This window comes from Thalassophryne amazonica, chromosome 19 (genome assembly GCF_902500255.1).
Source record: "Thalassophryne amazonica chromosome 19, fThaAma1.1, whole genome shotgun sequence".
Taxonomy (NCBI): Eukaryota; Metazoa; Chordata; class Actinopteri; order Batrachoidiformes; family Batrachoididae; genus Thalassophryne; species Thalassophryne amazonica.
This window is the reverse complement of record NC_047121.1, coordinates 15687065-16263780: the sequence shown is the minus strand read 5'-3', so window position 1 is coordinate 16263780 and position 576716 is coordinate 15687065. Positions and strand designations below refer to the sequence as shown.

Sequence of the window (576716 nt, the reverse complement as noted above, 5' to 3'; positions counted from 1 at the left end):
GAATAAATTACATTTTTTTTTTATAACCTGACCTGTTGACATTGTTTGTCTGAGTTAAAAATCACAGCTTGAGGAAAACTTATCCACATAAGACGATGGGAAGTACTTTAATTCCCTAGCGTGTGAATAACTGCAGCGTTTTTAAAGAAGTCCATCTGTGTTTTCTTGTTAATTATTTTATTATCAACAATGGTTCCCCCCTTGCCGCGTCTGAGGTCACGCGTTGGTAGGCGTTGCCTGAAGCTTATAAAGCGTCCGATGTGAAAGGCCCTATGCTTAAAAAGATCACAAGCATTTAATGCCCTTCTCATCCCATAGATGAAATGCAGTGTCTAAGAAGGAGGGAGGAAACAGGTGATTATTACATAGTGGTCCAAGAGTAAAAGCAGAAACCTGTTTGAAGTGAAGTTGAAATTGAGACCATATTTTAAGTGAGGCTAGTACAATATAATTACCTGTGTACTGAGACAGGGACACAGGAAGAGATGAAAATAATAAGACAGAGAGAGATGAAAGAGATGAAAATAATAAGACAGGTAGACAAACAAGACCTGAGCTTCTGACACCAAGTTGCTTCAAGATCTTTTAACCAATAAATGTATTTTTGAACATTAGCTGCCTAATAATGAAACATCAAATTAGGTAAAGATAGCCCTCCACTGAACCAACGTTTTTTTTTATTTACAAACCCTGGGAGTTCTACCTCCCCATATAAATGAGCAAATCATAATACTTCCTAAAAGAGATTCTGTTAAATTAGCTCATCTTTGAACAGCTGACCTTATATTGGACAATACACAAGTAAAATTTGCAACTCGCAGAGTCTGAGGTGAACCAGTTACATGCACTCCCAAATGCCTAAAACCGGAATGAGTCTGATGGAAAGGAAGATCAGTTTGTCTGAGTTGCTGTGCAGCTACATTTATATGCAAGCATTCACTTTTTTGTATGTTAAGCCAATATCCAGAAAAAGAGCCAAAACCTTTGAGTACTGCCATAACAAATAGCCAAAACATACAAATAAAGTCTCCGATTGGAGTCTTTACTGGGATTCTGCCAGTAGATTCTCCGATTGTGGAATCACAGATTCTACCAAATCACAGACTCAGACATATATACAGGACTCTGCTGTGGAGATTGTGCAGCAATCAAAATACCTGGGGATTCATGTTTCCAACAACCTGACCTGGTTTCTGCACATATCCTCTCTAGTTAAAAAGGCCAACCAGCATCTGCAGTTTCTCCGCAGGTTAAAAAGTGCCTGGCTATCCTCACCTCCTTCTGTAGAGGAACAGTAGAGCGTGTACTAACCAGTAGTATCTCTTTGTGGCATTAAAGTAGCAGCCTTGCATACAGGAATGCAAGGGTTGTGAGGGTAGCAGAGAAGACTTAGGTCCAGGCTGCCAACCATTGGTGAACTGGCAGAACAGTGCTGTTTATTCAGGGCAAGAACAATAATCAGGTACATTTCACATCCCTTTAACAAACTGTTTTCCCTCCTGCCCTCAGGTAGATGGTAGCCTGTGGTGCCAAAAAAATAAACACAGATTCAGGGACAGCTTTTACCCAACCACCATAAGACAGTTCAATACAAATTGATAGAAAGAACTGTGCAATATATAATGTAGGATATAGAATACCCCATAGCATCTAGTAGCAACTTTATCCTTGTGGCATCTTCATATGTGCAATATCCTGTGTCCAATATTTATTTATTGTATTCTGTGTATATATACAAAGACACTTATCAAGTTTTTTTTCTCAAACCCAATTTATCGCTATCGCACACCTTGGACTTTAATTCTGTGCTTTTATTCTGTGTGTGGCAAAGTGGTGAGTTCTTTTAATCAGTGAGACAGTCAGAAATCATGAATGGAAATGACAAGTTGTATTTGGGACACCACTCTGGGAATTTCACCAATGGAAATCTTCACTCAAATCAAGCCTGAGGGATCGAAACTCATGAGCATTCAATTAGGGCTGGGTACCGAACTTCGGTTGTTTTGTGGCACCGACCGAAATGCTTCGGTAGTACTGAGTATTGAAACATACCTCCTCTTTTGGTGCCAAGTTTCGGTATCCAGCGGTTAATCACGTGCAAGAAGAGCAGTCTGCATCCATCCTCCTCTCATCATTCAAGTCCACCTGCAGATGTTACAGAGCACGAGCAGCCTGATTCAAAATCTCCACCACCAGACTCTGCTTCAGCTGCAACTTAATACATGCGTCGTTTTGAAGCTTGAAGCAATGAAGCACTGTTCCGACCCGCTGCTTCGGTTCTTTGCTTTGCTGCCTTTCATAAGCGACAAATCCGCTTCTTAACCCCTCTGAGCCATTAAAGTATGTCAATCGTGAGTCAGTTTGTGTGGATTAAAGTCACTAACTGGGACCCCTGTCTTGTTGCAAGAAAGAAATGTTCCATTCAAACAGCTCCAAATGCTGTGTGGCTCTCTGCCGAGCGAGTCACGTTAGAAAGATTAGAGTCCGGTCGGAATTAATAACTTCAAACCGAATTGCCATTTAAATCAAATGACACCTCTTTCCAAATGTTGTAATACAAACCATAAACTGCAACTGATCAAAAGTTTTCCTCCCAAAATGAAACGTTCTACGCTGACCTGCAGCAGCCAGCTGAGCTCAGCTCAGATTTGATGGAGAGACATTCATGCCAAAATGTCTGAAAGGAAATGCTTTTGACAAAAGCTACAGAGTGTTTTCAAGTGTTCTTTTGCAGTGGAACTTAATTGTTGCTTATTCTTTCTGTAAGAAAATTACCAAAGCTGAAAAATAAAACTCGAGATTTGTACTATGTGTACTAGGGGTGCCGGAAAAACTCGATTCACGTCCGAATCACGATTCTTATTTATTAAGATTCTGAATCGATCCAAAATGTCCAAGAATAAATTTTTAAAAAGCATTTTTTAAAACATTTTCTTGTTTATTCGCTGCATGTACTGTTTGTCAGGCAACGGCTTCTGTACTACAGCGTCCTCACGAGGGGAGGGTCCGGCGTGCTTCAAACATTCGTGAGTTGCAGCTTAGCATGGCGGACGAAGAGCTAATTCAACCAGCACCGTCTTTGCTGAAGGCAAATGTTTGGGCACATTTTGGATTTTATTATTTGCTGTGTAAGAAGGACCTTGACATGACTTATGCAGTGTGCAAAATCTGCAAAATGAAAGTCAAGTACTTCGGAAACACTTCAAATCCGCAAGCCCACATGCTACGCCATCACCCGGAGCTAAAAGAAGCGGAGCAGCGGTCTCTTCCGACTACTGACCAGCGCTTCGCTAAACTACCAGCTAACTCTGAACGAGCAAAGCAGATAAGTAAATTTACATCTTTAGAATCACTTGATTAACCTTGTAAAGCTGCATTTTCTTAAACATAAACATTTTTAAGTAATATAACTATTTCTCAGAGCTCTTTCAATCAAAAATCAATTCTGAATCGAATCGTCACCCCAAGAATCGGACTCTAATTGAATCGTGAGTTGTTGTAAGATTGACATCCCTAATGTGTACTGTAATTTTCTTTTTGTTAGACTTGATCTTATAAAATTGGTATTGAAAAAAAGTATCGTTCAGGAACTGGTATCGAAGTGAAGGTATCGAAATTGGTACCGGTATCAAATTTTTGCTTGATACCCAGCCCTACATTCAGTGTTGGTTTTCGGCCTTGCTGCTTACATGTAGAAAGTTCAACTGTAGATGATGGACTTCCTAAATTCCTTGCAATTGAACATTGCGAAACATTGTTCTTAAACTGTTGGTCTATTTTTTTTTTTTTTTCAAGCAGCTGTTCACAAAGTGGTGACCCTCGCCCCATCTTTGCTTGTGAATGGCTGAGCCTTTTGGGGATGGTCCTTTTATAACACTCCTGTATAATATATAACAGACCTGTTTCCAATTAACCTGTATAATATATAACAGACCTGTTTCCAATTAACCTGTTCACCTTTGGAATGTTCCGAACAGGTGTTCTTTGAGCATTCATCAACTTTCCCAGTCTTTTGTTGCCACTGTCCCAGCTTTTTTGAAATGTGTTGCAGGCATCATTTCAAAATGAGCAAATATTTGCACAAAACAAAAAAAATCTATGAGTTTGAACATTAAATATCGTGTCTTTGTGGTGTATTCAATTGAATACAGGTTGGAGAGGATTTGCAAATCATTGTATTCTGTTTTTATTTACATTTCACACAACGTCCCAACATAATTGGAATTGGGGTTGTGATACGAAGTTAAAACACTAATCAACACTGCCAAATGAGGGTGCCCTTGTGCCACACAGTTGATTGTCTGATGCAGTTGGCAACCCGACACAAAGCTGATGAGGCGTTCCCCACAGCAACGCAAGCGTCTGGGCAGACAGCAAGCCAGGCACATCCAAGCAACCCCCACAGGACAAAGCCTTCCAGCGGAACGTCAGGACAAAGCTGCAGTGACGTCCGTCAGAGCTCACACAGACCTGTAACTTCAGCAGCATGAACATAAAGTGACGCACAAATGTTTGGAGGAGGAAGCCAAGCCACACAATACATACCACTCTGTAGCACCAGACCACAGCACAAAGCTGAGAAATCTACACTGCACCAGAGCGACAAACACAGCGCACCTAGTACCAAACTCCCACGGAGGCCTCTTTTCTCACAGGAACGTGGAAGTGGACACGCCCAACAACTGCAGCAAATCTCCAGCGAGCGAGAGAGAGAGAGGAGCGCTCTCCACCCTCTAAGAGCATTCTCCTGCACTAATTACCTGAAGTCAAACCACCAGCTGAAAATCATTAAGACCCATTCATCCTGCTACAATCCACACCCACAACTTTAATCATCGCCCTGATGATGGAACAACCTAAACCACTCCAACCCATAGCCTCATTAGTACTAACTACATTACACAGGGCCAGAAGGACCTACACGCACTGCAGACCGCGGAAGATGGTGAACATTACAATGATGACCTGCAGTGGCCCTAGTTGTCTACCGAAGTGCAACTCCTTTGATAGCAGGGAGGGAAGCAGCACCTGGCCCCACCGGAGTAGAATCCACTGGCAAAAATGGCACAATCACAACTAAGTCCGCCGGTGGACTCATCTGCCGAGGAGCAGATGACTCGCAACCGCCACAACCTTTACCCAGGGATAATAATTCTCCACGGATCCGTGGATTTCCAACTTTTTCTGGATTTCTGGGCCATTTCTGAGATCAGTGTTAATCCATTGAGAAAAATTGGGGGGGGAATGGGAGGTGCAGCGGTTGGTTATGCTTGTTAAACCTTTCCTCATGTGCATGGAACTGCATTGCTGAAACTGCAAGCTAAAACACGCAATGCTATTGGTTATGTTTTCTACAACAGCGACCTTTCAGCCAGCAATCTTTGAAAGGTACCAGGAGTGTTGCAAAGCCCAAAGGGCATACGGTTAACTCATACAGACCAAAAGGTGTGCAGAAAGGTGTCTTGGGATGATTAGCCTCCGCCACAGGGACCTGGTTATACCTACTCAACAGATCCATAGTAGAGAACCAACAAGCCTCAGTGAGGGCATCCAAGGACTCGTCAATCCGAGGCAACGGAAAGGCATCCTTCCTGGTTTTACCACCAGGAGCCTTAATCAACACACATACGCAAACTGCCATCCTTAACCAGCGCAATAGGAGAGGCATAGGGAATACTACTCTAATAACTTGTGCACCAAGCAGCTGATTAATATGATCTTTAACCACCTCATACTCAGATGGGGGAATTCTGCAGTACCACTGCCTCTTGGGGGCGTCCCTGTGGGGACATACCAGGAGAATCCTGAACCACCAAGATGCCACACAATGGCAACAGCTTACCACAAAGCTCCACGTCCAACTCCAAATAGTCAAGGTAAGGGATGGCTAAACCGTTGGCCGCTCTTAAGCTGTAGCCAATGACAAGATTTCAGTCACCCAAAACCCCACGGTTCAAACTGCTGACTGAAAAGAGACTACGGAATAGGTGACACCATAGATACTGTATTTGCCAAACAAGAAATCACAACTCTCACCCCTAAATAAGGATGTGATGACACAATTTTGGACACTTGCTTGTCACCCATCCTAGACCACCCTGACTCAGTAACTTGCCTTCCCCCCGAACTGTGGCTTCGCAGCTTGGCGGGCACTAGTTTCCCGAACCCTGATTGGAGTGAGATGGCCTCTTTCATCGAGAAGACGACAAAGGGGTTGACTGCGGGCCATCACCTGAACTCCATCATACTCCTTGGCAAAGTGACCTGGTTGCTGACAGCGCCTACAAATGACAGAACAAAGAAGAACTGTTTGATGAGAATCCCGCAAGCGGGAAATACTCTAAGTCAGCAGATTCAACTACTTCTGCTGTAACTGGAGCATCTCCCTCATCTCAAGCAGTTCTGAGGCCTGGGAAGAACTAGCCTCCACCTGGCCACTGTCCTGAACCACACACTGTGTACCAACAACAGCATGGATTGAAGGACTAACTACCATTCACACCTCCAGGTAGACCCTTTTGCTCCATGGCATGTTCTCATACAGGCTTCCACCTCCTCCAACCATTCGGCCAACCTCATACCTGTCTTTCCCCTGACATTTTCTGTCTTGGGGTAAAAAAAAACAAACTTCTCCATTAACAGGCAAGGGCTCCATATTAGGGCACAGCCTCAGCCCATCCCTGTTTCAGCCTCTCATTCTCCACCCTGAGCTGAGTGACTTAATTCTCTCAGCACCTGCATTTCCTCCACCATCACTTAACCTTACCACCTGAGACTTTAACATGATAAAGGTGACACCAAAATCAAATGGGAAATCACTGCCACAGAAGCTGACTGCTACTTTGCCCTGGAAAAAAAGAAAAACAAATTAAACACAACATCAATAGAAGGAAAGTACTATCGAAAATGGTGATCCAGAGGCTGCAGCAGCACGGTACTGAGCAGTGTGAATGTGTTAAGGAAGAGAATGATACCTCCTATGACAGATGAGCTCTGAGAAAGTCCTGTCAGGAGAGATATTTGCAGACATTAACATAGCTCTAATCACTATCCCCACTACCAGCATTACAGAAACCACTGCCACTTGGTATAAGATCAAGAATACTTGGAGGGCCAAATCCGGAAAGCCTGGAAGGATGTTAGCCAACTAACAGAGGTACAGAGACACATCTTATGAGAAGCAGATTATAGGCAAAAGATCAGAGGTCTCTGTCCAAAAGAGTGCGGTCCTAGGAAAGGCTAAGATACTGTATCAAACCCTGAAACTCCCAGGACTCTGGTAGAAGACCTGAACTTGAGGAGCACACATCACCCATGTCCAGACCCATTTGAAGTTCACCAGTGACCATGTGGATGATCCAGAGGAGGCATGGGAGAAGGTCATTTGTCAGATGAGACCAAAATAGAGGTTTTTGCTATCAGTTCCACTCGCCGTGTTTGGAGAATGAGAACAACCCCAAGAGCACCATTCCAACCGTGATGCATGGGGGTGAAAACATCATTTTTTGGTGTGCTTTTCTGCAAAGGGGAAAGGATGACTGCACCATATTGAATGGAGGATGGATGGGGCCGTGTATCGCGGGATTTTGGCAAACAACCTCCTTTCCTCATTAAGAGCATTGAAGATGGGTCATGGGTCTTCCATCATGACAATGACCTGAAACACACAGCCAGGGCAACTAAGGAGTGGCTCTGTAAGAAGCATTTCAAGGTCCTGGTGTGGCCTAGCCAATCTCCAGACCTGAGCTCAATAGGAAATCATTGGAGGGAGCTGAAACTCAAAACCTAGAAGATCTGTGTGGAAGAGTGGACCAAAATCTCTGCTGCAGTGTTTTTGTACCAAATATTAAGGTCTGTTTTTCTATTGTATCAAATACTTATTTCATGCAATAAAATGCAAATTATTTAAAAATTATACAATGTGATTTCCTTAATTTTCTTGTTTAGATTCCATCTCTCACAGTTGAAGTGTACCTACAATAAAAATTATAGACCTCGCCATTCTTTGTATGGTGGGAAAACTTGCAAAATCGACATTGCAGGTTTGACATATGAAAATGTGGATCCTTGAGAGGTACTGGAAACAGGGAAACTTGGTACAAAATGGGGGCCTTTAGTACTGTTCTAGCTGAGTTTTTTTCCCTTCCTCCCCTTCTCCCTTTCCCTTTGCCCTCCTTCTTCCCCTCCCTCCACCCTTCTTCAACGATCACAGGAACATTTTTGGAAGAGGCAGTTGTGTTTGATCAACAAAGTTAACTCTGAATGATATTACAAAGGAAGAAAGACTGGGGAGAAAAATTTTAGGGGGATTATGAGAAGGCACTGAACAGACACCACAAAGTTTCTCATCTCAGTCTGAACCACAAAAAGGCAGAAACAGCAACGCCCATCATCAGTCCACTTTGTGTAACAGTACAGATAGTCGTTATTGAAATGAAGACAAAACAAACGAACAAAAAAACAGACTTTTTACAGGTCTGCACAAACTTGTCGGCGTCTGATGCAGATTGCATCCACTTTCTCTCCCCCGTTGGGAGTGTGATACGCAGTTTAGCCCGATAAAGCAGAGCAGGCCTTTGTTCCCACTTGTAGAGTTCTGACATGGCTCTCTTAAACTACGCATGCAGTTTCACCACATCAGAGCTGGAATATCTGTAGAACCTAATCTTTGGTGCACCCTGTCCAGTTCCGACGGTGAAGTGAGCACCGCTGTTCCAAAAACATCAAGGAGTCGAGAGAAAAAAACAGAAGGGTGCGGACCCTCAATAGCTTCAGGTAAACCTACAAGTAGAACATTCTGGCATCTGCTCCATCCCTCCAGGTCTGCTGTTTTGGATTTTAACCACTCGTCTTTTCAGAGCACAGAGTATTCAACCTTGAGCTGATCCAATTGTTGATCCGCTGAACTGCACCCTAGACAAAGCAGGGAAAAGAAAAAAAAAGTCTTATTTTTCGGCATGAATTTCGCTGCAACTCTTTTCATGGCAAAATCTTCTGTCACAGTGGAATGTGACGAAAAAGTGCTGATGTCCACCTCCTCCGCAATTTCTCGGATAGTCGCATGACGGTCCCTCATCAGCACAGCGTTCACTTTGGAAATGATTTGGAAATGATCTGGTCATTTCATCATGTTGATGGCCGCCCGGAGCCGTGTCCAAGCCATCTGATGGCGGAGCAAAAGCGCCACCGTGTTGAAGTCTCACAGGACATGTTGTGACATGCCCACCTCTTCCACAATTTCTCGGATAGTCACACGACTGAAAAGCCACTGAAAGCTGTCTGAATCTTGCAAATGGTGGAAGACGTTCACTTTGGAAATGATCCGGTCATTTCAGCATGTTGATAGCCGCCCAGAGCGTGGCTCGCTCTCCACCGTTGTGCGGCCATCTTTAAACCGGTTGTACCGCTCCTTAATCTGTAAGATACCCATAGCATAGTCACCGAAAGCCATCTGAATAATCCGAATGGTTTCCACCTGGCTGTTGCCCAGTTTCTGGCAAAATTTGATGCAGTCGCGCTGCTCCAGTTGTTCCGCCATTTCCTTGCAAAGAAAAAATGACGAGAGACTACACCCATCCTCACACAAATGTTGTGTGGGCCGCTGAAGAGGAGGTACTGCTGGCCCACCACCACCAGAGGGTGCCCCGCCTGGAGTGCGGGCTCCAGGCACCAGAGGGCGCTGCCGCCTCACAGGAGCAGCCCAGGTGACAGCCGTCACCCATCACCTGAAACAGCTGACATCCATCAGCTGAGGGGTATATCAGCTGGACGGCATCTCCATCTCATTGCCGAGATATCGTTCTACCAGGAAGGTAACGCACTCAGCCAGTCATCTAATTTCTGAGGAATAACCTTTTTGCTTGTGCTTAAGACAGCTGAAGACTGAACTAGATTCATATCGGATAAGTACCCTACACTGCAGTATTGTTTGTGACTAGAGGTGGAGGTGGTGTTTCCACCCTACGTGTTGCTGGGTGCAGCCGCACCCACATCTGACTGTTTCTGTTCCTCGCCAGCAGTACCGGATCCGACGAGTGGAGGCAGTGGCCACCTGGGAGTTCGGGACTTGGCGGCTCCGGTATTCCCGGGGTTCGGTGGCAGAGGAAATCGGGTGGTTCCGGTTCGACTCGGACGGACGTCTCCTATCGTCGAGCCTGCCCACACGACACCAGTGGAATTGGTTTATTTTTACAATTGTGATCTGTTGTGTTTGTTGTGCGAATTCACAACAGTAAAACCTTGTTATTTGACTTCTTCATTGTCCGTTCATTTGCGCCCCCTGTTGTGGGTCCGTGTTCCTCACTTTCCCCAACAACAAAGGCTGCTTACAAGCAAATGATGCAATCGACAGGTGTGAAGAAATTCATGTATGCGCACGAAGGTTCAAGGTTGGCTCATGCAAGCACACGTGATTCAAATCCATCAGGTTTTTGAAAAAAATAAAAAGGTCAGATACTTTTCTAACAGACCTCGTACAGTGTTTTTTCGGTGTCCCACAGCTGACATAGAACATTATTAACTGGCTCAGTAATTAAAATTTTTTTTTTTTTTCTAACCGGTTTGGGAACCTCAGTTCTGGGATGGAACCCAAATCCTTAAACATTAAAATGCTGTTTTGGTTTGGAACTATCTAGTTGGGAAGAAATTCTGGTTCAAAGCTGTGTTTTTTTTTTTTTGGAAGTCAGTGTCATAATTTGACTGAAGTCATTCTTGTTTTTTTGTTTTTTTAAGAAAATACAAGACTTCCCATTTTATCATGTGACCTGCACAGCTGTGTTTTTGTTTTAGGAAAGAGTGGTGGTCAAACGACTTGGTGTAATGAAAAGGATACACTTAGGCCTATTTGTTGACTGAAGAATTTGTTTCCATATCTTCAATATATATGAATTGTATCCCATATCAGCAGCAGTATGTCTACCATTTTTGCATTGCAGAAACTTGTGTATCATGACGTTGCGTGTCATGACATCAGTCTCTGCATTTTGATGTTGAAAACGTTTGTAGGCCTACATTTTTCCGCACAGAAAACTGATTGAGATTGAATGAGGGAATCGATAATGTCATCAGTATCCATTTCCTGTTTAAAATACATAATTCTACATCAAAATTTTAAATATATGTGAAGATGAAAGCATAAGTAACAGTATTGGTTGGTATTACTGGTACACTGATTGCTGACCTAATGCTGTGCAAGTGAAAGTATAAGTGTGGGTTGGGCTTTATGAAAGCTGCATTTTGTATTCTGTTTTGAGCCACATTTGGTCAGCATCTGTAAACGGACAAAGGCAGGAGCCAGTCAGTAGGAGAGGAAATCCCACTCAGTGTTTGTCCACTTTGCTCTCTTCCTCCTTCAGCAAACACAACAAGGTGATCTTTTGCAGTTTATTGCAATGTTTTTATTGCATTCTGTTGGTGCATGGATTTTTTTCAGCTTGCAGGAAAAGTACATTTCTTCATCAGCAGCTCTGTACAAGCAAGGCAGAGAGCTTCTTTCTAAAGTGAGGTAGCTTATTTGTTTTTTTTCTTCTTTCCCCCTAGTAGTGACGGGCACTCTTGAGAAATATTAATAGCACAAAGTAGGCATCTCTAAATGAAGCACTCCTGCAGTCTGAAAAGATTACCATCACAAAATTAGTTCTCTGCAGAAGAGATGGTTGATGATCAGAAATTTTCTGTAATGAAATATAATCAAGTACAATGTACAGTATTTTTGTCATTGCCTTTATTAGTCTGGTTAAATTGCCACAATTTTAATGTTTTTGTTACAGATACACTAATAATGGCAGAAGTCTGATTTTTGTGATATTCCTGACTCATAGTTTTCATCATTTTATACAATACTTCCTGACAATTTACTAATCTAGTGCAGTGCTCGTAGGAAGTTTGTCCTTTTTTTGGCAGGGGCAAATGTCACTTGCACTGCAAAATAATAAAGAGCAGGATTCAGTTTGGTGTTTGGCATATCAAATTAAAATGATTTTGAACAAAGAAAAATATTAGTATTAATATTAATCAGGGTTCTCCCCAGAAATTTATAGCGGTGCTGTTGAGAACTATCACCGCACGCAACACTTCCACTTGGTGCCCTATCCAACCTTGTGTCCAAAAACCCAAAGACAAAAATTAAAATCTTTTAGTTCTGTTTCTGGTCTAATTCTGTGCTGAATTGATTAGTTAAATTAATCTAAAATGTTTGTGTTTTGTTGACACACTGTATGTAACAAATGTGCAATAAACGTATTTGAAAGAAAAAAATAATGTACAGAAAGACAATGTAAAATGTGGGAGATTCCAGACTTTTTTTTTTTTAACACTTTTCCCTGCATAATCTTCAATTTGAGAAGTTTGAATTCTCAAGTCACAATATCACCAGGCTGGGGGCATTCACTTTAAAGTATGAAAATCTCACCTTGTCCTTGTGATTCAGATTTTGACACTTCTCTATATTATCAAAAAATAAAATAAAAATGGAAAAACAAAAGGTCCAGCTTTCCTCCCTGAGTCAGCAGGTGCATTTCTGGAAAACGTCTTATTACTCTGCATTTTACTCTCCTTCTGTCGGCATTTCTCAGCGTGTGATGCACATTTTAGGAAAAGCAGAAACATCAGGCTGACACAGTGAAGAAACGAACACTGCTTCATCCAATAACGAAGCTTGTGAGCGTTCATTCGAAAGTAAAGGTTCAGATTTACAGAGGCTGTACAGAGAGACGGGAGGTAACTCACTTCACCCCAAAACTCGTAATATTTTCAGAGTCTGCCATGTGGTGACGCTGCCGTTTGTGTCACTGGACACTATTTTAGTCTCATTATGCGCATGCACTCGGAAAGTCTTCATGACATTGTTTTGTACAGGCTGGACATGCAGATGGATTTAAAAAAAAATTTTTTTTTTCTTTTTTTACATTGGGAAAAAGTCAGAATACGTTATTTTCAGGAGATAATGGACTTTCTATCTAACCGTGAGAGAACTTTGTTTGGAGCTCTGCAACACCGGCTGGCGATCGTGAGTAATCCGTGCATGGGGACTCCTTTGGTGGAGTGGACTTTGGAAATCACAAGTGGATGACTGTTCAGGTTTTCTTTCTTCTTCTTCTTCTTCTCAGTGGAGCTGGTAGGGTTTATTTTTGTTTTACTTTGAGAGTCTGTCTTGATGTGAGACTGTAACGGAGCAACGCGTACCACACTTGCGCAATGTGCACACGCACATTCACAAGTTTTTGCACAGTGGAAAGCTGCTGCTTTTACTGTGACTGCATCAAAATTAACAGTTCTAACTTAAAAAAAACAAGTCATCATAACACCACAGCACACTTATATAAACTTCCATTTTTAACAGTGGCATTCAAGTGTGCAGTTTCCTCTAAGAAATGCTGTCGGAAACACAGAAATGTTTTGATTTCAGTGCAACATGTGCTTTAAAACATAAAAGAATGGAAATAATGCACGCCACTGTCCAGCACCAAAATCTCAAAGTGTGTCTTGGTACCTGAATTCAATTCAATTTCAATTTATCAATTTATAATTATAATTGAATTGAAATTGACCTGAAGAATTTCCTTTCTGCCGTTTTCTTCATAAAAGCCTCCCTGTTCACTGACACAGAAGCTGCAATATCGTTCTTAGCCTCTGATCTGATCGATCCCGCAACAGACAGCATTGATCGAGTTGGCTGTACACCTGCCTCCGTGACACTCGGTGCTGGTGTGCCTCCTCCTCAGATGGCCCGGCAATTGCTGCGCCCCCCACCAGAGATCTGGCTTCATGTAAGGCTTGTTTTGTAATGGTTTTGTTATGTCATCTGGATGTAAACAGAAAAAAATAAAGAAGTTTATGTGAAATTTCATGCAAAAGTGGGTTTGCATGTTGTTAGGTTCCCACCAAGTCTCCTGCTAAAACATCATGAGATGACACTACACTATAGCGGCGCTAGATGGCAGTATGACGGCGCGGTGCTGTTGTTCCATTGTCTGGGGAGAACCCTGAGTAATACATTTGGTTGTCATTTGATGATTAACTTCAGACTGTTCAAGGTTATTACTAACTATTGAACTTGGTAGGAGTTAGTGATACAGTAAGGTAACGTTCCTTAGTGTGTTTTGTAAAAATAACAAACTAATTCTATGCTTTCTTAAATTCAAATGAAACACTATTAGTTACTGTATTAATTGTTGACGCTTGAAGAAGAATAGTGCAAGGATATAGAAATCATTAGTGTGTGTGTGTGTGTTGGGGTGGTCCCAAAAAACGTCTTCAAAATTAAGGTTTTGAAAATAAATCCCCCCAAAAACTTCATAATAAAGGATTGAGTTGATAATAAGCACCTTTTTGTGTAATTTGGGTTTAGGTTTTGATTATTAAATCATTATTTCAATATAGCATTTCATTTTGTTTTAACAAAATCAGTTTCATATGTTATATGAAAAATAAAAGGATTTCTATTAAACAAGTTTTTGTAAGAGACTCAGACAAAATTAAACAGAACATTTTGGATATTTGAAACAGCAAATCTTCAGTACCTCCAACTCCTGAACACAGTTTATTGAAACTTGAACTCACAGCAAATATAAAATTTTATTCAGCTTATGTACTTACTGAAACATTGGACAAATAGAAATTTGTTGGTGTTAGCAAAAATGGATTTTAGCTAACATCTCCTCAGTGTTAAACGCAGTCGCAAAGAACACCGACAGCATGTGTTTCACAGTAAAAGCATATGCTGGGATGCTGGCATTAAATATTTTATTGTGAAATGGTTGCAGGCAAAATGAGCTATCTGATGTTGTTTAACTTTGCTATCAGTAACATCAGTGAGCCACGCCATCATGGAAGTACGAATGTTACAGTGTTAATCAAAATAAAGGTTTCAAAATAAAGCTTTTGGAAATTTAATTTCCCAAATTTTCATAATAAAGGAGGCACATCATCATGCCATGTGCAAGCCATATCCAAAACCTAAAGCCAGTTGTCAGATTTGAGAGCCACATACTTGCACTGACACAGACACTTCTTGCTTTATAGATAGATTCAACTAATGGACAGTTTTGTTTTGTTTTTTTAGTTCCAGGATGATGATCAATGTAAAGTGCTATTGCGGCATTTCATCTTGGTCTTCCAGGAAGACTTTTATTGACAATGTGTCTCGGTTTAGGAGGGAGGATGGTCCATGTTGTTGATCTGGCCATTTCACTCACTCATTTGGAAAGTTAAGTGTCTGTGCCAGGATTGGTTCCCCATAAGAGCTTTTGGAAATGTAAAGAAGACAAACATTTCCTATGCACAGTGTGGTGCGTGCCATACTAAACTGGGGAGTGGGGGCATGGTTGTGGTGTGTGTGTGTGTGTGTGTGTGTGTGTGTTTAAGCAAGGAATATAAGAGCACTGCTGATTTCTTCAATGGGACTTTAGCTGTCTGTGTGTCCTTGTGTAACGAGGCCAGCAGGAGTCGCTGTGCATTTAGTAAACCTCACTCCCAACAGCTCAAAAGCCACGTACCATGGCACCGCTGTGAATGCATTTTGGTTTTAAGCCTAACGATAAGGGAGAGCCCAGTAACATGGAGGAAGCGATACGTAAACTTTGCTGTAAAAAGTACTGGTCAAAAGCGCTAAAACAACAAATCTGAAACATCTACAGACCCACCACCCACAGCAATACGCCGAACTTGGAAAGACCACAGCAGCACAATCGCCAGCCAGTGCAGCAGCAGCTGGTGCATCCCGTCTACTGGCTCTTGTTGAATATTTAGAACAAACCTCAAAGTATTAACAGGACAGTGTAAGATGGCATACGTTATCAGACAGTGTTCAACGCGGTTCATCGCTAAGGAAATGCAACCATTCAATATGGTAGAAAAACCAGCATTTAAAGAAAAGCAGTATGACCCACCAGGCAAAACATACATCTCCAAGACTGCAGTACTGAGACTGTACAACAATGAACGGATGACGTTCTCAAGGAGTTAAGCGAGGTTGATTTTTACTCACTCACTACCGATATGTGGTCAAGCTCTAATATGACCCCATACATGAGCCTTACAACCCACTACCTCACAGCTGACTGGACTCTGCAGTCCACGTGTTTGGAGATGAGATATACTCCAGACAACCACACGGCAGATGTTCTTGCAGAATCCCTTCAGTCTGCTTTGGCAGACTAGGCATTAGATGAGAGGAAAATATTCTGCATTACCACTGATAGTAAGTCCCTTCGGCTGCTCCCATGTTTGCACTCGGGGTCACCACAGCAAATCCAAGGTGGATCTGCATGTTTATTTGGCACAGGTTTTACGCCGGATGCCCTTCCTGACGCAACTCCACATTACATGGAGAAATGTGGCAGGGGTGGGATTTGAACCCAGAACCTTCCGAACTGAAACCAAGCGCATTAACCACTTGGCCACCACCCCTATTACCACTGATAATGGCTCTAATATTAAAGCTGCAGTAAGGAAACTCTGATGGCCATGGCTGACTTGCTTTGGTCACAACCTCCATTTGGCTGTCCAAAATCAAATCAATTTTATTTATATAGTGCCAAATCACAACAAACAGTTGCCCCAAGGCGCTTTATATTGTAAGGCAAAAGCCATACAATAATTACAGAAAAACCCCAACGGTCAAAACGACCCCCTATAAGCAAGCACTTGGTGACAGTGGGAAGGAAAAAGTCCCTTTTAACAGGAAGAAACCTCCAGCAGAACCAGGCTCAGGGAGGGGCAGTCTTCTGCTGGGACTCGTTGGGGCTGAGGGGAGAGAATCAGGAAAAAGACCTGCTGTGGAAGAGAGCAGAGAGCAATCACTAATGAATAAATGCAGACGTGCATACAGAGCAAAAAGAGGTGAATAAAAGAAACACTCAGTGCATCACGGGAACCCCCCAGCAGTCTAAGTCTATAGCAGCATAACTAAGGGATGGTTCAGGGTCACCTGATCCAGCCCTAACTATAAGCTTTAGCAAAAAGGAAAGTTTTAAGCCTAATCTTAAAAGTAGAGAGGGTGTCTGTCTCCCTGATCCGAATTGGGAGCTGGTTCCACAGGAGAGGAACCTGAAAGCTGAAGGCTCTGCCTCCCATTCTACTCTTACAAACCCTAGGAACTACAAGTAAGCCTGAGGTCTGAGAGCGAAGCGCTCTATTGGGGTGATATGGTACTATGAGGTCCCTAAGATAAGACGGGACCTGATTATTCAAAACCTTATAAGTAAGAAGAAGAATTTTAAATTCTATTCTGGAATTAACAGGGAGCCAATGAAGAGAAGCCAATATGGGTGAAATATGCTCTCTCCTTCTAGTCCCCGTCAGTACTCTAGCTGCAGCATTTTGAATTAACTGAAGGCTTTTCAGGGAACTTTTAGGGACAACCTGATAATAATGAATTACAATAGTCCAACCTAGAAGAAACAAATGCATGAATTAGCTTTTCAGCATCACTCTGAGACAATACCTTTCTAATTTTAGAGATATTGCGCAAATGCTAAAAACCAGTCCTACATATTTGCTTAATATGTGCATTGAAGGACATATCCTGATAAAAAATGACTCCAAGATTTCTCACAGTATTACTGGAGGTGAGGGTAATGCCATCCAGAGTAAGGATCTGATTAGACACCATGTTTCTAAGATTTGTGGGGCCAAGTACAATAACTTCAGTTTTATCTGAATTTAAAAGCATGAAATTGTCTGTAAGACAATCCTGCAGTTTAGCTAATTGGTGTGTGTCCTCTGGCTTCATGGATAGATAAAGCTGGGTATCATCTGGGTAACAATGAAAATTTAAGCAATGCTTTCTAATAATACTGCCTAAGGGAAGCATGTATAAAGTGAATAAAATTGGTCCTAGAACAGAACCTTGTGGAACTCCATAATTAACCTTAGTCTGTGAAGAAGACTCCCCATTTACATGAACAAATTGTAATCTATTAGATAAATATGATTCAAACCACTGCAGCGCAGTGCCTTTAATACCTATGGCATGCTCTAATCTCTGTAATAAAATTTTATGGTCAACAGTATCAAAAGCAGCACTGAGGTCTAACAGGACAAGCACAGAGATGAGTCCACTGTCTGAGGCCATAAGAAGATCATTTGTAACCTTCACTAACGCTGTTTCTGTACTATGATGAATTCTGAAACCTGACTGAAACTCTTCAAATAGACCATTCCAATGCAGATGATCAGTTAGCTGTTTTACAACTACCCTTTCAAGAATTTTTGAGAGAAAAGGAAGGTTGGAGATTGGCCTATAATTAGCTAAGATAGCTGGGTCACGTGATGGCTTTTTAAGTAATGGTTTAATTACTGCCACCTTAAAAGCCTGTGGTACATAGCCAACTAATAAAGATAGATTGATTATATTTAAGATCGAAGCATTAATTAATGGTAGAGCTTCCTTGAGCAGCCTGGTAGGAATGGGGTCTAATAGACATGTTGATGGTTTGGAGGAAGTGACTAATGAAAATAACTCAGAGAGAACAATCAGAGAGAAAGAGTCTAACCAAATACCAGCATTACTGAAAGCAACCGAACATAAAGATATGTCTTTGAGATGGTTATGAATAATTTTTTCTCTAATAGTTAAAATTTTATTTGTAAAGAAAGTCATGAAGTCATTACTAGTTAAAGTTAAAGGAATACTCGGCTCAGTAGAGCTCTGACTCTTTGTCAGCCTGGCTACAGTGCTGAAAAGAAACCTGGGGCTGTTATCATTTTCTTCAATTAGTGATGAATAGTAAGATGTCCTAGCTTTACGGAGGGCTTTTTTTTATAGAGCAACAGACTCTTTTTCCAGGCTAAATGTAGATCTTCTAAATTAGTGAGATGCCATTTCCTCTCCAGCTTACGGGTTATCTGCTTTAAGTTGCGAGTTTGTGGGTTATACCACGGAGTCAGGCACTTCTGATTTAAGGCTCTCTTTTTCAGAGGAGCTACAGCATCCAAAGTTGTGCTCAGTGAGGCTGTAAAGCTATTGACGAGATAATCTATCTCACAGAGTTTAGGTAGCTACTCTGCACTGTGTTGGTATATGGCATTGAAGAACATAACAAAGAAGGAATCATATCCTTAAACCTAGTTACAGCGCTTTCAGAAAGACTTCTACTGCAATGAAACTTATTCCCCACTGCTGGGTCGTCCATTAAAGTAAATGTAAATGTTATTAAGAAATGATCAGACAAAAAGGGGTTTTCAAGGAATACTGTTAAGTCTTCAATTTCTATGCCATATTTCAGAACAAGATCTAAAGTGTGGTTAAAGTGGTGGGTGGGCTCATTTACATTTTGAGTGAAGCCAACTGAGTCTAATAATAGATTAAATGCAGTGTTGAGGCTGTCATTCTCGGCATCTATGTGGATGTTAAAATCACCCACTATAATTATCTTATCTGAGCTAAGCACTAAGTCAGACAAAAGGTCTGAAAAATCACAGAGAAACTCACAGTAACGACCAGGTGGACGATAGATAATAACAAATAAAACTGGTTTTTGAGACTTCCAATTTGGATGGACAAGACTAAGAGTCAAGCTTTCAAATTAATTAAAGCTTTGTCTGGGTCTTTGATTAATTAATAAGCTGGAGTGGGAGATTGCTGCTAATCCTCCTCCTCGACCCATGCTTCGAGCATTCTGACAGTTAGTGTGACTCGGGGGTGTTGACTCATTTAAACTAACATATTCATCCTGCTGTAACCAGGTTTCTGTAAGGCAGAATAAATCAATATGTTGATCAATTACTATATCATTTACTAACAGGGACTTAGAAGAGAGAGACCTAATATTTAATAAACCACATTTAACTGTTTTAGTCTGTGGTGCAGTTGAAGGTGCTATATTATTTTTTCTTTTTGAATTTTTATGCTTAAATAGATTTTTACTGGTTATTGGTGGTCTGGGAGCAGGCACCGTCTCTACGGGGATGGGGTATTTGGGGGGATGGCAGGGGGAGAGAAGCTGCAGAGAGGTGTGTAAGACTACAACTCTGCTTCCTGGTCCCAACCCTAGATAGTCACGATTTGGAGGGTTTAATAAAATTGGCCAGATTTCTAGAGATGAGAGCTGCTCCATCCAAAGTGGGATGGATGCCGCCTCTCCTAACAAGACCAGATTTTCCCCAGAAGCTTTGCCAATTATCTATGAAGCCCACCTCATTTTTTGGACACCACTCAGACAGCCAGTAATTCAAGGAGAACATCAAATCAAATCAATTTTATTTATATAGCACCATATCACAACAAACAGTTGCCCCAATGCTCTTTATATTGTAAGGCAAAAGCCATACAATAATTACAGAAAAACCCCAACGGTCAAAACGACCCCCTATGAGCAAGCACTTGGCAACAGTGGGAAGGAAAAAGTCCCTTTTAACAGGAAGAAACCTCCAGCAGAACCAGGCTCAGGGAGGGGCAGTCTTCTGCTGGGACTTGTTGGGGCTGAGGGGGAGAGAATCAGACCTGCTGTGGAAGAGCATGTCTTTTTTTTTTTTTTTTTTGTCTTTTCGAACTACAGAGTCCGACATTGTTTTTGCAAAGTTACACACCGATTCAATATTAATTGTAGTGACCTCCGATTGGCGTAACAGGGTGTCATTAATGCTGACGTGAATTACTATCTTACCAAATTTACGCTTAGCCTTAACCAGCAGTTTCAAATTTCCTTCAGTGTCACCTGCTCTGGCCCCCGGAAGACATTTGACTATGGTTGCTGGTGTCGCTAACTTCACATTTCTCAAAACAGAGTCGCCAATAACCAGAGTTTGTTCCTTGGCGGGTGTGTCGCCGAGTGGGGGAAAAATGGTTAGAAATGTGAACGGGTTGGTGGTGTACAGGGGGCTTTTGCTTAGAACTACGCTTCTTCCTCACAGTCACCCAGCTGGCCTGCTTTCCCGGCTGCTCAGGATCTGCTGGGGGACTGCTAACGGCGGCTAAGCTACCTTGGTCTGCACCAACTACAGGGGCCTGGCTAGCTGTAGGATTTTCCAAGGTGCGGAGCTGAGTCTCCAATTCGCCCAACCTTTCCTCCAAAGCTACGAACAAGCTACACTTATTACAAGTACCGTTACTGTTAAAGGAGGCTGAGGAATAACTAAACATTTCACACCCAGCGCAAAAACGTGCGGGAGAGACAGGAGAAGCTGCCATGCTAAACCGGCTAAGAGCAAATAGCTGCGCTAAGCTAGCGGATTCCTAAAAACACACAAAGTGAATAATGTGAAAATAATTTCGAGGTGATTCAGCAGAGAGCGCTTTAGTTAAGGCACGTGAAGATTACCCTGTAAATAAATCGTTATCTAGTTATCTAGATCAAACTACGCAGATTAAACAGCTAACAGATACAGCAAAACACCGCTGTGCTCCTGAACAGGAAGTGATACAATACCGCAGTGAGAGCCAACCACCAGTCAAAACACTGTAGCAAGTGAAAAGGAGAAAACAAGTCGTGCCCTGGGAATGTGCAGGAGTCTGGTCAACACTTTCAACCTGAGCTGAATAAAGAGGAGAGACCTGAAGAAGGCACAGCATGACACCAAGCTCCCCGAACGCAGTGTAATTGTGGTGAGCTATTAATATATTAAAGACAGAAAATAAATATTTTGTTACAAACATGCACACACACACACTATAAATACAGAAATAAATTTATAGTGTTTATATTTTATGTAGAAAGTTTAGAAACATTACTTTTCTCTCTACCCTCCTGTGGGTTCACCACCTGCCGAGGGGGCCATGGGGGTCGGGTGCAGAGAGAATTGGGTGGCGGTCGAGGGCGGGTGGCCCGGCGGCCCGGTCCATGCTCACAGCCCCTGGCTGTTGGGACGTGGAATGTCACCTCGCTAGGGGGGAAGGAGCCTGAGCATGTGCGGGAGGTTGAGAGATACTAACTAGAGATAGTCGGGCTCACCTCCACGCACAGCTTGGGCTCTGGTACCCAACTCCTGGAGAGGGGCTGGACGCTTCATTTTTCTGGCGTCGCCCACGGGGAGAGGCGGAGAGCTGGGGTTGCATTGCTTATTGCTCCCCAGCTCAGTCGCCAAGTGTTGGAGTTCACTCCGGTGAACGAGAGGGTCACGTCCCTATGCCTTCGGGTCGGGGACAGGTCTCTCACCATTGTCTTGGCCTACGGGCCGAGCAGCAGTGCAGAGTACCCGACCTTCCTGGAGTCCCTGGGAGGGGTACTAGATAGCGCTCCGACTGGGGATTCCATTGTTCTCCTGGGCAAGTGGGCGGCGACAGTGAGACCTGGAGGGGGGTGATCGGGAAACACGGCCTCCCCGATCTGAACCCGAGTGGTGTTCAGTTGTTGGACTTCTGTGCTAGTCACAGTTTGTCCATCACGAACACCATGTTCGAGCACAAGGGTGTCCATAAGTGCACGTGGCACCAGGACACCCTGAGCCGGAGGTCGATGATCGACTTTGTAGTCATATCATCTGACCTTCGGCCACGTGTCTCGGACACTCCAGTGAAGAGAGGGGCAGAGCTGTCGACTGATCACCACCTGGTGGTGAGTTGGATCCGCTGTTGAGGTGCTAGTTGAGGTGGCTCGGGCATCTTTTCTGGATGCCCCCTGGACGCCTCGCTGGAGAGGTGTTCCGGGCACATCCCACTGGGAGGAGGCCCCGGGGAAGACCCAGGACACGCTGGAGGGACTACATCTCTCGGCTGGTTTGGGAACGCCTTGGGGTTCTCCCGGAGGAGCTGGGGGAGGTGTGTGTGGATTGGGAGGTCTGGGCGGCTTTGCTTGAGCTGCTGCCCCCGCGACCCGACTCAGGATAAAGCGGAAGAAAATGGATGGATGGATGGATGACTTTTCTCTCTATTAATGTACAGTGCTCAGCATAAATGAGTGCACCTCTTCTTCAGATTTGTCAGAAAAAACGTTATTTTCCTTTCAAAATCAACATTTTCTGTGACATACTATACCACAAAGTACTCCCCCAAATATGGGCTATTGATTGCAAACAAGATTTTTTTTTTTTGAAGTTGCACACAAGAGTATTTTTCTCAATTTAAGATCATGATGCAAAAATGAGTACACCCTAAGCAAAGGGTGGGAACAAAGCAAAATTTTAGTAATCATATAACCCTTATTTTCATCTTATGGTAAAAAAAGTTAAACTCAGCTTTGTCAAAGCTTTGTAAATTTTTCTGTTTTTCATATAGGTAATGATTAATACATTGATTTTAATAGGGGTGTACTCATTTATGCTGAGCACTGATTATAAATTATAGAGTCTAAACAGAGAAAAGTACTGTTTCTACATAAACTATTTGTTATTGTAAACAGTATTTAAATTGTACTTTCACTTGAAATCTGGACGTGAGCTGTGATTTATCTCTAAGTGCTGTACATATAATGTTTTGAATAAATGTTGGGTTATTGTTAACATGTAATGTTGATGTAATGAGCAAATGTCTAAACAATTTTATCTTTCCTGCAAGGATGTCGCTACACGATGGGGTACCATGCAAAAAATAAGACGTGTGTTGATTGATGACAGAAAACATGGACACCTCAACCTGACCTGGCAAGATGTTACTGTCTTGGAATCCATCAATGCAGCCAAGACACAATGAGAGACGAGAGAGTGCCAACAAAAAAACACCAACCAAAACTGCACAGAAAAACCCCACACAAGAATTATCTACAAAATAAAGCACACAAAATACCGACAACTCCACATCATGGCAAACACCTAGTTCAAAACCATATCAGGGTGGTGGTGAAGCATCATCCATCAGATCCAATGACACATATTAGCTTGTCTATATATTAATAGCCAAGTAGTCTGTGTATACGTGTGTGTGTGTATGACTTCGATCATAGAGAAATTGGGGAGAGCTGGCATTTGCCATTTGTATTTTGGGTCAGGATGAATGCTGTGAAAACAAAGGTGATAGGACTAATATTTTTGGAGAAATTAAGGATATTAGCTAACAGTGAACAATGGACTTTGTGCTGCATAGCACCATGGGAGTTTGTGTTTTGGGGTTTTAAATGTTGTGGTTCATCTATATTATAATAGCCAAGTGGCCTCTGCGTGCGTGTGTGTATGGCTTCGATCACGCAAACATCGGGGAGAGCAGACCTTTGCCATTTGGCATGCTTATGTATTTTGGGTCAAGGATGAACGCTGCAAAACCATAAATTTGATTGGACAAATATTTTTGGAGAAATTGGCAATTTTAGCAAACCAATAAGCAATGGGTGCTGTTCTGCAATGCATCATGGGAGTTCAGGGTTTTGAGGTTTTAAATGTTAATATTGTGGTTTGTTAGTTTAACAGTGTTGTTAATGTTATCGATTTATTGTTTTTTGTAGTTCAGTTGGTTTTGTCAGTTAGATAAGATATTACCATGAGTAAGTTCATGTTGGTACCATGAGTGAAATGTTTATTGGTTTTATTGTCTTCAGCCACTATCTTTGTTTGTCAAATTAAAACGACCTGCTTACAGCAGCTTTGCATTCCGCTAACTATGTTATGGACTCACGCCATTCCAGCAAGAGACAATAATTCATCTTTATATTAAAAATGTGAGTGTGGTGAGTGATTTTCAATGTAAGTACACAGTATATTGGTCGGAATTAATAAATTAATAACAAATTGCTGCTTTAAATAAAATGACACCTCTTTCCAAATGCTGTAATACAGACAAACTACAATCAACTAAAACATTTTTTTTTTCCTCCCAAAAATGAGATGTCCTGCATTCTTTATAAATTACATCCTGACCTGCAGCACAGCCAGCTGCAAGAGGTCAACTCAGATGTATGGAAAGTCATTCATGTCAATAATGTCTGAAAGGAAATGCTTTTGACAAAAACTACAGATTTTATTTCTATTTATGTCCAGAGATCAAGATGTCCACCATGTAGAGTTTATTATGTCCAGAGTTTAAGGATCCAGTGACCAGTTTCATATTTATTTACTTTAAGACTCAATAAAATGTTGTTGACATAGAAAGCCTGTAAAGCCTACTTTTAGTACACAGAAAATTCACAAGAGGTGTCGATAAGGGAATTGATAAGGAATCATATCAGTAAGCGGAATCGATAAAGGTATTTATCGATTAAAATCTTATCAATACTCATCCCTATGTCTAAGGTTCTTATCAGTACCCATCCCTATGTCTAAGGTTCTAAAACATTCTGGACTCACACACCATTCCATCTCATTGTACAAGCTTGGCTTAATTTATTTCCACCTTTACCACAAAAATGTCAGCTACCTGTTTTATAAATCCTACCCAATCTAGAGCCTGTGGATTCCCATGGGCAATGTGCTAGTGTTAGTTTAACAGTGTTGTTAATGTTATTGATTTATTGTGTTTTTATAGTTCAGTTGGTTTTTAGTTATTGTGAGTAGGAGACAGAATTACTGTCATTCACTATGCTTTTTAGCAGCCTTTCAGTATTGCAGGGCTCAGCCAGTGAATGATTTGTACAAATCTGCTCAATAGTTGTTTGTATAGTGGTTCCTCTTTTATCGCGGGAGTTACGTTCTAAAAATAACCCGCGATAAGCGGAATCCGCAAAGCCGTAGTCAGCGTTATTTTTTGCAATTATTATAGATGTTTTAAGGCTGTAAAACCCCTCATTACACACTTTATACACTTTTCTCAAACAGGCATTAACATTTTCTCACTTTTCTCTCCTGCGTAAACACTCTTTTTTTTCTTCTGGGCGAGAAAATTATAAACAGACACACGCAGAACTCTCCCTTCGCTCACTGCCTCTGGAGGTACGGATGCGGGACCCGCAAAGAATACAAGTCCTCTCTCGGTGGCCACAGAGCTCTGCGACTGTGGTCAACATCCGCATCACAACAGCGAGCGTAGTCTCTGGACCTGTTGCCAGATTTGGCGCAGCTCCGCACAGCAGACAGGAGGGTGGTGTGAGTGGCCCGCTGCTGCGTTTACCGAGCACGCAGGCTCACTAAGCGCATCGGAGGCAGTGAGAGCAATCGCGGTGATGCCGACCGGTACCGCGACCGGCCCGCTTGATAAGGACACAGAACACAATGCGCTGTAAAAAAAAAAAAGCATGCAAAATTGCACTAAAAAAAAATCTGCGAAACTGCGAGGCCGCGAAAGGTGAACCGCCTTATAACGAGGGACCACTATACATCAATTTTAGTATATCTGGCAACTCAATGGAGGAAGTGGTTTAACAAACTTGCCTCCAAAATGGGCTCTTACACCTATGCCATGTCTGTATGCAGCTCTGTAACTCTGACAAAAATGATGCTCATGGACATTTCTGCTTTTATGTACATACACTGTTTTGAGTGTTTTACAAATGAGACCCTTGAAGTTGCATCAGGAAGGGTATAGGAGGGAGAAAAAGGTGTTTTGGACTTTGTGGGGAAAGTCTCTACCTGAGCTCCTGTGTTCTCTGGCCCTGGAGCTTGCTGACTGCTGGGGCAGTGTGTGTCTCCACCCTGCTCTGTTTCAGGTCTCGGCGCTGGGGCAGAGCTCTGTAGCTCTGTGAATCCACCTTCTCTTGTGTTCGTCCAGAACAGTAAAGTCCATTTCATCATCAGACTGATAATGCTCTGGTTCAGACTATGATGACGTGCTCTGTGCTTCGATCGTCTTCATGCAGTTCAAAAAAAAAAAAAAAGAGAGAGAGACTTGTGTGCTGTTCCAAGACACCTCATTATTTTGGTGCACTAAATAAATAAAATAACTACCCCACACACGCTAAAACACTCCAACACACACACTAAAAACACAATCCAAGCACAGCAAATATCACACAACTTTCAAAACTGATCGCTTTCTGTTTTTCACTCCGCATGAAACCACAATTTCCCTTCACTCAGCAAGCAAATTACATGGATTGGGGATCATTGTTTATTAGGTAATATATTTTACACCAGTGATTAAGAAAAATTTGTGTATGTTTTAGCTTGTTTGCTGTCGCTGACAGAGAGAGATGAAAGAAAAGTCCTGTTCGCAAAACACACACAGCTACGTGGGGTGTGTGGGTTGTCATCAAACCCACGTGGGGTTGGTGATTTTGATTGGTTAGTTCCTGAGTTTTCCACCAATGGTAAACCCCTTTCTCCTGCTGAGGACGATGGAGTCGTATTTCATTCCAGCCCAATTGTTCCTGCAGTAGAATGAGGAAATGAGTAATTTTTCCTGCGGGTGTCTGCGAATGTGCAGCAAATATGACAATATTATCCAGGCAAAAAAACTTGAGTAAATTATTAATCATAATTCAAGTTATACATGGCCTATTAACAAAATTTAAAAAAGTGGTGTGCAGGTTGAATTCCCCACATTCAACGCACATTCAAACAGACACTCAGAGTGGAGCGGATTATCTGCTACGTCAGCTTAATTAGGTCATGTGACTTTTTACGCGGTGGTGTCAGTTGACTCCAGAGGGTTAAGTACACAGTCACACAAGCATTTAGTGAAGTTAGTTTATTGCAGTTAAATTAAGATTATCATCTTATTTACGTCTTTCTTTCTTGGACAAAAATATCCACACAAATCCTCGTAGCATTAGGTCTTGTCCAAATCAGAAGCAACTCCAAACTGGCGTCCCTTTTCAGATCCTTTATGTGAACAAGATGAGCTGAAACCAGCAGCTGTCTTTACTTAATCCACCAATAGGTACGGCTTCCTATTTTTCCAGCACCACCTCTTCTACAAACATTGGTGTTCCAGTCATTTATATGGTCTGGTCTGCTGTCACAACCTCCAGCCGTCTTCTGTGGTTGTTGTCAAAGAATGGCTGCATGTCTGAAAGCATTTAGTAACTTTTTTGATGTACATTGGCAATGTCTGGTTGGGCTTTATGTGAAGAAAAACTGAAAGTAACAGCATTGCCTGTAGGAATTTTGTAGACGTTCAAATCAAATCAATTTTATTTATATAGTGCCAAATCACAACAAACAGTCGCCCCAAGGCGCTTTATATTGTAAGGCAAAAGCCATACAATAATGACAGAAAAACTCCAACAGTCAAAACGACCCCCTATGAGCAAGCACTTGGCGACAGTGGGAAGAAAACTCCCTTTTAACAGGAAGAAACCTCCAGCAGAACCAGGCTCAGGGAGGGGCAGTCTTCTGCTGGGACTGGTTGGAGCTGAGGGGAGAGAATCAGGAAAAAGACATGCTGTGGAAGAGAGCAGAGATCAATCACCAATGATTAAAAGCAGAGTGGTGCATACAGAGCAAAAGGAGGTGAATAAAAAGAAACACTGGGTGCATCATGGGAAACCCCCAGCAGTCTAAGTCTATAGCAGCATAACTAAGGGATGGTTCAGGGTCACCTGATCCAGCCCTAACTATAAGCTTTTTCAAAAAGGAAAGTTTTAAGCTTAATCTTAAAAGTAGAGAGGGTGTCTGTCTCCCTAATCCGAATTGGGAGCTGGTTCCACAGGAGAGGAGCCTGAAAGCTGAAGGCTCTGCCTCCCATTCTACTCTTACAAACCCTAGGAACTACAAGTAAGCCTGCAGTCTGAGAGCGAAGCGCTCTATTGAGGTGATATGGTACTACGAGGTCCCTAAGATAAGATGGGACCTGATTATTCAAAACCTTATAAGTAAGAAGAAGAATTTTAAATTCTATTCTGGAATTAACAGGGAGCCAATGAAGAGATGCCAATATGGGTTAAATATGCTCTCTCCTTCTAGTCCCTGTCAGTACTCTAGCTGCAGCATTTTGAATTAACTGAAGGCTTTTTGGGGAACTTTTAGGACAACCTGATAATAATGAATTACAGTAGTCCAGCCTAGAAGAAATAAATGCATGAATTAGCTTTTCAGCATCACTTTCTAATTTTAGAGATATTGCGCAAATGCAAAAAAGCAGTCCTACATGACTGCATGTCAAATGACTATTAATGTTCCAGGCTCGTGAAAATATATGCTTTGTGAGTAAATCAATTTGGAATCGTATTTGCTACTTGTACTTCATGAAGGATTTTGTCTTACTTTTTCTGTAACGGTACAGAAATGATTTTGTACATTTCAAACAATCGTCCTGGGGCTTGGTCAGACTTTTTGTGGTCTATACCTAGTTTCATAAACTCCTGCATTTTTCAAGTTTTCAACAAACAGCACTGATATTTGGGCTAAACTGCCAGCTTATTGGCATCCACCAAATGCCTGCACAGAATGCTGAATAGCCTGTATTATATTGCTGCACAGATATTGATGTTCACCTGTGTCATCTCAGTTATATCTCCCTGTGCCGTGTTTTCCTGAGACAACATAATCAAGTTGTCCTCTCCAAATTAAATCTGTAGCTAGTTTGTGACCCCAGATATGCCCTCATCCCCTTGGCAATGCTTACTGCTCAGTGTTGAATGTTGAACCACCCCCATATATATATATATATATATATATATATATATATATATATATATATATACACACACACATAAATATATAAATATAAAACATGCACCTGTACAGAGGGAATTGCATGAGGCTATTCTGATAGCAGCTGCTGCAGTGATTATGGGCAAGAGAGTAACGAGAAGCTGCTGCTCCCCTCATCCTCCTTTTCTTTCCCTCCTCCTTATCATTCTCATGGTCTACCTCCTCCTTGTCTTGTCTCCTCCATCACTCTCTCTTCTTTTTCCCGGGTGTCATTATGATTATCACTGTGCTTCCCCCCCTTCCTGTGCCAGAGCATAGCATAAACTGCAACAACAAAGACAGCACAGAAGAAAGGGGGATAACGAGACAGTCATCCTACATGCACGCATAGACATACATCTAGCTGCAACAAACTGACAGGCACATAAGCTTTCAGTCACGCAGACAAGCCAAACATGATGTGCACGCTTGCAGAGAGAGCAAGAGGCAAGACAGCTACATACGCAGACGGTGGAATGTTGGTGTGTGCACAGGCTGTGTAGAGACACACTTGACTGCTGATGAACGCTGCGCTTAGTCACACGGACGGAGCAGGATTCCCTCACTGATTGACTCAGTGAGGGAATAGTTGTTGGTGTTTGTGCATCAGTACTTGATTTGTTGTATTACCATTTCTACTATAATGTACCTTACTGTAGGAGCCATGTAGCCATTCTTAAAAATGGCACCATTGCTGTTTAAAGTCACCAAGGTACATCTCAGCAGTAATGCAGACATGTTGCTGTGCTAATGAGATGTACACCACACACTAACATCTGGCACAAGGACAAAAGGTTGCTGTGCAGGAGTACAATCTTGCTGTGGACGCTACTCATTGTTGATCATTTCTATATTTTTTTTGTGTGTGTGAGAGAGAACATGTTTGCAGAAGGACTACATGTGCAAAACAGTTTTATTTTAAGAAGATTTAATGTGACGTTGACAGAAATTGGAGCAAGATAACAATTGCGTAATGTCTTTTTTTAATAGCTTTTAAGCCTTTATAGTGCAGGGAATGACTAAACACTGTATGAGAGACATGAATGGAAAGTCCTTTAGCTCCAGAATCAAACCTACAGACACTTCAAGCTTTTATCTCACCAGTGCACCTTTTTCCTTAAAAAAAAAAAGGGGGGGGGGGCAAAATGAGTAAAGACAATATTTGTATAGATTGATCAGTCAAGTTTATTTGGCCTTTCCACTGTACAGCTTATACTGTACTTATGTAGAAAATGTTGAGATGTGGCATGAAACATGATAGTTTAGCTGTTTGTAAAAGGTGTAGGGCTACACAAATTATTGCTTGAACATCGCCATCACGATGTGCACGTAATTGTTACATCACAGGGACTTGCTATGTGGCATAATTATATTAAGCATGAATGTTTACGTTGCCACGTGATAAGGGTAAAAATCCACTTTAGTTTTTCTTAACTAACCAACAAAAGACTTAAGATGCTGAATTAACTAAAAAAAAAGAATCTTGGTAATGCGAGTGCGTGGCATGCACATTCTCCTTCACTGCATCAATCACATTTTCAGCTGAAAAAAAGACACTTGTCTTGTTTTAGGTGGCCGAAAACAATATACCTGGAGCACCATATTTTAACACAGAGGGATTTCTTTAAAACGCTGTGTTTATTCACAAGCAATTTCCATGATAAGGAATTGAAGTATTTCCAAATCCGTCTTCCAAAACAAGGGCATCTTCTGTGGAAAGCTGTGGAAAAACTGGCTGTGGAGTGTAGGTTTAATAAATAAATAAATAAATCTGCTATTCGAATAAATGGTTAAAGTTGATTCACTTAATGTGCACATCCTTTCTCTTAATCAAATGTATGTGATCCCAAAATGTAATTGGCGTGTGCAATGCAAAACTATTAAAATATGATGGGAGACGAAGGAGTGAAAGCAGAAAAGTGTCAAATCACAGCCTTTTGCTATATCTGATTTAACAGGTGCACGTCAGGCTGAGAGTCAGAATCTGCACACGGTGTGGAAAAAAACTAAACGGCTGTGTTTTTAATTATGGAAATGACTCCGGCCCCACATGTGAGGGGTTTTTAATAGAAATGCATTGTGATCGGATGGGACATTTTATCCAGTGTGAGTGAAAAATCTGTTATGGTAAGTGTTTATTACATGGAAAATAATACAAAAACATTGGGGCTTTTTTTGACCGTTTACCACGAATATCCGGTTTACACAATGACTGTTTACGTGAGTTTTACTGTCCATGGGATTTAACAATAAATTTACCTTGCAAAACCTTGGCAATGACACAGATGACTTTATTTTCCCAAATGTTTCTGTACATCTGTGAATCTGTACATCTTGAAGCCCTTGTTGTGTCTATTTGTGCATTCAAATGCACAGCAACCCGGCATTTTCAGTGAATAAATAAAATGGGTGGATTTATATGCTGGTAGATTAACAGTAGGGATCTGAATCTTACAACAACTCACAATTCAGTTTGATTGCGATTCTTGGGGGTGACGATTCGATTCAGAATCAATTTTCGATTGAAAGAGCTCTGAGAAATAGTTATATTACTTAAAAAATGTTTATGTTTAAGAAAATGGAGCTTTACAAGGTTAATCAAGTGATTCTAAAGATGTAAATTTACTTATCTGTTTTGCTCATTCGGAGTTGGCTGGCAACTTAGCGAAGCGCTGGTCAGTAGTCAGCAGATACCGCTGCTCCGCTTCTTTTAGCTCCGGGTGATGGCGTAGCATGTGGGCTTGCGGATTTGAAGTGTTTCCAAAGTACTTGACTTTCATTTTGCAGATTTTGCACACTGCATAAGTCATGTCAAGCTCCTTCTTTCGCAGCAAATAATAAAATCAAAAATGCGCCCAAACATTTGCCTTCAGCAAAGGCGGTGCTGGCTGAATTAGCTCTTCACCCGCCATGCTAAGCTGCAGCTCACAAATGTTTGAAGCACGCCGGACCCTCCCCTCGGGGGACGCTGTAGTACGAAGGCCGTTGCCTGTCAAACAGTACATGCAGCGAGTAAGCAAGAAAATGTTTCAAAAATGCTTTTTAAAAATTGATTCTTGGACATTTTGGATCGATTCAGAATCTTAATAAATAAGAATCGTGATTCAGACATGAATTGATTTTTTTCCGGCCCCAAGATGGCACCACGAGTTATGTAACAGTTTTTTTCCACTCGTCATGTCGCTGCTCTCTGAATTAAGGGACTCTGATGCGATGCTCTAGGCTTCTTCTATTTTTTCTGGGGACATTACAGCGCCACGCACAGGCCTGGCATATGTACTACAACATTATTCAGAGCGTCAAGGTGCAGAATTTGCATCGAACATTTTTGTAATCGAATTATTCGAGCAACTTGACTAATCATTTCAGTCCTAAAAAATAAACAAACACACTGCTTCACTTTAGACAATAAGTCTATTTCACATGATCAGTGTGGACCTGCTGTCTCTTTAGTTTTTATTACCCAAGGCCAAAACATGGCCATCGGGTATTGCAAAGACTTTGCGTCCGTCTCTCTGTGCTGAGCATACAGTGGGGCAAAAAAGTATTTAGTCAGTCCCTGATTGTGCAAGTTCTCCTACTTAGAAAGATGAGAGAAGTCTGTAATTTTCAACATCTAGGTACACTTCAACTGTGAGAGACAAAATGAGGAAAAAAAATCCAGGAAATCAAATTGTAGGATTTTTAAAGAATTTATTTGTAAATTGTGGTGGAAAATAAGTATTTGGTCAATAATAAAAGCTCAACGCAATACTTTGTAACATAATCTTTGTTGGCAATGACAGAGGTCAAACGTTTCCTGTAAGTCTTGACCAGGTTTGCACACACTGTAGCTGGTATTTTGGCCCATTCCTCCATGCAGATCTCCTCTAGAGCAGTGATGTTTTGGGGCTGTCGCTGGGCAACACAGACTTTCAACTCCCTCAACAAATTTTCTATGGGGTTGAGGTCTGGAGACTGGCAAGGCCACTCCAGGACCTTGAAATGCTTTTTACGAAGCCACTCCATCGTTGCCCGAGCGGTGTGTTTGGGATCATTGTCATGCTGGAAGACCCAGCCACATTGCATCTTCAATGCTCTCACTGATGGAAGGAGGTTTTGGCTTAAAATCTCATGATACATGGCCCCGTTCATTCTTCCCTTAACTCAGATCAGTCGTCCTGTCCCCTTTGCAGAAAACAGCCCCAGATTGAGGGAGATTAGCAATGGTCTTGTATGTCTTCCATTTTCTTGCAATTGCTCCCATGGCTGATTTATTCACACCAACCTGCTTGACTATTGTAGATTCACTCTTCCCAGCTTGGTGCACATCTACAATTTTCTTCCTGGTGTCCTTCGACAGCTCTTTGGTCTTGGCCATGGTTGAGTTTGGAGTATGACTGTTTGAGGCTGTGGATAGGTGTCTTTTATACAGATAATGAGTTCCAGCAGGTGCCATTAATATAGGTAACAGATGGAGGACAGAAGAGCTCCTTAAAGAAAAAGTTACAGGTCTGTGAGAGCCAGAAATCTTGCTTGTTTGCGGGTGACCAAATACTTATTTTCCACCATGGTTTACAATTAAATTCTTTAAAAATCTTACAATGTGATTTTCTGGATTTTTTTTTCTCATTTTGTCTCTCATAGTTGAAGTGTGTCTATGTTGAAAAGTACAGACCTCTCTCATCTTTCTAAGTAGGAGAACTTGCACAATCAGGGGCTGACTAAATAATTTTTTACCCAACTGTAAGTCCCTTCTTACTACTGCTGGGGTCTTCAAATTCACAGGGATCATTCTTGGGACACAGACCATGGACAAGTTGAAAGATTGCTAACCTTGACATATTTTAAGAGGTTCCTATTTTTATGCTCATATGGGCGAGGGTATTGTAGCGTTGTAATTTTGCTCAGTATGCTGTTTTGGAAAGTTGCAGCTTCAGAGCTACATTGACTAGTTCCTTACACCTGTTACACCATTTTTGTGTAACTTCTACAAAACACTTCTACAGGGGAAGCTTTACAGCACCACATACAGGCCTCACATGTGTATTATAATGTTTTCAGTGTATCCTGAAAACTCCTGCAAGATATTCAGACATCACAATATACGAGGGCTGTCCGTAAAGTATAGGTCCTTTTTATTTTTTTCAAAAACTATATGGATTTCATTCATATGTTTTTACGTCAGACATGCTTGAACCCTCGTGCGTATGCGTGAGTTTTTCCATGCCTGTCGGTGACGTCATTCGCCTGTGAGCACTCCTTGTGGGAGGAGTCGTCCAGCCCCTCGTCGGAATTCCTTTGTCTGAGAAGTTGCTGAGAGACTGGCGCTTTGTTTGATCAAAATTTTTTCTAAACCTGTGAGACACATCGAAGTGGACATGGTTCGAAAAATTAAGCTGGTTTTCAGTGAAAATTTTAACAGCTGATGAGAGATTTTGAGGTGATACTGTCTCTTTAAGGACTTCCCACGGTGCGAGACGTCGCGCTGCGCTCTCAGGCAGCGTCATCAGCCTGTTTCAAGCTTAAAACCTCCACATTTCAGGCTCTATTGATCCAGGACGTCGTGAGAGAACAGAGACGTTTCAGAAGAAGTCGGTTTCAGCATTTTATCCGGATATTCCACTATTAAAGGAGATTTTTTTAATGAAAGACGTGCGGACGGGTCCGCGCGTCGGGACGCAGCCGACGCGGTGCGGCGGCACAGGAAAAACACCTCCGTGTTGATAACCATTTGTTAAAATCCAGTTGGCTTTTGATGGCTTTCAGTGGAGTGAGTATATGAGCAATTGTTTATCAGCTGGAGATGTTCCAACTTGTCCTCAAGGCTTCCAACAGAGGTGTTTTTCCTGTGGCGGAGCGTCGCGGCGGCTGCGAGCCGACGCTGCAATCCGCCCGCACGTCTTTCATTAAAAAAATATCCTTTAACAGTGGAATATCCGGATAAAATGCTGAAACCGACTTCTTCTGAAACTTCTCTGTTCTCTCACGACGTCCTGGATCAACAGAGCCTGAAATGTGGAGGTTTTAAGCTTGAAACAGGCTGATGACCCTGCCTGAGAGCGCTGCGCGACGTCTCGCACCGTGAAAAGTCCTTAAAGCGACAGAATCACCTCAAAATCTCTCATCAGCTGTTAAAAGTTTCACTGAAGACCAGCTTAATTTTTCGAACCATGTCCACTTCGATGTGTCTCACAGGTTTAGAAAAAAGTTTGATCAAACAAAGCGCCAGTCTCTCAGCAACTTCTCAGACAAAGGAATTCCGACGAGGGGCTGGACGACTCCTCCCACAAGGAGTGCTCACAGGCGAATGACGTCACCGACAGGCGTGGAAAAACTCACGCATGCGCACGAGGGTTCAAGCATGTCTGACGTAAAAACATATGAATGAAATCCATATAGTTTTTGAAAAAAATAAAAAGGACCTATACTTTACGGACAGACCTCGTATATATATTTCCATGTCATTCAGTGAGGAAAATAAATATTTGAACACCCTGCGGTTTTGCAAGTTCTCCCACTTAGAAATCATGGAGGAGTCTGAAATTTTCATCTTAGGCGCATGTCCACTGTCAGAGACATAATCTAAAAAAAACCAATCTGGAAATCACAATGTATGAGTTTTTATAATTTATTTGTGTGTTACTGCTGCAAATAAGTATTTGAACACCTGTGAAAATCAGTGTTAATATTTGGTACAGTAGCCTTTGTTTGCAATTACAGAAGTCAAATGTTTCCTGTAGTTTTTCACCAGGTTTGCACACACTGCAGCAGGGATTTTGCTCTAGATCTTTCAGGTTTGGAGTTTCAGCTCCCTCCAAAGATTTTCTATTGAGTTCAGGTCTGGAGACTGGCCAGGCCACTCCAGGACCTTGAAATGCTTCTTACGGAGCCCCTCCTTAGTTGCCCTCGCTGTGTGTTTGGGGTCATTGTCATGCTGGAAGACCCAGCCATGACCAATCTTCAATGCTGTTACTGAGGGAAGGAGGTTGTTTGCCAAAATCTCGCAATACATGACCCCATCCAGCCTCCCTTCAATACGGTGCAGTCGTCCTGTCCCCTTTGCAGAAGAGCACCCCCAAAGTATGATGTTTCCACCCCCATGCTTCACGGTTCGGATGGTTTTCTTGGGGTTGTTCTCATCCTGTAAACATGGTAAGTGGAGTTGATTCCAAAAAGCTCTATTCTGGTCTCATCTGACCACATGACCTTCTCCCATGTTCCTCTGGATCATCCAGATGGTCACTGATGAACTTCAAACAGGCCTGGACATGTGCTGGCTTGAGCAGGGGGACCTTACTGCCCTGCAGGATTTTAAACCATGACAGCAACATGTGTTACTAATGTAATTTTTGTGACTGTGGTCCCAGCTCTCTTCAGGTCATTAACCAGATCTGAGCTTGTAGATCTGAGCTTTCTCAGAATCATCCTTACCCCACAAAGTGAGATCTTGCATTTAATCCCAGACCGAGGGAGATTGACAGTCATCTTGTTTCTTCCACTTTCTAATAAATAATCATAACAGTTGTTGTCTTCTACCAAGCTGCTTGCCTGTTGTCCTGTAGTCCATCCCAGCCTTGTGCAGGTCTACAGTTTTGTCCCTGGTGTCCTTAGCTCTTTGGTCTTGGCTATGGTGGACAGGTTGGAATGTGATTGATAGATTGATAGATTGAGTGTGTGAACAGGTGTCTTTTACACACGTACCAAGTTCAAACAGGTGCAGTTAATACAGGTAGAGTGCAGAGTAAGAGGGCTTCTTAAAGAAAAATTAACAGGTCTGTGTGAGCCAGAATTCTTGCTGGTTGGTAGGTGTTCAAATACTTATTTGCAGCATTAACATACAAACAAATTATTAAAATAATACATTGTGATTTCCGGATTTTTTTTTTTTTAGATTATGTCTCTCACAGTGGACATGCACCTAAGATGAAAATTTCAGACCCCTCCATGATTTCTAAGTGGCAGAACTTGCAAAACTGCAGGGTGTTCAAATACGTATTTTCCTCACTGTACATATTTCCATCGCAATATATATTTCCCAGACATGAACCCATCCCCTGCTCATGTCCAGGCTTCCTCTGATGATTCTTCGGTTTTATTTTTCATATACTTTTGACATTTAAGTCTTAGTTTGTTTCTGATTATTTTTTTCTTTGTGTAGGCTTTTGCCACTGGTTTCATTCTCTGTTCATCATTTAGTTGTTGTGTAATCATTCTTTGCATTATCTGTATTTTGTAGTCTCTGGGTTTGTTTTCTGTTTATTCTTTGTTTCCTGTTTAGTCAATAGTTTGCTTAGCCATTTTGTTGTCATTATTTGTATTACCATTTATAATTTAGCCATCACTTCTGTCCTAGTTTTTGTCCAGCCTGCGTGCTTCATTTTATAATCATTAAGCCTCGGTCCCACTGAATAATAAATCCATGAATAATGAGCCACGTATGGTTTTGCCAGAAATTCCAGTGATTATTTGAATTATGAGCCACGTATAAGATGCCTCTATGTGCCTCTATGCATTTTTACTATTCCATCTCATTATAAAAACTTTGCATAATTTATTCCTACCCTTGAAGAATATCAGTTACCTATTTTATAAACACTCTCCAATCTTGAGCCCGTGGATCCCCACGGGCAACATGCTAGTATATTCTATAATTAGCATGTTGTGAAGTGGGATGTCAAGAAGCTAACCTTACATCTAACATTAGTTTGAGTTGAGTGCCTCATGCTGAGCAAAGGGATTTATAATGTGCATACTTATGGTGGCTGAGGACCTTAGTGAGGGGAGCATCATACTGATTCATAGTGGATTTGGTCATTCAGCTTTTAAACTCGCTAGTGTCATGTTGTGCCGCTAATGTTAGCATTAAAGCTCATTGGAATCACGTAACGTGTTGCTAATGGCCATCATCGAATGCAATATGCTAACAGGCCAACATCGGCATGACCTCAGGGCCGCCACTGTTACTAGTGGGATTTATAATATGCTTAAATAGGTACAGTTTTGCTTATATTTTAGTGGACAGACTTGCTTTCTCACTAACGCACTCACAGATACCTTGGAGAATTATGGCAACGATTATAGACAGGCGGCCAAGTCCACCAGGAAATTCTACTAGTGGTAAATCCTTAACCCTGAAGCACTCCCCTTTCCTACGATACCACATATGGAAACATAGTCCAAGGTGCAAACGAGAATGAAGACTTACCACTTTTCCCCAATCTGGCCTCCTGTCTATTAGTAATGGGACGGATCCAATCCAATATCGGAATCGTTCAATACCCACATAATTCATAGATTGGAATTTGCCAATACAACCTGGAAAGTGTGTGAACAGAAAGTCTGTGTGGCTGCTGTGCACTTCTGCTGCTGGGCTGTTGGGGGGGGGGGGTGCCTGCCTGCCTGCCTGCAGTTTGAGTCAAAGCGCTAACTGGTCACTGTGACTTTTAACAGGAGGAAAGATCCAACCATTTACCCAAACGGACTTCAAACATGAGTAAATTAAGTACTTTTATTTATGGCATTTTGGAAATGTGCATGTTTCAGCATTTTAAAAAGAGGTAATTTCTTGGAGGGAGGGAGAGAGAGAGAGAGAGAGAGAGAGAGACGGCGAGAGAACGTGAGCAAAAATTGAAAAAAAATTAGAGCGAGGGAAAGACAGAGCGATATTCACCGATATCCAGCTGAATCTATTGAATGGTTTCCAACTGCCTGTCTCTAACAGTTTCTGAAAAAAATTTCATGGAGCAAAGCGGCAGGCTCTCAGCAAGTTCTCAGACAAAAGAAATCCGACGGGAGGGGTGGACCAGTGCTCACTCAAAGCCTGCCCACAGGCGAATGACGCAACCAACAGGCGTGGAAAAACTCACGCATGCGCACGAAGGTTCAAGCTTGGCTCATGCAATCACACGTGATTCAAATCAATATAGTTTTTGAAAAAAATAAAAAGGTCTGTTACTTTTTGGACAGACCTCATATGTTTGTTTTTGTTTGTATTCATTGCATTTTTCACCTTTAACTCGCTCTGCAGCGCACAGTCTACATCGCAGCCACTTGCAACTTCACATATACCATCACAAGCAAGGTACCTTTCAGCACACAAAAGAATCAAGCTCAAGGTCACAGCAAGGTCAAACATGTAATTCAACTAAACAACTTTCCTGGTCCCAGTTTTTGAAATTTGGCCTCCAAATTTGGCATGAACATAGTGATAGGCCTTGCCCATAAGCCATTACCTGGGATAAGCGATTGACCTTGACCTTCAGAGTTTTGCTTGAGGTCAAAGGCCACCTAAATTAGTTCAAACTTCAGATTAGAGTAAAACGTGTTGTGTAATACATCAAATTAAAGGGCTTCATGAAGGGATCCAGAAGATAGCAAAGGTGTGATGACATCATGCAAAAAACATGAAAAATTTACATTTTTAAGGGTTTTGTTAACTCGCTGTGCAGCACACAGTTTAAATTGCAGACTTTTGCAACTCCACATATAACAGCCATAGCAAGGTACCCTTCAACACACAAAAGAATCAAGGTCACAGCAAGGTCAAACACGAAATTTAACGAAACAACTTTCTTGGTCGCTATTTTTGAAATTTTGCATCCAAATTTGACATGGACACAGTGATGAGCCTTGCCCATAAGCCATTACCTGGAATAAGCGATTGACCTTGACCTTCAGGGTTTTGCTTGAGGTCAAAGGTCACCTAAATAAGGTCAAACTTCAGATTACAGCAAAACATGTTGTGTAATACATCACATTAAAGGTCTTGATATGGGGATCCAGAATATAGCAAAGGTTTTAAGGTATGACATCATTGGATGATGTCATCATGAAAAAACATGCAAAATTTTGATTTTTAAGAGTTTCCTTTAACTCGCTGTACAGCACGCAGTTTACGTGGCAGACTTCAAGTATAGCAGTCTTAGCAAGGTACCGTTCAGCACACAAAAGGATCAAGGTCAGATGTCGGTGTCACAGCAAGGTCAAACACTAAATTCAGCTAACAATTTTCCTGGTTGCAGTTTTTCAAATTTTGCCTCCAAATTTAGCATGGACACAGTGATTGTTCTTGCCCATAAGCAGTTACCTGGGATAAGTGATTGACCTTGAACTTCAGGGTGTTGGTTGAGGTCAAAGGTCACCTAAATTAGGTCAAACTTCAGATGACAGCAAAACATCTTGTGCATCAAATTGAAGGGCTTGATGAGAGGATCCAGAATATAGCAAAGGTTTTAAATAATGATGTCATTTGATGTCATCACAAAAATGTGCAAAATTTAGATTTTTTTTTTTTTTTTAAGGGTATGACAAAGCCTTGAAATCATCATTACAGAGTCTTGTAAAATCAATGTAGCAGTGTTACGGAGATACCTGTCAGCACACAAAAAGGTCAATGTTGAGGTCAAAGGTTAGGTTCACAGGAAAGTCAAAAACTAAAATCACCAAAAAAAAAAAAAAATAAAAAATTTGCTGCTGGCAATTTGTGCTATTTTGACTCCAAGTTTGGCATGAATATAGTATATTAGAAAAAATAGTAGTTGTGTGCACATCCAATCCTGATTAAGCCAGGTGCAGGATAATCAAGAATAGCAGACAAAAAAAAAGGAAAATCCGCACACCGGTATAGAGCTCCCAAAATCTTTTAATTGACTAAAAAAGCAAACGCAACGTTTCAACCATGAGGTCTTCTTCAGGCAACTATCAATACAGTATATCCCCTTGCCTGTCAGCTCCTCTTCATGGTGGTCATTCCTCGGGGTGATTTATATTCTTTTGTCTGTGAGAAACCATGTGAAACTGATAAATGCTCAAGGTGTTTGTTTAAAGAGGCTTTGATCATGCTATTCTCAGGAAATCTCACTTTTTCTTTACAATTACTGCTGATATTTTTGACCAAAATATTAGCCCACGACCAATGCATCAAAACAATGCAGGTGACTTTTGCTGCAGAGTTTGGAAGTGCTTCTCAGATTTTTGAGACGAGCTACACTACTGCACTGCAGTTCAACTTAGTTCCAGGTCTTAAAGGCCGAAAATGAGATTTTCACGAGTCATAACATACCTACCAGAACCCAGAATTAAAGGACTAAATATGCAGTAGATCTTAGAGAGTTGCTTATGGAAACTTTGCAGCCCAGCTCATTCCCTATTTGACTCAGTAATTCTATCCATGCACTAGTAGTCGCAGGCAGTGTGGACAAATACTCTCCAGTCACATACTTGAAGTAGTCCCCAGTGCCACTTTTTATGCAGAACCCTCATCATGTGTCTGAATTTACAGATTCATTGAGGAGCATGCACTTCCTGTTGCATCCATGTGGAGGGTGACACATTCTGCCACATCAGTCTACACCACAGATCTCCAACCCAGCTCCTGAAGAGTGATGTTCTAACTCTCTCTCTCTCTCTCTCTCTCTCTCTCTCTCTCTCTCCTCCACCCACAGCTTATTAACTTAAACAGGTGTGCACAGTCAGTCAAGAGCTGGGAAATACCAGAAATAATTATTTTGTGCAAGTAGAGCAAGTAAACATGCAGGGCAGGGACTGTCCAGGAGATGGAGTGGAGATCCCTGGTCTAAACCCTTGTGTAGTTTTAAATTTTATGTTTGCCTTGTTTGCAAGACTGGAGTGCTAATTCTATCACCAAATACACTGGGAAATTTTCTACAGGTTTGGGGCCACCTGCAGTCCGAGATGCAGTTTAATCTCTTACCCATTTTGAGCAATTTTGGGTTTCTTGCTGAAGGACATTTGGGCAGTCTGGAATAATTGGGATTTGATCCCTGGACTGCTGTAAGCGGGCAGTCATTTTAATCACTGAGTGATTGTTGTAGGTGTAGTATTCCTGTATTTGATGTGTTGTGACTCAAGCAATGATGGCTTAGGTCATTCAGTCTGGTCATAAATGCATCGTCATAAAATGTTACTTTAATCAGTTGATTACTCAAATTGAGTTTTGAAGTTTAACTCTATAATGAGAGGTCTCACGAAATACAGTTTTTATTTCATAATTAATGCACAGCTTGACATTAATTTATTCATGCTTTGAAAACATTAATTTTTTACACAGTTCAATGGTGGAAAAAAAAAATAAAACAAGTCCTAGGCTCTGAGGTCCACTGGTGCCTGTGTTTGTCCCTGGATTCCAAATTGTGTGGTGGATGAGTCCACGACTCTCCCTGGATAGAACGCCAGTCTAATGCATGTTATTTCCTCAGCCAAGGCTGGTGTCCATTTTAGGGCTGAAACGATTCATTAAGTAACTTGAATAATTCAATTACAAATGAAATGTCAAATTCAATTACAGATGAAATGTCAGAGGCAAATTCTATAGTACATATGCCAGGCCTGTATGTGGCACTGTAACACTCCCACAAAAAACAGAGAAGAATACCATAGAGCATGCGCATACCTAATGTAGGAGCTAATCAATGTAGCAAGTGACACTACAAGTTTACAAAATCGCACGCTTAGTAAAATAAAGTCTTTTAAGTGAAAGGGTCTGCGCTGATCGTCTGAAATAGACTTATTGCGCATTTAAAGTGAAGCAGTGTTTTTGTGTATTTTTTTTTTAAAACACTGTTTGGTCCACTGGCTGCTCTCCACCTCCGTGGATCAGTGAAATTCCGTGGATTTCATCATGGGGAGAGGGCGGCGTTGGTTGTTAGTGTTTAACTCTGTAATTGTGATTGTCACTGAGTTTTCAAAATGTCTATCGCAAATTTTTTTTTCTTTTTTTTTTTTAACGACATCGTGCAAGTTTTATCAGACCACGGCAGTCTGCAGACACTGATCTGTGTGTTACAGATACAAATCAGTGTCCTCGGATCCACGGAGTTTTGAGGAGAAAAAGGCCTGGCTGTTGCGACAGTTGTCGTAAAGTGAGACTAGTTGGTTGCTGCGGCGACGCTATGTGTCTTCCTGCGCGAAGCTAAAGGTGAACGTAGCATGTGGACATCGCAGACCTTTAGAGCTCTAAAGTTTTTAAAAGAAGACTTGTGCAGCCCGTCTGTGTCACGAACCGACGTCGGACAGAGAGAAGATGGTGAGAAAGACGGTTTGACAAAGTCTGATAAGGACAAGAATCCGTGGAATTGTTGCTGGCTTCATCAACACATCTGAAAGATAAAAGAAACTGGAAAAGTGAACTGTGCTCTCATCAAACACGGTAAGAATTTTTCTCTGGATAATAAACATTGTGCTGTTCAAACAGGATTTTAGACAACATTATGTGACTTTTTTCATTAATCTAGACTTTCTTTCATTGGGAAAAAAGACTGTGGCTTTGAATGGATTTACATGAATTTACACAAGAATGTAAATGAGTTTTTATTAATGTAGACTTTTTTCATGGGAAAAAGACACTGTGGCTTTGAGTGGATTTACAGGAATTTACACAAGAATATGTGGCTTTTTACTATAATGTATGTTATTGATACTTTGCCATGATTTTCAAAATATTCTTCAAGCTTTAGCTGTTTGTTTTTTTTTTAAATGCTGTAACAGTCTTTTCAGTCTTCATTAATTCCATGTAGTTTAATTGTTCTGAGTTGATGTACAATTTGGTTTACAATTAAAAGGAAAATCATTCCAGGTCCTACTTCCATGCCATATTCTTTTATTTCAACATAATCACATCTGCTGATTCAAATGAAAGGTTGAATACAGGGTCATTTAAATAAGCACTAATTTTGAGACTTTTTGTTCCATGAGATGCTGAAAATGTATCATTAGATTAAAAAATTAATTTGGTTTCTGGGATCCCACGGGGCCCGAGACCCCGGCTCTTAGGGGCCTGTGCGCCCCAGACCCCCTGCAAATTTTCCTCGCCTTTCACAAATTTCATTTCACAGACCTGTTGAAAAGGTGCTCACTTTAAGAGAATCATGTTTAACTATTCAAAAAAAAAAAAAAAGCCTTTATTCATATTTGATAAGAGTTTTTATCAACGGGCTTAATTTATCAGTGCAGCTTTTGTGGAAACGTTTCGCTCCACAGCCGTTTTTCAAAGGCTGTGTTATTCCCTAATTATCCACAGAAAACAAGGAATCTGACTTCGGTTTGAGCAGCACTCTGTATGGCATGTATAAATATACACTAAACACTGAGTAAATCACAGTAATATAAAGTGCAAATTAGATGTGCAATCAGAGGTGGGATGAAGTCACCGTCAAGTCATTCTCAAGTTATCAATCAGCAAGTCCCAAGTCAAGTCTCAAGTCAGCTTGCAAACAATTGGTGATCATTATGACATGAGACTTGCTGATTCATGACTTGACGGCACACAACAATTCCTGAACGAAGGGAAAAAGTAAAAAAAGTCACAATTCGTTGAGAAAAGGTGGACGAAAGAGCTTTTATCACCAAACAGTCTGCAAAGCAAGAGTGCAAAAGGGACGAAAGAGGAAATTAAGAAAACCGAAGCTCACGATCTCCATGAAACGCACCTGGAGCCACAGCTGGAGCAGTGTGTGTCTGCGTCTCTGCTTTCCAGGACTCGGCGCTGGGACGGAGCTCATAGCACCTGAGTCCTGGAGAAACTGCAAAGAGAATCTGTGGAGATCTGTGTGCACGTCGGTGGACCACCTGCTCTGGTTCCTCGTCCAGAACAAAAGAGGGATCATCTCCATCATTATCAGAATCTGTTGACACGCTGCACACTCCGTCTTCCTCCAATTAAAAAAGAAAAAAGTGCGCCGTGGTCACTGCTATATCACAGTATGTTCTAAGCCATATATATTTATTTATAACAGAAAACTGTCAAAAGGGAGAATAAATATAAATATATAATATATATAAATAATATATAATATAATAAATATAAATATATAGTGTAAAGATGTTTGAATATATCAGAACAGTAAATTAATCAGTGCGTGTGAACGCACGCATTGACTCACATGTGCGGTTATTCCACCAGCTGATCACTGATCCACAACGTGAATTCTGCCTTCAAGAACAGCTCTTTATATAATCATTTTGATTCATCTACCTGTTGCCACATGTACAGAAGGACTGGATTGTCATTCCTACACTCGGATTGTTATATTTAATAAAAAATAATAAGTACATGCAGGAGCTCCTGCTGCCGCTGATGCTGCATTCAAGTACCGTCGGAAATTACACAACATTTGTGTTGTTTCAAACTCAACAGTTGCTTGTGGCAAAATAATTAATTATATCCACACAAAAGATTAATTCTGGCCTGTGTAATGTGCCTGAGCCCATTGAAGCTCCCCCCCCACCCACCCACACACACACACACACACACACACACACACACACACACACACACACACACACACACACACACACACACACAGATAAAAAAAAATCCAAGCAAGCAGGCTGAGTTTGCTCTGTAATTTCCGACGGTACATGAACGCAGCAGCAGCCTCAGCGCTCACAAACCGGCTTCTGCGCTGTGTGAAAACGTTCAGCTGCTCCAACGAAGTCAAATTAAACAATAACGTTACAAAAACTACACAAACGCTTAAAAAACGTCAAGAACGACAGCAAAACGAGACACATACGAATTGAGGTTTTCGTTGCCCTTCGTTCAAAATTTTCAACAGTTTAAAAATCCTGACGAAGCGCCCGCTGCAGGAATGAGGCTGCGCGAAGGTTAAACGATGCCAACGACAGTCAACGAAGGTCCAGATTTCTTGTTTCGTCAGGTCTTCGTCACCCTTCGTTAAGTGCCGTGTGACTGGGCTATGAGATTGACTTGAATAATTACCCGGGAAAACAGAGAGAGAAGAAACAGCCTAAACTTAAAAATCTGTATGATGGCACAGTGACATTGTGCCATTGCTTTGGGAGAGCCCTGCCACTATTGATATTGTTTAAAAACACAAAAGTACTTTTTGTCTGATTACTCGATTAATCGATAAAAAAAACTGATCGAATACTTGGTTCCAAAAATAGTTGATACCTGCAGCCCTAGTTCATTTACAGATTGGTGGATTGGGACAATTCAGATGAAGTCTTTTGTCTAAAGCCCCGGTCACATGGCACACGACGATAGCTGAAGAAGGGTAAACAGTCGCAAAATCACAAATTGAGAAAAGGTGGACAAATGATCCTGCACTTACTCCATCACCGAAAAGCCTGCGAGTCAAGAGTGCAAAAAGGAACGAAACAAAATCGAAACTAACGAAAGAAAAATGAAGCGAACTTCGACCATGACACTTTAAACAAAATCAAAACGAAACATTCGTGATGACGTAACTGACAGCCGGTATGAGAACGAATGCAGCCAACCCTGTCCTCACATCCACAGCACTTGCAGATGCGGGTTAAGGTTGTCTTCGCAATGGTGTGTGCGCACACGCAGGCCAGCCACAAACGCCTAGAACGTACGTAAATAGCTACAGTAGTTGATAAAACGTTATTGCCGCTATTGGATCTGTATGACAACATTGCTTTTCGTCCCACACATGGACGAGTCATCAGCAATACAAGGATTTTATGTTCAACTCATCGGAGCTTTAGTTATTGATCCGTTCAGATATAGTCAACGCTCATGCAAGACATCAGACTTGGGAGGTTGGACGACAGTCAGACGGAACGCTGATGTTACGGGAACTACGCAAACTAAGAGGGACCATCAAGGCAGAAAGCAAAATGACATACGGACGAATTGAGGTTGTTGGGATTCGTTCATATTTTTTAATAGTTTAAAAATTATGACGAATTGCCAGCTACAGCATTGAAGCTGGACTGTGGTTAAACAATGTCAACGTAAATCCAGATTTCTTAAGGAAACAATGTCAGTGCAAGTCCAGTTTGCTTAAGGAGCCAGATTGTGTGACCAGGAATCACACACAGGTCTATATATTAGTAGTCCAGCTCATTGCTCGGAGCTGTTTATTAATAATTGACACAAATGAATGCAAATGAAAGACATTTGTTGACTTGGAAAAGGTCATGTATCCAACCTGTGACTTGTCTCAGAAAAACCTTCTTTGAGAAATTGTGGATTTACTGTGTATTCATTGGTGCCATTTTATTAAACATTTTAATTTTCCGAAAGTGTTTAATATGCATATTCATAAACATATTTTAAAATCTCTACATTTCTGGAGTCTCAATAATGCTGACCAGGATAGTATAGCATGCTTTTTGGCGGTCTAAATGGTTGTACATTTTCTCCTTCCAGTTCATTAGGAAATTACCATGAAGCTGTACCCTTCTGCATTAGACCAGTCTATTAAAATATTCTATCTTGTATACAGTCCCCTCAGTAAGTATTAGAAAAATGAGACTAATTCCTATTTTTATGGTACATTTGGGTTTGAAATCAAATGTTGAATGTGAGAAAGTGCTCTTGAATATCTTATTTTCCTGGTATTTACTAACAACATCTAACAACATGTTTTGTATTGGGCCTACCAATTTTGTGGAGTTTAATATGAAGATTTTACAGACAAGTGGTCCTGTGCTTTAATGGCTGCTGCTTCAGTGAGCATTCCTTCTGCTGTTTCTGTTTATATGAGGGCTTTTTGGTTTCAGATTTTCTGATGTTAGCGACTGATGATTAATTAATTCATTAGCAGCGTCTTTGCTAATGAAAGCAGTTAAAGCGACTTAAAGAGTAACAGCTTCCCATTTTGAGTAATCTGCAGCCTGATTAACATGACTGAGTGTGAATGTACCCTTTTGTAGAAAGCTTTACATTTATGGTATTATATATTTGTTGTCATTTACACACTGCTGAGCCTAAGTTGACATCATAATCGGGTGCATTTGGGTCCAATGACATTGATGGCATTCAGGTTTTTGAAGATGACTCAAGGCTTTAAACCATCCTTTCATTCTAAGTGAGGTTTTGTGAGACATGCAGTGTATTGTAACTTCAGCAAAACGCATCTGTTGTGACATCTTGGTTGCAGGTTGGTGATGGGTGAGAACACTTGAATTGCCCTCAAGGGAGAAATCATCCTGGCACAGAGTGACGCATTTGCCTCAACAGCACATGACAGTTTTTATGCAAAGCAGGCCCGCTGGCCATACCACACATAGTGATGTTCTATATGCAGGCTTATGCAAATGACTGCCCTTTCACATAGCATTTACATCAAAGTGGGGAAGTAATACTTTTTGATTAAAAATACTTTATGGTTAACAGATTTAGAAACTGGAATAATTGCTCCTTATGAGATGAGACTTTATGAATTCCAAACAATAAAAATCAAAACTTTAAGAAATTGCATTTGACAGTAGCAAATTGAGATTACACAGCAAATTAGAAGGACCTTTAAACTGAAGATGGAAAGTGGTTGGACTCTGATTGTTGACTACTGCAAACAGTCTTCTTTAAAACCTTGAAGGATTGACATGGACTTCATCAGCAGCAGTATTTGTAAGTCCTGTATTGGATGTCCCATTCTGGAAAGGACAGTGTGATTGCCTAGTTTGCAATAACTAAAGGGGGTTATTACCCTCTGTGTTGAAAAAGATGCTGCTAAGGGCCCTGTCACACCATGACAATTTAGACAGTGTATGCCGACCTATGAACAATGTGTCAAATACATTGGATACATAGAATACATTAATACAGCTGTCACATCACAATGATTTAGCCAGCGTGTGCTGACAGCCCCGTTTCCAACGAGTGGTCTGGGTCAGTACCGCATGGTATAGTATGGGTTGTCTGGCTTGGTTTGGGAGTTACATGAGGGGTACCTGGAAAATAGGAGCACCCTAGACATGCTCTTGGTCCCCGTCGATAAGTATTTACAATTAAACTATAATAACTCTTGGCAAATAACTTATAGCTGTTACCAATAGTGAGTGCTTTCACCTAGTCATCTGAGTAGCAGAATAAAAAGGTCCGGACTTTGATGAATCAACCAAAACAAATTGTGCAGACCTGTCTGAAAACTACTGCTGTCATGGAAGCTAGCCCTGCTAGCTCGGAGACAAGTCAGAAAAGCAGTATCGAAGACCTCTTATCAGAAATTACGATAATTGGGATGACTTTAAATCAAGTGGCGACTGATGTGTCAATAATAAAGTCAGACACAGTGGAGCTGAAAAACATTGAGTGCCCTCCAGACATGAATGGAAGAGTCTGAAAATTAGATTGCTAATGTGGAGAATAGCACTGCTAATGTGGCTAATGAAAACAAGTTAGTGGACCAACTTTGGAACCGGGTTGAGAAGCAGGAAAATCACTGCAGACGGAAAAATGTTAGGTTAATTGGATTGAAAGAAAGCAAAGAAGCGGGAAACGCTTTGTATGACTGTCAGGAAGGGAGGAAGATGAATATGAGAAGGCACAGAAGCGGAGGGCCGCGACCTGACGACAGTTAACCACCACATATGATGCTGGTGACATTTCTATGTTGGCTTGGCAGAAAGTTCTTTCAGCGGCAAAGAAAGAAAGGGGGCTAAAATGGGAGGACTGCACTTTTTCGATCTACTAAGATCTGACCAAGGAACATTCTGACCAGTAGAAGTAGTTCTTTCCAGTTATGAAATTACGCTGTGGCAGCACCAGGTGAAACAAACATTAGCATATCCTGCTAACCTGAGATTCACATAGAAGGGGAAGAGATGGAGCTTCACTGACTCGAAAAAGGATGAACGCTTTGGCCTGGAAAATACGAGGTCCATTACAACCCCTGGCAAAAACTATGGAATCACTGGCCTCGGAGGATGTTCATTCAGTTGTTTAATTTTGTAGAAAAAAAGCAGATCACAGACATGACACAAAACTAAAGTCATTTCAAATGGCACCTTTCTGGCTTTAAGAAACACTATAAGAAATCAGGAAAAATAATTGTGGCAGTCAGTAACGGTTACTTTTTTAGACCAAGCAGAGGGAAAAAATATGGAATCACTCAATTCTGAGGAATAAATTATGGAATCATGAAAAACAAAAGAACGCTCCAACACATCACTAGTATTTTGTTGCACCACCTCTGGCTTTTATAACAGCTTGCAGTCTCTGAGGCATGGACTTAATGAGTGACAAACAGTACTCTTCATCAATCTGGCTCCAACTTTCTCTGATTGCTGTTGCCAGATCAGCTTTGCAGGTTGGAGCCTTGTCATGGACCATTTTCTTCAACTTCCACCAAAGATTTTCAATTGGATTAAGATCCGGACTATTTGCAGGCCATGACATTGACCCTATGTGTCTTTTTGCAAGGAATGTTTTCACAGTTTTTGCTCTATGGCAAGATGCATTATCATCTTGAAAAATGATTTCATCATCCCCAAACATCCTTTCAATTGATGGGATAAGAAAAGTGTCCAAAATATCAACGTTAACTTGTGCATTTATTGATGATGTAATGACAGCCATCTCCCCAGTGCCTTTACCTGACATGCAGCCCCATATCATCAATGACTGTGGAAATTTACATGTTCTCTTCAGGCAGTCATCTTTATAAATCTCATTGGAATGGCACCAAACAAAAGTTCCAGCATCATCACCTTGCCAAATGCAGATTCGAGGTTCATCACTGAATATGACTTTCATCCAGTCATCCACAGTCCACGATTGCTTTTCCTTAGCCCATTGTAACCTTGTTTTTTTCTGTTTAGGTGTTAATGATGGCTTTCGTTTAGCCTTTCTGTATGTAAATCCCATTTCCTTTAGGCGGTTTCTTACAGTTGGGTCACAGACGTTGACTCCAGTTTCCTCCCATTCGTTCCTCATTTGTTTTGTTGTGCATTTTCGATTTTTGAGACATATTGCTTTAAGTTTTCTGTCTTGACGCTTTGATGTCTTTCTTGGTCTACCAGTATGTTTGCCTTTAACAACCTTCCCATATTGTTTGTATTTGGTCCAGAGTTTAGACACAGCTGACTGTGAACAACCAACATCTTTTGCAACATTGCGTGATGATTTACCCTCCTTTAAGAGTTTGATAATCCTCTCCTTTGTTTCAATTGACATCTCTCATGTTGGAGGCATGATTCATGTCAGTCCATTGGTGCAACAGCTCTCCAAGGTGTGATCACTCCTTTTTAGATGCAGACTAACGAGCAGATCTGATTTGATGCATGTGTTAGTTTTGGGGATGAAAATTTACAGGGTGATTCCATAATTTATTCCTCAGAATTGAGTGATTCCATATTTTTTTCCCTCTGCTTGGTCTAAAAAAGTAACCATTACTGACTGCCACAATTATTTTTCCTGACTTCTTATAGTGTTTCTTAAAGCCAGAAAGTTGCCATTTGAAATGACTTTAGTTTTGTGTCATGTCTGTTATCTGCTTTTTTCTACAAAATTAAACAACTGAATGAACATCCTCCGAGGCCGGTGATTCCATAATTTTTGCCAGGGGTTGTAGAAAAGAAACCGATGTTTTAATTTTTTTTAAAAACTATATGGATTTGAATCACGTGCGATTACATCAGACAAGCTTAAACCCTTGTGTGCATGCGTGAGTTTTTTCACGCCTGTCGGTTGCGTCATTCGCCTGTGGGCAGGCTTTGAGTGAGCACTGGTCCACCCCCCTCGTCGGAATTCCTTTGTCTGACTTCTTCCTGAGAGACTGGCGCTTTGCTTGATCAAAATTTTTACTGTTGCTTTAAGGACTGCTCACGGAGCTGGACGGCGCGCCCCACCCCGAGCCGCCGTCATCAGCCTGTTTCAAGCTGAAAACTTCCAAATTTAAGCCTCTGTTGACCCAGGACGTCGTGAGAGAACAGAGAAGTTTCAGAAGAGGTCGGGATCAGCAGTTTATCCGGAGATTCCACTGTTAAAGGAGATTTTGTAATGAAAGATGTGCGGACGGATTTGCGCGTCGGCAACCAGCTGCTCATGGCGCGGCGCCACAGAAAAACACCTCCGTGTTGATAACCATTCATAACATTCAGGCGGTTTTCGATGGCTTTCAGTCGAGTGAGTATCCGAGAAATTGTTTAACAGCTGGGCATGTTCAAACTTCAAACTGTAATGCTTCCAACGGAGGTGTTTTGCTGTGGTGCCGTGCGAATCCGTCCGCACGTCTTTCATTACAAAATCTCCTTTAACAGTGGAATGTCCAGATAAACTGCTGATCCCGACCTCTTCAGAAACTTCTATGTTCTCTCACGACGTCCTGAGTCAACAGAGGCTTAAATTTGGAAGTTTCCAGCTCGAAACAGGCTGAGGACAGCGGCTCGGGGCGCGGTGCGCTGTCCGGCTCCGTGGGCAGTCCTTAAAGCGACAGTAACACTCCATAATCTCTCATCAGCCGTTAAAATTTTCACTGAAAACCGTCTGAATTTCTCGAATGGTGTCCACTTGGATGTGCCTTACAGTTTCAGAAAAAATTTTGATCAAGCAAAGCGCCAGTCTCTCAGGAAGAAGTCAGACAAAAGAATTCCGATGAGGGGGGTGAACCAGTGCTCACTCAAAGCCTGCCCACAGGCGAATGACGTAACCGACAGGCGTGAAAAAACTCACGCATGTGCACGAGGGTTCAAGCTTGTCTGACGCAATCACACGTGATTCAAATCCATATAGTTTTTGAAAAAATAAAAAGGTCGGTTTCTTTTCTAATAGACCTTGTATTACACCCACGGAGGGTGATGACTGATTGATGCACATGTCATGGAGTGGGATACTTTGTTTTGAAGGATATGATGGGGACGGGGACTTATGGGGGAGTCACAACCAGGCGGTAGGTGAAGTGAGTGGAGGTAACCGTCCATAGGACCCACACGGACTGAAATTGGTGAGGGAGGGCTGATCACAGTGCCATGTTCTTTTCAAGGACAGGGCTATTTAACTTAAGGTTATTTTTATGTTTGTTTTTGTTCGCTGGTTCTGTTGCAGGATGCAAGGTGATATTCTGTTTCTATGCTTATTCCTGCAGAGGTATGGCACTCACTTATTGCACTAAACTAGGGAATGGTATGGCTTTACACCAGTGATGGGTAAATGTGACTTTTGTAACATCAGTGGGCAGTTGGTCCATCAGTATAGTATAATGGAATATCAAGGGTTGTGGTACTCTGGCGAAAAGGAAAACGATACTTATCTTAAAGCTAAAGGTACAGATGTTGTGTTTATTCAAGAAACGCATTTCAGTAATGAAGATGAAGCCCTGAAAATGAAACTTGACTGGGTAGGAAAGGTATTTCATAATTCTGTATCCAGCAAGAGACGTGGGGTTGTTATCCTAATTAACCGAAGTCTCAATGTTATACTTTTAAAGCAATTTAAAGACTCTGATGGGTGTATCTTGGGTGTGGAAGCCCAAATTAATGGAACCAAAATTGTATTGTGTAATGTATACACCCCAAACAATGAAAATCCAGCTTTCCTCCACAAAGTCAACAAAATGCTGAGTAGCATGAATGGCCAAATCATTTTAGGAGGAGACTTTAAACAAGTGCTACATGATCACCTAGATCGTAGTCAAACTAGACTTGGCCTGAAGGACCTGGGCCTAACTGATATTTGGAGACTCACTCACTCACAAGAAAGGGATACACATTTTACTTCTTCTTCTTCTTTGTCTTTCGGCTGTTCCCGTTAGGGGTCGCCACAGCAGATCAATCTTTTCCATCTCACCCTGTCCTCTGTATCTTCCTCTGTCACACCAACCACCTGCATGTCCTCTCTCAGCACATCCATGAACCTCCTCTTTGGTCTCCCTCTTCTCCTCCTGCCTGGTGGCTCCATCCTCAGCATCCTTCTCCCTATATACCCTGGGTCCCTCCTCTGCACATGTCCAAACCATCTCAATCTCGCCTCTCTGACTTGGTCTCCAAACCGTCCCACCTGAGCTGTCCCTCTGATATGTTCATTCCTAATCTTGTCCATTCTTGTCACTCCCAAAGAGAATCTCAACATCTTCAGCTCTGCCACCTCCAGCTCTGCCTCCTGTCTTTTTGTTAGTGCCACTGTCTCTAAACCATACAACATAGCTGGTCTCACTACTGTTTTGTAAACTTTCCCCTTCACTCTTGCTGATATTCTTCGGTCACAAATCACTCCTGCCACCTTTCTCCACCCACTCCACCCTGCCTGCACTCTCTTCTTCACCTCTCTACCACACTCTCCATTACTTTGAACAGTTGACCCCAAATATTTAAACTCATCTACTTTCACCACTTCTACTCCTTGTAACTGCACTATTCCACTGGGTCCCCTCTCATTCACACACATGTACTCAGTCTTGCTTCTACTGACTTTCATTCCCCTTCTCTCCAAAGCATATCTCCACTTCTCCAGACTAGACTCAACTTGCTCTCTACTCTCACTACAGATCACAATGTCATCTGCAAACATCATAGTCCATGGGGACTCCTGTCTGATCTCATCTGTCAACCTGTCCATCACCACTGCAAACAAGAAAGGACTCAGAGCTAATCCTTGGTGTAATCCCACCTCCACCTTGAATGAGTCTGTCATTCCGACTGCGCATCTCACCGCTGTCACACTATTCTTGTACATGTCCTGCACTACCCTAACATACTTCTCTGCCACTCCAGACTTCCTCATACAATGCCACAACTCTTCTCTTGGCACCCTATCATAAGCTTTTTCTAAGTCCACAAACACACAATGTAACTCTTTCTGTCCTCTGTACTTTTCCAACAGTATTCTCAGAGCAAACATTGCATCTGTAGTGCTCTTTCTCGGCATGAAACCATATTGCTGCTCACAGATCTTCACCTGTTTTCTAAGCCTACCTTCTACTACTCTTTCCCATAACTTCATGCTGTGGCTGATCAGCTTTATGCCTCTGTAGTTACTGCAGCTCTGCACATCACCCTTGTTCTTGAAAATAGGAACCAGCACACTTCGTCTCCACTCCTCAGGCATTCTCTCACTTTCCAAGATTTTATTAAACAATCTGGTTAGAAACTCTACTGCCATCTCTCCTAGACATTTCCATGCCTCCATTGGAATGTCATTTGGACCAACTGCCTTTCCACTTTTCATCCTCTTCATAGCAGCCCTCACTTCTTCCTTGCTAATCTCTTTTACTTCCTGATTTACTCTCACCACATCATCCAGCCTTTTCTCTCGCTCATTTTCTTTATTCATCAACTCTTCAAAATATTCCCTCCACCTTCTCAGCACACACTCCTCACTTGTCAGCACATTACCATGTGCATATTTTACCACCCTAACCTGCTGCACATCCTTTCCAGCTCTGTCCCTTTGTCTGGCCAATCGGTACAAGTCCTTTTCTCCTTCCTTACTATTCAACTTCTTGTACAGCTCGCAATATGCCTTTTCCTTTGCTTTTGCCACTTCTCTTCTCGCCTTACGCCGCATCTCCTTGTACTCCTGTCTACTTTCTTCATCTCTCCGACTATCCCAAAACTTTTTCGCCAACCTCTTTCTCCTTATGCTTTCCTGGACCTCTTCATTCCACCACCAAGTCTCCTTGTCTTCCTTCCACTGTCCAGATGTCATACCCAGTACTGCCCTAGCTGTCTCCCTCACCACATCTGCAGTACTTTTCCAGTTGTCCAAAATTGCTTCCCCTCCAACTAGTGCTTCTCTCACCTGCTCGCTAAATTTCACACAACAGTCTTCCTCCTTCAGCTTCCACCATCTGATCCTTTGTTGAGCTCTCACTCTCTTCTTCTTCTTTACCTCTAAAGTCATCCTACAAACAACCATCCTATGCTGTCTAGTGACACTCTCTCCTGCTACCACCTTACAGTCTGTGATTTTAAGGTGGCAGTAATTAAACCATTACTTAAAAAGCCATCACTTGACCCAGCTATCTTAGCTAATTATAGGCCAATCTCCAACCTTCCTTTTCTCTCAAAAATTCTTGAAAGGGTAGTTGTAAAACAGCTAACTGATCATCTGCAGAGGAATGGTCTATTTGAAGAGTTTCAGTCAGGTTTTAGAATTCATCATAGTACAGAAACAGCATTAGTGAAGGTTACAAATGATCTTCTTATGGCCTCGGACAGTGGACTCATTTCTGTGCTTGTTCTGTTAGACCTCAGTGCTGCTTTTGATACTGTTGACCATAAAATTTTGTTACAGAGATTAGAGCATGCCATAGGTATTAAAGGCACTGCACTGCGGTGGTTTGAATCATATTTGTCTAATAGATTACAATTTGTTCATGGAAATGGGGAATCTTCTTCACAGACTAAAGTTAATTATGGAGTTCCACAAGGTTCTGTGCTAGGACCAATTTTATTCACTTTATACATGCTTCCCTTAGGCAGTATTATTAGACGGTATTGCTTAAATTTTCATTGTTACGCAGATGATACCCAGCTTTATCTATCCATGAAGCCAGAGGACACACACCAATTAGCTAAACTGCAGGATTGTCTTACAGACATAAAGACATGGATGACCTCTAATTTCCTGCTTTTAAACTCAGATAAAACTGAAGTTATTGTACTTGGCCCCACAAATCTTAGAAACATGGTGTCTAACCAGATCCTTACTCTGGATGGCATTACCCTGACCTCTACTAATACTGTGAGAAATCTTGGAGTCATTTTTGATCAGGATATGTCATTCAAAGCGCATATTAAGCAAATATGTAGGACTGCTTTTTTGCATTTACGCAATATCTCTAAAATCAGAAAGGTCTTGTCTCAGAGTGATGCTGAAAAACTAATTCATGCATTTATTTCCTCTAGGCTGGACTATTGTAATTCATTATTATCAGGTTGTCCTAAAAGTTCCCTAAAAAGCCTTCAGTTAATTCAAAATGCTGCAGCTAGAGTACTGACGGGGACTAGAAGGAGAGAGCATATCTCACCCATATTGGCCTCTCTTCATTGGCTTCCTGTTAATTCTAGAATAGAATTTAAAATTCTTCTTCTTACTTATAAGGTTTTGAATAATCAGGTCCCATCTTATCTTAGGGACCTCGTAGTACCATATCACCCCAATAGAGCGCTTCGCTCTCAGACTGCAGGCTTACTTGTAGTTCCTAGGGTTTGTAAGAGTAGAATGGGAGGCAGAGCCTTCAGCTTTCAGGCTCCTCTCCTGTGGAACCAGCTCCCAATTCAGATCAGGGAGACAGACACCCTCTCTACTTTTAAGATTAGGCTTAAAACTTTCCTTTTTGCTAAAGCTTATAGTTAGGGCTGGATCAGGTGACCCTGAACCATCCCTTAGTTATGCTGCTATAGACATAGACTGCTGGGGGGTTCCCATGATGCACTGTTTCTTTCTCTTTTTCTTTTTTTGCTCTGTATGCACCACTCTGCATTTAATCATTAGTGATCGATCTCTGCTCCCCTCCACAGCATGTCTTTTTCCTGATTCTCTCCCTCAGCCCCAACCAGTCCCAGCAGAAGACTGCCCCTCCCTGAGCCTGGTTCTGCTGGAGGTTTCTTCCTGTTAAAAGGGAGTTTTTCCTTCCCACTGTAGCCAAGTGCTTGCTCACAGGGGGTCGTTTTGACCGTTGGGGTTTTACATAATTATTGTATGGCCTTGCCTTACAATATAAAGCGCCTTGGGGCAACTGTTTGTTGTGATTTGGCGCTATATAAAAAATTGATTGATTGATTGATTGATTTCTTTTAGCTTGCATCTCTTATAAAGAATGTAGTCCACCTGTGTGCACCTTCCTCCACTCTTATATGTTACCCTGTGCTCCTCCCTTTTATTAAAGTAGGTATTCACCACAGCCATTTCCATCCTTTTTGCAAAATCAACTACCATCTGTCCTTCCCCATTCCTATCCTTGATACCATATCAAGGTGGTGGTTGGCTCTCACTGCGGTATTGTATCACTTCCTGTTCCGGAGCACAGCGGTGTTTTGCTGTATCTGTTAGCTGTTTAATCTGCGCAGTTAGATTGATCTAGTTAACTAGATAACGATTTGTTTCACAGTGTAATTTTCACGTGCCTTAACTAAAGCACTCCCTCTGCTGAATCACCTCTAAATTATTTACACATTATTCACTTTGTGTGTTTTTAGGAATCCGCTAGCTTAGCGCAGCTACTAGCTCTTAGCCGGTTTAGCATGGCGGCTTCTCCTGTCTCTCCCGCACTTTTCTGCTCTGGGTGTGAAATGTTTAGTTATTCCTCGGCCTCCTTTAGCAGTAATGGTACTTGTAATAAGTGTAGCTTATTCGTAGCTTTGGAGGCCAGGCTGGGCGAATTGGAGACTCGGCTCCGCACCTTGGAAAATTCTACAGCTAGCCAGGCCCCTGTAGTCGGTGCGGACCAAGGTAGCTTAGCCGCCGTTAGTTTCCCTCTGGCAGATCCCGAGCAGCCGGGAAAGCAGGCCGACTGGGTGACTGTGAGGAGGAAGCGTAGTTCTAAACAGAAGCCCCGTGTACACCGCCAACCCGTTCACATTTCTAACCGTTTTTCCCCACTTGGCGACACACCCGCCGAGGATCAAACTCTGGTTATTGGCGACTCTGTTTTGAGAAATGTGAAGTTAGCGACACCAGCAACCATAGTCAGTTGCCTTCCGGGGGCCAGAGCAGGCGACATTGAAGGAAATTTGAAACTGCTGGCTAAGGCTAAGCGTAAATTTGGTAAGATTGTAATTCACGTCTGCAGTAATGACACCCGGTTACGCCAATCGGAGGTCACTAAAATTAACATTGAATCGGTGTGTAACTTTGCAAAAACAATGTCGGACTCTGTAGTTTTCTCTGGCCCCTCCCCAATCGGACCGGGAGTGACATGTTTAGCCACATGTTCTCCTTGAATTGCTGGCTGTCTGAGTGGTGTCCAAAAAATGAGGTGGGCTTCATAGATAATTGGCAAAGCTTCTGGGGAAAACCTGGTCTTGTTAGGAGAGACGGCATCCATCCCACTTTGGATGGAGCAGCTCTCATTTCTAGAAATCTGGCCAATTTTCTTAAATCTTCCAAACCGTAACTATCCAGGGTTGGGACCAGGAAGCAGAGTTGTAGTCTTAAACACCTCTCTGCAGCTTCTCACCCCGTGCCATCACCCACATTACCCCATCCCCCAATAACCAGCAAAAATCTATTTAAGCATAAAAATTAAAAAAGAAAAAATAATATAGCACCTTCAACTGCACCACAGACTAAAACAGTTAAATGTGGTCTATTAACATTTAGGTCTCTCTCTTCTAAGTCCCTGTTAGTAAATTATATAATAATTGATCAACATATTGATTTATTCTGCCTTACAGAAACCTGGTTAGAGCAGGATGAATATGTTAGTTTAAATGAGTCAACACCCCCGAGTCACACTAACTGCCAGAACACTCGTAGCACGGGCCGAGGCGGAGGATTAGCAGCAATCTTCCATTCCAGCTTATTAATTAATCAAAAACTCAGACAGAGCTTTAATTCATTTGAAAGCTTGACTCTTAGTCTTGTCCATCCAAATTGGAAGTCCCAAAAACCAGTTTTATTTGTTGTTATCTATCGTCCTCCTGGTCGTTACTGTGAGTTTCTCTGTGAATTTTCAGAACTTTTGTCTGACTTAGTGCTTAGCTCAGATAAGATAATTATAGTGGGTGATTTTAACATCCACACAGATGCCGAGAAGGACAGCCTCAACACTGCATTTAATCTATTATTAGATGCAATTGGCTTTGCTCAAAATGTAAATGAGTCCACCCACCACTTTAATCATATCCTAGATCTTGTTCTGACTTATTGTATGGAAATTGAAGACTTAACAGTATTCCCTGAAAACTCCCTTCTGTCTGTTCATTTCTTAATAACATTTACATTTACTCTGATGAACTACCCAGCAGTGGGGAATAAGTTTCATTACACTAGAAGTCTTTCAGAAAGCGCTGTAACTAGGTTTAAGGATATGATTCCTTCTTTATGTTCTCTAATGCCATATACCAACACAGTTCAGAGTAGCTACCTAAACTCTGTAAGTGAGATAGAGTATCTCGTCAATAGTTTTACATCCTCATTGAAAACAACTTTGGATGCTGTAGCTCCTCTGAAAAAGAGAGCTTTAAATCAGAAGTGCCTGACTCCGTGGTATAACTCACAAACTCGCAGCTTAAAGCAGATAACCCATAAGTTGGAGAGGAAATGGCGTCTCACTAATTTAGAAGATCTTCACTTAGCCTGGAAAAAGAGTCTGTTGCTCTATAAAAAAGCCCTCCGTAATGCTAGGACATCTTACTACTCATCACTAATTGAAGAAAATAAGAACAACCCCAGGTTTCTTTTCAGCACTGTAGCCAGGCTGACAAAGAGTCAGAACTCTATTGAGCCGAGTATTCCTTTAACTTTAACTAGTAATGACTTCATGACTTTCTTTGCTAATAAAATTTTAACTATTAGAGAAAAAATTACTCATAACCATCCCAAAGACGTATCGTTATATTTGGCTGCTTTCAGTGATGCTGGTATTTGGTTAGACTCTTTCTCTCACATTGTTCTGTCTGAGTTATTTTCATTAGTTACTTCCAAACCATCAACATGTCTATTAGACCCCATTCCTACCAGGCTACTCAAGGAAGCCCTACCATTATTTAATGCTTCAATCTTAAATATGATCAATCTATCTATATTAGTTGGCTATGTACCACAGGCTTTTAATGTGGCAGTAATTAAACCATTACTTAAAAAGCCATCACTTGACCCAGCTATCTTAGCTAATTATAGGCCAATCTCCAACCTTCCTTTTCTCTCAAAAATTCTTGAAAGGGTAGTTGTAAAACAGCTAACTGATCATCTGCAGAGGAATGGTCTATTTGAAGAGTTTCAGTCAGGTTTTAGAATTCATCATAGTACAGAAACAGCATTAGTGAAGGTTACAAATGATCTTCTTATGGCCTCAGACAGTGGACTCATCTCTGTGCTTGTTCTGTTAGACCTCAGTGCTGCTTTTGATACTGTTGACCATAAAATTTTATTACAGAGATTAGAGCATGCCATAGGTATTAAAGGCACTGCGCTGCGGTGGTTTGAATCATATTTATCTAATAGATTACAATTTGTTCATGTAAATGGGGAATCTTCTTCACAGACTAAGGTTAATTATGGAGTTCCACAAGGTTCTGTGCTAGGACCAATTTTATTCACTTTATACATGTTTCCCTTAGGCAGTATTATTAGACTGCATTACTTAAATTTTCATTGTTACGCAGATGATACCCAGCTTTATCTATCCATGAAGCCAGAGGACACACACCAATTAGCTAAACTGCAGGATTGTCTTACAGACATAAAGACATGGATGACCTCTAATTTCCTGCTTTTAAACTCAGATAAAACTGAAGTTATTGTACTTGGCCCCACAAATCTTAGAAACATGGTGTCTAACCAGATCCTTACTCTGGATGGCATTACCCTGACCTCTAGTAATACTGTGAGAAATCTTGGAGTCATTTTTGATCAGGATATGTCATTCAAAGCGCATATTAAACAAATATGTAAGACTGCTTTTTTGCATTTACGCAATATCTCTAAAATTAGAAAGGTCTTGTCTCAGAGTGATGCTGAAAAACTAATTCATGCATTTATTTCCTCTAGGCTGGACTATTGTAATTCATTATTATCAGGTTGTCCTAAAAGTTCCCTGAAAAGCCTTCAGTTAATTCAAAATGCTGCAGCTAGAGTACTGACGGGGACTAGAAGGAGAGAGCATATCTCACCCATATTGGCCTCTCTTCATTGGCTTCCTGTTAATTCTAGAATAGAATTTAAGGTTTTGAATAATCAGGTCCCATCTTATCTTAGGGACCTCATAGTACCATATCACCCCAATGGAGCGCTTCGCTCTCAGACTGCAGGCTTACTTGTAGTTCCTAGGGTTTGTAAGAGTAGAATGTGAGGCAGAGCCTTCAGCTTTCAGGCTCCTCTCCTGTGGAACCAGCTCCCAATTCGGATCAGGGAGACAGACACCCTCTCTACTTTTAAGATTAGGCTTAAAACTTTCCTTTTTGCTAAAGCTTATAGTTAAGGCTGGATCGGGTGACCCTGAACCATCCCTTATTTATGCTGCTATAGACTTAGACTGCTGGGGGGTTCCCATGATGCACTGAGTGTTTCTTTCTCTTTTTGCTCTATATGCACCACTCTGCATTTAATCATTAGTGATTGATCTCTGCTCCCCTCCACAGCATGTCTTTTTCCTGGTTCTCTCCCTCAGCCCCAACCAGTCCCAGCAGAAGACTGCCCCTTCCTGAGCCTGGTTCTGCTGGAGGTTTCTTCCTGTTAAAAGGGAGTTTTTCCTTCCCACTGTCGCCAAGTGCTTGCTCACAGGGGGTCGTTTTGACCATTGGGGTTTTTACGTAATTATTGTATGGCCTTGCCTTACAATATAAAGCACCTTGGGGCAACTGTTTGTTGTGATTTGGCGCTATATAAATAAAATTGATTGATTGATTGATTGATATCTACCCATTACTTCCTCATCACCTCTGTTCCCTTCACCAACATGCTTATTAAAGTCTGCTCCTATCACCACTCTTTCATGCTTGGGCACACTCTCCACCACCTCATCTAACACACTCCAGAAATCTTCTTTCTCCTTCATCTCACAACCTACCTGTGGGGCATATGCACTGACGATATTCATCAATCAATCAATCAATCAATCAATTTTTTTATATAGCGCCAAATCACAACAAACAGTTGCCCCAAGGCGCTTTATATTGTAAGGCAAGGCCATACAATAATTATGTAAAACCCCAACGGTCAAAATGACCCCCTGTGAGCAAGCACTTGGCTACAGTGGGAAGGAAAAACTTCCTTTTAACAGGAAGAAACCTCTAGCAGAACCAGGCTCAGGGAGGGGCAGTCTTCTGCTGGGACTGGTTGGGGCTGAGGGAGAGAACCAGGAAAAAGACATGCTGTGGAGGGGAGCAGAGATCAATCACTAATGATTAAATGCAGAGTGGTGCATACAGAGCAAAACGAGAAAGAAACAGTGCATCATGGGAACCCCCCAGCAGTCTACGTCTATAGCAGCATAACTAAGGGATGGTTCAGGGTCACCTGATCCAGCCCTAACTATAAGCTTTAGCAAAAAGGAAAGTTTTAAGCCTAATCTTAAAAGTAGAGAGGGTGTCTGTCTCCCTGATCTGAATTGGGAGCTGGTTCCACAGGAGAGTAGCCCGAAAGCTGAAGGCTCTGCCTCCCATTCTACTCTTACAAACCCTAGGAACTACAAGTAAGCCTGCAGTCTGAGAGCGAAGCGCTCTACTGGGGTGATATGGTACTACGAGGTCCCTAAGATAAGATGGGACCTGATTATTCAAAACCTTATAAGTAAGAAGAAGAATTTTAAATTCTATTCTAGAATTAACAGGAAGCCAATGAAGAGAGGCCAATATGGGTGAGATATGCTCTCTCCTTCTAGTCCCCGTCAGTACTCTAGCTGCAGCATTTTGAATTAACTGAAGGCTTTTTAGGGAACTTTTAGGACAACCTGATAATAATGAATTACAATAGTCCAGCCTAGAGGAAATAAATGCATGAATTAGTTTTTCAGCATCACTCTGAGACAAGACCTTTCTGATTTTAGAGATATTGCGTAAATGCAAAAAAGCAGTCCTACATATTTGTTTAATATGCGCTTTGAATGACATATCCTGATCAAAAATGACTCCAAGATTTCTCACAGTATTACTAGAGGTCAGGGTAATGCCATCCAGAGTAAGGATCTGGTTAGACACCATGTTTCTAAGATTTGTGGGGCCAAGTACAATAACTTCAGTTTTATCTGAGTTTAAAAGCAGGAAATTAGAGGTCATCCATGTCTTTATGTCTGTAAGACAATCCTGCAGTTTAGCTAATTGGTGTGTGTCCTCTGGCTTCATGGATAGATAAAGCTGGGTATCATCTGCGTAACAATGAAAATTTAAGCAATACCGTCTAATAATACTGCCTAAGGGAAGCATGTATAAAGTGAATAAAATTGGTCCTAGCACAGAACCTTGTGGAACTCCATAATTAACCTTAGTCTGTGAAGAAGATTCCCCATTTACATGAACAAATTGTAATCTATTAGACAAATATGATTCAAACCACCGCAGCGCAGTGCCTTTAATACCTATGGCATGCTCTAATCTCTGTAATAAAATTTTATGGTCAACAGTATCAAAAGCAGCACTGAGGTCTAACAGAACAAGCACAGAGATGAGTCCACTGTCCGAGGCCATAAGAAGATCATTTGTAACCTTCACTAATGCTGTTTCTGTACTATGATGAATTCTAAAACCTGACTGAAACTCTTCAAATAGACCATTCCTCTGCAGATGATCAGTTAGCTGTTTTACAACTACCCTTTCAAGAATTTTTGAGAGAAAAGGAAGGTTGGAGATTGGCCTATAATTAGCTAAGATAGCTGGGTCAAGTGATGGCTTTTTAAGTAATGGTTTAATTACTGCCACCTTAAAAGCCTGTGGTACATAGCCAACTAACAAAGATAGATTGATCATATTTAAGATCGAAGCATTAAATAATGGTAGGGCTTCCTTGAGCAGCCTGGTAGGAATGGGGTCTAATAAACATGTTGATGGTTTGGATGAAGTAACTAATGAAAATAACTCAGACAGAACAATCGGAGAGAAAGAGTCTAACCAAATACCGGCATCACTGAAAGCAGCCAAAGATAACGATACGTCTTTGGGATGGTTATGAGTAATTTTTTCTCTAATAGTTAAAATTTTGTTAGCAAAGAAAGTCATGAAGTCATTACTAGTTAAAGTTAATGGAATACTCAGCTCAATAGAGCTCTGACTCTTTGTCAGCCTGGCTACAGTGCTGAAAAGAAACCTGGGGTTGTTCTTATTTTCTTCAATTAGTGATGAGTAGAAAGATGTCCTAGCTTTAAGGAGGGCTTTTTTTATAGAGCAACAGACTCTTTTTCCAGGCTAAGTGAAGATCTTCTAAATTAGCGAGACGCCATTTCCTCTCCAACTTACGGGTTATCTGCTTTAAGCTACGAGTTTGTGAGTTATACCACGGAGTCAGACACTTCTGATTTAAAGCTCTCTTTTTCAGAGGAGCTACAGCATCCAAAGTTGTCTTCAATGAGGATGTAAAACTATTGACGAGATACTCTATCTCCCTTACAGAGTTTAGGTAGCTACTCTGCACTGTGTTGGTATATGGCATTAGAGAACATAAAGAAGGAATCATATCCTTAAACCTAGTTACAGCGCTTTCTGAAAGACTTCTAGTGTAATGAAACTTATTCCCCACTGCTGGGTAGTCCATCAGGGTAAATGTAAATGTTATTAAGAAATGATCAGACAGAAGGGAGTTTTCAGGGAATACTGTTAAGTCTTCTATTTCCATACCATAAGTCAGAACAAGATCTAAGATATGATTAAAGTGGTGGGTGGACTCATTTACTTTTTGAGCAAAGCCAATTGAGTCTAATAATAGATTAAATGCAGTGTTGAGGCTGTCATTCTCAGCATCTGTGTGGATGTTAAAATCGCCCACTATAATTATTTTATCTGAGCTAAGCACTAAGTCAGACAAAAGGTCTGAAAATTCAAAGTTAATCTCACAGTAACGACCAGGTGGACGATAGATAATAACAAATAAAACTGGTTTTTGGGACTTCCAATTTGGATGGACAAGACTAAGAGACAAGCTTTCAAATGAATTAAAGCTCTGTCTGGGTTTTTGATTAATTAATAAGCTGGGATGGAAGATTGCTGCTAATCCTCCGCCCCGGCCCGTGCTACGAGCATTCTGACAGTTAGTGTGACTCGGGGGTGTTGACTCATTTAAACTAACATATTCATCCTGCTGTAACCAGGTTTCTGTAAGGCAGAATAAATCAATATGTTGATCAATTATTATATCATTTACCAACAGGGACTTAGAAGAGAGAGACCTAATGTTTAATAGACCACATTTAACTGTTTTAGTCTGTGGTGCAGTTGAAGGTGCTATATTATTTTTTCTTTTTGAATTTTTATGCTTAAATTTATTTTTGCTGGTTATTGATAGTCTGGGAGCAGGCACCGTCTCTACGGGGATGGGGTAATGAGGGGATGGCAGGGGGAGAGAAGCTGCAGAGAGGTGTGTAAGACTACAACTCTGCTTCCTGGTCCCAACCCTGGATAGTCACGGTTTGGAGGATTTAAGAAAATTGGCCAGATTTCTAGAAATGAGAGCTGCTCCATCCAAAGTGGGATGGATGCCGTCTCTCCTAACAAGACCAGGTTTTCCCCAGAAGCTTTGCCAATTATCTATGAAGCCCACCTCATTTTTTGGACACCACTCAGACAGCCAGCAATTCAAGGAGAACATGCGGCTAAACATGTCAGTCCCGGTCCGATTGGGGAGGGGCCCAGAGAAAAATACAGAGTCCGACATTGTTTTTGCAAAGTTACACACCGATTTAATGTTAATTTTAGTGACCTCCGATTGGCGTAACCGGGTGTCATTACTGCCGACGTGAATTACAATCTTACCAAATTTACGCTTAACCTTAGCCAGCAGTTTCAAATTTCCTTCAATGTCGCCTGCTCTGGCCCCCGGAAGACTATGGTTGCTGGTGTCGCTAACTTCACATTTCTCAAAACAGAGTCGCCAATAACCAGAGTTTGATCCTCGGCGGGTGTGTCGTCGAGTGGGGAAAAACGGTTAGAGATGTGAACGGGTTGGCGGTGTACACGGGGCTTCTGTTTAGGGCTACGCTTCCTCCTCACAGTCACCCAGTCGGCCTGCTTTCCCGGCTGCTCGGGATCTGCCAGGGGGTAACTAACGGCGGCTAAGCTACCTTGGTCCGCACCGACTACAGGGGCCTGGCTAGCTGTAGAATTTTCCACGGTGCGGAGCCGAGTCTCCAATTCGCCCAGCCTGGCCTCCAAAGCTACGAATAAGCTACACTTATTACAAGTACCATTACTGCTAAAGGAGGCCGAGGAATAACTAAACATTTCACACCCAGAGCAGAAAAGTGCGGGAGAGACAGGAGAAGCCGCCATGCTAAATCGGCTAAGAGCTAGTAGCTACGCTAAGCTAGCGGATTCCTAAAAACACGCAAAGTGAATGTGTAAATAATTTAGAGGTGATTCAGCAGAAGGAGTGCTTTAGTTAAGGCACGTAAAGATTACACTGGGAAACAAATCGTAATCTAGATAACTAGATCAATCTAACTGCGCAGATTAAACAGCTAACAGATACAGAAAAACACCGCTGTGCTCCGGAACAGGAAGTGATACAATACCGCAGTGAGAGCCAACCACCAGTAGGCTCTCATCATCACCCCTTCAATTTCCAACTTCACACTCATCACCCTGTCAGACACTCGCTTAACCTCCAACACACTTTTAACATACTCTTCCTTTAAAATGACCCCAACACCATTTCTCTTCCTGTCCTCACCATGGTACAACAACTTGTACCTACCGCCGATGCTCCTGCTCTTACTTCCCTTCCACTTGGTCTCTTGCACACACAATATGTCTACCTTTCTCTTCTCCATCATATCAGCCAGCTCTGTCCCTTTACCAGTCATACTACCAACATTCAAAGTCCCCACTCTCATTTCCACCCTTCTAGTTTTCTTCTTCTCCCGCTGTTCGTGGCAACTTTTTCCTCCTCTTCTTAGTCATCTTCGCCCAGCAGTAGCCCAATTTCCACCGGCACCCTGTTGGGCAATAGCACCGGTGGCGGACGTTGTTAATCCGGGCCGCGACCGATCCGGTATGGGAATTCGATTCTGAGTCTGCATAGTTGGGTTGGCTTGTTTTACGCCGGATGCCCTTCCTGACGCAACCCTCCTCATTTATCCGGGCTTGGGATCCGCACTCAGAATGTACAGGCTGCACACCCCATGTGGCTGAGTTGGATACACATTTTACTTGCATTCTCAAAAAGCATATAACCAATGAGATTTTTTCTTTTCCATTCACTTGTTGACGTCACAAATTGTAATATAGGGGTCATAGCAATAACAGACCATGTACTGGTGGAACTACATCTAGACTAAAATGTTGGTAAGAATAAAGTTGGAAGATTGTGAATGAACACAAGTTTTTTACAGGATGATCAGTTTACCACAAAACTTGAGCAAGATATAAGAATATTTTTGAAGTTAAATACAGGAACAACAGAATCAGAATGCCTTTTATTGTCATTATACATTGGTACAACGAGATTAGGGCCATCCATTTGCAGTGCAATAAAATAGAATAAAAATAGTGTAAAAAAAAAAAAGATAAAATAGTGCAAGAATATATATCAAAAACAAGATATAAAGAAAAATTCAACAATGTAAGGAAAAATATATATATACAATTGACACTAATGCAAGGTGTGGCTAGGGTATAAATATAATGCACAGAAATGTATATTGTCCATGGGTGATTGGGTTATTGCACATGGTTAAGATTGCACTAATCAGTCTTGATCTGTGCATGCTAGAGTTCAATGTGGTTATGGCTTTGGGGAAGAAACTGTTTTTCAGTCTGTTTGTTTTTGTCCTTGTGAGCATCAATCAATCAATCAATCAACTTTTTTCTTATATAGCGCCAAATCACAACAAACAGTTGCCCCAAGGCGCTCCATATTGCAAGGCAAGGCCATACAATAACCATGAAAAACCCCAACGGTCAAAACGACCCCCTATGAGCAAGCACTTGGCCACAGTGGGAAGGAAAAACTCCCTTTTAACAGGAAGAAACCTCCAGCAGAACCAGGCTCAGGGAGGGGCAGTCTTCTGCTGAGACTGGTTGGGGCTGAGGGAAAGAACCAGGAAAAAGACATGCCGAGAAGGGGGGCAGAGATCGATCACTAATGATTAAATGCAGAGTGATGCATACGGAGCAAAAAAAGAAAGAAACAGTGCATCATGGGAACCCCCCACAGTCTACGTCTAAAGCAACATAACCAAGGGATGGTCCAGGGTCACCCGATCCAGCCCTAACTATAAGCCTTAGCGAAAAGGAAAGTTTTAAGCCTAATCTTAAAAGTAGAGAGGGTATCTGTCTCCCTGATCTGAATTGGGAGCTGGTTCCACAGGAGAGGAGCCTGAAAGCTGAAGGCTCTGCCTCCCATTCTACTCTTACAAACCCTAGGAACCACAAGTAAGCCCGCAGTCTGAGAGCGAAGCGCTCTAATGGGGTAATATGGTACTACGAGGTCCCTAAGATAAGATGGGACCTGATTATTCAAAACCTTATAAGTAAGAAGAAGAATTTTAAAGTCTATTCTAGAATTAACAGGAAGCCAATGAAGAGAGGCCAACACGGGTGAGATATGCTCTCTCCTGCTAGTCCCCGTCAGTACTCTAGCTGCAGCATTCTGAACCAACTGAAGGCTTTTTAGGGAACTTTTAGGACAACCTGATAATAATGAATTACAATAGTCCAGCCTAGAGGAAATAAATGCATGAATTAGTTTTTCAGCATCACTCTGAGACAAGACCTTTCTGATTTTAGAAATATTGCGTAAATGCAAAAAGGCAGTCCTACATATTTGTTTAATATGCGCTTTGAATGACATATCCTGATCAAAAATAACTCCAAGATTTCTCACAGTATTACTAGAGATCAGGGAAATGCCATCCAGAGTAACGATCTGGTTAGACACCATGCTTCTAAGATTTGTGGGGCCAAGTACAATAACTTCAGTTTTATCTGAGTTTAAAAGCAGGAAATTAGAGGTCATCCATGTCTTTATGTCTGTAAGACAATCCTGCAGTTTAGCTAATTGGTGTGTATCCTCTGGCTTCATGGATAGATAAAGCTGGGTATCATCTGCGTAACAATGAAAATTTAAGCAATACCGTCTAATAATACTGCCCAAGGGAAGCATGTATAAAGTGAATAAAATTGGTCCTAGCACAGAACCTTGTGGAACTCCATAATTAACTTTAGTCTGTGAAGAAGATTCCCCATTTACATGAACAAACTGTAATCTATTAGACAAATATGATTCAAACCACCACAGGTGTTTGACCAGCATCAGGTCAAACAGGGCAGAGCCAGGGTGAAAGCAGTCTTTGGAGATCGCTTTGGCTCTACTGAGGCAGCGGGATGTGTACATGTCCAACAGGGAGGGGAGAGGGCGGCCGATGATCTTCTGTGCTGCCTTAACAACCCTCTGCATTCTCTCCCTGTCAGCAGCGGTGGAGCTGCCAAACCATACTGTGATGCAGTATGTCAACAGGCTCTCAATGGATGAGCGGTAGAAGGCCAGCAGCAGGTCGGTGTTGAGGTTGTACTTCCTGAGGACTTTCAGGAAGTGTAGCCACTGCTGAGCCTTCTTGAGGATAGAGGAGATGTTGTCGGACCAGGAGATGCAGTCTGAGATGAGAACGCCGAGATACCTGAAGGTGTGGACCCTTTCCACACGCTCGCCGTTGATGAGATGGGTGGCAGGATCGGTGCAGTGTTTCCTGAAGTCAATGATGATCTCTCTGGTCTTCCTAGTGCGAGGTTGTTCTCTGAGCACCAGGCTGCCAGATCTCCTCTCTGTAGGCAGCCTCCGGAGATGAGACCGACCACTGTGGTATCGTCTGCAAACTTGACGATAAGGTTGTTCTTGTGGGCCAGTCTGCAGTCGTAGGTGTAGAGGCAGTAGAGGAGGGGGCTCAGCACGCAGCCCTGTGGAGAGCCAATGCTCAGCGTGCGGGTGGAGGAGAGGTGGGGGCCGAGTCTCACAGTCTGGGGACGGTTGGAAAGAAAGTCTTTAATCCAGGTGCATGTGAGAGGGTGGAAGCCGAGAGTGTCCAGTTTTGTGGTCAGTCTGTCCAGGATTATTGTGTTAAAGGCAGAACTATAATCCACAAAGAGCATTCAGACGTAGCTCTGCGTCTGCTCCAGGTGGTTTAGAGCAGAGTGGAGAGCTACGGCGATGGCATCCTCTGTGAATCTGTTTGCCTTGTATGCAAACTGGTGAGGGTCGAGGTCGGCAGGGAGGTGGTCCTTGATGTGCTGAAGAACCAGTCTCTCAAAGCACTTCATGATTACCAGAGTGAGGGCCACCGAGCGGTAATCATTCAGGCTGGTGATGGGAGACTTCTTCGGCACCGGGATTATGGTGGAGGTTTTCAGGCAGGATGGGATGACTGCTTGGTCCAGGGAGAGGTTGAAGATTGGCACATGATCTGAGCACCTTGCCAGGTACTCCGTCTGGGCCAGCAGCTTTCCTGGGGTTCACTGCAAGGAGCACTCACCTGACATCATGCTCTTTTAAAGTGAGTGGAGTGGTGCGAGGTCCTGGTGCGGGGACCAGGTGGGGGTGGGGGGAGGGCAGGAGCAGGAGCAGGTGAGTGCAGCTGGGAAGATCCAAACCGAGCAAAGAAGCTGTTTAGCTCCTCTGCCAGTGGTGCACTCAGGTCCGCTGTTGGAGCATCACAACCCCAGAAGTTTGTGATGTCATGAATTCCCTGCCACACCCTCCGTGCATTGTTGCTAGACAGATGTGACTCTATCTGCATCCTGTGGTCCGACTTTGCTCTTTTTACTCCTCTCTTCAGGTCAGCTCTGGCAGCACTATACAGAGCTCTGTCACCTGACCTGAAGGCAGCGTCGCGGGCCCTGAGGAGTGAGTGGACCTGGCTAGTCATCCAGGGTTTCTGATTTGGGAAATCCCGGATGGTTTTTGTCACAGTCACATTCCCGATGCAGAACTGAATGTAGTCCAGAACTGTTCCCATGTATGTCTCCAGCTCGTGATGTTCAAATACGTCCCAGTCTGTCTGTTGGAAGCAGTCTAGGAGTTTGGGGAGTGCGTTGTCAGTCCAGGTTGTAACAGTCTTTGTTGTGGGCTCAAGCCTGCGTCTGGGGGGGTGTAGGCTGGCGTGAGCAGGAGGTAAAGATGGTCTGACTGTCCGAGGTGGGGTAGGGGTACTGCTCTTTATGCAAGTTTGATGTTGGAGTAAACATGATCCAGGGTGTTCTCCCCTCTTGTAGCACATTTCATGTGCTGGTAGAAGTTAGGCAGTACAGTCTTTAAGTTGGCCTTGTTAAAATCCCCTGCTAAGATATGTACCCAGTCTGGGTGAGCCCGCTGCTGTTCATTCACGGTGCTCAGCAGGAGAGAGAGCGCTGTGTTTACACTGGCGTCGGGTGGAATATACACAGCAGTGATGATAACAACAGTTAGCTCTCTCGGGAGGAAAAAAGACCGGCACTTTACAGACATGTACTCGACATCTGGGGAACAGTGACTGTCTATGATTGTCCCATTGTTGCACCAGTTATCATGCACATGAATACAGAGCCCCCACCTCTCCTCTTCCCGGAGTCCTTTGTCCTGTCTCCGTGTAGCAGCGTCAGGTATGTCCGGGTGTAGCAAGGTTTCGGTGATAATAAGCACACATCAGTCACTAACGTAGAGATTTCCAGCGAGTTGTAAATCCAGGTCGTCCATTTTATGCACCACGGATCTGGTATTGGAGAGAAACAGGCTCGGGAGGGGTGGCTTGTGTGGTTGTTTGTATGGCCTTAGCATAACACCAGACCTGCGGCCTCGCTTCTGCTTTCTCTCCTTCCTCCGTCTTCGTCGCCTGTCAGATCCAATAATAATCCACGGAGAGCCCAGCGGTCTCGCTATGTTGTCTGGGATGTTGTGCGTGTGGTGAAAGTTGCTCGAAACAGATAATGTCCGATATACAACAGCGACTGGCGGGTGTACTGCAAGCTCGCAGCGCAGATCGTGTCCAAAAATAAATAAAACTGTAGAAAAATAAAAAGAAACGAGCACTGAACGGAGAGCCGAAAAGCCGCCGCACCACCTAGGTGTGTCGCCATCTTTTTGAGAGATTGTCCACAGTGTGGGATGCTCTTAATGCATTCATCAGAAGAAAGGTTATAGCCTACAGCTCATGGGACAAAATGCAATCACTATAAAAGGAAATAACTGACCTAGGAAAAGTTTCAGAACAAAATGATGAGGAACATTTTCAGAAAATTTGTCAGCTAAAATCTGAATTACATGAAATGTATAAAAGACAGAATATTCATTGTTTAGTCTTGAAACTAATTTCTGTGAATGGAGAGAAGACAGAATGGTTATTAGCAAGACAGCTAAAATCTCAGAATGCAAACAACACTATTATGACTAGGGATGGGTATCGAGAACCGGTTCTTTTCGAGAATTGTTAAGAAATTATTTGATCCACCGACATCAATAGTCACTCGGGAGGAGCTCGGAGTCGAGCCGCTGCGCCTCCAAGTCGAAAGGAGCCAGTTGAGCTGGCTTGGGCATCTTTTCCGGATGCCCCCTGGATGCCTCGCTGGAGAGGTGTTCCGGGCAAGTCCCATCGGGAGGAGGCCCCGGGGAAGACCCAGGACACGCTGGAGGGACTACGTCTCTCGGCTGGCTTGGGAACGCCTTGGGGTTCCCCCAGAGAAGCTGGGGGAGGTGTGTGTAGATCGGGAGGTCTGGGCGGCTTTGCTTGAGCTGCTGCCCCCGCGACCCGACTCCGGATAAAGCAGAAGAAAATGGATGGTTGGATGGATGGATGGATGGACGGACATCAATAGCCTTTTTCCTTAATGATTCCCTTATCGGTCCAACAGACCAGTCATTGTTTTTGAGGGTGTTTGTCGAGAAAATGATCATTTCTGTTGATTGCAGACCCTGCAGTGGGTCTGTAATCTAACCATTTCTGCAGCGCGACTCTGCTTGAAGCTTGAACCAACGAAGCAGTGCTCCAATCCCTTGCTTCGTTGGTTCTCTGCTTCACTGCTTTTCAGATGCGGCAAGTGTGCTTCTTAACCCCTCACAAAGCCATTTAAAAAGGTCAATCATGAGTCACTTTTGTGCGGATTAAAGTCACTAATTGGGACTGTTGTCTTGTTGTGGGCAAGAAACAAGAATTGTCCTCCGTTTCATTCACACAGCTCCAAACATTGCACTGCTCTCTGCCGAGTCGAGTTAGAGTCCGGTCAGAATTAATAACTTCAAAGCGAATCACAGTTTTAAATCAAATGGCACCTCTTTCTAAAACGTTGTAATACAAACAAACTACAATCGACCAAAACTTTCTTTTCTCCCAAAAATGAGACGTCCTGCGTTCTTTAGGGCCCCTTCGCACATAGTGCGAATATGTACAACTCAGGGTGACACCCATTGGAGTAGCTCGTATGAGCGAACCACAAAACATCACGCTAACAGGCAAGCGTGCATGATGCCCATGCAATGGTTCATGCATGCAGGAACACAGTGCCACCAGCTGCACGATGTGGTTACACATCGCGCAGCTGCTATGAAAATGAAAAAATTTTTTACACGCACCCACAGGAATCGAACCTGTGCCCAAAGCTCTGATTACCAGTCAGAAACTTTACCACTGATCCATAAAGCCATTATATCCCTAAGACCAACAAAAGAGAAAGATTTAGCAGACCCATCTAACTATAGACCCATAAGCCTAATTAATGTTGATTGTAAAATATTATCAAAGATGCTAGGTCTGAGGTTGGACAAAGTTTTTCACAACAATTATACATAGAGATCATGGTATTCATAAAGATGGTATTCATAAAGAAAAGATCATCACTGATAACATGAGGAGATCATTACATCTGCTATGGATGAATAAGACTAAACCACAACCTGTAGTAGCCATATCCCTAGATGCTCAAAAAGCCTTTGACAGGGTGGAGTGGGCTTTCTTATTTGCAACTTTTGTCAAGATTTGGATTTGGTGGCAATTTCTGTAGAGAAATGAGAATCGTTCTCCTAGATGGGTAAGGATCCTCTATTCAGATCCAAGGGTTTTAGCCCACTTTTGTTCACAAATTTCTTGAACCTTTAGCGGGAATGATAAGAGAAGAGTCAAAAATCCAAGGAGTTGCTGGAGGAGGTAGGGAGCATAAACGGTTTCTCTTTGCTGATGACATTTTGATTCTGTGTCAGGATCCAGCCAACTCTATAGCAATGTTGGGAATTATCAAAACATATTCTAATGTCTTGGGGTATTGATTAACTGGCACAAATTGGAAGCCATGTCAGTATCCCAGACCTGCTCCTGTAATCTACTAAATGCTTTTACCTTCAAATCTGTTTCCGAAGGGTATGAAATATTTAGGGATAGAACTAAATCTATATATAGGATAAATTATTTGGGGTAATTTCCTTTCTTATGAGAGATTAAAACAAAAATTTAATCTAGATAGAAGAGGTCACTTCTGGAAATACTTTCAGATTAGACACTGCATTCGAGAAAAGGTTTCTGTAAGTCAAGATATACAACCCCTGGCAAAAATTATGGAATCACCGGCCTCGGAGGATGTTCATTCAGTTGTTTAATTTTGTAGAAAAAAAGCAGATCACAGACATGACACAAAACTAAAGTCATTTCAAATGGCAACTTTCTGGCTTTAAGAAACACTATAAGAAATCAGGAAAAAAAAACTGTGGCAGTCAGTAATGGTTACTTTTTTAGACCAAGCAGAGGGAAAAAAATATGGAATCACTCAATTCTGAGGAATAAATTATGGAATCATGAAAAACAAAAGAACGCTCCAACACATCACTAGTATTTTGTTGCACCACCTCTGGCTTTTATAACAGCTTGCAGTCTCTGAGGCATGGACTTAATGAGTGACAAACAGTACTCTTCATCAATCTGGCTCCAACTTTCTCTGATTGCTGTTGCCAGATCAGCTATGCAGGTTGGAGCTCATTGGAATGGCACCAAACAAAAGTTCAAGATTCATCGCTGAATATGACTTTCATCCAGTCATCCACAGTCCACGATTGCTTTTCCTTAGCCCATTGTAACCTTGTTTTTTTTTCTGTTTAGGTGTTAACGATGGCTTTCCTTTAGCTTTTCTGTATGTAAATCTCATTTCCTTTAGGCGGTTTCTTACAGTTCGGTCACAGACGTTGACTCCAGTTTCCTCCCATTCGTTCCTCATTTGTTTTGTTGTGCATTTTCGATTTTTGAGATATATTGCTTTACGTTTTCTGTCTTGACGCTTTGATGTCTTCCTTGGTCTACCAGTATGTTTGCCTTTAACAACCTTCCCATGTTGTTTGTATTTGGTCCAGAGTTTAGACACAGCTGACTGTGAACAACCAACATCTTTTGCAACATTGCGTGATGATGTACCCTCTTTTAAGAGTTTGATAATCCTCTCCTTTGTTTCAATTGACATCTCTCGTGTTGGAGCCATGATTCATGTCAGTCCACTTGGTGCAACAGCTCTCCAAGGTGTGATCACTCCTTTTTAGATGCAGACTAACGAGCAGATCTGATTTGATGCAGGTGTTACTTTTGGTGATGAAAATTTACAGGGTGATGCCATAATTTATTCCTCAGAATTGAGTGAGTCCATATTTTTTTCCCTCTGCTTGGTCTAAAAAAAAGTAACCGTTACTGACTACCACAATTATTTTTCCTGATTTCTTATAGTGTTTCTTAAAGCCAGAAAGTTGCCATTTGAAATCACTTTAGTTTTGTGTCATGTCTGTGATCTGCTTTTTTTTTCGACAAAATTAAACAACTGAATGAACATCCTCCGAGGCCGGTGATTCCATAATTATTGCCAGGGGTTGTAAATGTAATCAGGCATTACCTACAGTTGCCACCAACATCTCAAAAAGCATCCAGGTGGTACGAGATATGCCCTTAGAAGACTAACAAGAGCTGTGATTATTTGAGGATATGGGAAAAAGACCTGAGTTGTACACTGGATGAGGAAAGAGGGGGAGGGATTCTTTCCAACACTGAGGAGTACATCAGAGGAGGCAGCAGTAAATGTATTCAGTATAAAATAGTACACAGATATTATTATACTCCAACAAGACTTCATAAAATGAAGCTAATGGGAGATGATTTATGCTGAAAATGTAGGGGAGAGTGTGGCACATGCATGCCATGTAGACATGTCCCAAGGTTTTTCTTTTGTGGGAGATCATTTTGGAGTATTTAGGGAATTGGATGAGATATAAACTCCCAAGGTCACAGGTCTTTGGAGACAGAACAGTTGTGCCACACTTAAACAAATTTAAATTTTGAATGTTGAAACCTGGCCTATTTACCTGCGCATGCCTGATTCTAAAATGTGGGAATGAATCACAACCTCCTCCATTCGCTATTTGGAAGGTTCACATAATGGAAATGGACGCATATGGAAAAAATGCTGGCGAGATTGAATGGGGGCAATGCTGTGGGTGATGACCAATGGGAAAGATTTAGAGAATATGTGTCTGGACGAAACAATGTAAACATGTGAAAAGTTGGTGAAATGTACAGCTCCCACTAACTGCCTAACCTCTTTTTTTTCTTTTTTGTTCAGTTTGTGACAGACACTGCCTGTTCAAGAACCCGTTTTTTGTGTGTGTGTGTTTGAGAGATCCTTTTTTATTTTTATTTATTCTTTTCTCTGTTCAAGGTGTTGTTTCAATGTTTGATAAATGTCAGAAATTAATGTGCAGGTAGTCTGGCTTTCGAGTGGCAAGGCTGTCTAGACTGTCTGCATTGATAGACTGAGTTAGGGCAGTGTGTCTTCTGTCATGAGTAGTTTGGTAGTCACATAGGTGCTTGTTCCCAATCACAGTGATTGACTTTTGGATGTTGCTGTACTGTATAGAGCTTGTCTCTGCTCAGTCTTCCCATGTACCAGGGTTGACGTTGGTGGTGTTCATTTTGCCGTTTCAACACTTCCTTATTGCGGTGCTTCTGCCTACCCTTCTTTTGCCTGCCAGCGGCAAGTTCTTCATAACAGACTGCTTTGGGCAGTCTTTCATCTGGCATCTTTCTGATGTGGCCTGCCCATCTGAGTTGGGCAGATATGATGAGTGCTTCCACGCTAACTGTGCTGAGAATGGAACCACCACACATTGGGTATTCTGTCTTGTCATCTAATATGCAGGATTGCTCGTAAGTGACGTAGTTGGATTCTTGTCAGCTTTTTGATGCAACATCTGTACAGAATCGTGTCTGTGTATAACAAGGATGGCAGTATGGCTGTGTTGTACACTTTAATTTTGGTTTGCAGTTTGTGGCTGGACCACAGTCTTTTCTGCAAAGCTCCAAACACTTTTGTGGCTGGCTGACTATCCTTCTCTCAGTTTCACCATCTGGTGAATTGTTGCATGTAATTGCACTATCAAAGTACGTTAAGCTGTTCATGCTGTTCAGGACCTCGCCATTCAGTTATTTCTGGGTGATTTTGGTGGTGATTGTTTGGGGGAGGTTGGAACAGTAGTTCAGTTTTTGTATGTGTTCTACTGCATGGCATCGGTCCACAATCTTGTGAATGTCAGTAGAGTCTGTAGTGACCAGAGCTAAATTGTCATCATAGAAGAGTTCTCTGACAAAGATTGTTCTAGTTTTGGCTTCAGCCTTCAGACACGGCAGGTTGAAGAATTTTTCATCTGATTGTGATTGGATGTAGATCCCTTTTGTGAGGTTTTCAGATGCAGTTTCTAGGATAGCAGCGAGGTAAAGTGTGTTGGCACCAGCATGCAGCCTCATTTCACCCCATGATTGACTTGGAATGAGCTACTAATTTTGCTTCCAATCAACACACGGCCTGATATTCCATCATGAAACTGTCTGATCATGTTGACAAACATCCCGGGACATCTGTAGGCTCGGAGCACCTTCCACTGTGTTTCTCTGTCGACAGTGTTGTGGGCCTTCGATAAGTCCACAAAAAAGATGTACAGATGTTGCTGTTTTATAGCTTTGTCCTGTAGTTGTCATAGTGTGACTGTCATATCTGCTCCAGATCTTGCACCTCTGTTTTTTTCATCCTGTTGTGCATGATGTTTGCAAGCACTTTACCACCAAGTGATATGCCTTGGTGGTTGCCACTGTCACTACTATCGCCTTTGTTTTTGTAGATGGTCACTATGAGAGCATTCTTGAAGTCTTGAGGAAGTTGTTGGTTTTGCCAGCAAGTATTACACAGTGTGAGTAGCTGGTTCTTCGGACTCTGGCCACCTTGCTTCAGGACATCTTGAGGAATGTCATTATGTCTTTGTGCCATATCACTTCTAGTCTTATTCAGTGCTTTTTCCAGCTCATCCATGGTGATGGGAGCACAGAGTTTGCCTTTTATGAAATGAACAGCTAGATGAGAGACTGCACTGTTGTCAGCTGTGTCTTGTTTGTTAAGCAGGTTGTGAAAGTGTTCCTTCCAGCCCTTAATAATATATTTCATGTCTGTGAGTAACTTGGAGTCATCAGTAGATTTCACTGGAGTAATGGCCTTTGTTCTTGGGTTGTAGGCTGCTCTTGATGCTGAAAATAGAGCTTTGGGGTTGTTCTTATCTGCCAGAGTTTGTTGTTCTTCAGCTTTGTTAGGGGAGGTGATGGTCTAGTGGTTAAGCATTGGGCTTGAGACCAGAGGATCCTTCAAATCCCAGCCTGACCAGAAAATCACTAAGAGCCCTTGAGCAAGGTCCTTAATCACCTACAACCCCAATTCCAATGAAGTTGGTACATTGTGTAAAATGTAAATAAAAACAGAATACAATGATTTCAAATCCTCTTCAACCTATATTCAATTGAATACACCACAAAGACAAGATATTTAATGTTCAAACTGATCAACTTTATTGTTTTTGTTTTCTCATTTTGAAATGGATGCCTGCAACACGTTTCAAAAAAGCTGGGACAGTGGTATGTTTACCACTGTGTTACATCACCTTTCCTTCTAACAACACTCAATAAGTGTTTGGGAACTGAGGACACTAATTGTTGAAGCTTTGTAGGTGGAATTCTTTCCCATTCTTGCTTGATGTACGACTTCAGTTGTTCAACAGTCCGGGGTCTCCGTTGTCGTATTTTGCGCTTCCTAATGCGCCACACATTTTCAATGGGCAACAGGTCTGGACTACAGGCAGGCCAGTCTAGTACCATGTATCATGTGCAGAATGTGGCTTGGCATTGTCTTGCTGAAATAAGCAGAGACATCCCTGAAAAAGGCATTGCTTGGATGGCAGCATGTGTTGCTCCAAAACGTGGATGTACCTTTCAGCATTGATGTTGCCATCACAGATGTGTAAGTTGCCCATGCCATGGACGCTAACACACCCCCATAACATCACAGATGCTGGGTTTTGAACTTTCCACTGGTAACAATCTGGATGGTCTTTTTCCTCTTTTGTCCGGAGGACACAACGTCTATGATTTCCAAAAACATTTTGAAATGTGGACTCATCAGACCACAGCACACTTTTCCACTTTGTGTCTGTTCATTTCAAATGAGCTTGGGCCCAGAGACAGCGGCAGCATTTCTGGATGTTGTTGATGTATGGCTGTTGCTTTGCATGGTAGAGTTTTAACTTGGACTTGTAGATGTAGCGACAAACTGTGTTAACTGGCAATGGTTTTCTGAAGTGTTCCTGAGCCCACACAGTAAGATACTTTACACAATGATGTCTGTTTTTAATGCAGTGCCGCCTGAGGGATCGAAGGTCATGGGCATTCAATGTTGGTTTTCGTGTAGAAGGTTCTCCAGATTCTCTGAATCTTCTGATTATATAATGGACTGTAGATGATGGAAGCTCTAATTCCTTGCAATTGAATGCTGAGAAACATTGTTCTTAAACTGTTGGACTATTTTTTCCCGCAATTGTTCGCAAAGTGGTGATCCTCGCCCCATCTTTGCCTGTGAACGGCTGAGCCTTTTGAGGATGCTCCTTTTATACCCAGTCATGACACTCACAATTAGTGTCCTCACTTCCCAAACGCTTATTGAGTGTTGTTAGAAGGAAAGGTGATGTAACACAGTGGTAAACATACCCCTGTCCCAGCTTTTTTGAAACATGTTGCAGGCATCCATTTCAAAATGAGCAAATATTTGCACAAAAACAATTAAGTTTGTCAGTTTGAACATTAAATATGTTGTCTTTGTGGTGTATTCAATTGAATATAGATTGAAGAGGATTTACAAATCATTGTATTCTGTTTTATTTACATTTCACACAATGTCCCAACTTCATTGGAATTGGGGTTGTAGTTGCTCCCAGAGTGAGTGCCTTGTATGGCAGCACCCTGACATTGGGGTGATTGTGAGGCATTATTGTAAAGAGCTTTGAGCATCTGATGCAGATGGAAAAGCACTATATAAATGCAGTCCATTTGCCATTTGTTATTCCACCAGCTGTCCTTCATGGATCATGTCACTCTTTGTACCTTGGCTTTTGCTGAGAGAAAGACCAAGATGTGGTGTAGATAGGCTTTGTGCTTTTCTGTGAGTAGTTCTTGTATGTCATCGTTTAGTTCTTGGAACCAGTCAGGAATCTTGTTCTTCGAGACTCCCAGCACATCATTTGCTTTGGTTATACAGGTGCTGGTCACATAATTAGAATATCATGAAAAGTTGATTTATTTCAGTCATTCCACTCAAAACATGAAACTTGTATAATGTATACATTCAGTCCACACAGACTGATATATTTCAAGTGTTTATTTTTATTTTGATGATTATAACTGACAACTAATGAAAATCCCAAATTCAGTATCTCTTAAAATTAGAATATTGTGAAAAGGTTCAATATTGAAGACACCTGGTGTCACACTCTAATCCGCTAATTAACTCAAAACACCTGCAAAGGCCTTTAACTGGTCTCTCAGTCTAGTTCTGTAGGCTACACAATCATGGGGAAGACTGCTGACTTGACATCTTGCCTGGGCTAAAGACAAAAAGGACTGGACTGCTGCAGAGTGGTCCAAAGTTATGTTCTCTGATGAAAGTAAATTTTGCATTTCCTTTGGAAATCAAGATCCCAGAGTCTGGAGGAAGAGAGGAGAGGCACAGAATCCACGTTGCTTGAGGTCCAGTGCGGTGGAACAGTCTGTCGCTAAAAGTTCTTTCTGGTGCAGTCAGGGTGTTACCCATGGGGTGGGAGGAGTTCTCCAGCAGGGATGACAGTTTAGCCATCATCCTCCTTTCTGCCACCTCTGTCCAGGGCACTTCTCAGGACAGAACTGGCCTTCCTAATCACTTTAAGTCTCCTTCTCCTCAGCAGTTGTGATACTGCTGCTCCAGCAGACCACTCCCTAGAAAATGGCTGATGTCACTACAGAGTCTAAGAAGGTCCTCAGGAGCGCCTCCTGCACTCCAAAGGACCCGAGTCACCTCAGCAGGTATATTCTGCTCTGGCCTTTCTTATGTGCAGTAGTATTGTTTGACCATTCCACTGAACACCCAGGGACTTGTAAGAGTCCACTATCTAAATAACTGTTCCCTGGATATGTGACTGTTTTCAGGTTGTTCCATATCTCCTTAATATTGTCTGACTCTACTAAGTTGTCATTCTGTAAGGCCAACTCCCCCGCTGAGACATAAGGCTTTTGATAATCGCTGCAGGCCAGTTTTGTAATGTCGAGATATTTGGGATTTGTGCTGGGGATTTTTCACCTTGGTAAAGACCTTGATTCTCAGATGGGATCTAACCGAGTTGTGATCTGTTGAACATTCAGCACTGGCCATAGCTTTTGTTGACAATGCTTCATTTTGGTCAGTTTTGTGAGTGATAATGTAGTCCAGCAAGTGGTAAAGTAGTTCTCATCTGGGTCCTTGAAGAAAGTGTTGGTGATGCACACACCTCAGTGGGCAGACGTTCAGCAGCATTTCGCTATTGGAGTTCTGGTTGTCTTTGCCAAACTTGTCAGTCACATCTGCATATGTAGTGCAGTCTCTTCCTACTGGGGCATTGACGTCACCTATCGCTCGTAGTTTGTCAGCCATGGAAACAGCATCCACAACTGCAGTGAGTTCTTGGTAGGAGGTCTCTTTCTCTTCATCAGTGTAGGTCATGGTTAGTGCATCTTTGAGCAGCTTCAGAAATTGGTCTTTGGCAAAGGGGATTCTGAGCTGCATCAGTCTCTCAGAGACTCCATGAGGAAGAGTTGGCAGTTTGCTGGCTAGACTACTAGAAACAACAAGTGCAGTACCCACCTCCCTTCTTTTATCTGTCTTTCCTCTCCAGAAGAAAGTGTGAGTTCTTTGTCTGATTTGTCCTTGTCCTCCCAACCTAGTCTCCTGTAGAGCTGCAATATCAATCACATACCTAGCAAGTTCCTTAGTTGTCAGGGCTGATCTCCTTGCTGGTCTTGTTTTGCCATCAAGCATAGTTCTGACATTTCAAGAGTCTACAGTGATCCGAACCTACTATCTTTGTTGTTGCACTGCTGTAGTGAAGGTCTGTTGGCCGCAGCATGTCAACCAGGTTGCATCGGGAGTAAACTTAGTTTACCCCACCTTTTCTAGGTGCTTAACTAGAGATGGGTGGGCAGTGGATTCCCTGTAAAGGGCTGCCCAGATGCTCACACAGCTGCCCCAGCCTGCTGTTGCTCCTTCAACAAGACTGTGACAGTCTAGTGCAGCTGTGCCCAACCCTGTTCATGGAGGGCCCCTACCCTGCATGTTTTCTAATGCCCTCGTTCCCCTCCCAGGCAATAATAATAATAATAAGGTGTGCTCAGCCAATCAAGAGCTGGAAGACACCACCTTTATTAAAAAAAAAAAAATCAGGTGTGACTTGAGTAGGTAGATGTGGAAAACATGCAGGGCAGGTGCCCTCCAGAAACAGGGTTCCTGGACAGCCGGCCCGCTCCCCACTCTCCTGCTGAGGGAGGATTGAGCTCACAGCTGTCTGACTACGTAAGACAGAAGCTCTATTTTCAGAGCCACATTGTGACTCGGTGGTTGGAGTTGTGTGGAATTTGAAGTGATCACTTTAAGTTAGTCCGAGAATGCAGTTGGATAAAAATGTAAAATTAAAATCTTTAAATGGTCGAATTTAGAGTGAACAAAAAAACAAAAACAAAAACCCTAAACAAAAAGGCCTATGTCAAGTGACTTCCTGGCTCATAAGTTCTTCCTTGGTGTCTCTCAAACACAAAGGTAGAGGACATATATCTATGAGTAATGGCTGGGTGCCTTTCAAAAATGTGGCACTGGTTCATGTGCTGATGCCTTAACTTCAATTGTGTTCAGTTTTTCAGTGTTTAATTATGCTGTAAAATTTAATTGTAGAACTGACAAGTATGCTCTAACCCATTTGCCCCCCCCCGCCACATGGAACATTCAGTGCAGTTTCGTAACATAAAGCATAACTTGTCTTTGTCAGCGCTCACCTTTCAGCAGCATGGCATTTTTCTACTCGCTATCGCTAAAATACATAGTTTTTACCACAACTTGAACATCTGTTAATACTGTAAAAGCTGGCATCAAACTGTCTTCCTGAACCACTGCAGTATTAGTCTTGAAAAAAGATGCACACGAGTCAGTTTTGTGTAATGTTGCGTTAGCCAGTTAGACACAAGCATTGTTAAATCTTGATACAAGTATGCTCATACTGGCTCAAATGCTGAGATTTAGTCCTGGGTATTGAAATGTGGTATTGAATAACAGGAAATTTTTTAATACACAATACTATCAATTCAATGCAGCATCCAGTGACTTGCTGGTTTTGCCTACATTTAAAAGTTGGGTTATTTTGGGTTATCAGTCAGGGACTTGAATTTTTTCATCTTGGCAGAGCATGCTGCTTTTTGTGTGTGTGTCTGTATGTGGGCACATCTGTGTGCATGTGTTTTTGAGTGCACAAACCTGTCCTGTGGGATAAACTACAGCAATATGCCTGTTTGTGTACGAGTTTGTGGCAGCACGAGCACATTGTTTTTTGCCTGGTGTTATAAATCCAGCGCACATATATTCTCTTTTCTCAAAACCCAGTCTTTCTCACTCTTTGTGTCTGAGTGAAGCATCAAGGGAAGAATTTAGTGTCAAATTTCAGAGCCTGGATAGCAGTTCAGAGTTGCAGAGTTTATTTCAACTCTGATCAAGCAGAGATTTAAACAGAAAATTTATGATGCTGTTTTGAAAAGTGGCTGTACTCTTAAGTGCTGTCAAACATTCAGAAAGGAATGGTTTATTTTGCAGATTAAACGCCATTTTCTCCTTGAGTGTGGTCTGTCTGGTTTTGCATTGTATGTCTGCATGACATCTTCATGTGTTTTGGAAGTGTGGCCCCCTTCAGGGGAAGGGGAGGATTCAATTTTAACAGTTTAAATTCTATCTTATTTTGTTTTTTTATTTCCATTTGGTCTTCACTTAAGCTATATTGACAACTAAAGTTATATTAAAAATCCACTGTTAAAACGCAAGATTTTTTATTTTATTGTGTTAATCGTTGTTAAGTGCAGGATGCTTTGAAAGTCTGATTTTTTTTCTTTTACTTGCTTAATTAAACCTGATGTGTCCTCTCTTGTTTGAGGGAGAGTTAATGCCCAAAGTGGAAGACTTCAGATATCTTTTGGGTCTTTTTCACAAGTGGGACATAAGATGGAGCATGAGATCAATCGATGGACTGGTGCTGAATCTGAGGTCAATCGGATGGTGTACCAGACCGACGCGGTTAAGAAATAACTGAGGCAGAAGGTGTAGCTCTGGATTTACCAGTCAATTTGCTTACATTAAAGCATAAAACTCTGGCACTCAAGCTTCAAAGGTTCTTACCCGTTTCCATCCAGGCGACACTGTAGTTAAAATATGTTGTGGTACGTGATTCCTGCTTGTTGAGATAAAGCGTCCGTAATTTTCCAGTCAGCCTCTCAGTGAAAACAGTAGAACATCCAGTCTGTCACTGCCAACACTAAAACTCAGTTTTCTCCGTGTTTGCGTCTAAAAGCCCTTCCTGTGCTCACTGTGTCCCGCTGTTTCAAACTCAAAATGGCAAACAAATGTCTAGGCAGCAAGGATGATCTCAGTCTGAACTCCCCTCAAAGTTTTGAACATGCACAAAACTTTCTGACAAACGTTGCGGACATCAGCTCACAAGTAACTCATTTTGCTGGATGGAAAAAGGACTTTTGTCTGACAAAAACGAACAAAAACTAATAGTAGCTCCTTCACCATGTGGGGTGGGGCTTGTCACAGAACACTTCGTTTCTTGCTCGAGTCTTTCACAATAAGAGCGCAGGTCAAACTGATGATGACATCGCAAGTCAGACGTGGAAGAGATGAGAAAAACATTGTGAAAACTCATTATTTTTGGCTTTTTGCAATGTGTTGTAGGTCCCAAAATTAATTTCTTTTAGGTGGCCATTTAATAAACTTTAACTTTATTGCAGGATAGTAAATTCTGCCTGGAAGAATTTCTACTTTTACAGTTGGTGTGATGATATGGCCCATCCCTAATATATACTCCATGTACCTATATATCACAAAGATGTATAATAAAACAGTTTCTAATTATATTTGCATCTATGAAAATCCTCTTTCATGTACAAGCACTGGAATCAAAAGTATTTCACCCATCAACTTTCTTGAACACAAAGTAACACTAAATAATGAACAGTTTCCTTGATTCTGCTGGTGATATCTTGTCTGTTGGACTGCTTTGCTATTATTTGCAAAATCATGAAAACAAATCAAAGTCTGTAATCTATCTATAAAGCAAGAAACGTGTGTGTGTGTGGGTATGTGGCTCGCATATCTCTCTGACTGTTTATCAGATTGACCTCAGCTTTTGGATATGGCCTGTGCATTGCACGATGATGTTCATCCTTTATTATGAAAATTTTGGGGATTAATTTTTAAAACCTTTATTTTGAATGACATCGTGACATTCATACTTCCAAGATGGTGTGGCTTGCTGATGTTACGCGTAGCAAAGTTGAGTGACATCAGATAGTTCATGTTGCTCAAACCGTTTCACAATAAAATGTTTAATGCCAGCATCCCAGCAAATACTTTTACTGTGAAAGGCATACTGTCAGTGTTCCTTGGGACTGAGGTTAACTTGACAACACTGAGGAGACGTTAGCTAAAATCCATTTTTTGGATAACACCAACAAAATTCCCACTATTTGCACAGTGTTTCAGTAAGTACATAAGCTGAATAAAATGGCATATTTGCTCTGAATTCAAGTTTAAATAAACTGTTCAGCAGCTGGGATACTGATTCGCTGTTTCAAATATTATAAACGTTCTGTTTAATTTTGTCCGACTCGCTTCTAATAACCTGTTTAATTGGAATCCTTTTATTTTCATATAATTTATAATAAAATTGATTTTTTTTAGAACAATATGAAATGCTATATTCAAATAATAATATAATACAACATAACTGCACATCTTTTTACAACCCACCTTCAAGCACAGCCTCACAACCATCCATGGGAAATCTACTTAAGCTCCCAATTTTCTATAGCAGTGCAAACTTCCTATGGACACTACACTAGTTACTACAAACAATAGCACAAACATAAGTGATACACATGTTAATGCAAACAAGTGGATAACAGCAAATTTAAGATACAAGGCCTAAAATTCAAGCTTAGTTACTTTAATTTATAGTTTACAACACTTTATGACACTGTTGATTAATGGTGTATTGTTACTTAAAGACATTTGGACTATGCTCATATTTTCTCTATTAAAGATTATAGAGACAGTACTGATTCATTTAGAAGTGCATTTTGTCTGGTTGTGTTGCATATCTGTGGTGTCGATGGACTGAGCAACCATCCTGTTTTAAAAGTACATTAACAGAGGTGTTTGGTGATGTCAATATCTTTGCAAGAGCACAAAGGTTCAAATCATTAGGGTTCTGGTGGTACCCGTCTTACTCTATGGTTGTAAGACTTGGACACTAAACAATGAACTAAGTCGATGACTGATGTCTTTGGTACTTGGTGTCTTTGGAGGATCCATGCGTACCGCTGGAATGACTTTGTATCAAATGAGCAGTTACTAAGAGAGACCAAGATGAGTACCAGTTCCATTGTGAGGGAGCGTCAGCCTTATTATTTTGGCCATGTGGCACGTTTCTCTGTGCATGATCGTGCATGCAGATGCCAGAGTATTGAGGACCTCAATAGCTGGAGTAGGCCAAGGGGATGCCCACATTTCACCTGGTTGCAATAGATAGATGGTTATTTTAAAGATGTGGGAATGGACCAGTTGTCTGCCTGGGCGATTGCCATTCAGGACCCAAGGCGGTTACTTAGTGATATGTATGTGACAAAGTGTAACACCAGTGCATGCTCCTAGACTTGACTTGATTCTGTGACTTTGACAAAACTCTTGTTATAATTTTTTTCTTTTGTCAGAGTCAGAGAATGCTGGTCTTTGTGGATTCTGTAGGTCTTTTATTTGTACTGTTTAAGAATACTTGTGTAGTTTGAATCGTGTTGACTTTGAACCAGTGTTTGTTTTTATCGCCCGCTGGCCAAAGGCCTGAAGGGGGATTATGTTGTGGCGAATTCTGTTTGTCCGTCCAAAATAGGGTGTAAGTGTTCTGAACTCCTCTCACATTTTTAGGTGGAATTTCATCAAACTTGGTCCAAGTTCTTGTTATAGGTTGATAAAACACATAACATTCCTGTTTGACCCATTTTACCAGAGTTATGGCCCTTGATTAACAATCCGAGACAGTTTCATGAGTTTGTGTCTGGATTCTGAAATCAACTATCACATAACTTGAAATGTTATCAGAATGTAACATGCACTTTTACAACCCCGATTCCAATGAAGTTGGGACGTTGTGTAAAATGTAAATAAAAACACGATGATTTTCAAATCCTCTTCAACCTATATTCAATTGAATACACCACAAAGACAAAATATTTAATGTTCAAACTGATAAATTTTATTGTTTTTGTGCAAATATTTGCTGATTTTGAAAGGATGCCTGCAACAAGTTTCAAAAAAGCTGGGACAGTGGTATGTTTACCACTGTGTTACATCACCTTTCCTTCTAACAACACTCAAGTGTTTGGGAACTGAGGACACTAATTGTTGAAGCTTTGTAGGTGAAATTCTTTCCCATTCTTGCTTGATGTACGACTTCAGTTGTTCAACAGTCCGGGGTCTCCATTGTCGTATTTTGCGCTTCATAATGCACCACACATTTTCAATGGGCGACAGGTGTGGACTGCAGGCAGGCCAGTCGAGTACCCACACTCTTTTACTACAAAGCCACGCTGTTGTAACACGTGCAGAATGTGGTTTTGGCATTGTCTTGCTGAAATAAGCAGGCACGTCCCTGAAAAAGACGTTGCTTGGATGGCAGCATGCGTTGCTCCAAAACCTGGATGTACCTTTCAGCATTGATGTTGCCATCACAGATGTGTAGGTTGCTCATGCCATGGACACTAACACACCCCCCATACCATCACAGATGCTAGCTTTTGAACTTTGCACTGGTAACACTGTGCAGCACAGGCATGCACTTAAACGGAAAACGTACCATTGTTAATGGCCCCTTCACACATAACACAATGTTGGGCGAAGGAAGCAGGAACCGGCAGAAAAACCGGGAACAAAAAATTAAATGGGGAACCACGAAACATTCCACCTGTTGTCGGGAGGGACACCCGATTGGACAGACGTGAACGATACTGCAGTGACGGTTTTGTGCATGCTTGTGCACGTGCAGGAACACGGTGCAAGCACCTGGAACGTGTTACACCACATCACACTGTTGCTGTGGGGGGGCCCACACACACAACAAAAAAACAAACAAACACAACTTCTAATATTTAATCCCTCTTATCGAGCGGACAATACAAGTATAATTCTTCTGTTCCTCTGTATATGGCCCATGGTCATAGATGTCAAGTCATGTACTGACATGAATGAAGCAGGGCTCTCTTATCATGTCCACATCTGCCGATGCGCCATGTGTCCAGCGAGCGGCGCATCGAAGGACACTGCGTCATGTGGACCGTAGCTAACGTGGTGTACGTGACATTCAGATGACCAGCTGAATGTACACATGATCACCATGGAGCTTTTCACATGGGACAGCCTGCACATGTGCGCGCTGACACGGTCGCTCCTGCGCATTGCAAAGGCGATATGTTTTTTTAATGTATTTCTATGTGAGTACAGCATGCCCACACACGCACCTCACTGTGGAATGTTGTCAGGTCATATACTTCATAGCACGGTATGTGTTCTCCAGCAGGGGTGGTGGCCAAGTGGTTAATGCGCTTGGTTTCAGTTCAGAAGGCTCCGGGTTGAAATCCCACCCCTTCCACATTTCTCCATGCATTGTGGAGTTGCGTCAGGAAGGGCATCCGGCGTAAAATCTGTGCCAATTCAACATGCAGATCCACCTTGGATTTGCTGTGGCGACCCCGAGTGCAAACAAGGGAGCAGCCGAAGGGACGGTATGTGTTCTCCAGCTGTTACATGCGAATCCACAGATCTAACCAGTAGCAATTGGCGCGGACACGACCACCTTACTGAATGGAAGCTTGAAGAATAAAGTGTCACTCTGTCCGTTTGTTATGTGATTATTTATTTTATGTCTTTGGTATGTAGTTATGTATGTAGTTATTGTTGTATGTATTTATCTAATTGTTGTGGCTCTGTTCTTTGTGTTTTTAATGGAACACGTCTTGTGCACTGAGCCGCTGTCATTTCCAGCTAACCGATGAGTTGCTGGCTGATGATCAGCTGAGAGGCGCCGTGTGTCCACAGCGTTCTGAGCAAAGCGATCACACATGAATGAATTCACACCTTTCCCCATGTTTTATTTATTTTCCACTCTTTCTGTCTGTCATGCGGAGTACAGTTTATGTGGTCGAAGGTTCATTAGCCTGACCGGCCGATCTCCATGTGATCTTTGCTGTATCTAATTATTGGCATGTCAGGAGAACATGAGAGCCCTTCCACACATGTGCATTGCATGGAGTGTTGTTGATGGCACGACATGTGTTCTCCAGCTGAGGTGTGAGTACACAGCGGTCAGCTGGACATTACAGCCGTTCAGATGCACGCTGCGCTGGACAGCGATCCCAGTCCAGTCACCTCAGCAGCACCTGGCAATGACAAACAACAACAACAAACAACATAACAAATGAGGAACGAATGGGAGGAAACTGGAGTCAACGTCTGTGACCGAACTGTAAGAAACCGCCTAAAGGAAATGGGATTTACATACAGAAAAGCTAAACGAAAGCCATCATTAACACCTAAACAGAAAAAAACAAGGTTACAATGGGCTAAGAAAAAGCAATCGTGGAGTGTGGATGACTGGATGAAAGTCATATTCAGTGATGAATCTCGAATCTGCATTGGGCAAGGTGATGATGCTGGAACTTTTGTTTGGTGCCATTCCAATGAGATTTATAAAGATGACTGCCTGAAGAGAACATGTAAATTTCCACAGTCGTTGATGATATGGGGCTGCATGTCAGGTAAAGGCACTGGGGAGATGGCTGTCATTACGTCATCAATAAATGCACAAGTTTACGTTGATATTTTGGACACTTTTCTTATCCCATCAATTGAAAGGATGTTTGGGGATGATGAAATCATTTTTCAAGATGATAATGCATCTTGCCATAGAGCAAAAACTGTGAAAACATTCCTTGCAAAAAGACACATAGGGTCAGTGTCATGGCCTGCAAATAGTCCGGATCTTAATCCAATTGAAAATCTTTGGTGGAAGTTGAAGAAAATAGTCCATGACAAGGCTCCAACCTGCAAAGCTGATCTGGCAACAGCAATCAGAGAAAGTTGGAGCCAGATTGATGAAGAGTACTGTTTGTCACTCATTAAGTCCATGCCTCAGAGACTGCAAGCTGTTATAAAAGCCAGAGGTGGTGCAACAAAATACTAGTGATGTGTTGGAGCGTTCTTTTGTTTTTCATGATTCCATAATTTATTCCTCAGAATTGAGTGACTCCATATTTTTTTTCCCTCTGCTTGGTCTAAAAAAGTAACTGTTACTGACTGCCACAATTATTTTTCCTGGTTTCTTATAGTGTTTCTTAAAGCCAGAAAGTTGCCATTTGAAATTACTTTAGTTTTGTGTCATGTCTGTAATCTGCTTTTTTTTCTACAAAATTAAACAACTGAATGAATATCCTCCGAGGCCGGTGATTCCATAATTTTTGCCAGGGGTTGTATTTAATAAGTTGAATGTAAGTACATAATATAATTGTAAATGCGTTAAAATACATGATTGGCACAAGAAAGTGAAAACACTTATTTCCATTGTGGTCCACTTAAAAATCAAATGACAAATAGAAGTAATAATAAAATTTTAAAAAATGTAGTAATAATAATAATAAGAAGAAGAACAAACAATTTCTTAATGCATTAAGACAGTAAATTAACATTAAAAATTGCATAATTGGGCAGTGCAGTCTCATTTGAGGGCGGGCTCTAAAGGGGTGAAATATGACATAATTTCTCTATTTCTGGGGACTCAAACATGCCATTTTCTCTGTTTTTGGGCAAATTACATGCAAACAAAGTGAAAATGCAAAGAAAAAGGTGACGATGCAGTGGAATGTGGGCATGTGTTGCGCGTTGTTTATGACCCGGAGTTCAAACGTGTCGAGGTGATTGTGTTGGCGAGAGAACACGGCTACCCTTGTGAGCTGTGTAGCTTAAAGCCCCTTTCACATCGGGGGTGCTCCCGGTTGCTCCCAGTTGCGCCGTGTGCCATTATGACGCCGCCGCGTAGAAGCAACTCAGTGCTGAGACGATGCAGCTTGATGCAGCTGTGTTCCACTGTTCCCGCAGTATAAATCACGCAGGATTGTTGTTATACTGTGTACTTAATGCAGTAAAAACTACATGCTGAAGAAAAAAAAAAATGCAGAATGATTGCCAGAAATATCCAGTAAAAAGTCCGGACATCTCTAGTCCACTCATGGACGTTCGTTCACGCGCGCACATGTGAACAATTAAAAGAAAAAAAAAGTCTGGCTGCAGGTATTAATTCCTTGTTCTCTGCTCAAACTCTCACATCACAGTTAAAAAAAAGGGACAAAAAAGGACATAGGTCCTGAGACAAGACATGTCAACATCAAGTGGAACTCCAGACATCTCCACATTTGCTTGACAGTTTGCTCGCGCGCGAGCATCTCGCGGTCAAAGGAGGAAAGAAAAGAAAAAAAAAATTGTCTGCAGGCAATTAGTTCCTTTCTCTCCTCAGACTCTCTTATCACAGTTAAAAAAAGGACATAAGTCCAGGACATGTCAACATCAAGTAGAACTCCAGACATCTCCACATTTGCATCTCGTGGTCAAGGGAGGAAAGATAAACTATAACAGAACTCAGAGCGCAGCTCTGCAGCTCAGCACAACAAGTAGAAGAGAAGTCAGAGTGCACAGTCTGTCTGCAGCCAAACTGTGCACTCTGAGCTTCTCTGTGCAGAGAAACTGCAGGCTGCGTTCTCACCTCCTCTCTGCCCCCTGCTGCGTACACCTGATGCAGAAATTCCTGCGTCGTCATGACGCCACAGGGAGCAACTGGGATCAGCCCCGGTATGAAAGGGGCTTAACACTTACCGACACAACCGCTCGGATTTGCCTCATCTTCCCTTCTCCACTGGGATCCGGGAAAAAAACCCTGCATTTTTCGCGACTGCTTCGATGATTGCAGCCGAAAACGAAACAGTACACCATTTTCCTGTTTGTGTTATGCTGTATATATATCGCCCAACGGGAGTGACTGTCCCCGTAAGTGGTCATATCCTGCGATATCATGCAGGGTTCAAAGGAGACTATGCTGCCCTATTAACAGGAAATAAAATGGGTTGAGTTCTTTTAAAAATTAATGACAAGGTTCTAAAAGGCATTCTGGATGGACACGCATTCCAGCTCATTATTTAAACTTTGCATAATTTATTACTACCCTTGGAAAATATCAGCTACCTATTTTGTAAACACTACCCAATCTAGAGCCTGTGGATCCCCACGGGCAACACGCTAGTTTTTACTTTGCCATGTCCTCCTCAGCACATGGCTCCTTTATTTATATAGTGCCAAATCACAACAAACAGTTGCCCCAAGGCGCTTTATATTGTAAGGCAAAGCCATACAATAATTACAGAAAAACCCCAACGGTCAAAACGACTCCCTGTGAGCAAGCACTTGGCGACAGTGGGAAGGAAAAACTCCCTTTTAACAGGAAGAAACCTCCAGCAGAACCAGGCTCAGGGAGGGGCAGTCTTCTGCTGGGACTGGTTGGGGCTGAGGGAGAGAACCAGGAAAAAGACATGCTGTGGAGGGGAGCAGAGATCAATCACTAATGATTAAATGCAGAGTGGTGCATACAGAGCAAAAAGAGAAAGAAACACTCAGTGCATCATGGGAACCCCCCAGCAGTCTAAGTCTATAGCAGCATAACTAAGGGATGGTTCAGGGTCACCTGATCCAGCCCTAACTATAAGCTTTATCAAAAAGGAAAGTTTTAAGCCTAATCTTAAAAGTAGAGAGGGTGTCTGTCTCCCTGATCTGAATTGGGAGCTGGTTCCACAGGAGAGGAGCCTGAAAGTCCTCTGCCTCCCATTCTACTCTTACAAACCCTAGGAACTACAAGTAAGCCTGCAGTCTGTGAGCGAAGCGCTCTATTGGGGTGATATGGTACTATGAGCTCCCTAAGATAAGATGGGACCTGATTATTCAAAACCTTATAAGTAAGAAGAAGAATTTTAAATTCTATTCTAGAATTAACAGGAAGCCAATGAAGAGAGGCCAATATGGGTGAGATATGCTCTCTCCTTCTAGTCCCTGTCAATACTCTAGCTGCAGCATTTTGAATTAACTGAAGGCTTTTCAGGGAACTTTTAGGACAACCTGATAATAATGAATTACAATAGTCCAACCTAGAGGAAATAAATGCATGAATTAGTTTTTCAGCATCACTCTGAGACAAGACCTTTCTAATTTTAGAGATATTGCGAAAATGCAAAAAAGCAGTCCTACATATTTGTTTAATATGCGCGTTGAATGACATATCCTGATCAAAAATGACTCCAAGATTTCTCACAGTATTACTAGAGATCAGGGTAATGCCATCCAGAGTAAGGATCTGGTTAGACACCATGTTTCTAAGATTTGTGGGGCCAAGTACAATAACTTCAGTGTTATCTGAATTTAAAAGCAGGAAATTAGAGGTCATCCCTGTCTTTATGTCTGTAAGACATTCCTGCAGTTTAGCTAATTGGTGTGTGTCCTCTGGCTTCATGGATAGATAAAGCTGGGTATCATCTGCGTAAGAATGAAAACTTAAGCAATGCTTTCTAATAATACTGCCTAAGGGAAGCATGTATAAAGTGAATAAAATTGGTCCTAGCACAGAACCTTGTGGAACTCCATAATTAACCTTAGTCTGTGAAGAAGATTCCCCATTTACATGAACAAATTGTAATCTATTAGATAAATATGATTCAAACCACCGCAGCGCAGTGCCTTTAATACCTATGGCATGCTCTAATCTCTGTAATAAAATTTTATGGTCAACAGTATCAAAAGCAGCACTGAGGTCTAACAGAACAAGCACAGAGATGAGTCTCCTCTTGATGAGGTGATGAGATGAGGTTCTTTATGTGAACAACAACAACTAAACCTTTTTTGGTGGTGGGGGGGGGTGCACAGTTAACTATTGGGTAGACACAAGTTCATATTCTTCTGAATTTGAACTTGTTTCTGCTGCAGCTCTACTGGCTTCCTCAGATGAGTCGTCATATCATCAGCCCTTTTTGCAAGGGAAGGATCCCTGCTGGGTCATTTAATCTTTATTCTGTTAAAAGACGACCTTATTGATACGCCAGTCATTAATAATTTAGCACCAGGGCTTGTTTAATATCGCTTTTGCTACTTTCTTTTTCGAACACTTGTGCTTTTTCTACCACTGAGAATGGATTATTTCTGGAATCGCCTTCTTCACTCCAAGGTGGTCTGGAGCAGAGTAATGTGAAGGGGAAAAAAAACTGCTGTTGAGACAACTAAATCAGTGGATAAGCACAACTTAACCTATATGTTAACGCTGGTTATGACGCTGCACTCAAAAACATTACATCCAACTTTGACTCATAGACACCGCGACTACAGTCAAATTAAAATATTTTGCATATTAAAATTCCAGTCATAGGTCTGTCCTTTTTCATATCAAATAAGGAATCCAATGGTGGACTTGAATGATGAGAGGACTGGGAGGTTATCTTTGGTTTGTTTTTCTTGCAGTTCAACACAGAGCAATTTTCTGTTATGTGTGGTTTGGTGCTTCATCAAATTCATGTTTTCTTCCTCACCAGTGTTGTCCTTCATGTTGCATTCAACACTATGAGCATCAGGCTTGATAAAATGGAGCCATATTTTTAATCTCTTAGCTATTTTTATAGTGTACTATACAACGCAGACATGTGAAATGAACCATTTCTCTAGACATGATGTATGTTCGCAAACCAATCACCTACAACGTTCTTGGCTCTTAATACAGTCAGCAGCCAGGCAGGAGTACCCTCAAGCAGTGAGCAAACTCAGATGCTGGCAAGGTGCAGCACTGAAACGAAGCAGCAGAGGGCGCTACGGGAGTCAAAAACAAAGGGGAAAAGAAACCCTTTTAGAATCAAATAGGCTTCCTGTTGGTGCAGCAGGTACATCACAGCACATTGAAACAAGCAGCATTGTTTGAAGACAAAAAAATAATAATTTGCAGCGGTCATTTGGATATGCACAAAACTATGTGGCTGCTGTCTGAGAAAACATGGTAAATAATCAGTAGCAGTTCTCTTGAAGAATGCAATAAATAAATAAATAGATAAAATTGTCTTTCGGGGGGGAAAATACAAAAATATTCAACGATCTGTGTCTTACTCAAGACGATGTCCAAAACGGGAAACTGGATCTGTATGATTAAACATGCAGAGGTCAAATACAGTGGGCAACAATTCAGAAATCTATCTAGTAACTTGGGATGCACCGATCCAAAATTTTTCACTTCCGATCCTTTCCCGATACCTGAATGTGGATATGTGCCAATACCGATACATTTCCGATCTGACACCATAGCTCTCTTTGCTTTAATATTATTATTATTATTATTATTGATTTTATATGAGGATTTTCTTAAAAAGGAGACCTGAAAGTTGACCTACAATTTGCCAGAAGGTGTATCTAAAATGAAAGCCAAGATTTGATGTTTTGTGAAAGAATTAAGTTCTTTTATTTATTTATTTATTTTTACTTTTATGGCCTTATTTTTATAGATAGCACTCTCTCTCCCTGCCTGTTTCTCTCTCTCCCTCTCTGTCTCTCTCTCCCCCCTGTCTGTCTCTCGATCGCTCTGTCTCTTTCTCTCTCTCTCTCCGTCTCTCTCTTCTCTTCCCTTCTCGCTGTTTAAGTGCTGATGGAAACACGAAACCTTTCAACTGTAAAATAAATATCATTGACACTCACGTGCAGGATTTTAATGGAGACTTTTTCCCTTTCAGCAGACAGAATCTCTGTTCAGCTTCTCCTCAGCTGCACGCTGAGCTGGCGTTTTACAGCCTCGGAACGAAGTGGCTAACTTTTTAGCACACATTTTCAGCTAATTCAGTTCATTTTTTGGGAAAATCCATGCTTAACGAACAGACAATTTGAAGCAGAGAGCCGGGCAGAAATTTGCCGTTAACCGCAGCTAGAACACTGTGAAAGAGAGCTCTCTCAAACAGCCCGGCTTCAAAAACCACCTCCCGCTCAGCAGTAAACAAGCAGAGAGCAAACAGCAGTTGACAGGATTCATGGTGGCTCTTCACCGTTATCGGAAAATCGCGATATTTACCGATACGTGAATTACGTTGGTATCAGAACCCATCCCATCCCTAGTGGTAACCCTCTCTTGCTGCTGCATGCACCATAGAGCCTTGAGTGAAGGGAGACCATAAAGCTGTTCTCAGAAAAACATCCATGAACATGCCTAACTACCTATAGAGAAATAATAAGCCCCAATGCAGAACCGGAATCATCTTGACCTGCGCATCATGCAAGTGGCACGTACACGCAGGCATAACCTGTGACAGAACCCCTCATGCTACATAATGTCACCAGACGTTCCAGTCACATTTGGGTGGCCATGATTGAAGTTATGCATTAGTTCTTTGTTGTCACTGCCAGAAGGCGCTTGACAGTAATTTGGCCAAAAAAGTGAATTTTATTGAATATTCTGTACATTTTTCTCTAAACATAAATTTCCAGTAAGAGTTGAAAATGCTTTAGAGCTTTGTTGCCACAAATAATATGTGCCAGCTATGAAGTCTGACAGAGAGAATCACAAATTGACTGACTGATCACCTCACTGGTGGCTGTATGCCACTGAAGGACTTGCATCACGTAATAATGAACACAGCCCATGGAGATGGAAGTGTATTTGTTTTTGTGTATTTGTATGCACATATGCATACAATTGGATTTGCTTGGTTGTACAACCTTCTGCTTCACAATCAACCTTGAACACGGTAAAGATCAACAAATGATGGCGATCGAGTGCTTCAGGATTGACTGCAGCTAGTGCAGTTTGAGGTAAACAGATTATTGATTTTTTGCTATAAGATGTATCTGAGCATGTATTTGATGTTACTCAATTACTTTGAGTATATTAAAAAGTCAAATATATGGGTACTTGTCAAAAAAGGTAACTTTCACGATAATTCTGTGTGACCCATATGACAACGCACTGCAGGGGTAGCTAAAGAGGTCACTTGGGGTATTCTATGGCAAACTCACATGTTGCATGAGTTCTGTTTTGCATGTTGAAGGGTGGAGGGAGGTGTGTCCTCTCATGAGGTTTGCCTTGCTGCATGTTGGCCTGCCATAGGCTGCTGCCTGGTGGGTTGGACGAGAGGAGCTGGGGGGAAAACAACAACATCCGAAGGCACTAGGACCTAGCAGGCAGACTGTGTGTAGGCAGGCAGAGTGGGGCTGAGTCACTGCATGTGTCTGACAGACAGTCAGAAACGGAGCAGAGCAAAGGAGCAGAGGTGATCTCACACTCATCAGAACAGGATAACACAACCATGATGGGTTGACTTTGGGGGGAGTGGTGGTTGGAGAGAGGAAGTGTGCATACGCAACCACTTGCTGAGCTATGGAGAATAACAAAGTTCTTCATTTTGTGCCTTCAGGTAAGCAGATGATTCCTCTCAGCTGTGCACGACAGTGTTCACTGGGAGAACCTTGGGGTTCCCTACCTAATGAAACCTGAGAACCCCCTGTGAAAAACACAGGCACCTACACTTGCACTGGGAGGGGGGCAGATGTTTGGGCATACATGTGTTCTACTGTACATACTTAGTGTTTTTGTGCATGCTCTCACTCTCTACTTAGGAATGTGGAAGTGTTTTGTTTTTGACAGAAAATTGCCTGTTTTTAATTTTTTTTTCTTCTGAAGGAGGTCGGGTTACAGAAGCCCTTTTGTGGTTACACAAATGCAGATGTGTGCACATTTGAATGTGTGTGTGTTGTACTTTTCTCCTCCTCTTGTTTGTGTCTGGTGTGCTCCGTGAAGATTTTCTTCTCTCTCTTTTCAAGGACTGATCCTTGACAAACAAATCTTATAAAAAAAAAAAAAAAAATAAAAAAAATAAAAAAAAAAGAGGAGGGGGGGTGGACCCACCAACAGAAAACCCGTATACCTGTGGTGTGGTCAGCTGGAATGCAGAGGGAGCCTGGTCTCTGTACACTTTTTCATGTATTGCGCTGACTGTGCTCATGCATGAGCACACGTCACATGGCAAGAAATTGACATAGCACAGGAAACGCTGTGTGTTTGTGTGCATGAGATACTGTGTGTTTGAGAGAGACAGATTAGTGTTGGTGACAGCCACAGGAGAGCAGCGAGTTCTCCCCCTCACTGAAACTCCTGAGAGCTCAGAGCCCATTTGGAGGTGTGATGTGAGTCCCTCCTCACTTTCATTTTGTCTGAGAAGCAAGCACATGAATACTGTACTTCTATCTGTGTGTACGATTCGGATGTTTTGTCTGATCATGTGCCTGGGTCTTGTGTGTTTGCGTGCCTGCGTGCTCATGCAGACACACACATATGCATGGGAATGCGCGTCTGTGTGCGTGTTTTTGAGTGCACAACCCTGTCTGGGATAATGTACAGCAATATGCCTATTTGCGTGCATATATGTGCTGATGTTTTTATGCAAGTTCAGTCGTGTGTGTCTGATGGACTCTACTGTGGCTTGTCCTCAGTCATTTGCATTCATTTTTTACTCTGTGATTAGAGACAGAGGACCAGTTTGATCCATGCAGAACAATAAACCTCAGATGTTACAAAGCAGCAGCAGTTGAGGGGAAGTACGCTTGGCAGTAATATTGTAAACATTATTTTCATTACAATTACTGTCATATAAGACTGCATATAAAAAATGCATTACGTCTTGCTGCCCTGTAGCACAAAATTAACATTTATATCTGCAGAAACTGATGCTGTTATCGATCTCTCCCACTCAACGATTACTTTAACAGATGAGATTTCTTTCAGATTTCACTTGACTGCCCTATGGATTTTAGGAGTTCTTCTTTTCAAATTTTAGCAGATCAGGAATATATTTGCAGAACTCAATTTTAATAGAATGATTGCCTAAGCCCATTAGAAAATACACATTACAGCGCAGTGTCAGTAAATTGTCCTTTTCATGTCATTATCCTGAAAGTGCTGACAGGTGAATGAGCAGCTGGTGCTGTGGGAGGAGGTCAGGAGATGTCAGACTGACTTTATAGAGCTGTAAATTACAAGGGAACATCCACCTGTAATTATACAGTGTAATATTAGTGAGTTTCCCCATTTAATTCCGAAGTGTTGAGGTGTTTTAATTTAATTCATTTGATTGCAATTGAGAGCAAAATGCTGGACACAGTTTAGAACTAGGGCTGCAGCTATCAGTTATTTTAGTAATCGAGTATTCTATCGATTATTCTGGCGATTAATCGAGTAATCGGATAAAAAGTACTTCTGCGTTTTTAAACGTCATCAATAGTCCAGGGCTCTCCCGAAGCAATGGCACAATGTCACTGCGCCAAAGTGTTGGCATTTTGCTGAAATGGTGATGGGATGTGGCTTTCTGTTTTGTTTTCTCCAACTTGTAAAATTTAACCATTTTTAAGTTTTGTTTTTGTTTTTTTATACAGGTTGATGGACATGGTCCCTGCATGATTTTTTTTTTATCCCTCTTTCTCTGCAATCTAGCAGATGCATTTTAGCTGGAGGTTGAACATGCAAGCCTCGCAGTCAGGTTTTTTAATTATTATTTTATTTAAGTTACCGTGTTTGTGAAGTGTTGTGTGTTGCCCAAAAAAGCAAAAATTAAAAAGTCAAACACTCAGTGTGAGTCTGAGTGAAACACAGAAGAAAGAGTGGACTTCTGCTGTTTGTCATTGTAGCCGGGGACAGAGTTGAGAAGTAATAATAAAATAATACTAATAATAGTGTGTATATATATGATAACAAGAACCTAAACAATTTGTAAATGCATTAAGACAGTAAATTAACATTAAAAACTAATTAATTAGCAGGACATTAAAGGGTTGAGTTCTTCCTGTAAAAACTGTTGAGGTCTAAGGTTCTAAAAACATTCTGGACTCACATTGACTCAGTGGACCACCATTGAAAAAATGTCAGCTACCTATTTTATAAACACTCCCCATCCTAGAGCCCGTGAATCCCCACGGGCAATGTGTTAGTGGTGAGTTTATTTTAGAAATGTACTAAGAGTTGAAATTACATTGTATGTTCACCTCACATATGAGGCTTTGAGCTTGTAACACAAACATCAATTAGCTCTTATGTTCCAATGGTTAAAGCAATGTTTGTATTGTAAATATATAAATAATACACTGGGCTTTCTAACGTTTCATTGCGTGGTATGTTCATCTCACATATGATCATCTTTTCAGTGGCTGAAAGAAGCAGTTTACTCTCATTTTGTCTTTATAGTGACATTAATTAGCTTGTTAGCTGTGCTACTTTTTACACCGTGTGTGCCTTATCAATGAATAATACAGCGATTTAATCCATTTTTCCTCTTCTTGCATGAAATGATAAATATGACATACACTCTCGAAAATACGGCAGTTCTGCACCAGGAACAAAGTATATTTTGTGTCATTCTTGTGTTGGAAGACAAAGCGACAACCCAGTCCCAGTTTTGCTGCTGACTGCATGAGGTTTGCTTTCAAAATCTTCACATATCCTCCTTTCTTCACGGTTTCTTCCATCTTGAGGAGATTCACAATTCCAGATGCACTGAACCATCCTCACAACACCATTCTCCCACTGACGTGTTTGACTGTGGGGACAGTGTTCTTTGGGTTACACGCCTCTTCTTCTTTCTCCAATCATAAGCAACATCTCTATGGCCAAGGAGCTCTACTTTCTTCTCATCTGACTGAAGGACACGCTCCAGTATGCATATTCTTTCTCCAGGTTGTCCTCAGTGTACTTCAGTCTGGCTTGAAGGTGTCTGTTCTGCAGAAGTGGAGTTTTTCTTGGTCTGTAACCTTGCAGACAATTCCTGTCCAGGACTCTATTGATTGTCTTCTTTGATGCTACAATTCCTGACTTGACTAAGTCATTTACTTGGCAGTTGTTGTGGGGTCTTTAGACACATCTCTCCCTCATTTTCTTTCCAGAGTCTTTGAAATTTTTGCTTCCCAACTCTTCCGGACTTGTTCTGTACTGTGTGGCTCTCTTTGAATTTCTTGATATTTTTCACTCCAGTTCTCAACACTTAGAAAAGCTGTGACAACTTCTCTTGCTTTTTCTGAAGTCTAAAGTAATTTTGATGCTTTCTCAAGTACAGCTCAAACCCTTACTGAAGTTTTTAATACTGTGTGCACATTCGAAGATGACCTTCTGTTTTAACTCGATTTTACAAACTTTGGCCATTACAAAGTTAAAGCACATCATTGCACAGCAGTGGTCGGTGCTTTGGCAAGCAAAAAGGTCGTAAGGGGCTAATAATTTTGACCCTGTTAGTTCTTGGTTTTTGTGAAATTTTGTTTCAATGTGCAAAGTAAACAAATATAGTAATTCAAAATAAAACTAGGATGTTTAGAAATGTTCTGTTGAAAATTCCTTGCTCTGTAAACGAAAAAAATTGCTTGGGAAAATTTGGAAGAAAACATTAAATTTCATAGGAGGGCTAAGAATTTTGGGGGTCGTCTCACAAACTGTCTGCGGCCCTTGGTCCCAAAAAGAACAATTTTACTCTCATCAGTCCACAAAATATTCCTCCATTTCTCTTTAGGCCAGTTGATGTGTTCTTTGGCAAATTGTAACCTCTTCTGCCCATGTCTTTTATTTAACAGAGGGACTTTGCAGGGGATTCTTGCAAATAAATTAGCTTCACACAGGCGTCTTCTAACTGTCACAGCACTTACAGGTACATCCAGACTGTCTTTGATCATCCTGGAGCTGATCAGTGGGTGAGCCTTTGCCGTTCTGGTTATTCTTCTATCCATTTTGATGGTTGTTTTCCGTTTTCTTCCACGCGTCTCTGTTTTTTTTGTCCATTTTAAAGCATTGGAGATCATTGTAGATGAACAGCCTATAATTTTTTGCACCTGCGTATACGTTTTCCCCTCTCCAAGCAACTTTTTAATCAAACTATGCTGTTCTGCTGAACAATGTATTGAACGTCTCATTTTCCTCAGTTTTTCAAAGAGAAAAGCATGTTCAACAGGTGCTGGCTTCACCCTTAAATAGGGGACACCTGATTCACACCTGTTTGTTCCACAAAATTGACGAACTCACTGACTGAATGCCACACTATTGTGAAAACCCCCTTTTCTACTTTTTTTACTAAAAGCCCAATTTCATACCCTTAAGAGTGTGCATATCATGAATGCTTGGTCTTGTTGGATTTGTGAGAATCTACTAAATCTACTGGTACCTTGTTTCCCATGTAACAACAAGAAATATACTCAAAACCTGGATTAATCTTTTTAGTCACATAGCACTACTATTATTCTGAACAATATTGTATGTACTTGTAATCATAAAACTGCTCCAATACTAGACACCTGATACTCCTTTACAGCAGCGTGATGTCAGCCTCTCAATGCATTGCATTTGTATTGTGGGTTAATCACAGCAGGCCTTGAGAGGCGGATGGCGCAGTTAGACGGAACTGCCCACTTCACCCATGAAGCGTTTGGTGCTGTGAGCTTTTCACCTGTTTTCTGCAGCGCAAGTCGGAGTTGAAAACAGTTGTTGTCTCTCAAAGAGCGGTGACGGCAGCACACCTGCCGTCACTGCTAAGACATTACGAAGACATTTTTGACTCTGTCACTCTGTGTGTGTCCTTGCTAAAAACAGCTGATCCGCACGCATTAACAACACTTGTTTTTCCACCCAAATGTGCCTAAAGTCTCTTTCTGAGGATGACATGATGTACTAAAATGCTGAAAAATGTAAATAATAATAATAATAATAATAATAATAGAAAAAAATTGCTACCTCTCAATCTGGTTGTGCTTTTTCCATAAATACATGTTGTCAATTCTTCCTGCTCAGGCAGCCATCCAGGGGCAAATCCAAGCGGGGGGGTGATTAAAGGTCCACTTTTGAAGACAGTTTTTTATACTGCTGCTACTACTACTACTATAATAATAATTTTAACAATTAAAATGTTGAAAAAGAATTTAAATGTTAGAAAGAATTTAGTAGTTACATTTATAAACAATCTAGATTATAAATTGTAAGTTTTACTGTTACAGTGCCTTCAACATTTAAATATGAGGTCAAAACGATGTCTTTATTTTATTTTTTATAAAACAAGTATTTATGTTTATTGAAGTCAAGAAAGGGTGACTATAAAGTGAGTATTGGCAAAACTGGTTATTTTCATGTTGAGGTGGCGGGGGGTGTTGTCAGCAGCTGCTGAAAGTAACTAATAGAGTAACTAGTACTCTAGTTACCTTTAAAATTGAGTAATCAGTAAAGTAAGTTGCATTTTCAAAGTAACTGTGGCAACACTGGTGCTTACACACATAAGTAAAGCTTGTGTTGGACAGTTTCAGTTCTGTTCCAGGTGTTGTATATTTTGTAGTGCTGAAGTCCACAGGTTACATTTAAGTGAGATGACTGGCAGTGTCATGTTTGCTAAGAAACACACGATTAATGTTAAAACACAATTTGTTGTAGTCAAAAAGTGAAGTTGCATGATTTAAGTGAAATGTTTGTGAATAAAACAAAGCTAATGAAATTGGTAGCAGTTACAGTCAGTAAGGAACAGCTGATGAATAAAACATGTTTTCAAAGTCATAAAACTGTAATGTATCATTAAGTATTCGTATCGGTACTTGGTATTGACGAGTACCCAAATGTAAGTACTCGTACTCAGACTGGGAAAAAGTGGTATCGGTGCATCCCACTTAAAACTATAGCACCAGACCACAAAGCTTATGTGTGTGTGTGTGTGTGTGTGTGTGTGTGTGTGTGCATGTGTGTGTGTGTGTGTGTGTGTGTGTGTGTGTGTGTGTGTTGTTTTTATGGTGGCAAGGAAAAGTAACTGTCAGCACATTAAAATAAAAAACCTAAGAAATCACATTTGCCATGAATCTCAAAATTGAGCTCAGATGCATCCTGTTTCCACTGATCATCCTTGAGATGTTTCTGCAGATTAATTGGAGTCCACCTGGGGTAAATTCAGTTGACTGGACATGATTTGGAAAGGCACACACCTGTCTACATATAAGGTCCCACAGTTGACAGTGCATGTCAGAGCACAAACCAAGCATGAAGTCAAAGTAATTGTCTATAGACCTCCAACACACAAATCTGGGAAGGGTGCAGAAACACTTCTGCTGCTTTGCAGGTCCCATTGAGCACAGTGGCCTCGGATCTACTCTAGAGCTGGCTGCCTGTCTAAACTGAGCGATTGGGGGAGTGGCCAGATGGAAGCCACTCCTGAGTTAAAACCACATGGCAGCCCACCTGGAGTTTGCCAAAAGGCACCTGAAGGACTCTCAGACCATGAGAAACAAAATTATCTGGTGTGGTGAGACAAAGATTGAACTCTTTGGCATGAATGCCAGATGTCATGTCATGTAGAATAAACCAGGCACCATCCGCACAGTGAAGCATGGTGGTGGCAGCATCATGCTGTGGGGATGTTTTTCAGTGGCAGAAACAGAGACGAGTCAGGATTGATGGAAACACGAATGTAGTAATGTACAGAGACATCATGGATGAAAACCTGCTCCAGAGCTCTCTTGACCAGACTGCGGCCACTGTTCATCTTTCAGCAGGACAATGACTCTAAGCACACAGCCAAGATATCAAAGGAGTGGCTTCAGGACAACTTCTGAAGCCAGAGCCCAGACCTGAATCTGATTGAACATGAAAATGGTTGTAACAACACTCAATAATTCCTTTCAATTGAACGTTGAGAAACATTGTTCTTAAACTGTTAGACTATTTTTTTCATGCAATTGTTCACAAAGTGGTGATCCTTGCCCCATCTTTGCTTGAGAACGGCTGAGCATTTTGGGGATGCTCCTTTCATACCCAATCATGACACTCACCCTTAGTGTCCTCAGTTCCCAAATGCTTATTGAGTGTTGTTGGAAGGAAAGGTGATGTAACACAATAGTAAACATACCACTGTCCCAGCTTTTTTGAAACGTGTTGCAGGCATCCATTTCAAAATGAGCAAATATTTGCACAAAAACAAATAAGTTTATCAGTTTGAACATTAAATATCTTGTCTTTGTGGTGTATTCAATTGAATATAGGTTGAAGAGGATTTGCAAATCATTGTATTCTGTTTTTATTTACATTTTACACAATGTCCCAACTTCAGTGGAATATATATATATATATATATATATATATATATATATATATGCGTGTGTGTGTGAATAAAACTCTTCTAAATACTGTAATAGTTTAAGGTGAAGGTGAACTGCACCAGTGCCGCCCTAGCAGTGTGAGAATCTTCACACGACACATATAATCAGAGTTCACCTGTAACCTGAAGAACCACTGACTGGCACTCTAAAATACCGGTGTGTGGTAAGCGTGAGTAAGTAGTTTGACCATGTGGAGGTGTGTGCTTGTGTGTACACATGCTGTATATGTGACAGTGATCTGTGATCAGTATTCACTGCTGGCAACAGATCTCAGAAGCTCCATCCTCTGAGCACAGCCATCTGGGCAGAGGGGACACACATACAAATTATTACACAGCAACACAAACACACAAAAATCTCATACATTCAAACCAACACACACGCTGTGTTAATTCACAAATGCATACGTTCACTTTGACAGTCATGATTCCGCTCCATGCAGACTGTAAATAATTACATGCAGAATTCAATCCAGCTGCATAATTCACTGTGTGTGTGTGATTGTGTGAGAGAGAGATTTCACACAATTTAGGGAACACTGAAGAGTCGTTACACAAACATGCTTATTTATTTATTTTAGTCTCCTACACATTTATACACACACACACAATCCTGTCTACATGTTGACATTCTGATCCATAAATATTTGTACGTCAACAAGAGTTTTATCACAGCATAGTGAAATTCCAAGTGCCTGTTCTGTCTATTTCTAATATGAGATGTAAATGGAAATAAAATTAGCATTCACATCTGATAACTGGTGTCAGAACTACAGTTTTTGTGCACGTCTCCCACCCCCTTAAATGACAAACTAGCATAATCCTAAATTTATGTTTTGAGTACCTGGAAATAAAGCTTTTGTGGTCGGTTATTTTCTGAAGACTGGATTCTCAGCTTGTCCAGTTCAGGCCATGTTGCCTTCCTGTCTGTTCATTGTACCGTGCTTTTCATTTGATTCCTTTTGGTTACTAATTTCTTCACTCTTGCTATAATATAGCTTCAATAGTTTTGTTTTTGATTTAATGAAATATGAATCTCTGGAAGTCGCAGAGCAAAGGTCCGACGTCATCAAGAATACATTTTTGATGAAAGCAAGTTTTACTCTTTAGTCCCTTTCACACTGGGGTTGCATAGAGTTGCATTGTGCTCTGTATCTAGTACGCAGGAATGGCTGCGTAAGTTGCACACAGGGTGAGAGAGAGGTTGTGGATGTGGACATGTCCGCTCACTGGCAATCCGTCTGTGAGGAGTGGACATGGACATTTCCTCTTGCTGGCGATCTGTCCATGAGGAGGTAATGGATGTGGAAGCTTGGCAACCCACCTCTTCTTCCAGTGGGATGAATAAAATCTGTCAATACAGGTATGTAATGATTAAAAAAAGGAAAAGGATTTTACAACCTGGTGTAGAATTGTGTACAATTGCAGAGGCTTGGTGTATAGTAGTGCAGTGTTGTGGAGATTTACATACAGTAGCATAGTGATGTGTAGATTTGTATTGAACACTGCATCCGTCCTCTGTGCTGACTGTCTGCGAAAAAAAATAGTTTATAACATGTTTAATTTCTGGCATCCATTTCGTGGACCCCTTTGCGTCCCTCAGTGTATTGCCATGGAGGGCTGCTTAAACTTGGCGTAGAGCTGCATAACTTGGCGAAGTCGGTATGCCGCAGTACGCAACTCTACGTTGGCCCCAGTGTGAAAGGGGCTTTAAATTTCTGTAGCTTCACCAACGATGGATTGACTCAAGATTTTGTGCTTTTACATTTTCTACGTGTTGCTACTGTTGTAGAATGTACCGATGTTTTCTACCTGCAACAAGATACTTCATCAGAAGTATCAAGAGCAACTTACTGAATATGTGGACGGACTTAAAGTGCATGTCACGAGTAAATAAAATGTCAAATGAGCTGACTATTCTAAATAAATAATTATGAAAATATTGATGTATTGCATTTTTATATGCCCGGAGAAATTGTCATAAACACGGGGAGTTTAGCCTGATTTCACCTGGTGCTGATAAACACTCAGACCAATGTTGTGAGGAATGTGCGATCAGAGGAAATATGACAACATGCTTTCATTAAAGGCACACACTGCTCATATCCAGCTCCAACAGGGCACGTATGTGTCTTTAAACCAGGAAATCTTTCTGTTAAATGCCTTACTGTGGAAATGTGACGCCTTATGTCCATCAGAGCCAGGAATATGGAGGAGGGCATATCTGTGCAGATCCACCTCGAATCTGATGTGGAGTCCCAGAGTGAAAAGAAACAAGGGAACAGCAAAAGGGCCTTACATGTTATTGCCAAATAAATCAAATCAATGGACGCACACTTGTGAGGCACTGCTGGACATCGCTGCATCACGGAGAAAAGGCTGTTCAAGCACATGAACGATTGCTGTGCATGAATGTCTGAGCTGAGGACAAATAGATCATATAAGTATGGATTATATTGGTTGGTTGGTAAGGTTAGACCTGATTTGTGTGAAGCGCCTTGAGGTGACTTTGTTGTGATTTTGTGCTATACGAGGTCTATTAGAAAAGTATCCGACCTTATTATTTTTTCAAAAACCATATGGATTTGAATCACGTGTGATTACATCAGACATGCTTGAACCCTCGTGGGCATGCGAGAGTTTTTTCACACCTGTCGGTTACGTCATTCGCCTGTGGGCAGTCTTTGAGTGAGGAGTCGTCCACCCGCTCGTCGATTTTTTTCATTGTTTAGGAATGGCTCAGAGACTGTTGCTTTGTTTGATAAAAATTTTTTCAAAACTGTAAGGCACAACTGAGTGGACACCATTCAATAAATTCAGCTGGTTTTTGGTAAAAATTTTAACGGCTGATGAGAGATTTTGGTCTGGTAGTGTCGCTTTAAGGACGGTCCACGGCGCCTGACGGCGATCTGCGCTTCGAGGCGGCAGCGTCTCGCCGTTTCAAGTTGAAAACTTCCACATTTCAGGCACTGACGCAGTAAGTCGTCAGAGAACAGAGAACTTTCAGAAGAAGTCGGCATGAGGAGTTTATTCGGACATTCCATTGTTAACGGTCATTTTGTAATGAAAGAACGTGCGGGCAGAGTCGCATGTCGGGCTGGACCCGACCGCGGGGGGGTCGCGGCAGGAAAAACACCTCCGTTGGAAATCTTAACGGGCAAGTTGGAACATGCCCAAGCTGTTAAACAATTTCTCAGTTACTCACTTGTTGAAAGCCATTAAAAGCCGCCTGAATTCTACAAATGGTTTTCAACACGGAGGTGTTTTTCCTGTCGCGGCGCACACAGATTTGCCGAGTCGTCACGGAAACGACTCGGCGAATTTGCGCGTACGTCTTTCATTAAAAAAATGTCCTTAAACAGTGGAATGTCCGCATAAATTCCTCATGCCGGCCTCTTCTGAATCTTCTCTGTTCTCTCACAATGTCCTGGGTGAATTAAGCCTTAAATTAGGATGTTTTCAGCTCGAAACAGGCCGACGACAGCGCCTGGAAGCGCTGCAGGACGTCCCACTCCGTGGGAAGTCCTTACACCGACAGAAACACCCCATAATCTCTCATCAGCCGTTAAACTTTTCACAGAAAACCAGCTTAATTTCTCGAATAGTGTCCACTCGGATATTCCTCACAGGTCCAGAAAAAATGTTGATAAAGCAACGCGCGCCGTCTCGAGCAGCGTGTGAAACAAAGGAATTCAGCCGAGAGGGCGGGACCACATCTCACTCAAGGCCTGCCTACAGGGAAATGACGTCACCGACACGCGTGAAAAAACTCACGCATGCGCACAAGGGTTCAAGCATGATTGGTGTAATCGCATGTCATTCAAATCCATATAGTTAAAAAAAGGGTTGGTTTATTATCTAAGAGACCTCGTATAAATGAACAAATATTGAAAAATTATATACTGGGTATGGAAGATAGTATAGCAGGGCTCGAGATAGCCATTTGCCTGCTGGCCCGGCACTGTGACATAAACCTCATGATGAATTTTTTTTTTAATTGAGTCATTTCAACTTGTAATTACATCAAAATATGCGATTGTCTTTAATGTTGTGATCAGGACAAAGTCATTTCTAAAATATGAATTTGACTAGTGATTGTGAATGTTTTAAAATGGTGCACAATAAGGTGGAGAACTTCTACCTGTGCAAATGTCTTTTGACTTAACTTTGATTTTGTAGACATTTTTCATGAGCATTTATTGTTAAAGTATGAAACAGCTTTTTTAAAAAATAATAAAATAGATGCTGTTTAAGAGTCTTATTTAGAAGCAGGTGATTTATACTGGATTCTCAGGACCAGATGACGGTCTCTTCTGCAGCTTTGACCTCTGGTGTTGTTGAAGACACTTTTCTCCTATTTTGAAGAGCAGAGATGTTTTCTTCCGACTGGACTTCATGTTGCCCAGCTCATCAATGGAAGTTTGTGAAGTGCAGCTGTATTTAGGTTGTCTGCACAGCAGATGTTCCTGATTGGGACAACTAAAGAATATTTCTTAAAATATAAAGAAACACTAAACAGTTATATATATAGAAAGAAAAAAACGGCAGAAAAAAGTTATTTAAAGTTGAGCTTTTGTGGTGTCAGAAAAAAGCTGTAGCTTTATTTGGTAAAAAAAAAAAAAAAAAAAAAAAAAGGGAACATTTACAAATTAAAGTGTTCACTCAGATCAACTGTGCTAAAAGGCTAAGCTAACATTAGCCGGTCATTAAAGCTTCACAGTAGTGCAGTAAACGTCATGTTTTATTTTTATATTATTCTCACCTCGATAAAGCTGCAGAACTAAGCTCCGTTGGTCAGACTGGGAGTTCGCATACGAGGTCTATTAGAAAAGTATCCGACCTTATTATTTTTTTCAAAAACCATATGGATTTGAATCACGTGATTGCGTCAGACAAGCTTGAACCCTCGTGCGCATGCGTGAGTTTTTCCACGCCTGTCGGTTGCGTCATTCACCTGTGAGCAGGCTTTGAGTGAGGAGTGGTCCAGCCCCTTCGGCGGATTTTCATTGTCAGGAAATGGCGGAATGATTTGGGCTTTTTTTCCATCAGAATTTTTTCTGAAACTGTTAGAGACTGGCAGCTGGAAACCATTTGAAAAATGTATCTGGCTTTCGGTGAAAATTTTATGGGCTTCACAGAGAATAAGAACTGTTACTACAGCTTTAAGGACGGCTTTAAGGACGCTCAGCCGCCGCGCTCCGTGCCGCCATCGAGAGCCACAAACCACCGGATCATTTCTAAATGGATGGCTCTGTGGATCCGAGACCGTCATGTGCACTTTCTCTGGTTATCACAAGAGCTGGACATCAGCCATTTTCCGTCAGATTTCACTTTTAACAAGAGATTTTGTCATGGAAAGCTGAGCGGAGGCTTCACGCGTCACGACCGATTTGCTGATGGAGCGAGACAAAGGAACACCTCCGTTTTGGTCTCACAGGACGGCTTTGAGATGGCGTTCAGACAGCTGTCGGTGGTTTTTCCATCGAGTGATTATCTGAGAAATTGTGGATGTGCCTGGACTTGCCAGAACATGTCCCGTGAGGCTTCATCACGGCGTTGCTTTGCGCCATGTGGCACCGCCGCGACGCACGGAATTCCTCCGCACGTCTCTCAATGTGCCGAAAAAGTGCTGATGTCCACGTCTTTTCACAATTCCTGTGCTAGTCAGATGACGTCCCGGATAAAACACAGCGTCCAGTTTGGAAATGAATGGCACATTCCACTGTTACAGGAGTTTTGTCATGGAACGATGAGCGGAGTCTTCGTGCGTCGCAGCGGTGCCGCATGGCGCACAGCAATGCCGTGATGAAGCCTCACGGGACATGTTCTGGCATGTCCATGCACATCCACAATTTCTCGGATAATCACTCGATGGAAAAACCACCGACAGCTGTCTGAACGCCATCTCAAAGCCGTCCTGTGAGACCAAAATGGAGGTGTTCCTTTGTCTTGCTCCATCAGCAAATCGGTCGTGACGCGCGAAGCCTCCGCTCGGCTTTCCATGACAAAATCTCTTGTTAAAAGTGAAATCTGCTGGAAAATGGTTGATGTCCAGCTCTTGTGATAACCAGAGAAAGTGCACACGACGGTCCCGGCACCACAGAGTCATCCGTTTAGAAATGATCCGGTAGTTTGTGGCTCTCGATTGCGGCACGGAGCGCGGCGCGCCGAGCGTCCTTAAAGCCGTCCTTATTGCTGTAGTAACAGTCCTTATTCTCTGTGAAGCCCGTAAAATTTTCCCCGAAAGCCAGATAAATTTTTCGAATGGTTTCCAGCTGCCAGTCTCTAACACTTTCTGAAAAAATTCTGATGGAAAAAAAAGCCCAAATCATTCCGCCATTTCCTGACAATGAAAATCCGCCGAGGGGGTGGACGACTCCTCACTCAAAGCCTGCTCACAGGCGAATGACGCAACCGATAGGTTGGAAAAACTCACGCATGCGCACGAGGGTTCAAGCTTGTCTGACGCAATCACACGTGATTCAAATCCATATGGTTTTTGAAAAAAATAATAAGGTCGGATACTTTTCTAATAGACCATGTATATCCAAAAGTGGGAAATTTCGGACTAAGCAGGTCTTCATCACCCCAGCTGCCTGCCTCGCACTGCCCAGGGATGATGCCTGAACCCTGACTTCTCCGTGCAGGTCGGCCCGCTGTCGCAGTTCGATTGATATCCCACCAAGTCGTCAGTCCTCCCTCGGTTGGCGTCACTCCAAAAAAGTTGCTGAAAAAAGCTTCTCCCAGGAGGGTGATGGGAGAATCGTTCTGCTGTTTTTTTAAAGCTTTTTTGTGGTTCATCTGATGCAAATTCAAAGATGATCGTTCAACTTTTTTTCGGGTTGTGGAAACAGCCAGAGTGTGAGGTAGCAATCATCCACCCCCCCCCCCCCCCCCGCCACTTCCAAAGCGAGGTGTCTGACGCATTGGGAGGCGTTGCCTGACGTGTATAAAGCGTGCAATGTGAAAGGCCCTTTTCTCTTTAACACAATATTTCAAAAACCAAAAATATCCACCCACAATTAAAAAGGCATTTAATGTGGGCAAAATAATAAAATCTGAATTTGGCGCAATCAAAAAACAAACTTTTTTTTTGCGATCATCCAGCCACCTGCTGGATGGTCTCTGCATACTGGATTGATGATGGATTGCAGGTGTTTCATCTATGTTTCAACCTTATGGTTTGAAGCACTGTTCATAAACTTTCCAGTATCCACTAGTCAAAACATGTTTATCAGTATACAGCTCCATACATAACTCGACTGCAGAAGTTAACATTAAGTTACCCTAATGTTAGCATTGTGTTCTTATTGTAACTTGAATGGTGTGAGGCAGCAGGCTGACAAAGCTAAAAGTCCTTCATTGATTAATTCAGTTTTGTAGATGCGCGTCTTCCACTTTGGGGTCATGGGGGTGTTGAAGCCTATGCTGGTGGTCAGTGGGTGAAAGGCAGGACAGGGCCAACACATACAGACAGTAGGGGTGTCACAGTACACACATTTGTATTGAACTGTACGGTATACAGGTAATGGTCAAGTGGTTAAGCGTTGGCCTTGAGACCAGAGGTTCCTCAGTTCAAACCCCAGCCTGATCTGAAAATCACTAAAGGCGCTTGGGCAAGGTCCTTAATCCCCAAGTTGCTCCCGATGTGTAGTGAGCGCCTTGCATGGCAGCACCCTGACATTGGTGTGTCTGTGCGTTTGTGTGAATGGGTGAATGTGAGGCATAATCGTAAGGCACTTTCAGCATCAGCTGCAGATGGAAAGTGCTATATGAGTGCAGTCCATTAACCATTTATCAAAGTGACAGTTTGGTGCACAGAACTGTACACAGAATTTATATGACTCTGCAGAGTTGATTATGTACACATGAGTATTGTACATGTATATTTTATTTTACTTACGTCAGAGGCATTTTAGCAAGCTGCACTGCTTATGTTGAGACTGTTCCTCTTGTCTCATGCTCAGTGCAGGAAGGTGAGTTCAGCCTTCTCTCTTAGAGTTGAACAGAGGTTAAACAGCAAACCAGCCAGTTGAAGCAAGTGACCACATTATTCCACCCAGAATCTCTGGAAGCATAAATGCAATTAGTTAATTTACTGTTTAACATGGCAACCGAAATGCAGCTTGTTGCAGTAGCCTGTTTGCTCTTTTTATTTTCTCGCCTTTCTGCGTAAATGCAAAGAAATAGAAGTCGCAGATTTGTTCGATGCATCGCAATCATATCATGTTAATTAATTTTATTAATTTGTAATTTATAATAAGAATAATAACTAGTATTAATAACTAATTAGTAATTGATTATTAATAATACTAATAATAATTAATTAATAATAGCAATTAATATTGTTTGATTAATCATTAATTGATTGATTAGTAATAGCGCCAAATCACGACTAATCGCCTCAAGGCGCTTCACAAACATCATTTAAAAGCAGAATAAAATGAAATAAGATTAAAACACAATAAAAAAATTTAAAACATAAATAAGTAAAAGAAGTAAAATAAAAAGAATAAAAAAGACACACAATCATATAAAATACTAATGATAAAACAGGATAAAACAGTCTGTGTGCAATGAATGTATACATTATACAAGTTTCACTTTTTGAATGGAATTACTGAAATAAATAAACTTTTTCTTGATATTCTAATTATATGACCAGCACCTGTATGTACGTTATGGGGCTGCATCTAGTTCTGTTAACCTTATATTTGTTTTTCAAATTCTCCCATTTTTTGCATCCAGCCCTATTTCCTTTAGAAATTTCCTTGACAAATAATAGCAGTCTATTAGGACATCAGGTTATGTGTTACACATATACATGTGTGTGTATATATTTTCCAACTTATTCCCACTGATGAAACTTCTCCTCCTTTTCTGCCTGAAAGCTTATTAGGAGATAAGTGTGTTCAGAAAATGTGTTTTAGAAAATACACACGTTACAGACCTTGAAATCCAACAGCAGGGATTGATATTATCCAAAGATTTATGAACATACAAATTAACATGCATATCCTTTATCATGATTTTCTCTGTTGTGAGATATAAAAGTGTCTTATCGTAGTGTTCGTGTGTATATGCATTATAACACCTCAGCACACGAGCGATGTTAAATATTCTTCAGAACGACAATATATGCAACATGCATCCAGCAGCATACACGTTGCTGTCATAGACAACTACCTGTAGAGTTTTTGTTCAAGTTATAACTTTCTAAACAGCGTAATTTGTAATGAAAGCTTCATTTGTGCGGCTCTTTCGGCGCCATGTTTGTTTTTTTCGGAGACAGCAGTAAGCTCCTCCTACCCCTCCAAACGGAGTGTGCATCCAGATTCACTCCAAATGGAGGGGAAGGGGTAAGGGTAAGGGCCAAGGGGTAGAATTGAGATTCAGCCATTGTTTCACAGTGCTAAAGTGGCTGACAGCAGCTGCCTGGTGCTCACAGGTTACACCTCTCTATAAAAATTTGAAGACTTTTCAAAAACCAAATTTGTACCGAACCGTGACTTCTGTGGACCGTGACACCCCTAACAGACAGACAAACTCGCACCTACGGTCAATTTAGAGTCACCAGTTCACCTCACCTGCGTGTGTTTGGCAGTGGGAGGAAGTCTGAGCGCTTGGAGGGAACCCAAGCACACACTGGCAAAACATGCAGACTCCACACAGAAAGGACCAAGTGTGATTGTAACCTGGGACCTTCTCTCTGTGAGGCAACAGTGCTACCCACAAAGCCACTGTGCTGCAAGACCTGCATTGAAAATGTTAAGTAATGAGTTTTTTTTTTCTTTTTTTTTTTCCTTTTCCCCACTTTCATCACTGAATTGAAGTTCAAGTTTATTTTCTGTTCAAGGAAAGAACAATCATAATAGCAATCATAAGACTATATGAGCTCAGCAGTAACTGTACTTAATCTATAAATTTTACACTGTTGAGGGAAAAAAATTGAATAGATTTGATTTAAACATGATTTTCACATAGGTTTTAGTCCTCAATACAAAAGCTGTAATTTAATACATTGTTAGATTTCACAGTAAACTGTGTCAACATTGAATGGAAAATATTCACATATTACTACAACAAAATGTTGTGCATTATTTATCCAGTGATAATATTTTATTTAACATATGAAGAATCACGCATCTTCAACTGCTTATCTGGGATCGGGTCACAAGGAAAAGCTGAAGAATATACCTAACAATTACTAGTTTGCTTTTTTTAACCATTGTTCATGTCCTGACTTTTAAAATTGTCTCAATACCATATCAGGATTTTTCTTATTCAAAAACTGGTTTATGTTGCAGAATGAAATAATCTTTCCAAATGTGGAATCAGTGTCTGAAGTGACCCTTGAGGATGAAAAGAATGAGTACAAAACCTCGGCAGTGTTCTATTTAACATCCAAATCACCTCCATTACAATTTGTAGTGCTTTTAGTGTGGAAAACAATGTTATAGGATAGACGCAATTGAAAGGCACAAACAGCCGAAAACTAAATTATTCCTGAACAAGTACAGCTGACTGATTGTCAGCAAATTCTCCATTGTGTCTTCATATTTAGTAGACAGAGTATGAAGCTTAAAAGACTCTGTAATAGCTAATTCACTATTATGCCCCAATGGGGATTTTACCAGCTTTTAAAACGGCCTCTCCTTATTACTACCATGTATTTAAAATTCAAAACACGCTGCTATTCCAACATGATATTTAACATGTTTTTGCCAAGACCCCTTTTTTTATTCCACATGTCCTCATTGGTTAATAGCCCTTCAGATGTTCATGAACATCAAGGATGTTATTATGGAAACTTTTTTTCTTAAAAATTAAGTAGGTTGCCAGTGTTCTTCACCCCAAAATAACAACTGCTAATCACTAAGTCCCTTTAGCTGCTCCCTTGATTTTTTTTTTTTTTGGTGGGAGGGCGTACATCACCACAGCTGATACAAAGTGGATCCGCATATTGATTTGGCACATTTTACGCCAGATTTCTTTCCTGACACAACTCCCCATTACATGGAGAAATGGGCAGGGGTGGGAACAATCAGTAGTCACTAGTCTATTTAAATTATCTTTAACCATGATTAGAAGTTGGGGGGGGTGACTTAAAGAAATTTGCAAAATTTTCTCTTTCTGGTCCATATGTAAAATACTTCAATAGGTGTATCTTATTTTCAGCAGCAACTGGACATGTTAAATTCAGTCTGTTAATATTTACAGGGCTGTGAAAACTCTGCGGATCAGCGAAACTCCGTGGATTTCATCATTGGGGGTGGGGGTGGGGGGGGGGTGGGGTGTTAGTGTTTAACTCTGTAGTTGTGATTGTCACTGAGTTTTTAAAATGTCTATCGCAAAGTGTTCTTTTTTTTACAGCATCGTGCAAGTTTTATAAGTCCGCGGCGGTCCGTGGACACTGATCTGTGTGTTACAGTGCAAATCAGTGTCATCAGATCCGCGGAGTTTCGAAAAGAAAAAAGCCTGGCTGTTGCGACAGCTGTCGTAAAGCGTCGGCCGTCGGGTCAGAGTCCTCACTCACCATGTCGAGCGGACCGTGTGTTTTTTAAAAATAGACAAACACACTGCTTCACTTTAAATGTGCAGTAAGTTTATTTCAGATAATCAGTGTGGTCCCTCTTTCTCTTTGTTTTACTCTGTGTCACATTGGAAAGCGGTAGCTTTAAGGCAGTGTTTTTCAACCTTTTTTGAGCCGCGGCACCCTTTTTATATTTACAAAATCCTGCGGCACACCACCAACTAAAATAATATTATAATGCTGTTACCTCTGGTTTTGCGCAAAACCCAATTATCGCAATAGAAAATCAATACAGAAAACAGCGCATTTCGAAAATCCTCAAGCATTTTGCGCTCTGATCTCAAGTAGGGCTGTCATGATTACGAATTTCTGGAGACGATTAATTGTCAGACAAATAATTGCGATTGACGAATATATTGTCTTTTTTTTTTCTTTTTTCCCTTCTTTATATTCTACTATTGTAGTATAATTACACAACTCTGGAAGAACGTTTGGCTTCTGTGAGTGGAGAAACTGGGAATGGTGCAACATTTTTATTTTTATCTTCATTTTACATACAGTCCCAACTTTTTCTGATTTGTGATTGTTTCTGTTGCATTTCTGAAATTGTTTCTCCTCATCAGTCACGTTTTGTGCTTAAACACTACATTAAGCTCAAGACTGAACAAATAAATACCTTTGGAAAATAACAGCTGTTAAAGTTCAGCGTTCTCACCTGCTTTTTGTGATCTGTGCGTCTGAACATTTTTTTTTTTTGTGTATCTCAGTTCATTCATATATTCTCATTTTTTAAATATGTTTTTAAAGATATTTGACCGTTTATTTAATCTCATGATCTCATAAATTCAGCATACGACGCGCACATGGTGTGAACAGGACGGTAACGGCAGAATCACACCTTTAGAGAAAGTTCAGAGAGAAGTAAAAGCTTCACGTTTTCGTTTTAACATGTTCACTCCATTTAAAATCCTCTCTCTGCTCCGCGCTCGCTGCGCACTGAACGTGTCGCGCCTGCATTCAGGAATCTCCCTCACCCACCCCCTCCCCTCCCTCACCCACCCCCTCCCTCGCAGTCTGCAGCCTGTTAACTCCGCGCGCGTGCACACACAGGCACAGACACACACACCGACAGCTCCGCATTTTAGACGGCTTTTGAAGGAGACGGCACTGTTTTAATCGGCCGTCAGCCTCCTTGTTATTGTCCCGCCTTAAGACGAGAGCGAGGCTGCAGCACAATGACGTCAGATTCTGAGTCGTTTTATGCTTTGTGGATAAAATAAATAATTCACGGTAATCGCGAATATGAAAAATAATCGCGAATATGAAAAATACCCACGGCACCCCTGAGAGAATCACTGCTTTAAGGGCTAAGTTATTAGCTGTTACACGGCCTGAGCGCAGGCTCTAGTCTTGTTCTGTTGTTTTCTGGGGATGTTACAGCGCCACACACAGGCCTGGCATATATACTACAATGTTAAACGAAGCTTCGAGGCACAGAATTTGCCTCGATCATTGTTTGTAATCGAATTATTCGAGGAATCATTGCAGCCTAATTGTATGTATGTACTTCATTAAACATCTTTATTGCCATCATTACATTTGTGTTTCTTGAATCTTTGATTTGTGCCCTTTGAGATCCCAAATAGAGCCATCTGCTTCAGAAGAAGTGACACAACTGTTTCAGGCTTCACATGGCTTGGTAAGCTTCTAGACTTCAAAGTTATAAGATTTTGACATGAGTCAGTAAACATCCAGTTGCCATAATCAGGTGTTACTTGATTATTTTCATTTGTGTAACCACAGTCACTAAGAAGATATGCGTAGACATCACTTACACGAAGCAGTGATAGCTGTAAGCTGTCCTGTTGAGATCATGTTGAGAGCCATCTGCTGTAGTCACCCACTGCTTTTTTCTCTCTAAGCCTTTATGGTCACACTCTTCCAAAATCTGAAACTTGTATGGCTTTCATGTAAACACATAGAAAAAAAAAAAGAAAACGTTTTTTTGGCACTGCAAAGTGAATCTTTTTACAACGTGAAAGTGACCAGCAGTTTGGCTGTCTGACAAAAACACTCACTCACTCATCTTCAACTGCTTATCTGGGATCGGGTTGAGGGGCAACAGCTCTAGTAGGTGACCCCAGACTTCCCTTTCCTGGGCCACATTGACCACCTCCGACTGGGAGATCCCGAGGCGTTCCTAGGCCAGTGTGGAGATATAATCTCTGCACCTAGTCCTGGGTCTTCCCTGGCGTCTCTTCCCAGATGGACGTGCCTGGAACACCTCCTTAGGGAGGCGCCCAGGACGCATCCTTATCAGATGCCCTAAGCACCTCATCTGGCTCCTTTCAACGCAAAGGAGCAGCGGCTCTACTCCGAGCTCCCCATGGATCACTGAGCTTCTCACCTTCTCTCTAAGAGAGACACCAGCCACCCTCCTGAGGAAGCCCATTTCGGCCACTTGTACCCATGATCTAGTTCTTTCGGTCATGACCCAACCCTCATGACCATAGGTGAGATTAGGAGTGAAGATTGACCAGTAGGTCAAGAGGTTCACCCTTTGGCTTGGTTCCCTTTTTGTCACAACAGTACGGTAGAGCGAATGCAATACCACCCCTGCTGCGCCAATTCTCTGGCCAATCTCATGCTCCATTGTCCCCTCACTTATGTGTAGGGATGGGTATCGAGAACCGGTTCCTTTCGGGTATCGTTACGAAATGATTCCATCCACCGACATCAATAAGCTTTGTGCTTAACGATTCTGTTATCGGTCCTTCAGAGTGGCCGTTGTTTTGGCAGGTGTTTGTCAGGAAAATGATCATTTCTCTACATTGATTACAGACCCTGCAGCGGGTCCTTAATCAACTTTTCTGCAGCACGGCTTTGTTTTGAAACTTAAACCAATCGAAGCGTGGTTCGCAGATTGAAGCAATGCTTCGGTTGATTGCTTTGTTTATTTATTTCTTTCGCTTAATTTTCCCCCGCTAAAACCTTAAAGAGCATACGTCTGTGAGTATTATTTACCTTTTCTATGTTAAACCGACCTGTTATGGTCTTCTGAAACAGTTGATAGATATATTTTATAACTTAAAAACGGGAGCGATGCTAACGCGTTAGCATGTCTATGGCATTTTCAATGTTAAAAGTTAGCATTTAGCAATTGCAGCCGTCATCACGTTCGGGTGCATTTGTTTTCAAATTGTAATATTCCTTAAATTTAGTTTTGCTTATATATTAATAATCTAATGATTATTATATACAATTTTAGAGAAAGAGACAAAAAGAACCTGAACAGAAACACAACAGAAAATATATAATATCAACTAACATAAATAAATAAATACATACAGAAATAAATGTTTCCTGTGAACACCTAGTGACTCTCACACCTCCATTTCATCCCTGTATTATTTAAGTTTAATGACAGTTTGTTTTGGTCAAACCATATTTTCAGTTTAATTTCTTCAGTGATTTCCTCCAGAACTATCTGCCAAGCTAGAAAACTGCTGCATCCTAGTAAGAGCAGAATGAATTTGAATAAGGAAAGTTATATTTTTTTTCTCTCACCTAAATGGATACTCCAGTTTATCATCTGGAATAGTCCCAGATTACATTTCAGAGCTTCTAGAATTGAAACATTTTCGTGCAGGTGGTGTTGGGGGGTAATTTTGGGTTTCAGCTTTTTTTGTTTTTCACCACTTTCATCCCTGAATATGAGTTGTGATTCACTTTTGTGCGGATTAAAGTTACTAACTGGGACTCCTGTCTTGTTGCGAGAAAGAAATGAGAATCATCCGCCGTTCTGTTCACACAGCTCCAAATGTTGCGCGGCTCTCTGACAAGTCAAGCTAGAACGATAGAATTCAGTCTGAATTAATAACTTCAAAGCGAAACACAGTTTTGTTTATTTATATTTATGTCCAGAGATCAAGGATACAGTGACTAATTTCATATTTATTTACTTTAAGACTCAAGGAAATATATAGAAAACCTGTAAAGCCTACTTTTAGTACAAAATTCATGAGGTATCGATAAGGGAATCGATAAGGAATCGGTTCGATAAGCAGAATCAATAATGGCATCTATCGATAAAACCTTATCAATACCCATCCCTACTTATGTGTGCTTGAATTCCTTCACTTGGGGCAAGACCTCATTCCCTACCCATAGTAGGCAATCCATTGGTTTCCTCCTGAGAACCATGGCCTCATACAGTATTTAGAGGTGCTGATCCTCATCTCAGCTGCTTCACAGTCTGCTGTGAACTAATCCAGTGAGTGTTGGAGGTCACAGGCAGATGAAGCCAACAGGACCACATCATCTGCAAAAAGCACTGATGAAACTCTGAGCCCACCAAACTGGAAACCCTCCTCCCCCCTGACGAAAGCTCTTCCTCTGATGAAAACAAAAAACAAACAAAACACTGGATGTTTTGCATTCTGGATTGATTTGTGCCTACATGGGATAGGTAGTATTACTAAGTCACACCAAAGTAAGAATTAAAGGATATAAGCATTTAACACACTCACATATCCGATCCTCATGATCCATGTAAACACCCATACATGTGCATGTTTATATGATGCAGAACACACACCTTGTTGGTGGTCCTCTCTTGTCTTAGGTTATGACATGGTCTTCTACTTTGGTAATCTGTAATTCGGCTCTAGTTTACCACTGACCTCCAGCACATACACACCCATTCAGTACAGATTGTTTACTACAGTTTCCAGCACAGGAAGCAGTGCTCTGCATAGGAAAGGTGTTTCTTTCAGTTCCTATTTATTATCTCTTGTATGGTGGGCCAAGACTGTGTAACATAGCCAGCACAGGGCAGTTTGCACTCTGCATGTTTTTCCTTCTTTGCAGTGAATTTAATTTAAAACCAACAAATAGAACACAACACAGCGTGGCAGTCATGTGCTCTGCTATTTTTCTCCTTGCAATACACCCCCTTTGCCAGCATAGTAATTATTCCAAGATGTTTGACTATGCCTGTGTTGATGAATTCACAGACCTTGATTGTGGTGCTACCCTTTTCATTTGTCTCAGCCACAATATCAATGAATGTGCTAAATTGAGTGAGAAATTACGTGTAGTAGGTAGAATGCACACTCACAGGGCTTTTGGTACAGGCACACAATTATAATCTGAGATGGTGTGCACACACTGTAATAGGTCCACCACCGACATACACACATATGAGCACGCAGAGGTACAGTACCAAAACCGCACCCATACTGACTTAATAACCCTTTAACCCACGCGCACACACATAAGCTTTCTTTCATGCATGGCCCTTCAATACAGCTGGAGGAAGATGCATTATGGACAGCAGAAACCAGCTGAGTCATGTATGATGAGAGTTACATAAATGTCCTTATTCCCTCACAGACTAAGATTATTATGCCATGCTGTTTTAAAACAGATGTTGAATGCATAGTTTGTATACTGACATGCACGTTTGAATAATAACAGTGCTGTTTTACATTGTTCATTCACGTTTTGTGCTTCAACCACATGTGCATAATTTCGTCGACGTTTGCATTAGTGCTATCACAGATGGTTATTTTGATAATTGACTAGTCACCGGTTATTTTTGCAATTAGTCTACTAATTGGATCATACGTAAATTGTGGCTTATCGCTCCAGCATGCAGCTGTTATTTGTCTTTGAATGTTGCTATTGTTTATTACATCATTTAATTATTTTACTACGTATTATTGTTGGCAATAGTGTTTTAATACATTCATGCCAATAAAGCAAATTGAAATTGAGAGAGAGTGAGAGAGAGACTGACCTTCTCAAAGGTTGTATCATATTTCATTTTCATCATTGTGGTGAACTGAGATCGGCCTAGTAGGTAGTTCTCATGGTATTCTAGGTTGAACCGCTTGATCATCTCTTTGAAATCTTGATTGCCACCATGGACAGGGGGTCTCATGTCAAACACCAACATGTTCAAGATTGCTTCAGTCTGGATATTTGCTTGCCAAGGTGTGCATGTTGTTGGCTTGGTAACAGAGTCATCCTTTGGAAGGCGAATGTGTTTTTAGCACTGTAACGTAGCGTTATAAAACATTAGCTTTGACACATTTCCTATTTAAATAGGAACATTACAGCAAACACATATGTGCGGTAAGGCTAATGAAATTGTCATCATTAATGTTAATGCTTACAGCTATCAATATAATATAAGTAGCTCACTATACGCATTAATGTTAGCGGCTAACTAGCCAATTAGCTTACCGAGACAACTTTTCATCAGCATCTGAATCAACCACAACGTGCTTCCTTCTCAGATGCTCTTGCATCACCATTGTACTGCTGTGGGAGGCAAGTTCTGCCTTGCAGATTTTGCATTTCACGTTTTTGTCTTTAATTTGGTTAAAATGCTCCGAAATATTTGAGCTCCGTTGCTGGGTAGCCATGATATTGTTTAGGCATATCTTTTCCAGTGACATCACGACTGACCCCGATTTCGACTACCGTTTAATAATACCTGCCATACTGTGAACAGGAAAAATACTGACATGCATTAAAACTGCACTGTAAAAAATGTGTCAAATGTTTACTAAAGAAAAGGCAACAAAATGACACAATATAATAGAATAGATTTTAAGTTGTACAGTTTTGTTTTAAAAATATTGAATACATTAACTAAACCTAAACAAAAACATTAAGTGCATGTTAATAAAAGCAACAGTTGAAATGTGTTTGATTTAGTAATAGCACACTAAATGATGAGTTATATATCCCAAAAAATAACTTCAGTTTATATTAGTGCACAATATATTTTGGCTACGCTCTGGCTTTCCATATGGCAGATCTCGATACACTGTCAACTTTAAAAGTAGATCTTGGTTCAAAAAAGGTTGGGCACCCCTGATGTAAAGGAACAGTTCAAAGCATGAAAGTGAAAAGTCCACAAATGACTCTGCACCCAGTGTTGTGAGGAAGATTAACCAAGATAGATAGCAGAAGGATAATAAGATGCTACATGATAGGTAGCCAAGGGTATGCTTGTGCTTTATATTCTGTCAGTGTGATATAGGATAAAGAGACAGCAACTGAATGGACCATATTGGGACACAGACAGTGCTGAGCCCCATAATCGTGACTCTGAGAAAAGGGTGAGAAAATGTCAACTGGCGCACGTTCTTGTGCTAAACGCAGTCACGATGCCTTGTCTCAGTACAGCGGATTCCACACTCCACAGACCTGACGGTAAAAGACACATCTTACACTGACAGAAGAAGCAAGCACACAAGTAAATTCTTACGTTACCAACATTTTTGAAACTACTGTTATTGATTCCTGTCCTTGTGGTACGGGGTTTGTAGCATAAACATCTGTCACAGCAACATCTATTTTATTAAAAAATGTTGTTGTCCTCATCTCTGTTTATTGAACATGATGTGCTGCACCTTATCCTGAAGCAAGTCTGCTTCTTGTCACAGCGTTTGACATATTTGACTTGACACACATGCAGAAAAGGCAAACACAAGCTCAAACACATCTCCTTTGATTGACATATTTACAGAAGTATCGAAACTGTTGAACATAGTGCACAAAAATGTATACGTTTATGACTGAATGGAAGCATATGATACGATAAAAAAATCTTTATTATCCACAATACATTTTACCACAAAAATGTGTAAAAATGCAATGTTTCATCACAATACACAATCTTAAAAATACACCGAAATCAGAGTATGTTAGTCCTCATCTGGTTGTTATTGAGAAGTCAACAGGTGATTTTTCTGCAATGAATAGGTTTGAAAGTGCTCTTCTACTGGCTAGCGCACAACACAGCAAGCAGCCAGAGTCGTGGTTTTATAACGCAGGTTCACCTGTGTACCATGTGGTTGCCGGGGATATGTTTTTGTGATGGCAATGCAACCCCCCGCTGCAAAGCAAGCAAAGAGTTCTCTTTTTAGCTAATCCTGGGCCAAAGACCACTTGAGTTGTTACAGTCATGAGGTGTATGTTGTCTGTCCATCCACAGTTCAGAAAAGCTGCATCTCCTCCCTCAATTTTTCAGTGTATTTCACTTCTGATGTGTTTGGATGAACTAATAACTGTGCCCAAAATGTGGATGTTGTTTTGTGAAATTTTCACAAACAAGCTTGTAATTGAGCAGATTTCATGAGGGTTTTTTGTGCCTGTCACACAAACTGCATCTCTTCCCTCAGTTCTCAGTTGTGATTGATGTTTTAGGTAGGACACCCCGCCAGTAACAAACCTTGATCATTTGTTTGATTTTCAAATTATTTACTCCTTTAAGCAAAACTACCTCAATTCTTATCTCCATACTTGTCACTTGGTGTGATTTTTCTTTAACATGGCAGCAATGTAATTACATTGATTTTATGACTGTTCAAGACCTCGTTGACCAGGATGACCTGCTACATCATTGATGTTCTGGTTCTTGTGTGGCACCGATGTGACATAGGAAACCGTAGTATGAAAAGGTGACAAATGTCGCATGGTAGGGCTGGGCGATTTAATGATCTCAAAACAGGATCGCAATTACATTTGTCAGTTTTAGTGATAAGCCTTGTACAATTTTACTGTGCAGATAGATCTTTTCTCCTACTTCTTTTCATATATGTGGTGCTACCAGAGCAAGCAGCACAGTCAGCACTGCTGCTTCAACAGCATTGCAATGCATATTTTAAAAGTGGTGCCACATTTTTAAATTGCTATTGCAGTTAGGGATGCACCAAGCCACAATTTTTCACTTCCGATCCAATCCCATACCTGAATTTGCATATGTGCCGATACCAATACCAGAGCTCTGCTTGCTTTAAGATTATTATTATCATTATTGTTGATTTTATGAAGATTTTCTTAAAAAGGAAACCTGAAAGTTCAGCTACAATTTGCCAAAAGGTGTATCTAAGATGAAAGCCTAGATTTGGTGTTTTGGTGAAAGAATTAAGTACTTTTATTTTTTTAGACTTTTACAGCCTTATTTTTATGAACTTAAAGAGAAAAGACAGCTCTCTGTCTGTCTCTCTTTCTCAGTTTCAGTGGAGCTTTATTCATATGGGAGATATATGTTTGCATTGTCAAAGCAAGTGTTACAGAGTAAAAATTAAAAATTAAGTCCTCTGTCTCTGTCTTTCTCTCTGTCTCTCTAGTAAGGTTAGACCTTACTTGTGTGATGCGCCTTAAGGCAACTTTGTTGTGATTTGGTGCTATATCAATTAATCAATCAAGTTTTATTTCTATAGCACTTTACAACAGTTTTCACTAAACCAAAGTGCTTTCCAATAGCACCAGCTAGAGATTAAATAAAAAGAAAAGTACGAAAAACACAAACACAGTAAGAGCATCCAAAATAGAATAAAAATAGACAAAAAAGTGTCAAAGCAATTATGTGCAAAAAGCTGCCCTGAACAAGTATGTTTTTAACTTAGCTTTAAACAGAGGCAAGCTATTAATGGACCTCAGTTCAGGAGGTAATGCATTCCACAACTTAGGACCTGCTACTGCAAAAGAACGGTCACCCCATTGTTTGGACCTGGACCTGGGAACCTCAAGAAAGTTTTGGTCAGCAGACCGAAGTGCTCTGACAGGGTTGTGTGTTTTTAACAGGTCACATAAATAAGAAGGTGCAATGCCATTTACAGCTTTAAAAACAAACAACAGTTTAAAATCAACTCTAAAATGGACTGGAAGCCAGTGCAGGGAGTAAAGTACAGGAGTAAAGTACAGGAGCGATGTGGCTGTGCTTCCTGGTATTGGTCAACACACGAGCAGCACCAAGGTTCCTTACCACAGCCCTACAATAAGGAGCCAGGGAGCCAAGATCTGGATCAGAGTTACACTCAACAAAAATATAAATGCAACGCTTTTGGTTTTGCTCCCATTTTGTATGAGATGAACTCAAAGATCTAACACTTTTTCCACATACACAATATCACCATTTCCCAAATATTCTCAAATATTGTTCACAAACCAGTCTAAATCTGTGATAGTGAGCACTTCTCCTTTGCTGAGATAATCCATCCCACCTCACAGGTGTGCCATATCAAGATGCTGATTAGACACCATGATTAGTGCACAGGTGTGCCTTAGACTGCCCACAATAAAACGCCACTTATCACACAGCACAATGCCACAGATGTCGCACGATTTGAGGGAGTGTGCAATTGGCATGCTGACAGCAGGAATGTCAACCAGAGCTGTTGCTCGTGTATTGAATGTTCATTTCTCTACCATAAGCCGTCTCCAAAGGCATTTCAGAGAATTTGGCAGTACATCCAACCAGTCTCACAACCGCAGACCACGTGTAACCACACCAGCCCAGGACCTCCACATCCAGCATGTTCACCTCCAAGATCATCTGAGACCAGCCACTCGGACAGCTGCTGAAACAATCGGTTTGCATAACCAAAGAATTTCTGCACAGGGAAGCTCACCTGCATGCTCGTCGTCCTCATCGGGGTCTCGACCTGACTCCAGTTCGTCGTCGTAACCGACTTGAGTGGGCAAATGCTCACATTCGCTGGCGTTTGGCACGTTGGAGAGGTGTTCTCTTCACGGATGAATCCCGGTTCACACTGTTCAGGGCAGATGGCAGACAGCATGTGTGGCGTTGTGTGGGTGAGCGGTTTTCTGATGTCAATGTTGTGGATCGAGTGGCCCATGGTGGCGGTGGAGTTATGGTATGGGCAGGCGTCTGTTATGGACGAAGAACACAGGTGCATTTTATTCATGGCATTTTGAATGCACAGATACCATGACGAGATCCTGAGGCCCACTGTTGTGCCATACATCCAAGAACATCACCTCATGTTACAGCAGGATAATGCACGGCCCCATGTTGCAAGGATCTGTACACAATTCTTGGAAGCTGAAAATGTCCCAGTTCTTTCATGGCCGGCATACTCACCGGACATGTCACCCATTGAGCATGTTTGAGATGCTCTGGACTGGCGTATACGACAGCTGTACCAGTTCCTGCCAGTATCCAGCAACTTCGCACAGCCATTGAAGAGGAGTGGACCAACATTCCACAGGCCACAATTGACAACCTGATCAACTCTATGCGAAGGAGATGTGTTGCACTGCATGAGGCAAATGGTGGTCACACCAGATACTGACTGGTATCCCCCCCCCCCCCCCCCCCAATAAAACAAAACTGCACCTTTCAGAGTGGCCTTTTATTGTGGACAGTCTAAGGCACACCTGTGCACTATTCATGGTGTCTAATCTGCATCTTGATATGGCACACCTGCGAGGTGGGATGGATTATCTCAGCAAAGGAGAAGTGCTCACTATCACAGATTTAGACTGGTTTGTGAACAATATTAGAGGGAAATGGTGATATTGTGTATATGGAAAAAGTTTTAGATCTTTGAGTTCATCTCATACAAAATGGGAGCAAAACCAAAAGTGTTGCGTTTATATTTTTGTTGAGTGTAGTTTTAGCTCCAAACAGAATACACTCTGTTTTGGCTTCATTAAGGTGCAGAAAATTCTGAGCCTGCCAGTCCTTAATATCCTTAAAAAAGCCATGTATGGAGTCCAAAGCACTTGTATTATTAGGTACAACTGGCATATAAATCTGGAGGTCATCGGCATAAAAATGAAACTGAAGATTGTGTTTGGTGATGACTGAACTCAGTGGAAGCATGTACAAAGAGAACAATGTAATATAAATGTTATATAAATGAAATAAATTGAACTGAAATATTTTATTCATACAGATCAACAGTGTGCATCAGTTTCTTTAATGAGCTCAGTCGCTGTTGCAGTAAAGCAGTTTTTAAAATGTATTTTGCTCTCCTTCAATTATACAACAAGTCTTTTTGATGTGTCACATATGAAATATACCCTTCTTATCAATCACTTGTAGCAATATTTGCATTAAAAAAAATTTTCTTCGTGTCCTTTTCCCCTCAGTAACAGAACTGTACACATGTGTAGCCAGAGGATTCCCACCAACTTAGTTCAAGGTACACTTTTAAAGACGTTTATTTACATAATGATAACGGTGATGATGGCATACATGAGACTGATAATGAGAATTAATATTTTAAACAAAACATTATTCAACTACTGCAATGTGTTTAGCGTAGTTATATACTTATACTTTGTTGATCTCACAGTGGAGAAATTATTTTTACACTCCAGTTACCTGAGACAGCAGTTAGTCCATAATTATTACTTGTTTACTGTAATAATGGCACACATCAGAATTAAGGACAGCACATACACATTTGACATTGTTTATGTGCACTAAATTTGAAGAAGTCTGTTATCCGAATTGAGGCAAGAGGGTGAAGGTCGCGCAGCTACCCTGAGTTGCGCCACCGTCAGCTTGGGGGGACAAGAAAGGGGCCGTGGTTCTTGATGCCGCCATCTTGCCAATTTTCCAATAGATCAGGGCAGCACATAAGCCAGAAAGTACCAGCCCTGCTACCATAAGACCAAATATGAATAAATCCTCGACGTTCTCAACGGAGAAAGGCACCAAGCATGCAATACGCCAAGACCCCCAGGAGTCGAGAACATAGCCCGCAGGATACGTTCCATCTGGGCAGGTAGGCTCCCCGGTCCTGACCTTCTTGTAGAAAAGATGGCGTCAATAGCGTTCAGAGACCAGCTGATCAATTCCATGGTTAATCCAGTAGTAGTCCAATATAATTTGAGGAATTCACAGTCTGGTGAAGTAGGGACTTGAAGGTTAAAGCAGAGAGCAGAGATAAGGGAGAGTGGAGGAGATGTGACTGCCCTCGTCGGAGTCCCAAGTTGATTCATATTACAAAACAGTTCCTTAAATTTTAAAAACGACCTGCTTTGTCATGCCAAGATTGCACCAAAGGGCCTCAAATTTGCTTCAGTAGTTCAAATTTTCACAAGTATTGTGCCACTGGACCTCGATATCAGGGGCCTATGCTGCTTGTGCATTTCAGAACTCTTTGCTCAGCCATACACCACTCCTTTCTCATGTTCTCTAACACCCTGCTCATTATGCATTCTGTACATGTTCCTGTAAATAACAGTACAACTTGTGGTACACAAGCCTATACTAAAATGCCTATTATAATCACAGTGACCTACTGCAGAGTCAGAATACTCCCGGGTCTGCTGCATCCCGACTTCATTTGGACTCTGACAGCCCCTAGGACAATTAATATTTATTTTGGATATTTAAATTTGTCTTTGGTAATTCATAACACCTACCCGAGGACAAAAGTTCAAATTATGTACAGTGTATATATGTGAAGGCACAGAATCTCTTTCACACAGACACTCACTCTTTTGTCCAGTATGATTCGGCCATGGTCATTTACTTGCCAGACAGCTCAACTGCAGCCAGTATCCTGGTTGAGGACTGCAGTGATGTCATCAATGTTAAGATGTTGCCTCGGGGACACAGCTGTCTCCTTGTTTAAAGAAACAAATGTTTTCAATATTTGCATTGGGGAAAGCTAAACAGGTAACTGCTGTGTGGGAAGATTTTGAGAACTGTGTAATTAAGACACCAAAAAGACATAACTGACAGTGACTGAACTTTTTCAGGATTTTCAAGTGGCGGTGTTTTGTTATGTTTTGTTTTTTTTTTGAGAGAGAGAGAGAGAGAGAGACTTTTCTGTCTCCTTGTTCATGGAAGCATTTCCCGTTGAGAACATGCGGTAGAGATGCAGCAGATGTGGTTTATTGTATGCCTACATTTGGAATAACAAGCTTTCTATCAGTACCAAGAAAAGTAAACAATGACTGTTTTGCTGCTGCTAGGACTCATTGTACTTCAAGGTCCTCTGGGTGAAAGCATTGACCAAAAATACACTTTTGCATAAAATGGTTGAAGGAGGACAGCTTCCTTAGTTTAGAAATGACTTGACTGTCAAATATATTGATTATCTAGAGTAAGAATGTCTTGGCCCCTTCTATAAACAGTTGTTGCAGAACAGCAAATTGCAACCCAAAATTTAAAATGAAAAAGTGACATGAATGAATTTACTTGCATTCTGAGGGGATCTCTGCTACGATGTTTCAGCCATTTGCCACATGGATGCTGAAATGCTCTGCATCAGCGCATGCTCACCAACATGAATAAAGCTGAATGCTGACTGGCTGAGGCTACATTAATTCATTCACTGGCAGTATTCCCTCTAAAGCTACTAGCGTAAGCCATGGGCAGCCAAAATGTTGACCCTTCTTGTGACTTTCTGCAGTGGCTGAAAGCTCCTACATGCATATAGAGGGTTTTCATGTGACGTATCGGTCACGTCATTTTGTGTCCCGCGGCCATTCTGGATTACGACGCGGTGGCCGCTGTGATACACTACGTGCATTTGGCGAACAATTGCAGAAGCTTCAACGTCAGTGTGAAGAAGCCTCATGGCCCCGTGGCGCTGAGAGAGATCCGCCGCAACCAGAAATCCACTGCTCCCAGAATTTTATTTTATTTTATTCGGCAATAAAATTATATAAGAATACATAAAAATACCGCTGAGGATAACACAAGAACGCTTCCAATACGGACGCTTATTTACATTGTGGTCCTCGAGCACCGAGCTGCTGATCCACAAGCTGCCCTTCCAGCGCCTGGTGAGAGAAATCGCTCAGAACTTCAAGACAACCTCCGCTTTCACAGCGCCGCTGTGATGCTCAGCAGGAGGCCGGCGAGGCTGACCTGGTCAGCAGCTTCCTAGTTCACAGTATCACAGTGTGACACTGTCGGACAGTTCGTTACATCAACACTAAATTCACTATCTGATATAAGATACAGATCCACTGAACCAACTGCTACACATCTATCATGATAATTAGCTTTATCTCGAGGATTTAAAGCCTCGTAATAACCGTATATTCTCTCCATTTTTCTATCACACACCAGCCTCCTTGTAATCCAGAATGGAGACGGCACCTGTCCTGCAGCAAATCGGTCACGTGATTGAAAACCCTCTATAAATGTAAACTGGTAGTGGTCTGTCCATCACATGGCTATGGCAATAAACCTAAAAATTTTTGTTAGTGATGTATTCTTTAATCGTGAACATCACTGAGTTTTTAAAATGGTTATCGCAAAGCGTTTCCCTTTTTTACGACATCGTGTAAGTTTTATAAGTCCCTGGACACGGATCTGTGTGTTACAGATACAAATCAGTTCCCTCGGATCCGCGGAGTTTCGCGGAGGAAAAATGGCACTCAAAGCGTAGCTGTTACGCCAGTTGTTGTAAAGCAGGACTGGTTTGTTGCTGCGACGATGCTGTGTGGCTCCTGTGCGACTCTTAAGCTAAACTTAGCATGTGGACATCCCAAACTTTTAGAGCTTTCAAGTTTTTAAAAGAAGATTTGTGCAGCATGTCTGTGTCATGGAGCAACGTCACACAGAAAGAAGATGGCGAGAAAGACTGTTTGAACAAGAATTTTTCTCTCTCTGGAAAATAAACGTTCAAACAGGATTTTAGACAAGATTATGTGACTTTTTTATTATTAATGTTGACTTTCTTTCATTGGAAAAAGACTGTGGCTTTGAATGGATTTACAGGAATTTACACAAGACATAAGTGACTTTTTACAATAAGGTATGTTATTGATATTTTACCATGATTTTCCAAATATTCTCCAAGCTTTAGCTGTGATTTTTGAAATGTTGTAACAGTCTTTTCAGTCTTCATAAATTTCATGTAGTTTAATTGTTCTGAGTTAATGCATAATTTGGTTTACAATTAAAAGGAAAATCATTCCAGGTCCAACTTCCACGTCATATTCTGTTATTTCAACATCATCATTGACAGGTCAAATAAAAGGTTGAATATAGGATCATTTAAATATCCACTAATTTTGAGATTTGTTCTTCCAGGAGATGCTGAAAAAGTATCATTAGATAAAAAAATTTATTCTGGGTCCTCACACAGCCCTAGACCCCGGCTCCTGGGGAGCTGTAATCCCCCCCCCCCCGGACCCCCTGCAAATTTTCCTCGGATTTCACAATTTTCATTTCACAGCCCTGATATTTAAATCCTGTAAATCCAACATACTTTTTTCAGTGCATCTCTTCTTACAAATCTTGTTTTTCATCTCGTGCATCTGAGTGATGCTGTTTTGATTTCTGTGTGACATGTACAGCATAGGCTCAGACCCCTATAACATAAAATGCTTTTAAAAAATTAGTCATTTTTAGAAGTAACATGGTTTTTGTTTCATAACATAAAAACAGGTGTCATTATACAGAAATATTAATTAGTGGAAATAAATCCCTACACTGTCAAAATTAAGTATGAAACAAAAGAAAGGCCTTTATTGTCATTGTGCATAGATGAAGTACAGAGATCAGAATTTGTCATCTGTATGTAAACCATTGTACTTGCATGTTAGACACAATCTAACCACTACGAGCAGTAGGCAGCCATTTTCTGGTGCCCGGGGACCAACTCCAGATGTAGAGACACTGCCTTGGTCAGGAGCAAAAAAATGAGCAGACCCGAAATAAGCGTGTTTTTGATCGTGGGAGGAATTTGGAGTATCCGTATGAAACCCACACAGACACAGGGACAACATGAAAACTCCACAGAAAGGACCAGGTGGAAAGTGATCCCAGGATCTTCTTGCGTTGAAGAAAAACAAGATCGAACTACTTATTACTACCCTTTAATATGCCATTGAATCATCACTTTTCCAGCCATTTGGCTTTAGTGAAGTCAAGGGACATGGCAGTGTCTATTTTTAAGACAATCTTCGTCTTCTCCTTCTTTTGGCTACTGTTGGGGGTCACCACAGCAGATCAATAGTTTCTGTCACGTATGTAGATGAAGTCAATAACTATGCTTATTAATGCATCCGGCAGAGGGTACACATAGTGCATGGGCACAGCTAACAACCAAATGCGCGGGCTACCGACACACACGTCTCACCACATCTCCCCCTTTTAAGGTGAGCAAGAAGAATATACCAGTACAGTGGTTACCATAAAATACCCCCTTCAGAATCCAACCATTTTCAAAATATCAGAACTGCAAGTCTCTTTTGTGTCCAGAACATTAGAACTAAAAGTCCTTTCAAAATAACTTGTCTTTCTTTACAAAGACTTTAATAAAAGTCTTTCTGAACTTCACTCTCTCCTACACACAGAGTGTATTGCAACAGAAGCATAATGTTCAACAAACATGTTCTGCATTTCCTTTTGAAATAAGAATGTTTCTTATCAAAACGAAAATAAAAGTTTGTGACTCACCTAAGCAATGCTTGCAAGTCTGTTTCTAAACATCTCTGTGCTTGAGAGGTAGGCTAACCTCACGACTCCTTGAAGGCAGCCTGGTAGCCCCTCGGAAGTTGAGGGTCACAACAGAGTTCCTGGTGTAATCTCTGGAGCTGAACGGCCTGGAGGTTGTGTAACCTTCGTGTCAGTCAGTGGAGGACTAGAACGGGTTGCACCGGGCTCTTGTCTGATGCGTGCAGCTGGTCAGCAGGCACGATAAACTCTGGAACTGCTTGCAGATGTCTCTTGTTGCAACGCACAGTGGCCTGCCGTTCATCTTGACAGGTAGGATTGCGGCTCTCCTGATGGTTTGATGATCTCTGCTGGGGTTATCCACCCTTTATCTCCATCCAGCATTACTCTGACCAGCTGTCTCAGATGTAGCGTTGGCAGTGGGCAGGCACGTTTCCTGTTGTAGAAGTGTTTGTATGCATTTTTGGCCTAAAAATTGTTTTGTAACACAAGGTCACATCCTACAGGATCTGGCTGTAAGCTTTTCTCCAGCGTCCCATTACGTCTGCATCACGACTGTTCCCTTCACTAACATGCCCATTGAAGTCTGCTCCAATCACCATTCTTTCAAGCCTGGGCACACGCTCCACCAACTCATCTAACGCTCTCCAGAATTATTCTTTCTCCTTCGTCTCACAACCGACCTGTGGAGCATATGCACTGATGATATTCATCATCACCCTTCATCTTTCAACTTTGCACTCATCACCCTGTCAGACATGTGCTTAACCTCCAACACACTCTGAACATAGTCTTCCTTTAAAATGATCCCAACACTATGTCCCTTCCTATCCACTCCATCATCCAATAACTTTAACCCACCACCTATGCTCCTGCCCTTACTTCCCTTCCACTTTGTCCCTTGCACACTCACAATATGTCTACCTTTCTCCTCTACAACATATCAGCCAGCTCTCTCCCTTTACAGTCATCCTGCCAACATTCAAAGTTTTGACTCTCAGGTCCACCGAGTATTACCTGTCAATGTTGCATCAGATCTTAAGAAATGCTAAGAGTATAGTACTGTATAGTAAACCTACTTAGAACAGGCTGTTCTCAAAACCTGACCAAGTGTGCTGTATTTTCTGCAGCATAAGTCACGTTTTGTGTGTGTGTATGTGTTCTGTTTTTTATTATTAAGGTGAGAGGTCCCGCAGTTTACAGTCTGGTGTATATACAGTGTATATACGAAAAAAAATCGTGACCCTGAATTTACAGTTGATACACACCACTAAACTGCTTTTTTTGTTTAAAAAAAATAGACATCAGAGGTGGAAACTTCCTAACAACACTCAATTACTTTCGGCATGCCTTTAAAACGGAGCTGGGTCACATTTAAAGCATTCTTTATATGAGTGATCGTGATGACATTACTATTTTGAGTGTTTCCTCATGTTGGGCTCCAAATAAAATACAATTAGCAGTCATGCTCATTTCAAGTAAATAAATATGAATGAATGCCTTTTTGTCCAGTCATATTGAGACTTGACCCACCACTAATTGCCAAACATTGTTTTATGTGGAATTCTCCACTGATACCCCAGGAATAACATAATAAAATGGAAAACAATAGAAGGGGTGGAAGGGCCCAAAATGTGCTAATTTTGTTAATTAGGTATGAACATCAAAGGATCCAGTCAAACAACTGGAAATCTTGTATCTGTCATCAAAAGGACTGTAATGCTATCCAAATTTACCTGTAGTGTTGTTAGAAATCCTAGAAGCTGAAATTGGATGCCCTTTTGGATAATTAGCTAATTATGTAATCATAATTAAGCTAATTAAGTATCACCATTATTGAAAATAGCACCTATTTTACCATGACGCTTATAACTTCAGACAGACCCATATAAGATAAGTGTCAAATTCAGGAGGTGTTCACATAACACATGTACGAATCCTAAAGCGGTTGTAATTATCCAAATATGGCTTAAACAAAAAATACGCCTTGTACCAGATGAAACAAAACCCGGAGCAAGATGATTCCAAACTCACTGAAATACTTTGTGATGCTCTGTGATTGTTCATTCATCAACTCTGGATTACAACGTCTGGATCCATTTCATTAGAGCAGCAAGAACCTTTGCAGTCTCCACAAGCAAATGTACCCTCAAGGCCATGGCTGCGACAAGTCCATTTCAAAGTACTGCATCCAGTTTTATAGTTACAGTGAATAATTTCTGGTAGGCAATCAGGAGCTGGAGGAAGGTCTGTTCATACTGGAATGAACTTGCCATTCTTTTCCTTCCACCCATATTCAGTGGCATTTAGGCTTTCTCCTTTCCATTCACATATTTGATGGAAGACACGTAGTGAGTGGTACTTTGCTGCCCCTGAAGTTGGTGGCAAAACCTGTGCTTGAATCTCTTTTGAACACCTGACAATCTTTTCTTTAATTCGCTGGCATCTAATTTTGTTGAGGCTGTCATTTTTTTCCTCCATTGTACAGGGACACAATTGCCTTCTCCTCAGCTTCAATAATTCAATCATGTTCAGTATCTGGGCCAGTAGGGCTGCAGCTATCAATTATTTTAGTAATCGAGTATTCTATCGATTATACTGGCGATTAATGGGATAAAAAGTACTTTCGCATTTTTAAACAACAACAATATTCCAGGGCTCTCCCTAAGCAATGGCACAATGTTGCTGTGCCAGTTTTGACATTTTGCTGAAATGGTGATGGGTAGGGGTGCCGGAAAAAATTAATTCACGTCCGAATCACGATTCTTATTTGTTATGATTCTGAATCGATTTTTAAAAAGCATTTTTTAAAAACATTTTCTTGCTTACTCGCTGCGTGTACTGTTTGTCATGCAACGGCTTCCATACTACAGCGTCCCCACGAGGGGAGGGTCCGGCGTGCTTCAGACATTCGTGAGCTGCAGCTTAGCATGGCAGACGAAGAACTAATTCAGCCAGCACCGTCTTTGCTGAAGGCAAATGTTTGGGCACATTTTGGATTTGGATTTGGACCACAAATGTGGTCTATTAAACATTAGGTCTCTCTCTTCTAAGTCCCTGTTGGTAAATGATATAATAATTGATCAACATATTGATTTATTCTGCCTAACAGAAACCTGGTTACAGCAGGATGAATATGTTAGTTTAAATGAGTCAACACCCCCGAGTCACACTAACTGTCAGAATGCTCGTAGCACGGGCCGAGGAGGAGGATTAGCAGCAATCTTCCATTCCAGCTTATTAATTAATCAAAAACCCAGACAGAGCTTTAATTCATTTGAAAGCTTGTCTCTTAGTCTTGTCCATCCAAATTGGAAGTCCCAAAAACCAGTTTTATTTGTTATTATCTATCGTCCACCTGGTCGTTACTGTGAGTTTCTCTGTGAATTTTCAGACCTTTTGTCTGACTTAGTGCTTAGCTCAGATAAGATAATTATAGTGGGCGATTTTAACATCCACACAGATGCTGAGAATGACAGCCTCAACACTGCATTTAATCTATTATTAGACTCTGTTGGCTTTGCTCAAAAAGTAAATGAGTCCATCCACCACTTTAATCATATCTTAGATCTTGTTCTGACTTATGGTATGGAAATAGAAGACTTAAAAGTATTCCCTGAAAACTCCCTTCTGTCTGATCATTTCTTAATAACATTTACATTTACTCTGATGGACTACCCAGCAGTGGGGAATAAGTTTCATTACACTAGAAGTCTTTCAGAAAGCGCTGTAACTAGGTTTAAGGATATGATTCCTTCTTTATGTTCTCTAATGCCATATACCAACACAGTGCAGAGTAGCTACCTAAACTCTGTAAGGGAGATAGAGTATCTCGTCAATAGTTTTACATCCTCATTGAAGACAACTTTGGATGCTGTAGCTCCTCTGAAAAAGAGAGCTTTAAATCAGAAGTGCCTGACTCCTTGGTATAACTCACAAACTCGCAGCTTAAAGCAGATAACCCGTAAGTTGGAGAGGAAATGGCGTCTCACTAATTTAGAAGATCTTCACTTAGCCTGGAAAAAGAGTCTGTTGCTCTATAAAAAAGCCCTCCGTAAAGCTAGGACATCTTTCTACTCATCACTAATTGAAGAAAATAAGAACAACCCCAGGTTTCTTTTCAGCACTGTAGCCAGGCTGACAAAGAGTCAGAGCTCTATTGAGCTGAGTATTCCATTAACTTTAACTAGTAATGACATCATGACTTTCTTTGCTAACAAAATTTTAACTATTAGAGAAAAAATTACTCATAACCATCCCAAAGACGTATCGTTATCTTTGGCTGCTTTCAGTGATGCCGGTATTTGGTTAGACTCTTTCTCTCCGATTGTTCTGTCTGAGTTATTTTCATTAGTTACTTCATCCAAACCATCAACATGTTTATTAGACCCCATTCCTACCAGGCTGCTCAAGGAAGCCCTACCATTATTTAATGCTTCAATCTTAAATATGATCAATCTATCTTTGTTAGTTGGCTATGTACCACAGGCTTTTAAGGTGGCAGTAATTAAACCATTACTTAAAAAGCCATCACTTGACCCAGCTATCTTAGCTAATTATAGGCCAATCTCCAACCTTCCTTTTCTCTCAACTCTTGAAAGGGTAGTTGTAAAACAGCTAACTGATCATCTGCAGAGGAATGGTCTATTTGAAGAGTTTCAGTCAGGTTTTAGAATTCATCATAGTACAGAAACAGCATTAGTGAAGGTTACAAATGATCTTCTTATGGCCTCGGACAGTGGACTCGTCTCTGTGCTTGTTCTGTTGGACCTCAGTGCTGCTTTTGATACTGTTGACCATAAAATTTTATTACAGAGATTAGAGCATGCCATAGGTATTAAAGGCACTGCGCTGCGGTGGTTTGAATCATATTTGTCTAATAGATTACAATTTGTTCATGTAAATGGGGAATCTTCTTCACAGACTAAAGTTAATTATGGAGTTCCACAAGGTTCTGTGCTAGGACCAATTTTATTCACTTTATACATGCTTCCCTTAGGCAGTATTATTAGACGGTATTGCTTAAATTTTCATTGTTACGCAGATGATACCCAGCTTTATCTATCCATGAAGCCAGAGGACACACACCAATTAGCTAAACTGCAGGATTGTCTTACAGACATAAAGACATGGATGACCTCTAATTTCCTGCTTTTAAACTCAGATAAAACTGAAGTTATTGTACTTGGCCCCACAAATCTTAGAAACATGGTGTCTAACCAGATCCTTACTCTGGATGGCATTACCCTGACCTCTAGTAATACTGTGAGAAATCTTGGAGTCATTTTTGATCAGGATATGTCATTCAAAGCGCATATTAAACAAATATGTAGGACTGCTTTTTTGCATTTACGCAATATCTCTAAAATCAGAAAGGTCTTGTCTCAGAGTGATGCTGAAAAACTAATTCATGCATTTATTTCCTCTAGGCTGGACTATTGTAATTCATTATTATCAGGTTGTCCTAAAAGTTCCCTAAAAAGCCTTCAGTTAATTCAAAATGCTGCAGCTAGAGTACTGACGGGGACTAGAAGGAGAGAGCATATCTCACCCATATTGGCCTCTCTTCATTGGCTTCCTGTTAATTCTAGAATAGAATTTAAAATTCTTCTTCTTACTTATAAGGTTTTGAATAATCAGGTCCCATCTTATCTTAGGGACCTCGTAGTACCATATCACCCCAATAGAGCGCTTCGCTCTCAGACTGCAGGCTTACTTGTAGTTCCTAGGGTTTGTAAGAGTAGAATGGGAGGCAGAGCCTTCAGCTTTCAGGCTCCTCTCCTGTGGAACCAGCTCCCAATTCAGATCAGGGAGACAGACACCCTCTCTACTTTTAGGATTAGGCTTAAAACTTTCCTTTTTGCTAAAGCTTATAGTTAGGGCTGGATCAGGTGACCCTGAACCATCCCTTAGTTGTGCTGCTGTGGACGTAGACTGCTGGGGGGTTCCCATGATGCACTGTTTCTTTCTCTTTTTGCTCTGTATGCACCACTCTGCATTTAATCATTAGTGATCGATCTCTGCTCCCCTCCACAGCATGTCTTTTTCCTGGTTCTCTCCCTCAGCCCCAACCAGTCCCAGCAGAAGACTGCCCCTCCCTGAGCCTGGTTCTGCTGGAGGTTTCTTCCTGTTAAAAGGGAGTTTTTCCTTCCCACTGTAGCCAAGTGCTTGCTCACAGGGGGTCGTTTTGACCGTTGGGGTTTTACATAATTATTGTATGGCCTTGCCTTACAATATAAAGCACCTTGGGGCAACTGTTTGTTGTGATTTGGCGCTATATAAAAAAATTGATTGGATTGGATTGGATTGGATTTTATTATTTGCTGCGTAAGAAGGAGCTTGACATGACTTATGCAGTGTGCAGAATCTGCAAAATGAAAGTCAAGTACTTCGGAAACACTTCAAATCCGCAAGCCCACATGCTACGCCATCACCCGGAGCTAAAAGTAGCGGAGCAGCGGTCTCTGCCGACTACTGACCAGTAGGGGTGTCGGAAAAAATCGATTCCTGTCCGAATCACGATTCTTATTATTACGATTCTGAATCGATCCAAAATGTCCAAGAATCGATTTTTAAAAAGCATTTTTTTTAAACATAATCTTGCTTACTCGCTGCGTGTACTGTTTGTCAGGCAATGGCTTCCGTACTACAGCGTCCCCGCGGGGGGGGGGGGTGGTCCGGCGTCCTTCAAACACTCGTGTGCTGCAGAGTTAAGTGGCTGTAGCTTAGCATGGTGGACGAAGAGCTAATTCAGTCAGCACCGACTTTGCTGAAGGCAAATGTTTGGCTGCATTTTGGATTTTATTATTTGCTGTGTAAGAAAGAGCTTGACATGACTTATGTGGTGTGCAGAATCTGCAAAATGAAAGTCAAGTACTTCGGAAACACTTCAAATCCGCAAGCCCACATGCTTCGCTATCACCCGGAGCTAAAAGAGGGGAGCAGCGGTCTCTGCCGACTACTGACCAGCGCTTCGCAAAACTGCCAGCCATCTCCGAACGAGCAAAGCAGATAAGTAAATTTATATCTAGAATCACTTGATCAACCTTGTAAAGCTGCATTTTCATAAACATAAACATTTTTGAGTAATATAACTATTTCTCAGAGCTCTTTCAATCAAAAATCAATTCTGAATCGAATCGTCACCCCAAGAATCGGAATCGAACTGAATCGTGAGTTGTTATACGATTCACATCCCTACTGACCAGCGCTTTGCTAAACTGCCAGCCAACTCTGAACGAGCAAAGCAGATAAGTAAATTTACATCTAGAATTACTTGATTAACCTTGTAAAGCTGCATTTTCTTAAACATAAACATTTTTTAAGTAATATAACTATTTATCAGAGCTTTTTGATTCAAAAATCGATTCTGAATCGAATCGTCACCCCAAGAATCGGAATCGAATTGAATCCTGAGTTGTTGTACGATTCACATCCGTAGCGATGGGATGTGGTTTCTGTTTTTTGTTTTTTCCCTACTTGTTTTTTTTAAGGTTGGTGGACTGGGTCCCTGCTTTATTTTTTTTTATCCCTCTTTCCCTGCACTTCAGCAGATGCATTTCAGCTGGAGGTTGAACATGCAAGCCTCACAGTCATTTTTTAAAATTATTATTATTTTATTTAAGTTACAGTATTTGTGAAGCGTTGTGTGTTGACCAAAAAAGTGAAAATTATTAAGTGAAATGCTCAGTGCGAGTCTGAGCAAAATACAAAAGCAAGAGTGGACTTTTACTGAGAGGATCTTTCAGAAACTGTCAGTGTGGCCAGGGACAGAGTTGTGAATCGCCCGGTGTGGGCAAAAGTTGATGCGGCGCTGCTCCAGTAGATCCGTCTTTTTCCTTGCAATGAAAATCCACCGAGCGCACTACACACGACCTCACACAAAGGCTGCTTACCAGCAAATGACGCAATCAACAGGCGTGAAAAAATTCACGCATGAGCACAAAGGTTCAAGGTTGGCTGATGCAAGCACACGTGATTCAAATCCATCAGGTTTTTGCAAAAAATAAAAAGGTCCGATACTTTTCTAACAGACCTCATTTTACTCTGTGTGTCACGTTGAAAAGCGGTAGCTTTTGGATTAGCATTTATACGGTTTATGGGCATGCACTAGTCTTCTTCTGTCTTTTTCTGGGGACGTTGCAGCGCCATACACAGGCCTGGCATATGCACTACAATGTTAAACGAAGCTTCGAGCCATAGAATTTGCCTGAAACTTTTTTTTATAATCGAATTATTGGAGTTACTTCACTAATCGTTTCGGCCAGTCAGAAAGATTACTGCATGTTTCAGGGAGATATATTTTTGAGCTTACTGGTCAGGACCAGTAGCACCAATGTTCTTAATAGTCCTCCTGGTCCAAGATAGCGGCCTCAGGTATGTTTAAGCTCAGAGCCTCTGATGGTGAGCCGACGAGCATCAGCATAGCATTAATTATGACATCATGCGCATGTATTCAATCAATATATTTGTAAATCTTTAGCATGATGTGATCATTTTGTGTTGAATGTATTTAAAGTAAGAAACATTTGCTTACATGATCCTTTGCTTTCATGTGAATGTACTGTGCACCTTATACAACCCCTGGCAAAAATTATGGAATCACCGGCCTCGGAGAATGTTCATTCAGTTTAATTTTGTTGAAAAAAGCAGATCACAGACATGACACAAAACTAAAGTAATTTCAAATGGCAACTTTCTGATGATGATTTCATCATCCCCAAACATCCTTTCAATTGATGGGATAAGAAAAGTGTCCAAAATATCAACGTAAACTTGTGCATTTATTGATGATGTAATGACAGCCATCTCCCCATTGCCTTTACCTGACATGCAGCCCCATATCATCAATGACTGTGGAAATTTACATGTTCTCTTCAGGCAGTCATCTTTATAAATCTCATTGGAACGGCACAAAACAAAAGTTCCAGCATTATCACCTTGCCCAATGCAGATTCGAGATTCATCACTGAATATGACTTTCATCCAGTCATCCACAGTCCACGATTGCTTTTCCTTAGCCCATTGTAACCTTGTTTTTTCTGTTTAGGCGTTAATGATGGCTTTCGTTTAGCTTTTCTGTATGTAAATCCCATTTCCTTTAGGCGGTTTCTTACAGTTCGGTCACAGACGTTGACTCCAGTTGTTTTGTTGTGCATTTTCAATTTTTGAGACATATTGCTTTAAGTTTTCTGTCTTGACACTTTGATGTCTTCCTTGGTCTACCAGTATGTTTGCCTTTAACAACCTTCCCATATTGTTTGTATTTGGTCCAGAGTTTAGACACAGCTGACTGTGAACAACCAACATATTTTGCAACATTGCGTGATGATTTACCCTCTTTTAAGAGTTTGATAATCCTCTCCTTTGTTTCAATTGACATCTCTCGTGTTGGAGCCATGATTCATGTCAGTCCACTTGGTGCAACAGCTCTCCAAGGTGCACGAGCAGATCTAACGAGCAGATCTGATTTGATGCAGGTGTTAATTTTGGTGATGAAAATTTACAGGGTGATTCCATAATTTATTCCTCAGAATAAATTTTTTTTTTCTTGATTTCTTATAGTGTTTCTTAAAGCCAGAAAGTTGCCATTTGAAATGACTTTAGTTGTGTGTCATGTGATCTGCTTTTTTTTCTACAAAATTAAACAACTGAATGAACATCCTCCGAGGCCGGTGATTCCATAATTTTTGCCAGGGGTTGTACTTTGATTTTCTGTAAATTTGGCCTTGAACTTGTATTATGCAGACCAAACATAGCCTTTACTCTTGTTACATAATCCACTTGTCTATTCTTGGTCTGCAAGCTCTATAGTATCTTTGATTTTTTTTTTTTTTTTTTTTTTTGGACACTATTGCTTCTCAGATAAGTATGATCAAAATTTTGATTGTTGAAGAAAATCATTTTAAAATTTCACATCACATTCAGATTTTGGATAATTTCATATCACGAAATAACGTGATACGTATCACGTTATAACATGATAAATATCACGATATCACGAAATAACGTGATAAGTATCACATTATAACGTGATAAATATCATGTTATAACATGAAACTTTTCACGTAATTACATGATACTGAGCCAAATATATATTAGGGCTTGGCAGCTCAGAGCTTCCATAATTATTGAAACATCACAACACACACATTAAACACACGATTAATACTGACTGCATTTGTATTTACAGGTTCTCTGCACAACAAATGTTGAAATGTTCTTGATGTGGGACAAGTTAAGAAATATATTTCTTAAAAAATATAAAGAAACAAGAAACAGTAATAAATAAATAAATAAAAAATCTTAGTTATTTAACGTTGTCTTTTTGTTGTAGTCACAGCAGTAACAACTAAACTGTAGCAGTGGAGTAAAAATAAAAGTAGATTGAACAATTTGTAAATTAAAACATTCACTCAGCTCAACTGAGTGATTCTGCAGCTCAAGGCTAAAAGGCTAAGCTAATGTTAGCTGATCTTAAAACTTCAGCAGTGCACTATATCGTTTTATTTTTAATTACTCTCACCTCTTACAAATTTGCAGAAGCGCTGTTGCTCAAACTGGGTGTTTGCATACAGTAAAACTCACCTAAACCATCATTGTATAAACTAGATGTTTGGACTGACCGGAAACAAGCAAAAATTCCAATGCTTTTATATGGTTTTCCATATAATAAACACTGTATATACTGCATTTTGTATAACAGATTTTCATGTACATCAGACAAAACATCCTGTCCGATCGCAATGTATTTCCATTAAAAACCCCTTGCATATAGTGGACAGAGCAGTCTGGACATGCCCAGTAACAGAGGTATGGAATTAAGTTCAGCACTGACACTCGCAGATTTGAGGAAAGTGGGTACTATATCGGTGATTCCCTGCCGTTTATTTTTTCCAAACCGTGCTCAGACCCGTGACCCGCAACCTGACGTGCATCTGCTAAATCAGACACAGCAAAAGGCTGTGATCATATTTTAAACCTTTTTGCAGTGTGCACCCTGATTACATTTCGATCACGGATCAAATGCGTTTGGCAGAAAAGTCCGCAAATATGCAGCAAGGGCAAATGCATTTTGTTGCAGCAGCAGGCATGTTGTCTCGGCACTTCCAGTGGCATCTGTATACATTGCGGCAACTGCCAGTGTTTTCTGTACCTGCTGAGACAACATGCCACAGATATATTTATTTGCCCTCTCTCCTTTTTAATGGGCATAATGCCCACTGCTTATTTAAGGCGTGTTTATTTTTTGTCAGAGGAATTTTTTACAAGGTCAATAAATGAGGCAGGTCCTGATTCAGGATTCCCTGTAGATCATTCACTGCCTCCTGAATGTAACTAATCCGTTACATACATAGAACGGATTTCTTCCATTTTATACATACAACGGATTTCAGTTATAATGGACAAAATTTGCTGGTCCACCTGAATCCATTATATGTGAATTTAACTGTATATCCAAAAGTGAGGAATTGCTCGATAACCATGGCTGCTGTGTGTTGTTCTGCCCGGTGTCACAGTCTGATTGGTCCCAACATCTGATCAGTTCTTCATCAGCTTGGCGTCACTCAGAACAGTCGCTGAAAAAAAGCTTCAGTTTTGTCAGACACTTTTAATCACTAGGCTGACAAGATTTTTAACTTGACATCAGCCTAGCAGTTTTCCCAGTTTCATTAATATTTAGCATATGAATGGCCTCCACCCACACCGGTTGATTACAGTGACCTTGGGGTCAATTATTAGCACATTATTTCAAGAACCAGTTGACCAGCTTCATTAATTTTTTAGCATAAGGTTGTACATGGGTGATCCCCTGACACCGGTCGATTACAGTGGCCTTGGGATCATTGTCACAGAGAGATATTCAAGATATTGTCATTGCCACCCTTATTAGTGCGATATCTCAAGAACAAGTTGACCAGTTTCTTTCATATTTAGCAGAAGGGTGTACTTGGGTAGTCCCCGACACCATTTCATTACAATCACCTTGGGGTCTATTTCAAGGTCACAGCGACATATTCAATATATTGTCGTTGCAACCTTTGTTAGTGAGATATCTCAAGAAGCAATTAACTAATTTAATTCATACTTAGTATAAAGGTGTACTTTGGTGATTGCTGTGATGCTTTGTATTTGTGGGGACCGGGGGGATATGTCATCTCCTGATGACTCTTGTTTGCTGTCCTTACTGGTAGCCTACTTGAGATGCTCAAAGTGAACATTGGCTTTTAGTTGAAAATAACTCTTGTCTTAGTTATATTATACCAAGGTGTACCTTGGGGAGCCTACTCTCCTGCCTGTGATTTGATTCTGGTGCCATTCTATATTCATGCAGCATCTTCCGGTTTGGTGAACCTTGATACAGTGTACATTTAATCTTTGTTTCATTTCAAATGTAGAATGTTTGTCTCACCATTGTATTCTTTGATTTGGTGGTATTGACTATTGCCAGAAGATGTCACTTGTGTATTTTTATTTCGAAAGTGAAACTGAGTTTACCTTGTTACCATTCTGTACTGCTGGGAGGTCCGTACGTATTTGGACAGTGTGTCTTTTGGAGATTTTTACTCTGTATGCCACCACAATGACACTGACATGATTGTAGTGTTGACTGAGCTTTTGTTCAAGGCATTACTAAATAGCTATAAACTTATTTTTCTGATTGATAGTGCTGTAGGTTCAGTAAATGTCTTTTACGCCACTTCTCTTGATTGAGATCAAGGAGAAGAAGGAGAATGGTCTTTATTGTCATTGTACATAGTTGAATGCCTACAACAAAATTCATCCTTTGCATTTAATCCGTCCTAATTACAGTTGGATACAATCCAACCACTAGGAGCAGTGGGCAGCCACAGTCCAGTGCTCGGGGACCAACTCCAGATGCAGAGTCACTGCCTTGGTCAGGTGTAGAGAAAGGAGCAGACACTAAATTTTTATTTATTTAATTAATTAATTTATTTATTTATTGCAGAAGGAAACCGGATTGCTCGGACGAAACCCACACAGACGTAAGGAGATCATACAAACTCTGCAGAGAAAGGACTGGGTGGGAAGTGATCCCAGGACCTTCTTGCTGTTATGAAACAGTACTAAGCACTAAACCACTATGCTGCATCCATATCCTGTTTTGACCTTGCTACCAATAACAAAAATAATGATGGAGCACTTGTATGCAGCATCAATAGAAAGTCAGTAGTGCTGGTATGTACGTGTGTAGACTGAAAGAGATGGAAAAACTAAATGCGTTAACATCCCAACTTCACTACATAAAGTTTCATGTGACTAAAATAATCACTCCTTGGCATCTTATCCTCTCTAAACTAGGTGAATAATTGCTTTCTTCTATGTCATATCCTTTGCTGTAAAATGCAACTTTTTTTATGATTTCTTGATGACACAGTATTGCAACTTAGTCTTTTCCACAGACGAACAGTCATAAAGCTTTGAGATTGTAGGCTGCAAGCCGAGCATCTCAGGTTGCTATCTGCAGCAGAACTGTTCCCAGCAGCTCTGAGTCAACTGCACTAATTGAAAAGTTCAGGCCCAGGAGTTCCCAGTTTTGTCCTGACCAGGCAGTCCTTGGGGACACCCTGGAATGGGAGAGAAGAGAATGAGTCTTTCTTACTTAATTAGTAGGACACCTCTAACTACCATATAAAATGGTCTGTACACTATACATAATGACAGGATGCAGGACTTAAATTGGCTTTTACATTAACCCTCTGGGGCCGATGCCGTCGTATGCGACGGCTAAGACCAAGCTTTACTAAATTATAAATAACTTTTTAATGATATGAGATAGAAACTTACTTTTGTTTTTGCTGAAACGTTAACTCCGCGGACTTTCGAGCCAGCCATCAGCCATCTTTGTACTCCTCATAGAAGCTGTGTGATGACGTGCGCAATGTGAGTGTCCAATCGGAATTGGTTCACCGTCACATGGTTTTCCAAAATCCAATCGTAGGGCAGATTAACCTCACGTGAAAAGCCAAAGATCGTTTTCAGGAGTGATATGTTAGTAGTTGGCCTGTTTGAATAGCCCCCTGGGTGCTCCAATGAGTACATACTATTGGGCTCCAAATGCGCCCTGCGCCATTACGCACAGCGATTAGTGAAGCAGACGGAGAGCCTCTGATGACAATCTCATGTGCTCAAACAAAGAATGTGTAACTATCAGGATTGCTCCAGTAGTTTGCATGTGAATGTTACTGGATAACTCTGTTGCTTTTACCATGAAGACAAAAAACGCATAGACCATTTTGTATATATTGTTCAAAATGTGCATATGTGTTTATTGTTTGAACCTTTTTGTTGTACAGCCTTTCACAAAAGACCTCAAATTACCTTTATAAAGTGTCAAAACTGTTGTTTATTATAGTTTGCTGTGTGTTTTGAATAAATGTATGTGGAAAATTATTTTTCGCTTTATTTTTTCCTTGCCTATTTTTGATTGTAAACCTTTATTACACTTATAAAACACGACAAAGCATATATATTATGAAAGCACAGGTTGTCCTGAAAAGAAAGAGACATAAAATGTGATTGTGGGATGCAGGGAGAGCTGTTAACAGCAATAATAAAACATTTATGCCAGGCGAGTGAGCTGTCCAAAAAAATCGGACCCCGGAGGGTTAATGGTCCAACAGGCTATAGCCAAACCAGGTGTGTCTGAACCAGATGTTAAGATTCTTGCACACAGGATAAAATAGTTGGCGATGTTTGTGTATTCCCATCTTGCTGAGTGCTTTTCACTACAGTCATCTTTACTCTTTCTTTAATCTGGATTATGCATTGGTATTAAAGCTGCACTTGTACTACCACATCCATAAGAATTGATTAAAATGTTGTGATCACATGCCATATGTTGGATCTGCACTGTGAACATATCTGTAGTTAAAAAAAGCACATTGGATCAATGCCCTTAAATTTGTTCTATTTGGGTCACGTGGGTCATGTGGGGGTGGGGGATGGGGGGGAGCAAATCCGCCAATGCAACTGTCACCGACACACACAGATGGGAATTCCGTGTGACTCTAACTCATCCCGAGTCCTCGCACGCTCCTACTTGTGAAAGGTAGGAACAAGGAGTTGAGTGCTTGTTGTTCCTCTCAAGAAATACTGTAATCTCCGCTTTTAAAAACTCATCTTCCAAACTCTGCGGGCACATTTAGGTTACACATTCTGCCAGTGAAAATGTAGTTCCATCACTACCTCTTTTAAATAAGCTCTTCATGTGCTGACTATGGACCAAAGAAGATTAATTTAACATTGCTATGATGTTGACTGAAATTGTAGTTGATCTTAAACTGGTGTGCTTTACAGGTTTCTCACTAGGACATTTTAGCAGAGTAATGGGATAGACTTTACTATTCATTTTCCATATGAAAAGACCAAATAACTCTGAAATTAACTTAATTAGGCCATGATATTTTTACCTTTTACATACCATATTTACAAAATATTGGACAATCAGGTACTTAAGCTCACAATAACACCCCAATCTTGAGCTCACAACAACATTTATTGAAACTAAAACAGTTACATCTGCACTTCTATTATAGATTTGTTTAAAGAATGCTCAGGCACTGACGTCAATTCTTCTTTTATTCATCTTGGCCCTGTTGTTTCAAGCTGAGTCAAAGCTGAATGTTTCTGCCCCACCTCATTCAATAAAAATCATAAAGAGGTTGCCTAGGGTTTTTTCTTTCAGCCTGTTTTGGAAAGGGGTCTTGACCCACTTCATAGTGGCAAAACCCCTTTCACAGTCTGAAAATATAAATTACTTGAAACCTCAGCCTTGGGGCTGACAGTCTCATCACAGTGCACGTGTATTGAGGCACTACAAGTAAATCCATTTAATATTTTGTTTCAAGATGCTAATCATGTTTATCTACAATATCAGTTTCTTCAAGTGAATAGTATATGACCACCAGGTATAATATAATCCCAGGGTAAATTAAAAAATTATCATATATAAAATTGTCAAAATACCTGCTGTTGAGGCGAGTTTCGCCAGGTTCAGCATTATGTCTTGATGTACAGGCATCACCTTCTTCACATGATTGGAGAGTTAGCAAATTTCAATAGAAATTGAGAATTTTCACTTGTAAAATAAGCTACCAGGACAATTTTGTTGGTGAGGAGTTAACAAACGACATGTAGTCACAATCACATTACTGTTGTTAAAGTAAAGTTGGAAAGATATTTAAAGTTTCGACCTTCCGGAATCAATTTATACTTCATATATACTTCATATATACTTCAAAGCGAATCTCCATTTTAAATCAAATGACACCTTTTTCCACCACCACCCCCACCCCACCCCCAAGTACAACAGGGGGGGAGTTCATTGATGTATGTTGAGTTTGGTTGCAACAAGCAATAAATAAAAATTTAGAGATTTTATTCAAATTCATTGGAATAAAAAAATCCCCAAAATTCTACAAATGTTTATTTTCCCCCATCTAAGTGTTGTAGTACTACCAGAGGGAGTTCATTGATGTCATGTGAGTTTGGTGGCACTTCAAACCATAAATGTGACATTACTGAGAAGAGCTGGGTATCGATTCAAATTTCAAGAATCGATTCAATTCCGATTCTTAAGACTCAGAATCGATTATTTCGTTTCGATCCTGTATCAGTTTGGGTAAGTTGTTACCTAATTGTCTAGCTATGCAACATATTAATACTAGTATTATATTGACATTTGACAGCAAATTAATGAAGTATTTGTAGTTAATAATGGCTATAAGACTGATGGCACGAACCAGTTCCCATCCCAGAATGAGAGAGTAGTATTTTTATTTTACAAACAGGCTTTAGGGCAGCCAAAAGAGGGCGCCAGATGTACCTGGTTCATTGGCCCTGACACAGGTACATTTCTATAGGCTTCCATGTTTTGGCCTGATGCCTCGTTTCTTTTGGGTTTAAAGTAAGGCTGTAACAAAGATTAAAAAAACAAACAAACTATGGCTTTACTTCACAAAATGTGGCCCTCAAAATGCAGGCAACAGTGTTTCAGAGAGTTATAAATTTCGAAATTTCAAACAATACCGGTCTCCCCTACAGCGCTGGCTGTGCAGCACGCAGCAGAACGTCTCCTACAGCTGCACAGACCGACACAGTCAGTCTGCACGGCTGTTCAGTCAGTCTTTTCCCACAGCCGCGCAGCATATGCTGGAGGAAAAGACTGACTGAAAAGTCAGTCCACAACAGAGAACCTTCCCGCACTGTCCCACAGAAAATGCACCTTATGAGGAGCGATTGAAAAAAAAAAAAACACGACTGTGTGAATTAAACAGCAGACGATTATTTTTTTCTTGCCCGCAACAGACAAGAGTCCCGGTCGTCATGATTGACATCTTTATATAGCTTTGACAGAGGTTGATGAGTAAATTGTGGACCTACTTCTAAATCTAAACCCTAAATCTAATCTAATCTAAACGCCGTGATGAAGCCTCACAGGACATGTCCCGGCATGTCCAGGCACATCCACAATTTCTCGGATAATCACTCGATGGAAAAACCACCGACAGCTGTCTGAACGCCATCTCCAAGCCGTCCTGTGAGACCAAAACGGAGGTGGTTTTGTCTTGGTCCAGTAGCGAATCCATTGTGACGCGTGAAACCTCCGCTCGGCCTTCCATGACAAAATCTCTTGTTAAAAGTGAAATCTGCCGGAAAATAGTTGATGTCCAGCTCTTGTGATAACCAGAGAAATTGCACACGATGGTCACGGATCCATACAGCCATCCGTTTAGAAATGAAATGGTCGCTCAGCCTGTCTGGCGGCTTCGGAGCGCGGCGCACCACCAGTCGCCTGGGCCGTCCTTAAAGCGACAGTAACACTCCGTAATCTCTTTGAAGCCCATAAAATTGTGTGTATATATACACACACACACGAGGTCTATTAGAAAAGTATCCGAGCTTATTATTTTTTTCAAAAACCATATGGATTTGAATCACGTGTGATTACATCACACATGCTTGAACCCTCATGGGCATGCGAGAGTTTTTTCACGCCTGTCGGTTACGTCATTCGCCTGTGGGCAGGCTTTGAGTGAGGAGTGGCCCACCCTCTCGTCGATTTTTTTCATTGTTTAGGAATGGCTCAGACTGCTGCTTTGTTTGATAAAAAATTTTTCAAAACTGTAAGGCACAACTGAGTGGACACCATTTGATAAATTCAGCTGGTTTTCATTGAAAATTTTAACGGCTGATGAGAGATTTTGGTCTGGTAGTGTCGCTTTAAGGACGGCCCACGGTGCCTGACGGCGATCTGCGCTCTGAGGCGGCGTCATCTCACTGTTTCAAGTTGAAAACTTCCACATTTCAGGCTCTGTTCACCCAGTAAGTTGTCAGAGAACAGAGAACTCTCAGAAGAAGTCGGCATGAGGAGTTTATGCGGACATTCCACTGTTAAAGGTCATTTTGTAATGAAAGAACATGCGGGCAGAGTCCCATGTCGGGCTGGACCCGACCGCGGGGAGTCGCGACAGGAAAAACACCTCCTTTGGAAAACTTAACAGGCAAGTTAGAACGTGCCCAACTGTTAAACAATTTCTCAGTTACTCACTTGTTGAAAGCCATCAAAAGCCGCCTGAATTTTACAAATGGTTTTCAACACGGAGGTGTTTTTCCTGTCGCGGTGCAGACAGATTTGCGGCGTCGTCACGGAAACGACTCAGCGAATTTGCGCGCACATTCTTTCATTACAAAATGACCTTTAATAGTGGAATGTCCACATAAACTCCTCATGCCCCACATCTGAATCTTCTCTGTTCTCTCACGACGTCTTGGGTCAACAGAGCCTTAAATTAGGATGATTTCAGCTCGAAATAGCCAGACGATGTCGCCTGGGAGCACTGCGCAACGTCCCGCTCTGTGGGAAGTCCTTAAAGCAGCAGGAAACACCCCATAATCTCTCATCAGCCGTTAAAAGTTTTCACTGAAAACCAGCTAAATTTCTCGAATAGTGTCCACTCGGATATCCCTCACAGGTCCTGAAAAAAGTTTGATAAAGCAACCCGCGCCGTCTCGAGCAGCGTGTGAAACAAAGGAATTCAGCCGAGAGGGCTGGACCAGTGCTCACTCAAAGCCTGCCCACAGGGAAATGACGTCACCTACAAAACTCACGCATGCGCACGAGGGTTCAAGCATGATTGGTGTAATCGCATGACATTCAAATCCATATTTTTTTTTTTTTATAAAACTGCCGGTTAGTTTTATAAGATACCTCGTGTATATATATATATATAATATGTGTGTATGTATGTATGTATGTGTGTATATAAATCAATCTTTGTATGTATGAATTAGGGGTGCAATGGTTCAGTTAGCCCATGGTTCCGTTTGTACCTTGGTTTTTGGGTCACGGTTTCGGGTCAGTTTCAGTATGCATTTTTCCTAAAAAAGAAAAAACCCTACTATTTTAACTCCCTTTATTTTACTCATAGGCAAACATAAATACAACTTTTTGTATGACACAAATTCCAGTAGGCTATGACTGTGGTAAAATGTACTGTATAAAGTGTAAGTTAAACATAAAATTTCAAGTGTAAAATTTCCTCTCAGCCTTGACTAGTCTTACTCTGGTATAACACTCAAATAGGCTATGACTGTTGTACATAACAAAACATGTACTGTATAAAATGTAAACCTAACACTTTCAAATGAGAAATTTCCTCAGCCTTGACTCACACTTAGCCTATTTTAAATAAACATAACACAGTCACACTTGGCCTATTTTAAATAAACATAACACACAGTCACACTTGGCCTATTTTAAATAAACATAATACTTCCATATAGGCTATATTACAAAAGTGAAGTGCAACAGGGCAAGCTGAGGCTGCTGTAAAGTGCATCAATTAGCTATCAGCATTCTCTTCTATAGTGAGATTCTTCTGTAAGAATATCAGCGTGTCCATATTCTCTGCGGAAAGACGTGAGCGGCTTGCACCAACAATGTCCCCTGCAGTGGAGAAAATTCTCACTTGTGACTGAGGTTGCGGGGACACAGAGGTGACGTTGTGCAACTTTTGCGATGTGGGGGTACTTTGCCTTGTTTGTCTTCCACCACATGAGAGGATCAGCATCAACATCAATGCAGTCTGTATATCTGTATGAGCTAACTTCATCCTCCAATATCAGAGAAAGGGGCTTGACCTGTTCTGTTGTTTTAAACACCTCACCAAACAGTTCTGCCATGGCTGTCTTCTTCTTGGGTGGAGAGGATGGATTTCGTTCCTGTGTGGACGGGTGTACCTCTGCTTGACTCTGCAAAAATGATAACACTGTTTCAATAACAGTCATTCACGTGCATTTTTGTCAATAAAAACAATCCAATTTTTGCAATCATAAAATCACAAACAAAAATGACTACCTGTGGTTCATGCTCCAGGATGTCTGTGGTGAGATCCTGTGGTTCATGCTCCAGGATGTCTGTGGTGAGATCCTGTGGTTCATGCTCCAGGATGTCTGTGGTGAGATCCCTGTAGACTCTGATACGGGAGGGTTAGTGAGATCCCTGTAGACTCTGATACGGGAGGGTTCATCAAGGGAAGGTAGAGACTTAAACCTGGGATCCAGTGCTGTGGCTTTTAGGAGGTAGTTCTGGAGATCGGGATCTGTGTACCTGTTTTCCAGGTCCTGTTTGATTTCTGCTTTGGCTTCTTGGATTGTTCGGAGGTCCTTGTCTTCTGGTGCCATGGATTTGAGAATCATTTCCTTCAGAGGGAGGATCATGGATGTGGTGGGGGTTGTTTCACTACTCATGAGAGCTTTCACCGTCTTCAGTGGGGTCAGTAGTTTGATTAGTTGTTCTGCCATTTTTTGTTCATCATTGGTCAGCATTGCTCTGTCCTTGTTGACACTCTTCAGACTTTTGTCAAGTAATGCAGCGTAGATGGCAGGCTGCTGTTCTACATACCGTTCCAGCATATCATGAATTGTATTCCACCTAGTTGTTACATCATAGATTAACTTGTGTGGTTTCAACTCTAGCATCTCCTGTTTCACTGTCAGTGCATGATCCGCCGTGGTGCTTTTGTGAAAGAAAGTAACAAATTTCCTCACTTTCCCTAGCAGGCAGGACACGGCATTGAGTGACACTGCTTTCTTGGCAGCCAGGTTGACTGTATGCGCAAAGCAGCCTATCTGTGGTCCCAGCCCCTCTGTTTCACCGACTTCATTCACTATGTTAGAGGCATTGTCGGTGGTGACTGGAATTGTCATATTCGTCCGCTCCAACTTCCACTCAGTCACTACCTTTTTCAACTCGTGAGATAAATGTGCCTTTCATAGATTGGTCGAGTTGCAGGACTGCGCTCTTCATTTTCTAGTCCGACTCTGACATGTAGTGAACTGTGACAGTGAGATAACTCTCTGTCGCCCTCGAAGTCCAACTGTCTGTGGTTAGTGCGAAGTTTTGCATTTTCGCCAATTCATCTTCTACACTTTTTCGCATTGTTTCATATATGGCAGGAATTACAGTGTCAGAGAAATGAGTGCGGGAGGGAACAACATAGCGGGGGTCGAACGTTTTCATTAAGTGACGAAATCCCTCATCTCCAACCACTGAAAAAGGCTGCAAATCTTTCGCAATGAACATCCCCACTGCACGGGTTATTTTCTTGTGCTTCTCTGAGTTGCTGCTATATGTCCGTCGAAAAACATCTCCGATAGACGTTTGCCCTTTCCCTGGTTTAGTTCCCTGCGTGGCTGCGCCGCTTTCAGAAAGCGACAGGTCTGGGTGGTGACGATGGAGATGCATGGACATGTTTGTAGTGTTTCCATTAGCATACGGGATATGAGTCAAGCAATGCTTACATACAGTCTTACTTCTGTCCACTTTTTTCCTCTTCTTTGTCATTGTATTCAACAGCGAAACCGAAATGTCCCCACACTGCAGATTTAAATGAAGACGATGCTTCTTCAAACTTTTATCTCTCTCCTCCGCTCGCCATGTTTTTTTCTTCACATAACTCGACTCAGCTTCAGTTACAGGGAGGTGGAGCAGAGCAGTGATTGGATAATTCACTTGCGGGGAGGGGTTTTCTGCAGGTGCGAGCAAATAGTAAAATTCGCTTGTGGGGAGGGGTTTTCTGCTGGCGCGAGCAAATAGTACAATTCACTTGTGGGGAGGGGTTTTCTGCAGGTGAGAGCAAATGTCATCACATCCATTCTTTTGGTTTGGTTTTAGATTGAGAACCGTTGCACCCCTAGTATGAATCGATGTGTGGGATTTAAAATGAGAATCGATTAAAAATCGGTGAATCGATCTTTTCAACCCAGCACTATTATTGAATTTTTATCAAAGTATTTCCTTTCACTGTAATTTGTTGACAATGATGGGTGACTCATTCTGCTTTTTCTTTCTCTTAATATTCAGTGGTGGGCACAGCTAACCAAAAAGTTAGCTTCGATAACAGCTAATCAGCTAACTGAGAAGTTATCTTTTATAAAGCTAAACCAATAAACCACTCAAAAATGTATAGAAAGCTACAGCTAACCCGTGACCGATAACTTTCAAAGTTGAGTTTTAACACCACGATCACAAACCCAAACAATGAATCACCACTTTGTCTTTGTGCGCTGTGCCCCCTGCTGGAAACTCCTGCATATTTTACTGTACCACAGCAAAAGGAGCCCGATCACCAGGTAGTCACAAAAAAATCATTATTCCTTAACCACTTACAGCTGTTCCACTGTGAGGCAGAGGCCTTGGAAAATAAAGCAGTTTTGACTTGTGGTTTGATTTATAAATCAAAGTATTCTGTATAGAATAGCTACATTATTGGCAATTTTGTTATTTGTGCAAAGATAAAATATAGCACACTCTTTTAATTTGAAATAATGCACTAATTCTGAAGTTTTGTAACAAACGCACACAGATGCCAAAGGGATTAACACTGATTGGTTGACTCATTCATTCTATGTAAAAACAAACACGTTAATGTGACGTGTGTGTTGGTTTACATATGTGCTTTTGTAAAATATGCCATTTTTTCATATGTAAAAAAAAAAGCCATTTGCAAAAGCCAAAAGTCAAGTTGTGATTAGACAACCATCTGATATAACCTGATAATACTGCCATGAACATTACTGGCCAGTAGATGGCAGTAGAGACCGTGAAAACTTGCTATTCCAAATAATCCGTGTCTGCTACGTTCAATCTGTGTGGAATTTAATAAACACAAACAGAATTTCAGACATATATGTTACTCTGGAACAAAGACAACAAACAGTGTTGTAAAGAACAATAACCAGGACATTATAGAGCAAATAGGAAGCAATTGCAGCTCACAGTGATTCCAATTGAAAATAATGGAGAACCAACCAACCTAAGCTTCTTCTGGCATTTTTACATAAAACAAACACAATAATAACGTCTTCTTCTGACATTTAAAACAAACACACTAACAAGTAACAACGTCTATAAACTCAGAGAATATATTCATGAGAGCTTTAGGCACAATATACAAAGGGTTTAATTCTGTTGTCTGTGTTGAGCCTGACTAGAGCATCTCAAATGCATTTCTCCTGTCGTGAACTTTTACAGTACCCAGAATGCACTGCGCACACACCATGTCCACACTAAAACCTTTAAAATTAGTGCAATACTTTAAAACTAAAACATAGCTGATATTTTCACTTTATAAAACTTCAGATGTGACGTTAATTTAAATAACTTGTGCAAAATTAGTTTGGTTAAAATTTTAACCATAAGCTAAAACTGTATAAAACTGTAACTCACCCGGCGCTGCCTCCCCGTCTTAGTGAAAGTGTGTTCGCCATCTGTCATCCATCGCACTTTTAATTGGGTCACTTTGTTAATGGTAGTAATTGTGCTTTTTGTATAGATTTTCACCATGCTATTCTCAACTGCTGCAGAGGTTGACTAGTTTTTTAATCCAGGTATTTATCACAAAGGTGTTACTACCACGATATTATCAGTTATCAAGTTGTTCTCCAATCAATATGGCCTTATACACCCTGAAGGAAACCATACACCCTGAGGCCGAAGGGTGTATGGTAGGGTTATGACAGATCTCAAATTTATTAACCTGGGGTTATAAATGATGAACTTTTACCTAAAACTCACAAAAATGTCTTTGGTTTTTCCTGACCTTGAAAAAACCTCCCGCACCTAAGACATCATATTTCACATTAAAACACCGAGCGGCTCAAACACTTTTTATAATAACATGTCAGTTTTACATACAATACACATGAGGAATACATGAAAATGAGTACATATAGCATTTGTAGTGTTTTTAATAGTGTTTCAGATTTGTGTATTAGTGTTAATAAATTTGCTGTTAAGATATTTGTCTGTTCTGCAAGTAGAACGAACCTCCTCCATCAACTTTACAGCTCTCTCAGCTACTATGCTGGAGCGAGGCACATCAAGCACTGATGGTTCCTTTTTCCAGTGAGTAGAGAAGCATTTCACAGCTTTGGGACACTTAAGTTTGGATATTGCTGACAGCAGGTCTTCATAATCCGTCTCTGAATAGTGTTGGTTAGAAAACAAGGCCTGCAACCATGTAGTTGCAATGAAATCACAAGTTACCCTCAGCTGTTCTCACCAATTTGGAAGAAGGAAAAATGCAATAAGTGTAAAAAAAAATTCCTTGTGAGTTCCACCTGGCACTGTGAAGTGATGGCAGCTTGTGCCATTTGATGCAAGGCCATTTTTCCTCTGTTTTGTAAAACTTGTATGCTTCCCAAAGCTCAAAAAGGAATTTAAAATCATCTCTCCAGCCAAGGTTCTCATACTCTGGTATCACTTCTGTGCCCAAGTATGCATTTTGCAAATCATCATACTGTTCCAAAATCTCATCAATAAACTCATAGTTAATGTTAGGTGACCGTGACCGTATAGGAAAAAAGAAGTTCAACACGTCACAGAACAAGATCAAGAATGTGGTGTTGGCACCCGATGTATTGAGGTTCATCGAATCCCTTGTCTCTAAATGTTCTCTGAAGCCTGGCTACAACACCATTTTTGCGACCAGTATTGACTGCTGTTGTGTCAGAGATCATCTGAATACTGTTCCATGCATTGTAGTCATCAAGCAGGTCCTGTAGTGGTATATAGATGTCTGCAGCGGTTCCACTGTCACAAGCCAAAATGCCAAGTTGTAATGTTCTTCTGTCATTTTTCAAGCACACAACTTGGTGTTCTTACCATCAAACTGCAAACAAAATTTCTCTTCAGAGAAAAGTTCCATGAGGCGGTTCTTAACTTGTTCTGCATCTCTGATTGTTCGACGCCAGACTCCAGACTCCAGACTGTGATGGTGTTGGGACACTAACTCCATCTTAAGCCAGACTTTGAAGCACCTGTGGCGCTTTTCTGGTTGACAAAGAGTGTTTAGACAACAGTTTGGCAGCAGACTTTGTTGAGTGGCGTGTTCAATTTGATCTATTTTACCTTTAATTTTTATTTCTTTTAATTATTGTTTATTAATATATTTTAGCAATATTTATTTGTATATATTTCCTTATTTTTTGATACTTGTTAATTGTTTTCTTGTTACGTTATTTTTTAAATAGTATTATGTAAACTCATGTATTTAAGTGATGTGGCGCTAGGTGCGGGAGGTTTTTTCAAGATCCAGTACAATAAACTTCAAAAAAGTGATCTATGGGTAAAAGTTCATCAAATGCAACATCAGGAAAATGAAAGTTTTGAAAAACGTTTTGTAGTCATAACCCTAGTGTATGGTTTTCTTTAGGGTGTATAAAGCCATATTCATTGGTGAACAACTTGATAACGATTTTATCATATATCTATAAATGATAACTGTTGTATGGTTTTCTGAAGGGTGCAAAAAGCCATATTCATTGGTGAACAATTTGATAACGATTTTATCGTATACAGTGGTCCCTCGTTTATCGCGGGAGTTACGTTCTAAAAATAACCCGTGATAGGCGAAATCCGCAAAGTAGTCAGCGTTATTTTTTACAATTATTATAGATGTTTTAAGGCTGTAAAACCCCTCACTACACACTTTATACACTTTTCTCAAACAGGCATTAACATTTTCTCACTTTTCTCTCCTGTGTAAACACTCAAAGTTCAAACCTGAGTAGAAAAAAAATAGAACATTTTCCTATAAATAATTATGATGGCTTTTAGAACTAACAGATTTAATTTTAACGATCAACCTACGAGGTTGGACACGTAAGAAATTATTAATAGTGACTCACCAGTATTTCACAGTTCCTCTGACTGCGCCTCTTTGTCGTGGTGCCACTCCGCTGTCCGGATTGGCTGATTACCAAGGCGACATTCATTTTGTGGGTTTTACTCGGGTGGTATGAAAAATATTAGCCGTCCGCGAAAAGGGTGTATTGCTATTTATTCAGAGTGTTTTATCCAATCATATAGAGCGGGTACCATTTTTGTGAGCTTGCTTACAGATGTCTCCTTTTTAATCACATAAAATTAAGTCTGTGGCATGCCAGATACAGTGAAACCAGGGTTTAACTACCTGCTTGGTTTTGTGCCAATGTCTGGCATGCAATTTATTTTGTACTTAAATGAAATTGTTCCCATCACAGGAGAGTGATGCAGAGGACATATAATGGCTCAAACGGTACTGTTTTGTCCCTAAACTATCAGCGTGCATTAGCAGTTGCTGATGTGAAACTTATTAGATTATTGCTGCTTTAGTTCATTAGGATGGATCAGAATAATGGCAGGGCTAGCAGAGAGAGGTTTATGTTCAGGCATCCAAATCAATCATGTAATAACATTTCTCAGAATGCAATCGTTTTTATTTTGACATCCCTTTCTGCCTAAAAGTAATCCGTTGGGATGACGTGGTCCCAAAAGTCTTTTTAATAAAGATTTGAGTCTGTAGAATGAGCAGCTAGCTAGTCTGCCAGCCTGTGCATGTGGTTAGTTAAGTAAGCCATTAAACGAAATTACTCTGAATGCATGGAAAAATGTTTCCAGTATCGTTCAGTTCTGAGAAACTAACAACTGTGTGTCAGATCACTGAACTTTTAGATCCAGCATGCCACTACTACACCTTTAGGGAAAATACTTTGAATACATAAAGTGACATTTACACTAATCTTTGTGAGTGTAATTGACATGGTGATTGAAGTTCTTTCTGGTTTTATTTAATTAATGAAAGGATGTCCAATATGGGCCTGTTGTTACATCCAAGCAAACATAACTGCAGAGAGCAGAGTAATGGGAGGAATTCCCTCCCTGCTTAGGCACTCAGTGAGCACAGTTCCAAAAAGGACGGGTGCCAAGAGAGCCTGTGGGCACAATTAGCCAACAAAAGGCCAATACTCCTCCTCAGTGCTGGCCCAGCCTTCAGTAGATTCCCCCACAAACTCAGCAGGGGCTCATTTTAATTTCTTGTGTCTTGCCCTCTTCCCTACAGATTCTCAGCCTCTCCTCTTCTGTCAATTCCATGATTTGTCTCTCTCTTGGGGGGAGGGGGTTGGCATCTGTTTTGCATGTACCTGCAACTCTCTGCCCTTAAACAGTTTGGCTCATTTTCAACCTGATTAATGCACACACTAAGGGTCACAAGTTGACTTCCTGTTGTCTCGGATAGTTTACTGTATTTTCTGGAGTATAAGTTGCTGTTTTTATTAGCTTGATAGGTCCTACAACTTATAGTCTGGTGCAACTTATATATGGAAAAAAAATTACGATTCACAACCATGAATTTTCTTTACACTTGAAATTAAATGAGAAACACACCATTAAACTGCCTTTTTCTTTTTAAAAATGAGAGCGATGGAAGTTTCCTAACAGGGCTTGATTACTTTGAGCACACATGTAAAACAGTCGGGTCACACTGAGAGATTGTCATGGCATTAATATTTTGAGGTTTTCTGCATGTCTGCTCTAGTTAAAATACAATTAGCAGTCATGCTCAGTTCAAGCAAATATGTGCGTGTGTGTGTGTGTGTGTGTGTGTGTGTGTGTGTGTGTGTGTGTGTCTGTCTGTGTGTGTTTGTATATATATATATAATACACACAGTTGTGCTTAAATGTTTACATACCCTGGCAGAATTTTAGATTTTTATTTATTTATTTATTTATTTATTTTTGGCCATTTTTCAGAGAATATGAAATAACACAAAAGTGGTGATTTTGGCCTATTAACCAGGGCTGTGAAAATTATGCAAATCCGAGGAATTCCTTGGATTTAGTCATGGGGAGGGGGTTCTGTTTTACTCTGTAATCGTGATCGTCACCGAGTTTTTTAAAATGACTAGTGCAAAGCGTTCTAATTTTTACGACATCGTGCAAGTTTTAATCGTGCAAGTCCATGGACGCTGTATAACAGATACAAATCTGTTTTCTTGGATCCGCGGAAGTCCGAGGAATGGCTCACTCAAAGCGTGGCTGTTGGTTATGACAGTTGTCGTAAAGGGGGACTGGTTAGTTGTTATGGTGACGCTGTGTGCATTCTGTTGCAAGATGCTATTTTTAAGCTGAACGTAGCATGTGGACATCGCATACTTTTTAGAGCCGTCAACTTTTTAAAAGAAGAATTTTGCAGTATGTCTGTGTCATGGATTTACATTGGACAGAGAAGATGGCGGGAACGGCGGTGTATAAAAGGTGGATCACGAATCTAGAATCCATGGAATTGGTGCTGGCTTGAATTTAAAGTCGTCTTCATGAACTGAAATTTTAAAGAAACAGTAAAGCAAACTGCATCTTGTGGCCTCAAGAAACATGGTAAGAATTTTTCTCTTCCTGGAAAAAAAACATTGTGCTGTTCAAACAGGATTTCACACAAGATTGTGACTTTTTATGAATGTAGACTTTCTATCATTAAAAAAAAAGACACCGTAGCTTTGAATGGATTTACAGCAATAAACACAATTATATAAGTGACTTTTTTATTAATGTAGACTTTCTTTCATTGGAAAAAAAGACACTGTGGCTTTGAATGGATCTACACAAATTTACACAATTATGTAAGTGACTTTTTAATAATGTAGACTTTGTATCATTGTACAAAAACTGCACTGTGGGTTTGAATGGACTTACAGAAACTCACAAGAAATGTTATTGTGTGCCCGGGGTCTCCCACGTCCATCTGGGAGACCCCGGGGAAGACCCAGGACGAGGTGGAGAGATTATATCTCCACATTGGCCTGGGAACGCCTTGGGATCCCCCAGTCAGAGCTGGTCAATGTGGCGCGGGAAAGGGAAGTCTGGGGTCCCCTGCTGGAGCTGTTGCCCCCACGACACAAACCCGTAAAAGCGGTTGAAGATGAGTGAGATGAGTGAGTTAAGAAATGATTCGATTCACCGATATCAGTATTCTTTTTGCTTAATGATTCCCTTATTGGTCCTTCAGAGCGGCCATTGTTTTTGAGGGTGTTTGTCGGGACAATGATAATTTGTTTTATGTTGATTGCAGACTATGCAGCGGGTCTGTAATCAACTGCTTCTGCAGCACGACTCCACTTTTAAGCGTGAACCAATAAAGGAATGTTTCGATCCGCTGGCTCTTTGGTTCTTTGATTCGCTGCTCTTCAGAAGTGGGAAGTCCGCTTCTTAACCGCTCTCAAAGCCATTAAAATGTCAATTGTGAGTCGCTTTTGTGTGGATTAAAGTCACTAACTGGGACTCTTGTCTTGTTGCAGTCAAGAAATGAGAATTGTCCTCCGTTCCGTTGGCACAGCTCCAAACGCCACGCAGCTATGCCGAGACAGAGTCCGGTTGGAATTAATAACTTCAAAACAAAATGCCGCTTTAAATAAAATAACACCTCTTTCCAAACGTAATATGTAATATACACAATAAATTACAGTTGACTGAAACCTTTTTTTTTTCCTCCCAGAATGAGACGTTCTGCATTCTTTCTGAACTACATCCTGATGTGCAGTGCAGTCAGCTGCAAGAGCTCAGATGTATGGAAAGACATTCATGCCAATAATGTCTGAAAGGAAATGCTTTTGACAAAAACTACAGATTTTGTTTATTTCTATATATGTCCACGTTGTAGAGTTTAAGGATTCAGTGACCAATTTCATATTTATTTACTTTACGACTCAATAAAAATGTTGACATGGAAAATCTGTAAAGCCTACTTTTAGTACACAGAAAATTCACAAAAGGTATCAATAAGGGAATTGATGCGGAATCGTTAATGGTATCGATTGATAAAATCTTATGAATACCCATCTCTGAATTGTCAAAGTAAAGGTAATTGAACTGTAGACCAACAAAAATTTCAGCACCAACTGCCAGGAAAATTGTTTGGGATACAAAGAAAACCCACAAATAACTTCAGCTGAAATACAGGACACTCTGAATAAAATGTAGTGTGGCTGTTACAATATGCAGACTAAGGAGGCACTTGAATAAAAATGAGCTGCATGGTCAATTCACCAGAAGAAAACCATGACTGCGCAAATGCCACAAAGTATCCCGCTTACAATACGCCAAACAGCACAGAAGACAGTCATTTGGAGCGATGAGTCCAAAATTGAACATTTTGGTCACAACCATAAATGTTACATTTGGAGAAGAGTCAACATGGCAGATGATTAAAGGTACACTTTTCCTACTGTGAAGCACGGAGGTGGATCGCTTATGTTTTGGGGATGTCTGAGCTACAAAGGCACAGGAAACGTGGTCAAAATTGATAGCAGATTGAATTCAGCATGTTATCAGAAAACACTGAAGGAAGACTTGCATTCATCAGCCTTGAAGCTGCACATGGGACGTACTTGAATGCCCCAAAATGACAATGATCCAAAACACAAGGCCAAGTCGACCTGTCATCGGCTACAGCAGAATAAAGTGAAGGTTCTGGAGTGGCCATCCCAGTCTCTTGACTTCAGTATCATTACGCCTCTCTGCAGAGATCTCCAAGGTGCACTTCATGCAAGACGGTCCAGGAATTTACAGGAACTGGAGGCTTTTTGCCGAGAATGGGCAGCTTTACCATTAGAATAAATAAAGTGCTTTGTCTACAACTACCACAAAAGACTCTAAGCTGTCACTGATGTTAAAGGGGGCAGTATACGGTATTAAGAACTTGGGTATGTAAACTTTTGATCAGGGTCACTTGGGTAGTTTCTGTTGTCATTATGATTTAAAAAGAGTAAACACAGTTGTTTGATGATAAATGGCTTCACACAACCACTAACCATGAGTGAAAAAAGTTTTTTGTGTTGTCATTCATATTCTCAGTGTTTATGTTGTAATTATGTAACTGATACATCGGGTTTTCAAACATTTCATTGCGTGGTACGTTCACATTAGTTCTTAGCTTGCGATAGGTAAAGCAGTGTTAACATCTAAATAATCTCCAGGTTTTCAAAGGTTTCATTGCGTGGCACATACACCTCACATATGATCGTCTGTTTGTGAGCTTGTTAGCTCTGCTCCTTTACACATGTGCTTTATAAAGGCATAATACGCTGATTTAATCAATTTTTCTCCTTCTTGCATGAGTGATGAATGTGGTTATACTCCAGTGCGACTTGTATACTTTTTCTCTTCTCTTAAAGAGGCATTTTTGAACCAGTGTGACTTATATATACTCTGGTGTTACTCTGCTGTTTTCAGCAGCAGGAACTGGGAGACTAGTCAGGCTTGAGGGAAAGATGAATGCAGCAATTTACAGAGACATTCTGGATGAAAACCTGCTCCAGATTGTTCATCTTTCACCAGGACAATGACTTTAAGCACACAGCCAAGATATCAAAGGAGTGACTTCAGGACGACTCCATGAATGTCCTTGAGTGGCTCAGCCAGAGCCCAGACCTGAATCTGATTGAACATCTCTGGAGAGATCTGAAAATGGCTGTGCACCGATGCCCATCCAACCCGATGGAGCTTTAGAGCTTTTTAATTAACTTGAAAAAAAAAAAAAACTTTTCATGGTGTTATTATGGGATGTTGAGTAGAATTTGGAGGGGAAAAATAAATTCACTCATTTTGGAATAAGACTGTTAACATAACAAAATGTAGACAAAGTGAATTGCTGTGAATACTTTCTGGATGCACTGTGTCTTTACTCAAACCATTGCGGGCTCAAAGATTATCGACCCATATTCTTCAGCCAGAAGAACTGGATTGTGATTTTCCAGTCTCCCTCTGTGCAAGATTAGGTGTGGGAGAGGCGTCTGAGACCAGATACCCTCAGATATACAGTAGTGTTCCGAATAATAGTAGTGGAATGTGACTAAAAAGATTAATCCAGGTTTTGAGTATATTTCTTATTGTTACATGAGAAACAAGGTACCAGTAGATTCAGTAGATTCTCACAAATCCAACAAGACCAAGCATTCATGATATGCACACTCTTAAGGCTATGAAATTGGACTATTAGTAAAAAAAAAAAAGTAGAAAAGGGGGTGTTCACAATAATAGTAGCATCTGCTGTTGACGCTACAAACTCAAAACTGTTATGTTCAAACTGCTTTTTTAGCAATCCTGTGAATCACTAAACTAGTATTTAGTTGTATAACCACAGTTTTTCATGATTTTTTCACATCTGCAAGGCATTAATTTTGTTGGTTTGGAACCAAGATTTTGCTCATTTACTAGTGTGCTTGGGGTCATTGTCTTGTTGAAACACCCATTTCAAGGGCATGTCCTCTTCAGCATAAGGCAACATGACCTCTTCAAGTATTTTGACATATCCAAACTGATCCATGATACCTGGTATGAGATATATAGGCCTAACACCATAGTAGGAGAAACAGGCCCATATCATGATGCTTGCACCACCATGCTTCACTGTCTTCACTGTGAACTGTGGCTTGAATTCAGAGTTTGGGGGTCATCTCACAAACTGTCTGTGGCCCTTGGACCCAAAAAGAACAGTTTTACTCTCATCAGTCCACAAAATATTCCTCCATTTCTCTTTAGGCCAGTTGATATGTTCTTTGGCAAATTGTAACCTCTTCTGCACGTCTTTTATTTAACAGAGGAACTTTTCGGGGGATTCTTGCCAATAAATTAGCTTCACACAGGCGTCTTCTAACTGTCACAGCACTTACAGGTAACTCCAGACTGTCTTTGATCATCCTGGAGCTGATCAATGGGTGAGCCTTTGCCATTCTGGTTATTCTTCTATCCATTTTGATGGTTGTTTTCCGTTTTCTTCCACGCGTCTGTTTTTTTTTTTTTTTTGTCCATTTTTTTTGTCCATTTTAAAGCATTGGAGATCATTGTAGATGAACAGCCTATAATTTTTTGCATTTTTTTTCCCCTCTCCAGTCAACTTTTTAATCAAACTACGCTATTCTTTTGAACAATGTCTTGAACGTCCCATTTTCCTCAGGCTTTCAAAGAGAAAAGCATGTTCAACAAGTGCTGGCTTCATCCTTAAATAGGGGACACCTGATTCACACCTGTTTGTTCCACAAAATTGACAAACTCATTGACTGAATGCCACACTACTATTATTGTGAACACCCCCTTTTCTACTTTTTTTTTAACTAATAGCCCAATTTCATAGCCTTAAGAGTGTGCATATCATGAATGCTTGGTCTTGTTGGATTTGTGAGAATCTACTGAATCTACTGGTACCTTGTTTCCCATGTAGCAATAAGAAATATACTCAAAACCTGGATTAATCTTTTTAGTCACATAGCACTGCTATTATTCTGAACACTACTGTACATACCATGAGGTATTGTTTTTCTCTAAATTATTGTGCCTTATGACATAGGAAAGAGCAAATTTTCTTGGCTGTACTGACATAAAACTTTCGAAGGAGAGCAGGAAAATCATTTTAAATGTGAGTGCACACTTACACCATCAGGACCTCATCTCAGTCTTTAAAATTGCCCTTAAATACATTTTGTGTAGAATCGCGCTCTCTCTCGCTCTCTCTCTCTCTCTCTCTCTCTCACTCACTCACAAACCTTTTTTCAGGACTTTGTGACTTGATAATATCGCTCAGTTGTACAGTATATGTAACTTATAAAAAGAGTGCATGGAAGGTTAGGCTTTTGTTTGACACTAGCCCACAGGTATCTTTGTCATTCCAGTGACTTTAATTTGGCAACACTTTACAGTACAACTTGGAGGTTTTAGTGCTTTTTGTTTTTTACTGCAGAAACTGTGTAGGCCAGTATCAAGTAACTCTTACTTTCTGTGTTGTACTCCTCAAACTTAAGTTAAAACCACAATAGCTGCACAAGCAACAGGCAGCTCTCATGGCTTTATCAGGAAGAAAGAATCTCATGTGACATCAGCTAACACTGCATCGACTATGTGCAGAAGATATTGCTTGACTTGTGGTTTTGGGCATGTAAACGCGATTGATTAACATACTTTTCCTCCCTGTATGTGTTTGGCAATAATAAAGCAGTTGACTCTTTTTCAACACCACAGAGCAGATCAGTGAAGATAAGTCTGAGGCACTATTCTTACCAATGCTGACTTCCTGGTTGCATGTAACGAAAGCTCACAATTGAAACTTGCTTTACAAAATTACAACTGTGATTATTTCTTCTTATGCGGCTATTTTTGTGCCTGTCTGAAGCTTGGATTAGACCACTGTGTGTGCGTGTGTGTGCACCTACCTTTGATCACGGAGAAACTGTGGAGAGCTGATATTTGCCATTTGGTATGCTTATGTATTTTGGATCAAGGATGAACACTGCCAAAAGGGAACATTGATAGGACTAATATGTTTTGGGGGAACTATGAATATTAGCTAACAACACTGAAAATAGACATTGACAATTACATTCTGGACTCGCACACCATTCCAGCAGGGGGCAGTAAATCATCTATATATTAAAAGTGAAGTGGTGTCAGTGTACGTGCTTGCCTGCGTGATTTTATTTAGTATGTTCAGTGTAAATACATAATATAATTGTAAATACATTAAAAATACATGGATGACACAAGAAAGTGAAAACACTTATTTCCATTGCAGTCCATTTAAAAATCAAATGACAAAATACAAGTAATAATTAAATATAATAATAATAATAATAACAATAATAACAAGTAAGCCTGAGTACAAATAGAGAATAAAGTTTTCAGAATCCTAAATTTTCCCCCACCAAATCTTGATGTTTTCACCAGTACAGCCTGAGAACAAAATGTTCTCAGCCTGATGTTGTTATCAAGAGAGCCTTAATACACAAAGAGAATAAAGTGGTCAAAGTTTTATCTTTTCCCCCACAAAATCATGATCTTATCATCAGGAAAGACTGAGTACAAAAAGAATTCAGTCTTTTCCTCCTTGTGAACTTCATGTTGTCATCAAGAAAGCGTGAGTACCAAAAAGAGAATAAAGTGGTCAGAATTCTACCTTTTCCCAAGTATAAACCTTTGTTGTTGGTATGATCCTGGGATCATATTTCATATTTTTGTGGTGTGTAGGTGGTGAATTATTATCAGTATTATTTTATTTTATTATTGCTTCTATTTTGTCATTGAGGTTTTAAAAAATCAAAACAAAGTGCAGTGCAAAGTGAGGTGATGGTCTAGTTGTTAAGGTGTTGGGCTTGAGACCAGAAGATCCTCGGTTCAAATCCCCGCCTGGCTGGCCTTGTATGGCAGCACCCTGACATCGGGGCGAATGTGAGGCATAATTGTAAAGTGGTTTGAGCGTCTGATGCAGATGGAAAAGCGCTATATAAATAATGTCGTCGTATGATATATATTGCCTTGTTTAGCTTGTACAAAATGTATTGCTTGTATACTTATGTTGAATAAAACGAGTTGCCAGATTTTATTGATTTTGGTATTGCTCTTTCGGTGAACTTATCAGGGTTTCAGCCAACTATTGTAGAATCAGCTACACTGCATTTCAACACAGGTCACTGTGCAGTGTTACTCATTTGTAGTTGAGAAACCATGTCAATATAGTATGTAAGCCATACATACCTTACAGACTAATGTCTCTCATTTGTAGAGTAAAGTATACATGTGTTTATGTTCCAATCAGAGTAAAAGTTTTGGAGGAGATCTATCAAAGATTCTTAACATTGAATATAAATTATATAATTCCATCAACCTTTTTTCTCTTTAATGCTCTTGTAAACCTTTTCTGTTTATCTTTTGTACCTGCTATTTCTCCTTGTTGAGAGGTTTGCAGTCAGTGTAATGGAATTAATGAATTCATATTTAGCTGGGCAATAAAATGGAGGATTCACAAGTTAGCATTCAGGAGACAGATATACAAATCCTTAAATATAGGTCCAATTACAAGATAATGGCAAAAGAATTAAATAATAAGAACTAGAAGCACTCAGAGTGCAAACCTCCGCCAAGGCCATGGGGTCACTGACACCATAACATCTACACGCTGTGGAATCATTGAACCTAAAAAAGTCTAACAATGATGTTTGCTCAGTAGTAACGTTTCATCTGCTGTGACTGGATAGCATGTATCCTTGGCGCTTGGCATCATAGTTTATTGCAACTTGCACCTTTCCCAGAAGCTACTGTCATCTGAGCACTGATATTGATATTGCATGTGCTTATAGAGAAAAACAAATAAGAGCCAAAATTCAATTTATTATTCAACTAAATTGCAAATATATGAATTTTTTAACATTTATGAAACACTTCTCTAAACAAGGCCATAGGGTCACTGACCCTAAAGAGATTCCCTCCTTGGCACAGTGATCTATTTCTTTTTGTCTCTTTCTCTAAAATTGTATATAATAATCATTAGATTATTAATATATAAACAAAAATAAATTTAAGAAATATTACAATTTGAAAACAAATGCACCCAAACGTGATGACAGCTGCAACTGCTTAATGCTAACTTTTAACATTGAAAATGCCATAGACATGCTAACACGTTAGCATCGGCATCCGGATCGTGAGCCGGATCACCACTAAAATTTAATCACTTATTCCTCTTGTCATTTCCAACCACTACACAAAATTTCATCAAAATCTGTTCAAAACCTTTTGAGTTATCCTACTGACAGACAGACAAACAAACAAACGCGACCGAAAACATAACCTCCTTGGCGGAGGTAATAAGATCTGTGTTTGCAATTAAAGAGAAAATAATTAGTGATACTACAAACATCATCATTGCTTCTTGCTGACTTTATTTGCATTCGGATGCAGCTGCCACAATGAGGAATAGAACATGGATGCTATTGGAGCAGCTCAGTTTTATGGTAGATTATGTTGTTAAGAGGGGTCATTATTGTCTGTCAATAAATTCATGATATTTGATGCATGGGAATATGCTTTGTTGAGCAGCTGGCTCGTGAAAAAGGGTTGGAAATAGAAATATTTGAACATGATTAAAGTTCACTCATGTTGTGCCCTTAGACAGTTGTCTACCCAGCTGTAAATATGTATCATTCTTGGTTTGGGAATACTATTATTTTTTCTTTTTTTATCGACTGACCCTTCAAACAGTGGTTTTTCTTTGTGGTTGTTTTTTTTTTTCCTGACCAAGGCTGGTGCTAGAGCCCCAGAAAATAACATCTCGGGCGATCTTACTCATCTACTCTTACTCTCTCTGTCTATAAACAATAGGCCATCTTACCATTCCAACAGCATCTTACTATGTATTAGACTTAGGAGCCATTTTTAAACAGTTTGAGAAAAAAGTTGAAATATCATGTCAGTGAAGTCCTGAATACTGACTTTTTAAAAACAGCCTCATGTTCTAGTAGAGACAGTTTGCTGCAGGCTCAGTGCACTTATGGGTCCAAACATGGAAAGAATCTCTCAGACATCAGTTGTAGAGGATGAAGTGTCCATCGCCTCTTCTCTGCACTGTTATGAGTCCTTTAAAAGGCATATTGCACTCCAGGCAACACTGACTTTTAAAAAATTATATAATATACTAGCACATTGCAGGGATGAGATCATTTATAACAATCATTTAGTTTTGGCACAAATGGTCACAAATTTCAAATATTCAACATTTATATATTCAGTAGCGTGTTGCCTCTCGATTGGGTAGTGTTTATAAAATAGGTAGCTGACATTTTTCAAGGGTGGTAATAAATTATGCAAAATTTCTATAAGTTTCTAGGGGAGGTGATGGTCTAGTGGTTAAGGCATTGGGCTTGAGACCAGAAGATCCTTGGTTCAAAAACCAGCCTGACTGGAAAATCGCTAATTCCTCCCAGTGTATAGTGTTCACCTTGTATGGCAGTACCTTCACATCGGGGTGAATGTAAAGCATTATTTGTAAAGCGCTTTGAGCGTCTGATGCAGATGGAAAACATTGAGTCCATTTACCAACAAGCAGAAACAAGCAGTCCATTTGTATAATGATTTTGAATGCTCAGTGCTACATATTAAGCAAATATGTAGGACTGCTTTTTTTGCATTTGCGCAATATCTCTAAAATTAGAAAAGTCTTGTCTCAGAGTGATGCTGAAAAACTAATTCATGCATTTATTTCCTCTAGGCTGGACTATTGTAATTCATTATTATCAGGGTGTCCTAAAAGTTCCCCAAAAAGCCTTCAGTTAATTCAAAATGCTGCAGCTAGAGTGCTGACGGGGACTATAAGGAGAGAGCATATTTCACCCATATTGGTCTCTCTTCATTGGCTTCCTGTTAATTCAGTCCTTCTTCTTACTTATAAGGTTTTGAATAATCAGGTACTATCTTATCTTAGGGACCTCATAGTACCATATCACCCCAATAGAGCGCTTCACTCTCAGACTGCAGGCTTACTTGTAGTTCCTAGGGTTTTTAAGAGTAGAATGGGAGACAGAGCCTTCAGCTTTCAGGCTCCTCTCCTGTGGAACCAGCTCCCAATTCGGATCAGGGAGACAAACACCCTCTCTGCTTTTAAGATTAGGCTTAAAACTTTCCTTTTTGCTAAAGCTTATAGTTAGGGCTGGATCAGGTGACCCTGAACCATCCCTTAGTTATGCTGCTATAGACTTAGACTGCTGGGGGGTTCCCATGATGCACTGAGTGTTTCTTTCTCTTTTTGCTCTGTATGCACCACTCTGCATTTAATCATTAGTGATTGATCTCTGCTCTCTTCCACAGCATGTCTTTTTCCTGATTCTCTCCCCTCAGCCCCAACCAGTCCCAACAGAAGACTGCCCCTCCCTGAGCCTGGTTCTGCTGGAGGTTTCTTCCTGTTAAAAGGGAGTTTTTCCTTCCCACTGTAGCCAAGTGCTTGCTCACAGGGGGTCGTTTTGACCGTTGGAGTTTTTCTGTAATTATTGTATGGCTTTTGCCTTACAATATAAAGCGCCTTGGGGCAACTGTTTGTTGTGATTTGGCGCTATATAAATAAAATTGATTTGATTTGAATGGTGTGTGAGTCTGGAATTTAATTATCAACGTCCATTTTTATACAAATAATGTGTATGAGTTCAATGGTACGCATATTTCATGAGGTGAAAGCTTTCACCAAATTAAAATTCATTCTATTGAAAGAATGTAAAAACATTGTTTTATATATAAAAGAAATAATGAATTTATTTCATGAATGAATGAAATAAATTTCATTCATTCATTCATTCATATCACTGCTAAAATGGATCCTTGTCATTTGATATTTTATTAATTTATAAACAACAGAAAAGGGACTTACATTTTGGTGTTCCACTGCTAAAGTCCAAATTGATGTGTAGTCCAGTGATGCTGTGCACTGAAAAAAAGACTTTGTGTAGTTCCTCAGTCCAGCCAAAAATCATGTCAGCTGAACAGCTCTTCATGCATCCAGACGATTTACTGCGGAGTGGATTTTATGTGTGTGTGTTTGTGTGTGTGTTACAAGAATTAGCAGCATTAGTTAGCTCAATAAAGTCATCGTGTCGTTGTCCCCCGTGCGTGCGCACACACACGCAACCTGGTTGGCGCTTGTGCGCACGTGTACTACCAAAAAACGTCTGCGTACATCCTCAGTTCAACGAAAAAAAAATCACATCAGAAATTAGTCCAGCTTTTTATTCCAGCTTCCTGCCAACAGCCTCTAGACAGTGGATTTGTTTTGCGTGTGCGTGTGCGTGCATTGTGTGGGTGTGTGTGCGCGTGCACATGCATGAGCATGAGCACAAGGACGTGTGTGTGTGGGTGTGGGTGTGCGCGTGCACGTGTGCAGAGTGCAATGGTACAAAACGTATGGAACCAAATTTGCACTCTAAATGGAACCACACTGCACTCTAAATGCAATACAACACAATGGTGATGAATTAATCCATGTCATTTGACATACAGAGCACCAATGAAATGACAAGGATCCACTCAGCCGTTATATAATCACTGTTGATGGCTCATAACTGTAATTTCTCCAAAAATATTAGTCCTATCAATGTTCCATTTTGGCGGTTTTCATTCTTTACCCAAAATGAACATGAGCATACCAAATGGACAGTGTCAGCTCTCCCCAGTTTCTCCGTCGCTACGTCGCTTTTAATATATAAATGAATTACCAGCCCCTGCTGGAAATGGCATGCAAGTCCAGAATGTAATTATCAACATCCATTGTTCATTGTTATTAGCTAATATTCGCAGTTTCTTCAAAAATATTAGTCCTCTTAGCATTCTGTTTTGGGTGCATTCATCCTTGACTCACAAGTATACCAAATGGCAAATGTCAGAGAGATTCTTGCACCACGTGTTGCTTTGCAACTCCTGGAGCTCGAAAGTGATTGTCTGCTGACTGTTTTCGTGCTTATAGTGCGATTGGCCAGTGAGTGGTGTTAGATGTTTGTGTGTATGTGACCTGGAAATATGGCCGACACCTGCCACAAGAGGAATTGAATGGGCTCTCACAGGGCACACACTGTCAGCCAGCCACTGGTGTGCGCAAATATTTATACCAACAGGTGTATGAGGCGTTGGAGGCAGCTTTGATTTTACACGTATTGCATACGATTCCTGCTTCATGTGCAATTCAACCATATTCTTAGTATGTGTGAAGGGGCCCTTAGTGTCATTACTACCAGCCTTTCACAGTCCTTGTGTGTCTTTTTGGCACACCATGTTCTTGAACCTGTTGCCTGTTTCTTGACCTCCATTTAATACCGCTGCTGATTATTGCCTGTCTTTATACTGAATTAAACCCTTTTTCTCACACAATACATCAGTCAGTCCTGCATTTGTGTCCTGCCTTTTTTTCTGCTCACATTCATGGCAGCTAACTCTGTGATCACAGTTAATGGCTGTGATTGTAGTTATGCACGCACACATACACGTACACAGAGGCCACTTGGTTTTTAGTATATAGATGATGTAATTATCAATGTCCATTGTTCACCGATGTTATCTAATATCCCTAATTTCTCCAAAAATATTTGTCCTATAAACTTTCTGCTTCTGTACAGAAATACATAAGCATACCAAACGGCAAATGTCAGCTCCCCCCTGTTTCCCCTTGATCAAAGCCATGCACATGCATGCACACATGCATACACACACACACAGAGGCCATTTGACTTTTAATTACGGCTGGGCAACGTTAACGCGCTAACGTTGCGTTAATTATTGAGGTCATTATCGCAGACAATTTTGTTCCTCCCCGTAACGCTGCAGGGTTTTTTTTTTTGTTTTTTTTTTAGCCTTTTATGACTGTTGTTCGTTGCCTTTTATTTTGAAGCGTCAGTTGGGAGGGAGCTTATGTGGCTGCTTCCTGCTGATAGCTGAGTTCACACAGAAAACGACACAAGGATCGAGAAATGCACAACAAAACAAAATGCAGAAAGACGCCGAACTTTTGAATGGACATTTTCAGTACAAAGTTCTACAGGATCAGGCCCGGATTAAGACCGGTTCTAATTTTTTTTATGCATCGTTTGTCATCGGTAAAAGAAAAAAAAATCTTGAATAATCCCTAATAGTGCCGAATGTGTCCCCGCGGTGAACACAGCTTTTCGGTGGTTTTCATGTCAACCTACAGTCCGTAAATTATACAGATTTGAGTTTCAGAGTCATACAACGTACAAATAAAGTCGGATATTCAGGGTTTGGTCTGTAATCAACCGTTTCTGCAGCGCGGCTCCACTTTGAAACCATGAACCATTGAAGCAATGCTTCGATCCAGTAGCTCGTTGGTTCTTTGATTCACTGCTTTTCAGAAACGGCAAGTCCGCTTCTTAACCCCTCGCAAAGCCATTAAAATATTGTCAGTCACAAAATCTAAATATACTAAAACAAATACATCACAATTGTACACATATCAAACTGTGGTATGTGTACAATTGTGATGTATTTTTTTTTAGTACATTTAGTCCTGGACATGAATATTGTTACCTGCTGGACTGTTTCTAATTTTGATTGGTATCAATGGAAAATGTCTTCTGTGAACAGTCTGTATCTCAATATATTATTAAGAATATATGCAGTCAAATTTTTATTGATTTTATCAATTGAAAAAAAAAATCATATATAGATTCAGGTATAAGTGAAAGATTTGGGCAATAAATTTGATAATGTTTACAGTACAATTTTTGTTATAGTGTTGTTTTTTTTAGGACATCATATTTATACAAATAAGAAGTGTTCACTATGGTCCATAAAGTATAATAAATATATTAAAAGAAGTGTGACAGTGTATGTTGCACACAAATAAAATGAGGATTATTGAATAACAAGACGCGTATGATTTTTATCATTGGGCAAAAATGCATGTGTCAGATTTTCACTCTAGATCCAGCCCTGAGGATGGCGCATTGGAGAAAAGCAAAGTTATCTGTAATCATTGCAACGCAGAATTTGCATTTCACCAAAGCTATACAAGTCTCAGGTACCACCTCAGTGGTTACTGTTTTTTATTTATTTATTTTTATAGATTATCATTTTGATCTGAAACAGAATAACAAATGACCTGCCAGTGGTTTTATATTTAATTTCATTAGAGTGTTTCAGTTGAAATTTACATTTTCAAATATATGCAACGTTCATTTACATTTTCAAATAAAACTGCTTTTAAGCGGCTTTTGAATTCATTTTTGGGTTTCACATATACCATGCGATTAATCATGATTAATCACAGAAAGTTATTGAGTTAATGCGATTAAGATTTTTTTTTATGTTTGCCCACCCCTACTTTTAATATATAGATTCTAAATCATTACTTCCAACTCTTTAACTTATGTGGGTGCTGATAAAGCTGATAAAAGTAAAATAAGCCAGCATGCGTCTGAAAAATACACAACAGATTGACAGCTATGTTGATTCATAATCATGACGTAACATCAGGCACTATTAGCTGCCTGAAGGTAACTTGTCCTGTGTCCATTTACAGTCTCTTCATGACTTACACCAGTACATACAATGAATTACGGCTTCTTTGTTACAAATGTAATATGGCTTTAATTTGGCCTTCAAGTCAAATTGTTGTATTTTGTGATCAACATATGAGTGTCTCTGCCTCTTTGTAACCTTCTGTGTATAGGGGAAAAAAGCTCATACATCTCAACAACACTGAATAATGATGATTGCATACCATGAAAGTAATGTCACTGATTTCACTCTTGCTGTGTTTGCACTCAGAGCCATGTAGAATTATTGTTCTGCTGTGTGACACTGTCATTTGTCCACAGAAAAACAGCATTCCTCCACCAGACATCTGCTCCTGGTAGTTCAGCTATCAGTTTAGCTCAGCTTAGCCAATAACACAAATCTGCCGGATGCTGGTCCACATCATGGCTCTCCTGTTAACAGCGGTCTCCTCGTCGACACATTCTGTCCGACTCTGTGATCACAAATGCGAGTTCCTCAGCAAGACACACCGGCGTCCTGCATGTAGCAGCTTAGCATGGCATGATGCAACGCGGCAGCACAAACCACAAACACAGCTGGTTCCATGCTTTTGGGAGAGAAAACACTTTGTTGGAGTTCTCCTGGCCACACAAATGGAAAGCTTTGTTTTTTGGAGATTATTCTCATGCTGTGCTCTGCTTCATTTCTGTTGCCTGTCTGAGATGCATGATTTAAAAAAAGCTCCAATTTTCCTCCTCAAAATCACTTTGAAAAAAGTGTCCACCTAATGAGCAGTCCTAGTTGTGTTACTGCATCCTCCTAAAACACACATTTTAACCATTGTAACAAATTTAAATAATCATTGATTAGCAGTGTTAACTTTAAACTCTGCCCACACACAGAGGGCACCAGTAAATATGTAGTGAAATTAAATAACTTAATGATTATTGTTTGTGATTAACGACACCTCAGACGGTGGCATCAAGATGTAGCAAGTGGAATTATTAAGATCCCAAAATTGGATTAAATTGGACTGGACCTCACTAGTGGGTCACCAAAATAATTCACAATTTTAAGATTTAATAATTATTGAGAATAAATTTAATTACCTTGAGATTAAACACGGCACCACCAATGATTTAAAGCCATTGTAACTTTAATTTAAACATTATTAATCAGTCTCAAATCATTAATCACTCTCAAATATGAAAGTTGCAGCTTCTACGATATGAGTGACCAACACTATTTCCACCTGAACACAATAAAAACAACAGTAGGAATAATTCCATTTTATTTACAATTATACAAGAAAAATTAACAATTTACTGGCATTTTGAGGAGATGAACATCATCATCATCATCTTCAACCACTTTTCTGGGTTGCGGGGGTAACAACTCCAGCAGGGGACCCCAGCCTTCTCTTTCCTGGGCCACATTGACCACCTCTGACTGTGGGATCCCGAGGCATTCCCAGGTCAGTGTGGAGATATAATTTCTCCACCTAATCCTGGGTCTTTCCAGGGTCTCCTCCCAGATGGACGTGCCTGGAACACATCCCTTGGGAGGCGCCCAGCAGGCATCCTTACCAGATGCCTGAACCACCTCAGCTGGCTTCTCTCAACGCGAAGGAGCAGCAACTCTACTCCGAGCTCCCCATGGATGGCCGAACTTCTCACCCTATCTCTAAGGGAGACACCAGCCACCCTCCTGAGGAAGCCCATTTCGGCCGCTTGTACTTGGGATCTAGTTCTTTCGGTCATGACCCAATACTCATGACCATAGGTGAGAGTATGAACAAAGATTGACCAGTAGATCAGCTCCCTTTTTGTCACAACAGTGCAGTACAGCGAATGCAATACCGCCCCTGCTGCGCTGACTCTCCTGCCAATCTCACGCTCCATCGTCCCCTCACTTGTGAACAAGACCCCGAGGTACTTGAACTCCTTCACTTGGGACAAGGCTGTATTCCCTACCCGGAGTAGGCAATCCATCGGTTTCCTGCTGAGAACCATGGCCTCAGAATTAGAGGTGCTAATCCTCATCCCAGCCGCCGGAAAGCAGTGAAATAAAACTTAAGGAATTAAGTAAATGAATCTGATTTGAATTTTGTGATGAATTTCAAAGCCAGTTATTTTATTAAAAATTAGTAAAAGAAATAAGTTTAAAGCCACTTTGCATCCACTGAAAACAAAACCCTTGCTTTCCGTTAACGGGTACTTAGCTGTTCCGTTGAAGAGGTGGTTCGGATGAACTGTCCATCTGATTCCTTTGTGGTAGGCCTTTTCGGCCTGAGTTCACGAGGGTCTGTGGTTAAACCTCTGCCTTTCCCTGGTCATCCCAAAGCTTCAGTGTCGGCAGGATGGGCCATTTCGCTTTGGCAGTCAGGTCCATCGTAAATTTGCTTGACCCAAGAGCTGAAGCTGTTTGTTGAAAATGGTTTGTGGTGGCTTCCAAAAATTTGTGGAACTGGATTAAAAGTCTTTGTGAATTTAGAAAAAGTTAAAGTTTTGAGAGCGACTTGGTAACATTACAAAAAGGAGGATATTTTTCTGTAAATTCGCTCTTATTCTGAAAAGTTCTGCTGGGAAGTTATCTTATAAAAAAAACTTTACAGCCTTAAAAAGAGTCATCAGGCTGGTAAATTGTTATCAAAAGTTATGAAACGTAAGTTATGAAACAAAGAATGAGCAAAGAACCAAGTGGTAGCTTTTAGCCAACAAAAAGAAAAATTATGCATTTGCAGAGAGGAAGAGAAGAGGCAGGCAGAAGGCAGGGAGCATGAGGAGCTCCATTCTGAAGCTTTTAAAGGGGATTCTTATGTCATTACTCCACCCACCAGTATGGAATTTCACTTCAGAAACTTCATGTGCAAAAAGACACAGATGAGTAAATTGAGAGAGATAAAACAATTATATACCAAACAGCCCCACCAAATAAATCCCACGTAAGTTTTGTCTTTACATAAAAATACAGTAATAAGTGTCTTTTCAGTTTTAAAAAGTATAGACTTGTATGTACACAGCGTCTTTCAAGCAGATTTTTGCCATTAGGTGACGGGGAGCTCAACTCGATGGGGGAGCTCATCTCAACAGAAGAAGAGGCGGCGAGCCAAGCTTTCACATGTCCACCATCCTCTCCTCACGAACCAATCGCCAGCGGGAGGACATGTCCACCGTCCACCATTCACTTATCACGGCGGATCACGCAGCCACCAGAAGCAACTCTGCTTTGCTTTACTTTTCACTTCCTCCAGTTCTGTCACGATTGTGGCACATTAATAAAGCCCATTAACTCCTGCTCACGGACCGATTGCTAGCAGGAGTACATGTCCACTGTCAGAAGCAGCTCTGCTTTGCTTCACTTTGCTTTGCTTTTCACCTCCTCCATTTCTGTCACGATTGTGGCACGTTAATAAAGTCCATTAACTTTTGGAAATAATGTCTTCTGACTTTTTCCCAATGTATCAAATCCATCTTCATGTCAGTCTGTAGCGTCTGTCCCGTCTGAGCGCAAGGTCGGTGTCTCTCTCTTTCTCTCTCTCTCTCTCTGCATTCAACGTGAGTGGCGTTCATGTACTGTTTTGAGAACAGAGCGCATTTCCTTCCACACTGTCAAAAAAAAATAAGGCAGGAGTGGACAGCGAGGGCTACATACGTGGCAGTAAGCAACTGAAAGCAAGACTAGGAACGCAACTACACACAATCGCATCCAGAGACTACGCTAAAGCTGCGCAATTTTCCAGCGTACTCCATATGCATCACAATGCAACTGTATGCACGCCCGGTGTGAAAGGGACTTTAGGGATCCCCAGGAAGAGTTTGAAGACTTTGTCAAAGATGAAGTGTGGAGTGAGCTGCTTGGTCAACTGCCACCGTGACCTGGACACACATCAGAAAATGAATGAATGAAAGGTTATATAATTATGCAAGCAGCAAGAGTCATTTTGTGAATTTTGTCATGGGTTTCTCATTTTTAAATTTTTGCAGTAAAAAGTTTCATGTAACTGGACCACTAAAAGATGACACAATTAGACAAGCGAATGAACCTATTGGAGTATGATGTATACAAAAACGTGAGCAACAGATTTTCATCCGTCATCCAGTAATATCACAATGACAACATAAACACAAATACTTGAAACGCTAAACATACAGGACAAGCCATACAACACATCTACAACAGTTCAGTTGCAAATGCCTTGAGCCCTTTATTTGGTCATCAATTTGAACTTGATGTCTCATAAGTGACTGTCTCCCAGTATGTTCTTTATTCTGCCAAAACCAGTGCTTCCACAACATATATTCTGTCCCAATCCCTCTAAATCTCGTTATACATCATCTGTCATTTCCAAACAGCTCAATGCAAGCATTGCGCATCAATCTTTATGATGTTGTTCGTGATCGCATCACTTGAGCTGAGACACAGAGGCATACAGCATCTGCAGGGAGCTGGCATGATGGGCAACATCAATAACTAAGCCGACCAAACAAAGACAACCCCTACAGGAATTAAACATAACATTTGTACTTGTTTGGTAATTTTTCTCTCTGAACTGGAAATAATTTCTCTAACGTTGTTTTAATGATTTTATGTAACTTGTGTTTTGCCCCTGTTTCTAGTGTTGTGAAGGTTCTTTTAATGATGTGTTTTAGGGCATTAATTAGTTCAGTGATCTTCCCAGCATGTTTTCTTGTTTTTTGCCATTGGCTCAAACAAAATTTCACAATGGTATCACTAAATACTGCACTATCTTGGTCTTTTTGTCCATTGACATTACCACAATACCTCTTCGGGGTGGGGTGGGGGGGGGTGGTCAAATTGTTGTGCTATTCAAAATGAAAATTGGGACTGTTGATGCTTGGGTACATACAGCTTTTTGAAAAAAACTCGTTTCTATGTCACAACATTGCAGGGAAAGACATTACTTCATGTTTATAAAATAAAAAAAATAGCTGCACTTTTCAAATTCGTTCATCTTTTAGCATCTTTGAAAAAAATGGACACTAGTCAGTGTCAAGGTTCTTCTCTGGAATTTCACCTATGATTACATGGATTAACATGGGGGAAGGTATGAAGTAATAGGTTGCATTGCATGCTGTATTGTGGATATGGAAGTGGATATTACTAACATGCAATATTTAACAAACAGAACTGCTCAATGACAAAAGTTTTAGGAAACACCTCCCCAACTCCAATAACAGATGGGACCAAAACTCCACACAGAGATCAAGACAAGAACAAGAGCAGACAGTACCCACAAGCATCACCTTGGCACCACAGCCCCCAACCGCCCTTCCTTCGGACCGAGTGGGAATATTACTTGAACAGACATCTGGGAGTGATGACATTTTAGAGTTTTGGTCAAGAAAAGCTATTCCTTTATTTATTAGTCCCATGTGGGAAAAGGTCAAGGTCTTAGAATATATGGTCTGGGGAAAATATATATATTGACTATATGGCTGTGACGCTACACCCGCTCTGATTGGCTGATTGCCGATCGGATATTTTCCCATAACGGACTGGTTTCCATGACAGTCATTCCGAAATGCATATTTTCTTTACAAACCAGCATCTAAAAACACGATTAGAAAAAGCTAGTTGGACATGAACATACTCCATAAATATCTAAACACCATCTGAAAAAACACAGATTGAAAGCTTACCAGCTAACAACCGGACTATCTTAGTTCTTCATGGAGTTCTGATAGTGCATCCCTTACTGTGCAACCAACATCAGAAAAGTAGCCATACATACAAGTAGTTTTTTCCTCTCTCTCTCCTTGAAAATACATTTGAAAAAAATGATGGGGGCACATGTCAAATACAACAGTAGATGGCTCCAAATACCTGTGAAAGGAGTTTACCTGTCTTTGATCTTTCACGGCTTCTTACTTACAACCATCCACAACAGACAAATGGCCAGGTGGATGACAACCTGTCAGGTGCTGCACTCATGGTGCTGAAAAGTCCTTCTGTGCATTTTCACACCACAATTACTTATCCATACAACTTTACCAACATCACAAAGACCAACATATGCCATTCACAAATAACACAAATCACACGTATTTACAGTTCTGTCAGGAGTCCTTACACTTCTGTTCCTACGTCAGTGTGAAGTCCTTCAATGACTTTTTAACATACGCTTTAAGTAGGTCCCGTTGCTCCCCCCAATTTTATATCAACAGTAGACCTTATCTTAAAGAACACAGCAGAATCACACCACGTCCTTCACATTTTACTTCTGTCTTTCTCCACCTAGGACCTACCTGGAAAAAGTAGAGGTTTTCTCCACGTTCTGTAGCCAGACATTTCTACATTAACAGGGACGTTAGTGGTTCATGCACATTGCAGCACAACTCTTTGTTGTCTTTATTTCGGACCATTGACACTATTAAATATTTTACTTTGTTCAAATCCCTATATAGTCACTTTATTCATATGCTTTCTTGGGAGTCTTAGGGCTTTTGGGCATTTGCCTGTCAAACCCAATAGAATACATCACCATCCTTGTTTCACAATGCAAGTACAAAGCATTCGTAGAAAGGTTTGCCTCTGGAGAATTGCCGGATGTCATGTCATGCTGGGAAGCCATTTAGACCAGGTTACACCCTTTTGTTGCAACATTTTTTCTGAACGAATACATTTTGCAGTCTAACCTGTCAATGTGCTTTTACTAGCTTTATTTTTTTTTAAAAAGGGGGTTTTCTTCATGGATGTGATATTTCACCTTTAATTTTTTTTTAAATGTCTTTACAATAGGGTCATCTTGTAATGGTCTCACATTCGGTCTAATACAGTCATGTAATTTTGTAACTTTGTAACAGCTTTATTTCTTCTGGTTTTACAGGGAAAGTGATCAAGTACAATTTTTGTTGGTATAGTTTTCAGTATTATGCCATTTAAAGTTGTCTGTTCCTCAGCAGTCAACACATCATGTCCTGTCAGTACAGTAGAGGAGACTTTAAGACTTAAAAGATTCACACCATTTCACTTTACTTGTGTAAATTAAATTGTTGCAGGGATAAATGAATTCCCACTTCTTTAACTCATTTGGTTTTTGTTTTCAGTCTGTGCCTTACTCCCAAAAGTGAAAATGAAAATGAAAACTGTTTATTTCGAACATTTGATACAACAATTACAAGATAGATCAGTAAAGACAACAACAAAAAAGTTACTACTGTGTACCCAACATGTCCGAAAAGGGGTAGGGTGAAGCATCAGCTTATTTATCCCTACCCCTTCTTCCCCACAACCAGTAATACCCTTTGCCACATATACACATAGATTCCTACACACCTAAACCGATATCAATATATATATATATATACATATACATACACATACACATATATATATACATACACACATCAACATACATACACATATACATATATACACATATATATACACAAACATAAATATACACCTACACATACCTACTTACATACAAAATACTATATATTTACAAGCCGAAGCAAAAAACAAAAACACCCTAACCCTCATTACCCTTCCTCCTCCCTATACCCAGAAAAAAACATATTTTTGTACCGCTGTTTGAACTGGTTCATGCTTGGACATTGCTTGAGCCCCACTCCCAATCTGTTCCACATCCTCACCCCACAGACAGAAATACAGAAACCTTTTAATGTTGTTCGTGCCCACTGATGCTTTAAATTAAATTTCCCCCTCAGACTGTAATCCCCTGATCTGTTAAAAAACATATTTTTAATATTTGCTGGAAGTAAATTGTTTATTGCTTTATACACAATTTGTACTGTTTGAAAATGAACCAAGTCTGTGAATTTTAAGAATTTGGATTGTAAAAATAGTGGATTTGTATGATCTCTATAGCCAGTATTATGAATAATTCTTATAGCTCTTTTCTGCATTACTGATAGTGATTGTGTTGTACCTTTATAAGTATTACCCCATACCTCTGCACAGTACTGTAAATATGGTAAAACCAGTGAGCAGTAAAGAATGCGGAGTGAGTTGTGGTCCAGAATATGTTTCGCTTTGTTTAGAACTGAAATGCTTCTTGACAGTTTACTTTGTATATGTTTTATATGAGTCTTCCAGTTTATCTTATCATCTATTATCACCCCCAGAAACTTATTTTCATGTACCCTTTCAATATCTACCCCCTCGACTTGTAACTGAACCTGTATGTCTGTATTACAATAGCCAAATAACATGTATTTTGTTTTACTTAAGTTTAATGATAATTTGTTTGTCAAACCATATTTTCAATTTTCCCATTTCTATACTGATCCTCCTCAGTAACTCCTGCAAATCCCCCCCTGAACAAAAAAATGCTTGTGTCATCTGCAAATAATACAAATTTTAATATTTTGGAAACATTGACAATATCATTTATATAAATTAGAAACAGTTTTGGACCCAATACTGACCCCTGTGGGACGCCACAAGCATTGTCCAAGCATGATGATGTATATTCCCCCAACTTCACAAACTGTTTTCTGTTACTTAAGTAGCTTCTCACCCAGTGCAACACCAACCCCCTAATCCCATACTGTTCAAGTTTATTGATTAATATGTCATGATTAATTGTATCAAAAGCCTTTTTAAGGTCTATAAATATTCCAACTGAATGTAATTTGTGGTCTATGGCGTTTGTAATCTCCTCAACTGATTCTATTAATGCAAGTGATGTTGAACTATGTGCTCTGAATCCATATTGACTATCAGTAAGTAATTTATGTTTATTTATGAATTTGTCTAATCTATTATTGAATAACTTTTCTAATAATTTGGAAAATTGTGGAAGCAAAGAAACAGGTCTATAATTTGTGAAGTGGTGTCTATCCCCAGTCTTATACAGCGGCACAACCTTAGCTATTTTCATTTGATTGGGAAATGTACCGGTTTGAAATGATAAGTTACAGATGTATGTTAATGGTTCTACAATCCATTCAATGACCTGTTTTACCACCACCATATCAATTTCATTTAAATCGGTAGATGTTTTATATTTATAATTATTCACAATGTCTATAATTTCATTTCCATCCACTGCTGTGAGGAACATTGAACAGGGATTTCTTTCTATAAGATTATTATCCCAATCCTCAGATTGGGAATCGGGAATTTTTTCTGCCAAGCTTGGTCCAATATTTACAAAAAAATGATTAAAACCGTTGACTACCTCATCCTTATTTTCCTTCTTGACATTATTATCAATGAAATACTGAGGGTAACTCTGTTTTTTATTACCATTTTTGATAATGCTATTTAATATATCCCATATTCCTTTAATATTGTTTTTGTTATTATATAATATGTTACTATAATATTCCTTCCTACATACCCGTATAATATTAGTTAATCTATTTTTGTATTTCTTATATCTATTTTCTGCCTCTTTAGTCTTTAGTTTTATGAATTCTCTATACAGTGTATTTTTCTTATTACATGCATTTCGTAACCCTTTCGTCATCCATGGTCGAGCTTGGATTTTTTGTTTTCTGTAGTCTTGTTTAATTGGACAATTTTTATCATATAATGATGTAAATATTTGTAAAAAAGTTTCATATGCACTATCAACATCACTTTCACTGTATACCTTTTCCCAGTTTTGCTCCTGTAAATCCTTCTTTAGTGTGTTCATGTTTTCCTCTGTCTGCACTCGCCTGTATTTTATTTTCTCCTCTGGCTGATTCCGCCGATGGTTTCTATTATAAACGATGAAAACTGGTAGATGATCACTAATGTCATTGATTAATAATCCACTCACAGTGTTATTCTCAATATCATTGCTGAATATATTATCAATTAAGGTGGCACTATGGGATGTAATTCTGCTAGGCCTGGTGATTTTTGGATATAAACTCATACTGTACATTATACTGATAAATTCATCTGTTATTTTATGCTTATTTGGATTGAGCAGATCAATATTTAAGTCACCACAAATGAACACAGTTTTTTGATTAGTTTTTGAGAACATTTTTCCCATACAGTCAGTGAATGTTTCAATACTAGATCCTGGTGCTCTATATATACAGCTGACTAATACATTTTTGCTTTTTTCTTCACATATTTCAATAGTTATACATTCTAATAAGTTATCAATCACAGTTGTCATATTGTCTATTATTTTATAATCCATGTTCTTATCCACATACACAACCACTCCTCCTCCACTCTTATTTTTTCTGTTTACACAATTAAATTCATATCCATCCAGTTCAAAATCCATTCCTTTATCTTCATTGATCCATGTTTCTGATATAGCAATTATGTTAAATATTTTTTTAAACTGACTTAAATATTCTTTAATGTTGTTAAAGTTTGCATATAGACTTCTGCTGTTGAAATGGATTATTGATAATTTGTTATCCGTTTTAATGATCCGATTAAACTGTTCATCTGTATAATAGCAACAACTGTCATTGATATTTGAGAAGAAATTATTGTCCGGGTCTATATCGTGCTCCAAGTCCAGTACATTGTGGTCTGTGTATTTAAATGTTCTCAGTTCTACTTTTCCATGATCAGCAATCCTTTGAGTTATATCCTTCTTGTCTCCAGATGTAGATGAATAGGTAGTAGATGAATAGGTTCCTCTGGTCTGTGTCATGGTGTTGTGATGTGTTTGTGTCCTCATACCTTATTGGTCATATTTGTCCAGATCCTCGCTTTAAGAAACACTATTGTTCATATTTGTCCAGCTCCTCGATGTTCCTTATTGCCATGACTTTTGCTTGTTCTGGTGATCCGTTCAGTTTGATGAATATTTTACAGTTTGAAGTCCATGTGTGCTGGATTTTTCCCTGTTTCTTCAAGAAGCGTGCTTTCCTGGCGATGTCGGCATTCCGTTTGGTGAGATGTTCATTGATGAATACGTTTGTCCCTTTCAGTTTTCTTCCTTGTTTTAACAGTGCTGTTTTGTGTTTTCTGTTGATGAATCTCATGATGACGGTTCGTTTATCACCGTCATTTCTCCGGGGCAGAGGGTGGCACGCTTCAATGTTATTTAAATCCATTTCTATACCTTTAGATAGGAGGAAATCAGCAACCTGTTTTTCCACAGAGCTGACCTCCTGTTCACTGGGCTCCCCTCTGCTCTCATCTGTTACCGCCCGTGCGTAGGACCGTGGTTTGATATGAAGACCTGTGATGATGACGTCGTTAATTCTGGTGTACTGCTCCAATTCAGCCACTCTATTTTCCAGCTGCACCAGATGCCGGTCTTTCTCTGCATTCTGGAGCCGTAATGCCTTCACCTCCTCCACCAGATCCATGATTGATTTCTGTTGCTGCTTCACAACAGAAATCTCCTCTGATAGAAAGTCCAGAGATTTTTTAATATCGTCACCTTCCTCCGCTGTCAGAACCTTCTTAGGCCCCATGGTCGGCTTATGAGCAGCTTGTCGATCGCCGATGTTAACAGCCTGCGTTGTTTGTCACCGGGATGGATCTGCACTGCGCTGGTGCCGCGCGGCCTCGGTGTTTCCGCGCTGATGGATCCACGGTGGCTGCACGAGGCCTCGGGGAAGCGGCACTCGTGACGCGCGGCTCTAATGACGCAGCGCGCGGCCTCAGTGAATTCACCACGTTGGGCGGGCCTCGGACGTTGTTGCTGTCCAGTCGCGGGGCTAAGTTGCCGGTTGAGGTGGTATTCCCACTGTCCGGGTTGGCAAACACCAGCGTGGCAGATGGCAACCACAAACACCACCTCTGAAAACTCAGGTACAAACTTTTTGCAGCTCGCTCTGACGACACGCAGCTCTGACTGACTGTGACTGACGCATACACATACACGCAAAATGAGTGAGAAAGCTGTGAAAGTAAAGAAAACTTTGAATAATTAAAACTGTATGTTGTACTAATATGCGAGGGCTTATCTGATTAGAGAATATCTATTCATCTTCTTTAGATATAGAATGAAAAATATGAACATGTTGACACAGTGTTGAAGAAACGCTTCAGAATGTGAAGGTGCAGGACTCCCACATCTGCTCTCTTCTTTCAGCAAAGCACACAATGTCTCAATAACCTTCAGAGTTACCCCGCTCTGTATCTGTGTTGCATTTCTGTGCCATCCACAGGGCAGTGTGACAGGTTGAAGTGTTGTGCTCTAAAGGCTCTCTCTCCACTCATTTTTAGTGGAACTCCAGCAGATTAAGTATGTTTCTCAAATGAATTATCCATCTTTTTTAAGACGGGGGTTGGGGGAGTTTTGCTTGCAAAATGACTGCCGGCCTTGAAGCAGCACTCGCTGTGGATTATCCTTGACTGTATTGGCAAATTCAGGACCTTTCCTGATGAAAAGAGGGGCTGTAGCACATAATTATTGCATATGAACAATTTCTACACAATGAACATATTTTGACTAAAATTCCCCCCCATGCACTTTACATCCCCTGACATCTTCTTATTGCCCTCCAGTTGAGATACAGAACCAGATTATGTTCAGTTAGGAGGATGATTCATGCTTGGCTAATATGTAAATTTTAAGATTTTATTTGCATCTAACCATCTGAACATTATAATTGTGACGACTCTCGTGTGATGCAAATGATGCACTGTTGCTTATATACGCAACACATAATCACAGTACCATCGCAATATTGCTACAGTTTGAAATCACTGAGAATGCAACAATTTGCAAGTTCTATCATACCTTTGCTGTCAAAATTATCCATTCTTTTTTGTTGTCGTCAGTCTACCTTCACAAATGACATGAACTGAGTTCTGCTGCTGGCAAAGATAGTTTGTGGCTTATTTTTTTGAACATTTCCAAAACTCACAAACAACCTTGTATCTGTTGCTTCTTAATTTCAATGAAGATTGTTACCTGCAACCCCACAAGGTGTGCTTTTTATGGTTTCTATAACCCCAAAAACCACAGGCCTTTTGATGCAGGTGTGAGGGCAGTTACTTTACCCAGGTTCAGTTTCTTCTTCTTGCTATTTATGTAAGAAAATATTTTTGACTGCTTCCAGATTCCATACACCACTGTAAACTACCAAGCAATAATGTTGACAGACTTAATATTTAAGAGCCTCTCTAAATGAGTCATAATATAGAACACTCATAATTTTAGTAATTTGACAGAAATGCTGTTGTTTCTGTGTAAACCGTATACACTTGACATATGGTTCAAATTATGCATATATACAAACTTAGATGTGTGTATTGGATTGTCAAGCTGGTAGGGTCAGACTGCACTTGGAACAATTGATGAATGAGATCAAAAACCCACAGAGTTAATACTAACTTGAAATAAGTTTAATTTTTTTATTTTGAAATTGATGTTTATTAATTGATTTTAATTGTCAAAGGTAAAACTGTTACACTACAAGATGACTGAGTCAACATAGTCACTGCCAGTAGGAATAGAATAAAATTAATGTCAAATTCTTCTGCATCATTGGTGTGCTGAACGTTTCTTATTTTGACCATCTAACAGCACTCGTGGCCAGATATTTCTCAGTGTTATCATCTTAAACTTGTATATCTTTGTGAGGCCAATATTACCATTTTAAACACACGTGCTTGGCTTGTTGTCCAAAGTGACTTGAAAAGCAAACATACAGTAGAACAGGCTTCAATTTCGACTGTATGTCATCATCATCATTATCACCACACACAACACGCCAAAAATATTTCCATCCCTGGAATTTAAATGGGTATCTGCTGTATTGGTGTGAAAACAGTCTCCCAGAAGAGCATGGTAGGACTTTTGAAGCAGTCAACACTCAGACTTGACAAATTTATGTAGCTTATCATTTTTCCAACTTCTGTATTTTACGCACTGTCATCCAACATTTTACATACTGTGGCATCCAACATCCAAGATATTTTAATCCCAAGTAACTGAATCTATATTAGAATAGCCAAGCAGCCTCTGTGTGCATGCATGTGTATGGCTTCGATCATGGATAAACTGGGGAGCGCTGATATTTACCGTTTGGTATGCTTATGTATTTTGAGTCAAGGAAAAACAGAAAGTTGAGAGCACTAATATTTTTGGAGAAGTAGTGATATTAGCCAACAACAGTGAACAATGGAAATTGTGCTGCAATACAACGTGGGAGTTTGGGTTTTTGGGGTTTTAAATGTTACTGTTGTTTATGTTAGTTTAACAGTGTTAGTGTTATTGCTTTATTGTGTTTTTGTATTTCAACTGGTTTGAGCTGTCTATGGAAAATACAGGTGGAGACTCATTTTGTTAAAATTTTCACCAATTACCCTTCAAATAGATTGATTAGGCATGGTAAAATTTGTTTTTACATCAGGCACAATTTTACTTGAGTTTTGGTCAATTCAAAATTTGATGTCAAAACAGCCTGAAATCCTGTTACATTAAAATATCTAGTAAAAATGCTTTGCAGCAATACTGACCATCTAGAAGCCCATGGTTTGAAAAACTGGTTATGGGCATCATCAACCATCATCTGTCTGTCTGTATATTTCAGTTATTCAAACTTTTCGAAATTCATATGTTGCCTTGCCAGGGTGAAATTCTAGAGGAGTAGGGAAATTGAAAAATGTTGTTAAAGTGAGCAATATTTGACATATCTTAGCAAATGCGGTATCATTTTGTATGTTTTTGGGTGTCGGAAGTTCATTTATGGTGTCGTTTGTGTGATCCAGGGTCAAGGTCATTGAGAAATGTCAAGGTCATTTTCTCATTTTTTTTTCCCCATATTTTTACCTATTTTCCATATTAAACTACCCCACACAGCCAGGTGAATGTCCAAATACCTATCTTTTGTTAAATAATCAGAGGTATATTTTATAAGCTTTAGATAGCCATATACTTGAAAAGTAAACAAATGTAAACTAACAAGAATTCTGTTCCAGGTGAGCAGTTACCAAATGATCACATATCAATCAATCAATCAAATTTTATTTGTTAAGCGCCTTACAACAACCTAAGTTGACCAAAGCACTGTACATATAAAAATCGCATTTAAAATATAGTTAAAAAGAGGAACACAGATTCATTTTATTCCCAAGTCTAAAAAGACTAAGTATCAAAAGCACATCTAAACAAATACGTTTTGAGTTTTGTTTTAAAAAGGGGCAGATCCGAGATGGCACGCAGGTCAAGGGGCAGCGAGTTCCAAAGTTTAGGACCTGCTACTGCGAAAGCATGATCACCCCACTGTTTGCTTCGAGACCTGGGCTGCTCCATATACATGTACATAATTCTACTAAACCTTTACAAATGCAACAAATATGGAATCACATCATAAGTATCAAACCTTTTATCCAGTATTGCAGCAGTTATACAGCAGTTACTCATTTTATGAGCATTTATCAGTTCCCCTACTCCTCCAGAATTGGACCTTGGGAGGGCAAAATATGAATTGGGAAAAGTTTGAATAACTGAAATATACGGAAAAGTTCCGCCAGACACACAATGAATCTTTGATATCTGGATAATGGTTGATGATGCCCATAGCCAGTTTTTTAAACCATGTGTGTTGAGCTGGGCAGTGTTGCCTCAAATTTGGGCATTTTTACTATATATTTTAATGTAGCATGATTTCAGGCTGTTTTGACATCAAATTTTGAATTGACCAAAACTCAAGTCAAATTTTGCCTGATGGAAAAACAAACTTTACCATGCCTAATCAATCTATTTGAAGGGTGATTGGTGAAAATTTGATAAAAAATCTGAGTGGGGCCGTGTGTACACCTACATAGGCAGCCGCTTGATTTTTACATAGACAGCTCATTATAATACTAAATACATACTAAACGCCATGTTGCCATTTAGGGCTACAGCTATCGATTATTTTTGTAATCAAGTATTCTGTTGCCCTCCTGTGGATTCACCACCTGCAGAGGGGGCCATGGGGGTCGGGTGCAGAGAGGACTGGATGGCGGTCGAGGACGGGTGGCCTGGTGGCCTGGTGGCCTGGTCCGCGCTCACAGCCTCTGGCTGTCGGGACGTTGAATGTCACCCCACTGGGAGGGAAGGAGCCTGAGCTTGTGAGGAAGGTTGAGAGGTACCGACTAGAGATAGTTGTGCTCACCTCCACGCACAGCTTGGGCTCTGGAACCCAACTCCTGGAGAGGGGCTGGGCGCTCCACTTTTCTGGCGTTGCCCACTTGGAGAGGCGGCGGGCGGGGGTAGCATTGCTCATTGCTCCCAAGCTCACTCGCCATGTGTTGCAGTTCACCCCGGTGAATGAGAGGGTCGCGTCCCTACGCCTTCGGGTTGGGGACAGGTCTCTCACTATTGTTTTGGCCGACGGGCCGAGTGGCAGTGCAGAATACCTGACCTTCTTCATTTGACCTTCAGCCACATGTCTCGGACACTCGGTTGAAGAGAGGGTGGTGAGTTGGATCCGCTGGGAGGGGAGGAAGCTGGTCAGACCTGGCAGGCCCAAATGTATCATGAGGGTCTGCCGGGAACGACTGGCTGAACCCTCTGTTGGCGAGGCCTTCAGCTCCCACCTCCGGGAGAGCTTCTCCCAGATCCCGGGGGAGGTTGGAGACATGGAGTCCGAGTGGACCATGTTCTCCACTTCCATTGTCGATGTGGTCGCAGGGTCTCTGGTGCCTGTCGCGGCGGCAATCCCCGAACCCTCTGGTGCCTGTCGCGGCAGCAATCCCCGAACCCGGTGGTGGATGTCGGAAGTAAGGGATGCCGTCAAGCTGAAGGAGTCCTACTGACAGATACCTGTAGCTGACAGATACCGGTAGGCCAAGCGTGCTGCAGCTTGTGCGGTCACAGAGGCAAAAACTCGGGTCTAGGAGGAGTTCGGGGAGGCCATGGAGGAGGACTATCGGTCGGCCTTAAAGAAATTCTGGCAAACCGTTCAATGTCTCCGGAGGCGGAAGCAGCTCTCCACCAACACTGTCTACAGTGCTGTTGTCCGGCGTGGAAGGAATACTTTGAGGATCTCCTCAATCCCATTGTCACGTCTTCCAAAGAAGAAGCAGAGACTGGGGACTCAGAGGCGGACTCATCCATCACCCAGGCCGAAGTCACCGAGGTGGTCAGAAAGCTCCTTGGTGGCAAGGCTCCTGTGGTGGATGAGATCCGTCCTGAGTAGTGAAGGCACACCGTCCGTTGTGGTGAAGAGAGAGCTGAGCAGGGGGGCAAAGCTCTCGATTTACCGATCAGTGTACCGTCCGACCCTCACCTATGGTCATGAGATTTGGCTCATGACTGAAAGAACAAGATCGCGAGTACAAGCGGCCGAGATGAGTTTCCTCCGCAGGGTATCTGGGCGCTTCCTTAGAGGTAGGGTGAGGAGCTCGGTCACTCGGGAGGAGCATGGAGTCGAGCCACGGCTCCTCCACGCCTAAAGGAGCCAGCTGAGGTGGCTTGGGCGTCTTTTTCGGATGCCCCCTGGATGCCTTGCTGGCAGAGTCGGACTGGGAACAAATTTCGGCCCTGGCATTTTTCCTCTGGACCAGCTCACTATTGGCCCAACGAATCCACCCCCAAACATGCACACCCACCCGTCCATACCGAACCCCCAATGAACAAATACTATACACCTAAACATCATGAACACACACCTAAACACACACTTTCACTGTCATTTCACCTTGATCATAGTACAAAACATATTTTGACAAAATTACAAGTTTAAATGACTATATATATATATATATATATATATATATAAAACATCATGAGGTTTATCTCACAGAAATCCTAGTTTACAATCACACTGCAGTCATTGTTAAATTATTTCCTTTTGCATTTATAATAAACACTTGTATTTATTTAGTGTTTGTTTTTCTGGTTGAAATAAGATATTTCCAGACATGTCCAGCTCTCCAGAATTTCTCTGAAAGTTACTGGACTGATAAGCATTGAAAGCCAAGATAGGCATGTCCCAACTTGTCCCATGACATGCTGAAACGGAGGTGTTCCTTTGTCTCACTTCCAAAGTGATTCGGTCTTTACGCGCGAAGCCTCTGCGCGGCTTTCCATGACAAAATCTCTTGTTAAAAGTGAAATCTGCCGGAAAATGGTTGATGCCCAGCTCTTGTGATAACCAGAGAAAGAGCACACGACGGTCTCGTATCCACAGAGCCATCCGTTTAGAAATGGTCCGGTGGCTTGTGCCACGTCGTCGCAGCTCAGAGCGCGGCGTGCCGAGCGTCCTTAAAGGGGTCCTTAAAGCTGTAGTAACAGTCCTTATTCTCTGTGAAGCCCGTAAAATTTTCACAGAAAGCCAGATAAATTTTTCGAATGGTTTCCAGGTGCCAGTTTCTATGGGCTCACACAGCGCACACTCTCTTTCAGCTGCTGGTGTGCGCAAATAATTAGAGCAACAGTACAAGGCATTCAAGGTAGCTACAAATTTACACATTTTGCATACGATTCCTGTTTCATGCGCACTTTGACCAAATTCGCACTATGTTTGAAGGGGCCCTAAGCAATCGCACAATGTTGCTGTGCCATCGCGCAGATTATCAGATTATTTATTTTTTCATGTCTTTACAAGTTTTGGATCTTTCCCAGTGCCAGGAGCTCAGCACTCTCCTGTTGACGCTCTGAAATGACGCATGCGCAGGAAAGGTGCAGTGATGGCAGGGAGAGTGCTGAGATGGGGGAGGGCTGAGCTCCTCATTCCGGACCATAAGTGCAGGCGGTCGGTGTAATCCTTAGGCTGCATGTGAACGTGAGCGCAGCTTGTGAAAAACTGGTCTCTGAAGTTCAGCTTTTCCACAAAAGCCACACTGATAAATCCGCTCTGCACCCAGGTAATGAAAACCTGACTTACAGTGCACATAGAGCGAAGCACAAATAGTGTTTTTTTAAAAATACACAAACACACTGCTTCGCTTTAAATGCACAGTAAGTCTTTTTTCAGATGATCAGCATGGGCCCTCTTTCTCTTAAAAAGCTTTATTTTACTCTGTCATATTGGAAAGCTATAGCTTTTGGTCATCATTGATTAGCTCTTACACGGCTTATGCGCATGCTCTAGTCTTCTATTTTTTTCTGGGGACATAACAGCGCCACACACAGGGCATATGTACTGCAATGTTAAACGGAGCTTCGAGGCACAGAATTTGCCTCAAAGATTTTTTGTAATTGAATTATTCGAGTTACTCGACAAATCGTTTCAGCCCTATTGTTGTTACCATGAGTGAGAAGTGTACTGCTTTTGATTTCTTCTGCCACAGTCTGTTTGTGGATGTATAAAAATAAAAGCAATGCTTACGGCAGAATGCATAAAAGACAAAAAACTCTGAATGCATGTATATAACTTGTAGTAGTGCAGTGTGTATATGATAACAAGAACCTAAGCAACTTAGAAATACATTAGGACAGTAAATTAACATAATTAACAGGAAATAAAAGGTTTGAGTTCTTCCTCTAAAAACTGTTGAGGTCTAAGGGTCTAAAAACATTCTGGACTCACACAGCATTCCAACTCATTATACAAACATTGCATACATTATTCCCACCCTTGAAAAATGTCAGCTACCTATTTTATTCACACTACCTAATCAAGAACCCATGGATCCCCGTGGGCAACACGCAAGTGAATATATAAATGTTGAATATTGCAAATTTGTGGCCATTTGCGCGTAAACTAAATGGTAAAACTAATGGCTTTGTATGAATAACTGTGTAATTGGAGGGTGAATTGCTATTGCTTATTCATCTTATGGTTAAATGTATCTTTCTGTTTTTGTTCTTTCCTGTAGAGGGGCCTCCCTCTGGGATGTCCAAGAATGGATACTTTTTTCAAGAAATGGGTGAGTCTGAGACACAATAAATAATAATGAAGGTTCAATGTGTTATATTTTGAACACTGGGTGGTTCTCTATTGAACAAAGAGTTGCAGCCACAGTACCAATGATTAATTGAAATGCATAATATAAGGGAGATCCTCAACTCATAACAAAAGAAGCAAAAGACTTTTTTTTTAATAGAAATGCTGGCAATTATATATATATATATATATATATATATATATATATATATATATATATATATATATATATATATATCATATAGCCATAGTAATAAATGAGATTTAAAGAGCTGAGCACTGAGAAGTCTCTGAGCTCTCACACTCCACTGCTTTTGGGTATAAATAATGAACTTTGCTCTGGCTGTTATGATAACGGCAGTTTCATTACCTTCAAGCTAAGGAAAGGCACCCAATTAGTATGTGCAGCACAAGCAGTCAAGACAGAATATGCTTCCATTGGATTTCCCTGTCTCCCCTGGCCAACTATTCTCTTCTGCAAAACACCAGTTCAGCACCATATTCGCAGAAAGCCACCTGCTACAGATCAAAATACAACCTCAATTCCAATGAAGTTGAGACGTTGTGTAAAATGTAAATAAAAACAGGATACAATGATTTGCAAATCCTCTTCAACCTATATTCAATTGAATACACCACAAAGACAAGATATTTAATGTTCAAACTGATAAACTTTATTGTTTTTTTGCAAATATTTGCTCATTTTGAAATGGATGCCTGCAAAACGTTTCAAAAAAGCTGGGACAGTGATATGTTTACCACTGTGTTACATCACCTTTACTTCTAACAACACTCAATAAGCATTTGGGAACTGAGGACACATTGTTGAAGCTTTGTAGGTGGAATTCTTTCCCATTCTGACTTGATGTATGACTTTAGTTTTTCAACAGTCCGGGGTCTCCGTTGTCGTATTTTGTGCTTCATAATGCACCACACATTTTCAATGGGCGACAGGTCTGGACTGCAGGCAGGCCAGTCTAGTACCCACACTCTTTTACTACGAAGCCACGCTGTAGAATGTGGCTTGGCATTGTCTTGCTGAAATAAGCAGGGGCGTCCCTGAAAAAGACGTTGCTTGGATGGCAGCATGTGTCGCTCTAAAACGTGGATGTATCTTTCAGCATTGATGGTACCATCACAGATGTGTAAGTTGGCCATGCCATGGGCACTAACACACCCCCATACCATCACAGTTGCTGGCTTTTGAACTTTGTGCTGTGTACTTGTAGATGTGTCTTTTTCCTCTTTTGTCCAGAGGACACGATGTCCATGATTTCCAAAAACAATTTGAAATGTGGACTCGGAGGGAAAGGAATTTGAATGCTAAAACATACTCTTGTTACTCTGGTACATTTAAAACTTACTCAAGAATAGACTTTTTCCTAGTATCTACAACATTACAATTCAAAATTCAAGATTGCTCTTACGATAACATTGTGATTTCAGATCACGCTCCATGCCGCTTGGTTTATAAGGATACTAAACTTAGAAGAGACCCTCCAAGGTGGCAGTTTCAGCATAAATGGCTGCAGGATAAAGATTTGTTAAAGTATTTAGAAAAACACATTGATGATTTTTTTTCAAATCAATACAATGCAAACATCAGCGTGTACTAAATGGGAAGCATTTAAGGCATTCCTCAGAGGCCATATAATTAGCTTTATAGGATCCAAATCCAAAAAAATACAGAAATTAGGTTACAGTTGGAAAATAAAATGAAAGTACTTCAAAGCAAAATTAGCAGCGGCCCAAACCCACAATTGGAGAAGGTATTACTGATTTTGAGGGCTGAATATGACAAACACTCCTCTCTAAGGGCAGCATCTAGCCTCTTACGACTAAAACAATCCTTTTATGAACAAGGGGAAATTGCCGGAAAACTTTTAGCTTGGCAAATAAAACAATTGGAGTCAAAAACACCTATTACATCTATCGAATCAGATGGAAAAAATATATCTGACCCCGAGGAAATTAATGGAGCCTTTAAGGCTTATTATGAGGAGTTGTATAAGGCACAAACAAATATAAAAATAGAATATATAAGTGCATTTCTTAGTAAATTAAATATTCCTAAAATTTCAAGTGAAGATGGACATGCCTTAAATTCAGAAATTACTAAAAACGAACTAGAGCAGGCCATAGACCACATGAGATTTGGGAAGAGGCCAGGACCAGATGGTCTTCCAATTGATTTGTATAAAAAATTCAAGGATAAATTAATAAACCCTTTATTAGATATGTTTAAGGATGTATTCCAATCAAACTCTTTCCCTCCCTCAATGAATACAGCTATGATTATTCTTTTAAAAAAAGCAGGTAAACCCCCAAATAAGTGTGGAAATTTAAGACCTATAAGCTTATTAAATTCTGATATAAAAATAATTACTAAAGTTTTAGCCAGAAGACTCCAAAACATTTTGCCAAAAGTAATTGATTGGGATCAAAATTGATTTATTATAGGCAGACAGGGTTTCCACAATGTGAGGAGATTACTGAATATACTTTAACAAAGATGCAGCAGATACTGCTCTTCTATCTATTGATGCTGAAAAGGCAGTCGATAGAGTAGAGTGGGTGTATCTTTTTCAAGTGCTGCAAAAATTTGGATGTGGGGATAATTTTGTAAAGCGGATCAAATTATTGTATAAAAATCCTTCTGCTGAAATAATTAGTAATAGGAATATTTCTAAACCAGTAATGATCAGCAGAGGCTGTAGACAGGGGTGTCCACTTTCACCCCTGCTGTTCATTCTTGCAATTGAACCGCTGGCAATTGCAATAAGATCACACACTCAAATTGCTGGGATTTCATTGGGACCAACAGAACATAAAATCTCTTTATTCGCCGATGATGATATCGTTTTTTTGTCAAAGTTGCAACAATAAGTACCAATCCTTTTGCAAAATAATTATGTAATTTAGTAATATTTCAGGTTATAAAATTAACCGAAACAAGTCTTCTATACTGTTACTGAATGCTTATGAGAGAGCCAACCCACTTCCAGAAGTATTACAATTTAATGTAACAACACAATTTGAGTATTTAGGAATACAAATTTTACCAGACCTAAAACATTTAGTTGAGACTAATTACAATCTTGTATTGACTGATGTAAATAATTCAATTGAGAGATGGATGCCGTTAATAACATCTTTGATTGGAAGAATGAATGTGCTGAAAATGAATATACTCCCTAAGCTACTTTATTTATTTCAAAATCTTCCCCTACTACCTCCTCCTGACCTCTTTTCACAAATGAAAAAAATTATAATAAGGTTTATATGGAATAACAGAAAGTCCAGATTGCGTTTGTCCTTGCTATATCTTCCCTATGACTGTGGAGGCTTGAAATGCCCAAATTTTCAGTTGTATTATTGGGCCACACAGTTGAGGTGTATTATGTTCTACAACACAAACCACCACCCACATTGGGTAGATATGGAAAGTTAAGGATTAAATCTGACACTCCCCTCTTACTTATATTCAAATACAATGACACAACTATTAAAACAAATAAAAAATCCAATTCTTCGAAACTGTGTGGGCCGCCAGAAGAGGAGGTACTGCTGGCCCACCACCAGAGGGCGCCCTGACTGAAGTGCGGGCTTCAGGCACGAGAGGGCGCTGCCGCCACGGACACAGCCGGGGGTGACAGCTGTCACTCATTATCTCTTGACAGCTGTCACCCATCTACTCTACATCATCTCACTCCATAAAGACCGGACGTCATCTCTACCTCGTTGCCGAGATATCATCTACCTACGGAGGTAATATTCTCAGCCATTGTTGTTCTAAAGGATTCGTAATTCTCTGAGTTGTTGCAGGAGTTCCTGAGGAGCCTACTGACAACGGGACGCTAAGTGTGGGGAGACGTGACGAGTGACGCACGTCCAACCTAAGTAGCCCTCAGTCTCTTCCTGTGTTAGAGGTGGAGGTGGAATAACCACCATAAGTGTTACTGGGTGTTCACACACCCACATCTTATTGTTTCTGTTCTTCGCCAGCAGTACCAGATCCGACACGCGGAGACGGTGGCCACCTGGGGACTCAGAACTTGGCGGCTCCAGTATTTTCCAGGTTCGGTGGCGGAGGAAATCGTGTGGTTCCGGTTCTTCTCAGGACAGACGTCTTCAATCCTCGAGCCTGCCCACACAACACCTTTGTTAATTGATTTTTGCACCTATTCTGTAATCTGCTGTGTTGAGTTGTGCTATTCACAACAGTAAAGTGTTCATATTTGACTTCCTCCATTGTCCGTTCATTTACGCCCCTTGTTGTGGGTTCGTGTCACTACACTTTCCCAACAGAAACACAGTTAAAGTGTGGCGAGATGTACGAATTGTTTTGAGAGAATCAACCAATTTATCTCAATTTAGTCCAGTATGGGGCAATCAACTATTTATACCAGGCAGAGCAGACTCAACATTTAAATCATGGAAGGACAAAGGACTTGCAACAATTCAAGATCTCTACAAGCCAAAATCTGATACATTAATGAGCTTCATGGAACTACAACATAGATTTCATATAAGTAATAAACATTTCTTTAAATATCTCCAGCTCAGAAGCTTCATAAGATCAAGTCAAGAAAATGCAGCAACCAAACCTATCAAATCCGTTTTGGAAGAAACAATAGTAAAAGACAGTCAGAAAAAACTATTAATATCTAAATTGTACACTTTGCTAATTTCTGAAGCAGATGAAAGTTCATGTGGTAGACTTGATGCTTTGAGGGAAGATCTGTCTCTACAGATATCTGAGGAAGACTGGCAATCCGCATGTGTTTTAGCACAAACCCGATCTTTCAATATACGGCTGCGACTAATTCAATACAAATGGTTAATGCGAATCAATATCACGCCAGTAGATCTTAACAGGTACAACAAAAATATTCCTGATGTGTGCTCAAAATGTGCAGACCATAGAGGAACGTTAGTCCATTACATGTGGCATTGTAGTCATATTGCACTGTTCTGGGGTGAGATAAGAGATGTCCTGGGAAAAATAATTTCTAAGCAAATAATATTACATCCCAAATTATTTTTAATGGGTGTATATCCAGAAAAACACAAATACACTAAAAGTGAATGGATATTTATAGACTTAAGTCTTTTGATTGCTAAAAAATGCATATCACTGCTTTGGAAAAGAACTCATAGACCAACTGTCACTCACTGGATACGACAGATGCTTTCAACCCTTCCCTTAGAAAAAATTTCATACACTCTCAAGGGCAAACAGGAGATTTTTGAAAATGTTTGGAATCCTTTCATATTGTATGTTAAAGATTTAAAACTATTGGAGGATGATTCAAAGGACTAAAAGTGTTAGGGTCCATTCAGGTTGTTTTTGAGGTCTTGTATTTTGTCTTCTTCCTTGTCTGTCTGTATTGTCTTCTGAATGGTCAGTGTCCAAGTTTCTGTTGTATTTGCTCTGTCCATGATTTCTGTCTTTGTGAATCTGTGGGTTTGTCATTTGGATGAAGGAGTTGGAGTCAGGTGTGTGTGTGTAGGTGTATGTGCATGTCTGGTTAGTGTGCTCAGCTATATGCGCATGTGTCCTGGCACGCCCCCCTCCTAGTCCACATTGACATGTATGCTGGCCCTCTTCTGTCTTGCTGCGTATGTGTGCATATTATCCCTCTTTCCTCTGTGTTGTTCCTGGTGCATGTGCGCGCTCTGTGTCTGGGTACTTCTCACTGAGCGTGCAGTGCTGTCGGTCTGGTTAGACCCCGCCCTTTGTTTACATTATGTTTTGTCTGTTCTCTCATCTTTCTTTCCAACCAAGTTTGTCGTACACTCCTGTGGTTGCTTGTGTCTTGGTCTTTCCACTGTGTGTCATTGTTCCTTTCTATGTCATTAGGCTTATTAGTATGTTGGGTCACTTCATGTTTGCACTCTTCAGTCATGTATGTTCTGTTCTCTGCCGCCATCTAGTGTCTTAAATTAGTCTTCACACTTCTTCTGAGTTTCCAGCTGGAATTAATTCACTCATCAGACTCTGTATTTAACCTCACCTGTGTTCATGTCCCATGCTGGTCCATTGTAGCTGTTTTCCTGTGGTAGCTGATTCCTGTGCTGCTTTTCGTCTTTGTCCATGCAGCATGCTACTTATCATTCTGTTGTTAAAGTGACTGCTCACCTTTTCTGATGTCCTGTGTTCTCTACTGCTCCCTTTTTGTAAGTACTCAGTTCTGGTTTTTGCACTCCCTGGAAGATTGTCAACTTAAGTTTTGCTTTGTCTCCTCACGCCCTGGATCTCCCCACAACCTGAGTGGGTGAATTTTGTATTTTGGTTGTTCCTGCTCCTCAACTGTTTTTGTATCTTGTCACCAGTCCAGCATTAAACCTGGTATTCTTTAAAAATTCAACCTTTTGTCGTGACTGCTCTGCATTTGGGAAATCTCAGCCTTTGTTCAGATCCTGGCTTCAAATCATAACAAAAAGAGACTGTAACCCTGGGATGTATAAAGTTTTGCAAAATTGTTTTGTTAAAACACATTATTGTCAGTAAATGCAATAGATTGCATAGACTTGATATATGCACCATGTTCATTGTTTGTTTTGTGATTGTTAAACTATGTACAAAATATTAATAATATTTTGGCAAAAAAAGAAATGTGGACTCATCAGACCACAGCACACGTTTCCACTTTGCATCTGTCCATTTCAAATGAGCTCGGGCCCAGAGAAGGCGACGGCATTGTGCCATGGAGTGGCACAGAGCACAGGAGGAGATGGACATAGCCAAATGTGTGGCTCCACGTGGCTCTCGTCTTGCTCGTTTTCCCAAACATCAGACACATGCAGCAGGTGGAACACCTGCAGGAGCGCGCTGAGGAGCATTGGAATGAAACTTTTAAGCTGACTTGGTGTCAGTGTCCTTCTTCAACATACTGCAGCAATGAAACTGAATGCGGTGCAGCAGAGTTTAATTGTGCGCATGTCAGAGAAGAGCGCTGTCACGCTCTATTAAGGATCACCACTAATCAAGACGGATCAACACAGTTGCGACATGAGATGAAATGAGGGTGGTGCGTGACATTCGTGGAAAATTTTTTGACAGCCAAAAACATGCCCCATGAAAATTACGAATATCATGGACAAAAATGCACTATTAAGAAACCTATTCAGATGCGTTAAGTCACAATAAGAAAGTCAAGAATCTGCCAAAAATGACGCAGATATGATATTCATAACGCATCCTGCCTATGTGTAAATGCACCAGAAGGACTACATACACCTGGGCTTCAAAGGTGAACTGTGAGGGTGCCCAAGTATTTATAATGCTGAACGACCTCTACAGTTTGATCACCGATCATCACTGGGGAGCTGGGTGATAAGATGACCATCTTTTTATTTATTTATTTATTTCAAAAAGGATGACCTACACCAGTCTATGAGATCAGACACTGCAGAACCATAGTAATGGTCATCACCATCGATTTCTATTTAATACACTAGATGGCAGACCCAGCTTAATGTTATTACTCATCATCCGGCATTAGATTAAATAGAAATCAATGATGTGCTTAAACATGGGTTAAAGTGACCTGAAAATGCCGTTTTGTACAGCAACTAGCTGACAAAGGATTGTGGAGTGAGCGTTCATAAGTGAGTGTTATATGTAACATTGGCAACATGGTGGTTTAGTGGTTAGCACTGCGGCCTCACAGCGAGAAGATTATGGGATCACTTCCCACCTGTGGCCTTTCTTTGTGGAGTTTGCATGTTCTCCCTGTGTTTGCATGGGTTTTCTCCGGGTGCTCCGGTTTCCTCCCACATTTAAAGACATGCAGGTTAGGTGAATTGTAAACTTTCTAATTGTCCAGGGCTCCCTTGCAAAAGACACCTCAATCTCAATGGGACTAAACTGGTTAAATAAAGGTTTAATTAAATTAAAACATTCATGATATGGGGAAATTACTAAAATTTCTGAAAAAGGGTTTTGTCATCTGTATTCTGTAGGTCTGTAGGTCTGTCACCTATCTTGAACTTAACTTGATATTAAAATTAATTAAGGATTAAACTAGTATCTGGTGTTCTGGCAGACATAATGTGTTTAAATATGTTTCTGTTTGACAAACTGATGGTATTATTTTCTGTCTTGATAAAGATAATGACTTTGATGGTTGGGATTTTATAAACAAAGTTCATCACTCCAGGTGAACTCTTCACAACATTTAGACTGGGACTAACAAATTCATTCAAGTCTATTATATAAATGTCTGATCCTCTTCTGTATTTGTTTTGACAAATATTGGCTGCACAAATGTGGGACTGAGTTAGAGTAAATGTAACAGCACAGTAATTGCACATAAAATGCAGATTTATTGTGAAAAGCAGTGTTATAGTGTCTTAAAGAAGCAGTTTACTCGCATTTTGTGCCTCAACATTACTTAGCTCTTTGGCTGTGCTCCTTAACCCTGTGTGTGCCTTATAAACAAGTAATGCCATGATTAAATTTATTTTGCCTTTTCAGGTATTGAAGTGGTGAATATGACTTGTACTCCGGTGCGATTTATGTAGGTTTTTTTTTATTTTCTCTTTTAACATTTAAGGCATTTTTGGATAGGTGCGACTTGTGCAACCCATACCTAGGAAAGTACAGCACATCAAATACTTGAAGAGGTCATGTTGCCTTAAGCTGAAGAAGAAATACCCTTGAAAAGGGTGCTTCAACAAGGCAACGATCCCAAACACACCAGCATGCAAGCAGCATCTTGGTTCCAGACCAGCAAGATTAACATTAGATTGGCCAGCCTAATCCCCAGACCTTAATCCAATAGAAAACTTGTGGGGTGACATCAAAAATACAGAGGAATTGTGGAATGTGGTCCAGTCGTCCTGGGCTGGAATACCTGTTCACAGATGTTAGAATCAAATCAATTCTCAAAAAAGTGGTTATACAACTCAATATTAGCTCAGTGATTTCCTGGAAAACTAAATCTCTATTTTTCATGTTAAAGCTTGTAAAGAAAAATGCAAACACTGCTATTTTTTGAACCTAATATTCATTTTTGTTTACTTTCTGTAAAGTAATAACAAATTTGATTTTTTTTTTTCTTAGTTTTGAATTTAATTTTAGTTTTATTTAAAATGTGAGATGACTAACACAGAACAAAGTGAGAGACGGACAAGAGACAATACAGGGTTATGTATGAATAATAAGACGGTACAGACAAAACAAAGATGACAAACATGACCAGGCACAGAGTAAAGATATGTTGTTACTATTGTGTGGGGTGAACTGTGATTAAGTGGGTTTGTTTGGGGATGGTGAGGTTTATCAAATACGCTGTGTATCTCTGTGTATGTGTGTGAAGTTGTGGGAACTGATGTGTTTGGGTGAAGAAAGATTAATTAGTAGAGAATAGGAGATTTAGTGATGAGGTGGTGGCGAGTTTGCTCACGTTCCCGGTTGAAAGCTTTGTTTTGGTTGGATTTAGAAATGATAAAAATGGGTTCCAGTTTTTTTTTTTCAAAGGCTGACTTGTGGTTCTTTTTGTGTGCATTTTTTTTTTTTATTAAAATGTATTCTGAAATTAGGTTGGTCCAGTGAGTTATGTGACAAGAATTCTTGATTTCCAGTTCTGGAGGATGACTTTCTTAGCAACAGTTATAGAGATGAGCAATGGATTTTTTAAATCAGATGGGATGTGAACTTTGGCAGTATCACCAAGAAAGAGTGGTGCAGATGCTGGGAATCTGCAACTCAGAATGGTAGAGAGTGCATCAGTGACCGCAACCCACAGAGAGTGAACTGGTTGACAGATTGTGTGAAGATAATTCTGTGCTACCTAAAGGCCATTGTGAACAGATATTTGTGTTGACCAGCCCCATTTTAAACATTTCTTGTTTTGATTTGGAATTGAATGTGCAGTGTCCCCAGTGTGTTTGCATATATGGAAATAAAATCTTATAAATGCACTTTTATTTTGAATACAACTGTATATCACCTATATCTTCAGTAATAAAGTTCATAATGTCACAGTTGTTCTTCTGTCATAAGGATCACCTGTACAGATGGTATTTGGTTATCAGCCAGATGTAAAAATGTGTATTTATTCTAGGGCATGGCAAGGGAGCTGCAAGGCTGACAGCAGCCACCCTGGTGCGCCACAGTGAATATTAATGTCATGAATCTGCTGAACAGAAGCATTGTAAACTGTTGACAGTGGTAGCTTTTTCTGTAAAATGAGCAAAGCGGAGCATCCGGTGCTCTTGACAAGCCAGCTTCCTGAAACTGTTTTTCTAAAAACAAGTCAAACATTATCAGCACACTTTGTCTCGAAGTTGTTTTGTAATATTGCATAGAAAGCAGATTGCATGTTTGACAGAACGAGACAAATGAAATCTGACAGTGCTATCTTTTGACTTACTTACAGGGGTCAGTGTTGGTTTTTATTTTTCTGAGAAAGTTCTTCAGAGAGCTGTTCTCCTGAATTTTTCTTTGCCACTATACAAATAATTTATTAACAGTTACCAAATAAAGAGTTGTTAGCTTACTATTTTGAAATAAAAAGTTTGTTTGTTTGAGAGCTTTTCGATGCGTTCTTTTAAAAAATCACGGTGAAATATAGTCTGTTGAAATATGAATCACTGCATCCCATAGTTGATCTTTAGTGTCTTTCTTTTAATTCTCTTATTGTCTGTTTTAAGGGCCCATTCACACGTAATGCGAATTTGGTCGAATTACTTTGAAACAGCACAAAACAGTTGGAATTAACGAACCACGAAAACATTGCACCGACAGCCAGGTTTGTACGATCCTGCTGCAACACAGTGCGAGCAGCTGGAGCATGTGCAGCTGCTGTGTAATAACTAAAAGATAAAAAAAAACAGTTTACAAGTTTTGTCAGCATGTCCAAGAAAATAAAATTAAATTTGGTAAAACTAGGTGCTCTATCAGTGATGGCACCCACCTCAATAACAGGGTGTAGTGGCCGGACTAAGGCATACTGAGATATATTTAACATGATGTCATCTATTTTCTCAAAGTAATCTAAGAAATCTTGGGCTGTAAATGGAGAGCGATTTACGGGTGATGTCCGTGAATAAGTGTTGCCACTGTGTCAAACAAGACTTTGAATTATGCTCACTTTTGTTAATCAAATCAGAGTAATAGGTCCACTTTGAAGCCAGTAGTATATGTTTAAAGTCTAGAATAACATTGCGAGGTGGAGTACTTCTAGTTTTGAACTGTGCCATTTTCATTCTAAACCTCTAGACTTATGCTTGAGGCCACGTAAGTAATCACTGAACCAAGGCAAGTGTGTTTTGGGGTGCATGGTTTTAATGTAGGTGGAGCAATCATGTCGAGTGTGGTTGTGAGCCCTGAATTTAAGCTGTCCATAAGACTATCTACTGAATGGTCATTTTCCGAAAGTGACGTTAAGATATCAGGCATTCTGTCTCCAAGTTCAATTGTAGTTGAGTTGTGTCGCCATGACGATGGAAAAGTTTCTCATTCCAGTGAACAAGGCACCGTGACTGTAAACTTAAGTGAGTGATCTGAAACCTCTGACATAAGAGGCACGATGTCGATGGTTGTGTCAGCGATACCACGAACGAGGACGAAATCCAGAGTATTTTTACTAAGGTGTGTCGAACCCTGAATCCATTGCTGGAATGCTCATATGTCCATGAATGATTTGCAAAGGGGGTCAGAAAGTGTTTTTTTTTATATGAATGTTGAAGTCACTAACAATCAAAATGTTATCGGCATGGGTTGCCAGATTGGAGATAAACTCACCAAATTCATCTAAGAATTCAGAATTCACATATTGTGGTGTTCCATAATTAGATAATTTATCAACAGTGATTTTGAGGACAGTGACCTTATGTTAATGAGACCCAAACTAAGGACCTCATTGGGGTTGACATTTCGACTATTGGGATTTGGGGGTCATTCCAGAATAATCTATATATAAAATGCCTAAAATTAGGTTTCGGTTTATGAAGTTTCACACAGGTTGAAGGTAGCAGACTTTGACTTTGCAGCAACAGCCAGTGGGGCATCCTTAATTTTACTGCTTTCCAATGTAATAATGGGAAGTAAGTTTGCAAAACATGTCCATCTGCGCTCTTTATGGGTATGTCTGCGGAAACAAGCCACAATCTCAACTTGAAAAATTCCCTTCCTGGCACATAAACTGCAGTCATCACAGTCGACTTTCTGTGCTATTTTCCCCACTATGCTAATGGATTCCACAACCACATTAATCGTAGACCCTGCAGGTTCTCTAATCACCTGCTCCCTGACCTGTTGTAGAGTCCTAATGTTACCCTCCCTGTAGAAATATATCTGTGTTTGCAGATAAGATGGCGGCAACTTCCCAGTAGGGTAAAGGCCTTCCTGCATCAGCAAGCCATGGCGACCCCAGAAAGAGAGCCAGTTATCAATAAACTAAAGCCTTGCTGTCTACAAGACTGCGCCAGCCACCTATTCAATGACGTCAGCCTACTAAATGCCACATCGGGGGCTGGAGAGGCTATTTATAGATGTCGACACATCTTTCTGGCAAGGTCACAATTCCTCTCTATGTAAATTTTTGTGACCTCCAATTGTCTCATCAAAATATCATTGGTGCTGACATGAATAACTATGTGGCTAGTGTCGTGTTCCTTTGACTGACTATTCTTGTGCAACTGTCAGCACCCTAAGGTGAGAGGCAATATCGAGTGCTCTGGCCCCAAGAATACACTTAATGCACACCTTAGCCTGTTACCCAAGAATATAGAATTAATGCACGATAATGTATTTCTGCTAAAACGTATTTACTGTCAATTCCTTCAAACCCCAAGCTGGATTTTTACGGTGTTAGATTTAACTACTTATAAATATTTATTTTATGAACATTTTAGTTGCTACAAAACATTGCTTATTAGTTTTTAAGGAGTATAAAATTCACATTAAACAACTATAATGCATATTTGAACATAAAAAACCCAATTATATTTTATATAAAAATTATACACTCAACAAAAATATAAACACAACACTTTTGGTTTTGCGCCCATTTTGTATGAGACGAACTCAAAGATCTAAAACTTTTTCCACATACACAATATCACCATTTCCCTCAAATATTGTTCACAAACCAGTCTAAATCTGTGATAGTGAGCACTTCTCCTTTGCTGACATAATCCATCCCACCTCACAGGTGTGCCATATCAAGATGCTGATTAGACACCATGATTAGTGCACAGGTGTGCCTTAGACTGTCCACAATAAAAGGCCACTCTGAAAGGTGCAGTTTTGTTTTATTGGGGGGGGGGATACCAGTCAGTATCTGGTGTGACCACCATTTGCCTCATGCAGTGCAACACATCTCCTTCGCATAGAGTTGATCAGGTTGTCAATTGTGGCCTGTGGAATGTTGGTCCACTCCTCTTCAATGGCTGTGCGAAGTTGCTGGATATTGGCAGGAACTGGTACACGCTGTCGTATACACCGGTCCAGAGCATCCCAAACATGCTCAATGGGTGACATGTCCGGTGAGTATGCCAGCCATGCAAGAACTGGGACATTTTCAGCTTCCAAGAATTGTGTACAGATCCTTGCAACATGGGGCCGTGCATTATCCTGCTGCAACATGAGGTGATGTTCTTGGATGTATGGCACAACAATGGGCCTCAGGATCTCGTCACGGTATCTCTGTGCATTCAAAATGCCATGAATAAAATGCACCTGTGTTCTTCGTCCATAACAGACACCTGCCCATACCACAACTCCACCGCCACCATGGGCCACTTGATCCACAACAATGACATCAGAAAACCGCTCACCCACACGATGCCACACACGCTGTCTGCCATCTGCCCTGAACAGTGTGAACCGGGATTCATCCGTGAAGAGAACACCTCTCCAACATGCCAAACGCCAGCGAATGTGAGCATTTGCCCACTCAAGTCAGTTATGACGACAAACTGGAGTCAGGTCGAGACCCCGATGAGGATGACGAGCATGCAGATGAGCTTCCCTGAGATGGTTTCTGATAGTTTGTGCAGAAATTCTTTGGTTATGCAAACCAATTGTTTCAGCAGCTGTCCGAGTGGCTGGTCTCAGACGATCTTGGAGGTGAACATGCTGGATGTGGAGGTCCTGGGCTGGTGTGGTTACACGTGGTCTGCGGTTGTGAGGCTGGTTGGATGTACTGCCAAATTCTCTGAAACGCCTTTGGAGACAGCTTATGGTAGAGAAATGAACATTCAATACATGAGCAACAGCTCTGGTTGACATTCCTGCTGTCAGCATGCCAATTGCACACTCCCTCAAATCTTGCGACATTGTGCTGTGTGATAAAACTGCACCTTTCAGAGTGGCCTTTTATTGTGGGCAGTCTAAGGCACACCTATGCACTAATCATAGTGTCTAATCAGCATCTTGATATGGCACACCTGTGAGGTGGGATGGATTATCTCAGCAAAGGAGAAGTGCTCACTATCACAGATTTAGACTGGTTTGTGAACAATATTTGAGGGAAATGGTGATATTGTGTATGTGGAAAAAGTTTTAGATCTTTGAGTTCATCTCATACAAAATGGGAGCAAAACCAAAAGTGTTGCATTTATATTTTTGCTGAGTGTAATTTGTGCAGCAGTAGCTTGGAATGATATATCACGTAGTGAATTTAAGCCTGCTAATATGTTGGAAATATGGGTACAGATGCCATATGAATAGCATGATTGAGATAAAATTATTATATTTGGCAAATGGATACCTTTTTTTCACAAAAACATTTAAAAATATACATCCAGTAATTACTGTAAACAGCAGTTTACAGACATGAATGTACGGCTAATGATCGGTGATATGTGCAGTTAATAGCACATATCATGAAAATTAAGATTGCACTGACACAGATCTTTTGGTAGCAACATACATATATATATGTATATGTATATATGTATATGTATATATATATGTATATATGTATATGTATATATATATATGTATATATGTATATGTATATATGTATATGTATATGTGTATATGTGTATATGTGTATATATGTATGTATGTATGTGTATATGTGTATATATGTATGTATGTGTATATGTATATATGTATGTATGTGTATGTATATATATGTATATATATGTATATGTATATATGTATATATGTATATGTATGTATGTATCTCCAGACACACTGAACAAAATATTAATGCAGTACTTTTGTTTTTGCTCCCATTTTTCATGAGCTGAATTTTTCATGAGCTGAACTAGTTTGGGTCTCATTAACATCAGATCATTGTCTCTGAAGTCACTGCTGGTGAATGACTTAATTGTGGATCATTGTCTGGATATGCTTGGATTATGTGAAACCTGGCTTAAATCCTTCCTCTGAATGAGGCCTGCCCACCGGCATATACTTTGTCACGTTTCATGTGATGGGAGGAAAGGCAGGGGTGTTGCTTTTCTTTATAAATCCAGGTTTAATTTATTAACTGTTGGGGGTCATAAATATAATTCATTTGAGCATCTGATTCTCCATTATGCCCATCATACTAAGTACTGTCAAGGTCATAAAACTGGAAATCAGCTATGTTGTCACTGTCTATAGGCCTCCTGGCCCATATTCTGATTTTTTTTTAGATGAATTTGGTGCGTTCATCTCTAGTCTTTCAACTAGTGTAGACAACATTTTGATTATTGGTGACTTTAACATTCATATACGAGGTCTGTGAGAAAAGTATCGGACCTTTTTATTTTTTTCAAAAACTATATGGATTTGAATCACGTGCGATTACATCAGCCAACCTTGAACCCTTGTGCGCATGGGTGAGTTTTTTCACGCCTGTCGGTTGGGTCATTCGCCTGTGGGCAGGCTTTGAGTGAGCACTGGTCCACCCCTCCCATCGGAATTCCTTTGTCTGAGAACTTGCTGAGAGACTGCCTCATTGCTTGATCAAAATTTTTTCAGAAACTGTGAGACCCATCTCGTAAATAAGCCCTCTGATCCCCTTGGTAAATCATTTATGGAAATCATGAATGCACTAGGATTTCGGCAGTTCATTCATGGTTCAACGCATATCAGTGGTAATACTCTGGATTTGGTTCTTGCACGTGGCCTTGCTGTCACAAATATTGACATCCTGCCTCTTGCATCAGCGGTCTCTGACCACTCGCTTATTAGGTTTACAATTACACTGCCGCGTTTAGTGGAGCAACAACCTTGCCTATCATTGCGGCGACGTATTAAACCTTCAACTTTGACTGCACTTGAAGCGAGACTACCAGAAATCTTAACTTCAAGCTTGATAAATTTTCAGTCGGTCTTGCGGATAGCCTGAATTTAGTGCCAAAAAACCACACTTGATGATTGCGCCTCCTCTATTAAGGCCATGCCTTCCCAAGGCACAGACACCTTGGTTCAACAGGTATTTGCGTGACCTTAACAGAAGGCTAGAGGGTTGGAACGGAAATGGCGTAATTCCAAACTAGAGGTGTTCCACCTTGCGTGGCGTGAAGCTATTTTAGATTACAAGCATGCTTTATTGGCTACGAAGCAGACCTATTACTCTGAATTGATCAACAAAAACAAGCATAACTCAAAGTTTTTGTTTAATACGGTGGCATTTCTTATTCATGGACTGCCACCTGTTGGTCATTCTCCTTTTTCAGCACAGGACTTTCTGGACTATTTTGAAAAGAAAATAGAAGATATTAGGTTGAGCACATCTCAGCATACTTTGGTCCAGTCATTGTATCCAGCTACTGAGCTGGGGACTACCACTGAGGTGCTACCTAGATTCACAGAATTTAATAGTATCTCACTAGTTGTGCTGATGAAACTCGTGATGTCTACTAAAAGCACAACTTGTTTATTTGATCCTGTACCAACAAAATTGTTTAAGGATCTTTGGCCCATTCTTGGGCTGACTGAGCTGGAAATGAACCTTTCTCTAAACTCTGGATCTGTTCCAAATTGTTTTAAATCTGCAGTGGTTAAACCACTACTCAAGAAATCTAATCTTGATCCTGGTGTATTGAAAAATTATAGGCCGATATCAAATCTATCATTCTGCTCTAAAATTCTGGAAAAGGTGGTTTCACGGCAGCTTGTGGACTATCTTACTGAGAATGACCTTTTTGAGCCACTGCAGTCTGCTTTTAGAAGACATCACTCCACAGAAACAGCACTTATTAAAGTAGTTAATGATCTTCTGCGATGGACTCGGATACTACTACAGTATTGGTGTTGCTGGATCTCAGTGCTGCGTTTGACACAGTTGATCATCATATTCTACTTGATAGGCTACTGTTTTGGGATTACTGGAACTGCTCTTGCGTGGCTGATGTCTTATCTGTCTGGTCGTTCACACTGTGTTTTGTGCAACGACACTACCTCTGACTTTAGGGGCATGAAGTTCGGGGTTCCGCAGGGATCCGTTCTGGGTCCCCTGCTTTTTTCCCTGTATATGGCACCCCTTGGGAACATTTTGCGGCGTTTTGGGGTTGCTTTTCATTGCTATGCTGATGACACTCAGTTGTATATGCCGATAGCTGCTGGAAATCCTGTCCACATAAAATCTTTACAGGACTGTCTCGCAGCAGTGAGAAGTTGGATGTTTAGCAACTTTCTACTTTTGAACTCTGATAAGACTGAAATGATGGTTCTTGGTCCAGCAAGACATCTGCATCAATTTGATCAGCTAGCGCTTAGCCTAGGTTAATGCATTATACATCATACTGACAAAGTGAGGAACCTTGGGGTAATTTTTGATCCTACTTTGTCCTTTGACCTCCACATTAGGGACAGTATGAGGACTGCTTTCTTTCATCTAAGAAATATAGCAGAGATTCATCCCATCCTGTCTATGGCTGATGCTGAGACTCTGATTCATGCGTTTGTCTCTTTTAGATTGGACTATTGTAATGCTTTGTTTTGTGGTTTACCACAGTCCAGCATCAGGGGTCTTCAACTGGTTCAAAATGCTGCTGCCAGACTTATGACACGAAGCAGAAGGTTTGATCATATTACGCCTGTTCTGGAATCCCTTCACTGGCTTCCGGTCTCCTTGAGATTGGATTTTAAGGTGTTACTATTAGCCTATAAAATTGTTCACGGACTGGTGCCCCCCTATCTGGCCGGCCTGGTTGAGTCCTATGTGCCGGCAAGGGCTCTGTGTTCACAGGGTGCGGTACTATTGTGTGTCCCGAGGGTGAAGACGAGGTCAGCGGGTACAGAGCTTTTTATCACCGCGCCCCAGCTCTGTGGAATGATCTGCCTGCGCTAATACGACAGTCGGACTTTGTGGAGACTTTTAAAGCCAGGTTGAAGACACATCTGTTCTCCCTGTTTTATCATTAGTATTTTATATGATTGTGTGTCTTTTTTTATTCGTTTTATTTATTTTACTTCTTTTACCTTTTATGTTAATTTTTTTATTGTGTTTTAATCTTATTTCATTTTATTCTGCTTTTAAATGTTTGTGAAGCGCCTTGAGGCGATTACTCGTGATTTGGCGCTATATAAATTGATAAATTATTATTATTATTAGCGCCTGACCGATATATCGGCCGGCCGATATTATCACCAAATATAAACCCTTTTCAAAGTACTCACTATCGGCCAAAGTTTTGCCGATATAACGCAGATAATTTCTCATAAACAGAACACTTACTGAAATAATGTTTGTGTCGGCAATGTAAAATGTCCTTGCACCGTTTGTCCAGTAGATGGAGCTCTGACTCCATTCAACTGAGAGCTACTTACACCCCTGCTTAAATGTGTTCATTACCGGCCCCCGTAGTTCGCCGTCACACTGCACTGATCGGCTGACAAAAGCATACAAGTAAGTTTATAAGGATCTATATCCTTATCCTGAACCTATATCTAAGTTGCAGCAACAAGAGGTACAAGATCAGATGTATTTCACAACTCTTTTTAAGGATATGTATTTGCTAATTTCACAAAGGTTTAATTCTTGATTGCATTTTTTAAAGTTGAAAATTCTTCTGTGTTATAAAGTTAATCAATATGAGGACAAAGCTTCAGCTTTTAGCTCATGCCTTTTTTGTTAAGGGTCCAAAAAAGAACATTTTATTCATTTAAAAAAAACAATAATATCGGCTGATTTATCGGCTATCGGCAAATCAGCCGATTTATCAATTATCTGCATTTTTTTCATCCAAATATCATTATCGGCATCGGCCTCAAAAAAATCCATATCAGTCGGGCTCTAATTATTATATTATAGCTGAACTCAAAGATCTACACCATTTTCGATATACACAAAAGACCTATTTCTCTCAAATATTGTTCACAACTCTGTATAAATCTCTTAGTGAGCACTTCTCCTTTTTGAAATAATCCATCCCACCTCACACGTGTGGCATATAAAGATGCTGATTAGACAGCATGATTATTGCACAGGTGTGCTGTAGGCTGTCCACAATAAAAAGCCACTCTGAAATGTGCAGTTTTAACTTATTGGTGTGGGGAAGGTGGTTTGTAGGTCAGAAAACCAGTCAGTATGTGGTTTGACCACCATTTGTCTAACGCAGTGCAACACATCTCCTTTGCATAGAGTTGATAAGCAGCCAAACGCCATTGAGTGTGAGCATTTGCCCACTCACGTCAGTTACAACAATGAAATGCAGTCAGGTCAAGACCCCAATGAGGACAACAAGCATGCAAATGAGCTTCCCTGAGACCGTTTCTTAAAGTTTGGTTCTGTGGCAGCAGCTGTCTGTGTTACTGGTCTCAGACGATCTTGGAGGTAAACATGCTGGATGTGGAGGTCCTGGGCTGGTGTGGTTACATGTGGTCTATGGTTGTGAGGCCGGTTAGATGAACTGCCAAATTCTCTCAAACACCTTTGGAGATGGCTTATGGTAGAGAAATGAACATTCAGTTCATGGGCCACAGCTCTCGTGGACATTCCTGCAGTTAGCATGCCAACTGCACACTTCCTCAAAACTCGCGACATCTGTGGCATTGTTGTCCGCATCCGTCCATCTCGAGAGACGATGGTGTAGCTCCTTTGGTCAGCTGCATTTCCTGGAGTGGTTGTGCAAGTTGATGCGTGAGTGACAATCTCTGTCACATCTGGTGCAGACAAAAGGTGTTGACTGTTGTGCCGGTTGCTGCTGCTCCTTTCGCCTGGCTCTCTTTTGGGCGGCAGTTGTGTTCTGCGCTTCCTCTGAGATTTTCGCACCCTGCCTCACAGTAATGCACCAAACAGAGCGTTCATCTGCTAGGCTCTCCCACGTCTTGATGTTGATGCCACAGTTCTGCATATCACTCTTGCAGACGTGCTTAAAGCGCAGTTTTGGGCACCCAACCCTCCAATAGCCTTCTACCAGTTGGCTGTAGAGGAGGTGCTTTGGAATGCGGCCTGCGTACATTTGCCTTACATGACCGAGCCATCGAAGGCGACTCTCACGCAGCACGGAGTGCATGCTGTCCATGTTGGCACGGTGCGCACTTGAAATATTCCCTTCCTGGCACATAAACTGCACTGTCACCACAGTGTGATGTGCAGAATGCGATGCAGGCACCTCATATGGAAGCTGTTCAGTTTCCGCTCATGCCTCACGTAGGTGGTCCACATCTCACTGCCCTACAGAAGAGTGCTGAGCACACAGGCCTGGTAGACGGGCATCTTGGTTTTCATATTGTGGTTGGAGTTGTTCCAAACTCGCTGTTGCAGTTTTGCCATGACTGCTGCTGCCTTGGCTTTTCTGCTGTTGACTTCTGTGTCAATGGACAGCGTGCTGGAGATAGTGGACCAGAGGTATGTGAAGTTGTCGATGACCTCTAAGGTGTACCCATCGATGGCGATTCTTGGTGGAGCTCGGTGCCCTGAGCCGTAACATTTGTCTTCTTCAGACTGATGGTTAAACTAGTGGTTAAGGTGTTGGGCTTGAGTCCAGAAGATCAAGGGTTCAAATCCCCGCCTGACTGGAAAATCACTAAAGTCCCTTGGGCAAGGCCTTTAATCCCCTATTGCTCCCGGTGTGTAGTGAGCGCTTTGTATGGCAGCACGCTGACATCGGGGTGAATGAGAGGCATAATTGTAAAGCGCTTTGAGCGTCTGATGCAGATGGAAAAGCACTATATAAATGCAGTCCATTTATTCCTTGCAGGCGTGGGATAGAAGATTGACTAGCTGTTGGAGGCCATCCTCTGTGTGAGATACCAAGGAGATACTCTGGGTAGATGCGGGAGGCGGGAGTAAGCACAACACGGGCAAACACTTTGCCAACGATGCTTAACAGGGAGATGCCCCTATAGTTGTTACAGTCACTGCGGTCTCCTTTGTTCTTGTATAAGGTGGCAATGATAGCATCACCCATGTCCTGAGGGATGTAGCCCTGTTGAAGTGGCCTAAGCAAAGCAGGTTTCCCGCTCTTGGGGACCTCTGGCGGAAGATTCAGACGGCTTTCGGTGTTTTTTCAGTCATGTGACTATCCGAGAAATTGTGGAAGAGGTGGGCATCATTTTTTGGAGTCCAGCATGTCCTGTGAGGCTTCAACATGGAAGTGATTTTGCTCCGTCTGCAGCTTCATGCCGAAGCCTTCGGCATGAATTTCGCTACAACTCTTTTCATGGCCAAATCTTCTGTCACAGTGGAATGTGCCGAAAAAGTGCTGATGTCCACCTCTTCCGCAACTTCTCGGATAGTCACACGACGGTCCCACATCACCACAGCGTTCACTTTGGAAATGATCTGGTCATTTCAGCGTGTTGATGGCCGCCCAGAGTGTGACTCGCTCTCCACCGTTGTGCGGCCGTCTTTAAACCGGTTGTACCGCTCCTTAATCTGTGTGATGCCCATAGGATCGTCACCGAAAGCCGTTTTAATAATCCGAATGGTTTCCACCTGGCTGTCGCCCAGTTTCTGGCAAAATGTGATACAGTCGTGCTGCTCCAGTTGTTCCACCATTTTCCTTGCAAAGAAAATCCACACGTGATTCACATCCATCAGGTTTTTGCAAAAAATAAAAAGGTCGGATACTTTTCTAACAGACCTCGTATTTGACTGACGCTGTCACTGACCGACCGAGCGTCTGTTTACATTTTTACACCTCTCGACCTTTGAACCAACCTGGTCGTGCATTCCCAGAGTGTGAAAAGGCTTATTATGGGATGCATAATGGTGGCAAGCGAAAATACTTTAAAAGTTTGGACAGTTTTTTGTGAGTAAAAATGCGCTGGAAAGTAAAAAAGACGAAGATGGCAAGTGTTTCTGAGAAATCCATTAAGATTCTGTAAAGAAAAATTTGCATTGACGTGGCTGGACAAAGTAATACTGCTTACAGCCTGCAGCCTTGCGACTGCCTGCTTTGATGTCAGACTGAATATCTACTCCTGAAGTAAGTTAGTACTGATTAAAAAATGAACTAAGAGGGTAAGAAAAATACAAATTAACTAAGAAGATATAAAAAAGGGTTGAACACACCAACAAGGGACATGGGTGGGGCCCATGTTTCACCAGGATTCGACATAAATTACTGAATAAGAGTAAAATACCACACACACTAACTAGCTAGAACTGTCTGTACGTGATTTTATGTTATTCCTTTCAGTGCTGTAGATAGTGTCAACTTGGAATTTGCATTGGACTGAATGAAAATCAACATACCTGTTTTTTTAACTGAAAAAATGCCCATAATTTGTCGAGTGGTCTTGAATGGATTTGACCAGGATTCACATGAACATTGGACTGACTATCCTCGCTGTTTGGTTTCATTATTGACAAACATTGATTTGGAATGTCTGGTGGCAATAAAGTTTGATACAATTTATGAATTGACATTCACGGCCAATATTTTAAACAGTTGAAGTTATGAATGAGAACATTTTTTTTATCCATGTAAAATCATCTTTTCATCTGTTAAAATTCACCAGAATAGCTCCTTTTACGTGAATAATTCAAAATTTTCCCCTCCCGCACCCCCCAGTTGCTCACTGGTCTTTTTCCTTCCTTCCTGTCATGCCTAATATTCACAGCTTGCGTAAAATTTGCCTTAACGATTTGTGGCTAATTCATGATTTGCAGCAGATTCACGTTTTGGGGGTCAACAGGGTGTTCAGTCTTTTGCACAATTTATCTGCATTCTGATTCTGCAGAATTGGTATTTGTTACACAAATTACACTGTGTAATGGATCCAGGTTGTGACTTTTAAGTCATTTTCAATCTTAAAGTGTAATGGAGTTCAGATTGAAATTTCAAAGTTCTATGTCACAAAGCTTGAGTAATAATCATAAAAGATTAGTAAGAAGCAGTTGACATTTACTTAAATATTATTGGATTCTTTCTGATGAGCAACTGCATTTCCCCCACCCCTGCTTAGGAGAAGCTTCTCTCTCAAGGTGAATTGAAAGTCTGGGCACAGCTGGTGAATTTGAAGCACAGAGCGATTCAGTCAAGGGGACAACACAGCAAGGTTCAAATAATGTCAGATGTTGAGGAATGACGCTGGTGGAACATAAAGTGAAATTGTGGCCTTCTCCTGGATAAGGTTAGCAGATAAAGAGCCAAAGTATGAGGTATTGTTGTCGTAATCCTGCTAACAGACAGACAGACGAATAAATACATGCCGATTATTTCATTACGTCCTTGGCGGACGTAATAATTGTGTCTGTGTACACAACAACAGTGGGATTGAAAAGAAACTATTAAGATGTGCTTATAGTGTAAGAGTGTGAATTGTAATTCAAGGGGTGTAAAAAAACAGACTAACGATTTAGGAATGCCATCCAGTTTTATAAATAGTGTATTTTAGTATTTTAAAACAAATGTCTGATTTTATAACCAGTTTTTTTTATTTAATACTCCAGGAAATGGACACATGAACATTTCTAAGTCATCAAATTTATGTTATTAATTTTACTTTACACCAGTTATTTGTTCAGTTTCTGCCACTTATCTGGGTCACTGTGGCAGCAACCAACCAACCAGCTCATCCCCAAATTCCCTATCCTCTGGGAACTCCTCAAACTCTTCCTCGGGGTTCCGAGGCTTTCCCAGGCCACTTGGGAAATATATCTGTGTGTTCTGGTTTTTCCTCAGGGTCACCTCCTAATTGGATGTGTCTGGAAGACCTCTCTAGGGAGACCCTCACCAGATGCCCGAACCACTTTAGCTGGTTCCTTTTGATGCAAAGAGGCATTGGCTCTATTCTGAATCCCTCACAGATATCTTTTTTTTTTTCCAAGATGGCGCTGTTGACGCAGCAGCCTGTTACTTCAGCTCTGCTCCCTCTTTTCCTACTTTCGCTATTTTTAATACTTTTTAATGGTGCTTATTTTTTTATTTGCAGTGGTTGGTAAGTATGCACATGGGAACCCCACTTTTGTTACTCTTGTGATTATTTTTATGATGCTCTCGGCGCTATTTGAGGCAGCGCGGGGAAATCCCTTTGTTTCCAGCTCAGGGCGTCCCATTGTTTATAGCCAGATCAGCTACTTGGACTAAGAAAGTAAATGTATAGCGGGCAGGGTCCCCGCTATGCTGAGCACCCAGACGTACCTGCAGACATTCGGAAGAAACGGAGGGGATGCAGGGCCAGGCGGACAAAGCGGAGAAGGACTTATATTCCATCTGTGGTCATGGGGAATGTAAGATCTCTCCGCAACAAGACCGAGGAGCTAACAGCGCTAACACGTTTCCAGAGGCTGTATAAGGGCTGCAGTCTCATGTGCTTCACAGAGACGTGGTTGGATGAACATGTACCGGACTCTTAATCAACATGGACAGCTTCACACTCATCCACGCGAACAGGACACTGGTGGAGAGCGGAAAAAAGAGAGGAGGGGGGCTCGCCGTTTATGTGAACGAGAGTTGGTGCAGCGCAACTCATATTAACGTCAAAGACCAGATCTGCTCGTCGGACGTGGAGCTACTCGCGGTGAGCATGAGGCCGTATTATCTCCCACGGGAGTTTGGAAGTGTGATTACGCTCTGCGCGTATATTCCTCCCTCTGCGGACGCCACCGCTGCCTGTGAGCAGATTCACAGCACGGCTGCAGACACAACACCCCCGCGCGCTCTTCCTCATCACCGGGGACTTTAATCACGCCTCCCTCTCCGCCACCCTCCCCACATTCACCTAGTACGTCACATGTAAAACCAGGGACAATAGAATACTGGACCTTTTTTACACTAATGTGGAGGACGCCTACACCTCCGCCCCCCGCTGGGACGCTCTGATCACAATCTCGTCTAGCTGCTCCCCCAATACACACCCACGGTGAGAAGAGAGCCAGTGCAGAAAAGGTCATTGAAACTCTGGACTGAAGAGGCCACTGAGAGGCTGAGGGACTGTTTCAGAACCACAGACTGGAGCATGTTTCATAACTCTTATGGTGAAGACATCAACGGCCTGACCCAGTGTGTCACTGACTACATGAACTTCTGTGTGGAGAGCACTGTGCACACCCGGAGGGTACTGTGCTCTCCCAACAACCACCCCTGGGTGACCCCCGAGCTGAAGGTCCTGATGAACCATAAGAAGAGGGCCTTCAACTCGGGAGACAGAGAGGAGCAGCGTAGAGTCCAGCAGGAGCTCCAGTGGAAGATCCGTGCAGCCAAGAAGGTGTATGGAGGGAAGATGGAGGAGCAGCTGGACTGGTACAATGTCAGAGATGTGTGGAGATGCCTCAGGACCGTCACCGGGTTTGGACAGGGTGCCAGCAGGAGAGCAGATGGGGATTCTCGGTTCGCAGAGGAGCTAAACAGCTACTTTAACTGTTTTGGCTCCTCCACGCCTGCCCCTCTGCCTGCTGCCGGCCCTCCACGTCTCCAGCAGCCAGTCCTCCAGTCCCTCTGACCCCCCACCTTCCACCCCCTGGTCACCTCCACTGCACCCTGGACCCTGTCCCTCCTCCCCCGCTACTGTATTCAGCACCAGCCCACCTCAGCTCACACCCCAGCTCCCTCCCCCCCTCACTGTCACTCCAGCCGAGGTGAGAGGCCAGCTCCTGCGGCTGAAGCAGAGGAAAGCAGCAGGACTTGATGGGATCTCCCCCCGAGGCTGCTGAGGACCTGTGCAGATGAGCTCTGTGAGGTCCTCAGCCACATCTTCAACATGAGCTTTAGCCTAGGGGTAGTCTCCAGCCTGTGGAAGACCTCCTGTGTGGTCCCGGTTCCCAAAACACCACACGCCAAGGAACCGGCCCACTACAGACCAGTTGCCCTGACCTCCCACCTCATGAAGACCATGGAACGGCTTGTCGTGTCTCACCTCCGCAGTATGGTGAGCGACACCCTGGACCCACTGCAGTTTGCCTACAGGCCCAACATTGTCATCTACCTGCTACACTGTCATCTACCTGCTGCAGCGAGTGCTAACCCACCTGGAGACCGGCGGGAGCGCTGTGAGAGTCATGTTCTTTGATTTCTCCAGTGCTTTCAACACCATCAGACTGGCACTGCTGCAGGAGAAGCTGGAGAATGCAGGTGTGGATGGACACCTCGCCGCCTGGACCATCGACTACCTCACTGACCGCCCGCAGTACGTGCGGCTGCGCGGCTGTCAGTCTGAGGTGGTAAAGTGCAACACCGGGGCCCCCCAGGGCACTGTCCTCTCGCGTTTCCTCTTTATCCTCTACACCTCAGACTTCACCTACAACACAGACAGCTGCCACCTCCAGAGGTTCTCTGATGACTCCACCATTGTGGGTCGCGTGTCCGAGGGGAAGGAGCTGGAGTACCGGTCAGTCATCACAGACTTTGTGGACTGGTGTGAGCGCAACCACTTGTGTCTCAATACCAGTAAGATGAAGGAGATGATCGACTTCAGGAGGAAACCACCACCTCACCCACCTGGGAACATCCAGGGGGAGAACATAAAGACTGTGGACAGTTTCAAATACCTGGGTGTTCACCTTAACAGCAAACTGGACTGGACTCACAACACCGACGCCCTGTACAAAAAAGGTCAGAGTCGCCTCCACCTCCTGAGGAGACTGAGATCCTTTGGAGTGAGCAGGCCTCTGCTTAAGACCTTCTATGACTCTGTTGTAGCATCAGTTCTCCTCTATGCTGTCGTCTGTTGGGCCCCGGACAGCACAGAGCGGGAGAGAAAGAGACTGAACAAGCTGGTCAGGAAGTCCAGCTCTGTCCTGGGCTGTCCTCTGGACTCTCTGGAGGAGGTGGCTGAGAGGAGGGTGTTAACCAAGTTCAAATCCATCATGAACAACTCCTCTCACCCTCTGCACCGGACTGTAGTGGAGCTGACCAGCTCGTTCAGTGACAGACTGAGGCACCCTCAGTGCAAGAAGTAACGATACTGCAGGTCGTTCCGCCCTGCTGCTGTCAGACTGTACAATAACACTGTGAAATAACCACATGCAATAATATGTCCACAAATCACATGCAATATTAATATGCCCACAAATCATGTGCAATAACAACTCGTTTACAAATCCCTGCATTAATGTCACCTTATCACACCTAAACTCCATTTCACATATTGTAAAGAAGATGTTCCTATCTCCTTTTCAATCCCAATCATGTTATATATATATATGCATATGTATATGTGTATGTGTATAAGTATGTTTGTGCATATGTGTGTATGGGTGTATATGCATGTACATATGTGGGGAAGGAGCCTGAGCTTGTGCAGGATGTTGAGAGGTACCGAATAGAGATAGTCGGGCTCACCTCCACGCACAGCTTGGGCTCTGGTCCCCAACTCCTGGAGAGGGGCTGGATGCTCCACTTTCCTGGCGTTGCTTACGGGGAGAGGAGGTGAGCTGGGGTAGCATTGCTTATTGCTCCCCAGCTCAGTCGCCATGTGGTGGAGTTTACCCCGGTGAATGAGAGGGTCATGTCCCTACGCCTTGGGGTTGGGGACAGGTCTCTCACTATTGTCTCCACCTATAGGCCAAGCAGCAGTGCAGAGTACCCAACCTTCTTGGAGTCTCTGGGAGGGGTACTAGATAGTGCTCCGACCGGGGACTCCATTGTTCTCCTGGGGGACTTCAGCGCCCACGTGGGCGTCGACAGTGAAACCTAGAGGGGCGTGATTGGGAAGCACGGCCTCCCCGATCTGAACCCGTTTGGTGTTCAGTTGTTGGACTTCTGTGCTAGTCACAGTTTGTCCATCATGAACACCATGTTCGAGCACAGGGGTGTCTATAAGTGCACGTGGCACCAGGACACCCTGAGCCGGAGGTCGATGATCGACTTTGTAGTAGTATCATCTGACCTTCGGCCACGTGTCTCGGACACTCGGGTAAAGAGAGGGGCTGAGCTGTCGACTGACCACCACTGGTGGTGAGTTGGATCCACTGGGAGGTGAGGAAACCGGTCAGACCTGGCAGCCCCAAACGTATCGTGAGGGTCTGCTGGGAACGACTGGCCGAACCCTCTGTCAGCGAGGTCTTCAACTCCCACCTCCGGGAGAGTTTCTTCCAGATCCCGGGGCAGGTTGGACACATGGAGTCCGAGTGGACCATGTTCTCCACCTCCATTGTCGATGCGGCCACCTGCAGCTGTGGTCGCAAGGTCTCTGGTGCCTGTCGTGGCGGCAATCCCCAAACCCGGTGGTGGACTCCGGACGTAAGGGATGCCGTCAACCTGAAGAAGGAGTCCTATTTCTCTTTGTTGGTAGGTGGGACCCCAGAGGCAGCTGACAGGTACCGGCAGGACAAGTGTGCTGCAGCCTGTGTGGTCGCAGAAGCAACTGGGAGGAGTTCGGAGAGGCCATGGAGGAGGATTATCGGTCAGCCAACACTGTCTCTAGTGCAGGTGGGGAGCTGTTGACCCTGACTGGGGATGTTGTTGGGCGGTGGAAGGAATAATTTGAGGATCTCCTCAATCCCATCACCATGTCTTCCGAAGAGGAAGCAGAGACTGGGGACTCAGAGGCGGACTCGTCCATCACCCAGGCCGAAGTCACCGAGGTGGTCAGAAAGCTCCTTGGTGGCAAGGCTCCTGTGGTGGATGAGATCCGTCCTGAGTACCTTACGTCTCTGGATGTTGTGGGACTGTCGTGGTTGACACGTCTCTGCAACATCGTGTGGCGGTCAGGGACAGTACCCCTGGATTCGCAGACCGGGGTGGTGGTCCCTCTGTTTAAGAAGGGGGGACCGGAGGATGTGTTCCAACTACAGGGGGATTACACTCCTCAGCCTCCCCGGTAAGGTCTATTCCAGGGTGCTGGAGAGGAGAATTTGACAGGAGGAGCAGTGTGGTTTTCGTCCTGGTCGCGGCACACTGGACCAGCTCTACACCCTCGAGGGTTCATGGGAGTTTGCCCAACCAGTCCACATGTGCTTTGTGGATCTGGAGAAGGCGTTTCACCGTGTCCCCCGAGGCTCCGGGAGTATGGGGTCTGGGGTCCTTTGCTAAGGGCTATCCGGTCCCTGTGCGACCACAGCAGGAGCTTGGTTCGCATTGCCGGTAGTACGTCAAACCTGTTTTCAGTGCACGTTGGCCTCCGCCAGGGCTGCCCCTTGTCACCGGTTCTGTTCATTACCTTTATGGACAGAATTTCTAGGCGCAGCCAGGGTGTAGAGGGGGGCCGGTTTGGGAACCACAGAATCTCATCTCTGTTGTTTGCGGATGATGTGGTCCTGTTGGCTTTGTCAAACCAGGACCTTCAGCGTGCACTGGGGTGGTTTGTAGCTGAGTGTGAAGCATCCGGGATGAAGCTCAGCACCTCCAAATCTGACACCACAATATGAATTTTAGACCGTCCTAGTTCATGCATCCATCGCCTGACATGTCTAAAGAAAACTGGGTGTAAATATAATGATTTGGATTCAAATTTACAGTTGTTTACCAATTATTTATGGGCTCTGTAAATGGAGGGACTGTGTATACAAATATCTGTAATTCCAAAAGAGATGTCATGATGAAGACTGAGTTGAAATGTGACGGCATGTCCTTCATGTTACTTCAAGAAAGTCAATTTTTCATTTCTTTTAAATCAGAGGGCCTTGGCTTTATTTAGACTACATTTTATTTTATTTTGCTTTTTGCTTTAATTCTTAATAAGCTGAACATTTACTATTTGGTGTATTTTTATGAATTTATTGGCCTAATTCTTGAAAGGCACATTTTTCTTTTTGTCCTAAGCATTTTGTGCCCCTCCCTTTTTTAAGGATAACATTCAAAATAATTTGTTGCTGCTTTAACATTTATAAACTTATACTTTTTGTCCTGTGAAAAATGAATGCCCAAAAACTAATGCAGCACATCAGTTTGTGTTGCTAATAGAACATTTCCTGTCACCATCAAAACATGCTACACTGTCACTGTTGTGACTCAACACCAACTCCACAAAACTTGTGATGTGCATTTTTCAGATATTGTTCCTCAGTGTAACTGTAGTCATTGTGATCACATTTGCTCTCTCCAAACATACTTTCAGTAGTATGTGACACTGATTTAAGATCCAAGCCTGACCTCTTTACTGCTACGATAACCTGTTATGTTGACATTTGAGATGACCCTTAAACATGATATGCAAATCATTTTTGGGGCTTTGTCTGATGTCTACAGATTAAAGACAGTGATATTTTGTGAGAATAGAATAATGTATAGATATTAATGTTAAATAACCCCTTTTATCTTAGGATTTCCAATTCTATTTCAATTTTCCAATTAATTTATGTTCTAGCTGCCACCTATGGTCATGGACTTTGGATGGTGACAAAGAATGCAATCAATGCAAGGGGCCGAAATTGGTCTTTTTTATCATGTGCTTCACTGGACTCTTACAGACAGGCTTCAGATGAACTGCTGCTTCTTCACATGGAAAGGCACCAGTTGAAGTCAGCTAAACTTATTAGGATGTCACAAGGAGGCTTCCCTCTGGAAGTATTGGCAGGGGATGCTGCAGTAGACTTGGTATGTGCTGGAGGAATAAAACACCTGCCAGCCACCTTATTAGGTATGCCTTTTTAATACCTCATTTTCTTTCAGATCTGTAGACCTTTTACAATTCTTCATGGTAAAAATCAAACATTCGCTGGGAGCACCCCTCAGATTTTGATCCGTAGACATGACAACATCACACAGTTACTGCAGGGCTGTCGTATGCATATTATGTTCTACCAAATCCATAGTTGCTTTATTAGATTGAGATTTTATGACTATGGAGGCCGTTTCAATCTAGTGAGCTCAGTCATGTTCAAGAAAACGGTCTGTGGTCAGATGATTTTTGTGACATGGTGCGTTATCCTGCTGGAAATGTCCATTAGAAAGGTTGAACATGGTAAGCAACAGTGTTCAGGTATAGGGCTGAAACAATTAGTCAAGTAACTCGAATAATACGATTACAAAAAATGTTTGAGGCAAATTCTGTGTCTCGAAGCTCAGCTTAACATTGTAGTATATATGCCAGGCCTGTGTGTGGCACTGTAACATCCCCAGAAAAAAACAGAAGAAAAGAGCATGTGCATAAGCCATATAAGAGCTAATCAGTATAGCACCAACAGCTACAGCTTTCCACCATGACACGCAGGGTAAAATAAAGCCTTTTAAGAGAAAGAGGGTCCACGCTGATAATCTAAAATAGATTTACTGCGCATTTAAAGCAAAGCAGTGTGTTTTGTATTTTTGAAAAACACACAGTTTGGTCCACTGGTTGCTCTCCACTCTACGTGCACTTTAAGTCAATCAAGTTTATTCAAAAACTGCCGATATTTGGATTTGATCACAGCGGATTTAACAGTGTGGCTTTTGTGGAAAAGCTGCACTCCGGCGCCCAGGTTTTCAAAGGCTTTGCTCACGTTCACGTGACCACCTGAGCTTACGGAAAGATCCAAAACTTGTAAAGACGTGAAAAAATAAATAATTACTCAGGAAAAAAGAAAGGGATACACTAAATTTGACAACTTGCGTGATGGCGCAGCGACATTGGCCATTGCTTAGGGCATAGGTGTCAAACTGATTCCAGAAAGGGCCAAGAGGGTGCAGGTTTTCTTTGTAACCACCCACTGCACCAGGTGATTTCACTGATTAACTGATTCCATCTGCTCAAAGTGATGTTAATCAGTGGGGGATAGTACCCACACTCTTTTAGTATGAAGCCACGCTGTTGTAACACGTGCAGAATGTGGCTTGGCATTGTCTTGCTGAAATAAGCAGGGAACCTCCCTGAAAAAGACGTTGCTTGGATGGCAGCATGTGTTGCTCCAAAACCTGGACGTACCTTTCAGCATTGATGGTGCCATTACAGGTATGTAAGTTGTCCATGCCATGGGCACTAACACACCCCCATACCATCACAGAAACTGGCTTTTGAACATAACCCTGGTAACAATCTGGATGGTCTTTTTCCTCTTTTGTCCTGAGGACACGACGTCCATGATTTCCAAAAACAATTTGAAATGTGGACTCATCACACCACAGCACACTTTTCCACTTTGCGTCTGTCCATTTCAAATGAGCTTGGACCTAGAGAAGTTAGCGCTGTTTCTGGATGTTGTTGATGTATGGCTTTCCCTTTGCATGGTAGAGTTTTAACTTGCACTTCTAGATGTAGCGACGAACTGTGTTAACTGACAATGGTTTTCTGAAGTGTTTCTGAGCCCACGCGGTAAGATCCTTTACACCATGATGTCGGTTTTTAATGCAGTGCCACCTGAGGGATCGAAGGTCACGGGCATTCAATGTTGGTCTTTGGCATTGTCGCTTCTGTGTAGAAAGTTCTCCAGATTCTCTGAATAATCTGATTATATTATGGACTGTGGATGATGGAATCCCTAAATTCCTTGCAATTGAACAATGAGATACATTGTTCTGAAACTGTTGGACTATTTTTTCACGCAGTTGTTCACAAAGTGGTTGATCTTCACCCCATCTTTGCTTGTGAACGGCTGAGCCTTTTGGGGATGCTCCTTTTATACTCAATTGTGACACTCGCCTGTTTTCAATTAGGTGTTCTTTGAGCATTCATCAGCTTTCCCAGTCTTTTGTTGCCCTCTCTCAACTTCTTTGAAACAAGTTGCAGGCATCAATTGAATATAGGTTGAAGAGGATTTGCAAATCATTGTATTCTGTTGTTATTTGCGTTTTCCACAATGTTCCAACTTCATTGGAATTATGGTTGTGTGTGTATACATATACACTCACATATATATATATATATATATATATATATATATATATATATGTATATACATATATATACACACACACACACACAGTTGTTGAGTTGTGGTCAGAGGTGTACTCACTCATCAGGGGCATAAATGTCATGGTAATTTTGGGCTTTTGATGATGTGAGGCTGGAATGATTGTAAAAAAACAAGAATTGGGTGCACGTGTTTGAATTTTTTTGGATATTTTCTTATCCACATGGTCAAAATTATACATACAAGCTAAAATGTATACATACATTCAGTTAAATCGTATAAAAAGTGTTGCTGAAGGTTGTACACTGTATTTTAACATGACAAGGCCAAGAGCTATTAACTCCTTGTTTGTGATCATGATTGACAATTGGTAGATTGTCTTTGCCATCATAAAAAGGATGTTTTTAACAGCACTTATTGGACTGAACAATACTCAGAACAATAGAAAATGTCAAGAATTATATAACTTGGGAAGGTCTCTTCGAACCATTTCTCAACTACTGCAAATTCCAAGAACATTGATTAAAACAATTGTATGTAAGTACAAGTTTGACAGATGTGTCACCACTTTGCCAAGGTCTAGAAGAGGACCCAAACTGTCACCCTCAGATGAGACAAAATTGGTTAGGATGTTCATGAACAACCCAGGAACCACCATTGCTCCAAATCCAGATTCTGGATCAAGATTCACTTTATATAGTTTTTTTGAAGGATTGCATCAAAACTACTTGACAGATTCTCACCAAATTCTCACCACAGGTAGATATTAGGCCATGGAACATTATTAGATTTTGGAGGTGATCCGGATCCAAATCCATATTCTGGATCAAGATTTCACTTTATATACGCTTTGAAGTTTTACGTCAGAACTTACTTCACAGATTCTCACCAAATTTGCACCACAGATAGATGCTAGGGCATAGAAGGCTCCACTGAATTTTGGAGGTGATCCAGAGCCGAATCCAGATTCTGGATCAAGATTTCACTTTATATAGGCTTTGAAGGATTTCTTCAAAGCTACTTCACAGATTCTCATGACATTTGCATCACAGATAGATATTAGGGCATGTAAGACTCCACTGAATTTTGGAGGTGATGCGTATCTGGATTGGTGGACGTCGGAAATCTCACATTGCTCTTGTTTTTAATAAATATGCAAAAATCTAAAAAAAAAAAAAAAAAAAAACTTTTTCACATTGTCATTATGGAGTAGTATGTATATAGTTTTGAGGGGGGGAAAAGGAATTTAATACATTTTGGAATAAAGCTGTAACATAACAATACAATACTTTCTGGATGCAATGTGTTATCGGACATCTTCAAGGGGAAATCATTGGACTTGTCCTGAAAAACTGCTTCATATGGTTATTGATTTCAATAGTACAGTTCTTGCTAAATTGGATTTTGAATGTCAGTGATGCTTCACACAATGGTAGCACATCATATGACAATGTACATGAAGGAAAATAATTCTTGTCAGATTGGACTTTGGTGTGAAGGTTATATTATGTTTAATTTGTTATTTCAGGTATTTCATCAGAAAACGATTTACTATCGATATGCAAACAACTTGTTGGGAAAGTGTAGGGACACAGACCCACAACAGGGGGCGTAAATGAACCGGACAATGGATGAGCCAAAGAATAACAATTTACTGTTGTAAATGTGCACAAAGGAATACAGACGGAAACAGAATTTAAATTACAGTTAATTACACGAAGGGGGTGTGTGGGCAGGCTCGAATATAGGAGAGCACCGTCCAGAGAAGAGCCAGGCCCCACATGATTTCCACTGCCACCGGATCTGGAAACACACAGGAGACGCCAAGTCCTGATCTCCCCAGGTGGCCACCGTCTCCAGCTGTCGGATCGGTACTGCTGGCAGGAAGCAAAAACAGTTTATGGTGGGTGTGTGCACACCCAGCAAAACAGTCAGCAAACAGTTCTTTTCCACTTGGAGGAAACACCTCCACCTCCAACTCTTAATCACAATAACGTGCAGCGCCTGTATGACTACTTATCCGAGGAGCGAAGAGCGTCGTCTCCTCCCAGCTTCCAGCTGCTGACCAGTCAGCAGGAATGCCTGCAAATGTTCAGAATGATTGTACGGCACAAAACTACGGCTGAGTGTTTACCTTCCAGGTAGACTGATATCTCGGCAGTGAGGTGGAGATGCTGCCCAGCTTTTGTGGTGATGGCTGATGAGTGACAGCTGGCAGGGGTGATGAGTGACAGCTGTCACTCCCGGTTGGTTCTGCAATGCGGCAGCGCCCTCTCATGCCCGAAGCCCGCACTTCGGGCAGTGCGCCCTCTGGTGGTGGTGTGCCAGCAGTACCTCCTCTTCAGCGGCCCACACAACAGGACCCCCCCCCCAACCAGGAGGCGCCCGACCAGGCTTGTCGGGGTGTCGGGTGTAGAAATCGGCCGACACCCAGCTCCTCTTCACCCAGGAGCGTTCTTCAGGTCCATACCCCTCCCAGTCCACCAAGTACTGGAACCCCCGGCCCTTCCGACGGACGTCCAGGAGCCGGCTCCCCGTCAATGATCCGGGCAGGATGCGGCGCTGGTCCGGGAGCACAGAGGGGTGAGGTGTGGTGTGGTTTCAGTCTGGACACATGGAAAACAGGGTGGATCCGCAGTGAAGCTGGGAGTTGGAGCTTCACTGCGGCCGAGTTGATGATCTTGAGGATCTTGAAGGGACCAATGAAGCGTTCCTTTAGTTTCGGGGAGTCCACTTGCAGGGGTATGTCCTTCGTTGATAGCCACACTTCCTGCCCGGGCTGGTATGCAGGGGCCGGGGAACACCGGCGGTCTGCATGGGCCTTAGCCCTCATCCGGGCCTTCAACAGGGCAGAACGGATGGTGCGCCACACCCGACGGCATCTTCGCAGGTGGGCCTGGACCGAGGGCACACCAACCTCTCCCTCCACCACAGAAAACAATGGGGGCTGGAACCCCAGACACACCTCAAACTGGGAGAGGCCGGTGGCAGAGGACACCTGGCTGTTATGCGCGTACTCGATCCAGGCCGGATGTTCACTCCAGGCCGTCGGGTGTGCGGATGTCACACAGCGTAAGGTCTGTTCCATTTCTTGGTTGACCCGTTCTCCCTGTCCGTTAGTCTGCGGGTGATACCCGGACGAGAGGCTCACAGTGGCCCCCAGTTCTCTGCAGAAACTACTCCAGACTTGAGAGGAGAACTGGGGACCTCGATCGGAGACGATGTCTGTAGGTATCCCATGCAGACGGACGACGTGGTGGACCAGAAGGTCTGCTGTCTCCTGGGCCGTAGGGAGCTTCGGGAGGGCCACGAAGTGGGCCGCCTTGGAGAACCGGTTCAATATCGTGAAGATGGTGGTCATGCCTTGGGACGGCGGGAGGCCCGTGACGAAGTCCAGGCCGATGTGGGACCAGGGGCAATGAGGCACAGGTAACGGCTGGAGGAGTCCCTGTGCCCGTTGATGGTCAGCTTTGCCCCTGGCGCAGGTGGTACAAGCCTGGACATAGTCCCGGACGTCAGCTTCCATGGATGCCCACCAGAAGCGCTGCCGGACCACTGCCATGGTCCTTCGCACCCCTGGATGACAGGAGAGCTTGGAACCGTGGCAGAAGTCCAGGACTGCAGCTCTGGCCTCTGGTGGGATGTAGAGGTGGTTCTTCAGTCCATTTCCTGGGTCCGGGTTCCGTGCCAGGGCCTCCCAGACGGTCTTCTCCACGTCCCAGGTGAGGGTGGCCACGATAGTGGACTCAGGAATGATGGATTCCGGCGGATCCGACAGCTCTGTTTTGACTTCGTCTTCGTGGACCCGGGACAGGCCATCCGATCTTTGGTTCTTGGTCCCGGGGTGATAGGTGATCCGGAAGTCAAAACGCCCGAAGAACAGTGACCAGCGGGCCTGGGGCTCAGCCGCTTGGCGGTCCTGATGTACTATAGGTTCCGGTGGTCCGTGAAAATCGTAAATGGCACCGCAGCTCCCTCCAACAAATGTCTCCACTCCTCAAGAGCCTCTTTCACCGCAAGGAGTTCCCGATTGCCCACGTCATAGTTCAGCTCTGCCGGGGTCAACCTGCGTGAAAAATAGGCACATGGGTGGAGATCCTTGTCTGACTCTCCGCTCTGGGACAACACAGCTCCTATCCCTGAGTCAGAGGCATCCACTTCAACCACGAACTGGCGGTTAGGATCGGGCTGCACCAGAACAGGTGCAGTCAAGAACCGGCGTTTCAACTCACTGAATGCGGCCTCGCACCGATCCGACCAGGTGAAGGGGACTTTGGAGGAGGTCAGGGCTGTCAAGGGGCTAACCACCTGACTGTACCCCTTGATGAACCTCCTATAGAAGTTCGCAAAGCCGAGGAACTGTTGTAGCTTCCTACGGCTTGTTGGTTGGGGCCAATCTCTCACCGCCGCAACCTTGGCCGGATCAGGGGCGACGGAGTTGGAGGAGATTATGAACCCCAGGAAGGACAAAGAAGTGCGGTGAAACTCACACTTCTCGCCCTTCACAAACAGCCGGTTCTCCAACAACCGCTGCAGGACCTGACGTACATGCTGGACATGAGTCTCAGGATCCGGGGAAAAGATGAGTATATCGTCTAGATATACAAAGACGAATCGGTGCAGGAAGTCCCGCAAGACGTCATTTACCAACGCTTGGAACGTCGCGGGGGCGTTAGTGAGGCCGAACGGCATGACCAGGTACTCAAAATGACCTAATGGGGTGTTAAATGCCATCTTCCATTCGTCTCCCTTCCGGATCCGAACCAGGTGGTACGCATTCCTAAGATCCAACTTTGAGAAGATTTTGGCTCCATGCAGGGGCGTGAACACTGAATCTAACAGGGGCAACCGTAATCTCGTTCAGCCCTCTGTAATCATTGCATGGACGGAGTCCGCCGTCTTTCTTGCCCACAAAAAAGAAACCAGCACCCATCGGGGAGGTGGAATTTCGGATCAGCCCGGCAGCTAATGAGTCCCGGATGTAGGTCTCCATTGATTCGCGCTCTGGGCGTGAGAGATTGTACAGCCTGCTGGACGGGTACTCAATGCCCGGGATCAAATCAATGGCGCAATCATACGGACGGTGCGGGGGAAGAGTGAGTGCCAGATCTTTGCTGAAGACGTCAGCAAGATCGTGGTACTCCTCGGGCACCGCCGTCAGATTGGGGCGGACTTTAACCACCTCATTAGCCGTCACACCGGGGGGAACCGAGGATCCTAAACACTCCCGGTGGCAGGTTTCGCTCCACTGAGCCACAACCCCAGACGGCCAATCAATCCGGGGATTGTGTTTTATCATCCACGGGAAGCCCAAAATCACGCGGGAGGTAGGAGTCACATAAAACTCAATCTCCTCCCGATGATTCCCAGACACTACCAGAGTTACTGGCAGTGTCTTGTGTGTGATTAAAGGGAGAAGGGTGTCATCTAGTGCCCGCACCTTCAGTGGTGAAGGGAGCGCCACTAGAGGGAGCCCTACTTCCCTTGCCCATCTGCTGTCCAGCAGATTCCCTTCTGACCCTGTGTCCACCAGTGCTGGGGCCTGAAGGGTTAGATCCCCACACAGGATCGTAACTGGGAAACGTGCAGATAGGCGTGTACGTCCCACGTGAATGTTATGACCCACCCTTAGCCCAGTCTCTAAAGGCGAGTGTTGTCGTTTTGGCCGTTTGGGGCAGTTTTTTTGTATATGCTTTTTTGAGCTGCAGAGAAAACACTCCCCGCGGGCCAGCCTCCTCATTCTGTCATCTGATCTCCCTTTGACCCTGCTCGTCTCCCTAGCAACGTCAGCTGGGGGACCTGTTGCCACATGGAGTGCTGAGGCTGTGGAGCGTGGGGAGGACGGAACCTTTTCGGACCCGGAAGGGAGAGGGACGGCGCGAGAGGGACGGCGCGTGCCCGGCCACGTCCTTCGTCTCGCTCCCGACGGCGTTGTTCTAACCAATTGTCTAATCGTATAACTAGATCAATAAGCCCGTCCAAATCCCGCGGCTCGTCCTTAGCCACCAGATGCTCCTTTAGGACCAGAGACAGTCCGTTTACAAAGGCGGCGCGGAGTGCAGCAGTATTCCAGCCGGACCTCGCAGCCGTGATGCGGAAGTCGACTGCATACTCGGCTGCACTCCGACGTCCCTGTCTCATAGACAGCAGCACCGTTGAAGCGGTCTCGCCTCTATGTGGGTGATCGAACACCAGTCTGAAGTCCCTCACAAACTCAGTATACACCATTAGGAGCCATGAATTCTGCTCCCAAAGCGCGGTAGCCCAGGCGCGTGCCTCACCTCGAAGTAAATTAACCACATAAGCCACCCGGCTCGAGTCCGACGCATACATGACGGGACGCTGTGCAAAGACGAGCGAACACTGCATTAAGAAGTCTGCGCACGTCTCTACACAACCTCCGTACGGTTCCGGGGGACTTATCAATCAATCAATCAATTTTTTTATATAGCGCCAAATCACAACAAACAGTTGCCCCAAGGCGCTTATGTATTATGACTTATGTATGCTTCAGGGGACGGTGGGGGGGTTCGCTGAACGATCAGTGGAACATCTGTATGCGGCACCAGGACAGCAGGAGGAGGAGCTGCAGCCGCGCCCTGTGCGCGCGCCTCCACCTCCGCGGTGAGAGCCTTCATCTTGCAATTGAGTATATTGCTCTGCTCGGTCACTAAGTCCATCCGAGCAGTGAAGGCGGTTAAGATGCGCTGCAACTCACCTAACACGCCTCCTGCTGGCGCCTGTGCACCCTGCTCTTCCATTGGATGTTCAACGGATGGTTGACGCCCCTCGGAATCCATGACGTTGGCCGAGATATCCTGTTGGGAAAGTGTAGGGACACGGACCCACAACAGGGGGCGTAAATGAACCGGACTATGGATGAGCCAAAGAATAACAATTTACTGTTGTAAATGTGCACAACGTAATACAGACAGAAACAGAATTTAAATTAGTCAATTACATGAAGGGGGCGTGTGGGCAGGCTTGAGGATAGGAGAGCACCATCCAGAGAAGAGCCGGGCCCCACACGATTTCCACTGCCACCGGATCTGGAAACACACAGGAGACGCCAAGTCCTGATCTCCCCAAGTGGCCACCGTCTCCAGCTGTCGGATCGGTACTGCTGGCAGGAAGCAAAAACAGTTTATGGTGGGTGTGTGCACACCCAGCAAAACAGTCAGCAAACAGTTCTTTTCCACTTGGAGGGAACACCTCCACCTCCAACTCTTAATCACAGTCAAACAGGAACAATAACGTGCAGCTCCTGTATGACTACTTATCCGAGGAGCAAAGAGCATCGTCTCCTCCCAGCTTCCAGCTGCTGACCAGTCAACAGGAACGCCTGCAAATGTTCAGAATGATTGTACGGCACAAAACTACGGCTGAGTGTTTACCTTCCAGGTAGACTGATATCTCGGCAGTGAGGTGGAGATGCTGCCCGGCTTTTGTGGTGATGGCTGATGAGTGACAGCTGTCACTCCCGGTTGGTTCTGCAATGCGGCAGCGCCCTCTCGTGCCCGAAGCCCGCACTTCGGGCAGGGCGCCCTCTGGTGGTGGTGGGCCAGCAGTACCTCCTCTTCAGCGGCCCACACAACACAGCTACTAGTATGGCAGAGTTGGGGGTGGGAAATTGTTATAATTTTGTGAGCTTGCTCACAGACCTAGAGTTTAAAAATGCTATAAAATTTTCTTCATCTCAAGTCCTGTTTTCTGTTTGTATTTCATTCATGTAATGTTTCTCTAGAATTGTGATGTATGCTGTGGATGTTGTAAAGCTCACTGAGACATTTGGTGATTTTAGACTTGAAAAAAAAATTATGTTGAAATAACTCCTCAAAGATTTGATAAGTCAGAGAATTGTAACTTACTGTCAGAAGTAATCCTGTTTGGATAATATTTCCCCAGCAGTTATACTCTGAGTGCAACTTCTGGTTTTCAGAATTATTATTGACGGTGTTATTTATAATTCCTTATGACTTGAGTAGAACTGTACTAATATTTCAAATTGAAGCATACTTAGTTGTTTTGTTTTTTCACACATTGTGACAGCAGAGAGGAAAATATTTCACATTGCAGGACTTATTCTCTTAAGAGTCCCCCATTATAATTATTATTTTTTATTCATTGTATTCTTCTCTCCAGATTAAAATTTTTAAATACCTTTGAATGTAAGTGATGAAAATTTACACTCTTTTCCAAAACTCCATTATGTATTAACATGAGATTGCTGTTTTAAGCAACTGAAAAATGAAATTGTTGGTTCTGTCATTCAGGTCATACTGACCAGTGAAATATTAATGACACCTGTTGAATTTACATGTGAAATTCATTTTGGCACAGGGTAATAAAATTAAGTTTGCTCTGTGTTTTTTGGCCTGTAAGGTCCAGTAAGTGACCCTGTGCTGTTGTGTCCCCAGAGCAGCGGGAGGTGGAGCAGGAGGAGGGCAGCGAGGGCCGAGAGGAAGGACAGGACTCTCTGATTGCCTGCGGAGATGACATCCACCTTTACGACAACCAGATCAGCCCCGGGCCAGGTCAGTCGATAATGGGTGGGGGGGTCAGAGTTTAAGAAGGTGAAAACATATACAAAGAAATGGAAGTAGAGGAAACAATGGGATGCAGAGGTAGAAGACTGGCGTAAAGCTAACATGTAAAAAGTGATAAAGGAAGTGGGAGCGATTAATGGTTTGTCCTGCGTCTCCTAAATGTGGATTGAACGTGTATTGGACTGATTTCATTGCACAGTATTTTACACTGATCAAACCCATGTTGACATGGTTCACAAACTACTTTCTATGTCTACTTTCATCTTCATAACGCAGTAATAAAGAGAACAAAAATGCAGGTGCTTCCCTGTATTAAAATGTATAAAATCTCCAACATGATATAATTTTAAAAAGAAATATTATTTGAACGTGTACCCTTTAGTCCTTTCCTTGAGAGGAGTCAGGACAGTAATACATAAACATTTGTAAATCAATGATTATCTTTTGAAATTTATTTACATGAACATCTTAAAATAAAACTATAGTAAATTTGCCTTGAGTAGGTGTTGGCAAATAACTGACTGCTCATGTAAAATGGCGAATCGTGACTGAAGCCACCAAGATGAGGAAGAATAGAGGACTTTCTTTCAAGAAAATGGTTAAAAATCTAAGCAAGTATCCCAAGTGCCTTCTGGCAAGCTGTTGCTGAAATGTCACATCTTCTTAAGAAAATCCTTCTCTGTTCCACTCCTCCATTAACTTGTGACTGCTGATGCAATAGACAGCAGTTACACAATGCTCAGTGTCTCACATCCCATCCACAGATGCCTATAACTACTTCAGAATTGTCGTGGATGTCACAGCATCCCTCACTAGTCAGCATCTTGCGCAGTCACTCCTTGTGAAATCCAAGATGTATTCATTGACTTGGAAATGTTTGTGGATGCCTCATCTTTTCTAAAGAAAACAGACCTTAAAAGTGATTTTATGTTTTGTTAAAAGGTGTTCATACTTGGGTTTTGTATTATTCAGGTTTTGATCATTTTACTGAATTCATATCATTCAAATGATTTTGCTGAGAATTTAAAAGGTATCATTTTAAAAAACCCTTGTTTTTTTAATTGATGTAATAAAAATGTGTAAAATCCTAAAGTTGTGCAAACTTTCATGCCAATGCAAATCTTGCATTGTGTATGAAATTATCTGCACAGTTGCACACAATATAAAAAATAAATATTGTTGCTCAGCTAGTGATTACTGCAGTAGAGCTCCACAGGCATTTGTTTTTGGAGCAAGGAGCCGAGTCTGCTGTCAGGCAGATGAAGCAGCATGTGGGCTGTTTAATTAGAAAGGTATGAAACTAGTGGAACAGCTATGCGCAATATTTGAGGGAATCGTGACTTTGACGATAAAAGCATGAAATTTGGCACACAGTCAGAGCATACCAAACAGATCATTTTTGGCTATAGGGGCATCGCAGAGGTGGCCATTTTCCAAGATGGCTGCCACGGGATGTTGTTTTATCAGTTGCTCAGGCTCTAGACCATCAAGGCTCTTGATTTTGGTGGTTAATCCTACATGTTCAAAGATGAGGAATGCAGTAGTACTATTTGCAACATGCTAGCTCCTACCTAACAACATATAGCTAGTATTCAGGTAAGTAAATAATTGTAAAACCATTAAAATATGTAGTATAGGTGATTTTATACATGCTTCCAAACTGTGACTAATGAGAGTACAACACAGTACCCTACTTCCCAGTGTTTTATTAATTGCTATTCACAAGAATTATCCAGTAGAGGGAGCTCTAAAAATAGTGTGACCGGCAGCAGCTTTTTGTCATCCACTATTCTCTGCAGCTCAGTGACTTCTTGATGTGATGTGATTGCTGAAAGAAACTTATGAGAAGTTTTTCCTCAATACTCAACAATGAACGTGAAAGTTTTTGATTAAATGCATTTATACGAGCACTATGTTTATTAACCCTCTGGGGCCATGCAAGATTTATTAAATGATACAACGTTTTTTTTAATGACATTAGATAGAAACTTACTTTTTTAGCTCGGACTTTCGTTTCCGCTGCCCACCATGCTTGTAGACCGAATAGAAGCTGTGTGATGACGTGTGCAATGTGAGTGTCCAATCAGAATTGGTTCACCGTCACATGGTTTTCCTGTATCCAATCATAGGGCAGAGCAGTCTCACATGGTAGGCCATAGATTGTTAGGAGCAGCGATGTGTTAATCTTTGGCATGTGAATGCTGTTTGAATAGCCCTCTGGCTGCTGGCTCCATGCGTAAAAGCGCAGCGTTGCGCATATGAATGGAAGTGATCAGCGTAAGAGGGCCTTATACAACCTCACGTGGTGGACCAAAGAGTGTCACTGGAACAAATGATTCACTACTTGGCCAGTGAATATTGTTGAATAAGCCTCTCTCGCTCTCACTCGTAAAGTGCCGTTTACGCATATGAATGAAAGGAGGGGAGGGGTGTTAACAGGGCCTCAAACTGTGAAGATAGGTTGTATACATTGCAGGAACACATTCCAAGAGGGAGGTAACTTCAACTTCAACTTCAACTTTTTTCTTATATAGCGCCAAATCACAACAAACAGTTGCCCCAAGGCGCTCCATATTGCAAGACAAGGCCATACAATAACCATGAAAAACCCCAACGGTCAAAACGAACCCCTATGAGCAAGCACTCGGCCACAGTGGGAAGGAAAAACTCCCTTTTAACAGGAAGAAACCTCCAGCAGAACCAAGCTCAGGGAGGGGCAGTCTTCTGCTGAGACTGGTTGGGGCTGAGGGAAAGAACCAGAAAAAGACATGCCGAGCAGGGGGGCAGAGATCGATCACTAATGATTAAATGCAGAGTGATGCATACGGAGCAAAAAAAGAAAGAAACAGTGCATCATGGAAACCCCCCCCCACAGTCTACGTCTAAAGCAACATAACCAAGGGATGGTCCAGGGTCACCCGATCCAGCCCTAACTATAAGCCTTAGCGAAAAGGAAAGTTTTAAGCCTAATCTTAAAAGTAGAGAGGGTATCTGTCTCCCTGATCTGAATTGGGAGCTGGTTCCACAGGAGAGGAGCCTGAAAGCTGAAGGCTCTGCCTCCCATTCTACTCTTACAAACCCTAGGAACTACAAGTAAGCCCGCAGTCTGAGAGCGAAGCGCTCTATTGGGGTGATATGGTACTATGAGGTCCCTAAGATAAGATGGGACCTGATTATTCAAAACCTTATAAGTAAGAAGAAGAATTTTAAATTCTATTCTAGAATTAACAGGAAGCCAATGAAGAGAGGCCAACACGGGTGAGATATGCTCTCTCCTGCTAGTCCCCGTCAGTACTCTAGCTGCAACATTCTGAACCAACTGAAGGCTTTTTAGGGAACTTTTAGGACAACCTGATAATAATGAATTACAATAGTCCAGCCTAGAGGAAATAAATGCATGAATTAGTTTTTCAGCATCACTCTGAGACAAGACCTTTCTGATTTTAGAGATATTGCGTAAATGCAAAAAGGCAGTCCTACATATTTGTTTAATATGCGCTTTGAATGACATATCCTGATCAAAAATAACTCCAAGATTTCTCACAGTATTACTAGAGATCAGGGAAATGCCATCCAGAGTAACGATCTGGTTAGACACCATGCTTCTAAGATTTGTGGGGCCAAGTACAATAACTTCAGTTTTATCTGAGTTTAAAAGCAGGAAATTAGAGGTCATCCATGTCTTTATGTCTGTAAGACAATCCTGCAGTTTAGCTAATTGGTGTGTATCCTCTGGCTTCATGGATAGATAAAGCTGGGTATCATCTGCGTAACAATGAAAATTTAAGCAATACCGTCTAATAATACTGCCCAAGGGAAGCATGTATAAAGTGAATAAAATTGGTCCTAGCACAGAACCTTGTGGAACTCCATAATTAACTTTAGTCTGTGAAGAAGATTCCCCATTTACATGAACAAACTGTAATCTATTAGACAAATATGATTCAAACCACCGCAGCGCAGTGCCTTTAATACCTATGACATGCTCTAATCTCTGTAATAAAATTTTATGGTCAACAGTATCAAAAGCAGCACTGAGGTCCAACAGAACAAGCACAGAGATAAGTCCACTGTCCGAAGCCATAAGAAGATCATTTGTAACCTTCACTAATGCTGTTTCTGTACTATGATGAATTCTAAAACCTGACTGAAACTCTTCAAATAGACCATTCCTCTGCAGGTGATCAGTTAGCTGTTTTACAACTACCCTCTCAAGAATCTTTGAGAGAAAAGGAAGGTTGGAGATTGGCCTATAATTAGCTAAGATAGCTGGGTCAAGTGATGGCTTTTTAAGTAATGGTTTAATTACTGCCACCTTAAAGGCCTGTGGTACATAACCAACTAACAAAGATAGATTGATCATATTTAAGATTGAAGCATTAAATAATGGTAGGACTTCCTTGAGCAGCCTGGCAGGAATGGGGTCTAATAAGCATGTTGATGGTTTGGATGAAGTAACTAATGAAAATAACTCAGACAGAACAATCGGAGAGAAAGAGTCTAACCAAATACTGGCATCACTGAAAGCAGCCAAAGATAACGATACATCTTTGGGATGGTTATGAGTAATTTTTTCTCTAATAGTCAAAATTTTGTTAGCAAAGAAAGTCATGAAGTCATCACTAGTTAAAGTTAATGGAATACTCAGCTCAATAGAGCTCTGACTCTTTGTCAGCCTGGCTACAGTGCTGAAAAGAAACCTGGGGTTGTTCTTATTTTCTTCAATTAGTGATGAGTAGAAAGATGTCCTAGCTTCACGGAGGGCTTTCTTATAGAGCAACAAACTCTTTTTCCAGGCTAAGTGAAGATCTTCTAAATTAGTGAGACGCCATTTCCTCTCCAACTTACGGGTTATCTGCTTTAAGCTACGAGTTTGTGAGTTATACCACGGAGTCAGACACTTCTGATTTAAAGCTCTCTTTTTCAGAGGAGCTACAGCATCCAAAGTTGTCTTCAATGAGGATGTAAAACTATTGACGAGATACTCTAGCTCCCTTACAGAGTTTAGGTAGCTACTCTGCTCTGTGTTGGTATATGACATTAGAGAACATAAAGAAGGAATCATATCCTTAAACCTAGTTACAGCGCTTTCTGAAAGACTTCTAGTGTAATGAAACTTATTCCCCACTGCAGGGTAGTCCATCAGGGTAAATGTAAATGTTATTAAAAAATGATCAGACAGAAGGGAGTTTTCAGGGAATACTGTTAAGTCTTCTATTTCCATACCGTAAGTCAGAACAAGATCTAAAATATGATTAAAGTGGTGGGTGGACTCATTTACTTTTTGAGCAAAGCCGATAGAGTCTAATAATAGATTAAATGCAGTGTTGAGGCTGTCATTCTCAGCATCTGTGTGGATGTTAAAATCGCCCACTATAATTATCTTATCTGAGCTAAGCACTAAGTCAGACAAAAGGTCTGAAAATTCACAGAGAAACTCACAGTAACGACCAGGTGGACGATAGATAATAACAAATAAAACTGGTTTTTGGGACTTCCAATTTGGATGGACAAGACTAAGAGACAAGCTTTCAAATGAATTAAAGCTCTGTCTAGGTTTTTGATTAATTAATAAGCTGGAATGGAAGATTGCTGCTAATCCTCCGCCCCGGCCCGTGCTACGAGCATTCTGACAGTTAGTGTGACTCGGGGGTGTTGACTCATTTAAACTAACATATTCATCCTGCTGTAACCAAGTTTCTGTTAGGCAGAATAAATCAATACGTTGATCAATTATTATATCATTTACCAACAGGGACTTAGAAGAAAGAGACCTAATGTTTAATAGACCACATTTAACTGTTTTAGTCTGTGGTGCAATTGAAGGTGCTATATTATTTTTTCTTTTTGAATTTTTATGCTTAAATAGATTTTTGCTAGTTATTGGTGGTCTGGGAGCAGGCACCGTCTCTACGGGGATGGGGTAATAAGGGGATGGCAGGGGGAGAGAAGCTGCAGAGAGGTGTATAAGACCACAGCTCTGCCTCCTGGTCCCAACGCTAGACAGTCACAGTTTGGAGGATCCAAAAAAATTGGCCAGATTTCTAGAAATGAGAGCTGCTCCCTCTGAAGTGGGATGGATGCCGTCTCTCCTAACAAGACCAGGTTTTCCCCAGAAGCTTTGCCAATTATCAATGAAGCCCACCTCATTTTTTGGACACCACTCAGACAGCCAGCAATTCAAGGAGAACATGCGGCTAAACATGTCACTCCCGGTCTGATTGGGGAGGGGCCCAGAGAAAACAACAGAGTCCGACATTGTTTTTGCAAAGTTACACACCGATTTAATGTTAATTTTAGTGACCTCCGATTGGCGTAACTGAGTGTCATTACTGCCGACGTGAATTACAATCTTACCAAATTTACGCTTAGCCTTAGCCAGCAATTTCAAATGTCCTTCGATGTCGCCTGCTCTGGCCCCCGGAAGAAAATTGACAATGGTTGCTGGTGTTGCTAACTTCACATTTCTCAAAACAGAGTCGCCAATAACCAGAGTTTGATCCTCGGCGGGTGTGTCGTCGAGTGGGGAAAAACGGTTAGAGATGTGAACGGGTTGACGGTGTACACGGGGCTTCTGTTTAGGGCTACGCTTCCTCCTCACAGTCACCCAGTCAGCCTGCTTTCCCGACTGCACGGGATCTGCCAGGGGGGAACTAACGGCGGCTAAGCTACCTTGGTCCGCACCGACTACAGGGGCCTGGCTAGCTGTAGAATTTTCCACGGTGCGGAGCCGAGCCTCCACTTCGCCCAGCCTGGCCTCCAAAGCTACGAATAAGCTGCACTTATTACAAGTACCGTTACTGCTAAAGGAGGCCGAGGAATAACTAAACATTTCACACCCAGAGCAGAAAAGTGCGGGAGAGACAGGAGAAGCCGCCATGCTAAATCGGCTAAGAGCTAGTAGCTACGCTAAGCTAGCGGATTCCCAAAAACACACAAAGTGAATAATGTGCAAATAATCCAGAGGTGATTCAGCAGAAGGAGTGCCCCAATCAAGGCACCAAACAGGCCATGAAGCAGCACAGGCAACGCACGACAACGGTGCTAAAATAAAATAAAAAAAAAAGAAAATAAAAAAAAAACAAAAGCGTTAGCAAGCTAGTTAGCCTGCCAACGCTAATGAAAGTTAGCTGATAAAAGTGTTCCGTCGCGATGTTTCGACCGTTAGAGGTCTTCCTTAGGCGTTGGAGCACAGTAAAAAGTTAAAAAAAATTAAAAAGTAAGAAAGTAAAAAAGTCTTGAAAAAGACTGTTAGTTCAAGTCCAAAGCAGCAGGTAGCAGTCTCTGTGTAAACAGTCCCAACAGAGAGCCCTCCAAATCCAACCCACACACTATGTCGTGTGTGTTTGCGTGCGTGCGATTTCGTCGCTTCTCTTTCAGTCTCTCCATCCATCCATCTATTTTCTTCCACTTCATCCGAGGTCGGGTCGCGGGGGCAACAGCTTAAGCAAAGCCGCCCATACCTTGCGATCCACACACACCTCCCCATCTCCTCCATGGGAACCACGAGGCGTTCCCAAGCCTGCTGCGAGACGTAGTCCCTCCAGCCTGTCCTGGGTCTTCCCCGGGGCCTCCTCCCGATGGGACATGCCAGGAACACCTCTCCAGCGAGGCGTCCAGGGGGCATCCGAAAAAGATACCCGAGCCACCTCAGCTGGCTCCTTTCGACGTGGAGGAGCAGTGGTTCGACTCCGAGCTCCTCCCGAGTGACCGAGCTCCTCACCCTATCTCTAAGGGAGCGCCCAGCCACCCTGTGGAGGAAACTCATCTCGGCCACTTGTACTCGCGATCTTGTTCTTTCGGTCATGAGCCAAATCTCATGACCATAGGTGAGGGTCGGAACGTAGATCGATCGGTAAATCGAGAGCTTTGTCCCCCCTGCTCAGCTCTCTCTTCACCACAACGGTCCGATGCAGCGACCGCATCACTGCAGATGCTTCACCGATCCGTCTGTCGATCTCACGCTCCATCCGTCCCTCTCTCGTGAACAAGACCCCGAGATACTTAAACTCCTCCACTTGAGGCAAGGACACTCCACCGACCTGAAGAGGGCAAAGCACCTTTTTCCGGTCGAGAACCATGGCCTCGGATTTGGAGGTGCTGATTTTCATCCCGGATGCTTCACACTCGGGTGCAAACTGCACCAGTGCACGCTGAAGGTCCTGATTTGATGAAGCCAACAGAACCACATCGTCCGCAAACAGCAGAGATGAGATTCTGTGGTTCCCAAACCAGACCCCCTCAACACCCTGACTGCACCTAGAAATTCTGTCCATAAAGGTAATGAACAGAACCGGTGACAAAGGGCAGCCCTGGCGGAGGCCGACATGCACTGGAAACAGGCTTGACTTACTACCAGCAATGCGAACCATGCTCCTGCTGCAGTCGTACAGGGACCGGATAGCCCTTAACAAAGGACCCCGGACCCCATACTCTTGGAGCACCCCCCACAGGGGGCCTCGAGGGACACGGTCAAACGCCTTCTCCAGATCCACAAAACAGATGTGGACTGGTTGGGCAAACTCCCATGAGCCCTCAAGCACCCGATGGAGGGTGTAGAGCTGGTCCAGTGTGCCGGGACCAGGACGAAAACCACACTGCTCCTCCTGAATCCGATGTTCGGCTGTTGGTCAAATTCTTCTCTCCAGTACTCTGGAATAGACCTTACCGGGGAGGCTGAGGAGTGTGATCCCCCTGTAGTTGGAACACACCCTCCGGTCCCCCTTCTTAAACAGAGGGACTACCACCCTGGTCTGCCAATCCAGAGGCACTGTCCCCGTCCGCCACGCGATGTTGCAGAGACGTGTCAACCAAGACGGTCCCACAACATCCAGAGACTTAAAGTACTCCGGACGGATTTCATCCACTCCAGGAGCCTTGCCACTGAGGAGCCTTCTGACCACCTCGGTGACTTCGGCCTGGGTGATGGATGAGTCTGCCTCTGAGTCCCCAGTCTCTGTTTCCTCTTTAGAAGACGTGACGATGGGATTGAGGAGATGCTTGAAGTATTCCTTCCACCGCCCGACAGCATCCCCAGTCAGTGTCAACAGCTCCCCACTCGCACTGTAGACGGTGTTGGTGGAGGGCTGCTTCCACCTCCGGAGGCGTCGGATGGTTTGCCAGAATTTCTTCGAGGCCGACCAATAGTCCTCCTTCATGGCCTCCCTGAACTCGAAGCTCTCCCGGAGGTGGGAATTGAAGACCTTGCTGACAGAGGGTTCTGCCAGTCGTTCCCAGCAGACCCTCATGATATGTTTGGGCCTGCCAGGTCTGACCGGCTCCCAGCAGATCCAACTCACCACCAGGTGGTGATCGGTCGACAGCTCAGCCCCTCTCTTCACCCGAGTGTCCAAAGGTCAGATGATACGACTACAAAGTCGATCATCGACCTCCGGCTCAGGGTGTCCTGTTGCCACATGCACTTTTGGACACCCTTGTGCTCGAACATGGTGTTTGTGATCCACAGACTGTGGCTAGCACGGAAGTCCAACAACTGAACACCACTCAGGTTCAGATCGGGGAGGCCGTGCTTCCCGATCCCTCCTCCAGGCCTCACTGTCGCCGCCCACGTGGGCGTCGAAGTCCCCCAGGAGAACAATGGAGTCCCCAGTCAGAGCACTATCTAATACCCCTCCCAGGGACTCCAAGAAGGTGCCCGACCACCAGGTGCTCACGTGCGAGCCCCAACCCCAGGCCTGGCTCAAGGGTGGGGCCCTGGCTCCGCCGTACCGGGCGACATCTCAGTCCTTGATATTATACTGGTCATGGGAGCTTCTGAACTGCCCTTAGTCTGACCCGTCCGCTAGTACGTGTTTGCCATGGGAGACCCTGTTAGGGGCACGAAGCCCCTGACAACATAGCTCCTAAGATCATCCCGGTATGCAAACTCCCCCACCACGATAAGGTGGCAGTTCGAGGGGGAGGGAACTACTAAGTTTGTGTTGTAAGCCTTTGTGTAATAGCAGACAGAAATTGCTTTGAGATGTAGCATAAAGACAAAACGCATAGACCATTTTGTATATATTGTTGAAAATGTGCATTTGTGTTTATTTTAGAACCTTTATTTTTGTACATTCTTTTAAAAAAAGACCTCAAACAACCTTTATAAAGTGTCAAAATGGTTGTTTATTATAGTTTGCTGTGTGTTTTCAATAAATGTGTGTGAAAATTATTTCCCGCTTTATTTTTTCCTTTCTTATTTCTGATTGTAAACCTTTCATAAACCTTTTAAATACTTACACTTATAAAACACCACTATAGCATATTTATTCTGAAACTACAGGTTGTCCTGAAAAAAAGGGACCTACTGCTTGATTGTGGGATGCAGGGTGAGCTTTTAACAGCAATAATAAAACATTTATGCCAGGTGAACTGTTCAAAAAATGCCCTCGGACCCCAGAGGGTTAATCCTCATTATTAAGCAAGCTAGCTAGCTAAAATATTTGGCTGTGTAGCAAGCATTTATGAAAGGGGTTCGAGTACATATGCACCATATTTCAAGCTGATTTGAATATGTTATTTCATTGGTCAAAACATCGGTATTTGAATGAATGAATTAATTTATACTGCACACACAGGTAAAAAAACATACCACGAAAGAGAGAAATAAATAGTCAAACAATGCACCTACATCTTTAACCAAAATGAAAAATTATATATATACCCATCATAACAGCTACAAAGTATACATTGATCCATGTATTAGAATTTCAGAAAAACACAAACACGCAAGCTGCAGTGCACAGCAGCATCAGAACACAATCAGTCACAACACAACAGAATCAATAAACCTAATTTAACATGCCATAGCAAGTAATCACATAATTTGTATAGAACCTTTTAAAACCACCCAAATTACCGAGTGATTTTTATATTATCCGGGCAGTTATTCCAAATATTTACACCTTTGACAGAAATACAATGATATTTTTGCTGTAGTTTGAATTTTTGAGTTCTGAAATAATAATGTTCCTCATAAGTTGGGACATGTCTATCTCGGCTTTCAGTGCTTACCAGTCGAGTGAGTATAAGAGAAATTGTGGCGAGCTGGACATGTCCAAACTTGTCCTCTAACACCTCCGAAACGGAGGTGTTCCTTTGTCACGCTTCATCAGCGAATCGGTCGTGATGTGCGTAGCCTCCGCGCAGCTTTCCATGACAAAATCTCTTGTTAAAAGTGAAATCTGCCGGAAAATGGCTGATGTCCAGCTCTTGTGATAACCAGAGAAAGAGCACACAACGGTCTCGTATCCACAGAGCCACCAGCTTAGAAATGATCCAGTGGTTTGTGCCTCGTCGTCGCTGCTCGGAGCGCGGCGCACCGACCGTCCTTAAAGCAGTCCTGAAAGCTGTAGTAAAAGTCCTTATTCTCTGTGAAGCCCGTAAAACTTTCACAGAAAGCCAGATAAATTTTTCGAATGGTTTCCAGGTGCCAGTCTCTAACAGCTTCTGAAAAAATTCTGATGGAAAAAAAGTCCTTTTCATTCTGCCATTTCCAGACAATGAAAATCCGACGAGGGGGAGGGACCACTCCTTCCCAAGGCGTGCTCACAGGCGAATGACGTCACCGACAGGCGTGGAAAAACTCACGCATGCGCACATGGGTTCACGCATGTCTGACATAAAAACATATGAATGAAATCCATATAGTTTTTGAAAAAATAAAAAAGGTACCATACTTTATTGACAGACCTCGTAATCATTCAAGTCCCCAAAATTTTAAAATCTGCAAACGGACAAACAAGCAGTTAGTTGGCTTACAATAAGGTTTCTTACTAATATTTCTTATAGCTTTCTTTTGAAGTAAAAATGTGGGATTTGTGTTAGATTTGTAGGTGGTTCCCCAAACTTCAATACAGTAGGTCATGTATGGAACAAGTAATGAGTGATATAAAGTAACTGAGTGTTGGGGGAGGAAGGATTGTGCGTTGTACAAAATGACAATGATCTTTGACATTTTAGATTTGACATGTTTTATGTTTTTTCCAACTTAAATTATCGTAAATAAAGACCCCAAGAAATTTTGTTTCTTTAACGAGTTCAATTTCAACATCACATATTTGTAAATTTCTACATGTGTTCCTGCCTTATTACCAAATATGCATTTTGTTTTACCAAAGTGAAGTGACAATTAGTTAGAATCAAACCATTCCTTGAACATCTGTAGTTCCCTCTCCATCGTGTCCAGAACCTGTCCCAAATGATCCCCACTACAAAACAGTCGTATCACCAGAAAATAAAATACAATTCACCGACTTGTCAATATATAAAAGAAACAGCAAAGGGCCAAGGACTGAGCCCTGGGGCACCCCACAAGTGCACCTCAAAAATTCTGAATTTATCCCACCCAAGTGAACATACTGATACCTTTTGTACAAGTAGTTGGCATCCAATCATGTACTAATCGTCTGATGCCATATTTCCATAATTTATCCAATAATATGACATGATCAATAGTATCAAAGGCTTTCTGTAAGTCGGAAAAAAACCCAAACCCTATGGTGTATTGTTTGTTTTCAGTTGCCTTTGTGATGTGTTCCACAAAATCAGTTACCCCCAGTGAAGTGGTACAACTTTTCTTAAATCCATATTGTTGCTCTTTTAGTATGTGACGTTTGGATATAAAATCATCCAACCTCTTAATGAATACTTTTTTCAGAATTTTTGAAAATTGAGGTAGCAGTGAGATTGTAGTAGTGACAAGTTACAGATGTAAGTTGAAGGATTAATGACACAATCAGTTATACAGTTATATATTTTTTTTATCAAAGACGTATCAAAATTATCATGATCAGTTGAATTTTTCCCTTTTAGTTTATGTACTATGTTAATTATTTAATATTCATCAGTTTCTTTGATAAATATTGAATCTGAAAGGTTGGCCCTCATTGTCCTGTTATCCCAAGAGCTCATATTAGAAGGTACAATTGCATTTGCTGCATTTTTCCCTACATTGGCAAAATAATCATTAAAGTAATCGACAATAACTTTCTTTTCTTTAACTACTGTATCAATATTTCAGTAAAAATATGTTGGATAGTCTTGGACGACTTTTATTTTTGATGATTTCATTTAAGAGCTTCCATGTGCCTTTGATGTTTGATTTCTTTTTTTTTCCAACAAATCACTGTAATACTGCCTTTTGCAAGATCACATGATATTGGTCAACTTGTTTTTATATGTCTTGTACTTGCTCTCAGCCTCAGTTGCTCTGTGCTTTAAAAATTGTTTGTACAAAAAAATCTTTTTGCATGTGTTCAGCAGTCCCTTAGTGATCCAGGGTTTGTCAGTATTTCGCTTGTGTGCAACATTTGATATCAGTGGACAATAGGGTGTCCCAAAAAATTTCGAGGCTCACCCACCAAAAAGTTTCCTTTTGGTGAGTCATTCTCACATGTAAAATTGTTTGCCAGTCAGAAATTATTTAGAGGTGGCTCAAGGTCACCAAACATTAAAAATCTAACCACGACAATCGACATCGGTGCAATAATTGGAATGTCATATCTTTGCCTCTTTTAGAACTATTAGATCACTACTTTTCAGATGTGTACAGTTTATTTTGGTAATTTAGAAATTATAGCAGCAGGTTGGGTGCTAGATGTTTACTGCAGTTACTATACAGGTCCAAACTTGCCTCCAAACCCAATTTGTGCAGAAGCTGGGCTTCATAGTCAGCCTATGATATTGGTCAGTTAGACAATTTATTTACATGTTATATTTACAATACTGTGTTTACTTACTTTTTTATTTTGCCTTTACGGCTTTGTTTAATATTTATTTATTTATTTATTTATTAGTTTATTTGACAGGGACAATGTACATTAATGAACATTTCTGTAAATGCACCAGAATTAGCCTTAGCGGCTATTTTTCATCTGCAGTCCCTGGACAAGTGGTAGCAATCACCCTAAAAATAATTTTTTGGTACTTTGTTGATAACTGTCTGCATTCTTCAAGTGCTTACAGATTAATCATAAATGTTGAGAAAAAACCCCACTCTGTTAGGGCTGTTTTTATCATTTCTGTATAATTAGTGCAATGAAAATACTTATATGAATACTGAAAATCAGCTGCTGGTTAAAGGTATGTAATATGTTACTGTGATGCTTTCATATGGAATATATCATTGTTTCTAGTGTTTAGAGAGACCAAAATTGGTGAGTGTCCATACGAGGTCTGTCAATAAAGTAACGGTCCTTTTTATTATTTTTTTAAACTATATGGATTTGATTCATATGTTTTTACGTCAGACAAGCTTGAACCCCCGTGTGCATGCGTGAGTTTTTCCAAGCCTGTCGGTGACGTCATTCGCCTGTGAGCACGCCTTGTGGAAGGAGTGGTCCCGCCCCCTCATCGGATTTTCATTCTCGGCAAACAGCTGAGCTACTGCCGCTTTGTTCCATGAAATTTTTTTCAGGAGCTCTGCCAGACAACCAGCTGGAAACCATTTCGAACATTCGGTTGTTTTTTGGTGAAAATTTTACGGGCTTCACAGAGATTAAGGACTGTTACTACAGCTTTAAGGATGGCCCACAATGGCGCATGGCGCCGCGCTCCGAGCTGCGATGACGAGGCAGAAAACGCCAGATCATTTCTAAGCTGATGGCTCTGTGGATACGAGACCGTCGTGTGCACTTTCTCTGGTTATCACAAGAGCTGGACATCAGCCATTTTCCGGCAAATTTCACTTTTAACAAGAGATTTTGTCAAGGAAAGCCGCACGGAGGCTTCGTGCGTAACGACCGATTCGCTGTTTGAGCGAGACAAAGGAACACCTCCGTTTTGGCGTGTCATGGGACACGTTAGGACATGCCCAGCTCTCCACAATTTCTCTGATACTTACTGGACTGGTAAGCATTGAAAGCCGAGATAGGCATGTCCTATCTTGTCCCATGACACGCCGAAACGGAGGTGTTCCTTTGTCTCGCTCAAACAGCGAATCGGTCGTTACGCACAAAGCCTCCGTGCGGCTTTCCATGACAAAATCTCTTGTTAAAAGTGAAATCTGCTGGAAAATGGCTGATGTCCAGCTCTTGTGATAACCAGAGAAAGTGCACACGACGGTCTTGTATCCACAGAGCCATCAGCTTAGAAATGATCTGGCGTTTTCTGCCTCGTCGTCGCAGCTCAGAGCGCGGCGCACCGAGCATCCTTAAAGCCGTCCTTAAAGCTGTAGTAACAGTCCTTATTCTCTGTGAAGCCCGTAAAATTTTCACCGAAAGCCAGATAAATTTTTCAAATGGCTTCCAGGTGCCAGTCTCTAACAGCTTCTGAAAAAATTCTGATGGAAAAAAAGTCAAAATCATTCCGCCATTTCCAGACAATGAAAATCCGATGAGGGGGCGGGACCACTCCTACCACAAGGTGTGCTCACAGGCGAATGACGTCACCAACAGGCGTGGAAAAACTCACGCATGCACACGAGGGTTCAAGCTTGTCTGATGTAAAAACATATGAATGAAATCCATATAGGTTTTGAAAAAAATAAAAAGGACTGTTACTTTATAGACAGACCTCGTATAGTGCTATAGTTTTCTTTTACTTCCCAGTCTTCCAGGTTTTAGATCTGCAAAAAACTGGCAAAACCAACCAAGTTTGGAATTGTTTTGAATTAACTGATTTCACCTGCTCAAAGTGATGTTAATCACTGAAATCACGTGCTGGAGTGGGTGGTTGCACAGAAAGCCTGCACCCTCTCAGCCCTTTCTGGAACTGGTTTGTGACCTCTGATTTAGAAAGTCTCCACAAACACATAAAAGCATATTGTTTTTAACTGAGCTGTACATCTCAGTCAGTTTCTCCACAAAAATGTTTATGTTCAACCCTGGAACTCTGTAAATACAATTTATAATTAAGTTTTTTTTTTAATTTTTCACAAATGATCTCCACAGTAACACAGTCCATAGCACCATTCAAAGAAAATTACATATTCGGAACAATTTCACAGTAATAATTAGATCTGGCATAAAGAGCCACACCACCACCTTGTTTGTTTGCCCTATTGCTGGCAAAAAAAAAAAAAATCACAACCTTCAAGCTGGACAGAATCAACTTTTCTTTTTTAACCACGTCTCGGTAACTGCAATAACTGAAAAATGTTTATTAGCAATTTTCAAACAGTCCTGGGGCCTCGTGGACTAATATGGACTTTCTACTAAAACATGGCATATGCCAAATCCCTGAATCTGACACAAGCACAAAAATATTCGGGGTGGAAGGTGGTTAAGGCATTGGGCTTGAGACCAGAAGATCCTCTGTTCAAATTCCAGCCTGACTGGAAAATCACTAAGGGTCCCTCAGCAAGGTCTTTAATCCGCTATTGCTCCCAGTGTGTAGTGAGCGCCTTGTATGGCAGCACCCTGACATCGGGGTGAATGTGAGGCATTATTTTGTAAAGCGCTTTTAGCGTCTGATGCAGATGGAAAAGTTCTATATAAATGCAGTCCATTTACCATTTATTTATCATTTATCTATGAAAGTGTGCGTAGGTATGAATTCATGCATGTTCCATTTGTACATCCCACTGAACGTGGAACTGAGCGTGGAACCAAGCTCCTCCCTGGCCACGCCCTATATAAATATGCAATTTCATGTAAATAGGCCCTTGGAGCAGGGATTCCCCAAAATGTCACATCAAACAACATGAACACAGGAAAGAAATTATACTACAGATGACTGGAAATTACGTGGTGACACACAGGGACAGTTTTTTTTTGGTATGCTGGATTAAACATGAAACTGGAAAAATGTTTGTGGGAGCTACGGAGTGTGTGTGTGTGTGTGTGTGTGTGTGTGTGTGTGTGTGTGTGTGTGTGTGTGTGTGTGTGTGTGTGTGTGTGTGTGTGTGTGTGTGTGTGTGTGTGTGTGTGTGTGTGTGTGTGTGGCCAACACGCAGAACAGCGCACACAGACCGACGTTAAAAAGGTGAGGCGTGCCTCTGCTGAGAGTTTGACATTCACAATTTACACACGTGTTTATTGACAAATACGGAACACAGTAAGCCTGTTAAGAAAGCTCTGCAGCTCACCATCGAACAAAAAAAAAGATTAATAATAATAATAATAAAAACATATTTGAATGCGCACATGCACAAATGTGTCCGCATTGGTTTTCATTCTGAACAGTCACACAAATAAACTATTTTAACACAAGCAGCTCCCCATGGCTCGCTGTGCCAGCTGCCTGATGCACATTTGCACATCACATATGATTTGAACATTGATGGAATGAAAATGATTCCTATTAACAAAAATAAAGTAATGTGATGGCACCTTTATAGCAACATGTGTGCAGTTAATAGCTCCGATTACATTCGGGAAACCGTTGGAATGTACCTGGATGAGATTAGGATGATTGCATTCCACACAGCTGCCATGGCTCAGCGCAAGGTTGACTGACACAGTCCTGACTGATCAGCCATCTCACGCTGATACCTGGAAGCCCAGCGTGGTCATCACGTGTGTGCACACAGACAGCCCCTGGGTCCACATCGTATTGTGCTCTGGGCCGCAGCAGTTCTTTGCGCATCTCCACTAACAGTGGCCTTGGTAATCGAAATCGGTTTATGAGCCAGTTATCCTCATTTGGATGTAAATCCTTGTATTCCCTGAATACACGCTGACATCAGATTGCACCATTTACAAGGTCCTCTAACAACACTAACGCACCCACTGTTAGTGCCATTTTATACATCACTTTGTGCATGCTTTTATATCCACACATATAATTGTAAACACGTAGGTGTGTTAAATGTTCATCAGTGTGTCTCTGATGTGCACATCACTCTGATGACTTCTTGTTTTCATACTATTAACGGTTCCCTGCGTCACCTGTACATGTTGGACATGGCATAATAGGTGTAGAAACATGTGCCCGCCAGCCAGGATTTTTGCATGACGCATCGCACATTTTCATGCTCAAATCACTTTTGATGCATCTGCATGTGGACGTGATGGGTGTACACCTGGTTTTTGTGCGTAATCATGCTTTGTACATGAGGCCTCTGGATTTTAGAAACATTCATAGGAAGGCTTCTGCTGTTAAAATAGATAAGAGAATGCACCATTTGTGAGGGAATATTGCTTAAATTGTTCCTCAGTAAAATAATTACAGTGATGATTTCTATTTTTGAGGAAGAAACAGTCCAGATCAATATTATCTTCAGTGTTATGAAATCTGTGTTCAGCATCATCAAAAATTTTTAAATTGAGCTCCTGTGCAGGAGTAAATTTTGAAAATTCAGTGTCCATCCCAAAGAAATGTAATCCACAATTCAAAAATGCAGTTAGGTAAAGTCAAATTTCACGATAGTGCAGAATTTCTCAAGATGTGTCCCTTAAAGGGTGAACATCTTTACTCAAAGCGTTCTAACTGGCTCATATTCCCGATGTATAGACCTTTGGCATTTTCAGGTGCATCCCTTAGTTAGATCAAAACCTTGCAGTTTCTGACCCAGGCCGAATGAATTTTACCATTTTCTACATACCCTAGCTTTCCTGGCGATATCCACGTTACTCTTGGTAAGATGCTCGTTTATGTAAACATTTGTGCTTTTCCACTTCTTTCCCTGTTTTAGTAATTCAGTTTTATGCCTTCTGTTTGCAAAGCGGATGATGATGACTGGAGTGGATGTCTTATCCCGAGTCAGCAGAGTGTGACATGCTTCGATATTTTCTTTATTTATGACAATATGTTTACTATGAAGGAATGCAGTCACCTGTTCCTCTGTAGAACTAACTCCCGTTACAGCTTGTGAGAAGTTCCTTGGTTTAACTTTTAGTCTGGAGATGACATCTTTTATTCATGAATACTGCTCCAAATCAGACACCCGATTTTCCAGATATAAAATTTTTTGTTCTTGTTTGGAGTTCTGATGTTTTAACTGTTTAATTTCTCCCAGCAGGTCTGTAATGATGTGGATTTGCTTTATTTAGTTGGTCTGGGTCCGATGCCAATCTCAGTTTTTGGGGAAAACCTGTATGTACATTTGTATGCTTTCAGCTGACCTTGAGTGGCTTGATGCAGATAACTATACTCTTCCATGTGACTGACTGTGCTGGCAGCTGACATACCTTCCTGTTGGTTTCAGCTGATGCTGGATTGGTGGTGCCAGAGCAAGTACATAATGTTCTTTACGTGGCATAGTGAATTGTGTCACAGTGGCCAAACTATTCAAATTAGTGGACCCTACTGAGCCTGGAATGTCAGTTACACCATGCCTGACCACAGACTGGAATAAATGTGTTCTGTGTCAGGAAGATAGATATTAGATACTGAAATGTCCAGCCAATTCAACAGGTGGCAGAAATGGGGCAGGATCACTGATCGGTATATAACACTGATAGCTCATTGGCCCACACACTCCATACAAACCGCTGAAGCAAACGGGTGGCTATGTTACCACTCGCACGTTATGCAGACTGCACGTAGACAGCTTATTAGAACATCAAAAATTGATCTATCTATCTATCTATCTATCTATCTATCTATCTATCTATCTATCTATCTATCTATCTATCTATCTATCTATCTATCTATCTATCTATCTATCTATCTATCTATCTATCTGTCTATCTATCTATCTGTCTGTATATCTATCTGTATATCTATCTGTATATGTGTATGTATGTATTATGAACAAAAGTGAACAAGAACAAAAGTGGATGTTAACAAAAGTCATGATGGATAATATAGCAATAGTGGATATTTTAATAGTGGCACTGAAAGAATAAAACACCACTTAATTAGCTACAGGAGAGTTGGTTTTTCCTTGCAATGATATTTATTACGCACAGCTCTATGAGCTTCAGCTTAATATTAGTAATAAAGCTCGTAGCAACAATGCCTAAAGCTCCAAAACTATGCACAAGTAGACCTAATAAATTTCTTAAAATAGTTCATCCAACACAAAACTCAACATGTGGCTGCACACAAACCACTTATTATTGTTATTATTATTATTATTATTATCTATGCCTATATGCTGGAATAAGGGATAGAACTCTTCAAATTAGTGTTCAGTACTTTCCATTTCAGTCATACTCACAGGTGAAATGTTTGTCCATGGCCTTTGAACTGGTGATTTGTGCAGTTTATAGGTGCACATGAAGGCATTTTTTTACAAAATCAGAAAGAATAAAATTGCTTTGCAATTGCGAGTGGTAATATGGTGGCCGATTTGCTTCAAAATATTGGCCAATGAGCTGTCCAGTGTTATATCCAGATCAGTGGACAGGACACAAGACCATAGCTGAACTTTTTGTATCACCAGACGCTAACTATCCTGAACTCCTCTGCTGTGGATGAAAGAAGGGATGCAGCGGAAAGTTCAAATGTTTCAAGGCAGCGGTTAAGTGCACTGCACTTTGCCACTGGTGGCTTGTGTTTTCAGAACTAACGTTGAATTTAACTATAACTGTGACCTCTTTTTTGTCACTATGACACTGCAGTTGTTTTCAGAGCGAGCATTGCATTTCAGCATTCACTGTAGCCGTGTGACCTCTTTTCTTGTCATTAAAAACAACCAAAACAAACAAAAAACTTTAGATTTCATTGATTTAGATGAAAGCTTTTAAAGATACACTCATCCTAATTTAAACATTTGACCTAATGATGGTGCTAGAGGGAAGGTCCTAGGGTCAGCAGAATCATTAGACTTCATCCTCAAGGGATGAATGTTTCCAGATAATTTGAAAAGAATCGGATGAAAGTTCTTGGAGTTAACGCACTAAAGTGAAAACTCTGCAGTGGCGGACACAGTGGCGGTCCACGAAAAACTATAATATCCCTCCCTGACTCATCGTTTTGGGGTATAAATAGTACCACTGCATTCCTCATCCTTAAAAATGTAGGATTAAGCACCAGGATCAAGACCTTTGGTGGTCTAGAGCCTGTGCTACTAATAAAACACCACCACATGGCAGCCATTTTGGAAAATGGTCGCCACTGCGATGTCCCTATAGCCAAAAATTATCTTTAGGGTATGCTCGAACACTGTGCCAAATTTCAGGCTTTTATCGCCAAAGTCACGATTCATCCACATATCTGCTCCGCTAAACCAAACATGATTGGAGAACTCGTGTCCAGTATAATTTCAGCATTTGTTCAGTCATATCTTGAAACGTAGCATTGTAGCACATTCCAAATGTTCAGTAATATTAACCTGAAAGTAAATAAGCAATAGTTTTTTCTTGAATTATTTCCTACACTCTTGATGATGTACTCTCAATAGGGGTGGTGGCCAAGTGGTTAATGTGCTTGGTCTCAGTTTAGAAGGCTCCGGGTTCAAATCCCACCCCTGCCACATTTCTCCATGTAATGTGGAGTTGCGTCAGGAAGGGCATCCAGCGTAAAACCTGTGCCAATTCAACATGAAGATACACCTTGGATTTGCTGTGGTGACCCCAAGTGCAAACAAGGGAGCAGCCGAAAGGGACTTTTTTTTTTTTGATGTACTCTCATTTGTGCTGGAGAGTAATCTTGTCTTTAACGGGTGCAGATAAGATGTGAGAGGGGTGCCAGCATGTGCTGTTGTGCACAGAGAATTTTGAAATGTTCAAAAAATCTTTTGTGCATAAATGTTGTGCTACGTGGCACGATCTAATTGCCAACACGATGTGCAGCTTGTCAAGTGGAGTAAAGAAGAAGTGAAAAGAGCGAGTGGTGACGTCAGTGGATCGCATTAGAGCGCAACTCGTCTGAACGATAACAAGATGTTCAATGTGTTATAAACATACTGCAGCTGCACACAAGAAGGAAAGAACATGCAACTCTTTCACCAAGCCACGACTTGACGTCTAATTACCTTTTTAGACGTCTCCCAATGCTTTCTGCAGACTTTTAGGCTGATGATTATTCTGATGATTAATCTGCCACGAAATAATTACAGTGTCCAGGCAGACCACATGGCAGGCAGTGGAACAAAGAACAGCATCCAGCTGGGATCACAGCGGGTGGAATCGCCACGACAACGTGCTTGCTAGTGCGTGAATCAAGTCATGCTACATGTCACTGGGCCTTAACGTTATTTCTCATCTGCCTTGTGAAGGAGCTACCTTCTCATTACATTCTGAGAAGGTAGCTCCAGTCATTTAACACCCCATCCCGGTCATTAAAAGTGGGGAAACCCACAACAAAGCCGGTCAGAATCTGGCTGGAACATGCAGATATCCACTCTACAGCACTAGTTCCAGCACACTGATTGGAGTGTGTTTGCTGCTGTTGCTCACACCACACCACAGACTCACAGGCCAGTATTCATAGATACACCAACTCTGTCGTGGATAACATCAACAAGTGCGTAGGAGGAGTGATCACACCAAAACAAAATTATTTCCCAACCAGAAGCCATGGATGAGCAAGGACGTTTGCCTTCTCCTGAAGGCTAGAGATGCAGCCTTCAAGTCTGGAGACCACGGGCCTCATGTACAAAGACTTGCGTGGACTTTCTACTAAAAGTTGGCGTACGCACAAATATATTCAGATGTATGAAAGTGTGTGTGGTGAATTCATACAGGTTCCGTTTCTACGTCCCACAGAACGTGGAATTGAGCGTGGAACCAAACTTGTCCCTGGACAAGTCCTATTTAAATATGCAATTTCATGAAAATAGGAAATTGGAGCAGGGATTCCCCACGATGTCACATCAGACAACATGAACACAGGAAAGAAATTATACTACACAATTACTTTGAAAAATTAATCCAATTACTGATTACTCAATTGTAAAAGTAACTAAGTTACATTACTCGTTACTTTTTTAGTTACTTTCCCCAGCTGCCGACAACAACCCTCTGCCACCTCAACATGACAATGATACCTGTTTTGCCAAAACTCACTTTATAGCCACCCTTTCTTGACTTCAATGAAAATAAATACTTGTTTTATAAAAAGTAGAATAAAGACCTCTTTCTTGACCTCATATTTAACTGTTGACAGCACTGTAACAGTAAAACTTGCAATTTCTAACCTACATTGTTTATAAATGTAACTATTAAATTCTTTCTAACATTTAAATTCTCTCTAAACATTTTACTTGCCGAAATTACTATTATTATAAGTAATATTAGTAGTTTTAGTAAAAAAAAAGGCTTCAAAACTGGACCTTTAATCTAGGGGTGTTGTGGGTGGGGGGGCACATCCTTGCCCCATGTCCCCATTCCAGTAAACATGACCAGATTTACAGGTAAGAAAGTTTTATTGCGTTTTCACATCATGTGGTCCTCAGAAAGAGAGTTTAGGTGCATTTGAGTGGAAAATAGTGTTAGTTGTTGACACGTCATGGAGGATCAGCTGTTTTTAGCGAGCAGATACGGAGCGGCTCAGCTCAGAATTCTAAATAAAGGAGAAAAAAGCATAAAAATGTCTTTGTAAAGCTCAGTGCAGGACTGTGAGGACGAGTGCTGTGAGGACGAGTCATAGGTGCTGTAGAAAACAGCGGATGAAAAGCTCACAGCTCGCTTAAAGCGGGCAGTTCAGTCGAACCCTGGCCCCCTGCCCACGGACCACGTTTAATGCTGCTATCGACCCACAATGCAAAAATAATAGTAACGCACAGTGACTTGGAGAAGTAACTTTAATCTGATTACTGATTTGGAAAGATTAACGCGTTAGATTACTCGTTACTGAAAAAAGTGGTCAGATTAGAGTAACGCGTTACTAAGTAACGTGTTACCGGCATCACTGCTACAGATGACTGGAAATTACATGGAGACACGCAGGGACAGTTTATTCGGTACTCTGTTAAACGGATTCAACATGAAACTGGAAAAATGTTTGTGGGTACTACGGAGTGTGAGTGTGTGAGGCCACATGCAGAACAGCGCACACACACATTAAAATTTTGTGAGGCGCACCTCTGCTGACACAATTTACACATGCGTTTATTATTGACAAATACGGAACACAGGAAGCCTGTTAAGAAGCTCTGCAGCTCTCCATCAAGCAAAAAACAAAACAAACAAAAAAGATTAATAATAATAATAATAATAAAAGCATATTTGTCCAAATGTGTCTGCACTGGTTTTCGTTCAGAACAATTACACAAAGTATTTTAACACAAGCAGCCCCCCATGGCTCGCCGTGCCAGCTGCTGATGCGCACTAGATATGATTTGAACATTGATGGAATGAAAATGTTTCCTATTGTGCAGTTAATAACTGCGATTAGATTCAGAAGCCTGGCTCTCACTGCAAAATGCGCTGTAATGTTGTAATGTACAACCCCAATTCCAAAGAAGTTTTGACATTGTGTGAAATGTAAATAAGTGCTGTGACAGTTAGAAGACGCCTGTGTGAAGCTAATTTATTTGCAAGAATCCCCAGCAAAGTCCCTTTGTTAAATAAAAGACATGTGCAGAAGAGGTTACAATTTGCCAAAGAACACATCAGCTGGCCTAAAGAGAAATGGAGGAATATTTTGTGGACTGATGAGAGTAAAATTGTTCTTTTTGGGTCCAAGGGCCGCAGACAGTTTATGAGACAGCCCCCAAACTCCGAATTCAAGCCACAGTTCACAGTGAAGACAGTGAAGCATGGTGATGCAAGCATCATGATATAGGCATGTTTCTCCTACTATGGTGTTGGGCCTATATATCGCATACCAGGTATCTTGGATCAGTTTGGATATGTCAAAATACTTGAAGAGGTCATGTTGCCTTATGCTGAAGAGGACATGCCCTTGAAATTGGTGTTTCAACAAGACAATGACTCCAAGCACACTAGTAAACGAGCAAAATCTTGGTTCCAAACCAACAAAATTAATGTGATGTGAAGAAATCATGAAAAACTGTGGTTATACAACTAAATACTGTTATGTGTCGGACGCAGTTGGAGAACCGACCAGCGTTTGAAGGACCCAGCATAAAATAAGCAGAGCACGGTTCAAAGGATAACAGAATTTAATGACATAACAGTGAGTGCTTAATAACAAATAAGTGCGCGGTCTGGCGAGGTGGAACAACGGTGCACTCCCAGCAGCACAAACGGTCCGGAGCCAGAACAGTTCGGACCCAAGGTCCCCGCCGACACCCCCCAGGTGGCCGCGACCAACCAAGTCTGTGAAAGAAGAAACCATCATGAGAGTCCACCACTCCACACACAGAGAGACCACTCAAAGGTGTACATAAACAGCAAACACTTCCTGGCTTAATCACCAATCAGCTTCCCACCCTGCAGGCATGGAACACCCAGTTCAGTTCTCCACTGCAGTGGAAGCTGATTAAATGACTAACATAACAGCTCAATATAATAAGGTGTGAGGGACACCACATCTACTGACTGTACTCATGTTAGTCACAAAACCTAAAGTACCTCAGGAAGTGTGCTGACGAGCGTGAGACCTCACCCCCTCCTCTTTCACAGACCATGGCATCAAACCTGGTACAGTCTCTGCATCCATGATGATGAGATGGTTCTCTAGACGTCGATCTCACCCGTCTGGTCACAAGGTCAGGTCTCTGGCCAATACACACTGTGTACTCCAGACTTAAATGCAACCATGCCCCAATCCATAAAGATGCACCACAGCTGTGAGTCCTGACGAGCTGCACATGACCAGCCTCAGGTGATCAGGGTGAGGTCCTAATAACTCAGCCACTCAGTCCTGAACGCATGCCACCTGGAAGGAAAAACAAAAGACAGAAAACAGAGGACAGAAACAAAAGCCAGCCAGGCACCCCAGCCACAACAAAATACTAGTTTATTGATTCACAGGATTGCTAAAAAAGCAGTTTTGAACACAATAGTTTTGAGTTTGAGTTTTGAGTTTAGCATCAACAGCTTTGTAGTAAAAGAGTGCGGGTACTAGACTGGCCTGCCTGCAGTCCAGACCTGTCGCCCATTGAAAATGTGTGGCGCTTTATGAAGCGCAAAATACGACAACGGAGATCCCGGACTGTTGAACAACTGAAGTCATAAATCAAGCAAGAATGGGAAACAATTCCACCTACAAAGCTTCAACAATTAATGTCCTCAGTTCCCAAATGCTTATTGAGTGTTGTTAGAAGGAAAGGTGATGTAACACAGTGGTAAACATACCACTGTCGCATATACTGATATTTGTATATCACTGTAGTCATCTATTTATACATTACTGTACATCTGTATATTATCCCTGTCCTATTTGTCTACCTCACTCCCACCTGTACATATTACTCGACTGCAGCTTTTTTTTTTATTTAAAGTTGTAGGTTGTACAATCATTCTGCACCCCCCCAAAAAAGAAACATTCAAAGAAATCATTGAAACCCCAATATTGCCATAACATTCATGTCCATGATGAGTGTGTTGAGGTCTGTGTTTTTTATTCCCCTGCTCCTTCAATTTAAGTGTGTGTCTGCAACACATCATTTAAGGAGGACACAGAAAGGAAAATTCCCAGTGCTCTTCAAAAAAAAAAAAAAAACAACCCCTCTGCATCATGTCAGTGGCATTCTAATGGGTGTCTGAGTCTGTTCGGATACTGATGGCAGGTGCTGATTTGACAGACAGCTCCTCAGCTGCAGGTGCAGATGAGTTTGACCCCATCATCAGACAGCCCACGGGTCAACAGGTTAACGTTGCCATGGTGACAACCACAGGAGCACCGTGGGGAGCAGAGGATAGAAGTAGAGATGCCTGTTCTCTTTGAATGTGACAGGTGTCCATGTCACCTGGTCTGGCTCTCCATACATAGTAACACTTGAAGCTTCTGACAAATGAGCTGGAGTAGTTCAAGCTGTGAAATAGTTGGAGCAGGAAAACAACAAGAGAAAAGTTTCAAGTTAAGGTGCCCTGACACTTGCACGTCTTTGATCCGTGCACACACATTGTCATGACAATCCCACCCGCTGTGTTCCCAGCTGGATACCGTGCTTTGTTCCACTGGATGCCACGTGTTGTGCGCTGGATGCTGCATATATAAAATAATTATTTCGTCGTGGATTAATCATTTTCTCTTCGAGTTGGCTGTTCAAAACGCTACTTATCGCTTCCGGAATCACAGAGGACTGCTCCAACTGCAGTTTTTCCTCTCTGAAGTGCGCGTGCATGCTGAAAGAGGTGGAGAAAGCATTTGGAACCGTCTAAAAAGATAATTATTTGTCATGGCTATATTGTAAAGGCTTGGTAAAACAGTTACATGTTCATCCGTTCTTGTAAACAGCTGTAAAAGTATGTTTATGATGAGACTTAGTTAATTCATTACCAACACTGTTGCTAGTGATAAGAGCGGGGTGGTGGACAAGTGGTTAGTTTGCTTGGTTCCAGTGTAGAAGCTTCCCGGTTCAAACCCCACCCCTGTCACATTTCTCTATGTAATGTGGAGATGCGACAGGAAGGGCATCCGGCGTAAAACTTCTGACAATTCAACATGCAGATCCACCTCGGACCCACTGTGGCAACCCTGAGGGAAAACAAGGGAACAGCCGAAGGAACTCACTTTTACTGTTGCAAGTGATAAAATCTGTTTTTATTTTGACAGTGAGGATACATCAGTTATTAATAGATTATAAGATGTTGGATGCCATATGCCTATATTAAATAATGGGATTATTATTTGTTTGAGAGTCTAATAGAATTAAATTCATGTTTTAAAATAAGCATAATTTGACATGAACCATTTTTTTCCTCTTCATGATAAAACAAATGCAGCAGTGAAAGCAAACCAATACACTGAATCAATTCAGTCCCTAATAAGAGTTGATTCAGTTTGGAGCTAAACTTTCACCCGGCTTTGTTTGTGTGTTTTCTCACTCTGTACAGCTATTATACAAATAATGCATGTTTATGAATTCAGTGGTACAAATATTTCATGAGGTGAAAGATGGAACCTACCATTTAACGAGGTGAAGCAGAGTTGAATAGTACATTCCATCTTTCACCGAATCAAATATTTGTACCTTTAAAAGAACACAAAAACATTCATTATTTGTTTTATATAATGGCTAAAATAGATCCTTGTAATTTGTTGTTTTAGTAATTATTAATTTAAATTGGAGCCTAAAATTGCGACAGTGTCGTCTGTGTAGTCTACCATGGGCAACATACACATCTGTGATGGCACCATCAATGTTATGTGTCGGACGCAGCCCGGAGAACCGACCAGCGTTTGAAAGACCCAGTATGAAATAAGCAGAGCACGGTACAAAGGCTAACTGAATTTAATACATAACAGTGATACATAAAAAACAAAGTGCGGTCTGGCGTGGTGCGCTCCCAGCAGCGCTAACGGTCCGGAGCCAGAAGCTGTTCGGACTCAAGGACCCCGCCGACACCCCCCAGGTGGCCGCAACAAACCGAGTCTGTGAAAGAAGGAACCATTATGTGAGTCCACACTCTACACACAGAGAGAACACTTAAAGGTGTACAAACAGCAAACACTTCCTGGCTTGATTACTAATCAACTTCCCAACCTGCAGGCATGGAACATCCAGTTCACAAAACTCCACTGCAGTGGAAGTCGATACATGACTAACATACAGCTCAATATAATAAAGGTGTGAGGGACACCACATTTACTGACTGTATAAATGTTAGTCACAAAATCTAACGTACCTCAGGAAGTGTGCTGACGAGCGTGAGACCTCACCCCCTCCTCTTTCACAGACCGTGCATCAAACCTGGACGTTCTCTGCATCCATTGATGATGAGATGGCTCCCGAGACGACGATCTCACCCGTCTGGTCACAAGGTCGGGTCTCTGGCAAATACACACTGTGCACTCCAGTCTTAAATGCCACCATGTTCCAATCCATGCAGATGCACCACAGCTGTGAGTCCTGATGAGCCGCAGGTGATCAGCCTCAGGTGATCAGGGTGAGGTCCTGATAAACTCAGCAACACAGCCACTCAGTTCCAAATGCAAACCACCTGGAAGGAGAAGCAAAGGACAGAAACAAAAAGGCAGCCAGGCCCCCCCAGCCATATAACAATCAATGCTGAAAGGTACATCCAGGTTTTGGAGAGACACATGCTGCCATCCAAGCAACGTCTTTGTCAGGGACGTCCCTGCTTATTTCAGCAAGACAATGCCAAGCCACATTCTGCACATGTTGCAACAGCGTGGCTTCATAGTAAGAGTGCAGGTACTACACTGGCCTGCCTGTAGTCCAGACCTGTCGCCCATTGAAAATGTGTGGCACATTATGAAGCGCAACATACGACAACGGAGACCCCGGACTGTTGAACAACTGAAGTTTACATCAAGCAAGAATGGGAAAGAATTCCACCTACAAAGCTTCAACAATTCATGTCCTCAGTTCCCAAATGCTTATTGAGTGTTGTTAGAAGGAAACATGATGTAACACAGTGGTAAACATACCACTGTCCAAGCTTTTTTGAAACGTGTTGCAGGCATCCATTTCAAAATGAATGAAAAATATTTGCACAAAAATAATAAAGTTTATCAGTTTGAACATTAAATATCTTGTCTTTGTGGTGTATTCATTTGAATACAGGTTGAAGAAGATTTGGAAATTGTAGTCTGTTTTTATTTACATTTTACACAATGTCCCAACTTCATTGGAATGACGGTTGTGTATATACAGTGGGACCAAAAAGTATTTAGTCAGTTCCTGATTGTGCAAGTTCTCCTACTTAGAAAGATGAGAGAGGTCTGTAATTTTCATCATAGGTACACTTCAACTGTGAGAGACAAAATGAGAAAAGAAATTCCAGGAAATCACATTGTAGGATTTTAAAGAATTTATTTGTAAATTATGGTGGAAAAAAAATATTTAGGCAAAAACAAATTTCAACTCAGTACTTTGTAACATAATCTTTGTTGGCGATGACAGAGGTCAAATGTTTCCTGTAAGTCTTCACCAGGTTTGCACACACTGTAGCTGGTATTTTGGCCCATTCCTCCATGCAGATCTCCTCTAGGGCAGTGATGTTTTGGGGCTGTCGCTGGTCAACACGGACTTTCAACTCCAACAAATTTTCTATGGGGTTGAGGTCTGGAGACTGGCTTGGCCACTTTGAAATGCTTTTTACGTAGCCACTCCTTTGTTGCCTGAGGGGTGTGTTTGGGATCATTGTCATGCTGGAAGACCCAGCCACATTGCATCTTTAGTGCTCGCACTGATGGAAGGAGGTTTTGGCTTAAAATTTCACGATACATGACCACGTTCATTCTCCCCTTAACACAAATCGGTCGCCCTGTACCCTTTGCAGAAAAACAGTCCCAAAACATGATGTTTCCACCCCCATGCGTCACTGTAGTTATGGTATTCTTGGGATGCAACTCTATACTCGGCAGTCTTCCTCCAAACATGACTAGTTGAGTTTCTACTAAAAAGTTCTATTTTGGTTTCATCTGACCACATCATATTCTCCCAATCCCCTCTGGCAAACTTCAGACGGGCCTAGACATGTACTGGCTTAAGCAGGGGGACACGCCTGGCACTGCAGGATTTGAGTCCCTCTCTGCGTAGAGTGTAGCCTTTGTTTTATATATATATATATAGTAATGGATTGATAACAGCTGCATTTTCATTTCTTCTTAAGAGTAAGATACTGCATCTGTAATGTTATATTTATTATTATAGGTGTAACATCTCGTCATAATCTCTATTTTAGCTTCAGATGCCATGCGCACAATGACACGCATTGACACACAATGACATGCAGTGTTTTTGAATAGGTTGCACAATGTTCGTGACTAGTTTGCGAAATTGTGTCCAGAAGTTTTGAACATTTCAAATTTTCTTTATGCACTGACACACAACTGCGCACAGTTCACGCACAGTTTGACAAGTTTAGTCATTAGCAGGCCTGATTGTGTGCCAGTGCGGGAATCAAATTCATGCAACTGTTGAGGTGCCTTAAGTTTCCAGCACCACACATCAGCGTAAACATCTTTGACGCTTTAATTTGGCCCAAAAGATTAGCCTTGCTCTACTATTATAGGCTAAATAGATGGTCTATATTTGTCTCCAAGGTAATCTCATGATCACACTTTATTCAAAATTAGGGGGTTTTATGTCAGATCTTTTCGACCTTCAGAGGGTTCTGAACGCAGTATTTATCTTTGTGAAATACTTGATCCTTTTCCTTCTGCTCCATCAAGATTGTTTGTGGAATCTGTGGTAAAAGTCATTTACGAATAAGAAGATTTATGGATCAGTGTTAATTCAGTCAAATCTGTTGTGAAAGTGTAGTGACACGGACCCACAACAGGGGGCGTAAATGAACGGACAATGAAAGAGTCAAATATGAACACTTTACTGTTGTGAAAAGCACAACCAAACACAGCAGATTACAGAATGTGTACAATAACCAATTAACAAGGGTGACGTGTGGGCAGGCTCGAGGATAGAGGACGTCTGTCCTGAGAAGAACCGGAACCACACGATTTCCTCCGCCACCGAACCTGGAGAATACTGGAGCCGCCAAATCCCGAACACCCCAGGTGGCCACCGTCTCCGCATGTCGGATCCGGTACTGCTGGCGAGGAGCAGAGACAATCAGATGTGGGTGTCAAAAGTTTGGAGTGAAGATGTCAGTCCAAACCCAGCCTCCAGCTTCAAGCACTCACAAAACCGACTGCAAAAATATCACAAGCCAACACTGTCTGTGGTAGACAAAAATAATGGCTGAGAACAAAGTACCTCCTAAGGTAGACGATATCTCGGCAACGAGGTGGAGATGACGTCCGGTCTTTATGGAGTGGGATGATGAAGTGTAGATGGGTGACAGCTGTCAAGAGATAATGAGTGACAGCTGTCACCCCCGGCTGTGTCCGTGGCGGCAGCGCCCTCTCGTGCCTGAAGCCCGCACTTCAGGCAGGGCGCCCTCTGGTGGTGGGCCAGCAGTACCTCCTCTTCTGGCGGCCCACACAACAAAATCCATGATTACTCACTGTGAATTTTCACACTTAAGAGGTGAATGTTCACCCGCCACAGAATTTTGTGTTTGAGAGATGTACACAGAATGAAAAGCTTGACACAGTCTTAATAGAAGGGCAAGTCAGTTTCAGTGATGTAGTTTATGAATATGGAGTCTGACTCTTTCAAAATAACAGCAGTAAATGTGAACAAGGACAAAGTTTTATTCACTGTCAGAATAAAAGAACATCTCTGACAGTTTCAGTGAAATGAGTATTTTATTGAGGTGATATTTAGTTTTTACCAGTTCTTTAAATCTTTTGGATGCATTAGAATGGTCAACATGAGCTTATCATTGTTCGAGTATATTAATCAATCCAGATACATCTGCTTTATTGATGCAATAGTCAATAATGTCTTCAATTGGAAACATTGTTTCTCTTAATCTCTAGTCGCGTGCGCACACATACACACACACACGCACACATATATAGTGGCAGAAAGCTGTGTGGCCCTATTTCAGAATTAAAACTCAGAAATACAGTTTTTCTGTGAAACTGTCACTTAAAAGCTTAATGACAGCAGGAAGATTTTAGTTAGTGTTCAAGATGAAAAACTGAAGAGGTTTTTGAAAAATTTGTCTGTCGTTAACACAAGTATTTTGTTTGTCTTCTTGTGTGACATGATCTGATCCATTCTTCTCTCTTCAGGGAACTTTGTCAAAGCTGTCAAATGTTCTCCGTAAATAGAATTGATTTCATGATTATATTTCTGCCATGCCTGGCCTCAGTTTAATTGAAATCTGAATTCTGAAGTGGAAAAGTCACAGCTGTCTTCTCACTATAAGCTTGAAGGATCTGGTTTTTGAACAAGGTCATTATCTGACCTTTAACTGTTAGTTAAAGTTTGTTTTATCAATATACGAGGTCTATTAGAAAAGTATCCGACCAAAACGGAGGTGGTTTTGTCTCGCTCCAGTAGCGAATCCATCGTGATGCGCGAAGCCTTCGCTCGGCTTTCCATGACAAAATCTCTTGTTAAAAGTGAAATCTGACGGAAAATGGTTGATGTCCAGCTCTTGTGATAACCAGAGAAATGGCACATGATGGTCATGGATCCAGACAGCCATCCGTTTAGAAATGAAATGGTCGTTCAGCCTGTCGATGGCGGCTTCAGAGTGCAGCGCGCCCCACAGCCGCTGGGGGCCGTCCTTAAAGCGACAGTAACACTCCTTATTCTCTACCAAGCCCGTAACATTTTCACCGAAAGCCAGATAAATTTTTCTAATGGTTTCCAGCTGCCAGTCTCTAACAGTTTCTGAAAAAATTCTGATGGAAAAAAAGCCCAAATCATTCCGCCATTTCCTGACAATGAAAATCCGCCGAGGGGGTTTACCACTCCTCACTCAAAGCCTGCTCACAGGCGAATGACGCAACCGACAAGCGTGGAAAAACTCATGCATGCGCACGAGGGTTCAAGCTTGTCTGACGCAATCACACGTGATTCAAATCCATATGGTTTTTGAAAAAATAATGTCAGATACTTTTATAGACCTCGTAGTTGCTGAGTTTGCAAATGATACCAGTCTTGTTTTGAGAGAACTGAAAGCAAAAAAAATCTGAAAACAAATCAAGAATACAAATACAGTCGAACCTCAGTTTTCAAACTTAATTTGTTCCTAAATGTTGTTCTTAAACAGAAATCAATTGTTCTTAAACCAAAATCAATTTTGCCTTTTAAGAACAATGTAAAATGGATTAATCTGTTCCTGGCTGTGTTTTTACCTTTTTAACAGCATTTCATGCAGACAAAAAACAAAGAATATGCATAATGTCTTAGAAAATACTGTACAGTAATTATAATAGACAGTATAATTTCACCAGGAGACTTGATGCCGGTTCCTCCAACACCTTCCTCTGCTGCTCTTTCTGAAGAAGTTCCTCCGTAGACAGCTCAGTACTGTGCTCACCGGCTAACTGCTTTTCATTTATCCAGATCAGGAAGAACTCTTCCACCTCCTCCGGTGTCTGTGATATTTGTTTGGTAATCACTGTCACTCCTTTGGCGACATTATGTCCCTTTACCACCACTTTGTTTTTCAGTATGGCACAGATTGAAGATCTTCCCTTACCGTCTTACAATGCAAGGTCCAACACACGTACCCCATTTTCATTCTTCAAAATGATCTCTTTTTCACCTCTATTGTGCTTCTCACAACTTTCTTCTTCAGTTTTTCACCTTTGCCTTCTTTTTTTTGGCCCTGTAATGGCTTCTTTACAGGCAACACCAACAAAAAGGAAAATAATGCACGTAATCTACAATCCTTCTTCTTCTTTGGAATTTGTTAGCAGGACGCCGGCAGTTGTTCATGAACCAAAACTTTGTTCAAAGACTGGTGCATTTTTTTTCCGAAAAATGTGTTCGTGAACCAATTTGTATGTAAAGAGAGCTGTTCAAAAACCGATGTTCCACTGTATGGAGGAATATATAGCAGGGCTCTCCCCAGAAATTTAGAGCATGATGGTGCTAGAGTTCAGGCATGGGGGGGCTACCCCTACCCAAAGCTCTAGCATTTTGCCTTTTTTCATATACCAGTGTAAGCCATTTCCTGCAACTTTGCATCTTCTCTCAAATTACAAACTAAGGCCTTATCTGTATGTAAATGGATACGATCGTTTTCTTTGTCGTTTTCAAACAGTGTTCTGTAAACACGCCTCTGTTTCAAGAAATATCTCCATACCATAGACTTTAGTATATACACCAGGTCTGGATGTGGCACTGTAACACTCCCACAAAAAAACGAAGAAGCACAGACCATGCACATGACTGTTGTAAGAACCTAATCAGTGTAGCGGCAGAAGCTGCAACTTTACAAAGCGGCACACTGGGTAAATAAAACCTTTTAAGAAGAGAAAAGAGGGCTCACGGTGATCATCTGAAATAGACTTGCTGCATATTTAAAGCAAAGCAATGTGTTTGTGTAGTTTTAAAGACACACAGCTCTGTGCTTTGGTCCAGTAGCTGCACTCTGCCTCTCAAATGAAGCAAAAGGACACGCACTGTTAGTGTATCAAGTTTGACTATTCAAAAAAAAAAAAAAAATTTATTGGGCTGATTCATTTCAGATTCTATCAACATTTTCATTTATTCATCAACAGGGTGCACAGCGGATTTGTTGAATTCTGCTTTGGAGGAAAAGTTGCACACACAGCCCTGTTTTTCACAGACTGTGTTCACATGAACGTGCAGCCTGACGGAATGGGGATTTTGCCAACCTCTGGCTCTTATGGTCTGGGAAAGCTCCGGAACTCGTAATGACATGAAAAAATAAATAAATAGCTTGGAACACCCTCAATTTGAAAATCTGGATGATGGTACTGAAATTCTAGCATGACAGAGAATTATTCCATCCATTATTCCATTACTAAGTGTGTGTGTGTGTGTGTGTGTGTGTGTGTATATATATATATATATATATATATATATATACACACACACACACACAGAGAGTTGTATGCAAAAGTTTGGGCACCCCTGATAATTTTCATGATTTTCCTTTATAAATCATTGGTTGTCTGGTTCAGAAATTTCAGTTAAATATGTAATATAGCAGGCGAACACACTGATATATGAGAAGTGAAATGAAGTTTCTAGTATTTACAGAAAGTGCAATAATTCTTTAAGCAAAATTAGGCAGGTGCATAAATTTGGGCACCCCAACATAAAAAATACATCAATATTTAGTACACTCAACAAAAATATGAACGCAACACTTTTGGTTTTGCTCCCATTTTGTATGAGATGAACTCAAAGATCTAAAACTTTTTCCACATACACAATATCACCATTTCCCTAAAATATTGTTCACAAACCAGTCTAAATCTGTGATAGTGAGCACTTCTCCGTTGCTGAGATAATCCATCCCACCTCACAGGTGTGCCATATCAAGATGCTGATTAGACACCCTGATTAAGTGCACAGGTGTGCCTTAGACTGCCCACAATAAAAGGCCACTCTGAAAGGTGCAGTTTTATCACACAGCACAATGCCACAGATGTCGCAAGATTTGAGGGAGCGTGCAATTGGCATGCTGACAGCAGGAATGTCAACCAGAGCTGTTGCTCGTGTATTGAATGTTCATTTCTCTACCATAAGCCATCTCCAAAGGCGTTTCAGAGAATTTGGCAGTACATCCAACCAGCCTCACAACCGCAGACCACGTATAACCACACCAGCCCAGGGCCTCCACATCCAGCATGTTCACCTCCAAGATCGTCTGAGACCAGCCACTCGGACAGCTGCTGAAACAATCGGTTTGCATAACCAAGGAATTTCTGAACAAACTGTCAGAAACCGTCTCAGGGAAGCTCATCTGCATGCTCGTCGTCCTCATCGGGGTCTCGACCTGACTCCAGTTCGTCATCGTAACCGACTTGAGTGGGCAAATGCTCACATTCGCTGGCGTTTGGCACGTTGGAGAGGTGTTCTCTTCACGGATGAATCCCGGTTCACACTGTTCAGGGCAGATGGCAGACAGCGTGTGTGGCGTCGTGTGGGTGAGCGGTTTTCTGATGTCAATGTTGTGGATCGAGTGGCCCATGGTGGCGGTGGGGTTATGGTATGGGCAGGCGTCTGTTATGGACGAAGAACACAGGTGCATTTTATTGATGGCATTTTGAATGCACAGAGATACCGTGACGAGATCCTGAGGCCCATTGTTTTGCCAACATCCAAGAACATCACATCATGTTGCAGCAGGATAATGCACTGCCCCATGTTGCAAGGATCTGTACACAATTCTTGGAAGCTGAAAATGTCCCAGTTCTTGCATGGCCAGCATACTCACCGGACATGTCACCCATTGAGCATGTTTGGAATGCTCTGGACCGGCGTATACGACAGCGTGTACCAGTTCCTGCCAATATCCAGCAACTTCGCACAGCCATTGAAGAGGAGTGGACCAACATTCCACAGGCCACAATTGACAACCTGATCAACTCTATGCGAAGGAGATGTGTTGCACTGCATGAGGCAAATGGTGGTCACACCAGATACTGACTGGTATCCCCCCCAATAAAACAACACTGCAGCTTTAAGAGTGGCCTTTTATTGTGGAGAGTCTAAGGCACACCTGTGCACTAATCACGGTGTCTAATCAGCATCTTGGTATGGCACACCTGTGAGGTGGGATGGATTATATCAGCAAAGGAGAAGTGCTCACTATCACAGATTTAGACTGGTTTGTGAACAATATTTGAGGGAAATGGTGATATTGTGTATGTGGAAAAGGTTTTAGATCTTTGAGTTCATCTCATACAAAATGGGAGCAAAACCAAAAGTGTTTCGTTGATATTTTTGTTGAGTGTAGATCCTCCTTTAGCAGAAATAACAGCCTCTAAACACTTCCTATATACTCTGGATTCTAGTTGAAGGTATTTTGGACCATTCTTCTTTACAAAACATCTCCAGTTTAGTCAGGTTTGTTGGTTTCCGAACCAACACCACAACCGAAATTACACCACAGATTTTCAATAATATTCAGGTCTGGGGACTGAGATGGCCATTCCAGAACGTTGTACTTGTTCCTCTGCATGAATGCCTTAGTAGATTTTGTGCAATGTTTAGGGTCGTTGTCTTGTTGAAAGATCCAGCGCAACTTCAACTTTGTCACTGATTCTTGAACATTGTTCTCATGAATCTGCTGATATTGACTGGAATCCATGTGACCCTCAACTTTAACAAGATTCCCAGTACCCTCACTGCCCACACAGCCATAGCATGATGGAACCACTTCCAAATTTTACTGTAGGGAACAAGTGGTTTTCTTGGAATGCTGTGTTCTTTTTCAGCCATGCATACTGCCCCTTGTTATGTTATGTTATGTCCAAATAACTCTATTTTAGTTTCATCAGTCCACAGCACCTTATTCCAAAATTAAGCTGGCTTGTCCAAATGTGCTTTATCATACCTCAAGTGACTCTGTTTGTGGTGTGTACGCAGAAAAGGCTTCCTCTGCATTACATCTCCTTGTGCAAAGTGTGCTGTATCGTTGAACAATGCACAGAGACACTATCTGCAGCAAGATCATGTTGTAGGTCTTAGGGGCAGGTTTGTGGATTGACTACGACTGTTCTCACCATCCTTTGCTTCAGCTTATCTGAGATTTTTCTTGGCCTGCCACTTCAGCCCTTAACTAGTACTGTGCCTGTGGGCTTCCATTTCCTCACAATGTTCCTCACAGTGGAAACTGACAGCTGAAATCTCTGAGATAGCTTTTTGTATCTTTCCCCTAAACCATGATGCTGAACACACACACACACACACACAAACACACACACATTCTCCACAATTCAGAAGATTCAGATGGCTTTTGGTGGCTTTTCTGTCGTGTGACTATCCGAGAAATTGTGGAAGAGGTGGGCATCATTTTTCGGAGTCCAGCATGTCCTGTGAGACTTCAACACGAAGTTGCTTTTGCTCCGCCGTCAGCAGCTTCGGCACCAATTTCGCCACCACTCTTTTCATGGCCAAATCTTCTGTCACCATGGAATGTACCAAAAAAGTGCTGATGTCCACCTCTTACGCAATTTCTCGGACAGTCACATGACGGTCCCGCATCACCACAGCATTCACTTTGGAAATGATCTGGTCATTTCAGCATGTTGATGGCCGACCGGAGTGTGGCTCGCACTCCACCGTTGTGTGGCCATCTTTAAACTGGTGTTACTGTTGTGTGGGCCGCTGAAGAGGAGGTACTGCTGGCCCACCACCACCAGAGGGCACCCTGCCTGGAGTGCGGGCTCCAGGCACCAGAGGGCGCTGCCGCCTCACAGGAGCAGCCGGGGTGACAGCTGACACTCATCACCTATGACAGCTGTCGCCACTCATCGGATCAGCATCGGTATATCAGCAAGACGTCATCTCCACCTCTTTGCCGAGATATCGTTCTACCTGGAAGGTAACGTACCTCAGCTGACTGTTTGACAGTATTCTTTTGTGACTTTGTGCGTTGTATTGTGGACTACTTTTCCAACGAGAGGTGGAGGTAGCTTTCCTGCCGTACGGATTCCTGGGTGCAAACGCGCCCTCATTTAGTTGCTTTTTGTTCCTCGCCAGCAGTACCAGGTCCGACACACGGAGGCAGTGGCCACCTGGGAGTTCGGGACTTGGCGGCTCCAGTATTCCCGGGGTCTGGTGGCGGAGGAAATCGTGTGGTTCCGGTTCTGCTTTGGACAGGCGTTTCCTATCTTCGAGCCTGCCCACACGACACCTTTGTGAATTGACTCTTGTCTATTGTTGTAATCTATTGTATTTGTTGTGCACATTCACAACAGTAAAGTGTTGTTATTTGACCTACTCCATTGTCCGTTCATTTGCGCCCCCTGTTGTGGGTCCGTGTACCTACACTTTCCCAACAGTTACCACTCCTTAATCTGTGTGATGTCCACAGGATCGTCACCGAAAGCCGTCTGAATCTTCCGAATGGTTTCCACCTGGCTGTCACCCAGTTTCTGGCAAAATTTGATGCAGTAGCGCTACTCCTGTCGTTCCGCCATTTTCCTTCCAATGAAAATCCGCCGAGAGCACAACACGCGTCCTCACACAATGGCTGCTTGCCAGCAAATGACGCAGTCGACAGGCGTGAAAAAATTCACGCATGCGCACGAAGGTTCAAGGTTGGCTCATGCAAGCACACGTGATTCAAATCCATCAGGTTTTTGCAAAAAATAAAAAGGTCGGATACTTTTCTAACAGACCTCGTGTATATATATATATATATATATATATATATATATATATATATATAATATGCCCCTTTCTGTATGGAGTTTGCATGTTCTCTCCTGGTGCTTTGGCTTCTCTCACTTCCAAAGACATACAGGTTAGGTGAACTGGAAACTTGAAATTGACTGTAGGTGTGTCTGCTAGTGTTAATGTGTTTGTGTGGCTATGTGTGGCCCTGTGATAGACTTGTCTTGTCCAGGATGTACTCTGCCTCTTGCACGGACTGCTGAAAATAGGCTTGAGCCTCCTTCCCCACCCCCCACCCTCCCACTGATCCTTAATTGGAGCTGAGCGGGTGTAGAAAACGAATGAATGAAAGTTGATTTTGGCTTTCTCAGGGGAATATATGTTCACAATTATTTTTCAGCAAATCGTGTGCAGAATTGGTCAACTAAAAGAAAAATTTAAATATTCCCATCCCACTTGTTTTTCATTTATTAAAGTATAACAATTAAGTAACTCAAAATTAACAAATAAACACTTGGACATTTCAGAAATATTTAGTGACCAATATCGCCACCTTTTGAATAACTCCCATGAGCCTTCTGGGTTATAAATAGTAAATGAGCCTTTCAGTTTCTCGAGCTGTTGATGATAAACTTTAGTACAGCAACAGCCACAGCCTCCCAAGTGCTGTTCAAATAGGTTTATTATTTTCCTTTACTGTAAATCTCACAAAAGGACCCCCAGGTTCTCAGTTGGGTGCAATTCTGGTGAGGAAGGGGGGGCATGTCATTATCATTATCTTCTTTGAGGCCTTTGCTGGCGAGCCAAGCAGTGGAGTACCTGGAAGCATGTGATGGAGCATTGTCCTCCACAAAAATCATGGCCACCTTGAATGATGAAGTCTTTTCCTGAACCACTGCTTGAAGAAAGTATCTTCTAAAAGGCTTCCAATAGGTCTGGGAGTTGATCTTAAGTCCATTTTCAACCCAAAAAGGTCCAACTGGCTCATACTGAATTTCACCAGCCCATATAAGTACCCCTCTTATACCTTGCTGGTGTCTGACTCAAAGTGGTGCTGTGTATTTATTAGTGATCTAGCCATCCATCTGGTCCATCAAATATCACTCTCACTTAATCTGTCCATAAAACATTTGAACAGTGTGTCTTCAGACATTTCAGGGCCCATTCTTGACATTTTAACTTGTGAGTTTTGTTCAGTGGTAGTCGTGTTTATGCCTTCCTTACCTTGGCCATGTCGCTGAGGACTGAACACCTTGTGCTTCTGCACACTCCAGGTCGGTTGAAGTTCTGAAATATGGTGGCAGTGGAGGATAATGGGTTCCCAGTCGTGTCACATGACATTCTTCTCAAGTCTTTTTCAGTTAATTTGCATACTTTCTTCTCTGCTCAATACTTGTGACCCTGTTGAATATTTGCAACGAAGTGTTTGGTTGTTCAGTGTGCATACCCATTAGCTGAGCGATTTCAAGTGTGTTTCATCCCTGCCACGGGCATTTTGCAATTCTTAACTTTTCAGTGTGTCTTGTTTTCTAAAGAAGCTAATAACTGTTTTTCCTAGAATTTTTTTCAGGCCCAGTGGTGTGTTGTGTGTAAAAATGTTAGGTGATCAGAAAGGCAACAGCTAAAATTAAATGTTATTATTTATGTAATCCTGCCACCGCCCTGCACTCGGGATTTATTTATATATATATACTTTTGGTTTTGCTCCCATTTTGTATGAGATGAACTCAAAGATCTAAAACTTTTTCCACATATACAATATTACCATTTCTCTCAAATATTGTTCACAAACCAGTCTAAATCTGTGATAGTGAGCACTTCTCCTTTGTTGAGATAATCCATCCCACCTCACAGGTGTGCCATACCAATATGCTGATTAGACACCATGATTAGTGCACAGGTGTGCCTTAGACTGCCCACAATAAAAGGCCACTCTGAAAGGTGCAGTTTTATCACACAGCACAATGCCACAGATATCGCAAGATTTGAAGGAGCGTGCAATTGGCATGCTGACAGCAGGAATGTCAACCAGAACTGTTGCTCGTGTATTGAATGTTCATTTCTCTACCATAAGCCGTCTCCAAAGGCGTTTCAGAGAATTTGGCAGTACATCCAACCAGCCTCACAACTGCACACCACGTGTAACCACACCAGCCCAGGACCTCCACATCCAGCATGTTCACCTCCAAGATCATCTGAGACCAGCCACTCGGACAGCTGCTGGAACAATCGGTTTGCATAACCAAAGAATTTCTGCACAAACTGTCAGAAACTGTCTCAGGGAAGCTCATCTGCATGCTCGTCTTCCTCATCGTGGTCTCCACCTGACTCCAGTTCGTCGTCGTAACCGATTTGAGTGGGCAAATGCTCACATTCGCTGCCGTTTGGCACATTGGAGAGGTGTTCTCTTCACGGATGATGCGAAGGAGATGTGTTGCACTGCATGAGGCAAATGGTGGTCACACCAGATACTGACTGGTATCCCCCCCCCAATAAAACAAAACTGCACCTTTCAGAGTGGCCTTTTATTGTGGACAGTCTAAGGCACACCTGTGCACTAATCATGGTGTCTAATCAGCATCTTGGTATGGCACACCTGTGAGGTGGGATGGATTATCTCAGCAAAGGAGAAGTCCTCACTATCACAGATTTAGACTGGTTTGTGAACAGTATTTGAGGGAAATGGTGATATTGTGTATGTGGAAAAAGTTTTAGATCGTTGAGTTAATCTCATACAAAATGGGAGCAAAACCAAAAGTGTTGCATTTATATTTTTGTTGAGTATATATATATAATATGAAAATCTGAGAACAATGGGTTGTTTCAGACATTGTTCAGAAGAACAGCATACTCTATGCGCTTTGTGGACATGTCTGCGGAAACAGGCCACAGTCTCAACCTGATAAATTTCCCTCCCTGCAACATAAACTGCACTATCACCATAATGGATTTTCTCCAGTAATTTCCCCAATAAGCTAATGGATTCCATGACCACATTATTCGTAAACCCTTCAGGGTCTTTAATCACCTGGTCTGTGGCCTGCTGTAAAGTCCTAATGTTACCCTCCCTGTAGAGCTCTATCTGTGTTCATAGATGAGATGGCGGTGCCTTCCCCAGTAGGGTGAAGGCTGTCTGGCATCAGCAAGCCACGGCGACCCCAATAAGAAAGCCAGTTATCAATAAACTTGCTGACACTTACTTCCAGACACTTTGTATTACTGATTTGTGGAAACTGGGGGATATGTCATCTCCTGATGATTCTTGAAATATGAGTCACGCAGTGTTGCACAGCATCCGTCATAGTCATCATTGGTTTATTGTGATATCTGAAAAGCTGCCTAACTTTTTTTTTTAAAAATGGCAAGGGTATAATATGGATCGTTGACACTGTTCCTGTCCCAAAATTGAGTAGATTCATGCGTTTGGAAGTAGCGGCCATTTTGTACCGAAAATGGCCATTTTGCCTTTGGCTTTAATTGAGCTGGTAACCCACAGGGTCCTTGGCACTTTAGGTTATATTTTTCCGTTCACATTTAAATTCCAATGTTGAATATTCTTGAGAATATTCAATATTGAGAAAAGTTAATTGCTCTTAGAGAAGATGTACATCCATTTTTAGCCGTAAGAGTTTCAGAGGCAGTGCATGTCCACCAAAAATTAGTTATTGTGGCAGGCCTACCGCTCCATCAACCTTAAAAGCAAGTATTTTGGCACATTTTGGAATTTGTAATATTTCTGTTAAGAAGGCGCTTCACATGACCAGTTTAGTATGCAAGCTGTGCAAACTGAAGGCTCCAGAAATGTAACAAATGTTTGGGCATATATAGCATGTCATCATCCAGAGTTGAAAGAAGTCAAACAGCCACAGTACCAGGAACCAATCAGTGCGCACATTATAACAAACTTCCAACCAGCGGCGGGCCCAGTTCCGCGAATCTGCTAACCGCTTATTAGCGAAGCTAACTTTTTCGTTACCGGATTAGTTTTTCAGCAAACCAATTATCTTCTGATAAATTTAGTCCCGATAGCCTATAGACCACTAACATTTTTGTTGCATAGTTAGCACTTAGTCTTTTCATTGGCTCCCAGTGTCATTGCATTTCCATTTTAAGATCCTAGTGTTGAGTTTTACAGCTTTGCATGGTCAGGCTCCCCCCTATATTAGAGCCCTGTTATGTCCCTACGCTCCCGCTCGGAGCCTGAGGTCAGTGGATCAGTGGTCCCTCGTACCCACTTTAAGACCCGAGGAGATCGCTCTTTCCAAGCTGTTGCGCCAAGGCTCTGGAATGATCTCCCTTTCTCTTCGTTTGCTGGACTCTGTCGATGTTTCTAAAACTCATCTATTTCTCCAGGCATTCAAACCTTAGTAGTAAGAGGGCTGTTTTATGACGATTGTGTGTGTCTTAGCGTTATTTTATTGTGATGTACATTGTATTTTATTCTCAGAATTTTTATCTGTGTGTGTCGTTTGTGAAGCACCTTGTGATTTTCCTTGTCTGTGAAAGGTGCTATATAAATAAACATTACTTACTTACTTACTTACTTATCTGTTCATTTTAAAATAATGCACTAATTCTGAAGATTTGAACATTAACACACAGATGCCCAAGGAATTATGGGTACGCTGAGCCTCCGCTCATACTGATTGTTGGCTAATTCATGTTATGTAAAAACCAACACAAGTGATCTGTAATGTGTGTGTTGTTTACAAATAAATGTGCTTTTGTAAAATGTAATTTTTTTCTTTGTAAAAAAAAAAAAAAAGGCATTTGCAAAACCTAAAAGTCTGTTGTTATTCAGGTCGACAACCTTGTGATATAAACGGGGTCAAAATACACGATTATATCCACCGCTAACTCAAAGCTAACTTGCTATGGATTGAATTTGTCTTATTAAGGCCTTTAAATGCGCTGAGGGTGATCTACAAATATTCTTTGATTTGCACAACTTCCGCTGTTGTCAAAACCTCATGTGAACACACACGCAAAGCCTCCTGCAGACTCCGTTAAAAGATGAATATTGTTTATGAATGATTGTTTGAGAGATGGTCTTTATTTAACATGTACAAATTGTACATAAAACAATAAGAGCTTAGTAATTAATTAAACAACTGCAAATTATAAAGAAAAAAATGCTTATACGGCTGAGGGTATTTTAGCATTACGTTAAATTTACAAACAACAAATGAAGCCATGCAATAGAGTGGAATGGGTGGAAAAAAATGCACGCTAGTGACATCATCCATATAAAAGGACAACTAATGAATGTCAAATAAATGAAACCACTTTGGTTGGGATGGGGACAGAAAACCTGATCAGGACATCCCTCAGAATGGATAAGTTAAAGGGTCTTTTGAATAGCAAGTTCAGCTAAAAGCACTGTCAGATGATTCTCTTGACAAGACCAAAGTTCTTTGTATTTACTGTCAATGCAAATTTAGTTACCAGCAGGGTATGTAGAGTCTCAAATACCATATGCTGGCTACACACACAGCTGATGCAGTGAGCCCTCCTCCCCATTCCCAAAGGCAGACCATGATAATTTGGATTGAAATGCCTGAACAACTTGATAAGCAACAGACTTTCAACAGTGAAACCTAAAAGGGTGGCTACAGCTTGCAGGCCAAATAACGTTATGGAGGATGAGGATCTGCTTAAAATAATTCACATCACTTCCAGCGATTGCACCGAAGTAAACTACGTGTCCATTCCCACATTGTGTAATAAGCACTTTTTAACAATATCTCTTTCAGGTGCACAGTACCTTTTGAAAAAATCACCAGTGTTAAATTCAGACTGCCAGTGTACATATGGTCCTACACTGACTCAGTGTGGAGCCATATGTACGTACACTGTCAGCGTTAAATTTAACACTTTTTCTGTGTACACTTAGAACAGATAAACAATGTGTGACTTATTGTAAGTTAACCATCGCCAAACATACAATTCATCATGATTATCTATATTTTAATCAGTTTCCATAGTGACCTTCCCAGTTGCACACTACGCAAGTTACTCTTGTTTTTCCCAGAATCAACTGCTGCAGCACTGAATTCAGCTTGATAAATGCTGTAAGTCCCTTTAGCTTCTCCCTTGTTCCACTTGGGTTGCCAAGACACATTTGAGGTGGATCTGCATGTTGATTTGGTATAAGTTGTACGCCAGATGCGCTTCCCAGTGCAAGTCCACATTACATGGAGAATGGGCAGGGGCGGCCTTTAACCCGGTGTTGCCGACTGAACAGTCCCCCCTAAAAATCGGTCCGCCCTGCCTTCACTGCGCATGTGACATTTCTAAGCGTCAACAGCGATTTGCCGATTATCACCTTGTTTCTGCTTAAAACTGCTCTCCAGTCATCATCTATCTCAGCGACATATATCTGAAGCTTTTGTACAACAATCACTTCCACATAAATTCAGCATTATTTCATAATAAAAGACGGGGGAGTGATCGGAGCACGACAGCAGCACATCTTAGGCTGATGTGCTGCTGCACCTATGTCATTTCAGAACGTCAGAAGCGATTCACAGATTCTCGCCTCGTTTCTGCTTAAAATGGCCTCATTTCTGCTTAAAACTGACTTTGGAATTATTTAAGAGGTTTTACTTTGTCATCTGATGGAAAATAATCACATTATTCCCTTTGATTGCTTTGGGTGTACACAGTCAGACTCAGAATCTGTCTAACAACAGTGCACAGTGACAGTACAGTGAAGGCAGGGTGGAACTAGGGATAGGTATCGAGAACTGGTTCTTTTCAAGAATCCTTAAGAAATGATTTGATCCACCAACATCAAAACAGCCTTTGTGCTTAACAATTCCCTTATCGGTCCTTCAGAGCAGTCATTGTTTTTGAGGGTGTTTCTCAGGAAAATGATGATTTCTCTATGGTGATTGCAGACCCTGCAGCGGGTCTGCAGTCAGCCACTTCTGCCGCTTCTGCAGTGCGACTCTGCTTGAAGTTTTAACCAATGAAGCAGTGCTCCAATCCGCTGCTTCCTTGGTTCTCTGCTTCACTGTTTTTCAGAAGCGGCAAGTACGCTTCTGAACCCCTTTCAAAGGCATTTAAAGATGTCAATCATTGGTCACTTTCGTTGTGATTAAACTCACTAACTGGGACTCTTGTCTTGTTGCAGGCAAGAATCGAGAATTGTCCTCTGTTCCGTTCGCACAGCTCCAAACGCTGCGCTGCTCTCTGCCGAGTAAAGTTATAGTCTGGCTAGAATTACAACCTCAATTCCAGTGAAGTTGGGACATTGTGTAAAATGTAAATAAAAACAGAATACAATGATTTGCAAATCCTCTTCAACCTATATTCAGTTGAATACACCACAAAGACAAGATATTTAATGTTCAAACTGATAAACTTTATTGTTTTTGTGCAAATATTTGCTCATTTTGAAATGGATGTCTGCAACACATTTCCAAAAAAGCTGGGACAGTGGTATGTTCATCACTGTGTTACATCACCTTTCCTTCTAACAACACTCAATAAGCATTTGGGAACTGAGGACACTAATTGTTGAAGCTTTGTAGGTGGAATTATTTCCCATTCTTGCTTGATCTACGACTTCAGTTGTTCAACAGTCCGGGGTATCTGTTGTCGTATTTTACGCTTCATAATGTGCCACACATTTTCAATGGGCGACAGGTCTGGACTGCAGGCAGGCCAGTCTAGTACCTGCACTCTTTTGCAACAAAACCATGCTGTTGTAACACGTGCAGAATGTGTCTTGGCATTGTCTTGCTGAAATAAGCAGGGACGTCCCTGAGAAAAATGTTGCATGGATGGCAGCATGTGTTGCTCCAAAACCTGGATGTACATTTCAGCATTGATGGTGCCATCGCAAATGTGTAAGTTGCCCATGCCATGGGCACTAACATGCCCCCCCCTTACCATCAGAGATGCTGGCTTTTGAACTTTGCGCTGGTAACAACCTGGATGGTCTTTTTCCTCTTTTGTCCGGAGGACACGACGTCCATGATTTCCAAAAACAATTTGAAATGTGGACTCCTCAGACCACAACACACTTTTCCACTTTGCGTCTGTCCATTTCAAATGAGCTCGGGCCCAGAGAAGGCGGCAGTGTTTATGGATGTTGTTGTTTGGCTTTCGCTTTGCATGGTAGAGTTTGAACTTGTAGATGTAGCGACGAACTGTGTTAACTGACAATGGTTTTCTGAAGTGTTCCTGAGCCCACAGGATAAGATCCTTTACACAAAGATGTTGGTTTTTACTGCAGTGCCGACTGAGGGATCGAAGGTCACGGGCATTCAGTGTTGGTTTTCGGCCTTGCCGCTTACGTGTAAAAAGTTCTCCAGATTCTCTGAATCTTCTGATTATATTATGGACTGTAGATGATGGAATCCCTAAATTCCTTGCAACTGAACGTTGAGAAACATTGTTCTTAAACTGTTGGACTATGTTTTCACAAGTGGTGATCCTCGCCCCATCTTTGCTGGTGAACAGCTGAGCCTTTTGGGGATGCTCCTTTTTTACCCAATCATGACATTCACCTGTTTCCAATTAACCTGTTCACCTGTGGAATGTTCCAAACAGGTGTTCTGTGAGCATTCATCAACTTTTCCAGTCTTTTGTCACTCCTGTCCCAGTGTTTTTGAAATGTGTTGCAGGCATCTATTTCAAAATGAGCAAATATTTGCAAAAACAAAAAAGTCTATCAATGTGAACATTAAATATCTTGTCTTTGTGGTGTATTCAATTGAATATAGGTTAAAGATAATTGCAAATGATTGTATTCTGTTTTTAGTTACATTTTACACAATGTCCCAACTTCTTTGGTATTGGGGTTGTAATAAAGCAAATTGTTGTTTTAAATCAAATGACACCTCTTTCCAAACTTTGTAATACAAACAATAAACTACAATCGACCAAAATGTTTTTTTCCTCCCAAAATGAAACATCCTGCGTTCTTTATGAATTACAATGATGTTGACGTGCAGCGCAGCCAGCTGAGGCTATGTATGGAGTTAACCTCTGTGCCATTAATATTAATGTCTGAAAGTAAAATATTTTTGACAAAAACTAAAGATTTTTATTTCTATTATGTCCAGAGATCAAGTATCCAGTGACCAATTTCATATTTATTTAGTCAATAAAATTTTGTTCACATAGAACACCTGTAAAGCCTACTTTTAGTACACAGAAAATTCACAAGAGTTACTGATAAGGGAATCGATAAGGAATTGGATCGATAAGCAGAATAATGGCAATAATGGCATCGATCTGTGAATTTTCAGACCTTTTGTCTGACTTAGTGCTTAGCTCAGATAAGATAATTATAGTGGGCGATTTTAACATCCACACAGATGCTGAGAATGACAGCCTCAACACTGCATTTAATCTATTATTAGACTCTATTGGCTTTGCTCAAAAAGTAAATGAGTCCACCCACCACTTTAATCATATCTTAGATCTTGTTCTGACTTATGGTATGGAAATAGAAGACTTAGCAGTATTCCCTGAAAACTCCCTTCTGTCTGATCATTTCTTAATAACATTTACATTTACTCTGATGGACTACCCAGCAGTGGGGAATAAGTTTCATTACACTAGAAGTCTTTCAGAAAGCGCTGTAACTAGGTTTAAGGATATGATTCCTTCTTTATGTTCTCTAATGCCATATACCAACACAGTGCAGAGTAGCTACCTAAACTCTGTAAGGGAGATAGAGTATCTCGTCAATAGTTTTACATCCTCATTGAAGACAACTTTGGATGCTGTAGCTCCTCTGAAAAAGAGAGCTTTAAATCAGAAGTGTCTGACTCCGTGGTATAACTCACAAACTCGTAGCTTAAAGCAGATAACCCGTAAGTTGGAGAGGAAATGGCGTCTCACTAATTTAGAAGATCTTCACTTAGCCTGGAAAAAGAGTCTGTTGCTCTATAAAAAAGCCCTCCGTAAAGCTAGGACATCTTTCTACTCATCACTAATTGAAGAAAATAAGAACAACCCCAGGTTTCTTTTCAGCACTGTAGCCAGGCTGACAAAGAGTCAGAGCTCTATTGAGCTGAGTATTCCATTAACTTTAACTAGTAATGACTTCATGACTTTCTTTGCTAACAAAATTTTAACTATTAGAGAAAAAATTACTCATAACCATCCCAAAGACGTATCGTTATCTTTGGCTGCTTTCAGTGATGCCGGTATTTGGTTAGACTCTTTCTCTCCGATTGTTCTGTCTGAGTTATTTTCATTAGTTACTTCATCCAAACCATCAACATGTTTATTAGACCCCATTCCTACCAGGCTGCTCAAGGAAGCCCTACCATTATTTAATGCTTCGATCTTAAATATGATCAATCTATCTTTGTTAGTTGGCTATGTACCACAGGCTTTTAAGGTGGCAGTAATTAAACCATTACTTAAAAAGCCATCACTTGACCCAGCTATCTTAGCTAATTATAGGCCAATCGCCAACCTTCCTTTTCTCTCAAAAATTCTTGAAAGGGTAGTTGTAAAACAGCTAACTGATCATCTGCAGAGGAATGGTCTATTTGAAGAGTTTCAGTCAGGTTTTAGAATTCATCATAGTACAGAAACAGCATTAGTGAAGGTTACAAATGATCTTCTTATGGCCTCGGACAGTGGACTCATCTCTGTGCTTGTTCTGTTAGACCTCAGTGCTGCTTTTGATACTGTTGACCATAAAATTTTATTACAGAGATTAGAGCATGCCATAGGTATTAAAGGCACTGCGCTGCGGTGGTTTGAATCATATTTGTCTAATAGATTACAATTTGTTCATGTAAATGGGGAATCTTCTTCACAGACTAAAGTTAATTATGGAGTTCCACAAGGTTCTGTGCTAGGACCAATTTTATTCACGTTATACATGCTTCCCTTAGGCAGTATTATTAGACGGTATTGCTTAAATTTTCATTGTTACGCAGATGATACCCAGCTTTATCTATCCATGAAGCCAGAGGACACACACCAATTAGCTAAACTGCAGGATTGTCTTACAGACATAAAGACATGGATGACCTCTAATTTCCTGCTTTTAAACTCAGATAAATCTGAAGTTATTGTACTTGGCCCCACAAATCTTAGAAACATGGTGTCTAACCAGATCCTTACTCTGGATGGCATTACCCTGACCTCTAGTAATACTGTGAGAAATCTTGGAGTCATTTTTGATCAGGATATGTCATTCAAAGCGCATATTAAACAAATATGTAGGACTGCTTTTTTGCATTTACGCAATATCTCTAAAATCAGAAAGGTCTTGTCTCAGAGTGATGCTGAAAAACTAATTCATGCATTTATTTCCTCTAGGCTGGACTATTGTAATTCATTATTATCAGGTTGTCCTAAAAGTTCCCTAAAAAGCCTTCAGTTAATTCAAAATGCTGCAGCTAGAGTACTGACGGGGACTAGAAGGAGAGAGCATATCTCACCCATATTGGCCTCTCTTCATTGGCTTCCTGTTAATTCTAGAATAGAATTTAAAATTCTTCTTCTTACTTATAAGGTTTTGAATAATCAGGTCCCATCTTATCTTAGGGACCTCGTAGTACCATATCATCCCAATAGAGCGCTTCGCTCTCAGACTGCAGGCTTACTTGTAGTTCCTAGGGTTTGTAAGAGTAGAATGGGAGGCAGAGCCTTCAGCTTTCAGGCTCCTCTCCTGTGGAACCAGCTCCCAATTCAGATCAGGGAGACAGACACCCTCTCTACTTTTAAGATTAGGCTTAAAACTTTCCTTTTTGCTAAAGCTTATAGTTAGGGCTGGATCAGGTGACCCTAAACCATCCCTTAGTTATGCTGCTATAGACGTAGACTGCTGGGGGGTTCCCATGATGCACTGTTTCTTTCTCTTTTTGCTCTGTATGCACCACTCTGCATTTAATCATTAGTGATCGATCTCTGCTCCCCTCCACAGCATGTCTTTTTCCTGGTTCTCTCCCTCAGCCCCAACCAGTCCCAGCAGAAGACTGCCCCTCCCTGAGCCTGGTTCTGCTGGAGGTTTCTTCCTGTTAAAAGGGAGTTTTTCCTTCCCACTGTAGCCAAGTGCTTGCTCACAGGGGGTCGTTTTGACCGTTGGGGTTTTACATAATTATTGTATGGCCTTGCCTTACAATATAAAGCGCCTTGGGGAAACTGTTTGTTGTGATTTGGCGCTATATAAAAAAATTGATTGATTGATTGATTGATATCAGCAAAATCTTATCAGTACCCATCCTTAAGCGGAACAATTTTTAGAGGGGACTGTTTGGTTGGTGACACTGGAACCGTCCACAAGGGAAACACTTGCACTAACCGCTTGGCCACCACCCATACCCTAGCTTGATAAATGCTGTACGCATGTATGAAAAAACAAAACAAGAAAGTTTCTTTTTGAATACAAAATTAACATGGACTTTAATACATTTAAATCCATTTTTGTCTGTTTAACATGTCATTGTACAGTACATCCGGAAAGTATTCACAGCATTTCACTTTTTTGACATTTTATGTCACAGCCTTATTCCAGAATGGATGAAATATTTTTTCCCCTCAAAATTCTACACGCAATACCCCATAATGACGATGTGAAAAAATGTTTTTTTGTTTTTTTTTGTTTTGTTTTGTTTGTTTGTTTTTTTTTTTTGGCAAATTTATAAAAAAAAACAAAAAACAAAAAAAACAAGATGTGTGCACATGTCAGAGCACAAACAAAGCATTAAGTCAAATGAATTGTCTGTAGACATTTGAGGCAGGATTGGCACAAATCTGGAGAAGAGTACAGAAACATTTCTGCTGCTTTGGAGGTCCCAATGAGCACAATGGCCTCCATCATTTGTAAATGGAAGAAGTACAGATCCACTGGGACTCATTTCGGTGGCCGCCTGTCTAAACGGAGTGTGGGAGAAGGGCCTTAGTCAAGTAGGTGACCAAGAACCACCTGATCACCTGATAATGACAACATGAAAGTTTTTTTTTTTTTTTTTTGGTGGGGGGTTGAGTTTAGCAAATTCTAAAAAAGAATAAGTGAAAACTCTCATGTACAGTGTTGATGCAGCTTTGCCAGCAATTACAGCCTCAAGACTTACTAAATATGATGCCACAAGCTTGGTGCACCTGTCTTTTCTCAGTTTTGCCCATTCATCTTTGAAGCACCTTTCAAGCTCTATCGGGTTGGATAGGGAGCATCGTTGGACAGCCATTTTCAGATCTCTCTAGAGATGTTGAATTGGATTCAGCTGTGGACTCTGGCTGGGGCACTCAAGGACATTCACAGAGTTGTCCTGAAGCCACTCCTTTGATATCTTGGCTGTGTGCTTAGGGTCATTGTGCTGCTGAAAGATGAACCGTCGCCCCAGTCTGAGGTCAAGAGCACTCTGGTGCCTGGTTTCCTCCAAACATGACGCCTGGCATTCACACCAAAGAGTTCAATCTTTGTCTCATCAGATCAGAGAATTTTGTTTCTCATAGTTTTGGAGTTCTTCAGGTACGTTTAGGTAAACTCCACGTGTGCTGCCATGTACCTTTTACTAAGGAGTGGCTTCCAACTGGCCACTCTACCATTCAGGCCTGATAGGTGGATTGCTGCAGAGATGGTTGTTCTTCTGGAAGGTACTCCTCTCTCCACAGAGGAATGCTGGAACTCTGACAGACTGACCATGAGGTTCTTGGTCACCTCCCTGACTAAGGCCCTTCTCCCTGGTTGCTCAGTTTAGATGGGCGGCCAGCTCTAGGAAGAGTTCTGGTGGATCCGAACTTCTTCCATTTGCGGATGATGGAGGACATAATGCTCATTGAGACATTCAAAGCTGCAGAAATGTTTCTGTATCCTTCCACAGATTTGTGCCTTTAGACAATCCTGTCTCTGAGGTCTACAGACAATTACTTTGACTTCATCCTTGGTTTGTGCTCTGACATGCACCGCCAACTGTGGAACCTTATATGTAGACAGGTGTGTGTCTTTACAAATCATGTCCAATCAACTGAATTTACCCCAGGTGGACTCCAATTAAACTGTAGAAACATCTCAAGGTTGATCAGTGGAAACAGGTTGCACCTGAGCTCAATTTTGAGCTTCATGGCAAAGGCTGTGAATACTTATGTACATGTGATTTCTTTCTTTAAAAATATATACTCAACAAAAATATAAATGCAACACTTTTGGTTTTGCTCCCATTTTGTATGAGATGAACTCAAAGATCTAAAACTTTTTCCACATACACAATATCACCATTTCCCTCAAATATTGTTCACAAACCAGTCTAAATCTGTGATAGTGAGCACTTCTCCTTTGCTGAGATAATCCATCCCACCTCACAGGTGTGCCATATCAAGATGCTGATTAGACACCGTGATTAGTGCACAGGTGTGCCTTAGACTGCCCACAATAAAAGGCCACTCTGAAAGGTGCAGTTTTATCACACAGCACAATGCCACAGATGTCGCAAGATTTGAGGGAGTGTGCAATTGGCATGCTGACAGCAGGAATGTCAACCAGAGCTGTTGCTCGTGTATTGAATGTTCATTTCTCTACCATAAGCCATCTCCAAAGGCGTTTCAGAGAATTTGGCAGTACATCCAACCAGCCTCACAACCGCAAACCACGTGTAACCACACCAGCCCAGGACCTCCACATCCAGCATGTTCATCTCCAAGATCATCTGAGACCAGCCACTCGGACAGCTGCTGGAACAATCAGTTTGCATAACCAAAGAATTTCTGCACAAACTGTCAGAAACCGTCTCAGGGAAGCTCATCTGCATGCTCGTCATCCTCATCGGGGTCTCGACCTGACTCCAGTTCATTGTCGTAACCAACTTGAGTGGGCAAATGCTCACATTCGCTGGTGTTTGGCACATTGGAGAGGTGTTCTCTTCACGGATGATGCAAAGGAGATGTGTTGCACTGCATGAGGCAAATGGTGGTCACACCAGATACTGACTGGTATCCCCCCCCCAATAAAACAAAACTGCACCTTTCAGAGTGGCCTTTTATTGTGGGCAGTCTAAGGCACACCTGTGCACTAATCATGGTGTCTAATCAGCATCTTGGTATGGCACACCTGTGAGGTGGGATGGATTATCTCAGCAAAGGAGAAGTGCTCACTATCACAGATTTAGACTGGTTTGTGAACAATATTTGAGAGAAATGGTGATATTGTGTATGTGGAAAAAGTTTTAGATCTTTGAGTTCATCTCATACAAAATGGGAGCAAAACCAAAAGTGTTGCGTTTATATTTTTGTTGAGTGTATATATAAATAAAAAAATCTCAAACTTTTTTTCCCTTGTCATTACGGAGTATTGTCTGTAGAATTTTGAGGATGTAGATGAATTTCATCAGTTTTTGATAAAGGCTGTAACATAACATAAAATGTGGAAAAAGTGTGAATACTTTCCGGATGTTCTGTATATATAAAATTATCATTATCATGTCATCCATCCTCACCATCCTGCAACTCCTAATGTTTAAAAAAATTACAACATCCCACTCCGAGATTCCATTACCCTTATGAATGAATATAATCAACAGCTATAGCACTCCAGTAATCGGCATAATAAGTAACTAAGTAGGGAAACAAGCCAGTGTCACATTTTAGCACTTCCTTTCCTTAATCCCTAAAACCTGAAATGCTCTTGGATTACTTTAAACCATACACTTTGCTGAGGCACACAGAGGCCATTAGATGAAGGTGATCATTGGGGATGAGGTAATCTTATATGAATATATGAATATCTTCTTACAGTGACAGCCTGACAGCAATTAGAGCTACAGCTCCCTCTCCCCTCTGGGAGCAGATCAACAGAGCCATGTGCTTTTAACTGGGAGGCTTTGATGAACCAAATCCACTGCATCCAGCACGTGCCCCCTGCCAAAGTGTCATCATGGAGGTGGAGGTTGGGGATTTCTTTCTTCCTCCACTGTCTGCAGGGTATTTATCATGGCATGTTTTTTTTGTGCAGCTGTCAAAGCTTCCCAGACATTCGTTCAGGCGCCTTCATTTGTGGCCGGATTATTGATATTATGATATTGCTGTGGTTTCCTGAGGCTTACTGGCTTGTTCAAGGGAGGGAGGTGGGGAAGTTTCTTGCCTTTCCTTGCTGGAGGGAGGAGTTATGCATTGACTGATTATTGTAGACGTTGGCACCCTGCATCATGTAGAGGAGATCAGGAAAGCCCATTGTAACCTAATAATGCCATCACCACAGTAAACGGCGTTAACTGTGTTATGTAACAGCAGCAGCAGTCTGTTTAATGAGAGTCAGCAGGGTACTGACAGTCAGCTGCTTAAGAGATTGAAGTGTGTTGAAAACCTCATTCCTTCAGTTTATCCCTGTATTGTTTTCTCACAAAAGATTTTTCAGACGTTTTTTCAGTGGAGGGTTGGGAAAATCCATACCTTTGTACTTTATCTGAACACTCAGCCCATACTGTATTAAACCCTTATCTGCAGAGAACTTCCAATCTTTGTTCAGTGACGGCATTTAGACGCACACCTCGTGACATTCTCATCATTTGTCAGAAAGAGTCTTGAGCTTATTTTCTTTCCTGCCTCAGGATTTGTAGTTTGACACCCCCCCCTCCCCAAATATGGAGTATTGAATGCTGTATAATAATAAATACATTTAAATACAGATCCAGTATATTACCATACTATTATGCTCCTGCAGAGTTGCTTCAAAATGATATTTTCTGTTTCAGCCTTATGTTTTCCCTTTTTTTTTGGTCAAATAATTCCGGTATTTGTTTTCAAACCCTTTCTTTGAAAATTGCACATTGTTTCCAGTCTTCTTGTTTTGGGCTGCTTGTTAGGGGTCACCCCATTAGCTCATCCTTCCCCACCCATTTTCAGCCTGTCTTCTCCACCTTCTTCTGTCACACCAACCATTCCTCTTGTACTCCTTCCTGGTTGTTCCATCAGTTCCATCCTTCTCATGGAAATACCCTTTATCCCTTGTGTGCAAATACCCATACCATCTCTCTTACTTCTGACTTTTTCTTCAAACCTTCACTGTCACTCTAATATGCTCATTCCTGATCCTATCCATTCTTGTCACTCTTAAGGAAAGAGCAGCATCTTTAGCTCTGCCACCTTAAACTCTGTCTCCTGTCTTTTTGTTTGTGTTACCACCTCAAAGCCGTACAACATAGCTGACCTCACTACTGTCTTCTAAACTTTTCCTTTCACTCTTGCAAATACCCTTCTATCACATGTCACACCTGCTAGTCTTCGCCATCCTATCTGCACCCTCTTCTGCACCTCTCCACCACACTCCATTACTTTGAATATGTGACCCCGAATATTTCAGCATGCCTACCTTCAACAGCAGTACTCTTTGCCATCTCATTACTCCACTGTGCACCCTCTCATTTACATGCATGTCTTGCTCCTATGTTCATTCCCATTCTCTCTAGAGCAGACCTCCACCCCTCCAGGCTTGTCTCAGCTTGTGCCATACTCTCACTCCAAATCACAATGTCATCTGTAAACATAGTTCATAGATATTCTTGTCTGATCTCATCCAGTTACTGTCTTTAATTTCCAGATTGTTCAAGTGATTAAACTTTTTCAGGAATTCCTTGATGTGGGGTATACTGCTGTTTATTCCAGAAATTATGTTCCATGACATGTTTGACTATTAAAACTAACAAAATTTTCATTGCTGCTTCACACCGGTTTCTGTTTTACTTGTTCAGCTAAAAAGTAACATGTCACAATGTGAAATTCTTTGCAGTTTATAAAACATGGCTTTTTAAAATTTTCTGTGACCCAGACATATAGCCAGTCCGTAGCACAGCAGGTGCAGGAGGTTGTCTTCTAGGTAAAGGGTGGGTGACACTGAGCAAGACAACGAAAGATAAATTGTGCTATCCTTGGTGTAACGTTAAATCTGCAGGTGGTGTTCAGCCTGGAAAAGTTTGCTTTTGGGGTTGGAAGCAGAATTTGTATTCAGTTTATTAAAAACATTCACCTTGTTTAAAGTGACCTTGAGGGCAGGGGGCAGTATGTTTTTGATGCCATTCACATGGGATTGTGGTAATATGCAATTAAGTGCATAACCCTTAATTGAAAATTCAAAATGTGACATTTTAATTGCCTTTAATGAAATAACATTCATTAAAGGCAAATGGCCATGAGGACCATTGGCAATAAATGGATTTTATACTTATTTTATTATCCTCAGTGATTATTTATATTTGTAATTTTCATATGATTTTTTTTTTTTAACTCAATACGTCCATACCATATTAAGTCCATTCCTATTACTACCAGGGCTTTCAAATTCACAACATTCTTGGGACATAGACCTTAGACAAGTTCAAAGATGGCTTACCTTGACCTATTTTAAGAGGTGAAAAGGTCACATTGTGTTTCCTATTTTTATGCTGTGAATCATGCAAATCTGTTTTTTTTTTTTTGGGGGGGGGGGGGGTGACAGCCAGTCAGAGTAAAGAGGCACTGTGACATCACTGGCTGATCTCTCTCTGGCTGCCAATTCAACATTGCGGAATCCGCTCCGAAACCGCTGCATTTCTGTGTAAATCTAACATGTTTCTCATATATTCTTTAAAAGTTGGTGAGAAACAAACACTTCTAAAAAAGAAAACACAATTTTTGTAACCTGATAACACCTCTGGAGTGATTTACAAGACATCTTGCAGACATCAGTGTGCACGCGCATCACACGCGTTCAAAGGTAACTTCCAGTCTTTTCAAAAGCTCATCTATGCACACCCTCCTGCAGATGCCATTAAATGGTTCATGCTCTTACGGCCAAGGGTATTTTAGCATCCATCCATCCATTTTCTTCCGCTTTATTCAGAGTCGGGTCGCGGGGGCAGCAGCTCAAGCAAAGCCGCCCAGACCTCCCGGTCCACACACACCTCCCCCACCTCCTCCGGGCGAAGCCCAAGGCGTTCCCAAGCCAGCCGAGAGATGTAGTCCTTCCAGCGTGTCCTGGGTCTTCCCCGGGGCCACCTCCCAATTTTAGCATTATTTTAGCATTCATTGTATTTTTATTTATCAGTACAGATCTGATTATTTGAAAAGCTGTAATTATTTTCCAGGTGACTATAAGGAGTTTTGGGGGATTATGTCATGGTGATTTCTATCTGTCTGTCAAGCTGTCTGAGTTTTAGTTGGGCCCATTTTACCATTGTTATGGCCCTTGATAAACAAATCTATCTAAATCTCCGTTGGTTTAATGAGTGAGTGCCTGCATTCTAAAATCACGTTCTCTCACATTGTTAGGAGGAATTTCGTGAAACTTGGTACAAGTCAATCAATCAATCAATCAATCGATTTTTTTATATAGCGCCAAATCACAACAAACAGTTGCCCCAAGGCGCTTTATATTGTAAGGCAATATAAAGGCCCAGTTTAACAGAATTATGGCCCTTGATGTACAAATATAGACAATGTCAGTTTCATGAGTTGGAGTCTGCATTCTGAAATCATCTATTACATACCTTGAAATGTTATCAGAATATAGCAAGCACTTATATCAAAGCAGCATTTGTCAGTGGGGGGGAGATTGTACTCTCAGAGCACTCTTTTTTTTTTTTTTTTTTTTTTTTTTTTGAAGACAACTCACCCAATGTCATTATAATAAGGCCAATATCTTTCTTTTAAGATTATAATGGGTCATTCTGTGTGAAATCATCAGATTTTCCAAAATCTTCGCGGGTCACTGACTCGGATTCTCATGATATTTTTTTTTACAAGTACCCACATATGTGTGATGAACACATGCAAAATATTTCTGCTTAATTCCAAGTAGTTTTTTTAGATATAATGTTCTGAATCAGGTTAGCCACAATCCTATTTTACACTCGCGAATGCATTTTGAGCCTTCTTTCACTTTTAAAAGGCATTATCTCAGCTAAAAATGCAGATGCAAAGCTCAAATTTGGAATACACCCTATTTGGCCACCCCAGATACAGTAGTAAATTTCAAAAATGGGATACAGAGCTAATTTTTCATTCTGTAGGATCACAAAACTGGCAGTTTATCCATTCTCGCAAAAAAATTACAAAATTTCACTGAGAGTCTGGATTCTGGTTGAAGGTATTTTGGACCATTCTTCTTTACAAAATGTCTCCAGTTCAGTCAGGTTTGTTGGTTTCCGAGCATGGACAGCCCACTTAAAATCACACCACAGATTTTCAGTATTCACGTCTGAGGACTGAGATGGCCATTCCAGAACATTATACTTGTTCATCTGCATGAATACCTTAGTAGATTTTGAACAGTGTTTAGGGTCGTTGTCTTGTTGAAAGATCCAGCCCTGGCACAACTTCAACTTTGTCACTGATTCATGAACATTGTTCTCAAGAATCTGTTGATTTGACTGGAATCCATGTGACCCTCAACTTTAAGATTCCCAGTACCTGCGCTGGCAGAGACACAATCTACAGCAAGATCATGTTGTAGCTCTTTGGAGAAGGTCTGTGGGTTGACTATGACTGTTCTCACCATCCTTTGCTTCAGCTTATCTGAGATTTTTCTTGGCCTGCCACTTCAGCCTTTAACTAGTACTGTGCCTGTGGTCTTCCATTTCCTCACGATGTTCCTCACAGTGGAAACTGATAGCTGAAATCTCTGAGATATCTTTTTGTATCCTTCCCTTAAACCATGATGATGAACAGTCTTTGTTTTCAGGTCATTTGAGAGTTGTTGAGAGGCTCCCATGTTGCCACTCATTAGAAGACATGCAAAGAGGCCACCTTAAATGCAAATGGCCACCTTAAATACCCTTTCTCATGATTGGATTCACCAGTGTAAGGAGGTCAAGGGTCAGTGAGCTTGCCAAACCAATTTTGTGTTCCAAATCAAATCAATTTTATTCATATAGCGCCAAATCACAACAAACAGTTGCCCCAAGGCACTTTATATTGTAAGGCAAAAGCCATACAATAATTAAAGAAAAACCCCAACGGTCAAAATGACCCCCTATGAGTAAGCACTTGGCGACAGTGGGAAGGAAAAACTCCCTTTTAACAGGAAGAAACCTCCAGCAGAACCAGGCTCAGGGAGGGGCAGTCTTCTGCTGGGACTGGTTGGGGCTGAGGGGAGAGAATCAGGAAAAAGACATGCTGTGGAAGAGAGCAGAGATCAATCACCAATGATTAAAAGCAGAGTGGTGCATACAGAGCAAAAAGAGGTGAATAAAAAGAAACACTGGGTGCATCATGGGAAAACCCCCAGCAGTCTAAGTCTATAGCAGCATAACTAAGGGATGGTTCAGGGTCACCTGATCCAGCCCTAACTATAAGCTTTTTCAAAAAGGAAAGTTTTAAGGTTAATCTTAAAAGTAGAGAGGGTGTCTGTCTCCCTAATCCGAATTGGGAGCTGGTTCCACAGGAGAGGAGCCTGAAAGCTGAAGGCTCTGCCTCCCATTCTACCCTTACAAACCCTAGGAACTACAAGTAAGCCTGCAGTCTGAGAGCGAAGCGCTCTATTGGGATGATATGGTACTAAGAGGTCCCTAAGATAAGATGGGACCTGATTATTCAAAACCTTATAAGTAAGAAGAAGAATTTTAAATTCTGTTCTGGAATTAACAGGGAGCCAATGAAGAGAGGCCAATATGGGTGAAATATGCTCTCTCCTTCTAGTCCCTGTCAGCACTCTAGCTGCAGCATTTTGAATTAACTGAAGGCTTTTCAGGGAACTTTTAGGACAACCTGATAATAATGAATTGCAGTAGTCCAGCCTAGAAGAAATAAATGCATGAATTAGCTTTTCAGCATCACTCTGAGACAAGACCTTTCTAATTTTAGAGATATTGCGCAAATGCAAAAAAGCAGTCCTACATATTTGCTTAATATGCACATTGAAGGACATATCCTGATCAAAAATGACTCCAAGATTTCTCACAGTATTACTGGAGGTCAGGGTAATGCCATCCAGAGTAAGGATCTGGTTAGACACCATGTTTCTAAGATTTGTGGAGCCAAGTACAATAACTTCAGTTTTATCTGAATTTAAAAGCAGGAAATTAGAGGTCATCCATGTCTTTATGTCTGAAAGACATTCCTGCAGTTTAACTAATTGGTGTGTGTCCTCTGGCTTCATGGATAGATAAAGCTGGGTATCATCTGCGTAACAATGAAAATTTAAGCAATGCTTTCTAATAATACTGCCTAAGGGAAGCATGTATAAAGTGAATAAAATTGGTCCTAGCACAGAACCTTGTGGAACTCCATAATTAACCTTAGTCTGTGAAGAAGACTCCCCATTTACATGAACAAATTGTAATCTATTAGATAAATATGATTCAAACCACTGCAGCACAGTGCCTTTAATACCTATGGCATGCTCTAATCTCTGTAATAAAATTTTATGGTCAACAGTATCAAAAAGGTCTAACAGGACAAGCACAGAGATGAGTCCACTGTCTGAGGCCATAAGAAGATAATTTGTAACCTTCACTAATGCTGTTTCTGTACTATGATTAATTCTGAAACCTGACTGAAACTTCAAACAGACCATTCCTCTGCAGATGATCAGTTAGCTGTTTTACAACTACCCTTTCAAGAATTTTTGAGAGAAAAGGAAGGTTGGAGATTGGCCTATAATTAGCTAAGATAGCTGGGTCAAGTGATGGCTTTTTAAGTAATGGTTTAATTACTGCCACCTTAAAAGCCTGTGGTACATAGCCAACTAATAAAGATAGATTGATCATATTTAAGATCGAAGCATTAACTAATGGTAGGGCTTCCAATAAATTAGTGCTAAATATGTTAAAATCAATAAAGTGACATGGGTGTCCAAATTTATGCACCTGCCCAATTTTGTTTAAATAATTATTGCACACTTTCTGTAAATATTAGAAACTTCATTTCACTTCTCAAATATCATTGTATTTGTCTGCTATATGATATATTTAACTGAAATTTCTGATCCAGACAACCAATGATTTATAAAGGAAAATCATGAAAATTATCAAGGGTGCCCAAACTTTTGCATACAAATGTAGTAAATGAAAGAATTGTTGAATTAATGGTAAAGTGATGACTGTCTGATGTAACTGTCTAAGGTTCATTATAATGTATCTGAATGAGACAGCCATGAAAGTATTCAGCCGACACAACGATGTATTCTTTGCTGAAATACAGTATACTGATGTCTGTTTAAATGTCAAATTTGTGCCATTATGCTTTTTCCCCCCAGACACTGATGATTCTGGATGTGTGCTGCTAAACACATCACGAAGGGTAAGACCAAATATTTGATGAATTACATGTCATGAGTGTTAAATGTGTAGTGCTTTGCAAAATAAAATGCTCTCTGAAAGTAACCCAGTATGTTGCTAATGACGAAGTTTTTTCCATCCAATTCAAGTCAACTCTATTCAGTTTTAAACTGCTCTATTTGATTTAGTCACGTTTCACATAGAGAGGTTTGAGGCATCAATGATCATGTCATTACCAAAAGACCTTATAACCTTATAATGTGTGTTGGTTTGTTGTTTAAAAGAAAAAAAAAAAAAAGTGTGGTAGAATGTGAGCATCAGCCCCAGCTTCAGTAAGTCGACAGACGACGAGAGAAATGAATCAGGGCTAAAGGTTAAAAACTGATATGGTCCTTCCCAAGTAAGGAAAAAAAAAGAGAAAGAGAGAAAGAATAGCTTTGATATTTTGGTTTAAATGCAGGGAATACACATGCAAAATCAATTGTAACTTGTACATTATTTAAAAATGACCTGGCAGCTCAAAGGAATTATTTACAAATTCAGCAAAACCTACAAATAAATAACTGCAAGCATTATTTTGTGATTTAAGATAAAATTACTTAATGTATACAGTAGTGTTCAGAATAATAGTAGTGCTATGCTATGCAGTTTTTCATGATTTCTTCACATCTGCGAGGCATTAATTTTGTTGGTTTGGAACCAAGATTTTACTCATTTACTAGTGTGCTTGGGGTCATTGTCTTGTTGAAACACCCATTTCAAGGGCATGTCCTCTTCAGCATAAGGCAACATGACCTCTTCAAGTATTTTGACATATCCAAACTGATCCATGATGCCTGGTATGCAATATATAGGCCCAACACCATAGTAGGAGAAACATGCCCATATCATGATGCTTGCACCACCATGCTTCACTGTCTTCACTGTGAACTGTGGCTTGAATTCAGAGTTTGGGGGTCATCTCACAAACTGTCTGCGGCCCTTGGACCCAAAAAGAACAATTTTACTCTCATCAGTCCACAAAATATTCCTCCATTTCGTTTTAGGCCAGTTGATGTGTTCTTTGGCAAATTGTAACCTCTTCTGCACATGTCTTTTATTTAACAGAGGAACTTTGTGGGGGATTCTTGCAAATAAATTAGTTTCACACAGTCATCTTCTAACTGTCACAGCACTTACAGGTAACTCCAGACTGTCTTTGATCATCCTGGAGCTGATCAATGGGTGAGCCTTTGCAATTCTGGTTATTCTTCTATCCATTTTGATGGTTGTTTTCCATTTTCTTCCACACGTCTCTGTTTTTTTTTTTTGTTTGTTTTTTTTTTCCATTTTAAGGCATTGGAGATCATTGTAGATGAACAGCCTATAATTTTTTGCACCTGCGTATATGTTTTCCCCTCTCCAATCAACTTTTTAATCAAACTACGCTGTTTTTCTGAACAATGTCTTGAACGTCCCATTTTCCTCAGGCTTTCAAAGAGAAAAGCATGTTCAACAGGTGCTGGCTTCATCCTTAAATAGGGGACACCTGATTCACACCTGTTTGTTCTACAAAATTGACAAACTCACTGATTGAATGCCACACTACTGTTATTGTGAACACCCCCTTTTCTACTTTTTTTTTTTTTACTAATAGCCCAATTTCATAGCCTTAAGAGTGTGCATATCATGAATGCTTGGTCTTGTTGGATTTGTGAGAATCTACTGAATCTACTGGTACCTTGTTTCCCATGTAACAATAAGAAATATACTCAAAACCTGGATTACTCTTTTTAGTCACATAGCACTACTATTATTCTGAACACTACTGTACATATTGTAGTACACCTCAGCCTCACAGTGCACTTTTCAACAGCAGAGTTTGTCCAACTACTCCAATTTATGTGTAAGATACAGTATTATCATCACTTGGTGTGAATAACATGTTTTAGGGCCCCTTCACACATAGTGCGAAGTTTGGTCGACGTGGGCACGAAGCAGGAATTTCATGCAAAACGTGTGGGATCGTACCTGCCTCTCACGCCTCGTACACCTGTTACTACAGTGGCTGAAAGACAAAGTGTGTGCTGTGCGAACCCATCGCACCCTCTCGCAGCAGGTGCCGGCCAAATTCCAGGTGACATGCATGAACATCTAACATGGCTCGCACGGCACTTAGAAAGTGTGTGGCCAGTCGCACTCTTGGCACGACAAGAGACTGCAGACAGTCACTGTCATACTGCTGCGAAATTAGTAACTGCACGAGTGTAACTTTACAAACACATACAGACACGTCGGTGTGTGCGCTCCACTCAGAGGAAGCGTGGCTTCTGACAAGCAGCTGTGAGAATCTGTGGATCTGCACATTCCAGCTGGACAACACCTACTGTGTTTGGACAGACATGGACTAATGACTGTCCACTGTGAGGCGCATGTCTGATTGCTGTACTTACGTGGACATAAATAAAAACATACATCGCCGCGGCGACAAGCTGCAGAGAGTGAGCGCGCGCATGGAGCTGACACTGACGCCCAGGTTGAAACAGACCATCAGATTAGAACATGCAGCATGTGAACTGACCATCACGTCACCTACGTGAGCTCTGTTCCACATGACGTGGTGTCTGTGCTGTGGCGAGCCATCCGCAAGATACGCGTGTCGGGCATAACACGCACACGGCTGACTGGACGCACCGGACCAGTAGTTGTGGACATCAGAGCACACTGCTTCTCATTCATGTCATTTCATGACTGTATGTCTGTGACCATGGGTCATCACCAGAGGAACAGGCAGATCATATTTGTATTGCTCGCTTGATAAATGCAGTGTTTTTATATGGTGTGGGATTTAAATTTTTTTGTAACACTTCCATGTCCTTCCTGACATGAGGCAGATTCCCAGCATCTTTCAAAGGACAGCTCTGTAGCTTAGCGGTAAAGTTGCTGACTGGTAATCAGAGCTTTGCTTTTGGAAGGCGCGGGTTCGCATCCAGTGAGTGGAATGTGTTTTTCCTTTTTTTTTTTATTCCACATAAGTGGCGCGATGTGGTCCCACAGGTACCAGCTGGTTTTATTTTTTATTTATTCCATATAAGCGGTGCGATGTGGTCCCACACGTACCGGCTGTTTTTTTTTTTATTCCACATAAGCAGCACGATGTGGTGCACCTCGCACTGTTCCTGCTCGAAATACACCATCGCATGCACGAGCTCTCGCACCGGGATCGTGCACGCCTGCCCGCCGTGGTGCGCAAATTCGAACTGTTTCACGCTGTTTTGCTGTATTCGTCCAAATATCATCCAAATGTCGCACTATGTGTGAAGGGGCCTTTAAACTGTGCATTGCGTGCTGTTCATGTTTGTGTGCCACATCATTGCTGACTGGAGCAATTGCAGTGCTGTAGAACAGGGGTTTTCAAAGTGTGGGAGAGAACAAATGAATAGCTGCGCTCCCCCCATGGACACACATACACACAATTTCAACATCTTTGTGTGTTTCTTTTTATTCTTTAACACATTAAACACATTTTAAATATATTTGTGTTTTTAAGAAAGTGTCTATGCATTTACACATTTTACAGCCTTTGTAAACATTTTAAACATATTTTTAAAGAACGTTCTAGTCATTCACACATTTTACACCCTTTTCAAACATTTTAAATGTTTTTAAAAAACTTTCTATTCTTCTGGTTTTACCTTTTGTCACATTTATACATCTTTTTTAACATTTAAACATTGTGTGTTTTGTAAACATCTTAGACATAACTAACACATTTTAACATGAATAATATTAATTCAACTTTTATACATATTTAGTCTCTCATCTAGTCTCACCTCTTGTTTAGTGCGAGCAATGAGTCTGGGTCTTTGATGTGCACAGGCGGGTGATGCGGGGATGCACTGTGGAGAGGAGCAAACGAAGAGCGTCCTCTTCAATGTTCTTTTTTTGAATGCCCCAACTCTGTCTTCTCACTGCACTGGTAGATTTAGGCACTAAAAATTTATCCATTTTGCTCCTGGCATGTTAGCTAACAATGTTTTCTTTTTCCTTTTTTCCCCTTCTTATTTTGTTGGTTAACAGTGTTTACAGTTAATTTTTGCACCCCCTGAAGAACTCTGGTGCCCCCCAGGGGGGCACACCCAACAGTTTGAAAACCACTGCTGTAGAACATTACTTTTTTAGTGGATGTTGCATTTAGCTTGAGTGGAATATTTATTATCCCCATTTGACATCTAGTGTTTCCAGAGAGCAGTGTGGATGAACTGAGGAACTAACTACAGATTGAAGACATCATTTCACTCTACTATCCATTTTTATGTTATGTTATTTTATGTTAAATTATCTAAGGTATCATTTATCATTTTGTCATCTTAATTTTCTTTGTAGCGGGTGGGGGACCCTGCGTTATTGCTTTAAGAGACCCTTGTTTGGAGAATTTCATTTGCGAAGATGTAGGTAGCTGATTTCTCAAACACACTTTCAAAGATGAGTGAATTCTTGGCCAAACCAACCTTAAACCAACTTTAATTAAAAGTAGTTTTATAACATACACTCAACAAAAATATAAATGCAACACTTTTGGTTTTGCTCCCATTTTGTATGAGATGAACTCAAAGATCTAAAACTTTTTCCACTTACACAATATCACCATTTCCCTCAAATATTGTTTACAAACCAGTCTAAATCTGTGATAGTGAGCACTTCTCCTTTGCTGAGATCATTCATCCCACCTCACAGGTGTGCCATATCAAGATGCCGATTAGACACCATGATTAGTGCACAGGTGTGCCTTAGACTGCCCACAATAAAAGGCCACTCTGAAAGGTGCAGTTTTGTTTTATTGGGGGGGGATACCAGTCAGTATCTGGTGTGACCACCATTTGCCTCATGCAGTGCAACACATCTCCTTTGCATAGAGTTGATCAGGTTGTCAATTGTGGCCTGTGGAATGTTGGTCCACTCCTCTTCAATGGCTGTGCGAAGTTGCTGGATATTGGCAGGAACTGGTACACGCTGTCGTATACGCCGGTCCAGAGCATCCCAAACATGCTCAATGGGTGACATGTCCGGCGAGTATGCCAGCCATGCAAGAACTGTGACATTTTCAGCTTCCAAGAATTGTCTACAGATCCTTGCAACATGGGGCCGTGCATTATCCTGCTGCAACATGAGGTGATGTTCTTGGATGTATGGCACAACAATGGGCCTCAGGATCTCGTCACGGTATCTCTGTGCATTCAAAATGCCATCAATAAAATGCACCTGTGTTCTTCGTCCATAACAGATGCCTGCCCATACCATAACCCCACCGGCACCATGGGCCACTCAATCCACAACATTGACATCAGAAAACCGCTCACCCACACGACGCCACACACTCTGTCTGCCATCTGCCCTGAACAGTGTGAACCGGGATTCATCCGTGAAGAGAACACCTCTCCAACGTGCCAAACGCCAGCGAATGTGAGCATTTGCCCACTCAAGTCGGTTACGATGACGAACTGGAGTCAGGTCGAGACCCCGATGAGGACGACGAGCATGCAGATGAGCTTCCCTGAGACGGTTTCTGACAGTTTGTTCAGAAATTCCTTGGTTATGCAAACCGATTGTTTCAGCAGCTGTCCGAGTGGCTGGTCTCAGACGATCTTGGAGGTGAACATGCTGGATGTGGAGGTCCTGGGCTGGTGTGGTTACACGTAATCTGTGGTTGTGAGGCTGGTTGGATGTACTGCCAAATTCTCTGAAACGCCTTTGGAGACGGCTTATGGTAGAGAAATGAACATTCAATACACGAGCAACAGCTCTGGTTGACATTCCTGCTGTCAGGATGCCAATTGCACGCTCCCTCAAATCTTGCGACATCTGTGGCATTGTGCTGTGTGATAAAACTGCACCTTTCAGAGTGGCCTTTTATTGTGGGCAGTCTAAGGCACACCTGTGCACTAATCATGGTGTCTAATCAGCATCTTGATATGGCACACCTGTGAGGTGGGATGGATTATCTCAGCAAAGGAGAAGTGCTCACTGTCACAGATTTAGACTGGTTTGTGAACAATATTTGAGGGAAATGGTGATATTGTTCATCTCATACAAAATGGGAGCAAAAGCGTTGCGTTTATATTTTTGTTGAGTGTACATACCAAAAAAATCTGGAAGAGCACACAACAAAGCCCCATGCATCTGCTAAGGCCCACAAAGCTCCATCTTGCAGTGTTAATTTATTTGGTGTCACAATCACAAAGTCCACAGTTCAGATCTGTTGCACTTTTTAAACCACAGATCAGATAATTTTGGATTACAGAAAAAGCTATGCTACTTTGTTTTCTATTTTTAAAAAAGAACTTAGTGAGCAATGAAAACATGGAACTTTTGCCTGTGTTTCTGAATGAAAACAAGGTATCCAGTGTTTTGCATAACATTTTAAAATATTTAATTGTATTAAATTCCAGTATGAACTGGATCAGTGAATAAAACAGCACCTTTGTAAAAACCATGAACAGTTAAAAAAAAAAATGGAGCAAAGCTGATCTAAGTACAGTAAAACCTGCAGGTAATGGATTCAGGTGGACCAGCGAATTTTGTCAGTTATAATCGAAATCTGCTATATGTATAAACTGACAAAATCTGTATGTAAAAGGATTAGTTAGTGTCAGGAGGCGTCAAACGATCTACAGGGAATCCCCAGAACTAATTAGGCTTCTGTATTTCCTTGATTAAACGCCTGACCTTGAATAGAGCCCTGCCGGGCCAAAACTTTGTCTGAAAAAATCAATGCCTGTCTTAAATGAACACCGGGCATTATTTGCATTAAAAGGATTACATTTTGGTGGTGTCACTTTTTTCCAAGTCCGCTGCGGAGTGGTACCTTAAATTCCTAAAGCCTAAATCATGCTTCTACAACTCTGTAACTCTGGCCATGCAATGATGTCGCGATGCTCATGACCCTCTTAAAGTCCTCCGTTGCATTGGTGGGCATCTTTTTGCAATTTACAGCAGAAACAGTGGCTTTTTCTTTATCAATTTGTTCCTCAGCAAGCTCCATTTCTTTATACAATCACCAACTTCCAAACCAACGTCACAGTGTGTGCAGTTTCTCTCCATGAAATGTGGGTCATCTGAGTGTCTTTGTAGTTTTTAGACTTCGTGTTGTAAAGTTGGTCATATTTGTGGACTTTTCTGCCAGAAATATTTGGTCAGTGATCAAAATGTAATCAGTGTGTGCAAAATCTATTAAAATATGATGGGAGAGGAAGGAGTGAAAACGTAAAAGTGACAAATAACAGCCCATGTGGTCTCTGTCATTTGGCAGGTGAACGTCAGGCTACGGGGAGGGTTTGCAGCCATGCAGGGGGTTCTGATCTAAAACAGTTTTCTTTGGTTCATCACACCCAGGGATATGTGTGAAACCTAGCACCATGTTACAGTGCAGGCAGCAAGCAGCATTTTATTAATTGCCGGCCTTGAATAAAGGCTTGCCTCATTTATGCACCGGGTGTAAGCACGGTTTGAAAAAAAATAAACCCATGGGGTTTTAATCAAGGAAATACGGTACCCACTTTTCTCGACTCGGTGTCAGTGCTGAATTTCATTTAGTGCCTCTGTTGTGTGTCCAAACTGCTCTTCCGGTACACGCGAGGGGTTGTTAATGGAAATACATTGCGATGGGATGGAATGTTTTGTCCGATGTGAGCAAAAATCCGTTATACAAAATCCAGTATTTACGATGTTTATTGCATGGAAAATGATGCAAAAAATGATGTCTTTAGGTGTGGGAAGATACTGGAGGACCCAGAGGGAACCCATGCAAGCACGGGGAGAACATGCAAACTCCACAAAGAAAGGTTACGGGTGGGAATCAATCCTGTGACCTTCTTGCTGTGAGGCAACAGTGCTAACCACTAATCCACGGTGTTGCCCACCATGCCATTTAGGCAGCTTTTACGTATATAGCTAACTTATTTTCAAAATGATAATCTGCATTATCTGGTGAGAGGGTAAAAATATTGATTTTATTTACAACCTTTTGGGATGAATACATTCATCCTGTTCTCTGATTTGGCTTTAGTCAAATTCAAGAACAGATGCTTGGAACACATGCTTCGAGCACAATGGTCTTTTCAGTAGGCTCCCGACTGTAACGGGAAGCGATGGTGGATATATAATCCTCATCTCCTTACTTTTTGACAGATTCTCTCTGTTAAAAAAGCACAGGAAAATTTTAAAGAAAATGTTAAACTTCATAGGAGCTAATAATTTTGTCCTCATCTGTATGTAAAATTAGCAATTAGTCCGAGAGATGTGTGTCGAATCATGGGGCCAGGCCGTATGGACCAAGGATCAACTATGATCCCTTACACCACTCGTTAACTGATTCACGTATTTGTTAGTAATCATGTTAATGAATCAGCCAAACTAAAAGTAACCCAACCCAGAGTATAACTTCCTTGGCTTCAGTTGAACTAATAAACAATTCAGTAATCTTAAAAAAGAAAAAAACATTATGTTGGTCTGTTTTACGTTCTAACATGAAAGGTTATATTTAAATGTTTCATTCATTACTGTTAGAAGATTCTTTTATGTTTGATCTCGAGCAGGCTACTCAACTAATGGCAACAACAGAAACTGGATTTTAAATAGATCTTAGTAGTCGTGGCCTAGGGAACAGCCTAACTTAAAAGGAATAGAGGAAGTAACCTGATAATCATATCAAACACTCACGCAGTTGAATCACTCAGCAAGATCAAAAGTGTGGTCTGCAGCCAACAGGCAGCTGATGAAGGGACATTAAAAAGGTGTAATTCTCCCCCTTTCCAAGCATAAAAATGGAATACATTTTGATTGGGATGATCTGAAGTTTATCTTGTACTCTGCAGTGCAAATTAGAGAAGAGACTTGGGAAATGAAGTAGATGTTTTTTTGGTGTCCTTGGAAAAATAAACATCTGTTGCCATTTTAGGAAGATGATAAAAAATTTTTAGGATTTAGTTGTTTGTCACAAAAGGCAAGTCAAGTCTGTGGACATGTACCTGTGTCATGCTTTGCAGCATCCACCATACTGCTGAACTGCCTTGGGTTCAGGATGGCAATAACTCAGGCAAACAACTGGTAAACCCCACCTTTCAAAAATAACCATCTTTGTGCTGCAACGTGTGGGCATTCCCTTAGCCTTCTCCAATCACTGAGGTTCTAAACGCACAGACACCTTTGTGCTGGATCACGCATGGAGAAGCATGCCAGATGGCTAAAATGTCAAAGCTGATGTTTCTTCACTATGCAAGTAAACACTCGTTCAATATGAAGTCATTTCAGCAGTACTGAAGGATCCTTCAAAGAGACCTTGTACCAAGGATATCCAGTAGTTGCCTTCACCCAGTCATTAGTGTCTGAATCTCACAACCGTACAGTAAGACAGGAAGTACCAGGACCCTAAGGATTTGAAAATTTGTTTTCCATCAGAGATATCTGCATTGCCAGACACCTCTGTCCAGCAACCTCTTGACTTCATAAACTCTTCAAAGGCATCTCTAGATCTCAGTGGCTAGAGATATGCATGGCATTGTCGAGCTGAATAAATGTTTACACAAGTTCAACAGTTTAACCATATACATATACAATTCTGATGGCTGAGCCCAAGACATCATTAAAAGCCTGGATTTATGTCTTGATGCAGCATAGTTGTGAACCCAGACACTCAGATTCCTAAGACATGCAGGTTATGTGAATTGGAAACTTAAAATTGGCCGTAGGTGTGCTTGCAGGTGTGAATATGTTTGTGACAGACTGACTTTTGATGCCTAGTGGCACTTTTACATGTTCTGTTTTTATGTGCCTTTTTAATTCTGTTATGTGTTTGCTTTTATTCTCATGAAGTGGACACCGTCTGGCTGCTGTAAAGTGTTATGTGTCGGACGCGGTCGGAGCACCGACCCAGCATTTGACAGGACCCAGCACAAAATAAGCAGAGCACGTTTCAAAAGATAATAGAATTTAATAATCATAGTGAGTTTAGTGATAAACAACCAAAAATGTCCGCGGTCTGGTGAGGTGAAAACACGGCGCGCTCTCAGCAGCGCAAACGGTCCGGAGCCACAGCAGTTCGGACCCAGGGACCCCGCCGACACCCCCCAGGTGGCCGCGACAAACCGAGTCTGTGAAGAAAGAAAATATGAGGTGAGTCCAACACTCTCCACCCAGAGAGACACAGCTCAAAGGTGCACACAATCAGCAAACACTTCCTGGCTTAAATATATATCAGCTTCTCACCCTGCAGGCACGGAACAACTCAGTTCAAATCTCCACTGCAGCAGAAGCTGATTAGACAATTAGCATAACGTGACAGCTCAATAACACAAGGTGTGAGGGACACCAAATCCACTGTCATTACTTCATAAAAGTCACCAAAACCAAATTACCTCAGGAAGTGTGCTGAAGAGTGTGAGACCTCACCCAATCCTCCTTCACAGACTGTGGCGTCAAACCTGGAGCGGTCTCTGCGTCCGTAATGATGAGATTGTTCTCCCAACGCTGATCTCACACGTCTGCTCACAAGGTCGAGTCTCTGGCAATCACACACTGTGCATTCAAGGTTTAAGTGCAGCAATCTCTGATCAAGACAGAATACACCACAGCTGTGAGCCCTGATGACCTGCACGTGAAAACAAGCCTCAGGTGTTCAGGGTGAGGTCCTAATACTCAGCCACTCAGTCCTGAATGCATACCACCTGGTGGGGGAAACAGACAACAAAAACCAAGCCAGCCAAACACCCCAGCACATAACAGTAAAGGGTTATATAAATAAATGTTGATTGATTGTGTGATTGATCAAGCTTTGCAATGTGGCCATCAGTGTGACATAAGTGAAGTAATCGTTAACTCAGAGGTGTGGTTTATAGCTTACACTTGTGTGTTGTTATATAATCACGTGGATTGCATCACCTCCTTCAAACTATCCTCATTTAAATGAGACATCAATCGTACTTTGTGCTGATCATGGATTAACCCACTGATAATACATGTAAACAAACAGAGTGAAATTCTCTCAACTTTGCAACCAGATGGTAACATAACAAAACATCATAAGCTTAATCTTTCAAGCTCACTTAGACTTGAGCTTTCAATTTCCCTCTGCCCCAGTGGTGCTCTGCTGAGACCATATGACTCAAAATCATTGCAAATTTGCCTCGTTGGATTAGATGAAGGTCCTCAGAAAATAACTGCAATTCCATAGAAGCTAGAGGGAGCCATCTTGTAATGCCAGAGTGGAAATGTAGTGCCTGATGGCCCCATACAACTTGTCTTAATATTTAGAGTGCCCACAGATATGAAACACCTCCTCCTATGAACCCTGGTTACTCCAATATAATCCTCATAAACTTTCAAAGTGCAACTGGCAAAGAACTTCTGCAATCCATTTGGATCACCAGTTGTGTCCATGTCTATAAGTCTTCAAGCCAGATTGCATGCAGATTCCTGAAAAAGTCTGACTTTGAAATCTAAATTCTGCACTCATTAAAATTGTTTTTGGACAAAATGAAATTTCAAAAACATCTAAAAATGGCCATGTTTAAAAAATGTGAGTTCCCCTCCCTTTTAATATTGATACAGAGGTGAGCCAATTTAATTCAGGTAGTTCATCACAGAAGATTTACTACCATCAACATATAATAATGCATGCAGGCAACTAGTAGTGGTAGACTGGGTGGTGTCATTATGTGACTTTTGGTCACAGATCTCCAGTTAATATTGAAGGATGATATACTGCACTTCCTACAAAAAATAATGCAACAAAATAAAAGAAACTTAATATATACAAATGGGTGAGTAGATGCTAAGCCTACATAAGCTGTTATGTTTTTCAAAAGAACAGTAGGGAATCCACTTGCCTTTAGAGTTTTGTTTCATCACATGAGCAATGAAATCAATGAATAGTGTGCCTGTGGGCTCTTAATGGAGCTGTCTTTGTCTCTGTAGCTCAGGTGAAACTCAAACACTGCTTCAAATCTGATTAACTATAAACATCTATACTATGTTAGACATTTAAAACAAACTCTTTTCCTCAGTGGAGCTAGTGAACACTACTATATGTTTGAAAGTCACAAATTTCTGCATAAATTTCGTGAATGCATAAAATCATGTTGCAATGAAAGCATCATGGTGCTTTTATTGTGGTGGATTCATTCCAATTTGTGAGTTGTAAAGAAGTGATTCTTTTATCTGTGATTAATTTGCAATCCAGATATGTCAGTCTTTGTTAAATAAAGTATGGGAATAATGAAATCGGCACATTCTGTAGGGAACTGAATAAAATAGGGAAGCAGTATGGGATGCATGCTTTAAAATGTTTGATTTTCGTTGTTAAATTCATTACCTCAGTTCCACAGTTGACAAATTTTGTTATGGTTATTGATTTTCATCTACTTAATCACAATTCCAAGCTACATATCTCAAAGAGGTGACAATATTTGAACTGATGACATGAAGGAACTGTATGGGAACCACAAACAAACATGTTTGGTTTTTTTTTGGTTTTTTTGGTTCCTGCAGTTTTCTGTTGTGCTCCATTTGAAGCCCCCCCCCCCAAAAAAAGCATGAATCCTCCCTTCTATACCATGCCAACACTTTTCTTTCATGATCACTCTGTCCATCAATCCGTCCATTTGTTCATGAAAATTGTAACCGTAGCATCTCCTCACCCAGTTAGTTGATTTCAGTGAAATTTCACACAATAATAGCACACTACATGGGTAGGAAGGTGCTTCTATGGTGTGGCGGATGTGGCAGTCTGACCAAACATAAATCTATAAAAATATGAACATGGGTAACAATGAATGTGATAGAGTAATATAGATACTACTGAAATGATGAATGGGTTGTAAAGCCACCTGACTGCTCAGCTGTTGCAGCTTTCCGTTTTCCCACCAGCTCGCAACTGAGCGGGAGACTGCTACCCCCCCCCCCCCCCCCCCCAAAAAACAACAAAAAAACAAAACAAAAACACATTGCCTCAATTCAGATGATGGACTGTCCTAATGTTTAGCGTACATAAACATTATTACGTTCAACTAGTAATAATTGTGGATTAATTGCTGTATTTTTTCTCTGTGGTAATTGGGTGTGATATGAATTGCTCTTTTAAGGATCATTAAAGTTGTTTGAATGAATCTTGACTGTGAGGTGATTGTACCTGAGAAGATTACCCGTCTAGGGAGGAGGGTCAGTTGCAACCTTACTCTCTTCTGAGATGAGAATGGAAGGGAGACTTTATGTGAGCTATATAAATATTCAGAATTGCTGAATTTATACATTTGCTTTATGCTGAAAAATACATCTTCAAAAAAATACATACATAAATAGGAGCAGTTCACTTTAAAGTAAGATGACCTGAACAATGTTGCCCTTGGATTGGGTCCGCTGCTTAATAATCACAAATCTTATGATTTATTTCCATAAACTCCATAAGCTTGGAGCCTATATGCTAATCACTCTGTCTAATCCATGAATTTTAAACAATCCTCTTAAACCAGTTCATTAATTTTATTTAAACTTCACACAATTATAGCACACAATGTGAAGATGTGCATGATGAAAATCTATTCAAGTCCAACATCTTGAATGTGATAACTGGACTCTTTTTAAATGCATCATAATTGTCAAGTACATGTACGAGGTCTATTAGATAATAAACCGACTCTTTTATTTTTTTTTTTAACTATATGGATTTGAATGACGTGCGATTACACCAATCATGCTTGAACCCTCGTGCGCATGCGTGAGTTTTTTCACGCGTGTCGGTGACGTCATTTCCCTGTGGGCAGGCCTTGAGTGAGATGTGGTCCAGCCCTCTCGGCTGAATTCCTTTGTTTCACATGCTGCTCGAGACGGCGCACGTTGCTTTATCAACATTTCTGAATATCCGAGTGGACACTATTCGAGAAATTAAGCTGGTTTTCGGTGAAAAGTTTAACGGCTGATGAGAGATTATGGGGTGTTTCTGTCGGTGTAAGGACTTCCCACAGAGCAGGACGTCGTGCAGCGCTTCCAGGCGCCGTCGTCTGCCTGTTTCGACCTGAAAACATCCTAATTTAAGGCTTAATTCACCCAGGACGTCATGAGAGAACAGAGAAGATTCAGAAGAGGCTGGCATGAGAACTTTATGCAGACATTCCACTGTTTAAGGACATTTTTTAATGAAAGACGTGCGCGCAAATTCGCCGAGTCGTTTCCGTGACGACTCGGCAAATCTGTGTGCGCCGCGACAGGAAAAACACCTCCGTGTTGAAAACCATTTGTAAAATTCAGGCGGCTTTTGATGGCTTTCAACAAGTGAGTAACTGAGAAATTGTTTAACAGCTTGGGCATGTTCCAACTTGCCCGTTAAGGTTTCCAATGGAGGTGTTTTTCCTGTCGCGACCCCCCGCGGTCGGGTCCGGCCCGACATGCGACTCTGCCCGCACGTTCTTTCATTACAAAATGTCCGTTAACAATGGAATGTACGAATAAACTCCTCATGCCAACTTCTTCTGAAAGTTCTCTGTTCTCTGACAACTTCCTGGATCAACAGAGCCTGAAATGTGGAAGTTTTCAACTTGAAACGGTGAGACGCTGCCGCCTCGAAGCGCAGATCGCCATCAGGTGCCGTGGGCCGTCCTTACGGCGACACTACCAGACCAAAATCTCTCATCAGCTGTTAAAATTTTTACCGAAAACCAGCTGAATTTATCGAATGATGTCCACTCAGTTGTGCCTTACAGTTTTGAAAAAATTTTGATCAAACAAAGCAGCAGTCTCTGAGCCATTCTTAAACAATGAAAAAACGACGAGAGGGTGGGCCACTCCTCACTCAAAGACTGCCCACAGGCGAATGACGTAACCGACAGGCGTGAAAAAAACTCTCACATGCCCACGAGGGTTCAAGCATGTCTGATGTAATCACACGTGATTCAAATCCATATGGTTTTTGAAAAAAATAATAAGGTCAGATACTTTTCTAATAGACCTTGTATAAAGAGACGTGCTGTGTTCTTCAATCAAGCTTGAGTCGCTTCATTCGTGACAAAATATTTATCACCAACATATAATGATATAAAACACAGGGTGTCATTTGGTGATTTAACTCACAGATCTCAAGTTCTTCTTGTAGGAAAAGAATATTCCTAAAAAACGAGGGAGCACTTGTCAGGTTTGTTTATCTCAGTTGCACTCCTATTCCTTCAAATTACCTTATTTAGTTTCTCGTTCTTGTCAGAATGGGCACAAATGTTGTAAGAGGCCACGTATTTGCAGTATTAGAATGGGCACTTGAAGTGCAGCATCCACCTGACATGTTTGACACAGATTCATCCAAATTTGTGTTTCAGTGATATGTTTTTGTGAGACCTTGACATTTGATCGGTTATGTCCAGAATTGGAGTACTGTCCACCACATTTAATCTACTTTATTCACATTAAAGTTTTAATGTAAATTTTTGATTCCAGAGTGCTTTAGTTAAACAGTTATGACTGTGAATTTATCAATAGAAATGACCAATAGAAATGTTCATTGTTTAATAGTTTTCATACCAACTCATTGTTCATTAAATTGAAAATATTAAAACACTATGATCTGATAACGCTTAAGACTGTTCAGTTGATGTACAAAGTGAAAAATAAGCAGTTGCCATTTAGAATTCATTTTTTTTTTTTTTTTTTTTTTTTTACGCAAAGAGAAGGAATATATAATTTAAGGGGTTTGTATTATTTTAAAATTGTGGGTGCTCGGACGACCAGGAACTGCTTCTGTGTCTTCATTTGTGGCCCAGAAAAATGGAATAATCTCCCTGAGGAACTCAAATGATGTCCAAATATTAACTGGTTCAAATATTTATATAAAGAAATGGTGTTCTCTGGATTTGTATCTGATGAAACAGGATGAGTTTGTGTGTTGTATGAAGAATGTGCTACACTTGAATCCTACGACTGAAAATGTATGATGGTAACTAGTATGTAAATAGGAGCTGTTTGGGAAATATGTGACTTCACATTTTGTTTGGAAATGATCATTCATGATCAGGCACATAGCCTGGTTTAATTTGACTGTACGGAGGGGTGTAGGCGTTGATAAGCATTGTTTCTGCCTACGCCTTTAGGGCTCTATGTACGGTGGGGGAAATAAGTATTTGATCCACTGTTAATTTTGCAGATTTTCCACCTACAAAGAATGGAGAGGTCTGTATTTTTTATCATGGGTACACTTCAACTGAGAGACAGAATCTAAAAAAAAAATCCAGAAAATCACATTGTATGATTTTTAAGTAATTAATTTGCATTTTATTGCATGAAATAAGTATTTGTTCCCCTAGAAAAACAGACCTTAACAATTGGTACAGAAACATTTGTCTACCATTATAGAAGTCAGACATTTCCTGTAGTTCTTGACCAAGTTTTCACACACTGCAACTGGTATTTTGGTCGACTCCTCCATACAAATCTTCTCCAAATCTTTCAGGTTTGGAGTTTCAGCTGCCTCCAACGATTTTCTATTGACTTCAGGTCTTGAGACTTGCTAGGCCACTCCAGGACCTTGAAATGCTTCTTACAAAGCCCCTCCTTAGTTGCCCTGGCTGTGTGTTTGGGGTCATTGTCATGTTTGAAAACTCAGCCACGACCCATCTTCAATGCTCTTGCTGAGGGAAGGAGGTTATTGGCCAAAATCTTGCAATACATGACCCCATCCATCCTCCCTTCAATACGGTGCAGTCGTCCTGTCCCCTTTGCAGAAGAGCACCCCCAGAGTATGATGTTTCCACCCCCATGCTTCATGGTTGGGACATTTTTCTTGGGGTTATTCTCATCCTGTAAACACAGCAAGTGGAGTTGATTCCAAAAAGCTCTATTTTGGTCTCATCTGACCACATGACCTTCTCCCATGCCTCCTCTGGATCATCCAGATGGTCACTGGTGAACTTACAGATGGTCACTGGTGAACTTCAAACGGGCCCTTACATGTGCTGGCATGAGCAGGGGGACCTTGCTGCCCTGCAGGATTTTAAACCATGACGGCATCGTGTGTTACTAATGTATTCTTTGTGACTGTGGTCCCAGCTCTTTTCAGGTTATTGACCAGGTCGTCCTGTGTAGGTCTGAGCTTTCTCAGAATCATCCTTATGCCACAAAATGAGATCTTGGATGGAATCCCAGACCGAGGGAGATTGACAGTCAGCTTGTGTTTCTTCCACTTAAATAAATAAATAAATAATCATAACAGTTGTCTTCTCACCAAGCTGCTTGCCTATTGTCCTGTAGCCCATCCCAGCCTTGTGAAGGTCTACATTTTGTCCTTGATGTCCTTAGACAGTTCTTTGGTCTTGGCCATGGTGGATAGGTTGGAGTGTGATTGACTGTGTGAACAGGTGTCTTTTATACAGGTAACAAGTTCAAACAGGTGTAATTAATACAGGTAGAGTGCAGAATAAGAGGTCTCCTTAAACAAAAAATTAGAGCCAGAATTCTTGCTGGTTGGTAGGGGATCAAATACTTATTCATGCAATAAAATGCAAATTAGTTATTTAAAAATCATACAATGTGATTTTTTTAGATTCTGTCTCTCACAGTTTAAGTGTTCCTATGATAAAAAATTACAGACCTCTCCATTCTTTGTAGGTGGGAAAGCCTTCAAAATTGACAGTGGATCATATACTTATTTCCCCCACTGTACATTGTTTTCTTTTTTTTCTTTTCTTTCTTTTAACTACTTTGTCTATGAGTTTTGTTTGTTTGTGTACGAGGTATTTTTGTTAAGCATAATAAATTCAATTCAATTCAATAATAACTATAGGTGTATTTTTAGCCACTTATAATAACCATTCAGAATGAACAAAGAAACTAAACACTAAAAATGTATTAAATCTCAAACATGACACAACCCAAGTGGTGTCCATCCATTTTCTGCTGCTTATGGTGCTTATATTCTTCAGGGAATATGATTCTATGATGCTTGGTCAACATTCTGAAAATAGCATTTAATTTTTGTGAAAATCTGGAATGAAAAGCAGTTACTATTAAATCCTGTGGTTGTGTGATACTAGACTTACAGCTTTGTCTCATCTTTATGGTAGTGTGCGCTGGGATAAGTTCACACATACTTTGTACAGTTTGTAAGGTAATGGAAACCCGCCTACAGATACGTTCATGCGTATAAATAGCTTAAATTGGAATCTCTTTGTGCCTGTAGGTGAGTTTTCATTACCCTTCAAGTTGGGCAAAATAAAAATACGCTTACTGGAAACATGTATTTAAAAAACTCATATTGCAGAAATGGTTTTACGCTCACATGAAGTGCAGGGAAGGGCTGTGAAAACTCTGCGGCATTCTGTGGATTTCATCATGGGGGGTGCGGTGTTAGTGTTTTTCTCTGTAATCGTGATCGTCACTGACTTTTTAAAATGCCTATCACAAAGCGTTCTTTTTTATGGCATCGTGCAAGCTTTTATAAATCCGCGGACACTAACAAATCAGTATCCGCGGAACGCCGCAGAGAAAAATGCCTCACTCAAAGTGTGGCTGTTACAACAGTTGTCATAAAGTGGGACTGGCTGGTTGCTACAGCGATGTTGTGTGTCTCCTGTTCCAAGATACTGTTTTTAAGTTAAATGTGGCATGTGGACATTGCATACTTTTAGAGGTATCAAGTTTTTAGAAGAAGAATTTTACGGGATGACTGTGTCACAAAGTGACGTCGGACAGACAGAAGATGGTGAGAAAGTCGCTTCGAAAAAGTTTGATAAGAACTCAAAATCTGTGGAATTGGCGCTGGCTTGAATTTAAAGTAGTCTTCTCCCTGGAAAATAAACATTGTGCTGTTCAAACAGGATTTCAGACAAGATTATGTGACTTTTTTATTAATGCAGGCTTTCTTTCATTGGCTTTGAATGGATTTACAGCAATTTACATAAGAATATGTGACTTTTTCACTATAAGGTATGTTATTGATATTTTACCATGATTTTCAAAATATTCTACAAGCTTTAGCTGTGGTTTTGAAATGCTTTAACAGCCTTTTCAGTCTTCATGAATTTCATGTAGTTTAATTGTTCTGAATGAATGCATAATTTGGTTTACAATTAAAAGGAAAGTCATATTCTGTCATTTCAGCATTATTGTTGACAGTTCAAATGAAAGGTTTAATCTAGGATCATTTAAATATCTGCTTCTTTTGAGATCTTTTTTCTTCCAGGAGATGCAGAAAATGTGCAATTTTTTCTCAGATTTCACAGTTTTCATTTCACAGCCCTGGAAATGGATTTTCTTGCGATTTGAAAAAGCCTTATTTTGCAAAGTAGAATGGAAACAGTTTGACATGCATAAATTGTCACATGGCAACATGATGTGGTACATGTTGACATAGTAAGAGACTGAGAGCTTGTTAAACCTTATAAGCAGCAACTTTAAGACAATACTGCATAAAAGACCAAAATAGCAATATTTAGCACAACTTACCCTTCCTTTGCAATGACGATTGGGATTAGAGTTCTCTTGAGAGCCTCACTTGAACAACAGTTATTATGAGATGACAGAACCCAGCAGTCGCATAATTTTGCTGTTGTCCTTTGGTTAACATTCTGTAAATATTATTGAAGTTATGCACAATGCCTTTATTTATGTTATTTATTTAAATTTTGCCTGTTGAGGAAGCAATTTTTTTTAGCTTTCAGGTGGGGGATGCTTGGCACAAATAAAACAAGCCAATATCCACAGAAAAAAAATGAAATGTGCCAAAGGTCTTTTATCTTGTAAAATTTGAATGCAGAAGCATAGACTCACTGTAGTCTTCCAACACATGTATATATTGATAGGATTGAAATTTTAAAAAGTAAGCTTGAATTTCACACTTTGAAAGGCTTTATCTTCTTCCACAGTATGTGAAACTGATGAATTTTGAAGAGGAGGTTCGGGCTCATAGAGATCTGGATGGCTTCTTGGCAAGGGCTAGTATCCTTCTGGATGAGACAGCCGCATCCCTGGATGATGTTCTCAAAAGGATGTTGCACCATGTGGGTCAGGACAGCCATGCATCAGAACCCAGCTGCAACTTCGAGGAGGTGATGAGCATGCTTTTCACTGATGCAGGAGCACAGGAGGTCAACGGTAAGCAAGGTGAAGTACAAACAAAAATTTGGGGCAGAAAGTTCAAAAATGCACTTAAGCATCCAGTTATCCATTCACAAACAAAGCATCATCTGTTTTAACACACCGAACACAGTTCTGCCAAGCTGAACCAAAAATTTGGTATAAATTACTCCATACTTGTTTTACTTGAGTGTACCCCATTGTTTTTCTGTTCCTCTGCTCTGAATTTTTTTGTTGATTTTCTGTCTGTGTTAATTTTAGTGGTTTGAGTTCTGATGGTCCTTGCAGCATCAGAGTGGTCTTGAGAGTTGCTCAAGCATAAATCAGTTTGATTCGAGTTTAGTTGAAACTCATTACACTCCCTCACCACACACACATACACATGCCCACACACACCCCACAAAATAAATATCACTTATTTAATGGAACCTCCTTATTCGTCACTATTCACTTAAGGTGTCTATTTCGTGCTTCAGGTTATTTATACTGTGATAGTTTGCAAGTTACAGCTCAGTCGCTGTTGGTTGGTAAATGTCCAACGTTAACATTAGCTTTTCTTTTTGGCTCCTTGCTCTTGGATCAGTTCATTTTGTTGAGTGTGTGTCACAACGTGTGCTAGTTAGGACCAAAATGGTGAGTCGCTGCTTATAATACTGGCATTGCTTTGAGAATTGTAGTTTCATTTGTTTTGGTGGGCTTTTGTTTCCTGAGAGATTCCTGTCACATGCTTCCACTTCCATCAGCCAGGTTCTTACTGACCAGTAAATCTTCTAGTTTATGGTATAGTATATCCTCCACATATTAGAGCAGCAGAAATCTGCCCACTTACATAATGCTGTGTAACCATCGTTGATGCCCCATTTTCTTCTACATGCTGTACTGAACATTGCATTCACAATGAAAAGTTAAAAAAAAAAAAAGTTACACTAAAGCAAATCAAACTTGGCTTTCTTACTTTCCCCTCTCCCACACCCACCCAGCAAACATTACCACAATTAAATGCGTACATGCAAACAAAATGTGACAAGGTTTTCCTTGGTAGATGCTCTATATTGTAGTATAATGTCTACCAGTTTTGAGTAATGTCCAGTGTGTTCCTGACTCGATGGTATTCCAAGTTATTGTTACTCAGAGGTAAGTGGTTTGTGATGTCACTCCAGACTTTTTCCTTCTGAGATCTGCATGGTGATAATGGACTTCTTCACTGGTCATTCACTTTGTTTTTCAAATGGCTCTCTGATACTTTTGAGCTGTGGTGTCCATTAAACAGAATTTCCCAGAAACTAGCTACAGAAGAGCACATCTGTGTGTGTGTGTGTGTGTGTGTGTGTGTGTGTGTGTGTGTGTGTGTGTGTGTGTGTGTGTGTGTGTGTGTGTGTGTGTGTGTGTGTGTGTGTGTGTGTGTGTGTGTGTGTGTGTGTGTGCGCCTGCCTTCTGAATAAAAATGCTTTGTTTTCAGGTCAGAACTACTGACAAATATTTCATAATTCATTGAGCTCAAAAGAATTTATTGAAAGGCAAAGGGAAGGGAGTCCTTCTACCCCCCCTCCCCCCGAGCTCTTAAAGGCCAAAAATCCAGTAAAATATTCTTTTAAAGATCAAAGATCGACTTTTCAAATATACAGTGACCATTTGCTGTTGGGGCGAGCGGGGGGCATTTATTTTTGAAGTATCTGTAGTTATGGCTTTCCCTCGGTAGCAAGGAAGACAGTCTCTTGATCGATTCCTGGACAGGATGATGGACGCAAAGATGACTCGTCTTTTATGCGCACGGTTTCTGTTAGATGCTGCACGTGGTTGCTGCGGGAAGCTTTTGCCTGTTAGGGTCTTGCTGTCCTTCCTTCCTCTTTCTCCACTTCTACTCTGTTGTTTGTCTGCATTTTTTTGAACTTTTCCGCTCACATGTATATCATTGATCGCCAGCTGGCTCTATCCCTCTCTTATTCTTCCCAGGTCTTCTGTCGATGGAGCACCCCTTGATGATGTGCTCAGGAAATCCTTGTAGCGCTTGTTCTGCCCTGCTCTGGACCATTTTCCTTTGCTCATTTGGGAGTCGAAGATCTGCTTGGGAAGTCACCTGGTCATCCGATCTGCTTGGGAAGTCACCTGGTCATCCATCTGAACGACGTGACCCATCCACCGAAGGTGGTTGTTGATGGCGCACTCGATGCTCTTGAGCTTGGCTTCAGCCAGGACACTGATGTTGATACAGTAGTCTTCCCACCTGAGGCGGAAGATACTCTTCAGGCAGCATTGGTGGGAATGTTCGAAGATATTCATGTGATGGTGGTAGGTGGTCTAGGTCTCAGATCCATACAGCAGTGATGGCATGACAACAGCTTTGTAGATGAGTTTTTCTTGCATCAAATGTCCCTGTTGTTGAAAACATGACTGCAAAACCAGCAGAAGGCAATTCCTGCACGTTTGAGTTGCATCTCATCATCGATGTCGGTGTTTGATAACACATGACTGCCTAGGTATGAAAAGTGGGTCACATTCTCCAGGACCTGTTCAGGCAGTTTCACAGCTGGAAGCTTTGGATTGTCTCTGTTGGATGGGGGCTGATACAGGATCTGTGTCTTCTTCAGGATGATGTGAAGGCCAAGCTTGTGTAGGCATCATCAAAGGTTTCAAGGATTTTCTGAAGACCTTCTTCCATAAAGGATGACACACTGCTGTCATCGGCATACTGGAAGTCCACGAGCAAAGTGGTGGTGATTTTCTTCTTGGCTTTGTTGGCTCAAGTTGAAGAGCTTTCCATCCATTCTGTACACGGTGTCAATCAATGGTGGCACCTTGTCTTTGATCAGGTGGAGGATTGTTGCCACAAAGATGAAGGGCGTAGGAGCGATGACACAGCCCTGCTTTACTTCTGATTAAACATTGAAGTCTTCAGTTTCTGTGCCATTTACCAGAACTTTTGCCGGCATGTCATCATGGAGAAATCTCAGGAGCTCGATAAATTTCTCTGGATAGCTTGTCTTTCTCAGGATCTACCACACAAGTGCACATGACACACTGTCAGACACCTTTGTCAAGTTAATGAAGGCAAGACACAATGATTTGTGTTGCTCTCAACACTTTCTTGCAGTTTATGGATAGTGACGATAATATCTGTCCCTCTTGATGGTTGAAATCCACTCTGGGTTTCAGGAAAGCTGATTTCTGCTATTGGTCTCAGAAGGGTGTTGGCAATCTGTGCAAGAACTTCCTTGCAGTGGACAGTCTGGAAATTCTGCGATGACTTCCACAGTCTGATTTTCCTCCTTTCTGCTTGTAGATGGTGACAATGAATGAGTCTTTCAGGTATGCTGATATTTCTTCTTGAGTCATTGGTGCAGCTGGCATTGGAGAAAAGGACCACCTCCTCAAAACCCCTCAATAGAAATGTTGTCTTTCCTGGGTGCTTTGTTGGTTTTCATGCTTTTAATGGTAATGAGTTTGTTCTGCGAGTTGGGGTCAGCTGAGTTGTTCAACAATGTCTTGTCTTGGTTGAGCCCTTCCTCCCCCTCAGTGATTGGGTTGGTGTTCAGGAGGTCTTCAAAATGTTCTTTCCAATGAGGACTGATGTCATCTTTGGTCTTCAGCAGGCTCAGGCCATCCTTGCTTCCAAGAGGTGCTTGTCATTGGGTAGAGAGGCTGTAGATTGCTTTGGTGTCATTGAAAAACATTCTGCTGTGATTTCTCTCCATGAGGGCTTGGATTTCAGCAACCTTGTTGATCTACCAATGATTTTTCAGTTTAGGAGTTTCATTTTGTAGAGTTGCTTTGTTTTGTTGGAGTTGAGACTTTTTCTCTTGCAAAGTCTGATTTTTCTGGAGGTCCAGGAAAGCTTGTCACTTCTGGTCGATGAGTCATTTTTGTCAAACCTAGTTATTCTCATCAAATTGATGCTGATGCTTTCTCTTCTGGTGTCTGAGTGTTTCTTGACAGGCTGCTGTCTTGAGCTCCACACCATTTCTGGTGATGCCACATTTATTGGAATGGAACTGTAACCTAATGGATAAAGGCTCCATTGGAATGGCGAACAAAAGCACAGCGACACTTCTTATGGCCGCCAATCCTGATCACCTCCAAAATTCAGTGGAGTCTTCCATTCTATATTAACTATCTGTGCTGGAATTTTGGTGAGAATTTGTGAAGTAGTTTTGATGTAATCCTTCAAAGCATCCAGAATCCGAATCCAGATCTGGATCACCTCCAAAATTCAGTGGACTCTTCCATGCTCTTATATCTATCTGTGGTGCAAATGTGGTGAGAATCTGTGAAGTATTTTTATTTATTTATTTTGTGTAGTCCTTCAAAGCCCATATAAAGTGAAATCTTGATCCAGAATCCGAATCCAGATCACCTCCAAAATTTTGTGGAGTCTTCCATGGCCTAATATCTATCTGTGGTGAAAATTTCATCACAATCCGTGAAGTAGTTTTGATGTAATTCTGCTAACAAACAGACAAATAAATAAATGCAGATACTGTGAGAGGACTCAAGGGCCAGCCCTGTCTTGTAGAATTATGTAAATGAAAATATTCAAAAACTGTGCCATTTGTCCTAACAGATGCCTGAGGAGATGTACATTAACTTCACCCATGAGACAAACCTTTCCCCAAATCCAAATTTACCCAAGGTAAAAAAATAATAATCCCACTTTACTCTGTCAAATGCCTTCTCAGTGTACAGAGCACTTAACTAACACTTATGGTAGATCAATTGGAGAGAGGTTACAAACCACATTAAATACTCTCCAAATATTAAAGAATGAGTGCCTGTTGTGAATAAACCCAGTTTGGTCTAGGGATATAATCGAGGGTAAACTACTTCTAAGTGCTTGGCCAGAAACTTTGACAACAATTTGAAGTCAACATTTAACAAGCTAATGCAACGATATGAACCACATAACAGCCTGATTCAGGGTTTGGGGGAGTATGCCAGTGTTAAAAGATTCAATAAACATCTCTAGCATGAATGGGGCCAGCTGCTTCCAAAATACTTAATAGAATTCAGCTGGGAAGCCATCTGGGCCATGGCTTTTGCCACTTTGTAAGGATTTAACTGCAATTTCAAGCTAGACTGCTGTCATGGGAGGCTCCAGTTCTTTAGCGCAATTCCAATTGAGGGCCATATTGTTAATACCACTAAAGAAGGAAACCAGGTCTGCAGGGCCATCAATCAGATGAGTACAGCAGCTTATAAAATTCCATAAATATTTTATTAATTTCCAATGGATCCGGATTTCCAGCACCTGTTTCAATTTGAGGGATCAGCTGGGATGCCGATATTTTTCATAGGTGATGATATTATTGATATTTACATTCTGGACTCACACGCCATTCCAGCAGGGGGCAGTACATCATCTATATAATAACAGTGTGAGTGTGTGGGCGTTTATGCATGATTTTTTTTTTGAGTAAGTTCAATGTAAGTACATAATAAATACATTAAAAATACACCGATGACACAAGAAAGTGAAAACAGTTACTATTCAAATTACAAAATAGATAAATAATAATAAATAATAATAATAATAGTGTGTATATGATAAGAACCTAAACAATGCATAAATACATTAAGACAGTAAATTACTGTTAAAAATTATATAATTAACAGGAAATAAAAGGGTTGATTTCTTCATAAAGCTGTTGAGGTCTAAGGTTCTAAAAACATTCTGGACTCACATGCCATTCCAACTCATTATAGAAACTTTGCATAATTTATTACCACCTTTGAAAAATGTCAGCTACCTATTTTATAAACACTTCTCAACCTCGAGCCCATGGATCCCCACGGGCAACACACTAGTTCTGCATAAAAAGACTCCAAGCATGTACAGTCACAGAATGGAAAAGGGGAAAAGCATTTTGTGTATTTCAGTTGCCTAATACTTTTTTATTTAATGAGAATAGGCGCTGCTTGTATTGAAATTGTGCTTTTCTCATTGTGAATTCATACATTTCATGTCTTGCTTTGCAGCAACTCAACCCCAGAAAAAGAATGTGTTGTTGAATGAAATTAAAATCTAAATTAAAATCATAAACATGAACCCTATAATGCCTGACCCCAAAAATGTATGTATCATAAAATGATACGTACCGCATTATAGGATATGAAAGTGTCATGTCTATACTGACTTAAAAAAAAATGTATTTCTTCAGGTGATGCCAAAACTTTCCTCAGTTAATACATTTTTGTTGCACTTAAGTATGTAATCGATACTATGTATCACTTCAGGTATTAATGTGTCCTGTATGTACACTGGCCCTTCCACTGTATTGCAGTGCAGCTCTCGGGCAGACCAGCCAATTTGAGATAAACAGAACAAGGAAAGATTCTAAAAGGCACAGGAGGAAGAGAGAATTACAGAAAGATGAAAGTCCACACAGATAATTAGTTCTGCTCCAACTTGTAGGAAAGAGTTGATTTTTGGAGGCCAACTGGTGCTGTTTTTATTCACTTTTGTCTGTTAGGATTCACATTGTGCAGGAACAACGTGCAGCTCTATGGTGAAGATGGTCGTACTTCTAACATTAAAACCTAAAGCAGCTTACAGTGGCTTGCAAAAGTATTCAGCTCCTTGGTATTTCATGCATTTTAATTTATTTATGCCATTTCAAATACAAAATTAAATCAGTCTTCTCAATATAATAATTTGTAAAATTATCTTCCTTAGACTCAAACTCAAATCAAATCGCTGCAGTTTGTTTTTAAATGAATTAAAAATATAAAAGCCAAGATGGTGGGTTGCATAAGTAATGAGCCCCTTTGATGTAATACCTGTAAATAATCAGTTTAATTGCCAGTTTTCTTCAGACAAGTCAGGGGATGGATACATGAACATTTCCAAGTCAAACTGAAGACCTGAAAGGTACGCCAGATGGTACACCTGAGATGCAAGCCTAGATTTGATGCTTTGGTGAAAGAAAATGTTTCTCTGCTCCACTTCTCAAGAAGCTGTATAACTGGGTATACAAAATGCAAAACATGCACTGTGCACAATTTCTCCAATCACAGCCACAGAAGCCTATAATGTCTTCTGGGTTGTCTTGGTGTCTTGGTGGCTTTCCTCAGTCTTCTCCTTCTTACATAGTCACTCAGTTTTTGAGAACTGTCTACTCCACACAGATTTACCATAGAGTGCCATACTGTTTGTATTTCTTCATAGCTGATATAAATAAAGTCCAAGACGTTCAGTGACTTGGAAGTGTTCATGTATCCATCCCCTGACTTGTCTGAAGAACGCTGGCAATAAAACTGATTTGCAGGTATTATACCAAAGGGTCCCGTTCCTTATGCAACCCATCATCTTGGCTTTTATATTTTTAATTGATTCATAACAAATTGCAGAGATTTGCTTTGAGTTTGCGTTTAAGGAAGATAATTTTAGGATTTTTTATATTGAGAAGTAGAGCACGACCGATATATCGGCCGATATGAGCCCTTTTCAAAGTACTCACTATCGGCCGAAATTTTGCCGATAGAACGCAGATAATTTCTCATAAACAGAACAGTTACTGAAATAATGTTTGTGTCGGCAATGTAAAATGTCCTTGCACCGTTTGTCCAGTAGATGGAGCTCTGACTCCATTCAACTGAGAGCTGCTTACACACCTGCTTAAATGTGTTCCTCACTGGCCCCCGTAGTTCGCCGTCACACTGCACTGATTGGCTGACAAAAGCATACAAGTAAGTTTATAAGGATCTATATCCTTATCCTGAACCTATATCTAAGTTGCAGCAACAAGAGGTACAAGATTAGATGTATTTCACAACTCTTTTTAAGGATATGTATTTGCTAATTTCTCAATTCTTGATTGCATTTTTTGAACTTGATAATGATTCTGTTATAAAGTTAATCAATAATCAATATGAAGACAAAGCGTCAGCTTTTAGCTCATACCTTTTTTTGTTAAGGGTCCAAAAAAGAACATTTTATTCATTTAAAAAATAATAATAATAATATCGGCTATTTATCGGCTATCAGCCAATTTATCGATTATTGGCATTTTTTTCATCCAAATATCGTTATCGGCATCGGCCTCAAAAAAATCCATATCGGTCGGGCTCTATTGAGAAGCCTGATTTACTTTTTGTATTTGGAGTGGCATAAATAAATTAAAATGAATGAAATATAAAGGGGCTGAATACTTTTGAAAGCCACTGTATATTTGCACCATTCTTCAAGATATTTATTTTAAGCAAAATTGATCATAGGGTACAGTGACAGTGATGATGATGCTAACAATATTGTGCTGATCACAACAGCTCACATTTAACAAGTAATTGTCAATATTTGGGATAATGACATATAATTGTACATTCCTCCCGTCTGTGATGGTACTAGCAGCTACAGTGTTTAGTCCTGTGTGTTGTGCTGATTGTGTTTCCTATTTGTGATGACTGCACCATAATGTATTCCTAAATTGCTAAATTGCTGTCAACTTTGATCGATCTCTCTGGCTCTCAGCTGTGCCTTAATTTGCAGAATCCTCCTATATTTGTTCATTTGCATTTTATTTGCCATCTCCTTAAATCAAACTGCCAAACAATTTAATTTCATCAAAGGAGGGAACTCTTCTCTTAAAATACAATAAGGTGTTCCTTCACATTGTGTGTGGGAGTGGGGTGGGGTGAACAGTGTATTTTACAGTCAGTAGAAAAGGCATTTAAAATCTGTCATTGATGTTTTCATAACCTGTGCATACACACTGATTTATCAAAAATGTTTGAGGAGCGAAATGAAATATTTCTGAAAAGTGTACTAGTGCAGGTCCATGTTTTCTTTGTTGGAGATCCTTGAAATAATTGACTCCATTGAACAGTGAAGGTGCTGCATATTGTAGAAACCACAGACTATGCTTGTATGTTAGAATCATATCTGCTCCTGGCTGGCGGTGTGGCTGTTCTCACTGAAACTCTCTTGTGAACATTCTGTGGGAATGATCAGAATATTAAATTGAATCCATTAATTCAGCATCTTTACTGCATGATAAATGATGGCCATATACTGTGTGTCATCTCCCTCATTTTGATCTCTTCACTAATATCTTTGGGCTTCTTTGCAGGAGCTGAACATATAACTGGTATTATTGATAAATTCCTCCTTTTACTAATAGCCTGTGGATGTTAATCAAGATAAGATTTCTCTGCGCTCAACAAAAAGCAGACATTGAGGGATTTTCTCTGCAGAATTATATTTAATATGCATGAGGTAAAAGAGCAGGAAATGAAGCTTCTCTTCAGCAGATATTTGTTAATCAGTGTACGTGTGTGGGGCAGGGGTGGGGTGGGGGGAACTGTACATGCCTGTCATTTTGTGTAAGTTTATATCAAGTACATTGCCCAACTATGACTCAGAAAGGTCACTAACTTGATTTTCTGCTCTTGGTTCCTCTCCTTCCTTCTCACCATGCAGACAAGTCTCAAAGTTTCGTTTTCTTTGATGACGGTAAGATGTGCTAATTAGATGAAAATGTCAGCATCAGCCGCTGTGAAGCTGCAATCAGTGGCTTGCTTCTGTACCAATCACCATCAGAGTGTTGTTTATGTTCCTCTCCATGGTCAGGACTGGGTCGATCCATTGATTAATCAAATGATCCACAGACTGTCCAACACTGATGTCAATGCCTCTTCAGCCACTCCACAAATCAGCACCTTCTTGGTCCAGCAGTGTCATTGTTCAGTAATGTTACCAGTTCTGTTGTATGGTGCTGTGAATATTTTCTAGCTCAAAATAACACGATTGATAGAGACTTCCATTAGGTAACTTTTTAAGGATAAGTGCTATTGGAATAGAGTTTAGGATTATCCTGGGCAAAACTTCCAACATCAAAAAAAATGATACTACATTAAATCTGGCATATAACACATTCATTTTGGTGAGGGATTTTTATTTTTTATTATCTTTAAGAACTCTTGGGAACCTTTCTTTTTGTGCCACAATGTGTAGACCTTACAGGTTCACTTGCAATTGCTTTATTACTTGTTGAAGAAGGGCCTTTATCGTCATTGTACATGCATACAAATAAATTTTTCTTCAACATTTAACCCATCCAAATTATAGTTGAACACAATCCAGCCACCTGGAGCAGTGGGTAGTCACAGTCTGGCACCAGAGGAACAACTCCAGAGCTAGACATGCACTGCTTTGGTCAATGACAGAAAAAAGAGCATGACCATAATGTGCATGTTTTCATGGCAGGAGGAAACCAGAGTGCTCAGTGGAAACCCACACAGACATGGGATGCAAATTCCACAAGAAAGGAAAAGGGCATGTTTGGAATCGAACCCCTGATCTTCTTGCTATGAGGAAAGAGGGCTAACCACTGACCCAATTGCTGCCTGTCAGTCAATTATTTAAGAAGTTGATGATTAAATGGAGCCAGTCTGGGGTCCACATTAAATACTGGTTTGCATTGTCTTGACCCAACTCCTATCAATGCTACAACCCCTGGCAAAAATTATGTAATCACCTGCCTTGGAGGATGTTCATTCAGTTGTTTAATTTTGTAGAAAAAAGCAGATCACAGACATGGAAAAGAGGAAAAGACGAAGTACAGTTGTCATGCTCAGATGAATGTCACACTGGCAGGTTGTACAAGCCCTAGTCATTACAGTGTTAGACACCACTGATATGACATCCTGCCACGATACGAGTTATGCAGTCCTAGAATAATTGTTGTAACATGAAACGTGTACTGCAGTGCAGCATCACAGCAGGGCCATTGCTCATGAGCTACAGAGCTCTTTAGTTCTTATTTCCATCTTTCTGCCATCAGTGTTGTGAACCAGTGTTTTCAGACTGTTGTATGGCTGTTCACGTGTTCTAACACTCCTATTCCACAATGCGCTGTTCTACTATGATTGCCCACTATCCAAAAAAGTCCAAAATGCGATGAAACTGCTTAATCTGGCTTGCCATCTAAGAGGCTGGTTTATAAAGGGCAGATCTGGCAACTGGATGGTTTATAAAGTGCAGACCTAGCAACTGCCAGAAAATAAAAGTAATCTGCTGCGTCCTCAGCCAGAAGTGCAACAAACACTGTTTCTGCTTCAAATATTTACCTCGATGGAGCACAATCAAACAAGTTTCAAGCTATACTCACTAGGAATACCCCTTTTGAAGATGTTCAGACATGACTGAGGCTGTTAAGACTACAAACACCGGGGAAATACCATGCACTAGTATAGATTTTACAAATCAGGATGAACTTTTTGAAGAGTTTGAAAATTTGAGCCTAATTTCAATTCTGGTACTGATGATGGCTGTAACTACTATGTAAGCCAAGTTTGTTCAAGATTGACAAAGATGGATTAAAAAGTTACTATGATGTTTCAAAAGACACCCCCATTTGCTATTCAGGATGAAACGGGAAGGAACAGTGTCCTGTGGAATAGCCCCATAATGGATCAAGTAGGGGTTTGCCTGTTGCGGTGATATATGGTGGTGACCTTGTGTGCCATGTGGCCACTACAGTAATGATGAAAGCCCAATAGGAACCCTGAATAAGAGACTGAACAGGGCTGTGGTGATACAAGAAGTCCTCAATGACAGATCAGGCAGAGGAAATGATGGCTTGTCAATACAACAGCAGTGAATGTGGATGAAGGCTTCAGAAGGCCCTCAGATCCCAATCGTCTAGGATTTCCCAGTCATTGGATCAGGCTAACAATCTGTTAAGGGCCATTTGTTTGTCAGCGTGCAATGACAACCCCATGTTAAACAGACCCATGCATAGCTGTCTGTAGATCGACTGTGGATGAAGATTTTCTCTAGGTCCACCATCCCATCTGGGAATCAATTGAGAGACAGTCTTCCTCACCAATGAGGGATTGCCATGACAACAAAACATGCAAGTAAGAAGCACAGAGTGAAGTATTTGTCACCCTGTTAGCTTTGTAAAGCATATGTGCTGTGCTGATGGGAGGACAATATACCACAAAAGATACCCTGACAGAATATTTGAGGTTTTGTGGGTGGGTGAGAATTTTCCAGAGAATATGAATGATGGCAAAAACCTTTTTGTCACTCACGGTTAGTGGCTGTGTGAAGCCATTCATTGTCAAACAACTGTGTTTGCTCTTTTTAAATCATAATGACAAGAGAAACTACCCAGAATACCTTAATCAAAAGTTTACATACTCCAGTTCCTAATGCCATGTATTGCCCCCTTTAACATCAGTGACAACTTGGATACTTTTGTGGTAGTTGTGGATGAGGCTCTTTATTTCCTCTGATGGTGAAGCTGCACATTCTTCTTTGCAAAAATCCTCCACTTTCTATAAATTCCTGTGCTGTCTTGCATGAACTGCATGTTTGAGATCTCCCAGAGTCGCTCAATGATATTGAGGTCAGGAGACTGAGATGGCCACTCCAGAACCTTCACTTTATTCTGCTGTAGCTAATAACAGGTTGACTTGGCTTTGTATTTTGGATTGTTGCCACATAGGAACATCCAAGTATGCCCCATGGGCAGCTTCCGGGCTGATGAGTGCAAATTTTCCTCCAGTATTTTCTGATAACATGCTGCATACATCCTGCCATCAATTTTGACCAAGTTTCCTGTGCCTTTGTAGCTCACACATCCCCAAAACATCAGTGATCCATCTCTGTGTTTCACAGTAGGAATGGTGCACCTTTCATCATAGGCCTTGGTGACTCCTCTTCAAATGTAACGTTTATGGTTATGGCCAAAAAGTTCAGTTTTGGTCTCATCACTCCAAATGACTTTCTGATGCTGTTTGGCATATTGTAAGTGAGATACTTTGTGGCATTGCATAGTAATGGCTTTCTTCTGGCTAATTGACCATGCAGGTGATTTTTCTTCAAGTGTCTCTTTATTGTGCATCTTGAAAAAGCCACACCACTTTCTTTCAGAGTTCTGTATTTCAGCTGAAGATATTTGTGGGTTTTCTTTGCATCCCAGACAATTTTCCTGGCAGTTGTTGCTGAAATTTCTGTAGGTCTACCTGACCTTAGTTTGGTTTCCCCTCATTTTCCAATTCTTGATTAGAATTTGAACACTGCTGATTGGCATTCCTAGGTCCTTGGATATCTTTTTATATCCCTTTCCCGTTTATACAGTTCAGTTACCTTTTCCCGTAGATCCTTTGACAATTCTATTGCTTTCCCTATGACTCAGAAACCAGAAATGTCAGTGCAACACTGGGTGAAAGATGCAAGGGTCTGTCAAGAGCCCTGAAACTTACTGACCTTTTATGCACACACTGATCCATGAGTGGAAAAAAAAGTTTTTGTATTTTTCATATTCTCTGAAAAATGGCAATAAAAATCAAAAATTCTGCCAGGGTATGTAAACGTATGAGCATCCAAGAGTTTGAATGTTGGATACAAACATTGAGATCATTCTTCTCCCAAATTTTCTTTGTTTCAAACTTCAATTAACATACAACAAAGATGACATACGTTTGACTTGTCATGAATCCTTGTGTTTTACTAATAAATTTTTTTTTTGAGGAAAAGACATAAAATTTGTTGACATAACAGATACTGCCTAAATAGTTGAAAATACTGTTTGTTAGTTGTTAAGCCATGCTGATATATGCACTATTTTGAGGTTGTTGAGTTGATAGGATGACACATATAAATGAAAGTGTGCTTCTAACTACACCTCAGTAATACAACCAGATCTATTTTCAGCACCAATGACATCCCTTTATTCTTCACCTGTTATTGCATTGGTGTCCAAACTATTCCAGAAAGGGCCAAGAGTGTGCAGGTTTTCTTTGCAGCCACTGACTTCAGCAGGTGATTTCACTGATTAACATCCCTATGAGCAGGTGGGATGAGTTCATCAGTGAAATCACCTGCTGGAGTCAGTGGCTACAAAGAAAACCTGCACACTCTCAGCCCTTTCTGGAATAGTTTGGACACCACTGTGTTATTGTTATAAAAAATGATAGGATGTCAGGTGAGGGCAGACTTTGGCTGGTTCATCTAACACGATTCACCCTGGGTCAAGATTGGCACCCACCCTGAAAGATCTGTGGTTCATCCCTATTTTTCACAAGTAGCCATGAATCTGCCACAGCCAGGTGATATGTGGTTATCTCCGTGACCTTGTCCATTTACTGGTGGCTTCACCACCGGGGTACAGCAGGCTCAAGAAAACATGTCACATGACTGTGGTATTGTAATTAACATTTCTTCCAACTACACCTCACAAAAATCAAAATAACTGCTCGTTTGGTTAAAAAGTCGTAATTAACATTTCTTCCAACTACACCTCACAAAAATCAAAATAACTGCTCGTTTGGTTAAAAAGTCATTCCATTGGTACCAAAGAATTCTCCTGAGTAATGTTTCCCAATACTGGTCCTTGGGAACCAGTGTATTGCACATTTTCCATTTGTTCCTCAGTCACATGTGCAGCTAATCAACAGCTGATTGAACAATGGAACACACCTCACTGAGCTGATCTGCTCTGATTTGTTATGTTATGTGTAGTATTTTAGGTCCCGAGGACAAGGACTGGGAAAAACTGTTGCAGGCAGACCAAGTACCAAAGACATCCAGTTGCATGTTAGGTATCTGGTTAGTATCTTGGTTTCACAACCATACAATAAGACTGGAAGCACCAGGACCCTAAATATTTGAGCCGTCATCCTTCTACAGAGATATCAGCATTGCTAAGCATCTCAGAGCAGCAGCCTCATGACTCCATACGGTTTTTTCCAAAATATCTCTTAACCTCATAGTATGTGCTTCCAAGGACATGTCACTGCCAAGTTGAGTGCATTGACAAGTTCTACACTTTCACCACATACAGATACTGTTGATGCCAGAGACCACAAAGTCACAAAAAGCCTGGATTTTAGCTTTCATCCCAGACTGTTACAAAACCAGACACTCAAACTCCTCACTATATTTTTTTGAGTGCTGCAATCAGGGCTCAAAGTTGATTTCACAAATATGAGCACTTTAAGTACATTCAGTGTCAGGAAGCCTTCCCTCACTGGCAGTGGTACCCAAGTCAATGGAGTCCTCCCTTACCCAACACTGAGTCAGTGCAAGCACTGAACAGGGTAGGAGGCAGGACACATTGTTGATGGACAACAGCGTGTACTGGGGAAAAGGCATCTCATAGGCAAAGTTGGTCTTTTGTTTGTTTATTTTGGTTTAACCAAATCATTTTGTTTGTCCAGAAGTAGACTTGAAGTTTTGCCATATGAAAACTAAGTGTGCAGCATTTTGTTTTCTTTACAGGACTTTGCTTCCAGACAAGTCTAGCAATTTATACTAAATATCTAAACGCATTATGTACATAAAGACTATATAGTGTTGTTGGAAGGTTTGCTCAGGGTATATATAGTACAAAAATCTTGTTTGATATTTTATGTTCACATTGGGTGATTATTTCCCATTGTAATTATTTTGCAAATAAGTTTAGATTAAAATTGACAGCCCTCTATATTAGTGGTTTTCAACTCCAGTCCTTAAGTACCACCTAAGAGACACATTTTCCATCTTTCCCTGCTACACCAAAAAGTGATTAGCTTATTCAATTGTAATTAACAGACACCTGAATGAGCTAATCAGCTTGTGGCAAAGCAGTTAAAGATGGAAAATGTGTAGGTTCAGTGGTACTTGAGGACCGGTTTGAGAACCACTGTTCTGTATAATCACAGTTTGAGTATTGACCCAGTCCTGCTGGCGTTCTCATCATCATAGCGTTAGTGTGCTGTATGGTCATTGGCTATGATGGATACCTACCACACAGTGTTTCATCGACCACTGCACTATAGAATGCTCCTGTGTTTTAATAATTTCCTTTAAGTGCCCTTCACAACCTTTTTTTCCCCCCACTTCAAGAGAACCAATTATTTTCGTGTGTGACACTATAGTTCATGTTATAGGCCGCAAAGATCAACGATTTTGAGGTCATTCCTGATCATAATGTAATCAGAGGGATTTGCAAAGGGGTTTGTGGTTCTTGAACACACAGATAGATGACCTGTATCAGGCTCTTCTGATTAATCTTTTTTTTCCAACCTGCACATCTTTGCTTTTCATGTTCAAAATGGCACACAACCAAATGGTGTTCATTCGTATACTGTACATACGCGCTTCACATTTTGCATGTTTCACACTTTTCCTCTCCTAGTATTTGTGACGGACTGCATTCTCCCTATATGAAATTGTAAAATATTCTTTCCTTGCTCAAACCATGTGGATATTGTAGTTAAAGAATTCACCATGAATCCCACACGATCAAAGGGGGCAATGCAGCCAGCCAGCCTTGCCTTGCTCATATTTTTTCATTACTTTCCATTGAAGTTTGTCACATTTGATATGCAATGTTTGAACATCAGATTTTTTTTTATTTCTATTTTTCTTTTATTTTTGGCTTTGTGTGTGTGAATACAGAAGTGTTTGCATAACAAAAGCTGATGAAATGTGCAGAAATCTTCACCTAACTGACAACCACCAATGTGAATGTCTTAATTACTTGTCAGCATCACAAACACAACAATCACACCATCAGCAATCCCCTCTACATCCCGTTAAGGTTTATAGTTTGCCGACATCACTTAGCAATGAAGGTAACGTATGATGGTGTCGTGGCTAATAGGGATGTCCCAATCATGTATTTTTGGCCCCGATCCGATTCTGAGTCATGTGATTTTGAGTATCTGCCGATACCAAGTCCCGATCCGATACTTTAAAAAACGGAATGAACAATGAACAAATGCTAAATATATAATATTTTCATTTTAATCACCTTTTTTTATTATTTATCAATTAAACAGTGCACTTCTCCTTGAGGTAGCTTGAACAATCAAGTAAACTTTTTTTTAACAGTAATCAGAAATTTTGAGGTAAAAAACAATAAAAAATATTTCCAAGGATTTTTCTTCAGAAAACTGCTCTATAATGAGCAGTCCTGTGACATGTTTCTGTTTTGTACAGATCAGTGGTTTCTGCCACTAGTCTTCCATTTTTTGGCCCAACGCGTCGTTCCTATTGAACAGTGTGAAGCTACGTCACAGCTCAGAGCGTCGAAAGTCGGATTGGGTTGAACTTTGACCGTGTCAGTCTGCTGACAAGCGGCAATGCATGCTCCATGACACTTCTGACGCCTCTAAAAAGCAGTGCGTCTCATTGAAAATAATGCTTTTTAGACCGATTCTTGACAACGCTGACGCTTCCGATGCTTTCAGTGTGAAAGGCCCATTAATCTGCAATAATGAGCTTGAAATAGCGCTGATCAAAATAATGAGGATAAAATCTATATCAGATTCCTGATCGGGATGCAACGTCCCATTTCGATCAAGTCTGAAACCATGTGATCGGGCCCGATTTCAGATCACGTGATCGATCGGGAGAGCCCTTATGGCTAATACATGTTAGTTAGATGAAGGGCCAGACGGTGACTTTTTTTTCCTTTCATGCAGTTTGCTTAAAGCCTCCAGTGTTATCGCAATTATTAGAAAACATTTGTAGTACATTATGTACTGTTGCAGTCAGCATCTTCAAGTTAATTACTGTACAATAATTTCTCCACTAATGTTCTCATGAAAGTTTAACATTGTGAAAATAAAAATCATCGTACTTGTATCAATATATGTCAAATATATGGCAAATTTTGGCATTTTGTATATATATTATCAATGCTTTAATTTCACTTAATATAAATATAAATGTGTGTATATTTTAATGAGCCATCCTCCACTAATTCAGGGATCTCAGTATTGCCACTTTGGATGCTCACCACTGCCTGTTTGACATTGTTCCCTACTATGCAAACATATGAGCCAGGTCATGTAAGTGGTGTTGGATCGGCCAGCTCTTAGATCACATGAACCCACCTGATTTGGCTCATTAATTGTGGGTTGAGCATGGACAAATGAAATGTGCAGTGCTCAGAGTCCTGAGAACATTGATAAATCCAACAACCATCTGTTATTATGGTGGACTTAACCTGCTTTTGTCTATGTAGTAATAACCGATCATCAAGAGGTTGTTGGATGAGGTGACCAAATTGTTGCTTTCCTTTCTCAGAGTTTGTTTACATCTTTTGGTTGTTACGTTTATCCATTCAGTGAGGCTGGAAAGGGTCCTTGCTCCTCTCACATTTTAAATCCCAGTGGTTGGATAGTCACACTGCAGGATGGAGCATACTTCATCCAAGCCATCCATTTTTCCACTCCATCAATTTTTGTTATGCGTTTTGGGGTTCAGAATAGTAATTTTGTTAATAAAAATTGTTGGAGCTGGAGAAGAATTTATTTTTTCAAATGTCACTGCAACCCACACACAATCTACAGTTCTTGTATGCTGAACAACCACTGTTGAAGAAATACTGCTTCATCTCTGCAGTGTAACATCACACATTAAGAGGAACAATAAAAACTTAATAGGATCCAAATGAGAGTTTCTGATTCAAAATCTATTTGGCAATGCACACAAATGGTCATTTACACTTGAATCCAAACATCCTGTGAGAAATGTAAGTTAACACTTTGGCTCAAGCTTTCAACTTCTAAAATTGTTGGTGTTGTGATTTGTTGTTAACCTCCTAAATTAATCTCAGTAAAGATTGTTGATGATGCTGTTGGTAGCTACTTTACCATCGAGGGTCACGGCTAACAGTGTTAAGGCGCCTTGACATTTGCACACATTTTGGCTCCACACTCTTGTACACTTTGACGTGAAAATGCCACCCGCTTTGTTCCCACCTGGATGCCGCGCTTTGTCCGCTGGACACTGTATATAAAAAAAAATTTTCATAGTGGATTAATCATTTTCTCTGAGTTTGGCTGTTGAAAACACCTCTAATCGCTTCCAGAATGACAGAGGACTATTTCAGCTGGAGCTTTTTTCTCTTTCCTGCACTTCATGAAGTGGAGAAAGCATTTGGAACTGTCTAAAAAGGTAATTATTTGTAAAGTGTATATTATAGTAGCTTGCTTGGTAAAACAGTTGCATGTTCATTCATTCTTATGAATAGCTGTAAAAGTATGTTTATGATAGATTTAACATCTCGTTATCGTTCAGATGAGCTGCACTGCGATGCGCTGCACTGCGATGCGCTGACACAATAAATCACACTCACAGTTTTTTAATTGTTTGCACAATGTTCACGTGAAGTTCAGATAAATTAATGCGTGACAGAGATTTTGAACATTTAAAAATTTTCTTTGCAAACTTGCACGAAGCCGCGCACAGTTTACAATGGTTTGCAACAACTTTACTCTCCTGCAGGACAGAGTACGTACAAGTGCGTGAATCAAATTCGTGCAAGTGTAAAGGCGCCTTTAGCCTGCTCCTCACATTTTATTTCATGACCATGATGGGATGGAAGACCATAGATCCCCCCCCCCCCCCCCCCTTCAACACACACACACACACACACACACACACATACATCCTCTTTTTCCTTTTTGTTTTCAATCCCGTTACCAGTACTCAGTCCTCATTTGCGCCGTTCTCTTTATCTTGTCTTCTGTTTGTATTTCCTCCACCTTTTCCGGGTGTCAGTGCAGTATTGGATAGCTTCTGATTATTACATGGCTGTCAGGCTTACTGTTAATTGAATTGAATCCCAGTTCGCCACCTTCACTTCTGTTACTTTTCCACTTTGCTGTATCTCCTTCTTATTCATCCTCTCTGTCTCCTCCTTGTCACCTTTCTTTATCTTCCTTTTGTCTTTCCCCCCCAGGTTCCTGTCTAGTCCTTTTTCTGTTGTTCACGTTTTTCTTTTTTGTTTTGCTCATTCTGGGGTTTCTTTTTTTTGTCTCCCTCCCAATTCCTTTCTTTTTTCCTTTTCTTCCCATGTCCTTCACTCTGAATACCACCTAGGTTCTCTTTCATTTGTTTGCTCTTTCTTCCCCCCCCCCCCCCCCCCCCCCCCCCCCCCCCACACACACACACACACACTCTCTTCAACTTTAAGTGCCACATTTGATTCTTCTTTATTGCTTTCTCAGGGTATAACATTTTATTTTTCCTACATTCTCTTTCTTAATCTTTCTTTACATGTTCCCTCTCTTCTCCCCCCTCATCCATTTTCTCTTCCTGGCTCGCTCTCTCTCTCTCTCTCTCTCTCTCTCTCTCTCTCTCTCTCTCTCTCTCTCTCTCTCTCTCCTTGAACACTCTGATACTGTTGTCATGGTGACACTCATCATTTTCTGGCATGAATGGAGGATACCTTATTGATGAGACAGCATGGCAGTCTGAGAAAAAGAGCGAGACATACAGTGAGTCAGAGTGTGAGTGAGTCGGGCAGGGAACGACGGAAACGGAGACTGGAAAACCCACTGCCAGGGAAAAATCAAGATAATATGGAAATGATCTTCCCTGCTGCATACGCTACAAAACATTTCCACCCTATAATTTTCACAGCACTGATGAGTAGAGAAGGAACAAAGCAGGCTGAATCTTGTGGCAGGGTTTGTGGAAGTCGCTACATTCTGTGGAAGCTTGTGTGGCGTTGGATAATAACCCCCATCACACTAATAACCATTTCTCTTAGCATGAAAAATCAGAAGGGATTCCTCTTATTAGGAAACAGAGCGCTGGCGTCAGCTTTGCCCACATTGTCCATGTGTAATCATTATCACGCTGTAAACATGAGAGTGTAATGAATTTTGTTGTTGTTGTTGTTTAATTCCTGTTACCAGGGGTTGTATGGACATCATTATTTCCTCACTGTGGTGTGTTGTTTGCACACAGTGTGCACTGGCCTCATCCTCTGAAGCTCATTAGCTACTTCTGATGTAGACGTTGGCACAGGAGATAAAGCACTAGATTTTGACTGGATATTTTAGGATATTGGCTGACACCAATACCATAGCCATTTTAAATAAATAACATCATAAACTCTTTGAACATGTGCTAAGCTTGAAAATTTTTAATTTTGTCAAATAGCTAAGTAGAGTCTTTTTTGTGTGCGTGTGAGTGTGTGCCACATATTATAGTGAAGCCCATGTTGTTGGATGCAGGGGTAACAGCTACTGATCCCTGTTTAATGTGTGCATACAAAAACAGTGTCCAATGGAACATATGAGCATGGCCAGTGATTGAAATGGTCAAGAGTTTGATTCTCTCTAACTTGTTTGAACTTTGCCCTACAGTCCACTTGCTGTCAGAGACGATCCAAGGTGTTACAGCCACTGCAACCGGAGTCCAATACCAGCAGTCCTGGCTTTGCATCCTGTAAGTAAGCGTGTGTGTGTGTGTGTGTGTGTGTGTGTGTGTGTGTCAGTGAAAAAGACTATTAAAAATGTAAAAAAAAATGACTGACTTTATAATGTCAGCTGTTATTTCAGAGTATTTACATCTACATGTATTAAAATAAAACATATCACCCTTTTTTTTTATCAAAACAGTGAATTTTTGGGTGAGTAAAAATTTTGAAATATATTGCTTACTAATCTAATCTAATCTAAAAAAGGTTCCTTTGATGACCCTAAACACACAACTGGGATGTTAGGAAAAAATGGAAACTGGTCTCAAACCAGATATTCAAGATTGCAATTAAAATGGCCATCAGAGCAGGTTCTCTCCCTCCTCAAAGACTGACATGGAAGAAAAGTTTTAGATCTCAGTGAACATATTTTTGCCTAAATAATTTAAGTGAAGAGTTTTAAATTCAAAATGGTATCCAAAATGGCTTCCATTAAAATGCACCATGGCAATAAACAAATTATTAATGGAACATATTTTGCTGGCCATTTTTGATGACATCTTGAATATCTGACTTTTTTATTTTGGTATCATCCTGATCATGTTTTTGGGTCATCTGAGGAAAGTAAAAAGCTTTTGGTTTGGTTTGGTTCTGGTTGAGTGAAAGTAGGTGGTCCTAGATCCTCTTCCACTGTGTACTGAACAATAGACATTCAGTACAATGCAAGACAAAATGCCTAATTGGAATTTTCAAAAATAATAAAAGTACAGAGATGAGCCACAGCAGTTATGGGGTGTACACTGCATGCACAATTATTAGGCAAGTTGTATTCCTGAAGATTCATTTTATTGTTGAACAAGTACAGTGCTCTGTTTAGCACTGTATGTATGCAAGTTTTGACACACAGAAATGAATTGGGCACGGGTGCAATCAAACCCCAGACCTCTTGCTGTGAGGAAAGAGCGCTAACCACTGAGCCTCTGGGAACCGATTTTTGTAGAAAGATTGCAGTGACTGGACAAAATTGTGAGTCACGCAGAATTCATGGATTGGTTGATGAGCTTAGCGCTGGAAGGAACACTTTGAGAACTCTTGCTTCAGACTGGAGTGCCCTCTATAGTAGGGGCAGAGCTGGAAGATGATGGGGGATCATCATCCATTTCCCTGGTGGAAGTCACTGAAGTAGTAGTAGTTAAACAACTCCGCAGTGGCAAGGCCCCAGGGGTTGAAGAGTTTTGTCCAGAAAACCTGAAGGTTCTGGGTGTGGAGGGACTGTCTTGGATGAGACGTCTCTTCAACATTGCGTTGAGGTCTGGGACAGTGCCTAAGAAGTTGCAAACTGGGGTGGTGGTCCCCATATTTAAAAAAAGGGGCATCAGAGAGTGTGTGCAAATTACAGGGACATCACACTCCCTGGTAAAGTCTACTCCAGGGTGCTGGAAAGGAGGATTCGGGGGATAGTCGAACCTCGGATTGAAGACAAACAATGCAAGTTCTGTCCTGGCTGTGGAACAACCGACATGCTCTTCACTCTCAGGAGGATCCTGTAGGGGCACTGGGACTATGCCCATCCAGTCTACATGTGTTTTGTGGACTTGCAGAAGGCATATGATCGTGTACCCCAGGAGATACTGTGGGAGGTGCTGCGGTAGTATGAGGAGGTCTCTTCTCATGGCCATTCAATCTCTATACTCACAAAGTGAGAGCTGTGTTTGGGTACTCGGCACTAAGCCAGACTCATTTCCAGTTGGGGTTGGCCTTCCCAGGGCTGCGCCTCATCACCAATCCTGTTTGTGGTATTTATGGACAAGATATGGAGGTGTAGTCAGGAGAAGGAGGGTCTTCAGTTTGTTGGGCTCAGGGTCTCATCGCTGCTTTTGGCAGATGATGTGGTCCTGTTGGATTCATCAGCTTGTGACCTCCAGCACCTTAAGCCAGTGAGCCAGTTTTTACCAAGTAAACAAGAACTGCATACTCCAACAACATTTACCTTAGAGTGTTAGTATTTATTAATGACTGATGTAAATGAAATCCAGGGCATATTCAGTAACTTAGAAGTCTTCATGTATCCATATCCTGAGTTGTTTGTAAGAAAGTTGGCTGTAAAAGTGAGGATTTACTTGTTGTACTAAAGTTTATCACATAATGACAGGTCGCATCATTTGCCTTTGATATTTTATTTAATTTATATCACGTTATAGAGATTTGTTTCCCATTTGAGTTTGAAGAGAATCATTTTAGAAATACAGAGTATATGTTTTGCAAATAAATTAAAATGTATGAAAGCCCAAGGGTGTGAATACTATTCATAGGCACTGTGTATTATGCTATGTATAAAATGAGTTCCAATGTCAGTCAGTCATTTGAGTCTTGGTCAGGAAAACAGTGCTCCTCTGGTTATAGAATATTTGCAGTATTTAGAGAAGACCATTAAATAATGATGTTGTTTTCTGATTCTTCTTAATACATTATTATTCAGTTCTCATACATGTCAATTCCTTTATTGGATTTGTATTGTAGATAAGGTTGCAACAATATTAAATCAGAAGTTATAAATGCGTCACCAACATTGAAGCAAAAGGAAACATCAGGCCATTCCTAATGTTTATGAGTACATTTTAAAAACAAACTTTCAAATAGTCATCATTTTGTCACTGCTGTGTGAAATAAACTGTATTTTGACCAGTAAGTTTACAATTGTTTGTAAATGAGGATGTCTGTGCATTTTCATGTGAATGTATTTGCATATTTATGTGGCTATGTGGGCATTTGTGTACAAGGGAATGCAAGCTCACTGTGTAACTGTTGCTGCAAAGAGGTTAATCTATGGAAATGAGGTGGTTTACCTTTGAGGTGAGTCGATGACATTTATAAAAATTCCTCCCTCTCTGTCTGCTCCAGCTGCAATGTGAAGAGTCTCCAGAGGCGTCACGTGTGCATTTCCCGCCTGGAGAGGCCACAGAACTGGGGGGAGAACTGCTGCGAGGTGCGCTATGTCATCCTGATACTAGCACCTCTCAAAATGGTGAGTACCACCCCCATAGTGAGTCAGTAATGAGTGGAATGTATCTTTTTAAGGATTTATTAATATGTAACTTTTTCCACATATGAGCTATTACCATTAAACACTGTAAAACAGTAAAACTTCATGCAGTGTGAACATATGCATGAATTTTGATGCCACATCTTCAGAGACGTAATATTTGTCAGTTGCGAATGCAAATAGGTTGACTGGTTTTATTCAGGTTGAGAGGTTGGACGCTTGTAGCACTTCAGCAGCGGGATACCCTCACGACGGCCGACCAGAATATCAAACAGGTTTGATTTTCATCTGACCATATGATTGCCGATCAAGAGGTGGTTGTGAGAGGTTAAACGCAGCTTGTTATTCCATGTATACTGCACGATGCAGGACGTGGGACGCGCGATTAAGCTGAAACTCGGCGCGATCCAAAAAATTCTTGCACGAGTGAAAAATCAGCTGAAAAAGGGCCAAAATTCACACAGTGTAAGCCCAGCTTAAGTACTGAGCGTCTGGGCACCAGTAGATCATGGCAGTGTTCTATTTATTTTGACACTGGTTATATCAGACGGTTATCTAATTACAGCTAGGCTTTTTTTTGAAAATGCCTTTTTTTTTGTTTTTACAAATAAAAAATGGCATATTTTACAAAAGCACATTTAGCTGTAAACACCAACACATGACACACCTCACATTAACATGTTGTCTTACATAGAATGAATGAGTCAACCAATCAGTGTTAGCGGAGTCACATTTTACCCATAATCCCATCTGTTTGTGTTTGTTACAAAACTTCAGAATTAGTGCATTATTTAAAATTAAAAGATAAGTGTTATATTTGAACTTTCTACAAATGACAGAATTGACATTAATGGAGTTATTCTCTCAGTATTAATTTTATATAAATAAAATTAATGGAGTTATTCTCTCAGTATTAATTTTATTTATATAAAATTAATACTGAGAGAATAACTCCATGGTTACCAAACCATAAGTCAGCACTGCTTTATTTTACAAGACTTCCGCCTCATAGCAACACTGTTATTGAGTATAGAGTTGAGCTTTGCTGCTCCTCTCAAGTGCTTCACTGCTGGAAGCGATGTAATAAACAGTAGCTTCCGGCAGGGGGCAGGGCGCTCAAAGACACAAGTGCTGACTCATTGTTTGGGTCTGTGGTCGCTTTTGATGCTACCAGAAGCCATTGTGGTGTTAAAACTCAAAATCAGCTTGTTAGTAGACAGTACTGGAAGTTATCGGTTATCTGTAGCTTCCGATAAATTTTTGGGTGATTTATTGGTTTAGCTTTATAAAAGATAACTTTTCAGTTAGCTGATTATCTGTTATTGAAGCTAATTTTTTGGTTAGCTGTGCCCACCACTGTAGAATCCTATGGATGTCGATCTTGTCTGATTTTACTTTGGAGGCCAAACATTCAACACAGTCAAAACAAATATCAGAACTACTAACAACAGCAATAATTCAAGAAAAGCATTTCCGGCCATCATAGTCCATGGACACTCCTGTCTGATTTTGTCTGTCAACCTGTCCATCACCATTGAGAACAAGAAAGGACTCAGAGCTGATCCATGGTGTAATCCCACCCCCATCTTGAATGAGCTAGAAAAGCAGTTCCGGCCTAAAAGCCAACAAAGAAGAGTGGATAGTTTTGGTTTCAGTGGATGGGAAAGTTCCATTGTTCTCCTGGAGGATTTCAACGCCCACGTGGGCGGCGACAGTGAGACCTGGAGGGGGGTGATCGGGAAACACGGCCTCCCTGATCTGAACCCGAGTGGTGTTCAGTTGTTGGACTTCTGTGCTAGTCACAGTTTGTCCATCACGAACACCATGTTCGAGCACAAGGGTGTCCATAAGTGCACGTGGCACCAGGACACCCTGAGCCGGAGGTCGATGATCGACTTTGTAGTCGTATCATCTGACCTTCGGCCATGTGTCTTGGACACTCGAGTGAAGAGAGGGGCTGTCAATCGATCACCACCTGGTGGTGAGTTGGATCCGCTGGGAGCGGAGGAAGCCGGTCAGACCTGGCAGGCCCAAACGTATCATGAGGGTCTGCTGGGAATGACTGGCGGAACCCTCTGTCAGCGAGGTCTTCAACTCCCACCTCCAGGAGAGCTTCTCCCAGATCCCGGGGGAGGTTGGAGACATGGAGTCCGAGTGGACCATGTTCTCCACCTCCATTGTTGATGCGGCCGCTCGTAGCTGTGGTCACAAGGTCTCTGGTGCCTGTCGTGGCGGCAATCCCCGAACCCGGTGGTGGACACCGGAAGTAAGGGATGCCGTCAAGCTGAAGAAGGAGTCCTACTTATCTTTGTTGGTAGGTGGGACCCCGGAGGCAGCTGACAGGTACCGGCAGGCCAAGCGTGCCGCAGCCCGTGCGGTCGCAGAGGCAAAAACTTGGGTCTGGGAGGAGTTCGGGGAGGCCATGGAGGAGGACTATCGGTCAGCCTTGAAGAGATTCTGGCAAACCGTCCGGCACCTCAGGAGGCGGAAGCAGCTCTCCACCAGCACTGTTTACGGTGCGGGTGGGGAGCTGTTGACCCTGACTGGGGATGTTATCGGGCGGTGGAAGGAATACTTCGAGGATCTCCTCAATCCCATCATCACGTCTTCCGAAGAGGAAGCAGAGACTGGGGACTCAGAGGCGGACTCATCCATTACCCAGGCCGAAGTCACCGAGGTGGTTAGAAAGCTCCTCGGTGGCAAGGCTCCTGGGGTGGATGAAATCCGTCCTGAGTACCTTAAGTCTCTGGATGTTGTGGGACTGTCTTGGCTGACACGCCTCTGCAACATCGCGTGGCGATCGGGGACAGTGCCTCTGGATTGGCAGACCGGGGTGGTGGTCCCTCTGTTTAAGAAGGGGGACCGGAGGGTGTGTTCCAACTATAGGGGGATCACACTCCTCAACCTCCCCGGTAAGGTCTATTCCAGAGTACTGGAGAGGAGAATTTGACCAATGGTCGAACCTCGGATTCAGGAGGAGCAGTGTGGTTTTTGTCCTGGTCGCAGCACACTGGACCAGCTCTACACGCTCCATCGGGTGCTCGAGGGTTCATGGGAGTTCACCCAACCAGTCCACATGTGTTTTGTGGATCTGGAGAAGCGTTTGACCGTGTCCCTCGGGGCACCCTGTGGGGGGTGCTCCAGGAGTACGGGGTCCGGGGTCCTTTGCTAAGGGCTATCCGGTCCCTGTACGACCGCAGCAGGAGCTTGGTTCACATTGCCGGTAGTAAGTCAAACCTGTTTGCAGTGCACGTTGTCCTCTGCCAGGGCTGCCCTTTGTCACCGGTTCTGTTCATTATCTTTATGGACAGAATTTCTAGGCGCAGCCAGGGTGTTGAGGGGGTCTGATTTGGGAACCTCAGAATCTCGTCTCTGCTGTTTGCGGACGATGTGGTTCTATTGACTTCGTCAAATCAGGACCTTCAGCGTGCACTGGGACGGTTTGCAGCCGAGTGTGAAGCGTCCGGGATGAAAATCAGCACCTCCAAATCCGAGGCCATGGTTCTCGACTGGAAAAAGGTGCTTTGCCCTCTTCAGGTCGGTGGAGTGTCCTTGCCTCAAGTGGAGGCGTTAAGTATCTCGGGGTCTTGTTCATGAGTGAGGGACAGATGGAGCGTGAGATCGATAGGCGGATCGGTGCAGCATCTGCAGTGATGCGGTCGCTGTATCAGACCGTCGTGGTGAAGAGAGAGCTGAGTAGGGGGGCAAAGCTCTCGATTTACCGATCGATCTACGTTCCGATCCTCACCTATGCCCATCCGGAAACCGAACGTTCTTTGAATGTTCATTGAACATTTGCATGAGAACGTTTACAAACGTGGCATGAATACTGCACGAACATCATATGAACAAAGAATGAGGACAGGTAATGTTTGCATGCGAACATTCAATGAACATTATGCAAACATTCACAAATGTTCACAAACACCATATGAACAGTTACAGCAGAACATTAAATGAACATTTGTAAAATGTTCGAATGTGAACATTACCTGTCCTCATTCTTTGTTCATATGATGTTTGTGCAATGTTCTTGCTCAGTTACCTACAATTTTTGTAATTGTTCCTATTGAGAACAAAAAAATTAAGTAAAACAAACTTCATAAATGTTTTAAAATTCAATAGGTTTTATTCCAATAGTGACTTGCAATGTGGAATTCACATATAAAATCAACACTGCAGAAACTTTTGAAATCACTTAATTGATAACAGATTAAATGATGGAATTCATCTTTACAGAATTAAACATCATTGCTCAAAAAGCACATAAAATGAAAAATTTTCAACTTTACAAAAGATTTCTTAAGCGGTAAACCACAGACGCTACTCCAAAAAAAAAAAAAATGTTCAGACAAGAATAAATCTTCTAGAAATAATTATGAAACCTAAAAAAAAAAAAAAAAATCTATTGATCTACATACAACTGATAATACACATTTTAGGAGCAAAAATAAATTCAACTTAAACATAAATAACCGCTTGAAACAAAAACTACAACAATCTTTTAGACATCTACATACAATTAATAAAAATCATATTTAAGAGCAAAACTGCAGACAGTTTTAACACAAACATTACTATCAATTCATTCCCTGAGAAAATTCCTATGAAAATTTTTTTTAATCACATAGATTTGAAGACTCAGTATGACAGTCAGATACGACAATGCAACTGAATACACCATTTTTAAGAGTGAAACTGAACAGTTTAACACAAACATATTACAATCAATAAATTTCCTGAGGAAATTCACATGATGAAAAAAATATACAAAAATACAAAATGATTCATTTAAATTATGTTTGATCTCCAGAGAAAAGGTTTCTCTGGAAGTAAAATTAAATTTGAATATGGATTTGAATCACGTGTGATTACATCAGACATGCTTGAACCCTCGTGGGCATGCGAGAGTTTTTTCACGCCTGTCGGTTACGTCATTCACCTGTGGGCAGTCTTTGAGTGAGGAGTCGTTCACCTTCTCGTCATTTTTTCATTGTTTAGGAATGGCTCAGAGATTGCTGCTTTGTTTGATAAAAATTTTTTCAAAAACTGTAAGGCACAACTGAGTGGACACCATTCGATAAATTCAGCTGGTTTTCGGTAAAAATTTTAACGGCTGATGAGAGATTGGAACATGCCCAAGCTGTTAAACAGTTTCTCAGTTACTCGTTGAAAGCCATCAAAAGCCGCCTGAATTTTACAAATGGTTTTCAACACGGAGGTGTTTTTCCTGTCGCGGCGCACAGATTTGCCGAGTCGTCACGGAAACGACTCTGTGAATTTGCGCGCACGTCTTTCATTACAAAATGTCCTTAAACAGTGGAATGTCTGCATAAAGTCCTCATGCTGGCCTCTTCTGAATCTTCTCTGTTCTCTCACGACGTCCTGGGTGAATTAAGCCTTAAATTAGGATGTTTTCAGGTGGAAACAGGCCGACGACGGCGCCTGGAAGCGCTGCGCGACGTCCCGCTCCGTGGGAAGTCCTTACAGTGACAGAAACACCCCATAATCTTTCATCAGCCATTAAACTTTTCACCGAAAACCAGCTAAATTTCTCGAAGAGTATCCACTCGGATATTCCTCACAGGTCCAGAAAAAACTGTGATAAAGCAACGCTCGCTGTCTCGAGAAAAAGACAGAGTATATATTTTAGTCATGGTCATAAACACACCCACACACCTTATTGACACCTTTAGGCTTCTGGCTTAATATAAGAATAAATTAAAACATGGACAAAATATGAATTAGGCCTGTGCCTCTCTGTGGCTAACGTTAGCTCCATGCTAGTCAAAAATGTGTTGGTTTGGTTCCCATTAATCCATGTCTGGCATAATCAAGCTTCAAGCAAGTTCTGTCTTTTCGGGCTAAAATGGGTTTGTGCTCACATCAGGTTCCATTACCTTAAAGTCTTTTGATAGTCACAGCGTCGTGATGACCGTAGGAAGGCCCCGGCATTTGAAGCTAGCTGCTGACTCGTGGTAGCTTTGTGTTGGTTTTCTGTGATCCAGTCGATGATCTTCCAGCGTTGGTCTCCTCTTCTGCTCTCAGTGGTCTCTTAATCATAGTATAGAGACTGAACAAGCAAATTAACGTCTTGCACATAAACTTTTATTTGCCAAAAGAGAACGGAGAGCATGCAGCGCTGTTAGTTAGCTAAGTCGTCATCTTTTCATCTTCTTCTTCTTCTCTTCTTTTTCAACAGCGGGTTTTAACCCAACTCGGTGCACTACTGCCACCACTGCCACCAACTGTTTGGTGGAGAGCACTGCAAGGTTTTTTTTTTTTTTTGGCAATGAGCTGTTTTATTTAAATGTCAATGTTTCCTGCTCATGCATGTTGAAAACATCATTTTGTAAATCAATTTTGAATAACTTTAATGTATTTTCCTTATTTCCAAAAATGCTAAAGATATGCTTTTAGAAAATTTGGCAAAATGTATGTAACTCAGTTCTGTGGGACTTCTGGATAATAAGCTGCCATTGCAATCTGTTTCCATAAAAAACATATTTTTGGTAGCTGACAATCACAGTCTGTAGTGATGTAAATTATTTTGCAAAAATTAATATACCAATTAACAGAGTGCATGTTAATGCAAGTTGCCCCAAGACATGTTTCTGAGTTAGCTCTGTCAGTTTATCACAGTAATCTTGAAATTCTATATTCAGTAGGCCTGAATAAATCATAAATCGACAAATTATTGGTTACCATGGTAGCCAGAGTGTTTAAATAATTTCCTATTGTTCATTCTACCTATGATTGCACACATAATTTAAATGTAGTCCAACATTAACTTTCTGTAGGCAGTAAATGATATTTAATGTTTTCCTCTAATATGAAATTTTACAAAATTATAGAATATATATACTTTTATTTAGAGGCAAGCTTTACACATACTACATGAACATTATGTGACTGTTCGCAAACACACTGAACATTAAGCATACATTCTATAAACATTTGATTGATTTTTGCAAATGCTTGCTTACATGCTTGTCTAATGTTTGCTTCCATGCAGACATTAGACAAACATCACAAACATTATATGAATTTTCTCAAACTTGCTGAACAGTAAATGAACATTCTGTGAACGTTCAGTTGATCGCAAATTTTCGCTTCCATGCAAACATTAGACAAACATTACAAGAATGTTTGCAAACTTGCTGAACAGTAAACAAACATTCTATGAATGTTTGTTTGACGTTTGCAAATGTTCGCTTCCGGGTGGGTGGTCATGAGATTTGGCTCATGATCGAAAGAACAAGATCGCGAGTACAAGCGGCCGAGATGAGTTTCCTCCGCAGGGTGGCTGGGTGCTCCCTTAGAGATAGGGTGAGGAGCTCGGAGTTGAGCTGCTGCTCCTCTACATCGAAAGGAGTCAGTTGAGGTGGCTCGGGCATCTTTTCCGGATGCCCCCTGGACGCCTCGCTGGAGAGGTGTTCCGGGCACGTCCCATTGGGAGGAGGCTCCAGGGAAGACCCAGGACACGCTGGAGGACTACATCTCTCGGCTGGCTTGGGAACACCTTGGGGTTCCCCCGGAGGAGCTGGGGGAGGTGTGTGTGGATCAGGAGGTCTGGGCGGCTTTGCTTGAGCTGCTGCCCCCGCGACCCGACTCCGGATAAAGCGGAAGAAGATAGATGGATGGATGGATGGATGGATGCATGGGAAAGTTAAAAGAAAGTGTAATGTAAAATGTAATGAAATGAAAATGTAAAAAGCTCAAAGAGCTTTTTGGCTGCAGCGTAACTGCCAGTCACAGCAATAATGTGTTAGGTGACGATTTAGTCCAAAGGACTAAATCACACACCGAGATTGAGAACCAGGCGGAAGTTGAACCTGATGAACACTAACTACATGATGAGGGACAGATAGCTCAGGGAATTTCACTGGAGAAAGAGGTACCGGTAAGAGATAATGGCATAAAAAATGGTGATTATAGGGTATGTCTGTTTGTTGTGTAGAAACAGGTAGTGCATCCCTAAATTTTCAATGTTAACATTCAATTTCATTAATAGGACACTGTAAGGCTTCAGGAAAATATAAGTTTATAGAGTTGTGGGGGGGGTGCACATATAACCATGTTGGCCTGCAGACTAATCCAAAATAAAAACTAGGATGTCTAGAAATGCTGTGTTGAAAATTGCTTGCTCTGTTTTTTACCCTGCTCCAGATGTTAACTCTCCCTCCACCCTGCAGACTCCATTCTCTAGGCAACCTTTCATGCCCCCCCCACATATTCAGTCTGTAATTAAACCCGCAACCACACACAAAAAAAAAACACCACTTTTACCAGCCCAACATTAAAGCATGACACCACTGGCCTAAGTGTGTGACTTGGCTATCTGCATCGTGTTTTCTGTTTGTTTGGTTTCTACCTACCTACTTTTCCTGCATAAAACCAACAGTGTTTTTGTCTCACTGCAATGCTTCCGGCATGCTCTTCACCCTTCTTTCAGGCAGAAATCACAATCACTGGTTGCGCTCTGATTCACATTAATCTATGTTGCAATAAACCAAAGTTATCCATTAGCATTCTTCAAGGATGTTTTTGCATTAAATGTGAAGAAAATGCATTACCTTTAACTTATTTTTTTTAACATGCAACATACGTGCACCTACAGACGCTGCACTGATTGTTGTCTTTAAATATGACATCCATAATATGATATGGATGAATGTTCCTGCACCAGACAGGAGGTACCAGTGTTCAACAGTGAAAAGGACAGCACACATGATCAATCTGTTTATGTTTACTCCAGAGCAATGTTCAACATACATAAGTTTGGTAATGTTCCAGAGCAGTGATTAGAGTTGGCCATGAATGATTTACAGTACTAACAAAGTTTTGGCATCAGCCCCAGCCACACCTTATATCCATGCTTATTCAGGTTTTCCTTTCCCATTCTATTGTATGTTTTGCCCCAAAAGTTCCCGCATAATGGGTATCACATTTCTCACTTTCCAAGATTTTATTAAACAATCTGGTTAGAAACTCCACTGCCATCTCTCCTAGACATTTCCATGCCTTCATTCATCAGCTCCTCAAAATATTCCCTCCACCTTCTAAACATACTCTCCTCACTTGACAACACATTACCATGTGCATCTTTTGCCATACCAGTCAACATAAAATTCATCAGCCACAGCATGAAGTTATGGGAAAGAGTAGTCAAAGCTAGGCTGGGAAAACAAGTGAAGATCTTTGAGCAGCAGTATGTTTTCAGGCTGAGAAAGAGCAGTACAGATGCAATGTTTGCTCTGAGAATACAGATGGAGAAGTATAGTGAAGGCCAGAAGGAGGTATATTGTATGTTTGTGGATTTAGAGAAAGCTTATGACAGGGTGCCAAGAGAAGAGTTGTGGTATTCTAGGAGGAAGTCTGGCGTGGCAGAGAAATATGTGAGTGTAGTACAGGACATGTCCAAGGATAGTGTGGCAGGGATGAGATGCACAGTAGGAATGACAGGCTCATTCAAGGTGGGGATGGGCTTTCACCAAGGACCAGCTCTGAGTCCTTTCTTGTTCTCAATGGTGATGGACAGGTTGACAGATGAGATCAGACAGGAGTCTCCATGGACTACGATGTTTGCAGATGACACTGTAATCTGTAGTGAGAGTAGAGAGCAGGCTGAGTCTAGCCTGGTGAGGTGGAGATATGCTCTGGAGAGAAGGGGAATGAAAGTCAGGAGGAGCAAGACTGAGTACATGTGTGTGTGAATGAGGGAGCCCAGTATACAGTTTTTATTTCTTCAGAATTGGTATGAAATCCAAGTTAATCTGTGACTTGCAAATGTTCATGTATCCATCCTCTTACTTCTCCAAAGAAAACTGGCTATAAAAGTGGTGATTTCCTGTAAGTTCATCAAAGGGTGCCAGTAACACTGTACCCAACATACATTTTATGTCAGGATTTTTGGTTTCAGTTTATGAAAGCATTTTGTTCTTGTCAAATAACTTTGGACATTTTTAAAAATGTTTCGATTAAATGAAATTGCTTTGTTTGCATTCTGACTGTATATTACTAGTGTAATTATTAGCGTGGCAATAATTTATGCAAAGTTTCTATAGTGAGTTGGAATGGTGTGTCAGTCCAGAATATTTTTAGAACCTTAGACCTGACATGGACCTGACACCCTGACATCGGGGTGAATGTGAGGCATTATTTCTAAAACGCTTTGAGCGTCTGATGCAGATGGAAAAGCACTATATAAATGCAGTCCATTTACCATTTAGACCTCAGACCTCAACAGTTTTTAGAACTACTCTACCCTTTTATTTCCTGTTAATTACAGAAATAAGTGTTTTCACTTTCTTGTATCATGTATTTTTACGTATTCACAGTTATATTATATATTTACATTGAACTTACTAAATAAAATCACACAGACACACGCTTTTAATATACAACCCCTGGCAAAAATTATGGAATCACCGGCCTCGGAGGATGTTCATTCAGTTGTTTAATTTTGTAGAAAAAAAGCAGATCACAGACATGACACAAAACTAAAGTAATTTCAAATGGCAACTTTCTGGCTTTAAGAAACACTATAAGAAATCAGGAAAAAAAATTGTGGCAGTCAGTAACGGTTACTTTTTTAGACCAAGCAGAGGGAAAAAAAAAAATCACTCAATTCTGAGGAAAAAATTATGGAATCATGAAAAACAAAATAACGCTCCAACACATCACTAGTATTTTGTTGCACCACCTCTGGCTTTTATAACAGCTTGCAGTCTCTGAGGCTTGGACTTAATGAGTGACAAACAGTACTCTTCATCAATCTGGCTCCAACTTTCTCTGATTGCTGTTGCCAGATCAGCTTTGCAGGTTGGAGCCTTGTCATGGACCATTTTCTTCAACTTCCACCAAAGATTTTCAATTGGATTAAGATCCGGACTATTTGCAGACCATGACATAGACCCTATGTGTCTTTTTGCAAGCAATGTTTTCACATTTTTTGCTCTATGGCAAGATGCATTATCATCTTGAAAAATGATTTCATCATCCCCAAACATCCTTTCAATTGATGGGATAAGAAAAGTGTCCAAAATATCAACGTAAACTTGTGCATTTATTGATGATGTAATGACAGCCATCTCCCCAGTGCCTTTACCTGACATGCAGCCCCATATCATCAATGACTGTGGAAATTTACATGTTCTCTTCAGGCAGTCGTCTTTATAAATCTCATTGGAACGGCACCAAACAAAAGTTCCAGCATCATCACCTTGCCCAATGCAGATTCGAGATTCATCACTGAATATGACTTTCATCCAGTCATCCACAGTCCACAATTGCTTTTCCTTAGACCATTGTAACCTTGTTTTTTTCTGTTTAGGTGTTAATGATGGCTTTCGTTTAGCTTTTCTGTATGTAAATCCCATTTCCTTTAGGCGGTTTCTTACAGTTTGGTCACCGACATTGACTCCAGTTTCTTCCCATTCGTTCCTCATTTGTTTTGTTGTGCATTTTTGATTTTTGAGACATATTGCTTTAAATTTTCTGTCTTGACGCTTTGATGTCTTCCTTGGTCTACCAGTATGTTTGCCTTTAACAACCTTCCCATGTTGTTTGTATTTGGTCCAGAGTTTAGACACAGCTGACTGTGAACAACCAACATCTTTTGCAACACTGCATGATGATTTACCCTCTTTTAAGAGTTTGATAATCCTCTCCTTTGTTTCAATTGACATCTCTCGTGTTGGAGGCATGATTCATGTCAGTCCACTTGGTGCAACAGCTCTCCAAGGTGTGATCACTCCTTTTTAGATGCAGACTAACGAGCAGATCTGATTTGATGCAGGTGTTAGTTTTGGGGATGAAAATTTACAGGGTGATTCCATAATTTTTTCCTCAGAATTGAGTGAGTCCATATTTTTTTCCCTCTGCTTGGTCTAAAAAAGTAACCGTTACTGACTGCCACAATTTTTTTTCTTCATTTCTTATAGTGTTTCTTAAAGCCAGAAAGTTGCCATTTGAAATGACTTTAGTTTTGTGTCATGTCTATGATCTGCTTTTTTTCTACAAAATTAAACAACTGAATGAACATCCTCCGAGGCCGGTGATTCCATCATTTTTGCCAGGGGTTGTATAGATGATTCACCGGCCCTTGCTGGAATGGCGTGTGAGTCCCGAATGTAATTATTAACATCCATTGTTCTGTGTTAATAGCGAATATCTGTAGTTTCTCCAAAAATATTAGTCCTCTCAACATTCCATTTTGGCAGTGTTCATCCTCGACCCAAAATACCTAAGCATACCAAACGGCAAATGTAAGCTCTCCCCAGTTTGTCCATAATTGAAGTTATACGGGCACACACATGAATGCGCAACTTTTTGTGTTTTCTGCATTCTACCACAAGCAGGTGCTTTTATTTTTACACATCCAGAAACAGAGACAGTGGTGGAAGACCTCAAACACATTACAGTTCTCACACATGGTTTGGTTTGGTTTGTTTGTTTATTCCAAGTCAACATAATATATAAACAATAATATAAACAACATAAACAAATAGTACAGTTTTATGTACACACTTGACACTGTTCATAAGATGGTGAAAAGAAAAAAGAAAATTAATAAAGACAAAAAAAGGCCTAAATGAATTAACATAACACAAACAGAATCAACTTGGAAAGGAGTGGGATGAAGACAAGCTTATTGACTCCCACCCCCAATTCCATCCTCAGTTAAATTAAATTACACGGTTGCCATCATTTTGAGCTTAATATTTCATATATAATATATAAAGCATATAAATAATACAGTTATATATGTATGTGAACATACACCCACACACATACATATGAACACACACATACATACACATACCCATACATATACATATATAAACACACACATATAAGAGGTCTGTTAGAAAAGTATCCGACCTTTTTATTTTTTTCAAAAACCTGATTGATTTGAATCACGTGTGCTTGCATGAGCCATCCTTGAACCTTCGTGTGCATGCGTGATTTTTTTTACGCCTGTCGGTTGCGTCATTTGCTTGTAAGCAGCCTTTGTGTAAGGATGGGTGTAGTCTCTCGTCGTTTTTTCTTTGCAAGGAAATGGCGGAACAACTGGAGCAGCGCGACTGCATCAAATTTTGCCACAAACTGGGCAATAGCCAGGTGGAAAACATTCGGATTATTCAGATGGCTTTCGGTGACGATCCTCTGGGTATCACACAGATTAAGGAGTGGTACAACCGGTTTAAAGACGGCCGCACAACGGTGGAGGGCGATCGGCATCAACACGCTGAAATGACCACTCATTTCCAAAGTGAACACTGTGGTGATGTGGGGCCGTCGTGTGATTATCCGAGAAATTGCGGAAGAGGTGGACATCAGCACTTTTTCGGCACATTCCACTGTGAAAGATGATTTTGCCATGAAAAGAGTGGCGGCGAAATTCATCGGCACGAAGCTGATAGCGCAGCAACAGCGTCTCTGTGTTGAAGCCTCACAGGATATGCCCTGACATGTCCAGCTTGTCCACAATTTCTCAGATAGTCACACGACTGAAAAGCCACCGAAAGCCGTCTGAATCTTCCGAATGGTGCAAGAGCTGGGCATGTTACAACATGTCCTGTGAGACCAACACGGAGGCGCTGTTGCTTAAGCCACTTGTTGATGTGTCGTGTGCCAATGCCATCGCCAGGTATCACAGTGGGTGCAACTGAGAGCAGCAGTGTGAAGGCCTCGCTTTTTGGAAAACCTTTATTTGTCTTCGACTGTGTTCACTGCAGCGTTGAAACTGGGCATTGTGAAGTAGCTAGCCACCGTCATGTTTGTAGTTGTATTCACTGAGTCACCGGTGTTGTTCAGACTCTGGCTTCTCACCTGCAGTGAAAGATGGAGAGCCAGCAGCAGCACAACCACAAAAACCAGACACAGCTTCATCTTAACACAGTCAGCACTCAAACCCAGTGCCCACTCTGGGTCCTCTAATCCAGGGGTGGCCAAGTTCGGTCCTCGAGAGCCACATTCCTGACACTCTTAGTTGTCTCCCTGCTCCAACACACCTGAATCCAATGAAAGACTCATTAGCAGACTTTTAATGAGCCTTTCATTGAATTCTATGGCTTTCGCTTTGCATGGTAGAGTTTTAACCTGCACTTGAACGGTGTTAACTGACAGTGGTTTTCTGAAGTGTTCCTGAACCCACGCAGTAAGATTCTTTACACAATGATGTCGGTTTTTAATGCAGTGCCACCTAAGGGATCGAAGGTCACGGGCATTCAGTGTTGATTTTTGGCCTTGCCGCTTACGTGTAGAAAGTTCACCAGATTCTCTGAATCTTCTGATTATATTATAGACTGTAGATGATGGAAACCCTAAAGTCCTTGCAACTGAATGCTGAGAAACATTGTTCTTTAACTGTGGGACTATTTTTTTTTTCACGCAGTTGTTCACAAAGTGGTGATCCTCGCCCCATCATTGCTTGTGAATGGCTGAGCCTTTTGGGGATGCTCCTTTTATACCCAATCATGACACTCGCAATTAGTGTCCTCAGTTCCCAAACGCTTATTGAGTGTTGTTAGAAGGAAAGGTGATGTAATACAGTGGTAAACATACCACTGTCCCAGCTTTTTTAAAATGTGTTGCAGGCATCCATTTCAAAATGAGCAAATATTTGCACAAAAATAATAAAGTTTATCAGTTTGAACATTAAATATCTTGTCTTTGTGGTGTATGCACACAACGTCCCAACTTCATTGGAATTGGGGTTGTACACTAAATCACTTTATACTTTAAATCCCTCAATTACTCTAAGTCACTCAGTAACTCTACCTTGATGAGGAGCAAGGGAGTCTGGTTGAAAGAGCAAAGGCAGGATCAAGGTCAAAAGATTGAGGATTAAAGATTAAAGGTAATATGTAACCCCTTAACCCAAATTTTAATCAGGATTTCCCTGACCCAAAGTCTTGCTGTCCACCAAACATCTTTGAAATGTGTTCTTGTCTTTTTGAATTCTTGCTGGATGACTGATTAGTAGTAAAGCATAACGTTCTTGGCAGCGGTAAAAATATGGTATTTTAAAAAATTTGCTGTCACTCATTCTCTTTTGTAGAAAAGCACCAAAACAGCAATGGAGCTGGGCAGGACGTTTGGTACGATGTTCTCCGACATCTCCTTCAGGCAGAAGCTGCTTGAGACAAAGACGCAGGAGGAATTTAAGGAGGCACTGGTTTTCCAAAGGCACCAGCTAACAGCAGCTAACCAGCAGCCCACCACTCTGGGAAAGGAGGAGACTGACCCCCGCAGTCTCAAACCCCTCAAGGTGGGCAGCAGCAGTCACTTGGAAGTGAGTGTGTGCTCATCACATCCTGTCTCTACAACCTTTCCATGTTAGGTCCAGCTTTTATATTTTGAAGCATGTATTGCGTGATGCCAAAATGAGTAATCCCCAGTTTGCACTGACTAATTTTCCTCTCCCTGTCAGCATTGTGTGCTTTTCATCCTTTTCTCTCTGCTTCTGCTTCCTTAAATCATTTCTCCACAGGGCTCTGTTGCATCCCTTTTAGGTGCACGCATTTAGACATTTCAGTGCTTTTTCTTGTTCTCTTCCGTCCCACACAGCTCCCTCGCCGCTCCTCTCCGCCCAGCTTGGCTGCTTTGACTCTTCCATCTTTTCTCTCTCCATAATCAATCAGCATCAACTCCTGCCAGGCCTCCTCAGTGGCTAAATGACCTTACATCACTCACAGCGCTGTCAGAACTCGCCACTCCTTAGCTACACATACATGTACATGCACACTCGCAAAGCTCCATACAGTCTTTGTTTAGTGCCATGGACCAACATCTACAAATGTTGCTGTTGACAGGCCGGGGCTTTGAGCCATTCCCCTCTCTTTTTTTTTTTTTTTTTTTTTACAGTGAAAGACTTTCTTGGGTGTTTATCCCAGGCTTAGTGCCACTCAGTGAAAGAGGGATCTACAGAGAGAGAGAGAGAGACAGATGGAGGGGGGGGGGAGGAGAAAGAGAAGGAAGAGGGCAGCAGGTGACATTGAGAGGAAATGAAAAATTATAAAATGAGAGAGACAAATTGCTTTTGGACCACCCGCCACAGCACAGCACTCTTTTATACATTAAGAAATTATGCCACATTATGTTTTTTTATTTTTTTTTTCTTCATCTATTCTGAACGAATGGCAAACAGGTGGATAGTAATTCCTCACTGAGACTTTTGTTTATCAAACAAGCCAAAAGCTGGCAGAAGCGATCACAGCAGGAGGGACACGCATCCGCACACACGCGCGCGCACACACACACACACACACACAAACGCATGCAAAATAATAAGTTCTGTCATGATATATAGGGATTTCATGGATGAACAATCCCTGATGAGCAAGCATGTGTGGCTTCATAAAACCACCCAACGCAGTCAGAAAGAAGAGAAAACAACGCTGAGGGTCGTCTTCAAATATGTTTGTGTCCATATTGTTTATATTAACCACTGAAAAGTGTTTTTCTCATCCACTGGTACAGGGGATACAGAATTGTGCTCAGTCCATCTGTCCGCCCGCCCATCTCATCTCAGACTTATGAATGTCGTATCCTGTTCATTCCACAATTTATATGCATAATCACATACTATGTTTCCTCACCCTGTGAACTTTTGAGCAATCAGTCAGGGTTTTTGTAAGAAAGGCACTACAAACACTGTGAACTCTATACATTATATCATTGTTATGCAATGTCAAAAATCTTTCCAGTTGATTTCAGTATAATGGCTAGGCAGATGACCCCAATGCAGAGAACCACAATGTAGATGAAAGAAGGTTTATTGTCCCACAGGGATATATGCACAGTTTGTACAGGCAGAGCTCACACACAACAGGCAGCAGTCCTTCAGCAGCGATGTTATCCAAAAACTCAGGAACTTGTAACACAGAGGCAAAAAACACTGGGTATGTAATACAAGGCAGCTTTATGAATGTAAGCAATCTGGTGCTGAGGGAACAATCTTAAAAGCAGAAATGTGGGGATATGTGAAGCCCGAAGGCCAGAAAAAGGTGTGGCCTTTTTAAATGAAGAGAATATTTAATTAGAGCCCAAGCACCAGCAAAGCTGGTGGAAGGACTGTATTGTTTTTGTACTGGTTTTTTGTTGTTGTTGTTTTTGTTTAGTTTTTTTTTTGTTGTTGTTGTTCTAGGCACAATAACTGTTTGGGCAGCCTGAACCAGGTGAAGTTGAACTGTGAAATTTACAGGGTTGGTAGATGCCAGGAAAAACTCACAATAGACACAAAATGGCCGGTGAAAAACACTAGGTGGAGCTAATGGGATCTCCGAACAGCATGGCATCAGGCAGGTTATATGGATGACCTCTGTTGAAGTTGCAGTGTCAAATTTGGTGGAACTATGCCACAAGGTGGTGCTGTAAACCATGTTTTCTTTGAATTCCAAAGGCACAAATTGCTCAAAATTTCATGTAGATTTTCCCTGAGAATCCTAAAAGGTGCTGTTTTATTGTTAGACCAAAGATGATGATAAATCATCTCTTGAAAAATAATTTAATATTTTTAAATTCATTTTATAACAGCCGAAACGACTCAAAATCCGCTCTTGTAGAAATTGCGATGGATGAGGGAGACACAATTTCCTCATTTTGGCAACACAAGCAGCTTGAGCCAGGAGTATTCCAAAACTGGACAAGTCTGAGCTGCAGAGATGATGTGGATGTTATCTATTCTTGATGATTACCAGAGATTATCAGAGTTATGGGTGAGATTCTGTGAGTCGTGACGGCCCTCCCATCCATTGTTAGTGCAGAAATGGGACTTTCCAGAAGCTCCAGGTGGCAGCCCAGCTGTTCAGCTAGCCCCATGTCCAACAGGCTGTCCTCTGCACCTGTGCAGTCGTCCTGTCCACTTTGCAGAAAAGCACCCCCGAAAATGCACCTGTGGGGGAGTAGATGTGACATAGTTTGTCTCGCTCGCCAGTACTGCCACCTCTATTGATAAGCCCTTTCTTTTGGGCAAACGGGACAGGTTGAAATGAACTGACCAGGCCTACCACAGTACAGGCAGTCTACAGCACGGACCCTGTAGAGGCACTCCTCAGGTGTTAGCTTAGGTCAGCCTAGCTGCATGGGCTCCTCCACTGGTCGAGGTGGGGGGTGATCTGAGTTACGTGATGGCAGCAACACTGGTCTGGGGTTGGCAGGATGAACAAGATTGTGGGGAGGATTTCTTGGAGGCGCTGGCTGCCCTCTCCTGGCATCTCTTATGGAGCCGATAGGCCATCCTGATTGCTCAGGAAACAAGGGAATGTAAGTCAGCAGGTTTATTTGATCACCTACCAACCAGCAAGAATTCTGACTCTCACAGACCTGTTAGTTTTTCTTTAAGAAGCCCTCCTATTCTGCACTCTTTACCTCTTTACCTTATTTGCACTTGTTTGAACTCATTACCTGTATAAATACACCTGTCAACACACTCAGTCAATCACACTTCAACCTATCCACCATGGCTAAGAACTAAGAGCTGTCTAAGGACACCAAGAACAAAATTGTAGACCTGCACAAGGATGATTCTGAGAAAGCCCAGAGCTATACAGGAGTACCTGGTCAATGACCTGAAGACCTCAGCTGGAACCACATTCACAAATATTACATTAGTAACACACTGTAATGTCATTGTTTAAAATCCTGCAGGGGACGCAAAGTCCCCCTGCTCATGCCAGCACATGACTAGGCCCATTTGAAGTTCACCAGTGACCATGTGGAAGATCCAGAGGAGGCATGGCAGAAGGTCATGTGAGGTCAGATGAGACCAAAATAGAGTGTTTTGGTATGGCTCCACTCGCCGTATTTGGAGGATGAGAAGAACCCAAGCAAACCATCCCAACCCTGAAGCATGGGGGTGGAAACATTTTTGGGGGTGCTTTTCTGCAAAGGGGACATGACGACTGTGCCGTATTGAAGGGAAGATGGATAAGGTCATGTATCATGAGATTTTGGCAAACAGCCTCCTTCCTTCAGTGAGAGCATTGGAAATGGGTTGTGGCTGGGTCTTCCAGTATGACAATGACCCGAAACACACGGCCAGGGCAACTAAGGAGTGGTTTAGTAAGAAGCATGTTAAGATCTTGGAGTGGCCTGACCAGTCTCCAGACCTGAACTCAATAGAAAATCTTTGGAGGGAGCTGAAACTCGAAACCTGAAAGATCTGGAGAAGATCTGTATGAAGAAGTGGAGCAAAATCCCTGCTGCAATGTGCAAACTTGGTCAAGAAGTACAGGAAACATCTGACCTCTGTAACTGATTGGAACTTTGCCAGTGAGCTGGGAGAGTTGTACTCTTGGTTGTGTTGCTGTCTGCTTCAGTCTTTATCCTCAGCTCAGTAGACACATCTGTCATGACAGTTGTGACACCTGCTTCCTTAACACTACTCTCTCCTCCCAGGGTCTGCTCCTTACTTTCACACTGCTCAGTACCATCCTGCTTTAGCCTCCTGTTTCAATCGTAGCTTCCTGAGCTACCAGGTGCTTCTTGGTCAGTGTGGAGGTTGGTCTTCTGTTCTTCCATAGTTTCCACGTGTTGGGTCTGCTGTCTTAGTAGTACGCCATCTATACATATACATATATATATATATATATATATATATATATATATATATATATATATACACAAACAGCTGTGCTCAAAAGTGTACATACCCTGGCAGAATTTTTTTTTTTTAGCCATTTTTCAGACAATATGAATGATAACACAAAACTTTTTTTTTTCACTCATGGTTAGTGTTTAGGTGAAGCTATTCATTGTCAAACAACTGATGTTACTCTTCGTAAATCATAATGACAACAGAAACTACCCAAGTAACCCTGACCAAACGTTTACATACCCCTGTTCTTAATACTGTGTATTGCCCCCTTTAACATCAGTGACAGCTTGGAGTCTTTTGTGGTATTTGTGGAGGCTCTCTGATGTTAAAGCTGCCACTGAATATGTCTTGGACTTTCTTTACATCAGTTATGAAGAAATACAAACAGTATGGCACTCTATGGTAAATCTGCATGGAGTAGACAGTTCTCAGAAACTGAGTGACTGTGCAAGAAGGAGAAGAGTGAGGAAAGCCACCAAGACACCCAGACAACCCAGAAGAAGTTTGAGACTTATGTGGCTCTTATTGGAGAAATTGTGCACAGTTCAAGCTTTGCATTTTGCATCACCAGTTATACAGCTTCATGATGAAGTGGTATAGAGGAGGATTTTATTAAAAAGAAGACCTGATAGTTTAGTGACAAATGGCCAGAAGATACATCTGAGATGCAAGCCTAGATTTGATCTGTGTTGGTGAAAGAATATCCTTCTCAGCTCTACTCCACTGTGAAGCTAAGAGTGGTGACGCAAAATGCAAAATATGCACAGCCAAAGGAGTGGCTTCAGGACAACTCAGTCCTTGAGTGGCCCAGCCAGAGCCCAAACCTGAATCTGATTGAACATTTCATGAGAGATCAGAATCGGAGTCAAATTTATGGCCAAGTAAGTTTACACATACAAGGAATTTTATCTGGTGCTATTGTTGCATAAACGATAAGAAAAAAAAAAAGAAAAACGCTTCTATAGAAGTAGAAAGAGTCAAATAAACAAAACCATATTCACTGATGAATAAATAAAATGGAATGGGACAGTGCAAAAACAGGTGATTGGAGTACAGGTGTAGAGTACCTTTCAGTGCAGGGATGACCAATCTGCAGAGGGGGAAGAAGTCACCATCAAGTCATGTATCATCATGTATCAGCAAGTCCCAAATCAACTCTGAAGTCATAATGACCACCAGTTGTTTGCAAGCTGACTTGAGACTTGACTTGGGACTTGCAGATTAATGACTTGACAGTGACTTGGTTCTTTCTGAAGTCATCAGTCATCTCCACTATCTTGAGAGCATAGTAGAGAAGCTTGAATCTACGACTAGTCTGGGTTGCTTGACGCGAGGACGTTTCACTTCAAATCGCAGAAGCTTCCTCAGCTAAAATTCTTGCTCTGGTAGTCAAGCAATCAATCAATCAATTTTTTTATATAGCGCCAAATCACAACAAACAGTTGCCCCAAGGCGCTTTATATTGTAAGGCAAGGCCATACAATAATTATGTAAAACCCCAACGGTCAAAACGACCCCCTGTGAGCAAGCACTTGGCTACAGTGGGAAGGAAAAACTCCCTTTTAACAGGAAGAAACCTCCAGCAGAACCAGGCTCAGGGAGGGGCAGTCTTCTGCTGGGACTGGTTGGGGCTGAGGGAGAGAACCAGGAAAAAGACATGCTGTGGAGGGGAGCAGAGATCGATCACTAATGATTAAATGCAGAGTGGTGCATACAGAGCAAAAAGAGAAAGAAACAGTGCATCATGGGAACCCCCCAGCAGTCTACGTCTATAGCAACATAACTAAGGGATGGTTCAGGGTCACCTGATCCAGCCCTAACTATAAGCTTTAGCAAAAAGGAAAGTTTTAAGCCTAATCTTAAAAGTAGAGAGGGTGTCTGTCTCCCTGATCTGAATTGGGAGCTGGTTCCACAGGAGAGGAGCCTGAAAGCTGAAGGCTCTGCCTCCCATTCTACTCTTACAAACCCTAGGAACTACAAGTAAGCCTGCAGTCTGAGAGCGAAGCACTCTATTGGGGTGATATGGTACTACGAGGTCCCTAAGATAAGATGGGACCTGATTATTCAAAACCTTATAAGTAAGAAGAAGAATTTTAAATTCTATTCTAGAATTAACAGGAAGCCAATGAAGAGAGGCCAATATGGGTGAGATATGCTCTCTCCTTCTAGTCCCCGTCAGTACTCTAGCTGCAGCATTTTGAATTAACTGAAGGCTTTTTAGGGAACTTATAGGACAACCTGATAATAATGAATTACAATAGTCCAGCCTAGAGGAAATAAATGCATGAATTAGTTTTTCAGCGTCACTCTGAGACAAGACCTTTCTGATTTTAGAGATATTGCGTAAATGCAAAAAAGCAGTCCTACATATTTGTTTAATATGCGCTTTGAATGACATATCCTGATCAAAAATGACTCCAAGATTTCTCACAGTATTACTAGAGGTCAGGGTAATGCCATCCAGAGTAAGGATCTGGTTAGACACCATGTTTCTAAGATTTGTGGGGCCAAGTACAATAACTTCAGTTTTATCTGAGTTTAAAAGCAGGAAATTAGAGGTCATCCATGTCTTTATGTCTGTAAGACAATCCTGCAGTTTAGCTAATTGGTGTGTGTCCTCTGGCTTCATGGATAGATAAAGCTGGGTATCATCTGCGTAACAATGAAAATTTAAGCAATACCGTCTAATAATACTGCCTAAGGGAAGCATGTATAAAGTGAATAAAATTGGTCCTAGCACAGAACCTTGTGGAACTCCATAATTAACTTTAGTCTGTGAACAAGATTCCCCATTTACATGAACAAATTGTAATCTATTAGACAAATATGATTCAAACCACCGCAGCGCAGTGCCTTTAATACCTATGGCATGCTCTAATCTCTGTAATAAAATTTTATGGTCAACAGTATCAAAAGCAGCACTGAGGTCTAACAGAACAAGCACAGAGATGAGTCCACTGTCCGAGGCCATAAGAAGATCATTTGTAACCTTCACTAATGCTGTTTCTGTACTATGATGAATTCTAAAACCTGACTGAAACTCTTCAAATAGACCATTCCTCTGCAGATGATCAGTTAGCTGTTTTACAACTACCCTTTCAAGAATTTTTGAGAGAAAAGGAAGGTTGGAGATTGGCCTATAATTAGCTAAGAAAGCTGGGTCAAGTGATGGCTTTTTAAGTAAAGGTTTAATTACTGCCACCTTAAAAGCCTGTGGTACATAGCCAACTAACAAAGATAGATTGATCATATTTAAGATCGAAGCATTAAATAATGGTAGGGCTTCCTTGAGCAGCCTGGTAGGAATGGGGTCTAATAAACATGTTGATGGTTTGGATGAAGTAACTAATGAAAATAACTCAGACAGAACAATCGGAGAGAAAGAGTCTAACCAAATACCGGCATCACTGAAAGCAGCCAAAGATAACGATACGTCTTTGGGATGGTTATGAGTAATTTTTTCTCTAATAGTTAAAATTTTGTTAGCAAAGAAAGTCATGAAGTCATTACTAGTTAAAGTTAATGGAATACTCAGCTCAATAGAGCTCTGACTCTTTGTCAGCCTGGCTACAGTGCTGAAAAGAAACCTGGGGTTGTTCTTATTTTCTTCAATTAGTGATGAATAGAAAGATGTCCTAGCTATACGGGGGGCTTTTTTTATAGAGCAACAGACTCTTTTTCCAGGCTAAGTGAAGATCTTCTAAATTAGTGAGACGCCATTTCCTCTCCAACTTACGGGTTATCTGCTTTAAGCTACGAGTTTGTGAGTTATACCACGGAGTCAGGCACTTCTGATTTAAAGCTCTCTTTTTTAGAGGAGCTACAGCATCCAAAGTTGTCTTCAATGAGGATGTAAAACTATTGACGAGATACTCTATCTCACTTACAGAGTTTAGGTAGCTACTCTGCACTGTGTTGGTATATGGCATTAGAGAACATAAAGAAGGAATCATATCCTTAAACCTAGTTACATCGCTTTCTGAAAGACTTCTAGTGTAATGAAACTTATTCCCCACTGCTGGGTAGTCCATCAGAGTAAATGTAAATGTTATTAAGAAATGATCAGACAGAAGGGAGTTTTCAGGGAATACTGTTAGGTCTTCAATTTCCATAGTCAGAACAAGATCTAAGATATGATTAAAGTGGTGGGTGGACTCATTTACTTTTTGAGCAAAGCCAATTGAGTCTAATAATAGATTAAATGCAGTGTTGAGGCTGTCATTCTCAGCATCTGTGTGGATGTTAAAATCGCCCACTATAATTATCTTATCTGAGCTAAGCACTAAGTCAGACAAAAGGTCTGAAAATTCACAGAGAAACTCACAGTAACGACCAGGTGGACGATAGATAATAACAAATAAAACTGGTTTTTGGGACTTCCAATTTGGATGGACAAGACTAAGAGTCAAGCTTTCAAATGAATTAAAGCTCTGTCTGGGTTTTTGATTAATTAATAAGCTGGAATGGAAGATTGCTGCTAATCCTCCGCCCCGGCCCGTGCTACGAGCATTCTGACAGTGTGACTCGGGGGTGTTGACTCATTTAAACTAACATATTCATCCTGCTGTAACCAGGTTTCTGTAAGGCAGAATAAATCAATATGTTGATCAATTATTATATCATTTACTAACAGGGACTTAGAAGAGAGAGACCTAATGTTTAATAGACCACATTTAACTGTTTTAGTCTGTGGTGCAGTTGAAGGTGCTATATTATTTTTTCTTTTTGAATTTTTATGCTTAAATAGATTTTTGCTGGTTATTGGTAGTCTGGGAGCAGGCACCGTCTCTACGGGGATGGGGTAATGAGGGGATGGCAGGGGGAGAGAAGCTGCAGAGAGGGGCCCAGAGAAAACTACAGAGTCCGACATTGTTTTTGCAAAGTTACACACCGATTTAATGTTAATTTTAGTGACCTCCGATTGGCGTAACCGGGTGTCATTACTGCCGACGTGAATTACAATCTTACCAAATTTACGCTTAGCCTTAGCCAGCAGTTTCAAATTTCCTTCAATGTCGCCTGCTCTGGCCCCCAGAAGACAATTGACTATGGTTGCTGGTGTCGCTAACTTCACATTTCGCAAAACAGAGTCGCCAATAACCAGAGTTTGATCCTCGGCGGGTGTGTCGTCGAGTGGGGAAAAACGGTTAGAGATGTGAACGGGTTGGCGGTGTACACGGGGCTTCTGTTTAGGGCTACGCTTCCTCCTCACAGTCACCCAGTCAGCCTGCTTTCCCGGCTGCTCGGGATCTGCCAGGGGGTAACTAACGGCGGCTAAGCTACCTTGGTCCGCACCGACTACAGGGGCCTGGCTAGCTGTAGAATTTTCCACGGTGCGGAGCCGAGTCTCCAATTCGCCCAGCCTGGCCTCCAAAGCTACGAATAAGCTACACTTATTACAAGTACCGTTACTGCTAAAGGAGGCCGAGGAATAACTAAACATTTCACACCCAGAGCAGAAAAGTGCGGGAGAGACAGGAGAAGCTGCCATGCTAAATCGGCTAAGAGCTAGTAGCTACGCTAAGCTAGCGGATTCCTAAAAACACGCAAAGTGAATAATGTCTGACTTCTGTCTTGACTCTTGTAGAGAAGAATAAACAGAAGCCACAAAAGCTGGAGTTTTAAACCTAACCAGACCCCTCCTACCGAGAGGCAGACTGCTAAGGCTAGTGACTAAACAATAGCTCTAATTAGCACCTATTGTGCTGTAGTTAGCACCCTCCTAATGACAGGGCAGCTGTTCCTCCTAATGATGGAACGGACGCCTTTCCTGATGGCTCCCTTGATGACTCTCCTGATGACGTGAATGACTCATTACCATGAACAAAAGACTGAAACTGCTTTGACCTGAGTACCCCATTGTAAACAGGGGACAAAGCGTGTCTCAGACCCCTCCCCGGTTAAGGCTGGGTTTCAACTGTTTCACATAGAATGCCTCCTTGACCCCTCTCTCAAACCATTTCTTCTCTCTGGCTAAGATTTTAACTTCCTTTTCCTCAGACGTGTGGTTAGTGTCTTTAAGGTGGAGATGAACTGCAGACTGAGGTCCGCTGGCGCCCTCTCTAACTAATTTCTGTCTCAAGGTGTTAACCGGTTTAAAGTAAACTGGGATTTTGTGCTGTCCGAAGATCCTCTGTAGTTTTTCCCCTACTCCTGCTAAATAAGGGAGAGACACTCCTCTTCTTCTTGTCTCTGTCTCCTGTCTATCTGGTCTCTTTGTTCTCTGGGACTTCTGCACTTTGTCCAGGGACCATTGTGGGTACCCACATACTGTGAGGGCTTTCCGGACAAGTTGTTGTTCTTTAGCCCTTCCCTCTGCAGTCGTGGGCACCTGTAGGGCTCTGTGTTGAAGAGTCCTGATCACCCCGAGCTTGTGATCAAGGGGGTGGTTTGAGCCAAAGAGCAGATATTGGTCAGTGTGAGTGGGTTTTCTGTAAACCCCTGTCTGGAGCTGCCTGTTCATCACAGTCAAAGAAGGCTAAATGGTTGTTTCTGGCATCCTCACGTGTGAACTTGATATTGATATTGGATTCCACAGAGTTGATGTGTTCTGTAAAGTCCTCAACCTCCTGTTGCTTAATTTTAACCCATGTGTCATTGACATATCTGAACCAGTGACTGGGAGAGATTCACGCTTCTCTACTATGGAAACCACCTGGACAACTGAGAGCCTACACAGAAATATCTTGAGAGCAGTAAGCTCCAAATTGTTCTGTGTGCACCAGGACACCAGATGATCGATACCAGGGATCATGGATCAGTATATACATCAGAATACTTGAAGAGGTCATGTTGCCTTATGCCGCGTTCACACTGCACGCGATGCGAGTGACGGCAGCGACAGGTTGCCATATAATCCCTATGGAAGGACGCGTTGTGGCGGCACAAAAGTTCAAGCCACGCAACGCGATGCTATGGATGTGAATGAAGCGACGCGAATGATGCGATTTTGAGCAATTGGCGTGTTTGTGGCGCGATATCGCGTCACCCTCCTCCCCAAGTTAAAAAATCTGAACTTTTTTGAATTGTCGCGCCGTGATGGCCAATCAGGGACTGGATATGTAGTGACGTGAAGATGTCTGGAGTTTATACTTGATGTGGACATGTCAAATGGTGACTGGTTTATAACAAAATGATGACAGAGTTTGAGGGGAGAGAGAGCGAGGAACTGCAGTGGCAGCCATTTTTTTTTTTTTTTTTTGCTGAAAGCGGCCGTCATCCAGACGCAGCTCCTGCAGCAAATGAGGAAACTCCCCAAATTGGGAACGTCTCATGAGGATATTGTGAACCCAGCAACAGTGCCGCTGGCGACATTTGTCAGCTTTCCACAACAAATAGAGCACAGCAACTCCCTCCATGTGATCAAGGTCCGGCATGTTGACTCGACGGCAAGCGAATTAGAAGCTCCTCCCATTTGATGATGCAGGCAATTTTCGCAGCAAAAGTTTCTGCCCAAGCAGAGCAATACACCAGGCGATGGTGGCGCGTCCATCGCTAGGCGAAAGAAGCGAATTTGTGGCGTCACGTGCAGTGTGAACGCGGCATTAATCTGAAGAGGAAATGCCCTTGAACTGGGTGTTTCAACAACACAATGACCCCAAACACGATCAGCATCAAGATTAACATTATGGAGTGGCGAGCTCAATCCCAGACCTTAATCCAAAATGCCATCAAAAATGCTGTTTCTGAGGCAAATCTAAGAAATACACAATTGTGGAATGTCGTGTGTGAGAGAGAGAGAGAGAGATTAGGTAATTGGACAGTTGACTTAATGGGCTTCATCAGGACTGCACTGTTATGTCATATCTTCTGAAATCCTCCTTTTAAAACCTATTTCATAACTAACATCACATGTCTTTTCTAAATACACTAAATATTCCATCTCTGCTTGCCATCTGTGTCATTCTTGATTCTTCCAGGGTCATGGGGATATGTTTTAAATGTAAATATAGGCTGCTGTGAAACTGTCTGTTCTTAGTATTTATGCTTGGTTTTTTGGGTTACGCATTTCAGAGTTTTCTAGGACTATCTCATTAATTTTGATGACTCAAATCATCTTTCTTCAAGCCCCCCATGTTTTAGGTGAATTATTAAATTCAACTTTCTTTTTTAAAATTCGTAGTTATCCACAGTTAAGTGAAGAATTAAATAAAGCTGAGTTGGATACAGCCACAGGGTTTTCATGCTTTTGCATTTATTTGAGATCACTCTGCATATGAAACACTAACTGTACAAAATGACAGCAAAATCAGTATTTACAGAAGGAACTTAAACAAGAAATACAGGCAGCAAGCTGAGGGGTGTGACACCTTCAAGGCTGCGCTCACAAATGTGATTTAAATTAAGGCAAGAAGAGTCCTAAATCTCAGAACATAAATCTGTACATAACAAATGGCTTTCTGAAACATTGTTTATGGTGCGTTTACACATAGGCAGGATGCATTACAAATGTCATATTTGCACCATTCTTGGCACATTCCTGACATTCTTAACGTGACTTAACTCATCTGACTAGGTTTTTTAACAGTGCATATTGGTGCGTGATATTTGTGATTTTTGTGGAGCATGTTTTTGGTTGTCCACCCTGTGGGATCACCACTCGCAGGGGGAGCCGCTGGTGTCGGGTGCGCTGTCCTTTGGGTGGCAGTGAAAGTCGAGGGCCTTGACAGACCAGACCCGGGCAGCAGGGGCTAGCTCTGGGGGTGTGGAACGTCACCTCACTGTGGGGGAAGGAGCCGGAGCTTGTGCGGGAGGTGGAGTGATACCAGTTAGATCTGGTGGGCCTCACCTCCACGCACAGCCTCAGCTTCAGAACCACTCTCCTTGATAGGGGTTGGACCGTATTCTTCTCTGGAGTTGCCCAGGGGGTGAGGCGCTGGGCAGGTGGGGGGATACTCACAAGTTCCCGGCTGAGCGCCGCTACGTTGGAGTTTACTCCAGTAGATGAGAGGGTCGCCTCCCTGCGTCGTCGGGTGGCGGGAACTCTGTTACTCCAAAAGGCCAAATACTGAACAGCATTTTGGAGTATTCAGCCTTGTTGGAGTCCCTGAATGGAGTCCTGTATGGGGCTCCAGTGGGGGTCTCCATTGTTCTGCTGGGGTACTTCAATGCACACATGGGAATTGACAGAGATGCTTCCCTGATCTAAACTCAAATGGTCATTTATCCTAATGGCCGATATCCTTATGTTCGAACATAAGGATGCTCACAAGTGTACATGGTACCAGAGCACCCTAGGCTGAAGATCGATGATCGATTTTGTGATTATATCATCTGATTTGAGGCCGCATGTTCTGGACACTCGGGTGAAGAGTGGGGCAGAGCTGTCAACTGATCACCATCTGGTGGTGAGTTGGATCAGAGGCTGGGGGAGGACTTTGGACAGACCTGGTAAGCCCAAACAAATAGTACAGGTGAACTGGGAATGTCTGGAGGAGCCCACTGTCTGACAGATCTTCAACTCACACCTCCAGTAGAGCTTCTCTAGCATCCCTGTGGAGTTTGGGGGCATTGAACCAGAATGGGCAATATTCAAAGCTTCCATTGCTGAAGCTTCAGCAGGGAGCTGTGGCCTGAGTCATAGGTGCCTCAAGGGGCAGCAACCCTCGAACACCGTGGTGGACACTGGTGGTCTGGGAAGCCATCCAACTGAAGGAGTCCTTCTGGAACATGTTATCTCGGAGGACTCCAGAGGCAATTGCAAGGTATCGACAGGCCTGAAGGGCAGCAGCCTCTGCTGTGGGTGGGGGGGGCAAAGCAGCAGGTGTTGGAGGAGTTCAGAGCAACCATGGAGAAGGACTTTCGGTCGGCACCAAGGTGCTTCTGGTGGACCATGAGGCACCTCAGGAGGGGAAAACAGGGAACCATCCATGCTGTCTACAGTAAGGATGGGACTCTGTTGACCTCAACTGAGGATGTAATCCAGCGCTGGAAGGAACACTTTGAGGAACTCCTGCATCAGACCGGAGCACCCTCTGTAGTAGGGGCAGAGCTGGAAGCTGATGGAGGATTGTCAACAATTTCCGTGGTGGAAGTCACTGAGGTAGTCAAACAACTCCGCAGTGGCAAGACCCCGGAGGTTGATGAGATCCGTCCAGAAATGCTGAAGGCTCTGGGTGTGGAGGGATTGTCTTGGATGAGATGTCTCTTCAACATTGCATTGAGGTCTGGGGCAGTGCCTAAGGAGTGGAAAACTGGGGTGGTGGTCCCCATATTTAAAAAGGGGGACCAGAGAGTGTGTGCCAATTACAGGGGCATCACGCTACTCAGCCTCCCTGGTAAAGTCTACTTCAGGCTGCTGGAAAAGAGGGTTCAGACGATAGTCAAACCTCTGATTGAAGAGGAACAATGTGGGTTCCATCCTAGTCGTGAAACAACCGACCAGCCCTTTACGCTGACAAGGATCCTGGAGGGTGCCTGGGAGCATGCTCTTCCAGTCTACAGGTGTTTTGTGGACTTGGAGAAGGCGTATGATCGGGTACCCTGGGAGATACTGTGAGAGGTGCTGTGGGAGTATGGAGTGAGGGGTCCCTTCTCAGGGCCATCCAGTCTCTGTACTTGCAAAGCGAGAGCTGTGTTTGGGTGCTCGGTAGTAAGTCGGACTCGTTTACGGTTCAGGTTGGCCTCCGCCAGGGCTGCGCCTTGTCACCAATCCTGTTTGTAATATTCATGGACATGATATCGGGGCGTAGTCGGGTGGAGGACGGTTTTCGGGTTGGTGGGCTCAGGGTCTCATCACTGCTTTTTGCAGATGACGTGGTCCTGTTGGCTTCATTGGCCGGTGAATGCCAGTACTCACTGGATCAGTTTGCAGCCTAGTGTGAAGCGGCTGGGATGAGGATCAGCACCCTGTAAATCTGAGGCCATGGTTCTCAGCAGGAAACCGATGGATTTCCTACTCCAGGTAAGGAATACAGCCTTTCCCCAAGTGAAGGAGTTCAAGTACTTTGGGGTCTTGTTCAGGAGTGAGGGAAGCTCTTGATCTACTGATCAGTCTTTGTTCCTTCTCTCACTTTGGACATGAGGGTTGGGTCATGACCAAAAGAACTAGATCGCGGGTACAAGCATCTGAAATGGGCTTCCTCAGGAGGGTGGCTGGTGTCTCCCTTGGAGATAGGGTGAGAAGTTTGGTACTGACATGAATCAAGCCCTGTGCTCATAACATGAACACATCAGCCGTCACTGTGTGTCCAGTGTGCACTGAGGTGCTGGTGACCGCTTTGCAAAGGTGATATGTGTTTGTAATTATTACCATGTGAGTAGAGCCCGCCGATGCACACTCATCTCAGTTGCATGTTGTGAGGTGATATTCTGCATGGCACGATATGTGTTCCTCAGCTGTGAGTTGCGAGTACACAGCGCTCAGCAGCTACTGCTGCCGCCAACATGCCCACCTGTCCGGACCAACTTACAGCTCACAGAAAAAAATAACTATAAAATATATATATATATGTATATAGGGCTGCACGGTGGCTTAGTGGTTAGCACTGTTGCCTCACAGCGAGAAGGTTGTTGGTTCAATTCCCGTGGCCTTTCTGTGTGGAGTTTGCATGTTCTCCCCGTGTTTGCGTGGGTTTCCTCCGGGTGCTCCGGTTTCCTCCCACATCCAAAGACATGCGGGTTAGGTGGATTGGAATCTTTAAATTGTCCTTAGGTGTGTGTGTGGGTGTGTCTGTGTTTGTTTGTCTGTTTGTGGCCCTGCGGCAGACTGGCGTCCTGCTGGGATAGGCTCCAGCCCCCCGCGACCCTTAATTAGACTAAGCGGTAGAAGATGGATGGATGGATATATATATATATATATATATATATATATATATATATATATATATATATATAGTAGTATTTATTTATTTGTCCTCTCTCTCTCTGTTGTCTGTGTTTTAATCTCACGTATCATGTGCACTGTCAATTCCAGCTGAAAGTGAGTTGCTGGCTGACAGTCAGCTGACATGCCCCCTGTGTCCACAGCGCTATGAGCAAAGTCATCACACATGATTAAGTTCACACACACACACACACATATATATATATATATATATATATATATATATATATATATATATATATATATACAACAAAAATATAAACGCAACACTTTTGTTTTGCTCCCATTTTGTATGAGATGAACTCAAAGATCTAAAACTTTTTCCACATACACAATATCACCATTTCCCTCAAATATTGTTCACAAACAAGTCTAAATCTGTGATAGTGAGCACTTCTCCTTTGCTGAGATAATCCATCCCACCTCACAGGTGTGCCATATCAAGATGCTGATTAGACACCATGATTAGTGCACAGGTGTGCCTTAGACTGTCCACAATAAAAGGCAACTCTGAAAGGTGCAGTTTTGTTTTATTGGGGCGGGATACCAGTCAGTATCTGGTGTGACCACCATTTGCCTCATGCAGTGCAACACATCTCCTTCGCATAGAGTTGATCAGGTTGTCAGTTGTGGCCTGTGGAATGTTGGTCCACTCCTCTTCAATGGCTGTGCGAAGTTGCTGGATATTGGCAAGAACTGGTACACGCTGTCATATACGCCGGTCCAGAGCATCCCAAACATGCTCAATGGGTGACATGTCCGGTGAGTATGCCGGCCATGCAAGAACTGGGACATTTTCAGCTTCCAAGAATTGTGTACAGATCCTTGCAACATGGGGCCGTGCATTATCCTGCTGCAACATGAGGTGATGTTCTTGGATGTATGGCACAACAATGGGCCTCAGGATCTCGTCACGGTATCTCTGTGCATTCAAAATGCCATCAGTAAAATGCACCTGTGTTCTTCGTCCATAACAGACGCCTGCCCATACCATAACCCCACCGCCACCATGGGCCACTCGATCCACAACATTGACATCAGAAAACCTCTCACCCACACGATGCCACACACGCTGTCTGCCATCTGCCCTGAACAGTGTGAACCGGGATTCATCCGTGAAGAGAACACCTCTCCAACGTGCCAAACGCCAGCGAATGTGAGCATTTGCCCACTCAAGTCGGTTACGACGACGAACTGGAGTCAGGTCGAGACCCCGATGAGGACAACGATCATGCAGATGAGCTTCCCTGAGACGGTTTCTGACAGTTTGTGCAGAAAGTCTTTGGTTATGCAAACCGATTGTTTCAGCAGCTGTCCGAGTGGCTGGTCTCAGACGATCTTGGAGGTGAACATGCTGGATGTGGAGGTCCTGGGCTGGTGTGGTTACACGTGGTCTGCGGTTGTGAGGCTGGTTGGATGTATTGCCAAATTCTCTGAAACGCCTTTGGAGACGGCTTATGGTAGAGACATGAACATTCAATACACGAGCAACAGCTCTGGTTGACATTCCTGCTGTCAGCATGCCAATTGCACGCTCCCTCAAATCATGCGACATCTGTGGCATTGTGCTGTGTGATAAAACTGCACCTTTCAGAGTGGCCTTTTATTGTGGGCAGTCTAAGGCATGCCTGTGCACTAATCATGGTGTCTAATCAGCATCTTGATATGGCACACCTGTGAGGTGGGATGGATTATCTCAGCAAAGGAGAAGTGCTCACTATCACAGATTTAGACTGGTTTGTGAACAATATTTGAGGGAAATGGTGATATTGTGTATGTGGAAAAAGTTTTAGATCTTTGAGTTCATCTCATACAAAATGGGAGCAAAACCAAAAGTGTTGTGTTTATATTTTTGTTGAGTGTATATATATATACATACAGTGGTCCCTCGCTATATCGCGGTTCACCTTTCGCGGCCTCGCAGTTTTTCAGATTTTTTTTTAGTGCAATTTTGCATGCTGCTGCTTCTTTTTTTTAACAGCACATTGTGTTCTGTGTCCTCATCAGGCAGGCCGGTCGGCATCACCGCGATTGCTCTCACTACGCGATTGCCACTCACACCGCCCCACTGTCTGCTGTGCGGAGTTGCGGCTAAAATCTAGCAACAGGTCCAGAGACTACGCTCACTGTTTTGATGCAGAGCGCTCCAGCAGTTCGCAAGGATAGAATTCTTGTGGAAAAATCCGCAGCGCTGCATGGTCTCGGTAACCGCAGCCGCAGAGCTCCGTGGCCACTGAGAGAGGTTTGTATCTTTTTAATGACTTGGATTCTTGGCGGGTCCCGCATCCGTCCCGCAACGGTAACACCGAAGGCAGTGAGCAAAGAAAGAGCACGCGCATTGTGTTCTGCATGTGTCTGTTTATAAGAATCTTCTCGCCCAGAAGAAAAAAGAGCGCCAACAACTACCCATAACTGTGTTCTTCACTCGGAAAAAGACACCTGCACCGCGGTGTCACTCAGTGGAAAAAGACGCGACAGCGCAGCGGCTCCACGACGAAGAGGCGCGGTCAGAGGAACTGTGAAATACTGGTGAGTCACTATTAATAATTTCTTATGTGTTCAGCCTCGTCGGTTGATCGTTAAAATTAAATTTGTTAGTTCTAAAAGGCATCATAATTATTTATAGGAAGATGTTCTATTTTTATTTCTCAAACAAATGTTTGGGCCTGAAAACAGGTTTTGATCTTTGGTTTCATTCTATAATACTAGACTTATTTTTCTACTAAGGTTTGAACTTTGAGAGTGTTTACACAGGAGAGAAAAGTGAGAAAATGTTAATGCCTGTTTGAGAAAAGTGTATAAAGTGTGTAGTGAGGGGTTTTACAGCCTTAAAACATCTATAATAATTGTAAAAAATAATGCTGACTACTTTGCGGATTTCGCCGATCGTGGGTTATTTTTCGAACGTAACTCCCACGATAAACGAGGGACCACTGTGTGTGTGTGTGTGTGTGTGTGTGTGTGTGTGTGTGTGTGTGTGTGTGTGTGTGTGTGTGTGTGTGTGTGTGTGTGTGTGTGTGTGTGTGTGTGTGTGTTTTTATTTATTTTCCACTCTTTCTGTCTGTCATGTGGACTACAGTTTATGTGATGGACGTGAAATTACCCTGGCCGGCCGACTGACAGCGAGGTTCACACTGCGCCATGCACGTTGAAACATGGCTGGCCAATCCTCATGTGTTCTTATCTGTACGTAATTATCAGCATGTCATGAGAGCCCACCCACACGTGTTGCGGGGCGGACGGGGGCCCACACACTTGCAAGCCATTTGTGTTGCTTGGTGATGCGGGGCCATTCACACAGCCAGCTCGAAAGTGGTCACCTGCTTTCTACTCTCGTAATGGCTGCACGAATGGCCCCACCTTTTCTGTGTGCCCCGCGAGTGGTGTTGGATGTTTGTGGGTGGCACCTGGACTCTCGCCGACACTGGCTGAGACTGGATCGAAAGGCCATTCATCCAGCATTCGGCAACATTCGGGCACTGGTGTGAAGGCTGCCTCGATCGTGCCATTCGGCCACGGTTCGACTTGGCCAATGATTTTGTGCAGCTCCTCGGCCACGGCACGATATGTACAACCTGCGTATGACATGCCATGTGAATGTCACATTCATAAACATCTTCTTTGGCCTCCTTCTATTAAAACTACATTATTTAGTTTTTGGTATTTCTGTGCTATTCATGACATTCATGGTTTTTAGGCACTCATTAATGCATGTTCATCTTAACCATGGTCTTCAATTGTGGTAATTTTGTTAAACATTATTTTAGAAGGTTTGTGAGAGTGATTATACAATTCCTTTTGGAATGGAGGCCTTTGACTTCCCTTTCTTAATAACAAGAGTCTGTTGGAAGCAGATGTATGACAGTTCAACAACAGTAACCTGTACAACACATTACAATCCAATATACTGTACATGTCTTGCATATAAAAAGTCAACTGCATATAAGCAATGTATGTGGTGCTACATGCAGAGAACATGTACCCTTTAAATATGAAATTCAAAGTTTAATGTCTTCCTTTTGATATGGCCTCTGGAACAGTCTTACTAAGGAAGGAGTAATCTGAAACAGCTTAATCAGGAAAGTGGTGATTGGATAATGAGACGCACGTGTGGAAAGGGAGTGTGGCAGAAGGATGAGGATGAGGACAGAGCAGGTGCAAAAGTGTGAGGGAAAGAAAACACAAAGCAGACAGAGTGATATGATGAAAGATACAAAGACACCAGAGCAAGTGCAAGATAGTGACGTGACGTAACAACCAAAGATAAATCAAAAGCCAAGGACGGCCTAAAATACTAACATGGAAAGAATTGTACAAAGAAACAACTATAAACACTGAAAAGGGAACAACCATGAAATAAATGCTAAGCTTAAACAAAACGGAACTTCACAAGTGGAAAAAACAAATAACAGATAATTCAACATATGATAAGAACAAAACAACCAAGAAATAAAACTAATTGCACAAAGAAAATACAAACTGGCAAGACAAAACTACAACAGAACTGAAAAATGGCTAGAGTGTAAAAAGTAATAAAGATAAATAAATGGCAAACAAACTATAGGCTAAACAGGGACTATATGATGAACAGAAACAAAACCTGAGACTACCAATTAACAGATAATGACATAAATGACTGAACCAAAAATAAATAAGCAGAAAACAAAACCAGAGACTAAAATACACAGAGAAGGGATGAACAAAACCAAACTCAGATGAAAATTAGCAAGTGACAAAAATAAAACAATTTATTAAATCAAAACCAGTGGCACAAACACGGAGCCGAAACCTGACATGTCTAATACATTAGGCACAGAATAAGTGCCTAAAGGCATTATGCTACCTATAGATGTACATAAATTTTGTCTTCTATGTCAGGCCGCAGTTGTGGGATGTATTCACAGGTAATACTCACATTCATTACTGTTTCAGACACTCTCTTCACCTCCAACATACTCTGCCTCCCGAATTACTCCAGCACCATTTCTCTTCCCATCCACACCATGGGTAGAGCTTATGAAGCCATCTGTGATGCTCCTGGTCATCTACCACTCTGATTCTTGTGCACACATCAGCACACTCACTCTCTTTACCAGTCATAGTGCCAGCATTGAAAGTTCTGGCTCTCCCATCCACGCTTTTACTCTTTGTCTCAGATGAGGTATCCCACTTGCATTGTGATTGAATATCACCGTTGACATATTGTCCATCTGGCACATTTCTCTGGGCATGTTCCAATGTTGAGATCTCAAGCAGCTGGAAGAGGCCAAAGGGACACCTACAGTTCACCTGGCTGCAGATATAGGTTGCCATTTTTGATGAATGAGAATGTATCGGTTGTCTACCACTGCATTCTCCCTGATTTGGCATTTACCCAACAGATATTTTCTTTTTTCAGATGAGAGATCACTTACTCAAACATAGGAGCTTCTTCCATAAACAAGCACTAAATGAGCACAAACAGGACAGCAAGCATTATTTTACAGAAGGTATTTCACAACAGGTTTGGTCATACTGTTATTGTCTATAGGCCTCATGTGTTTTATAAAATGTTACATTTTTATCAGCCACATGAAAGAAAAAGAAGCGCACATGGACCTTATCACTTGTTGTGTCAAGTTGACAGATACTAGTCTCCTTTCACTTACTGGAAAAGTGTAGTCGCTGGGTTTTGTAATTCCATTTGCACAGGTTGCACAAACCTGTGCATCTTTAGTGCACAGGTTTGTGCAACCTGTGCAAATGGAATTACCAGTTTATGAAAAACCTGTTATGAAATGTTTTCTGTAGACTGATTGCTGTCATTTTGTGCTCATTTAGTGGTTTACAGAAGAAGCCAAATATTTCCTAGTTTTGGGTGAGCAAGCTATCATTTGAAAGTGAAGAAAAATGTCTCTTCATCCTTTGTGAAGGTTGGGTACAGTGCAGCAAATAACTCTAAAGTATGATTAAAGCTCAAAACTCTGGAACGTGTTAAGTGCAGATATGTCTCTATAATGAAAACACAGCATTCAGATGGCCAGACTTCACACACAGTTAGTTGCTGTGCAAATGCAGACCAAACTGTCCTAATGAAACCAGCTATTTATCTTCAGGTATCATTTTGATCAGATTCTGCTTTTTAATAAATGTCCAGGTTTTCTGAAACTGATCTTGGTTTTGGTTACTTTGCAATTTTTCACGACCCTGCTGAGAATCTTAATTTCCTCCTTACCTGCAGTGCAAAGATTTCTTCAAAGCTGGTCGGGGGATTTATGAGGACTTGTGTCGCAGGCTGCCTCTCTACCCCTCTGACTTCACAGATGGTAAGCTGGACTTGTACTGAAACTGAATCATCTTATTATTCCACACTGAGGTGTTTCTGACAGTTCAGTTATCTGTCACCCTTTGCCTCAAATACATTTCAACTACATCTGTCACATCTAGGTTTGTCTCTTCCTAAAATGATCATCTCTGATGTCTTACTCTGCCTTGTGATGTTAAGGTGCAATTTTACAGTTTCCCAAATCATCAGAAAAGAACACGGCCTAATATGTTGCCAATGTAAAACCAGTAAGCCAGTGCTGGCTTTGACCAACTCTACATTAATAACATATTCTTTGTAGAAACACACCATTGTGTATGTGGCATGTGCACACAGGATTTGACTTTAGATGTTTAGCAAGATAAATGAAAATATTGATGTTTGTAAGGCTGGAGCAGAGGAGAATATATAACGGGCTACTGTGCTTCTCGGGTTTCTCTCTCTTTCAGTCTGGTTCTTGTTTCATTATGCATAAATTGGGCTGTAACAAAATAAAAATATTTCTGTCATGAGTGTCATCACATAGTGATTATCTGAAGGTCACAAGATCAAAACCATTCTGATCACATTAGTGCCCAGTTAAAGTGTTTTATTGCAAATTGAGATATCCATCATTTAGATAAATGTGATCACTGCTCCTACAGAATGACAGAAGACGCAGCACTTCAACACTGATTTTTAAAAGGGCAACAGATGATTTAAGTCCTTGTCAAATATATTTTACTGTCTGTACTGGATGTTCCATATTTTGTAGACATTGAATAATGCTCTGTCTTAAGGTTTTTGCCTTTTTGAAATTAAAGCTTTGAATTTCTTCTTTATGAGCTGACTATGACTCAGATGTTTGCCTTCTCAGGAATTGTTGGCAGTAATAAAACTTTGCTGAAATACATGACCACAGCCATCTTCCTATACATCGCCATCCTCCTCCCTGCCATTGCTTTCGGCTCCCTGAATGATGAAAGCACACGTGGCGAGATTGGTATGCAGTCAAATCTAAACACAAACATTATCATATACTTCTATTCATGGACTCTGCTTCTGGACTTAAATTTCCTGTTCATTTTCTCCTCAATGAGTTTTGAACTGCACAAAACAGTAATTTCTTTAAGTTCAAAAGTAGATTCAGACAAAATTGAAGAAATAAAAATGTGTTAATCAGTGCACTCAATTGTGAAATCACATTTTACAAGGTGATAGAATTAATTCCATACAGCTTTATGGGTGCTGCTATTAATTATTTGTCCTCACCAGTTGTGCTAAATATTAAAATAGGATGAACATTACTGCTTTACAATTAAATTATGGATTAAATCCCCCATATTCCCAGCTAAATTAGTAACAGAATATGTTCCATAATGACTTGCTACAGCACCTTATTAATTGGTTTTTATAAGGGTCATTGTAAACAAATGCTTAATTGCACTCTGACAAACGGAAAGCAGATATTTCTCTCCATGTCTCTGCCTCGTCTCTGAAGAGAATCAGACAATATGTCTGTCTGTCTTCCACTCAGTGAAGAGAAAACCAGATATCGACTACATATGTCACAGAAACCTGCTTCAAATTTAAAATAAATTTTGCTTCTAGCAATAGTTTTGAAATGCGCCTAGTATTATGGGGCTGAAGATGTTTAATATGTCTATTCATATGTAATAGTAAATGTTAGATTTTTAAAACAATCAGTTTTCCACAGTATTATTTCTTTAATGCAGTTTTGACATTTTCACCATATAACCTAATTTGTTTCTCTCCCGCAACCATGGAGGTACATTATGGAGGTCCAACACACCAATGTGAGATTGATCTGGGTACAGTGTATAAAGTAGTAATGCCACAATTTTCTTTTTTTTAGAATTAATGAATTGTTTTAAATTTAATTTGTGGGCAGGTTTAGAGGTTAGCACTGTTGCCTCACGGTGAGCAGGTTTGGAGTAAATGTTTTGAAAATCAAAAATAACCTACAATAGGCTAAAAGCTCTGCAGACCTGTATAATTGCAGAGAAGTGATAATCTGGGATTGTGTCTCCCACGCGTCTCCACTACACTGATCTGTTGATGTTAAAATATTTGTTAAGCTTTTAACTGTACTGACTCAGAGTGAGTCACAGAACTGACTAATTGAAGAAAATAATTAAAAATAAACGTAAACAAATGTGTGTCTTGCACCATGTCCTATCTATCCATCTCTCCACATGTGTTTCTCGTGATGTTATGCCATATCTCAAAAGCCCTAGTTTCTATAGAGTCTAATGGTACATTAATAAATGTTGCCCTGGTTACTATCTAAAACTAAATTCACCTCATGCTCAGATAGTGCAAGCTACTCAGATGAGAGAGCAGGTTTGTGGCTTAGATGATTTAGCAAGTTTCTGTTTGTTCCAAGTGAATAATTTTCCTGAAAATGACCAGAATTTGCTGTTCTGACTTTTTAACCCTTGCTGTATTTCAAGTGACTGCCAATAACATTGTTCATTAAAGAGTTAAATGGAATGTGAAGAACAGCGTTCAGTATATGTTTCGCATTGTTTGTACTGGATGTAATACAGAAGATAAAATGTTTTGTAAGTTGAGAATAATTTGACAGCATAATAAAAGCTGGTGCCATAAGTACCACTTAACTGTTGTTACAAATTGAGCTGTTTAAATTTTTAAATTCTCAGTGTGAGGGGAAAAAAGTGGAAAGATAAAGTTCTGCTTGAAGAGAAGAGCAGATGTTTTATTCCTACCCCCACACCCCTCCACTTGTGTAAGGTACAATATGTGTGTGTGTGTGTGTGTGTGTGTGTGTGTGTGTGTGTGTGTGTGTGTGTGTGTGTGTGTGTGTGTGTGTGTGTGTGTGTGTGTGTGTGTGTGTGTGTGTGTGTGTGTGTGTGTGTGTGTGTGTCTTTTCGGTCCAGATGTCAGAAAGACCATCATCGGTCAGAGCATTGGCGGGGTCATCTACTCGTTGTTTGCGGGTTCGCCTCTAGTCATCCCTCTAACCACAGCTCCTCTTGCCATCTTCATCAGCGGTAAGTTCTTCCACTTTTATTCGCCTCACACTGTGTGCAGTGTCTGCTGACGGTGATTTAAAAAGGTGTTGGATGGACAGTGAAATGCCCCTAAAAATCAGGAAAGTATTCAGCCATGCATTAGGAAATCCTGCATCCTCTTCTGTTCTGTCTTATCTGGATGTGTGAAAGAAGGTTTATTCACTCTTGTGCCTTAATGGTGTCAGAGACCCACTGATCGTGAAACTCTCCAATCACATGCATCAAATAAGGTGTATGTAGAATCTGGTAGCTGGGAGGATAAGCGATAACTTGGATGCCAGGAAGTATTGTCTGTCTGTCTGTTGGGTTTGTGTGATGGTCTTTGATGTAAATACATAAGAACTGTGCTAAACTCACTCTCTTGGGGATAATTATGGTACATTTCCAGTCACCTGTTGAAGCAGAACAATAGTGTATTTGTAAAGCTGTAACTCATCTGCACACAAATACGCTCAAGAATAATTGAATTGTTACATTTTAAACAAACCTGTTCAAAATGTAAACCCGTTCTCTTTTTGTTCATTTTATGTATGAATGAAATGCATTAGTTTTTCACTTTTGGTAAATGTGCATGTAATTCATTACATGCACATTTCACAGTGAATGCACAGTGAATTTCCTCCCATTCACTTTTTTTATTTAAACATTTTGTTGTTTTATCAAATGTTGTCAATAGGTGTGAAAATAGAAACTTGAATGTAGTTGGAAAAATCTAGTTTTTGTCCACAGTTTTAGCTTCAGTTGAAATACAAAAAAATAAAATGTTCTGTTTTTAATATCAACATAATTATTATGAATGACATTTACTCTTTTAGCTTATCATTTTATTGTTGAAATCAGTATTAATCAATTCCTTTTTCTTTCCTATTCTTTGTTGGATATACATTCTTAAACACAAGTTATCCATCTTCTTAACACTGTATAGTTGTGTGCAAAAATTTTAGATTATAGAAACTACCTAATACTATTTAAAAAAATACTGAACATCTGAAATATCAAACATTAATAAATAGTACAAGATGAGAAGAAAAGTCCTGTTTCAATTTTAAAACGATTAAGTTTACTTTGGGTGATTTAAAAACTACACGACTTCTGTAATTTCTATTTTAAAATTTTTATTTAGTCAAGTTTTTTTATACTTTTGTACTTTTAAATATTTTATTAAGGTTTGTGTAATAATAGTTGATTAGTTTCCTTCATGAAATGGGGAGGAAAAAAAGATTTACAGTGGAAAGAGAATTTTTGCACATTTCAAATTAGATTTTTCTCTTGATCCACTGAGATGAAACTCAGTACCTCCAGTTCTATCAAGTGTGGGGTGTTCAGAACGTTTATTCACCATTATATTGTGTCCTTGGTGAAGAGAAATTTGTCATAACGGTTCAGTTTTCATTTACAGCAGCGTGACATAGTTTTCTGTGTGAGACAGTGAATGTGCACCGTGCCATTTTGCATTTAAGCATTACATTATGTCATGACCACAGTAAATAAAAATCAATGATGTCTTGTGCTGTGTGTCTGTGTATTTCTGAGTATGTTTGTGTACTTGTGCATGCTTATAGTGATCCGAGGTATCTGTGATGACTACAACCTGGACTTCCCAGCATTCTATGCCTGCATTGGTCTGTGGAATTGCCTCTTTCTCATCCTGGGAGGGATCTTCAATGTCAGCCTGCTCATGAAGCTCTTTAAAAGGTGTCTTCTCCTACATGTACTCCAAACTGTTAAAACCACTGCAAAGCAGTTTTTGGTCTGTTTTGTTCATTACCTCCTCCAACTTCATTTGTTATGTTTTTGCCCTTGTTTGTTTGTCTTTGTTTGTTTGTGAGCAGCCTGGAGCCCACAATTTTTCATACAATTGTATGCAAAAGTTTGGGTACCCCTGATAATTTTCATGATTTTCTTTTATAAATCATTGGTTGTCTGGATCAGAAATTTCAGTTAAATATATCATATAGCAGACGAACACACTGATATTTGAGAAGTGAAATGAGGTTTCAGAAAGTGCACAGAAAGTGTGCAATAATTATTCATTCATTCGTCTTCTACCGCTTAGTCCAATTAAGGGTCGCGGGGGGCTGGAGCCTATCCCAGCAGTCATAGAGCGTGAGGCAGGGTACACCCAGGACAGGACGCCAGTCTGTCGCAGGGCTACACAATAGACAAACACAGACACACACACACACCTACAGACAATTTTTTTTTTAAAGATTCCAATCCACCTAACCCGCATGTCTTTGGATGTGGGAGGAAACCGGAGCACCCGGAGGAAACCCATGCAAACACGGGGAGAACATGCAAACTCCACACAGAAAGGCCACGGGAATTGAACCCACGACCTTCTTGCTGTGAGGCAACAGTGCTAACCACTAAGCCACCATGCTGCCCGTGCAATAATTATTTAAACAAAATTAATCAGGTGCATAAATTTGGGCACCCTTGTCATTTTATTGATTTGAATACATTTAGCACTAATTATTGGAACAAGAAATTGGTTTGGTAAGCTCAGTGACCCTTGACCTCCTTACACAGGTGAATCCACTGATGAGAAAGAGTATTTAAGGTGGCCATTTGCAACTGTTTCCCCTCTTTGCATCTCTTCTAATGAGTGGCAACAACTCTCAAATGACCTGAAAACAAAGATTGTTCAACAACATAGTTATACAAAAAGCTATCTCAGAGATTTCAGCTGTCAGTTTCCACTGTGAGGAACATAGTGAGGAAATGGAAGACCACAGGCACAGAACTAGTTAAGGCCCGAAGTGGCAGGCCAAGAAAAATCTCATAAGCTGAAGCAAAGGATGGTGAGAACAGTCATAGTCAACCCACAGACCTGCTCCAAAGAGCTACAACAAGATCTTGCTGCAGATAGTCTCTGTGCATCGTTCAACTATACAGCGCACTTTGCACTAAGAGATGCTGTATGATGCTGTAATGCAGAGGAAGTCTTTTCTGCATACATACCACAAACAGAATCGCTTGAGGTATGCTAAAGTACATTTGGACAAGCCAGCTTCATTTTGTGGTATGTGTGGTAACTTCATTTTGTAGACTGTGTTTCATAATTATTGTATGGCCTTGCCTTGCAATGTGGAGCGCCTTGGGGCAACTGTTTGTTGTGATTTGGCGCTATACAAGAAAAAAGTTGATTGATTGATTGATTGATTTTGGAATAAGGTGCTGTGGACTGATGAAACTAAAATTGAGTTATTTGGACATAACAAGGGGCGGTATGCATGGCTGAAAAAGAACATAGCACTCCAAGAAATACACTTGATACCTACAGTAAAATTTGGAGGTGGTTCCATCATGCTGTGGGGCTGTGTGGCCAGTGCAGGTACTGGGAATCTTGTTAAAGTTGAGGGTCACATGGATTCCAGTCAATATCAGCAGATTCTTGAGAACAATGTTCATGAATCAAATCAAATCAATTTTATTTATATAGCGCCAAATCACAACAACAGTTGCCCCAAGGCGCTTTATATTGCAAGGCAAAAGCCATACAATAATTACAGAAAAACCCCAACGGTCCCAAGATGGGACCTGATTATTCAAAACCTTATAAGTAAGAAGAAGAATTTTAAATTCTTATTCTAGAATTAACAGGAAGCCAGTGAAGAGAGGCCAATATGGGTGAAATATGCTCTCTCTCCTTCTAGTCCCTGTCAGTACTCTAGCTGCAGTATTTTGAATTAACTGAAGGCTTTTCAGGGAACTTTTAGGACAACCTGATAATATTGAATTACAATAGTCCGGCCTAGAGGAAATAAATGCATGAATTAGTTTTTCAGCATCACTCTGAGACAAGACCTTTCTAATTTTAGAGATATTGCGCAAATGTAAAAAAGCAGTCCTACATATTTGCTTAATATGCGCATTGAAGGACATATCCTGATCAAAAATGACTCCAAGATTTTTCACAGTATTACTGGAGGTCAGGGTAATGCCATCCAGAGTAAGGATCTGGTTAGACACCATGTTTCTAAGATTTGTGGAGCCAAGTACAATAACTTCAGTTTTATCTGAATTTAAAAGCAGGAAATTAGAGGTCATCCATGTCTTTATGTCTGTAAGACATTCCTGCAGTTTAACTAATTGGTGTGTGTCCTCTGGCTTCATGGATAGATAAAGCTGGGTATCATCTGCGTAACAATGAAAATTTAAGCAATGCTTTCTAATAATACTTCCTAAGGGAAACATGTATAAAGTGAATAAAATTGGTCCTAGCACAGAACTTTGTGGAACTCCATAATTAACCTTAGTCTGTGAAGAAGACTCTCCATTTACATGAACATATTGTAATCTATTAGATCAGGGGTGGCCAAGTTCGGTCCTCGAGAGCCACATTCCTGACACTGTTAGTTGTCTTCCTGCTCCAACACACCTGAATCCAATGAAAGGCTCATTAAAAGTCTGCTAACGAGTCTTTCATTGGATTCAGGTGTGTTGGAGCAGGGAGACAACTAAGAGTGTCAGGAATGTGGCTCTCGAGGACTGAACTTGGCCACCCCTGTATTAGATAAATATGATTCAAACCACCACAGCACAGTGCCTTTAATACTTATGGCATGCTCTAATCGCTGTAATAAAATTTTATGGTCAACCGTATCAAAAGCAGCACTGAGGTCTAACAGGACAAGCACAGAGATGAGTCCACTGCCTGAGGCCATAAGATCATTTGTAACCTTCACTAATGCTGTTTCTGTACTATGATGAATTCTGAAACCTGACTGAAACTCTTCAAATAGACCATTCCTCTGAAGATGGTCAGTTAGCTGTTTTACAACTACCCTTTCAAGAATTTTTGAGAGAAAAGGAAGGTTGGAGATTGGCCTATAATTAGCTAAGATAGCTGGGTCAAGTGATGGCTTTTTAAGTAATGGTTTAATTACTGCCACCTTAAAAGCCTGTGGTACATAGCCAACTAATAAAGATAGATTGATCATATTTAAGATCGAAGCATTAATTAATGGTAGGGCTTCAATGAGCAGCCTGGTAGGAATGGGGTCTAATAGACATGTTGATGGTTTGGAGGAAGTAACTAATGAAAATAACTCAGAACAATCGGAGAGAAAGAGTCCAACCAAATACCAGCATTACTGAAAGCAGCCAAAGATAACGATATGTCTTTGGGATGGTTATGAGTCATTTTTTCTCTGATAGTTAAAATTTTATTAGCAAAGAAAGTCATGAAGAAAGAAAGAAAGAAAAGAAGAAGAAGAAAGAAGAAGAATCAGTGACAAAGTTGAAGTTGGATCTTTCAACAAGACAACGACCCTAAACACTCCTCAAAATCTACTAAGGCATTCTTGCAGATGAACAAGTACAACATTCTGCAATGGCCAGCTCAGTCCCCAAACCTGAATATTATTGAAAATCTGTGGTGTGATCTGTGGATACAAGACCGTCGTGTGCTCTTTCTCTGGTTATCACAAGACCTGGACATCAGCCATTTTCCGGCAGATTTCACTTTTAACAAGAGATTTTGTCATGGAAAGCCGCGCGGAGGCTTCGCGCATCACGACCGATTCGCTGATGAAGCGAGACAAAGGAACACCTCCGTTTCGGAGTGTTAGAGGACAAGTTTGACATGTCCAGCTCTCCACAAGTTCTTTTATACTCACTCGACTGGTAAGCACTGAAAGCAAAGATAGACATGTCCCAACTTGTCCTCTAACACTCCGAAACGGAGGTGTTCCTTTGTCTCGCTTCATCAGCGAATCGGTCGTGACGCGCAAAGCCTCCGCGCGGCTTTCCATGACAAAATCTCTTGTTAAAAGTGAAGTCTGCCGGAAAATGGCTGATGTCCAGGTCTTGTGATAACCAGAGAAAGAGCACACGACGGTCTCGTATCCACAGAGCCATCAACTTAGAAATGATCCAGTGGTTTGTGCCGCATCGTCGCAGCTCACAGCGCAGCGCACCGACCGTCCTTAAAGGCGTCCTTAAAGGGGTCCTTAAAGCTGTAGTTAAAGTCCTTATTCTCTGTGAAGCCCGTAAAATTTTCACTGAAAGCCAGATAAATTTTTCGAATGGTTTCCAGGTGCCAGTCTCTAACAGCTTCTGAAAAAATTCTGATGGAAAAAAAGTCCTTTTCATTCCGCCATTTCCAGACAATGAAAATCCGACGAGGGGGCGGGACTCCTCCTTCCACAAGGCGTGCTCACAGGCGAATGACGTCACCGACAGGCGTGGAAAAACTCACGCATGCGCACGAGGGTTCAAGCATGTCTGACGTAAAAACATATGAATGAAATCCATATAGTTTAAAAAAAAAAATAAAAAGGACCGTTAATTTATGGACAGACCACGTATATATATATATAATATGCCTGTAATGTAATATACAATCATTTTCTATACCCACTAACTCCATTCAAGAGTTACTGGAGGGGGGCTGGAGCCAATTCCAACAGTCATAAGGCGAAAGGAGGAATACACACTGGACAGGACACCAGTCTATCACATGGCCACATACAGACAAATGAACCCTTTCACACCCGCATGCATACCTACGTTAAATTTAGAGTCACCAGTTCATCTAATCTGCATGTCTTTGGAAGTGGGAGGAAACAGAAGCACGTGGAGCACATTTTCAAACACTTTGAAAACATGCAAACTCCACACTGAAAGGACCAGGCGGGAAGCAACCCCAGGTTCTTCTTGCTGTAAGGTAACAGTGCTGCTAACCACTAAGCTACTGTGCTGCCCTTATAATGTAATATTCATTCATTTTCTTTACCCACTTACTCCAAACAAGGGTCATAGGGGTGTTGGAGCCTATCCCAGCAGTCATACTGCGTGAGGCTGGGAAAACCCTGGATAGGATGCCAGTCTATTTCAGGGCCACATATAGACAGACAGACACATGCACACACCTACAATGTAGAGTCAAAACTTGACCTAATCTGCATGTTTTTGGAAGTGGGAAGAAGCCCACCATGCCACCCTTATAATGTCATGTATGGATGTACTTACGGAACTAAGTGTATCCACAAAGTCGAAATACTTATGACACTCCTTTCTCTTTCCTTCTGTTGTTCCTTCATTCCTTTGTGTTCACAATTTCCAAATACTTGGGTAAACATTAGATCCTAATGGTGAATAAATAGTGGTATTGATCAGTCAAGATCAAAGTGCAGCGGTGAAAAGGCCTCTGACTAAGACTGTGGACTAGACTCAACATACATCTGGCTTTTCCTACATGAAGAGCCATTTGATCTGTTGAGACTCCATCTGGCATTCCTTCTGCTCCATGATGAATTGGGAGGTTTGGGGAGGAGTGGCTAAGGAGGGAGGCAGTGGTTTGGTGCTGAGATGCTGGCGCTAATGTGACATCTAGTGGCAGGAAAATTATTTACAGCATCTTTGAAGTGCAATTGGCATGTTCTTTTTGTTTTTGTGCAGCTGAATCACATACATTATTCTGTTTCTTGGGTGGGAATTCAATGAATGAATTGTGATCCTAATGCAGATTATATTATGCAACAGCACTGTTCAGTCTCTTGAGGCCAAAAGCAGCTGAAATGTGGCAATCTTAGTACATCAACAGGCTTGCTGTGCCAAAAACAACATTAATCCCCATAAGCAACTCTGATGAGAAATGTTATTTTGTCAGTCTCTGAAAGCTCTTATGAGACACTTCATACGCTAACAGAAGATAATGTGGCAGTTATATTTCATGATCAGATGATAAGATTTGACACAAATGAATCTGAAGCAAATGACAAAGGGAGCAAATATATTCTGACAAGATGCAAGTGACAGAAACGGGATTTCCCAAAATTTAATCTAATCTATCTATAAAGCAAGAAACGTCTGTGTGTGGGTATGTGGCTAGCATATCTCTCTGACTGTTTATTAGATCGACCTCAGCTTTTGGATATGGCTTGCACATGGCATAATGATGTGCATCCTTTATTAGGAAAGTTTTGGAGATTAATTTTCAAAACCGTTATTTTGAAACCTTTATTTATTAATTTTTAAAACCGTTATTTTGAAACCTTTATTTCTAATAACCTTGTAACATTCGTACTTCCAAGATGGTGTGGCTCGCTATTCATGTTGCAAACCGTTTCACAATAAAACATTTAATGCCAGCGTCCCAGCAAATACTTTTACTTTGAAAGGGACGCTGTCAGTGTTCCTTGCAACTGAGTTTAACTTGACAACACTGAGGAGATGTTAGCTCAAATCCATTTTTTGTGAACACCAAGAAATTTCCCACTATTTGTACAACGTTTCAGTAAGTACATAAGCTGAATAAAATACTATATTTTCCCATAATTTGTCCAATGTTTTATTAAGTATATAAGCTGAATAAAATCTTATATTTTCTGTGAGTTCAAGTTTAAATAGGATGTGGGACACTGATTTGTTGTTTCAAATATTCTAAATGTTCTGTTTCATTTTGTCTGACTCTCTTCCAGTAACCTGTTTAATAGGAATCCTTTTATTTTCATATAATTGATAATAAAACATTTTTAAAACAATATGAAGTACTATATTCAAATAATAATATAACATGAGTACACCTTTTTTTACGTCCCATTTTCAAACACAGCCTCATATGACCATTCATGAAAAATCTGCCTAAACGCCTAATTTTCTATAGGAATACAAACGTCCTATAGGTACTGCACTAGTAATATTAAATTGTTATTTATATTCATTAAATAGCATATATACTGGACACAAAATCCCAGAATTTTGCCAACATAAATCTTACACCGGACTGTTTCACATAAACACAAGTTTTATTTTACTTTTTTAAGTGGGTTTTTGAAATAAATCCCTCCTAAAATAATATCTCCATTCACATGAAAACCAACACTTGGTTGAAGTTTAAGAGAGCAGGCCAACTGGTGCCGCGCCGTCCTGGTTCAAGTCAGTGCTTCAGAGCAAAGCTCTGCTACTTCAGGCATGCTTGCTCCTGTTGTCTCCAGCTCTCTGTGTGAACAGCATGGACTCAGTATTCAATACTGGTACACTGGAGATCTGAGAGCCTGCTCTAGACGGGACAGCCTGCTTTGGATAGTACAGCCTGCTCTAAGGTGGCAGCTGGAGCCGTGGACAAGATGCACTGCGTCATTGACGAAATGCAACTGGCAAGAGTCATTAGTTTTGACAGTTGGTCTGTGTTATATGGCTGGGGGGGCCTGGCTGCCGGTTTGTTTCTGTCTTTTGGTTTTTCTCCCAGGTGGCGTGCGTTTGGGACTGAGTGGCTGTGTTGCTGAGGCTGTCAGGACCTCACCCTGATCACCTGCGACTCGTCAGGACTCACAGCTGTGGTGCATCTGGATGGATTGGAACATGTTGGCATTTAAGACTGGAGTGCACAGTGTGTATTTGCCAGAGACTCGACCTTGTGACCAGACGGGTGAGATCGTCGTCTCGGGAGCCATCTCATCAGCAGCGGATGCTGAGAACGTCCAGGTTTGATGCACAGTCTGTGAAAGAGGAGGGGGTGAGGTTTCATGCTCGTCAGCACACTTCCTGAGGTACGTTAGATTTTGTGACTAACAGTTATACAGTCAGTAAATGTGGTGTCCCTCACACCTTATTGTATTGAGCTGTTTGTTAGTCATGTATCAGCTTCCACTGCAGTGGAGTTTTGTGAACTGGATGTTCCATGCCTGCAGGTTGGGAAGCTGATCAGTAATCAAGCCAGGAAGTGTTTGCTGTTTGTACACCTTTAAGTGTTCTGTGTGTAGAGTGTGGACTCACATAATGGTTCCTTCTTTCACAGACTCGGTTGTTGCGGCCACCTGGGGGGTGTCGGCGGGGTCCTTGGGTCCGAAACAGCTTCTTGGCTCCGGACCGTTAGCGCTGCTGGGAGCGCACCACGCCAGGCCGCACCTTTTGTTATTATATTATCACTGTTATGTATTAAATTCAGTTAGCCTTTGTACCGTGCTCTGCTTATTTCATACTGGGTCCTTCAAACGCTGGTCGGTTCTCCGAGCTGCGTCCGACACATAACAGTCTGATCTTTATCAATGTGTAAGTCACAACCCAGCACACCTCTGTTAGGCAGAGGCGTGTGCCCCAATAATGTGTCTGGATTTGACCTCAATCATTTGGTCTGCCTCTCTTAGTCGTGCTCTCGACAGAGCACACATACTAAAAAAAAAGACTTACCGTGACTTTTCACCTCTGAGACATTGTCTCATTAGCACCCTCAAAATGCATTTTATCTGACTTTGGCTTTCATTTTCACATACCTCTTCAGGTTATGTTTATTTCCATTTCAGAAGAAAGCACGGGCCCTTCCACAAACTGATCCTTAGAAAATATACTCTAAATATAGATCTATTTTGTAGTTCTTCATGTTCGGTGTTAATGCTCACATTCTGCCTATGGAATCTCCCATTTGAGCACTCAGCTACAATGCACGTATGAGGCATATTTTCACGCTAAATGACATCTTTTCTTATCAGTATCGAACATCCAGTGTTTGTGCTTTGAAGCTGCAGTGAAGCAAAGGCTTCCTGGAGTGACATCACATATGCTTTGTGGCTTCAGTGAGAAGTGGTAAAACTGAATTTGCTCAAGGAATTTTAAATCTTGGGAAACTGCAAATTATCTGTTAAGGATTTTTAATGTATTATTTGAGATTTAGTATATTATGTACAATCATGTTATGTAAAGCATAACAAACCATGTCAGTTGCACTTTAATGTTCAGAGGTTTTACTTCTGTTTTTGGACGTGCCATTCTAGTTTTGTGTGTTCGTTACTTGAGCTTATGTTTATTTTGGGGGGTGACTGTCATTTCTGTGATTTATAATTTCCTCCCCAGGTCTACAGAAGAGGTCATTGCACTGTTCATTTCCATTGCATTTGTGGTGGATGCAGTCAAAGGCACAGTCAAAAGTAAGTCACTGACACGGGACAGATGGCTCGCTTCTTCTCACAGCTCAGCCCATATAGATCAGTCACGCATTCTTTCTAATGTGGCTTCATTCTGCCTCATTACTGACACTTCGGCTGTGCAATTTAAGAGCTCGTTGTCAGCTCTGACTAATCAGATATTTTGTTAACACTATTAGCGCACCTGCTGTCACATCCACTGTCAGTCCTGACTTAATGAGATCTGGCCAAGGTGTCTCCACGGTAGACACATATTTCATTTTTAAATTATGTGAGCTGAGAAAATACCAAATCGTGTGACTGTTCCAAGTGAAACTGATGTAGTACCTAAAATTTAGTCACCAGTTGATTATTCAACACAGTACTGACATTGATGAGTGATGAAATCCTTTGTTTTGTTGATTCGTCATTAGAGCTCTTTGCTCATTTCAGGATCTAATTAAAAACTGACAGGTTCGTTCTTTCTGTATTGTAGAGAAATACAATGTTTCAGAAGCCTCTCTTAAAACGTAGTGTTTTATTAAACTGTACTGTATAGGGATGTGAATCTCATCACTGACAACGATTCAATATGCCTCTCGATACACTACCAACAATACAATGCATCTTGCGATCAGTGTTGCCACAGTTACTTTGAAAAAGTAATCCAATTACTGATTACTGATTACTCCTTGAAAAAGAAACTTAGTTACTTTACTGATTACTCAATTGTAAAAGTAACTAAGTTAGATTACTAGTTACTTTTTTAGTTACTTTCCCCAGCTGCCGAAAACAACCCTCTGCCACCTGAACATGACAGTGATACTTGTTTTGCCAAAACTCACTTTATAGTCACCCTTTCTTGACTTCAATGAAAATAAATACTTGTTTTATAAAAGTAAAATAAAGACCTCTTTCTTGACCTCATATTTAACTGTTGACAGCACTGTAACAGTAAAACTTGCAATTTCTAACCTACATTGTTTATAAATGTAACTATTAAATTCTTTCTAACATTTTTCTAACATTTAAATTCTCTCTAAACATTTTACTTGTCGAAATTATTATTATTATAAGTAGTATTAGTGGTTGTAGTAAAAAAAAAAGGCTTCGAAACTGGACCTTTAATCTAGGGGTGTTGTGTGTTTGGGTGGAGGGGGGGCACATCCTTGCCCCACCCCCCATTCCATCTGGATTTGCCCCTGCTTTGGCGTTTCAGCACAAAGAATGGTTAACATTTATTTATGCAGAAAACATGACCAGATTTACAGGTAAGAAAGTTTTATTGCATTTCACATCATGTGGTCCTCAGAAAGACAGTTTAGGTGCATTTGAGTGGAAAATAGTGTTAGTTGTTGACACGTCGCGGTGGATCAGCTGTTTTTAACGAGCAGATACGAAGCAGCTCGTTAAAAACATCTTTGTAAAGCTCAGTGCAGGTGTGCTGTTGTCACTGCGCTTTAAGAGGTGAGGTCGAGTCTTAGCTGCTGCAGAAAACCGCGCATGAAAAGCTCACAGCTCACTTAAAGTGGGCAGTTCAGTTTAACCCCGACCCCCTCCCCATGGACAAAGTTTAATGCTGTTATCGACCCACAATGCAAAAATAATAGTAACGCACAGTGACTTGGAGAAGTAACTTTAATCTGATTACTGATTGGAAAGATTAACGCGTTAGATTACTCGTTACTAAAAAAAAAAAAGTGGTTAGATTAGAGTCACACGTTACTAAGTAACGTGTTACCAGCATCACTGCTTGCCAGTACCAACGATACGATGCGATACGGTTCATTCCTGTTCCCTATTCGATGCGATTTTATACGTATTTGATGATGATTCAGTTCCTCACAATGCGTTTCGGTGCAATATGATGCGATTCAACATGATGCAAAGAAATTGTACCAAAAATTTAACAAGCTGCAATTCAGTATGGTACTATGGTATTCTTCTTCTGATTCTAATAGAGGCAGAAGATTTGTTTTACTCCTTATAAACAGGAAATTTACCAGATGCAACATTAAGGAACAAGAATCAGTTCCCTCATATGTGGAAACTGTTTGATCACACTGTCAGAACTGAAACAGTACACTAAACAGTAAAACAGCGTCACCCTCATTGAGTGAATTAAAAGTGAGTCACTCATTGAGAGAGTACCACCTTGGCAAAAGTCATTTGAGATACTTTCTTACCAGACTTGTTGAGTGGCGCAGCGATGGCCACGGGATTCTTTCCAAACAACCTGTGTCTTGTTAAGTTTCCCATCTTTAAACAAAAAAGCCAAAATATCTCCAAATGGCTGATTTAAATGTTTTAGGTGCGTCAGAAACGTTTTCCAACTGCTCGCTGCTGTTCTCGCGAGCCTCCATTTTGAAATAGATTTGTTGTGGTAGAAATGTGCTTTCAGGCTTCCATCGACAGTCGAAGCAGTGATGGTGCATTCAATGTGCCTAGGAAAAAAATCGATGCAAGCACACAGCGGCCGATGCATCGCGATTTCAGATAATTGAATCGATGTACACTGAATGAATCGATACACTCACATCGCGCACGTTTTTATCTAGATACTGATTCGTATCAATTAATCTCCACATCCCTAGTAATGTATCTTCTGCAGTATGTCACCACGGGATATAATATATACACCTGTTAAAAATGCCTCTTGAAGAGCGGAAAAAATGCTCACCTTTTTCTGTATTATCAGCTCTTTAATTTGGGATTTTTGTGCATATATGCAGTGCACTTTTTTTATTATTAACCTTTATTCTTTTATTATTGGAGTTTAATCTGTTTAGTGCTTTGATTCCTGGGAAAGCCCCATATAGTTATAATGGTAAGGATAATAATTATCATTATTATCACTTTACCGGGGTGTTGCTAGGTCAGTATCATAGATTTACGTTGACGGTATCTGGCTATACCCGCCCGCTGTGCATAAACAAATTACGTCATGGTGCGCGCGCAGCCCAAGAACTGTCCACAGAGGGGAAAAAAAACAAACTGTCCGCAGAGGAAAAGATGAAAAGGCAAGAAGTGTGTTTTGGTCCCAATATGGATATTCTGGATGATTTTCTCATGGATAGTACGACAATGAACAGCAGCTAAAGCAGCCAGCTTGATGAGGACACACTGCTGAATTTGAACAGCAGCGCGCGCGCCAGGCGGCAGAAGTTAAGTGAGCCAACTTTTTATGTATGTGTTACGTGTTGTGTATCTCAGTAAAAAGTGATAATAATGCAAATAACATGCTGTTGTCGTGTGGTATGCATTTTTCTGAGTCCCTCCATCCATCCTGTCGCCCAAAATAGCTGTCATTTTAGGCGACTGGGCATGGATGTCGGGCCTCTTGAAAATGCATACCGCCCTCCAAAAGCATGTTATTGTATTATTATTATTTTTATTGTTTATTATTATTTTTAAAAAAACTTTTTTTTTTGGTAAATAAATCGCACCAGCGTACAAGTTATAGAACTTTACATATTCAAAATACACCTCATGGATGCACTGGGATGCATCATCAGTGATGTATCCTGGGGTCATCAGGTGTTTCGGGTCTTGCAACATCATACACCCTCACCCAGGCGACCCAGCCGGGGGTGATCAAGCCCCGACTTGCATCCCAGTAGCAGCCCACGGATCTGCCCTCTTCATCCAAAGCCACCTGGTGGCCTTTTCGGCGGCTTCGCTTGCGGACTTGATGGCCCTCTTCTTTGCTGCTCCTACAATGCCCAGGCGGCTGATGACCTTGCACAGAGACCGCCCTGCAAATCCCCTGCAGCCTACCTCTATGGGCTCGTAGACCGTCTTCCAGCCTCCCTCCCTGCACTCCTCCACCAGTTCCTGGCACTTAGCCCTCTTCCTCTCATTGGCCTCCTCGATGTTTTCTTCCCAGGGCACTGTCAACTCCAGAATGATTAGCTGTATCGAAGACTGAGAGGTCATGATCATATCTGGGCGAAGGAATGTTGTTGCGATGTGTTGGGGGAACCTCAGCTGCCTACCCAGGTCAACCTGCAAGTGCCAGTCAGCTGCTGTGTGGAGTAGTCCTGATGTCGCATGTTGGTTTGCTCTGGGTTTTTCTCCAACTTTAACAAAGGAGATTGCCTTCTTTGGAGCATGATGGTTCTTGCTGGAGCTGATGGCTGAGGCTACAGTGGGCAGGAAGGTGTCTCACTTTCCCCCCACACATGGAGGTTTGCTGGACTTGGCAGAGCATCGTAGACAGCTTGCACCAGGAAGCGGACCCACTGAAAATCTGGCTGCAAGATGTTTGTCCAGGTGATCCTGCACTGTAGTGCACTCTCCCACCTTGTCCATGCTCCCTGTTGCCGTAGTCCTACTGCCCTGCTCACCCGCTCTTCCTCCACACCCGCTCTGACTTCCTCCTGGATCAGGTGGTGCCTTTCCTTCCCATGGGCCTGGCTGATGAGGATCTTTGGGAAGTAACCCAAGCCTGCTCTGCCTGTTGCCACAGTGCCCACCAATGCCTTCTGTCTTAGGCATGACTCTGCCAGCTCCACTGCTTCCCATGCCTTCCACTTCCTTCCTGTCCTCACCTCGATGCCGGCTGCTGACACTTTGCAGTCCTTTGAGTCCCTGTACTGTAGAACTTCTCTGGTGCGTGCCACCATGAACTCTTCTGTGAGACCACTGAGAGGAAGCTGCAGGATGTTACTCATTCCGTACAGGGCAGCACTGGTAAGGCTGCGAGGAAGTCCCAGCCACTTTCGAAGAAAGCCACTGATCTTCCTCTCTAGGGACTCAGCTGCTGTTTCTGGGACTGCATAAATCAACAGGGGCCACAGGATGCGGGGCAGGATTGAATGCTGGTAGATCCAGGCTTTAAACCTACCAGGCAGGCCAGACTTGTCTACCTTGGTGAGCCAGGTTCCAAGTTCTAAGCTGGCCTTCTGGATGGCTGCTGAGTCCTTCAGGGTGGAGTCAAAGAGTTTCCCCAAACTCTTCACGGGTTGCTCCGTGATGGTTGGGATGATAGTTCCTGAGATGGAAAAGCGGAACTTGTCACTCACCTTCCCCTTCTTCAGCACCATGGATCGTGATTTGGAGGGCTTGAAGCTCATCCTTGCCCAGGTGATGACCTTTTCGAGCTCTTGCAGGATCCACCTGCACCCCGGGACCGACATGGTTGTTACGGTGAGGTCATCCATATAGGCTCTGATGGGGGGCTGTCGTACACCTGACTTGGTCAGGGGCCCTCTGCATTCCACCTCAGCTGACTTGACCACCATGTTCATGGGTAGGGAGAAGAGGACAACAGAGATGGTGCAGCCTGTAATTATCCCTTTCCCAATGCGATGCCAGTCCGATGTCTCTGACCCAGAAGTAACTCTCATCCTGAAGTTATTATAATAATCCAGGATGAGGTCCTTGATCTTACTGGGAACATGGTGGAGGTGGAGAGCGAGCTCAACCAGCTTGTGTGGTATGGACCCGTAGGCGTTGGCCAGGTCCAACCACAACACAGCTAGGTCGCCTTTGTTCTCATGGGCCTCTCTGATGAGTTGCGTGATGACCCCAGTGTGTTCCAAGCAGCCAGGAGCAGAGATCCCTCCCTTCTGTACTGATGGGTCAATATAGCTGTTCTTGAGGAGGAACTCGGTCAGTCTTCGTGAGACAATGCTAAAAAACACCTTCCCTTCCACGCTCAGCAGTGAGATGGATCGAAACTGACTGATGTCTCGCGAGTTCTCCTCTTTGGGGATCCAAACTCCCTCAGCATGCCTCCACTGGTCGGCCACTTTTCCCCTTCTCCAAATCACCTTCAGGATCCTCCACAGGTGCCGTAGATGCTCCGGGCAGCGCTTGTAGACCAGATAAGGAATTCCACTGGGGCCTGGTGCTGACGCAGAGCGGGCCGCCTTGACGACCTCCTCAACCTCCTTCAGGCTTGGCTCCTTCAGGTTGAACTCTGTTGTTGGGGGATCTGGGCTGATGAGAGCTTTGTTGGGCTCCAGTTCCAGGTCTCTCAGAGGGTCGCTCACAGTGTCCTGGAGGAAGCGGTTTACTTGCTCTATAGAGCACTCAAGCCGGCCACTGCGCTTCTCCCCTAGTAGTTGTTTGGTAAGGCCAAAGGGGTTGGCGATGAAAGCCGCTCGCTTCCTTGCCCTCTCCCTCCCCCGTCTCCGGTGCCATTCTGCTCTGCGAAGAGTCATCAGCTTCTTGCGCAGGATGTTTTTCAGTTCCGCTAAGGGTTGCTCCTCCTCCTCAGCTGCAGCCTTGTACTGCTTCTTGAGGGTACGAAGCTCCTGGCGCAGATGATGTATCCGGGTGGCCCTTCGGCTCATTGTGTAGGAAGTGGGTTTTGATTTTCCTTTGTTCACCTGCCCAAATCTTTCTGAGGCATAGCTGATGATGATGGTGGTCATTGATGTGAGTCGGCTGTCCGCGTCTCCTTTGGCTGTGGCCTGGATGATGTTTGACACATCCTTGGCAAACTGCTGCCACTCGCTCCTCTTGCTGGCTGGGGGCCACTTAATCCGCTGCTGTGAACTTACTCTGCTGGGATTGAGAGTCTGAGGTACGTGGAGGGACTGGGCTCTGTGGGTTGCCTCCTGGCCGGGCTCCTCCTGCGTCTCACCAGGTACAAGACCTGAGCGTTGTACCTCATTGTCTTTCTCCAAGCATTTAATTCTAGCCTGATGGATTTTCAGGCCACGATGGTTCTTGCACAGCTTTCTGCAAATGCATGTTACGTTCATCGTTTGTCCGTTTGCCTGGGTCATCACCGTGTGGTCCGTCTGATTGGAGATCTCATCCTCCCCCCCTCTCGGGATCTCCTGGGGGTATCTCACTGTAGGGCTTTCCGTAGCTTGATTGGGTTCTCTCTCACGAAAGATTACAGGTTGGGTTGCTAACCCAACCTGCCCCGGGTGCCGTCTTTCCGTGCTGTCAACTTACAAACTAGTAATGAATTAATAAATAAATAAAAAGTACAGAATTTCTCAAAGGTAACGCAACAGCAGATGGTTAATTCAGTTCTTGTTTGAAAATTCACCATAAGAAAAAAATGTTTTGACCAAATGAAACCACTGATTTGATTAGTGGACTAATTAGAGATGTTTTTGTTGAGGGATTTCCACAAGTGTTTTTCTGGCCAACAGTGAGATAGTGAAGCTAATAGGGAGGATACAGGCAAACCTCCACTTCATTATTCTGTTGTTATTCTGGAGGATCGTTAAACTCAGCCACTAACAGAGACAGAGTGTAATAAATAAACCAATCGAGAGATTGACCCCAGCCTGCAGCTACAGTTCACCACCCCAGACTTCACTGCACCCAATCTTAATACATCATTAATATTTTATTAAATCATGTAATTCCTCCTTCCAAAGTGTCTATAGTCGAATATAAATTATTTGAATGTGGTGTTCTTCTGTTTTATAGATTCCCACTTGCAAGCACTTAATTTTCAGAAACTTTGTAAAATAAGATCTGAGCTCATATTCCATTACATAGCATTAACCTGTGCCACTTTGCAGACACTTTCTTCCAAAATGTTTTCAAGTAACATCAGTGAATTCATCTGTGCATTTTTTTTTTTTTGTCCCACAGATTTGCGTGGTTTCCAAATTCTTACATCAGGCTGTGTTACATGCTGTCTAATAAAAAATGTGATTGCAGTCAGTGGGGTCCGAATACAGTAGTGTGTGGCGGGATCATCTGCCAGTCAAACAGATACCACAACAATCTTGAAGAAACACATTTAAGTTTTATTCATTTAGATTTAAGGATGTTTTGAAATGTCTCATTGATTTGTACTGTGTGTGTAGTGGAGGGGACATTCCTATGAGGGCAATAATTTTATAGTAATACATGATAAGCTCTTTATACTTTTAGCTACAATTAATTCATAAAAATGTAAAAATCATTTAAAAATATTGATACATTTTCAGTATCTACATAATGAGTTACATCAACTAATCATGACAGCCCTGGATTTTATTCAGTATATTTAGGTTTGCATAAAAAGTGGACATCAAATATCATCATCAAAATATCATCATCAAATATCATATCATCATCTGAAAAAATATATAATCGGTGTAACAGTACAACAGTGTAACGTCAGTTCCCTCATTTATATTCAAGATGTGGGTCAGCTCTCTAGCCTACAGTGTGTTGTCTCAGTTTCAGGGCACATATCTCACTCCACTCTACACTATCTTATCTACACTAACCCTAACCCTAAAAACCTATGTACCAGATTATGTCATTTCTTCCAAGTTTTAAACTTATGTTGGCCCTGATTTAGCTGATAAAAGTAAAATAAGCCAGGGTGCATCAAAAAAATACACAACAGATCCACAGCCATTTTGATCCAGAATCATTACGTAACCTTTGGAACAGACATTTAGCTGCCTGAAGGTCATTCCGCCTGCATCCAGTTAATTTAATGGTCGGACTTAAACCAGCATATCAATCCGGGTTGCTTTTTAGATTCAGAAAAAAAAAATCAAAATACATCTAAGTAAGATCGAATAAGCACAAAGTATTAATAAATACATACCCTGAGAGATGCATCCACTGAGTTTACTCCTCCTGTGTTCGCACGCCATAGAATGTCGTTTCTGCTCCGTTTCCAAACAGCTCCGTGTGTAAACACTCCTTATCTCTTTTCAGAACTTCCAAATTGTACAAACACGACAGTCAGTAAACATCCAATCGCTGTTGTAACGTTTGTGTTGCTTCTGTCATGTGTCCATCCACAGTCATTGATCTGGTAAGCAGGTAACGCTGTTAAACGACTGGGGGCTGGTCTGGTGTCCATGTCACGGCTGTCCCGTTAAGATTGTAGCAGCAGTCACTTTCTGTCAGTCTTCATGGTCACACTTCTAAATATATGGATTAAAATTCTTCTTGTTCCACGACTCACCGGCTTCCGGTCGAGTATGGGAGAGACATTTCACCTCCGGTCCAGTGTCCATGTCACAGCTCTCCCATTAAGATTGTAACAGCTGTCACCAACAGTCTTCATGGTCACATCTATGACATGGAAATAATTATTTCTCTGTGACTCATCAGCTCCCAGCAGAACGTGGGATAGACATTTCATGTCAGTCCTGGGAGGGGTGGGCAAACCACTTCCACTTCACCTTCAAAAATGTTATCCTTGGGAAAGCTGTACAAGCAATAAACATCATGACTGGTATAGCTGGACCTTATAAAAACTCACCTGTTCACCATTTCAATATATTCACCATCAAAATCCACAAAAAAAACACAGAATTCCTGCTGCAAAAAACTTATTTTTTCCCCCATTCGTTTCAATGAAAATGGCAAATGGCTCTGTGGGGATGGTTCCAAAGATGACATCACTAAAATGAAGATTTCCCTGCAGGCTAACATTTCTGAGCATTTGTCAGCAGTGGATGAAATCAAGCTAAATTCTCCATGATTATGAATTCGTGTTTCAGGGCATATGACACCAGAAATAAAATACAGTACATCGATATTTTCATGATTCTTTATTTAGAAGAGTCAGTTCATTTGAAATTTCATTCACCAGAGATATGCACTTGAAGTATGAGTGCAAGCAAGTGGATGAGAACATTTTTGGAATGGGAAGAGGTAAGGTTTGGTTATTTGGTTGCAGTTTAAAAGCACTAAATGTGAATTAAAATTCTGTCAGGCTGCTTTAACTCAAGAATGTTTGATATAACAATATTCAAAATGCATCTGTATTGTATGCATTCAGGTATAACGCAGATATGCTATTTAAACACTTTTCAGAAGTACACTTCTCAACTAAAGTTCCTCTTGTTATAAATTTACTTGTTGCCTGTGCTTCCCAAATTTTAAATGTTAACAAGAAATGTTCAAATGTTAAAATCAGGTTTTCATTGTAGGTCTTCATTGTGATGCTCGCTAACCAAACACTGAATGTGATTTTAGTCTTTCACAAGTACTACCACGCACCAACGCTCTCAAATGGAAGTATAGAAGCTTTCCGCCAGTTGCCCAGCCAGGGTGGAAATGTGACGTGGGTAAACAGGAGTGAGATGGTGGCGGGGTTGACGCTCAATGCGTTTCCAGAATCCTTTATCCAGTGCACTCGAGAGAGGCCTGTCCTCTGCCTTCTGCTGATGATGGGGACATTATGGATGGGCTACACCCTCTACCAGTTTAAAAGGAGGTACGCACTCGAAAGATAAATCACCACATAAGGTTAATTTGTGCTGGGATGGAAGCCGGATGAATTCAGGTCTGACACAAAAGCTTTTCTGTAGTGACAGAGCAACCATAAACTTTCCAGAGTAGCTTTTACAAAACTTCCTCCTTTGGTCAAAGCTTCTATTCCAGCCTGTGATTTAATAAGCATTAATATTCTACTTCTGACTGTGCCCAGTAATCAAATCAAACTCAAAGCTGGATTCAATTGTGTAAGCAAAAGGCACACAGATGTACTTAAGCAGTGTCAGTATTACAGCCATTGTCCTTGTCCTGTGCACAGTAATTGTATTCTTCTATTATGTGTTCCTCTATTTCCCCCTCACTCCTTCTGTCCTGCAGTCCGTTCCTGCATGCCAAAGTGAGGGAGGTGCTGTCCGACTGTGCACTGCCAATCTCTGTACTCATGTTCTCCTTCATCGGCTCCTACCTTTTCAATGACATTGAACGTTAGTATCATTTCTTGCTTTAATGGACAGGTAGAGCGCAGCATTCCATGTTTCTTTCTTAAATCTTGCATGGTGTGTTTCAGTCTAAGTCAGACAGAACTATATCATATGTACAATTCCAATGATGTTGGGGCGTTGTGTAAAATGTAAATAAAAACAGAATACAATGATTTGCAAATCCTCTTCAACCTATATTCAATTGAATACACCACAAGACAAGATATTTAATGTTCAGACTGATTAACTTTATGGTTTTTGTGCAAATATTTGCTCATTTTGAAATGGATGCCTGCAACACATTTCAAAAAAGCTGGGACTGTGGTATGGTTACCACTGTGTTACATCACCTTTCCCTATAACAACACTCGATAAGTGTTTGCAAACTGAGGACACTAATTTTTGAAGCTTTGTAGGTTTAACTCTTTCCCATTCTTGCTTGTTGTATGACTTCAGTTGTTCAACAGTCTGTCGTCGTAATTTACGCTTCATAATGAGCCACACATTTTCAATGGGCGACAGGTCTGGACTGCAGGCAGGCCAGTCTAGTACCCGCACTCTTTTACTGCGAAGCCACGCTGTTGTAACACGTGTGGTGATGCTTGGCATTGTCTTGCTGAAATAAGCAGGGACGTCCCTGAAAAAGATGTTGCTTGGATGGCAGCATGTGTTGCTCCAAAACCTGGATGTACCTTTCAGCATTGATGGTGCCATCAACGAGTGTAAGTTGCTTATTCCATGGGCACTAACACATCTCATACCATCACAGAAGCTGGCTTTTGAACTTTGCGCTGGTAACAGTCTGGAAGGTCTTCTTCCTGTTTTGTCTGGAGGACACGACGTCCATGATTTCCAAAAACAATTTGAAATGTGGGCTCATCAGACCACAGCACACTTTTCCACTTTGCGTCTGTCCATTTCAAATGAGCTCGGGCCCAGAGAGGTGTTTCTGGATGTTGTTGATGTATAGCTTTCACTTTGCATGGTAGAGTTTTAAATTGCACTTGTAGATGTAGTGACTTCTGAAGTGTTCCTGAGCCCACGTGGTAAGATCCTTTACACAATGATGTCAGTTTTTAATGCAGTGCCGCCTGAGGGATCGAAGGTCACGGGCATTCAATGATGGTTTTCAGCCTTGCCGCTTACGTGTAGAAAGTTCTCCAGATTCTCTGAATCTTCTGATTATATTATGGACTGTCAATGATGGAATCCCTAAACTCCTTGCAATTGAACGTTAAGAAACATTGTTCTTAAACTGTTGGACTATTTTTTTCACGCAGTTGTTCACAAAGTGGTAAAGGGCTTGTAAACGGCTGAACCTTTTGGGGATGCTCCTTTTATACCCAATCATGACACTCACCTGCTTCCAATTAACCTGTTCACCTGTGGAATGTTCCAAATAGGTGTTCTTTGAGCATTCATCAACTTTCCCAGTCTTTTGTTTCCCCTGTCCAAGCTTTTTTGAAATGTGTTGCAGACGTCCATTTCAAAATGAGCAAATACGAGGTCTGTGAGAAAAGTATCCGACCTTTTTATTTTATGCAAAAAAATATATGGATTTGATTCATATGTTTTTACGTCAGCCAAGCTTGAACCTTCGTGCGCATGCGTGAGTTTTTTCACGCCTGTCGGTTGCGTCAATCGCCTGTGGGCAGGCTTTGAGTGAGCACTGGTCCACCCCTCTCGTCGTTTTTTCATTGCGAGGAAATGGAGGAATGATTTGGGCTTTGTTCCATCAGAATTTTTTCAGAAACTGTTAGAGACAGGCAGCTGGAAACCATTCAGAAAATTTACATGGCTTTCGGTGAAAATAATGGCGCACGGCGCGCTGCACTCCGAGCCGCGATCGACAGGCAGAAACGACCATTTCATTTCTAAACGGATCGCTGTATGGATCCGGGACCATCGTGTGCAATTTCTTTGGTTATCACAAGAGCTGGACATCAGCCATTTTCCGGCAGATTTCACTTTTAACAAGAGATTTTGTCATTGGAAAGCCACGCGGAGGCTTCGTCACGACGGATTCGCCATCGGCTGATGGCGAATGAAATGGTCATTTCTGCCTGTCGATCGCGGCTCTTGACCAGCTCTTGCACCATTCGGAAGATTTAGACGGCTTTCAGTGGCTTTTCAGTCGTGTGACTATCCGAGAAATTGTGGACGAGGTGAGCATGTCACAACATGTCCTGTGAGGCTTCAACATGGTGGGGCTTTTGCTGCGCCATCCCTTTTGGAATAAGGCTGTAACATAACAAAATGTGGAAAAAGTGTAGTGCTGTGAATACTTTCAGGATGTACTGTACAGGCTAGAGTGATAGCTTGCATACATAAGTAATGTGGCATTAATTAAAGAACACGTTTTTCAAGAATGTAGCTGTCATTGATGACCTTGGTAAAACAGTCATTAAAAAAGTAATTGTTTCTGACAGCTCTGGACTGTATACAATATTTTTACAATTTAGGGACTTGGTTTACTTTTCTGTAGAAACCTGCAAGAAGAATTGCACATGAGATCCATTTACTTACATAAAAGGCAAGCTTCCAAAATGAAATGCATCACTAATTTGATGACTTTATCTTTTTATGTCCCTGAATCAAAGCACAGACAAAAACACTTTAGATGTTTTCAGTTTATGTCCTGCATTCTTTAATCTTAAATCCTTATTCATCATTGTCAAGGCAGCAGCTGTTCTTCATGAGTTGACACAAAAGCAGAGATGAGCTCCAATCCCTTGAGCAAATAATTATTTAAGTGCCAGTTTTCTTTTCCTTTACATCCTAATAATTCATGAGGTTACAAAGATGGTTGCTTTTTCTGGTCAATTAAGTGAAATCTGAGTTTAAAACAAATCTAAATTGAGATGTGCACCATGTGAAAAACAGAAAGTGTTTGTTGATGCAGAAACGTGATTCATTAAAACATGCTTTCAAACTGCTGATTATGACAATAGATTCCTGAATTTTCGGGAAGATTGAATTTGAGGCATCATTAAAAGTAGAGTTGTGGCTTTATTCCAAAATACTGTTCTGTACAGTCATTTTAGGAGAGAAGCGTTATCGAGTGTTTATGACTCAATATTTTAAGGATAATCCACATCATAACATATCACATAACACAGTGAAGACCATTCAGAAATAAAGTATTTTTCAAAGTCTAATGACAAATATATATATATATATAAATAAATGTTTGTTTGTTTTTTCCTCTGAACAGTTCCAGTCTTTAAAGTTCATGACCGGCCCATCTTCAACGTGGCTCCATTTGAACGTCTTTCGGCTATGAACATTGTCAGTGCAATGGGCCTCGGCTTCCTCCTGGCCCTTCTCATCTTCATCGACCAGAACATTGTTGTATCACTGACCAATGCACCAGAGAACAGGTAATCAGCTCTTGTACATTCTCAAGATGAGTCTTGTGTCGAAAGCGGTTGGATAGAAGCTGGGCCTCAAAGTACAAAATTTGGGATGTTGTATCGCAGCAATCACCTCAGTGGGTGATTTTCACCAGTGGTGGGCACAGATAACCATTAGTCCGCTAAATGAAAAGTTTATATAATTTTTATAAAGCTAAACCGATAAACCCCTAAAAAAAATTTAGTGGAAGTTACAGCTAAAGACCGATAAATTTTAGTATTGACTACAGCACACTGGCAGCTACTGACACAACGAGACAGTGCTTCTGTGTCAGATCAGCCTTTTCTCAACAAAAGACCTGGTGACCAGAGAGAAAAGAAGGGGAGCAAAAAAAATAATAATAATTTTCACAGCCATACAGACTAATTTTGAAGGTTTTAGCATTTACAGACACACATGCCGAAAGGCATTATGGGAAAATTAGTTTCCTGTCATCAGTGGTTGATCTGTATATGTAAAAACATTTGTGTTGGTTTTTACAAATAAATCTGTATTTGTAAATATGTCAATTTTTTTATTTGTAAAAAAAAAAAAAGGTAATTTGAAAACTGAAAATTCTGTTTGTGATTCGGCGAATGTTTAAGTGATTTAGCGAATGTGTGGCAGTTGGTATTCACACTGCCATGAACATTCCCATCTACTGGATGGCAGTAGATGGACATCCAATTCTAGACCAATTTTATTGAGGGGGTGCCAGTGGCCAAGGGTTTGTCATAGGGGCACATTCAAACCAGGGCAGAAAATACAAAGATTTGAAATCTTATTTGATTTATTTTTATTTTCATAAAACTAGTGATTAACGTTGTAACCAAAGTGAATGGTTTAACCCTCTGGGGTCTGAGGGCATTTTTGGACAGTTCACTCACCTGGCATAAATGTTTTATTATTGCTGTTAAAAGCTCACCCTAGTTCTCACAATCAAGTGGTATATCTCTTTTTTTCAGGACTACCTGTATTTTCAGAATATACATGCCATAGTAGTGTTTTATAAGTGTAATAAAGGTTTACAATCAGAAATAAGAAAAGAAAAAATAAAGTGAAAAATAATTTTCACATATTTATTCAAAACACACAGCAAACTATAACTATAAAGTTAATTTTTCAGCAAAAAAAAAGTTAATTTCTATCTTATATCATTAAAAGGTTATTCATAATTTAGTAAAACGTGTACCTAGCCGTCGTATACGACGGCGTCGACCCCAGAGGGATAAAATGTCAGATTTGAGACACCAATATATATGTATATATAAAATACATTTTACAGAGTGTATTGTGTTGAGGAAATAATCAGCAAATGAAATAATAATGAAAATAACTGTTAGGTGCAGCCTTGGTTCAGTTTCTCAATCCAAAATTATATAAATACATACACTGCTCTACTATTACAGCAACTATATTCTGCGGTTTTGGTTATTTCTGGCAAACTGATCAACAAATGAGTCAAGACTCAATGCCTTTGCCCTCCTAGACTCAGTGCTGTGCTTAATCTCTTATCATTCATGGTGGATCTGAGGCATGTTTTCACAAGATTTATCTTAGAGAAACTCTGTTCACCAGAAGCAGTAGTCACTGGGATCACAAGTGCTATTTTACAGTGATCGTAGTGCTCAAAAAACACTTCTTTATATGGCTCAAAGAACTGTACGAGCTCTGCTGTACTGGAGGGTCTCCGCATCCCAGTCTGCATTTTTCTGTCTTTAGTTCAGAGAAATTTTCTCTAAAATAAATGTAAATTTGATGAATACATGAAAATAGTCAACAGAATGTGCCATCTATGACATGTTGAAGTAGATTTTAGTGCGTTGCAGTAGGCCACAGTAGACAGTGTCTGTAATATCTTCAACATGCTGCGAGCATGCAAAGCACACAAACAAAAAAATGTTTTTGAGTGGCATAGTTCCTGCAAGAATCAAATCCTACTTTCACCCCAGCACATGAGAAGTGGACGTGGAAATGTTCAATGTTCTCTTGCTGGTGATCGGCCCATGAGCAGGAGTTAATGGACTTTTTCTTTATTGAACTTTCCACAATCTTGAGAGAACTGCAGGAGGTGAAAGAAAGCTACCCGCTGCAGCGTGATGAAGCACATGAGAAGTGGACATGGGAATGTCCTCACGCTGGTGATCTGTCCGTGAGCAGGAGTTATTGGACTTTATTAACGTGCCAAAATCGTAGGAAATCTGGAGGAGGTGAAAGCAAAGCGGAGCTGCATCTGGCGGTCGCACACGCAATCTGTCCATGAGGAGTGGATAGCGAACATGTATTCTGGCTGGCAATCTGTCCATGAGGAGTGGACATGGACATGTCCTCTGAATGTGGAAGCTTGGCTCGCCTCACGCAATAATTTGGTGCCACTTGCGTGAACTAGTCATGAACATTGCGCAACCTGTTTGAAAACACTGTGTTTGTCATTGCGTGCAGGGCATGTGAACCTGAAATTAGATTGTGATGAGATGTTACATCTACATTAAACATAATATTTGAGATATGTTATCCAACTCATAAGAAGGAATGAAAATGCAACTGTTTTACCAATCCATTACAATATATATTATAAATAATTACCTTTGAGATTAGGCTCCAAATGCATTCTCCACAGCCCAGTGAGCATGAGACAACCTGTAGCTGTCAGTATTTTCTCTGTGATTCTGGGAGCAATGAGAGAATGGCTTCATCAGCCAAGTTCTGAGAGCAAATGCATCATCGACTGCGAAATGATTATTTTTGTTATACGAGGTCTGTTATCAATCAATCAATCAATCAATCAATTTTTTTTATATAGCGCCAAATCACAACAAACAGTTGCCCCAAGACGCTTTATATTGTAAGGCAAGGCCATACAATAATTATGTAAAACCCCAACGGTCAAAACGACCCCCTGTGAGCAAGCACTTGGCTACAGTGGGAAGGAAAAACTCCCTTTTAACAGGAAGAAACCTCCAGCAGAACCAGGCTCAGGGAGGGGCAGTCTTCTGCTGGGACTGGTTGGGGCTGAGGGAGAGAACCAGGAAAAAGACATGCTGTGGAGGGGAGCAGAGATCGATCACTAATGATTAAATGCAGAGTGGTGCATACAGAGCAAAAAGAGAAAGAAACAGTGCATCATGGGAACCCCCCAGCAGTCTACGTCTATAGCAGCATAACTAAGGGATGGTTCAGGGTCACCTGATCCAGCCCTAACTATAAGCTTTAGCAAAAAGGAAAGTTTTAAGCCTAATCTTAAAAGTAGAGAGGGTGTCTGTCTCCCTGATCTGAATTGGGAGCTGGTTCCACAGGAGAGGAGCCTGAAAGCTGAAGGCTCTGCCTCCCATTCTACTCTTACAAACCCTAGGAACTACAAGTAAGCCTGCAGTCTGAGAGCGAAGCGCTCTATTAGGGTGATATGGTACTACGAGGTCCCTAAGATAAGATGGGACCTGATTATTCAAAACCTTATAAGTAAGAAGAAGAATTTTAAATTCTATTCTAGAATTAACAGGAAGCCAATGAAGAGAGGCCAATATGGGTGAGATATGCTCTCTCCTTCTAGTCCCCGTCAGTACTCTAGCTGCAGCATTTTGAATTAACTGAAGGCTTTTTAGGGAACTTTTAGGACAACCTGATAATAATGAATTACAATAGTCCAGCCTAGAGGAAATAAATGCATGAATTAGTTTTTCAGCATCACTCTGAGACAAGACCTTTCTGATTTTAGAGATATTGCGTAAATGCAAAAAAGCAGTCCTACATATTTGTTTAATATGCACTTTGAATGACATATCCTGATCAAAAATGACTCCAAGATTTCTCACAGTATTACTAGAGGTCAGGGTAATGCCATCCAGAGTAAGGATCTGGTTAGACACCATGTTTCTAAGATTTGTGGGGCCAAGTACAATAACTTCAGTTTTATCTGAGTTTAAAAGCAGGAAATTAGAGGTCATCCATGTCTTTATGTCTGTAAGACAATCCTGCAGTTTAGCTAATTGGTGTGTATCCTCTGGCTTCATGGATAGATAAAGCTGGGTATCATCTGCGTAACAATGAAAATTTAAGCAATACCGTCTAATAATACTACCTAAGGGAAGCATGTATAAAGTGAATAAAATTGGTCCTAGCACAGAACCTTGTGGAACTCCATAATTAACTTTAGTCTGTGAAGAAGAGTCCCCATTTACATGAACAAATTGTAATCTATTAGACAAATATGATTCAAACCACCGCAGTGCAGTGCCTTTAATACCTATGGCATGCTCTAATCTCTGTAATAAAATTTTATGGTCAACAGTATCAAAAGCAGCACTGAGGTCTAACAGAACAAGCACAGAGATGAGTCCACTGTCCGAGGCCATAAGAAGATCATTTGTAACCTTCACTAATGCTGTTTCTGTACTATGATAAATTCTAAAACCTGACTGAAACTCTTCAAATAGACCATTCCTCTGCAGATGATCAGTTAGCTGTTTTACAACTACCCTTTCAAGAATTTTTGAGAGAAAAGGAAGGTTGGAGATTGGCCTATAATTAGCTAAGATAGCTGGGTCAAGTGATGGCTTTTTAAGTAATGGTTTAATTACTGCCACCTTAAAAGCCTGTGGTACATAGCCAACTAACAAAGATAGATTGATCATATTTAAGATCGAAGCATTAAATAATGGTAGGGCTTCCTTGAGTAGCCTGGTAGGAATGGGGTCTAATAAACATATTGATGGTTTGGATGAAGTAACTAATGAAAATAACTCAGACAGAACAATCGGAGAGAAAGAGTCTAACCAAATACCGGCATCACTGAAAGCAGCCAAAGATAACGATACGTCTTTGGGATGGTTATGAGTAATTTTTTAGTTAAAATTTTGTTAGCAAAGAAAGTCATGAAGTCATTACTAGTTAAAGTTAATGGAATACTCAGCTCAATAGAGCTCTGACTCTTTGTCAGCCTGGCTACAGTGCTGAAAAGAAACCTGGGGTTGTTCTTATTTTCTTTAATTAGTGATGAGTAGAAAGATGTCCTAGCTTTACGGAGGGCTTTTTTATAGAGCAACAGACTCTTTTTCCAGGCTAAGTGAAGATCTTCTAAATTAGTGAGACGCCATTTCCTCTCCAACTTACGGGTTATCTGCTTTAAGCTACGAGTTTGTGAGTTATACCACGGAGTCAGGCACTTCTGATTTAAAGCTCTCTTTTTCAGAGGAGCTACAGCATCCAAAGTTGTCTTCAATGAGGATGTAAAACTATTGACGAGATACTCTATCTCACTTACAGAGTTTAGGTAGCTACTCTGCACTGTGTTGGTATATGGCATTAGAGAACATAAAGAAGGAATCATATCCTTAAACCTAGTTACAGCGCTTTCTGAAAGACTTCTAGTGTAATGAAACTTATTCCCCACTGCTGGGTAGTCCATCAGAGTAAATGTAAATGTTATTAAGAAATGATCAGACAGAAGGGAGTTTTCAGGGAATACTGTTAAGTCTTCTATTTCCATACCATAAGTCAGAACAAGATCTAAGATATGATTAAAGTGGTGGGTGGACTCATTTACTTTTTGAGCAATAATAGATAATAATAATAATAGATTAAATGCAGTGTTGAGGCTGTCATTCTCAGCATCTGTGTGGATGTTAAAATCGCCCACTATAATTATCTTATCTGAGCTAAGCACTAAGTCAGACAAAAGGTCTGAAAATTCACAGAGAAACTCACAGTAACGACCAGGTGGACAATAGATAACAACAAATAAAACTGGTTTTTGGGACTTCCAATTTGGATGGACAAGACTAAGAGTCAAGCTTTCAAATGAATTAAAGCTCTGTCTGGGTTTTTGATTAATTAATAAGCTGGAATGGAAGATTGCTGCTAATCCTCCGCCCCGGCCCGTGCTACGAGCATTCTGACAGTTAGTGTGACTCGGGGGTGTTGACTCATTTAAACTAACATATTCATCCTGCTGTAACCAGGTTTCTGTAAGGCAGAATAAATCAATATGTTGATCAATTATTATATCATTTACCAACAGGGACTTAGAAGAGAGAGACCTAATGTTTAATAGACCACATTTAACTGTTTTAGTCTGTGGTGCAGTTGAAGGTGCTATATTGTTTTTTCTTTTTGAATTTTTATGCTTAAATAGATTTTTGCTGGTTATTGGTAGTCTGGGAGCCGGCACCGTCTCTACGGGGATGGGGTAATGAGGGGATGGCAGGGGGAGAGAAGCTGCAGAGAGGTGTGTAAGACTACAACTCTGCTTCCTGGTCCCAACCCTGGATAGTCACGGTTTGGAGGATTTAAGAAAATTGGCCAGATTTCTAGAAATGAGAGCTGCTACATCCAAAGTGGGATGGATGCCGTCTCTCCTAACAAGACCAGGTTTTCCCCAGAAGCTTTGCCAATTATCTATGAAGCCCACCTCATTTTAGAGGTGGGCTTCATAGATGCCCACCTCTAAAATTAGAGGTGGGCATCATCTCACTGTTAGAAAAGTATCTGACCTTTTTATTTTTTGCAAAAACCTGATGCGACAGGACTGAGCGGAGGCGAGGCACAGACAGAGGCTGGACACAAATGCAGGCTCACAACAGGACGTATGAGTAAAGGATGGTTTAAGGCAGTCCGCGGAGCAAAAGTACCGGGCAGGGACAAGACAGAGGACGTGGTCAAAAACAAGCAGGGTCAGTACACAGAGCAGAGTCAAAAACACGGCTTGGCAAAATAAGACTGAGACAAAGTGCTGGTAAGTGAATGAATCAACAAACGAGCAGGGAGGAAGTGAACTGAAGCAGTTTAAATAGGAACAGGTGGTAATAAGATAATGAGGTGCACGTGGTGGAGGACGGGCCTGGAAGGGGGCGCGGTCAGGTGTAAACTAAGCAGCAAAAGAGATGCAGAAAGGCTGTGACAAATGAGCAAGGAAATGACAGACAAATGGGGGTGGCTAACAGTGATGAGAAAGTGCAGGTGCAGAGAGTGCCGTGATCAGAAGAAGACAGTGATAACAATGAAGCTGGGAGTGAACGTGAGAACTGAGAAGAGTGCAGACACAGAGCAGATGAGGACAGGATGAGACAGACAGGTGCAAGTGAGCAGTGAAGAGAATTACAGACAAGACAACTAAAGATCATACAAGAAAAACATGAACAGGAATCTAAACTCGAACAGGACTGAAAAGCATCCCAGAACATGATAAACAGAATTATGGGAAATAACACACTATGACCAAAACTAAGTGGAACAGACAGACAAAACCATAAGAAAAACAGAAACTAAGTGATAACAAAACCTGGCATCACAGTACTACATATTACAGAAATGAGAGCAGCAAAAATAGGTAAAAAATAAGTAATTGATAAACCATGAAAACAGACTGATAGAACAAAACTAGAACGGAGCTGGAACATGGCTGAAGAATAAAAGTAACGAAGAATGTGCCAAAGCAAAAATAGAACACAGAATAAACACATGATGAAAATGCCAATTAATAAAACAAGGCTGGGGCAGAAGGAGCAGAACCAAATAAACAGGGAAAATAAGGACTGCAGCCTGGAACTGCACAGGGCATGACATGATGGATTTGAATCATGTGTGCTTGCATGAGCCAACCTTGAACCTTCGTGCGCATGCGTGAATTTTTTCACGCTTGTCGATTGCGTCATTTGCTGGTAAGCAGCCTTTGTGTGAGGATGGGTGTCGTCTCTCTTCAGATTTTCTTTGCAAGGAAAATGGCGGAACAACTGGAGCAGTGCGACTGCATCAAATTTTGCCAGAAACTGGGCGACAGCCAGGTGGAAACCATTCAGATGATTCAGACGGCTTTCGGTGATCATCCTATGGACATTACACAGATTAAGGAGCGGTACAACCGGTTTAAAGACGTCTGCACAACGGTGGAGAGCGAGCCACGCTCCGGTCGGCCATCAACATGCTGAAATGACCAGATCATTTTCAAAGTGAACGCTGTGGTGATGCGGGACCGTCGAGTGACTATCCGAGAAATTGCGGAAGAGGTGGACATCAGCACTTCAGCACATTCCACTGTGACAGAAGATTTGGCCATGAAAAGAGTTGCAGCGAAATTCATGCCGATGGCTTCGGCACGAAGCTGATGGCAGAGCAAAAGCGCCTTCGTGTTGAAGTCTCACAGGACATGTTGTGACATGCCCACCTTTTCCACAATTTTTCGGATAGTCACACGACTGAAAAGCCACCGAAAGCCGTCTGAATCTTCCAAATATTATTATTATTATTATTATTAATTATTAATATTAATAACACATTGGAACATTTACCACATGATGAGGAGGCTGTTCCACAAAGTTACAACTAAATATAAAATATTTTCTTGAGTCATATCTGCATATTTGCACCACAAAAATGGGAGAGTGGCCTCTCAAACATAAATAAACTCTATTTTGGGAGGAAAAAATTCTGGCCTCTCTCTCTCTCTCTATCCTCAATGATATATAGGTATCTTAAGATTCTTAAGGAGTGTTGACTTGTGTTTTATTGATTAAAAGCTGCTTCATGGGTTTCGGTGAAACTTCACACATTGGCAGCACACCATATGAAGATGTGCAAGAAGGAAAATGATTCTGGTTTGATACCTTCAGGAGGACATAATAGTAATTTTATCCTATATATATATATATATATATATATATATATATATATATATATATATATAAATCGTGCCATTTACATTAAAGTTCCCAGTTAATATTCACCAAGATCAAATGCCTCTTGATGTAATATTCCACAACTTGATGGAATTACTTTTGAAACGTTCTCTGGTTAATTGGGGAATGTTTGGCTGTATTTAGGAGTCTGCCCATCAAACAAGTCCTTATATATATATATATATATATATATACATATATACATACTTTTGGACCACAATTTTGAATACCTACAAGAAGCTGTTCAACTGATTTATACAAAAATGTAAGAAGCTTGGAGCCATATTGATTTTACATCAGTTAAACTGCTCTAAAAGTCATAGCCTAATTCTTTAAACTTTTAATTCTACACAGTATGACACTGATCTGATATGTAGACCCAGTGCAGACAAACATGACCCAGTAAACCATGGAATATTCAAATTTGTCATTCAGTATTTTTTTAAAAGTGAATAGTTTCTGAAATCTTCCATTCTGTTTGGAATCTTTATTTTGTTGCATGCAAAATGTTATCTTGCTGAAAACCTGACAGTGAACGCTGAAATGAATCAATCTTGTAAGAATTTAAATATCTTCATGTGAAAATAAGGTAGACATTCTAAGTGACAGTTAACACTGGATTGCTTGATTAAAACACAGTGTGTGCATTAGGGGAAAACTGAGCTTGTATGTTTTTAGCTAAAATATATGTAAACATATGTCCACAACTGTAATTCTGTCATTTTGTAAAAATAAGCATATTTTAAAGTAAATCTTTTTGCCTAAACTAGCTCATGAACTCTGGCTAATTAAGTCCAGACAAAAAGGGTTTGAAAATTCAGGAGTCCTGCTTTCACCTTTCCAGATCTAATGTCACGTATGTTTAAGAATTACAACATGCTGGGTTGGCTGCCATGCTCAAACATCAGCAAGATACATGGCTGATAGCTGCAGACTTTCTACGTGCACAGTCATGAGTTTGGTAACTTTGAGGATGTTTAACTTAAAAGTGAGATTTAAAAAAAAAAACTGATTTTTGCACATTGCCCACTTATGGATTGAGGGTGTTTCTTGTATCATTTATTTGAGTCCTTGTCACAGTTCAGGTTTTAAGATTCAAATATTAACAAAGGCCAAATGCATTCCTCAACGTGTACATGCACCGCCTCCTACAGAGCAGGGCTGAAAAATGGGATCGCTGCACAGCAGTGATCACTCACATGGAGCAAAATATTCTGTGGCATTATAAAGTTTGCAGGCTTTTTTTTCTTCTTGTGTGAAGTTACCATAATGTCAAAGTTGGTTTTCATCATCAGTGACATTGTTTTTTTTTTCCCTGTCCTTTTTACAAAACAAATAAATGCATAATTTACATGATTTATTTGAATGGACGTGAGGAGCAGTGAGTCATGTGAGCAAGATGATTGTGGTTGAAGGTTATCACCGACGTTAGGTGAAAGATGCCCTTTGTGTTGACGTGCATTATTTTGGTGGCTCATCTGTGTGACACAAGGCTGCTGACTGCACGCTGGTGTTTGGTTGTTCCTTAGGTTGCTGAAGGGCACAGCGTATCACTGGGACCTGATGCTCTCTGGGCTCATTAACATACTGATGTCGGTGCTGGGGTTGCCCTGGATGCACGCCGCCTTTCCCCACTCCACCCTCCATGTGCGCCAGCTGGCTTTTGTGGAGCAACGCGTGGAGGGGGGCCACCTCTATGAGACGTGAGTTACCCGCTTCTCACCACCAGCGCTAATCAGACACTCAATTAAAGGTCGTCTTCAGAACATGGAGACTGTAATTTTGTGTCACAGCATACAGGATCCTGCTCTCCCCTGATTGCATGATTACAGTGCAGCTAACCATTTTCTCTCTTAGTGGAAAAGATGGGGGGGGTGAGAGATCTTCAGGAATATGAGAAATGATAGGAGGCAGATATTCAAGACCAGTTAAGTAGCCAGTTATGATAAATGTACTTTAAGTGTTTTTCAGTGATGAAAGGCGACAGGTCAACTCTATAAGAGTAAGATAATCCACTTTAGGGTGAGAAAAATGTAGCTTTCACAGTTCTTTAATGTGCATATATTATATATATTACCTGGGAAAAGTGTTTTTGTATGTGGAGAAAATGTCTGGCGTATAGGAAGTAATTCTGAGCTGCTGTTTTGAGTGAAAGTCTTTAAAGAAGTAAAGAAATTCAGTATGGACTACAAGCATCTGGACACTGAACAGAAAAACTAATGATGGTTTGAAACAAAAAAGAAGTTACTGCATTGTGAATGTGATTTGAGCTTTGAGAGCCAATTATGTTTCAACAGTTCTGAATTGGTTAGAATTGAGTACTTATTGCATTTCCTAACTTCTATAATTGGAACATAAAATGCACAAGCAGATTTGTCTCCCCGGTGACCCGATCCCAGAAAAGCGGTTGAAGATGAGAGTGTGAGATTTATCTCCTCACTTTGACTTCCATCACTCGATGTTCAAAGTCCTGAGTTAAATGCACCCACACATGGTAGCACATGCAGAGTATTGGTTTTGGTCCTGTATGTGTGAACAGGTTACTGAATTTTGGTCTGATTTTTACCAAAAATGGTGGAATGTGTCAAGGACAAAGCAATTTGATTTTGAAAAAACTGTAAAAATTGAGGTCACATGTTAATGTGGAAAGTTTGGTGCAGTGCTTAAATGTGATATTTATAGGTGTGCGCATAAGTGGCACTTGTGCATGGTAAAAGTAAATGATGCACAGCGAAACACAGAGGGAAACGATGACAGACTGTAGAAAATGTGCTTCCTTCTGTGAGTTCTGCCGCACATCATTTATTTATTTAGCATGCATGAGCACCAGTTATGTGCATGTCTGTTTCTAATGGCTATTTAAAGGGTTTAATTAAAGTGAAACCTGTGGTTGCTATTAAGCACTATAGTCGTCACATGCTACTTTTCTCTTGATAATGTGACCTTTTGATGTTGGTTGACCTTGAAATGGAATTCAAGTAATTGGGACAATAAAGGACTGTTCACACTGTGACTGTGCTTAGTTTCATCAGTCCACAGCACCTTATTTCAAAATGAAGCTGGCTTGTACAAATGTGCTTTAGCATACCTCAAGTGACTCTGTTTGTGGCGTGTATGCAGAAAAGGCTTCCTCTGCATTACAGCATCATACAGCATCTCTTAGTGCAAAGTGCGCTGTATAGTTGAATGATGCACAGAGACACTATCTGCAGCAAGATCATGTTGTAGGTCTTTGGAGCAGGTCTGTGGGTTGACTATGACTGTTCTCACCATCCTTCACTTCAGCTTATCTGAGATTTTTCTTGGCCTGCCACTTCGGGTCTTAACTAGTACTGTGCCGGTGGTCTTCTATTTCCTCACTATGTTCCTCACAGTGGAAACTGACAGCTAAAATCTCTAGCTTTTTGCTTTTTGTAGCTTATTTTTATAGCTTTTTGTATCCTTCCCCTAAACCATCATGTTGAACAGTCTTTGTTTTCATTTGAGAGTTGTTTAAAGGCTCCCATGTTGCCACTCATTAGAAGAGATGCAAAGAGGGGAAACATTTGCAAATGGCCACCTTAAATACCCTTTCTCATGATTGGATTCACCTGTGTAAGGAGGTCAAGGGTCAGTGAGCTTACCAAACCAATTTTGTAATCCAGCAATTAGTGCTAAATGTATTCAAATCAATAAAATGACAAGGGTGCCCAAATTTATGCACCTGCCTGACTTTGTTTAAATAATTATTGCACACTTTCTGTAAATACTTGAAACTTCATTTCACTTCTCAAATATCAGTGTGTTCGTCTGCTATATGATATATTTAACTGAAATTTCTGGTGCAGACAACCAATGATTTATAAAGGAAAATCATGAAAATTATCAGGGGTGCCCAACCTTTTACATACAACTAAATACAAACACGTTTGTCACAGTTGTGGATGGTAACATTTTGTATTTATTTTCTCTAAATGTTAGAAATGTTTTGTGTTCATTGTTATTTGGTTCTTTCTTTTCTGTTGTTTTGTTAGGTTATGTTTGTCTATCTTATTCTAAAATTGCATTTTATCATTGTAGTATTATTATTATTATTACTGTTGTTGTTTTCATGATTAACAGTAGTATTTTTAAGGAAGCAGGGATTGACATATAACTCATCATATAGGGAGAAGGGGTGGGATTCAAGAAATTTAAACTTATATATATATATATATATATATATATATATATATATATATATATTATAAACTATATATTCTTTTATGTTCAAAATAAATCTTCAATCAATCAAAATCAAAATGAAGTCTGAAAGTCCTCAAAATGAAAAAGAGAAGAGGCGTTTATTTAATTTCATTTTTCTTTAATTCTGCTTATCATTTATGTGTGTGTGGGTTGTCAGTATCGTCCAGGTGAAGGAGACCAGGCTGACGTCTCTAGCAGCCAACATCTTCATCGGTGTGTCAGTGCTACTGCTGCCCCTCCCGCTGCAGTGGATCCCCAAACCCGTCCTGTATGGCCTCTTCCTCTACATTGCCCTCACCTCCATCGACGGAAACCAGATGTGTGACCGCATGGCTCTCCTCCTCAAGGAGCAGGTGAATATGTGTGTACGAGTGGAGCAATGATTGTATGCGAGACCATATGGTGGCCGCAAAGCTCAGCAGATCAAAGAGTTGACTAGATGCCCAGTGCTGGAAGACCAGAACCCAAATAATATTTGCAAATATATTTTTGTGTTTTGATTTAATTTCCACAGAAAACCAGGCGAGCAGGTTTTAGAGATTTGGGGAAGGTAAAATGTGTTGGGTTTTCATCACACACTGGTAAAAAGCAGTTTTTGTTTCTTATAAAATTTGTTGCAGCATTTCCCATTGGTACCTTTACACACTATCTTCCTCTCCACCTCTGATCCTTAGTTGCTCTGGTCCTTTAGAAACCCTCTCCCAGACTTGACTTTGTTTTAAAAGACTTCTTTTGTTCTTAGTCCAGCGGTCTCTTGTCAGCATTGGCTAAGAATTAAAACAAGCTTATCTGAAATTTCAGAACTTGCCATTAATTTTCTTCCTGTAGTTTCTTAAACTGTGTTCTCTTGAGAGGTTTGAAACATCTTCATGCTCATATTTCTGCCTTTGCTTTGTGCCTCAAAAGGAAAACTCAGCAAAGTGGAAAAAGGGGGAAGGACTTTCTTTTCCTCATTGCATTGTACTTTACACATTGGCGCCTCCAAATGGCAGTGAGGAGTAATTGTTCAGTGAAAAGCTTCATTATCTAAATATAAATACTGAAGAAGTCACTTTGGTGAGTGCCAGAATGTCTGGAAGACAGTCAAAAAGTCCATTTAGTATAGAGTGAACCGCTCTGAATAAAAATAAAAGACAGGCATGTTTACTAGCACAGGCAGGATGTAATGTATGAAAAGGAACCCTAACGTAATGGACTCCAGGTTTTTTAGGGGGGGTAACTATTTGATTGATGACTTCCTGCTGCTGTGGTGGCTCCTGTCTGACACCACAGCATCAACTGAAAATCTGATAGAAACCATGAGGCCATCTGTGGCACTTACCGTGGTCTTTTTTTCTTTTGCTATGGATATTTTTATCTGCAATGTATGTCATCTAGCTGTAGTGCAGCAGATAACTGAAATAATCCTTCACATTGTGATACAAGCGTCAGATTTGGCATGAATGTTCTTCATAAATCAGTATTTGAGAAAAAAGTGCTGGCCACTTGAAATTCCAATATGGCGGCCAGGTAGGGGTTAATAAATTGAATAGTTTTGACTGTGTTAAATGCTTGGTTTGCAAAGAAAATGTCAAACAGTGTCGACGTACATTGGATTCTATGGCATGTGACATATGTTACCCTGTAACGTGATAACTAAGCATGACACATGATGCAAACTATTCCTTTTTAAAACCCTATTAACCAATAATTTGCATCTCATTTTGCAAAACTTGGAGCAGCTTTAACTTTTGACCCCTGTACAAACTGAAACTGCCCTTTGTCACCATTCTTGCTGTTTTTACACCATAACATTGTCACAGATCGTCTGAGATCTGTATGGAGGAGTGGACCAAAATCCCGTTGCAGTGTGTGAAAACTTGTTCAAGAACTACAGGAAACGTCTGACCAGGAAAGATTGCATTTTAATCTGGCCTTCATCCTCTCTCCTCCTTCAGACGTCTTACCCACCTACCCACTACATCCGCAAAGTGCCCCAGAGGAAGATACACTACTTCACTTTCCTGCAGATGATGCAGCTGCTGGTGCTGTGTACCTTTGGCATGTACCCAATACCGTACATGAAGATGATCTTTCCTCTGTTCATGATCCTGCTAATTCCAATCAGGTACAAGTGCATTATTCTGTCCCAGAAAGTAATTGTTCCTCAAGTGCTTTACTGCAGAATGTTCTTCAGCAGCATATTGATGAAGAACATTCTGGCTGACCTGAAACTGAACAGGTGTGGTCGTACACATTAAATTTAGGTTTGATGTGCACGATCACACAAAAAACGCATAACTATGGACCTTTAGGGGAAATCATTTTCAGCTTCTTCAATGGGCGAAAACATTAAACCAGGGGTGGCCAAGTTCGGTCCTCGAGAGCCACATTCCTGACACTCTTAGTTGTCTCCCTGCTCCAACACACCTGAATCCAATGAAAGACTCATTAGCAGACTTTTAATGAGCCTTTCATTGGATTCAGGTGTGTTGGAGCAGGGAGACAACTAAGAGTGTCAGGAATGTGGCTCTCGAGGACCGAACTTCTTTAAATTCTTTCTTCTTTAAATTCTAGTGAAATGAAAGCCACATTATTAATGTTCTTGTGTGTAATGTAAGGTTTAATGTTGTTATTTCAGTCAGATACAGTAGTGTTCAGAATAATAGTAGTGCTATGTGACTAAAAAGATTAATCCAGGTTTTGAGTATATTTCTTATTGTTACATGGGAAACAAGGTTTAGTAGATTTAGTAGATTCAGTAGAGTATCACAAATCCAACAAGACCAAGCATTCATGATATGCACACTCTTAAGGCCATGAAATTGGGCTATTAGTAAAAAAAAAAAGTAGAAAAGGGGGTGTTCACAATAATAGTAATGTGGCATTCAGTCACTGAGTTTGTCAATTTTGTGGAACACACAGGTGTGAATCAGGTGTTCCCTATTTAAGGATGAAGCCAGCACCTGTTTAACATGCTTTTCTCTTTGAAAGCCTGAGGAAAATGGAACATTAAAGACATTGTTCAGAAGAACAGCGTAGTTTGATTTAAAAGTTGATTGGAGAGGGGAAAACGTATACGCAGGTGCAAAAAATTATAGGCTGTTCATCTACAATGATCTCCAATGCTTTAAAATGGACAAAAATCCAGAGACATGTGGAAGAAAATGGAAAACAACCATCAAAATGGTTAGAAGAATAACCAGAATGGCAAAGGCTCACCCATTGATCAGCTCCAGGATGATCAAAGACAGTCTGGAGTTACCTGTAAGTGCTGTGACAGTTAGAAGATGCCTGTGTGAAGCTAATTTATTTGCAAGAATCCCCCGCAAAGTCCCTCTGTTAAATAAAAGACGTGCAGAAGAGGTTACAATTTGCCAAAGAACACATCGACTGGCCTAAAGAGAAATGGAGGAATATTTTGTGGACTGATGAGAGTAAAATTGTTCTTTTTGGGTCCAAGGGCCGCAGACAGTTTGTGAGACGACCCCCAAACTCTGAATTCAAGTCACAGTTCACAGTGAAGACAGTGAAGCATGGTGGTGCAAGCATCATGATATGGGCATGTTTCTCCTACTATGGTGTTGGGCCTATATTTCGCATACCAGGTATCACGGATCAGTTTGGATATGTCAAAATACTTGAAGAGGTCATGTTGCCTTATGCTGAAGAGGACCTGCCCTTGAAATGGGTGTTTTAACAAGACAATGACCCCAAGCACACTAGTAAACAAGCAAAATCTTGGTTCCAAACCAACAAAATTAATGCCTCGCAGATGTGAAGAAATCATGAAAAACTGTGGTTATACAACTAAATAGTAGTTTAGTGATTCACAGGATTGCTAAAAAAAAAAAAAGCAGTTTGAACATAATAGTTTTGAGTTTGTAGCGTCAACAGCAGATGCTACTATTATTGTGAACACCCCCTTTTCTACTTTTTTTTACTAATAGCCCAATTTCATAGCCTTAAGAGTGTGCATATCATGAATGCTTGGTCTTGTTGGATTTGTGATACTCTACTGAATCTACTAAATCTACTAAACCTTGTTTCCCATGTAACAATAAGAAATATACTCAAAACCTGGAGTAATCTTTTTAGTCACATAGCACTACTATTATTCTGAACACTACTGTATGTTTATCATTTTAAAAAAAATTTCTAAGTCCTTTTTCCAAAATTTCATCATTATGATGCTATTGCTTGGACTTGTCACATTGACCACAACTGCCCTTTTTGGTTCTTGTCAGCTACAACTGTGTGTGTTTGGTTGGCCAGCACCTGTCTTTCTGAAGTCCTTCAGCATATTAACTCTCCTGTCCTCAACCCTTTGTGCTTTTGCACTTCTCTTCACTGGTTAATGTGTTTTTGGGCGTCCTTTATCTTGGTTTCCAAACTTGTCCTCCATGGGGGGGTATATTGTCTGTGGTTCATACACTTAGTCTTGTGCTCAAGCATCTTTAAATTACTGTTGCAACAGCATACAAGATGACATTGGTTTCGGTCATGTTTATAGTGGAGACAGTGAGCAGAGCTGTGTTCATCTTTGCAACCATCTCATTTAATGGAACTCTGCTAGTGAGAAGTCAGAGTCAAGGTTTGACTGTGTCAAATCTAGACACAATTCTAGTCTGCAACTCAGTGAGCCTCAGATCTTATGGTTTGTAGGCTCAAATTGACTGGGTCATCCTCCCCGTTCTGTGTCTTTTCCTCCACATGCTGTTGAGTGTCATCTTTCTGTTGAAGCCTGTCAATCTTCAGGCTTCCTTCTGGTGATATTGGAGCAGTGAACAACCAGTTGCTCCTTTACAAATGTGGATGTTGTTCTTGTGCTCTGCCGTAGGGTAACAAGAGAACTCTGCTTTTGGAAGGACTCAGTCTGGGTTAAAAACTTGGCCTAGGTAAAGGGATGGAGTGGGGTTAGGATTAGGAGTAGGGGGTAGGTTTAGCCCCTTATCCAGTTCACACCTGGGCAGAGTTCACATCAGGCCAACTTCTCCTGTATCCAGCCATACTTCCTTGTTCTAGTCTCAAACAAATTCTGGAGAATTTCATTTGTTGTGAGAGCACAAACTGAACCAATGCACCAAATAATCTAACCAAATGTGACTAACACCTTATGTATTTTATTTTACTATTATAAAGGCACCACTGAATTAACTGCGGGTTGGCAGGGAGTCTAGATGTGCATCAATGACTATGTTTACATGCAGCCAATAACCCTTTCATAACCGGAATATTAGCAATAACCTGGTTGCGCACGGCCATGTAAACACCCGCAAAAACCTGAATATGCTCATATTCCGGTTTTTAAAAACCCGAATATGACCCCTGGGTTACTCCTTTTCTAACCCGAATATCAGGTCATATAAACGCGCATCGGAATATCCCCATAGAAAGGAACATTATTTTGTGTTCTGCGCATGTCCTATCCGCAAGGAATCTTGGTCTTTTGAGTATGGCAACTACTTGTATGCGGCGCGCGCAACCCACCGGACACCACAGAAGCAGAGCTAAACAAGCATGGGGAAATCCAGATGCGGCAGCACAACACCACACTTTTGGAGCGAGGAGGAAACTGAGTACTTCATTAGTATCATGAAAGACATGAATATAATGTCTTTTATTGACGGTAGAAAGTACCAAGATAGCGACATTTACAAGAAGGTGGCCAAAAAGTTACGCGAAGCAGGATTTGCACAAACGCCAGACCAAATCAAGCACCGGTGGAAGACGTGCTTTGCTGTTTAGATGGGGATATTTCAAATGATACCAATGACCATGTATACAGGAGTAACTCTGTCTGCATGTAAGCATTAAGCATGTAAACGGGTTATTCCTAATGTTTCAGAAACCGGAATATTGACCTTATCCCGAATATTAACGGCATGTAAACATAGCCAGTGAACTTTTCAGATGAACACAACCCTGCACAGCTTGTGAAAAGCCCTAAAAGTGTAACATCATGCATGAGCAATGATCAACATATGGACATGAGTTTTCACCTGTCTGTAGTACAATGTTGCAATAAAAAAAGTTGAGAAAACCAGTTGACAATATTAACACCTGTGACATTAACCTTCCCTCGAACTCCCAAATCTTTGTGCTATGAAGCAAACCTAAAACATAAATAAACACAGCAGTTTTGGACAGTGAAGGGACAGCATGCTCAGTCATGGTTTTTCCTTGTACACTTTAATACACTTTAAACAAACCGAATCAAAGTAAATTTGCAGCATTGTAACATTTTGTTTCTTGGTCAGGACTAAAATATTCGGTGTGAAAATATTCTAAAGCTGAGGACTCCTAACGGGAGACTCATCCTGAACCCCAGTCTACTGTACTAAATATCATGGATATGGTCATTCTGGTGAGCATTTGCACCATGTTTATCAAAATTCTAGAATGCCTTAAAATTGGTGCGGCATTTGGTGCTGGAATACATCTTATTTCTGCTTGACTCCATGGTTGGTGGTTTGGAGTCGTGGCCTCCTTGTGCAACATTGAAAGCTGCAGTTGTCTCCATTAAAAATATAATATAACATAATCCATATAATGCCACCTTTACGTTCTGAACTTGGTCACAAACTTATTGAGTGTTTGGTCTGTGATATACTTCTCCAGCTCGCTTCGTCACAAATGTGTTATTTGCCATGTTGACTGATACTACTGATGAAGAAGTGAAATCTGATATTTTGGATGTTTGCTGTGTTTTTTCTCTTGTGTCTTCTTTCTCGAGCAGTAATTGACATAAATTCTGTTTCTGTGTTTAGGAACAACTTGCTTCCTCATATAATTGAGGCCAAATACTTGGACATAATGGATGCCCAACATATGTAGCTGCAGATGGAGATAAGCTCAGAGTTCCCCAAAAGACACCTGTAATTTAAATAAATAAATAAATGTTGGGAAAAAGAAGCATATTTTTCAATGCAAAACTGTATAGAAGCAAAAAGGAGAAACAAACTTTTGATTTTGTATCTGATGAGAACATTCTTACAGGTGAGGCACTGGAAACATGGGACATTGTGTGTGTGTGTGTGTGTGTGTGTGTGTGTGTGTGTGTGTGTGTGTGTGTGTGTGTGTGTGTGTGTGTGTGTGTGTGTGTGTGTGTGTGTGTGTGAGAGCGAGGGAGAGAGATGAGAGCCACAAGAATCTTTTTTTTTTTTTTTCCCCCCCAAACATGGGCAGACAACACCTCTTGGGATGAAAACAGGACAGTCCAGAACTCCTTGTTTTACCTCCATTTTTGACAGCCAGATCTTTGAGTGCCATATACCATCATGTTCTCCGTCACACACATTTAATTTCTGTTATACCTTTAATTTACATTATATTCAGTGTTGTACCTTCTGTATAGTAACCTGTGGTTAAGTACTTGAAGTACACACTAGTCATGTGTAAGAAGTAAAAAAAAAACTGCTCACATACATTCTGCACATTGAAGTACCCACAAATTTATACTTTGCACTAACATTGTGTTTTAACAAAATAGGTCACTTTTACAAAATGATCTGTTATGTAGGTGAATAAACTGCAACTAGGTCACTGTAAAGTAAATGCTTTTTTTTTTTTTGTATCGTCTGGAACAGTGTTGAAAATCTTGCATTCCAGCACTTTCCTTTAAATACACAATATCTTTGGTTGAGTACATATGCAGTCATTCTAACAAATGCAGTGTGCACGAAGGAGATGATGAGTGTGTGTCATACCTGCTCTGTTCTTTATCAAACTACCTGCCAGCTCTTTTGGAAACCTCTTTTTTTTTTGTAAAGGTATTTAAAAAAATAAAACGTTCCAGAGATATACATTCTGAATACAGCACAAACCAAATTCTACAGGTAAATATTTATAAAACATGACTATATTAGAATATATTATGGTAATAAAATATTTTAGATTAAATTAAAGAATATGATATTTATCATATAGTCTAATCTTTTAAGTACAAATAGCAACTTATTTTTGTTCATCCCAGAATGAAAGGAACTTCGATGTCTTCTTGTGCTCCTTTGCATTCCACCTTTATTGATATTTTTGGTGTTTGTCTTGTCTGACTTTGTGTTTACATGTCAAACACCATCTCTGTTTTGGTGCTTTGTTCACAATGTAGACAGTCTGCTGATGGCTATTAAGAGTATAGGCTTTGGAATAATCAGATTTTTGGAGGTTTTCCCCTTTTAAGGGTTTTGTTTTTGTTTGTTGCCGTGCTCCAGCATCAGTTAAGATAATTCATTCATGTTTGTTGATGTGTTATGATTAGATCTTTGCTTGCAAATGTAATGCCATCCAGACATCTAGAAAGATTATTAAAAAAAAACAAAAAACTGAGCACTGGATTTCTTAAGTGTGGCAAGTCAAAGAGTGACTTGTAAATAAACTGAATGCAACAGTCAATATTCAGCAATACCTTCTGTAAGTCCAGCCTTCACTGGTGATGTTTGGGTTTCCCAGTGAAGGCTGAATGACAACAGGCCAGCTGTGTTTTTAAGGCAGCGACTTTTCAACCCGTACATGGTACACAAGTGATTGTTATTACACTCTGAGAGAAAAAAGGTTTGCCTGTCAATAAAGGCATTCACAGTGCCAGATTTTATTACGTTTTTGTTGCTTACCTGATATCCAAATGGCAGCTCCCTCATGCAGATCTGTTGAGCTTTTTCTCGCAGATGTGAGGACGATGTCCAATTTAAGCAGATGTCTCATGCTGAGATAGCTAAGCATAAAAGCAACGCTTGGAAGCATTTGCATAATCCTTGGACGAAGCCTTAAGGCAGCACTGGTGAGAGAAGAGATTGTGAGGTATGAAGTAATATGTACATTTTGCAAAGTTTAGCTCTATCAACTATCCATTATCTATTTATCATTTTGGGCTGAGGACAGAGATTTAACTGTTATTCTTCTTATGTGAGCTATTGTTCTTGTTCCTTAATATCTTCTCTGTACTATCAAGTTTGGAATAGCAGCAAACTTCTCAGAGTGAAAGACATCCTACTTTTTGTGAAGTCTTGGCTCCCTACTCCTAATTGGATTGATTTGAAATTGTGATATTTTTCCATTTCCCTTTCTTGATTTCATATAGTCTACTTTTTCTAATAATTGAATGTAAGGTGTGTGGATTTTTATATAACATAATAATTTAGGTGTCCAACAGATCTGTAATTTTTGTCAAAAAGATCGGCTATATTTGTAAGCTATAATATGTCAAGAAAAATGGTTATTAAACAGAATGTGTTTGTTTATTAAAGTATGTGTGTGTGTATATATATATATATACACACACACTCATACACTACACTGAAAAAGAGACTATCTCAAGCTGTTTGCCAAATAAAAAGTAGTAGTACTGTAAAATGTGTGTGCTTTTGTTTACTGTTCATTTGCATTATTAATTCATTCTTCTCAGCTCAACTGGAATTTTATTTATAGAGCACGTTTAAAACACTCGAGGTTGACCAAAGTGCTGTACACGTTAAAAGCAAGATAATCAATAAAATGCAGCAATTACAATAAATAAATAACACTGAAATACATACCACATTGCTATACGTAAATTTAAATTTTGCCAGAAGTCCACTTAAACTTGATTAAAAGCCAGAGAGAAGAGGTGTGTCTTGAGAGCAGATTTTAAACCTTGATCGATCCCACAGAGCAGATGTGCCAGGGCGGGCTGCCACAAAGGCTCTGGCACCTTTATTTTTTTGCCTAATTTTTGGGTTAACCAGTAGCAGTTGATTCTCGGATCTCAATGCTCTGGCTAATCTAAATGGGGTTTTTCAATGTTAAATTTAAATGGCAAAAAAAAAAAAAAATCTGTAATCTGGATCAAACTTTGTCAGTTGATAAAGGATACCTTCTTACTGGCCCCTTCACACAGTGTAAAGTTTGGACAGTGTGTGGATGAAACAGCGAGAAACGGTTCAAAATTAGCGCTCAAAACATTGCGCCGACGGGCAGGCATGCAACAAATCCGGTGCGAGAGTTCGTGCACACACTGGTGTCTGTCAAGCAGTAACAGTGTGAGGTGCACCACATGGCGCCGCTTATGTGGAATAAATAAAAATAAAAGCCAGCCAGTACCTGTGGGACCACATCGTGCCACTTATGTGGAATAATAAAAAAAAAAAGCACAAAACACACTACCCGGGACGCAAACTCACACCTTTCAAAAGCTCCAATCACCAGTCAGAGACTTTACCACTGAGCTATAGAGCTGTTCTTTGAAGGCTGCGGGAATCTGCCTCATATCAGGAAGGACATGAAAGTATTACAAAAAAATTTTAAATCACACACCATATAAAACCATATAAATAAGTGAGCAATACAAATATGATCCGTCTATTTCTGTGGTATGACCCATGGTCACAGACATACAGTCATGAAATGACATGAATGACAAGCAGTGTGCTCTGCTTGTGTCCACATCTACTGGTCCGGTGCGTCCAGTTGGCCGCGCACGTTCTGCCGACATTCATGTCTTGTGGACGGCGGGCTGCAGCACAGACACCGCGTCGTGGAACAGAGCTCACGTGGGTGACGTGACGGTCAGATTGCCTGCTGCGTGTTCTGATCTGATGGTCCATTTCAACCTGGGGGGCTGTCAGTGTCCGCTCCGTGCGCGTGCTTGCTTGCTGCAGCTTGTCACCACCACGGCGATATATGTTTTTATTTATGTCCATGTAAATACAGCAATTGGACACACACACCTCACAGTGGACAGCTGTTAGTCCATGACTGTCTAAACACAGTATGTGTTTTCCAGAGGGAATGTCTAGAATGACAGATCACCACAGCTGCTTCTGTCGGAAGCCACACCTCCCATGAGTGGAGCGCACACACCCACGTGTCAGTGTGTGTTTGCAAAGTCACACTCATGGGGAGCTTGGACAAATTTCACAGCAGTACGGCAGTGGTCGTCTGCAGTCTGTTGTTGTGTGAAGAGTGCGACTGGCCAGACATTTTCTAAGTGCCATGCGAGTGGTGTTAGATGTTTGTGCGTGTCACCTGGAATTTGGTCGGCACCTGCGGCGAGAGGGTGCGATGGGTTCGCACAGCGCACACTTTGTCTTTCAGGCACTTGTGTGCGCAAATAGTTGTAGCAACAGGTGTACGAGGCGTTGGAGGCAGGGACGACATTACACTGTTTGCACATGATTCCTGCGTCATGCGCACTAAGTGTGCACTTCATCCAAACTTCGTACTATGTGTGAAGGGACTCTACATAACCCTCTGAAATATGAAAGAAATTCAGTCTTTTTTTTTTTGCAGTTAGGAAGTTTTAAAAATTAATTCAATGTTAAAGGATAGGGATTTTTCTAATCAAAGATTTTTACATGCTTTGACCTTTGACCTTGAAAATTGAAACAGTTATTGCCTATCAGGATATAAATCCTCTTTAAAAATTTCATAACAATACATGAAAAATGGGTTTCAGGCGGTTCACAAACAGCGAAAACATAACCCACTTTGTTAGTGGAGGTAATAATGGTATTCTCTTGCGAGCTGTCATGTTGGCCTCCTCATGAAACATTTCACACACATAAAACTTGTGGGGGTGCCCATGTGGCAAAGTTCAGTACATTAGCACAAATTCTCTCAACCAAGGCAATATTCATCACTGTTTGTAAATTTCTTTCAAGTTTAAATGTGAAACTAGTTGAAAGGTTATAAACTTCCAGCGATATTGTTCATTTTATTTATAATTTCGTAAAACACAACTGTAGCCATGTCATGGTATCTTCCAACCTTGAGCTGGTCTTTATCATTTGTTTAAGAGCAGCCACGTACATTTTGAGTTGATGTCATCAGTGTTTCAAAGGGTGAAGATAGCATTCATCATCACTCACCTGACCGGCCCGGCAGCAGTGTGGGCAATGGCTGAGTGGAGCCACAGTTCGCCATCTTGCTCCTCCCTTGCAGCCTTCACCAACTCCCTACAGCAGGTATTCCAGCACACCAACTCCAGCAGGTGATTTCACTGATGTTCACTGATGAACATCAGTGAAATCACCTGCTGGAGTTGGTGGTTACAAAGAAAACCTGCACCCTCTTGGCCCTTTCTGGAATCAGTTTGACACCTATGGACTACGCCATAGATTTTCGTATTTTGACCACGAAGAGTGAGTGGAACCCTGCGGCAGTCCAGGATGTTTTTCCAGTGCCTGATTGACAGCATCCAGAGTCAGCTCATCGCTGTAGATCTGCCCGAAAACCTTGATGACCCCATTACGCTGGCAATCCAAACCGATCACCACCTATCCGACCGTCCACGCCGGAAACACCCACCATCCCGCTCCATGGGTCATCTCCTCAACCGACCAGTCTTCTGCTTCCAGTCATACGGAGGTCCACGCCTCCCCCAGTGCTGCTGAGGAGCCCATGCAAGTGGGACAGACACACCTGTCCAACTAGCAGTGAGAGCAACACCATGTGGAAGGACTTTGTTTTTACTGTGGACAATCTGGTCATGTTATCACCATCTGTCCTGTAAGGGGTGCCCCAATGTGGCCAAGATTGGTAGTATGGATGAGTCTGAGCGCAACTGCTCCCTCCTCACAAAATGTGCTAACAGATGAACTTACGTCTGATTATACTACGTTGACCTGTGCTGTGTTTATTGATTCTGGAGCCAATTCTGACCTTGTGTTGTCCTCTCTAGCCAGGTCCCTCCACCTTAAATTGTACCGGCTTTCACGCCCTCTGGTGCTTCATGTAGGATGGCTGCGAATTGGGCCAAATTGTGCTTCGCACACAATCTGTTAATATGACCATCCCTGATAATCATTCTGAACAAATTAGTTTTCGTATTTTTGATAAAATGACTCCTGGGGCACCCCAGTTACAACGCCATAAACCAAGTCTAGACTGGTCTTTGTAGGATTGAGTCATGGGGACTTCCATGAAACAATTCCTGTCTGACTGATCCTGTTGTACCATCTAGTGTAAATCAGTCAGATCTAGAGGGGGTACCATCCTGCTATCATGATCTTGCTGAAGTCTTCAGCAAAGCTAAAGCTAAATTGCTTCCACCACACCACCAGTAGGACTGTGCTATTGACCTTCTCCCAGGGGCATCCCCCCTCCCCGGGGTAAGTTGTTCTCTCTTTCGGTGCCGGAACGTATAGCATTGAGCCATTTTTTCTTCACATTCTCAGGGTTAGAAATCCAACATGGCATGCAAAATGGCCTCTGTTTAGCAATAATGCAGTATAATTACAAACAAAGGAGCTATATAGGTTGGATTCATCAAATTCCTTAATTAACAGGATATAAATGGGTTGAGTTATTCTTCTAAAAAAATGTTGAGGTCTAAGCTTCTAAAACCATTCTGGACTCACACTGCACAATTTATTACCACCCTTGGTAAAATGACGTCTGTCTAATTTATAAACACTACCCAATCTAGAGCCTGTAGATCCCCATGGGCAACACGCTAGCAGGTTTTAATCTGTTTGTTTGCTGCTCAGCTGACAAATAAAGCAAAATCCAAAATTCACAGTTTTTGACTTTGTGTTAAATGAAGTCTGCCATGTTGGTGAGATATTGCTTAGCGTCCATATGGACTCTAAGCAATGTTGTAGTTACTGTGGGTACTTGTTTCCTGCAAATACAAAGAAAATACATCTCTGTATACATATTATATACCAAATATTTAAACCTTAACCTAATGCAGAAAAACTGCATCCAGCGACTTTATTCAAACATCGATTTTGAGTCTGCCATGTTTAATTCAGGATGGCAATATGTCTGATACTTCACATAAAAAGATTACTCGTCACAGTCTAGATAGTTTTACAAGGAATAGACGCTGAAATAAAATATTGAAACCAGATTTATATCAATCGTAATCTCACATTTATGCTGGTTTTCTATCATGGAATCCATCTTGTATTTTAGGGCATTAGAACATGAAACAAAAATGGCACACAATTATTTTTATGTTAAATCATATTCTAACAGTATCAGGTGATTTTTGCTTTTACAAAAACACTGCACACAAATTTTTATGTCATGACAAATGAGCCTACACTACATATGGAACATCATGGGGAGCAAAGCATGGAGCTCCGCATGCAGGCTCCATGCACTTAGACGGACATGACTGAATCTATAGGTAACACTGAAACAAATGCATACGTATAACTTGCCCAAAGAAAGTTGGACAACCTCCCTTACACATGTCCCCAGATGTGACAATCTGAACAATAAGACAGTATTTAGTAGATAACATTGCCACAATCGGCTGTAATCCTGTATGTACATTTTTGTTACAGCAAGGAAGACTAGAAATTATTTGTGCCATGTTGATGACCGCACAGCCACCCCAGAAAAATCAGTCCAGCCTGCCTTCACTGCACATGCGTCATTTCGGCTCGTCAGCAGCGGTTCACTCGTTTCTGTTTAAAACTGCACTCCAGTCATCATCTGTTTCAGTGATGAATATCTGAAGCTTTTGTATCATTTCCACATAAATTCAGCATTATTTCTTAAAGATGGGGGATCGATCAGAACGACACAACAGCGTGCTGCTGCCGCGCCTATGTCATTTCGGAACGTCAGCAGAGATTTACCGATTATCACCTTGTTTCTGTTTAAAACTGACTTTAGAATGATTTAGGAGGTTTTACTTGGTCATCTAATGGTTAAAAATAACATTATTTCCATTCATCGCTTTGGGTGTAGAAAGTCAGACGCATGCGCAATGAAGGTTGGGTGGATCAATTTTTTTGGGGGGGGGGGGGGGCGGGCGTTCGGTCGGCGACAACGGACTGGGCAAACACCAAAATATTTTTGCTGGAACCTTTATTTTGGGCAAGGCCTCGTGTTTATTCCAGCAGAAATTGAGGCAGCACAAAATTTGACTGAAGCAGCCGCCTCACATTTCTCTATGCAGGAAATTCCTGAATTAACAGACTGTTAATAACAGAGATTTTGATTAGAAGTCTGTTGCACATATGGGCAATGAGCATAATCATTCTTCAGCCAAAATAAATATTCAAGCCTCCAAACTTTCTGTAGTGATTCCATGACATTAGTTTTGGTGTCAGGGTAGTGTATTGTGGGGATCATGGTCAGTAAAATATCCAAGATGTGATCATGTGCAGGTGCTGCCAATAAAATTAGAATATCAAAAAATAGTTTATTTATTTCAGTAATTCCATTCAAAAAGTGAAACTTGTATATTATATTCATTCATTACACACAGACTGATATATTTAAAATTTTTATTTCTTTCAATTTTGATGATCATAACTGACAACCAATGAAAATCCCAAACTCACTATCTCAGAAAATTAGAATATTAAGACCAATACAAAAAAAAAAAAAAAAAAGGATTTTTAGAAATGTTGGCCAACTGGGAAGATGCTGCTGGATGAGTGTGAGTATTGACTTAGGATCATTTAGGTGTAAAAACACACGAGATACATATGGGGTTAGAATTGTCTCAATATTTGTAAATGCACACAGGGTGATCTACAAATAATCATTGTTTTGCACGTGTTCAGATATCCACAAATGCAAATTTCATATTTGTAACTTGTAAATTGGTCTTTGCAAATAATGTTGTATTTGCAAATATAAAACTTAATTTGAAAAAAAAAAAATTACATTTGTAAAACTGGAAATTGTATTTGTGAATTGAGTTTCAGCATTTGTGGATCACCAATTACACGCATTCATCGCTTTCCTCTGTGACGTAATTTTGAGACATTCTTTTAGCGAAATCCACACAGATCCACAAACAAATGCTTACTCTGATTCGCAAATACACACACACGCACACTGGATATCAATTCAATCAATCAATTTTTTTTTTTATATAGCGCCAAATCACAACAAACAGTTGCCCCAAGGCGCTTTATATTGTAAGGCAAGGCCATACAATAATTATGTAAAACCCCAACGGTCAAAACGACCCCCTGTGAGCAAGCACTTGGCTACAGTGGGAAGGAAAAACTCCCTTTTAACAGGAAGAAACCTCCAGCAGAACCAGGCTCAGGGAGGGGCAGTCCTCTGCTGGGACTGGTTGGGGCTGAGGGAGAGAACCAGGAAAAAGACATGCTGTGGAAGAGAGCAGAGATCGATCACTAATGATTAAATGCAGAGTGGTGCATACAGAGCAAAAAGAGAAAGAAACAGTGCATCATGGGAACCCCCCAGCAGTCTACGTCTATAGCAGCACTATAGCAGGATATCCACTAGATGGCAGTGTAGTTCATTCATTACAGCCATTTGACTCATTTTGACTTCTGATATGAGCTGGACGGACATGGATGGACAAGGAGAGCAGTCGCCATCATCTAATGTAAGTACAAACAACTTTTGTTGTCCTAACTTAAGATAAGACTCGACTCGCTTGATTATGTTCCTTGTCCAAATAGATGGCTGTGTAATGAATGGAACCACACTGCCATCTAGTGGATATCCAGTGTGCGTGAGTGTGTATTTGCGAATCAGCAGGCATTTGTTTGTGGATCTGCGTGGATTTCGTGAAAAGAATGTCTCAAAATTACGTCACAGAGGAAAGCGATGAATGCGTGTAATTGGTGATCCACAAATGCTGAAACTCAATTCACAAATACAATTTCCACTTTCACAAATGTAATTTTTTTTTTTTTTTTTTACAAATTAAGTTTTAGATTTGCAAATACAACAACATTTGCAAAGACCAATTTATAAGTTACAAATATGAAATTTGCATTTGTGGATATCTGAACACATTTGCAAATCAATGATTATTTGTAGATCACCCTGTGTGCATTTACAAATAATGAGACAATTTTAACCCCATAGATACACAAGTTCTTGTGCCAAATATCACAATTATCTGGGAACTACTTTTTGTGCAGGAATTCATCAAGCACGTCGGCCGCGAGCGCGTACTAACACTATACAAAAACTGTATACAAGTTCGGCCAAAACGAGTGTCCACTTTTCGCTGCCATAAGATAAGCTAGTGGCGCTCGTGAGTGTGTCTCTGAAGCGCTACTCTGGCGCCACCTTCAGGCCAAACAATGTCTACAAGTAAAAGTTTTATTTTTGAACATTCACCTTGGTTTGTCATTTATTCTTATCGCAGCTGTTACTCCGACAGCTCTCGCTGTAATTTTCATTGTGTTAATTTTTAAACATAAAATAAAAATAAAATGGCATTTGTTTGCGTAGTTTGCTCCTGAGCAATGGATGTCGCTGTTGCACTGCATATGCGCAGTGGATCTGTAGCTTATCAGAGCGTGCACCGGCAGAAATGTGATCAGCTGGGAATAAAACATTGAACAGACACCCACGGAGAGAAAACGCTCCGAGTCCGTGGACATATCTGAGTGCGCTCCTGTCTGCTGGTCATGAGACTCGGTGGGCGTGGCTCTGTTGGCTTTCTCTCTGCGGCTCTCCGAAGCTACAAACACACGTGTCCGCCTTCCGTGTTCACCGCTGACATGGCAGAGGAGGCGAAGAAACTGGCTGCCTACGCGGCAGTGGATAACCACGTCCAGGTGAGAGACAGCGGCCTGCTGGGCCCCACTGTGATAAAGTCGTCTACAGTGGCACGCGCGCTCATATGCTATAAGCTAGCTAGCGACTTGGACACGCGCAGTAAAACGGGTTTATTTTTACTATTCTGCATGAAATAAAACACTTTATAACACTCAGGAGCCGCTCTATTATAGTATTCAGACGCCACCGAAGACTAACAAGCAGAGTCGAGTAGAAAAGTGGTTTTAAGGCTAATTGGAAATGGTTGCCCAGTTCTGGATCACTTTTTTGAAAGTCCCGCTATACGGAGCCATAATGCAGCTGAATATCCTGTATTGGGTATTTGGATGTTATCTAGCTGAAAAACTCTGGGTGGGGAAGCCCTTCTGCTTAAAGTGTGAAGCCACATTATGTGTGGTGCAACTATTTGCCGGAAATGGATCACTTTGCCCTGTTCTGGATCACGACACTGTCACTTTGGGGGCATTCCTGACACCTGGCTGGAGCCCTTCTAATGCAGAATGATACACACTGTGTCCGAGAATGTGTTTTGAACACAAAATTATATAAATTTTGCTTATTAAATGAGAGTTTACTTGGTTTTAGAAAGGCACTTATGTTTTTACGAGCAAAAAATAAGGAAAAAAAGTGTGGGGGTGAGATTTCTCCCAAATTAAAAAGTAAAAGCCCCCACATTCATGCCATTTCATGATGTTGAGATGACCCCCAAAGTACACATGGCTTACAAGTACTGACACGATGCTGCTACTTCAGTGATCCACAACCGGGTCATTCCATGTCAACTCAAAGAATATTTGAGGGGCCTCATGCACTTTCTCAGATTTTTTTTTTTTTTAAACTTTAATCAAATATTCCCAGATTATTCAGAACAACAAATCTGAAGTTTGAGGCCTGTAGGCCAAGTAGTTTCTGAGATATGGCCAATTTAGTGTGCGGGGTCTGCCGTTTTTAGGCAAAAATTATGGCCATCATTTCTGGAGCCATGTTGAAGGTAGAATATATCAGCAAATAATGGACTTAGAGACCTGAAATTTTCTGTGGCATTTGTCATGGACACCCAGACTTGGACTATAGTCAAACAACAGACATTGACACTAAACTGTGAAGTTTATGTAGGCTCAAACAATGGAAGATATTACATTAACTATTGCGAGCATCCGTGTTTGAGACACTGTAGCATACCATTACACTCAAAGAAGCCTTTCCATTTCTTAGCTCCTTAATGCCAGCTATACTGGCTATGAAATATGTAAATTTGGCATATCTGTGGCAAACAGTTATTGTGGGGGAAACCTCTGAAATCTGAAAAAACATTTTGTGGTTGAATTTTATTAGAAGAAAAGCTCATGTGGGCAATAAATAACTTTTCAAACTTATTCCATTTTGAAGGTATTGATATCTACTTTGTTATAAATATGGCCTTCTTTATGAAACTCCTTCCTGGTTAATTTAAGCATCCAATTATGGCTAATTTGTGCACTTGCGAATGTATTTCTCGTACTGAAATGACAATTTCATTTTAATTGTGTGCACACTGCATTCATATGATTCATGGCACACCCCAGAATGCTTGCACATAGATCTGCCAGGGGGATTCCCTGTGAGAGAATCATAAATGACACGTCACCTTTCCACAAGTTGCCACCACCACCAAAGTCAAATGAATATGGTTGCACATTGTAGCACGGCAGATTCCATATGTATCTGCATGTTGATTTGGCACCACTTTTATACCGGTTGCCCTTCCCAATGCAACTCCTAAGTTAAATGGAGAATTGGCATCGGTGGTCTTGAACCAGCAACCTTCGGCTTTGGAAGCAGTCAAGCTAACCTCTTGGCTACTATGCTGCTCAAATAAGTGGATTATATTTTATAGACAGTATAATACTGTAAATCTATAATGAAGTTTCAACATGATAAAATCTGTTTACTTAACAGTTATTAATTCCAGGGGGGCTTGACAATGGGCAAGTTGGGCCACAAGCTGCCTGCAGGCTGCACATTGGGCAGTCTTGCTCACACGCTTGTGCAGACACAGAAAGATGGAAGGAAGAAGCTTTTGCTGCAATGTGTCCTTGTTTACTTGTTTTTACAGCTTAACCACCATGAAACAATCAAAATGTTTTGTTTGACTGATTAGCAGTTGAAGTTGATGATAATCCTGTCGTGTAGCTGTAGGTGGGCCTGTGCCTGCTCACTTGTCAGTCAGAAGAGTTCCTTCTTTGATTCCTCACATATGCAGTAGGCCTGCAAGCTGTGGTGTAACGAGCAGGTAAGACAACTGCATTGAGGCCCAGTACTGAATCAGGGCTTACAACACTTTCAGAGCCAGATTGAGTTGGATTCCAGTTCCCCCACGTGTCGTAGTAAATGTTACCAACTTCATGGTGACAACTGTGATGTCAGGATGCAGTCTAACGATTCTTCTGGAGCAAGAAGTGGGGCTCACAAGAGTGTGTTTTGAACACAGCAGCTTAAACGTATAATAACATCTCAGGTGGTTCTTGTTGCTAAAGTAATTTCATGATAAAAGCATTTAAATGCCAAAGGGCACAGTGAAAGTCCCAGTATCATTGTGTAGCTTGATAGCACTAAAGCCCCGGTCACAACCGACTGTGCGTTTTTTTTTGTTTTTTTTTTTCGCCGTACGTTTTCTGCGGATGCCACGGCCACTACGTTTTTGTGAAAACGTACGGACGCAATAGCAAGAGGAGGGAGGGAGTACGTTCAACGCACGTCTCTAGGAGTGTAACGATAGAGAGTTGACAATAAAGCAGTGTGTGTGTGGTCGCTTTTCTTTTTTTATGAGCGGGACCGGAGCGGCAGGTGTTTTTCGGTGTTGGCGATGCATGAGCATGTCCAGCCTGCAGCGGTCAGTTGTACGAGTGTTTACTTGCCTCGAAAAGTTACAGCTAGTTAACAGACTCAGCAGGGCTCGCAAAATCACTAGCCTGACGTCCCGGGGCTATGTACTTTTTCACTCGGGCTACTAAAATTTTACACCCCCTGCCGACGGGCTACTTAAAAATATACCCGATATCTTGGCTGGCTGAGGATGAGAGGAGACGGCGCCGTCCTTCTGTGTGTTACGTGCGCAGCCAGGCACCCTCTCGCTCTTCCGCCCGCTTTCTCACGCCGCACACACGATCCAGCCGCATGTGCACGAAGCACCGAGTACGATGAAGTGGGAAGAATAGGAAGCAAAACAGTTGCTGGTTTAGTCTGCAGTCACCACGCTACTATTCAGAATTGAAGCATCGCAAACACTCGCCAATATAGACGTCTTTTGATGGTAGGTTAATAAAGTAAAAAAAACAAAACAAAAAAAAAAACGCACATGTGCGAAACAATTGTATTTATTTATTTAATTCATTTATTCTTTTTTTTAACAGATGGATTTACGTTGATATTTTAGTTCTGTGCAGCCAAAAAACACAGGTCAGAATGAAGAGGTGGCAGAGAGAGAGGGACAGTCCAGCACAGATGAGCAGGCAACCACACAGGACCAGGCCAATTCAGCGTCAGAGTAGCCAGCCTCCACAGGAACAGAGCGACAAGCCAGCCCAAAAAGAAAGAGTTCTGAAAAATCAGACTATGAAGCAAAAAGAAAGCGCACATTTGTGGTTTCATGGACTAAGGAATTCCCTTGGCTGGAATATGATAAGGTGAACAAAACAATGTTCTGTCAAGTGTGTCGTCAATTCCCTACAATTTCTGACTCCAACAATGCTTTTGTACTTGGTACTAGTAATTTAAGGAAAGACCCCATCAGAACCCATGGCAACTCCCTGTCACATAAGAAGTGCATTAGTGCCCAGTCTGCAGCTTTATTCCCAGAAGAGACACCAATTGCAAAAACCATACAACACACGAACAAAGCACAGCAAGATATAATGTCTAGACTTTTTAGAACAGCATTTTATGTTGCAAAAAGTGAATTGCCAATGGCAAAATTTGGCAGTCTTTGCAAACTTCAAAAAGCAAATGGCATAGATGTAGGTTCTACTTACCACAATGACCATGCCTGCAGAGATTTTATTAGGGCTATAGCAAAAACCTCTAGAGACCAGATTCAAAAAGATATCAAAGACGGCAGGTTTTTGTCTGTGCTCGCAGATGGGAGCACAGATGCTGGGGTTATTGAACAAGAGCTGGTTCATGTTAGATATGTAAAGGGAAATGGTGACATATCTACCTACATGGTGAAATGCCAACCAGTCAGAAGCTCAAATGCTGCAGGGGTTTTAGAAGCCATTGATGAAGCTGTGGACCATATAGGCATCAGGGCAGACACTTGGGGGAAAAAAAAAGTGGTCTGTGCTAATTTTGATGGTGCTGCTGTAATGATTGGAGAAAAAACTGGAGTAGCTGGGCGGCTCAAAGAAAGGGCACCTCACATCATTACTATACATTGTGTGGCATATAAATTAGAGCTGGCAGTGCTGGACAGCATTAAAGGATGCGAGTACCTAGCAAAATTTGAAGACACACTCAAAAGCATCTTTAAGATGTATTATTATTCGCCAAAAAAGAGAAGGGAACTGACTGAAATAAGTGAAATACTCAATGAAAAACTGCCACATTTTAGTGGCCTAAAAAGCACCCGGTGGCTGCCAAGCAGGCTGAGATGTCTAAAGGCTGTGGAAAAAACTACACTCAAACAGTTACCCATTTGGAAAACATGTCAGGAGGAAGTGGTGTTACACCAGAAGATGCTGCAAGAGCAAAGGGGATTGTGCAGGAGATGAAAAGTGAGAGATTTGTTAGATTTCTGCATTTTATGTTAGATTACAGCACAATCCTTTCCAAATGCAGCACTGAAATGCAGCATGACAAACTGAGCATTATGCGAACAAATCAGTTAGTTGAGAGCACAACATCACACCTAATCAGCCTTAAAACCAAGCCAGGTGAATTTCAAAGATCCCTGGACACCAAACTCACAGTAAATGATGATGAGAGTATTTCTTACAGTGGAACAAAACTCACAAAAAGCCAGCGACCTGTTAGGGGGTAATGTGAAGACAAGGACAAAAGTGCCATTAGTACACTGTTCCTGAAGATTATTGACAACAGATTTAAAAATCTTTCTCAAAAACCCTTGTCTTGTTTCCAAGTTTTTAACCCTTCTACTCTTCCCAGCTCAAGACAAGAGCTGCCAACTTTTGGGGATGAAGAGGTGGACTGTCTTGTCAAACATTTTGACACTTTGCTAAATGAGGAGGAAAAAGGCAAAATTCCAGAAGAATGGATGGATCTAAAAATGTGGCTTTCAGCACACCGTGGTAGCAAACTAGACACCTTGTACAAAGATCTCTTATCTGAGAATCCTGAAAACCTGTCCCATGTGTTGTTGCTAGTGAAGTTAATGCTGACACTAAGTCCATCAACAGCCATTTGTGAGAGAGGATTTTCCTGCATGAACCGTGTGAAAACAGTATACCACACAAGTCTCCAGGCTGAAACACTGAATGACTTTATGCACATCTCCATAAATGGGGAATCAGTGGAATCCTTTTGTCCTGAGACAGCAATTCATTTCTGGGTGTTGAGCACAAAGGGCACAAGACATATTGTACACAAAACAGGAAAAACAGTGAGCAGCGAAGAGGAGACTGTGGCACAAGAGGAAATGTCTGAAGATGATGAGACTGTTCCCTTAACAACAACTGGCATTTTCTAATTTGCCAGAATAATCCATTTTCTTGTTCTTGTTCTGTGTTAATAAAAGTTCCAAAAATGTTAATTAGGTTAAATGTGTTATCACTTGCATTAAAACATTAAAAACAAAAAATGGGCCAGTTCATTTCATTTCGGGCTACCAAAACCTGAAGAGTGCCTGCCCGAAGGGCTACTAGGGATTTTGAAATTTTGCGAGCCCTGGACTGAAGCTGTGGAGTGCGTGTTGCTGACGTTTGGAAATAAAGTTCAAGTGAGAAGCTGCGTTGTGTATGCAAGTCTGTCGGCCTCCATAGTATGTGGTGAGTGCCGTAATCCGTACTGCCTACGTACGGATTTGGTTAATTCAATAGTAGTTGAATGAAAATGTGCTGCTTTGAATCCGTACTGAGGCAGTACTCACAGCGTGCGTCATCTGTACTGCTGGTGAATCCGCAGCCTGACCGCAGGGAAAGTTCTGCATGCACTAAAACCTCTACGACATGTCTGCGTGCTCCTAAATTCATACTGAGGCAGTACTTACGAAGTACGGATCTCCAAATTTAGCCCACGTTTTTGCAAGTAGATTGCACGCATGTGCAAGTACGGCGGGTTGTGACCACGGCTTAAGATCTTAGCTAAAATACATTATTTGCTTTGAGAAAAAAGAAAAAGCGGCACGCTGTTATGCTGAGCAGTGTGGTGTGCACAAGAGGCTTGTGGAAGTAGGTAGACGAGCTGGTAGACTAATGCCTCGTTCACACCGGACGCCACGCAACGCCACAAATTTGCGTGCCTCGCCTGACAATGGACGTGCCACCATCGCCCGGTGTGTCGCTCTGCTTTCGTTGCGAAAATTTGCCCCAATGCGTCATCAAATAGGAAGAGCTTCCATTCCGCTCGCCGTCAAGTCAGCATGGCAGACCTTGATCACATGGAGCAAGTTGCTGTGCTCTGTTTGTTGTGGAAAGATGATAAACGTCGCCAGTGGCGCTGTCCCTGGGTTCACAACATCCTCATGAGACGTTCCCAATTCAGAGAGTTTCATTATTTGCTGCAGGAGCTGCATGTGGATAACGGCCGCTATCAGCGGTACTTCCGCCTTCTCCAGGACCCAGTTTGAGGACCTCCTGTCTTGTTCGCCCGCGCACATGTAAACGAAAAAAAAAAAAAACTGGCTGCCGTTCCTCGCTCTCTCTCCCCTCCAACTCTGTCGTCATTGTGTTATAAACCAGTCACCATTTGTTTTATTGAACATCTTTGTAGTTAATAAAATTATCTTCATGGACGATTCGTTCACGCGCGCACGTGAAAACAAAAAAAAAAAAACTGGCTGCTGCGTAGGTATGGGTATCGAGAACCGGTTCCTTTTGGGTATCATTAAGAAATGATTTGATCCACCAACATCTATAACCTTTTTACTTAACGATTCCCTTATTGGTCCTTCAGAGTGCCCGTTGTTTTTGGGGGTGTTTGTCAGGAAAATTAGAATTTCTCTACATTGATTACAGACCCTGCAGCGGGTCTGTAATCAACTTTTCTGCAGCGCGGCTTTGCTTTGAACCTTGAACCAATCGAAGCAGTGATTCGTAGACTGAAGCAGTGCTTCGATCATTGCTTCATTGATTGATTTTTTTTTTTTTTTTTCTTTTGCTTTTCCCTGCTAAAACCCTAAAGAGGTGATTCGTAGACTGAAGCAGTGCTTCGATCATTGCTTCATTGATTTATTTTTATTTTTTTTTTTTCTTTTGCTTTCCCCTGCTAAAACCCTAAAGAGCATATGGCTGAGTATTATTTACCTTTTTTATGTTAAACCGACCTGTTATGGTCTTCTGAAACAGTTGATGTATTTTATAACTTAAAAACGGGACCAGTGCTAACACGTTAGCATGTCTATGGCACTTTCAGTGTTAAAGTTGGCATTAAACAGTTGCAGCTGTCAAGTGTTTGTCGTAAAAGAGTGAAATGTATTACAAATTGTAATATTTCTTAAAATTTATTTTTGTTTATATATTAATAATAATAGCAAGCACAACAATAGTAATAATCTAATGATTATATACAATTTTAGAGAAAGAGACAAAAGAACCTGAATAAAAACACAACAGAAAATATAAAACCAACTAACAATGAACATACATAAATAAATGTTTCCTGTGAACACCTAGTGACTCTTACACCTCCATTTCATCCCTGTCTTATTTAAGTTTAATGACAGTTTTTTTTTTTCGGTCAAACCATATTTTCAATGTGTTAATTTCTTCAGTGATTTCTTCCAGAACTACCTGCCAAACTAGAAAACTGCTGCATCCTAGTAAGAGCAGAATACTACTGGAATGAATTTGAATAAGGAAAGTTGGGTTTTTTTTGTTGTTTTTTTTTTTCTCACCAAAATGGATGCTGCACTCACTGCAGTTTGTCTGGAATAGTCCCAGATTGCATTTCAGAGCTTCTAGAATTCAAACATTTTCATGCATGTGGTGTTGGGGGGTAATTTTTGGTTTTTCACCACTTTCATCCCTGAATATGTCAATCGTGAGTCACTTTTGTGTGGATTAAAGTTATTAACTGGGACTCCTGTCTTGTTGCGAGAAAGAAACGAGAATCATCCTGCGTTCTGTTCACACAGCTCCAACGCTGCGCGGCTCTCTGCTGAGTCAAGTTAGAACGATAGAGTCCAGTCGGAGTTAATAACGTCAAAGCGAAACACCATTTTGTTTTTGTTTTTTTATGTCCCGAGATCAAGGATACAATGACCAATTTCATATAAAAAACTGGCTGCTGCTGCTCGCTCTCCCCTCAAACTCTGTCATAATTTTGAAATAAAGGGACATAAGTACTGCTCACAGGCTGGCTGCCAGAGACAGGACGTCCACATCAAGTACAAACTCCAGACATCTTCACGTCACTACATATCCACTCCCTGATTGATCATCGCGTTGCGACAAGACTAAAAAGTAAAGATTTTTCAACTTGGGGAGGAGGACAACGCAACGTGATATCACGCCACAAATGCGCCAATCGCTCATTCGCATGCTTTATTCGCTTCCATCGCGTGGCTTGAACTTTTGTGACGCCGCAGTGGGCCCTTCCATAGGGATTACATGGCAACCTGTCACCGCTGTCGCTTGCGCGGCGTCCGGTGTGAATGCAGCATAACGGCTAAGCATGTCGTCCTGCAGTTTGTTTTTGTCTGTAAATGTTAATAAACCCAATTAAACGAAACAAAGGCATGGGTAACTTATGACAGAGTAGTGGTGCTCTAAGCAGTAAAAACATTACTTTTCCTGAAAAACATATCTTGCATGCAAGAACACATAAACAATGTCAAATGTATATGTGTTGTGTTTAATTTTGATGTCTGCCATTATTACGGTAAACAAGTAATAATTGTGGATTAATTGCTGTATCTTGTCTGAGGTAATTGGAGTGTAAACGTAATTGCCCTTTTTTGGGATCAATAAAGTTGTCTGAAGAACTGTATATTATGTAGGTATGGGTTTTGATAAGTTCTTATTGATATCTATGCCATTATTGATTCCGCTTATCGAGTTATTTATCGTTTTTTTTTTTTGTTGTTTTTTTGTTTGTTTTTATCAATACCTCCTGTGAATTTTCTTTGTACTAAAAGTAGGTATGACAAGTTTTCTATGCCAACATTTTATTATGTCTTAAAGTAAATAAATATGAAATTGGTCAGTGGATCCTTGAATTCTGGACTTAAATAAAATCTGTACATTGCCACTGGATCCTAGATGTACATGATGGATCCTTGTTCTCTGGACATAAATAGAACTGCAATTTCTGCCTGGCTCTCTGGTTCAAAGTGGCTGTCCCACCCAGCATGGATTTTCCAAAAAAATGAACTGAAATGTTGCTGAAAAATGCACCAATTTGATCATATGTCAAGTTTACGGAGTCGTATGTTTGCTTTATTTTGCAATTTCAACCAAATAATTAAATAAGAAATAGATATGTCATTTTCTTCATAGTGATCAGCAGTCAGCTGCATTCAGCGTTCTGTGATCCACAGCACTGAATTAAGGCAGCTCAGAGCTGAGAGAGACACACATCTCTCTGTGCTCTTGAGCTGAAAGGGGAAAAAAAACTCCATCAAAATCTTTCAGTAATTATCCACAGTTCTTTCTGTGTCCATAGATGCTGATACATTCAGAAATTTATGGTTTATTTTACAGTTTAAAGGCTCCATGTTTCCAAAAATGCTCTGAGAAAAACAGTGAGGGGGATGGAGAGAGAGAGAGGAGGGGGGTGCTCTGACATGCACTGTCAACTGTGGGACATTGTATGTAGACAAGTGTATGCCTTTTCCAAATCATTTCCAATCAACTAAATTTATCCCAGGTAGATTCTCAGTAAGGTGTAGAAACATCTCAGTGGAAACAGGAAGCACCTGAGTTCAATTTTGAGCTTCGTAGCAAAGGCTGTGAATGCTTATGTACATGTGATTTCTTAGTTTTTATATTTTCTTTAATAAATTTGCAAATATCTAAAAACAAAAAAACACCTTTTTCACTTTGTCATTATCGGGTATTGTGTGTAATATTTTGAAGAAAAAAAATTGAATCTGTTGGAATAAGGCTGTAACATCAAAATGTGGAAAAAGTGAAGCTCTGGGAATACTTTGTGGATCCAATGTCATTGCAATGGCATGTTAGCATTTGTATTTTGGACCCGGTCCACTTGTTTTTTGTTTTTTTTCCTCTAGGTCCACCTATATGGGATTTCTGGCTATGCCTATGCGATAGTCGCACTTCATTTTCTTTGAGATTTCACCACGGCAGCCTGTTTTCAGCTCACTTTTAATCATTCTCTCTACTGACACAATGCAGCAGGCAGCATCATGGATCTACTATTAGCTCAGCATGTTGCTCTTGCAGCTCATCTCAGGGTCGCCGGCCGAACAGTCCCCCCCTAAAAATTGTTCCTCCCTGCCTTCACTGCACATGCATCATTTTGGAGCATTAGCAGCAATTCACCGATTATCACCTCGTTCCTGCTTAAAGCTGTACTTCAGTTGGGGCTGGGCGATATGACCTAAAATGCATATTGCGGTATAAATTGAATCCCTTCATGGTAACGGTATATATCGCAATATAAACTTAAGTGTAAAAATTGTAATGGGAGCGTTTCTGAATGGGTTATATAGCCCCTTAGCAAAACTAAAATTACAAAAAAATTAAATAATAAAACAACAAAAAAAACCAATATAATTTTGAGAGCATTTATTGTGAAGATCTCAAAACTACAGCTACCATTTGTTAGAAGATACATCTTAGGTGCAAGCCTAGATTTGATGTTTTGGTCAAAGAATTATATTTATTGTTGGGTCAGTGGCTGAAGTTTCATCTTTTGAACACTAGATGGCACACCCTCTCTGAATACATGAAGTGTTTTCAGGATGGTCCACAGAGCTGTTTTCATATACGGTTCAGTGGTACAGTCAAAGCATTTTCTCATTTACAAAACTCAACACGAAACCACCAAAAAAAAAAAATAATAATAAACATACTTAATTTACTCATATTTGAAGTCAGTCTGGGTAAATCATCGTTCCCTGGTTTGTCTTTTCACTCTGGTTTAAAAAAAAAATCCTTGCATTATTTAATGTGGCGCTTTCTCACATGTTTGATTTAGGTAGTGATGGAGCCGCCCGCCTTCACCCAGAGCATCTGCCGAATAAACAATGGCTTCGCAAATATTGCACATTGCTGTCAAGTTCTGTCTTGTTCAGCGACAGAACTTGCCTGTTAGCTGGCTGCTCAATGTGGAAGACACTCACTGTTCGAATGAAGGTGGCTCCTTTTACACTCATCCTCTCAGTGAGAGAATATTAACCATCAGATGACAAACCTTAAATGATTCTAAAGTCAGTTTTAAGCAGAAACGAGGCGATAATCGGTGAATTGCTGCAGACACTCTGAAATGAAGCATATCCAATAAAAGCAGGGTAGATGGTTTATGTTTTCATGACTATTCGGTTGGTGACACCGGTGGTCTTTACATGCCATGACGGTGGCTCCACCAACTCCTCAGAATGCTCTTGCTTTGCAGCAAATGACAGCATCACCATTGCAACAATGCACACTTGGCAGCAACACATCATGTTCTGGTTGGTTGCCATGCCATGGGAGTTTGCTATCCAACCTAGTTATAGAAAGTTACCTGTTGAATTCAAGTTTAGGCTGTCAGACCATTTCCCAGATTAACACTGTACTGATGCTATTTGTCAATCATTTTCTTGCAGAACAACCAGGTGGTTGGAGTGGGCAGTGGTTCAACTGTGGTTTATGCTGTGGAAAGATTAGGTGAGTGACTGTCGATACATTATTGTTCTTAGCAGTCTGTTTAAATCCTGATTACATGGCTAAGTGACAAGCAACAACTAAGTGTTGCGCTTGTATTTTTACTAGACATGGGCCGATAACTGGTTTCACGGTACCACTGTGACCACTAAACCACTAAAAGTTTCTGTTATACCGTCCCCACGGTATGAGCGGGTTATGAGAATTCTTGACAGGCAGAGTGGAGGCGCCCGCTGCAGCCCTTCCCTTGGTGCACACCTCTCTCTGCTTACAAACAGGCAGCTGACGTTAGCTAGCTCTGCATCATGGCTGAAGGAGGCAAAGCCTGCACTGAACTTTTCCATCCATCTGAAAGGGCCAAGTCGGCTTTTTTGTTTTATTTTCTGCGGAATAGCCCTTCAAGCCCAAAACTGTGGCAACAAAGCACCGTAGCTATGGCCTGTGTCGGACACGGAGCGATTCAAATTACCTGCAAAGGATTACATGGAAGGAGTAAACTTTATCCCATCCTTGAAACCACTGAGAACCGACTCGAGTCCACAGTGGTGGACTCGAGTTGTGCTTGTGGTTTTGTTGTTGTTTGGTGAAGCTGGGCCAAGTATTGAGCATCCGGAGCGCCGGACTTTATTCCAGCCATGTTTCTCCCTAAGCAAGTAAGTCATGTTTCCCACGGGCAGATGCCTGGACTATTATTTTGTTATTTTCTCTAAAGTTATCAGTGGTATAGTGCTTGTAGCGGTAGACATTGCGTCAGTTAGCGTGCCTGAATCACACGCGCTTCATATGCAAATAGCCATGTTGTTAAAGCACATTTTAAAGCTATACATAATACCGTGAAACCTTGGTATTTTTGCCCGCGGTTATCATACCGTCCAAATCTCATACCGGCCCATGCCTAATTGTTACTAATCTTCCCCAGTCATGTAGTCGGGACGTACGGTCAGCAAAAAATTAGGGGTGGGTATTGGCAAGGACCCCATGATATGATTCCAGGGACATAATTTTATTGTATTGTGATATATTGCAGTGCTCCAAATGTAATTTGCTACAAATTTTAAAATTGAGCCACAAATGCAATTTGAGTAGTTTAATATTTACTTTACACTGTCAGCTCTGTGGATAAATTTACTTATTTTAAATTTACACACACGTGTGTGCTGTATATTCATTCATTCTCTGTACCCGCTTATTCTAATTAAGGGTCACAGGGAAGCTGGAGCCTATCCCAGCGGTCATTAGGTGAGAGGCAGGGTACACCCTGGGCAGAATGCCATTGTGTCACAGGGCCACGTATAGACAAATTCATTCACATATACTCTCACACCTCCAGCCAGTTTAGAGTCACAAATTCACCTGAACTGCATGTGTTTGGAAGTGGGAGGAAGCTAGAGCACCTACTAAGTAAGTGTGTGTGTGTGTGTTAATCGTGCCAGTTTTCTGGGATTATCTTGGTGCCAACCTTTCAAATGAATCTAAATAATTTAGTATTCATTGTTTATTCTGAAAATGCTTAATTTCACACCATTGTCCAAATGATTTAAGTTGTAGCATTTAAGTTTTTTCAGGGGTGAACTTTGTAATTGCACTTTTAATCCATAACTCTTGTCACACATTGTTAGTTTTTTATGTCGTGGTGATTTCTGTCTGTCTGTCTGTCCATCCCAAAAGGGGTATAAAAGTTCTGAAATCGACTCCTCACATTTGTAGGAGGAATTAAATGAAAGTTAGTACAAGTCCTTGTTATCGGTTGGGAATACACACATTACCACACCATTCGAGTTGTGCCTGCATTCTGAAATCAACTCACATTTTGAGGATGAATTTTGTGAAAATTAATACAAGTCCTTGAAATGTTATCAGAACGTAGCAAGCACTTCTATTGAAGCAGCATTTTCCAGTGGGGGATATTGACCTCTTAGAGCACACTTGTTAAATAGTGTCTTGATTTTTAAATAACTAATAACCAAAAAGCTTTTTAGATAAAGCACAAACAAATTAAAAAGTACTCTTTCTCTCTTTTGGCCTGACATGCAAAATTAGGATGTCAGGCCAAATATTTGTCAACAAATTGTCACATCACTCTCTAGTGTGACTGCTCATTCATGTCTCCTCTTGTGCATGCAGTGTAGTGGATGATGACACGTTCGAGTGAGCACAAAGACTTTGGAGCTGTCTGCTGTACTATGTCCTCCAGTGATTTAAATACTTCAGTTTTATGTCATGGTTCAAATCAAATTCAGTTTAGTTTATTGCATCGTGCCAAATCACAACAGTGGGGGATTTTCACGCACCTACAGGCTAACTTCCCCTAACAGAGTTTACTGTGCATCAAGACTTCTTGTGCAACGGTGAGTCTAAAGGCCCTGTCACAGCGTGACGATTTAGCCAGCGTATGTCGTCCGTATTAAAAAAACGCCAGCATAAGTTCAATAAGTTGAGGTTAAGTTTTTATAAGTTAAGAACAAGTTGACACACGTTGAAACACATTGAAGCTTGTTGATGTGCATTCCCATAAGCTCAAAAAAATTTGGGCATGCTGAAAATTTTCAGCGAGTGCCAGCGTGTGACTCATACAGTAGTGTTCAGAATAATAGTAGTGCTATGTGACTAAAAAGATTAATCCAGGTTTTGAGTATATTTCTTAGTGTTACATGGGAAACAAGGTACCAGTAGATTCTCACAAATCCAACAAGACCAAGCATTCATGATATGCACACTCTTAAGACTATGAAAGGGGGCTTTTGGTGAAAAAAAAAAAAAAAGTAGAAAAGGGGGTGTTCACAATAATGGTAGCATCTGCTGTTGACGTTACAAACTCAAAACTATTATGTTAAAACTGCTTTTTAGCAATCCTGTGAATTACTAAACTAGTATTTAGTTGTATAGCCACCGTTTTTCATGATTTCTTCACATCTGCAAGGCATTAATTTTGTTGGTTTGGAACCAAGATTATGCTCATTTACTAGTGTGCTTGGGATCATTGTCTTGTTGAAACACCCATTTCAAGGGCATGTCCTCTTCAGCATAAGGCAACATGACCTCTTCAAGTATTTTGACATATCCAAACTGATCCATGATACCTGGTATGCGATATATAGGCCTAACACCATAGTAGGAGAAACATGCCCATATCATGATGCTTGCATCACCATGCTTCACTGTCTTCACTGTGAACTGTGGCTTGAATTCAGTGTTTGGGGGTCGTCTCACAAACTGTCTGTGGCCCTTGGACCCAAAAATAACAATTTTACTCTCATCAGTCGACAAAATATTCCTCCATTTCTCTTTAGGCCAGTTCATGTGTTCATCTTCATCCTTAAATAGGGGACACCTGATTCACACCTGTTTGTTCCACAAAATTGACGAACTCACTGACTGAATGCCACACTAGTATTATTGTGAACACCTACTTTTTTTTTTACTAATAGCCCAATTTCATAGCCTTAAGAGTGTGCATATCAATGAATGCTTTGTCTTGTTGGATTTGTGAGAATCTACTAGTACCTTGTTTCCCATGTAACAATAAGAAATATACTCAAAACCTGGCTTAATCTTTTTAGTCACATAGCACTACTATTATTATGAACACTACTGTACATCCCACACATGCTGGACATAAGTTGTCAGTAAGTTCTGTGATGGCAGACGTTTCTTGTCTGTCCATTAATGCTGCGGTCCGTATGCAGAAGGACTGTTTCATTCACACATGGAAAAATTTGAAGTCTGGCCTGTTCATTTCAGTCCAATTTACCATCACAGATGGACATGAATCCACATAAAGCTCCTGATTTTTGAAAATGACTTCGGAAAATCCTTGAATTCATGGCTGGAAATGCAGCATTTTAAAGCAAGTCCCTCTGTTTTTTTTATTTGGTTTTTTTTTCTGCTGCAGGTGTGTTTCTCATGCCCATGCCATGTGCTCTGATTACACAGAAGCGCTCAGATCTTCCCTCAGATCTCACATGATCGCGGTCGACCGGCACTTTAAAAGTTTAGCTCGTTACAGCGTTTCGTTATTCAGGTCTGTGATGACCTGATCAGGTCTGATCAGCGTACCTGAAAGTTTGATTAAACGCTGATGTGAATGAATGAGGCACTGCGACTTTCAACTTTTTAAAATACAACCCCAATTCCAGTGAAGTTGGGACATTGTGTGAAATGTAAATAAAAACAGAATACAAATTTGCAACATACAGATTTGCAAATCCTCTTCAACCTATATTCAATTGAATGCACCTCAAAAACAAGATATTTAATGTTCAAACTGGTTGTCCATTCGGCTGCTCATGTGTTTCTTTTTTTGTGTGTGTGTGTTTGGGGTCGCCACAGCGGCTACAATGAGATCCGCATTGATATTTGGCACAGGTTTTACGCCGGATGCCCTTCCTGTCGCAACTCCAGTGTTACCTGGAGAAACACACATAGCCGCTGGTGTTCCAAAGAGGTCTCCCATCCAAGTAATAACCAGGTCCTGCACTGCTTAGCTTCTGAGAAACTGATGGACTTTTTTGTTTTTGTGCAAATATCTGCTCATTTTGAAATGGATGCCTGCAAAACATTTCAAAAAAGCTGGGACAGGGCAACAAGAGAACACCTTAATTAGAAGGTTTCCATGGTTACTAGGCTTATATCCACCTGCATGATGAGTGTGATGTTGTGTGATGTGCCTATTCTGCAAAGCAGAAGTTCTCTTGTTGCATCATCTAAGTTTGTGATGGGCTTGACCCCTTGTTTCCTACAAGAAACCATGAAATTGAAAAGTGTTATTCCAAAGCATTACATGACTCTGACAAGACTGATCAATACCAATAGAAAACTGCATTCAGTGTTTATTGGTCAGTTTAAAGAAATTTGAAATGTAGATCATCAAAATATTCACCTGCAGAAAGAAGTGTGATGACATTCACTTTCATCAGACCAAAAAGAACAGGGAGGAAGATGTGCAGCCATTCTTACTCCAACCAGACTGACAGCAGCAGCTTTGAACATGTCCAGACATGCAGTACCCCATTCACTGCATTGCTATTCATGCAGGTGGATATATGAGGTCTGTCCAAAAAGTAACGGACCTTTTTTATTTTTTTCAAAAACTGTATGGATTTGAATCACGTGTGATTGCATCAGCCAAGCTTGAACCTTCGTGCACATGCGTGAGTTTTTTCACGCCTGTCGGTTGCGTCATTCACCTGTGGGCAGGCTTTGAGTGAGCACTGGTCCACCCCCCTCGTCGGATTTTTATTATCGCTCATGGCGCGCAACAAAAAAAAACACCTCCGTGTTGGAAACCATTCAGAAGATTCAGACGGCTTTCGATGGCTTTCAGTCGAGTGAGTATCCGAGAAATTGTGTAACAGCTGGACATGCCACAACATGTCCTGTGAGACTCCCAACACGGAGGTGTTTTTTTTTTTTTTGTGCGCCATGAGAGGCTCCGTGCCGATGCGCGAAATCCTCCGCACGTCTTTCATTACAAAATCTCCTGTAACAGTGGAATGTGCCGCAAAAGTGCTATGTCCAGCTCTCTTGCCATTTCTGTGGTAGTCACACGATGTCCCGGATCAACACAGCGTTCAGTTTAGAAATGATCTGGTCGATCCAGCCTGTCGATGGCCGCTCGGTGCGCCGTGCACCCTCCGCCGTTGTGAGCCGTCTTTAAAAAGGTTTTAACAGTCCTTAATCCGCGTGATGCCGACAGAATCTTCACCGATATCCATCTGAATCTTTCGAATGGTTTCCAACTGGCTGTCTCTAACAGTAACAGCAAAGCAGCAGTCTCTCAGCCATTTCACTGACAATAAAAATCCGATGAGGGGGATGGACTCAAAGCCTGCCCACAGGCGAATGACGCAAGCGACAGGCGTGAAAAAACTTACGCATGCGCACGAAGGTTCAAGCTTGGCTGATGCAATCACACGTGATTTACACGTGATTCAAATCCATATAGTTTATGAAAAAAATAAAAAGGTCCGTTACTTTTTGGACAGACCTCGTAACCCTAGTAACGTTGGAAGCCTTGGAGAATCCCCCTGGTAGATCTGTGTGCAAGCATTCTGAGGTGTGCCATGAATCATATGAATGCAGTGTGTGCACACAATTAAAATGAAATTGTCATTTCAGCACTAGAAATACATTTGTGAGTGCACAAATGAGCCATAATTAGATGCTTAAATTAACCAGGAAGGAGTTTCATAAAGAAGGCCATATTTATAACACATAAAGTAGATATCAATACCTTCAAAATGGAATCAGTTTCAAGAGTTTTATTTACTGCCCACAAAATGTTTATTTTTTTCAGATTTCAGAGGTTTCTCCCACAACTGTTTACCACAGATATACCAAATTTACATATTTCATAGCCAGTAAAGCTGGCATTAAGGAGTCAAGAAATAGAAAGGCTTCTTTGAGTGTAATGGTATGCTTCAGTGTCTCAAACATGGATGCTCGCAATAGTCAATGTAGTATTTTCCATAGTTTGAGCATACATAAACTTCACAGTTTAGTGTCAATGTCTGTTTGACTATAGTCCAAGTCTGGGTGTCCATGACAACTGCCACAGAAAATTTCAGGCCTCTAAGTCCATTATTTGCTGAGATATTCTACCTTGAACACGGCTCCAGAAATGATGGCCATAATTTTTGCCTAAAAACGGCAGACCCCATGCACACTAAATTGGCCATATCTCAGAAACTACTTGGCCTACAGGCCTCAAACTTCAGATTTGTTGTTCTGAATAGTCTGGGAATATTTGATTCAAATTGAAAGAAAATCTGAGACAAAGTGCGTGAAGCTCCTCAAATATTATTTGAATTGACATGGAATGACCCTAAAGAAAATACGTGTTTCGTACCGATTGTTGTGGAAACCGGCCAGATATTGGAAAATATCCGACCGGTAATCAGCCAATCAGTGTGTAGGGTTGCAGCCATATAATAAAACAAATTACATAACTGCAGTCATATAGTATGCAGTGCTGAATTTGCACTACACAGGTTATCGTAACGTGATCAGAACTCGACAATCTCAAATAGTGCAATAGCTGAACAGTACAATACACCCCAGTCAATCATATCAGCATCCTTACAAATTACACACGGATGTAAACAATAAACCATGTAGGTAAATAGTGGTTTCTGCAGCCTTTAACAGCATTAATAAGAATAATTACACATCAACGGGTCTGCCATGACTGACCTGTCAATCAAACACACCGTACTAAGGGCACTCACAAGCACACATTACATTCTTTATAAACAGGCCGCAGGTCTGCCGCGGGAATGGCGCAGACATTACTCAAATGAGCAATACATTTGCATTCAACAATGGCACACACTGGTGCTGCACAATGAAGAGTTCTGGTGAAGGAATGAAGCTAAATTGTTGGTAGTTAACTTCTCTGGCTGGTGTCCTCCCATAATGCAATCCATCGCTATCTTAAAGTGGAAGAGGTAAACATTGCACATCTGCTCTTGAGCTGGATTATTGAGGCATGTAATACAACAAACTTAAACATTGGGAGCCTTCCTAACAGAGGGACCTCTTTTAAAATGTTATGTTTCTTCAGCCATGACAAGGAATCAAAGTATTTTCAGACCTCATTTTCCAAAATCACAACGCTTTATATGTGGATACATTTTTGTCAGGCTGTGTTGATGAATCTGACTGAAACAAACAGGTAAGATTAAGACTTTATATTTACTCCATGTATCAATGGTTTCAATATTTGCAACAGTCTGAACTGTTTGCATGACTGCAGGTTTCAGTTGTTCAGCCAATCAATGGACAGCATCAGTGGACGTATTTCGACTTGAGTAACCCACAAGAAATGTGTGTCAACAATCGCATAACTTACCTAGAGCCTATGGTCCGTGTATGCAGGACGTATCAGCCGTGCACTGACATATCATATGTGAAAAATATTGTGCAAGCCCACAGTTTTTTGAGGTACTCGCCGTATTACGACGTATGTCGGTGTGCTTCAGCATGCAATAATTATGCTGTCTAATCAGTATGTTGATATACCACAACTGTAAGGTGGGATGGATTATAACAATGCTGCAGCCCAGTTTGAAATCTTTCATGAAATGGCCTACAAGGTATGAGGAAGCCGTAGTGCTTATAGGGACATCTTTGAATTGAGGAACGCAGGCGTGTTTTTATACTCTAAGCTTAGCGGTGTGTCGCGTGTCACTTGTGGGTCAGTCAACTGCTTGCTGTTCAAACAAGAAACCCGTCTAATTTTAAGTAAAATATCAAATGACTCAGCTGTATTTAGGTGTCATATAAAACAAATAATGACTGTCTTCTGTTCATGTAAGAAAGAATATTATCATTCGCTGAAAGATGGGATATATCATTCAACTTGGCTGCTCCTCTTTGAGTGGTATGTTCCATCCTTTTTGTGCTCATGAACATTCATTATTTATATGCTATATCAGTTAAATAATCTAAATCCTATGGCTTTGTGTTCTTACTTCTGATTAGATTTTAAATATTTTGTGGTAATTATACAGAAACTAAATTACAAAATTGAATCTCTGGCATTTTTAATTTATAATCTCCTCATGGTCCACCTGTGGTACCTTCACCACTTTTGAGGTGACTGTGGCATTGACTGTGTGCATGTATCGCTTCTTAAAATGTCTATAAATTGCTTTCTTGCCAATGTGACTGAAATTCCAAATCCTTCTGTCTTACCTTGTGCATGCTGTTCCAGCGGAACGAGTGCGTCAGGAAAAGCTCAACATTGTTTGTGTGCCCACTTCGTTCCAGGTATGTTTGCCCATATTAACCTAATCAACACGACAGGGAATTAAATTACATTTAAATGGGAATTAAAACTGATCAAATAATTGCGTGTGTGTGGTGAGGGGGCGGGGGGTAGTTTATCTGTGTTAGTGCATTTGTGAGTGGGTTGTGCGATCTTACCCAAAATGTTGTCAGCTGGTTTATGGCAGAAAGAGACCACACAATACTGAAGGGTGCCTGCTGCTAGAGGCAGTTATTTTAAATGCCATCAGTCTTTCTTGCACCTGAAGTAAAACTACTTTTGTTTTTTCCTGTGATGAATGAAATTGGTGTCCGGCACATCCGAAGTCTGGTCTTGGTAATCAAAGTGCTGAGAGGACCTGTGAAAACCTCTGGCTTATTGTGTTTTTCTGCATTCCCACACAGGGAATATTTCCTAAACTGTCTAATCGAACAGTATTGTTCAGAAGCAGAAAACATGACTTTAGAAATATCCTTGAAATGTGGATGAAAATTTATGTTCCACTTTCAAATAAACTCTCTTAAGTTCTTTGTGGTATGTGCTTTATATTTAGGAATGTCATGTAAGATTGATTGCAGTGCTGTTTCACATCACACGGGGGTGTTAGAAAATGATCAGTGTCATGGTGCTCTGATTATTACATTTTTTTTAAGGTGTCAATTTAATTGACAAGATTGTGAGATTTTAAAGACTCAGTTCAGTACTGAACCAAACCTCCATCATATTCACTGTCCATGCTCCTGCATCTCATCTTTTCTTTTGACAACTTGCACTTTAATGACCTGCAAAGAGCTTGGAAGGAAATGTTAACTCTGAAAATGCCAACGTGAACTGACAAAATAAGTGTGTTTCAGAGTAAATAAGGTGGTACTACATCTGTTCATCTGCTTTCTTTCTCAGTCTTCCTGTTTGTGTTCAGTCGGTTTTCATCTCATTTCCTTTCACAGGCTCGTCAGCTGATTGTGCAGCACAGCCTCTCTCTGTCAGATCTGGACAGGCACCCAGAGGTATGACAAGCTCATTACAAATTAAATGGAAAGCCGTGGAATTGCACAGCCCACAATATGTTGGCTTTCAAGCTCTGTCATCTTCATTTGGAACTTGAATATTTGGCCTGTGCATTTGTCAGACATTAATCATAGTGTTAATTGTTGGGATTTATAAATATTGAGAATGTTTCAAACATGTAGAATCACTCAACAGTGAATGTGGGTATTGATTGAAAAGTGTCAGAGGGCTAATTCTGCCTTTTATCTGATTAAGATTAAGCGACAGTCATTCTATACAGTAAATGCAAATATTACTTAATATGTTCATTGTTGCTGTTGTTTCAACATCGGTTGATTGGTTGAAATTGTTGTGGTACCTTTGCCAAGAAACCATTGAAAGTTGTTGGTGTCCATTCAGCTGCTCCATTTTGTTCTGGGTCGCCGGGGATACAGCCGCATTGGCATTTGGCACGTTTTTTACGCCGGATGCCCTTCCTGACACAACTCCAGTGTAATCTGGAGAAACACACAGCCACTGGTGTTCCAAAGAGGTCTCCCATCCAAGTACTAACCAGGCCCTGCACTGCTTAGCTTCTGAGGTCCGACGGGATCAGGCTTACAGAGAGCAGAACGGCTGCAAACAACCATTGAAAGTGACCTCTGGAAATGGCGGGCAATACTCAGACAGGATTGTCTTGAGGCACAAATCTGTGGAAGTGTACAGAAACATTTCTGCTAGTGAAGGTCCCAATGAGCACAGTAGCCTCCATCATCCATAAGTGGAAGAAGTTTGGATCCACCAAGACTCTTCCAAGAGCTGGCCTCCTGTCTAAACTGAGCGATCAGGGGGAGAAGGGCCCTTAGTCAGGGAGGTGACCAAGAACCCGATAGTCACTCTGTCAGAGCTCCAGCATTCCTCTGTGGAGAGAGGAGAATCTTCCAGAAGGACAGCCATCTCCGCAGCAATCCACCAATCAGACCACTATGGTAGAGTGGCCAGATGGAAGCCACTCCTTAATAAAAGCCACGTCGCACCCTACCTGGATTTTGCCACAATGTACCTGAGAGACTCTCAGACCATGAGAAACAAAATTCTCTGGTCTGATGAGACAAAGATTGAACTCTTCGCCATGAATGCCAGGCATCATGTTTGGAGGAAACCAGGCACCATCCCTACAGTGAAGCATGGTGGTGGCAGCATCATGCTGTGGGGAACTGGTAGATGAGTCAGGCTTGAGGCAAAGATGAATGCAGCAATGCACAGAGATGTACTGGATGAAAACCTGCTCCAGAGCACTCTTAACCTCAGACTGGGATGACTGTTCATTTGACTCAGGACACAGCCAAGATATCAGAGGAGAGGCTTCAAGACAACTGAATGTCCTTGAGTGGCCCAGCCAGAGCCCAGACCTGAATCTGATTAAACATCTCTGGAGAGATCTGAAAATGGCTGTGCACCAACGCTCCCCACCCAACCTTCTGGAGCTTGAGAGGTGCTGCAAAGAGGAATGTACAAAGCTGCCCAAAGATGGGTGCTTGTGGCATCATATTCAAGAAGATTTAAGGATTTAATTGCTGCATCGGCAAAGTGCATCAACAAAATATTTGTTTGTTTTTTTTTTCTTTTTCTCTCTCATACATGTTGCACTTCTTTTGTGACCTGAAAATGTTTCCACCTGTTATTCATACCAAATCACTTCATCCACATGAAACACATATACAGTAAAACTTGCCTAAGCCATCATCATTCACACTCACCAGACAAACGCAAAAGTCCCAATGCTTTTGTATGGTTCTCTGTGTAATATACACCGTATGTAATGGATTTTGTATAATGGATTTTCACAAAACGTCCTGTCCGATTGCAATGCATTTTCATTAAAAAAAAAAAAAAAAAAAACCTCACGTACCGTCAGAGCAGTCTGGACGTTCCCAGTAACAGAGGTACAAAATGAAGTTCAGCACTAACACTCACCAATTCAAGGAAAGTGGGTGCCATATTTCTGTGATTAAAAGCCCGGGCATTTATTTTTTCAAACCGTGCTCAGACACAGGACCTGAAGGAGGCAGGGTGTAAGTCAAGGTGCGTGATTATTAACAAAATGCTGCTTGTTGCCTGCACTGGTATGGTAAGTTTCACACATATCTGGGTGTCAGACCAAACTGCTTTAGAGCAGAGCCCTCTGCATGGCTGCGAACCTGCGGACCAACTAAATTGATGGACACAGCAAAGGGCTGTGATTTCTCATTTTTATGGTTTCACTCCTTCCTCTCCCGTCATATTTTATAAGTTTTCACAATGCGCATGCTGATTATATTTTGATCATGGATCAAATACGTTTGGCAGAAAAGTCCACAAATATGACCAATGTTACAACATGGAGTCAGATGCTCAAATGACCCGCGATTCATGGAAAATTACATGTACCACTCCACAGCACACTTACAAAAAATGAGTGACTCAACTAAATGTAATCTTTTTAATGCACATAATGCCTGACATTTATTTAAGGCAGGTGTTTATTTATTTATTTTTTCATACAAAATTTTGTCCCGGTCATTATATAAGGCAGGTCCTGATTCAACATTTTACTGTATGTTCATATTTTTACCTATGGAGCCAAATTGTCTTTTACACAGTGGTCTAGACAACATTTTCATATGTAATACAAGGGCATAATACTATACTAGTGCATTTCCCATGGGGATCCATGGCCTCTAGGTTGGGTAGTGTTTATACAATAGGTACCTGACATTTTTCAAGGGTGGTAATAAATTATGCAAAATTTCTATAATGATTTGGAGTGGAGTCTGAGTCCATAATGTAATTATCAACATCCATTGTTCACTGTTATGTAATATCAGTAATTTCTCCAAAAATATTCAGTTTTGGCTGCGTTCATCCTTGTCCCAAAATACATAAGCATATCATATGGCAAATGTCAGCTCTCTGCAGTTTGTGATTGAAGTTATACGCACACTCGTATACATGTACATGGAGGCCAGTTGGCTTTTAATATAGAAATGATTTACCGCCCCCTGCTGGAATGGCGTGTGGGTCCAGAGTTTTGTTCACTGTTGTTACCCACTATCCCTAATTTATCCAAATATATTAATCATGTCAGCTTTCTGTTTTTGAGGCGTTCATCTTTGACCCAAAATACATAAGCATACCAAATGGCAAATGTCTCCCCAGTTTCTCTGTGATCAATACGTGCCACACGTACAAAGAGATCACTTGGCTTTTAATATATAGAAGCATTACCTTTTGAAGGGGTATGTTAAAATTGAGAAAATACCCTTGGACCCTGTAGGGTTAAAAAATCAATTTTGGATTTGTTTTAGTAAATTATTACACCCCAGATACCATGCTTACATTTTCAGGAATACTGACAGTCTGCTGTGGTGGTTGCTTTTTTCTGTTAATTTGAAAAGCACTCCTTGTGGTCTGCCTCACAGCTGGATGTGGCAATTGATGGAGCAGATGAAGTGGACTCAGACCTCACACTGATCAAAGGTGGAGGGTGCGTATATTGGAAACGCAGGCAGCAGAATTTCAGCACTGTGTCCTATGTCCAACATTACTTTTGTTGCCATCTTGCAGGGGCTGTTTGACTCAAGAGAAGATTGTAGCTGGTTGTGCAAAACATTTTATTGTCATTGCCGACTACAGGTTTGTGTTTGCTAGTTCAAAAACAGCCAACAGTGGCCGCCAGGACCCTACAATTAGCAATAAGACTTTACAGAAAACTTGATGACTCAGTGTTGAGTGGTTGGGCTGGATATTCATATGGATCCCATTGTGAATGTAGACCATTTTGAATTGAGTAATAAATGAAAAAAAAAAAATCAAATTTTCTAAATGTTGCTTAGTGTAATGTTGATGGAATGAAAAAAGTGGAAAGCGGTAGTGCAGAAGTGCAGCACATAACGCTCGCACAAAACAGCTGTGGTGTGAAATCCAATTGACACCTTTTGCAGCATTAGTGTATGAAAGCACTTTGGGCAAATTGTATCCAACTCTGCTCATATTTCTGGAAATTTACTAATATGAGAAACTGTCATTGCCACCTGGATTGCAATATTTATTGCCAATGATTTGCATCTGTATTCAGTCAGTGAGAACACTGTATTTTGTTCTGTGTTGCATACATTTGGAGCTGATCTTGGATATTTTACTGACTGCGATCCCCACAATCCAATACAATACCCTGACACCAAAACCAAAGTCATGGAATCACTAAAGAAAGTTTGTAGGCTTTATTATTTATTTTGGCTGAAGGATGATTATGCTCATTGCCCAGAGCTGTTATGTGCAACAGACTTCTAATCAAAATCCTCTCAAAATCTCTGTCTGTTAATTCAGGAATTTCCTGCATAGAGAAATTGGTCCACCCTGCCTTCACTGCACATTTTAAATTTGTTTTTGCACAATTGACATCGCATAAAGCCTGACTTTCTACAGAATTAAAATCATCATAGGCAGCATCACTATTCAACATTCCATCCATGAAATTTTAAAAAGAATTCATCAAACTACAACTTTTCTAATTAGTTGGCCATGTTGTCTCCTTAAACTCACATGTATGCGAAAATGGGCCTTAAAATGTAGCTCAAGAAACCCTAAATTATGCCAGTTAGTCAATTAGGAACTTATACAACTAAAGTAAGCCCCTTCAGCTGCTCCCTTGTTGCTCACTCAGGGTCACCACAGCACATCAGAGGTGGGTCTGCATAGTGATTTGTCACAAGTTTTACGCCGGATGCCCTTCTGGATGGCAGCTCCATATTACATGGAGATTGGGCAGGGGTGGGGTTTGAACTGGGAACCTTCCACAGTGGAAACAAGCTCACTTAACTTGGCCACCTCAGAAACTTATACAAGTAGTTCCATAAATTTGTAGAATCTTCTTTCCATGCTGCTGAATGAGGCATTTATCTTGATGCATGGAAACCGTTAACTAGCAATGGCACAATACCACTTTTTTGTGGCTGATATGATCCTGCAGTTTTCACTGTCTTGAAACAGTTAATCTGTTGAATGCAATTGTTTGGCTGTACTTTGCTAATATAGTCATTTTATAAAACTTAAGCTCAAACTATGAAAGAAATTCTCAACTCCCCTAAAGAAAAAAACAAACATCCAGAGCCCACAAGATGACTCAAGTGTGCAATAGAAGGATTGAATGCTCGATATTCAGTCTAGTAATTTTATTAATTTATTGCGTATACTTAATATTGGACAGTACCGATATAAAACATTGGATAGGTGTATGCCTTCTCTTTACCGACTGAACATCTAACATATCTTGTAACTATTATTTTGTGTGTGTGTTTTTAACTTTATCTGGAAATAAAATTTACATTCTACCTTAACACACACTGGTTGATTAAAATGAAATGTGTGCAGTTGGAGAAAATTGAGTTTGCATGTTTTTAGCCAAGCTATATGTACCCCTCTGTCTGCAACTGCCCATGTCTATCTGAAAGGCCTTATGAAAGGTTTGTATGTTCACATTTACTACCCCTCACAGGAAGGACTCACATTCTCTGGGCCAACAGTGGAAAAAGGGTGTTCCTATTGAGGTCATCCCCATGGCTTACGTTCCAATCTCCAGGATGATAACTAAACGCTTTGGAGGGGAGACAAACTTACGAATGGCTGTCAGTAAAGCAGTAAGTGAAGCGGTTGTTCACCTTTGAATCATTTATTATTATATGTGTTGCAGAGTGTCTGGATTTGTGATGGTCCTGAATCAAGATTAATATCCAGACTTTCAATTCCTTCCTGGTTTTGGCCAACGGAAGCATATCTGTATGTAGTGAAAGTGTCAAACTTGAGCCAGTTCACTTTTCTTGGGAGTGACACTTGTATCTGTGGGCCTTTGATCTTTTGAGGAGCTTGAGTTTTGAGACTGCTGGACTGATCTGTCTGGCAATGCCAAAAAAAAACCTTTGCAGGAAAATGACGGTCCAGGTTGTTGGGATGTGGTGCTTCCTGTCTTACTGTATGGTTGGGAGACTCTCTTGCAAACCACTAACCTAAGGTAATGATTGTCCTTGGTAGTAGGTGTCTTTGGATGATCAATCCTTGGCTGCCACTAGAATGACTTTGTCAAGTGAGCAGTTGCTTAGGGAGGCTCAGATGATTAACACTTGCATTGTGAAGGAATCTCAGTTGTAGTGCAGCAGATAACTGAAACAATCCTTCACTTGGTGATGCAAGCATCAGATTTGACATGAATGTTCTTCATAAATCAGTGTTTGAGAAAAAAGTGCTGGCCACTTGAAAATCCAATATGGCGGCTAGGTAGGGGTCAATGAAGAATTGCATAGGGGTCAAAATCTAAAAATGCTCCAATCATATTGAAAGCTATACCACATTATGTGTCTGGTCACAAAGATTGCAAAAAGGTATAGTTTGGATGATCGATGACTGAATGTTATGGGGTAAAAACAGCAAGAATGGTGACAAAGGTCAGTTTCAGTTTATACAGGGGTCAAAAGTTAAAGTTTCCCCAGTTTCGGTAAAACGTGCAAATTATTGATTGAACTAATAGGATTAATAAATGGAATAGTTTTTACTATGTTGAATGCTTGGTTTGCAAAGTAAATGTCAGTGTCGACGTCCACTGGATTCTGTGGCATGTGACAGGTGTTACCCTGTAACGTCACAACTGAGCATGACACATGGTGCAAACTATTCCTTTTTGAAACCCTATTAACTCAACCAATAATTTGCACCATGTTTTACCAAAACTGGGGCAACTTTAACTTTTGACCCCTGTACAAACTGATACTGACCTTTGTCACCATTCTTGCTGTTTTTACTCCAGAACATTCAGTCGTAGATAGTCCAGACTATACCTTTTTGCAATCTTTGTGACCAGACACATAATGTGGTATAGCTTTCTATATGATTGGAGCATTTTTAGATTTTGACCCCTGTGTAATTCTTCATTGACCCCTACCTGGCCGCCATATTGGATTTTCAAGTGGCCAGCACTTTCTTCTCAAACACTGATTTATGAAGAACATTCATGTCAAATCTGATACTTGCGTCACCAAGTGAACAATTCTGGCAAGAAATAATGCTTATCTGCTTCACTATTCTGACATTTTGGCCATGTGGCACATTTCTCCAGCACACAGGTGTAGAGAAGCACAGCAGCTGGAGAAAGACAAGGTGACACCCGCATTTCAGCTGGCAATGGCAGATAGATGGTTGTCTGCCTGGGTGGTTCTGTAGTATGCTGGATGCCGATGTAGAAGGCAGAGCATGTCTAGGAACTACTTGTGTCCCTGTGGTTGATGATGTTGAGAAAGCCTTTGTGTATTCCTTTGAAACTTGGTACCCAAGGTCACCTCCTTAAAGACCTTGAGCGAGTTCAGCATTGAGTATGTTTTGTTTGCAATTGTGGCTACTAGAGGACCGGTCTCTGAAATCTTTGATATGTGATATCTTGACAAACACTTTGAAACTTGGTACACAAGATGACCTCAAAGACTTTGGACAACTTCAGTGTTGGGTATGTGTTGAATTTTATTGTGGCCATCATGGGAGTCTGAAAACTAGTATACCCAATATTATCATCACTTACTGAGGCGTTGCTGGGCCGGTAGCATAGATTTTCATTTGTTACCTGTCAATACCTGCCCGCAGTAGCGGGCGGGTATCCCATTACCTGCCCGCTGTGCATAAAGTGATGACGTCATAACATGCGCAACCCAAGAACTGTCTGCAGATGATAACATGAAAAGGTGAGAAGTGTGTGTTGGTCCCAGTGATTTTATTATGGATAGTACGACAATGAACAGCAGCAAAAGCAGCCAGCTTGATGAGGACGCCCTGCCGAATTTGCTGGGTGTTGTGTGTTTTGAAATGACATTAAATATTGTTAATGTCACTCCACATGTTGTGTATCTCAGTAAGTGATAATAATGCAAATAACATGCAGTTGTCATGCGGTATGCATTTTCTGTGGCCCTCTGTCCATGCCCAGTCGCCCAAAATGACAGATATTCGCCCTCGTCTAACTCAGGTGAATATCAGAGATTTACGTTCCTGCTTGATTTTATTTATTGTGTGTGCGTGCGATTACAGATTGAGCAGAGTTTGTATGTGCAAGTTTGTGCTTCTCTGCATATTAAAAATGATTTCAACAATTTTAAAATCACCCTTCCTAAAGTACCAGAGCAACTAAACGATGAATCATAATTTGTGTCATTGTTTTCTGGCCTGCAGTTCGTTGTCCATTGACATTCTGGACACTTAATCTTTCTTTTTTGCTTTGCTGGCTTTCTTGTGGCTGTGTCCAGTTCATTCTTTGAGTTTGCTTTTAAAGGGACTTGTGTTGTGTTTGGCTCTCAGGGTCCTGTGGTCACTGACAATACCAACTTCATCCTTGACTGGAAGTTTGAAAGTGTTCAGAACTGGAAGGAGGTCAACCCTGCAATCAAGATGATTCCAGGTAAGCAGTTGATTACTGGCAGCTTTTGGTTTATGAAGCCAGATTTGAACAATAGTTTTCATTGATTAAAAATGTATATATCTTAAACGGTAACACTGCTGTATTATTATTTTCAATTTTTTTTTTTTTTCATGGTGTGTAGACTATTTTCATCTTAATGTAGGGCAAGGAAAATTATTTGTACTCATAGAGGATGGTGGCTTGTTTGAGGCGTGAGTTATTTGTTTGTGGATCAGCGGTGAGAATGTCTCAAAATTACGTAGCTGAACAAAGAGATGAATGCGTGTGATCCACAAATGCTGAATCACACTTCACAAACTGAATTTTCAGTTTTGTAAATGCATTTTTTGTTTTGTTTTGTTTTTTTTGTTTGTTTTTTTTTACAAACAAAAAAATTAAACACTTGCAAAAATATATTTATTTATAAAAACCAATACACAAGTTACAAATCAGAAATTTGTTTGTGAATTGCAAAACGTGTGCAACTTGAGGACTATATTTGTAGATCACCCTGCATTTGCAGGTATTGAGACAAATTTAACCCCATAATTGTCTCATTTAATTGTCAGTTTGAACAAACACATCTGCCTACACAAGGAAAGTGGAAACACTGTTTGTGTTTTGGCTGTAAAGAAATTTCAAGTGGCAGTTTATAAATATTGACACTGGTATTTCTCAACCTGGATGTAGCAGCTTTTGTCCAACAAAAAATGTCTCTCTCAGGTGTGGTGGAGACGGGGCTCTTTGTCGACATGGCTGAAATCGCCTACTTTGGGATGGAGGATGGATCTGTGCAGATTCGGAGTGCTCCTATCAGCTGAGAAGATTTTACCATGTTCATGGTCTTTTTCTCCTCTGAATTGACCTCACTTTTCTCTCAAAGTGTACATGATCTTCACCCAATGTCAGACTATTTTCAAAGATTACCATCTCCCACAGAATTGGAAAAATTTGCAGCAGGGAGCTTGTCACATATCACAAAAATCAAATGACTCTGCATCACTTCTTTCTTATTTTGTATGTGGTGCCTCTTATTTTTAGTGCTCAAGTGCCGGATGAGAAAGGGCAGGTGCACTATTTTCCATTGGTTCTTTTGTCTTGTCAGACTTTTTTTTCATGTTTTGAATATTTTAATGCTTGTTTCTTACCCAATGAGGTGAATTTTGCTGCAGAATGAAGATAGTGTGCCTTGACATGAGTTTGTCATGTTAAAATGCTTCCAAAGCTGTACTTGAGATAAATTCTTAATCAGTTTTCTCTATTGTTGTTAACATGTTCAGAAATCAACTGAGATATTGTTGCAACAAGAAGGCTGATGTGCCTCAAAACTTAGATTGTTGCATGAAGCACCAAGAGGGTGCAGAGCTTTGTTTAAACTACTCATTTCAGTAAGTGCTTTCAGCAAAAAAAAAAAAAAAGTCAAAGGGATTCAAGGAGAGGAGCTCACTGATGATGCCTGCTTGTATTGACCTTTACATGGTTGATCATTCAACCACACCTTGGTGGCCTTTGGAGAAGTAATTGTTTTTTTGTTTTTGTTTTTTTTAAACCACATTTTTATATATATATATATATATATATGTCCCAAGTGGTTAGTGCGGTTGTTTTCAGAGCAGAGATTCCCAGTTCAAGACCACCCCTGCCAAATTTTCATGTGATGTGGAGTTGCAGCTTACAACTTATGCCAAATCAACATGTGTACCAAGTCTGTAACCTCAAAAGAAAAAGGGAGAACCTGAAAGTACATACTATAACACATAAATTTATAGACTTTCCATCTGAACTAACAGATTTTCTTCTTTTTTGGGGGGGGGGGGGTACCTTTATACACCTCATACTATGGGTCATAAAGCTCTTTGGAGTGAAAACCAGATAGTAGACTTGTAGCTGGATAGCAGTCATGACTTCTTCAGTCACTGTTACAAGTGAAGTAGGGGCTTGTTGTGTAATGCCAGCTGGAGGTGAAGATGAGTAGCTAACTTTATAATTGGTAGATTTTAAAATATCTACAGTTAATTACCTAAACATGCACATTCACACCACATGGAAGCCACAACCCAACACTTTTGTTTTTGCCTGTTCAGAGTTGACAATAAGTGGTTTACTTGGTTCTTATTGTGCCATTCCGTGACCTTAGCAGTTGTACTATTGTAGTGGTGTTTGCATTCCAAGTGAATGTTTATTTTTGTCCTAAAAGCAAAGATGACCCCCAAAACAGCTTAAAAACCAAGCATAAGATTAAAACTATTGAACTTATCCTTTAAATGGTAAATGGACTGCATTTATATAGCACTTTTCCATCCGCATCAGACGCTCAAAGCGCTTTACAATTATGCCCCACATTCACCTATTAACACAAACACACTCGCACACCAATGTCAGGGTGCTGCAATGCAAGTGTTTACTACACACCGGGAGCAATTAGGATCTTTTCCAAGGGCCCTTAGTGATTGTCTGGTCAGGCTGGGATTTGAACTGAAGATCCTCTGGTCTCAAGCCCAACGCTTAACCACTAGATCATCACTTCTCTCTTCCTCCTTTAAGCCTGAAATGCAGAGTGTAGTGCTTGGATGCGTTTGTCTGTAGTCACCGACCGTCCCGACGCCACCAAGAAGAGGATCGTCTTAGCTTCAGGACATTTCCCTTTTTGCCTTCCCTCTGAAGGGTTTGAGCTGACTTATGTCCTTTGATCATATTGTATGAAAAACAGAAAAAAGGGGAAATTTCACACTTTTATAGTTATCTTTACAATGAAAGTGTGTTGAGAAATTTGTTCTAGTAGTCTATAATGACTTTTTCACCTTTTTTCAGCATCATTATATGCAAATATTGCTGTTTTGTGCTTGTCCCACACCCAGACTTTTGATCTTCAATGTAAAAATGAATGGTAAAGAAACGTTTTTTCTAATGTTTTAAAAAATATCCCTGAATAAAATATCAGTAAAATAATCAAAACATAATTGGGGTATTCAATGTCATACAACTGTTGTGATTTTTTTTAAACAAAATGTAGTTGTCCCACACTACTGCCATAATTTCCACCACAACACTGTAATGTCCCTTTAAACAGTTTGTATGAAAGATTGATTGGGTAGTTTCTATGGAGATAAACAGTGACATCAGAGCACATGTATATAGGGCCAAATCACAACAAACAGTTGCCCCAAGGCGCTTGTAAGGCAATGGTGTGGTGGAAATTACATTTACAAGGCCAATAGTGCCCGTAGTTAAAGAATCACCCAGAAATCTCTTTAGTCTACAGAGCTGATTTTCAAAATGTTGCTGAACTCATCTGAAGCTCATGGTTCAGTACTGAAGAGGCAGAACATCTCATCTTGGTCATTGTCCCACAGTGTAACAGCAACAACAACCTTCATTTGTTTACTTACTGTCTTGTTGTGGGTATGGGAAAAGTGCTCCTTTTTTTTTTTTTTTTTCTTTGTCATTCAAGGTTAATTCCAGGTTGCAGTGCCTTAAACACTTTATATGTTTATTTTGTCAATCTGTTGCAGTATGAGAAGGTGGACAAAGTGATGCTTTGTACTTTTGAAACTACTCACTACTTCTGGGAGGGTTCTGTGCACATCTGCATTCAGGAAAAGGAAAAAAAAAAAGCTCCCTTCCAAAAGCTACTTCCCCTTATAACTAGGTTGGTGTTTAATTATTTCAAAATGTATGAAACAAATCTATAAACTTGAACAGTATTTGTGTATTCAGACAACTTTGTGCACTTAAGCTTCCATTGTGGTCCAGGTCAAATTCTGCAGTGGTCCACCTTCTCAATACGGTGTGGAATGCATGTAGCTTTGAGTCTCAAATGGATGTTGCAGGTTCAACCTTACATCCTTTGTTCAAGAACTAATTGGTGCCCCCAAAACCCAGTTTTCAACCTCAAGGTATTGTTGATAGGGTCCACATGGACTTTCTGCTCCATAACAATGTAGCAACATTGAACTCTGATTTGGGTCCCCAACAAGCCACTTTGGCAGAGTTACTTGTAAATTCTGATGCTGCTGGTATAAATCAAACAATGCAGTGGCCACATCAAAATCTGTAACTGAGAATATCTGGAACAGCTTGGGTCATGTTAAATTATCTTTGTACACACACACTTTGTTAGCAGTATGTCTGATTTATGATTTTACTGTGAAGGTACTAAGTTTTCAACAAACATAAAGGGCCAGAAAAACCCAGTGTGTCTCCTTGCCTTATTTCTGATGTGGTGAGAAGTCCTGATTGAGTTTGAAATTTGTATTTTAATCTTTGTCTATTGTAAATACATGTCCAATACAGATACAAATACAAATCTATCCACTAAAAAAAACTGAGCTTGCCTTCATTTCAGAATTGTACTTGATAGTGTGTGTGTGTGTGTGTGTGTGTGTGTGCGTATATGTATATATATATATATATGTATGTATGTATGTATGTGTATAGTATGTCGTACAATCTCTATGTCCACGTGGGGGCGCTAGACGTTATTTCTGTAATATCCTACTGTAAACATGGCACACTGTAAGACGGACATGTTATGACATTAGGTCTAAAACTCTCACACAATGCTGCAGGTTAAATTTTTTGTGTGTGTGTGAGACTTTATTTGTATTAATCCTTTCACGTTCTGTAAATGCGGATGTGTTTCTTTACGTTAACTCGTGACTTGATAAACCGCACCTTCGCTGGGGCCACGTTGAAGTTTTCATGTCAGCTGTTGTGCGCTTGACAACTGAAACATCCAATCGCTTTGGGGAATTTAGTCCGCGGGGTAAGCAAACTAGCCAATCGTATTGCTGCTCCTTTACTTTCTTCCGCATTGGACGGACGTCATTACTCCCAACCAATCGCGTTTCTTCCACTGGAATCGCTATCGGGTAATGTTTTACGTCACGCTGCACCGTGCGCATGCGCTCTGGCTGACAGCTAGCCAAGCCAATCGGGTGCACTGTTTAGAGGGGTTGGTCCGTGAGGACACCGCCCCTTTGATTGACGGTCGCATAGCGCAATCGGATTATGCTTAGTATGCAGGTACATATGATTGGCAAAAAACTGTGCAATGAGACGCGTTATGTAAAAAGTGAAGGCGCGCGAGGACTGTGCTATCCAATCCCTGAGTAGAAACGGGGCGGGACTTATCGTTACTAAGGCAAATGCGAGCAGCGAGTATAAAGGGAATATCAAGCTCTCTTCAGCGCTGTTTATGTTTACTTTAAATAACCGTGTAAGGAGCACCATTTTAGAAGATAAGGCATTTTCCTTGGTACTGCCGCACTTTATTGCACCGTTTGTTTGCTTTTTATGTTAAGACTTACATGGCCAGTGGCATGTAAATCTCATAATTCACTAATGTGCCAGTCTCACAAATGGAAAGCGGGCTTCACTTTGGAAACGTGAGCATTTCCCTGGTGCTCCTGCTGCTGCTCAAAGTGCTGCTCGGACTCGGGACTTCGCACAGTCAAAGCTTCGTTGTCGGGGGGGAGCAGCGGTCCGCCGCTCGGGGTTCGCGGTCGTCCTGGGAGGGCGATGGAGTGATGGAGCGCGGTTTGGAGAACGTCGGCGCCCCGGTCAGCGGAGCGGATGTCACCGTGGAGGACGACGACAACGGGCCGGCGGGGGAGAACGAGGAGCCGGATGGAGTACACGACGGGAGCGTGCGAACAACACGGTACTTTAAGAAAACTCACCTGCTTCAAAAGTTTCACACCATGGACGACTATTGGTAGCTTAATAAGGAGGAACAAAGTGCTGATTTTCCAGCAGACCTGTACCAGCTAGCAGTTAGCTAATAACTTCTGAACCGTGCTTCCCTGATTTGGAAATGTAAGTAATTCAACTGCTTAATACGACTCCAGTGGTTTCATATAAGACAAAAATAAAACATTATTGGAACTGTCAAAGTAATAAAGTGCAGTTACTGAAGTGTATTAACCAATTTGCTGCGAGTCCGATAAAGTGCGCTGATGTTGCGTTACTCGCTTTTAAAAACAAGCTATATGTAGGAGTACACTAAACTGCTTTAACTACATTTAGCGTTGGTAAAGTTCTCTTAAGTAGACTAAAAATGTCGAAACTTCAGTTCCGTTGCCTCAAGTTCCGCAACTATTCTCAGTTGTGTGTGTGTGTATGTGTGTGCGCGGTTGCACATGTATAATCTGTACACTAATTGTAAAGCTGAACTGCACACTTACAAGTACATTTGAAAATATTTTTAATGGTAAAATAAAAACATTTATAATACGGATCAGAACTCTTGTTAGCTCAGGCCAGCTTTGCATAATGCAGTGTTGTCATTTTGCAGGACCAGTGAGTTAAAAAGATGCTTTTAATTTTAATTAGCATACGGTAATTAATATATTACTTGAAAGACAGTGCTGTTAATCATTTAACAACATAAATAGCATCTTCTCATAATCCACTTCTTAACGCTTTATTCCAGCAGACAGATTGTGTCTAAGATGAGAGAAGGAAAATTTAAATAAATGTTTGATATAGCAATGAACTCAAATTATGTTAGTGGTATTTTTGGCTTAGCATTTCCGATGCTTTGTGGGAGCTGTTCTTTAACAGTGGAAACTAGAAATCACACATGCATCATATCATTCACAGCTCCTCTGCTGCCTGTGAGAAGTTTTCTGTTCCATTCAGACTGCAACTTTAACTCATCCTTGTCAAGTTTTTAAATCTTGTGCTGTCACCCAAAGTCAGATGCAGCACGTCTTGACGCAGTGGGTAGGGCAGTGACTTTTGCCCTCCTTGATAAACCATAGGTTTAAGGACCCACCTTAGATATTTGGTGCAGTGTGTTGTTCTTTATTGTTATTCCCTGCCCCCCCCCCCCCCCCCCCATCCACGGTTAATACTTTCAAATTTCTCTTATCTTTTCTTTGTTGATTGACATCTCATCAAGTCTTTCAATTATTCTTAGTATCATTTTTGAACATGCCTTTTGAAGATAAGAATTGGATCATACTCGCTGATAAAAAGATTAAAGCACAGACTAACCACTGTTGGAGTCAAACCCTTACATGTTTTTTGTGCTGTAAATTGATTTAATGTTCAAAGTGGCACTTGCTATATCTAATAAATCAGTTCATAGCTTCAGGTGTGGATGCGCACTGGGTGAAGTCGAGCTCATAAATGACAATCCAATTTATTTATATCGCTCCAAATCGCAGCGTAAGTAGCCCAAAGGTGCTTCCCAAGGGCAAAGTATTACCTTACACACTCTGAGCACAGAGTTCAGCATTTAAAATGATTTTCCTTGATCAAATTGTAGGTTGTGGAATCAAAATTCAACCAATTTTCCATAGGTCGCACAAGCTTAACTAATTAAACACACTTTTGATGCTATTTTCAGATATGCCATGTCATTTAAATCCAGTCTGATCACAATGGAGAACTGAGTTTGAGACAGAAACTGAGGCACATGGTTGTTGACAAGGAATAAGTATGATGAGCTGTTTCTTATCATGCAGTGTGTGAAACAGGAAAAAAAATTAAGGAAAATAAATGCTGTGTCCATCACTGTACAAAGATGTCCAGTCCACAATTTTATGATGAAATTGATAGAAAATGGGCCTGTTTAAAGGGTAGCATATCACAAAAGACTCTTAACGAGTACATAGCTTCTGACAGGCTGGAGGACAATATCAAGAGAAAGTTATTTGCAAAACGTTTTGTTGTGAGAGAAGGTGGGTGTTCCTTTGCCACTCATTTTAGCTGCTGCAGAAAAGCTTCTGCTGGTCTCACTGTTTGCTTTTACTGTATACGTGCATCTGTATCTGCCACAACACTTTATTTTCCTCTCTGGTTGCAACTGGCTCTTGTTTTGTCTCATCTTTTTTTTCTATGTGTATCACAGTTGTTACTGGGATGGATGTCCCAAGTCCTTTTGTTCATTTGTACAAGTTTACCCAATTTAACAATAACTTACTGATAGGTGAATGCCAACAAACTGTGAGTTAACAAAGTTGTTTAAGATACACATAAAGCTATGTGTGTGTTGGGGGGGATTTCACATAGAAAACCAGTCTGTAAAACAACTACAGCTAAGATGTAAAAGGTGAGAAATGGAATATTGAATCGTGAAGAGGTTGTTGATTGGGAAATGCTGAGGTTGAGTAATTTATTCTAGAAATGCTTTGTTTATAAGTCATATAATTTTTACAAAAAGGGTTTATCTGCAAGAACAAGACCTGTAATTCCACTCTTTTTTTTATGTCTTTTTCATGTTGTTTCATCTCACACCCTTGCATGTTCATGCACTTGTGTTCATACATGTTTTTTTTATGTTACCCCCACAAGTACATAGTCCAGCCTCTGCTAAGTTTCCAACCAGCTGTCAGGATGGCCAAATGTCAAAGGAATTTAAATGTGAGGGTCTATTTATTCAGATGGCTAATTTAAACAATAAAAAGGCCAGAAAGCAAATCTGCAATCAGTGTTTTAAGCTTTTGCATAAGATAACATTTCAGTCAGAACCTGTTACTGATTGTTCATTTTTACCCGAGGCCAAAATATGGCCATCGGGTATTGCGAAGACTTTGCGTCTGTCTGTCCGTCTGTGCTCAGTATTAAGTCCAGTCCTATTACTGCCAGAGTCTTCAAATTCACAGGGACCATTCTTGGGACACAGACCTTGAACAAGTTCAAAGATGGCAAACCATGACTATTATAAGGGGTCAAAAGGTCACATTCTTTCTTCACACTGTTTCATTGATTACATGCTCAAACGGCTGAGGGTATTTTAGCATTGCATTTAATTATTTTAAAGCATGAGTGTTTTTTGTTTTGTTTTTTTACATCCAGTAGGTTTTCCCACCAAGTCTTGGAGAAAGTAACCATCATGATTAAGAAATAATGGTAATAAAAATAAAGAAAATAACAGTTATGGCAAAATATGAAACTCTGAACTAAAAACCTTTATGGAAAGATATCAGATACCAGTTGTAGTTCCTATGCTAGTTGGGCTAGTCACTGGAGAAAGCTTCAGTGACTCCATCAAGTCTTCACTTGCAGTTGCTACATTTTCCACCCACAGTCAAACAGACTATAGGCTAGCTCCTCCTCTGTTTGATGATGGTGATAATATCTACACAGTTTTGTTTTAACTTGGGTGTGGGGGGACTTATTACATGGAGGGAGGGCGTGACCTTCATAACAGCAAATTAAAACCAGTTAAGGCACTTTTCACTCATGCATGGCATTATTGGTAAAGTCCCTGATTTGGGAATATCCTGACTCTCCCTGGTAGATTTTAGACTGTTTACTTGCAGTGATTTATTTTATTTTTTTTAACAGAACACTTCAAACAAACCAAAACATATTTCAAGCAGACAGCTTGAAAACTCTTCTGTAGTCAGACATCAACATTTTTTTTTTTAAGTTTCTGTCAGTTACAGTTGCTTCTCATTCCGTTCTCTTCCCACCTCCTTATCCTGTATTCTATAAATATTCTAGATGTTCACTTTGATCCGGCCTTCGGTTTACGATGTGAGTTGTTGTTGTCACTTGACGGCTGTCGCCTACATATTATGTCTCACTCCGGAGACACTTGTGTTTACACCTGTCTCCGTGCACATATATGTGTTGGTGGATATGAATCATGTATGTGATAGCGGTGCCAGGTTTGATGCTTGTGTTAGTTAGCAAGTGCTCTGCCGGGACCTCTGGCACCATAGGGAACACTTGGAGGTGAGAAGTGAGAGGACAGCAGCTTTGTTTGAACCCGCTACTATGCTCCCCCCCCCCTCCACCCCCTTAGGGCCCTGAAGCAGCAACAACTCTTCTGGGCCACCGTGTTTGCCGGCTGGTTTCCGCCAGTCTATTGCTTAGCAACAGTCAAATGGCCAGGCAACTTATTGGCCAATTGCGTTGGAAATCAGGTCTACTACTAAGAATTTGAATTGACCACATGGGTCTGGCTATAGATGGGTGAAGGAGAAGGAGCAGAGAATCTCCTTTGTTTGTGTGTGTGGTGGGGAGTATTTATTTGCACACACACATTGTTCAATCTTACATTACAGCCATGGTGCTGTTTTTAATTTCATTGAATTACGTGGTTGAATTTTTGAAGGATCTGTTGAAGTCACTATTTTATATACAGCAGTTGTACTTGACCTTAGCCCTTCAAGTATAGAGCAGTTGTTTAGTGTAAAAGTTGTCAAAAGTGGCCAGCATGTCTGTATTTTGGGACATGCAGGTAAATTTCTCTTGGATTTTATTGGAAAGCACATAATCACTCATTGAGTGTAATAATTGCAAGTTATGTAACTGTACACTGACAGAAATGGTGACCGGTCGGTCAGAAGATATGATGGTCATTGTTAATTTGATTATCTGCTGTGGTGAATTTATTAGGTCAGTGGCTATTCTGGTTAGTCGCCAGGCCCCATCCTGCAGCACTGCAGTATGGGTGGGGCACAGACAGAACGGTGGGATATGCTGAGAGAGAGAGGGAGGGAGGAGGAGATGAAAACAAGGAGTTAGCTAGTAGTTTGGAGGACCATGCTGCCTTGTTTTCACTCTGTGGCTGCTCACTGCTTAGCAACAACGAATCAGATCCTTGGATCAGAGTTGCTGCTCGGCCAATCATCTAGCAGGAACATGGCGCCATAGAGTTTGGAATTTACCACGTGTGCAGTGATACAAGTTGGAGATGGGAGTACACATATGAGAGAGAGGGAGAGAGAGGGCAGTGTTTTAAATGGTGTGAGCTTTATGCTGGTACAAGAGACCACACCTTTTCCTCTGTGTTGTGGTAGTCTGCCGCAGTGACCCTGACAGGTGCAAATTCCCAGATTAAATTATCAGATGCTGCCTTGACAGGGTTCAGAGAACTGTTATGTCAACTTACCACTTATATTGTTAAAGTGTAGTCATTTTTCCCTTCATCATGCTGCCATTTTGCTATGAGCTGTATGACACCTTGTAGAAACAATTTCTAAAAATGTTTTAGTTTAACTTAAACTCTTACTATCATATGTGCCTGACAGATGCTCATGTGTATTGAAGTAAAAATGAAGTTATTACTTTTTGTAATTGCCTTGATAATGCCTTAAATATCCTGGATTTAATTCTCAGTCAACTTTTTAAATGCTGTGTACAAAAATGAATGTTTTATTAATATCTGTCAAGATAGAACTTAAAGAAATGCGTTTGACTCTCCTGCCCCCTTATTGGTGCATCTGGGTGTGGCTGGTTCTGGGTTGCATCCATAACTTTCTCTCCATGTGCTCCCCACACTCTCATATTTTTGTTCTGCGGCTCTGCGGTTGCACGGTAAGCTGAGTGGCAGCTGCGCGGCAGCAGAACTCCACACTCCAGCATGGAACCAAGCTGCTCACTGTTGCATGGTTACAGGCAACCTAGCTCTGCTATTGGCTGAGAGTCTCGAGAGCTGCTTATGTATTGGATGAAGGAGGAGAAAACCAGCACTGTAATTGGTTGACCACCCGAAACAGGCTGCAATAATTGGTCCAACTCCGCGGTTCTGACTCCTTGGAGACTCAGCCTGTGTAAACATCCTGGTATATATATATATTTTTTTTGTCTTTCTTTCAATGGATTGTGTTTACCAGTAGCTCCGTTTTGCCGGTGTGTGCAGACTGAGGCTGAGAGTCTCTATGGAGCAGAGAGTCTGGTGAGAGCGAGGCTAATTGGCTCCCTGCTCTGCCATACGCTTTGTGATTGAAGAAACTCTTGGCTTTATTATGACACTTTGACAGCAATACAAGCAAGGATGCTAACAGCCCTCACACTGCTGGCAGTTTCACTTCTCTCGTGAGCTCTGCTTCACCACTTTCATTTCCAACATCTTCATCGTTGCTTGCACGTGTCACAGCTGGCGGTGGCAGCGCCGTACTCTGCGTGCTATTCCTTTGGTGATGAGCAGAGTAGTAGCAGTGTCTTGGGGTTCAGACGTGGAAAATAAATTGCCTCAACCCTTACCAAAAAATAGTACTGATAAGTATATAAAAAGTAAACTAGAAGTATACTTGAAACATACTTGCATATACTACTTTTTGGTAAGGAAAGTTTTAACTGTATGAGCTGTGTGTTTTCTTGTCTTTGTTTTATTGTTCAGTTTAGTGCTGTTTCTCTAGATACTCCTTCATCACCTCCTCCATGTCTTTTTTTGTCTATTACCATCATACCTAAGTTGTAGAGTTAAGTGCAGCCGCTTGTCTGCATCCCAGCCTTTATCTAAAGTACAAAGGGTCTACAAAATGCTTTGATCTCCTTCTCCAAATGAAAATCTATTTCCCCCCCCCACACACACACACACGCACGCACACGCGCGCACATCTGAAGTTAAACTCAACGGTCTTGGTGACTTTTTCCTCATTTACACATTCATAGCGTGACTTGGTGGAGGCGGGGCCATCTTTGTACATCCACCCTCTTACAGAGCCTACTGCTTAGCAACAACCAATCAGCTTAATGTTTTTGGTAGTGTCTCATAGCCAATGGAGAAAGTGAATGCAGACTTTAGCACTCTGTTTTTATTGGTTGCCGAGAGGAAAAACAATGTTTTTCCTTGGTGTTCTACACTTCAGTGATAGTGGTGAGGCTGATAATGCTAAGAGCAGATTTGGGGTGTTAATCTCTGTTTTATTGGAGCTGAAAGACACATGGCTCATTACTGTTAAGTGATCCTATTTGCATTTTTGTGCCATCTCAGCTCCACTTGATCTCAGATGAAAAACTTCCCTCTAACGAATTAGACTGCAGTGAATCATAAGAAATGGCTTCCTAATATTGATTTATACACCCCCTTAAGTAATCCATGTCTTAGTTATTTAAGACTTAAACATCCTTGGACATGCTGCTTTCCCTTCAAGAATAAAGTGTGGTCAATAGGGGGAATCAGTGACAGATTACAATTGGTCAATAGCAATTTAGCGGTGCGGTCTAAATAACTCATATAGTAGGTGGTTATGTAAATACACTCCACGAGTTGACAGATATCACAATTCATGTAAATAAATGCTGAAGTGGATAAACATTGCCCTGCCCCTTGCTACAGCAACTAATGCCAAGTTACAGCACAGGGAAGTAGTCAAACCCCAAATGCTCCTTTGGCCCACAGAGAAAGGACACTTGTGCTCATTAGGTCCCAAATGCGTGGATGCAAAGCAATGGGTGTGCCAAGGCAGCAAGTGCACTCTGTTGGCTCTTTCTGGTTAAATCAAGCCACAGCATCTCCTGTAGACAGATACAAATTAATAATCAGGGGTGGCTCCTGTTGAAAATGATTGACAGGCAATGCGGCAGAAGCCTTTGCTTTAGGCCAAGGGTGCGGCAGGCTGGCTTGACTTGCTTAACTTGGTTAAACTGACTTTGCCTGTAGGCCCTCAGTGAAAGGAAAAGAAAAATTTAGTTTTTTTTTATCCTTCTAAAAGCATGTTGAAAGGGAGAAGAATACAATGAGACATTGTCCGCATGATGTGGAAATTTAATGGGCAGTTATCAAATATCATGACAATACATTTAAAACATTAATTTTGCCACAAAATATTGTCTTTAGGTAGTTTGGTGGCCAAGTGTTTAGTGTGCTTTTTTCCAGAACAGAATTTTCCCAGTTCAAGACCACTCCTGCCAGTTCTCCGTGTAATGTGGAGTTGTGTCAGGAAGGGTATCCATTGTAAAACTTGTGCACAAATCAGTGTGCAGATCTATCTCTGATCTGCTGTGTTGACCCCAAGTGGAAAAAGGAGAAGCTGAAGGGACTTGCTTACATATTTATTTACCAATGCCTGAGGTATGTAATGCCCTCCAAAAGTATTGGGTCGCTTAATATTTCACGTGTTCAATTTCAGTTTATTTGCATTTATATAGCGCCAAATCAAAAACAGTTGGCTCCAGGTGCTTCACATAAGTAAGGTCTAACCTTACCAATGCCCAGAGCAAGCACACAGGTGACAGTGGTAAGGAAAAACTTCCTCTGAGGAAGAAACCTCAAGCAGACCAGATTCAAAGGGGTGACCCTCTGTTTGGGCCATGCTACTGACACAAATTACAAAACAATTAAAAAAAAACAATATAGAAGAAATGTTGCCAGTGCACAGGACAGGAGGGTTTCCAAAGCAGCCACCACACCATCTCTGGATGGAGCCGCACCTCAAACAGAGAGAAGAAAAAGCAGAATCTGGCATCAGAAAGACAACAAATACAGTATAATTTGTCAGCATTAAGTAACAAGAAAAACAAAAGAAATACTAAGGTGATAGCCGACCACTAGCCAAGACCCAGAATTTAGATAAAGTTGAGGGCGTAGCCTGTTCCGTTTCCTAATAAAATGAATTAAGAGTAAAAAGCATAGTAACATAATATGCCAGTGTGCTAGCCTTACGAAGTGGGGCTTAAGTCTCGACATGAAAGTCTTGACAGAATCAGACTGTTTTATTGACGCAGGGAGATCATTCCACAGAACAGGGGCACGTTATTTGTTTATGCTATTTCAAATACAACTAAATCAGGATTCTCAATATAACTTAATTATCTTCTGTAAACTCAAACCCAAAGCACATCTCTACAACTTGATATAAATTAATTACAAATATGAAAGCCAAGGTGATGGGTTGCATAAGTAATGTGCCATTTTGGTATAATACCTGTAAATAATTGGGTTCATTGGACTTATTTACATCCATTATGAAGAAATACATGGCACTTTATGGCAGCGTGTGTAGAAGCAGCAGCTCTGTGCTCACACTTTCAGTGCTTTTTGTTTATGCACGTCCTTGTAGTAGCTACTTTCTGTCAAGCTAATGCCACCTACAATCAACATAATCTGTTAAAAAGTGGAGTTTTGTGTGGGAGAAGTACAGTATCCCAGCAGAGTGTTGCCGCTCATATAACATCCCGGTATACATAACAAGGGACCCCGGCTCTCCGTTGATCACCATCCCAATGAGAAGAAACTGGAGGTGGTGGAGGGAGCGCAAGCTAAAGCGGGGGATGCAGGGCCGGCAGGCTAGCTAGGCTATGGAAGCAACCACAAAAATCACTGCTTCCCAGCTCTCCCTTGCCAATATAAGATCCCTCACCAGTAAAATGGAAGAATTGAGGCTGCAGGTGGCTTTGGATAACTTCACCAGAAACTGCTGTGTCCCACTCCTTACAGGAAACTTGGCTACACTCATGCATCCCAGACTCAGCTATCAAGTTAGCATGCTATTCAAGGCGGCACCTTGACAGGACCGGTGACTCCTGTAAGAACAAAGGAGGAGGGTTTTCCAGACCTGGGATATTTGACTGTTAAATGCCCAGTTTTCCTTCCCTCTGGAGTTTATTGGAGTCTTGCTAACTGTTGTTTGCATTCCACCAGATGCTTTGCTGGCTTAGTCCTTGGACACAGCAGCATCAACTGACATCCGGATGTGGTGCGTGCTATCCGGGGTGATTTTAATCATGTAGAATTAAACTCCACGCTCTCCAGACTTCATCAACATGTCAAATGTGCAACAAGAGGAGTGAATACACTGGATAAGGTTTACACCAATATTAAGCAAGGTTACTGGGCCAGACCTGCACCACATATAGGCAAATCAGACCATCTCTCTCTGCAACTCATCCCTGCATACCCCCCTCCGGAAATCCACCCTCTCCACCATTAAGACGGCCAAAACATGGCCAGACAGTGCTTCTCAGCAGCTGCAGGACTGCTTCAACAGTACTGACTGGGACATCTTTGAGGATGAGGACCGATACGGTCACAGTTGAAAAAAAATAAAAAAACATCTGGGTGTACCCCAATCAGAAACCCTGAATGACCAGGGAGGTGAAGCAGTTTCTGAAGGAGAGAAACACTGTCTTCAAAGATGGTTATAGGGCTCTCTACAGCACAGCCTGTGCCAACCTGAAGAGAGGCATCAGAAAGGCCAAGGAGGACTTCAGGAGGAGGATGGATGGCCATCTGGACAGCAACAACAGCAGGCAGGCATGAATGGTGGTCCAGCACCTCACCAACTACAAACTCGACATCAGAGCTGCTGAGAGTAACGCTGTGTTGGCAGAAGAGCCAAATCTCTCATTTGCTCACTTTGAGACTACGGCACCAGGACCAGCCATGTTGCTGCCAACAGCTGGGTAGAACTTCACTGTGAGGGAGCATGAGGTGAGGCGCACACATTGGGGTGTTAACCTACATAAAGTAATGGTCCCTGACGGCATCTCCGGACAGGTGCTGAAAGACTGTGCAGACCATCTTGCTGGGATTTTTACAAAAATCCTCAACCTGCCCCTAACACCGTCCCGTCATGCCTGAAGACCACCACCATAGTCCCTCTACCCAAAAAATCCCCCATAACCAGCTTCAATGATTTCAAAGCCTGTTGCACTCACACCGGAGGTGATGAAGTGTTTTGAAAAACTGGCTGGAAGCATTATTGTAAAGCGCTTTGAACATCTGATGCACATGGAAAAGTGCTGTATAAATACAGTCCATTTACCAAAATAACCTGCTCCTGAACACATCCAAAACCAATTAGCTAATCATAGTCTTCAGGAGAAGTAGAATGGGCATTCAGCCTATTCTCATTGGGGGACCTCTGTGGAAAGGGTCAGGGACTTCAGTTTCTTGGGAGTCCACATAGAGGAGAAACTGACCTGGGACAGGAACATCACACAGTTGGTAAAGAAAGCACAGCAGAGACTCCACTTTCTGAGAATCCTCAGGAAAAATAACATAAAGCAGAGATTGCTCGTGTCTTCTTACCGCTCTACCATGGAAAGCATCCTCACATACTGCCCCTGTATATGGTTTGCCAGCTGCACAGTAGCAAACAGGAAAGAGATCCAGAGGGTTACCAACATGGCAGAGAAGATCACTGGATGCCCACTACCCACTCTGGGGGACCTTCATGGCTCTTACTGTCACAGGAGAGCCAACACCATCCTAAAGGTTTCATCCCACCCTGGACACTCCCTGTTTGAGCTGCTGCCATCAGGCAGATGGTGCAGGGCCATTAAAGCAAGTACAAATAGATTGAATAACAGTTTCTACCCAACCGCTGTTACAGCTATGAATAAATGGACTGCATTTATATAGCAGTCAGACACTCAAAACTCTTTACAAATAATGCCTCACATTAACCTCGATGTGAGTGTGCTACCATACAAGGTGCTACCTACACACCGGGAGCAACTAGGGGATTAAGGACCTTGCCCAAGGGCCCTTAGTGATTTTCTGGTCAGGCTGGGATTTGAACCGAGGATCCTCTGGTATCAAGCCCAACGGTTTAACCACTAGACCATCACCTTAATTTTTCTTTTTCTTTTCTTTTTTTTTTTTTTTCTTTTTTGTGGCTCTGTCAAAAAGAAATTCTGCAAAAGGTGGCCCATTAATGTTCAGTCGCATGCATGATGCCAGATGGTCACCCTTCTGATGGAAGTATTTTAACAAACTCATCTGAAATTAAAATTAGGAATAGTAGCAATAAATGTTATTGGTAATGATTAGGTCGGAGTTCACAAACATTAACATTAAAGGAGAATTCCAGACTTGTTAAAGATACATTAATTGTTATTATTAAAGTTAAGAGATATGCTCATTATTTTTGTAATCCTGCCACAGTCCTGCAAATCTTGATCATTTTTTTAAACCCTACATTTTACAGAAAATGACAGGTATTTTTCATATTAAAGAATACTCAAAGATTAGAATCAGTCAGTTTCAGCATCACTAACCTCCACAGCACCAAAATGGATGGATTCAAATGTGCTCCTGTCCAGTGCCACTCGTCATTGACATCCAAGTTATTGCATCTTTGTATTTTTTGTCTGCATTATTAGTAAAATATTTCTGATCTGCAGGGGTTCTTTCTGCAGGGAGCAGCTATAATGTGCTCCTGACCTACTGATCTGCAGCGGTCGTAATAATTTTGCAGTATTGGAAACGGTCACGTCTGTGGTGCCAAAGCTGTGAGAATGATGGGGCATTTTTCATTTTTAATGTGACAATGGCACAAGGTGCATGCCCTTCCTGATCTATGGAAATGGTTTGAAAAGCTCCATGTACCTTCTTGTTCAGAGAGAAAAAAGTGAGGGGATAAAAATCACTTTTCTGGTAGAACTGTAGAATTGGTGGTGGTGGGGGCAAGCAGCCAATTAAAAAAAAAAAGTCTTAGAGGGGAAAAATGTCCTGTATTGTGGTGTTGCAAAGAATTCTTTGCCCATATATCAAGTTGTGGCACCGTATTAGAAAAGCAGACCTTTGTGTCTTGTTTTCCTTTGTATGTTATTTTTAGTTGCTCATTTTTCCCCCTGCCATAGACATATCCAGATAAAAATTGTGAAAATGTTACCACCTTCTGTTGCAACCATAATTCAGTACTGCATTAAATTTATTTGATTTTAGTCAGTATCTTGCAGAGTTTTTATTCCTTAACAGCATAGGCTCAGCGTTTCTGAGAGCTGGTGTGGTGTCCTTGTACCATAAGTGGTGAAGATTTCTGTTCTACCAATGTTGGAAAGCCCAGAAGAAAACTGACTAATCATGATGTCACTTCATGAGCAAACAGCTAAACAGCTGCTTTGTTGGTACCTACACTATTTATTTGGGGTTTTACTATAAATTATCTTAATTTTATGCCAGGAATAAGTGTTTTCAGCCTGAGCAAAGTAACTATTAAATCCCCTGTGTACCGTAAGAGTTGTTCTTACCATCTGTTAAAAACCATCAGTGTTTGGTAATCTCACTGTGCAGTTGGCGTCAAAAATCGAGTGTATGGTGAAAACGGCTATGGAAGTGATGGACATAAAAGAATACCCTTCCTTTTAGACCATCTATGAAGGTTCTGCAATGAAGTTGGCACACAAGATCTTGAATGACCATCACACATTCTGTTCTCAGTACGTTGTTACCTACGGGAAGACGTTACAGAGCAAGCAAGTGCAAAACTAATCATTTTAAGCTGTCATTCATCTCAGCGTCCATCACGGTACTCAGTAAGCAGTGATGCCGGTAACGCGTTACTTAGTAACTTAGTAACACGTTACTCTAATCTGACCACTTTTTTTTAGTAACGAGTAATCTAACGCGTTAATCTTTCCAAATCAGTAATCAGATTAAAGTTACTTCTCCAAGTCACTGTGCGTTACTATTATTTTTGCATTGTGGGTTGATAGCAGCATTAAACTTGGTCCGTGGGCAGGAGGACTGAACTGCCCACTTTAAGTGAGCTGCGATCTTTTCATCCACGGTTTTTTGCAGCAGCTCCTGGGCAGCAGCTATGACTTGTCCTCACCTCTTAAAGCAGTGACAACAGCACAAATGCGCTGAGCTTTACAAAGACATTTTTATGCTTTTTTTTTCTCCTTTATTTAGAATTCTGAGCTGAGCCGCTCCGTATCTGCTGCTAAAAACAGCTGATCCTCCGCGACGTGTCAACAACTAACACTATTTTCCACTCAAATGCACCTAAACTCTCTTTCTGAGGAGCACATGATGTGAAAACACAATAAAACCTTCTTACCTGTAAATCTGGGCATGTTTCCTGCGTAAATAAATGTTATCCATTCTTTGTGCCCAAACGCCAAATCAGGGGCGAATCCAGATGGAATGGGGGCATGGGGCAGGGATGTGCCCCCCACAACACCCCTAGATTAAAGGTCCAGTTTTGAAGCCGTTTTTTTTTTTTTTTTTTTTACTACAACTACTACTACTACTTAAAATAATAATAATTTCGACAAGTAAAATGTTTAGAGAGAATTTAAATGTTAGAATTTAATAGTTACATTTATAAACAATGTAGTTTAGAAATTTCAAGTTTTACTGTTACAGTGCTGTCAACAGTTAAATATGAGGTCAAGAAAGAGGTCTTTATTTTACTTTTTATAAAACAAGTATTTATTTTCATTGAAGTCAAGAAAGGGTGACTATAAAGTGAGTTTTGGCAAAACAAGTATTATTGTCATGTTGAGGTGGCAGAGGGTTGTTGTCGGCAGCTGGGGAAAGTAACTAAAAAAGTAACTAGTAATCTAACTTAGTTACTTTTCCAATTGAGTAATCAGTAAAGTAACTAAGTTACTTTTTCAAGGAGTAATCAGTAATTGGATTACTTTTTCAAAGTAACTGTGGCAACACTGTCAGTAAGGAAAAAGATTTATCTTGAGAGGATCTCCTTCTTATATTGTAGTTTAGCATTTCTCTGCACTTATTTTGCACACTGGTTTTTAATGTCAAAATTTGTATTTATTTTTTTATTTCATGGGAGATAGTATTAAGGTTTTTTTTTAATCAGTCTTTTAGGCTGTTTTAAGGCAGGTTTTTATACCTCAGTTTTAATTTATTTTATCTATACTTCACTGTTTTTTGTGTTTTCTGTCATTGTTGTGGCACTTTTGCCGAAGCATTAGTTCCCTGTGGGCACAATAAAGTAGATTTGATTTGAATATAGCATAAAAATGCAAGGACATCCTTTCAAGATCTCAAGAATATTCAACATTGGAATTGAAATGTGAAAAACTATCCAAAATCAGTGGTTGATATTTCATACTACTGGTATGGGCTCATGGCCCCTCAGTGTCTGAGGGCCATTTTTTCCATGCCGGGCCCTTCTCAGATGTCAGTGGGTCTATGCAAAATGGAATAAAGTAAAATAAATAATTTGTCATGTTTTGTATCAGTTGTAAACCAGAACTTGAGCCATTTTAAGATGGTTAGATATGATGCAGATTTCACTATTTAGTTACCAGACATTTCAGAAATGCAAATTTGTTTTTTGTTTTTTTTGTCTTTTCCTTTCAGATTTTCTCCAAAATTCCAATTTTTGCAAGTAGCTATGCGGTCGCAGATTGTTCCACTGCAAATGACAACATTAGTGGTCTTTATCATCTTTATCAGCACTCACGTGGGATTTCTTATGGCACGTCTCCTTAGTTAGGTTTCTAAAACAATGATGTCATAGCCCCACTTCTCGAACTTCAACTACTCATAATGAATGACATAACACGTTTAAATGTATTTATTTTTTGTCTTGGTGGATTAATAGGATTTATTTTCATCACATGCAGAATGCTGAAGAGACAGAGGATGGCTCTGGAGAATGCTGTTTCTGAATAACGGGAACGTTGTGACACAAACAAAATTATTGCAGAAAAGACTTTCAGCTTTTAAAATAAGTGTTTTTATTTTTTTTTGTCCCCTGTTGTTGGCGGTGGGACAAAGCACCGGTGTTTTCTTGTTCAAGCTGAGAAACGCACCCGGAGCAAATTAACTTTTTTTTTTTTAAAGTTGCATTTATTTGCAAGCAGTTAGAATTAATGTATTTCCAGATGTTGTATTCTAAATAAAAAAAAGGACAATCTTGGAGATTATTTCTCAGACTATGTGAGGAAGCTAAATGCATCTGGTGTCGTGACCACTTGAAGTACGCTTCATGTGGGGGAAAAAAGTGCCTCCGTGACCATGACCATGTTAAGTTCTGAGTGTTGATTTGGGTACCTAAGTGGTTCAGGTGTCGTATTTGTTCAATAATTGCTTAGTTCAATCTAAGCTATTTCATTGTCACTGGTACATGATACAGTAGCACTGGCATGCAATGTTAAAATTGTTTGTTTTACCTCATGACATCTAGAACCTCATTGTTTTAAATTTACACAGCTATGAATGACAAATGTGTTGTATTATTGAATATCAGTTCAAATAAGTTTAATATTGTTCAATTAGTTTACTATGCATTGTTGTGCAGTTTCAAATTTTGCATAATTGTGTCCTAACTGTGCTTGATTTCTATGTTATGAATGGAAAGAGTAGGTTTTTTTTTTCTGCTTCCATGACCCTCACCCTGTGCAAATATATAAAATACAAAAAACTTTGTGAGCAAATATAGACTTTTTGTTCTATTCATCCCTAAAATTGTGCTCATAATACGCCATTTTGTGTGTCACTTTAAAAACATTTTCCCCGGGGGTCTCCAGTATTGCCGCTTGCAGTCCATAGACAATTTCAGATTTTTTTGACCTGACCATATACTCGCATGTCTGTTACATTTCATGCCATTTGATATTATGCGTAGGTCATAAATAATGTATAAAGGTTAGAAACACATTAACACTGGATGGATACAGCATTTGCTCCCCTGTTCAAAATTGACATACAGTACCTTTTAATTTGGCTGCATGGTGATGGGATGTGGCTTTTTGTTTTTTATTTTCCCCAACTTATAAAATCTAACATTTTTAAGTTGTGGGTTTTATATATATATATATATATATATATATATATATATATATATATATATATATATATATATATATATATATATATATATATATATATATATATATATAAGGTTAGACTGGGTCGCTATGTGAAAATTTTTTTTTTTTATCCCTCTTTCGCTGCAACTCAGCAGATGCATTTCAGCTGGAGGTTGAACATGCAAGCCTCTCAGTCACTTTTTTTATTATTATTATTATTTTATTTAAGTTACTGTGTTTGTGAAGTATTGTGTGTTGCACAAAAAAGCGAAACACTCAGTGCAAGTCTGAGCAAAACACAGAAGAGTGGACTTCTTCCAGAGACTGTTTGTCAGTGTGGCCGGGGACGGAGCTGTGACTCACCCAGTGTGAGGGGAGTGTTGAGACCCCTCACACCGGGCAGAGAGAGACAGCAGCGAAAGTGTTTTTTTTTTAAACAGACAAACACACTGCTTCGCTTTAAATGTACCATTAGCTATACATGATCAGTGTGGACCATCTTTCTCCTAAAAGGCTTTATTTTACTCTTGTGTACCATGTTGGAAAGCTATAGCTTTTGTGCTAAATTGATTAGCGCTTGCACTAAGGATATGAGGTTTAAGGATATGATTCCTTCTTTATGTTCTCTAATGCCATATACCAACACAGTGCAGAGTAGCTACCTAAACTCTGTAAGGGAGATAGAGTATCTCGTCAATAGTTTTACATCCTCATTGAAGACAACTTTGGATGCTGTAGCTCCTCTGAAAAAGAGAGCTTTAAATCAGAAGTGTCTGACTCCGTGGTATAACTCACAAACTCGTAGCTTAAAGCAGATAACCCGTAAGTTGGAGAGGAAATGGCGTCTCACTAATTTAGAAGATCTTCACTTAGCCTGGAAAAAGAGTCTGTTGCTCTATAAAAAAGCCCTCCGTAAAGCTAGGACATCTTTCTACTCATCACTAATTGAAGAAAATAAGAACAACCCCAGGTTTCTTTTCAGCACTGTAGCCAGGCTGACAGAGTCAGAGCTCTATTGAGCTGAGTATTCCATTAACTTTAACTAGTAATGACTTCATGACTTTCTTTGCTAACAAAATTTTAACTATTAGAGAAAAAATTACTCATAACCATCCCAAAGACGTATCGTTATCTTTGCCTGCTTTCAGTGATGCCGGTATTTGGTTAGACTCTTTCTCTCCGATTGTTCTGTCTGAGTTATTCTCATTAGTTACTTCATCCAAACCATCAACATGTTTATTAGACCCCATTCCTACCAGGCTGCTCAAGGAAGCCCTACCATTATTTAATGCTTCGATCTTAAATATGATCAATCTATCTTTGTTAGTTGGCTATGTACCACAGGCTTTTAAGGTGGCAGTAATTAAACCATTACTTAAAAAGCCATCACTTGACCCAGCTATCTTAGCTAATTATAGGCCAATCTCCAACCTTCCTTTTCTCTCAAAAATTCTTGAAAGGGTAGTTGTAAAACAGCTAACTGATCATCTGCAGAGGAATGGTCTATTTGAAGAGTTTCAGTCAGGTTTTAGAATTCATCATAGTACAGAAACAGCATTAGTGAAGGTTACAAATGATCTTCTTATGGCCTCGGACAGTGGACTCATCTCTGTGCTTGTTCTGTTAGACCTCAGTGCTGCTTTTGATACTGTTGACCATAAAATTTTATTACAGAGATTAGAGCATGCCATAGGTATTAAAGGCACTGCGCTGCGGTGGTTTGAATCATATTTGTCTAATAGATTACAATTTGTTCATGTAAATGGGGAATCTTCTTCACAGACTAAAGTTAATTATGGAGTTCCACAAGGTTCTGTGCTAGGACCAATTTTATTCACTTTATACATGCTTCCCTTAGGCAGTATTATTAGACGGTATTGCTTAAATTTTCATTGTTACGCAGATGATACCCAGCTTTATCTATCCATGAAGCCAGAGGACACACACCAATTAGCTAAACTGCAGGATTGTCTTACAGACATAAAGACATGGATGACCTCTAATTTCCTGCTTTTAAACTCAGATAAAACTGAAGTTATTGTACTTGGCCCCACAAATCTTTGAAACATGGTGTCTAACCAGATCCTTACTCTGGATGGCATTACCCTGACCTCTAGTAATACTGTGAGAAATCTTGGAGTCATTTTTGATCAGGATATGTCATTCAAAGCGCATATTAAACAAATATGTAGGACTGCTTTTTTGCATTTACGCAATATCTCTAAAATCAGAAAGGTCTTGTCTCAGAGTGATGCTGAAAAACTAATTCATGCATTTATTTCCTCTAGGCTGGACTATTGTAATTCATTATTATCAGGTTGTCCTAAAAGTTCCCTAAAAAGCCTTCAGTTAATTCAAAATGCTGCAGCTAGAGTACTGACGGGGACTAGAAGGAGAGAGCATATCTCACCCATATTGGCCTCTCTTCATTGGCTTCCTGTTAATTCTAGAATAGAATTTAAAATTCTTCTTCTTACTTATAAGGTTTTGAATAATCAGGTCCCATCTTATCTTAGGGACCTCGTAGTACCATATCACCCCAATAGAGCACTTCGCTCTCAGACTGCAGGCTTACTTGTAGTTCCTAGGGTTTGTAAGAGTAGAATGGGAGGCAGAGCCTTCAGCTTTCAGGCTCCTCTCCTGTGGAACCAGCTCCCAATTCAGATCAGGGAGACAGACACCCTCTCTACTTTTAAGATTAGGCTTAAAACTTTCCTTTTTGCTAAAGCTTATAGTTAGGGCTGGATCAGGTGACCCTGAACCATCCCTTAGTTATGCTGCTATAGACGTAGACTGCTGGGGGGTTCCCATGATGCACTGTTTCTTTCTCTTTTTGCTCTGTATGCACCACTCTGCATTTAATCATTAGTGATCGATCTCTGCTCCCCTCCACAGCATGTCTTTTTCCTGGTTCTCTCCCTCAGCCCCAACCAGTCCCAGCAGAAGACTGCCCCTCCCTGAGCCTGGTTCTGCTGGAGGTTTCTTCCTGTTAAAAGGGAGTTTTTCCTTCCTACTGTAGCCAAGTGCTTGCTCACAGGGGGTCGTTTTGACCGTTGGGGTTTTACATAATTATTGTATGGCCTTGCCTTACAATATAAAGCGCCTTGGGGCAACTGTTTGTTGTGATTTGGCGCTATATAAAAAAATTGATTGATTGATTGATTGATTGCACGGCTTATGTGCATGCTGTAGTCTTCTTCTGTTTTTTTTTTTTTGTTTTTTTTCCTCTGGACACAGCACCACACACAGGCCTGGCATATGTACTACAGCATTAAACGGAGCTTCGAGGCACAGAATTTGCCTCAAACATTTTTTGTAATTGAATTATTCAAGTTACTCGACTAATCATTTCAGCCCTAGACTCATGCAAACATATGTGTATGTAAGGGGGGGATATGTCAAACAATCAGTCAATATTGTAATTGTTATGCTGGCCTATACCTATTTACATCTGGAATGAATTCAGTGCTTCATCCATGTTTTATGTTACACCCTCATTCCAAAATGGAGTAAACATGAAGTGACATGGAGTGACAACATGAAAAAAGTTTTTTTTTATTGCAAATAAAGTATTAGTATTGCAAATTTATATAAAATAATCATAAGTATTCACGCCCTTTGCTCAGTACTTTGTTGATGCACCTTTGGCAGCAATTACAGCCTTAAATCTTCTTTAATATGATGCCATAAGCTTGGTGCACCTATCTTTGGGCAGTTTCGCCCATTCCTCTTTGCTGCACCTCTCAAACTCCATCCAATGCAAGGCTATTTTCAGATTTCTCCAGAGATGTTCAGATTCAGGTCTGGACTCTGGCTGGGCCACTCAAGGACATTCACAGAGTAGTCCTGAAGCCACTTTGATATCTTGGCTGTGTGCTTAGGGTCGTTGTCTTGCTGAAAGATGAACCGTCACCCCAGTCTGACGTCAAGAGTGCTCTGGAGCAGGTTTTCATCCAGGATGTCTCTGTACATTGCTGCATTCATCTTTCCCTCAATCCTGCCTAGTCTCCCAGTTACTGCTGCTGAAAAACATCCCCACAGCATGATGCTAACACCAACATTCTTCACTGTAGGGATGGTGCCTGATTTCCTCGAAACATGACACCTGGCATTCATGCCAGAGTGTTCAGTCTTTGTCTCATCACACCAGAGAATTTTGTTTCTCATGGTCTGTGAGATCTTCAAGTGCCTTTTGCAAACTCCAGGTGGGCTGCCATGTGCCTTTAAGGAGTGGCTTGAATGAATGAACAACTCAGTCAATGCACCAGAATTTCAAAACACAACCAAATGAGCAGCAGTGTACAAATGCAAGCACAATAAAATGGTAAACCTAATTCTTCAAACCATAACGGGTAAATATAATTATATATAATTTTTGCAAAGCCTTTTAAAGCCAACTAAGGTACAAAGTAATTTAATATCAGGACAGTTATTCCAAATATTAACACCTTTATCTGAAACACAGTGAGTTTTCACAGTAGTTTGGATCTTTAATTTCTCAACTAATATTGTCCCTCTCAAATTGTAGCTGGAGTTTCTCATTTTAAACAAACCCTGGACATGTTGAGTTAAAAGCTTATTTTTGACTATATACATAATTTGTATTGTGATGTAATCAACCAAGTCCCAGAATTTTTAAATTTGTCATCAAGCTGATAGTGGGTGTGACTGTGATTATCTGTTTTTAGCCCGGTGACAGACTGGCGTCCTGTCCTGGGTGCACCCCGCTTCACACTCTATGACTGCTGGGATTGGCTCCAGCCCCCCGCAACCCTTAATTGGACTAAGCGGTTGAAGATGTGTGAGTGAGTGAGTAAACAAGCAAATAACGGATTTGTTGGCTCACAATATGGTTTATTACTGATAAATCTTATAGCTTTCTTTTGCATCAGAAATACTGGATTAGTATTAGTTCTGTATGTATTTCCCCATATCTCAACACAATATGTCTTATAAGGAAAAAGTAATGTATGACATAAAATGGCTGAAGAATGTTGGGAGTGGAAGTATTGTGCTTTATGCAGAATTGCAGAGACTTTTGACATTTTAGATTTAGCATAATTGTGTTTTCCAGCTTAATTTATTATCAATATAAACACCAAAAAGTTTTAAATCTGTTACAATTTTAATTTCGGTATCATTTAATAATAAGTTTGGGCTTAAGTTTGGGACTTACTCCCAAATATGATCCACTTAGTTTTAGCAAAATAAAGCACTAATTTGTTTGAAACGAGCCATTATTTAAATTTCTGTAATTCATTCTCCATCATGTCCAGGAACTGTCCCAAATGATCCCACTACTAAATGAAGTCATATCATCATCAAATAAAATACAACTTGCGGACATGGAAACCAAACATAAATCGTTCATGTACAAAAGAAACAGCAGTGGCCCAAGGACTGAACACTGGAGCACCCCACATGTAATCTTCAAGAACTCAGAATTTGTCCCACCAATGTGGGCACACTGCTCAGGGTTCTACCTATGGTGGACGGCACTGGGCGGTACCGCCCAATACTGCAAATTAACGCCTGGCTTGCTGCGTCTCCCACTGAAACATGTTGGAAAAAAAAACTGTCATGACAGAAAAACTCTGCCTGCTTCATAGCATTAAAAGGTACAGTGTGTCATTTTTGAAGAAGAGAGCAAATGCTATATGCCCATCAAATATTAATGTTTTTAACCTTTTCAGTGTGATTGATTTTATTAACTTAGACTTTGACAGAAACATTTAAAAAAGAACTTTGGTATTACAAATATTACAATAAAAATGTTGTTTATTATTCTGTTTTTTTTTTTTCTTTCAATGCATCTAAAACCACTCAAAATTAGTTAAAATAGGGCTTACCAATAACGTTTTAGACGTATAAAACCCTATAGCTTCAGGGGGTGCTGCCCTCTTGTCCCCCGCTGATATGATGTTTAGCCAAGAAATCATTTAACCTCAGAACCTTCCATCTGGCCGCTCTACAATAAAGGCCTGATTGGTGGATTGCTGCAGAGATGGTTGTCTTTCTTGAAGGTTCTTCTCTCTCCACAAAGGAATGCTGGCGCTCTGACAGAGTGACCATCAGGTTCTTACTCACCTCCCTGACTAAGGCCCTTCTCCCCTGATCATTTAGTTTAGACTGGAGGTCAGCTGTAGAAAGAATCCTAGTGGTTCCGAACTTCTTCCATTTATGGGTGATGGAGGCCATTGTGCTCATTGGAACCTTCAAAGTAGCAGAAATGTTTCTATACTCTTCCCCAGATTTGTGCTTTGAGACAATCCTGTCTCAGAGGTTTACAGAGTATTTCTTTGACTTCATGCTTGATTTGTGCTCTGACATGCACTGTCAACTGTGGGACCTTATATGTAGACAGCTGGGACCTTATATGTAGACAGCTGTGTGCCTTTCCAATTCATGTACATGTGATTTCTTAGTTTTTGTTTTGTTTTTTTTTGTTTTTTGTTTTTTTATATATATAAATTTGCAAAAATATTTTTTTTTTCACATTATGGGGTATTGTTTGTAGAATTTTGAGGAAAAAAACATGAATTTAATCAATTTTGGAATAAGGCTATAACATAAAATGTGGAAAAGGTGAAGTGCTGTGAATCCATTCTGGGTGCACTGTATTTAATATGCTTAAATTATTGGTAACTTAAACAACAGATACAAGAAAGAAAAGGTTGCAGGGGTATACTGCAAGTCAGCTGTATGAGTATTTTTGGCCAGTAATTTAAGGAAGGGGGATGGAGCTGACTTTGCAGTCTGTTGTGTGCGTGTGTATAAACAATTTCAAGTTGTAGAGTTTACTGAAGCCTTTGTGTCTGATCCACAGGTCTCTTGTGATCATCAGTACCCTAGATGGACGGATTTCTGCTCTGGATCCTCACAACCAGGGTAGGAAGCAGTGGGACCTTGATGTTGACTCCGGGTGCCTGTTGTCCTCCAGTCTCAGCAAACCTGAGGTAGACCTTCACTGTCATTTCTTGTGCATACACAGTGTGATGGGGAAAAAGTGCAGTTAAATTAAAATTTAAATTCAGGAAATTAGAAACAAGCAGCACAAATACGTATGTACATAAAAATAAGAGTAATCAATGTACGACGTCCAAGGGTTATGAAAAGTCTCACTGGAACAGCCTTTCAGTTTTATTTGGATGAAGTCTGTCATGTCTTGCCTCACCTGAGAAGAAAAATTACACACCTACACAAATTTGTAAATACATAACTCAAAGGCCACCACATCTCACTAGTACATAAATGACTTAAACTTGTTTTGGTCCTTTTGTACAGTCTTGACATGACACTGAAGAGATTGAGGGTGGGTTCTTATGAGTTTTTCCCCTGTACTAATATTGTCTCTATTAGCCTTTCTTTGTGTCATCACCAAGACCCAACATTTGAACTCTGAACAGTCAGCTAGATGATTGTTGTTGTTGTTATTGTCGCTTCTTGTATTTGTTTCATGTACCCACTCAATAGACACAGACATGCGATGCACCCCCACATGAGTCTGAGAATAGCCGATTCGCTTGGAGGCTCAGCCTCTTTGTTGATTGCCATGGTTTATACATGTGAGTGCAGCAAATTCCTTGTTTGTACATGTATACAGGGTCTTAAAACACCCACACTAGCATGCTGAAAGTGAAGTGTAGCCCAGAGTGAGACCAGAGAGCGCTTTTCCGAGACATACTAGTAAGTAAGTCCCTTCGGCTGCTCCCTTGTTTTGCACTCGGGTCGCCACAGCAAATTCAAGGTGGATCTGCATGTTGAAGTGGCACAGGTTTTACGCCGGATGCCCTTCCTGACGCAACTCCACATTACATGGAGAAATGTGGCAGGGGTGGGATTTGAACCCGGAACCTTCTCCACTGAAAGCAAGTGCATTAACCACTTGGCCACCACCCCTACTTAAGGATTAAGGAGCGGTACAACCGGTTTAAAGATGTTCGCACAACGGTGGAGAGCGTGCCACGCTCCGGTCGGCCATCAACATGCTGAAATTACCAGATCATTTTCAAAGTGAACGCTGTGGTGATGCGGGACCGTCGAGTGACTATCCGAGAAATTGCGGAAGAGGTGGACATCAGCACTTCGGCACATTCCACTGTGACAGAAGATTTGGCCATGAAAAGAGTTGCAGCGAAATTCATGCCGATGGCTTAGGCACGAAGATGATGGTGTAGCAAAAGCGCCTTCGTGTGGAAGTCTCACAGGACATGTTGTGACATGCCCACCTTTTCCACAATTTCTCGGATAGTCACACGACTGAAAAGCCACCGAAAGCCGTCTGAATCTTCCAAATATTAATATTAATATTATTATTATTAATTATTAATATTAATAACACTTGGAGCATTTACCACATGATGAGGAGGCTGTTCCACAAAGTTACAACTAAATATGAAATATTTTCTTGAGTCATATCTGCATATTTGCACCTCAAAAATGGGAGAGTGGCCTCTCAAACATAAATAAACTCTATTTTGGGAGGAAAAAATTCTGGTGTCTCTCTCTCTCTCTCTGTCTCTGTGTGTGTGTGTGTGTGTGTGTGTGTGTGTGTGTGTGTGTGTGTGTGTGTGTGTGTGTGTGTGTGTGTGTGTGTGTGTGTGTGTGTGTGTGTGTGTGTGTGTGTGTGTAAATCTTGGAAAATGGGAAAAATCCCTATCTTTAACATTGAGCAAATTTTCAAAAATTCATAACTCTGCAAAAAAAATGAAATTTCATATTTGAGAGGGTTATGTAGGATGGTATCCTTTTATCGACTGACAAAGTTTGTTTCTTCTTACATTTTTCCTGAAAGGTAAATGAGTACATTTAAAGACTGAAGAACACAAATTTCCAAGGTCTCTTTGACCTTCTTTGATAAAGTGTACTTGAATGGATGCCCACAGATTGTTTTCCTATTAACCTTCAGCATAAAGCAACATTATGAATGAAAGGCATCGGGTGGCTGATGCATGCCCTGCATGCTCTGCACACCACAGTATACAGATACAAGTCACTATACATATGTCTGTAATAGTGTTTTTGACTGTGATGTCATCATATGGCTTCTGTGTGATTTCATGAAGTCATTTATACCAATCAAAAAATTTTATTCATCAATATATGCTTTAGATCATCCTTCTATCCATGTAGATATACAAACTAGAGGACCAGTGACTCAGACCCCATCCGCTTTTAAAGTTCTTTACTAATAGCTGTAAATTTTCGAAGAGTCATGTCAGCTGCCTTCAGCCTGCTGTCGCTGCAGCACACTACAGCGTAGAATAGAAGATGATGCTGGAGACCACTGAGTGATAAAACATCTGCAACATATTTCTGCATGCTTTGAAAGTACTGTTGCCTCACAACAAGACGTTTGTAGGTTCTCTTCCAACCTAGTCCTTTCTGTGTGGAGTTTGCATGTTTTCTCCAAGTGCTCTGGTTTCTTCCCACTTTCAAAGACATGTAGGTTAGGTGAATTGGAAATTTTAAATAAGTCATATTATGTATGAATGTGTTTCACTGTCTCTGTTGGTCAGCCCTGCAATGGACTCTTGGCCTGTCCAGGGTGTACCCTGTCTCTTGCCCATTGACCGCTGGGATAGGTTAATTGATGTCTGTTTCAGTTAAGCCCCTTTGACACGGGGCCTGCTTCGAGTCGCTTCATGTGGCGTCATGACGATGCAGGAATGTCTGCATCAGGTGCGCGCAGCAGGGAGGCAGAGAGAAGGTGAGGACCCAGAGGAGGATCTGCAGGCAGTTTGGCTGCAGTTTTGGCTGCAGCCAAACTGTGCACTCTGATTTCTCTTCTAGTTTAGTCTTGTCAATAACACTACAGCTTGGACACATCTATTCTGATTTAAGTTCACACTGTACTGCTCTGTAGTCTGTAGTTTCCTCTATGGCTCACTCAGATTATTTGAACTCCTTCATATAATCTGTGTGATAGGTTATTGTTGGTAGTGGTAGCATTTTATGTGTTGTTTGTGTTCATGTTGTTTTGTGTGTTCTCCAAAACATTTTGATGGATATTAACATTGGTCCCCATAGGGATTTTGGGCTGCTGGTCTTCAGCCCAGGCTTTAAACCTGTGCTTTAAACTGCTCTGCTTCTGGTTGCTGATTGGATGTAATCATTTCTCCACTTTTTTCATTTTTGCCATGTTCCTTTTTGCTCAGTATTTTAAGAAACTGAGATTTGTGAGGAATTAATTGGAATATCTTATTTGCAGTTTAACATGCTGCATAGCGGCTGAAAGTGCTCTGTCTGCATCCACATCCCCACGTGTTCCGTTGAACATAAACCCACCCACAAAACTGAGGGTGTGTGTGTGCTTGCAGTTAAAAAAAAATAAAAAAAATCTAACATTTAATTGTTCAAAGAATGGAATAACCCAGAGAACAACTCTCATCAGCTGTGACACACACACACACACACACCTGTATGCATGTTTGTGTCTGTGTTGATGTCTGGTTTCTTTTCTGTTTCCATGTAGTGTCTCCACACCACAGAACTAATTTAATGGATCATGCACAAGTTAAAGCATAAACATCAGGCATTAAATATGCCTGATGTAATCGTGATTTATTTTTCCTGTTATGGAGGACTCAGCAGTGTCTATTCAGCTTATTCAGCCCCGCCCACTTTTACAGCAGAGGCATTTCCGTTTTGGATTAGGACTTCCGGTGAGCGGTGTTTTCAATACAGAACAACGGAAGATAGTCCATGGATAGAAACAAAAACCTTTTTGAAAGCTCAAAGGGATCGACTCTGGCTCACCCACGGGTCATAACAGAGTGGGAAGATGACATGAAAAAGTGGCCCTCGATTATTTTTAACTACGTTGTGTTGTCACTCAGCATGGACAGTTTCGCTATGAGGAACTATGAGCTTCGCACCACACAGCGCCGCTGAAGCTCATATAAAAGCACAATCAAGTTAAAATACTACCCGACAGGTAGTATCACCGTAATGCCAAGATTACGTAACGTTAATATACGTATGGTGTTATTTCATGCAGTGTTTGGTTGTATCAAACGCCAGAAAATGAGTAAATAAGATAGCAGCTAATGCTACAAACACAGCTTACCCGTTTGTCTCACTAGCATCCCCCGTGGCTTCTTCAATGGAGCGTTATAGTCCAATAATTTCTCTGGGTAAAGATCCAGTGGTGTGGGGTTTTTTTTTTTCTCCATAAAATAAAAAGAACAGACAGGGACGTCTGGGTGGATTTTTCAAATTTAGCGCCTTTAGCGAGCACCGGAGATCCTCGTATTTCAATGGAGGAGGGAACAAGTTAAATGCTGGTCCACAGCACTCAGATTTCTGCTTTCCATGTTCAAAAAATCGTTCTGAAAGTGATAGTTTCCTCGTCTTCCAGTTGTTGTGGCACTAACGAACTGAACAATTAATGCTGCTCATGTTCGGACTCTTCTAGTATACTGTGTTCCCACAGAGATGATCATTGACACAGTGACAAACCGGAAGTTGCTTAACAAAATGACGCCGCCCACCCTGACTTCCTGAATAAGGTGAATATTTAAGGTGCTGCTGCCTCGGATTCTGCACACAGCGAGCACACAAAACGCAGCACAAGCCACAAAGGGCTTTTACAGTTTCTCAAAAGAGGACATAAATCGTAGTTTTCCCATTACCACAAACATAATTAAGTGTGTGTGTTTTCATTTTTTTTTCTTTTTAATATTCACCACTGTTTTATTCAAAACTAAATTGTTGAGAACTGTTAGTTATGCCATTTTTGTTCTTGTTGAATTTTTTCAGTTCCATTTTGAGCTCATGCAGTCTTGAGATAGCCAAAATTTAAATTGGTCTGTCTTGACTGTTAATCAATTTCTTTCTTTGTCTTGACGTATGATACATGCATAACTATTTTATTTAGTGGCAGTCTTTCACTATGTGGCAAATAAATATTAAGACACCAATAGTATCATGATATAATCAGTGTTTTGCTACATTGATTTGAATTTATTTTTATAGTACCAAATCACAACATAAGTTACCATGAATTCAGATGAATAATGAGAATGACTGCTAAAGAATAGTTTGACTCCCTTGTGGACCAATGTCCATATTTTGCCATTTACAATTGAGATAAAACAATAATATAAATTTTTGGTAAGTTAATGAGATTTTTTGGTTTTTGTTTTGTTTTTTATTTATTTTTTGGTTTTTGTTTGGTTTTTTTTTTTACTGTACTCCAAATTTTCATGTCCAGAAAACCATAAACAAAGAATTGCATCGGTTTCTACCAGAATGAAAGAATGAATTTATTCGGCACACAGACTCGACAATAACAAAAAACTTATTAATAAGACAATTTAACAGTGAACATGTGTGACCGAAAGGGTGTGGGCAGAAGCAAAGCTTATAAATGCCCACCCCTTAGATATACATACGACGTACATACACATATACGCATACTTCCAACAGCAAATTCCCGTACAGACGGTATAAATTAATCAAGAAAGAAAAAAAACCCACAACCAGACAAACACAGTGCACAGTCCCCCAAAGCGGTAACAAAAATCTATAAACCTAGTTCATCAGATTATAAGAACTAATTATATTGTTCTTATAGACAGGCATGCACATAACTGGCACTCAGTGTGCTTGTGTGTGCTAAAAATAAATGATGCACAACAGAAAACACAAGGAAGGCACTTCATAGGAGGAAAATAATGACAGATTATAGGAAAAGTGTTTCCCTCTGTGTGCTGTCAGTTGTGCATCATGATTTTTAGTACACACGAGCACAGTGAGTGCCAGTTATGTGCACCCCTGCTTATAGCGCCTTTTAAAGCCGACTAAGGTACCAGATAATTTGATGTGTCAGGACAGTTATTCCAAATGTAAACACCTTTAACAGAAATAATAACAAGCATAGTCTCTGAATTGTATTTTAGCCATAGACCATATACTGGACAAACCTTGCATGTCACCCATATGTTTTCTATAGAGACCCAGTGTCGCAGACCGAGCTGTCCCCCCCAAAAATCGGTCCACCCTGCCTTCACTGCGCATGCGTAATTTCCGTGTCGACCGCAGTTCACCAATTATCACCTCATTTCTGCTTCAAACTGCACTCCAGTCATCATCTATCTCAGCGACAGATATATGAAGCTTTTGTACAATAATCATTTCCACATAAATTCATCATTATTTCATAATAAAAGACAGAGGAAGTGATCAGAGTGCAGCAGACATGACAAGCTGCTCCTGCTGCGTTCACTGTGCCTCTGTCATTTCAAAGCGTCATCGATTATCACCTCATTTCTGCTTAAAACGTCCTTGTTTCTGCTTAAAACTGACTTTAGAATGATTTAAGAGCTTTTACCTTGTCATCTGATGGTTAATAATCCCATTATTCCTTTGATCGCTTTGGGTGAAGAGAGTCTGTCTCAGATGAGCTGCTGTGGTCCCAAATGACTCACGCACAGTGGAGGCAGGGCAGACCAATTTTTAGGGGGGGACCACTCAGCCTGTGACACCAGAACAGCTGATATGAAGCTCATGTCTGGGTGTCGGCACGTTGGCAGTGATAGCAGTGCTGACTCTGGCTACATCATGTTGAACCCATAAATGGATAAAGAGGTGAAGTGTGGTTGGCTCCACTGTGTGACAAATGAAGCCAGAACACACCCCTATCTTTGAGGCTGAACCAGCTAAGATAACATGTTAACCTTGGATGGGGTGTTTATTAAAATAATATTTTTGGAGACTGCTTGGTGGTTCTCATCACAGTCTGCTTTGTTGTAGGGATTAAAAGTTATGAGTAGGGATGGGTATTGATAAGATTTTATCGATATAGATGCCATTATTGATTCTGTTTATCGATTCCCTTATCGATACCTTGTGAATTTTGTACTAAAAGTAGGCTTTACAGGTTTTCTATGTATTTCATTGAGTCTTAAAGTAAATAAATATGAAATTGGTCACTGTATCCTTGATCTCTGGACATAAATATAAATAAACAAAACGGTGTTTCGCTTTGAAGTTATTAATTCAGACTGGATTCTATCGTTCTAACTTGACTCGAACAGAGAGCCGCGCAACGTTTGGAGCTGTGTGAACAGAACGGAGGACGATTCTCATTTCTTTCTCGCAACAAGACAGGAGTCCCAGTTAGTAACTTTAATCCGCACAAAAGTGACTCATTCAGGGATGAAAATGGTGAAAAACAAAAAAAGCTGAAACCCAAAATTACCCCCCAACACCACCCGCACGAAAATGTTTGAATTCTAGAAGCTCTGAAATGCAATCTGGGACTGTTCCAGACGGTAAACTGCAGTGAGTGCATTATCCATTTAGTGAGGAAAAAAAACCTTTCCTTATTCAGATTCATTCCAGTAGTATTCTGCTCTTACTAGGATGCAGCAGTTTTCCAGTTTGGCAGATAGTTCTGGAGGAAATCACTGAAGAAATTAAAACATTGAAAATATGGTTTGAACGAAACAAACTGTCATTAAACGTAAATAAGACAGGGATGAAATGGAGGTGTAAGAGTCACTAGGTGTTCACAGGAAACATTTATTTATTTCTGTATGTATGTATTTATTTATTTATGTTCATTGTTAGTTGCTTTTATATTTTCTGTTGTGTTTCTATTCAGGTTCTTTTTGTCTTGTTCTCTAAAATTGTATATAATCATTAGATTATTAATATATAAACAAAAATAAATTTAAGAAATATTACAATTTGAAAACAAATGCACCCGAATGTGATGACAGCTGCAACTGCTTAATGCTAACTTAACATTGAAAATGCCATAGACATGCTAACGCATTAGCATCGCTCCCGTTTTTAAGTTATAAAATACATCTATCAACTGTTTCAGAAGACTATAACAGGTCGGTTTAACATAGAAAAGGTAAATAATACTCACAGACGTATGCTCTTTAGGGTTTTAGTGGGGGGAAATTAAGCGAAAGAAAGAATAAACGAAGCAATAGATCGAAGCATTGCTTCAATCTGCAAACCACTGCTTCGATTGGTTCAAGGTTCAAAGCAAAGCTGCGCTGCAGAAAAGTTGATTACGGACCTGCTGCAGGGTCTGTAATCAATGCAGAGAAATTGTCATTTTCCTGACAAACACCCCCCAAAACAACGGCCACTCTGAAGGACCGAAAGCAGAATCGTTAAGCACAAAGCTTATTGATGTCGGTGGATCGAATCATTTCTTAACGATAGCTGAAAGGAACCGGTTCTCAATACCCTTCCCTAGTTATGAGCTGCTTAGTTTCTCAGTAATCATGCATTAACCGAACTTAATAGATGAAGCTACCGACAAGTGCTAACACAGTTAGCATACAACATTAATAAATAAGACTAGAATTTCACTCATCGCAAGTATTGCATCTTACATGATCCATTAGGGCATTTCACTGTACAACAAGCCATATTATTCCAGGTTTTTGTGATTAGAATGTTCAAAACAACACACACAACTCTCTCCACAACAGCTCCAGGCCGCATCCACTGACTTTTGGCCAAAAGACGCTGTGAGAGTGGGGCTGGGCTCAGCTGCTTTTACGCAAAACCACCAAGCCCTAATTTTACATAACACTGTGGCTTAAACTGTCTAAGAAGTTAGGAAAAAAGTCTTAACCCATGTATCTAGGTATGTATTTATAAGTTAGAGATGCACACCCGTATTGTAAATTATTTTTTAAAGTAAATAATCAAGTAAATTGTATTACACCCCATGTAATTTCAAACAATTGAAACAATTGTTTGTGTGTCCAAGTCCTGCAGCTGCAGTTCTTTTTACATCATTTTACATCATTTACATTCATTCATGTCTTACTGTGGTGCATATTTTATTCAAATCTACAAAATAGTAAAACAGTTTTATGGTAAACCACAAAATTATGTTGTTAAGAAAATATTGAATCAGAATTAAAATTAGACTGAGCTGCATGGTTTGGGTTATTGCAGTTTTTGGAGCATGTATTGCTGTTTACCATTGCGATGTAGTAAATGTGTGGTCTTGTAATTCTTCTGCCCTGGTAATCAAATGTTAATGAAAAAATGCACTGTGAAGCTTATGTGACCGTCTCTCTGATAGAGGATGTCAATATCGTGTGCATTTGCACCTGTTTGCTTTTGATTGGCTGTTGGAGTGGCGATATGCCTGATGCATCTGACCCATTTATTCCATATGACATCAGAAGGGGTGGCCACTGTGAGCTTTGTGTATTTAGAAGCTCCTTGCTCTGTAACTACAGTTTGAGAGAAGGATAAAATGCAGTTAATGTGCTTTAGTCTAGTACAGTAGTGTTCAGAATAATAGTAGTGCTATGTGACTAAAAAGATTAATCCCGGTTTTGAGTATATTTTTTATTGTTACATGGGAGACATGGTACCAGTAGATTCTCACAAATCCAACAAGACCAAGCATTCATGATATGCACACTCTTAAGGCTATGAAATTGGGCTATTAGTAAAAAAAAAAGTAGAAAAGGGGGTGTTCACAATAATAGTAGTGTGGCATTCGGTCAGTGAGTTTGTCAATTTTGTGGAACAAACAGGTGTGAATCAGGTGTCCCCTATTTAAGGATGAAGTCAGCACCTGTTTAACATGCTTTTCTCTTTGAAAGCCTGAGGAAAATGGGACGTTCAAGACATTGTTCAGAAGAACAGCGTAGTTTGATTAAAAAGTTGATTGGAGAGGGGAAAACCTATACGCAGGTGCAAAAAATTATAGGCTGTTCATCTACAATGATCTCCAATGCTTTAAAATGGACAAAAAAAAACCAGAGACGCATGGAAGAAAATGGAAAACAACCATCAAAATGGATAGAAGAATAACCAAAATGGAAAAGGCTCACCCATTGATCAGCTCAAGGATGATCAGACGGTCTGGAGTTACCTGTAAGTGCTGTGACAGTTAGAAGACACCTGTGTGAAGCTAATTTATTTGCAAGAATCCCCCGCAAAGTCCCTCTGTTAAATAAAAGACATGTGCAGAAGAGGTTACAATTTGCCAAAGAACACATCAACTGGCCTAAAGAGAAATGGAGGAATATTTTGTGGACTGATGAGATTAAAATTGTTCTTTTTGGGTCCAAAGTCCGCATACAGTTTGTGAGACGACCCCCAAACTCTGAATTCAAGCCACAGTTCACAGTGAAGACAGTGAAGCATGATGGTGCAAGCATCATGATATGGGCATGTTTCTCCTACTATGGTGTTGGGCCTATATATCGCATACCAGGTATCATGGATCAGTTTGGATATGTCAAAATACTTGAAGAGGTCATGTTGCCTTATGCTGAAGAGGACATGCCCTTGAAATGGGTGTTTCAACAAGACAATGACCCCAAGCACACTAGTAAACGAGCAAAATCTTGGTTCCAAACCAACAAAATTAATGCCTCGCAGATGTGAAGCAATCATGAAAAACTGTTATACAACTAAATACTAGTTTAGTGATTCATAAGATTGCTAAAAAAGCAGTTTAAACATAATAGTTTTGAGTTTGTAGTGTCAACAGCAGATGCTACTATTATTGTGAACACCCCCTTTCCTACTTTTTTTTACTAATAGCCCAATTTCATAGCTTTAAGAGTGTGCATATCATGAATGCTTGGTCTTGTTGGATTTGTGAGAATCTACTGAATCTACTGGTACCTTGTTTCCCATGTAACAATAAAAAATATACTCAAAACCTGGATTAATATTTTTAGTCACATAGCACTACTATTATTCTGCACACTACTGTAGATTAAATCCAAAATATTGAGTGAATTGTGCACTTTTGGATAAAATAACCAAAGTTTGGTTCTTAGTAGTTTTTTGGATGTTCTTTTCAATAAGATGATGAAACAAACGCTTGATGTGAACACCCTAACTGTCAAAATGACATTTCCAAATGGCTGCCTGAAATTTCAAAACATTTAAACTCTTAGATCATGTTATGTTCATTTTAGATGTTTGTGTTGTGTAAATATATTATCACATGAAATGTCTATCATAAACCATAGCTGACTTAAAAGGATTGAAAGATGATTTTGTAAAGATGGGTACCTATTTTTTTTTTTCTTTTTTTTTTTGCTGCCCAGTTGAATGGAACAATTCATCTTTCACCTCATGAAATATTCTTACCATTGCACTTGTAAACATTCATTATTTGTATATGTACAAGTCAGGCTTCCATTGCCATAAATAACCATTTTTATGCCAAGATCGATGTTATGCCTAAAGTACTGTCAAAATGGCATAATTTTACAGAATGACGGCCATCTTGAAAATGGCATGTTCAGACCTTTAATGCCAAGTATTGTTTATAATATCAGTTTTACATTAAAATGTGTATGAAAAGACTTTTATGTAACTAAAACATAATTTGGGGTAACTTTTGAAAAATGACATTTTTGGCAGGGTTAGACTGCTTGGATCAAGTGTTTCATCATCTTCTTGAAAAGAACACTCAAAAATGTAACAGGAACAAAATTTTGATGATTTGTTCCAAAAAGTTTTTTTTTTTTTTTCTCTGCTGGACTACCTCACTCTCAGATCTTGGCAGCAGTTTCACTGGTGATCATCAGGTCCCTCAGATGTTCTGCTTGGTGATTACTGGTCAGCAGGGGGCCTGCTGCTGTGCCATTGGTTGGCCTTGATATGCTGAGGAAGAAGCAGCCAGTCACCTGCTACATTTTGGGAAACATTTTTGTTTTTAAATGAGGGACAACTGAGCCACAAATGGCACTGTCTGCAGAAAAAGAAGCCATCAATTCAGTTGCTGTGTGTGTTGGGGAGGCAGGGTTTAAGGGACTTGGCAACATGGAGTGAGTCATACTGGCGGGGCGGGGTTAAAGGGGGGGGGTGGCTGATTAGGGTGGTGAGGTAATGCTTCAGACCAGTGATGTCATTACATAATAGACATTATATAGATGCACACCTCTTGAAAACCACACACAGGATTACATCTGCTGGCATGCAGCAAGAACCCAAGAATGAGCAAATTTCATTACTGCACAAAGGCTGATTGGTCACCTCACAGTGGTACGACTAATAGGTCTTTTAAATAAATGTGGATTTTTTTTATTTTTTTTTATTAAATATATGTAGGATATCAATCCTTTTTATGTGTTTATTTTTTAGCATGTTTTGAGATATTTCTATATTTTTCCTGTTTTGTTTTTATGGCTCTTTCTCATTTCCTCTTTCCTTGTTTTGTTCCTCTCCATTATACACATGCAGCAGCCCTTGTGGGCCAACAGTGGCACATTGTTGCCAGTTGTGAGCTGACACTGTTTGACAGTACTGCTGGCTGTAACACACAAAAATTATGACATCTTCTGATATTTCAAGATATGACCGTCAGTTTATAATGCTATAAAGAATAAACTAAATATGTTAAGATATGGATGGTTCACTGCAATGGAGAAAAATAAATCAAATGTTTCACTGAAATTTGGTTCCTTCAGATTGACAGCAGATAGTCTGAATAGAACATCAGGATAAAGAATAGAAGATAGGATTTTCTCAGGGAAATAAATCATGAAATTAAAGAAAGTAAGTGGTTGTAGTGGTGTTTACATCGGGACTGGTTTTGGTTAATGTCATTTAAAGGTAAATGGTAAATGGACTGCATTTATCCGCATCAGACGCTCAAAGTGCTTTACAGTAATGCCTCACATTCATCCCGATGTCAGTGTGCTGCCATACAAGGCGCTCACTACACACTGGGAACAACTAGGGGATTAAAGGTTTTTTTTTTTGTTTTTTTTGTCTGTTTTTCAAAATTTTAAAACCAAAATTTCAGCCATGTTATGCTTTTTTTTTTAAGCTGTAGCACAAATATAAAGCACTAATGCACAAGATGAAACAAAGAAAAGATCGAAGTAAACAAACTAAAGAGATGGACATTGACACTGATCTCATTCATATATTTTGTCAAAGGGGATTGTTAATTTGTTTGTGTTCCATTTAATCAAGCAAGGGTTAGCATGTGTTTATTTAATGTTTAAATTAATATTTTAAGATCACGACATTCGTTTTGCTGCAGCATCATATTTCTATTTGAATTGATTATTGACTGACGTAACAAGAATACTTAAAGCTTTATGTCACCCCTGATACTTAAGATTTCAGTTGCTAAATGTATCCAAAAGACATGTTAGGAAGAAGTGTGTGTGTGTATATGTATGTATGTATGTGTATATATATACGTATATGTGTGTGTGTGTGTATATATATATATATATATATATATATATATATATATATATGATGCTTTACATGTCTTAACTGGCAGGTGTAGTATTTCCTTACAAATGACCCTGAAATAGAAGTGATTTAAAAATGAATTACACAAGCAGTCTTGATGAATGCATTATGTAACTTTCATTGAAAGCTGACTCGATTTCTTGGCTATAATAACTAAAATCTGTGCCAACATTTCAAAAGCTTGCAATAAAACTGTTCAAGAGCCTGTCCACGGATTTCAAAATGAATTATCTAATATGCCATAAAACCCGCTTGTTACTTCTGGTTAATAATTCACCAGATATTCAGACTCTAAAGGAGCTGATTCTCTGATACCGATGAAAAGTGCTTGAATTGGACTTAATGGTTTGGATTAAGCTTAACTTGTTCGAACTTTAACGCTGTGGAAGTGATTATCATGATAATGGTCTAGTGAATAAACGGTGAGCTTGAGACCAGAGGATTCTTGGTTCAAATCTCCGTCAGGCTGGAAAATCACCAAGGGTCCTTGGACAAGGTCCCACCAAGTTGCTCCCGGTGTGTAGTAGGCATATTGCATGGCAGCAACCTGACATCTTTGTGTGAATGTGAGGAATTATTTGAAAAATGCTTTGAGCTTCTGTTTCAGATGGAAAAGTGCGAAACATGCAGTCCATTTTATTTACCATATTTACAACTGGCAGCATTAACACGATACTCAAAATTTCAGAAGGTTTTTATTGCAGAAACCTGCACTATTGAGTTCTCTATTTGAGTGTGGGGAGTAGATGAATAAGAGGAGAAAGTGAGAGAAGAGATCCAGCGTAATATAACTGGTGTTGGAGCATGTGCTGGATCAGCGGCATGGATTAAGGAATCAGAAGCAGGGTGACTCATCCACAGATCTGAGAAGTCCCCTTCTGTTTTAATCCCCGTTACACACACACACACACACACACACACACTCTCGCTCACTCACATGACATGATGTGATGACCAGATTATTAACCCCTCCTCCGTTTACTTTCTAAATTTATTTTCCTCTTTATTTCTCCCTGTGTCCTTTTGAATAGATGACATCACCTCAGGACCCAGCTGTGGCCTCAAGTTAATTATTTTCTCATTCTTGTTGCCCCATCCACGAAGTGCATTAAGTAATTTATTTTCATAGCACCATTCAGGAACAGATCAGAGGACTGTAGACACCTGGTAGTGACATAAGACTGCAGCAAATCCCTAATATAAGCGCATGTAAGGACAAGTAGGTGATCACCAGGACTTTAAATTAGATTCTGAATTTAATGGGGACCCGGTGATTAGCAGTTAAAATTGGGCTCACATGCAGTTTCTTAGAGGACTTAGTGAAGAACAGCATTTCAGACAACTTGTCAATGATCCAAACAAGTTCTGTTCAAGCAAGTGAATAGGGAGTTGCAATAATTGAGACAAGAAGAAGTCAAAGAATGGATGAACATTTCAGGGTCTGCTTGCAGTATTTCTCAACTGGTAGGGGGGGGAGAAAAATGCTGAAGTACATGTTGATCCAGTATCAAAGCCTGGTCCATAGCAACACCTATGTTTTTTATGAATGAATGACGACTGACAGATCCAAGAATTTTGGGAAAACTAGGTGACAACGAAATTTTAATTTTCTTCTTTTTCTGCAGCATTCTGCTTTTTAAAAAAGTGCGGGGGTGGAGGGAACCATTCAATATTTTATAGCGCCAAGGCATTTAATTAAGATCATCACTTTGACAGTGCTGTGAGATTTAAAATGCTCACACAATTCTCCCTATCTCATATAGGTACTTAGTGTGCCGCTATGGCCGTACGCATTCCTTTTTGCTTTGTTTTATCTAGGGTTTGCTGATGAAAGTATTTCAGGCTCCTTTGTAACCCATGGTGTATTCAGGAAAAAACAAACAAACATCAAATATACCTGAATAAGATTGGATAACCACAAACAAAGTAGTATTAAATATATACCCTAAAACAGAACTGCATCCCTCTGATTTTATTTCTCTCTGTGTTCGCAGACAGTAGCCATGTAGAATATCATTCTGCTGTCTGGCGCTGCTCTGTTTTCACTGTGCTTCATTTGTAAACAAAGTCTTTATCTCCCTCGATATTTGGCCAGTAACCATCCGATAGCCATAGTTAGACTTATGTTGCTTGTTTCTTTCATTTCATCGTCCACAGTCAATAAGCAAGTAACATCGCTAGCTAGGTCTGCAGCTATCAGTTATTTTAGTAATCAAGTATTCTATCGATTTATTCTGCTGATTAATCGAGTAATCAGATAAAAAGTACTTTTGCGTTTTTAACAACATCAACAGTCCAGAGCTCTCCCTAAGCAGTGGCACAGTGATGCTGCGTCATCACGGAGATTGTCAAATTTAGTGTATCCCTTTCTCTTTTCGTGGGTAATCATTTATTTTTCACATCTTTACAAGTTTCGGATCTTTCCTGGTGTGAGGAGCTCAGCCAAAGTTGGGCCAAAGTCTTGACATTTTGCTGAAATGGCGATGGGATGTGGCTTTCTGTTTTTTGTTTTCCCCAACTTCTAAAATTTCACCATTGTAATTAATTATTTAATTTATTTATTTTTTAGGTTGGCGGACTGGGTCCCTGTGTGTGAGATTATATATATAAAGCGAAAATTAAAAAGTGAAACACTCTGTTCGAGTCTGAGCAAAACACAGAAGAAAGAGTGGACTTCTTCCGGAGACTGTTCGTCAGTGTGTCCATGGACGGAGCTGTGAGGGCAGTGCTGAGCCGCTCACACCGGGCAGAGAGAGGCAGCCACCGGCCGCCGCGCAAATAGCCACTCCCCACGTAGAGCGAAGAGCAGGAAGCGGATGAAGTGTGTGTGTGTGTGTGTGTGTGTGTGTGTGTGTGTGTGTGTGTGTGTGTGTGTGTGTTGTTTTTTTTTTGTTTTTTTTTAACAAAACAGACAAACACACTGCAGTAAACTATTTCAGATGATCAGCATGGACCGTTTTTCTCCGAAAAGGCTTTATTTCACTCTTTGTGTCCCGTTGGAAAGATGTAGCTATTGTGCAAATTTGATTAGCACTTAGACGGCTCCTGCATGCTCTAATCTTCTTCTGTTTGTTTTTCTGGGGACGTTACAGTGCCACACACACAGGCTTGGTGTATGTACTACAACGTTAAACGAAGCTTCAAGGCACAGAATTTGCCTCGAACATTTTTTGTAATCGACTCATCGTTTTAGCCCTATCACTACCACCGATAGCTATTTCAATTCGAGTGTCCACATCACAGATTTCCCTTTGAGATCACAAACACAGCTGTCTGCCGTCATCACCCGCTGTCAGATTCTCTCTAACTCTTCATGCTCAGTCTTCCCAAAAATTGCAGCTTTCTCCACGAGACGCGTTGGCTCCTGGCATAGTTTCCACCGCAGGACATGCCCCTTACGGTGAGACTTTTTTTTTCAGTAGTGGGATGGTCATTATTATTAAATTCTTTTTATTGAATTTTCAAAAGGTTTTTCAAAACATTTACAATACATACAAACACAAAACAAATGGAATACAGGCACAAAAATACAAATGTTTCTGAAGTGGTTCAAACGAAAAAAAAAATGTTAAATATTAGTTGGCAGACCCATGAAAAGATGCATTTTAGTATATCAATACTGGCTGCTTGCTGGAATGAAAAGATAAAACAAAAAAAAAAAATAAAAGAAACTACAGATCAGATTTGAAATGAAGAAATGGCTGCCAAATCTTGTAGTACTTTTGCTCTGATCCATTCACAGTACATCCAAAGTGTTAAAGTTTCAAATGAGACATAATATCTTCAACCCAACGTTTAAAAGATGGTGCAGTTGCATTTTTCCAACCAAACAGTATTATGCGTCTTGCAAGCAATGTCATGAAGGCTATTGCATCTGCTTGATGGGGGGTCACTGACGCGTTTGGAGGAACAATCCCAAACAAAACAGTAGCTGAGTTTGGCAAAATATTTCTTTTACACATATGTGAAATTACCTTAAATATTTTCTCCCAATATTCGCTTAGCTGGGGACAGAGCCAAAACATATGACTAAGATTGGCTGAATTATGCCCACAACGCCTTCAGGAAGGATCAGCCTCAGGGTAAAGTCTGGCTATCTTACTTGGTGACAGTGCAGTACCTTAAACTGTAGTAAACCATGCCTAACACAAATAGATGTGGAATTAATTATTTTTGATATGGCTTTTTCCCAGGTATTTTCAGTTAAGTGTTCACCAAGTTCTTCTTCCCATTGAGTTTTTAGGTGGACAAGGGATGGGGACGCTTCACATTGTATTTTATTATAAATGACTGACATCAGACCTTTCTCAAATGGATCCAGGTCGAGGCACTCATCAAGCCATGATTTTGAAGAGTAGTGGGGCGGTCATATTCCTGAAATTTTCATGCTCCTCCAAGATAACAGACATGGTGTCATGTGAAATTAATGGTAAACAAATATTCAAAATAAACACATTAGCCAGGCGCTGCTAAGCCATATCCATCCCCTGAGTTGTCTGAAGAAGACTTGATATTAAAGTGATGGTTTACATGTTTTAATAAAGGTTGCACTTATTCACACAATCATTTTGGCTTTTATATTTTTATTTCTTTTAATTCATCATTTACCGATACTTTTAACTGTGAGTGTAAAGCGCATCATCTTAGAAATGTTACTTTAAAAAAAAAAAAAAAAGCCTGACCTTTTTTTTGTGATGTCATAAAAAATTAAAAGTTAAAAGCTCAAGAGCACACGAACCTTTTCACATAACCACATCACTGAAAAAATACAAACTCCGGGGTGGCGACATCAGTGTTGATACTGCAGCAGCTGTAAAACATCAAGGGAGCATCTACTTTTAACCTTACTGCAGCACTTAGGTGGTTACTTTGGCAAGTTGGTATGGACTCGTTCTCTGCCCGAATAATTGGCGTCCAGGATCCAAGACTATTTTGCGATGTGGCAGTTGCAAGGATACACAAGGCCAGGGGGACTTGGTCAAGGGTGACCTGAGACTACTTAAAAAAAAAAAAGAAAAAAAAAAGCTAAAATTAAGAATTTTGTGAAGCATTCTTGAGAACTTCAGCGTTACAGCAGCACAAGAGTCCATGTATCGATTTTCTAAACCTGCCTATTCTGTTTAAGGGTCACAGGGGTTCTGGAGCCTATCCCAAAAGTCATTGGGCAAGAGGCAGAGTACACACTATACAAGCCCCTAGTCTGTCAAAGGGCCAACAGCTATAGACAGAGACACACACACGTCCCCAGCTGATGGACGTCCCCAGATGGGTCATGGCTGGGTCTTCCAGCATGACAATGACCCCAAACACACAGCCTGGGCAACTAAGGAGGGGCTCCATAAGAAGCATTTCAAGGTCCTGGAGTGGCCTGGCCAGTCTCCAGACCTGAACTCAACAGAAAATCTTTAGAGGGAGCTAAAACTCCAAACCTGAAAGATTTGGAGAAGATCTGTATGGAGGAGTGGACCAAAATCCCTGCTGCAGTGTGTGAAAACTTGGTCAAGAACTACAGGAAACGTCTGACCTCTGTAATGGCAGACAAATGTTTCTGTACCAATTGTTAAGCTCTATTTTTCTAGGGGGTTAAATACTTATTTTATGCAATAAAATGCAAAATAATTATTTAAAACTCATACAATGTGATTTTCTGGATTTTTTTTTCTTTTTTTTCTTTTTTTGATTCTCTCTCTGTTGAAGTGTACCTACAATAAAAATTACAGACCTCTCCATTCTTTGTAGGTGGGAAAACCTGCAAAACTGACAAGGGGTCAAATACTTATTTTCCCCACTGTGTGTGTGTGTATATATGTATGTATATATATATATATATATACACACACACACACACTCAATGGCATATATTCAATTCAAGGTAGGCTATGTTCAAGACATGAGCATTTCCCCTTGATGCAGCCTGGTGGTTTGTCATCGCTACAAGTATCTCATTGTATACGATGGGTTTTTTGGGGAGAAAATATCACACTGATGAAGCAGACATCTCAGAAAATCCTACAGGGTTAAGAACTACAGTCATATTAAAATAAAGACTGTAGATTTGAAACAGCTGTTACTAATTAATGTGCACGTAATATTTCCAGAAAAATGGCATTCTGGCACATTTGTACCATTAATCAGAGGATACAAGAGTCAGATCTTTGTTCATTAATGGGTCAAACGAAATTTCATATTTCTGTGGAATGCCCCATAGTCAAAATGCTCATGTCTTGAACATAGCCTACCTTGCACAGAACTGTGTAGGTGCTTAGACTGTTCAAATTCTGGGGAAAAGCCACAAGAGGACGAAGATGAGTTGGACTCAGACTTGGACCTGGGTTCAGGGGAAAGTGATGCCGAATAGACATGAAAAATTTAAATATTTCTGTTTTATAGTCAGTAACTCTTACAGAGACAGTTGATAAATATAGTTAGAATTTTAGCCACAGGATATTTGAAGTAATTTGTGCTACATTATGGATTTACTGAGTCAAAGGGAAGGTGTTTAATGTCTAATAGAGGAAGTTCACAGATCAGGAGGAAATAAAAGGGGTGAGCTATTTAAAAACACTTTGGTTATCCTGCATGACTAATGGCATGGCATGGCATGCACTAATTAATAGATTAATTAATTGAGTGGCATGGCATGGCATGATGCATATCAGTATTGTGTGATTCACTTAATAGACATGATACTTAAGAGTTAATACACGTACCAAATTTATTTTAAGGAAATATTCAAATTTGTTTAATTGAGTGATTTGGTACTTTAAATATTATTAATGTATTTTTTTCTCGCCATTTCTGTTTGAATTTAAAGTTCTCGTGCACCATACACATGTACTTTCCAGGCATGTAAAGGGTTAATGTGAAATATGTTTTTTTTTTTCAGGAAAGAGTATATCACTTTCATTGGATATTCCAAAATTTTCATGAAAAATCATGCACAATTTCATGTTGCACACATTTATCCCATTTTTAAGAATTTTGCTCTTATAGTGCAAGTTTTGGTTCGTGGAGGGTTAATATCCAGTTTATGACCCAGAAAACATCATTTTTGAATTGAGCACCCCCCAAAATACCCAAGGATACCTATTTTCAGGTTGTTTGCTCATTTTTCCCCACAATTAAACAATTTTTAGTGTTTTGCTTTTATATTGTATGTTTTGGGGCATGAAGGGTTAATGTGCACATTTATGACCAAGAAAACATCATTTTTGAATTTAGCACCCCTAAATTACCTAGAATAAGTGTTTTCAGGTTGTTCGCTCATATGTCAAACGAAACTTCATTTCTAAGCCTCTTTCAAGCTAAGCCCCATGGTCTATTAGTCTTATTCAACTGTGTGTTCCACCACTGTGCACAGCTAACTGCACAAATTAGACAGCGGTGTCTTGTCCCTCACAGCTCGGAGTGTCGATGCACAGTGTGTGTGCGTTTCTCTCTCTCTCTCTCTCTCTCTCTCTCTCTCTCTCTCTCTCTCTCTCTCTCTCTCTCTCTCTCTCTCTCTCTCTCTCTCTCTCTCTCTCTCTCTCTCTCTCTCTCTAAAAATATAATGCAATGCTAAAATACCCTCTGCTGCATGAGCATGTAATCAATGAAAGAGTGCGTAGAAAGAATGTGACCTTTTGCTCCTTAAAAGAGGTCAAGGTTAGCCATCTTTGAACTTGTCCAAGGGCTGTGTCCCAAGAATGTTCCCTGTGAATTTGAAGACCCTGGCAGTAATAGCAGTGGAGTTATGCTGAGCACAGACAAACGGAGGGATGCAAAGTCTTCACAATACCCGATGCACAAATTTTGGCCTCTGGTAATAAATTGCCAATAAGTGTTGCTATTCAAGTACTGACTTGTCATCCTGTGTATTAGATCTCGATAAAGAGGTGCATAACCTGCTTTGGACTCCAGTCTCAAGCAGTAAAATTTGGAGATGAGTACTGGCATCAGTGGGCTGCAGGGTTCTCTCTCTCTCTCTCTGTCTCTGTGTGTGTGTGTCTCTCTCTGTGTCTCTCTCCCTCCACCTACAAAGCTTCAACCATTACAAACATACCACTGTCCCAGCTTTTTTGAAATGTGTTGCAGGCATCCATTTCAAAATGAGCAAATATTTGTACAAAAACAATAAAGTTTATCAGTTTGAATATTAAATATCTTTTCTTTGTGGTTTATTCAGTTGAATATAGGTTGAAGAGGATTTGCAAATCATTATGTTCTGTTTTTATTTACATTTCACACAACATCCCAGCTTCATCGGAATTGGCGTTGTAAATTCAGATAAATTTATTGAAGGGATTTTTGTTTATTTTTACCAAAATTATACTTAGTGCTGTGTCTTTCAAATTTGGCGGGGTTTGGTGTCCTCTTCAGATAAACTCAAAAAGAATAATTCCAAGATAATTATGTCCTCTGTTATCACAGTATATAGACACAATCATTTTGTTTTTTGTTTTTTTTTCCTGCACATAGGGCTGTTGTGTTTTTACTGACTAGTTATGTTGGCTTGTGTAATGGTGACTCCTTTTCATGAAGTGACCCAAATACATTAAAAAAAATACATGGATGACACAAGAAAGCGAAAACACTTATTTCCATTGTGGTCTATTTAAAACTGAAATGACAAAATAGAAGCAATAATAAAATAATAATAATAATTGATATTATAATTCTAGTGTGTATATATAATAGCAAGAACCTAAACAATTTATAAATGCATTAAGACAGTAAATTAACATAAACAAATGTAATTAGCAGGAAATAAAAGGGTTATAACTATCCCTGTCTGGTTTTCAGGTTCCTACTTACTTACTTCCTACAGTCTTATTCACCATGACATTAATGACAGCATTTTTTTTTTTGTCACACAGTAGTTATTGATTTATCACCAATCAAAACAAGTCCTTTAAAACTGATCAATTTGTTCATGCAGGTGTTTGGCAATAATATGGTCATCCCATCTTTGGATGGTGCATTATTCCAGTGGAACCGGGACAGAGAGACTATGGAAGCGGTGCCTTTCACTGTTGAGTCCCTGTTGGAGTCATCCTACCGTATGGGGGAGGACACTGTCCTGGTTGGTGGCAAATCTGTGACAACCTATGGGTTAGGAGCCTTTAGTGGCAAGGTGAGGCAATTGAACTGTTCTGCACTGAAGCCATGGCATTCCTCCTTTTCCTTCCAGAGTTCAACAGAATTCACTATGCCAAATGTATCTTTTAGAGATCAATATTTTCTAACCTAACACATTGTCCATTTGTCAGATACGTTACGTCTGCTCTACGGTGGGCTGCAGCCGCCTGGGGGAGGAAGAGTTGAACAAAGAAGATGTGCTCCTGCTGCATCGGACTCAGAAGACTGTACGAGCCATCAGGCCACGATCAGGGCTGGAGAAGTGAGTTTTCTTAGTATGTCAGTGTTGTTATTAGCCATATTTAGGGAACTTCTGAGATGATTAAACCTATGTTAAAAAAAGTAATTTTAATCAACTCTTAGAAGATACTATTGCCAGTTTTTGTTTGTTTTATTGGGTTGGCCAAGGTAGTAGTTAAAAATAGTTGTAAAATGTGTTAGATTAGTGCTGATCTCTAATTTGTTACATACTAATTATTTTCTGAACCATTTAAAATAATAAGCGGTCATTTGAGCAGAACACAACAGATATATACTGTAAATAGCAAAAATGTGCAAACATTGTTTCATTTCTCTCAAAATGCAAAAGTTGCCATTTCTGTAATTTGGTCCATCCTTAATACATCTTGTCCCAAATAAAGTACCATAAAAATAAAGCCATAAAAAATCTATACGTACACTTTTGGATAATGAGATCTGTCATATGTCATCTTGAAGCATATCTCAGGGAATTTTATCTCTGGTGTTCACTTATAATTTCACCTCAGTTTGTAAGAGTTTTGACATTCACAAGATGTGCTCAATATGCATTATGGCTGCCAAATCTCCCTTTCTTAACATTGTGAACAGTTCTGTCAGTTTGAAACTTCTATACAATCCTCTATATTGTCTTTCTGTCTGGAGCTTTTCTAACTGCAAAATAACATTGATCTTGTCGTTGGGTTTGCACGATCGATTTGGTCTCAAAGTAGAATTCCACGAGTTTCCCTTTTTGCTCGATTGTAAGCGGCATTCTCATTGGATTAGTCTCAAACCACATCAGAAGAAATTCCTCACACATATTTTGATGTCTGGGGAAAAAAATAACAGAATTCAGATTAGCCATTGCAGTATTGGAGTCAAATGATTTTGTAGCACTTTTTTGCGACACACTGTATTTTCAGTGGTTGTGATGGACACAATGAGCAGATCACCAGTCATATATAACATCGTTACTCCTACAGGCATTTTTGAGGCACCTGTTATTTTAACTTGGATGTTTTATACTGTGGGAGGAAACTTGACTCAGTTCGATGCCGTGAGAACATTCAATCTCCAAGTCTTTATTGTAGTGAGGTGACAGTGATCACCAACCACTGTGGAGCAAATTATTTGAAAGATGTTGTCTAAAATTGCATAATGGTGTCTGTATATGTTATAATTAATCAAATATTACAGTTAAAGGAATTTTGTAATTGTGTAATATGATATGTGACACTAGGTGGAACTTCAGTGTTGGAAATTTTGAGCTGAAGCTTCTTCCAGACTTTCAGTCTGGCATGAACTTGCTGGAGGGAGACTTGGTGAATGGTAACACCTGGAGGGAGAGTCAGCGGGTTATCACAGATGAGCCAAATGAGACAGAGCAAACAGTGAACCAGCAAAGCAAGAATCCGGACCTCATTATCAAGGTGTCTGTTCCTGACTGGAAGGTCATGGCCTTCAGCGCGGAACCTGAAGGACACCTTGTGTGGGAACATGAGGTGAGATGTCCTTAAAGTTTAAACAGTTGTTCATACTGAATGTGTGAATGATGACAGCATTGTTTGACATGATGACCACTTTTCACTCTTCTGTACACCTGAGTGAAGACATCTGAATGAACTGAAAATGCACAACTTTTTATGACCACAGGAAATTCTGTGCCGACGTCAGATAAGATAAAGAATATCACCGTTTTTCTTCAGTTAAATTGATGGGAAACTTTTAACGTATCAAATGACACATGATATATTTGGACTTCATGGGTGTGTTGACTGATTCTTCAGCACTTGTTTCTTTGTGTTGGTTAGTTCTGCACGCCCATTGCCTCAGCCTGGCTGGTGGGTGGAGGTAAAGTCACACCAATCAGCCTGTTTGATGACACTACCTACAGCAGCCAGTCAGAAAGTGATGAGGAGGATAAAGATGCCCAGGGCAAGGCCAGAGAAGCCACCCAGTCCAGTGTTTATCTCGGTAAATTCATACACTCCTGTACTGTATGACTATACGTACGTTTGCGTGTGATCAGTACAAACCTTTCACAAGTGAGGTATTGTTAAATTTGGAGAATATGTAACTTATTTGCTTTTGTGTTTTCAGGGATGTTTCAAGGACAGCTCTACCTGCAGTCGTCGGTACGGATTGCTGAAAAGTTCCCCTCTAAAGCCATTGGATCTGAAAAGGATATAATTTCACTTCCAGTCGTCAAATGGAGGCCTTTAATACGTAAGTTAAACGTCAACATCTGATCACCAGAGTAGTAGACAAAGACTAGCATTATTTAAGTGGAAACTTTGTTTCTTCCCTGTAGCTTTGGCCATTTTCAGTAACATTATTAAAAGACAAACTGGAGTTTATTGTTATTGGGCAGTGCTGTGGCTTAGTCGTTAGCACTGGCGCCTCACAGCAAGAAGGTCATGGGATCACTTCCTGCCCTTTCTGTGTGGAGTTTGCATGTTTTCCTCGTGTCTGTGTGGGTTTCCTCCGTGCACTCCAGTTTCCTCACACAATCAAAAACATGTTTATTTAGAGTTTGCTCCTTTCTCTGCCCCTTGACCAAGGCAGCATCTCTACATCTGGAGTTCTGCCCAGTGCTCCTAGTGGTTGGATTGTGTTGAACTGTAATCAGGATGGGACAAATTTCGTTGTACATTTAATCCCAATAAAGGCTCTTTTTCTTCTTCTAAAGCACTTCCTTATATTATTTTTTTTATGCAGACTCACCTTCTCGAACTCCTGCATTGGTCGGCTCTGATGAATTAGATAAATGTCTAAACAATGATAAGTTCTCCCATGATGAATACAGCAATGGGGCCCTATCTGTTCTTCAGTATCCATATGGTAAGATCTTAATGGTTCCACATGGGAAAACATGCCACTAGAAATTTCACTTAAATGTTTCTTGGCAGAGGTTGGCAGACAAAACAGCATCTTGCTTTCTCCTTCGTCTTTTTGTAGACAATGGCTACTACTTCCCCTACAGCAAGCATTACAGGGAGAAACGTAATACCGCCGTTAGCCTAATAAAGAGAAATGATGCTGAACTTCATACTCCGAGAAGAAAGGACCCTGTGCTGCTGCTACCGTGGTGGAAGGAGATCCTTGGGACCATCGTCTTCTGCATCGCTGCCACCACCTACATAGTCCGCAAGTTCTTCCACCCTTCTGCACCTGCAGCCTATGTTCGGGTAAGAGCATTTAAGGCAACACGAACTTTGGACTTTTGGAAGTTGTTGGAGATGCTCCTTCATTTTCAGACACTGCATGCAACTTCTAAAAGAGGGAGCTGAAAATATGTTAACCACAGTCACTTAAATTTGCTGCCTTTCATTTGTATACAAATCTTTTCCACTATGACAGGCTTCTTTCTTTTTATTATTGTTCTCAACACTTCGACGTGTTTCCTCATTGATGTCTTCTCCTTTTGGTGGTGGGTTTGATACAATGCATTATCAAACTACGGTTTGCCAGTCTTTGTGTTCTTAAATTAACACACTGATGAGGAGTCACTCTAAATTACAAAAGTATGCTCCTTTTTAAATGTCATTTCACTGGACTCGCCAGGGATGGATTGGGTGGGGGGTTGGAGCAGTCAAGCCCTGTTAAGATTGGATTAGCTTTGTGGAGGTGAAGTACTGTAATTTTACCCCAGTGTTTTACCCCGTAAAGCTAGGACATCTTACTACTCATCACTAGTAAGTCCCTTCGGCTGCTCCCTTGTTTGCACTTGGGGTTGCCACAGCAAATCCAAGGTGGATCTGCATGTTTGAATTGGCACAAGTTTTACGCCGGATGCCCTTCCTGACGCAACTCCACATTACATGGAGAAATGTGGCAGGGGTGGGATTTGAACCCGGAACCTTCTGAACTGAAACCAAGCGCATTAACCACTTGGCCACCACCCCTGCGACTTACTACTCATCACTAATTGAAGAAAATAAGAACAACCCCAGGTTTCTTTTCAGCACTGTAGCCAGGCTGACAGAGTCAGAGCTCTATTGAGCCAAGTATTCCTTTAACTTTAACTAGTAATGACTTCATGACTTTCTTTGCTAATAAAATTTTAACTATTAGAGAAAAAATTACTCATAACCATCCCAAAGATATATCATTATCTTTGGCTGCTTTCAGTGATGCCGTTATTTGGTTAGACTCTTACTCTCCGATTGTTCTGTCTGAGTTATTTTCATTAGTTACTTCCTCCAAACCATCAACATGTCTATTAGACCCCATTCCTACCAGGCTGCTCAAGGAAGCCCTACCATTAATTAATGCTTCAATCTTAAATATGATCAGTCTATCTTTATTAGTTGGCTATGTACCACAGGCTTTTAAGGTGGCAGTAATTAAACCATTACTTAAAAAGCCATCACTTGACCCAGCTATCTTAGCTAATTATAGGCCAATCTCCAACCTTCCTTTTCTCTCAGAAATTCTTGAAAGGGTAGTTGTAAAACAGCTAACTGATCATCTGCAGAGGAATGGTCTATTTGAAGAGTTTCAGTCAGGTTTTAGAATTCATCATAGTACAGAAACAGCATTAGTGAAGGTTACAAATGATCTTCTTATGGCCTCAGACAGTGGACTCATCTCTGTGCTTGTTCTTTTAGAGCTCAGTGCTGCTTTTGATACTGTTGACCATAAAATTTTATTACAGAGATTAGAGCATGCCATAGGTATTAAAGGCACTGCGCTGCGGTGGTTTGAATCATATTTATCTAATAGATTACAATTTGTTCATGTAAATGGGGAATCTTCTTCACAGACTAAGGTTAATTATGGAGTTCCACAAGGTTCTGTGCTAGGACCAATTTTATTCACTTTATACATGTTTCCCTTAGGCAGTATTATTAGACAGCATTGCTTAAATTTTCATTGTTACGCAGATGATACCCAGCTTTATCTATTCATTATTATCAGGTTGTCCTAAAAGTTCCCTGAAAAGCCTTCAGTTAATTCAAAATGCTGCAGCTAGAGTACTGACGGGGACTAGAAGGAGAGAGCATATTTCACCCATATTGGCCTCTCTTCATTGGCTTCCTGTTAATTCTAGAATAGAATTTAAAATTCTTCTTCTTACTTATAAGGTTTTGAATAATCAGGTCCCATCTTATCTTAGGGACCTCATAGTACCATATCACCCCAATAGAGCGCTTCGCTCTCAGACTGCAGTCTTACTTGTAGTTCCTAGGGTTTGTAAGAGTAGAATGGGAGGCAGAGCCTTCAACTTTCAGGCTCCTCTCCTCTGGAACCAGCTCCCAATTCGGATCAGGGAGGCAGACACCCTCTCTACTTTTAAGATTAGGCTTAAAACTTTCCTTTTTGCTAAAGCTTATAATTAGGGCTGGATCAGGTGACCCTGAACCATCCCTTAGTTATGCTGCTATAGACTTAGACTGCTGGGGGGTTCCCATGATGCACTGAGTGTTTCTTTCTCTTTTTGCTCTGTATGCACCACTCTGCATTTAATCATTAGTGATTGATCTCTGCTCCCCTCCACAGCATGTCTTTTTCCTGGTTCTCTCCCTCAGCCCCAACCAGTCCCAGCAGAAGACTGCCCCTCCCTGAGCCTGGTTCTGCTGGAGGTTTCTTCCTGTTAAAAGGGAGTTTTTCCTTCCCACTGTCGCCAAGTGCTTGCTCACAGGGGGTCGTTTTGACCGTTGGGGTTTTTCCGTAATTATTGTATGGCTTTGCCTTACAATATAAAGCACCTTGGGGCAACTGTTTGTTGTGATTTGGTGCTATATAAATAAAATTGATTTGATTTGTTTCTAATATGGCAACACAGTGGCTTAATGATTAGCACTGTTGCCTGACAGCAAGAAGGTCATAGGATGGCCTTTCTGTGTGGAGTTTGCATGTTCTCCCTGTGTTTGCTCGGGTAAATGGGCTGCATTATATAGCGGTTTTCCATCTGCATCAGACGCTCAAAGCGTCAAAGCGCTTTACAATAATGCCTCACATTCACCCCAGTGTCAGGGTGTTGGCATACAAGGCGCTCACTACACACCTGGAGCAACTAAAGGATTAAGGACCTTGCTCAAGGGCCCTTTGTGATTTTCTGGTCAGGCTGGGATTTGAACCAAGGATCCTCTGGTCTCAAGCCCAACGCTTAACTGCTAGACCCCTTGGGTGCTCCATCTTCCTCCTACATCCAAAGACATGCAGGTTAGGTGAATTGGAAACTTTAAAAATTGTCTCTTGATTTGCATGCAGGTGTGGATGTGTTTGTCTGTCTGTATGTGGCCCTGAGACAGACTGCAGTTCTGTCCAGGGTGTACCCCGCCTCACACCCTATGACTGCTGGGTTAGGCTCCAGCCCCCCCAGTGACCCTTAATTGGACACCGCAGTCTTGTTTGAGGGCAGGCGCTAAAGGGGTAAAATATGATACATATACATATTACATATGATGTAATTTCTCTACTTCTGGGGGGGGAAACCACAACATTTTCTCTGTGTTTTTGGGCAAATTACATGCAAACAAAGTGAAAATGCAAAGAAAAGGTGACGATGCAGTGGGAAAGTGGACATGTGTTGCGATTTGTTTATGACCCGGAGCACAAACATGTCGAGGCAGTTTTGCAGGCGAGAGAACACAGCTACTCTGGTTAGCTGTGTTGGCTAACACTTACAACCCAACATCTCCCATTCGCCTCGTCTTCCCTTCTCCACTGGGAACTGGAAAAAAAAAAACAAAAAAACACTTTTCGCGACTGCTTCGGTAATTGTAGCCGAAAACAAAACAGTACACTGTTTTTCCGTGTGAAGTTATGCTCTGTATATATTGCACAATGGGGCTGGCTCTCCCCATAAGTGGTGAAATCCTGAGATATCGCACATGGTTCAAACGAGACGGCGGTGCCCTATTGGAGTAAACGGTTGAAGATGAGTGAGTGTGAGTATATTTAATATTTATGGACGATTCATCTAGGATAATAAATTTTGGTTTTAATGACGGGAATAGGAGTAGCTACTTCATAAACAGGTGTGACGCACCGCTCTCATCTCTCAAAGAAAATGAAATTGCCAGGCTTCTCTTTTTTTTCTTCTTTTTATTGGCTCTGTGCCAGAATAGTTCTTTCTCTGCAGTCACTCTCTCATCTTTTTAATTTATATTGACTTCATGGGGTTTTTGTGTGTTGTTGTTTGCTGTTTGCACTCTGTGCAGAGGTGTGCTCTCTGTGGATTTGCCAAAGCAATAGGCAACCCCAAGACCTCTCATTCATGTCCCATCCCATTAGTTTTGTATGTAATGACACTTTATTTGTTCAATTTGTGTGCGTATGTACACAGTGATGGAACGCAGAGTTACCAACATGAACATGATCAAACAATTTCATAATGTACAAACAGACTGATACAGAAATTCTCCATAAAACTTAAGTGTGAATGTTCCATCGCTGCAGTTGCTGGGCTGTTTGTCTTCTCAGTGATTCTTCAAGAACCTCCATAGTTGTGATAAAATGCAGAAAGCTCCTTTTTTTGGAATATGATGGAATATTTACTGACGTGTCTATTCACACAGGATTGATACAGTCTGAATTATTTTCTAGGAATCATTTTACAGAAGGTAGAAGGTGCCAGAATCTTTCCTGGCACAGGAATGCAGAGTCTGCAAAAATGACTGAAATGGCCCATTAGGATGGGGCTAGAATCACTTATAAATTATGGAAATAATTGGACTACACTTCCTCCCTATGGGAAGATAATACTGTCTGAGTAGGGCTTTACACTTATCTAACATTCATAATCACTTGTCATATCATTAGACACGTGTGTCTGGATCTAACATGCAGATTATTATTTTATTTATTTTTTTTTTGTTAACAGGAATCTCAAACCACTGCACACAGATATGAATGCATCTAAATGACTGGCTTAATGTTTTTTTGTTTTGTTTTTTTAATAAAGCTTGACATTTTCTGTTGCCCTATGTCTAATAGAGCTTACTTTAAAAAGCCACACAGTAGTTAAGACATACATATTAACTAAGCTCACAAATTTTACCTCAGCATCATTGATAATTGGCTGGTTGATGTTTTTTTGTTTTTTTTTTTCTTTTAATATCCTTTTGTCCTTTCTTTCAAAGCAACGAAAAGAATCTGAGACACAATGTCAGACAGACAGCAAGTTTGACCTTGAAGTTGTTGAATGTAAAGAGCCAGTTGCCATGGAGACTCGTCCCAGTGAATATGTTTCCAGGTATGTCATTCACACACTGAAGTTGAGGCAGAATATGTTGTATATCTGTGTTAAATATTTTGTCATCATGACTTAAGAGAGCTTCACGTAAATATACTACTATGCCTGGACCTGCCAACCTTATACTTCAAAGTCACATGTGAGGCTCACTCTTTGAGGTGTAGCATCAGAATCGGCACTGTTACCATGGTGACCACTGGTCTTCCAGTTCTGCCTTACTAGGATACAGCGGCGATGGCAGACATGAGCACAGCATGATTTAATAAATCAGCTGTTTTGTTTCCAAATCAAAATAACCTTGAAGCCTCAACATCACTTGCAGCATCACTATCCCAGCAGGCATAGTGTGTGAGGCTGGGTACACCCCAGACAGAACGCCAGTCTGTCGCAGGGCTATTATTGTTATTATTATCATTATAGTATTCAAGCAAGTAATAATGTATAGATTTAATATGTTAAAATATTTTACTATTTTAGTTTAAATGCAGTTATTTCAGGTGAAACTTGTATTGGACATTCAAGAGGGAAAAAAAACACAGGCGTCACAGATATTACACATACACTCCATAAAAAACCCCACACACAACATAAAATGATCATTACGTTAAAAAATATTGCACATACCCCCTCACGATTTTGTAAACACTGAGTATTGCACAAGTACAGGAGCACAACAACATTCACAAATTCACCAGTTACTATTCAGTAGTTAAATTGATAGTCAGTTAGTTTGATTGATAGACCATTTCTACATGTTTGGTACCCTGTATCTTCTGCCTGAAGGCATCTACTCATACTATTTTTAAAGGATGTGGTTCGTATCACTTGTGATTTTCAGGCCTTGCTTCATTACTGTCTCCTGGAGAGAAGATGGAAAGACAACATTCCAATTATTTTTCCAGCCCTTTTGATCAGATTTTGGCTTTGTGATCCGGGTTTGACAGACAGGTTACCAAACCGTGTAGTAACGTCATGATGAATAATGGATTTGGTAGTTGCCCTATGAAATAATAGCATGATACTTTAATCCACCCCATGGACCTTGAGCCTTCATAAAAAGTGCAAAAGCTAGCTGATTCGAAAATGCACATTCTTCACATGATGAGCCCTCTGTAACTGACAATCCAAGTGAACCCCTAAATATTTATTTTGTTACCTGCTCGACCTTCTCTCACCTATTTAATTATTGGTGCAGCAATCTAAAAAATTAATTCAGGAGACACGGCCAGCACAGTTATTTGATAGCAGCTGTTTTCTGCAAATAATTTTTTTATAACTTTCCAATTTTGTTATCCATGTTCTTTGGAACTGTAAGGGATGGGGGTCATTACACCTTCCCTTTTGATAGAGAAGCAGTCTGATTTTTGTTGGCATTATGTCTCTCCTCAGGTATCTCACCGACTTTGAGCCCGTGCAGTGTCTTGGCCGTGGGGGTTTTGGCGTTGTGTTTGAAGCCCGCAACAAAGTGGATGACTGCAACTATGCCATCAAACGAATTCGGCTGCCCAACAGGCATGTCTTCTGGCTGGTCACACCACAGGCTTCCTTGCTGAAGGCTATTAAATTGTCCTTTATGTCTTCAGTCTGATGTAACTGTAGTACATTAAACACACATAATTGACATTTTAGTCCTACCCTTTTGCTTTGTGACAGCATTTCATAAAATAAAAGTTGTTTATATTTGCTAGTTAAAACAAATTTAATGTCCTGCAACAACTCTACCAATTTTGTTTGCATCCCTGTCATTTATTCTATCCAGTGTTTCTTTGCAAGCACTGGCTTGTGTAGCATACAGACTAACTGGTGTGTGCTTACTCAAATTTCACTGTAATTATGTATCCAGACCATTAGATCCTTAGGTCACAGTGCTGAAAAATAACTGTCAAGCTCAAAATATTTGCTGTGAAGGTGAAATGAATTCTGTTTGTATTCAGGGAGCTTGCCCGTGAGAAGGTGATGCGAGAGGTCAAAGCGCTGGCCAAACTAGAGCACCCGGGAATTATCCGCTACTTCAATGCCTGGCAGGAGAGTCCACCCATCGGCTGGCAGGAGGAGATGGACCAGAGGTGGCTGAAAGACACCAGGTGAGCCAGGAATCTTAATCCCTGTTAGCCAGCGTGATAATGACTCTGCCAGGTTCGTGTTGCCCAGGACGTTTACTCATATTAAGGAAATAACTCCTCTGGTAAGGAAATAATTACATTCTTCAGAATGTGGCATTTCTTTCACCATGTAGGCTCAGCTCATAACCAGACAGTAAAATTCCACTCTGCAAGCAATGTCTCAGTCAACCGCACACTGGAATCTTTACTCTTTCACCTCAGTTTGCTGTGGGCAGATGGCAATACAACATTAAAAACTTATTTACTTGTTTGTAAGGCTGGCTGCACACTGCACAATAATGCAGTAGGAATGCACATTATGGCATGACAGGATCATACATTGTTGCAGTGTGTATGATAAAACTGCAATAGCACTTGGCCCATTCACCCATGGCAAAATGCCACAGTGTTATAAGGTGCATCCTCTACAAAAGACTGATCATAAAAATTGTAGTTCAGTAACAAATTTTGATGATGTGAACATGGATGCTGCTGTGGTGACTCCAGTTGGTAGCATCTGAAAAAGGAACATCTGCGCATTCTTTGGAAGGATTTATAATCTGAGATTACCAGTTTGCATACAGCATTGTCCATGATGCCCCAAGTTGATCCCCGCATCAGCCAAGCGTAAGGTCACAGCTAGGGTTGGGACAGCTGATGAAAATCATTAGTCGACTACTCAGGGACCAGTAGTCATCAACTACTCGGCGATTACATTTGACATTGAATGAATTAGGCCAATTTCAAATATTCGTGGTGAAACAAAAAAAAAAAAACAGTATTTAGCATGAAGACAATACCTGCATTCATTTACTAGGCATAGACTACCCATTTGAGCTGACTAATTCACCTGCCAAGGCTCACACACTTTCTTCATTGCATGAAGGGAGTTGTAAAAAATTGTCAACTAGTAGGACGTTAGCTTGTCGTAGTCGACTATTACGACTAGTTGTCCCATCCCTAGTCACAACCTGTTATTCTGGGTCTAAATCCTGCTCCTTTGCCATGACACGCAGGCTATGGTAGGAACAAACATCATAATGTGTCATTAACGTTTCTGTGAAACACTGATGCCTTTACATTGATGTGATGCAGTCATATCGTATAGTGTGCAACAGATTTAAGACATATAATTAGTGACACCAATCTAACTAGCACCACCACTCTTTACTCTCACAGTACAACCGATTGGCCAATGAGCTTCATCGACAACATGGAGGCGCTTTCTGTTAAAGTACCAGTGTCCAGCTCAGTCTCACCTGTTCGTGGACCTGAAAGAGATGGTCTGGAGGTTTTTGGGGGTGATCAAGCACTGCTGTCCAGCAGCACCAGTGGGGCTGGAGGTTTTGGTGTTGACATCAGAAATCTGTCCTTCCACCCTCTGCTGGGCCATGACAGCTTAATGTCGGAGAGAGACAGCCAGGCTGACCCCGAGGCCTCGGACACCCCGCACTCCTTTGAACTGTGCTCCCCTCGTGGCCCCAATGACTGTACTTCTTCCTCGTTTGACATTGTGTTTGAAGACTCTGGCTGTGACCGTGATGCAGAGGCTGACACAGACTCTAGTGCAGCCAGTCCAGGCACACTGACACACAGGAACAGCTCATCTTCATCACACACCAAACAGCAGGAAATGGTGCCACCCAATTCCTCCTCTACTCCAAGACCAACATCACTTACACTGGCTATCCCTAAAACTCCAGCCCTGCGAGCCCAGCCCTCTCCCAAGGTCGGTTAATTATTGACTCACTCTGTGGTGTGAACAGGTGCACAGCCCTGGTTCACCTTTGTTGTCAGATGCTTGGTTCCATCTGTTAAACAGCAGTTTCTTGTCTCCAGGTGTACTTGTACATCCAAATGCAGCTTTGTCGGAAGGAGAACCTGAAGGACTGGATGGCTCAGCGCTGCCTCCCAGAGGAGAGGGAACACAACCAGTGTCTGGACATCTTTCTCCAAATTGCAGAAGCAGTCGACTTCCTGCACAGCAAGGGTCTCATGCACAGGGACCTCAAGGTGAACAAACACACACAGGCTAGATATTGCTTCTGACCTCCTGATTTAGAGTTTAAATAACTTCAGGCGGTCCCAGTTAGATCTGAACATGATTCATACAAAACAAAAACAAAAAACCCTCAGCTGCATTTTTTTAACCGTTAAATACCAAATTTGCATGAATGTGAAAAGTTATGACAAAGTTTATGCTGGAAATTTTAATGTTCTCAATGAGTTTAACTGATCGAACAGAAATGTGAAAAAGCGCGTATTATTAAAATGCTAATTATTAACACATTTCTGAAATTGTAACCCAAACCAGGAAAAAAAAAAAAACTGTTCTGTAACACGTGAAAAGGACTTAAAAAAAAAAAAACTTAGAAATTAAACAATCGCAAACTAGTGAGACTTTATACCAGAGTTTATTTTAATCATCACACTTCATTTTATATACGTACCACACAAGCAAACAAACCAACAACAAATTGGATTCCAGAGATTTTTTGAATTGGTATTGTTTATAAACAGTTTAAAATGTCTTTGGAAACTGAGTCCATTAAAACTGAGCCCCTAAATTCCACAGCTCAGATTGTTTGTTATAATCCCACTTCTCTCGTGACAGTGAATATTCATAATATCACCATATTGCATGTTCGGCCTCACTATGATACATACTGTGATTCCAGCACTCATGTTTTGAAGCTGCTGTTTTTAGAGCCACTGTTAGACAATCATTCCAGATGAAAATAGCAGGAGACTCTGTTTTATGCAGACGTGGAAAACTCCGGAAAACTCCGGCTTCAGAAAGTAGAAGCCCTACCATGTATTGCTTCTGTCTGTGCACCTAGTGATCACAATAATTAGCTCATTCACCTGCCTGAAGAGTGGAACTAATTACAATCAGCTGGTTTATTAGGAAGATGGAACAAATATGTGGTTGGACTTTTACTTTCTGAAGCCGGAGTTTTCCATCTCATCTTATCTTCAACCGCTTATGCAGGATCGGGTCGCGGGGGCAACAGCTCTAGCAGGGGACCCCAGACTTCCCTTTCCCATGCCACATTGACCACCTCTGACTGGTTGATCCTGAGGCATTCCCATGCAAGTGTGGAGATATAATCTCTCTACTTAGTCCTGGGTCTTTCCCGGGGTCTCCTCCCAGATGGACGTGCCTGGAACACCTCCCTAGAGAGGCACCCAGGAGGCATCCTTACCAGATGCCCGAACCACCTCAGCTGGCTTCTTTCAACGCGAGCAGCAGCTCTACTCCAAGCTCCACACAGATGACCGAGCTTCTCACCCTATCTCTAAGGGAGACACCTTAAAGGAAATAGTTTGCACCATGTCTCATGCTTAGTTATCATGTTACAGGGTAGCATATGTCACATGCCATAGATTCCAATGGACCTCAACATTGTTTGACCTTTACCTTGCAGACAAAGCATTTAACACAGTCAGTACTATTCCATTTATTAATCCTATTAGTTCAATCAATAATTTGCACCACTTTTTTACCAAAATTGGAGAAACTTTAACTTCTGACCCCTGAACAAACTGAAATTGACCTTTGTCACCATTCTTAATGTTTTTACCCCATAACTCCGTAACATTCAATCATAGATAGTCCGAACTATACCTTTTCTGAATATTTATGTTCAGACACATAATGTGGTATAACTTTCAACATGATTGGAATATTTTTAAATTTTGACCCCTGTGTACGAGGTCTTTTTATTTTTTTCAAAAACTATATGGATTTCATTCATATGTTTTTACGTCAGACATACTTGAACCCTCGTGCGCATGTGTGAGTTTTTCCACACCTGTCGGTTACGTCATTCGCCTGTGAGCGCGCCTTGGGAAGGAGTGGTTCCGCCCCCTTGTCAGATTTTCATTGTCTGGAAATGGCGGAATGAAAAGGACTTTTTTCCAATCAGAATTTTCTCAGAAGCTGTTAGAGACTGGCACCTGGAAACCATTCGAAAAATTGATCTGGCTTTCAGTGAAAATTTTACGGGCTTCACAGAGAATAAGGACTGTTACTACAGCTTTAAGGACCCCTTTAAGGACGACGCGGCACAAGCCACCGGACCATTTCTAAACGGATGGCTCTGTGGATACGAGACTGTCGTGTGCTCTTTCTCTGGTTATCACAAGAGCTGGACATCAGCCATTTTCCGGCAGATTTCAGATTTTGTCATGGAAAGCCGCGCGGAGGCTTCGCACGTAAAGACCGATTCTCTTTGGAAGCGAGACAAAGGAACACCTCCGTTTTGGCGTGTCAGAGGACAAGTTTGGACATGTCCAGCTCTCCACAATTTCTCTGATACTTACTGGACTGGTAAGCATTGAAAGCCGAGATAGACATGTGGAAAGAGGCGTGGAAAAACTCACACATGTGCACGAGGGTTCAAGCATGTCTGACGTAAAAACATATGAATGAAATCCATATAGTTTTTGAAAAAAATAAAAAGGGCCGTTACTTTATTGACAGACTTCGTAATTCTTCAGTTGACCCTTACCTGGTCGCCTATTGAAAATTCAAGTGGATACTCAGTTTTTTTAAAAGATTAATGTCTAAGGAGAATGTGTGCCAGTTTTGGTGCTTGTTTCCAGAAATGAACATTTGTTAGTTATCTGCTCCACTATAACTAGGGATACAAAATGCTAAACATGCACTATGCACAATTTCTCCAATCACCATCTTCTGGGTTGTCTGGGTGTCTTGGTGGCTTTCCTCACTCTTCTCCTTCTTGCACAGTCACTCAGATTTTGAGAGCTATCTACCTCATACAGCTTTACCAGAGTGCCATACTGTTTGTATTTCTTCGTAATTGATGTAAATAAAGTCCAAGACATATTCGGTGACTTGAAAATCTTCATGTATCCATCCCCTGACTTGTCTGAAGAAAACTGGCAATAAAACGTGTTATTTACATGTATTATACAAAAGCAACACATCATCTTGGCTTTTATACTTTTTAATTCATTTATATCAAGTTGTAGAGATTTGCTTTCAGTTTGAGTTTCAGGAAGATTTAAGAACTTCTTTTTTGGATTTGAAATGGCATAAACAAATTAAAATGTGTGAAATGCCAAGTGTTGCAGTACTTGAGGATACCTGACAAGCTGTGTAAGGTGACACAAAAGGCTAATGACTTAGTATTGCTGTGTTTTTAAGATTTATATAATCTGTTCTCCAGCCATCGAACATCTTTTTCACCTTGGATGATGTGGTGAAGGTGGGAGACTTTGGCCTGGTGACGGCCATGGACCAGGAGGAGGATGAAGATGAGCCAAGTGCTCTGACACCAGCACCACTCCTTACCCGGCACACGGGTCAAGTCGGCACAAAACTGTACATGAGCCCAGAACAGGTTAGGATGGTTTGGCCAAAATAAAAAAATTTTTTTCTCTCTCTCTCTTTTTTTTTTTTTTTTTTTTTTGTCTGAAGTGTGTTTATTTTGCAACTGAGCAGTTCTATATGAACTGGCATTGCAGTATGTGACTCACTGGCTCTTGAAGGAACTATCTTCTTCTTCTTATTATTATTATTATTATTATTATGAACTAATATTTAAAGGCTGCAAATGTCAAAATTATAATTCCACCATTTCCTCTTTGTCCTGACAGCTCTCTGGAAACTCATATTCTCACAAAGTGGATATTTACTCTCTGGGTCTGATCCTGTTTGAGTTGCTCTATCCCTTCAGGACTCAGATGGAGAGAGTGAGGGTGAGTCAACACCCAGCAAAAACATGGATTCGGAGTGGGAATCAGTTTTACTTCAATTTCTCCTTCAACATTGCTTGTAAAATGGGCAAATGTTTGACTATTAAGGTATACTAGCACATTGCCTGTGGGGATCCACATGCTCAAGATTGGGTAATGTTTATAAAATAGGTAGCTGACATTATGTAAAGTTGGTATAATGAGTTGGAATGGTGTGAGTCCAGAATGTTTTTAGAACCTTAGACCTCAACAGTTTTTAGAATAACTCAGACCCTTTTATTTCCTGTTAACATTGTAATTTTTTATGTTAATTTCCTGTCTTAATGTATTTAGAAATTATTTAGGTTCTTGTTGTCACATACATACTATCATTATTATTATTTTTTTATTATTAGTTCTATTTTGTCATTTGATTTTTAAATAGACCATCAGTGGAAACAGTTTTTTTCACTTTCTTGTGTTATCCATGCATTTTTAATGCATTTACAATTATATTATGTACTACTACTTACATTGAAGTTATTAAATAACATCACGCACACTTCTTATAGATGATTTACTGCCCCTTGCTGGATTGGCGTGTGAGTCCAGAATGTAATTACCAATGTCCATTGTTCAGTGTTGTTTGCTAATATCTGTAGTTTCTCCATAAACATTGTTCCATTTTGGCAGCGTGTATTCCTGATGCAAAATACATAAACATACCAAACAGCAAATGTGAGTTTGTCCGTGATTAAAGTTATACTAAATACTATTAAATAAAAGCATGCAACCATACATGCTTTTAATATATAGACAATTTACCGCCCCCTGCTGGAATGGCGTGTGAGTCTAGAATACAGTGTATAACATTGTTCAGTGTTGTTAGCTAATATCCATAGTTTCTCCAAAAATATTAATTCTATCAATGTTCTGTCTTGGCAGCATTCATTCTTGACCCAAAATATATAAGCATACCAAATGGAAAATGTCAGCTCTCCATAGTTTGTCTGTAATCAAACTTATATGCATCCATGCACAGAGCGCTTTGTCTTTTCTGCATTCTGCTGCAAGCAGGTGCTTTTAATGTGACACACCCACAAACAGAGATGGGGCGAAGACATCAAATGCACTGCACTTTTCACTCATGGTAATGGCAATATGACAGTTAAGTAACTGACATAGTACAACCCCAATTCCAATGAAGTTGGGACGTTGTGTATATATAAAAACAAAATACAATGATTTGTAAATTCTCTTCAACCTATATTCAATTGAAGGAAAGGAAAGGTGACGTAACACTGTGGTAAACATACCACTGTCCCAACTTTTTTGAAACGTGTTGCAGGCATTCATTTCAAAATGAGCAAATATTTGCACAAAAACAATAAAGTTTATCAGTTTGAACATTAAATATCTTGTCTTTGTACTGTATTCAATTGAATATAGGTTGAAGAGGATTTGTAAATCATTGTATTCTTTTTTTTTTATTATTTACATTTCACACAGTGTCCCAACTTAATTGGAATTGGGGTTGTAACATGAATCATAATAACACTTAAAACCCCAAAATTCCATGGTGCTTTGCAGCACAACATACATTGTTCACGCTTGTTAGCTAATATCGCTAATTCCTCCACAAATATTTGTCCTGTCAACTTTCTGTTATCACAGCATTCATCCTTGACCCAAAATACATAAGCATACCAAACTACAAATGTCAGCTCTCTCCAGTTTGACCGTGATCGAAGCCATACACACACACACACACACACACACACACACACATACATACACGCAGAGTCCACTTGGCTATTATAATATAGATTAACAGTATTTTTTATGTATTTATGGATTTGTTTATAATGTAGAATTTTACTGTCGAGGTCAAAGTCATATGGGTCAGAATTTAGTCCCCCACCTAATTTCAGTGCATGCTATAAATACTAAATTGTCAAGATTTGATCTTATCTGCCAGAGTGTGGACGAACATTGCTTGGACACATGAGGGCACTTAATTGCCATGATGATCTCTACCCATTTCATCACTTGTGTTCCTCTCACCTGCATTCCTCATAATCTTTGGTTTGGCACAGAATTTTTACCAGATGGCCTTCCGAACACAACCCTCATGTTACTGGTTTGTGTATCCCCAGTGGCTGAGTTGGTACACCTCAATCACACTCTTAAAACATAATTTAAAATATAATTAGAATTTCATGTGAACTTCCACTCTTGCCACTTCAAAGTTGAGGAGTCTTAATGACAACAATAAACATTTGCAAAAATTAACCTACAGTCAACTGCACGTGGGTTTAAAAACTTTGATGCAGAGCTGAACTCATCTGTCCATATAAAATTATTAAACAGAAATGATTGAATTCAGCGATGTGCAACAAATGTGAAGATCTAAAAAATTTCGAAAAGGTATGTTTCTTCAGTAAAAGCGTCTGCTGCTGCATATTGTTGAACCTGGAGGGAAGCGATGTTTTATGGATGTACTGCTCTCTGTATATTTTTTCAGTTTGACTTCTATTTTGACTCATGATAATATCATGTATATTGCTGCTATTTTCTAGTTGGTGGTCATTGTTTTCATTTTAAACAGCAATTTTTCTTAGATGTTTTTTGCAGTGATTCAGAATTCTTTGTCTCTGTCACAAAGGGCCTCATTAGCTCTAATCACAGCCACAGTAAGGTGTTTCTATTCTGTCTTCCAGACGCTCACAGAGGTGAGAGATCTCAGCTTCCCAGAGGTTTTCGCCAAAAACAATGTGCAAATGGTGAGTGGACCTTTGGTGCCACCTAGTGGCTCCAAACACTCATTGATTGTTGAATCTTGGTGGAGGTGCAGTGCTGTACATTCCTTCTGCTCCATGCAGAAGAGGGAGGGATGTGGCTAAGAAGGGAAGCATTGTTTTGGTCCTCAAAATAGAGCTACTAAAAAAGTTTACTACACCTTTACAACAATTCAAAACAACACCTTCAAGCACTTGGTGAGTAAAGCATGCGTCTTACATGTTTGACACTGATTCATGCAAATTAATTTTGTGATTCAGTGATACTATAATATGTAATTTGATGTGGCCTTGACATTTGATCAAGAGATGAACAGTTCTGACTTTGATTTTCAACTTTCAAGGCCACATCATGTCATTTGACAAATAGAAAGGTGGTATTACTTAGTTTTCCATAGTAATTGAATATATCTTTAATCAATTCCTCTAAATAGCCATTCTAAAGGAATTTGACCTTTCAAGGTCATGCCAAATCAAAGGTTATTTGACTGTGAATAGAAATGTGATTGTATTAACATCATAGTCATGTTTAATACTAACCACAGATGTCTTTAACCAGTTTCTTGAAATAGCCATTCTGCTGTAAATACTGCTCTATATATGCATTACGACCAAATTTTGGCCTTTTACCTTGACTTTTAAAGGACATGTCGCACCAAAATCATAACAAATAAGATTTAGTCTTAGGCTGTTAGTGACCATCCGATGATCCTCCAGGATTACGTTGTGTGTTTCCTTGACCGGTTTCAAAGTATACCACATTCGCAACAAACAGGTACAGAGACGTCCGAAAACAAAGTACTTGTGAGTACTCGGGTGTTACCGACAAGTGACGTCTCTACTAGAAGCGTGTGTGCTTCAGTGGAATGTAGCTGCTAACATTAAGAATGGAGGCACGGATTAATTCCAACGTGTACATAAGTGTGATGTCATGTTATGATGACTTGTTTTTAAGTGAAAAATGATCATTTTGATACAATCACAGCAAAAGCTGCGGCTCCAAAAAGGTTTATGTGCACCTGCAGCCTTGAGTCATAAACGCAGCCTGTCAATAACAATCTCTACTGGAGGATCAGTTTTGTGCACAATTAATTGAGTGTTATCAATGAAATCTAAAAAAAAATACATCTGCTGCCGGGGGAAAAACAAGCATCTCATCAGCTGCACAGCGTGCGCGCACGCACACAGCGAGCTTCACAACACACAAATACACACATTCCAACTCCAAATTCACACTCTTTCAAAGTTTCAAAAAAACAAAAAAAAAAAAATCTTGCCACAAAACACAAAAGGGGTAAAATCCTGAACATGCCAGATTCACTGTCGTGTTATGGATTTATTTACAAATGTAAACTCCCCATCAAAGAAGCGTGCGCGAGATCGCCGGCTGCAGCGCTGCCTCTCTCACAATTGTGTCACGTAAAATAATGTCCATTAACTCATGGAAAGTATGTATCTGACTTTTTCCAATGTAACAAATCCATCTCCGTCTCCAGGCAGTATGTTAAAACAGTGTCATGCAGATGTCTCACACCCATGTCCACAGCTTCAGTAAACCAGCATCCACACAAACAGTGCATCACCGCACTTTAGGTTCCAAAATCCGACACTCTGAAAAAGTTTAGCATTTCGGGGTGAAGTGTGTCATCTCCTGTCTGTAAATCCGAACCATCACTTTTGAACGGCAGCTCAGAAACTTTGTTTTTTCGGATGGAGCAGATTTGTTTTCCTCTGTGAGTCATTGGGATATTTCTGCTCATTCTAAAATCTGCTCACACTTAGAGTGAGAGAAATAAAATGCATCAGCGATCATTAATTATTACCACGTGTGCAGAGAGACTTCATGAGTACTTTTATGTTGTCTTGCTAACTGAGACGTTAAAAACCGTGCGACGTGTCTTTTAACCAGTTTTTTTCCCCCAAAATCAGACCATTTTGTCCTTCACTGATTATCATTTATTGGTCCAAATTGGATCAAAACGGATCGACTTAATTTGTTTACACGCGGACAGACTCACATGGCTGAAAACAGTACTACTGCATGCAAGGTGTAAAAGGTTTATGCAAAATACTGAACCTTTTCTAAATATAAAATAAATTGCCATAACGAGTGCTGAGCAAAACAAACTAAATGTATTGTGTGGTTACTGTGTTTGATTTGATTGATTACACTGGTCATCACAATTTTTTGTGCATGGAGTTTTTCAGCGGATTTTGGGTAATTTGGGGGTGCTGGATCCAAATCTGGTGTTAGTTTTTGCCAGTCATATCAAAATTTTGTGATATGAAAACATATTTCTCCTATCAAGCATTGAAGCAAAAGCTGCAGCCTTGCACACCTCTTCTGTGCCATAAACAATATTATGCCTCTTGTTTACATTTCATAAACCTGGTTTAAAAACTATGCTTTTAAAGCTGCTTTTTGCGTGATTAATGGTGTCAAACTCACGAGTGAATGAGCAGCTTTTGCGTAATCTATCAATACGGAACATGGAGATTGCAAAAAAAGTTATGTGATAATGGAAATCTGAACCCAGATTCAGATCCGGCACCCAAAAATTACCCTAAATCAGTTCTCACCGTCCATGCAAGATTTTTATTTATTTTTTTTTTTTGACTAGTGTTATTATCTCCTGTTTGTTGTCTTTATAGAATCATTTATTTGGCTAAAAACCTACAGTACAAAGTACTTAGCCTTATGTTAATATGAAAAAGTCTGTTATTTATTTTGATATACAGATTTTCTTTATTACAACACAAAACTGTTAACTTCACATTTGGTCATTTGCTGATGTACTATTGGGCGGGGGGAGTCATAAACTACATTTATGTCACAGTGGCTTCGTGGTTAGCACTGATGTCTCACAGCATGAAGATTGTGGGATCGCTTCCATTCCATGTTCTCCCCGTGTCTGTGTGGGTTTCCTCTGTGCACTCCAATTTCCTCCCACAATCAAAAACTTGCTGTGGAACATCTACCAGGGACAACAGATGGAAATTAGCCGCTATAATCTGTCTTGTTACGTCACTGTATGTTGATGTACATGAACTTACACTGTCCCTTCACAAGTAAATAAATACAGACATGCCTGTGTATTGCAGACTTTTCCACAGCACTCTGTGTGTTTTTATGTTTCTCTGTTCTTGAGCTGTTTGTATCATAATGTTGATATTTAATATTTGTATTTTATTGTATTAATTATAGAACCGTCAAGACAAGCCAGTCAGAGGAATGAAAGATGTTTTCAGTGGTGTTCATGAAGCATGACCCTGCACTCTGTTTTCTTTGTCCATGTAGCTCAGTATGGTTCGTAGCATGCTGTCATGGAGCCCCACTGAACGACCAGAGGCGGCAGAGATCACAGGGACACCCCTATTCCAGGAACTGGAGCTGCCTTGCCGATTGGCTGTAAGGCAGCGTTCCCGGACCTATAGCTCTTCTTCTATGGGCCGACCCTCACGCCAAACATCTGCAACTTGAAATCCCGTGACTCAATGTGTCACACCCCAACCCAACCCCTCGGCCCCACCCTACCTTGAACCTGTTACCCTATCATTCCCTGCTTCTCCATGCATTCACACATGGCCTCAGTCAGACTCACTTTAACGTCCCAAGATCTTCAGTGTCGTGTACCACAAATGTACTGGGACTTGTGCTGGTGGCATTAGAACAGCGACTTGAAGTCTTGCACACTTACTTGTCAAGTTCACGTTGTTTCATCTTCGTGCATCATTGTGCTCTCCGAATCCTCCATTTTAATCGCACAAGTGACAATGTTTTAAAAGCAACAGTCAATCTATAATGTTCTGGGCCAGACTTGAATCTATAGTTGTATAATAATTCAAATAATTGTTGGCTGGCAGAATTTACTGCAACAAGTGAGCTCCCTGTACAGTAAGGTTGTAGCTAGATACCATTACTCATAATTGACTTTGAATTGTCTGCCTGTGCGTGTAGAAAATCTTTGGTGCCCTCTTCAGTCTGACGCAGCAGCTGGTACTCAAAGATGATTAGTAACTGACTGAAGGGCAAAGAAGTATTTCAAAAGATTTTAATCGTGATCTGCTCACGGCACAGACCATTTACGCCCATCATTCAGCCAGTGTTCACTCACTCTACACCTCGGGTATCAGAACCACAGGGACGACCCAAAAGGGCCTTTGGTACTTGATCAAAAACGGGTGTTTTAGCACTCACTTTTGCTGATTTTGGGAGACCAAAAAGACCATCTTTTTCCCACTGATGTGTTTTGTAATTGAGAGGTTATGTACTGCAGAGAGAAGAGTTGGTGACTCCAGGTCATAAGACATGGTTTGCCTTTAGAAGGGGGCTGCAGTCCTCTCTGAATGAATGCTGAACCTCCGGCTCTTATCCTCTTTGCATGTCTTAGATTTGTCTAAAATCCAGTTTTCCAATGTGTACATTTACACAGCGACTCTGAAGTGCTCAGTAACTTTCACCACCTCTTTTTTTATTTTTTCTTTATGTAAATAACTGAAGTGGAAACCTCTGTTTATATCTGTTCTTTGGAAATGTGGCAAATGGATTCCGATAAATAGTGTACATATTGTAACGCGCCTTTGCTTTGTAAATGGCTTCTTCACGAGGACTGAATGGTAGTATGATTAATATTATGGGAGGAGGAACAAAGAGACCGTTGCCGCCATTAACGGACAGCTGAATGTTGCAGTGTGGCCGCCAGTGATGGCGGTCACCTCTTAACACTACAGACTTTATATGTTGGAAATTCTTCTCAGTGTTTGCTTTCATATGTTAGTTGTGCCGCGTGGGAGAGCGTTTGTCATGCTTTAAGCACCAGATGAGAGCATCTTTTGACAGTTAAATTTCTGTAACTACAATGTTGCCTCAAAGCAAGAAGGTCCCGGTGTCACTTCCCGCCTGTTCCTTCTGTGTAGAATTTGCATGTTCTCCCCGTGTCTGTGTGGGTTTCCTCGGGGCATTTTGGTTTCCTCCTGCAATCCAAAAATGTGGTCTTACCAAAAGAAAAAAAAAAGCTTTCTGTAACTGACTTTCCTCTGATATTTTCTAAGCCCCCCAGCTGGTGTTCTCAATGATGCACAACAACATAAAGGATTATTTTTCAGATGAAGTGTTCCCGCATTGCAGGAAATAAAGCATTTAGTTAAGAGGGCGGTATTGTTTTGACCCCTCTACATTTTGTGGATGGACGGGGACCTGATGTTGGTCATGTGATAAGCACCATGTGGTTCTCGGGCTTTACACATCTTGGGAGAATCACATGACCTGTTTCTAACGACACACAAACTGCTAATTGTAATGTGTTTTCAATGATTGTACTTTTCTATTATTTTTTTAATGAAAGCATTTTTGGATTATTCTCCAGGGGTATTTTTTGTTATTATGACTGTGAAGTCTTAGCTGTTTCATTGAGAATGTCAACCTGATGTTTGTTAATCCATCTGCTCAGCCAACTGAGGATGAATCAGTGAAAAATAAGCAGTTTTCTCTTCAGTTAATTAAATGACAGCACCCACAGCAGGATAAAGATAGAAACTGAATTTTTTGTTTCTCAATGAAATATTAATTTAACAGGTGAATGTGGCAACTCGTGCAACAAAATTAGACTGACTATGCTTTGTGAAGGATATTATGTACTGTACCTCAAATCTTTTATAAAGAGTACTTTTTTTAAGTCACGAGCTTTCATATTTTTGTAGGGATTTCAACTTTTTAGGTGCAAATCTTAACCATTAAACTGACGGGAGTTGTAATTATTTTTTCCGCTTTTGTAGATAGAATTCCACAGTGAAGTGTAACCTACACAGCGTGTAGATGATTTTCAGCAAGAAAGAAGGAACTTGTCAAACACCTCAGAGCAGATGGTAAATAGCTTGACATTTTTGTAAGCATTAAGACATAAAATAGCATTATGTAAAATAGGCCATGCTTTGATGCAGCTGTAGAGATTTTCTGCTTTTACACTTAAGAAATTGTAATTAAGTTGTGCTAATCTTCCTTCTGACCTCACTGCCAAACAAATTTCCTGAAAATGGTTTGATTGAAAATTCAGACTCCTGTCCAGTGTCTGAAGCCTCTTCCTGTACTTGTGTGTCCTCATGCACAAATTCTGTCCAAGTTGAATTGTAAATATGTGTATTTGCTTTATTTATGGTTGATGCCGTGATCAATCCATTTTGGGTTGGTGTTATTATGAATGCGCTTCATATGATGGAGAGCATTGGAATATCATGACTTCTTACAAGTCTAAATTTAATAAACTGTTCTATAGCCTTTGTACAGTGTGGGTCCTTGGTGTGCAGTCTGTGGGTTGGGTTGGAAGAACCATTCTAATAGTACGACACGATGATCAACAGTGACTGCTGGTGATCAACTTTCAAGGAAAAAGAAATGTGGGCAGGCGTCTGACGCAACCGACAGGTGTGAAAAAACTCTCGCATGCGCACGAGGGTTCAAACTTGTCTGACACAATCACACATGATTCAAATCCATATGGTTGTTGAAAAAAATAGACCGTGTGTGTGTGTGTGTGTGTGTATATGTATATATATATATAATATATATATATGAGGTCTGTTAGAAAAGTATCCGACCTTATTATTTTTTTCAAAAATCATATGGATTTGAATCACGTGTGATTGCGTCAGCCAAGCTTGAACCCTCGTGCGCATGCATGAGTTTTTTCATGCCTGTCGGTTGCGTCATTCGCCTGTGAGCAGGCTTTGAATGAGGTGTGGTCTACCCCTCTCGTCTATTTTTTTTATTGCGAATAAATGTCTGAACGATTTGGATCTTTGCTGCATCAATTTTTTTCCAGAAACTGTAAGAGACCTCCAGGTGGACACCGTTCGAAAAATTAATATGGCTTTCAGGGACGATTTTATGGGGATTAAACAGATTACGGGGTGTTACTGCCCCTTTAAGGACGGCCCACAACTGCTGAGAGCGCGGTGCGCTCCCAGCGCCGATGGACAGGCTGACACCCCGCACAAACAACCAGATCATTTCCAACGTGAAAGCTTTGTTGATCCGGGACCTCGTCTGACTTTCACAAAAAGGCAGAAGATGTGGACATCAGCACTTTTTCCGGCACATTCCACCGTTACAGGAGTTTTGTTTCATGGAAAAAGAAGCCGATGGACGCGCCACGGAGCCGTTCTTTACGCAGGACAAAACCACCTCGGTGTTGGTCTCACAGGACGGCTTAAAGGTGAATTTCAGACGGATTCCGGTTGTTTTCCAGTCGTGTGAATATCCGATTGTGATTGTGCATGAGCTGGACATGCCAGAACATTTCCTGTGAGGCTTCATCACGGCGTTTCTTTTCGCCATGCAGCTCTGTCACGACGCGCGGAATTCCTCCACCTTTGTTCCTCTTTCCATGACAAAAACTCCTGTAACAGTGAAATGTGTCGTTCATTTCTAAACTGGACGCTGTCTTGATCCGGTATGTCCTCTGACTAGAACGGGAATTGTTAAAAGACGTGGACATCAGCACTTTTTCCGGCACATTAAGACAGACGTGTGGAGGAGTTCGGTGCGTCGTGGTGCAGCCGCTTGGCACAAAGAAACGCCGTGATGAAGCCTCAGAGGACATGTTGGGGCTTGTCCAGCTCAAGCTCAATTTCTCGGATATTCACACGACAGAAAAGCAACCGGAATCCGTCTGAAAGCCGTCCTGAGAGACCAACACCGAGGTGGTTTTGTGCCGCGTCCCTCGGCTTCTTTTTCCATGAAAAAAAAACTCCTGTAATGGTGGAATGTGCCAGAAAAAGTGCTGATGTCCACATCTTCTGCCTTTTTGTGAAAGTCAGACGAGGTCCCGGATCAACAAAGCTTTCACGTTGGAAATGATCTGGTTGTTTGTGCGGGGTGTCAGCCTGTCGTTGGGGGCTGGGAACACGCCGCGCTCTCAGCAGTTGTGGGCCGTGCTTAAAGGGGCAGTAACACCCCGTAATGTTTAATCGCCATAAAATCGTCCCTGAAAGCCATATTAATTTTTCGAACGGTGTCCACCTGGAGGTCTCTTACAGTTTCTGGAAAAAAATTGATGCAGCAAAGATCCAAATTGTTCAGACATTTATTCGCATTAAAAAATAGACGAGAGGGGTGGACCACTGCTCACTCAAAGCCTGCTCACAAGCGAATGAAGCAACCGACAGACATGAAAAAACTCGCGCATGCGCACGAGGGTTCAAGCTTGTCTGACGCAATCACACATGATTCAAATCCATATGGTTTTTGAAAAAAAGGTCGGATACTTTTCTAACAGACCTCATATATGCGTGTGTGTATCAAAATCAAATCAAACTTTATTTATAGAGCACTTTTCATACAATTAAATGCAACACAAAGTGCTTCACAAAGTAAAAACAGTACCTTTTAAACTCCCATCCACCCACGTAAAAACTTCAATATAGCTGGCCGTGTGTGTGTTTGCTATGCACAGCCACAGTAATTAAGCAGTCCACACCAAAATTTGTATGGTGACTGGAGGCACCAAGGGAGAGGTCACTGGGGCACTTGGGATGAAAGTTGAAAGCTTATGTGCATGAACATATTAGATCATGATCTGCTCAATGGAGCCCTTACTTTCACAGTACACTTGGTACTCAAGTCAGGTAGCAAGCATCACACTTTACTTACTACGTAGTAGCAGCTAACTAGGGTGCACTTTAATTACAATCATTCACTTCAGTCTCATGAACGTCACAAATTGCTCTATGAAAATTAATGACAATATTCACACAATGCAATGCAACTTACTACACTTTAACTAAAGTGGCATAAAATATACAATGACATGGTTAAACAGGTAACTCAGCTAGTATGTGTATATGTACAGTGGGATAAAAAAAAGTATTTGTCAGCCCTTTATTGTACAAGTTCTCCTATTTAGAAAGATGAGAGAGGTCTGTAATTTTCAACATAGATATACTTCAGCTATGAGAGACAAAATGAAAGGAAAAAAAAATCCAGAAAATCACACTGTAGGATTTTTAAAGAATTTAATTGTAAACCATGGTGGAAAATAAGTATTTGGTCACCCACAAACAAGATTTCTGGCTCTCACAGACCTGTAACTACTTCTTTAAGAAGCTCTTCTGTCCTCCACCTGTTACCTGTATTAATGGTATCTGTTGGAACTTGTTTTCTGTATATATATAAAAAAAAAAACACCTATCCACAGCCTCAAACAGTCGGCCATGGTTGAGTTTGGAGTCTAAGACCAAAGAGCTGTCGGAGGACACCAGGAAGAAAATTGTAGATGTGCTCCAGGCTGGGAAGAGTGAATCTACAATAGTACATTGGTGTGAATAAATCAACTAAGGGAGCAATTGTAAGAAAATGGAAGACATACAAGACCATTGATAATCTCCCTCGATCTGGGGCTCCACGCAAGATCTCACCCGTGGGGTCAAAATGATCATGAGAACGGTGAACAAAAATCCCAGAACTACACGGAGGGACCTGATGAATGACCTGACCTGCAGAGAGCTGGAACCAAAGTAACAAAGGCTACACACTACACAGAGAGGGACTCAAATCCTGCAGTGCCAGGCGTGTCCCTCTGCTTAAGCCAGTACATGTCCAGGCCTGTCTGACGTTTGCCAGAGAGCATATGGATGATCCAGAAGAGGATTGGGAGAATATCATGTGGTCCGATGAAACCAAAATAGAACATTTTGGTAAAAACTCGTCGTGTTTGGAGGAAGAAGAATGCTGAGTTGCATCCCAAGAACATCATATCTACTGTGAAGCATAGGGGTGGAAACATCATGCTTTGGGCCTGTTTTTTCTGCAAAGAGGATAGGACGACTGATCTGTGTTAAGGGAAAAATGAACGGGGCCATGTATCGTGAGATTTTAAGCCAAAACCTCCTTCCATCAGTGAGAGCATTGAAGATGCAACATGGCTGGGTCTTCCAGCATGACAGTGATCTCAAACACACCACTCGGGCAACGAAGGAGTGGCTCCGTAAAAAGCATTTTGAGGTCCTGGGGTGGCCAAGCCAGTCTCCAGACCTCAACCCCATAGAAAACATGTTGAGGGAGTTGAAAGTCCATGTTGCCCAGCGACAGCCCCAAAACATCACTGCTCTAGAGGAGATCTGCATGGAGGAATGGACCAAAATACCAGCTACAGTGTGTGCAAACCTGGTGAAGACTTACAGGAAGCGTTTGACCTCAATCATTGCCAACAAAGATTATGTTACAAAGTATTGAGTTCAACTTTTATTATTGACCAAATACTTATTTTCCACCATAATTTACAAATAAATTCTTTAAAAATCCTACAATGTGATTTCCTGGATTTTTTTCTCATTTTGTCTCTCACAGTTGAAGTGTACCTACTATGTTGAAAATTACAGACCCCTCTCATCTTTATAAGTAGGAGAACATGCACAATCAGGGACTGACTAAATGCTTTTTGGCCCCACTGTGTGTGTGTGTGTGTGTGTATATATATATATATATATATATATATATATATATATATATATATATATATATATATATATATATATATAATTTTATGGCTGTAAGACATGGATTTATAGGTGAGTTAGATATGCAACAAAAGTAGAAGCAATAGCTTTTTTAAAAAGTGCAGGAAAGTAGTTTGAGGTGTTTTGGACAAATGTGTCATAAGGGCACAATAGATAAAGGAAGCATTGGAGAAAAAGAGGAGGTGCAGGAATTCATGGCGGGGGGAACCCATCAGAAACACTGACCTTGAATCAATGAGAGAAGAAATTAATTTTTAGTTTTTAAATAAGCAAGGTGTTTGTAAGTAATATTAAAAATCTTATTGGACTTAGTGCCCAGTCCATAAGTATTTGAACAGTTGCACGGAATTTTACTGCTACACCATCAAAATGGAATTTAATTACAACTGAAATGTTTGTAGTGTTAATTTGATTAAATATTTAGACATAATTTTTATACAGTGCCTCTAGTGTAGTGATTGGAGAAACTGCATTTTAATTGGTTAACAGAAATTTAGAATTAAAATAGCCACATATTTTGATTTATTAATTTTCTGCCCCTTGTCCGGGTTGCGGTGTCACCAGACCAAGCAGCTCATTTAACTTCCCTATCCTTGGCCAAGTCCTCCAATTCTTCCTGGGGGATTCTGAGGCATTCCCAAGCTAGCTGGAAAATAAATAAAAAAGCTTTTGAAAGTGTTCTGGGTCTTCGCCAAGGGCTCCGTACGGCTATACATCCTGAAAGTCCTCCAGAGGAAGGCACCCAGGTGGTATCCTCACTAGATGCCCATATCACCTCAGCTGGCTCTTTTCAAAGTTGAAGGCGTAGCAGACCCACTCAAAATCCCTCTCGGATGTTTGAGCTTCTCACCCTGTTTCTCAGTAAGCCTGAGGAACCTCATTTCTACCACTTAACCACGATACGTGGTAGAAGTCGTTCTTGTTCTTTTGATCAGTACTCTAAGCTTATGACCATAGGTGAGGATAGGAGTATAAATTGACTTTCTCAGCTCTTTCTTCACCACAACTGTCTGGTACAGTCCGCAGAACCTCAAATGCATTTTCTGTCTGTCTGACTCACACACCATCTTAATACATTTATGAACAAGACCCTGAGATACATGAACTCCACTTGGGGCAAAAACTCGCCCCTTTCCCAGAGAGAACAGTCCACCCATTTCTGACAGAGGACCATGGTCTCAGACATACTTGGCCTCAAACCTGCCCAGTGAAGGTCACTGTGATGAAGGCAACAGAACCCAGTCATCCACAAAAAGCAGCAATACAATTAATTCTGAGGTTAACAAACTGGACACACTGACTGCAACTTGAAATCCAGATATTTCTATTCCAACAAAAGACATCTGGCATTTTAAATCAAAATTTTAAATAAGAAACCTTTGTGTACCATCAGGAACCTATCACAGAGGTTTTCGTGATCAGTCATTAATAAAATCAATGTGGATGATGGATGGATTGATGCAGTTTTGTTTAAATGCAGTCTTATGAATCAACTTTTATGCTTTTATATTTATTTACTCGAAAACTCTGCACAAGAATTCCTATGTACCCGACCCTTGCGTGCAAGTACAAATGGCAAAAAAGTATCTATCTAATAAGAATGCGTAGATGCTGAATGACTTATATTTTGTGTTTTTATGTATATTTTATGTAGTTTCTAAAGTTATAAAGTTGTCAATTAACATTTTACTTAGATTTAAAAATGTAAATAATTATGAGCTTGTATTGTGCATTTGGATGGACAGCAGAAACATACACATAAAGATGTCTTCATAATGTCTATTGGCAGAAATCCTGGCCTCTTTCCACGAATCATCAATGACTCTTCCCATTGGCTGAATACAGAGGTGGAGTCTCAATGCCTCCTGGGAACTGTAGTTGTTGGCCGCTAACAAAAGAATGATGTTCAAATTTTCTTGTCTATTTTGTGAGATGGTGACAAGGAGTTGGTAGTTTGTACATTGTGTATTTGATAATTGGGCCCCAGGACCTTTCAACTACGTTGGTGTTCCTGGCAATATTTCTTTTGAAGATGTACTTTTTACCCCACTTGATGTTAGGAATTTAATTGGTGCTATCAATGTTAACAAGGCCATGGGCCCTGATGATATACACCATGGAGTTTTGAAATAGTTAGATTTTGTTCATTTTCCTCTACTTTATAATGAGGCAGTGTATAGACCAAGGTGTGTTGCCTGACATTTGGAAAGTAACACGTGATCTGGCTTTCATAAAACTATCTTGTTGGTCATACAAAATGTTATTATTTTCCATAAAATAAACTAGTTTTGGTCTATTTTTTAGTATATATACAAAGTTGACATACTGAGGTTAAACTAACTGGTCTATAACTTCTGTCAAAATTTTGTTTCTCTTTTTGAAAATTAGTATAATACCCCATCATACATATACACACATACACTTTTTACCAAAATTGTAGCAACTTTATCCTTTGACCCTTCTGTAAGCTGAAATTGACCTTTGTCATCATTACTGCTGTTTTTAACACCATAAATCCATAACAGTCAGTCGTAGATAGTCCAAACTATACCTTTTTGGAATCTTTATGATCAGACAAATAATATGGTATACCTTTATGATTGGAACATTTTTAAATTTTGACCTCTGTGTAATTCTTCACTGACCCCTGTTGGTCATTAGAGCTCAGCTCCAGGATACCTCTACATCTGAAAATGAACATTACTTAATTTAGAATATGTGTGACAAATTTGGTGCTTTAGTCACAAAATGAACAACTGTTATGAAAATTTTAGCTAAGCTGCACCACTATCTTGAAAATACAGTAGAATGGTTCGTGGAGACCTGATTGAGGCTCACAAAATGATTTATGGTTTTGATCAGGCCTGAAATTCTTTCTCAAAATATAATTTATTCAGGCTTGATAGGTCACCCTCTCATGTTTGAGGTGCAAAGATGCATTTATGACCTAAGAAAATATATAAGTTATAATTCTATTAGAAAAAAATATTATTTTTCTTTGTGGAATAGCCTCCCTCAGCATGTGGTAAAAACTCCAAGAGTTAATATTTAAAAAAAATACTATGATGATTTTTATTTTATTGTGACTGAAGATTTCTATTGTGATTTTACTATGATATTTTTTGATGACTAATGATGTGTGGGTTTAGTGTATTTTTATACGTTTTTTTTTATACTTCACACAATAAATGAATTCTGAATTAAAATTATGAATTATTACGTCACATTATATTAAAGTATGGGTGAAATCCCTTTCATAAGTTTGTATTCCTGCATAATAACAGATCTAAAATATATATATATTAGAACATTTGATGAACGGATGTAAGCATTGGGAGAGGGCGGGATTTCCGGTTTGGTTTCAAAATAAATATTTTTAAAGCCCTGTGCGCATTTCCGTCACCATAACGTCACTTTTCTGTGTCGATATGCGGCTCGGTGCGGCGCTGGGAAACGGAGCCACTGGAAAGATGGAGACCAAGTAACAGACGAAGACGCTGAACCGCATTTCCAGGGAAACGGCAACTTTCGGAGAGGACAGCGACGTTCTGCTGCCTGCTAACCGGTTGGTTTGTGTATCCCCGGAGCGGCTGGCTCGAGCAGCCATCTTTTGTGAGAGGATGAACGGGGCGACGCGCTGGGCCTGCTCGGGCTCTGGCTGGAGCCGGAGCCGGAGCCGGAGCCGGAGCCGGAGCCTGCTGAGCCGCCGGCTGACAGAGCCCACATGCTACGGCTCGATGCTGCTCTTGCTCTCGCTAGTCGGACTGCTTGGTTTCGTCGAGGCGAAGGAATGCGACAAACCCTGCGTGAATGGCCAATGCAACACGGCTACTGGCAGCTGTGTGTGCTGGCCCGGCTGGGTTGGGGACCAGTGCCAGCACTGCGGAGGGAGATTCAGGTACAGTGATAGGAGAAAAAAAAAAAAAAAGCTGCCTTTATCACACCAGGTGTGTCTGTGCACGGGTGCTGTGTGGAAGTCTTGGGTGAGATGGATGCTGAGGTTTGCACAGCCTGAGGCGTTTAAAAGTCACATCTGCAGCTGCCAAGGGCACACCTCTGAGGAACGAATGCAGCTGATTTACACCAAATGCGTCCAGATGTGTGTGTGTGTGTGTGTGTGTGTGTGAGAGAGATGGTTGTCCATTGACCAACATGGGCCTTCAGTGTCTTTAATGTTGATCAGTGACTTCACGTAGTTTTGTTTTCCACCATAAACTGCTAAATCTCTCTGAATGTAGACTGGCTCACTGCAAGTGGTGGAAAGGAACTGTGTTGGCATGTGATGGCTTTAAGGTTGGAGAAATGGCCGTGTGACTGGAGGGTTCGAGGTTTGGTTGGTCCCGTCTGCATAGGTGAACATGGAAAATGCCGCTTGTCTCAGCCTGGTTAACACCATTATGATGCTGGTGTTATCACAACTGCACTACCATTTTTTTTTTTGTATCTTACTATCACAATGCATTCTATGTTTTGCATATTGCTACAGGGTATTTATCCTGCCACACAATATTCTGTAACTGTTTTTACATTTACACTTGCTCCATTTTCCAGTGCACACACATTCACAGTGTACATACTTTCCTGTTGCAATTTTGTATCTTTAAATTCTTGCAATTTTGTATTTTTCATTAAGGTGTTGTGTGCATTTCAGAGAAACTGACCCTTATCCTGACACAAAACTATTGAAGAGCGAGTCATTTACATGGTTCCTTGCAAATAAGACATCACCTTAGGGCCCTGTCACACGACGATTTAGCCAGCGTGCCGATGTATGAAAAATGTGCTGGATACATCAGATAGGTTATGCAGCTGTCACAACATAGTGATTTAGCCAGCATATGCTAACAGCCCCATTTCCAAAGAGTGGTTCGGGTCGGTACTGCACGGTATGGTACAGGTCAGAATGGTTAAGTCTGGCTTGGTTTGTGTTTCCACCACCAGCAGAACAGGTAAATATTGATGAGCACGTCATCGAGGCCACACACGCTGTCGCGTGGCCTCTCCCCTCCACATGGAGACAAGAGAAATTTAACTTTTTTTTTAAAATTTAATTTTATTTTTGTCTTGGTGGATCATGGGATTTATTTTCATCACGTGCAGAATGCTGAAGAATCTACTGATGTCTGTGATAAACGCTGATGTGTATGAATGAGGCGCTGTATGTCTTTCAACTTTTCAAATAAGTTTATCTTGTTGTGGCACAAAGCGTCGGCGTTCTCTGGTTCAAGCTGAGAAATGCACAAAACACAGAGGGACTTCTTTGAGAGCCTTGTTCTGAAGCCATAAGCATTCAGCCCCTGCTGTAAGTAGTGGTCAGTTTCCAGAGCTCAAAATGATCTGAATTTAATCTTGACCTACTGTGTTCCTGGTGCTTATCTTCAGATTCTGTGCTGTGAAGGTGATGTACCCATTTATAACCATGTGAACAGGACAATGCAGACAAACTGTCTTGTCCAAGGACAGACAGGTAGACTGAGAATCAAACCCAATTCTACATTTTGATAGTGTAATGCCTATCTCACTGCGCTACTGTCTCAGTGGTGCTGTACGGAGGCAAAATGACAAACTGTCGCTGTCCAAATACATATGTACTTGTCAGTATAACAAGGTATTTCCCCTCTTTAACAGACCTAACTTGGGGGCGAAGTAGTGCCACTTGTGCAGAGAACCTATTGCACCATTATCATTTTACAGACCTTAGTTGCACTGTCAGAAATGGAGCCACATTTTTGTTAACTTCTTACTCTGCCACGACTCAGTCTTTCTGCACATTTTCAGCAGTGTAGAGTGTGTCTGCTTTAATTTTTTTTTTTATAAAGTATAACAACGCACTCATAGAGCACAAACCTCCACCAACACTAGTTTTCAGTTCCACAAAATTTTACAGTGGAAAAAATTTTCAAGGTCAAAGTCCTGTTAGAAGTTGCTTTTTATAATCTAAAATGTCAGTAGCATGTATCTAGATCATGCACTTGAATTAGTGTTTTCTTTTTATTTATTTATTTATTTTTTTGTAGTGTTGTCAGTTTTTTTTTTTTTTTTTTTTTTCTCTAAACTTTTTCGGTTTCTGAATTCTTTTTCAGATAACTTTCACAGAACCTCTGCTATGCACAGTTTGTCATTGCTTTGTGGCACTTGGTTTCTGACTGATAAGATAGAAAACAGGCATAAATTAGAACCCCCAATTTTGGTGGTGTAGGTAAATCCATACCAGAAAGATGAGTGATTTAGGCACTTTTGATTGAGATATATTGCAAAATGTACACCAAAGGGGCTTTTCAATATTAAATTCAAATATCCACAATCCGGATCAGATCTGGATCAAACTTTGCCAGCCGATAAAGTATACCAACCTCCATAACGCTCTCAAATTTGAAAGAAATTTGATCTTTTTGACAGTTCTGAATTTTTGAAAATTCATTCAGGATAGAGATTTCCCAAGATTTTCCCTGACTTTGACCTATGACATCAAAAACTGTATCAGTTCTTGTCTATCATGATATGAATCCTCTGTAAAAACTTCATAATATTTGAAAAATTGTGGGTTCATAAACAGGGGCGAAAACATAACCTCCACCAGACTTCATTGGTGGAGGTAAAAAATACTGGCATCAGTAAAAGGAATCAATAAGTTCTGCGGAATTCAATACCGATGGATCAGACAGGTTGGAACCATTGTGCAATTCCTATCCGTATGGACAAATGGTTACAAATCATACCCATTTAAAAAAAAAAAATATGGGTAAAAAAGAATGTGGTCATGGTTGAACCTGGGTTGTTTAAAGTTGGGCAAAAATGCAGTAGCTCTGATCTCTGAAGAAACACAGTGACAGCAGCAGCAGCAGCAAAGGGATCTTTTTTTTTTTTTTTCAATTTAATAGTACAGTTGTAAGTTTTGCAGGCATCCATTTCAAAATGAGCAAATATTTGCACAAAAACAATAGTTTATCAGCTTGAACATTAAATATCTTTGTGGTATATTCAGTTGAATATAGGTTGAAGAGGATTTGCAAATCATTGTATTCTGTTTTTATTTACATTTTACACAACGCCCCAGCTTAATTGGAATTGGGGTTGTTGAATGGTACCCTGTGGTATAGGTTAAAGTTGTCTATCTGTCATACAGGACTTTGAGCTTCTTTTTTTTTTTTTTTTTTTTTTTTTTGTGAAGTTGCATGGAAAAAATTAATAAATGGCAGGTCACGGGTGGTGGATTTTTTTTTTTTTTTTTTTTTTGGCTTGTATTTATAAAATATGGTTGCTTGGTCGATTTATTTTCTCAACAAGATGTGTCTAATATGTGTGCCTGCTGAGTGCTCCTGCACTTTTCTTATTTTCATCTCTTACGTTCTCCATGTGTGATGAGCTGTTTTTTTGTAAAATTATTGAACAATCTAAAACCATTTTCCTGCAGTCTGGGAATCTAAATATGGATTCTGTAGTCATTGGCTCTAATTTACAATTTCTATTTAAAGACTAGAAATCTTCTGAGGACAGTGATTTCAGTCAAATGAGCTGAGCTGTGCACCAGTCACTAATTCTGCATGCAGCAATATTCATCAGTCAGCCTTTGTGCAAGACCTTTCTCATATTTTATTGTATTTGTCATATTAAATGACAGTTACAAAAAACAAATGTGGTATAGTTAAGCTGAGATAAAACAATATAACTAATGGTAAAGAGAAGAAAATAAGATCTAACATTTGCCTTTAAAGGTCAACACAAGTGGACTTTCTAATGTCAACAAACAAACTTGTTCCGCAATATGGCAGCACAGTAGGCAAAGGCTCTAAACCTTGCTGACTTCTTCTTAACCCTGGAAACACTGAGCAAGCTCACATCCTTTGATTGGAAGGCACGAGAAGGCGCATAAGATTTAATAGTGGGCCTAGCTGAAACATCTATGCACATCATTTAGGAGAGGATTTACTCAACTGTTTAAAACTAATATGACCCGAATGAACAACTTGGGATATGTGCCAAAATCTCTATCCGGGTTAGGGTTCATCCTCAGGGCTACTTCAAATACAGCAGTATTTTCTAAACTGCAGCAGCTATAGATTTTCCAAGGTACTCAAAATGTCCAGAATGACCAATACATTTTTGGCAGGGTCATAGAAAGTGTAAAATTTATATTTTGATATTTTAAGATAAAATGGCTAAAATAAGTGAGTCAGCTTATTACCGTACATCGAAGGAACATTTGCCAAATATAATGAAATTTTATTTTCGGTCATTATCAAAGAAATATTGATTTAAAGTGAAAAATAGAACCAAACTTGTTTCTTTCACCGATAGCAGTATCTAGAGATCTTAAATGTTTTAAAGATTATCAGGGAAACCTCCCAACAGCCAATAGCCCAGAAAGTTTAAGTTGCTAAATATGTGGCAATTCTGGACTGTGTGTAGATTTTTTGATAGGGTTGGGTATCGGGAACCGGTTCTTTTCAGGTATTGTTAAGAAATGATTTGATCCACCGACATCGATAGCCTTTTTACTTAATGATTCCCTTATTGGTCCTTCAGAGCGGCCATTGTTTTGAGGATGTTTGACGGGAACATGATAATTTCTCTACACTGATTACAGACCCTGTAATCAACCATTTCTACAGCGTGTCTTTGCTTTGAACCTTGAACCAATGAAGCAGTGCTTCGATCTGCTGCTTCCTTGGTTCATTGTTTTGCTCCTCTTCAGAAGCGACAACTCCGCATCTTAACCCCTCTCAAAGCCATTAAAATATGTCAATCGTGAGTCACTTTTGTGCTGATTAAAGTGACTAACTGGGACTCCTATCTTGTTGCAAGAAAGAAACGAGAATTGTCCTCCATTCCGGTGCTCCAGACGCTGCGCCACTCTCTGCTGAGTCGAGTCCGCTCAGAATTTACAACTTCAAAGCGAATCGCCGTTTAAATCAAATGTCACCTCTTACCAAACTTTGTAATACAAACAATAAACTGCAATTGATCAAAATGTTTTTTTTGTTTCCTCCCGAAATGAGATGTCGTGCACTGATGAGCAGCAGCCCAAGCGGACATGCACACTCCAGCAGCGAGCTGAGCTCAGATCAGACTAATAGAGAGACAGTCATGTCATTAATGTCTGAAAGGAAATGCTTTTGACAAAAACTACAGCTTTTGCTTATTTCTTTCTATGTTCAGAGATCAAGGATCCACCATGTAGAGTTTCTTTATGTCCAGAGATCAAGGATCCAGTGACCAATTTAATTTTTATTTACTTTAAGACACAATAAAATGTTGTTGACATAGAAAACCTGTAAAACCTACTTGTAATACACAAAAAATTCACAGAAGGTATCGATAAGGGAATCGATAAGGAATAGGATCAATAAGCGGAATCAGTAATGGCATTGATATTGATTAAAATCTTATCAATACCCATCCCTATTGTTTGACCTAATGTTTTCTCTTAAAATATCAATATTAGAAATTTTACACTCTTCTATGACCCTTCCAAGCATGTGCTGGTCATTCTGAACATACTGAGTATCTTGGAAAATCTGTAGCTGCTGCAGTTTAGAAAATTTATCTGGATCTGAAGTAATACTCTGGATGAAAAATAGTGTATAATATTGAACACCGCTAAGTTCTCACTCTCGTATGTTTGCATGCACATTTTGCCGCTGTTTGTCAAAGAAAAGTGGACTGTATTTTGAGCAGCAATGAAATTTGCTCCTGTAGTGGAAGTCTCTCACAGACTGGCTGAGTTTAATAATGTATCATGTGTTACTCACATTTTCCAGATGATTTGCTGTTACAGGTGATGAGGTCTTCCCTTTTTGTTTGTGCAGTATAATCAAGCTCCATACAGTCATGCAAATTCATACCTGTGTACGTTATATACCATTTATATGTCCACCACTTCCACACTGTTTCTACTAACTTCCATGTGAAGTTTTGGCACCAGACCTCTCTCTCTCTCTGTATGTGTGTATATATATATATATATATATATATATATATATATATATATATATATATATATATATATATATAGTGTGGTGATGTCATATATGAGTTGTTGGTTGAAAGATGTCCTCTCAAATTTAGCATGTCTTACATCTTCAGCCTACAGGTGCTGGTCATATAATTAGAATATCAAGAAAAAGTTGATTTATTTAAGTAATTCCATTCAAAAAGTGAAACTTGTATATTATATTCATTCATGACACACAGACTGATATATTTCAAATGTTTATTTCTTTGAATTTTGATGATTATAACTGATAACTAATGAAAATCCCAAATTCAGTATCTCAGAAAATTTGAATATTACTTAAGGATTTCTAGAAAAGTTGGCCAACTGAAAGTATGAACATGAAAAGTATGAGCATGTACAACACTAAATACGTAGTTGGGGCTCCTTTTTGCCTGAATTACTGCAGCAATGCAGTGTGGCATGGAGTCGATCAGTCTGTGGTATGAGAGCCCATGTTGCTCTGATCGTGGCATTGAGCTCTTCTGCATTATTGGGTCTGGCGTGTGGCATCTTCCTCTTCACAGTACCCCATAGATTTTCTATGGGGTTAAGGTCAGGTGAGTTTGCTGGCCAATTAAGAACAGGGATACCACAGACGTTAAATACTGGTGGTAGCTTGGCACTGTGTGCAGGTGCCAAGTCCTGTTGGAAAATGAAATCTGCATCTCCATAAAGTTGGTCAGCAACAGGAAGCATGAAGTGCTCTACAACTTCCTGATAGACGGCTGCGTTGGCCTTGGACCTCAGAAAACGCAGTGGACCAACACCAGCAGATGACATGGCACCCCAAACCATCACTGACTGTGGAAACTTTACACTGGACCTCAAGCATTGTGGATTCTGTGCCTCTCCTCTCTTCCTCCAGACTCTGGGACCTTGATTTCCAAAGGAAATGCAAAATTTACTTTCATCAGAGAACATAACTTTGGACCACTCAGCAGCAGTATGAGTCCTTTTTGCCTTTAGCCCATGCAAGATGTCAAGTCAGCAGTCTTCCCCATGATTGTGTAGCCTACAGAACTAAACTGAGAGACCAGTTAAAGGCCTTTGCAGGTGTTTTGAGCGAATTAGCTGATTAGAGTGTGACACCAAGTGTCTTCAATATTGAACCTTTTCACAATATTCTAATTTTCTGAGATACTGAATCTGGGATTTTCATTAGTTGTCAGTTATAATCATCTAAATTAAAAGAAATAAACATTTGAAATATATCACTGTGTGTAATGAATGAATATAATATACAAGTTTCACTTTTTGAATGGAATTACCAAAATAAATCAACTTTTTCATGATATTCTATTTATGTCACCAGCACCTGTATGAAAGGAGTGAGCGATAATTGAAGAGTTTTTCTGTTTGCATAACATCAGTCATTATTTGCCATGAATCACTGGAGTTTTCTTTCTCTGTATTCTGCCTTAATGATCCTTGATGAAATTATTTTATTTTTAGAAAAAGTTTTTTTGCATATCCAGGTTACACTTAATCTGACATTTTCCTTGGCTAAGGTAATTCTGAGCTCGGGTGACTAATTTAACACGACTGCGTTCCTTCTTTTTGTGGTTGTTGGTATACAGATCACATTCCAAGGAGTAGTTTGCGTGTCTGCAGCTAAAATGTGTCCATCAGGTTGTGCAGTAAAACCAGGTCTTTTGATGAGTTCTGAGATGAGGGCATTTTTTTTTTCTTTTTTTTAATAAATCTCTTGTCCTTTCTTAAAGTTTGACACCATGTCAGCCAGCTAGGTATTAAAGTTCAGCTGGGAGGATGCCTGCAGTGTCGTCTGTCTCAAAACTCTGTCCTATCAAAGGAAGCAAGTTGAAAATATTCACCATGTTAATTGGTTAACTGGAGCGATAAAGTGTAGATGAGACTGAGTGGTTAATTGTGTTGTTTCTTAGCAGAGCTGAATGTTCTTCTCAGCTCTGGCCCTAGTGCAGAAGAAAATGAAATCTTTCTCGAGTCCACAGTGCAAGCTTTCAGTGTCTCATGTTTAGGGATGGGTATTAATAAGATTTTATCTATCAATTCCTTATCGATACCTCTTGTGAATTTCCTGTGTACTAAAAGTAGGCTTTACAGGTTTTCTATGTCAACAACATTTTGAGTCTTAAAGTAAATAAATATGAAATTGGTCACTGGATCCTTAAACTCTGGACATAAATAAACTCTACAGGGTGGATCCTTGATCTCTGGACATAGACAGAAATAAACAAAATTTGTAGTTTTTGTCAAAAGCATTTCCTTTCAGACATTTTGGCATGAGTGTCATGCCATACATAGACTCTGAGCTGAACTCAGCCGGCTGCTGCACGTCAGTACAGGACGTCTCATTTTGGGAGGAAAAAACATTTTGATCAATTGCAGTTTGTTTGTATTACAACGTTTGGAAAGAGGTGTCATGTGATTTTAAACAGCGATTTGCTTTGAAGTTATTAATTCCGACTGGACTCTATCTTTCTAACTTGACTCGGCACAGAGCCGTGCAACGCTTGGAGCTGTGTGAACGGAACGGAGGACGATTCTTGTTTCTTTCTCGCAACAAGACAGGAGTCCTAGTTTGTGACATTAATCAGCACAAAAGTGACTCATGATTAACATTTTTAAATGGCTTTGAGACTGGTTAAGAAGCAGCTTTGCCGCTTCTGAAGAGGAGCGAAAGAATGAATCAAGGAAGCAGCAGGTCGAAGTGCTGCTTCATTGGTTCAAGGTTCAAAGCAAAGATGCACTGTAGAAACGGTTGATTACAGGGTCTGTAATCAGTGTAGAGAAATGATCATTTTCCCGACAAACCCTCAAAAACAATGGCCACTCTGAAGGACTGATGAGGGAATCATTAAGCAAAAAGGCTATTAATGTCAGTGGATTGAATAATTTCTTAATGATTCTCAATAAGAACCAGTTCCCGATACCCAATCCTGTGATGTCACTGACTGGTCTCTCCAAAATTGCTTTGTTTTTGTGTGTTTATATACATACTTCTCATATATTATCTAAAAGCTATCAAGAAACAAACACTTCTATTTGGTGCTTCCCAGAATGCACCGCAGCACCAGCAGAGTTCCGGCATTTCAAAACCATGTAAACAATGGCTAGTGAGGATGTGGATGGAGCCGATTCAATGAGTTCACAGGTGATTATGATGATGACACGTTCAAGTTGAGAGGGTTATCTAGAGGAGGTATAGCACCTGTGATGGACCTCTGCTGTGCCACGATGTTGTCATATTGTCCATACTTCATGAGGTGTGTTTACACTGTGCTCTGAACTGGAACTCTGCTGATACCGACCTCTCATGTGAGTCACAGACCTCCAGACGGAGCGAAATTCACAACTGTGAAACAGCGAATAACTGAAAACGCTGTTTTTGGAACCTAATAACACCTCTGAGCTGATGATTAAGTTGGATGACAGGATGAAATGCAAGTTAGAATGAATTTTAATTTAGTGTTTCTCTAATTTAACCTTTATTTAACCAGGTTAGTCCCATTGAGTTCGAGATCTCTTTTGCAAGGGAGACCTGGGCAATTATAAAGTTTCAAATTCATCTAACCTACATGTCTTTAAATGTGGGAAGAAACCAGTGCACCCTGAGGAAACCCACGCAAACACAGGGAGAACATGCAAACTCCACACAGAAAGGCCAAAGGTGGGAATCAATCCCATGACCTTCCTGCTGTGAGGAAACGGTGCTAACCACTAAGCCACCGTGGTACCCATTTAGCGGATGTAAGCATGATGACATCACAGGATGGTAGCCAACTGCAAAGCTCCGTTTTGTTTGTTTGTTTGTATATTGTGTAAAAGCTACAGAGAAATAAACACTTTAAAAACTGAAAATGATGTTTTTGTAACCTGGTAACATCTCTGGAGTTATTTACAAGACATTTTGCAGATGTTAAATGTGTATGCAAGCTTCCACTAAGTCAAAGCTAACTTCCAATGGAGTTCATTTGTCTCATTAATACCTGCAAATGCACAGAGGGTGATCTACAAATATTCCTTGATTAGCACAACTTTCTCTCTTAAAATGTCAAAAAATTGTTTTTGATTGATTGATAGAGGGGCTTTATTGAACATGTACAAACTGTACATAAAACAATAGGAACTTAGTAATTAAACAACTGCAAATGACACAATAGTCATACAGCCGAGGGTATTTTAGCATTGCGTTATATTTTTATTTTATGCAAAACATTTTAGTCTTGTCTTTTTTTCATTAACAATAATGCATGTTAATTTCATTTTAGCCATTGTTTTAGAACACTGATGTGGTATCACTTTTGTCACAAAAAAAGCTTGTTGACAAAGATATTTCATCTCATCTGATGAAATTAATGCTTAACTCGTGGACGTTAAAAAGTCATATTTTCAAAAATATGGAGTCACTTTTATTATTAATGCATCCTCCTCATCAGTGGTCCATTGAAGATGAGCACTGCATGAAATAGGCCATCCATCCATCCATTTTCTACCGCTTTATCTGGAGTCGGGTTGCGGGGGCAGCAGCTCAAGCAAAGCCGCCTAGACCTCCCGATCCACACACACCTCCCCCAACTCCTCCGGAGGAACCCCAAGGCGTTCCCAAGCCAGCCGAGAAACGTAGTCCCTCCAGCATGTCCTGGGTCTTCCCTGGGGCCTCCTCCCGATGCGACGTGCCCGGAACACCTCTCCAGCGAGGCGTCCAGGGGGCATCTGAAAAAGATGCCCGAGCCACCTCAACTGGCTCCTTTTGACGTGGAGGAGCAGCGGCTCGACTCCGAGCTCCTCCCGAGTGACTGAGCTGCTCACCCTATCTCTAAGGGAGCCACCCTGCGGAGGAAACTCATCTCGGCCACTTGTACTCGCGATGTCGTTCTTTCGGTCGTGAGCCAATTCTCATGACCATAGGTGAGGATCGGAACGTAGATCGATTGGTAAATCGAGAGCTTTGCCCCCCTACTCAGCTCTCTCTTCACCATGAAATAGGCCATGTCTGTAAAATAGTTCTTGAGTTATACAAAGCAATATTTCAGTTCAAATGCTCTGGAACACTATGTGCTGCTAATTTCTGTTACTGCACCATTTACTAAAAGATACAGATTCAGTGACCACACATGCTAGTTTGGTTTTATTTCCTCTGGGTGACATTTTCAAAGACTTGCCTTTTGGAGGAAAATGATGGACAAGTGTGGATGAAAGGGTAAAATGTGCAGGTAATTAGTTGTTTTCCTGTGAAAACATATGTGTGGACCAGGCTTAAATTTATTACTGTCACTGTCTGGCGGAAACCTTCTCCAAAAGAAAAGCTCCAACATTTGAGCACGTTGTGCAGCACGCTGCACCCTCCAGTGTCCAGGAACAGTGCCTCACTTTGGCTGAGAGAGATAGGGAAAAAATTCTCCCAGAATGTAATTTAGCAATCACGTAATAACATCAGTTGCGATTCCTGTATTATTTGGGATATGAAAAATAACTTCTTTTTTTTTTTTTTTTTTAAAGCCAAAACCAAGAAATTGTTGCAGCAGCAGTTTGTGTGCCAGGACTGTCCAACAGGAAGAGCCTTTTGAAGCAGCATTTATTTGTTGCCTGTGTGTGCTCTTTGTCTATTCTGTGCCACTCAACAGGACTGTTGTTGCCTTTCAAATGAGAATTCTGCTGTCACACTGCACCACTATGCTATAGTGATACTTTTAGAGCCATTGTTGGGTGTAAACAATGATGTTTAATAATGTTTGTGTCAGAGCATTACAGTAAGGCCTGGATCTTGCTTATGTGTAGTGTTGTAAGATGACTTATGTTGTGATTTAACGCTGTACAAACAATTTAAATTGAATGTTTATCCACCTTCAGTTTAACTGCTTAAATCTTTCAGTTGGCAATTTAAAGGTTTAAAAGTGTATAATATAACACAGGAGGCAACACCTGTATAAAGACCATGGTTATGGTCCTGTTTTTGCTTTACTCTGTAGAGTCTGGCATCATCCCACCTTATTACGAGCTAAAATAAGTCTTTATTTAAATCCTCAGATTGTTGCAGATGATGTTCTGTTATGCAGATCCTTAATCATAAGCCCATTCAAGAAATATTTGATAGAGGCAACAAATTTGTCAGAGCTCCTTTTGGAAGGAGATCACAGCAAATCACTTGGTTCATGAATTGAAGGTCAGCTGCCAGCACAGGCTTTGACACAGGAAGGTTTCTCCCAAAATTGGCCACAGATTCTGGATTGGCATATTTAACAATACCACTGGTACCTTTTTGAGGATGTACCATGTTTTTCAATGTAAAATAGATGTGCATTTATTGGCTTCATGCGGTTTCAGTATTTACCAATGTTAACAATCCAGTTCATTCTTAATTTCGGGGTATGTGCAACTGACAAAGCTTGTTGACAACTTACAGTAATTATACAAATTCTTAAGGTAATATTATTTTGTAAATAACTTAACATTAATATACTGTATCATTAGAAGCATCTTGAGGATTTAAATAGATGTCAAAACTGTTGGTTTTGAGAATTTGACTTGTCTAAACATAGGGTGAACCTATAAAGAGAACTAAAATGAACCAGCTGGCCTCACTCCTACTGCATTTTCAATGTGCAGGTAGACATCATGAGTCAGCAAAAAGTCTCAGAATATATTTAGCTGTTAAGGTTCTTCACTGGGTGTTCCTGCTTTTGCATTGCTTCAATTAGGTAACTTGTCTATAAATTCAGGGGTTAAAGTGGGCTAAAACGGTCAGGAACTGCTTTCTGGAACCTCAGACAAATAAATGAATAATTTGACTCAAACTAACAATAGCACAACACATTAACTGGTCATTTTTCATGTGCTTCCTGGATCTTCCTCAGCATTATTGAAGTATTCAACAAACACTTAGACTTAGAGAATTAGATTCATTTTTATTGTCATTCAGTACAAAACATCACAGATGCTGCCACAGAACAAGATATCGATGCACTGCATCGCGCCTTCTCAAACACGCAGTATCGTTCCTATCTATCCTCACTGTCCTGGCCCCTTGCCGCGCTTCATTTGAGAACATCAGTCATCCATATCTGTCCACGAGAAGCTCAGTGCTTGAGGCCTCATACACATGGAATGGGCATTTTCACAGCCCAAAAACACTACTTTTTGAAAACTGGTCTCAGAGTGTATCAGTGATTTAAACTGCGGATTTGCATTTTCATGTGGACAGCATATAAGGAACTTTTCTGAAATGTTGATGTCATAGCTCCGCCTCGCTAACCTCGGCAGCTCATAAGGGCCCCTTCACACCAAGCACAGATAAGTATGAATCAGGGCAAATCACAGCGAAACAGACCGAATTAGTGAACCACAAAAACATCAAGCCGACGTCGGGAGGGACACACAGTCAGGCAGGCGTGAATGATCCCAGCACTACGACTGTTTTGTGCATGCTCGTGCGTGTGCATGAACACAGTGCGAGCAGCTGGAACGTGTTGCACCACATTGTGCCGCTGCTGTGGAGAAACAAAATGAAAACCACACAACGTATAAAACACTGTAATTCCCAATATTTAATCCCTCTTACTGGGCCTCATGTATCAACGTGCGTACGGCAATATTTGAGCGTATATGGGGTGTACGCCAAAACGGCTGCACTACTTGACATTTATCAATGTGGTCGTTGGCGTACGCTGCGCTGAAAATATACACCAGGTCGAGAGGTGGTGTAAATTATACACCAAAATGAACCAGCGCTGGAATCCAAATGAAAATGATTAACATGATAAACAGTGCCATTATACAAATCAATGCATATGTTACATAAATAACACTTTCCTGATTATACTACATAATAATCAATACAAATCCCACTTTTGCGGGATTGTTGGTCTATCGAGCACGATCCGTGGCCACAGTGCTGACTGCAAAGAAAGCGCTGCTCGCCTTTTTCTCCAGACTTCGAGCCTGGAGCCAGAGCAGCGCTGAGCTTAACTTTATGTGGTGTGATCGTTTTAGACAATGAAATTGATAATTACAACTGTAGTGTTGTCATTCCCTTCGCCCGTGCTGCAATCAGGTTGTCGTCTCCATTCATTTGTCACAATAAAATAAATACATTTTAAGAATAAAGAAATCTGAAAAATTAGGAGTGTCTTATTAATTGAGCGAGCAAATATCCACATGTCAAGAATTATTGACATGTGAAAAGAGAATACAGTGGTCCCTCGCTATAACGCGGTTCACCTTTTGCGGCCTCTCCGTTTCGTGGAGTTTTTAGTCCAATTTTGCATGCCTTTTTTTTTTTTTTTTCTCTGTGTTCTGCGTGTCTGTTTATAAGAATCTTCTCGCCCAGAAGAAAAAAGAGCACCAACAACTACTCATAATTGTTTGTCACTTGGAAACAGATGCCTGCAGCCAGGTGTGAGTGGAAAAAGGCGCGGCGCCAGGACGCAGAGGCGAGATTTGTGAAACTGGTCAGTCACTATTAATAATTTCTTATGTGTCCAACCTCGTACGTTGATCGTTAAAATTAAATTTGTTAGTTCTAAAAGCCATCATAATTATTTATAGGAAAACGTTCTATTTTTATTTCTCAAACAAATGTTTGGGCCTGAAAACAGTTTGGTCTTATTTTTCTACTAAGGTTTGAACTTTGAGAGTGTTTACACATGAGAGAAAAGTGAGAAAATGTTCATGCCTGATTGAGAAAGTGTATAAAGTGGTTTTACAGGGGTTTTACAGCTTTGAAACGTCTATAATAATTGTAAAAAATAACGCTGACTATGTCGCGGTTTCGCGTATTACGGGCTATTTCTAGAACGTAACTCCTGCGATAAACGAGGGACCACTGTAACACTTTTTTGATTATACTACAAAACAATTGATACGACGGCCACTTTTGACGCTCTATTGGCACGCATCGTGATTGGTAGAGTTCTTTTTCTTTGCCATCTTCCTGGCTTCCATGTTGTAAAATGAGGGTGTGTCTGAAGCGGAGTCTGCATATTTATGGGCGTGTTTATTATAATTACGATTGTTTTCACCTGCCGCATTTATCAAGGTCATGTCAGGCGTACTCTGGAACTGGGCAGGTGCGCACTGCTTGATACATGTCACGGCAACTTTGTATTTCAAATTTACACCGTAAATTTACGCCACAAGTGCGCAACTTTGATACATGAGGCCCACTGAGCGGACAATACGAGTATGATCCCTCTGTGCCTCTGCATATGACCCATGGTCACAGACGTATAGTGATGAAATGACATAAGCAGTGTGCTCTCATTATGTTTTATGTCCGGCCAGGTATATAAATAATTACTCCAATCACCGGACACTGATAGATTAGATATTGGTGTATAATTAGTGACCAGAGTTAAAATGTCCTTGCTGATGTGGAAAGTCCTCAGTTTCCTCAGCAGGTAGAGACGCTGCTGTGCTCTTTTTTTATAAATAGTGTCACTGTGTGTGGTTTTTGTAGCACAATACTAACAATGGTGAATTTCTGTTGTTGTAGTTTTTGAGCCATTGAAGTTGAGTTAACATATAAAAATGATTGCAATTCCTACACCTTGATTTAGTTAGGGTTTTTTTTTTTTTTTGCCCACACATTTAAAGTGAAGTATATCCTTGAAAACCAAAATGATTAAATTGGGGTTGTTGTTATGTATGGATGTAAGTTTACCTCACAGTTCATATACATCTGATTGATTGGTTATTTACCTTATACCGTTGGATACTGACTTGAGTCTTCTGATGCCATCCAGTTATAGTTATTGTTTGGTTTAATCAAGTCAGACTTATTTGTTGTATGTCATATCACAACAAATGTTATCTCAGGATGCATATTTAAAATATGCATGCTGTGATCTGGTGTACCTGTATTTAAATCAGCTTTCTTCGCAAGTTACATTAATTGTGTAACAGTAGTAGTACTGTACTTTAGAAGTATTTCATATTTCAGAATTGTGGATAATATGGACAGTATGCACTCTGTTGTGTTGCAGCAGGGCTTTGAAATGAGCGTTTGGTGTGTTGGAGTCCAGAACCTAGGAGGAGCCCTGTTTGTCTTCTACCTGGGAGATCTGAGAGTCCCTGCAGGCTTCATCTGTGTTAGCCCTGTGTGACGTGTAATTACACTGTTAGTGTACTCGTTAGCTAACTGCTGAGTTCAGAGGCTGTGACATAAAACAGAATTTAACCAGTGACTCAGTAGGAACCAAATTTGCTCTTCATTTGCGAATATTCTTCCTGGGCGATGTCTCTGCTGATAAACACTTTTATCTAAAAGTTGCAGTGGCATTCCAAGAGCTGTAATATAACATCATATGCTTGGGTTATAAAGCTGTTGTTGACACCGCCCTTTGGTCTTGGACGGTCCATACAGCTGGGCGTGTTGGCCTGCAAGTCAGCAGCTACACCTTTCTAGAGGTGCAGGAATTCAATTTTTTGAACATATTGATGGACAGTTCTGAATGTGAATCATTTGAATATGAGCTAAAACAGGAGATTATTTAATGACTTTAATCCACAAAGAAAGGACAAATAAATTTGACATCAGTGCACTTTATTTCATCAATATTGACATTGAAATCTGAAAAAACATTCAGTCTGATGACTGTAAGCTTTGATATAGGTTCTTGGATAATACATTATTGTTGTTAATTAAGTTATGTCATTTTAATGCTCCACTTTGCTCAGGATGACATGGAGGGGACACGAGACACACACTCGCAGATCTGAATATTTGCGCACCTTCCGCTCTCAACTTCTGATATTTTAAACTGAGTGAATATTTCTGCACTTGACCTGACGTGTGTCAAACCCCAGGCTGCTTTGTTGGGAGCAGAAAAAGCGTAGGCTTGGCACAGTGTCTGCTGCATTCTGTGAACCTGCACCTTCCCTTCGTTTTTCTCCGTGAACTACATACTTGAACGTTGTTGCTCTAAACTAAAAGTCACTGTCACAATTAGTTAAGTAGCTGACTATAGCTGCCATCAAAACAAATGTTCATGATGCACGCAACCAACCCAGGTGAAATATTAACTTGCACGGTCTGGTCACAGTTTGCAGCCCTGCAACAGACAGTGGCTGTGTGGGCTTAGTGGGTACTGGATACACAGATTGCGTGTGCTAACAGTTTGAGTAAATAATTATGTTTTCATTCTGTTTGAGTTTCATTTATTGAAGTGTTGTAGTTAAAAGTGTACAGCCTTTGGGTTTTATCTCCCGCTGGCTGTCTGTCTCACATTTTTAAGATGAATTTTGTGAAACTTGGTAACAGTCCTGTTTATAAGCTGGTAATACACATATTATATCGTTCGAGTTGGACCCATTTTACTAGAGTCATGGCCCCTGATTAACAAATCTAGACTCCGTCAGTTTCATGAGTTGGTGCCTGCATTCTGACATTAACTCCCCTCACACTTTTAGTCGGAATTTTGGGAAATTTGGTATAAATCCTTGTTATATGTTGGTAATTAGCATATTGTAATATTGTACAGGATTGACACATTTTGGCATAGTTATAGCCCTTGATTAACAAACCTAGACACTGCCAGTGTCATGAGTTGGTGTCTGCATTCTGAGATCAACTATCACATTCCTTGAAATGTCATCAGAAAGTAGCACACCCTTGCCAAAGCAGCATTTGCCAATGGGGCATCTTGTGCTCTCAGAACACTCTTGTTAAACATGCAAGTCAAAAAGAATTTTCTTTGGCACATCTATAATTTTATTTATTGACCTTTTAAATAGGGGATTCATAATATGACTTTGCCAATGTGATCAAAATTTGCAATGTCTGGAAAAAAGTAATACTTCCCAGAAGAGAAAAATTTCAGACTAACAGACGGTCTTGAACTGATTTTGGCAGTGACCCGTACAGTCTGATAGTGACCATAGTGACATCATAGATCAGGTGGGGAATTCCCCCAACTTGCAAGAGGGAAGGTAGGAAACACACAGTGACAGCCAGAGTAGAGATGCACGGTGATGCCACCTGGCTGCTCGCTCGAACAAAATATTCCAACATGGCAGAAAACACTTCGAAACAGCTTATTTCTGTATAAATCGAATATGTTTCTCACCGTTAGCGAGGAATAAACACTTCAAATCTATAAATGCTGTTTTTTTAATTAACATTTTTTTAACATTTAAATTAACTTTTTTAAAATTAGACAGTATCTCTGAAGTAATTTACAAGACATCTTACAGATGATGGCGTGCATTGCCCATGTACGTGCATCACACATGGTCAAAAGTAAATTGGGGTTCCTCTTGCAGACAGCGTTAACAATAAAATATTTGTTATGGAATTGCTGCCAGGTAAATATGTTCTCTTCATTAAAATGAGCTGCGATTTTACAACACGTTTCAAAAAAGAACTGTCATTATAATGCGTGGATCTCCGTCGAAACTAAATTTACTCAGTTTTGTGAAATTTTAAAGGCCGTACAGTTTTAAAGAAAGAAAGAAGAAACCTAAATGAAATGGCAT

At 41.0% G+C, this 576716-nt stretch overlaps 4 protein-coding genes and 1 long non-coding RNA gene across 8 annotated transcripts in view; 4 read left to right on the top strand and 1 right to left on the bottom strand.

The window, feature by feature from the left end:
• Positions 1 to 98818: 98818 nt before the first annotated feature.
• On the top strand, positions 98819 to 432494 carry slc4a11 (solute carrier family 4 member 11). Of its 4 annotated transcripts, none has more exons than XM_034159878.1 (21): positions 98819 to 99020; positions 198291 to 198341; positions 239832 to 239948; positions 302657 to 302700; positions 322550 to 322778; positions 332170 to 332202; positions 343851 to 343932; positions 346805 to 346928; positions 362014 to 362223; positions 384597 to 384681; positions 385537 to 385662; positions 387581 to 387694; positions 389278 to 389410; positions 398516 to 398589; positions 408472 to 408712; positions 409090 to 409196; positions 412408 to 412573; positions 422785 to 422958; positions 425637 to 425832; positions 427417 to 427586; positions 432229 to 432494. In XM_034159878.1, the coding sequence occupies exons 1-21, from the start codon at positions 98984 to 98986 to the stop codon at positions 432293 to 432295; spliced, it is 2580 nt and encodes an 859-aa protein (XP_034015769.1). In that variant the 5' UTR covers positions 98819 to 98983; the 3' UTR covers positions 432296 to 432494. The 4 variants fall into 4 exon arrangements, with proteins under 4 accessions (XP_034015769.1, XP_034015768.1, XP_034015771.1 ...); XM_034159877.1 differs by having other exon boundaries at positions 362014 to 362247; XM_034159880.1 differs by lacking the exon at positions 332170 to 332202.
• A 10215-nt stretch (positions 432495 to 442709) lies between these two features.
• rpia (ribose 5-phosphate isomerase A (ribose 5-phosphate epimerase)) lies at positions 442710 to 474560 on the top strand. The gene is made up of 9 exons (XM_034159881.1): positions 442710 to 442950; positions 454875 to 454935; positions 463646 to 463701; positions 464647 to 464706; positions 468148 to 468212; positions 468293 to 468361; positions 470223 to 470364; positions 473060 to 473159; positions 473883 to 474560. The coding sequence occupies exons 1-9, from the start codon at positions 442801 to 442803 to the stop codon at positions 473978 to 473980; spliced, it is 801 nt and encodes a 266-aa protein (XP_034015772.1). The 5' UTR covers positions 442710 to 442800; the 3' UTR covers positions 473981 to 474560.
• On the bottom strand, positions 466947 to 477451 carry LOC117501072. Its single transcript, XR_004557923.1, has 3 exons — positions 477002 to 477451; positions 476549 to 476551; positions 466947 to 466957 (listed from the first exon to the last, which is right to left on the bottom strand). It is a non-coding gene; the product is annotated as an uncharacterized LOC117501072 (long non-coding RNA).
• Positions 477452 to 478373: 922 nt separating this feature from the next.
• eif2ak3 (eukaryotic translation initiation factor 2-alpha kinase 3) lies at positions 478374 to 550031 on the top strand. The gene is made up of 18 exons (XM_034195365.1): positions 478374 to 478821; positions 502189 to 502318; positions 524509 to 524703; positions 524840 to 524970; positions 526189 to 526450; positions 526760 to 526922; positions 527049 to 527174; positions 527667 to 527789; positions 527907 to 528136; positions 533039 to 533151; positions 534541 to 534663; positions 535086 to 535235; positions 536433 to 536982; positions 537093 to 537266; positions 540449 to 540622; positions 540879 to 540980; positions 543677 to 543739; positions 547053 to 550031. Exons 1-18 carry the CDS (start codon positions 478520 to 478522, stop codon positions 547233 to 547235), a joined length of 3294 nt encoding a protein of 1097 aa, XP_034051256.1. The 5' UTR covers positions 478374 to 478519; the 3' UTR covers positions 547236 to 550031.
• Positions 550032 to 557663: 7632 nt separating this feature from the next.
• The window catches only part of atrn (attractin), a 446230-nt gene continuing 427177 nt past the window's right edge, over positions 557664 to 576716 (top strand). Inside the window, exon 1 of the mRNA XM_034159382.1 lies at positions 557664 to 558164. Coding sequence (XP_034015273.1) covers positions 557887 to 558164 — 278 coding nt within the window. The 5' untranslated portion in view covers positions 557664 to 557886. The remainder of the gene's footprint in view (positions 558165 to 576716) is intronic.

Excerpts from the sequence above, each read along its gene's own strand:
- rpia (XM_034159881.1), top strand. The coding sequence starts at position 442,801 with ATGAGACTCGGTGGGCGTGGCTCTGTTGGCTTTCTCTCTGCGGCTCTC. Across the intron at positions 464,707-468,147 it reads ATCTGGACAGGCACCCAGAG|CTGGATGTGGCAATTGATGG; the intron begins GTATGACAAGCT and ends TCTGCCTCACAG. Across the intron at positions 473,160-473,882 it reads TGCAATCAAGATGATTCCAG|GTGTGGTGGAGACGGGGCTC; the intron begins GTAAGCAGTTGA and ends TGTCTCTCTCAG.
- eif2ak3 (XM_034195365.1), top strand. The coding sequence starts at position 478,520 with ATGGAAAGCGGGCTTCACTTTGGAAACGTGAGCATTTCCCTGGTGCTC. Across the intron at positions 526,451-526,759 it reads ACCTTGTGTGGGAACATGAG|TTCTGCACGCCCATTGCCTC; the intron begins GTGAGATGTCCT and ends TGTGTTGGTTAG. Across the intron at positions 537,267-540,448 it reads TCATGCACAGGGACCTCAAG|CCATCGAACATCTTTTTCAC; the intron begins GTGAACAAACAC and ends TCTGTTCTCCAG.
- slc4a11 (XM_034159877.1), top strand. The coding sequence starts at position 98,984 with ATGGAGAATAACAAAGTTCTTCATTTTGTGCCTTCAG. Across the intron at positions 408,713-409,089 it reads CTCTACCAGTTTAAAAGGAG|TCCGTTCCTGCATGCCAAAG; the intron begins GTACGCACTCGA and ends TCTGTCCTGCAG. Across the intron at positions 409,197-412,407 it reads CCTTTTCAATGACATTGAAC|TTCCAGTCTTTAAAGTTCAT; the intron begins GTTAGTATCATT and ends TCCTCTGAACAG.